At 34.0% G+C, this 576,716-nt stretch overlaps 9 protein-coding genes and 2 non-coding genes across 15 annotated transcripts; 7 read left to right on the plus strand and 4 right to left on the minus strand.

Moving 5' to 3' along the window:
* Positions 1-708: 708 nt before the first annotated feature.
* Positions 709-8,363, plus strand: Elp4 (Elongator complex protein 4). Its single transcript, XM_089631630.1, has 7 exons — positions 709-1,076; positions 4,072-4,107; positions 4,289-4,404; positions 4,496-4,745; positions 6,610-6,890; positions 7,339-7,573; positions 8,158-8,363. Exons 1-7 carry the CDS (start codon positions 983-985, stop codon positions 8,238-8,240), a joined length of 1,095 nt encoding a protein of 364 aa, XP_089487756.1. The 5' UTR covers positions 709-982; the 3' UTR covers positions 8,241-8,363.
* Positions 8,364-8,490: 127 nt separating this feature from the next.
* Positions 8,491-18,418, plus strand: Tsp68C (Tetraspanin 68C). 2 transcript variants are annotated; one of them, XM_089631632.1, is made up of 5 exons: positions 8,491-9,643; positions 12,689-12,907; positions 14,980-15,162; positions 16,777-16,983; positions 17,249-18,418. In XM_089631632.1, the coding sequence occupies exons 1-5, from the start codon at positions 9,581-9,583 to the stop codon at positions 17,567-17,569; spliced, it is 993 nt and encodes a 330-aa protein (XP_089487758.1). In that variant the 5' UTR covers positions 8,491-9,580; the 3' UTR covers positions 17,570-18,418. The 2 variants fall into 2 exon arrangements, with proteins under 2 accessions (XP_089487758.1, XP_089487759.1); XM_089631633.1 differs by lacking the exon at positions 14,980-15,162.
* Positions 18,419-18,516: 98 nt separating this feature from the next.
* Positions 18,517-26,825, minus strand: LOC149423536 (solute carrier family 67 member A2-like). Its single transcript, XM_089631994.1, has 5 exons — positions 26,579-26,825; positions 26,303-26,434; positions 23,436-23,565; positions 22,933-23,148; positions 18,517-22,854 (listed from the first exon to the last, which is right to left on the minus strand). The coding sequence occupies exons 1-5, from the start codon at positions 26,618-26,620 to the stop codon at positions 22,124-22,126; spliced, it is 1,251 nt and encodes a 416-aa protein (XP_089488120.1). The 5' UTR covers positions 26,621-26,825; the 3' UTR covers positions 18,517-22,123.
* Positions 26,826-27,639: 814 nt separating this feature from the next.
* Positions 27,640-265,243, plus strand: mam (neurogenic protein mastermind). Its single transcript, XM_089632254.1, has 9 exons — positions 27,640-27,651; positions 28,458-28,642; positions 49,539-49,800; positions 110,846-111,901; positions 254,455-254,584; positions 256,721-257,104; positions 258,475-258,660; positions 260,120-260,304; positions 262,280-265,243. The coding sequence occupies exons 1-9, from the start codon at positions 27,640-27,642 to the stop codon at positions 262,547-262,549; spliced, it is 2,670 nt and encodes an 889-aa protein (XP_089488380.1). The 3' UTR covers positions 262,550-265,243.
* Positions 36,611-38,340, minus strand: LOC149423538 (uncharacterized). The gene is made up of 5 exons (XM_089631995.1): positions 37,863-38,340; positions 37,561-37,774; positions 37,385-37,468; positions 37,218-37,295; positions 36,611-36,861 (listed from the first exon to the last, which is right to left on the minus strand). Exons 1-5 carry the CDS (start codon positions 38,031-38,033, stop codon positions 36,611-36,613), a joined length of 798 nt encoding a protein of 265 aa, XP_089488121.1. The 5' UTR covers positions 38,034-38,340.
* On the plus strand, positions 173,222-173,293 carry TRNAT-GGU (transfer RNA threonine (anticodon GGU)). The gene has a single exon. It is a non-coding gene; the product is annotated as a tRNA-Thr (tRNA).
* TRNAT-GGU (transfer RNA threonine (anticodon GGU)) lies at positions 194,377-194,448 on the plus strand. Its single transcript has one exon. It is a non-coding gene; the product is annotated as a tRNA-Thr (tRNA).
* A 17,703-nt stretch (positions 265,244-282,946) lies between the features above and the next one.
* Positions 282,947-293,162, minus strand: eIF3m (eukaryotic translation initiation factor 3 subunit m). The gene is made up of 7 exons (XM_089631634.1): positions 293,030-293,162; positions 292,520-292,699; positions 292,208-292,302; positions 286,474-286,689; positions 285,390-285,655; positions 285,076-285,219; positions 282,947-283,586 (listed from the first exon to the last, which is right to left on the minus strand). The coding sequence occupies exons 1-7, from the start codon at positions 293,072-293,074 to the stop codon at positions 283,372-283,374; spliced, it is 1,161 nt and encodes a 386-aa protein (XP_089487760.1). The 5' UTR covers positions 293,075-293,162; the 3' UTR covers positions 282,947-283,371.
* Positions 293,163-439,359: 146,197 nt separating this feature from the next.
* Positions 439,360-448,280, plus strand: LOC149423542 (uncharacterized). Its single transcript, XM_089632255.1, has 2 exons — positions 439,360-439,396; positions 447,292-448,280. The coding sequence occupies exons 1-2, from the start codon at positions 439,360-439,362 to the stop codon at positions 448,278-448,280; spliced, it is 1,026 nt and encodes a 341-aa protein (XP_089488381.1).
* An 87,735-nt stretch (positions 448,281-536,015) lies between these two features.
* Positions 536,016-556,383, minus strand: CysRS (cysteine--tRNA ligase, cytoplasmic). 2 transcript variants are annotated; one of them, XM_089631635.1, is made up of 12 exons: positions 556,272-556,383; positions 555,509-555,693; positions 554,107-554,373; positions 551,854-552,070; positions 550,148-550,358; positions 548,315-548,547; positions 546,245-546,478; positions 545,539-545,674; positions 543,680-543,906; positions 540,895-541,057; positions 539,722-539,930; positions 536,016-537,557 (listed from the first exon to the last, which is right to left on the minus strand). In XM_089631635.1, exons 2-12 carry the CDS (start codon positions 555,685-555,687, stop codon positions 537,429-537,431), a joined length of 2,205 nt encoding a protein of 734 aa, XP_089487761.1. In that variant the 5' UTR covers positions 555,688-555,693; positions 556,272-556,383; the 3' UTR covers positions 536,016-537,428. The 2 variants fall into 2 exon arrangements, with proteins under 2 accessions (XP_089487761.1, XP_089487762.1); XM_089631636.1 differs by lacking the exon at positions 556,272-556,383 and adding an exon at positions 555,943-556,202.
* A 776-nt stretch (positions 556,384-557,159) lies between these two features.
* Positions 557,160-570,298, plus strand: HisRS (histidine--tRNA ligase). 3 transcript variants are annotated; one of them, XM_089631637.1, is made up of 9 exons: positions 557,160-557,343; positions 557,699-557,995; positions 558,617-558,832; positions 559,180-559,401; positions 559,890-560,096; positions 561,500-561,794; positions 564,751-564,851; positions 566,941-567,123; positions 567,864-570,298. In XM_089631637.1, exons 1-9 carry the CDS (start codon positions 557,251-557,253, stop codon positions 568,101-568,103), a joined length of 1,854 nt encoding a protein of 617 aa, XP_089487763.1. In that variant the 5' UTR covers positions 557,160-557,250; the 3' UTR covers positions 568,104-570,298. The 3 variants fall into 3 exon arrangements, with proteins under 3 accessions (XP_089487763.1, XP_089487765.1, XP_089487764.1); XM_089631638.1 differs by lacking the exon at positions 557,699-557,995 and adding an exon at positions 558,089-558,264 and having other exon boundaries at positions 557,203-557,343; positions 567,864-570,297; XM_089631639.1 differs by lacking the exon at positions 557,699-557,995 and having other exon boundaries at positions 567,864-570,297.
* Positions 570,299-576,716: the final 6,418 nt, after the last annotated feature.

Raw genomic sequence — 576,716 nt, forward strand, 5'->3', positions numbered from 1 at the left:
GTGTTGCATGTTGACTTCGACATTCCTTTTAATGAAGACAAATTGAATTTATTTGGTGGCGGTGTTTTGCGCTTTCTAATCTGTATTTTGATCAATATTTTTTTTATGTTTAAAAAAGTTGGCTGCGTTCTTCAGTTTACGAACAAACAGCAAAAAAATGTCATTTTACAAGATGCCAAAAAACGTTGACAGTGTTGGTGAAATGATATCGTTAAATCCTAGCAAACATAATGTTATTTGTTGCGTAAAAACGCGGATTAAACCATGAAAATATAATCATAAAAAAGGTTGATTCAGCAAAGCTGTGTTAGTTCCATGTAGAATTCTGTGTTCAACTTGATGTTATAATCATCGTCAATGTTGATTTTCACAACACATTTTTTAATGTGACACCTCACAAGAGCGCCCCTGTCTGTACAGTGTAAAGACAGGGGAGCTATGTCGGTTGGGCAGCCCTGTGGTAGGGGCTAAAGGAAAGCATTTATTAATGCGGGTCTCTCGTAATTTATTAATATATAATATTAATAAATTACATTCATTCATATTATAAAATATATTGATATCTTTTTTGTAAAATTTCTCACATTTACCTTTCTAAACCATAAAAGACAGAGTTAAAAGTCGATTTAATATTTGTTTAATTCTTGAGCAAAAAAGCAGTAAGATCGAATGTGGGATTTCTATTTTTTTTTTTCGTGTTCTATAATTTACTAACGTGAAATAAAGAATATAATTTTACATCAAATCTATTAAAATGTTTGAGAAAATCTAGGCGCACAACTCATACCCCTAGGAGGCGCTCGTGTATTTAGCAGGTTGCCATCAGAATGTATGGTAAACGTCAGAAGTTGGAGGTATTATTAATATTATAGGGTATTTGGTGGTATATTTGAGGCACATCGGCAACATTGTTAAAGTGACAGATGACAGCAGTATCGTGGTTTTATTATTGTTTCCAAAATATATAACCTGATGTGAGACAATGTCTTCAAGAAAAATTCCCGGCACCAAAGCATCCCAACAAAATTCTCAATTACTCATTTCCTCTGGAATACCATCTTTAGATCATGTTGTTGGTAAGTTTGTTCATAATATGCGGATCGTTCTTCATAATTTTCTCGGTATACTTTTATCACGATGCTGTATCGACGAATGACGATTTTGATATTTTTTAGACACTCTGTGACACAAATAGGTGATTATTGTTATTCTTGTGTAATAATACAATGCTTGAACCAGGATTGAAGTATGTATTGGTACTACTCGCAGGAGTGTAAATCAGCTTGATTGATATTTCATCTTTTGTGCGCTTTTGTACTTACCATATATGGATAATACACGTTTTTGGTAAACAAGTGTTTTTTTTAATGTTAAGTTTCCTCGCTGCTTACTGCTTACTTCTTAATACACACACCTTATTTAAATAGCACCTACAAGAAAAGACTATTTTCATTTTGTTAGTATGAGGTGATGTTTATTTATTAACGGACTTACATATTATACTACCATTACATACCAAACCGTAAAAAAAAAGATTTAGAAGTGACATTAGTGACAAGTAAAGTCAAGACTTCCCTAGAAGTCAAAAGATTTATATACATATATAATATTTCTTCACTTGTTTAGTGACCGATAAAAATCATTTAGACTTTTACCGTGTTTGCTAGGTATTGCTTTATGTAAGGTTCCGTTTTTAATCTAAGTATGCACAAATTATTGAAATAACTCAAACTAAAAACCTTATAATCTATTTTGTAAATGTCCCCCAACATAAACAGTTGTTTCTTGTACTAATTAAGTTGAAATGGGTGTTTTTTTGTTGTTATTTTTTGTTTGTTTTTAATTGCCGGCAACCCGGGCGTTTATTGCAATAACATGATCAATATTACAAATATGAAAGTAACCCGCCTCACTAGAAGATTTCTGTACTGAGGCGGGTACATATATTTGCTTACACATACACATACATTTATACAAATACACAGGGTGTATCGGCTGGTACCCGACAAACTTTAACCAGCTATTCCTTAGCACATCTGGAGTAAAAAATGTTATTGGCACTTTGCTGTCCGGTAACATTTTTTTTTAATAAAAAATTTACTATTCATATTTTCACCACATGTCACCACTGTTTTATCCTTTGTCAAAGTTTGAAAACCCACCTGGCAATATTTTATCGAGTTTCGTTGAATAATATACGTACGTACCTACATTAGCGCGCTTTTACGATCACAACGAAATGTCATGGCACCATTCGTCTCATTTTTAGCTATTATTATTTAGTGTTTATGAAAGAGCGAACACGCTTTTTGACACACTTGCTAATAACAGCTGTTGAACACGAGAAACAATGCCAATGACAGTGACCGAGTGTGGATTTTTTAATCATTTTTTGTTTATAATTGAAAAAAAATGTTAGCGGCCAGCAAAGTGCCCATAACATTTTTTACTCCAAATGTGCTAAGGAAAAGCTGGTTAAAGTTTGTCGGGTACGTGCCGATACACCCTGTATATATCAATATATACATGGAGCATTCCATATATAGTTACATACATATAAACAGGAATTTCGTAGGAACTTTAAATTTACAAAATGGTAGCGTCTAAATCTCATAATAATAACATATCAAAAAACAGTTTAAACAACAGTATTAGGTATTGATAAAATAGGCATGCGTAAAACATACGCAGTTTTAATAAGAAAGAGTAAATCACTATAAATGTAAATAACACATGTTTGTAAATAAGGAATGGGAATTAGACTAAGAAGGGATTGCTAGAAATTTGCTGATGCATGCCCTTTTTTATGTAGTAATCATGTGTTGAAATGTTTAAGTAGACTGTTTGGGTGTTTACTTCATTAGTTTTGGTGTATTTAGCAGTAAGCGGAGTAAGGAAACTTTACCGTTTTTGTTTGTGGGTTACACATAAATAAGTCAAATTAGAGATGGAAAAATAACAACTCAAAATGCCAATCATGCATAAGAACACTAGTTAATCTTGTTGAATTCCGCTGCACGCTTAATATGCTAAAATAAATAAATAGCACTTGGTATCTTAATTACTACAAGAACTATTTATGTGGGAGATGGTAAAAGATGCAGTAAAGTTCCATTTTTCTCAAAGTTATGTTTGAAGGTTAGGAAATACGCACAAATTATTAAAATAACCCAAACTAAACCCTAAAAACCTATTTTGTGCATGTTTACTTAAACCTCCGACATAAATAGTAGTCTCCATTCGATATGTAAGTTGAAATCAAATGATGTTTTTTTGAAGAGCATTTGCATGCCGCTGAATTCGACAAGTTTACTGACCATTCTTTAATTAAAAGCAGTGGTGACTCGTGGCTTTTGAGTGCGATAGAGTGCTAAGTTGAAAAATACGACTTTATTGAATAGAAATATTAGTAGTGCGGATTTCCTGATAATCTTCATACAAAAACAACATCCATAATGCCATTTTTTGTAATATTAGCACTCTAGTACACCCAAAAGTCACGAGCTGCCACTGATTAAAAGTACACCTGCAGTTCAAAAGTGAGGCTTAATCATGTATTTGTCTAGTAAAACATGTGTGTGTGTTTTTTAATTATCATTATTTAGATGAAAAAACGTGAGGTGTACAATTTTTAAACTTTTATGTTTGCACTAAAAATTATAATATTTCAAAAATTAAACATTAATTTCTAAGTACTAATTTTTAAGGATAATTCATAACCTTTCAAAAACAGTTTTTAGTTTTCGGTTACGTTCAGAAATATACAATTTATTTGGATATTATTGCAAAGCTGAAAAACACAAAAATTCTCTGACATTCTGACAGCGTCTTTAAAAAATATAACGGTCAATATACCAGAGGCCTGAGGGGTTGAAATGTATGAAGGTCTGAACCTTTAGCACGTCCTTACTGTCTAACAGTATCATTTTACTTAGTTCACTATCGTCCACCGATCAAACTATGTATACTATTTCTGAAATAATCTTTTCAGTGAAATTTCTTCTGTAAATTCTTAAAAGTGCTATAATATTTTTTGCTATAAAAAAAAATAATGTGTACATTTTTTTTCAGGTGGCGGATTCCCCATTGGAAGCATCTTTCTACTTGGTAATTTTAATGTTGAATATTCAATGGGGAATTTTTTTTTTAAATTTCATGGAATGAAAACTATTATTGAGTCAAAGCTTTCTCTTGGCAAATTGTTCATACCCTATAAATATAATAAGCTTTTGAGGAGTTTTCTTCAAAACTCTGTGTATTTTTTTAAATTCTCCAATGAACTTTTCAGAAGAAGATGAGTACGCAAATTATTCTAAAGTTATGCTGAAATATTACTTGGCCGAAGGAGTGGTCAGCAAACATTCTATTTTACTGGCGTCTTTGGATACAAATCCTGACAAAATAGTTGAGTATAAAAGATTTTTTTATTTATTTATATAAAATTGTATCACAATTTGTTTTTGCTTTTCCTCTATATAATATTTTTTAAATTTAGATTTCAGAGTTACCATCTCCAACAAGCTTAGAGTCAGATAATTCTGAACAACCCCAGCGCATAGGCAATGAAGAGAATGACATTAAGATAGCGTGGAGATATAAAGATCTTTCCCCTGTGGATTCTATCCTAGGAACAAAGTTGCAATTCGGTCATTATTATGATCTGAGTAAAGGAATGGATAATGCTTTACTTAACAGCTGCTCCAAATCACTTTGGAAATTTGATTTTAAACCAATTTCTGATACTTGTAAGTCCCCCTCTTCACATTTATGTTTTATTTGTGTAGAGATGCATTAATTCATTTTGCATTCATTGCATTTCCTGCATCTTGTAGGTGCTCTCTATCTGTACTTATTTCCTAAGTTAGAGCAGGGTCCTGTTGATATGAGCACTTTGTACGTCCTGGGTGTTTATATTTTTACTGAAATCATTTTCTGATGAGCCATTTCATTTCATTTCATAGAATGCAAGTCTGATGACATCATCTAACAGTAAAGTTTACATTTATACTTAAGGTGAAGCTTAATGCTAAATCACTATTTTGATTAATCTTTATAACGAATTGGTGTACATTACGAATACCAAAATATATGCTTTAGATAAATTGAAGGTTATTCTATTGTTTCGCTTGAGTAGAATACAAATAAAAAAATAAATTACTCAATACAGGGCCTCCTGTGTGGAGTTAAAATAAAAAATAAAAAAATAAAATAAAATAAAATAAAAAATATAAATATAAACTACTAAAAAAAACATTTTTTCAATAGAAATGTATGAACGCGTAAAGGAAACAATTTAAATAAAAACACAGTATTATAGCTAAGATTATCTGTGACAGTTTCACTTGATTGAATTTTTTGCTTTCTTGTAAAATTATTTACAAAATAAATAAAAACCACTTTTTTGCTTCAAATCGAATGTTTCTAGACTCCGTTTTGCAAGCGATTTTAATGCCTATTACCTACAATATATGGTATACCAAGAATATACACATTTTTGGCTTGTAGCCTCCTCTTAAAGAATTTAAAACCTCTAAAGTTTATGTTTAACCCCTCCGACTTTTCGCGAACTTGAAGCTAAGATGTCTTTACCGAAATGTCAATTTCACGAAAACGTTGTGTTATTACCGCCTCACAATCAAAGCTCTATAAATGAAACATTACTGAACGGAGCCGAATAGTAAAAACTGTTTTAGAAAGGTTACAAAATAGGCTTTCAAATTGTTGTATCATAAATAAATATTAACATTTGTAAATATTTAAATTTAGAATGGAAACATGAAAAAATTGTAAAAATGACTCACCTGTAATGTTTTATGTAAAAACGATACTAAAATCACGGATAATGTAAAAAAAAAACACTTATTTCATCGTACAAATGTACAATAAACAATTCTGTCACTTCACTTTTTGACCATTTCATACAAAATATATTTTTAAAAAAATAATTAAACTTGCGAGGCGGGTCGGCACGTCAAACGGCTTTCTTGGCGTCGTTTTACGATTTGGCGGGTAAAATTTGCTTCCACTGAGTAGGTCTTTTTACGGGTTTCTATGGATAACTTTGAATAGAGATGTGAAGCTTCATTCAATACGAATATTCTACTTTTTGTTTTAGGGATGTCACTAGAAGAATAACGGAGTTATGACGATTTTTGTGGAAACACACGCGTTGACGTGTAAACACGCTTATTGTACTTGACTGCTATCGTTATTTTATCGTGTATATCTGCTTACGTTGCTGACCGGTTAAACATACAGAATTCAATACTTCATTAGTGCTATAAAACAATACATGAGTCATTGTTATTTACAAATCTGCTATAACTATGTAGAAGTTCTGTAGACCTCGCATATTGTGTCCAACATGGCCACTATCTTGACAGGAATGTCTGGACATGAAACACAAAAAAATGTGCAGACAGACGAAATGCAAAGCGCTCGAGTTAAAACAGAACTTCGCTACACTCAGTCAATTATAAAATGTTAAATGACATTGTAAAACTGTTGAATTTGTGATTACTCAATAGATACTAAATTAGTATTATACATAATAGTTTTATATTACTAGTATGCAAATAACCCTACCAAATCAATCTTCTTCATTTTCAGGCAATGGGAATACAGCATACAACGATCTCCTAATTTTCATTAAGAATGAAATCCAAAAAGGAGGTTTTCATAAATCAAATACTGACGCAAATAATAATGTACTAAGGATTGGTATTGAATCTCTGGGATCTCCTCTTTGGCAGGCTTTTGAGAAACATGACGCAGGGCGTGATTCTTTTGAAGAAGGAAAGGAACTTATTAATTTCTTGTTCTGCTTAAGAGCAATTTTGAGATCAGCTTGTGCTGTTGTATTTATGACAATTCCAACACATCTTTTTGGGGTATATATACTTACTAAAAATTTAAAAAACAATATAATTATTCACTTGCAAAATCTATTATTACTTAAATGTGACAGCAGCAACGGTGAAGGTATATAATATTTTGGTAGAAAGCAGTCACTCCTACCACAATAATAGTATAAATCTCAATAACCTCAAATTCCTGAAGTTGTCTTTTGTCTCTCTCGAAAAGAGGCCTAACACGACTTATGGAGAAATAGATTTATATTGGCAATAAGTGAAGTGAGTGGTGTTATTACAAGAAAATCCTGCAGGGTGATCATTGTCCTAAAGACATCCATCCTCTGATAAGAGAGGGCACCAGAAGAATAATATTATTCCTTTAACCTTCTCATAACTTTCGAAGCATTCAACTTTGGTACTGCTTTTAATCTTTATTATGAGTCTAAATTAAAATATTTTTACATTCAAATGAACTTTTTTGCAGAATTCCAATACTGTTCTTCATGTAAGGCATCTAGTGGACTCCGCTGTCAGGTTAGTTGCGTTTGCGGGAACTGATAAGGAATCTAATCCGGTTCTCCGGGACTACCACGGACTATTCTACATTCCTAAACTCTCCTCAATCAATTCACTGGTCCCGTACATACCGTCTACACTGGATCTTGCCTTCAAACTGAGAAGGAAAAAGTTTTTAATTGAGAAGCTGCATCTTCCTCCAGGTCTGTTTATTTTATGAAATATTACTAAAGTCTTGTATAAATGATAATAACTTCACCAGATATATCTCCGATGACCTTAGAGTGCGTGAAATTACCACAATAGTTTCCAACTGTAATTTCGATCAAAATGTACTTATGAGAAAGTAATATGTTTTGTTGGTCATTTATAATAATATCCACAATTCGCAATAAAAATATGAAACAAAATAAGTCACAGAAAATAAAAATATACAGTTGAATCCACAACCTCTGGTCTATCCGAGAGTGGCGTCTCTTCCAATTGAGCTACCGAGACCTTCTTGAATTCTATCATTTTTATCAATCTCTAACTTCCCTTGAGAGTTATTAATATTATTTTTCAATCTTTTCCCATTTACACATTGGCTTCCATCTTTGTATGAGAGTGCAAAGTTCTTCCACAAACGTGATTGACCCATAGATGGTGTCTTGAATATAGCTTCAATAAGTTATCCTAATATTAATTATTTATAAAATTATAACTTATTGCTTATCACTTATCACTTGTCAGAATTTTATTATATTTTTTTTTATTGATCATTCATAGAGTTTTCACATCTTTACAGAACTACAAAACTCAAGCGAGAGGGAACAGGATGATGTGGGATCAAGCTGTGGAGGATCTGGAAACAGTAAAATAGACTTCTAAGAAAATGGTGCACCAATAATGATTAATAAAAATATTATTATAATAAAGTAATTTTTTTATTGCAAACAAGACTTTTATTTTAAAAACATAGACAAATTACAAAGTATGGCAGAAGTAGTGGTGTAGTCCGGTCCTTGAAAGGGTCCGCTTCATTACACACAAAACTTTACACAAAATTTCCACCTGTCGTACAAATTTTCTCCCCTTTAATATTTATCAAATGTCTAAGGGCCTGACAGTTTATCACTACACCACTGGCCAGGAATAATAAAAAAAATTATATTACTGGGGGGTGAGTCTGTATCTTTTGCGTTAGCCTAACGCTGCGTTATACGTGGGCGAAGTCTAGGCAAATGCGATTTTACTACTATTCTTGGAATGAATACAAACTCAAACAAATTAAAATTGTGTTCACATGGACTTTGTCTATGCAGCGTTAGGCTTACGCAAAATACACACCACCTCTGTACTTGAATTTGTACTCCTTTTTCACTCTCCTACTCTTCACAAGCAAGTAAAAAAAGGTAGAAAATATTTTTTATACAAAACTAAGCTAACATAAAATAAATCAATTATTAGTGACCCTACCTAAAGGAAATAACCATTATAATTTGATTGCCTATTGACTTCACCAATAGCTGACATCTTTAGCTCAAACACAATAGAATTGACCTACAACTGTATTCCACCCAGACCAACTAATTGCTTTATGTTTTTCAACAATGCACATTATACCTAGCACATTACCTGTAACTTACTGAATTTGGCCTGTATTTAGATCTGTTTTAGGCTAAAATATTTGTGCACTCTGATGTGTGTAATATATTCAGCAGCTTCAACTGTAATTAGTCACCCTTCATGTCCGACAGAGCGTGTCTCCCCTAGCCAATGGTCTTGCTGGCCAAAAACACAAACCACTCTGCCTGTATCACTCCAACAGACCAGTACTTATTTTACCAGCCCATTTAAACTTTACTGTTGCCATTCTTAATTCGAAAAAAATAGAACACCGGTCGTTTGGCTTGGAATAATATAGTTGCATACAGTTTTTAACAATACAATTTGTGCCTACGAACATAATTAGTTCCCATTCCTGGTCCCCACTCATAATATAGCAGCAGTTCTATTTACTAGTACTTCCTTCCTATTGTGTTTTAAAATTCACTTCCACGTTCATAACAATGAGGGAGTGCTGCGTGGTGTTTGTGATTTATGGAATTTGTTTGTTGATTTCATTTTGATTGAATTACTTTAAAAGTGTTTTTGTGTTTTGTGAATTTTATCTTGTGTTTGGATTATCTTTTCGAGGAAGTATTTTTGTTGTATTTATATAAATAAACATGAGATGCCATAAACTATTCAGTTCTAAAGTGTTACTAGGATGTTTCAATTTTTTATTTTTGGTGAGTATAATATTTCACATATGTAAAAATAAAGGATTAATTAAATTCTATATCATGATTTTTGTAAGTTAATTTATTTTAATTATATTATGGTGTTGTCGGACAATATTTACTCATGCATTAAATAACTAAGCCCCTACTGTATATTTATAACACTATTCAAGTAGTGTTTTTTTATGTAGTTCCATGTTTGTAAAAAAAATTTGGCCATTTCAATAATGACCAACAAGTTTTCTATTATTATTTATTTGTGTCTGAATCTGGAAAGCATTGCACTCATTCAAAATAATACCTCGTATCCTACTTATTTGTCAAAAGTAACTTTTCAGTGTGTTCTGTTACAAAAATAAAATAAAAATACACAACTTTAAAAATTTTTAGAATTTTTTTTCCATTTAAAGTACTTAGTTCCTTGTAACCCCAAGTCAATGAATATAGCACAGAATAATATCAGAATTCGTCATACAGAGAGATATGAAGTACTGCATGATCCATCCTATAAACCACCATTTTTGTCTTAATCCACATAACTATTTAAAAAAAAGTATCAATCACTATATTTATTTCATGAGTGGACAATGCAACTATTACAATGTCTAAATAGAAGAGCATTCAAATTTTGTGCAAAAATTCAAGTTTTTAGATAAATAAATGAAAATAAGTCGAAGCAGAGCTAGGCAGTTTGTTCAATTAAATTTGTTGTTCTGCTTGCCGATATAAATTCTACTAAGTTTATATTTAGTTATTGATGCGTTAAATATATCAACAACATCCTTATAATCATTACCCAAATTCTATAGACGGCGAACGGGAGTATAAAATTGTTATTCCGTGTTAGAGTCGTTGCAATAATACGGTAGATATTCGATGTTGGTTTGTGGGGTAAATGGAAAGAAGTCAAAAATAAGTTCAGGGCTGTCAATTGTTGAATTTATGACTACATAAACAAGTTAAGTCCTTAACTATTCTACGTTATGCGAAATACAAGGTATTATTTTGTCATGAGCGATAGGTGTCATATTCCATTTTAATAATTTTTCAAGAGAACAGAATAATTTATTTGAAAAAATTTTTTTAAAATAATTTAGCAGTTAATAACAATTACAAAACAAATTATTCATGTATAATTGAAACAGTGTAATAATTCTTATGTAGATATTGTGACATTTCATTCTTATATTACAAGTATGTACTTTTGTATCCAAATTTTAATTTAAAGATAACCATTAAAAGCTGTGCTTGTGTTTATTATTTATGCTGTAATTATTTTTTGTTCAAAAATGACAAGATAGGTGAAAAAATAATATACGCAGTGTCCGGTAACTCGTAACAGAATCTACATCACAGCGAAATAAATTTTTTTATTTATACCCGATCATTTCGATTTTTATTTTGTTTTTCCATTTTTTTCCTCAACTGAAGGATTAAAAAACCTTTTGGAGCACGGTCTATTGTGTATCTACTTAGATGCGACCATTTTGACCCAAAAAATTTCAATTTCGGACTCAATGTAAATCGAGTCCGAAGTTTGAATTTATTAATCATAAAAAGTTATAATACAAAATCAACTCCAGATGTGATGTAGATTCAACAGTTTCCCGCTTATACAACGAGTTTTCGGACACCATGTACGGTTTATCAATATTTAGAGTTGTGGTTTTGGTTCCTACTACACTAAAGTTTTTTTTTATCAATGAATATGATATTGATGCATCACATGATAAACCCTTTTTAGGGCGTTGGAGTGTTATAGAAAACTCAAATAAAACAACAAAATTGGTTTTAGGGAACTCCAGTGAAAAATATTGTAGCTTTATAAAAATATATTCACAGAGATCAATAAAAGCTTATTTTTAATAAATAAGTTTTATTAATTATTTATTACTGTACACACAATTTATAAATCGTCTTTTAAAAACGAATAAAACACCATCATATTATACATACTGTTTGGTTGGTACAGCAGAATCTGCTGATTCTGACATCAAAACCAGTCTACGAGAGTAATATACCTATGGTCTACAAGGTTCACAGTCACACCATTTCTTTCGTAGTAATGCAAATTTTCAAACACCGGTAAATTGTTTGTCAGGTGGCGGCCATGAATGTATTTTTGCACTTTGGTTTGATACATATGACAAGAACCCCAACATACAACATTATATGAAAGCATTGATTAAACAAGCGCATAATATACAGTTCTTAATGTAACTATGTCCAATATATTTATTCTACGTTATGACATTACTATTGCCCTACTTGTATTTTGGAATTTCACGGTTATTAAGAAGTTCCAGTTATTTTGTTTTATTCGGCAACGAGCTACATAATATTTTTTTTATTTAAAGTTGTTATCCTATCGTTCTTATTTTCTAATGTGTTCAGCACCGTCGATATAAACAGATAGAAGTGTAATCTTTACTGATTTGAAAAAAAACTGAGGTCGCCAATTTACACAAGACCTTTCGACTCCTAGGCCCCAGATATGCCAATAATATCAAAGAATTTCAATAAACATTTGAAATTGTTTGATCAATTTCACCCGAAGCAAGATACAATTAACCTTACTGGCACACACACGTACAACACACTAACATGAGTTTATCCCTTCAGTCGTTCATAACAATTAATAAATTTTTTATCGTTTTTTATTTTAAAATATTTATTTATTTTTATTTATTTATTTATTTGTTTGTACACGCCCAATTAGGGCTTTTACATATGATACAATTATAATACATTTGATATAATCAGAGAGTAGAAGAGATAAAACAATTAAAAATGTACCGAGTATAAAAATATTAAGTTAAAAACAACAAACAGAGTAAACTATAGGATGCACATTTCTATAACTTTAGATACATTGGAAATTTAAAAACATTACAAAGCTCAAGATAGACATACAGATTTAATAACAATGAATCTCAAAAAAATCAAGATAGACATACAGATAATAAAAAAAATATGGTGGTAATAATATTTTTTTCACGTGGCAACACTTTCTTTTTTTTTTTAAATATGTTCACAATAATTATTCATTTTTAGTCATGTGGTTTACTGCTACTTGTGATGGGTTTCCTTCTGCTCTGCGACTCACCGAGGATACTGTTGTCTCGGCTCCTGACTTACCCTGACGATGAGGCCCCACAGCCCCCGTTCTACTACGCGTCCCTTGCTATCATCGGTGCGGGATTGTTCATGACCGCTGCGGGGGCCACTGGGTGCTGGGCCACCTATGCGAGAGGATATTGCGTTCTCACTTTTGTAAGAATATTTTTTATGTAAATATAACACAAGAGATCCAATGATCTCTACTAACCGGAGTCAGTGGGTTTACGGCATCTCCAGTATGAGGTTGAGGGTAGTGGGGATGGAAAGGAGATGAAGAGGAGAAAAGTGGGAAGTACGGGATTCAGATCAAAAAAACATGACTAAAGCCATTTCAAGCCACATTTCAATTCTGAATGGTGATTTTTCACTGCGAGTATCTTCCACTTCATTTGATTTATTTATTTTATTAATACATGATTTACAGGGTACATGTGGTTTTTGTGATATTTCACCCTCCATGCTAGGGATGACCCTGTGTTATGGCGGGTGAATTTTACAGTTTGCGGACATAGAATCTATACATTACTATAATATGAAAAAGAAAAATGATGTATAGCTAGTTTGGGTTGCAAGAAGAGATTGAGAAGTTAGAGAATTATAAGAAGATGAAAAATTTGAGAAATTATTAGTAAATAGATCACACTAATTAATTATGTACATACTATACCGCTAAGTTAGGGAATAAGGATATATTATGTTTTGTCTGAAAGGTGATTAAATTGATAGAGTGTAGAATGAATGGGTATTGTAGTTGTAATGTATTCCGTGTGTATCCATTTCGTAATTTGTTTTTTAAAGGAATGGGGTTGACTCACGGTTTTTAGGTTTTCAGGGATAAGGTTAAAGATTTTAGGAGCTAGGAAGAAAAATTGTCTTTGAGCTGACAAGGTATGTAGTGAAGGTACTTTGTGGTGACCGTTGGTTATTGTTCTGGTGGTGTAGTTGTGTTGTAAAAGAGTTTCGTTTTTATATTTGAACAGGAAATGTATTAGCGAATATTTTAGGTGGAGTTGTCGTATGTTTAAGACCTTATACTCTATGACGAGTCGAGTGGAGGGGTATCTTGTCGGTCGCTTGTTAATGACACGTATTACCATTTTTTGGGCTTTTAGGAGAGGTTTGATTTGATTTGATTGAGTTCATAGATAACAGAAATAAAAGAGATGGTCCATTAACCATTATTGTTTTTTTTATTTTAACGATGAAGCCATTCCTAGAAAAACGACGCCAATATCGCTCACCCTGGTTCACCCGTCCTAATGCAAATCACATCTAAGCAAAGTGTCGTCTTGCTTTTGCATCTACCTGTACACCAAACGCTCATTGCCTAGCTCAGGGCTTCCCTAACTGTGAGTCGCGACGCCCCGGGGCGCCGCGGGATCGTAACAACAAAAAATATGGCAACTTCCCAAGGGCGTCACAGTTGAAAAAAGTTTGGGAAGCCCTGGCCTAGCTGCTTTGATAGTTCTTAGAGTTTGGTCATTGATCGGCGACAGTCAGCACCCTTCCATACCACATCTCCTTTAGTTCCTATTATCTATGATTGAGTTACTGTTTTATTTTTACAGATTTTTTAATATTAAGTTAGACACTTCAAATAACTTGTAGACAGGAGTAACATAAATGTAAAATTAATTTAAAAAAACTTTCATATTCATGATTGATTTTTGGGGTAATAAGCCGTTTTGCACTTTTTCGTCCTTCAGCCAACATTTTGAACAGCCTTACATTATTTATTATCAGTACAGATTTGTAGAGTGGCTAAAAAAGATTAATTATGATAAATAACATCATATCTGTATTCCCGTTGCCATTTGCTTTACCATCTTTTAACCCTGGGACTTTTCTCTACAACCCGCGTGGAATGAATTTAATTTCAATTAGCAAATAAGGATGCTCCATTTCACTGGTCACACCTATGAACCAATCATAACTAAAAAAGTAATCTCTAATTTCAACAAAACAGTGAAATGCTTGCGTGTTGCGTTGCGCTCTAACTACAGAGAATTTAATGAGGATTTGGATTTGAGCAGAACATATATACCAAGAATTAACCTTTTTCAAATCATCGTATCATGTGTTTGATATGATAACATTGATATGCACCCCTATCTATCAATCCTTGATAGCAACGTTGGTTACCTGTATTGTTCTGTGTCGGGGTGTTAAAAAACCTGAGCTAGCTAATGCAGCCAAAAGTTTAAAGTAAAAAAAAATGATTTCAGTACTTCCTAATGGTGCTGATATCCCTGGTGTGTCAGTGTGCGGCGTGTGTAGTGGTGGTGGCCTGGCCGGGCTGCGTGGGCCTGGCGGGGGCCCGCGGGGGTGCCGTGGGGGCGCTGCAGGCAGCTTACGGGGTCCCGGGACATGAGCAGTTCACTGCCGCGCTGGATTTGGCGCAGACATTGGTATACATGTTAAAATATGCTTGGCTTGTGGTGTAATTGTATCTAATCCCTGACAATTCATGTGTTTGATATCTCAAATACAGAATAATCTTCCCTTTGTGCTACCTTATTTATTAAAGCTGGCTGCCTTCAAAAGATTCAAAGATATTAAATGTTGAAAGAATAGTAATAATCATCAAATAGTATTGAAAAAACTCGTAAGAAATAGGGTTGTCGCTGCAACCAGTGATTTGACCTCCGAACCCTTTTCTAACCACAGAACTAATGTGGCTACCTTCAGATGCTGGTGCCTTGGAAAGTATTAAGGCGATGCACTACGTCGTGTAATATTTTTAATTGAGCCGCTATCAATAACAACCCTTACGTAGATGCCGATAAGGTTTAAATTCCCGCTTAACACCATCCGCCTGTTTTGATTTATGCAAGAAAAAAACATGGCCAAAAAGTGCCTTTTATTTTATTTTGTGGATGTTCAGGCAAAAATATTTAATTTTTTTCCGATCATTTTATAAATAACTTGCCACATTATACAATAAAATCATAACCGAAAATGGGTTCGTAAGTAGGAGATTTTGAACTTTAAAGCAGTTTTCATAGGCCTATACATTTTTTATTTCTGGGTTTATAAAAAGACTTATACAGGGTGCGGCAGAGAGGACGGACGGTTTTAAAAAAACCATATAATAGTTAATTTTTACTCAAACAAAAAAATTATTGATGGAATCAGGTTCGCGAGGAAATAGCATTTGAGACAGTCAAGTGTGGAAAATCACATCAGGCATGTGGTGGCCGAAATCGTTGATGCAGTGCTGGAGGCGTTCTTGGAAGTTCGCGTAGACTATCTCCAACATCGCTCTATATCATAGGGGTGAAAGCGGAGATCCAGATGCAAAATTCGCCTTACCGAACGATCACTTAGGCGAAGTGCATCAGCATGTTTCCGGGCAGATCGAGTCGGACTGCGAAGAAAGGCTTGTCGAACGCGTTCAACATTTTCAGGAGTTCGAACTGTTCGCGGAGCTCCTCTTGGTCTTCTGTTGATCAGTTCCCCACGCCTGCGAAATGATTCAACCCAACGAAGGATGGTGTTTCGAGAGGGAACAGCTCTATTCCGATGAATGTTGAAGTGGCGACGAAACTCACACTGTACGACGGTGACTGACTCATTATTTCGGACGAAACAATCATAGGCGAAAACTCGGTGCTCCACCGTCCACGGCTCCATGACGAGAACTGGTAAAACAATGCTAGGAACTAACGAGTCAAGCGGCACCCCCCCCCACCTCTCTCGTAGACGGAGGGGGAGAGTACTACCCATCTCAAAAACGTCCGTCCTCTCTGCCGCACCCTGTATAAAAAATACTCGATTATTTCAAAGGCCAAGATGTATTCAACTCGCAGTATTTAATTAAAGTATCTGAAACATTTCTAGGCGACCAAATTTTCAAACCAAAAACACATGATTTTGATCAACCATTTTAGAGTTTCAACTTTCAAGAGGTAAATTTTTCCTTTTCCTTTATTAGGCAGTTCAATGGCATTGATAATATGTTGATTTGATGAAGTTGAAAAATATTGATATCTGAATGCATAATTTTACATTTTATTTTTCAGTTTGAATGTTGTGGAATGACGGATGGAAGAAATTACGACATGTCTCTGTGGCAGCTCCATAGGCTAGGTCCCCGGGACCTGATCGTGCCCCTCACGTGCTGCGTGCCGGCTGAAGTCACCTCCTCTTACTTGGATCCGAAACCAGCCAACGAATCCATCTGCCAAGAGCTGCTGCCAGAGCATTTTACTCCCTTTAGATATGGGCAGGTCTGTCTTTCTTTATTTCACTGAAGTTTCCTAGAATGTTTTTTTCATGAAGTAACGTCATGAGTCTCTTCTTTCATCTTTTTTGCCACTCCCACTGGAGATTGGATTTAATAACCATAATAATACATACGCTTTACAGTTCTCTATCCGTATATTACGTGCCTTCAATACTTTCTTGAATCAACAGTAAAAAACGTTGTAAAAATTTGTATTAATTTATCATTCCTCTTTTATAATACATTCTTGGTGTTTATTTTTTTTCCAGGGATGTCTCACAAAAGTGGAGATATGGTATCAGCAGCAATACATTGGATTCTTGATTATCATCCTCATCATTTCACTGATAGAATTTGGGGCACTATTCAGTACAATCCTGGCATGTGTAAAACTACGAAAGAGGAGGAAGGATTCTGGTTCATTCATAATCAAACCATTAAACAATAAGAATACAGAGAACATCTACCACAACAAGATGTTCACAATAGAAAGACCTGTCACTGATACTTACATTCAGCCCGATACCTTTTACAGCCCGGGGTCCAAGCTTCACCACCATTACAACTCTAAGAGGGAAGAAATGGCATGAAAATTAGCTGATGATGCACTTTCACTCACAAATAGATTACAGACTTTTTCAGATTACTTGTTGAAAGTTCAAGCAGAATCAATCATGTGGTAGATAGCGATTTAATAAATAGCTAATCAAATGCTTTGATGATGTTATTGTTAGTCAGTTTGTTTTAAATATGTATTGTAATCTATAGATTTAAGAAAAGCAGAGAGAATCGACCACAAATATTTTATTAAATAATAATAATAATATTATGAAATGAATATAATGGCGATGAAAATTCTTTTCCGCACAAGCCACTAATTCACAAATGACACAATGGACACTAATTAAAAAAAAGACAAATAAACTGGTTCAATTCAAAGCTGTTGAACAATCCCATGTATTGGAAACATTTAATTTTATTTCTATATTCTTCTAGGACTATTATTGCTGATGTCAAATGACATTTCGACCCCTCCTATATAAATTGTTATTGTCTTCAAAATTTCGATAGTTGAGGAGGCAGTTTAAAATTTATTTTGAATCATTTTTACAAAAATTTTATTTTATATATAATATGAAAATATTTGTATGTACAAAATTTGGATTATATTATTTATAATTCGGTTAATATTAGGAATTACAGTGATAAAAATGAACTTTAAACCGCTCTCCTCAACAATCAGGATTTTGAATATACAATGGTTTACGTACACCACAATGTTACGTTTTCAATAAAGGTTTCAGAGCGCTAACTTTTTTTTTTTAAATTTGAGTGAATGCATCATTATATTCATATGGTTGGCCATTTAAATATTTAAGCTATTGAAAGGTTGGAAAGCGGTTTTGAAGAGCATACAGGTACGAAGTATGTGTTGTATAGGTAATGTAAAAGCCCCTATGGGCGTATAACAACAACAATAAACAATAAACAATTTATCTATGGAAAAAAAAAAAAAAAAAAAAAAAAAAAAAAATTTTATTATTTTAGGGTTTGCCTAGTCCATAATTAAATATTGTTTACAATGGAGCCCTTATGCGTAAGAACAGCGTTATCGAAATAACGCTGTTTTTGTGCAAATCCATTCAAATTACGCGCCATACAATTACGTTCACAGATATAACATATATACAGATGACAGTACAAGGCCTATGGTGATGGCCGGTAGCGCGATCTCAGTACAAGTCGGCCATTACTTAATTGAAACTGACGGTTTATGCAATCGGAATTTTACTACTTTTTAATATGTTGTGACGTCTGGAATTTTAAATTTATGGTATTATAGTTAGTAAAATGAAAAAAAATTGATACACGGAAAAATGGCATTATTTTTTTTTTCTTTAACTTGAATTGTACTCAAAACTTATGAATGAATTAATTAAAATACTTAAAACATGTTGTCTATTTGAAATACCTTTTTACATATGAATTAATAAGACTTTCGATGTGTAGATGCTCACTACAGTCAAACAGTGTTTAACAACCCGTCTTGTATCTCCGAACTCACTTGTCACATAACGCTGTTTTTCCGCATAAGGGTTCAATTAATTGATGGGAACTCTACTAAAGGTTTTCAATTATTTTCATTTTGTGGTCTCAAAATTCTGAGTTTAGAGGCAGGAACATTACTTGCTGCAAAAATAATACAAAATATTGCACAATGACTTGAGATGGTGCAATGATCAATACGTAGTAATACATAATTTTAAATTTAGGATTAAATTAGTTTATCACCTAATATAATAATATACATATAGTGGGTTAATTACCAAAGGATAAATCTGTTTTTGGGTAATTTGCATGACTTACATTATGATTAAAATTTGTCTTCTTCTTACTTCAAACTACATACATGTATATTCTTCCTCTTCTCACTGTTTGCAGCGGTGCATTTCTTTAAATCGTCTTGTTAAATTGATAAATAATACAATGTGTTTGTGTGAAAAAATATAAATATATTTCAACATGTAAATAAAATATAACTTTTTAAATAAACAAGATTCAAAATCATAAGAACTGAATGAATTTATTTCATTATGTATAACCCTGGAATCAAATATCACAATTCCTTATATGTAGAGAACGGACGGACATGGCTAATCTTAAGTAAAACAGGGGCTCTAAGGAGTATACTACATTTTACTAGTTGTTTACTGCTTATAATTAATAAGAAAATAAAAATGAAAATATTTTTATATGCGTATTTAACTACTTCATATCCTCGGTGAGCCAAATAACTAAAGGAGATAATAGAATATTTAAAAAAAAAAACTATAAATGAGGAATTATAAAAATTACAAAGCCAGTAAGAGTATAAAAATACCACAGAGATAAATTTAAAAAGTAAACATAAAGATGAGGAAATTATACAAATGATGAAGACAGGATAAGTTTAGTATAAAATCAACCCAACAACCTACAGTCCGCCTCAGAACAGGTATCCCTAGTGAGGAAGACTGAATATAAAGTACTTATATTATACTGTACTGTACTACTTATACTTAACCTCTTGAACGCCAGCGTATCCTTAAGGATACGTTTAAAACATCATTTTTCTGAATATAACTAGCTATTCTGGGGAAAATACATATGGTAGATTAAGTACTATTTTTATAAATATATAAAAACATTACAGTGAATTCTCGATCGATTGTTCCCTGAGTAGTTGTTTTTGCACATTTGTCGTTTATTTCTTCCAGTCCTGAATTAATTTTATCAAAACTCGCAAAAATAGAATGCATCGATAGTTCCTCTATGTATCATTTTACCGCTTTCATTGTTTAACCACTATGAGACTTGTAAATATCTCAAAACCAGATTTAATTTTGAAAATTAGATTAGAAATCATAGTCACCCTTTTACAAAATCAACTTTTTTACTATGGGATTTTCATGGACAGTAATGAAATGCATTAAAACTTCTAAAACCTATCTCTACACACTGCACACTGCAGCGCACCTCAAGGTAGTCATAATTTAACTGGACCGCAAGTGTGGTCAACGGCACAGTTTGTGTTATCAATCGTTTTTCAAAATGTGAACATACAAAACCATATTTCATAGATTCTTGGTTTAAATTAACAGTACTCATAAACAATGAGAGGAACATTCGAAATTGTTGCGTTAATCATTAGTTGTTATGTCATTGCATCTGAAGGAACTGACTTACGCGAACCCTTCACACATTGGCAATTCACTGAAGCTCATGTAGGTGTTTTAAGAATATGAAAACTTTACTTGTAAAATATTACACAAACAAAAAGGTGTGGATTACTATAAATATTTAAAATTGCACTAATCTCACCCAAGGACATGACATTTGTATGAATGTAGCATTTTTCTATATTCCCACTTCCATTGTTTTCCCGCATTTATTGTTTTTTTCAATAGGTCCCTTCAAAAACGGTAGATAGAGGTTTCACTGTATCTGGTAAGACAGTACAATTTACAAAAGCACCATTTTGCACAAAAATAAGTAACTTATGACAAAAATAGAATCAGATAGGGTTAACACACTACGGGTACACACAGAATTTCATCAAATTTCAAGGTTGATTTTCAAATTCTGTGAATGTTTTATCCAAGTTCTGTTTCTATATCAGTTTTGTGAAGTAACTGGTCAGTAATAATATAACAATAGAACATGAATATAACCTTCACAGAATTTGAAAATCAACTTTGAAATTTGCCGAATTGTTTAAATTCTGTGAAACAACCCGTCCTTAAGTTAATAATGTAACACATGATAAACCTAACCAAAATTTTACAAAAATACATATTTGGTACAAAATTTTATTTTGAGCCCTCCCACTTCTCCAAAGAATAGCCAAAGGTGTTCATTCTATTTTTATCTAATATTTGTACAAAATTAACCTATCTGATAACACAGAAAATAATTATTTATAAACTATTTAAAGGAATGGTATTTTATTGGCGAATTTGTTATCAAAATCAATTCATTTTTGATTGGTACTGAACTGACTTTGTAGAGTAGATTAATATTACAATTTATCTTTTTTGTATATTTGCGTACATTTCAAAAAACATTTTGTTTGCATGATTTGCAACTGGTTTGCTAATACATAACAACTGTAAATAGGTAAAACCCTTCAAACCACAACATGAAATATTGCAATATAGGTATATAAAAATCAATATTTACAGATTCATAAAACTAAATGAAAATCTTTGAAGTTATGATAGTTTTTCAAAATTTTGATTTAAAGTATTGCAATATTTAAAAAATGAGAAATTTTGAGTTGAGTAATTTCATCTACGGTTTTTCATGGAATAACGTAAAAAAAATCATATGCGTAAATTTAGTTTTTAGAATACTTTGAAGAATATTCTATATAAAGCCAAAGAAAAGTAACACCAAAAATGTGGCTTGAAGTGTTTTACCAATTTACAGTCAATAATACTTATTTTGTTCATTAATGTACTTCTTTGTAAAACTTTATCGATCATACTTGAATGTAGCAGTTTGGTTTTGTACAATGTTATGTAGGTATATTATATTGTACAAAATTTTATTAAAAACTAATACATATCTAGCATTTAATTGGGTTCTAACAACTTACTGAAGCTTCACTGTTTTTTCTTCAGTGGTACTTTCTTATTGGTTGTCTTCATCTTATAGACTAGAGCAATGATTGTGCCAATGAAAGAAGAGATTAAAGAAGCAGTCAAAACATATTGTAAACCGAACCTATCTCCCAAAAAGCCAGCAACAGCCGGAGCAACTATTCCTGAGATTGATCTCACGCTGTTGGAAGCACCAATCAGGGATCCCCTTTGGTTATTTGGGGATTTATGTACAATTATTTCTAAACCCACTAATCTAAGAATTGCATTTCCCACAGCCATAGGAATCAATAAGATGACAAATAAAAACCAGGAATTACAAAATATTAACATTAAAAACATTGTTGTAATAACTGTGAAGCTTTGTAAATTTCTATCAGAGTATTCTAAATCATTCTTATAGAAAGTTGCATTAATATACTTAATACAAAAACTGCATATAGCCCCGATAAACCCCTGGAATGATATTGTGTACCCTATCCACTTGGGTGATAAACCATAGATATCCTTCAAAAGAGGTGAATAAACAGAATAAAAGATTCCCATGCTGAAACTAGCAAGGGCTTTTAGCAAGAAGATGTCCCAGTACTTGTGCCACTCCACTTCCTTGAGTTCTTGGATGGATTTGGTCCATCCATCAGCGATAACTTCCAGGTAGTCGGGAGTGTGGTGTTTGAAGTGAGGATGCGATCCCTTCTTGCTTTTCGGAGATGTACTGATAAAATATACCACTCCTGAAAACATTTGAGAAATTAGTATCTGATATATTATTGTCATTTCAACAATAAAAATAAATAATAAATTTAACTTACCGGCATTGAATATGAATAACAAGCAAGCGACGGAGCATGCAATTGAAAATCCTGATTCAGGGTTATGTTCTGAAATGTGGCCACCAATCATCGGCCCTAGAGCTATTCCGATTCCAGACACGGCTGCCATCTTTCCGTAAACATCAGCTTGTTCATCATTCTTCACAACGTCGCTAACAACGGCTTTGGCTAGTGTCTGGGTATGCTTGAATATACCTGGAAAATCAATTCAAATATGTAAATTATGTCTGTACCCGAGAAGAATACGGATGCAAGTCCAAATAACAAAATGTTTACTAGAGCAGAAAAACTAAGTTTTTTATTCTACCACGAGTTTCCAGACACCGTGTATATTGCCAAAGAATTTAAATAATCGAATGACAGACAGTGAGAAGCCTTTTAGTTGCATAAATGCATGGGAATTATAATTTCATTGCCACAGCGTTAAATAGAGTGTTTTAAGGCTTAGTGTGCACAAATTTTTAATGGTGAGTTGTACTAACCTAGAATAATTCGTAGTCCAAGTAAAACATAAATTGATGAAATAGAGCCAAATAATAAGTATGCAACACTACAACAAAGTAGCGTTGAAATTAGGACAGGCTTCCTTCCCTTGATGTCACTAAAGCTGCCCTGTAACAGGAATTAACAGAGTAATTATTGTAATAAATTTGTTGCAACAGATAAATAAACAAACATTATATTATTAGTTACTTAGATAACAGTTAGTAAGATGAAGCATAATAATCACACCAAAGTGAGATGATTTATCAGTTAAACGGCACTAAAAACTTATCATTTGTTTTGAATACTTCCAAGATTAATACACTTAAAGTTAGAAGGCAATTGACTGATCTAATATGTTTACATAAAATAATTCACGGCCATCTTGATACTACGTTATGTCTTAGCAATATTGAAATAAATGTTCCCAATTCCCATAGTTTAAGACGCCATACCATGTTTTATCTGAATACATTTAAAAATAATATAGCCATTGACATAAATACAAAGACGCGTTATGTGCATACTAATCGAACAATAAATATGGCACTTTCCGATTTCTAGATTTAAATCGAATAGAGAAACACACGAGAAACGATAACCACAGCTAATTTATCTGAATGAATGAAATGGCTACAATGAGCGGAACGCATTAGAAAGAGATATCCATTAAAAGAATATGTGTAGAGGTGAAACGACTATATTATTATGAACGCCCTTCGTTTCTCTTTCCTTCTCGCGACACCAGTTCCGAGCTCAAAGTGGCCTTCTGACGGGTGAGCATGTCCGCGGAAAGCATGATGTCACAGGCGAGCGACGAGCATTTTTGTTAATATTTCTATTTTTGAGACCGATAATTCGTGGTGGAATTCCATTATAATATATTATAATAAAACAAATAAAAAACTTTATTCCACTTAATTTTATTTTGACCGTAACCAGTTTCAGCTCGTCAAAGCCATCTTCAGACTGGTACACAAAATTCTTAGTCTACGGTTTATATACACAACATATGGGGGAGGGGGGAGAGGGGTAGTTTATAGGATTTTAATCAATTTTATTTGTTACTAAGTCGTTTAAGATTATGGAATTTCTAAATATTTGGTAATTCCAGTAAGCTAATTACCTTGGGTTTGTAGCTCATTTCAATATTTATTAGGGAAAAACCTCACAGGTAATATGCATTAATAATGACCTAATTTTATTGTCAAATCATTATTTATGATGGGATTATATTTGCTTTTTGACTAAGAATTTTGTGTACCAGTCTGAAGATGGCTTTGACGAGCTGAAACCGGTTACGGTCAAAATAAAATTAAGTGGAATAAAGTTTTTTATTTGTTTTATTACAATATAGAGCATTTTTGTATCGACGTCATGCCCAGACTGCTCGCCGCGAACATGCTTGCCCATTAGTGGGCCGCTTTTACCCTCATTCTTGGCTAACAAAAGAGCAAGCAGAGTAGTAGAATACCATGTACTGTCACAAGGAAGTCCTTAACATGTGTGTGTTTTTATATATGTATGTTTTTTCCTTATGTGTTTTTGGGTTAGCTGTCTCACTTTATTTTATTCGAAAAGCATTATGAATAATTGTATTTATTGAAATAATAAGTGATTTTTGAGTGATGCGAATGGAAAGAAACTCCATCAGATTTGGTTTTTACTCGAGAATGATTTGAGCACACCTCAAGCGCAAAGGAAGGCATTTTTTCACAACAAAAGAGCCTAGAGCGACGTGTTTGTGGCAGCCGGTAACAGCTTGTCTGACCGACGGGCTTACGTGTGATACTGAACGCAGTAAATCACCAGCTTGTCCACTGGACCTAGTTCAGTGAATGCGCATTGTCTCAGTAACTTATCTTCCCTTTTAATTCATCCAAGATTTTAGCCCTCTGATCGAAATGTGTCGACTGTATAATAAAATTGAGTGTGCTGAAGTAGACATTTTCATCAATAATTTATACGGTTTCAGAAAAAATATGTTGTGCTAATTATATTACATATTACTTACCTATCTTTGTATTATTTGTCATTTTAGTGAGTTTTATATAATTTTATAATTGCGTATTTTGTTATTCTATTGGTTTTAGAATCATTATTTAGATCAAGGCTGCCCAACCCCAGGCCCGCGGGCCACAATGTGGCCCGCGAACGAATTATAAGAGGCCCGCGTGAACGTGAACCATTTTCAAAAAAAACGCCAATATGAAAAAGTGTCGCGGGCCCGCGGTAAAACAAACAATGTAGCTTGCGCGCGGTCACCAGTGTTGCCAACGAAGGCGATTTATCGCTATTTGGGCTACTCAGACCGAGAATCAGCGACGAAAAAATCTAACCTGTTGAACTTACTTTTTAAACAAAAATACACCGGTTTTGATATAGTATTTTTTGCGTCCGAAATGGAATCTTGTAGCCACCCCCCCCCCCCATGGAATTCGAAAAATTGTTGTGGGGAATCACATATGATGTTTTTGGGTGCGCGGAATTTTTGTGAGAAAAAGTGAGAAACTCTGTAAAGCACAGTATAAATAAATAAATTGGAGTTAAGTAATGTTTGTAATATTAATTACAAAGAATGGGTTCATTTCGGGGTATACAGTCAGATGGGCAACTGATGCACATTTCATCAATCGTTTAGTAATGTTTAAAACCGCTCAAGACAACCCAAAAACCATCAGATTTGATGAGGAAATATTTGGAGTTAGACAGAATGATATTACAAAGAGTAGAAAGCCTGGAACTGGGTATAATGGAAGCAACTTTGGGGATTTTCAATCAGAAGTAGATAGGAAGTGGCTGATGTGTAAGTGGGAAGATACTTATATTTAGATAACCCGTTAGCTTTATTTTAGAGTGAGCTTACAACAATGGGTCCAGAAAAGAGCTGCAAACCAGAGTAGAAGGACCCCATGAGCCCCACAACAAAGTGAGACCCCCCGAGAGACGTCACATGAGCACTGATTAAAGGTACCACTAATCCAACAGCAACTAAATCCTGGAAGTATAAAATGTATTTTGAGAATTGACGTGATTTACACGATTAAGAACTGTTAATTAGTTACAGTAAAAACTTTGTGGTAATAATAATAATTATCTTCATTTAATTGAATTTTTAAAATATTTTTTTCCAATAACTTACCGCGAATGTTATGAAGTACAGAACGAAAGTTTTAATCTGCATCTTTATGTTTTGTCTTCACGAGGTAAATAATAAATCTTTTCTGTAAGCATTTGTTCAAAACGAGAGGTTATTTTCTTTTTGTAATAATTCGTGGTTTGGAAAATGCTCTTAGCGCAACAAGGTCTTTCACTTATCAAGGTTTGCTGCAAGCTTCGATTTTTCCCGGCAAATTATTATCACATTACCATCGACTTCAACTCCTTGCCACCTGCCACACATGTTGACAGCTGTCAAATTGCATCTCCAAAATAAGCTTACTATAGTAAAATAGTGCAATATTAAAAAAGTACCTTATTTAGAACTCGATTATAAAAACGTCACCAAAGATGCCGGCTGCTATAATTTTGTTCATGCAATGTTTAAAAAAAATATGTTTAGACAAAAGCTATTTCTATTGCGTTCAGAAAACCGGCACTGAAGCAAGAATGTTTTTTTTATGGTGTTTATTTATGACTATTTCGTATGGGTATCATAATTTCCTCATCTGCATGTATTTTGATTTAACAAAATAAGAAAATATCTTCAGCTTTGTTTATGTATTCGCTTTTCAAAAATACAAAAAAATCATTGCTTCTTCTTTTGAGAATAAACAAGACACTTAAAAACGTTTTTCACATTCGTTTAATCGGGGAATAACAGTAAGAAGGAAACAATATTTTATGTAACATCGACAATACTATAAGGTGTAGAATCTAATTGATTTTAAATTCTACTATATTTACTCAATGCCCGTCGAAAAGTAATTTCGATCTCGGTGAAATAGACATTTATTTGTCATGAACAAATATATATTTCAGTATAACCACAGAAGTTACTCCGTTGTGGAAGTTACACCCTAAATATAGGGTGATGCTAAAACAGATAAAAAAGTTTTATGTAGGTATATAAAATATATATTATGTTTGCAGAAAATATCGGGCTTCCATCTTGAATTACCTTTTTCCCGCTGAAAAAAGCGTTGGTGTAACGGATAATATGGCAATATATTGCTACTGGCAACACAGACGTTACATAGGAAAATGGCCACCAGCGTTAGCTAGTACCTATTGGTACATCTCAATGGGTGGTTTGGTGTTTGTGTTGTTAATAAGAACTTTCGATGTGTTAATATCATCGTCAATTGGACTACCTTTAATGCCAAAAAATATTTCTCATTCAGTTTTGTGCATCTCGCGTTAGGGGTAAAGTTTTTTACGTTTTGAAAGTAATGTTCAGTGCCCAAAGGAATAAAAACAATACTAACGAAATATTGTTTCTATCAAAATATCGTGAATAAGTGATCTATATCGGATTTTGTGACTTATCAGAACTTGTTTTAGTCATTTTGACTTTAAAATGCTTCACTAACCACCAAAATACATGCAATCTAATAAGTAAACATTTTGACAGCTAATAGTTTCATAAATCACAAACGTATAAACAACCTGTTAACTCGTTGTTTTTGTTTTCTCGACAAGTAGACTACTTTCTGTAATTCAAAGTGTTCAAAGTTATCGTGTAAAATATCATTCTGTACCAACAATTACGAATAAATAAGGTTTTAGAAATGTTTTGATTGCTGTTAAAGTTTATAAACGGAGCTAAGTCAAACAAGTCAGTTAAACGTGCGACCGTTGCGCGCACTCTCGTACAAATCGGTGACAGCGGTCTTATCAATACACTGCTTCTTGTCAGCGCTGGAACTTGGCTTTTTGCTCAGATCCCTCGAATCTGAAAGTCCCGCCGCTTCTTTCTGTCAAGATGCGGACTTGAGTGACTGATGATAAGTGAAGATTCCAGATTCGCGGGAATAGGGATTCGAAAGTGTTTGCAAGTGCGTGTGAGGTGGTAATGATAGTGTCGTAGGGTGTATTTGGACACGGTGGATCACATCGTGGGAGCCGGGGGCGGGTGTGTGGATGCTGGGGGCCTGCTCCCGCGCCCCCCTCCCCCGACCCTCCCGCAGCAGGGCCTGCAGGGGCTCCAGGGGCCCTGCGGAGATGGTCTCCCTCCCAAGAGACAAGCCGTTGTAGAAAGATTAAGGTACCTACTAACTTTATAATGTTTTATAATACCCGTTACATTTATTCAATAAATTATTCGGTAAGTTTTGCTGACATCCACCATACCTCTGAAGAAGAGCTCTCTACACTTCCTACTTGTACAGCTGGAATCCAGCCAGTGGAATGTGCGGGCAAAGCGCCCCCCGCTGAGATATTATCGCTCCAGAAAATGTTTTGAAAAGTTTATCTTGTTCTGTTCAATAAGTATCTTAACTTGAAGGTCGGAAAAAGTTTTCGAGCTCTTATTGTTTATGTACCTACCTGCATGTTAACCCCTTCGTCAAAGAAACATAACGGCTCTAAACCCTTCCCTTCCGCAAAGAAGACTGTCATTAATCATAATATTTTTATACGTAGTTGTGTAAGTACTTGTTTAGATAGTTGAATGTTATGTAACATTGATATTCTCGTAGGTAACACCAGTTTTGTAAACATATTTCAGGGCTTTCCCACAGATAACCGTTTGATGTAAATATTATAAACTGACATAAGCCAACACTGTAACAACCAGTGATGTACATTGTCTTCATTTGTTCGACTTTACATAACAGAAAGTTTAAGGTTATACAAGATTTAAATTTCGTAACCTTCGCCGAAGATATAAGATGAAAAATTCGTGTTTTTTTTTCAATTATGAAAGCTTAAAAACACAATAATTACATAATATTTGATAAATTTATAACATTAAAAATAAAACAAAAAATCGGTAATCTTTCAGAGTAGCTGGACACGCTTAATATTTTTTGAAATAACACTACGATTCAAGTTAATTTCTATAAAATACAACTATTCACGTCGAGGAGGTAAAAACTTTTAAAAGTAAGTGATAGATAGATGCATTAAAGTTCCATTTTTGTTAATCAAAGTTTCAAAATTTTATGTGTTTTGACCAATGTCTAAATAAAGTACGTTTTGACAGTTTCGGTCATGTTTCTTTTTTTATTTTAACAATTTAAAATTTTACCAAAAATTCTCACCGCAATACTGCAGTATTCGCTATAAATAACTTGTTGACGCAATTACATTACCACGATGAAAACCTTAAAAATGGACAAGTTAGCAACAGATATAAATAATTTAAAAAACGCGAAAGAACGACGTCAAAATATTATTTATTTCACAAAATCCATGAAAAATCTGTTTGGAAATTAAATTTTATTTTCATAAAATCCGTAAAAAAAAACTAGGTAGGTACGAAATTTCATAAAATTCGTAAATAATCACTAGGGAACATGAAATTTGCATAAAACCGCTGTACGGAATTTCATGAAATTTGTAAAAAATCACTACTGGAATTTGTTGAGGATGAGTATCAATACGCCACTGGTCTCAGCGCGGCTAGATCCAGCGGGGAGTAGGGAGTAGGGAGTTGGAGAGCTCAACGTCCTCCATGACCCGTTCAACGTTCACCCCAACACGAGCTTTATACTACCTTAATATAAGAATACTTTTGCCTTGCTCATTATGCTAACCACGTTCTCGGAAACAAACTCTCTAGCTAAATTACTATCTCAGCAATATATATTACTATTTTAATTTAAAGGTAATACCTAGTATTCTTACGAAAACATGTATGAGGTTGCGTTGATTCGTCTTCAAAACACATAAATGCGATTAGTTATTAATTTTGAATGATTGAAAGTCTTTGAAATCGATAGGTATTAAAACCTGAATTAATCCGTCCGTAATCTTACACCCGTTAAAGTTAACAAACTCCGATTAATTCCACCAAAATCAATGTGAGCATACTCATAAAATTTTTAACTTTTTAATTTTTTTAAAAAGTTAAAAAATTTTTAACTTTTTAATTTTTAAATTTTATGTAGCACGTGGTACTAATCTCACTGAGATTGACTGCGTGCTTACAACTTATGCACCAAATTTGAAAAAATATCTTTGAAGTGGACGGAGAAAACTTACTGATATAAATTATTGGTAATTTATCGAAAATCTCTTCATATTATCCGCGTTCCGATTAAAAACGGGACTGCGGGCCTTTAACAGGAATTGACAGGTTTCCTAATAAACTATCCGTAAAACATGTAGAAATGTGTTATGGCGATGTCGGAACATAAATATTCTAATATTTTCGCATTTCGTCATTGTGTATTATCAGGACAAACGATAATGAATGTACTAACAGTTTATTACGAAACGGCATGCTATCCCGTTTTAAACAGGATTTTAATTAATCAGCAATACTCATTTTTATCCGTGTGAAGAATACGATTTTGTGTCTTGTATGGCACGGAGACATTAACCATAAAATAAGCCAAACAGATGAGAAATGAGAGCAAAGGCTGAGACTTCCTTTGGGCTTGTCAAGGTTGTTGTGATAAATAATGAAGATATGGCTGAGGAAGTCGCCATCGAAAAGCGTGTCTCTCCTACTTACCTGAAGTATTAAGCTATTATACAGTTGAAGGTGATATAAGGTAGAGTAGAGAGAGAGGGTTGTGTGGACGATTCCACGGAACGACATAACATGTTATTAAAAATATTTACAGGTGTCTCTCTATTGTGAAATAACACAATTCAACCCCATACCTTCGGCTTGTTCATGAATATTCAAAAGATATGCGATAATTTCAATATCTTACCTTAAATTAGTTGAAAATGTGTTTCTAAAAATTTTCATTTTAACAAGGATAAGAGATACAGTTGTTTCGCATTTGAAAGATTGCGCAGCATTTTTGAAGAATAGGCACACATAAATTAGGCGTTAGTTTAGAACCTCCATAATACCCATAAACCAACCTACTTTGCAGTAGGTACCTACTTAATTTACTTAATTAGGTACTTGGTAAACCTAAATATGTCCCATAGTAATCTGTATACTCTTATTGATCTTTTAAAATGTTTGTTTCCTGATGACTTTTCATTGGCTTTTCTTTTTCCAATCAATATGATGCAATTATGTTGGAAGCCGTTCAAAAACATTCGTCCGCAGAGAAACACTGAGAAGTCACGATAATAATTAACTCCTTTTCAACTAACTCTTCAGAAAAGCCGCAAGAGAATTGCGCCAACAAACTGTGTTTTATCACTTCTTTCATAATGCCCGATTTGTCCTTTACTGATGCTACCAAAGATATTAGTTCTTCTAATATCTTTGGATGCTACGATACTGTAGACATTTTCAACTATAACTTGAAAACATAAAATGCAGCTTACTAAACTGATAGCTTAATTTTTTATTTTGTGAAATAATTATATCATCTTACTTTATTTTATTGTTTTTAGTATAATCATGCGAACACTGTATTACTACTAACTGTCTTTACTTGTGTTATAAAATTTTGTAATTCCTTATTATGTTTGTTTATTTTTTATGTTTCTTTGTCATTTATAATTGTTTAGGTACAAATACTAAATCAAAAACGAAACTTAATGGAACTTGTTCTAGAACAAATTAATAATTACTGTTTATGCTTAAATGTACTACTGTTTGTTTCCTAAATAAAATATAAAATACTGCTCAAAATCGAGGAGCCATGTAAAATAAATTTTAATTTGTATCTGATTTCCTGATCTTATTAAATATTTTTAATTCAATATTAACTAGAGAATTCTGTAATCGTAATGTATTAATATATTAACGAGAGGATTCTGTAATCGTAATTAATTTTATGTTTAAAAATTATACCACACTTTTTCAGGAATGAATTGACTTTTTTGGAAATTTACTACTTGTTTTTTTTTCAAAATTATGATACTATCGTAATATGTTTTTTTCTGCTATGAAAAGGAGTTTGCTTGGAAACAAATTTCAAACATATTTTGTGTTGTAACTTGTAACGATTAGGATTTCAATTTTCGAGGATCGTTACCGCAGGTTGTAGGAATGTTAATGTCTTTTTAATAAAATATAATATTGGATTGAATCACCGATTGTATTGTATTTGTATGCCTTTATTGAAGGAATTGAGTTTTTACACGGACAAAACTATTTATTCATATTCATATGGCGTGAGTACGGGCGCAAACAAACAATTCGTCTTAATATTTTAAAGCATAACTTGAAACAATAGTATTTTATTACAAAAATTAAATCGACGCCACGTACGAAAGCGTAGATTACAACCTACATTACGTTTACCCTTAAACTACAGGATTTTCCAATAAGAGGTGTTATTTTGAATAGCCCGCTATTTCGGTAGATGTTACTTTTGAAGCTGTCATTTTTTGACATTTGACAAGTAGAAACTATGCCATTAATAAAAATGTAACGATACACGCTTCAACAACGCATTGAAATTATTAAAATTCACTTGAGTGAATCAAATGCAAATCATCTTGAGTGATGAGGCCCATTTCCACCTCGGTGGCTTCGTCAACAAGCAAAATTGTCGCACCTGGGGCTCGGAAAACCCAAGAGTTATTGTTGAAAAGCCTCTCTATCATCAACGTGTGACTGTTTGGTGCGGTTTATGGTCCGGCGAAGTCATTGGAACTTACTTCTTCGAAAATGAGGCTGGAGCAATAGTTACAGTGAATGGATTGCGCTATCGAGAGATAATAAATGATTTTTTATGGCCGGAATGGTATTGATCTGGACAACGTTTACTTTCAACAAAACGGCGCTACGTGCCACACAAGCAACGAAACCATTGATCTTTTACGATTGAATATCAAAATAACACCTCTTATTGAAAAACCCTGTATAATATTTATTTTATCGGTTCCAGTTCCTACATAATAGGTAGTATATTGTGCAAATGGTTCTAATGAAATGTTGCACCAACAAATTATTTGTTTACTGTTTGTCTATTTTTAGAATTTATCGCTTCTTAGTATGTATTTATAATAATTACATTTATTTGCGTCTTTGATTGACTGCTCGCCCGGAAATGAACAAATATTATTGTCTGAACGCATAATATTTCTGATTCATATTATTAGTCACTCAAGTACCTACTTCAAGATTGCGTGAGTTCTACGCACCGAATAATGTACTAAAATCGTTCCAATGATTTCATCCTGAAAAATAATGTGACTTACACCCATATGCATAGTCGGTTCCTCGAGATTTCCTCCACTCGACTGTGACTCGACTCAACCTCAAGGATAAAGTTGGTATGCAGAATTGAAAAAACTATCCTCGACTTGAGCAAATTCCTCAGTCGAGTCGAGTAATGAACTGTCAAACTCAAGGTACATCGCGATCTACCTTGAGGCCTCCTCAAAGCTTGTTAACAGCGCGCAACCACATTATTTCTGAGGTTAATTAGCATAATGAATAATTTCCATGATTTTATTGACTACATTTATGAAGATTTGTACCAATATCGTCCTACAAAGCGGTATTTACGGGATGCAGAAAATCCGCTGGAATATTTTGATGATGTGGAATTCCGAAGAAGATTTCGATTTAGAAAAGATACAATCATAAATGTCCTCTTGCCACTTTTGAATTTAACACCGAGTGCCAATAACCGAGGTCTTCCAATACCACCTCTGTTGCAGCTTCTCATAGCAGTGAGATTTTATGCCACAGGGAACTTTCAGGTGAGTACACAATACACATGGCTAGGTACAACTTTATTTATTTACCTAGGTATTGTGATGCAAGCAAATATATGTATACCTACCTTCTAATAATCTATTTTTAACACAAACAATTTATATGATTTTGTTTGTTTGGTTTGCAGATTGTATGTGGAGATCTCCACAAACTGAGTCAAGCTGTGGTATCTCGAATAGTTACTAAAATATCTAAAGCACTTGCATTGAAAATCGGACACTACATTAAATTTCCCAATGTAGACGAGAGGTCAGATGTTAAAAGAAAATTTTATCAACAGGCTGGATTTCCTGGCGTTGTTGGTACTATAGATTGTACACATGTACCAATCAAGAACCCAAGGAGGGAAAATGGAGAAGTTTATCGAAACAGAAAAGGATTTTTTTCTTTAAATGTTCAGATTGTGTGCGGCCCACATATGGAAATATATGACATATTGACAAGATGGCCAGGTTCTGTACATGATTCGCGTATATTTACCAACAGTCGATGCAGGATGCGATTTGAAGAGGGTGACCTAAGAAATAGTGGTATACTGTTAGGTGACAATGGATATGCCCAAACATCTTACATGTTTACCCCGATTCTCAATCCTCAAGCGGCCGCTACACTACTCGCTTCGGCGCTTCGACGAAGTCCTCGACGAAGTTAGCCGAAGTCCGAAGTGCGTGCCCACACACTCGTGCAACTTCGCGAGTAGCTCAGTCTCTCGGAGTCCGTGCACTAGGCAACATCGACGTTCAAGTGGCAAATAAAGGATGAAAGTAGATTAAATGTTGTTGAAATGAGATCCCTGAGGCGTATAATAATAATAATAATAATAATTGGATAATTTGTAAAGCGCCGTTTTTGTGAAAAATCACCTCAAGGGCGTATGTGTGGTAAAACCATGTTTGATCGTGTGAGGAATGTGGAGATCCGCAAAGAGTGCAAGGCTGATGTAAGCGTAATGAGTAAGATTAAGAAAGGGACGCTTAGATGGTTTGGGCATGTAGAGCGAATGAGCGAAGATAGGAGTGTGACGGCCGGCATAGTCCAGTGGTAACGCATTGGACTGCCATTCGGAAGGTCGCGGGTTCGAACCCGGCGTGCGCAAATAAATTTTATTTGATTAATTTGTGTTATTTCACAATTAATTAATTAAAATAATATATAGTATATTTGCGGCACGTTCCAGAGTGGAAGATACTACCAGTATCGCCCTGGTGTAAGACCACCATTCAGAATTGAAACGTTGCTCCAAATGGCTTTAGCCGTGTTTAGTGACTAGATCTGAATAGCCAGGTACTTCCCCACCTTCCTCTTTCCCTTCCCCACTTACCTTCAGCCTCACAACATCCCCCAATTGGGGATGCCATAGTCTCACTGGCTCCAGACGGGAGCAGTTGGGACTCTTGTGAGGTATTCACTATAAAAAATATATAAAAAAGGAGGATATATGATGCAAATGTGAATGGTAGCAGAAGTCGGGGACGCCCGAGGAAGACATTGGCACGATCAAGTGAATCAGATACTCGAGTCGGGCCATGTCAAGAGTCAGAATAATAGAAGAGTATGTATGAGACGATGTATGAATGTGAATGAGGCAAGGAGTGTGTGCCAAGACCGAGTTGTTTGGCGGTCCGTCCTCTCTGCCTACCCCTGCGGGGAAACGGCGTGATGGTTAGTTAGTTATCTTTATGGTCCCTTTCAATTGGGTCCCAAATAACCGCCTCGGATTGGAGTGTTTCTAGGAACAAAAAAATTAGGTCCTGTGACCACAGTGTAGAAGCCATATTTTATTACGTATAGTCACTATGACTCTGCGCACGCACAACCACCAAACACGACGTCTCGAAGCGAACTGAAGTGAACCGAGTAGTGTGGGCAGACACTTCGTGTTCGAGCTTCGAGTCCTTTGACTCGGGCGCATTTACCGACAACAATCGGAAGTCGGGCCAAGCGAAGCGAAGATGCCCGAAGCGAAGCGAAGTTCGTGCCCACACTATCGTATTAGGTCAACTTCGATCAACTTCGCGAGTAGTGTAGCTGGGCTTTTAAACACCACCACAACAGCGTTATAATAGATCACATATCAGCACAAGAAACATCATAGAGAGGGTTAATGGTGTTTTGAAAAGGCGATTTGCATGCCTAAGCAGGAAACTGCAAAACAAAATCACAACTGTTCCAAATATTATTGTTTCTTGTGCTATTTTGCATAATATTAGTATACAAACGAATGAAGAATTGCCAGAGCCACTAAGAGAACCAGAGATTGCCTTACCTGTGGTACAGGAAAATGAACGTGGTAGCATTATTAGAAATAACTTTATTATAAGACATTTTACTTAATTATTTTTAATAAAATTTAAACACAATGGTTTGTGTTTTATTTTTTTATTTTTTCTGTAGAACACAAAAACATAAATAAAATTTAAAAAATCATTTTTTTAACTTTTGTAACCTAAGTTCAGCCTCCTCCCGTTGGACCTGGTTTAAACGGAGAAGCTCTTCTGCACATTCTCTCTCCAGGCGAGCCTTATTGTACCTTTCTTGTGCCGCCTTTACTAACCACTCTTGTTCAGCAACCTTCAATTTATGTAGCTCTTCATCCATTCGCTGATTTTTATCATATTGAGCTTTTCTAAGGTTGAACTCTTCCGTAATAACACGGGCACGTGTATTTGTTGCACCTGAAATGAGTAAATACACAATTGCAGATTGATCACGTACCAATGAGTTTCCCTTAATTACTAATGTACATTAATAAATAAATAATACTTTTTTATTTTGGAAATTGTACACAGAGCGCCATCAGTTCTACTGTAACAACTACATGCTTGTGTTGTAGATTCTGGATGGTTAATATACCTTCTACATAAATACTTTTTCTTTGATATAAACACATTATAAATATAAACATCCATAAGTCAGGTAAAAATGTCAGTATTCATCATACAAACATATGACCCTAGCAGGATCATGCCCTCAAATATGACTACCTTTTTGTTACACACTGTATAATATAAAATAAAATCCAAAACCTCACCTTGTCTTTGAGTTGCCTGAGCACCATGGTCAGGTAATTGTGACTCTGGTCGACGAGGAGGAGATTCCACAGATCGTCCTGTCAAAAGATATATCTCATGTTTATCCAAAAGTTTAAAAATTTATGTATTAGGTGCTAATGACAAATATAAGCATAAATAAACTAACCAAGTTCGATGCTTTCTTGCTCAAGACTTTGACCTGCAGCTTGAACATGATGGAAATCTTGCATTTCATCCACCACTTCAATACCTGAAATATTTTAATGATATTGTATTGAAGCTAAAATTTGTTTATCTCAAGGGAACTAATAACTCTACAGGGAGAAAAGTAACACAAATTACATTGACTTTCATCTAGCACAGAGTCACTGTCACGGACAAACTGCATCTCCACATCAGTCTGGTCTTGAAGGGCATCGTCAATGTCCTGGGAACTCGGTGTAGGTATGTATGCCCCGCCTCCAGTTTTCATTCGTTCCCTTTTTTCTAGGGCTAGGACTTGCTTCCTCCTTGTCTTCAAATTATCCCAGCATTTTTTAAGTTGGACTTCTGTTCTCTAAAATAAACAACATTATTTAGGTTAGGCTATAAGATTATAGGTAGTAGTTAAATATATAAATAAAATTGTAAAGTATTCTACTTACTTTGCTGTTATTTTCAATAGAATTGTATTCTTCGGTAAGCCGGACCCATGCTACTTTGTTTGCATTCGGATTTCCTGCCCCGATTGTTCCCGTGGTGTTCAATTTATACTTAATAATTAATTCCCTCAAGCACGCCTTTTCCATTTCACTAAAAACTTGCCTCCCGGCCATAACAATTGTCTCACTAAACGAACGAAATCAAATTAACCAAATTATCTTCGCACTCGACAGTTGAGTTCGTTGAGTTGAATAACAGAATTGACAGATAGCACCACAGAAACAGAACACAATCTCAGAGGAAGACAGCCCATAGATAAAAAAAGTGAACCATAAACATATTCTCTACAGTTTGCCAACATAAAAATAAGAAATTTAATGACGTCATTCCTTCACTCAACCTCAACTCGACTTACTGGAGGTTCCTCACTGGAGGGTGAAGCCGTAACTGAACATACTGATTTCGAGGGAGTTTTTAAGATTTCCTTGAGGTGACCTCGACTAAGGTCGAGTGGAGGAGGTCTCGAGGAACCGACTATGCATATGGGTGTTAGTTATTTTCCAGCGTCCCTAATGAGATAAATTCTCATCTCCAATCGGGTCTGGGTCCGCGAGACTAATTGACCATCTTTCTCGAACCAAATTGCCGTCGTAAATATCCTTCGAACCGATATTACGAGAAGAATCTCATGTTACGTCGGCTTCTGGGCTTGGTTCTCGACAAATTCGGTAGAAATAATAGTTAGGTTTGGATCGGTAGGCAAATTCGTTATAAATAATACTTACGTTAAGTTTAGTAGGAAAATTCGGTTAGGTTCGTTAGAAATAATCGTTAGATATCTTATTATTTGAGCAAGTCCATAAATTCATGTGGTAAACGCAAATCTCTGAAGGATTTTTTTATATCGTCCAGCTTAGAGATAAAATATAAACAGTGAATAAAACGATTTGATATTTTCACGTATTATAGTGATTTATTTTTGGGGTATTATGCCGTGTTGCGTTACCTAATTCTTTTGCCAATATTTCGGACAGCATTACATCTGCTATGATGATGGATACTGTAAAGCTGTCCGAAACGTTGGCTAAAGGAGGGAGAGAGACCGGTCGGTGGCCGAGTTGACATCGCGTTTGGGTCCCACCCAGGCGTAGTGTGTTCAATTCCTCGGCTGGCTAAGTCCTCCACCACAACACAAGCAACATTTTCCGCTTACTGTGGTGGTAGTAGGAGATTTTCAAATATTGTCAGGTTATTCGTAACCCGGGAATGTTTGTCTTTCTTTTTAAAAAAAAAATATATATAAATATATACTTTATTTAAATCACTATAATAAAATCACTATAACCGACCGGTTTTGGAACAACTTTAATAATATGTACTAACTCATGAATATCACAATATTATACTATTTATATTATTCTTACACGCCCGTTTAACGTTGATGTGGTAAAGCCGGCCTTGAGCCTGATTTAAGACTATTTTTAAGTCAAGTTATTCACTGTTCTGACCTTACGCGCCGCGTAATATTTACACCAAGTTTTTTAGTACGACTGTAGGTGTCGTGGTAGGGGTGTGGGCGTATAGTACACCGTATAGTGGTTTATATAAAACGTTTTATTATTTAATTTACTATTATTGTTTTATTCTTATAATAGTAACTGTACCCCTCACGCGTTGCTGTGGCTCAGTCTCTCCGTGCAGATAGAGAAACAATATCGCGTATTCCTTTTACGTCCATTACCGATCGGATATCCCGAAATGAGTTTTGTAAACTCACTGGGAATAATACATTATAAATTTGTTATTATTTTGTAATATTTTTTTTTAAATACTTTGTTAAGAGATATATTACTCTCAACCTCCTACAGTGCTCTTGTTGAACAATAAAATAAACGTCCTGTTTTATTTTTTCAATAGTTTTTACACGGAGAAAAATGAGTATTGCTAGCTTATTAAGAATCACTTCAAATTGTTCGTAATCCCGCTTAAAACGGGATTGCAGAACTTCAACGAATTAATTGATAGGTTTCATAATAAACTTAGTAAAATACGAATTTATTATCACGATGTCTGAACACGTATTTATAAAAATCTTAATATTTTCGCATTTCGCCATTATATATTATCAAGTCAAATGCAGGTGTATGAACGCGTGTTCCGATATATTAGGAATTTACTAAAACTGTGTGTATACATACGTACATAAAAAATTGCATGTCTTACAGATTTTTCGAAACATAATTTATTGATATTATTATTACATTATCGTTGTGGTTTGACATTATATGAAATAATTACTTTATATAAATGATCACTTTGTAAAACTCCACTAATTATATTGCAATATTTGTAGTCCGGTTTCACTTATTAATTATCTTATTAGTCTTATTACCTACAAGTTTTATTTCACAACAGTAACACAGTTCCGGTTGAATCAAAACTCTGACTACCTTCTCTGATGTGGAACTAATCTTCGTTTACATAACTATCATTATATCAATATCCTTACCTCGACGTAATAATGTATCAATTCTGTAAAACATTACAATTTTTATCTTAACCACTCAGAACATTAGAACGTCAAAAGACGTAAATATGATAATAGCGGTCAAGACATTAGAACGTCTTTTCACGTAAACGCGCGAGATTTTACAAAAATCGATTTATTTCCATCACTAGTATACGGATTGCCATGATTTAAAAAACAGAGTATCGATAATGAATAACGCTACGCGTCTGTATTCAACAATATCTATGAAATGTAGAGGTGCATTATCTAAGTCGATTGGATCTGTCATCTTGTTTGTTCATAATTTATTGCGTTTCTAAATAATTTATTAAACATATTTTAGTTTGGATGGTTAATATTTTGAGGTGACTAATAGTTTTTAATTTCTTCAATATATAAAGTGTTATTTCTTTATGATACTCAGAAAAAAGTACATTTTTCACAGCTTTGAAATAATGGTCAGCGATTTTTACATATTTTTGACGTTTTCAGAAAATGTATATTTAGAAACGCAAATATTTACGTAAAACAAAACAATACGATAGTTAATTTCATAATCTTTCCAAAACATTTTTTAGAATGAGGCTACGTTTCCCAAAACGTGAGTTATGAAGCTTTTAACAAAACTCGTAAATATCATAAAAATTTTCACGTTTTGACAGTTCGCAAAGGAACACAAAGTAAATAATAGTCTTTGTCCGAGAGGTTAAGACGAGGTAAAGCCAGAATCTTAACGACACAAAACACAAAAATATGCGTCGTCAAATCTCTAAAATAAAGTGGAAATCTTAAAGTGATGAAGTCTTGTATAAACAATATTCGGCGGGCGACCCGGCATAATGGACGTACCTACTGTCGACTTTGCCCTAGCAGGCCTAGAAAATCGATCTTTCTGTGGGGTTTATTTTGATTATTACTGATGAACGTTTTACTAAAATCTCAAATGTTTTTAGAGGGATCCCTCGGGAAGTTACTAATTCATTGTCTAGACAAATAAAATCTGGTGCTGAACACTATTTTTATAGTTAAAAACGTTTTAAAAAAATTTCAAACCGTTTTACATTAAATATATTAATCGTAGGGTCGTATTTTTATTAATCTTAAATATGAATAACTTACATCCGTAGAGAACCCTCTAGAAAAATTTGAGATTTTAGTAATACGTTCATCAGAAATAATTAAAATGTGAGGATCGCAAAACCTCAAGAGTCTTCTGTCGCCTTTAGGGCATACTTAAAATTCAATATCTGCTCTTTATGGATAGATGGAAAATGTCTAATCATAACCAAATACAAATTGTATCGGTGATTCAATCCATTGTTGAATTTGTATGCATTTCTTGAAGGATTTGAGTTTGTGTGCGTACAAAACTATTTATTCATATTGTCTAACTTATTTTAAAATATAACTTGCAAAAAGTTTTTTTTTTAATTATTAAATTAGCGCCATCTGCGAAAAAGCAGATTATGAATTATTTTAATTATACTTTTAAGTATCCAAGTGCTGTAGTTATTATCTTGCTATGGATTCAGCCCCCATAGTTCTCGTGAGCACTATGATCATATTATAGTCTAAGAGGTCACGGTCTTTTTCATAACGATCAGAGGAATGGGTAGTTTTAGTACATATTCAAAGTATGGCATCTCCGCATATGAAAAACGTTGGTCTGCCTGCTCTAAGTGGTTGCAACTATGAGTTATAGAGCTTACAAGAGGCTTTATTGTTTCGAAAAAAAAACGATCAGAGGAATGGGTAGTTTTAGTACATATTCAAAGTATGGCATCTCCGCATATGAAAAACGTTGGTCTGCCTGCTCTAAGTGGTTGCAACTATGAGTTATAGAGCTTACAAGAGGCTTTATTGTTTCGAAAAAAAAACGATCAGAGGAATGGGTAGTTTTAGTACATATTCAAAGTATGGCGTCTCCGCATATGAAAAAAGTTGGTCTGCCTGCTCTAAGTGGTTGCAACTATGAGTTATAGAGCTTACAAGATTAGGCTACATTGTTGCGAAAAAAAAACGATCACAGAAATGGGTAGTTTTAGTATATATTCAAAGTATGGCCTCTCCGCAGATGAAACAAGTTGGTCTGGCGGCTCTCAGTGGTTGCATTTCAGAGTTATGATGCGCGCAAGTCATTGCATTGTTGCGAAAAAAACGATAACAGAAATGGTCAGTTTTAGTACCTATTCGAAGTATGGTGTCTCCACAGGTGAAACGAGTTGGTCTGCCTGCTCTCAGTGGTTGTATTTCAAAGAAAAAAAATAACAGTAATCAATAAAATAAAAAAAATTAAATCGAACAAATCCAATTTTTATAAATTCAACTTCCATAATCTAAACATCTTTGGGTAAAATCACAGATTAATCATTTTGTAGAATATTACTAAGGCTTAAAGAGTTAAATATTTACTTACTTCTAATATTCTTTTAATATTTTTATGAGCTTTTTCATTAGTCACATCAAAACATCATGGATTTTGGCGATAAAAGTAAAAAATAGCTTAAAAAAAGGGGTCTACGGTATCGTATACCGTTTACCTAATTCGAGTTTGAGGGATTTCTTAACGTACTTCGAAAAATGGTGTTCAGAAAACATAAAAAATGACAACCTAATATTATAGTAGGAGATTTCAATATAAACATGAATAAAAATGCAGACATCTATACAAAAAACTTAAAAACTTAATCATTGAATTCAATGGGATGAAACAACTGGTAAAAGATCCCACTAGAGTAACTCTAACATCAAGTACATTAATTGATCTGGTGATAACAAATGTATTTGAACTACAGGTAAATCTATTAGATGCACCCAGAATCACAGATCACTCCATAATTCAAATTATAGAGCAAAATCGAAATACGAAAAAACATTTTATAAACACCAAAGCTTATCGGAACTATGCAAAATATGACGAAGAAGAACTAAGATTACAACTCAAAGCACAAAATTGGAATGGAATAATGGTGACAATTGTAGATTTTCCTCTTTTAAAAAGAATTTAAAATGGATTAATTGTAAGGCCAGTGAAATAATAGGGTGAAGTCTCTTGCATCGATTGTAATGCGTACCAGACATGAATCCATTAAGAGACCCATTGGCTAGCAAATCAGCTTCGATTAGCATATGCGTCAAACCACAATCATCTATAAATTTTCCTATAGCTTTGAAATAGGCCAGGATGATATGAAATGTGCCAAGAAAAATAAAAAGATTGTCAAAATTTGGCCGTTCTGTGGATTGTATTTGTAATGCCACTTTTGCAATTGCAAGATCATATGTAACACATATATATTCCTGACCACACTCTTCGGCTATACTTTTTGCTTGTTGCATTGTTGTTTTAACAACGGAAGTGTTAGTGGGAGACATGTTTATTGGGTTCAAATAAGCTATTTTCTGTTTACTGGTTTGATCATTCATAGTGAGGTTATTAAATCCTACCCACATAGGAGTATTCTCGATTTCAGCAGCATGACACAAAACCCATAATAAATCTCTATTCTTTGCATTTATTTTGACAGATTCAGTTGTTTTACGTAAGTCACTATCAAGTAAAATCATACTGTCACTCATTCTTGGTTTTTTAATGGGATGATCTATATTAATGTCAATCACGTCGAATGCCCTTCTTCTTTTGCCTTTAGATGGTTTCATTGACAAGTCAATAGGTTGATTTCGTATGGAGTACTGTTCTTCATTTTGAAAAATAATTCCTACTGTGTCATGCAATGTATTTTTTCCAGAAGGTGTGTCTACGTAACGGTCAAAATTATCGAAAGCTACTCCAGTATTTAACTGAGGACATGGAATTATCCCAGACGGAATGAATGTTGTTATAGATTCATCGATGGAGGCATAGGTAATTTCAGTTTCTAATTCTTCTAATAAAGTGTAGCTAGGTATCTGACCATATTTGTTCAAAATGTTCACAACTTTTCTGCTGTTAGTTAGACTTTTAATACCCATTCCCAGAGCTAATTGTTTAGAAGGCTTAACATGTCCATTTGTCACAGCGTAAATTTGATCCTGGCTTATCGATTCAGCTTTCTTTAAGCAAGTCTCAGACAACTTTTTTTTTGTGCGCGAACCGATGCCAAGGAGCTCCAAGTTGAATTTTTTAAGAGCATCGGGTATATTACACTCGCCTTGGAGTAATTCCTGCACTGAACAAGTGGTTGGTAGGGGAGTTTTAGGCAGGGAAAGAATCTCTTTTCTCAATATATTAGCAGCAGACGTGAGAATATCTCTTTTCACTAATTTCTTCTGTTTCGACATCACGAAATCAATTGGCAAACCCGTTCTGAAAACTAACTTACGTCCATTTATTTCTTCTATAGTTAAAACGCTTCGATCAAATGAGGCTCGAATTTTCTGTTCTAATCTCGAACATGTAATATTATTTTCAGTGCTATTTGACTGCAGAGAAGATTCATAATATTCGTGAAGATTGGACATTAAATGAATATTATTGCCATGAATTATGTCGTTTATGAATTCATACAATTTTTGTAAGGCATTTTTATGGCTCTCGCGTATAACGTGCCACACACCGTCTTTTTCATTGGACTGACAGTCGGATATTTTTTCAGTTCTTCTAAAAAAATCTTTCAAACAATTAGTGTGATAAAATAACACTTGTCTGTGAAATTTTATGTTGTAAATTGACTTCGTTAGATGCTAACGATTTCATCAGTATCTTTTCGCGGGTTTCATTTGATTGCAAACAGTGCATCTTTTCAAATTTTTTATGTGATTGTTTACGCTGGTGATCGCAGAATAAGCATATAGCTTTGCAACTAGACGTACTTGGTGAAGGTGATGACAATGTCTCCGCTTGATTATCTGAAGTCTCGACTGGCAGAAGTGTTAAACTGTTGGTCTCAGGAGTAGATATTATTGTTTTTTTCACTGCGGTAAATTTTTTATAGCACGATAGATGATATACGGCAGTACTGTCACAATCATTTGGTATTTTGATATGAGCATGTTTCAAATTACGGTTAATACGAACTGTTAATATATCACGACACTTTTCTAAACTGTTTTTATTAAAAGGCAGCACTTTTTCGTCCATCTTACATTCACAAAACAGGCATGTAGTATTTATGTTCGACATTATTGTAAAAGTGGGAGTAACGGGTAATAGTATTAAAAAATGCACCAAAACAAGCGAAAGCACACCCTCTCACAACGATTGTACTGCGCACACTGACGTGGGACGCGGGCCGCCGGGCCGGACGCGGGCGGAGGAGGGGGCAATGTGTGTGTCAAGCAGGGTTCCCGATTTGCGGGAATTCCCCAAACTGCGGGGAATTTTTCAGATTTACTTAAAACTGACCATTTCTCTGATCGTTTTTTTTTCGCAACAATGTAGCCTAATTTTGTAAGCTCTATAACTCATAGTTGCAACCACTTAGAGCAGGCAGACCAACTTGTTTCATATGCGGAGACGCCATACTTTGAATATGTACTAAAACTACCCATTCCTGCGATCGTTTTTTTTTCGAAACAATGAAGCCTCTTGTAAGCTCTATAACTCATAGTTGCAACCACTTAGAGCAGACAGACCAACTTTTTTCATATGCGGAGACGCCATACTTTGAATATGTACTAAAACTACCCATTCCTCTGATCGTTTTTTTCGAAACAATTAAGCCTCTTGTAAGCTCTATAACTCATAGTTGCAACCACTTAGAGCAGGCAGACCAACTTTTTTCATATGCGGAGACGCCATACTTTGAATATGCACTAAAACTACCCATTTCTGTGATCGTTTTTTTTTTCCGCAACAATGTAGCCTAATCTTGTAAGCTCTATAACTCATAGTTGCAACCACTTAGAGCAGGCAGACCAACTTTTTTCATATGCGGAGACGCCATACTTTGAATATGTACTAAAACTACCCATTCCTCTGATCGTTTTTTTTTCGAAACAATGAAGCCTCTTGTAAGCTCTATAACTCATAGTTGCAACCACTTAGAGCAGGCAGACCAACTTTTTTCATATGCGGAGACGCCATTCTTTGAATATGCACTAAAACTACCCATTCCTCTGATCGTTTTTTTTTCGAAACAATGAAGCCTCTTGTGAGCTCTATAACTCATAGTTGCAACCACTTAGAGCAGGCAGACCAACTTATTTCATATGCGGAGACGCCATACTTTGAATATGTACTAAAACTACCCATTCCTGTGATCGTTATGAAAAAGACTGTGACCTCTCAGTCTATTATTTCTCCCATGTTTCTCCTCGTTCCTTTGACGGTAGTATTACTAGTCCTTAATAATTTTCTCCTGGATTTTTAAGAGGCAAAATGTGTACATTCTTAGTGTGTAGTATCACCACAAATCTAAGGAATTGGCGTAAGAAATCGCTTGACAAACGGAGTATAAAATAGAAACAGTCGATTTAAGCGCAAAAGTGTATTTTATAAGAAAGAAAAAAAAGTTAATCAAGGGTCACAGATAATCTTAGCCATAAGTCCTAAAAAACATTATTTTGTAGTTTACGTTTATATTTGTTGTGAAGTAACTAACAATTTTATTCTGTAGATACTCAAGCGAAACGATAGAAAAAGTTTCAATTTATCCAAAGGATATTTTTTGGTATTGATAATGTCAACTGTAAACCAATTCGTAGTAAAGATTAATCACAATTAGTGATTTGTGACGTACGCTGGTTCCATAATACCTGAGTGTTCAAGGCCGGATATTTGCATCAAAGATTAATCTGTGTACCCTAGACCTCTTCACTTTTCTTATAGTTATTGTTGTTTTTACTCCCAACAACTGCATGTGTCTCCTGAGGTGGCAGGGTCCTGTTAACTGACTTTCCTCCCATATCGAGTAGCTGTCTTACTCACCACCTAAACAGCACCAAATTTCCGCGGGCCGAGCCACGAATTATGGGAAAGCAACAAAGCAAGGCGTAAAGAGGGTCTCGCGTTTGGCGTTCCTTTCCCATAATTCTCGGCTCGGCTCTCGGAAATTTTGTCCTGTTTGTACGTAGCATTAGACTTCATATATTATTACTGAACAGATTGCACAGGACTGCAACTCTGCTATAAAACTTTTTCTTTGAAGATATTTAACTGACTGAAAGTCCTGTTTTAACTCGACCGTTTTACATTTCATCTGTCTGTAAATTTGTTTGTATTTTCCATTTAATTTTCAAGATGGCTGCCGTCTTAATGTTTCAGTAAAGATTTTTTTTAATATGTAATGGTCGTGTTTATTAAGACTTTCTTATTCAATTTTTTTTCAATATTATGGTTTATTAAAATCGTCATTGAGGTAGTGACGTTTCTTTAGACATATTGAATAAGTTTATTAAATAAGAGTAAATTATAAACATCGTTTTTTTGGACACAAGGTCCGACTTATTTTGAAGAGTCCTACTCTCTGCAAATCAGTTTCTTTACAGAAAACTTAGAAACTTAACTGTTAGAAGTCCTACAGCCTCCCAATAACTCTCAATACCTATACATATTCCGTCTTATTCATAATAGATAATGCAGGGGGATAAGAAGGGGTTAATAGAAAACGTTACTCATGATCACGCGCAATGCGTACTGCATATACCGGCCGTAATACGACAGTATTAGAAGATGACAGATTTTTAAACCACCCGGTCCCTATATCCTATATGTAGTATCCATTTCTTGATGCTATGTCTATGTTATATGTAACATTATGATGTAACAACTATTAACCTATTATTTATACATTACTGCCGCCATGGATGAAACCACAGTATCCTCTATGAGTACCTCAAGGACGATGAGGTGTTTTTACTTACGACGGCATAATAACACCAATACATGCGAACATCTCAGCACAAGTTCTCCTAGTGAGGTGTTGACAAAACTTTTGTAACTAAATTAATAGAAACGTATTACGATCGTAGTAAGACTGAGATCGCAGACATCTCATGTTAACAATCTGGTTGATTTGACAAATATCGACCGGTCGCCCAATGAAAATTTCAAAAAGCAGTAATACCAAAGATAATAGAATAGTAATACCCATTTGCAGCACTATCAGAGGAATATTTTAATTCTAAATATCGATTTCCCAAACTAATACATTTATGGAGCAATTTAAAACAGACCGGGTCAACAACGACATCGCAAATGTCATATGAAGAAATGTGAAGTTAGCAACAAAATGTGGAATGCGAAAATGACCTTGTTTTTGAGGATTGGAACAAAGCGGTGCCAGTCTCAAAAAATCTTGCATAAATATTATTATGAGAAAAGATTTTAACCCTAGCAATACACCGCCCTCTTTACCGCATACTAAACCAACGTTGCAGCGGCGTATTAGGGAATATTTATAAGTAAGACGGTAAGGACGGGTTTTTTGACAGAATTTGAACAATTCATCAAATTTGAATGTTAAAATTCAAGTTGTATAAAATCTCCATTCAAGTTCTGTTTTTATTTTACCACAGCTGGTTATTTCACAGTATTTGGATAATAACAGAACTTGGGAATGGAACGCTCACAAAACTAGAAAATTACCTTCGAAATTTGATGAATTGTACAAATTCTGTGAAACAATCCGTTCCTAATGCAGTTGCCTGGTTCGTTGATGGTTTGCACCTTTCACTTTAGATACTGTGCTAAGAACTATAATTTTAGGCGTACCGCTGATATTATAGCTCCGTTCTAGTTATAGCATCCCCCATATAGTATAATAGAAACAGGGAGATTAGTGTGAAACCGCGCGCACAAAAGTGTCGCTAACGTCGTTCACTCATACTGCAAATCGGGTTTGCGTGCCTTTGTTTCTACACACCAAACTCACTACTTTCATTGCGTAGCCGCTTTGGTAGTTCATTCCGTTTTGTAGTAGCTCGGCGACAGTCGGCATGCTTCCATGCCATATCTCTCTTTGTTTCTGGTATATTTGCATCCCCCTCTCATCAAGGACGAGAAGGAACTTTTAGCAGACCATCAAACAAATGTTTGTTTCTTTGACTGAAAGCACTGTTCTGATTCAGAACTTCTGAACAAAACATTTCCAGGGTGGATCTCGTCGACTGTATTGTTACTAAAATTATTTATTAGTTAAAATGAAATTTATAAATTTTTTTATTACTTTAATATTTGTCCCTATTATATATTAGTTAAATATAAATTTGTTTTATTTTTGTCCTTCAGGCGAAGAATCGAGAGCTACCGTCGTCGACAGAGCGAGTGCGTTCCGCGCTTCGACCAGTCGTTCAGCGGCGTGTGCGAGCAGCAGAACTTGGAGACCAGCGCGCTGCAGCGCAGGTTCCTGGAGGGCAAGGCGAAGCGGGCGGCCAAGAAGGGCGGGGACCGGCAGGGCGGGCGGCAGCAGGAGCCGCCCCTGCAGCCGCCCCTGCAGCTACATCCGCACGCCCATCAGCTCACCTCCAATCTGCACAGCAGCGTGCACGTGGTGAGCTACCTTTTCGTACTCTGCTATATACTGCTATGTTACTTCAATCATTAAGGTCCGATTGTTTGACCGGCCGTCACATTTAACATCATCACTATCATCAGTAATGGACCGCTATCATATTGCAGAGAAAAATACCTACCTAAATAAAACCTTTTGTTGTTGGAATAACTTTGAAGAACTAGCAATCTAATATTTAATCATTAAAATAGTTGAGATAATATTGTAAATTCTGAGATTGAAATACGAAATCAAATCAGGTCTCAATGGCCGAGTGGTTTGAGGCGTTGTCCCGATAAAATCCTGGGTTCGGTTCCCAGTTTGCGATCGTTACTTTTTTTTTTGTTCTGTTTCATGTTTCGTTTAAATTTATTATCATTATTTTCTTATGTAATGATAAAACACTTTATAATATCTTTAATTAATTTATTGAACGCCCGTGTCACTTAAACAAACATAATACGTTTTAACCTCTCAGGCCTCTGACATGGCCAGAATCTGTGTGTATTTCCGCTTTGCTTTTTCTCTTTCTAACACCGTTTAGATCAAATTTTTCACCATGACAGTAAGGGAGATACAACGATTTCTATGAGACCATATGAACTGGTTTAAAATGCGAACAAATTAGCCGGAGAGGTTAAATATACATCGAAAAGGTCTGTATCGGCAGTTCGGTGAAATCGAGTTAATTGTGGGTGATGAATAGTTAGTGCTATGTTATGATTGTCACAGTGGAAATGATATTAAAGGCACACGGATATTTAAAGCACTTAACTTTTATTACATTTTTATACACTTGTGCAAATTAATTAACAAAAACCGGTCAATGGCTGAGTTAGCATCGCGTCAGGTTTCCACCCAGGTGTCGTGACGTGATTTCAATTCCCCCATTTCGACACAAACAACATCTCCACTTACTACATCTACATATTAGGAGATTTTCAAATATTGTCGGCTTATTCGTAGTCCGGGAATGTTTGTCTTTCATTAAAAAAGGGGAAAATATCAGAATCGCTGGACATGCTTAGTGCGAATACGTCAAACAAGAAATAAACATGACTTTAAACGTATGCAGTGTTGAAACTTTGATTGACATAAAATGCATCTTTTTTCATATACCCGACGTAAATATTGGTTGTTTTTTATAGTAATTAGTAGCTGTCGTGTACCCGGCGTTGCTAGGCTTTCTATAAATATAATATACACGTATTATATATTTATATAAACCTACTGGAAGAAATTCTCTGAATGATATTTAAAACCGTGTCAAAATCCGTTGGTTAGTTTAGAAAAACTAAACGCACAAACAGACAAATCCGGATACCGAATTTATTTTAGTATAATAGAGAAGTTGTATCGTAGTTTTATAATATATTCGTATTGCATGTTCAGCTAACCCTTAAATGCATGATTTATTTATTTTTCTGAAAAAAAAAATATTTTGTTGATATTTACATGCATATGCAAGGAAATATAAAGAATTTTATTTTTTTGTAATTTTTTAATGATATTTGATTAAAAAAATTGTTGCAGGTTTACAACACCATGTATTTAATAAAAAATAATATGAATAATTTACGTATGAAAAAAAAATAAAAAACCTAAAAAAAATTCTCAAAACTAATAAGTGTTCCGGAAAAATACGAGTTATTACATATAAGTATTGTCTTATTGTATCTACTTACCTAAGAAAATCAAAATAATAACACCAAAACAAAACTGTAATTCTAACCTCCAACCAATTTTCGAGAATCTTCACTTTGTTAAAGAAAAAGTGACATTTGACATTCGCGAAAGAAAAAAAAGGTGATGCCACTCGATAAAATATATTACCGTGAACTTGATAATTCTAAAACGGCATGCATTAAGTTTTAACCAAAGAGTTAAAGGTGGTTTTAACGGTATGTTGCAGTTTTGCAACAGTATGCATTTAAGGGTTAAACAAAAAAATGTTTCACCGAAATTACCACAAATTAATGTTATTTCTTTATGATGAAATTCCATTTTAGTTTTTAAAATGACTTTCTTAATCAAAAAAGTCATATTTCAAATAATGAATGTATTAAAAATGATGTTATAATTCATTTGTGTTTTGCATTTTGAAAAAGCTGTGTATTTCGGTTTGACACATTTTTAGTGTGATTCACTTATGCACAGAACACACTACAATATTAACAACAATTTAAGTGATAATATATTGTAATAATTTAACAATATATTATCACTTAAATAAAAACATAATCTAATCATCTAGCCATGCAACTTTGTCATAACGTATACTTTCCTTCAAATGAATCAGAGGTCCTCAACTTTTAGGTTTTTGTTCTGGGTAGGCCCCTGCTCTTTCAATTGCTCAGTACTGGGATTGTACTTTAAAAAATTATTCCACATGAAACCATAAAAAGTTACATTCCCAAAAATGTGGTTTAAGAGCTCTCGTGGACAGCCATTAACATATTATATGATTTAAGATTTTCACGGCCAAAAGTATTTTTGTTATTTGTTTTTGGGGTATTATGCCGTGTTGCGCTAACTCCTTCTTTAGCCAACGTTTCGGACAGCATTGCAGTGTCCATCATCATTATAAAATGATCCTAAAAATATTAAATATTTATGCCTGAACATCCACAAAATAAAATAAAAGGCACTTTTTGGCCATGTTTTTTTCTTGCATAAATCAAAACAGGCGGATGGTGTTAAGGGCCTTCCTTACTAGCGATCTCAATCGTTGTATGAAGAATCATGAATTGTCAGATTCAAACGACAATCTAAGTTATTAATCGTCAAAATATCGATAATGTAGCCACGCTTGGCTATCGTAAATACATTTTTCTGTCGAGATATATGTTTTTACTAACAATTTATTTTCGTTAAATACTATATAATGAACATCTAAGAATTCTCCTACTCATTCGGCTCTATGAGGTGGCCGTGAATGCACGCTTTCTACGGTCCGTCGTGTCAATATTTTTTCAAAGTTCGAAATTCCGCGTAATTATTACACTTCCATGAGACGTTTCAACAATATTCCACTCTATGCGTTGCGCGTAGGGACTATAATAGTGTGTCGCCTTTTTTTATGTTTCATCTGTGCGTTTCCGTCGAAGCTGTGTAGTGTCAAATAGTATTATTAAGAATCAATTTATTGTTAACATTTTTTTGGGTTTCTAGGTAATAAACAATTTAATATTATTAAGAATTAATATATTGTTAACATTTTTTCGGGTTTATAGGAAATAAACAATTTTATATTATTAAGAATTAATTTATTGTTAACTTTTTTTCGGGTTTCTAATAAATATAGTAATAAACAATTTGATGTTTTTAAAATATAAAAGTATATAAAATATTCCAGCACTTACAATAAAATAAAAGAAGCACATCGTATAAAAATGTTTCAGTCGAAAAGATCGAATGCCGAAATCACTTACTTCGAAATTATTGCAAAAAACTTAAATCACTGTTAGAAGTATCCCTTAGCATTGAGGAAGATTGTGTCAAGCCGTATTTTACGCCTGAGAACGGCTGTACGTTGTGCAATAACGTACCGGAAGACTATGAATTAGGAAAAATAAAACAGTTTTATTTGAATATATTGAATGGTCCAAAACATGTATTTGGAGACCACTCACTATGCAAGGAACGGGCATACTTTTGCAAACGGGATACTGGCCACACTAATTACGTACCCAATATGACTTCGAGCTTGATAATGTCAAGAAACGCTTTTACAATTTTTGCATGCTACCCGAATTAATTGATCCTCGACATAATCGCTGCATGCCTATTAGAAATCCTGAGTATTTAGAAAAGTGCATAATAGCGAAAAGAAACAAAGTAAAATTGGTTTCAGCTAAAACCAAAACATGTAAAAAGGAATTGTTTCGAAGAAATCAATAACATTTTATTTCATTGAAGTGTCTTCAGAAGAAATTTCATTTATATTCCTAATGTATGTAGTCCACATTTTTAGAAATAGGGAAAAGGAGGGTTGGAAAGTTCCTGGCTATTCAGATCTAGTCACTAAACAACTAAAGAAACAAACTACCTTAAAAAATTGAAAATTAATAGTATTATTACTTCAATAGAAGAGAGTCCAAATATAATTACTAATCATATAAATTACTTCTTCAGTGACATTGGTCCAAGCTTCGCTAGTAATTTGTGCAGTGCTAATAAAACTATTGAGATGTGTCTGGTGAATGATTTTAAATCTGAACTTCACGTTACAGGGGACAATTTTTATTTTAAACCAACTAGCATTTCTGAAGTCACAAATGTGATAAATGATTTAAAAATGTCTTTCTCGTGCGGTATTGATTCTTTAAGTGTTATGGTGTATAAAATGCATGTATCCGAATTAGCTTGTCTCATATCTCACCTTGTAAATACAGGAGTTTTCCAATAAGAGGTGAAATTTTGATATTTAATCGTAAAATATCAATGGTTTCGTTGCTTGTGTGGCACGTAGCGCCGTCTTGTTGAAAGTAAACGTTGTCCAGATTAATACCATCCGATTCCGGCCATAAAACATCATTCAGTTTTTTTCGGTAGCGCAGTCCATTCACTGTTGTCCATTCTGTTGCTGCAGCCTCATTTTCAAAAAAGTAAGGTCCAATGACTCCGCCGGACCATAAACCGCACCAAACAGTCACACGTTGAGTGTAAAGAGGCTTTTTAACAATAACTCTTGGGTTTTTCGAGCCTCAGATGCGACGATTTTGCTTGTTGACGAAGCCACCGAGGTAGAAATGGGCCTCATCACTCAAAATGATTTGCATTTGATTCACTCAAGTGAATTTTAATAAGTTCAATGCGTTGTTGAAGCGTGTATCGTTCCATTTTATTAATGGCGTTGTTTCTACTTGTCAAATGTCAAAAAATGACAGCTTCAAAAGTAAAATCTACCGAAATAGCGGGCTATTCAAAATAACACCTCTTATTGGAAAACACTGTATTAGCTTCGAGAGTGGGATGTTCCCTTCTCATTGTAAGTAATTCCCCTTTTTAAATATGGAGATCGTCTAGATGTTAATAATTACAGACCTATATTCTTACTCAATACTCTTTCAAAAGTAATAGAGAGATTAGCTATGTCGAGATTGGTATCATTCTTAGAAACATATAATATACTCTCTAGCAATCAGTTTGGTTTCAGAGAGAATACAGGAACAAGTGATGTAGTGTTGAGGGTATTGTCCAAAGTCAAAGTCAAACATGAATACAATGTCCTGAAGGAGCTTGCAGAACTAGAAAGCATTACCATAGAAAAGTGTGGTCTTTTCATACATGAAGAGTATCCGTATATGGGTGCGACACCAGATGGAATTTCTTCTGAATACACCGTGATTGAAATTAAATGTCCTTTCGCAGCACGCAGCATGCTCATATAAGAAGCAGTAAAATCCAAAAAAATTATGTTAGCAAAAATGGAGAAATTCTGGTAAATACATCTCACGATTGGTTTTACCAGGTTCAGGGCCAATTACATGTAACAAAAAAAGCTATTTGTATGTTTGTTGTATGGACTGAACTCGGATAAAAATCGAAAAAATTTTACGGGATGACGAATTTCGGCAGACTAATATGGTTGAACAGCTGAATCGCTTTTAAAATTTTTGCATGCTACCCAAATTAATTGATCCTGGACATAATCGCTGCATGCCTATTATAAATCCTGAGTAATTCAAAGTGCATAATACCGAAAAGAAGTAAAGTAAAATTGGTTTCAGCTAAAACCAAAACATGTAAGAATTTTTAAGAAGATCAATAACATTTTCATTGAAGTGTCCTCAAAAGAAATTTCATTTATATTCCTTATGTATGTGGTCTACATTTTTAGAGATAGGGAGGATGGGGGGTTGGAAAGTTCCAGGCTATTCAGATCTAGTCACTAAACATATCTACGCCGTTCTCAAGCAACTTTCAATCCTGAATTATGGTCTCTCACCAGGGTGATAGAGTCACGTGGGGTAACCGTGCGCAATTTTTACATTAGGATTTTTGTATTAAAAAGCTTTAGGTATTTTACTCAATTTTTTTGTTTATTAAAATGATCGATTATTAAGGCACCTCAAACAACCATAAAAACTTCATATGGTTCATAAATGAAACAGTTATATACAAAAGTTTACATGCATGTCGATTGCGTACACTTACCCCGTGTGCGGGGTAAGTATACGCATAACATAGGGTAAGTGTTCGCACCGCGAAGAGTTACCCTCTATTGCAATTATCACACTTAAATTGCCCCTTATCGTAGTCTGTGCAGTTCTCATGCCACCATGCTTTACACACAATACATTCTATCCAATCTTCTGTTGGTGGATCTCGATATTTCTCCTTCCATTGTGGGCAAAAATAGTCCTTAGAAGCCTGTTTTTGTGCTCTCTTTAAACAGATATGCAGGCTGGAATCTCCCGCCTTACGCTTTGTGGTGCGACTTTCTTGAAAAGAGGTGATCGTCCGATTTCCATGGTTTTATTTATTGGTTTTCGGACCGTTTTTGCATCTGCATCTCTTTGCTTCTGATGAAGTTTCTTTTTATAGATACTTGATTATTTCAGACTTGCAAGCATTTTTTCGTCGTTTTTGTGTATGTGTTGCTTTTGGCAGAGGACTTACAACAAATATTGGGACGTTAAGGACTGATGTTGCATCTTGTGGTGGAGAGCTGCCCTGAACTTCAATTACACCTTCAATCGGATCGTAAGAAGCTGACGAATAATATTTTTATTAGGTCTGAGAGACGTTTGTCGGCTGCTCGGTGCCGCATGTATTTCGGCATAGCAATAGATCTGATTCAGAATATCTGTGCTAATTATTGATCATATGTCACTTTGCTCTTGATTAGCTAACGGAGAGATAATGAATACGTCAGGTTGGGGCTCGAACATATCAGTAACAGAAACAGTTGCGAAATCAGCTTCGGTGAAGAGTTCACTGTCTAAAGGATGTATTCCGCTTACTTTAAAGTAAGTTTTAAAACCTGATACCGCATTCCCCACAGTTGCAACTTTCTTGAAGGCTTTATCGAAAATCGAGACAACTTGGCATTGGTTGATCTTGTTGATTTCAGCATACTCGTAAACAAATTTTCTCATTGTCTGCATAGTCAGGCCATAGAACATTTCGTCAGTTTTTTTAATCAACGATTTCGGCCTGAAAATAAATGAATAATTATTAGATCAATAGTTTCACGAAAAAATGACAACTGCACGCAGTTTTACTGCGGCGTTTACGCTGAGTGGCTTCACTGATCCCAACAATATCTGCAGCAGCCCGCTGACTCTTCCCCCCTTTCATAAGCCTTTTTGCAGTTTTAATCTGCTCTTGAGTGCAAACTGATCTCTCCGGGTGCTTTCTCACGTACACACGCGGCATATTTCACTATAAAAAATAACGAGAGTTGAAATATTATGCTATAAAGTCAATTTTATCAATCGGGGTAAGTGTTCGCAATCGTCCAACTGCGAACGCTTACCCCAGCACACTTACCCCATCACACTAAAATTCAATAAAATTTAAAAATCAGATTAGTGGTTATCTTTATTAGAATTATCACTTTGCACCCGTCTAACTAACAATATTTCACCAAAAATTATCACAGACCACGTCGCTCTGACACAGCTGGTTACACAATAGCACACATCGGTAACGGAGATGAAAAATATAAGAAAAGCACGAAAAAAAGTAATTTACCTACCAGTTTTTATTGACAAATCAGCATCCACTGTACACATGTTCCGCTTCGGCGCGATCCAAAACGCTACTGAATTAAGGAACGCGCGGGCGCTTAACAGGCACAATCTTGTCGGAAACATCACTGCGAACACTTACACTCCGCGTACGGTTACCCCACGTGACTCTACTGAACGTATCTTCCACTTTTGAACGAGGTACAGATTCATTATATGTAACTATATAAAATTTATTTTAATTCTATAATATGACATACTTATATAAATTAAATTAAATTTGTTTTGTCCTCGCCGGCTTTTGAACCCGTGACCTCAAATTAAACTATACAATTTAGTATTAACAGTGCCCCGCCGCACTGCGAAACCAGTCTGGAACAAAGGGAAGCCTTTTGTAACTCTTTATAATTGTATTTATCAAAAAAAAAATCCAAATAAAAAGTTATATTAAATGTTGTTACTGAGAACCTCCTCCATGAATCAAGCTATTGTAATATTGCATTACATTCTAAAATATATTTTAACATAATTTTCATAATCACAATATCTTTAATTAATAATAATTTGTTTTGCTCTGTGCGTGTCTTGTATTGAATGGAACGCACCGGCCAGCTGCCAGGTGCAGCGAGTTAGATATTCGAATTCGCGCTAGAAACATTTAGTAGCGAGGGCCGTTAAGCGGGAATTTAAACCTTATCGCCATCTACGTAAGGGTTGTTATTGATAGCGGCTCAATTTAAAATATTACACGACGTAGTGCATCGCCTTAAACCTATTTTTCTCAAATACTTTGTATCTTCTGTCTTCTATATACATATATATGGTTGTGTGTGATTGTTTATTTGTGGCGGGCTTGGATTTAATTTGTATACACAAATACAGTTTTATTTCGAGAAATAATTAATATAAAATTACGATTAACTTCCGTTTCAATATTCCGATTTTTGCTTTAGAAACGAAGATATAGGTACTTGAAGAACTCCATTGGAATTTCACAAATCGTTACGAAATTAATTTAATTATCAGCGTTATAATAATCATACGTAATGAATTTATCGCTCGCTGTTGCCTCTCGGTTAATAGTAATAAAACTTTCTGACATTTTGACGATTGAAGATAAATGACATGTGTTACGTCGCTCTGTTCAAGAAAAAGAAGTATACTCGTACTGTGAAAGCGAACGGAACAAACAGACAGAGATGATAGTGCCCGTAAATAAATGCGAAGTGTATTCATTATTCATCGTTTTCTATAGCATTTATTATCTCCATTTTTAAATCGAAACCGTGTCAAGGTGCACACCGTTTGTTCTGCTGTGTTTATTGTATTCACCTAGCGATGTAAAATTGATATAATATTATTATTATTGTTTCATTTAATAGCATAATATAACCTGCTGTTACGTTTACATTCAGATATATTATTTTGCGCAGAAAGTCACTTAAGGGAATACTTAAAATAATTTATAATCAGCTCTTTCATTGATTGAGCTAATTTAGTTATTTAAAAAAAAAAACACCTATTTTGCGAGTTATACTTAAAATATTACGATGAATTATTTGTTTGTGCCCGTACACAGGCAATATGAATTTGAATAAATAGTTTTGTCCGTATACAAACTCAGTTCTTTCGAGAAAAAACACTTTAATCTGTGATTTAATCCAATATTGTATTTGTATGCCTTTCTTGAAAAAATTAAGTTGTACACGAACAAAATTATTTATTCATCTTCATATTGCTTATGTACAGGTACAAGCAAATATTTTGAAGCATAACTTTCAAAAAGGGTTTTTTCTAAAATAATTAAATTAACGCCATTAAACGTATACCCCTAAAAACTTACTTTTTCTGTCACTTTTACCTTGCTCACACGAAGAAAAATGAGTATTGCTTATTTATTAAGAATCTCTTCAAATTATTTGATTAAAAACGGGATTGCAGGCCTTTAACGAATGAATTGATAGGCTTCCTGTAAACTTTTAGTAAAATACGAATGCTTTATGACGATGTCGGAACACGTGTTCATAAAAATCGTAATATTTTCGCATTTCGTCGTTATATATTATCAAGGTAAATGCACACACGCCTTTTTCTGAAATTGGATTACATTATATTTAATGTATAAAAATGTACAGTAGTTAATGTACAAAATAAATGTCGGTACGATCCAATTGGGATTTGGCTTAGGTGTTAGCGTTGTTGACTCCAGTCCCTAGGGAGGAAGGTAGAAACTCAGTCAAACCAAAAAAATTTTTTTTTTAAAAACATCTATCTATCAATAATATAATATACATATTTCTATAGTACCTATACATATTTTTCACTTCTATTCCGCATTTTTTGTGTATATATCTATTCATTATTATTATTTGTCTGTTATTTTAAAATATGGAATGTATTGCATTGCTCTACTCCTGCATACATTCTGAAATAAACTCTTATTATTATTATAGTAAAACCAACTTTTTTTACTGGTTAATTTTTCCCTGACTGAAAAATACTAGTATTTGAAATCTTTCATGTGACCTTGCAATGGCATACAACTGATAAATCCTTTGTAATTTCTCCCTTTCTCATTAACGACACATTTAGCAGAAGTAGGTTTAACAATGGGGCTCTTAAAGGCAGGATCATTATACCTTTTCGTAGTTTCTAAGCGAACACCTAACTATGAATTTACCGAAGTACATTGCTCGAAAGATGACGATTATCTTGCACAATTTGTTATGTGGGATTCATCGCTATTGCTAAACTGAGCCATGAACCAATTGCACTGTTGCCAAGGGCACACGTTTATCACAAAAGCGAAATCATAGGAACTCCTTTTAAATTAATGATCTAATTTCTGTTGTTGCAGTCACTTTACATTTTGAAGTGTTTGCAGTTTTTTTACGATAGATTGACGCTGTTTTAAATTCAAAGTCGTAATTTTTACCCATCAGCGAATATTTTTTTTCAATTACTATAACACATTTAGTAGGTATTTCTTACACAGCTTAAAAATATTATCATAATAATAATTTTGTTTTCTTAAAAATATCAACAATTTTATATCTAATTATAGGCATCTGTTTTTTGTTTACAATTTCGTTTGGCGACAAAATTGAAAACAACCGTAAAATAGTACTTTGTACGAACAGTAAACAATTTAACAAGCCATTATTTTGACAGTAAATGGAATTTAAAAATTAGTATCCTCGCGGTGTTGTTGCGACAAGTAACTCCATCTCTCGATCTTTTTAGGAAAGAAATGGTGTGTTTGGTTGAAGAGCACCATGTAAAAAGAATGTTTACGGAACAGAATAAGCTTGAGTAAAATATTAATTATTGTTATATCTTAGGTAGTTAAACTATGTAGGGGAGCTGTAATATTTTGTGTGAAGATTGATTAAATTAAATAAACAATAGTTTGCATTAACTCTTAGTAGGTATATTGTATATAAAGATCACAAGTTTAAGTGATAGGAATAGATTAAATGCATAAATTAATTTGTTAAGCGTCCTTCAGGTGATTTTCTCACGAAAATGGCGCTATACAAATAATACAATCATTAATAAGTTTAAAAAATAAATGATATTTTGAAAACTGAGGAAATTAAAAGAATAATGGCCTAGTGATTTTTTGTTTTATTTTTCTATGACACCTTAGAATGGCGTCCATGTCTGTACCTACAATCTAAAGACATATGAACTATATCAAGACACGGTTGTGAGGTAGGTTAAGGTAGGGGCTGTAGAAAGGGATCTATTAAGACCGGATTATACGAAGGAGGAAAACATACCACAAACAGTCGATTGACCGCATAGAAGTGGTCCAGGGCCTCGATTATCAACAAAGTCATTCCACTCGAAAAACGAGTGGTTCGATCTACTCGTTCTTCGTGTGGAACGACTTTTGACGTTTGGCGTATATAAGTATGTACCTTCGACGAGACTCAAGAATAAAAATGTCCAGCAATATATATGTACTTTCGACGGCGATTGCGAGCGACCTTGATTGGGGAATCGATACCCAAGTTATCCCGCGGTCGACCGAGGAGCCGAGGAATGAAGCTGAAAGCCAACCTCTTGCCTTACAAACTGCCAACAATGGGTGAGCTTAACCAAATGTGCAGGAAAAATCACGATTGTACCAAATAATAAATGCGATATGCCAATTGATCCTTGGGTAAAAGACCCAACACACAGATATTTAAACAGTTCACTGAAAATCATTTGGTAAAAGGATAAGCACACTGAAATTCACTTGTTACCATTTTTATGCATACTTAACACTCTTTTTCAACGACTGTGAACTTTATTAATTATGTCTTCCACATTAATTAATCCTTTCAACAAGGGGAAGATTTTGTTTGTGTATTTGATGTCTTGATCCGAGCTAAGCCGCCCATCGTTCGCTATACACCACTGGATTTATTTATTTCAGTTACAATAATAATAATATAAACAATTCCTTATAGTAGATTTTTAATAACTGATGTTATATTAAATGATGTGTACTGTACTGATTTGAATATTACAGTTTTTCGTGAACGTGGGGAGAATCTCTGCTGAGGGGGTGTTCACGTGTTTTTGTTGGTAGTATCGTTATACATTTATCATATTATTAGGTTAAAGAATATTATAGAAAGACAAAAAAATACGGATTGATGATTTTAAAAATGTTACAGTGCTTAGCGAACGCTTCATTGGGGAAACCTGTGCGGCCTTTACGTGTTTTTTAGACGATAACTATTAAAGGATATTGTTTTGGGAAAACCTTGAATAAATGTAATTATATGTTTTGAACATAATTTCTTGAGAATACCATAAGCCCGAGGTTCAACTTTCTCCGTATTTAGGTGTTATTATTATTATCTATTTTACGCTTCGGTATGATTCAGGTATTGGCTTTGTGACTGGTTGCGAACTACTACATCGAGAACAGCTATTATTTTGTTGTATTGTTTAGATTGTACGTATAGTCCTTCCGATATTAAACCTCTCTCTTAATAGAGTAGGAATGCTCGTTGCCCGCTGTGGGTGGAGGCTCATTTAACAGTAGGCAACTCGTGAATCATGATTGTGCACATTTGGATTGTAATTTTGTATCTTTACACTTCGTCGCGGTGATGTTTTGTTTGAGAAAGTGTCATAATTCATGTTTACTATATACATTTACATTGTATAACACATGCTATATTATGCATAATTTAATAGTGGTATTCATGTTTCATGACTAATTAACCCTTCAAGCCTCGAAGGACATTACTAGCCACACACATCATATTCCATTAGAGGCTCTGAAGGACAGATCTGACCGGGCGTCCATATATTATAAAAGTATTTTTTATCTTTTTTCTATAATGCGTAGATATGTCATTTGTTTGTCGTTGGAAAGACAAATAATTATTATTCTTATTTAGTCTCAAATATTTAAACATGATTACAAAATAAAATTCAAAAAAGTGTATGATTAATTGGTGGGATTTTTTCATTGACAGTTGAAAGTTTAAAAAAATGTTTATTTTTATTCTACAAACGGTATAAAAAGTGCAGTAAAAGTTTTATTTTTAATTCCCTACACAAAAGGAATAAGTTTTATAAACCGAATTAGTTCTAAATTATGGAGTTTTCGAGTCAAAATGTCCTGGGAAGTATTGTTGTTACATTTTGAAGTTTTTTATTAATATTTTATTTTTAGAAATATCAATGTTTATTTCAAATTTACATTTCAAGGATAATTTTATCTAGTTTCATTTTATAACTTCAACAATAAAATATATGTAACACAATTTAGATATTTATTGTTATTAAGTTTAATTTGTAGAACTCCATTTTATTTTTTTATTTTTTTATATATACAATAATATTATTATTGGGTTTATAAAAACAGTTTATTTTTAAACAAGTTCTGCTGTGTAACTATTATTACGCGTGTTGACGGTTTGACAATGCCTTTAGAGGGCGAAACAGCTGTCACGCGTAATAATAATTACACAGCAGAACTTGTTTAAAAATAAACTGTTTTTATAAACCCAATAATAATATTATTGTATATATAAAAAAAAAAAAAAAAAATTTAGATACCTCCGGAGTATTCCGAAATTCGATGAAATTTCACCGTGTCTTAGGACTTGTAGGTAAAAATGTTTTAAAACCTGAATAATTAAGCGGCTTTCGTAATTTTGTTGTGTATTGGTTGTTACCACATGAGAAACCGCAGGTCGGAATTCTCTCTCGGTGTCACTAGGTACTAAGAAAAATTACGATTTGATGAAAAAAATAAAGAATGTTGAAGGTTTATAATTAATATTAGATCTTTTATTTTTAAATAAGTTTTGTTGTTTAAATGCATTTTTGCACAACGTATTCATTATTTAGAACTTTAAGTGTACTGAATCCAAAACCTTTTTTACTAGACCTCGTAGTCACTAATTATTTATTATTGTTAAATTATGCAAAACCAACCGATTCTCTGTATAAATTTTTCTATGACCTGTGTAGTAATGTCTTATTTATGCAATAATAAAATGACTGTGGTTTGGTAAAGCTATTCAAGCTACAAAATGGAAACTTTACAAGATAAAATATTGCAATTCTATTTATAATTTTGAGAATTTTAAGGATTCAGTAAATAACCTAAACAATACGCATAAATTTAGTTTTATTTTATTTATTTATTAATCTTAAGTTAGCTCACATCTTCGTGTGTGCTAATAGTTTTATAAACATATAAACATGTACATTGTTTGGCAAACATAATCTTTCTTTAAATATTTCAATAAAGTTACAAAAAAAGAAACATTAATAATTGAGATAGACATATTTTCTTAATTCATTTTTGAACTTATTAATATTTTCTATCACAGCAATTTCCTTCGGGATTTTGTTATAGAGTTGAACGGCCTGGTACATCAGAGATTTTTGGGTGCTTGTTTTTTTTCTTGTTGGCAATCTATTTTGCTTAGAATTTCTCGTCCCGTGTCCGTGTATCTCGTTATTGTAATTTATTTTTCTTTTCAGTTCCTTAGTATTAAAAATGCCTTGATCAGTAAAATTTACTTTACCATGTTGTACTTTGAAGACTATATATGAAAGAATTGAAAAGTAACATTCCAAAAAATAAGGCTTAAAGGGTTTTTACCAAAACACAGTCGAATAATAATAATCTCCCACGTCCAAAAGTATTTCTAATGAATGGTTTGTCTAAATTATTATTGCTGTAGATCAGATTAGATACAGATAAGATAAATGTTGTAATTATTACAATATTAGAGGTATTTTCACGATGATTCAGAAGTAGATAAATTCTCCAACACAAAATACGCTACGAATCACCATTTCGCAAGATTCTGGATTCTACAAGTTATTATTGTTAGCTTATTATCGGCGCCAGTTGATTTGAACGATGAAATAACTATGGATGATGTTATTTCGCTGATATTATCAATTTTTTCATGTAGTCGCTGGTCCGATTGATTTCTTTCTAAGGTTATGTCAAATATTGAAGTTCATATTGATGTCATGTTGAAGTTGAAAAGATAGCTTTACAAAAATAAAACTTGTAATCTCTCTGACTTAGCTCCTTTTGCCTTACCTTAAAATGTAGCTTTTAAACGGTTTCAAGTAAAATCCTACTGTGAGTTTTGAATGACTGTGAATTATAAACAATTATTATTCTTGGAATTCAATTTTAGTTTTTAGTACGCTTGGAGTCCTATCAGAGAAACTAATTTTAGTTTTTAGTACGCTTGGAGTCCTATCAGAGAAACTAATTTTAGTTTTTAGTACGCTTGGAGTCCTATCAGAGAAACTAATTTTAGTTTTCTGTCTGTGTTTTAAAAAAAAAAAAAACTAAGGTTCAATGAACTCCAATTTGTTTTGAATTTAGTGTCATTTTCAAAATTGTAACTGATTTTCAGAAGAATTCAGAAAAGCGATAAAGAACCATACTGTAATAAAATATTTTATTAAAAAAATTATTTAAAAAATCAAAATTGATCTGATATGTCAAGAATTATAATCAACAGCAACCCCAAAAATGACCCAGGCCCTGAGGTAAATGTTTCCTCATTTGTGGAATCAATATTAACAATATACATGTTAAAAATAATCGTGCCTGCGGTCTCATTTCCTTTAGCTAGGGAGCTTATTTTACCATTGCAATAAAGCAACATTTGAATATCGCCAAATGTTTCACAGCCGTTACGTATAAATACCTTACTTATAAATAAATACATGTTTATATACTCTACAGTTCTAATACATTATATTATTATCTGCAATAATTGATATTACCCGAGCTCTGAAAATAATATTTGTATCTTCTGATAAATTGCTGCTTACTATTGTTATAACAAATTTGATTTTTGTTTCTGATTTACGCAATGTTTTCTTTGTATTGATAAGGTAGGTTTAAATAAGTACAAGAAAGTCATAATAATTATTAATAGTGTTTTACAGTCTATGAAATTAGCCTCGCCTATATTTATTATGAGATTTCTGATAGAAAAAATAAATTTAAGCAGATTTAAAAGTTATTAATATATATGGCGAGATAGATTAACAATGAAAATTTACTAATATAATGTATTTTATGCAATCCGTAATAGCTTTTTAGCGATTTGTGCGGTATTTTACTTTTGTTTTCATATTCCTACGTCCCTTTTTTTTTTTTTTTTTTTTTTTTATAAATTTAAAATAAATCAAATTTAATAATGTTATAATAATTATTAAGTTCTGCAAGTATTTCTGTTATTTTTACAGTTTTATTTTTACAATTTTTAATTTATTTAAAAAATTAAATGGAGTTCTACGAATTAAACACCAAAACAATAAATTCCTACGTCCCGGTTATGCTCGAGTTTCTAAACTTTGTTTTCTTATTGTGCATAATATATAATATGCGGCGTCTCGTTTTATCTTTAGACATTTTATTCATGATGGTAATGACGTTGCAGACTGAAAATAGTTAAGTTTACCTAGAGATTCCAGGCAGAAAGTTGTAATAATTTCAGCCAGAGCTCTCCGAACGATGGTTAAAGTTTTTTTTTGTTATTTGTTTTTGAGGTTTTATGCCGTGTTGCGCTAACTCCTTCTTTAGCCAACGTTTCGGACAACGTACAGTGTCCATCATCAGGGCAGATGTGTTAGTTAGCGCAACACGGCATAACACCCCAAAAACAAATAACACAAAAATACTTTTGGCCGTGAAAATCTTAAATCATATATGTTTAAAGTTGATTCAAAACGAGTGTCAACAATTTTTCAATATTCACTTATTTTAGTAACCCCATCATCTCTAAATAGTACCTATAAAATAAATTAATTTTATAAATTGCATATTCCTGTAGAAAACATTGATTATAACTACTTACTAGATAAATTGTCCCTATTAAAACTTTCAGAAAGAAGAATAAACACAGATTTAATAGTGCTACATAAAATATTTCATTACAAAATTGACTGTCCTGAGTTACTCCAAAATCAGCATCCACATACCCAAAAGATCTTGCCGAAATTTACTACCCTTTTATTTTTACAACACCAGGACACTGTCTTATCAAAATTCCCTGATTCCAAGACTTCACAGTCTCGGAAATAAATACTCTGATCTGGGAGATATATTTCATCTTAAAAATAATCAATATAAATATTTTTTATTTCAATTCTTTTATATATCGAGACACAAATAGACATCTATAATTTCCGCAATATATATATATTTTTATTTTTATTTTGAACATCTATTTATGTGAGACTTCTTATCATTTTTACTAATGTATCTTATTTTAATATATGCTTTTGTTGTAACATTTAATATTTTTTCTTTTTTCGTTGTATTATGTTTCCTTTATTGTTTTAATTTTGTAGAATTTATAATAACTGTGATACTCTACTATTAAACTTTGTAGTGTGTAAAAGCCCATTAGGGCGTGTAATAATAAATAAATAAAATAAAGACGCTTTCCGCGTCTGTCTGTGGGCTTATTTCTTCTAAACTACGCAAAGGATTTTGTGTTCGGTTTTCACTATCATTTAGAGAATTTCTTCCGGAAGGTTTATATAAATAATAAATATATATATATTATGTTTATAAAAATAGAGAAAAGTCGATGTTTTGTAATCAAAAAGTAAAAAAATATTTTCGGGTGCTTACATTGCTAATGCTGGCTAAACCTTGTGAGATTCATGAAAATAATGTAGGAGGGAATTGTATATCTTAAAAAGGCCTACAGTAAGGTCCACGACGGTATAAGTCTATCTCAAGGATTAATCGCAGCAACGCGGAGTACACGTTTAAAAGCTAGTTTTAAAATATATATCATCGATTATGTAAGTATTTTTTTTTTTTTTTTTTTTTTTTTTTACTTTTCTCCATTGTTGATTAAGTGCGTCATCACTATTATTGCTATAATATTGTTCGATTCTGTAATATTTTTTAATCTTTTATTCAACTATCGTTTGAAAAAACAACACACGTTTTAATTATTACAGCTTCCATTTGAGTGACGAATCTCGGCTTGTTACCAACTCAATCTAGTTTATGATTTTGTGATGTATGAACTTTTGCAAAATTAGCATAAGTATTCTCAAATTACGCTCTGTTGCCAAATGCTGACAAAATCTCACGGATTCAACATTTAGAAATGATATAATTTTTCAGTACAAATTTCACAGTTTTGAATTACATTATAGCACCGAACAGAATATGCCTAGAAACGTGATCTGTGCCATTCCCGTTTTCACTTTTTTTTACCTTTTTTCCTGACGGCGATAAAATATTGTTATTCAATATTGCTACTTCAAATTATTCGTAATTCGGTTTAAAACAGGATGGCAGATTTATAGGTTTCCTAATAAACTTTTTGTAAAATACTAACGTATTATCACGATGTCGGAACACGTGTTCATAAAAACACTAATATTTCCGCATTCCGTCATCGTATATTATCAAGGAAAATGAAGGTGCATGAACACGTGTTCCGATATGTTAAGAATTCACTAAAAGTATACCAGGAAACGGTTGGAAATCCCGTGTTTAAACGAATTACCAATAATTTGAAGAGATTTTCAATAAATTAGCAATACCTACTAATTTTTTCCGTGCAGTTTTCACGGTAATTGATTAATTTCATGATATTTACTAAATTTAACGATATTTTAACAGTTATGATGATATTCGACCATTTTTTCCACTTTGATTGGAAAGATAACGGTTGTCGACAGTTTACAGAAAACCTTTCGGCTCTTAGGCCCCAGACAGGCCGATAAAATGATAATCTGTCGAACAAAGAATTTTTATATTTGACAATGTTTGTCAAATCAATTTCTCCGGATGTAGGAAAAATTTTCCGCGCACACGGATACACCCACTGGATTCTTCTATTAGTTTATCTCCACGGAGCGTAATGGTACGTATACATTTGCGAGCCGAGCCACGAATTACTGGAAAGGAACGAAGCAACTGCAAGCGGCGTTTCGCGCCATTTGCGGTTGCTTCGTTCCTTTCCCATAAGTTTAGGTTTAGCTCGGCAGTTCGGCTCGCGTATGTATCCGAAGGCCCTTAGAGATACCGAAATTCCAAGAACGTGTTTTTAGAGTGTTGAATTGCAAATCTCATTTGAATTCTCTTGTATTTATAATATTTTAATCATATTGTGTCGTATTCTTGTATGCTTTAATCATAATTGCATATGAATGTATTATTTTACTTCCCATTGGATGATCTTCATTTAATTCTAAGAATTATTATTGTAGTGAAGTCGTTTCCGATTAAATGCTACGCAGAATTTTGGGTGACTGTAGCATTACTCATGGTCACGGTTTTAACGATAAAAAATGAACCATATTATTAACTACTGGTCATTCCAAAAATAGAGTTCCTGAGTGGAAGACACTCTCAGTATCTCCCGTGGACGACCACCATTCAGAATTGCAACTTTGTTTGTAAGGGCTTTGGCTAAGTTTAGTGCCTAGATTTGTATGACAAGGCTCTTATAACCCTCCTCTGTCCAATCTCTTTTTCTCCCCACTTCATTCAGCCTCATAGCTAGTTGTTACTTAACTAACTAAAACTAACTAACTAACCATCACGCCGTTTCCCCGCAGGGGTAGGTAGAGAGGACGGACCGCCAAACAACTCGGTCTTGGCACGCACTTCATGCCTCATTCACATTCATACATCGTCTCATACATACCTACTCTTCTATTATTCTGACTCTTGCATGGCCCGACTCGAGTATCTGATTCACTTGATCGTGCCATGTCTTCCTCGGACGTCCCCGACTTCTGCTACCATTCGCATTTGCATCATATATCCTCTTCACATTCCTATCTTCGCTCATTCGCTCTATATGCCCAACCTTACTTAGCATAATGTAAAAAAATCTATATACATAATATAATAATACAAAAATTTGTATTTTTCTTTGCGAAATGGGTAGGTACTACATATTATTCGGTTACACATTACAATGAATTCCTTAATTCTAGTGAATAAAACTCATTTAATACATTTTACACTTTTTGAATAAAATAAATAATACCTAATAAAAATATTTCTTTTAGTAAACTGGTTTTTAGTGACTTGAATGTATACAATGCGTTTCAAAAAACGTGTGCATTTTTTTTCTTCTTTACGCCTGTTTTACTTAGCTTTTTTATGTGGATACCGTTGATAAAGCCCTTGTAACTTCTCCCTCTTTCTTCTAATGCTACGTATACATACGCGAGTCGAACTGCCGAACTGAACCTCAACTTATGGGAAAGTAACCAATCAACCGCAAATGGCGCGAAACGTCGCTTGCAGTTGCTTCGTTTCTTTCCCGTAATTCGTGGCTCGGTTCGCGTTTAAGTTCGCAAGTGTATACGTACCATAACATGAATGTTACGGTAAGCTTACGAGAAAGAGTGAGACAAGTTACAATGGATCTGGTGTCGTTTTCATCATGGATTCTGAATTGTTTTTGATTTTATCACGTTACGCTTATGTCAGCGGTGATGATCTGATGGTTCCCATTATCCACCCAATACCACTTCGCCCATCGATAATAATGTTGTATTCCGTTCGGAAAATCTACAATAATTTGTATTCTGCTTTGAATAATGAATGCGCTGGGCGCGTAAAGCTTTTAGCGAATAATTGCCGCTCCGTCGCTGTACGAGATTGATTAGCGTTGCTTTTTGCTGTATGGAGTGATAAATCGCATATTACCCCACTGTTCTTACAGGTAAGCGATTGACATAATCGATTCACCATTTTCGAAATGATCGATGCATTCAATAAATAAAGAATTTTGACTTCAAATTGTCGTTCAAAGTATATTTAATTTAAAAACAATCGATTGTACTCCATTATAAACATTTAGATTTATTTAATTCGAAGCTTTCAGTTCTAAACGAAAATTTATTCGCCCACTTCGTGTGTACAGCAATTGATTCCATTTCAATCGAATTAATGATCGATTCCTAAACTGATTAATCGATTTGACAGAACGATTGAAATGATATTCTGGGGTTTTTTTGGTCCGTCTGACTTACATTTTCAGAATATGGTCCATTTCAGTGTTTATCGATTATTACAGTATTTCGATTATTCCCATCACTTTTGTAAGGACGGTTTGTCTTGATATTTAGACTACTCTGGATAAACATCTGTCAGTAGGAAGATATTACACGATACAATTGTACTACCACAGCCAGTAGCACTCCTGTCCCGGTGAGACCGGTACACCAGGGGCACTGATTTGTTAGTTCTTAGAACACGTGCTCTGAGGATAGGAAAGAGGTTTGAGTTCAATCTTTTTCAATTTTTTACTTTATGTTACTCTTACGTTTTACTAATATTGCTTCATATTTAGTTTCTTTATTTAGTTTTTCTTTTAATTATTTCTTAATATTTTCTCATTATACTTGTAATCACAATTTTACAATTATGTATTTTGTACCTTCTTCACAATTTACACAATATTGTATAATCTAAAACCGAGTTGACAACCACTATGTAAATTGCCATCTCAACACAGGCGTTACACACCTAGTGAGATGGGCAATACGTCACTATTGTAACTAAATGTAATATTAAAATATAATAAATAAATAAATGGATTACATCTATTTACTGTCAGTATCTCCTGTACAATACAGATATTCTCCCATGTACACTGCATCATGTATCACTTCTATGTAAAAACCTTTTTAGGCGTATATATATAAATAAATAAATCGACCGGTATACATTGGTAATCTAATAAGCCAATACTGGAATTAAGGATGGGCAGGGAGATAGGATTTGATTGAGCGTTGTTTTCTCTTCACATCTTTCTTCTTCTTGGTTCTTCTTGTCTCTTCTTGGTTCTTCTTGGCTCGTCTCGACTCTTCTTACATCTTATCACTCCTTGTTGGCTCTTCTTGTATCTTGTCGACCTTTCTTGGCTTTCCTTGGCTCTTCTGGCTCGACTTGCATTAGTCGCCCCATTGGTCTTCTTGGCACGCCCCGGATCATCTTGAATCTGTATGCATTTTCTCACCTCTTCTTGGCTCTTCTGGACTCTTCTTGGATCTTAGTAATTCCCACGTAGAGAAGACCGACCGCTGCACCGCTCACACCCTTCCGTACCCGATTCAGACATCATCTCATGCTTCTTTTCCAGTTCTATTGATTTATATATTACGATGCATTTTTGTGGATATTATTAGATAGCCCAATGGATCAGTTGGATGGATGGCTTGAGTTCGAATGCCACAGCAGGCATCAGGAACATGTTTAAGCATACATTTAATCGCAAATGACACGGATCTTGGTTATTCGATTTTACAAATTATATTATTATAGAGTTTCAAGAATAGGCATTTTGAATTCCTGTGATTATAATGAACCATTCTTCTAATTATTTTCTTATGAAAATGATTAATACTGTAAAGATGTCTGTCTGTTTCCAACGTAACTTTTAACGCATATTTCTATAGAAATTGTTATTACCTCCTAGTATGAACGAACGCCTGACGTATTTATTATGCACATGTACTTACCATTACGTTCATAATAATAATATGATATGAATCAGGATTATATTTGCTGAAACAAACCTCTATCTTCGACAGATAAATAGCTCCACGTGCAAACATATTATAATTAAATAAAAAAACACACCTTGTAATACACCACTTTTTTTATTCAATTAATAAATAACAGCCAACCAGATTTCGCTTATCCCAAGCTTTATTTATTTGGTTTAATAATATTTAATTTGTTCCGTTATCCTCCGCTGAAACTGTTTTCTTCTCCCCTTACCTACCTATACTATTTTGTCTCCCTCTTTTCTATTTTAATCTCTTTCTTTCACCAATAAGATGTCTCTTTCTCGCATTGTTTATCTTATGAAATTATAATATATTAAATTATGTGTCTTTATGTAATTATAATTAGTTAATATAATAGCCCTGATGAAGCTTGAGATAAGCGAAACCCGGTTGGCAGCATTTATTAATTCAATAAAGAAGTGGTTTATTACAAAGTGTGTTTTTTTAAAATTTAATACATATTATAATAGTTCAGATTGAAGATGGAATCACTAATGAACAATAAAAGAAGATGTGGTATTAATTAATTTATTTATTGCTTAATGAGCTTTGCTACAGATGTACGTAACTTCCCAGCAGACGATACAAAAAATGTGATTTTATCAAATAAGTGGAACTGCGGCAACCGCATTTGGAGGGAATATTGTAGAGGAAAAGTTAGGAAGGGGTTGGAGATCGGGAAGAAAAAAAATTTCAATCGTTCCTCGCAATTCATGTGGACCACACATAACTAAAGCCAATTCAAACCACGTTTCGATTCTGAACGGCTGTGGTATTGTTACACCAGGTTGATGTTGAGAGGTCTTTACTCTGGAATGATTCACAATAATATATATCGATTTTTTTATATAATTATACGGAAAAATCAACACTTCTTATAATATGTTTTATCTCACCCTGCTTTTAGGCCGAGTACTTCTTATTTCGTAGCTAAGAGCTTACCACTAGCAGCAACTATGGTCAACGTTAAATTGGTGAACTTGGTTAATTTGAAATATCAGCCATATTAAACATATTTAATTTTGATGACACGCTTTATTTTAGTCCAAGTTCAACCAATTCTCGAATGTATTACAGATTTATATGACATTATAATATATCATTAGGTGTAATGAATCATTCTTAGTTTTCAGTGAGGCGCTTCACTCCGAATTATATCGAATGTATTGTTAATGAATGTACCAACTATACACGGTGTCCGGAAAGTAGTGGTACACGCGGGAAACGGAAAACTTTTTTTTAACCTTTTATCCTTAAACTTTTGTAGCCGGGTTTCGCTTCGACGCCTTTTAAAAAATTAAAAATCAGAGTTATCAATTTCCAGCTTGTACCACTTGATTCCGAACACCGTGTATAAGTTTATTTAACATAATAATTTAATTACGTACCTATGTAATTATTGTACCTACCATAGCTTCAGAACTTAAATTGTACTTCTTGGAGGTTCTTATGAGATATAACTGTCCATAGTGACCTCTAGAACTATAGAACACATAATTGAATCGGCCTCACGGCCAGCCAAATTAGTAGATAACAAACTATGGAATGCGGTAACAGGGTTGTCACCTTGTTTATCACATTTTAATAAGTTTTTTTACCTTGAAAAATAATACTATTGCCTGCTTTTTTATCGAATTTCGGATAAGCTCTTGATGTAAATGATGGTGCGACCCGAAAATGGTTGCGTTTGACCTTTGCATTCTAATATGCTTTATGTGCGGTTACAAGACACATAAATACTAATTTTTATCGTATATTTTGACATTATCGGTGCATATTTTAACATTGATAGTGCAAATTTTCCATTTTAACAGTGTAAATATGAAGGGCACGGGCACGGAGAAAACTTACTGGTATGAAATATTGTTAATTTATTAAAAATCTGGTAAAATTATCCTGTTAAAGTGGAACTGGAAGCCTATAACGAATGATTTGAAAAATTCATAACAACCTATCACTAAAGCACGAATACGTTAATAATATTTGGATGATTTGTATTGCGCCTTGTTATTGCGATTTGTATTTTTGTGAAAAATCATCTCAGGGGCGCTTTACAAATATATAACGTATTTCTACAATGATCTATCCTATTACCAACTAGACGAACTATTATCAATTTATGGCTAACAGATTGCATCTACCGGCTTGTCGATCACAAATACAAAACTATATGTACAATGCATTTGATCAACTGATGCTGCTAATGGATACATGTTACAATTTATTTTCATTCTACATTTGGGGTTTCAAAATATTCGCACATTTCAGAACACCTTCGTAACCTTCACTGGCTCAAGTGCCCTGAAAGAATCCAGTACAAACTGTTCTGGATGGTGTTTAAATCCATCAATGAAATGGCCCCACCCTACATCTCAGAACTATGCGTCCCGGAAAACACTGGTCTGAGGCAGTCAACTCTTAGATCAGCAACATCATCAGCTGTAGGCAGACTGATAGAACCTAAGCGCAAGCCAAATACTAAGTTTGGTGATCGCGCTTTCGGAGTATCTGGGCCGAAGGCTTAGAATAAACTTCCTCCGGAACTAAGATCCATAACATGTCAAACAGAATTCAGGTCGAAACTAAAAACTTACCTTTTTAAGCTGTCGTACCCTTAAATTAAATATACTATTCCTAAGAGAAAGTCCAGTTATATTCAATTTTCCAATTATGTCCTAAATCCTGTATATAAATTTCGCTAATAAACAATTAAATAATGTTAATTAAGTGTTAATCTCAAGTGACCTACCAGGTAAGTATTGTACTGTATATTATCACCATAAATAGTTAGGTAATAACATAGATCACTGTAGAAATGTATTATAAGTTTGTACAGCGCCCTTGAGGTGATTTTGCACAAAAACGGCGCTATACAAGTCATCCAATTATTATTATTATTATTCTGTTCAGGCAGATAATATAGATACTGGACTACACTTACCTGGGAGAGGTCACTTGAGATTATCACTGTTCATTGTCTATTAGAGAAATTTATGTACAGTTCGTATGCAGGTGATATAAATAGAACACGTGTAATTGGAGATGCTGTTATTAATTCTGGTATTTATTTTATTAATGTATATTTATGTTCTTTAATGAGCTGGTTTAAGAGAGGAAAAGCAACTCCTAGTTAGGCGGTACAAAAGAACAAGGATTTGATTAGAATTTATCTTCCCAGTTTTTCTTCATTCGTTCTTTGGTGTGAGGCAGATTGATAAGTATATGCTTCGAATAATGTAAATCCAATAAGAAAAGTCTGATTAGGATATACCATAGGCAATACAAGAATGCTACTCTCAGGCAGGTAGGTATATTCAGTTTAGGGGTATGAGAGCATAAAAAGGTAAATTTTTAGTTTGGACCTGAATTCTGTTAAGCTTGTTACGCGTCTTAGTTCTGAAGGGAGTTTATTCCAAGCCTTAGGCCCATATGTTATGAGGAAGTCGGAACACGTGTTCTTCATTAGTTTCGCATCTCGTCCACTAGATTTATTCGGACAAGGGCTCCTGCGTGAGCATGAACATGTTTATATATATTCTGAATGACTAATATTTTATCGGGAAATTATCATGCAGTCACATTTTAAAAGTATCTTGATAAAAAGCCTCTCCGTGGAAGCAGATAGTGTATTTATTTTGTAAAAAATGACTTGAGTTGTGCTATGTATGGCAACAATGTATAAGCTGTCTTTTTATCTAACAACAAACGTGTTTGGTTGATCTTTTGGATCCCTGGACATAAATCATTGTTTCTCCATCGATTTATTTGAAAATATTTTTGAACCAAAAGTGTCAACACCAAAATGACGACAGGTGAAGCGTGAAATGTAGCTAGCAGGGACTAAATTTGACAATAATCATTGATTCTACCGATTCTGTCTGAGATCCAGACTTTATTGTTTCTAGTTCTTCGAATGTAGAAATCGAGACATGACACTACATTACATTTCCCAGGAGCCGGACATTTTTTTTGGGGTTAGCTTTTTATTTTATTTAAATATAGTGCCAACCCACGCTTTTATTGATGTATTTTGCAATGACGTTACAGTACGTCTAGACTCGTTATTCTCACAAACCCAAGATAAAATGAGGCAAGAAAGAAACACTTTTATGTTTCCAGTACATTCTTAATTCAAACGTTGTTCATGTACGACAAAGATAGACATTCAAAGAATATGTGCGTATGACTGAAATAAACGATAGCAGGCGGCGTTTTCGTATTTTCGTCGAATACTACGTTCTATCTCACTGGTGTGACTGGGATAAAAAGATACGCTTACTCGCTTACACTACATATAAGACGAACACGGAATACTGCATGAGACGTTCTACTGATATTATGTTGTCCTTATACTTATAATGGCGCTGAAAATCTTCGGGAAATAATTGTTAATGATAATTAAATAATTTCTGTGTATTTACGAACGAAATCTTATTACTTGGCTTTTACTGGTGTTTGCCGAGTAATGAAAACTTTTTCTCACGAAGGCATTTTGTTATTTCAATGCAATTTACTTAGAGGTAGCACACGACCTTACGCGACGCATGGTACTTTAGTATTGACATTACGAAATCGAAAGCAATACAATTGTCTTGCTTTTGGCTTGCCACTTTGATATTTGTACAGCGCGTCTGTGTATAAGTATGTATTGTAACGTAATTGGAATTTGTTACTAAATAGTAAAGACTTTTATGATGTAAGTTTATGTATACTTTTGTTTGATAAATGTTATTAAAAAATGCTTTAATTTTTATTTGATTGTATGTTTTTTGGTATATGGATTTGGTAAAAGTTTAAAATTGATTTATTTCGAAACTAAGAAATGACACTATCTGCTCCCGAAACCTTCATAATATGTTCCGATGTCAACTTTATTATCATTATTATGGTAAAATTTAAAATTTGCAACACCTTGTCTGCCATTCATTCATCCTATTGCTTATTTTTCACAATTAACCATTTCATACTGATAACAGACGATGTGTAACCCCTTGGCTGATAATATTATGTTGTCATTTTGTTGAAAGGTGTCTCATGATTATTTGCATGAATAAAACTTGTATCGGAATATCTCCTATGTTTCCACATAGTACATACTAAGCTCATACTTACGAAAAATACTGCTTTACTTGCATTTTACTTGCTAATGTGTGTCATACACCGACCAACAAAGTCTAGACAAGGGCGTGTGGATGTTAAAAATGACACGAAAATCAAAATAATTCGTTCCTAAAATTGGGTTACGAAAATATTTATCGAAAAGAAGTTCATTTTTTCGCAGAAAGATCGAAAGCATAGCTTTTTACATCATCAAGCATACTTTTTTACCTTGTGTTGTCTGCAAGGATCAAATTAGTCTCCCATGATATTATGCTTTCGAAGAGCGGTGACGGAATCAGATGGGGGAGTTTCCTTAAAATTCCCCATTGGTGGGCCGAATTATTTCACCAAATTTAAAAGCACCCCTTAGGTGATATTTCCTTCTCCGTAGCTTGTTATTTTATAACTTTGCAAAGCGCCCCTGAGGTGATATTTCTCTGTCCATATTTTGTTATTTTATTACTTTGTAAAGCGCCCCTGAGGTGATATTTCTCTGTCTTTATTTTGTTATTTTATAAATTTGTAAAGCGCTCCTGAGGTAATATTTTTCTGTCCATATTTTGTTATTTTATGACTTTGTAACGCGCCCCTGGTGTGGCATTTCCTTCTCCGTAGCTTGTTATTTTATAATTTTGTAAAGCGCCCCTGACGTGATATTTCCTTCTTCGTAGCTTGTTATTTTATAATTTTGTAAAGCCCCCCTGAGGTGTTATTTCCTTATCCGTAGCTTGTTATCTTATAATTTTGTAAAGCGCCCCTGACGTGATATTTCCTTCTTCGTAGCTTGTTATTTTATAATTTTGTAAAGCGCCCATGAGGTGTTATTTCCTTATCCGTAGCTTGTTATCTTCTAATTTTGTAAAGCGCCCCTGACGTGATATTTCCTTCTTCGTAGCTTGTTATTTTATAACTTTGTAAAGCGCCCCTGAGGTTATATTTCGAAAACAACGGTGCCAAAAAAAGCAAAGCATTTTTTTCAGTATTTGTTTGTGGAATGTGTTGATGTGTGTGTACCTTATGCGGTGTAATATTATATAAAATAAAATTTACCGTTTTGGTTGACTCATCACAATGTTATTAATTATAACTTTATTATTAGGCTTCACAGTCATATTCTCCAACAAGTTTTGTTTGTAATAAGTACGTCAAATTTATTGTAATACTATTCGCATATATTTCTTGAGACAGACTTATAGAAGGTATCTTTTCGACATGTTTAATATTTTAAAATTCATAATTCAAAGCTCAAAGTTCTACCACCCTGAACCTGACCTTTTTAATTTGATATATAATATTGAACACAGTTGTTTAGTTAGTAATACATAATTCTTAAAGTTTTTAATATATATGTATTTATGTGTAGAATTAAGCAAACATTTTATGTTATAAAAGTACCTACCATCACTTTTGATAATGTCAAATCATTTAAATAATGACGGAAATGAAATTAAATGAATCATGAAAGAAATCTCACAACTAAAACGAGGCACTATATCCCAAATAAATATTCTTCATGATTAATAATAATATATGACATCAATATCTTCACGATGGCTCCGTGTCTCGTACATAATACAAGACGTAGTTTTACTTTCAGAAAGTTTAACGAGTATTACTTGCGAATTTTATATAATAACATTAATAATACAACGCGTGTCGATCGTATTAGCTCTTTCTCTTTAGCACGTCGCAACGGAGACAATAATATATTTTTTTAAATACAAATTGTTTATTTAAATTATTCGTGATTTAACTTCCAAGTTGACGCCTCATCATCCTTTTAACCTTTGATTGAGGCTGCCCCAGTGTCACTTTCTTTTACGATATATCGTTTTACTTTTTAACCCCTAGAGTGCCGAAAGTAACTGAATTCGTTAACCTTGGCGTCAAATAACGATTACGTACGTCCTGTATGACGAACATTATATCATGTCTATATTATGATAATATAAAAAAAAAAACATTAATTTCCTTATATAAACCGCAGATGCTGACATTCTGACCGCTTTATTTCATGTCATTTTGTAATCAAATTTTTATTTATAAGTTCTACTTTTCGTAATATTTTTTTCGGTTCTACGCTTATGAAGCTATTACCTATGTTTAAACTGTTGCTTTGCCACACACATTTGACTTATTTATCTACATTTTATTATTACAACGCCTTTGTTTTTCGACATATTTATATTTCGAAAAACAAAGAATCTAATTTTTAATATTATGAATGTGTTTGATGTTCGGCAGTTATATGCAAAAACTATCGTAACTCATCTATACTTAAATATACATAATTACTACGAAAAAAATTCAAATACACGATGTACTCGAAGCAACAACAAAACCTTACTACAAATACCGATAACCGATAACACATACTACGTTTGGTCAACGAAACTTTAAATACTTTGCGACAAGACTCTACAACATTCTTCCAGACAGCATAAAACAATGTGATTCACAAAAAAATTTCAAAGATAATGTAATAATTTGGATCAAAAATAAGAATAGGGCCTTCACCGGTGCATTCACCCAAATTCACAGTTATTGAAGTTCAAAGGTATTAGGAACTACCACGAAAAATTCTGCCTCAACACAGGCTAGCCTAGTGAGGCGGTATTTGAGAAACCTCAACTGTACTTTTATTTTCTTTTTACCTTCACAATATTATGTTTGTATTTTTCTGTTCATTTTATAACCTTAAATATAAAAGTTACAAATCAATGTACGCCATAATATGTATGTATAGTTGTAATGTGTAAACTTTTCTTAATAAAGATATTATTATTATTATTTACTAATATAGCGTAGTAAAACGCCACTAGAACATAGTAATTAATAATTTAAATTGTAGAAAAATAATTACTGTGCAAATATAACACCAACGCTTTTAATTCCCTACAGTATTGGTCCATAAACGACCACCCACTATATAACGTTGTATCTGATCATGAGATGTGCCTTAGGGCTCTCCTTAACATATTATCTCCTTATTCAAGTCAATATTATTTTAATATAAATATCGAATTCGAATAAATAAATATATGTTTCTAATAAAAAACTAAAAATATTCTCAATATCATGCAATACAAACAGAAATACGTGGAAATGGTGGGACATGGATGCCTCCTTTAACATATTTTTTATTTAGCCTTGCGTATTTTATTTTGTTAAACACAGTTTCGAATATGCGTTAAAGGGTTAAGATTTAACACACTACGTTGAATTTTTGTCGTCGACGACACATTGCAAAAGTGAGAGCGGCTTTTCGGCAGATACAAATTATCTGTTCCATTTCCACTTTGCCGTAATAAAACTCGGCAAATGGCGATAAAATTATCATTTTACTAGTGATTATGTATTCATGATTTTCGATATGACGCTTTAGTATCATCTATTCATTTAATAATTCAATGCTCTTTTCATCTCATAAAAATTGCAATATCTTTTATTACCTGCACGACTGCAGATCGCCAGTGAATACACATAGATTTAGTAATTTTAGTCGTTTTATTTAGTCGACGTGAAGTGTAGTATACGTTACTCGTTGGCGATCTGCGGTCGTGTTCGCGAATGTTAACAAATAATCTAAAATGTCGATAAAAAATGTATCGATGTGCTTGTGCTAAGGGCCCAGATGTACGTAATATCTGACCTCAATTATAGCAATAATGACTATTTGCAAGGATGTTGATAATCTATTCTTTGTTTCAAATACAAAATATCTTCGATACCATTGATGCTATGAATGCGACTTGCCTATCTTTATGTCGGTCGTTGTGTCAATTCAACTTTGTTTGTATATTTACTTTGAGAAATTCGCGGTAAACTGGAAAACTCGTCAGTTCGCACTCAATGTCACCCACGAATGTCAGAGGAATTGTCATTAATTGCACACTGAGACGGAAATTGTAGAATGTGCAAAGTATTTTATTTAAATACTAACCCGGCTATTTCCGGGCTTTACACAGACTTTTTCGAAATCAAACTTTGACAGTGTGCAAAATTTCATCAATCTCGGAATAAAACTGTAGATTTGTGTAAAAATCAAACAAACGCCGCACGACCGCCACAGGCACTCCTCTATACATATAAATACATTTAACATCTGTATTATGGCACTCTCTTTGTGGTTTTGAAATGATTTACTTGAACTTTGACTTCATTTAATCATTATACCTAATATGTCATTTTTGTACGCCTTCAACAATAACAATTTATGTCTAATACACTGGTTTTACATTTACATTAGAAAATAATGTTGTTAAATTGGCATTTGCTGTGTTTGGTGACCAGATTTGAATAGCCAGGAACTTTATAACCTTCCTCTATCTCATCTCGTTTCCTCTCCTCACTCCACGCAGCCTCTCAACTTAGCCCAATTGGAGATGTCTTAATCCCACTGGCCCTAGACAGTCGGGACTCTTGTGCGGTATTCAATTTAGAATTCGATATGGTTTTAGGATTTTCTTACTTCCAGAATGGAAGATACTCTCAGCATCGCTCTGGTGTGAGACCACCATTTAGAATTGAAACGTTGCTTGAAATGGCTTTGTCCGTGTTTGATGACTTGATCTGAATTGCCAGGTACTTCCCCACCGTTCTCTTCCTCATCTCCTTCCCATCCCTTCTACCTTCAGCCTCACGACATACCCCAATTGGGAATGCCATAGTCTCACTGGCTCCAGTCAGTTGGAAGCAGTTGGACTCAATTTGTTGTCCTCAAATGAAGCGCAAAAATGTATTCGCTAGTGTGGAAAAGCGTCGCCAGGGGATCGAGGCAGTAGTTTGATAATAATAATATTACGGAATGAGACCCAGTGAGAATGAGTGCGCACTGATAGTGAACAGCGACCAGTGAACATTGTCTCTTGTCTCACTAATCCCCGGCCGTCTCGCTGACCCCATGTCCGGTCAGCTGCGACTGTTGCAAGCGTCCACTCCAAACTTTCTGATTCATAAATAAATTGCCATTAAGAGTAATTAGGGCCCTAGGTCGCAACCTCCGCTTTGCGCCTATTGTTGCCCGCCGAGCTGCAATTTGATTTGCCGTTCACTAAATTTAATACGTCCTCTTTCACAATCGTCCGTCGACTTTCGACTAAAACATGCAAATTATTGTAAATACATTGTTTTTTTGGGACAAGACGTTTGATACATTTTTAAATACGAATATATTTTTTACCTTTCTGAGTTATCTTTCGTTTGCTTTGCGGAATTGTTGATGTTTTTGGATAAGAAATATATTATTAATTTGTTTAATTTGTTGACGGCCTCCGTGCTGTACTAGGGATAAGGCTCTCGACTAGCGAGCGGGATGTCGCGGGTTCAAATCCCGGCGTACGCAAATAAATTTTATTTGATTAATTTATGTTATTTCGCAAAGTACTCATTTAAAATAATATTATAGCATATTTGCTGTACGTTCCGAACGTGGAAGATGCTCTTAGTTATGCCCTGGCGCAAGACCACCATTCTGAATTGAAACGTTGCTGTAAATGGTTTTGGCCGTGTATGACCAGATCTGAATAGCCAGATACTTCCTTACCTTTCTCTTCCCCATTTACCTCGCTTTCCCGCTACGTTCAGCCTCACAAAGCAACACTGGGTCCAGATGGTTAGGAACATTTGGGACTCATGTACTGTTACATATAAAAAAGAAAGTACTTATTTGCTAATGATTTTTTTTTAGTTTTTTTTATGGAACCTTTTTAGACATCTGATAAAAATAAAAATGGCTAAAACTAATTTATACATTTTTTTCTGAGGTCCTTCGAACTATGATTGGATATGATAAAAAAAATTTAGAATTCTCTTTGAAAAAAATATAATCTCCCATTTCGCTAACTAACCTTTATGCAATTTTCACACAGGGGTTGGTAGATTAGAACACAATTATTCACATTTATACATCGTAACGTTTACGCACTTTTGGATTATTCCAACTAATATCTTGATCGGAGAAAACTTGATATAAAATATTGCGAATTTATTAAAAATCTGCAGGCCCTTAACGAATGAATTGAGAGGTTTCCGAATAAATTATCAGTAAAACACGGAATTTTTATGACGATGTCAGAACATGTGATAATATATTTTTTTAATATTTCCGTATTTCGTCTTTGTGTACTATCAGGACAACGCAGGTGAAAGTTGAAATTTTTTTTCGGTTGCTATCCCGTATTTAACAGGGTTTTAATAAATCAGCGACATTTACTTGTGAGGCGTCCCCGATTTCTTTTATCCATTATTCATTTTTGGCGTCGTTTATTTTTACTGGCTCCTTTCTCTATCCATATGATAAAAGGGCCAGTGTTGACAATGGCTATCACCGTCGAAACGTCTCTTTTTTATCATCTTGTTAATATAATGCTACGTATACATCTGCGAGCCGAACTGCCGATCTGAACCTCAACATATAGGAAAGAAACGAAGCAACCGCAAATGGCGCGAAACGCCGCTTGCTGTTGATTCGTTCCTTTCCCGTAAGACTAATTGTTCCCGTAATTTCCCGTAAGGCTATCCCGCGGACGCGGGTGAAAATCGCTCCGTGAGTCCTTAGCCTAACTCGTGGTACAGTTCGCGTTTCGGTTCGCAAATCTATACGAACCCTTACGCTTTCTTGTTCATAATACAATCGTACTTGCTTACCACGTCGATTTTATACATATATATTATTAGATTTCCTTTAGAAAGACACTATTGACGCTTCAGTGGCGAACAGATGGAGGAAGCGGAAGTCAACTCTTTCTCTTATTCCCTTCCCTTGCCTATTTTTCACTTCCGGCTTCCGGTTTGGTTCAGTACAGTAGAGCCAGTACAGCCCGATTAACGCTTGTACTCAAGTCGTTACATTCAAAAATGAAAATTGTAAAACAATTTATTTGACTTTCACCCTTTAAGGGTGTTCTTTTCCATCAATTCGAAATTTGAAAAGTTCAATTAATATTTAAGGGTTGTTTTAGTGTAGCTACTCGTACACGTCATAATATGGAGTTGAGACTTAAGATACATAGATATGATTTGAGAAGGTAAAATATAATAATTATTTTAGATGTATTGGTGAAATTATCAAAATCGACCATCATCTTAGCATCTCCATTGATGCACGCTGGTTCGCTTTTTGTGCTTCATTCATTTCTTCCATTATCAGCACTTCTTGCGGGAGTTTAAAATATTTTTAGTAATCTAGATTTATTTTCAGGTTTCACCCGAGATTTGTATTTAAAAATATGGATGAAACAATTTGTTGTATTTTTCTCCATTTTAAATAATATTTAAAATCTCCATAGCTCATGATAGAAATTACAATATGATTTTAAAATAGTTTTAACCTAGAATTCTGTTGACTTTATGTGAGTGTTCAGAGTCAGATTTTATGTTTTATAAGAGCGTATCGCCAATTAGCTCCATTACCATCTCTCCAGCTTTCTTATAAACAACACATATATCAGAACGAGAGGCTACAAGTAACGAAACTCTTAATATAAGGTTATTTTCTGAGAAAAATACCCTTTTGTCATCTGTATATTTAACGTATTATTTGAATTAATGATCGTCATATTTTCAGCATTAGCACTTAAGGCGAAGCTTAATGCCAAATCACTATTTTGATTGATCTTTATAACGAATTGGTGTACAGTGTGAATACCAAAAATATGCTTTAGATAAATTGAAGGTTTTCCTATCGTTTCGCTTGAGTATAATACAAATAAAAAAATAAATAACTCAATAAAAAATATAAATGTAAACTACTAAAAAATATATTTTTTCAATAGAAATGTATGAACGCATAAAAAAAGCAACTTAAAAAAATCAGAATTATAGCTAAGCTTATCTGTGACAGTTTCACTTGATTAACTTTTTTGCTTTCTTATAAAATTATTAACAAAATAAATAAAAACCAGTTTTGTGCTTGAAATCAAACGTTTCCAGACTCCATTTGTCAAGCGATTTTAATGCCTATTACCTACAATATAAGGAATACCAAGAATATACACATTTTTGGCTTGTAGCTTCCTCATAATGGAAACAATAGTAAACGTCGGATAAACACAAAACAGATGTGATGTGATGCAACTCCATCCATGTATCGAAGCCGACACCGTAGTGCCGCGCCACAGTTTGTCACCGGGTAGATAACGGCTAACGATTGCGTACGCGAAAGTGTACATTTCTGTAAGAACGGCATGTCGCGCAGAAAGAAATGAATACTTTCAAAATACATACGTAATTGTGTTTGTAATCGTTGAGGCAGACTCGTACAACTCTCGGGCCATTGTTGTTATTTAGTTCCCATACTCGCTTGTCTCGCTTTCCCGCTGGATTGGATTGTGGGTATAAATAAATAACACTGCAGACCAATAACACAATACACGACTGTTTGTCGTTAATTTAAAAATATATTTCGTTATGGCCGGCTTTCGGGTTGGCAATACTGTTCCATGTATCGCCTGGTCGGGAAGGCTACATTAAATGGCTTTGGTGGCCAGATCTGAACAGGCGCGTACTTTCCTACCTTCCCCTCCGTGATCTCTATCAAACTCACTATCAAATGGGAATGCCATAGCCATCCGGGCAATTATAACTCTCATGTTGCATGACGTAACAAAAACAAACATATATTTCTTTCCAATTATCTTCGATGTGGTATCTGCAGAAAGTACATCCCCTTAGTAAGGTAAGCTTCGCGGTCTGGGTTCAAAGGTAGCGGGTCCAAAATACGACGAGGACCAAATAAAAATATATTAAATACAGGGTTTTCCAATAAGAGGTGATATTTTGAATAGCCCGCTATTTCGGTAGATGTTACTTTTGAAGCTCTAATTTTTTGACATTTGACAAGTAGAAACTACGCCATTAATAAAAATGGAACGATACACGCTTCAACAACGCATTGAAATTATTAAAATTCACTCGAGTGAATCAAATGCAAATCATCTTGAGTGATGAGGCCCATTTCCACCTCGGTGGCTTCGTCAACAAGCAAAATTGTCGCATCTGGGGCTCGGAAAACCCAAGAGTTATTGTTGAAAAGCCTCTCTATCCTCAACGTGTGACTGTTTGATGCGATTTATGGTCCGGCAGTCATTGGACCTTACTTTTCGAAAATGAGGCTGGAGCAACAGTTACGGTGAATGGATTGCGCTATCGAGAGATGATTAATGATTTTTTTATGGCTGGAATTGGATGGTATTGATCTTGACAACGTTTACTTTCAACAAGACGCGCTACGTGCCACACAAGCAACGAAACCATTGATCTTTTACGATTGAATACCAAAATAACACCTCTTATTGGAAAACCCTGTATTACGAATTGTTTAAAATGTTCAATTTTATTGAATTGTATCTATTTTTCCACAATTCATGATGATTCTCTCCATCCCCAGAGTGGCCCTTGAAATGGCTTTGGTCTTTTTAAGGAAATGAAGGATAGGAAGTTCTGGAAAGAGAAAAGGTGGCGAAGGCAGGTAGGAATCTGGAGGTCTCTGTGTCCACGAGTGACAGACGTAGATACGAGTATGTTTCCATCCCGTTGAGAGAGAGAGAGAGGTCAAAGTGTCTCACTCAACCGGCCTCTCCCGATCCGGCCCGTCACGTAGCTGGTGAGCAGACGCATCCGTCTAAAAAAAAATTATCCCCATGAACCCGGACACCCCCTGCCAAGTTACTAAGCGTAGCTTGCTAACCTTCCAAATAACTATTATCATATTTTCTACATTACATTCCCCTTGCTTTTTTCTTGCTTGCCTTTCATATCCTCCCACCTCAGTCCTCGCAAAATTTGAAAATGTGAACTCAGTGTGTCCTTTTATTTCTTCAGTGGGCAATGTTGTTATCAATTCAGAAAATACGTTCTTCACGGCTGGTTTTCCATGATGGTACATTCGAATTTTTATTTGATTGTAAAATCGTAAATCGAGGCATTATTATTTGGACAATGCTGAAAGCCTACTTGACTTCCCTCTGGAGTCAGGGCCTGTGCCTTTACTAAAGTCGGTCACGTAGCCTGCATACATCCTTATTCGCCCTTTAAAATGGCTCGGGTTCTTTGCTTATAGGCAATCCACGAATTGCTTTCTCACATTTCTTCCATTTTCCCACTGATTCTGCAAATATAGAGCGTGCAACTAAGCGACGGAAAAATGTAATAAACATTTGTTATTAGAATGGAACTTATTAAATTCATAGAAATAGATAAATATTTTTTGTATTGTGTCATCACCAGAAGAATCAATAGTCTGCGGAGTAAAATTTATAGACCAATTTTTAAACTGTAATTTGTCCAACCCATTTGTCCATGATAGTAAAGAACCAGATATATAACCAAACGAGCTACATATTTGTACTTACTTTCTTCCCATTTGTCCATGATAGTAAAGAACCAGATATACATATAACCAAACGAGCTACATATTTGTACTCACTTTCTTCCCATTTGTCCATGATAGTAAAGAACCAGATATATAACCAAACGAGCTACATATTTGTACTTACTTTCTTCCGGTTTGTCCATGATAGTAAAGAACTAGATGTAGTTCGTTGTAGGAGATATATATATCTCCAAACAAACTATATTTTTGTACTTACTTTCTCCCCAGTTGTCCATGATAGTAAAGAAACATAATATATATTTCTAGTTTGTGATAAATAACCACACTGATTTAGTTTTTCATCATTGAAGAACAATTGATTTGATCTTACTTTGTCAACACATATGTCAGGAGGTAATGTTGTATTTGTTCTACCAGTGTTTCAAATAGAAAATGCTCTGTCATCGATCCCTTTCACACCGGTGTCCACAGCACAGCCGGGAGATACGCAAAACGCGTGTCGAACATTTGCATATGGTTAGCATATTATTTTTCTAGCTTTTTGTTTTCTCCCACCTTCAACGTGAGTTTTACTTATTTCCTTAAAAATATCCTCTACAAAGCATCCACAAAGATGACATGCTCTCATGAAACCTCAACGCCTTCTGTGCTGTCCCTGCTTTAAGAATTGATCGCTAGTCAAGCATCGTAGTCCTCCCCACGGGACTTTTGATCACCTTAAATAATGTTCACTTTCGTTTTCACGTTGCTTTAGGGAATAGTTATTTGAGATACTGAATCTACTTAATACATGTTATGTAACTGATTCTCCCGTATAGATTTTGGTCCCCGAGTTTTCCTTATTCATTTATTCTCGCATTTCTCCTCGCTCTGTTTGTGCCCGGTTCAATAAACGTCGAGTCTCGTAAACACCTGGAACTTGGACGCATTTTGTGGTTTGGGGGTTTAGGATTCTCACTATGATGTACCTCAGCTTTTTTTACGATTCAATTTAATTTAGCATCCTTTTTAAAAAGTATGTCTTATTATAACTAAACGGATTAATTCATTCCCAATTTTGTCTTGCTTATTCTTTTGTTATTTGATTTACAGAACGCCTATCGAATTATTGGTGTTCTTGCATTTTAGCTGCTGCCTGTGACCTAATTGTTTGAGTTGCTTTTAATGTCAACATTCATATTTATGGGACCACCTAGAAGTAATTGATAACACAATAATCAGGATTGCCCTTGACACAGACATGCGTATGTATAAAATAATTACAGAATGGATGACTCTAGTCGTACCGTAACGTATAATGGAGAGTCGGAAATAATATGGAATGAATAACTCTTACTGTGTTGTTTGCTTTTGATATAATTTTCACCAATGGGATCTTATATTAATGCTTTTTTGGGTCCGGACGCCTGTGGCAGTTCTTATAAAACAAATCTTAATTATTTCTCGTCTTTTACATGCGTCGTGTAAATAACACTAAAATTATAAACGGTTAAAAAGAAGTGAAGGTGTTATTTTTGTCCTTCTGTATGGTGCAAAGATGATATAATGATATGACTTGATAATAATGGAGGCATAATTAGATCTACGGGATGCACTCGGGGTGGCAGCCTGCGTAGATTTTGTGCAAGGAATACATACAAAATCTAAGTATTTAATAAAAATTAGTTTATTATTAACCGTTTAGTGTTATATTTTTGTCTTTAGGTACTTATTGTTCTGTGCTTATTTGTATATTCATATTATCCTGATGAAGAAACTTTGGTCTTGAAACATGTTGATATTTTTTATTAAAAATAGTGGTGTAAACAAAGTTTGTTATTTTCATAATTTAAAAATTAGCAATTCGCTATTTCTTATTTTGGCCGGTTACGGAAGAAAATTAATGTTAGGCTGTAATTCGTTTGGAAAAGAGTTAAATGTATTTATAATGTTTTTTGTTTTGATTTTGTAAACATGTGAAAATGTAAATGTACCTTAATTGAAAATGTATTTCCTTTTCAAAAAAATTCAAAAATATATATATTTACACATTGAGTATTGTTTTCATTTTGCGACCCACATTGTTCTTGGGAATTGCCAGGACCGTCTGGACCTACCTTGTGGAGAATAGAATAGAAAATGAGTGGTAATTATTACGTTTGTAAAATTTAATTGTTTAGAGTGTATGATGGTAGTCCATAATAATTGATTGTCACGTCATTGACGAATGCGTGCATCTTTTTACTTGAATATTATTGAAGGAAACATTTAGTCAGTTAATTTATCGCGTGATAATAATTGGCTGATTTAAATAGCGCAGTTGTCGCGAAAAATCATCAGTTTGGTATTATGTAATTCTTATCTAATATTGGAATGAATTGTATCGTTTTTCCTACGTTTTATTCTGTTTAGCGGCCCACCCCGCACACGGAGAATAATTGTTAAAATTAAATATTGCTTATTTATTAAGAACATCCTCAAATTATTCTTAATCTGGTTGAAAACGGGATTGCAGACCCTAAACAAATAATTGATAGGTTTCCTACTAGGAACTTAATCAGTAAAATACGAATGTGATGTCGGAACACGCGTGCATATAAATTCTAATATTTTCTCTTTTCGTCTAACTAACCAACTAACTAACCATCACGCCGTTTCCCCGCAGGGGTAGGCAGAGAGGACGGACCGCCAAACAACTCGGTCTTGGCACACACTTCTTGCCTCATTCACATTCATACATCGTCTCATACATACTCTTCTATTGTTCTGACTCTTGACATGGCCCGACTCGAGTATTGTATATTATCAAGGCAAATACACTCATGCACGCACACGCGCATTTTTCTTCAATTGGGATTTGACTTAGGTGTTAGCGTTGTTGATTCCAGTCCAGGCAAGTGCATGAACACGTGTTCCAATATATTACGAATTTATTTATCAGGAAACGGCTTGCAAACCCGTTTTAAACCGGATTACCAATAATTTTAAGAGATTTTTAATAAATTAGCAATACTCATTTATCTCAATTTAATATTCCACCCGAACTCTAAATTTATAAATTGCAAAAAAGTTGAAATTACAGTGCTTATTTTTCTAAAGATTTCATGTTTTTCTAATTATTTCGCTAAATGCCCTATAGCGTCTTTGCCGACTGAATTAGGTAAAAAATTCGTTACTGCTAATTTCTGGACATAAAATTATTATGGAACAATTGATTTGCACAAATTGAAACTTTAATAAAATACTCCTATTAAATAATAATAAAATACTACTATTTATAAAAACATTTTTAAATCGGTTACCTTCTTATTTGCTCTATCAATTTGATTGAAATGAACATATTCATGCATGCATTTGCAGACGAATATTGTATATTTAATTTGTCATAAGATTCCGATCACGGACGTATATAAGGGGGGGGTCTTGGGGGTCCGGACCCCCCCCATTGCACCGCGCCGATTGTAGAATACGATAGTTTCTTAAGTCCGCCACAGTGCGGGGAGCGGGGGAATGGGCAGTACCCCCGCCGCGGCGCGCCGCCGCCGCCCGCGTTTCGGCCGCGCGCACCATACCAAGCTAGAATCTAGTTTAGTCTATTTTGGCTTAGTTTCGGTTTCGGCCGCCATCCAGCCGAAACTACGGCCGAAACCGAAACTGAATTCGGGAGATTTCGTCCTGCGGTCGGACATGTTCGGTGCACTGAACTGCGAGCCACGAAAACACTTTTTATTTTCATTATATTCAAATAAGTATTATTGCATTAAAAATATTTTGTCATTGTAGGTAGGATGGTACTTTTTAATTTTAATTATATTGTAGTTCATTAAAAAGAGTGCCATACAAAATGACCAGAGTTTAGAGGAAATTATTTTGTTCTTAAAATGAAAGAGTATTTTTTGTTTAGTGTAGGTAGGTACCTAAAGAAATTAGTGCACCTAAAAAAGTAATTTTGTTTTCTACCTTTTATTTTATGTTATTCGTTAATAATGTTCACACAGGTAATACCTAGATACTGTTTATTTTTTTATATTATTTACGAAGAAGTTATAACTTATTTAAAAAAGCACAACCATTTATTTGAAATAAGGAATGATAATTTTTAATTAATAGTAGTTGTAAAACAATGAATCTCGTGTCAGTTTTTTTTGTTTGAGAGAAAACTACATTTATTTTCATGTATAACTTGAATTTACAATATTTTGTTAGTGTTACTGTAGGTAGGTAGGTAATTTTTAATTTTAATTATATTGTAGTTCATTAAAAAGAGTGTCATAATAATACGACTAAAGTTTAAAAGAAATTATTTTGTTCTTAAGATGAAAGCTCTTCATTTAGCTTGAGAGAAAACGCTTATTTTTTTCATACATTAAGTATTATTTGCATTAAAAATATTTTGTTATTGTAGGTAGGATGATACTTTTTGATTTTAATTTTATAATTGTAGTTCATTAAAAAGAGTGCCTTACAATATGACCAAAGTTTAGAATAAATTATTTGGTTATGTGATTAAATAAAAGGTGTTTCAATTTTAAAACAAATTATTTGTTCTTAAGATGAAAGAGTATTTTTGTTTAGTGTACCTTAACAAATTAGGTATAAAAAAAAGTTATTTTGTTTTCCACCTTTTATTTTATGTTATTTCTTTTTTTATGTTATAAACGAAGCGATTTTATTTAAATAAGGAGCGATAATTATGTTATGTTTATTTTTAGTTCAAATATCAGAGACTGAATGATTTATATATATAATATTTAAAAATAAAGGCTGATTGATTAAGACTGACTATTTTTTTCACGAAAACATGACCTTATATATTTTTTTTTTAATTTGCGGACCCCCCCCTTATCAAAGCTATATATACGTCCGTGATTCCGATACTTACTTTTAAAAACGTCATCCTGTCGCATGTGAATGCTGTGAAGCCTGTCAGGTTTGCAAATCTTAACAATCGGCACTCAACCACAAGACCGAACATGGCGCAATATTTTGATACACACAAAAATTAAAATCAATGTACTTTTACCATTTATGCATTATGCGAATTCACGATCTGTCGACGGTGGTGTCAAATGTTTTCGCGATTTACTTAGATTTATATTATAGAACTCACGTATGTAGTGGTAACTTAGAGTAATAAGTGGTAATCGTCCATAAGCGACCAAACACGTCCTCCATAGTTTTTTCATCATATGTTATTGTTTATTAGAGTCAACAATATTAATTAATATTGCCCAAGGGTATTTAACTGTTCCCATTTGGATTAATTATTTAAACACTTTTTATGGGTAGGTTCCTGCGTGATTGCGTTTTCGATGTTTCCGTCAACAACATTATAAATACATCAGCGCCCTTGAAGTAATAACAAAAACGGCGCTGTATAAATTATGCAATTATTATATGTACTAAAACATAATATTATTTTCCGCTATAATTTCTAACATATAATTTATCATTTAAACACACTTTCATAACATTTGCACCAATCTATACTTACATTATTGGTAAAATAACCTATTGAATACGCAAAACTATTAATTACACTCCGAGTAATCAATAATATTGATTGTGATCACAAGGTCTTGTTGTTGCCTTAAGTTCGCGCCACTGACTGGAGACAAAAGTATTAGATTTTCAGGATATTCGTAACCCAGGAATGTCTATAAATATAAACAAACCTGTAGACAGTGTACTGAATAAATAGACCTCTTATTTCTCATCAATAGGTAATTATGTTATAAATCCTTCTACCTTATACATGGTGTCCGGAAACTAGTGGTGCATGCGGAAAACTGGTGAATCTACATCGCGATTTTGTGGTATACGTTTTTTTTTTATTTAAGCTTTCGTTTTCGAGTAAATCGAATCCGAAGTTGGATTTTTTTTTTAATATTTGAAAAAAAAATGTATTGTAAAATACATTTTTTTTACGATGAATGTATTTTAAAATGCATGGAAGCGTAGACCCGGCTCCAAAAGTTTTTTTTATCTGTTATTTGCTGAATAAAATGGAAAAAGGTAAATATCAAAAAAAATATATTTTGGGTTTCTACATGTGTTGTAGATTCACCAGTTTCCAGTTTCAACCAGTTTCTGGACAGCCTGTATAACTAACATTTTAATTAATGTTTTAATAAATAAAATAGACTTATACATAATTTTTAAATATCTATAATATATAGGATGATCTTGTAGACAAGATACCGATTTAATCGATTGTCCTGGCCTGGGTTAAATTAGTTTTGCCGGAGAAATGTGCTCTGGAATATGTATCAGTGCTCAGTGCGATTTGGTAGTTCCCAACATGTATTTACTTGTCCGTGTTTGATCTTTAAACATTGATTAGATTCCTCTTGGCATTCCTCTTTATCTAATAATGTAATATGTAGGCTATTGTTTCTGCTACTAGGTCCTCTAAGGGGGCCCTGAAGTTCTTGCCATGAACCAACGAAATGTTTATTTGATTTATTTATGCACTACTGGACTTTCACATTTACAGAATTATGATTGGATGTAAAAACTAACACAAAGTATGCGTGAATTGCAATTACATCACATTTTCATTAAAGTAGAAGATAAAGATGAAATTTAAAGTTACCAAAGATAACACATTGTTGTATTTTACAGTTTATATTGCAGTAGTAAAAAGATATTATTATAAATATCTTCAGTATCATACTGTAGTGAAAGACGAATAAATAAAAAACAAGGAAAATAATTTACGTGTTGTGTAGTAATTGGTCTTAAACATAATTCTATGGACTGTGGGCAAAGTGTAATGTAAAGTGAAGAATGGGATAATTAGAATTATAATTTATTTTTATTGAAAGTGAAACAAATGCCATACACAGCGGTTGTAGGTAGAGAACTATCACAGTTCACTATGCAGTCTGTGCGCTAGCTAACTGTCGAACAGTTCACCGTGCACTTGCAAAGTTCACCGTGCTCTTGCAAAGTTCACCGTGCATTTGCAAAGTTCAATGTGCACTTGCAAAGTTCACCGTGCACTTGCAAAGTTCACTGTGCACTTGCAAAGTTCACTGTTGGGATTTTATTTTTTCAAGACGCTTGTTAATGACGTTTCATTATAATAATTGAACAATTTGTATAGCGCCGTTTTTTGTGGGCGTTGTATGAATATGAATTTCTATGCTCTTTCTAATTATTTACGAACAGATTTTGAAAAAGATACTTACCTGGTGTCACAGTTACAGTTTCATTATAAAGTTTAGGCTTGAGAAGATAAGATTTTGCACGTAGATGACACAATATTAAAAACACTGCTGCGCATTGTATGATTTTACATTAATTTGCTTTTTTATTCTTTATTTATTTATTTATTAAACGCCATAAAAGGCTTTTACAATAATGTGATACATAAGATTATAAGTACACAGTGGTACATAGGCGAATATTAGTATTACATTTAAGAACACATCAATATGTATACAAAACGACATTGAATGTGATACAGCTGAAATTTTCTTAAGGCATAGAATGCTACAATAATAGAAAGCACTTCATTTAAACAGGATAAAATATACAGAAAAGGTGACTTGCCAACAGATATAATCTAGCAAAATATCATAATAGCGCAAATAGTAGTTAGTTTATTGTTACAATCAAATTTATCTCCACTTGGCCACTATGGCCGGCGGGTATGGCAAAGTATTAAGTGTTCTTCTCACTATTTATATTTCATTTATTAGAAGATTAATGGCAAAAATTGAGGTTTTTTTCAAATACGTATTATTATTTTTATTGTTCAATTTTAGGACTTCACTTATTTATAAGTAAATATTTTATAAGTTAAATTACTTAAATTTCTACTTAGGTTATTTTCGAACAAATTTAAACCATAATTACATGTATTTCTTAGACCCTGACTGTGTTTGTTTTCTTTTTGTAAATGGATACACATCCTAAAATGACCAATTGACGGTAATAATAATATAAGTTAAAACTTCACAATCTAAATTAGTTGCGTAGTAACATGATAATTAACATAATTCACTTTTGATCATGAAAATGTTGATACATTTCGAACATTTAAAATAGTTACTAGTTCAATACATCTATTAATTTTGTATTTGTAATTAATGTTTTTCTTATTTGGAGACAAAAAAGTATTAACTTATTTTTAAATTCGATTATGCACTGTTAAAATGATTGTGAAATCAGATATGAGTGCATCAGCAGAATGCTGCCTGCTAATTAAATAATAATAATAGTAATAATATTTACATTTGAAGCTCGCTGTTAGCAAAAATAATCATTCAAAAGTTGATAATGCCACAAAAACTTATTTTCGTGTTGCTGTTTACGCTTTGCTTCCCTAGCAACTGAGGACAGAAGCAATTCAACACACTTTTAAGTGATATAATAAGGCCATTTAAAGTGTGGGAAAAAAACTGGCCTATAAACCTAACCTAAGTTTTTTTTTTCATCACTTTTCATGACTTTATATACTCTTGAAAAGTTTGTTGAATTGCTCGGTTACTAGTTATTGAATCATGTAGGTGTTATAGTTCTGTAGTGTGGCTCTCCCTGTTTGCTACTCGCCCCGTGCACCCTCTGACCCCCTCGCTGTAATTATCCGCCCAAGTGAAGGATAAGCCGCTAATAGTTCATTAAGAAACTCATCTGTATTCATAATTAACCCACCTCACATGCACTTTTATTACTCTCGCAGCCGCGCAACTTAGCGTCTAACCAACTTCGTGGTCGTATTGATAGTCGACCGTAATAAGTGATCGTCTTTCGTGTGATGTACAGCATGTTTATGTTCGTAATATTGTACATTGTTATGTGTTAATGTAAGGTGATGTATTGTTTAGTGGACTGAATAATTATTGATCACAAACATTAGCAGCTTTACTAAAAAAAACACTTCATAGCCGTTAAACGGTGTTTTTGTTACACAAAGTATAAAGACTGTAAAAGTTTAGATTCCATTTGGTACTAATAACAAAATATCTTCAATTGAGTTCCGAAAGAACTGGCAACCTCGCATTTCAGCAGACTGACACGTGAAATTCTCGTCTTGAAAAGGTGAGGTTATTACAGACATATATTTTTTTTTAATTGTGTGTACCGTGTGAATTTAATAACAATTCCATGAAAGTGGTGTTTTTTTAATAACAAATTTTTTCATAGTGTAGATAAATATAAATAATAGAATTCAATGTTCATATTGCCCTAACAATAAATTCAAAATTTCATTTTTTGTTGCGATTACTCAATTTTTTAAATTGTATGAACTAGATACAAAGTGAAGTGACAAGTTTTCTTAGATATTCTCTAAATAAATGAACGTGTTTTTAAAATTTCGCATTCTCTAGAATTTTTCGAGAGTGGAGTAAAAATAAGCAATTTTTTTTCAACTTAAGAAATATTCCAATTTATAAATATCAAAATATACCTATTTCAAGTACAAAAATCTAAATGGTAATTTGATCTAGTTTCTTAAAATTTATTGGTTTTTACGACATCTTCCAAAAGAAGGAATATATAGCGCATTTAAAAATACCTTGGAAATATTCGAAAATTCAGTTTATACATCAGATAAACAACCCTCTCTAGCTGTGTAAACAATGTATTATCTTTCTATTCTTTATTTTTGTCAATTTCTATATTAGTAATGTTTTCATATACACGGTCGTTTATCAATAGAATAAGTTGTAGAATTAAATGTATTTATTTGATTTTTCACGCACAGCTTGGCATGAAAACATTTTTTTTAAACAAAGAACATATAAATGTTCACAACAAAATACCTAACAATGCAAGATGGAAAAATGTAGATAAGGAATATTAATTAATTAATAAAAATACTAATTCTATACTATACAGCGCCCTTGAGGTGATTTTGCACAAAAACGGCGCTATACAAATTATCCAAATATTATTATTATTATACTAGTCTGAAACACTATTAAAGAGATAAGCCCGTAGAAATGTTTTAATGGTAGTAGGGTCAAATTCGCATAGATCACCCTTTTATCATTTGCTGTATAGCAAAAGTAAACTATGGCGTGTAGTGTTGTAGAATATTCAGTTGTGTATTTTATTTTTCTTATTCAAATGGTGATGCATACCTACGACGTGTTTGATTCGTTTGCTTGTGTTTTTTGAAATCTTAGATTTTCTCACGCCTTGATCACCATTTTTTTAGTGAGGGTTATTATGTTGATTTCTTTTGTATGTGAAAATTTGTATTATTATCATTGGCATTCGTTCGGTTAGATGAAGTTGAAAATTCAGTTAGTATTTATATATTTTTAAAGCTTGTGTCATGAACAAAATCACTCTAATTTTCCCAACTATTGCTAATATCTGGTCTAAGTTCCATAATATGTTATAATTAATTGGAAAAACATTAACAACAGGTAGCATTAACTTTGGCATTTTTACGATGTCTCTTAAGCGTCTTCCTTCTATGTAAGAAGGGTTAAGCTGTGGTCCAGATTAGATGGTCGATACTGCCTCGCCATGCCGCGGTATTAGCCGGGTTTTACAGCCTCCGTGGGCAGGATCCGGAGGTAAGGCGGGACTGGCGCGACCCGCCGCACCCCTCCGGACCCGGACCCACCAGCCCCGAGGTATCCATCACTGTCCGGCGTGAGATTGCTTTCAGGAATTTCGATTTCGCACTCTTTGAACTCTCCTCCGGCCATTTTTAATAATGTAACATGCACTGTAACACACGTACCTACTTTACGTCTGAAAGAACTGTTGAAAATGTGTTCTTAATTTGAATATGCACAAAAATCTCAACTGCTCCTCAACTCCCAACTGTCGGGACTATGGCATCCTGATCAGGATACGTTATAAGGCTGAAGGGATGAGGAAGCGAAGGATTTCACAAAGAGGAAGGTTCGGAAGTACCTCACAATTCGGATCTGATCACCAAACACGGCTAAACTTGTTTCAAACAACGTTTCGATTTTGAATGTTATACGTACTGTCAGTGAACATGGAGACATACGTCCCAAACCATGCTACATCTAGTTAAAACTTAATTACCATAGTAATGATCGAATTTTATAATACGGTTTTACGCAGCCGTGAGAAAAATTACAAATGCAAATTAATTACAGTCACCTTAGTTTGATCCTTTGGTGTGCTTGAAGCCCCATTTGCAGAGGGTTAAAATATTCAGCGCCGAGACTGGCCCGGTTTGTAAATAATCAGTATGTATACAGGAGAAGACGTCAGCTTTGTAGTTAGTGATATTACAAGTTCGTTTTACATGTCCGTCGTCCGCCCATCGTCAGCAAAATATCATTTGTCAAGAATAATAACATTACAATATTTGAAAACATGACTATCAGACTACCGGAGGAAATGAACAAACGACGCCCAGGTGGGAACCCGATGGATTTGTCCACTGGTCTCCACTCTTAATTCGAACTATGAAGAATGAGGTGCAGGTGAAGAAATTTCTGAACTCTGTAGTTATTAGCCACCCAATCAAAAACAGTGAAAATCGCTCGCTACAACTCCCGCGCACTTCGGTCAGATTCCATACAAAATCTGGTTGAATGGCAAATATGTATAGCGTGAATTAACTCCTCCTGCGAAATAAGCTTACCGTTCTGTAATCGTTAATATACATATACATATTGTATACCTATATACGCTCGCACACAACATTACACTGGAGATGTACCTACCTATTAATGTTCGTACTCTAAAACAATTTACTATGTATGGTCTTTATTCTTTATTTCGCGGCGAGTACATGTAAGTCAGGTTAATGAGTTGGCCATTGATTATTTGTTTAAGTTTGGAATTCTGTACATAAATTACCAGTGTCCAGCTGTGTTAATTGCTAGTTAAACCGACATTCATTGTTCTAATATTCAATCATCCGCTTTTCTAACACGACTTGTTCAAAAGCTGAGAACGAATACGATCATCCGATCCTTATCTGGTGCACTTCTAAGTAACAGTATGTTGTAGGTTCATAGGTCACAATGTTGTACCTTATTGTTCTATCCAAGTATACCGCATATAGCTTCGTTGTAATCTCTCTTTCTTTCTCGTAAATGGCGCATGTAACAGAAAGAGAGCTTACAACCGAACTCTCAGCGGCATGATCATAGGAGTGCCCGGGATTACCCCATTTCGCCCGGATCTCAGTTCTGATCGTACGGATTCAGTCCTGATTGTCCGGGTTCAGTCCTGATCGTCCGGGTTTAGCCCAGTCTATCAGTTCACATGACTGCTAATACTAATAATTCTAATAAATATTTATGTTCTTACTGATTTTAATATGTTAGTGCAGATTGCAGTATGAAACAAAGGTGCTGTATTATTTATTATAACGTCTATGTAGACCTTTATCGGAAAAATATCTTGTTGGTAAGCTCCATATAAAGTTTAAAAAAAACTCGAAACGAACACTAGTGATGGGCGTTTGTATAATCGAAATAAATTTAAAAAATGTATAATCGAATTGTGTTTGAAATTAGCCGTTCTTACGACATATCTACACAATGTAATTATATAATAAAATAAAAATAACGATATTAAAATCAGCTTGCCAATTTTGGTTGCTTTAAGCACATATTTTAACTACCAAATGCGCGATTAATAAATCTATTATTTTAGTCGAGTTACATTTAATAAAACTACTTAGGCTAATTTGTTCGGTTTTGGGAATAAACCGCTATTACCCGTAGAGTTAATTTGTTAGCTTTTCGAAACATATCGTATGGTCTCATTAGAATAGTTGTATCTCCCTCGCTGTCATGGTTAGAAATATGAACTAAACGGTGTTAGAAAGATACAACACCAAGCTTTATATTCTAGGAGTTATGTGACCGCAGATTACTTGAAATATACACCACTGTGAAACCAAAGGCTCCGAATACAATATTAGAAATAATTATGAAACTTTGAGAATTTTATATTAATTATTTTTATACCTAACGTCAAATAAAATGAGGTGACGGTAATGTTTATAATTCATCTTTTAATAATGTGTACTTTTTTCGCTATCAGTAATTTTAGGTCAGTGTTTAGATGAAAAAATGTAAGGTTAGCCATTTTTAAAACTTTTTAATTATATGTGTATTTCTTATAATTAAATTTGAAAGCGTAGTGCTTCACCTTTCAAAAAACAGTTCTTAGTTTTCGGATACGTTCATAAATATCCTAATTATCTGGATTTATTGATAAGCGGAAATAAACACAAATTCTCCGACTGTTTAACTTAGGAACATGCACTGCTTCAAACATGGAAGCAACAGTATACTGTTACTGCAAAGATTGAAATAACACGGTACCTACCTGTTTTTTCATGGTATGTCGGTGCTATCCCTTTTCCCTAACAAGGAGCTCTTTAGTTTACGCACTATCCCTCGTGAATGGAAATTTCTAGACCCAAACACTCGGCGTTTATGGCACCTTGTTCAAACAGCGTTAAATCATTGTAAAACCCTTTGGGGTAAGTTATTTTTTATCCGGCCATTCGATCTCGAAACTAAGGCCTCAGGTGTGCCGCGCGCTGACATCTAGCGGCAGCCAGCCAAAGCTACTCGCAGGAAGTCAACAATAAGCAGGCTAGACGGATGCTTTTAACTTCGTGTTTTTTTGTTAATATTTTTATTTGTCGAGTTATAAAGGGGTAATAATATTGTAATGCAGTGAGCACACTCAACTTGACACTTGAACTGATTTACTGATGACGCATTTGAAACATGGCGGTTGTGATATAAAATTAATCAATATTGCAGAATGTCTAACTTTTTTCTTCATTTTAATGAAATTCGTTACGGTTCAACATTTCAGGTGGCCAGTAATTATTACTTCCCGGCTTTTCTGGAGTTTTGTTAATTATTAAACTTTTGAAAAACATTGTTTTTTTTATCTCCTTAAAAAGCTTTATAGCTCGTTATAGAGATCGCATTGGGAGTTGCAAGTATTTGGTTTTAACTAGAAAATCCAGACAGAAAAAAAGTGCAATTTAGAGCTAGAGCTCACCATTCGAGAGTTATTACTGCTTCAAACTTACTGTGTGAATATTTACAAAAGTCTAGTAAAACAAAAATAAACCTAAATATTAGTCATTCATTCGGTACCTAGCAATAAATTGTACTAGGTACCTAGCAATACGTCAAGCAGATAATCTTCCCAACATATTTTGTTATTCTATTCTAGATGTAGGGTTACCTACAAGCCTTCGGAACCTTCTTATTATCCTTTTGTACACGCATTCTAAGTATATCTATGTATGTAAGTAGGTAGGTACTACAGACTACAGGTCCCATTATCATTGTCCTGTAGAACCACAGAATAAAGAATAACACTAGAAGTGTCTTCCATACAACTTTTAATTTAAATAAATGTTTCATTTAGCCCAACGTCTCTCTTACCCGACGTCGTAGATCTCCACCGCATTTAAATTTCGTAAACACAGTTTAATATCGGAAATTTAAGTCTCGATTAGGAAAATATGTTGATCACAAAACACGCCCACAAGGTACGTCTTGTGTTATTATTTATTCTATGTGTAGAACGTATAGGTGAAGTTTGAGACGGAACAAGAACGTTTCCTAAATTCCTTTCTAGCACTACTTGAAACTCCGAGAATCAGTGGGCATTCTTATCGAACCATACACCGTACAGTCATAGTGTATTGTGTCGTGAAAGTTGCATTCTTGGGCCGTTCGGAATGGGCGTTACACAGACAATGTTCTTACGACGAAAACAAATCAGTGCGCAACTTCATTCATTACAATTTAAGACGAGACAATATCCTAAAATAAAGCCAGAATCTTAAGGACGTACGTGCAGCAGCCGTGCACAAAAATATGTGAAGAACGGCCCTGGTGCATTGGGCAGACATTCGCTTGAATTTGCCCTATAAAATTTCTTAAATAAATTGGGAATCTTGACGACATAAATGTTGAAGTCGTGCAAAAACAATATTCGGAAATACGGTCGATTTTGCCCTAGCAGGCCTAGAAAATCGATCTTTCTGCGGGGTTTATTTTAATTATTTCTGATGATCTTATTACTAAAATCTCAAATGTTTCTAGAGGGATCCCTCGGGAAGTTACTAATTCATCGTCTAGAAAAATAAATTTTTGTGGTTAGGTACCGCTAATTTTATAGTTGCATAAAAAAAATTATGTTTTATAAAATTTTCAAACCGTATTAGGTACATAAAATATTTGAATAGTGAGGTCCTGTTTTTATTAATCTTAAATATAAATAACTTGCACCCGTTGGGGGGATCCCGCTAGAAACATTTGAGATTTTAATCGGAAATAGGTACCTACCTGCAAAATTTTGACATAAACATAATGTTTTCAGTAGGTATTATTAATCCTTGACTAAATTGCATCAATTTTTATTCCAATGGCTCTTCAAAAAGCTAGAAAAATAACGTAATAGTTGAATTATTTTTAATAATATGGTATTCTTAATGGCAATCAAAAATACTGATTTTCCGTGATTTTGTGGCCTGCAGTAATTCTGGTTCAATTAACTCGAGAACTCGGATTTTTAAGGGTCATTTTCAAAATGTGTAGGTACTCAGACAACCGATACTTACCTACAATATAATACTTTAACTGAAAATATTATTAATTGGCATTTTCAAAATTGGAACTGGTTTTGGAATATTATAATTTTCTACCTCTAATTAGTCTCTTTAAAATCTAATCTCTAATCTCTTTATTACACTCGAATATCACTTTTTATAATACTTATTTGTTCTTGTCTGTTTCACAAATATATTGTCTTTACAATACTAATGCCTCGTTCAGACTAGGAGTTAATTTTATTAAATAAAATAACAATAAAAACTGATTTACCACTATACGAAATCTTTAAAACAATAACTACAATAAAAATAATAGATTTTATCGTACTCTTGTCCCTAATTAATTTTAACACACCTTTGAGACTTTTGCGTACAGCGAAATTACACACGCTTAATTGCAAAAAATGCAGCATCTGATTCGCCAATTCACTGTGCTCTTCATAAATTCAAATAAAATGTTTATTGCACAAAAATACAGAGTACAAAGGGTATAGCTTATAGGTTACATCCTATTTCTTCTTTTTACCTGCAATAATATTTTTCTAAACTCTAACGTCGATTTTTTTCGGACTCACTGCCCTTATTTAAAAGGAACATGAATGATATAATCTGTTCAGTTCGTTACATGCACACTCAAACTCACACCCACAGACATACTGTGCACATACACCTACATAAAACACAAGTTATCCGGTAATTACTAAATATACATTACTAAATTACTAAATATTATATACTACCTAATTACTAAATATACATACCACATAAAAGACATTACAAGGAAACATTTCGTAGGTACCAACCTTGTAACCAATTTACTGTTTGTTTCTATAATTATATTAAAAAATATATTTAAAAAACAGATCCTTCGTCAAGCTTTTTGACGTGGGCGTCGGCAGTTGCTTCAAACTTGTTCTGAGTTTGACATTTTATAATAATATACGGAAGGGTTGTTTCAGAGAATTTTAACAATTCTTCAAATTTCAGGTTCTGTGAAAGTTCTGTTATTATTTCAGTTCTGTCAAGTAACTGGCCTATAATGATATAATAACAGAACTTGAATAGGATTTTCACGGAACCCGAAAATGAATGTTGAAATTTGATAAATTCTAATAATCCGAAACAACCCGTCCTTAGGATGGGTTGTTTCATAGAATTTGAACAATTCATCAAATTTCAATGTTCATTTTCAAGTTCTGTGAAAGATTTTTTCATGTTCTGTTTTTATTTTAGTTCAGTTTATAACTAACCTATAATGATATAATAACAGAACTTGAATAGGACTTTCACAGAACCCGAAAATGAACGTTGAAATTTGATGAATTGTTCGAATTCTGTGAAACAATTCGTCTTAAGTGGAAAAGAAAATCTTCGCACGGTAGACAAGTTGGGACGGAACAAACAAAATAATTATTGTACCAACTATCGTCTAAAGATAAAATTGGAATAATGAATTCTTAGTTGCATAGTCGATCTGTAATAGCTATCGTAAAATAACTCTGTAGATTTTAATCAGTACCACAAGGCAAAAAATCACGTTCGGCAAACCGCCGAACTGCAACTCCCGTGTGAACTCTTGTCAGATTCCATTCTAATAATGAGGTTGAAAATACTTAGCCATCGCGTTCAAAAACCCCTCTCTGAAGCTTATTATAATGTCATTGCTCTGAACGCAGCTTAAAATTAGAGTGAACAACGTAATATTATTTTTACAAACTAAATTAATTTGTTGCCTTCTTATCTACATTTATTTTTAAACGTGTCAACATTATTTTTAGTTTTATTTTGTGTAGGTACCTTCCGTAAGAACACAATATTACATATTCCACGTTTAGTCGTCTTATCAAGAACATACGATAATAAATAATGCTATGCCTACATTTTTTTTTTTTTTTTAATTGTAACTGACCATCACGTGTTTTTAAAGAATTTTAACTAGGAAATAAATCTTATTGGTCCTTCATTTAGTAAAATAATATTAGTAGAAATAAATAATTTATTGAAATAAATGTCATTCATATTTCATAGAATGGGGCTACACTAGAAACCCAACGGTGATACTTCAAAAAGTTATTCCAACTTACTAGAAAATTTGCAGTTTAAATTTATCATTCAATATTTTCGGAATTATTTCAAGCTTAATTACGAAAATACTCCCCTTTTTTCTCCAATTTACTTCCGTCACACAATATTCCTTATTTATGGGTGCCATCGTAATGGGATTTTGGGCAGCGTTCACAAAACAAAATGCAACAGCTTTTAGTATATTGTATTTTGGTTCTTACAACGTTCGCATTATTATTGTAATGAAACTCCAGAGTACACATCGCAATTTATCTTAATATCTATGTAAATTTAAAACTTCCTCGAAGAACGAATAGTAGTATGCAAAACAACACAACATAACCCCACTTATCCATTTCGTCTTGTTGGATTAGCTTAAATCTTAAATCCGCAAACTCGAGATAGCGCCGTTTTTGTCATTCCAAATTCAAATATATCACGGGGCGCGCGCACCTGCACGGCTCGGCACATGCGCTGTTGCCAAGTCACATCACTAATCGTAATCTCTACTCGCTACACCAACGCTAACCTCACAGCGGCTGCGTTCCAAACGCCTAGCAACACTGAATCATTTTTATAATGTGTTTATTCTTTTTTTTCGCTATACGTCTAAAAGTCACTTGTTTGATTTCTACTTGATACCGCATAACATATTTATTTTTCATAGTCTTCATAAAATAGTTTGTTATACACTAGTATGTAATCTGATGATAGTATCTTTACTATTAAAAGTATAGTTAAAATAATTTATGTTTGCGGTCTAGGCCCTAGTCTTTGCGTCATATTAATATGATTTTATATTAGTAATATATTTGATCACAACATTACAAATTTACAACCCACAAAGGCTTCTTCCCTTTCACCGTTGTGTTGTTTTTCTACACTGTACGTTTAAAAGTCGTGTGGTTCGAGTATTCATTTCTACGTTAAATGATTTACAAATAATTGTATCAAAATATTGATATAGTTTTTCAAATTTGAAAATATTGTCAACTGCAACTGTCAAAATGTATGATTTTCAAAGATACAAAATTTGTAAGACTAAAATAAAAAAATATATATTATCATGCAAGAGTTCACATAACATGAAGTATGTAAGGCTATGTACGAATGTAAATTAAACAAGGTTGGTGTATCCAGGACAGAGTTGTGTAGAAATCCATCCTTTCTGCCCACCCCTACGATAAATGACGTATTTTTTCCATTGCATTGTAGAGTTTGTTCCTTTAAACTTTCGCGCTTTACTGAAAAATTCTATAAAATTATTCTATTAAATTACTTGTAGATCAGTCGTGTGATTTACTTACATATCGACAGACAGATATATTGACAATTTATTACTTGAAATTGTTGACACAATATAACTTATAGATAAGAATTCATTCAAAAATATACAATACATTTGCTTCCACAATATAAATTCATGGCAGAAGCTCCCTCTCCCTCGCACAGCGGCGTGTGCCGCGCGCCTGCGCGTGGTGTCTGTCTCGCTGATAACTCGCCGCACAGTGGGACAAACGTGAATGTTTGTTGGAACTAAAATATTTTTTTTAAATTTACCAAATCGTCGTTGTCACTAATGTTTAATGGACAAAGCTGATAATAATTTCGGTTAGTGTGTGAGGATTTCAACTCCTTGTATATATATTTTTTTCTCCTTTTAAATTCTTGATTAATGAAAGTTTGACTTTATAGACCAAACTTTTAATAGACCAAAATACGCCAAGCATAAATATTCCACCAATATAATGAAGAAATGAAAGAATAAAAATTAGAATATAAATACCTCGCAGAGTATCACAAACCATAATTTAGAATTTACCTTAATTTAATCAAAAATCATAATTTATTGTAAACTATATAACACAACTGTATTACTTGTTAACTACTTTTGTAAAAGCCCATTAGGGCTTAAATAAATAAATAAATAATTATTTTTTTGAAAGCGTGAGAAAGAGAATTTTTTTAAACTTCCGTTTTTTACACGACCGTTCGGCTTCCAAGGAAGTAACTTTAACGGGGCTCCTTATCACCCATCGACTTCATAGGTCCTCAGGCCGATGACGAAGGAGTTCTCCGTCCAGCAACGAGAAAAAAATAAAGAATTACTGGTGATTTAGTACCAACCTGAAAAAAAACAATATTTATATATTGCGTCGTGTTTTTATGATAAAACATTTACAAATAATGTAAATAATAAGAATATTTTAAATCAAAAATCGTTAGTAAGTTTTAATTCCAATTTTAATTGCTAATTATGCTACATGAACTAGTTAAATGCAGTTCTTTCGAAGACGTTGTTAAAGTAACGAATTTAGTGATTTTTATAGTGTAGATAAGCTTTTAATCATACATTTTATTTTTACATCAATTGAATTGGTAAAAATCCGAATTTATTTTACAATCGATGTAAAACTCGCCATAAATAATATCAACTAAGTACATATTTAAAACCTTGCTAAATCAGAAGTCATCTTTAGGAGTAACACATACAAAGACACAACATAAAATTACCATTTCACTCAGACTTCAAAAATAAAGTAAAGAAAAAAACCTGTGATTTAATTACGTGGTTTAGCTCAAATTTCATGACCTAACGAAATTTTTTTTTTTTTTTTTTTTTGGTTTTAGGCATTTCACCCTGAAAAGAGTGCTTTGTGAAAATATTTATTGATACCGTTATATTTGGTTGGTGGCTCTCTGTGCGCCGCCCGCCGGACATAATGTATACAGATTGCTGCTATCTCACGGCCCAGGGCCGCCGCTGGTTTATGGCCGCAGTATCGGTAGGTCCCCGCGGGTTGTTGTAGCCAGGGCCGCCACTGGGAATTAAAAATCGATATTCTAAATACATTATATTATATGAAGTCCAGACTTAAGCAAACTTTCTTGTGGAAGATAACTCGTCCGCCAACAGAAATGGTTCCCTTGTCTCTCCTGTGAGTGAGTTAGCTTATTTTACAATAAAGCAGAAAAAATCTCAGTCAGCAAAACACCTCGGACGGTTAGCTATGGAGCTTTGATACAGGTAGGCAATAAACTATGTAAAAAAATAAGGCGAGGCGTCATAATATGGTTTTTTTCATAATTCAATGAGGTTGTCTCCTGCAACGAAATTTCATGTTTTTTTGCAAATGTACCATAAATTAGAGCATGCCGAGGACAGAACTTTCTAGTTTTTTTTGGAAAAACCTTATAGTACCGAAGATATAAGCCGTTAAAATGTTTATATTTGCGGCCAGCCAAAAAGCGTGTAACATAACCGTATTGCAGCACTGCCTCGAATTGTACCCACTGAATCGTGTCGCGAGATTCCATTGCATACGTTTTACCCAAGTTCACTTTGAAAGCTCGTAACTTCGCCATTTTCGGAGATATTGAATGACTAATTTTACTGTCGTTTTTAACTCTTTAAATATAAATTTTTATTTTATTATAATTTAACGAATTTTTAACATCATTAAAATAAGTTAACTTACTCTTATTATCAAAATATTTCTAGATAGGTAGATCGTAAATATTTAATACTTCCCTTTACTTTTATATTCGTATATTTATGATTACGACTCATTATGGCTCCTATTTCTATATTAGATGTCTCTATATCTTGATATATATGCATACATTCATTTATCATACCTACATAATATACATCAAATTGCGACACCGTAATAATCATGCTCGTAGGAGATAAACTCATTTTTCCTCGAGTTAAATTAGTTTTTTAGTTCTGCTAATTGATGTTGTATACGTTATACTTTTCTACTTGTAATCATCACGCCGTTTTCCTGCTCGGTCTTGGCACGCACTCCTTGCTTGTATTATTTCCTTGATCGTATTATTGTAACAAAAATACATAATACCTTATTATATAAATTATTCCACATTTAATTTATTTTACTGACAACTGGGTTTTCGCTAAGATTTGATCAAGCTTGGGATTTAATTCGACTGTCCCAAAGAACAGCGTCGGATGTGAATAATGTTAGTTTTATGTCGAGCTGTTTAAAGTTTCCTTTCCGCATTTTTACTGTTTTTGAGGTCGAGAAATATAGTGTTGTTTGATATTTTACATCAACCCTTTTTATTTAATTGGCGAAATATATTATCGAAAACAGTAAAAATGCAGAAACGAAACTTCAAACAGCTCTACCGCAGGACTACACATTTGCACATCCGACATTATTCTTCGGGACCGTCGAATTAGTTTACTTGTAGTTTTCAGTATTCAGCAGCGAATCAAAGCCTGATAATTTCATTTCCAAACCTTCGATCGAGTTCCTTAGATTAGCGAAAAAAAATTTGATCCGGTTTTGCGTAGATTTTTGGAATAAATTAATATTTCCTATTGTTTGACAAAAAAAATATTATTCCGACTTGTTAATTAGCAACTTTTGCATTGAAGTTCAACAACAACTGTAATTACAAATTCAAGGATTCGTGTATTTCGCATCAAGTGCCGATGACAAAGCGGCAAAGAAGTGGAAAATCAACGATACATGTTGCTTATTATTATTCAACTTGTACGTTGCCTGAAAGTGTGCGAGTGTTTAAATATGAGTTATTTCGGACATAAAATTTTGTGAACCGTGACATGATTCAGGTTTTCAGTAGCCGTTTAAAGGACGCGTGGTTTTGGGAGCCGACATGACATGTGGGGGCTGGAGAGATAATGTTTCAACACTTCTTCGTTAGAATAAATAATATTTAATAGGCAATTTTGTGTTAGCTAGCTAACTTCTATTCTGCTCTGTTATTTATTTAATTTCTTCTAAAACCAAACATTATTCGCTGATAAAACGCAATTATTGTATAATTAAACATATTATTATATGAACAACATTACTATCTGCCATTGACTGTCTTAATAGCATATTGGAGTTACGTATACTTGTCGATCAGTTTTAGGATTTTCACTGAAATATTTACAACGTGAACATAACAAGATTTTCACATTTCATTGTATTTCCCAAAATCTTCCAAAAAGCCTCAGACAGATAAATAGAACAATACATTACGGTTAAATTGCTATCTGTCCTTTCTCTTTTGAGGTAATTGTGTTTTAACTAGATTTTTTTAAATTTACCTCCATTTCATTTGTTATTTTTTCAGTTAGCCTTAAGAAATTAATAGGTCACCCGACCAGCTAATTTATTTTGTCTAGGTATCTACACACAGTAAAGAAATTTTGACTTTCAATTCCAATCAAAGCAATTTGACTTGTCGACTCATACCGCTATTCTTTTTTTGCAGCAACAGAAGTTCCTAAAGCGGCCCGCTGACTCGGGAGTGGGTCCAGGCAGTGGGCAGGGCGGGCAGGGCGGGGGCGGGGCCTCTCCCCCCGGCAAGCTGCAGCGCGTCGGCTCCGGCGGCAACGAGAATCTCACCAAGTTCTCCGTGGAGATCGTGCAGCAGCTGGAGTTCACCTCCGCCGCAGACTCGCAGCCGCAGCAGATCTCCACCAACGTGACGGTGAAGGCGCTCACCAACTCCTCCGTGAAGAGCGAGGCCGGGACGGGACCGACGGGGCAGACGGGACAACCGTTGCTGGAGTGTAAGCGCGAGCCCGACCATGACCATGACTTCCCCGACCTGGAACAGTGCGCGGCGGCCGTGGAGCGCGACGCGGCTTCCAACTTCCCCGGCTTCACGGACCTCATCGGGGACGAGGCCGGCAACGAGATCATCATGTCGGACGCGTTTAAAGATCTCATCTCGGAAATATCAGACTATCCGGAGTTCATGAAAGACTTCAATTTCGAAGACAAGTGTGATAACCTCGGTCTCGAAGATCGTGGAGTGTTATTGAATGACAATAGAGTGAAAATCGAGGACGGGGGGCAGGGTATGATGAGACGGAGTGAGAGCCCCGGACAAGGCAACAACAACAGGGGCTTCGGGCCTCGACCAGGTGGGGGTTACGGGGGCGGGGAACTGTCCCCGGCTGCGCAGACCCTCAAGCAGATGGCCGAGCAGCACCAGCACAAGCAGGGGCAGCTGGGTCTCGGGCCGCGCACCGCCCGCTCCCCGTACGCCGAGCTGCAGGACTACCTGTCCGGGCCGGGCGGCGCCTTCCGCAAGCAGGAGCAGGTGAAGCAGGAGCCATCCTACCCGCCCTCCTACAAGCAGTACTCGCCGTACGGCAGTCCCAGCTCGGGCGGTAGTCCGGGTTACCTCCCCCGCCCTCCGCTGGGCGGTCCCTCCCCGCCGCGCCCGCCCTCAGGGCCCCCGCCACAGACTTCTTCGGGCAACCTACACATCAACCAGGCGCAACACCTCCACATCTCTCATCCCTCGCACGGCATTCAGGTATGTCAATCAACACCTTCATTTACATACTGTGCTTTCTTTCTTTCTTTCAGGAATAGGACCTTCGTACTCGGCTTTGAAGATTATCCGCCGTGCTCTTATAAACCTCTGTCTTTTGCCCTGTTGTTAATCCTTTCCGTGTTATGCCGTGTTGGGGAAAATCAAAATGGATTCCACGACAAATGAGATCCTTAGGGTGGCCGACACACGATACCCTTGCCCTCATATATCTCACATACCCCACACATGCGGGCAGCGGGGGTCGGTGGCGGAGCGGGGGGCGGGTACTCGCTATCGAGCAGCGTTCCAACAACAACTCGTTCCACACCCCACCCTGCTGAGTCACTTCTGCTTTGAGAAATGTATTATTTTCCATAACAATTTATCAGTAGATTTAAAAAGGCAATGTTTTAAAATTACGAAATATGCCTTGTGTAATTTAATATTATTTTTTCGCGGCTTTCTTCCGTCTAAATCGGTGTTGAAATTGCCGTTACATAAATATAATGAAGTCGTTTATCATTTCTGTTTGTTGAAATAGCATCATTCATCAAATACCGTAAATTTCACCGTGAACCTTTTACCGTCAAATGTACGATATCTTAATTCATAGATCTACGTTGAATAAGAATCAGTTTTACTTTTACTAAATGTTACATCATATTTCAGACACTGTGATGATACGACGATTTGTAGTCATTCGATTGCTCAGTTTGTAGACAAAACCCGCAGCTTCTTTCAGCGATACAATTATTTCATGTGACATGTTTTATTGTTGTAAGAGATGCCTAGCAAATATTTTGTTTATTTTTGACTACATATGGGAGTGAATATCTCAAGGAGTATTGCCGCAACAGAAACACGTCCCTCCCACAATAATAGGTGTTATAACAGGGGCATACAACTGAGACGCCATTCGTTTTTTTTTATTAATTTTCTTTTTTGAACACTGAAAATATATATGTATACTTATAAATTATGTTTATGGTTAAGATTTCTAAAAGCGTAGCTATACAAAATGATTTTTAAACATGAAATATCTTCCGTGCGACCGTTGTCTGGTGTGAAAAGACTGCGCCAGATAGAGAGAGATATACAAAGAATTAAGAGTGTGTTTGAGTGTCCACTCTCTCTTTTCATTACCATCTCACCTCATCTTATCACCTTATATCCTAAATACATTTTTTGTTATTTGTTTTTGGGGTGTTATGCCGTGTTGCGCTAACTCCTTCTTTAGCCAACGATTGACACATCTGCCCTGATGATGGACACTGTAACGTTGTCCGAAATGTTGGCTAAAGAAGAGTTAGCGCAACACGGCATAACACCCCAAAAACAATTAAAAAAAATACTTTTAACCGTGAAAATCTTAAATCATAAATATATTGTGTTAATACAGTCATATTCATAATATCATAAATTATGTTGACTATTATTCCGCCATCGAGCCAGAGAGAGTTCGTAAGTGACGTCATTGTTCCCGCGAACGAGTCTGAAGATTTCCGCGATGGCTCAGTGGTTAGAGCAGTCACGTATATCTCGATATATATGTATATTCAATCTTTATTTATGAACTTGATACGTATATTATGGTACTCTGAAATTATAAGTTCAGGTTGTGCAACACGGCCGATGTCATCTGGAGTACGTGCCGACATATTGTAGTCATTACTCCATTTTTATAGATGTAGTAATTCATTAGCATGATATTATTTTATAGTTGCTTTAACTTCTGTTTATGATGTAACGTGAAATTTGACGAGGTTTGCTCTGTCACGACCACGAAAACCTTCAACCACCGTATTATTAATAAGGCGAATTACGGCATTATATTGCATTCCTTTGGCTCGCTTATAAAAATATAAGCAACACGTCACCAGATTGAGATTTTCTGGGTTATGGCTATGATACTGATACTAGTCTTACTTACCCGGCTCTCAGTTTGCCACCCGAGTTCCATCCCTGTTTTGTGGAAATGTACTATTTATTATTGTTTATTATGGGTACAAAAAGATTATTTTCCGATGTTTTTTTTTGAAAATGTGGGCTTTTCTGTGTTGAGCCCCCCTTTTTCCAAATTTTCTCAATGAATAATTTGAAAATATGGACCAAATAATTTGGGATCTTGTCTTTTTTTCTGACATATATTTTGGATATTTTGTGGTGTTGCAAACTGTTATTTTGGTCTACAAATTTCAGACGAAAAATGCATTTTTTTTTTGTTTTTACAATAACTTCACCCAGGTTTCAGATGCCTCATAAAAACAAATGGGTATACTGCGTCATTGCTTCTAAATATTTGTAAAAAAACTTTTTTGATGTCCAATTCAAAGATTTATAATTTATATAACCACAAAAATATTTCGAATTGGGCATAAAATAAATCTTGTCTCCTGTTATAAGGATTAAAAATGCTTGGCTTCTTCTCCGCAATGGCAGAGACTTTAAATATATAAATTTCAAAGATATGTTATAACTATAAACTCGGTTTACCTATAGAAACTATACATGAAATGAAATAATTTAAATTATTAAAACTCTCAGATAGAAGACTGGTCTCCGACTTGACTTTATTTAATAAATGTTAATGAAATTATAGACAACCCTGATTTACTGAGCCTAACCATCTTCAACATACCAACTAGAACTACTCGATAGAAAATTAGTTTTAAACGAATCGTTTTAAATCAAATCAAACAAGTGATATGATAGTAAACACAAAGTTGTATTGTAACTGTTATTAACGATGGTTCGCTACCCCTGCGGTAAACGGATACGCACTAGGGCGAGGAGACTTCTCCGTGGGGTATTTTTTCATACCCCATCCGCTGATTAAAGTGGCCCCGACATCCTGGCGGACGCGCGCGGAACACACGCGACTACACTGCTTTATTGAGATTAACAATACTTAACAGTGGGTAGTATAGAGTCCTGCCAAGGGAGATTTCAGTGGGTCAACGGCCGCCACAACAGGTAACCTAAAGATAATTGTTCAAAGTGCTTTTTTTTAAGGTTCTATGCGTCTTCGCCGGGAATTGCTCTGAAATGAAAAAATATCATATTTATATCAAGTTTAATTTGTAGAACTCCATTTTTTTATATATTCAATAATATTATTATTCAGTTTATAACGCATTCAGAAGGCGAAACAGCTGTCACGCGTAGTAATAATAATCAAAAATAAAAACTAAAATAATTTTTTATCACATTTCTTATTTTAATCTATTTAGATGGATTTTTAATATTTTTCGTCTTTAATGCACTTGACTTATTTCAAAATATTGTGATGAATGTTTTTGAAGCTGTTGATTTTATGGTATTTAACCCCTCCAGCGTTTTAGGGTTATAAATGATCAGCGTCTATATTTTGTAAACGTATTTTTATCTTTTTTCTACCATGCGGAAACTGATAATTTTTTCATGTTAGAAAGAGAAATGATAATTCATAATCCAATTTTCCTCAAATATTTATACTGGAATCAATAAAAATAAAAAATAAAATCCTAAAAATAGCTTTTGGCCAAAAATATGAATCAATAGTTTTGTAAGTATAGAAACTCAAAGCTTTCTAGAAAGGCATTCAAATACAATACTGTATCGGTGATTCAACACAATTGATTGATAGAATGCATTGTCACCTACAACGAGTCTATCTGACGAGTTTCAGCTCGATCGGATTTAGGAAAGTTTATTTACACTTTCAAGTTTCCATTTCATACATCCATTTGATCATGAAAACAACATCGAATTCCGAACAGGTGTTAAAAAATATATTTTCCCATATTTTATTTTTTTTACACAAACGAACTTCAGATTCCAAGTGAGTTGACACTTGACACTTGACACAATTGATAATATTCTTAGGTAATTTAAAGCAAATTCTAAGATAGTATTGATTCCAATTGTTTCCATAATCACGCACTTAAGGTGGCGCATGCCGTCTACATTCTGAGAAGAGCCTTTGGGCACGAGCTCTAAGACCTTATCCTTCTTATCTTTTAAATAAATAAACTCCTTCCGATACATATCTCCTATGCGTTCAGGGTCATGCCACTCATGTCACAGTGGAATGACATTTGACGTTTGGTGTACGTATGTATGTACCTTCGACAAGACTCAATAATAATAATAATAATAATATTTGGCTAATTTATATAGCGCCGTTTTCGTGAGAAATCACCTCAAGGGCGCTGTACAAATTTATTTCTTAAATAGTTAATACTAGAACTACTGACTTATCTCTAAGACTTATATCTAGTGACTTACGACTAAGGCCTATAACTACTATCTTAACGTCATATATACAAGAATAAGGATGTCGACCAATGCATGTACTTTCGATGGCGATTGCGAGCGGCCTGGATTGGAGAATCAATACCCAGGTCTTTTTACTATCGCAGATCGTAATAATAATTAGACATTTTTAAAGTGAGATATTTCCTTTGTCATTTTATATATGGGGGTATGAGGGTATAGTGCGCTAACTTCGGGGGGTGATTCTACATGATGTACAGGTAAAAAAAAAAACAATTTTTTTCCAAATTCCAAGGTTCGAAGGTAGTTTTTAGGTTAATAAGTTGAATTTTTTGTATTGGAAAATAAATATTCTTGTATGGAACATTATTTTTGTATTGGAAAATAGTCATTGGAATTTCGAAAAAAGGTATTTATCTTTTTTACTTCTACCACCATGTAGAATCCTAGATCCCAGACACCCTGTATTTCTTTTATTTACTTTTATTGGCTCCATTCGGTGAGTAATTAATGACAATAAAATCATACAAATTTGGTTCAACTGATAGGTAGGTACTCAAATCCGTAGTTATCGCTTGATTAACGCCTGTTTGTCGTATTTTTTTATACAGCTGAAGTAATTATCTCGATTTTGATGGCACGCATACATAGATAATTATATCAATAAACTACATGGGGAGAACATTCATTTAAATCGCATATACTGGGTGTATCGGGATATTCCTGACAGACTTTATCAGCGTTTCCTGAGCTTGTTTGAAGTAATCGAAGTGTATAGGTTTGTATATACACATCATTGAACACCTTCGTAACCTCCACTGGCTCAAGTGCCCTGAAAGAATCGACTAAAAATTGTGCTGGGTGGTGTTCAAATCCATCAATGAAATGGCCCCACCCCATCTCTGAACTATGCGTCCCGGAAAACACTGGTCCGAGGCAGTTAACTCTTAGATCAGCAACATCATCAGCTGTAGGCAGACAGATGGAAGCCTCTGGGCCGAAGGCTTGGAATAAACTCCATAACAAGTCGAACTGAATTCAGGTCTAAACTAAAAACTTACATTTTTAAGCTATTAGCATTCTTGTATTGCCTAAAATACATCCTAACCACAGTTTTCTTATTGGATGTACATTATTCGAAATCTGTCTTTATACCGAGGGACGAATCACATTTAGGAAAGCGAATTCTGATCAAAACATTGTACTTCAGCACTAGTCCAGTCAGTGGGGGATAAAAAAGGGCTCCACCTTGCAAAAGGTTAGGTAGTAGCGATTTTCACATATGTTGTTAAGATTGGGACTCTAAAGAAAAAAAAAAGTTTTCGACCTTGGGGGGGTCGAGCTCGATCCGCCATCTTGGATTGAAGGTGCCAAAATTTGGTTTTTTCAAAATAATTATGAAGTGGTTGATTTTACAACCAAATTGTTGAGAGCAAACTTAAAGACAACTAAATTACCTACATTTTTTGCATAAAGTTTTTTTTTGTAAGTCTAATAGGTAACGAGTTACAGCGGTTGAAAGAAGAAAATTTTGACAAAAAATTGTAAAACTCCAGTTTTCTTGATAAATTTTGTACGAACATATTACACAATATCATTTTAACGTATTTCTACGTTACAATATACTTATATAGCATCATCCGTGTACTCGATGACGTTGATTTGTTATAGTGGGATCCTAGTCTACAGCTGACTTGGCAACACTGATTGAGTCCTGGTTACAGGACGTTGCCTGGATGCTCATGTCTGCAGATGTTCTTTTCGATGAAACAATGCCAGTTCAAGTTTCACAAGAACGATTTTTAGCCAATGAAAATAACAAAGACCGTCTGATTTCGATGCTTACAAAGCAATTTATACAGGATGATTTTACAGTTAAGCAGGCTGAAGAAGATGCTGATGAGTTGATTGTCAATACTGCGATTTCCTTGTGTTCATCATATGACGCTGTTTTCATTATTGGCGAAGACATTGATCTCCTAGTTCTGCTGACAGCATTAGCACCACCCAAAAGTAGTATATATCTTCGCAAACCCGGGAGAGGCAAAACTTTTGAAAGACTGTGTTCCGCGAATAGTGTGAAATACAAAGAGGCGGCTGAGAATATTCTGTTTCTTCATGGCATTTAAGGCATTTAGCGGCTGCGATACAAGATCGTCCTTCTTCAACCAAGGAAAAACAAAATTTTGTTCGCTTGTGCAAAACGACACAAGACTCAATGCCATGATAGGAATCTTCAAACAACATGATGCAACACCAGAAGACATAGCAGTTGCAAGAACACGCTTTCTTGTTGCTTTGTAAGGGGGTGACATGGATAAGGAAACCTTGGAAGAAGTCCGCTACAAACGTTTCGCAAAGTCGACAACAAAAAGCAAATTCAATCTTGCCTCTTTGCCACCAACGAACGACGCTGCACAGTACCATGCATTTAGAACGTACCATGAAGTCCAAAAATGGTATGGAATCCAAAAAAATCCAGAAACTGGGGCTGGAAACGTGACACCAACGGGCTTGTTCCAGTAAGAATGACAAAGAAACCAGCACCCGAGACTTTATCAAAATTTATTTCATGCAATTGTAAAAAAGGATGCGGTGTTGCATGTAGCTGCACGAAAGCTGGATTGAAGTGTTCTATTGTATGTGGGTGCTGTAATGGTCAAACATGCTGAAATTCGCTAGAGGTTCACATCGATGTCGAGGACGAAGAAGAAGAGATTTTGTCAATGAAAGCCCAGAATCTCAGTATCACAGGCAATGAGTTAGATGATGACATTGGTGACGAAGACTGTTATTAAGTAACATAATTTATAGTAACAAAATTCATAGTAATGTAACATAATTTCGAAATCTACCATCGCTGGTATATCTGTGGAGTAGACCTACTAGAGATACCACAATAAAAAAATGCTCCACGTTCTATACCTCATGGTGGTGTGGAAATGAGTTTACAAAATTATTATAATTATGTAATGAATAACCCGAAAAAATTACAAAGTTGGGAATTTCATCATTTTTTATAAAAATATTCACATTTCCGCCACTGTAACTCGTTACCTATTAGACTTAAAAAAAAATACCATTTACAAAAAATGTAGGTAATTTAGTTCTCTTTAAGTTTGCCTTGAGCAATTTGGTTGTAAAAACGACCACTTCACAATTATTTTGAAAAAAAATAATTTTGGCACCTTCAATCCAAGATGGCGGGTCGAGCTCGACCCTCCCAAGGTCGAAAACTTTTTTTTTTCCTTAGAGTCCCAATCTTAACAACATATATCAAAATCGCTACTACCTAACCTTTTGCAAGGTAAAACTCCCCACTGACTGGACTACACCGCCCAGTATAAAATTTGCTTTTGCTTTCCTAAACACGCTCATTAATTAGATATTTTATCTGGAACCCACATTATAATATATATGTACAAGCTGTTGAAAGAATACAAAACAAATTCTTACGTTTTATAAATTTTAAAATGGGTATGCTGGAATAATTGTTAATTTATATGAATGTGCTCAAATTGTCAGACAGAAGAACTTAGTATTTCTATGTAAAATTCGAAATGATTTAGTTGATAGTCCGGTATTGCTAGAATTTATAAGCTTTCGGATTCCGCAACGTAATATTAGAAGTCAGGATTTATTTCAGTGCAGAAATTCTGGGACTAACTACCACATGTATTCCTCTCTGCCCAGAATACTAATGGAGGGAAACAATTTTACCAGTGGTCATCATCAATTTCTGTTTAAACAAATATAAAATGTTGTTAATGAAGCAATTCAGTTATTTACAATAAATAATATATATTTCTTAATATTCTCATGTAAAAGCCCAGAAAAAGGGCGTTAATAAATAAATAAATAAATTAAAGAACATAAATATATTATTAAAATAAATACCGGAAAGTCCAATTTTCCAATTATATCCTAAACCCTTTATCTAAATTTCGCTAATAAACAATTAGTTAATGTTAATTAAGTGTTAATGTCAAGTGACCTACCAGGTAAGTATGGTAACTGTATATTAATTATCTCCATATATAGTTAGTAATAACATGTAGAAATAAGATCATTGTAGAAATGTATTATATATTTGTACAGCGCCTTTGAGGGGATTTTGCACAAAAGCGGCGCTATAAAAATCATCCAAATATTATTATTAAGGGTCGTGAGGGGGCGACGGTGACTCGACTGAGTAACCAGTGGCGACGTACGACAGATATTTAAAAAAATATTTTATTTTAGTCTATTGTATATGAACTGATAAAAGTTCGGTTAAAACGATTAAAAACCTAAAAATGTATTACGAATGCAAACAACAATTATTATTTGTGATTCACTTGGTGTGTTTTGACTGGCGACAGCCGGCTCTGTGGACTGTTAGCTGTTATTGACTCCGCCGGCGCCGGCGCCGCTTTGATAAGTGCGTGCAGTTTGATCATAGCTCTGCAAAAGACGGCACAATTCCATGTCATTTGTCCCTTTGTTTCTGTTATCTTCGCGTATAAATCTTATTAGTCTTAAGTTTTCATCTGATCTGAATTTAACCTAATTTAATTTTTAACCACCCCCCCCCCCCTTGAGGGGATGGTTAGATACCGTCCCTGCTCCAAGACAGGTGGATTTTGACCATCGTTATGTTTCCCTTTAAATTTATAAAATATTGATGCTTTTGTTGCATAACTTACTATTAATGTGATTTTGTTTTAAGTTATCTAGTTCTGTGAAAGTTCTGTTATTATTTCAGTTCTATGAAGCAACTGGCCCATAAAGATATAATTACATAACTACTTACTTTGAAATTTGATGAATTGTTCAAACTCTGTAAAACAACCCGTCCTTATCCATCATCCTCATAAATAATAATAATAATAATAATAATAATTGGATAATTTGTAGAGCGCCGTTTTTGTGAAAAATCACCTCAAGGGCGCTGTACAATTTATTTCCTAGGATCTACATTTGTTATTTAGACCAACTGTGCCAGCACGAGGTTCGTCATCCGTTCAGGCATGTGTCTGCCGCCAATATAGCGCTGACATGTGTCTGCTGCCAATAAAGAGCGCCGACACAACGTCCTCACATAGACAACAAACCTTGGCAGCACCGCTGTGACGCTCGACAAAGACAGAAGATGGAGACTCTGCTGCAAGAGTCCTAGGTAGCGAAGGAACTGTACCAGCTGCTGCAGGGAGAGAGACTACCCCGTCCACCAACTGTGCCAGCACGAGGCTCGTCATCCGCTCAGGCATGTGTCCGCCGCTAATATAGCGCTGACATGTGTCTGCTGCCAATAAAGAGCGCCGACACAACATCCTCACATAGATAACAGACCTTGGCAGCACCGCTGTGCAAAATCACCTCATCCTAGTCTACCCTAGTCTCTCCAGTCACCTCCCAGCCTTTCATGCCACCTAGTGCATCCTCTCGACCCTTTCAGACTCCTTCCTGGCTCCAATACCTAAATAAAATCCAGCAAAAAAAATAAAATTCTTTCTACTGTCGTGATCCGACGATTTCACACCTCTGTCTCAGACCCTTAGGGCTCGCTTATCGCAGGCTATCATAAGCAAAATCTTGAACCAAAGTCAAAGTGAAGTTTATGTGTGTCATCTGTAACAAAATACATAAACAAAAACAGAAAATAAAAACAAAAACTTTAAACAAAATATGGCTTATCTGTCCTCCATATATATTTCGTGAGTACTAATTCTTACTGTGTAACAAGGACACTTGAGGATCTAGAGTAGTATTTTTATACATAATTTGTGTTTAAATCCTTGTAGTGCGCTTTGAAGGAGTATCCATTTGTTACTTATAACAGGGCGGGAAAGGGTTGGGTCCCCTCAACTGATAGTCGAATCATTTTTAATGGCCATACAAAAATAAAGTAAAGTCTTTCTCTCATCATAGGATTATTCAAAGTAGCAAATTATTCCGGACAGCAATCAGAATAAGCATAGTGAATTCAGTTTTGCAGTTCACGTCAGGTGCGGAGACAAACATTTTTAATAATTAATAAACTGGCAACATTATCATCCGGCGTTCTCTGGGCTTGCGCTATCTTTCGTCTCGCTCGACACGGATGCAGGTTCCGTGGAAGTTGCTCATTGAGCATCTCGCCGTTGCATAAATTACAGGCATTCCCGATGGCTCGTGCTATCTCTCTCCCGGCAAATTGCGCACCGACAGAGTGTTGCAAAAATAATTTATATTTATGAATGGATTAGGTTATGTCAACCATGCGCTCATTTTAATCCTTTTATCCTGTAATAAAGTCTCTTTTAAAAGACATTTTGTGATTAACGATAATGATGTTTGAGACGAAAAGTGTTGTGCTGATGATATAAGCAATATAGTAATGTGCTATGATAAAGCGAACAATTATAATATTTCGTTTTTAAATTCATCATTTGAATTTCACTTTTGTTTTCTTATATGAATATAAGAATGAAGTGAATCTTGTAATTAGTCCACTTTCCGACAGCCGATCGAGATGAAACTCCGCAAATAGACTCGATGTCGTTGACACTGCATTCTGTAAACTTTTGGTGGCAATCACATATACACGCGCGGACACATATGCATTTCTCTGAAATTGGATGACATTGCAGCAGTTAATATACGAAATAAATGTCGTTCCTACCCAATTAGTATTTTGATATGTTGTTAGCGCGATTGCCTACAGTCTGAGGGGTGGAGGGGGGGGAGGTTCAATCCTCAGTTAAACCAATATGTATATTTTTTAAGTTTTCGTAGTTTTTTCAAGACATTTAAAAAAATCACAGCCAGTCCCTGGGGAGGAAGGTTCATTCCTTAATGAGGCAAAATAAAAAGAAATAAGTCTATTAATAATAGTATTATAGTAAAATAGAACTTTGTTTATTGATTTTTTTTATAAGTCGCATAGTAATCTTTTTAAAATTAACCATTTGCCCACCGTCTGAGAATCGATGGTTACAAACTTCAGTATAGCGCTATTGCCGAAACGAAGTCTACTTGAAATATAAAGGGGTTTTAACATGATCTAGGCCAAAATGGAAAAATAAATTTTTAAAGCTTCATTTGACTTTATTTTCAACGTCTTGATGAAGTGGAAACGAAATATATTTTTAATGAAAATCGTGAAACAAAATAACAATCTTAACTAGTTGTCAAGCTTTTCGCTGTTTGCTATCTGATTCTATTATTCAGACTCCCTAGAAAATTTGAATACAGGTAAAATTTCATTCAATTGTTATCCGCCATTTCGAGACATCCTGTTATCGCGTGCTGCCTTTCTCTTTACTTCTGTTAGTGAACTGGCAGGCGGCTGTCAACTCTCTATGTTATGTAGAGTACCAAATACCCAGTACCTACCCAGTACTCACCTCTCGTTTTCATATACAAATTCGGCATTGCACAATATTCGCAAAGAGAGACGCTTTCGAATGCCCGAGATGTCGTTTTGTTTTTCATCGCCAAATGTCATTTTCGTAATACTCTTCTAGCACTGAACAGGTAATCCCTAGAAGTGTGATCTATACCGAATTGAAAGAAAACTGTTTTCGCCAGTTTACACAGTTCTTTTTGACTCCTAGGCCCCAAACAGGCCAATGAAACTGCTAATCTGTTCAAGAAATAAATTTACATATTTGAATTTTTTTGATCATTTTCACGAGAAGTTAGGAAAATTTACGCTTACTTTAATGCTAAACATGCCTTCACCAATTTACGCAAAACCTTCCGACTCGTAGGCCCCAGACAGGCATTGAAAATGATGAATCTATTCATGAAATACATTTTCTATATTATTTGAAAAATTATGATCAATTTCACCAAAAATTGCGTTTACTTTGAAGCTAACAATGATTTCACCAATTTTCACAAGACTTTTCGACTCCTAGGCCCAGACAGGCCAATGCAATTGATAATCTGTTCATGAAAGAATTTCGACATTTGAAAATGTTTCATAAATTTCATTTGAATCAATAAAAAATAACAAGTTTATTTCGGCCACACGGATACGCCAATAACACAATTCTATCGGTTTATCTCTTCATTATGTTAACGGATCAACCCTCGTGAGACTGCGCCATTTTCATATGGACACATTTTGAAATTGCTTCATTTTCTTTGTACATCTCTGCATCCATTTTACTGCGGGAAGTCTGGGAAGGAAAAAGTAACCCTTCGTTTTTCTTCACGTGTACGACTATGTATTGAAATTAATCACGTCGTTTAATTGACCTAAACGTCGGTGAAGATGTTTTGTGGTTGAATGGTTATAAGTTATAACAATGTTTACGTCGACGAAATGATGCAAACGAAATTATATTACAAAGCTTTGAAATAATTACAATAATTGGCTTTTTCATACACTGTAAGCACGAACATATTTGTATACGAATGTGTTAGATATTTAAACTATTTTTAGGTTATGGTGATTTTTTTGATATTGCGCCGTATTGCGCTTTCTCATAATTTAGTTAACGTTTCGGACAGAGTTACAAAGTCCATCAGCAGGGAAGATGTAAACTGTCCATGATGGACGGATGGATGGATGATGGACACTATAACGCTGTCCGAAACGTTGGTTAAATGAGGAGGAAGCAAGTATCACGGCATAATACCACAAAAAATCACGATAATACTTTTGGCGATGAAAACCTCAAATCATATCCTATTTTTAGTGTTAGCTTAGTTTTCTTTCTCTATAGTATTTTCTCTTATGACGTAATTACTGCAACTTCAAATGCATATTGTTGTAATTATCTTCACTGTCCCTTGTCAACAATTATTACATTATTATTAACTGTGTTTTGTTCTTCTGATGTTTGTTGATATGTGTAAGAACCATTTTCTTGAGTTCAGGATTTTACCGTATGTAGGTAACTGTAACAAGATTTAAAAATATTTGTTTCTTTTACCTTTTGAATGTTTCAATATTCTTTACTTTCTCAACCGTTTGTTTTTAAAATAGAATTAATATCGATACATAATATGAAAAAACAGCCCAAAATGACATACATGTAAAAACTACTGTTTTTAAGTAAGCAAAGCATCACTAGTTTATGTAATTTGGAAGCGTTCTTTGGGTGAAATTACTCTAAACTATGAACTCTAAACGCTGCATGACAAAATAAGTTATTACTTTAATCAGCATTGTTATTTTTCAGGGTATATTATAACTCCCATAAAGTTCCTCGATGGGTTTCTGACAGCTGCCAACTCACGTACGTCCTGAAGTACCCTTGTCCTGTTAGTATTTTTCCCACAGAGGCTACGGCGTACAGTTCTGTAGCCTTCAGAAATCAAAGAAGATTGTGCGCGTCTGGAAATTAGACCCTTTTTAGGGGTAGCTGAATTTAAAATGCTATCAAATCCATCGCGATTGCTACAATCTTCCAAGAACACCCGAATAACAACCAAACAGTTAGAGCTTTATGTAGCCTTAAAGTTTTATGGTGGTAGCGCTTTGACGACTTTATGATTACAACAACACAACACAACACGGAATTTTCAACATTTTAATCAATCAATCAACCCAAATCTCTTCAAACGTTGCAAATGTTCCTTTTAAGGTGTGAATAATGTTGACTGAATGCTGTACAAATGATATGGTGTGTGCTAAAACCGTGTTACAAAAGCGGAGATCCGGAAATAATACAAGACTAATGTACTCGTAAGGGTATTGAATAAGATTGAGAAAGGGATGCTATAGGTATGCCCGCTATTCTCGCATCGAGCATAGCGGGTGGGGTTCGATCGTTTGGGACCTATACATACCACAACTTATTTAAATCACATTGATTAAAGAGATGGTGCAGATTGCTGAATTATTATTGCTACGAGTATTATTTCCTTTTTTTTTTAAATTCGCTTCTTCTGATTCCATGCAAGGGGGAGGTTTGAACCCATTAAACCCATACCCTTATATACGCCCTTGCCTTGATGGTTTGGAGATTTTGAGCTGAGTGCAAGGTGAATTAGATGATGCATAAGTGAATGAAAAAAGTCATAACATGTCAATTTCCCGATAAAATAATAGTCTTTCAAAATATATCGAGAACACTTGTTCTTTTCCTAATATTTATCATGACGGAATGCGACAATATCAGTATGTTAATACCGAAATCAATATTTGTATGAACACGTGTTCCGCCGTCCTCACAAAACATTCACTTTAACTGGTACTTTGTTAGGAATTATGTAAATTCAAATTCATCATAGGCCCACACATTTTGAACTGCACAACTACACACTTTGAACTGCAGGCCTGCATACTCGTTTTTAACGGGGGATTACTCGGAAAAACGAATAATTTGAAAAGATTTTGAATAAATTAACAGTATTTTAAATAAGTAAGTTTAGTTTCGTGTAGGATGAGTGAGACGATGCACGAATGTGAGTGGTTTGTTTAATGTCAGATTTGTATGGCGGTCCATCCTCTCTGCCTACATTTCGTTAATGAGTTAGCATTATAATAGCTGCAGCTCGTTGACTAGCTTATGGTAATTGATGTAACTCAAAGTACAATAAAACACGGTAGTTGCGTAAAGTAGTGACCGTGAATAAAACTTGTAAACAGTAAACACGAGTCAATTAGAATTTGTGCCTGTCAGCCAATTAGAGTTTCAATAATATTTGCCTTAAGTGACGTTTTTTACGTGCATAATCATTGTTTTCCTATTGTTTTGTTATTTTTCTCCATTTTCAGTAAACACGCTTTGTTATACCTATTCGAGCAGGATTTCCGGATAGTGTCGTACTTATTGCTTTATTTATTATACGTAATCTTAACCATACAACTTGTCGTAAGTATGGAACGGAAAATAAATTTTCCATCGGTGAAAACGGCGAGATTAGCACATCTATACGGGATAGAAAATTAAAATTAAAATGAATGTAAATAATAGTAAAATAAAATTAGTCTGCTTGGGAGGCAACTATACATTTAAAACATCATCTGATGAAAATATAAGAATTATGTATTTATTTTATTTAGAATGTTACGTACAAACAAATATCCGAAATTATATTGTTTTATTTTTGTTGTTTGTTTTTGGGGTGTTATGCCGTGTTGCGCTAACTCCTTCTTTAGCCGACGTTTCGGACAGCGTTGCAGTGTCCATCATCAGGGCAGATCCAGTAGATCCGAAGATGTTCATCACGATCACATCTTCGGATCTACCGATGTCTATGATGGACACTGCAACGCTGTCCGAAACGTCGGCTAAAGAAGGAGTTAGCGCAACACGGCATAACACCCCAAAAACATATAACAAAAATGCTTTTGGCCGTGAGAATCTAAAAACTTACCTATATTGTTTTATTTTTACACGGTAAGGTTGTTCTAATTTACTGTCCTCTGGCTCCAAGTTCAGGTTCAAACCTTAAGACAACACGTGAACTTTATTCTCCATAACACTAGAGATGATACCAAAATTAAGGAAAATTACAATTATCACCAATGGCAAAATCAAAGCATCCAAGTGCATCTTCGAGGCAAAATGGGTAAAATTGCAAACCAATGATCATAATTAGCAAACAATAAATTTTAATTAGTTTCTGGGGCACCTTCACGGATCAGCGCCGGTAGACCCGTGGCCGAAGCGCTTTGCGGACACTGAAAAATTCTTTCTATCTACTTCAAACGTTCGCAGATACTCGTTCATTCTTGCGGTGCATTTTAACCGATTCAAGAGAAACTCACTGATAATATGTAAAACTCGTCTAGCATATCTAACACTCATCCATATTATTATTATTATGTGCAAGCGCAGCAATGTGTTCACAATATTATATCGGCGGTCGTCGTGAAGGAGGTTACTGTGTTACAGAGTTGGCCCCCGTCAAAGAGCCATTCTGTATCGAGTACTGATGCCATTGAAAAATATTATAATGACTTTATTTATCGATTGTTCGATTGGAATGTTTTCGCTGGTGCAATTCGAACATGTGGACAGGAAGATGTAAATATAAGAAAATGTGCCATATTTTCTAAATTAATTAAATAGGTTACGCGGCTTAAACTCAAAACATTCACTCTGATTTATTCAACGCTATTCGCCTATGTTTTTGGGTTCCATTTTGATTTGTTGAACCTCGAATTTTAAATGCACTATATCTTAGGAAAACGGAGCATTAAAAAGTTTGCACATAAACCTTCTATGAATTTCCGTAAAGAAGCCATATTTGGTCCAGCGGTTTCACGGTTTTCCTTACTTTTAACTTGTACTGCAAAAAAATGATTTCATTTAGTTTTTGGTAATTTATAATGTAGACTTATTATTATTATACGTAAAACTTCTTCTGTGAGAAATGTAGAAATTAATTTGTTATCTTCCCGCCTGAAGGGTTTCGCTTAAAACTTCTTACTTCTTACCAATGACGTCTCGCCATGTGTCGCGACCGCTGGTCGCCGAGCCTCTTTGGAAAGTTACTGTGTCAGATCCATGCAAAGTAGGTCCATCCTATTGGCTAATGCAGGCGTCGTTCTGTGTCGGCCAGCGACGGGTAATGAGATGATAGCTCTTTCTGCAATCACTACTTTATTGTTCAGAGTTGTTACAACCCAAGTTTGTTGGTAATTTAAAGGCATTCCAAGCGAAGTGAATCACTTTCCTTTCAAATCGTTAATGACCGTCTCAACTATTCATCGCTACAACCTGTAACATTAACGGCCGTATTTTAAAATATCTTATCAGTACGTGCCCTTGGAACGATAAAATTCCAAATCAAAATTAATACGTTAATTTTTCCCTTTAAAAACTCTGTCTAAAATTAGTCGATTCCACAGATAATTATGCAACTAAGTTTGTTTAAAACCATTAAATTTATTTTTAACAACATGTTTTCATTTCCAAAATTTTTGGTTTGATTTGAGCTGTGCTTCGAGTACATTCCCTTGGTACAAGGTTTTTTCTATATGCCAATTGCGTGAAACTAAGAAGGAAAAAAAATTATGCAGAACATATTATTGTAATTGAATTACCTTTACGTTTAAGAACATTGTATGCAAAATACGTATTTAGCCAGACAATATTATATATTATAGCATTATCAGATAGAACCTTATTTCTTTGAGTTTAGATGATTTTCAAAGTCACAAGGTTCTATCTGTTTTTTTTTTGGCTAAATGTCACGTTTATGCGTAGAATGTTATGAAACGTGAAGATCGTTCTTCGCGTTAACTTTTTTCATAAATGTCAATTTTTATTAGTTTATTCGTGATTCAAACTTTGAACCTCAATATATCAATTTCATGTAAACGGCTGATAAAACTTGTTGTCCCGAGGTCACAAGTAGTACAAACAGAAAGTCTTAATGGTTCTCATAATTAAATCATAAAACTAAAAAAAAATTGTTACTCAAAACTTAAACCTGAATGAATAATTTTCTTTTTACAGTACCTATCGTGCAAACTTGAATGTTCTTTTTTCAGATTATCCCACAAATAATTGTTTATTTCATAAATCCTCGTGCTTATTAAAATGGCTAAAACACTTTTGTTACCTAATTTATTTAACCTTTTAACGCGTTTTTTGAAGTCTCTTCTTCAGTTGTGCTACTCCTAGTAAAAAATGCATTTATTTACAGTTTGTGGAATACGTAGGAATGCTAAAATATGTCAATATAGCACTTGGAATTGATGGATAGAATAGATATGCAACTGGTAATGGGATTTAAATTCGAATCCCACTGCGGGCATCTTCTTACTCCGTTTTTAATAACAATAATAATAATAATTGTTTAGTTTTGTAGAAAATCACCTCAAGGGCGCTATATAAATATGACTACCTAAGCTCAATCTAATGTACAAACAGACAGAAATACTTAACAGACTTAAATACTAAGTTATACTGAATACAAATATCTGTCCATATTTACTTTCTTAAATTCCTACTTATTGCAGATTCCAAAAGATCCTACATTATTTGAGCAAAACTTCTGAAACATCAGCTGATTTTTATCACAATTTATTTATTTGTATATTTATCAGAGCTGCGGTCATGGAAACTAAATACTCCGCGGGACCCGACGTACAATATTTTACTTTTTACGACTATATTTGATTCATTTACAACTGTGCGTCATTATTGTCAGTGGTATTGAAATACCAGACATACTTCTCGCGAGTGACGGCAGTAAAAATAATTTATTATGACTGGCCCTCAAGTTTTGGTATTCAATTCACTACCATCGACGCATGACGGTTCAAGAACTCATCCAATATGAACGTGAGCTTAAAAAATAATACGGTTCAAGAAATCATCCAATATGAACGTAAGCTTAAAAAAATCGATGGTAGATATTTGAATTTATAGACACCGTATACGAGTGTTATTATTTTATTATTGATTACAACATAAAGATGGATAAATCTATTTGAAAAAAATTGAAATAGAATCACCTAATGATTTTTTTACAAAATGTGTTGGAGACGTAATCACTAATTGGCAAGGGATCTGATTATTTATTGGTAAACACGGTCGCCCGGCAATCAGAAGATTCAAGTCAGAGTAGCACCGGTAATTTAATTGTTTAAATGTTATTCATATTGTTGTTTTATGTGCTAACGTACATGTAATAGTCCCAACTGCCCGGGAGACAATGGGTTTATGTTATCCCTAATTAGGGAAATGTTGTGGGGCTGAAATAAGCAAAGCTAGCACTCCCCGACGGAGTGCTAATACCATATATAACTGGCATAGGAAGGATGAAAGTAGACTGAATGCTGTAGAAATGAGATCCCTGAGACGTATATGTTGTAAAATTGCGTATGATAAATGTGGAGACTCGCAAATAATACAAGGCTTATGTAATCGTAATTGATGAGTAAGATTAAGAAAGTGACGCGTATATGGTTTGGGCATGTAGAACGAATGACCGAAGAAAGTAGTGTAAGAAGAATACATGACGCGAATGTTAATGGTACAAGAAGTCGAGGAAGCCCGGTGTGTATGAATGTGAATGAAGCAATGAATGTGCACAAAGACCAAATTGTCTGGCGGTCCATCCTCTCTGCCTACCCCTACGGGTAAATGGCGTGATTTGTAGTTAGGACACGGATAAGAAAAGTTGGGAAGTGCGTGGTTCTTCAGATCTGGTTACTGGTCCGACCGGATAAATCATCAAAATGATAACTCATCACATATTTAAAAAGTAATATAAAGTCATGGAAAGTGATGAAACAAAAACTTTATTAACTGGGTTAAGTAGGTTAGGTTAGGTTTAAATTTTTTTTTCATCGTTTCTAATGACTTTATATCACTTTTTAAAAGTGTGTTGAATTGTCACTGTGTTGAGTTATCATGGAACCTGGTCCTGGTTATCTGGGATGCTCTTTCACCATGGCGCAACTGACAGTATCTAATATCACTCTGGTGTAACAAAGTTGTAAGTACTTTAGTTTACTCGTGTTTCTGTTTAAGATTCTCCAGCCAGTAAGATGGTTTGTACCGTAAGCTCTGCTGTCTTCCACTCAAAATTGATTTGTGTTTTTATATCGAAATGTTTGAAAGCTCTTTGGGCGAGCTTTTTTTACCTGGCGGTCTAGACAAACTTCCTCTGAATAAAAAGCACCGCGCTTTGCTGCACCGTCTCATTCATTTACACAGCCAATAATGCCACTGCTAACGGTATGGCATCGTTCTACATCACTTTGTAATATTTTTGTTTGAATAAATTATTAACTAACTAGGAAGTTCATAATTTGACACGAAAATCGGAAATTTAAGCTTGCAGTAGTGTTTTTTTTCAATGCTCACTATTCATATTTTATTTAAAACTAGAAGTTAGGTTCTGCCAGGTTTAGCGCGCGTGGTTTACTACCAATGGGAATGTATAGCTAGCGATATGGTGAAATAGGCCAAGCCACGAAAATATAGCGTGGTCTGTCACAGGCTTAAAAAAGCACTAGAAGGTTTAGACAGATAAGCTGGGCAAATATAATGACACCAGTGCTCACCAATTGCTAGCTTTTAATGAGACCTATAATATATCTGTACAAATAAATAATATATTTCCTACTTTATAGTTAAGTGGAAGCTACAAGCCAAAAATGTGTATATTCTTGGTATACCTTATATTGTAGGTAATAGGCATTAAAATCGCTTGATAAACGGAGTCTAGAAGCCTTCGATTTGAAGCAAAAAACTTTTTTTTATTTTTTTTCTAAATAATTTTAAAAGAAAGCAAAAAGTTAATTAAGTGAAACTGTCACAAATAATCTTAGCTATAATAATAAATTTTTTAAAAGTTGTTTCCTTTATGCCTTCATACATTTATATTGAAAAAAAAAATTTAGTAGCTTACATTTATATTTTTTATTTATAAATTTATTATTTTATTTGTATTCTACTTAAAGGAAGAGATAGGAAAACCTTCAATTTATCTAAAGCATATTTTTTGGTATTCATAATGTTCACCAATTCTTTATAAAGATTAATCAAAATAGTGATTTGGCGTTTCACCTTAAGAAATACACTTGCACGTGCGTACAAGGGCCTTACTAATAAATTTTAATAATAAAAACGTATTTCAAATTTTACTCAACTGATAAATAACCATTAATGGATCGAAAACGGTCATTTATCCGTTGTGTCAAATTTAAAACACGATTATTAGTAAGAGGGAAAATGTGGGTCTTATGGTCTTCTCTGAACCTCCTTTCTCATATTGACTGATTCAAAAATATTTTCAATGTCTTCACGATATTCAGATATTAAAACACGAATTGTGCACCCGATAAAAATGTGATATCGTTAATACAGTAGCTTAAAAAGTTCAACGCATAAATCGGTTCTTTTTTAAAAGTCCCCCTTTTACTTAATTTATTTAAAATCATGACAATGTTTCGGTTTAAATCTCGCCTGGTTAGGCTTGTGTGAGATGTCTGTGAAATGCTGCCGGTTCGTTTACCGAGAATTTGGGGTTCGGAACAATACTCTAATCTGCCTGGAAAGGTATGCGGAGGATGAGAATATAAAAAAAACGGGGCAATTTGTCATGGTTAATGTTGAGATACGTGTTGTTATATGCGTTGTGCGCTCCTTAGGACTTCTCATCTCACCAATATTTGAAAACATTTGAATCCACGTCGACATTGCATTAACAAACAGTTTACTTACAAATAATAATTTTCACTTTTTTATTTGTATTTTTTTCATCTTTATAGAAACTCTCTGAATGTTCTGTTGTAATCTCTCTGTAACGCGACGTTTATGAGTAATTGGGAATGTCATTTGATGAATATTATTTCAAACTTCGAATCCACCGTCAAATTGCAGTAAGAATTATTTGAAAAAAAACAATTGATAAAAATTTACGACTCATTTTGAATATTTATGAATTATTGCAATGTTTTATCTTCTTTGATCTTACTATTTACTCAGTTATAAAAATGGTACTGCCCATGAGAGCTCGGTTGCATATTCTCTTTCTGATAAATGCGACGTTTATGAGCAAAGATATTAGAAGAACGAGATGTGCTATGCGCAGTTCGTACTGAGTGGAATTGTTTTGCCGAGTGTCGCCGGTTTTGTTCACCAATACTACTGCATACCTGCTTGCGCTAAGGTATCCGCACTAATACATAGAACAGATTTCTGTGCGTACACGTCCCGATACCGTTCAAAGTACCCTAATTAGGTAGTACTCCGGCCACGGTCCGGCGGCCAACATAGCATATCTCGTTCTTCTAATATCTTTGTTTATGAGACAGGAATGGTTGATACCCAATCTTAGGAATATTTCAATCCTTCTAATTCACTGTAAAATTATAGTGTAAGGATTCTTTAGAACCCGTATTAGTTAACTATTTATCTTTTTTTTAAATTATTCTCGTTGATATCCTATTTTATCATTGTGTTTGGTATGTTGTAGATACCTATATCATTGACTCGATTTTCTTTGTGGTCCTGCAACTGAGTTCTCCGTTATAATGTCTCTTTCTTCTACATGCGATATTTGTGAGACAGGCGAGAGGTAAAAACGGAGCTATCAGCGGTACGCCCATAAGAATAGACAAGTTTCTTTACAAAAAAAATATAAAAATAATTTTAAATATTGGTGTTGAAATCCTATTTTTAATCAATTATAATCAATCAATAGTCGCTGTTCTAGTGATTATTATAATTGCGTATGGCTGTTTGTTAGTATACCAATATTGAATGTATGATTTCAACACGTGACCATGACGACTATAATCATTATTAGTATCCTATTGGCCGAAATGAATTATTAGTGTCAAAATTAGAATATTTTGTGTTTCAATGCCACGTTTTTGTATTTGTATTTTCTTTTCGCTATCTTTAACCTGCTACAGGTTTGCGACACCAAACGTTGAAAAGCACTTATGATTATTGCCACTGGAGAGATAAACTGATAGAAACGTCTTGTGGGCGTGTCCGTGTGCTAAGTAAGCTCAAATTTTCCTTATTTCCGGTAAAATTGATGAAACATTTATTAATGTTGAAATTCTTTTTTTAACCGGAAAATCAATTTCATTGGTCGAATAATTTAAAGGAGTTTAGGAGTCGAATAATTTAAATTTATTTTTTTATGGTTTTTAAATAGATGAATAATACATAATATTAATAATAATTGCATACTTTATATAGTGCCGTTTTTGTGCAAAATCACCTCAATGGCGCTGTAGTTATTTATGTCCTAAAAAACCCTTATACATAACTATTTAAAAATATATTTATATAAATTAATAACATATTTTTGTAATTTTTATTTAAAATTGTTAATATTTTCTTCTAACTTAATTTCTTCTGCTAATTCCACAAATACCTTATTTGACCCTCAACGACTTTTGACTTTTTTCTGTAGTGGATAAGACACTCCTATGTGATTTATTTCCGCATCTCATTGTGGCTGCAGGTTTTCAATTTTTCTCAGAAATTAATCTGACGTATGGTGATCATCAGTTGCATTCAAACATTTAGTTGAAGTTGTTATTTAAACATTTAGAAAATATAACAAACGATGAAACACAAACAAACAAGGATACATTTTTGCCTTGCAATTAAAAAAAAACATCTATACATTTATTTGTTAAATACTACACCACAATGATATTATTAAATTTGACTATTTATACAAAACTAAAGAGTGAACCGTGTTTTTGTAGTAATTTTTCCATTGTTGTCATTTCATTAACGCAGATTTGACTTTAACATCCATTCAAACATATTTCAAAAAAAATATAAAAATAACTGTTTTAACTGGCTCGAAAATAACTGTTAAAATTTCAACAACATTTGTACCTGTTTTGAAAATTCAACCCTTCGTAAATAAGTATGTTTGCATATATATGTAAGTACCTACTAATGTATGTATGTAAGCTGCAGAACCATAGAGGATACACCAATAAAATAAAGTGGTTTCATTTACATGAAGTGTGTATTTTTATTTGAATCTGTCTGAGACAGAAGAAAGAGACGAAATAAAATGCATCCTCAAATCGCTTCGCCAAGGCTTAGGGGTTGCGCGCAATTAGGAGATTGGATTGGGTGGGAGGTGGGTTGCTGGATGGTTGAGTAGGGGGTCCCGCCCACGGCACCCGCCCTCGGCCCCATTCTCCCCCAGCGAGTATTGATTGGGGGGCCCCACCCCCCTCGCCGCCCACGCTAGCCCGACTCCGTCCAGCGTGGTCCGATGGGATCGAACGGACTATACTCTATCCTAGCGGAGGCATCTTGACTACTCGAACTCATTAGGACGCGTTATCTACTTACTGCTTGTGATGTCGGCTTGTCTTGCTTCTACATTATGATACTTACTTTTATAAATAAAATAAATGACTAAGTACAGCAAAAACGCCTCCGCTTCGATATGTAACGTTCATCTAATTAAGAAATAAATGTAAATTTTCGTAGGTAATGTAATAATGAAATGTCAACATTATTTGAATTTTTTGTACGTTTTCAATGTTTGCCACCCATGCTTTTTGGGAGGTGCAGCCCTTAATTTATTTTTATCCAATGACTACCACTGAATAGGTCGCCATTGTTGTCACTAAATGCTTCTATTGGCCAACAACAAAAAAACTCTGTCGGTTTTATCAGTGAACGTAAACTGTCGGCCCACGTAGTGCTTTTGACCTTCGTCAATCTTGACATGCTTGTAGCAATTACAACCTACAGAATTTTTTGGTGTGAATATGGATTAACTTAACTTTTTCTTATTCATAAGCCTTCTCTTGTCCAACAATGGACAAAAGCTTCCCTAGAATGAATCTAGTTTTTCGAATTCTTGGTGGCTCTCCCATACAAAATCGAGTCTCTCATCTTAAATAATCGATATATTTCTAGTATAATTTTAATAATAATAGCAATAATATTTGTGTATTCGCAGTTTTGTGTTAGTTCGCTTCAAGTGCGCTATATACATATAATAAATAATAAACTTAAACATAATGATTTAGTAACACCATACAGTTGTAATATTCTTAAAATGACTCACACAGTGCTCTTTACGTATTGATAAAATAAAACAACATGACATAATGTTATGCATTACCTATGTACAAAATAAAGAGATCAAATTAACATTAAGAATGGAGTTTTTTTAGCACAGGACAAAATAATATTAAATACAATCCGTAAAAACATTTTTTTTACCATACCATCTATCTATTCGCAATTTTCAACATAGTTCGCCATCTCTTGGGCCGGCTAGAAGCCAATTACAAAGATTTTTTTTTGTTTGACTGAGTATCGAACCTTCCTCCCCAGGGACCGGAGTTGAAAACGCTAAAATCTAAACCAAATCCTAATTGGATAGTGCCGACATTTATTTCATATGTTAACTGTAAAAAAAATAATATAATGTCATAAAATTCCAGAAAAAATGCGTGTGTGCGCGCGTGTGCGTGCATGAGTGCCACCAAAAAATTGAATGCATTGTAATCGAGAACGAATCTATTTGCCGAGTTACAGCTTGATTGGATGTCGGGATGTGGGTTAATTTCCATTGCATTAGAGAAAACAAAAACAAAATTCAAAAAGTTATATTGGAAAAGAGATCACATTAACAAAAACAGAGGTATTTTAGCACAGGATAAAAGAACAAGATTAAAATTTTCTAAAAATAGTCAGTAATGAGAACATTCTGAGTAGACATTACAGTCAGTTCATGGTCAGTAATGAGAACATTCTGAGTAGACATTATACATTAATAAAATTTATTGAAAAACATTGTTCGGGTGCCAAGCCTAATCATTAGTAGACAAACCAAGAAACCGTACTACGGATCTTATTTATTCAGTTTCGATTTAGCATATACCACGAACATGTGGATACCGTATGAACTGCAGCCAGTGCAATGGTATGCAAATCACTCAATCGCTGTCAAAACAAAAGCGCTTCAACCTTAGCTCTGAGCTGCTAATCAATTAGTCAGGTAAGCCGGTGGATTTAATGCACGACCAGCCAAAAGTTCGTGTTTCCCGTTTTACAAACTGATTTTTACTTAATGTTCATATATTTATATTAGTTATGTCAATGATACCCAACTTTATTAGTATCCTCTTGAGTATTTTCGTTTTTTCTTACTGAAGTACTTTCTTCCTATTCTCACTACTCTGTAATAATACGTACACCTAGAAAAATGAGTATTGCTGATTTATTAAAAATCTCCAAATTATTGTTAATCCTGTTATAAACGGGACTGCATGCCGCTTCGTGATAAACTTTTAGTAAATTCGTAATAATATCGGAACATGTGTTTATGCACCTGCGTTAGTCTTAATAATATATAATGACGAAATGCGAAAATGTTAGGATTCTTGTGAACACGTGTTCCGAGATCGTTACAAAACATTGGTATTATACGAAAATTTTATACAGATACCTATCAATTTTTTAAAATTAAATAATTAATAAATTTACACGGTATAATCAATAATGTTAACTAAAATAATTGATCCAATTAGTTTACACTGCTTTTGATTTTTTTAATGTTCCTCTTCTATAGAAGCTGGCCCTTGTGTCTAGAAGAGTGGTGAGCATCAAGATGAAGAATATTTAGTGTTTGTAATTATGAATATTAAAATTTATAATTAATTAAAAAGATAGTTTCATCATTTTGGGATTTTTACATTGAACTTCTCTTCAATTCATTCCTTAATGGGCCTGCAATCCCATTTTTAACCGGATTACGAATAATTTGAAGAGATTCTTAATAAATTAGCAATATTTTTTATTAGTAAGTTTACTCCGTGTATTAGTAGATATTGAGGCGATGCAATGCGAAGTTATGCAAAATCATATAGGTATGTCTGTAGTTTAAGAATTTGATCGCCTAAATTTTTTTAGATGCTTAGATGCTTTAATTAAGTACTGCGAGTAGATCAACGAGTCCTTTTAAAAAAGACCGATTCAATGTCTTTTTAAAAGCTTAGAAAAAAATAAAGTATCAGGCCTTTTCGGATATGGTTTTATTGTATATAATGTTGCTAATTAAGTTCTTTAGAATAGATTGTGATCGATAAATTTAAATATTATTCCATTCTCTTTAAAAAAAAATAAAACATTAATTTTCGCCATAGACATATGAATATTAGTAGACCTGCCCTAAGTGATTAAAAGCGTATTATCCCCACTCCCCATACCGGTTCCATTGGAGCCGGCTGTGCTCGCGTATGGCCTTAAGTGAAATTTGAAAACGTGACGTCATCATTCTTGTGCGAACTATGGTCGAGGCATCGATGATGCCTCGACCATTCATTTTACGAAATAACACGGCAAAATGTTGACTTGTGCTATGAAAACTTGTAAAAATAGATGTGAAAAAGAGAATAAACCCAATTGTCGTATTACATTCCATATATAAGCATTATTTTACTTTATTTTAAGCATATTCACATCGTATAATATCGATCAGTTGTAGAAACATAATATACTGTCACATCGAGAAACGTCTGGACGCGAAACACAAAGCTGGTTGGTTGCTGGGAAGTAAATTATGAACATTTATAAAAGTGTCTTAACTAAATACTTAAACGAAATATTCGACTCTGAAAATAGAACCGAATTTTTTTGCCGAATTTGGACTTCGCTAATTTGTTCATAACGTGGCGAGTAATTTGCGCTCCCATGTAAAAATGTCTATTCATTCAAAAGCAGATTTTACTTTTAAGAAGTAAATGGTGATATTATAATGCGAGATGCCTATTTACTGTCAGATTGATTTATTGACGAATCACAGTCAGCTTCACCCCCTTCGTTCTTCAACAGTTGATTTTACCCCTCGCCATTATCTTCTCGTCTATTAATTCCTATGTCTGTGATTTTCGCGATATCTTTTTAAATAAAAGAAAACAGGTGACTGTAAATTTCAACTTTGTTCACCTGCATAAGGAGTGCGTGATTTCACACGTCGAGGTGGATCGCCTTTATATAATCTCATAGTGCAATTTTTGTGATGATTCACCTCAAGGGCGCTTCACAAAGCTAGAAAATAAATAAAAACTACCAATATTTTATACCTTGTCCCGGCCACTGAGTTCTGTCGTAACCTCGCTTTCTGATAATTCGTGCAACGTTTATGAGAATGAATGATGGGTTATAATTTACTTATTTATAAGGCTTTGGGCGGTATTTCTTTATTTATGATTTAATATGGATTTATGAAATGTAAATTCCATATTTACATATAGCGGGCTGTGAAAAGATTGGACTAGACAAACTGTAAATATGATAAACCAGCTGAAGCCACCGACGTTTCTCCGGGTTTTACGTAGAGTTTTTTGAAATATAATGTAGACAGTGGCCTTCTTCATGCTTTGAAGGTCAAGTGTGCAAAATTTCGTCAGTCTCCAGATTAAACTAGATTTGTATAAAATTCAAATGCCGCACGCCTAGCGCCATTCTTTTATAAATCGATAAAAGATACACTGACTGAAGATTCAAATTTGCTAAAAGAAAATATTGTTTTGTTGAATTTATACAGGAAGTTATTACGGACTAGAAAAATATAACTCTATTATTTTAATATTACTTTCCGAAGAGAGACTTTTTATAAAAATGTTAAGACATTTTTGCACTCGTTTTGTTTTTATTGTCGTATAAGAATATTGTTCTTCTCTTTATGTCTTGTTCAATCGTAGTGTAAACATCTTAATAGTGGTAGCTGTGACAGTGTTCTGTGTATTGATTTCTATCTCGTTATCCTGCGCGATCTACCGTGTTCACTCTCTTTCTTTATTTTCTGTTGTTTTAGACAACTTTATGCTGTTTTATTCCATTGCAATAATCGAATAATCCACCACCAGCAATTGTTGTGTAATACTATTGTGGAGTTGGAAAGTTGCTGGGTATAACCTTATCTCTTGCGTCATAGGAAAATTTCAATTAATGTTCCAGTGTGTATATTCAAGAAAACATCTATATAACGTTTATATTTAAATCTAAAATTTTGGATCACAACCATTTCCTCGCGTAAGTGAATTTGCATTCAATCACAAATCGACGAGGCTCACACAAATTGCGATTATTGGGGTGGCAGGTAGGTATTTATTGTGGAAAAATATCGCAGTATAAAGTGTAAACCAATGTAAAATTAAGTAAAATACCCTTAGCGAAAGACTTAGTCAGGGATTACTGAATGTTGTACATTGTCATTTAGAACTGAGCGTTCTCTCAAATCCGATACACAAGTAGATAATATAAATGCATACCTTCCCATTAACCAGATTTATTTTCATTAAGCGTATTATCCCTGCGATAATGTTTGCACATACATTGAATATTACGTCTGCATACAAAAATGTTTTTAGCCACGCCCCCATTTAGCATATTTGCGCAAACATTTGGTTCAATGTTTTTGCAAACGGTATCGCGGGAGTCACGACTTTAGACATATCGTGTAAATTTAGAGAAAATCTTTATCTTTACCTTGCACCTTTGTTTTAAATTTATAGTATTCATTATAATACGTATATTGGTGTATAACTCTTGTATGGAGACCATGAAAAATAAATAACTAAAATAAAGAAAACTTAGGACGGTTTGTTTCAGCGAATTTGAACAATTCGTCAAATTTCAAAGTTAATACACATTCAAGTTCCGTGAAGGTCATATTCAAGTTCTGTTATTCTCAAATTACTGTGAAATAACTGACCCATGATGAAATTATTACAGAACTTGAATAAATCTTTCACATGGATTTTAACTTTGAAATTTGATGAATATTGTTCAAATTCTGTGGAACAAGCGTCCTTAGTGCGCATGTATCTACTGACTGTACCTACTCGTATAAAGTATAATGCTATCCTGACGGGGTTGTGTAAAACCATATAAAGTGCCTTCTCTACAAATTTGAATGTCCGTTTTGCCCACCGTTCCATCTCACTTACACTCGCCTGAAATCGTAGATCTCCATCTCATTTGAATTTCCAAAACCCAGTTTTGTATGAAAATCTAGGCCCAAATTGCGCAAATATTTGGATCACAAAACACACCCACAAGGCCCTTCTTCCATTATTATTTATACTATGTGTAAAATGAATCTCCCAGTCCCGAAGGAATATTCGGTTTATTATTGGTTGGCGCACCCATGAAAACTTTTAAACTTTGGCTAAGTTACAGTAAATATATTTTTTTAAATAATTGTTCCATATATTTTTTTGGCCTGCATTCAAATCTTTTAAATTTTATAAATTTTGTAGATAACTAATATGTGTAGATATTTTGAACTCGACCTCAATGTTAACCTTCAAACCGATGTCCCAAATGTCGACCACTAAACTACGGAGGTGGTCAATTAATTGTTTTTAAACAATATAAATATTTAGGTGAACGAATTTAAAAGCGAAGCATACGGACAAAGTACTAATTACTGATAATTTGTGGTTTCCACTGTTAATTTAAGTGTTGTCTTGCATCCGATTGGACGTGGGTCGTACTATTCATTCGCCGCATACCTCCTCGATCCTGCGAATTAATGTCCATGTAATTCCTTGAAGGTACTTAGTGTTACAATGTTGTAGATATCGCGATACTACTGTTACTGGGTTCTAATTTATAATAATTTTTTATAATTTAAAAAAAAAGAAAGACAAAAATTCCCGTGTTACGAATAACCTGACAATATTTGAAAATCTCGTGCTACCACCACAGTAAGCTGAAAATGTTGCTTGTGTTGTGATGGAGGACTTAGCCAGCCGAGGAATTGAACACACTACGCCTGGCTGGGACCCAAACGCGATGTCAACTCGGCCACCGACCGGTCTCAAACAACCATAACAAATAACTACGGTTTTATTCGAAATCAATTAGTGTAGTTTAGGGCCCTGTTTTGCAGATTTTAGGATTTAATAAATTCAAAACCATTCGAATTTGTCTTTTTATAATTTTGTACACATATGTATTTATTTCCTTCAAAGGTCTTTTGAAAATAGTGTAGACATAAATATTCGTATACGTATTTGAAAATAACAAATAGGTATATTCACCGACACGTGACATCCGTAGTGAGACAGGCACAGTGAAAATAAATGTAAACTTTATTTAAGACCAATCAATGGCTGAGTTGGCATCGCGTCTGGGTTCCAACTAGGCGTAGCGTGTTTAATTCCTCGGCTGGCTAAGTCCTACATCACGACACAAGCAAAATTTTCACAATGATAAAGTAGGTGCCTCAAAAGCTAAAACCGTAATAGCTGAAACCGGCCGAGAATCGGCGTTGAACGGGGATATGTCAAAGATTCAAAAAGCCGTAGGTCGTCGAAATCAAATGTGACAGAGTTTGAAAAACCCCATCCTTGTGAATAGAGTTTTAAACGCTGTGAAAATTTGTTCCGAGGCTAAAAAAGTCAAAGTTGTATTTTTTCGATTAAAGAACATAAAATTTTTCCTTAGAACCGTATCATACGAAGGTAACACAATGCCAATTAATAGAGTGACCTTACTTACATATTTACCATCATCATAAAGTATGATTCAAATCACTTGGTAATGTTTTTCTACTATAATAAAAAAAATCTTTGTATTTTCAGTATTGCAATGGCGAAAGTCCACAATTTAGCGACCAAACGTACCTTAATGGCGTTTCTGTGTTGAATTTAAGTAACTGGATCTTAATATACAGGTTTCTCGTTTTCTTATCCCCTACTTCATTTCGGTTCCCTATCTCCCACATGACATCTCGGAGATAGTAAAATATATCACCACAAAGTGCTAGCCACCCCCCTGGCCGCCTCTTGTACAGGCGTTGAATACACACAGAGGAGCGAGGTGGCTATTGCGCAGTCGTACCTTACCTGCGCCCAGCTACTCTCTTCATGGCGGTGAGTCATCGGTAAAATGGGACACATGGGCATAATATAAACAGTGTCCAGAAAATCGTAGTAAAAACAGAAAATGGTGTATTTTTCGGCAACTATAGAGTTAAATAAAGAGTTTAAGCCCGTTCTAAGCTTCAACGCATTAAAAAATATATCACAGCTGATATCAATTAAATGTGTGCAAAAAAATTCATTTCCGAACGATTTACTCGGAAACGAAAGCTCATATCAAAAAGTAATGCCACAAAATCGACTTAAGGCGAAGCTTAGTTAAATAACGACGACAATTAATTCAGACGACACAGTTTTATTATTTAAATCTAAGGATTGGAATAAGGTTTATAACATAGCGAATCTAGGAATCACGCAAGTGAAAAAAATGGTTGGACTCAAATACACTCACACTAAACATATCGAAAACAAAATTCACAACGTACAGCATAACTAACACAGGACAGCCAAAAAACAATACAAACACCATAAAAATACACGAATGCATAAACACCAACATCTGCGATTGCCCCCCTCTAGAAAAAACAGAACAAATAAAGTATCTAGGAATCCTAATTGACCATAATCTTAGATGGACACATCACATCAAACAAATCACAAATAGACTCCTCAGAACAATACACATTTTCCTAAACATAAGAAACATATATAAATTAAAACAATTGAAAACAATATATTATGCACTATGCCAATCAATAATAGAATATGGAATAATTGCTTGGGGAGGAGCAACAAACGCAGCTATCGCTCAAATAGAAATCGCACAGAAAACGATATTAAAAGTAATACTCAAAAAACATAAACTAACCGACACAGACCAAATATTTAAAAGCTGTGACGTACTTGATATACGCTAATTATATGTTAAAACACTACTAAACTACATTTTCGACCAAAAAAACAAACCCCAACAAACACAAAATATCACTAATAGACCGGTCAGACAAGCGTACAAAGAAAACATAAAAACTCCGACGGTAAACACTACCTTTGGACAAAGACACCATAAATACCACGATATTAAAGCATTCAACAGTCTTCCACTTGAAACAAAAATTGAGGAAAATAAAAATAAATTCAAACACAAAATAAAAAAATGGATTAAAGAACAAAAAGACAATATTACCAAAATACTATAACATAAAAGAATAAAACATATACACGCAACACAAAAAAAATAATTATAAAACACGCAACACGCACAAACACATATATCATTATAAATGCCGATTTACATTCTCTTTTGATATTTTTCTTTTAGTGTTATAATTATATTTTAATTTTTAATCTTTATTTTTTATTTTAAATTTATCTTTATTTTAATGTTGTTTTTCTTTTATTTTTTTTAAATGTATAAATTCTTAAATTATAAAATGGGGGCCTCAGCACGGGTAAACAACCCAGTGAGGCCAACATTACTAAATTGAAATATGAAATATTGTAAAAAAAATGTATCAACAATAAAAAAAAAAAATAACTATTTTGATTAAACTTTATAACGAATTGGTGTTCATTATGAATACCAAAAACATGCTTTAGATAAATCAAAGGTTTTTCTATCGTTTCGCTTCAGTAGAATACAAATAAAAAATAAATTACTCAATAAAGAATATAAATGTAACCTACTAAAAAAAAATATTTTCAATAGAAATGTATGAACGCGTAAAAGACACAAATTAAAAAAAATACAGTATTATAGCCAAGAATATCTGTGACAGTTTCACTTGATTACCTTTTTTGTTTTCTTATAATTTTTTTTACAAAATAAATAAAAACCAGTTTTGTGCTTGAAATCGAACGTTTCTAGACTACGTTTGTCAAGCGATTTTAATGCCTATTACCTACAATATAAGTTATACCAAGAATATACACATTTTTGGCTTGTAGCTTCCTCTTAATGTGTGTTGTAGATTCACCAGTTTCCCGCTTGTACTACGATTTTACGGACACATATGTGGGCATGGCCATTTTCGGGCATTGTTTTGTAAATTTACTTGATGACCTTCGTGGCAGACCAATTTAACTTAATTTGAACTCAAAGGTTACAGGTTCAAAGTTCTACGAGAACTATACAAAATTAATAACAATATTATATACACTTAAATGAATTTTTCACCGCTATTCTGATTCGAAACATCGTTTGAAATCGTTTAGCTATTAGACGAGATCTGACTACCCAGGTCCTTTCCAACCTTATTCTTCTCCATCTCTTACCCCTCAAGCTCTTCCTACAACTTGCCTTGGTTCCGTGGATGCCTTGGTTCATCTAACCCTGTTCTTGCAATCTTTCATATTTCAATGAAATTTTTTTAACTGGTGTAAATGTAATTTACTGTACAGAATGTAAAAAATGTATTGAAAACAATAATAGTATGCCGTGTAGTGATCTTATTTAACCGCAGTTTCTCTCCTAGGTTTAATAATTGTAATATTCGAGAATAATAATAAATTATTGATGATGATGATGATGTAATTCAGTGAGAATAAACGTAAGAAATTGTACAACTGATAGTAAAGATCTTAACAAAATAAATAAATTGTATCTCAAAGTCACAAGTACATTTTCCGCTTTATACCACATTTCCACCTTTGTGGCGTATTATACATTTTAAACCTCGTGAACTCTCCTTATCAATAAAGCCGCTTCTAATAATTAATGTCAGACCTAATTTCATTAATGTGTTACTCACTAGTTTTAAGTCAGTTCTTGAATTTTTATTTTTTTATTTTAGTCAAGTTTCTCCTTCTGTGTGTATTTTAATTGTCGTCTTACTAAAAAGTCGCTTATGAAAGACGTTAGGGGTGTGACATTAAAAAACAATCTTGAGCAACGCAATTATTATATATTGTAGTAGTTAACTATGATCCATTGAAGTTTCCGTTTAATTGTAAACAACAAGTCACGTTGAAATGAAAATGCAATCAATCGTAATAGTTCCAATTTGTTACGTAAGAATAGTCGCTCAGTGCGACGGGAAGTGACAATCTTTTGACATTTTTGTTTCACGACCTAAGCAACCAAAACCTGTCAAATACACTGGAAAATATAAATAATTCAACGAAAACATCGCCTATAGTCGAGTGTCAAAGCATATGATATAACATAACTGGGAACTAAATGCTGGCGAAACCGGTTATGTAAGCTAGTACTTACCTAAAATATATTAAAAAAATCACACTTGTGAAGGAGGTCTAAGAAAATCTCTTTCGAATGGCTGCAGAGATAAGTTTGTCAATCTGAACCTTTCTTCATCATTATGAGTTTTCTAAATATGGTTCGAAATTAGAATTTACCTGAACAGACGGCGGAGTCACATTCGAAATTCTAGCATTTAATTTCCTACTCTTCCCAAAAGTGAAATTGCAGTACCTGTCACCGTCAGTTTTGTCACGCTTTTATACTTAGCTCAATAGGCAGGTAGTATAACCGATCACTTAGTTTCTACGCAGAGGTAAGCAGAGACGATGAAACTGCGATTCTTGATTTTTTAAATGTTACTAATTTTTATTTCTTAATAATATTGTTACACAAATAAACATAATGGGATAACAGGATAGTGGAATTATAATAATATAGTCTCTGCCTAGTGAGGTTTTTTATACAAAATAATATTTGTATCCACCATGGTTTAAAAATAATTGTACATTTTATTTTTTATTATTTTTTTATTTTTAATAATATGTTTACATGGTACATAATTCATTTTACATCTTGGTTCTTTTTACTACTCTTCCATTGAAAGCATTTGCTTGTGTATGGAAGGGGGGTGTATATAAATGTTGTTGTTAGTTAGTACTTAAAATAATTCATTGTACATAAATGTATGTTTGCTGTAGTTTTTTTTTGATAGTAGTGAAGGATAATATATTAATATAATAAATTTAAAAAAAGAAAGGAAGTTATGGAAGACTAAGGATATTTGTGAGATTAATTAAGTGACAGTAGTTTTTTTTTCAGAATATTTTTAAAGTGTCTCTTGACAGAGAGAGCAGTATTCGGGTTTTATCATTAATGCTTCTGATTTCTTCTGGTAGACGATTGAAAAAAGTTCTTCCCTGGTAAGTATAATGATGTTGTGCAAAAGACGTATTTAGTTTTGGGGATAGAAAAACATGTAAATAAATTATTTACTTTTTAATTATTTTTACTAGCCAAGGTAGATACAATTTTTTTTTTGTATAAATCACCTCACAAGGCTGAGCCTGTTCCGAGGAGGCAGACATTTATTTTATCTTAAATATTTTATAGGAAATTAGAGAAATAGCTCTTTAGTTTAGTTTAAGAGTTAAAATAATATTATAGAGTGAACAAATAACATTTGTTAATTTATTTAATAATATCTGTTTTTTTTCTCTTAGGGGAATTATAAAAATATTTTATCGTTTTATAAGCCAATGTAATTGTTAAACATTTGTTTGGTACAGTATAAAATATTTGAAAAATAAAGCAAATAAATTTTTCACCATTTTTCCAACATTTGTTGTGTAGAAAATAATACATATGTACTTTGTTAAATATATTTTCCTCTGTAACGGGGTCATTTGTGATATTATTAAGTTATTGTTTATATTTGTTGTTAGGCTTCATAATTGGCGAAGCCTCATTTATGCAAACTCAGTAAAGTTCGTCGACAAAAGTCCCCATCAGCAGCCCTTTGTAGGTTAAAAATAAATTCATCACCTTTCCATGAAAGGCGTTCTTAATTTGGTTATTTTTGCTAAAGAGTAATTAATTATACTCACTCAACAGTAGTCATTATTACGTTTTTTGAATAGACGATCGTCAACCGGGAAAGGAGTTCTTAATCAAGCTATTTTTATTAACAAGTTATTTTAATTATTGTATAAAAAAATAGTAATAATTTTTATTACCTTTTTAAATCGTCAACCGGGCCACGTAGTGCTGTATTTGTCACAAATCAAAAGCCGTTGAGTTACTTTGTGCTATGTCTGTCATCAAAACACACGCCCTCATAAAACTCGTAACGTCTTTTTTCTATTAAGGTCAGACATATGTATAATGATGTTAATAATTATATTAACTTGAAATATTAATTAGAAATAGAGAACACCAAGCTTTCTCTTTGCATTTAAAAGTTTACCATAAAAGCGTTAAAAAATTTGAAAATGAAGGTCAAGCGGGAATATTTCAAAATAAATCTCCAATACAACAGATTTTGAACTAATTAACATATTTTCAGTTCCATGTTTTTTGTGATGTTTTTATGTTCCGTATTACTAATGTATTTATTTTATTTTTTATACAACATTTTATCATAACCCACGGTGTGAGAGTATCTGGGACACTTCGGTATCTATTATTTTTTTCGGGAAATTGTATAGGTACATATATTCTATTTACAAGAAGAACAGGATGAAATATGTAAGTTTCATATTTTGTCGCTCTAACTAACTGACTTCACGCGGTAGGTAGAGAGAATGGAATGTACGCAATTGGAGCTGTCCGCTCCGGGCGCCGACTTGCCAAGAAGCAAAGGAGCCAATAAAATAAGAAAATAATAAATAAACAACCTTAAATTAAAATTCATACCTAACACCTAATCGCCACTGGCCAAACCAATCGTATTGGCACACACTCCTTGCTTTATTCACAATCATATATGGTTTTGTGCTTGGCATGTTATTATGGATGTAGTTTTTAGGAATGTTTTCCATTTTTTGTACAGTGTACCTCCGACACCGGTATATGTAGCTACAGGATACATACATAAACTTTACGTTCGAAAATTGAATTGCATTTACAACAACAGAACTTGGAAGCAGTAAATAGGTCAACCTCCCATACATTCCATATGAATAATATACCGCTGGTGAAGTGACGTGACTATACCTTTGGTGATCAACTGACATCCCGCGCTTTATATTTAATCTGTTTAAGAGGAGCAGCCAAAAATGTGTATATTCTTGGTATAACTTATATTGTAGGTAATAGGAATTAAAATCGCTTGACAAACGGAGTCTATAAACATTCGATTTGAAGCACAAAACTGGTTTTTATTTATTTTGTAAATAATTTTATAAGAAAACAAAAAATTTAATCAAGTGAAACTGTCATAGATAATCTTAGCTATTATACTGTATTTTTAAAAAGTTTTTTCTTTTATGCGTTCATACATTTATATTTTTATTTTATTTAATACATGTTACATTATTTTGAAATTTACATAAAGTAGATATAATGAATCACCATACTAGGCGGCTGCCTGTTTCATGGTGACCAATTGAGTGTAATTACTTTGTATGAAATATGAAATCTAGTGTAAACATGAAATTAGTAACTATAGATGAAGCTAAAATTTTGGAAAAATTGTAATAAAAAGTAGAAGATAGAAATTAGAAAGGAGAAAGAAGTAAATTAGCATTAGATTGTAAAAATGTACATAATTATAAATATAATTTTTAATATGTGTGCATGCAAGCACACATGTGTATATAGCAGCAGACATACCTATATATATATATATATATATATATATATATATAAATATATATATATATTGACCTCTTCCCGTAGTATGTTGATCCAGTAAGAAGTTGTTAGACTAAGTTGATCCACCTTTAACACCATATAACTTGGCTATTGTGGAATACATCTGAATGAATTGGCAACAGTGGTACAATAATTATCAATGTTGCCAGTTTGCCAGAAAAACCATTTGATATACTGTTAATAAAATTTTCAAAATTTGTATGGAAATCGGATGCATAATTTATGTTGATCTACACAAATTGGCATACTTATGTTGATCTCATATATATTGATCTACCCAAATTGGCATACTTATGTTGATCTCATATATATTGATCTATTCCCGTAGTATGTTAATCCAGGTAAGAAGTTATTAGACAAAGTTGATCTGTGTCCCTATATATGGTTTTACTAAATGAACCAATCAAGGGGCAATCGGTGGACTGTTCATCACAAGGTTTTATGTGATTCCGTAATCTTTTGTGATATTGAATTCAAAGTATTAGTCTCTAGAGTCGAATATCGCATGAAATGACTGTGAGATGGTACCGTTTCAAATAAAAATGACGTGTTCATTCGACTGTTTGTTGCTTGAATTGTTTATAAGAAATGTATGCGTATTTAGATTGAAACGAAAATTTCGCAAAAACAAATCCATAAAAAAATCATAACTTAGCAGGGGTACATTATTTTAGTCACCTAGATATCTTATATAATATAATTTTGTGTATTTATCTTTTTCTTTTAAAATGTAATTGTTATTTCTTGTATTTTTTTACATTTTCCTACTAGATGTATGAAAAAATTTGCATACATCTAAATAAAGATTCAAAAACAAAAAAAACGGGTTCATTGGGTGAGGTTTGTCTAGGTCCTGGCGGCGGATGCGATTGCCCATTTACTGCGTGGCGGGCCGGATCGAAAGAAACTGGTTGAGGGATACCTTTCGATCATAAAAATCCAAAATGGCCGCAAAAGGAATAATGTTATGTAGGAAATTTTGAACCTGTATCTTTTACCATCTCTCCTGATTACGCTTCGTGACTTAGTAGGGGAGGCCGGGTTCTTGATTATAATGGGTAATTAATGTATGATTGGACGCGGTTGGAGCTAACTAAAAACTGTCCAAAGAAGCGAAGCTAGCAGTCCACAATGGAGTGCTGGTACCTACCCTAATATATGGAAATGAGGCACAGAATTGGCAGAAGAAGGCTGAAAGTAGACAGAATACTGTAGAAATGAGATCCCTGAGACCGGTCAGTGGTTGAGTGGGCATAGCGCTTGGGTCTCACCCGAGCGTCGCGTGTTCGATTCCTCGGCTGGCTAAGTCCTCCATCACAACACAAGCAACATTTTCGGCTTTCTGTGGTGGTAGTAGGAGATTTTCAAACATTGTTGGGTTATTCGTAACCTGGGAATGTTTGTCTTTCTTTTAAAAAAAAAAAAAAAAATATGTGCAGTAAAATCATGTATGACAAAATGTGCGTATGCTGTGTCTATTTTACAGATATTTTATAAGAGCCTGTTAAAAGGAGCTAGCAGCATTGATCCCCAGTGATACTCGACGGACACGAGCGGAACACAGGTTCACAGTAAAGTTGATATTATCTATATATGAACGGGTCGTTTCTCCGACTCGTTTTACCGTAAGTCGGCTCGCATGTGGAACGAGCTATCAGCATCTGTTTTTCCTCCTCAATATAATTCGCGCCTCTTTAAGACCAGCATTAATACATTCATTCCAACAGCCCCTACCTTAACCCGCCTCATAACGCTGCCCAACCGGTTGGCGACATAGTTTATCTGTATTTAGAGTGTAAAGACAGGGGCGCTCTAGTGAAAGGTGTCACATAAAAAAATCATACCGCCGAATTTGAATATGGAGACTTACAAAATGTAATCGCACAACTCAACTCAACTTCAAATATTAATATTCTGTATAAACGATTGTTACATCTTACCGGAGATGACCGGATAAATCATCAAAATGATCATTTTGTTTGTCTTTATATTCAAATTCGCAAGTATGATTTTTTATGTGACACCTATCACAAGAGCGCCCCTGTCTTCACACTTTAAATACAGAGAAACTATGTCACCACCCAGTTGGGCAGCGTTATAAGGCGGGTTAAGGTAGGGGCTGTAGGGATGAATTTATTAATGCGGATCTGAAAGAGGCCCGTATTATATGGAGGAAAAAACACACACACGAGCGGACTTTACTCAAAAACGAGTTGGAAAAACGACCCTTTCTCATAAAGACAACATCAACTTTATTTTGAACGTGCGTTCCGCTCGTGTCCGTCCGGGGATCAATGCTGCTAGCTCCTTTTAACAGGCTCTAATAAAATACCTGTAGAATAGATTTCGTCATACATGATTTTACCGCACATATGCATCAGGGATCTCATTTCTACAGTATTCAGTCTACTTTCAGCCTTCTTCTACCAGTTCCATGCCTCACTTCCATATATTAGGGTAGGTACCAGCACTCCATTGTGGAGTTTCGCTTCTTTGGACAGTTTTTGCTATCTCCAACCGCGTTCAATCATCCGGTGATTACCCATTTTAAATAATTACCCATTATAATCAAGAACCCGGCCACCCCTACTAAGTCACGAAACGTAATCAGGAGAGGTAGTAAGAAGTTCAAAATATACCATATAACATTATTCTTTTTGCCGCCATTTTAGATTTTTATGGCCAAAAGGTATCCCTCAACCAGTCTCTTTCGATCCGGCCCGCCACGCAGTAGCTGAGCAAACGCAACAGTGTACCCCTGCTAAGTTATGATTTTTTTATGGATTTGATTTTTGCGAATGTTTCGAATAGCTCTAAAGATGATTCTTTTAAAATCATCTCATATTTAATATTATAAAACAATATGACCGGAAGTCGGCATCTTTCTATAAAGCATAAACTAAAAAAACAGCTACAAGGTGGTTACAAATGCAATTATATTTAATCAATTTGTTCGATTATATTTTATGTGAAGTTGTTTTCACAGTGGCCCAATGAATATTATAAAATGGGCCAATTGAACCAATTTGACTTTAAGCATTTTCTACGTCTTGCGATAAAAACTTAGGCTTACGATAAAAATACTCATAATCAACGGCAGAAAACTAGTTGTCTACCAAATTCTTATTTTTTTAATCTCATATAAATTAAGCTATATACTCATAAACCGATCGAGTGAAAAGCTGCAATGATCCCGACCCCGGGGTCATTGCAGCTTTTACGGAATGACGAGGAAAATAATATTTTTTAATTAGTTGAAAAAATTACTTTTCAAAATTTCAATTATGTTTAACGTAATACACTATCTGGCCTCAAGTAAATCAGTTTTATCACGAACCGTAACTATTTAATGTAATAAAATAACAAAACAAATTAATGTTAATATGATAGTTTGCTTTAATCTCAATAAAAAAATAAAGAGAAAAAGTTTTTTTTTATGATTGAGATAAAACTTTCCCCCAAATAACATGTATATATATTGATTAAAATTATAATAGCACCTTCACATTAGGAAAGAGAGGACAACGAACAAATAAGTACATTGACTAAGTGTTACGGACGGACATGCACTTGAGCTTATAAAACTTGGGAGCTGTACTCACAGAAACTGGAGTTTAGTTGTAATACGGGGTCAATTGTACCGGTATAATCATCCCCCAAAAACATTAACATAGAAACCATATAAACTACTAAATGCGGTTTAAAGCTAACGAATCCACCTAGATTTAATCAATAATCCCGTATTTTTAGATTCCATAAGTACCCACTCTATTGTGTACCTAGAGGTAAAACTAAGATATTGCACAATATTGGCAAAATATGGCAGAAATGGCTCCAGTGGATAAGTAATAAAACGTATTTTATAAGCACTTTTAAAAATAAATTGTCTAAAGAAACAGATAAATTCTTAAAACAATTATGAATAAAGTACATTCCGGAATCGTTAATAAGTCGTTTTGAAATATTTCGTCGTGTTTAGTAATCAATAGTATCGCGGTGGCAAGACGCAGAATTCCATAGCCGTTGATTATCAAAGACAAAACAAATAAAATTATAATTATTATATGGGTTAAATGTATTATAATCAGGGTGTTGTCACATCCCGGCAGCTTAGAGTAATAATATTAATAATAATAATAATACTCTGAGCCCGGCAGTCCGCAGCTGCATTGTTTTAACAACGAAGTTTTGGTCTGATCACATTTTCAATACAGTATTATTTTTTTAACGAAAATAGTTTTCATACAGAGAATATACAAAAAAACCTTTTTTGTGTATAAAAACATATCCACCTTTAAGTTAAGATGTAGTGTGATATGATTTGTATTTTTTTATTAAACACTAAAGCATGAAGCATGAAGGAATTATCAAAATTTAAATAAAATATATTGAAGTGTTTTATCTTATCTTTTAGTTGGTATTACTATAAACTGCACGTGTTAGTTTTACTTCTGCCATTTGTGTGCTAAAAATACTTTATTCAACTTCTCGAAGTTAGCAGCTGTGGCTTTTTGTAGGAAATATGATATCTGATTATAATATTTGTTTCATTTTTTACAAATAAAAACTTGTGTGAATACCGCACCAGAGTCATACAGTCCTATACGCTCCCGTCTGGAGCCAGTGAGACTATGGCATCCTCAAAGGAGACCTCGAAGGAGATGAGGAGGAGGAAGGTGGGAGAGAACCTGGCTATTCAGATATGGTCACCAAACATTAATTGTAAAATAGTGCAAATTAATTTTAATAAAATTTATTTGAACCCGCGACCTTCGGATTGCTAGTCGAGAGCCACCTCAAGTAGTTTGATATGTTTAGTGACTTAGCAGGAGTGCCCGGGTTTATAGGGTGAGGTTTGTTCGGTTCTTGGCGGCGGATGCGCTTGCCTACCAAATGCGTGGTGGGCCGGATCGATTAATCCTCTTTCAACGCATCGCCTTGCAACGCAGTAGGAGAGTTGGATTTTTATGTTTATCACTCGAACACACTGACCCCCAGATTACTACCCACCCATCATACCTATTTCCTTCCCAGAACTCACTGTCCTTCCTTTCTTTCAAAATACCCCAACACAGCATTCACAAAGATGACATAGGCCTTGAGAGTTAAGATTTTCCTAAGGGCCTCCTGTGTGGAGACGATGTAAAAAAATACAAAAAATAAACAACCATCTCGCTAAATTGTATTGGTTATCTAATAAATGGTTCCCGGGGCGGCGGTATACATAATTGTAATAATTCTCGAGGGCTCTGATGTACAGACATTATGGCTCCTGTTGATTGACGAACATATACTAAAACATCGTTGGTTGGAATCGGTGCTTGAAATGACTTTAGCCATGTTTAATAAAAAACAAATTGGAATAATTTTTTCAGCAATTTTAATTTAAAATTTGAAAAATTAAATTCTCACCAATCTAATCGCCGCAATTTTAATAGGCACAAATTATGGATATTACGCTTTGTTTCAACTTAATCATTACAAGAAACTTACGTCGGGAGAGATGGTAAAAGATACATTAAAATAAAATTTGATTCAATCAATGTTCAAAATTTCTCTTTTAAAATGACTCAATGAACCTCACCCCATGAACCCGGGCACCCCTGCTTAGTCACGAAACGTAGTAAATGAAGCATTAAAGTTATATTTTTGTTTAATCAAGTTCAAAAGATTTTTTAAGCATGGATTTGACGTTTGCGAAAGTTCCATTTCAATATAAATATGCGTGAGGCAGTCTATCCTCTTTAAGTACAAAGTCATTTTCATAGAATATGGATGTTCTAACAGAATCTAAAAAGTACCACAACGCGCGCGAAATACAAGTTACAATGCATGCAAGCCGTCAAGTTGGTCAGAAATATATAGATCAACAAAATAAATCGTGTAAAATGTATATGCGACCGAAAAATGGGCGTGGCTTACAGCTAAATCTCGATGACACAAGTTGATCTGTAGGGATTTACATATGTATGCCAGCTCGGGTAATGGATCAACATATCCGGAGTGGATCAACAAATGCAAACGGATCAACATATACCTGGCGTACCGTCGCTCGAGATCAACATAGTACGAGAGGGGATAAATATATATATATATATATATATATATATATATATAACAACACATGTATACATACACCCATATGACGTATCCTCACGCATATAAACAATATATACACCTCTATCTGAGTACTTGGAATAGGCTACTAACACTATAACAATCACACATCAAAAAATCTCGAGCGCTTTCCTGAAACTGTCGTATTTGGCTATTGATTTTATTTCTAACGTTAAATTATTGAATATTTTTGGAGCAAGAGAGTTAAATTGTCTTTGTGCCATTGAGGTTTTTATTGGGGGAATAGTATAATTGAATTTGTTGGAATATCTTGTATTATGGGTCGTTTCAAAAATATTTTTTTTCGTATGTTTGAATTTATAGTAGGAGGATATGTTTTTGACGTTAAGAATAATATATTGAAAAAAAATAATTTTTAAGTAGTTTACATTTATATTTTTTATTGAGTAATTTTTTTTTAATATGTATTCAACTCAAGCGAAACGATATGAAAACCTTCAATTTATCTAAAGCGTATTTTTTGGTATTCATAATGTACACCAATTCGTTTTAAATATTAATCAAAATAGTGATTTAGCACTAAGCTTCGCCTTAATGCTGGTTTCCGTACACAGCGCTACTCGAAATATATTATAAATTAATTATTAATAATTTTTTTAAGCCACTCTAGCGACGAAGACAATAGTATTGTTCTTCTTTATATTTACAAGCATAAAAACGATATTATTATTTTAATAAGTTTGATAATCTAACATTAACTCTTTATGTTTTTATTTTTTATTTTTATTCTTTCTTTAATTTTCTTTTCATCTCTTTATCTTTATCTGTGCAAAATATGTAAGTCAATTTATTTAAATTTTGCTTGTCCTTAAACGGGAATTCCTCCTAGTTGAACAGACAAAACATTTTTCAAATGTATAGTAATAAATAACCTGTAGGAAATAAAAAACACTGACATCAAACCCGTAGACGACGCGTAACTAGCAAAATAGTATGGCGGGTACTGTCGAGCGGCGCGTATGCTACGCGCACGAAAGTCGAGTCGCTTGTAAGTATCTCCAAGTACAGATGGCCTTAGGCTGCTACGGATGTCTCCTGGTGATGTCAGTTTGAAGTGGTAGTACTTGCTGAAAGATTTCTTCCACGATAGGTATAACGATTTTACTGTGTTTTGGTTCAGGGGCGGATTGAACCAGTCGGAGTCAAACAAATATCTGCATAACAGTTGCGGTGAATTGTATTTGAACTGCATTTCAAATTTGAGGATACTATTGGATAATGGTAGCGATTTTTCAAAATTTGCTGTTTTATTTGCATAGACTAGTATGTTTTGTAACATAGGCTAGAAGAAATAGGTACTATCTAATGCTACGTATACATACGCGAGCCGAACTGCCGAGCTGAACCTCAACTTACGTGAAACCGAAAATGGCGCGAAACGCCGTTTGCAGTTGCTTCGTTCCTTTCCCGTAAATCATGGCTCGGCTCGCTCTTCTTTCGGCTTCGCAAATGTATACGTACCATATAATGTCATTTATTGAACTGGCCTTAAATCAACTCTTTATAAATTAATTTATAGTTAAGTCAAACAAATTGTTGTTATGAGCTAACTAGAGAATATTGCACTTTAGTATTTTGGCATTTTAAAAAAAATATTTTTATTTTTGCTAGGGCAATCCCAAAGAGTTACAAAACTCATTGTAGGACGGGAGGAACTTACAATACTTAGGTGCGAGTTAATAGGTACAATTTTACATTGGTATTTTGATATCAAAATTGTAATTTTCACATACGAAACAGTACAAAACTAGAAAAATAATCTAAATTATAAGTTTCACATACAAAACCGTACAAAATTAGAAAAAGGGAGGCTGAGTAGAACAAACATGGAAAAAAAAGAAACAGACAGGGATATAAACATAGTACCAAGCCAAGGTAGGAATTTACAAAAAGGTACTTGCCCACTAATACATTTGTAAAAATAGATTATGCTCTATTACAAATTTATGTTGGAAGGTTTGGTTTTAACCCCATGGGATAATTTGTTCGGTTTTTCGAACAAACAGCTAATACCCCGTATAGAAATCGTTATATCTTCCTTACTGTTATGGTGAAAAGTATGAACTAAACGGTGTTAGAAAGAGAAAACATGACGCTTTATATTCAAATTTAGAAGTTAACCACAAAATAATTCAAATGTATAATTTTATGAAACCAAAAGTCCGCAATTTGAGAAATAATTATGAATTTGATAAATTATTTGTGTATGAAACGACAATAAGTGAGGTGAAAGTAATGTCAATATATTTTTCTTGTAGAATATGTGTTTTTTTTCTTTATCAGTAATTTTTGTTCAGTGGTTATATGAAAAATTGATTTAATTTATTTCGATTTATGGCGAAGCGGAAATACAAATAAATTCTCTGAATTTCTGGCAGCATATATGAAACATAACGGTTGACATGCCAGAGACCTGAGGGGTTAATCCGTCCCTGCTAAGGTTACTATTAAAACACTACTTCCGCAAAAAGCGAACAATCCCCGACGACACGGGTCCATCGCCCGGTTGCAAGCCGCAATGGGGCAACGTTTCGCCTCCGAGCTCCGAGCGCTATCCTCCGGTACTCCGGTACCGTTACCGTGGCACTACCACCATTGGCTGTCTACTGTCTACTGCCTAACTGCCTAACTGCCTACCATCTACCACTACACTGCCTAGCATCTACCACTACACTGCCTAGCATCTAACTATATAGAACCTAGAGCTGCCGTATGGGACCGACTCACTGCTGCCTGTATTGCTTAATTGTAGAGGTGAACGTTCCGCGATTCGCGCTAACAATCGCCCGCTAGAGCAGCCGACGACACCGTGAACCAGCCGACCGTCTCTAGGCTCTATTACTCCCGACTATTGTGGCTCTCCATTACCAGTCCAGTTATGGTCCGACCCAGGAGGCGAGGCTACGCTAGATTTGTAACACGCACATGACCCCCGCGAGACGAGATGTTGCGATGCTACCAATGTTACCGTTGGAATCATCACTTGTTATTGTATTTTTAGTGGAATTCTAATGTAATATCACTAATTAATGTTATTATTTTGACTGCACCATCCATGGTCCATGTATACTTATTAAATGAAATGTCTAAACTTTATTTGTGAAGCATGATTTTTTGTTGGCTTATGTTATGATATCAAACATCAAGAATACTTTAAAACTCTATTATGTCTATGCATTTTATAATGCAGTCAAATGGTTAAATAATGAGGTTGTATTTTTTTTCATTTCACACAAATTCTGCTTTCTTCAATCCTGGTTTTGTAAGTCTACTAGCTGAAGTCCCCGGCGTTGCCCGGGCTTTACGCATGGTTTTTCGAAATTAGTAGATAGTAATTTTCCTCTTGTTTTGAACGACAAGTGTACACGATTTTATGAACAGTGTCTTTCCTCTTGTTTTGAAGGTCAAGTGTAAAAAATTTCAATGTATAGAAAAACAAATACACAACGGGACATTCTTTTTTATATACATATGGAAGGATAGCAGATAGATATTTGCGATAAAACATCAAAATATTTCGTTCTGTATTTTGAAGATTCAATATTCGAACAGTATCACGACATTTTACCACGAAAATGGAGATTGCACCAACATATTTTCAAATTAAATCTAACCCTTCCTCGAATTAAAGTTTTCCTGTGATTTATCACGGGTTCAAACTAGCGACATATAATTAATAATATTTATTATCTTCCATTACAGCACGCCTGAGCACTGACAGCACGGGTTTTGTCATGCGATTCCCATCTTGGATTCGTTTATAAATTGGATGAGGATTATGTTATTTATCATCATTGTACCGTAGATATTAATGCAGTTCAATGATTTGAACGGAATCGCAACGGGTCGTTGTGCGAGTAATTTCCATTCTCACAATGTGAAAAAAAAAACATTTTCGATAAATGCTCCTACTAAATTCCGATGCCGATATAGTAATCTGGTTACTCGGCTAATTTGCCATGCACGACTTGAAACAAATACGTAAGTATACTACTGCCTCCTCGGCTGTGTACTGCCAAAATCACCGCGACTGAGGCCAGGAAACTGAATCAATTTGGCCTTTTTTATATGAATACTGCACAAGAGTTAAAACTGCTCCCAATCGTCTAGAGCCAGTAATAAATACTATGGCATCCACAATTGGGATATGTTGCGAGGCTGAAAGTACTGGGGAGAGGAAGGTGGAAAGGGCTATTAAAATCTATTTAACAAACACGACTAAAACCATTTCAAGCAACGTTTTAACTCTAAATGGTAGTCTTAAACCAGGGCGATTTTGAGATAACCATCCACTCTGGAACGGAAATTGCGAAATAACATAATTTAATAGAATAAATTTTTGCTACAAGACCCAGCGCCCTTGAGGTGATTTTACACAAAAACAGCGCTATATAAATCATCCAAATATTATTATTATTATTATAAGGCTATACAACTAGGTTCACGGCGTTGCCAGGGCTTCGCAATGTTTTTAGAAAATATGATGTAGGATGTAGGCAGTCCTTTCCTATATGAGCTTCCCTTTGTTTTGAAGGTCAAGAGGGCAAAATGTTATCAATCTCATATATCATACATTCTCCTATATAATTATGTTATAAGCCATTCTATTTATGTTTAAATGTTTTAACTAATTAGCTATACACATAAGGTAGAATCGGAGAATCTTATATAAATAGGAGGCCAACTTGATTCAGTGTCCTGTCCTTGGTTGAGGGGGTTTGGCATTACTGGTTATTATATACCTACTGGGTAGTACAGATACAGGAAATAGCGCATTAACATACGGTGAAATAACGTATGGATTTTACGTTACAATGTTTTAATATCCTATCAAAGTTTAATTTTATATTATTAGTAATTTATTCAGCTATTTTCATTACCCTTTGTTTGTTTCCATAAATCTTAACAACTTTAAAGCTGAATAGTTAATTCTGAAGCAGAATGAACTAATCTAATGAAATCTTTGGCGAAGCCGGGTGGTAACTACTTACTAGCCTTAACGTGAGCGGAACATTTACTTGTATGTATGTGCCATTAAAAAAATTCGATCCGTGAGCTCTGGTGTCATAAAATTACCAAGAATTTTCTCTTTGTAATATAAGTTTAACGCCACTATTTACAGTTTGCAGTATCATTTCCATGATGAGTTTTGCAGTGTAATATCCTCTCAACTGTCTAGTTATAGGATAAGACTCCACATTTGTTCCATATTTTCAATTATTCAATAAAAAAATAGTGTCTAAACACGAGTGAAGGAGGGTAGCACAACTACTAAAGTTATACGTACTGAGTGATATGTCGTACGGTAATCTCAAAATTACTGTCGATTACCTGTATATACTATACTATCTTTAAAAAAATTGTCTGTTGGAGTCAATGTCTTCCAATCGAATCATCGACAGAAACATACAAAAACTTCTGTGGTCGATTAGAATTAGCGAAAATATTCACTACGGTACCATTCCTATTATCTATTTGTTCTGTAATTTATCCACGTACGCTTTCGATAAGCTTGTGCGAACCAAATAATTCTTATTTTTGTTGAGCAACTCTGCATCTTTATAAAACTAGTTTTCTCGATGAATTTGATTTTTGAGGTTTTCATAAATCAGTTTTACTATACTTTGATTGTAAAATATGGATCAAATGGAACTGGACTAAAATGAATATTTGAGAGGTTCATAGCTAATTCTTACACCAGGTGAATATTATTTCATTGTCTTTCCAAAGTTTCGTGATGCCAGAGATCACCATTTGAGAGTTTTTGCTGCCTCTACATACTTATGCTTTCAAGTTAAGATTTCATTCAAGTTACTTTTTACGTCAGTCTGACCACGCTTTACGATGAGATGGTTTGTTATGAAATATTGTTCCATGTTTTTAAATGAAAATGATGTCCTGTCACGTCTGCATTTTTTTTATGGACTAGAATTTTTTTCTCGAGCCTTAGCAGAATTTAAGGCATCAGTTTCTCACTATGAATAAGAATGAAGGCTTTACCTAATAAAGTCAAAGTAACAGTATCAGCACGTGTACCGAAATGTGCCCCAAATGGTGTACAGCTTTTTGCTCGGTGGCTCTAAACCCCTCTTCTGCTTACTGTGATAGCCAGTGGGTATTCGCTGGTACTTAGCCGCTTTTATAGTCTAGTTTAGTACCCAAAGCAGTGTATACTGTATATACACCGAGTATGCATCTCTCCTGAGTAGTGTGGGAAAGTATTTTGCGGTTTTTAGACTCTGCCGAGCTGGGCCGGCTACTGATGTCCGGAGTCTGTAGAATTCTTGAGGAAAGTAAAAACGAAAGACGAAAGGAAATTTTAATCGAGCCAGAAAAGGGTCCATTTGGAGCAAGCTAGATTTTGACCAGATGATTGTTTACTTTGTCCTTTTTTCCCCATGAGTCTAAAATAACTTTATTAATTTGTTCGTCTAGATTCTAACCACACGTATAAAATAGATAGAGATTCAGATACGAAGGAATCAAATAATATAATATTATTATGTAGGTACATCGCACATCCGCAACTACACTGTTGTAAGTCAAAATATTAATTAACTAACTAATATAACTAACCATTACGCCGCTTCCCCCGCAGTGGTCTGCAGAAAGGACGGACCGCAAAACAACTCGGTCTTGGCACACACTCTTTGCCTCATTCACATTCATACATCGTCTCATGCATACTCTAGTATTATTCTGACTCTTGAAATGGCCCGACTCAAGTATCTGATTCATTCACTCCATGTCTTCCTCGGGCGTCCCCGACTTCTGCTACCATTCAGATTCAAAATATGTCACACTAAGATAATGGATTTTACTGTTTAGCGTCTTCCTTTACTAGGTATATAATATTATAAATATGACGCAAGTTTTTTTTTGTGTTTGTGCCTGCGTATTATATTTTGGAAATTATGAATAATTTTTCTAAGGAAGCAATAACTTGGGAGTGTGAAATTAAGTAATATTAAATAATAAAAATAATTTAATTAAATTCATTCAATTGATTGAACCTCAATTAAGAGGTGAATTGTGGAGTGTGTTTATAGTTTAATAAATAATGATGATGGATTGATTGGAGATAAAAATACTAGCTGAGAATTGTGAACGTTTAGCATTATTCAAATTACAAGAAGTTCGTCAAACAATTTTTTAAATTGTTTCTTTGACACCTGAACAGTAAATTCTTGCGGTAACCATATTAGTTAAAGTTCTGATATTTTGCTGAGGGTTCTTTCAAATGTACAATACTATCAAACCTAGTAGATATTTACTTACTAAAAAACAATTTGATTTTGACTTACAGCAATGTAGTTGCTGGAGTGCGACATATAGGTTCTTTTCTATGTATGGGTATCACTTCTTATTCTTTCTGTGGTATATTATTACGACCGTATTTTAGGATACATTGCACTCTCTCGATGCTTCATTTTACGGCGGATTCTTTTCAGAGGAGGCCTGAATGACTTTCGTGGCCGCGGTGCAGTGTACCCGTTGTACCAAAACCACCTCAACCCAGGCCAGGAAACTGAATCATGTTGGCCTATTATTTATGTAAGATACTCCTGCTTTTAAGGATGATATTATGTGAATAGAACGCCAACTTGATTTATTGTCCTGTCCTGACTTAAGGTAGTTTTGGTTGTACCCGGACACCAGTTTACTCACTACTCAGCTATAACAAGAACCGACATGTCTTTCGTTACTATGGGATGAAATTACCTTAAAATCTACAAGGATCTATCCGAATATTATTTTACTTTGATGCAACAAACATACAACGTGTCGCCACGAGAGTTCCTATTATTGTTAATACATGTTATTTTAACCACTGGAAAGAGGACACTGGCGCAAGAACTCCAAATTTGCATAATGGAGATAAATGCTTTTGAAAATTTGACGTTCAAACTGAAATGATATTGTAGTACCAGATAGAGTTCGTACGTGACGTCGTCATTCTAGTATATTGTCTTTTTCGTTTTCATGTAAGACGTGTGAGAAGGAAGAGGACGATCTTCGATCACCTACATTCGACTTTTCTCTGGGACTACTATGTATATATTTTAAAGTGTTTAATTATCTGGCACTACTTACTGTTGTAAATATGGTTATACCCAAATTGCTGAAGCAGTTGGTGTTTTTTTACTCTTCTGGCAGATCACAAATAGGTTTAGATTAGTTAGTCTAATTAGATTTATAAATAAGTGAGGGTTATACACTATAACCCAAACTTACACCATTCTTGCTCTAGTGACCTCATTAGGTTATCTTAATCAATGGGAACTGTTTCTCATGTTAAACTTTGTCCAGTCCAAAGTAGTGACTGGTGATAAAAGTGGTAAGCTTATTATCAGAGCTTTAAAACCCTCTGAGACATTCTTTCTTAACCACTTATATTTACACAGGGTCACTTCTAATTGTTTGTAAATAATGCCTTTGCAACTTCCTACTTCGCGCTCCTAATTTGTTTGACGCTCGACTGAAATAAGCTTTCTCCACAACTATCTTCACGTCAATTGGTTAAGACCATGTCGTCATTCGCTCTAAACTATTATTTCATAAATTCATTTACTATGTTTTCTTCCATTAGTGTTGTGATTGTTTCATTCGTTTTGGTTATTTATGTATGAAATTTAATTACACAAAAATGCGATTTCACTCCGCCTTCCGGATCACCTAGTATATCATATTATTGCTATGGCCGATTAACTCGAGTTAAGTTTAGAACATTTAAGTTATGCTTTCCATCACAGATCACAGCGTCTTTTATACTTAACGTGTTTTAATATTGTTATTAATTATTATACTTTTCATCCCAAGAGTTTCTCCTTCTGAGATCCGCATTACAATTTTCCGGTCAACATTACAAATAACTCATTCCGCTCTATTCCAGTAAAGGCTTTTAATTTAACCCCTCAATGCCAGTAAACGATGCATCGTCGTTGCGATAGGCGAGAACTCCCAACAACGATCGTTGTTTTAGCAAATATGGAAATTAACTGTTTTTTATTTTACTTTTATTTCACGCGTTTGCTATTGGTGACCTGTGTTAATTGATTTACATTGTATATAACATTACTGCTTTGTACTCCCAGTGTGTTGGGATGAATTACAAATAATATAAATAAGTATATAATAAAAAAAATATATAAATAAGAAATAAATTCACGTCTGTAGGGCATTCAAATAAATTTTATTACCGGGTTGTATTTTGTGTTTAATTATTAATAGGCGATGATTTTGACATCACCAAAAATACGAGCTTCTGCTTACTTAACTTCTCGCGTGGGTAAGTTGGTTTTTATTTCAAGAAATAAAAACTAACTCATTTAATGATTGGTGTAAATTCAACTGCTTGGAACTAAAGGTTGACAAATGCAAAATTATGTCATTTTATCAAGCGAAGAAACCAATTATTTTTTATTATAAACTAAAAATCTTTGCTTATCTACTGAGCAGTCTATCAAAGACCTTGGTGTCACTTTGGATTACAAACTATCTTTTCGTGAACACATTAATAACGTTGTTAATTTAACGTAGTTACTTTCTTCAATAGAATTACCTCTCACTTCAAAAATATAATTTCCCTAAAAACTCTTTACTGTCCGTTGGTTCGCCCTAATCTAGAATATGCCTGCGTTATTTGGTCTCCATTCTACGATGTTCACTAATCATATCGAATCCGTACAGCATCGCTTCTTAAGGGGAATTGCTTGGAGGTTAGGGCTAAAAAGAGGCGATTACTCAAACGAAAACTTGAAGTACAATTAAAGATTTAAATTTTAACTTCTATCTTTAATTTTAACTTCTTTATAAACCCTGGGAAGGACTTCATCTGCGTTTTCATAATAAAATATATATATATATATATATATATATATATATATATATATATATATCACACCGCCTATTTGGCGACCAGCATGGGAAAATATGCATTTAAAGTGGCGACCACCGACATTTGGCGACCGATATACGGTTGCCACTTTGTTTTCTCAAAATTTTTACACAGTTCAATAATAGATGTCGTTACAAGCATCTCAGCGAAATTAGTCCTGGTCGCCAAATTGGGCTGGGGGTGCACGTTTTCGAATATTTAAGTTCCGGAGTCTGTCGCCAGGCAGCTTGGCGCTAGGTGATATACACAGCCACGTATTCCGCATTTCATTCCTGGCCTTTAGTGGCGACTGGGTATGACGAATTCTTAATTTCACAACAAGCCTTTAGTGGCGACTGGGTACGACGTATTCCGCATTTCATATCTAGCCTAAAGTGGCGACCTTTCATAACTAGACTAAAATGGCGACCGTGTTCGACGTATTCTGCGTTTTATTCCTAGCCGTTAGTGGCGACTGGAAACGACGTATTCTGCATTTCATATCTAGCCTGTTGTGGTGACCGTGAAGGGTACGTTTTTTTGCATTTCATAGCTAGTGGCGACAGGAAACAATGTTGCCGGTTCGTTTCAACTCGCGGTGGCTGGTTATTTGCGACGTTGCAGCACATGTTTTGCCAGTGGTCCCGAATGTCTTACTATTTCAAATGTATCTATTTTCAATTTAATACCGAGTATTGACGTCTGTACGTTTTAGAGTTTATTTGGCGACCAACCATTTGAATGTCTTGTTTACATACAGTATTGATTACTGTCGATACAATGAAAGCAACTCGTTCTAAATAGAAGTTAAAAAGCACAAATAGAAATTTAGAAGGTGGGTATGGGTAGCACTTCCCTGGAAACCATTTAATGACACAACACCCCTGACATAGGCCACACCAAGTGGTTGGCTACGTTTCGTGATTTAGCAGGTGTGTCTGTTTTCATGGGGTAATGTTTGCCCGGGTCTGGGTGGTGGGTGCGATGACTGTTTACAACCGGTTACCGCGGTCAGGGCCGCTTGGTAATGCCGGGGCCTGAGCCTCAGACTGACGACTGAGGGTGTGCTGCCTCATCAACTAGTTGGGCAACTGTTGTGCCGGTTCGTAACCGAAACGGACCCAGCAACAGCGTTCGGGGACATTTGGGGTGACCTCTCCAGCCGGATTCTCTCGGCTCATCGCCTTGCGCCGCAATGGGTGGGTTGGGTTCATACCAATCATCACTACTGTCCACTATAATCCCTAGTTTACTACACACCCCTCATACCCTTTTCTTCCCAGACCTTCCTTTCCCTTCATAACATTGCAGAAAAATGTACAAATAAGAAAACAATTAACTGGTAAACATTAAACAAACAACCATAAGGAACTCCAGTCCATTATTTTTATATTTTATTATTAAATTACAGCATTTTAATTCTATGGTATCATCTTCTTTGTATTCAATTTATTAAAATAAAAAAAAATTAAAAAAAACTAATTTCAATTTCTCTACAAAGTCTCACATGGCGTCTCCAATAATACTAAACAATAGGTACGCATGTACCTAACAACTGTCTTTACAATACAATCACCTTTCTGAATGCTTCTGGTAATACTGGCAAGTATCTCAGATTTAAAGTAAAATACAAAATGATCATACAAACAAAAATAAATAAAACCGTTACATCGACAAGTTGGCGGATAACAAAATTCTTATTATTAATTCATAAATATAAATAGCATACTAGGGTTGTACTGCAATTATTTGTCATAAATTCACAAGTAATAAACTAGTTTTTTCGATCTTTTTATAGTTTTTTTTAAATCAAAATCGCATTCCAGGTTGTACTCCTAAGGGTAAGGCTCATTAACAATTTATTAGTATGTAATTTTATTTGAATAAATGTTAAAAATATAAAAATTGATTATTTTTTCGGTATGGAACGCATTGTTGTATTTTACATTGTTTTATATGGGAAAAATTATTTCGCAACGAGTGTTTCACATAACGAGTAAGATTCTGGAACGAATTAGTCTCGTTATGAAAGGTTCCACTGTACTTATATAACCACCCTTTACAAAATAGTTTTATTTTTATTTATTTACTTATTAATTGACGCCTTGAAGGCTTTTACATGAATACACGTTTACAAGGATACTTTATCAGGATCACAATATTAAGTGTATATAATTTAGTACATAACACTTGTTTAATTTACATATAAATGACATGGAACGTAATATTAGTCATTCTTGTTTCTTATTTTACGCGGATGACATGAAATTATATAAATGCATTGACTCCGTAAATGACTGCAACCAGTTACAAGATGACATTAACAAAATTGAACAATATTGCGAAAACAATCAACTATTTCTAAACCTTTTTTTTTTTTTTATAGTGAATACCTCACAAGAGTCCCAACTGCTCCCGTCTGGAGCCAGTGAGACTATGGCATCCCCAATTGGGGGATGTTGTGAGGCTGAAGGTAAGTGGGGAAGGGAAAGAGGAAGGTGGGGAAGTACTTGGCTATTCAGATCTAGTCACTAAACACGGCTAAAGCCATTTGGAGCAACGTTTCAATTCTGAATGGTGGTCTTACACCAGGGCGATACTGGTAGTATCTTCCACTCTGGAACGTGCCGCAAATATACTATATATTATTTTAATTAATTAATTGTGAAATAACACAAATTAATCAAATAAAATTTATTTGCGCACGCCGGGTTCGAACCCGCGACCTTCGGAATGGCAGTCCAATGCGTTACCACTGGACTATGCCGGCCGTCACAAAATGTAATGTCCAATTAATTATACTTACAAATTAAACCTTGTACCATTACAATGGGTAGAAACAATCAGATCTCTTGGACTAATACTACATTCTAAAATTTTATTTAAGGATCATATTGAAAATATTTTAGAAAAAGCTTATAAACAAATGGTCTTTATTATAAGCATAGCAAAGCCTTTCCCGTAGCACACACCCTAATTATGTTATATGTCATATGTAAGGTCACAACTTGAGTTCGCCGCAGTCATTTGGAATCCTCAATATCAAACATATGTATATTGATCGTATCGAAAATATCCAAAACAAATTTATAAAACACCTATCGTATCGCTTTAGTGATCATCGGTTTGACCCTATCGCTTTATATAAACGCATAAAAATCTATGATGCTTTATTCTTATACAAAATCGTGAACTGTCTTGTTCGTTCATCATATCTGTTAGAAAAGATTGCATTTCGTTGCCCCAAACAAAACACCAGATCGAACGATTTATTTAGAATATCTCACTGTAAATCCAAATACGCGCAAAACTCTATAATAGGACGTATGTGTGAAACTTCTAATACCTTACGAGATTTTCAACTTGAAATCAAATAAATTGCAACTCACTAAATTAATAATTAATAACTAAAAATACTTTTACTTTTGGGAAAATTATACTATTATGTGGAGGGAACTTTACTTCGTGTGGAGTCGAAGATACTTACGAATCTTTCAGGAAGGATCATGAAAATTTAAACAACTTGTTTAATTGGTGTATATGCAATAAACTGGCACTTAACATTAGTAAATGTCAAATAATAAGATTTTATAAAATAAAGAAACCGACAATTTATGAATACAATCTTGACAAAATTATATTAAACTCAGTAGAAACAATAAATGATCTAGGTATTTAACACTACGCTACACTACACTATTTAACGCTAGTGAGAAGCATTTTGGAATATAACACTACGATTTGGGCTCCACATTACAATATCCATATTCAAGCTATTGAAAAAGTCCAGCATAGATACCTTAGGTATATTAATTTTAAATTAGGTATTCCAAGAGAATCCGTGGACTATAATTTTTTATTGAACTGGACTAATCTCGTAAATTTATCAGATCGCAGAAAAATCTGTGATCTATTAATATTATATAAAATAATTCACTCGGTCCTGGATACCCCTGATTTAATAGAACTAATACGATTTCATTGCCCTGGTCGCGCTAACAATAGACTGACTCTACCGTTCTACTATAATAACACACATACATTATCACATTATTACTCACCAATCAGTCGATTACACATTTTGGGAAATGAACATGCCAACATCGGCGACATTTATTTCTTAAAATTAGCGCAATACAAACATGCACTCAAAACTTATTTTTCCATAATGTAACGTTATATACGCAATATGGACATGTTGAAATGAAATGATGATATTTCTCATTGTTCTTTTTTTGTTATTTTTGGTTGTGATACACAAAATAATTGTATGTTATTTTTAAGTTTAAAACTACTATAATGTAATAATATTTTTTTTTTACTTTGTACTCTATTATATGTTTATTTATAAAAGGCAGTATAGCCGTTTATGTATTTAAAATAAAATAAAATAAAATGTGTTCAGTGATGAAATCAAAAGTTCCTCGCACATTTAATAATTAATAAATTAACTGATTCGTTTGTCTTCCGTAGTTTGTTTTATTATTTTCAATTAGTACCTATAACCATGCGAAAACTGTATCTTTAATAATATTATGTACTTCTTTAACATTTCATGGAATTTAATTGGTCTATAACATATTCATGTTTATTGTTATATTTCACTGTACGACTATAAGTTTCCTAAATAAATTTAAATAAAAAACAATTTTAAAAAAATAAGTTGAAAATAAAAAGTAGGTACAATATAAGTGGGTACAGAGTAAAACAGAAATAATAATATAAAAGATATTGAACATGACGTTAGCAATGTAAATATTTTTTTCGGAAGATGCAAATTTAATTTTATTATGGTTCGGACGGTGATATAGCGGGTGGGTCTTCAACACTTCTAATTTTAAGCTGCCATATAATGTTGGAGATTTATTGCTTTTCCTACTTGAGATAGACAATAGATAAGGGTTTCAGTGAGTAGTTTACCTAACACTTAAAAATAAGTCCTAAAAATGATATTTACAATGCAACATTTTAGAATTTCATAATATAGTTGTAAGACACCGTGTTTATAAATATACCATGCCAAAAATATTACTGTACTTTACAATATAAGGCTATGACATTATTTGTGAACATGCGAGGATATAATAAATGTTTTTATGCTACTTTTAAAAAAGAAATGACGCATAAATATAATTCTTATGACAAAAACTATTTGGAATAGGAATTGTCGCATTCCGGAAAAAACAGATACCTAACTGAGTTTTGCAAATATTTTTGTATTTATTATTGTGACGGCTGTTTCGGGGTTCAAGTACTTATAAAATTTCAGCTACGCCACACGAAGGCAACTTATTTATATGATTTTATTTACCCCTTCAGTATTCTTATTTGTATGATGTTTTGGTGTTTTATTAACACACTTTGATCGGGTTATTTTTTCGCCGACAGACCGCTGAAAATGGGCGAAAATAAAGGTCCCGTGCGAATTTCTTTAATTTGTTTTAAATCGCTATATCTTCGAAAATAATGGAAATATTTTAATAAAATTTTCTACATACTAACTCAGCATACCCAAGCTATAAAATTTCTAGCCGAAAACCAAGTATTATTTCTAATGCAACTTAATAAATCGAAAACAAAATCATTGTTGGGTCATTAGGGTTCAATTTTTAAAGTATAAACTAGGTTTCAATTTTATAAAATTACAAATTATTATATTTTCACCAAGCCCAAATCATTATAAAAACAAAAACAATTGCCACATCACTAGTATCGTCAGAGTAACACATTATTACCCATTCAAATACCACGTGTGCAATTGCCACCCAAAAAACCATCGGAACATGCTAATAATATTGGTTATTTTTTAAAATGAAATTTAAAATAATCTCCTCGGAACACAACCGTAGGACAATTTGCTTTTTAAAAACTGCTATGCACTTGTAAATATTTATTATGGTCCGCCTTACTGTGTTCGCCGATACCTGCTTTTGTTAGATGCGCCAGACACTCGGTAGTTGAGTGGGTGCGGAACCGAGATAGAGAGATTTGTTTCGAGTTCCAGGGACATAAAAACTCTCGTTCCAGGAATTGAACTATTATAATAACAGAATATGTTATCTAAATTACTTATTTCATTGTACTTCAAACGCAATACCTATCAAGTGTCAGGTGTTAATAATATAGGTCATTTTAGTTGAAATATCGATGTACACAAAAGACTCCAAGATAAATACTAAAAAAAGACTTGCATTACAATTTGATAATTACGTACGTATAGTTGGAACCTTTACAGAGAGATTGGTTTATAATATTCATATAAAAACATCGGATAATTTCTTCTTTTCTGCCATTGAAATGAGGCGGGCGCAGAAGGTAGAAATACACTTCCGACGTTAAGCATCAATCGACCGAACGCGAACGGGAAGAACTACCCTTCCCGATTAAAGTGTGTTAAGCTAGCTTGGAATGGCTTTAGCTGTGTTTGGTGACCAGAACTGAATATCCTGGTACTTCCCCACCTTCCTCTTCCTCGTCTCATTCCCCTCACCTACCTTCAGTCTCACAACATTCCCCAATTGGGGATAGGCCATAGTCTCACTGACTCCAGACGGGAGCGATTGAGACTCTTGTGTGGTATTCAATTAAAAAATGTACTAATAGACGTAAAAAGTAGAAGAACAAAATAATATAACTGGAAGTGGGTGTACAAGCGTCCTGAGGGGTTTTACATGTAGGTAGTACAATATTAACATCACAGAAAGTTTTAAAACAAAGTAAAGTTAGTAATAATAAAAATAAAACTATATTAGATAAACAAATACAACAAAAAAAAATTAAAATAACACAGCAAACAGAGAGGTTATTAATTTTCTTTTGAATTAACTTAATGTTTATAAGGTAAGGTTTATGCATAGCACAAAGGATTGCAAATTATTATAAGCAATAATTATTGTAAGGCTGCGGTTACACTTGGAATTTTTTTTTACCGTAAGTGAGTTAAGGCAAAATTATCTATCGAAACGTCACCTATAAAGTGACATGCTGCCAATGGGACTCGAACCCACGGCCTTCTGATTACCGGTCAGCAGCTCTACTTCTGAACTATGGCGGCTTATTTAATACCCGCCAAATTAGTCAATGTGTACTTAGTGTTCTGCAAGCAAAATTATTGCTTATTAATTTTTTTCTTACCTGAAAAAACCAACTTCATTTTTGTAGGTAAAGGAATTATAAGTGCTTAATTCTCCCACTTAAGGGCGTCGAGATATATGTCTTGATTAATTGACTAATTTGGTGGGTATTAAATAAGCCGCCATAGTTCAGTGGTAGAGCTGCCGACCGGTAATCAGAAGGCCGTGGGTTCGAGTCCCATTGGTGACATGTATTTTTTCTCGGGAGCTTTTTCAATTTGTAAGTTTTTTCTCTTACAATAATATTGCTTATAATAATTTGTAACCGAGAGGTTTACAAAAATCTTCTTTAATCATGGTTATTATCGGTTAAACTTGATTAATCTTAGTTTATCTTGGTTTATCTAAGTCAATCTTGGTTAATGTTTTGGTAGTCTTAGTTAATAATATGGGTATTCTTTGTTAGTAGCCTCCATACTCAAAAACTAAATACAAAAAACAAATATTAATATAAGTACACTGATGCTCGAACTCTGAATTTTGTAAAATAAATCGTTAAGCAACCTAACTTTTACTATTGTCTAATTACCTTGTCATAGTTACCTAAGATTATTTTTGAGAAATAGTTCTTTGCTAATTAGCGCCATGCACTAGTCACCAAACCTGCTGGAGTGTTATTTATTTATGCGACAATTTGTGTTTCCATTTTTAATTTTGTACCTATTCATGTATGGGATTTCAGCACTGTGCAATGCCGCGTACAGTTCAGACTTAATGAATCCACCCATAAGCGACACTTTGAACTTAAACTCTTGTCTCTAACTGCTCAAGGAAAACCTCCCTCTGCGGGTGTAAAACACTCAGCCAACCTCCAATCATACAGATGAGGTTAAGGAAATATCCGAAGAAAGAGTTGACTTTAATTAGGTAGGTAGGCAGCTGGGCAGGTAGGTACATTGAAAAAAATTGAAAAAATCGTCATACATATCTTGCAATACTTAGTTTTAATAAAGTAGTGCGTATCTCTATTTGATAGCCTATTACTCTTGGAATTATTTGACATTTACGTGCCTGAAAACTTGAGCAGTAGGTAGTCGTCATCATGACACGAATTGTTCAAGATACCAAACTGCAGAATAGATTTTCAAGCATAGCATAGCATGACAATATGAATTTTTCTATTGAATAATAAAAGCTAAAAACAGTATATATATTTAATTACTCTAAATAACCTCAAAACTTGGTTCGTATACCTACCTGTATTCCCTAATGTGTTTATTGTTCTACATGAGAAATATTTTACGTATGCAAATTGCATTGTGTATATATCTACTGATTAATCTATTGATCAATACATTAATTTAGTAATTGTGGAATGATTTGCCGGCCTCTGTTTTTCCTCCCTCATGCATCATGGGTCTCTTTAATACCCATGTACAGTCTTTCCTCTCCTCAAAAAGACATGTTCAGGCCCAGAAGTAAATTATATTCCTCAGGGCCTCAATGTAAAAAATGGGTTTAAGTAAAGTAAACATTTTTTTCCTGCAATAAGTTATATCTTAGGCCCTTGAAGTGGTTTTTCACAAACACTCTACAAATAATCAAAATATTTTTTTTACTAGGTAGGTAGTTCCTACGTGCTTAAGTGTGAACAGTGTACACTAAGGACGGGTTGTTTCGGAGAATTTGAACAATTCATCAAATTTCAACGTTCATTTTCGGGTTCTGTGAAAGTCCTATTCAAGTTCTGTTACTATATGATTGTAGGCTAGTTGCTTGACAAAACTGAAATAAAAACAGAACTTGAAAAAATCTTTCACAGAACTTGAAAATGAGCGTTGAAATTTGATGAATTATTCAAATTCTCCGAAACAACCGGTCCTAAGAGTGCATAATAATAATTGGATAATATTTAGAGCATCGTATTTTGAAAAATCACCTCATGGGCGCTGAAACTATGGTATGGTGATACTATGGCATATCCTTACAACGACACCCTTCGAGGATTTTCAGGATTAGCATAACTGATGAATTAGCAAGTAACCTTCCCCAGGACTTGTTGAAATTACAACTAGCTTATGGCAGGATTATTCGTTTATTATATCTTAAAATATCACGTGACATTAATATTTTTTCAAAGACAGATCATTTATTTCATCTTATGTTGTTTTTTTTAAATGCAACACAATAAAGTCTTTTACAAATTTAGGTACGTTTTTATAGGTAAGTAGTGCAAAGTAGTATGACAAGTTTAAAGTACATAATATAATAATAACTGTGTAAAAAAAGTACATAAAAAATAAAATATGATACGTAAAAGATAGATATAATAGTACAATATTCTTTAATTGGCAAGTTGAAATCTGGGTAGCCGGTAGAGTCTACGAAGATTCATGTTATTTATGATGATAGAGAAATTATTATAAGCATTCCAGCTATTCTTTGAACACGTATCCTCAGTGATTTTCATATATTATTATGAAAAAGTGATATTACACATAAAATAAATAAAACAATTTGTTGAGCACGAGACCACAAAAAAATTAAAGAAAAGCTAATAATCATGCGACAGATATAAATATATTAGGAAGATGGCCAACTATATAACAGATGGATACCTTTTTTTCAAAATAAATGCAAAAGATATTATTATTTGTCAGCATAATTCACATCGAATGACGTTATATGATAATAACAGGATATTATTGTAGTACTTATATTATGTAATCATTACATTTATCTTAATAATCTATGGCTTGTCATTGAAGTAAAATCATGTATTATTTCATAGTGCTTTCACACAAACAAAAGTATTGAAATCCGTAAGTCTAAACTTAAACTTTAGGTTGCACAGTTTACACCCGCGCCGTGCAAGCGGGTTCCTTTCAGAGCATCGGACCATCATAATATGATTATTTGCCGGAAATTAAAACAAAAATTATGTCCTAAATGAAAAGAAAAATGATTATTGACAGTAGATGTAATATGGACGATGGTCCCTTTACTTAATCAATTGTTTATGAAATTACTAACTCAACTCTTTTTCTTGTTAGAATGGTAGAATAGAGTCATAAAATAGGTACATAATATTCGTGATAATTACTAATATCAATGAACGAAATCGTTTTATCTAAAATCAGAAAAAATTGCAATCGCCCAACAAACATTTGGTAGGGCGCTAATGTCAGATGTTGTTAGCTTTGACGAAACCGATTCCAATAAATATAAGGGGGATCAATCAAATTAATAATAATATGACCATTACGTGATAATTTTATCCAACTCAGTTCTATCTAAACAATAACTTGTTTATTTACGGTGATAAGTTTATTGTTCGCCAAACAAGTTGAGAAAATGATTAGTTTACTAATGCGGATTTTGTGTTGTTTAGATATATAGAGAGATTATCTTGCCTTTATCGCGAGATTAATTTTAAAAGGGTTCCCAGATTTTAAAATAAAATTTTGAAACATATTTATATTAGATTAGCCGGGCTTTACACACAATTTTTAGAATTCGGATGTAGGTAGTAATTTTTATTTTATTCTTATCGTCAAGTATGCAAAATTTCATCAACATCGGAATAAAACTGTAGATTTGTATAAAAAGCCAAACCAAACATCTTTATATATTATGCATGTAGATGGATATATAGGCCCTGTCCCAATCTTTTTGTTTTTGTCGGATGTTTTGAAAACATTTTGTCGCTGGAGACCTGACTTGAGATGACCGCCGCTAACTATGAAATTTGGCAAAATTTCGTTGTTGTTTCTAAGCATAGAAAAATAATTACTTTTCTACCAACCTTACGGTTTCACTGTCAGTGAATTCAATTCATTTGGCTAATACCATTTGTTCCCACCCAGTCAAGGCCTGGCTGGTTTCATTGGCTGGCTAAGTCCTCAGTCACTGAATAAGCAACCAACATCTGCCGCTTATAATGACGGTAGTAGGAGATTTTTAAATAGTGATAGGTTTTACGAAATCCGAGAATGATTATCTTTCTTTTAAGAAATAAACCTTTTCGCAATTGTCGTCCATCGTAGAAAGGCAGCTACTAAGTCAGAATACTTATTGGTGACAAACATAACGCTAGAGCCAAAGCGGTTCGTTAAAATACAAGCCAAAATCGATAGTCAATTTTGACAGACGTGAAGGGAGATAATTACGTTATTTTCTGTTATTTCTAATATAAAATGTATCATAAAATCGTCCACCATTTTGAATTTTCGGAATGCTATTCTTTTAAAATTAAATTTGCATCATTCTAGACAAGCAAATTAAATTAATGTATTATGTCGTCAAATTAACCTTTGTTTGTATGGACTCGTCTTTTCAATGACAGCGTATCGTTATATACATAGGATATACACCGGTGCCAAATCAAGACCAAATTAAAAGGATTCTGAAAGCATCGGAATATAAACGTATGGCATACGGGAATATACGGAAGTCGTTAAATGTTCGTAATGAACGGACGCCTTATTAAAAACGTAATGTACTGTGATATTCGTAAGATATATGCGGTTACCAAAAGGGCAGCAATATGAGAGGGTGTCCAAAAGACTCTAAAATGTATGTACCTTGCAAAAATATGAATACCCTTAAAACACGATTTCTGGCAAATTCTGTTACGATCACTTTATTCTATAACTATATATAAGTGAACATTCACAGCGTTTTTGTTTCTAAACCTACCGTAAGTGGTGGTAGTCAAAAGGATGCGAAGTGAAAGGTCGCCACATCGGTAGCGGGATTTATATATATATATATATATATATATATATATATATATATATGTATATAAAATATTCATCATAAAATTATTAACAGTATGAAACTCACTTACTTTGTTGCAACTCATCCCTTTCAATATCTCTTCCTGTAGACTCTCTTTTTTTCTCAATCAACAATCCACAAATTATGGATACCATTCACCATTGTCAATATTTTATATTCATGTGGCAGAAGTCGTAAACTCCATCAAAACCTTGTTCCTGAGTTGACTTGTCATTATCTTATATGTGCCCTATTTTTGTCATAACAATAATTATCCTATATTGTAACATTTCTACTTTTATTAACTTCTTGTAATATGTAATGTGTTGTAATTGAACATGGTCCGTTAATAAATAAATATTACTCGATTAATGTTACTAAATATTAAAAAATACTAAACAAATACGAAAATCATTGCTTCTTTAACATCTCACGTGGTAAGTTAGTTTTCCTTTCAAAGGATATATGTATGTGTATAAAAATTCACGCGTGGTAAGTTCATTTTTCTTTCAATGAATATATAATATAATGTGAAATATGAGGTCACAGATACAAATATAATGCGCAGTGTGCACTGTGCAGCACGCCTAGAGTGCTACATAACTTACCGAGAAGTAACAGAATCTCCATTACGCTACCAGAGAAAAGGAGTCCAACTGGCGTTAAGTGAATAGCATACGCATACCTGTGAGGTGGTATTATTCTGTATTATATGTTTGAAGCTAGTAGAATTTTTAGTGGAAGCCCTTAAGGCCTCCGGTTCATGTGTTTCGAGTATAATTCGGAATACCTCGAGTCACGGAAGGCTGCCGGTGATTCGATCTCCACTTGTCGTGTCAACTTCCCGAACTTCAAATTGTCTCTAATGCAGAGGTTCTTCAAATTTACAGACTGATTAAATCTTTACTACTTTGTAAGATTTTGACGTAAAGAAATAATTTAATAACACCGTAATCGAATGCAATTACAAAACTTTTTTCTAAATAACTAACCGTCGTCCCATTTCCAAAGTAGTGGGGAATATATTGGCTAAATTCACATGATTATTATTTAATTATATTAATATTACTTCTTAATAAACACAACTTATTTAAATAACACTTCGTTTGAACTTATTTACTTCAAGGAACAACTATTAACGTCAGGGGGTTTAGTAAAATAATATTTGGATGATTTGTAAAGCGCCGTTTTTGTGCAAAATCACCTCAAGGGCGCTGTACAAATATATAATACATTTCTACAATGATCTATGTTATTACTAACTATATATGGAGATAATATACAGTACTATACTTACCTGGTAGGTCACTTAAGATTAACACTTAATTAACATTAACTAATTATTTATCAGAGAAATTTAGATACAGGATTTAGGACATAATTTGACCATCTCTCAGGAATGGTTTAATTAATTTAAGGGTATGACAGCTTAAAAGGTAAATTTTTAGTTTAGACCTAATTCTTTTGGACTTGTTATGGATTTTAGTTCCGGAGGGAGTTTATTCCAAGCCTTCGGCCCAGATACTCCGAAAGCGCGATCACCAAACTTTGTATTTGGCTTGCGCTTAGGTTCCATCAGTCTGCCTATAGCTAATATGTTGCTGATCTAAAGTGTCAGCTACACTACTCGCTTCGACGCTTCGACGAAGTCCTCGACGAAGTTAGCCGAAGTTCGAAGTGCGTGCCCACACACTCGTGCAACTTCGCGAGTAACTCAGTCCAACTCAGTCTCTCGGACTCGAGTCCTTTGACTCGGACGCATTTACCGACAACAATCGGAAGTCGGGCGAAGCGAAGCGAAGTTGCCCGAAGCGAAGTGAAGTTCGTGCCCACACTATCGTATTCGGTCAACTTCGATCAACTTCGCGAGTAGTGTAGCTGGGCTTTAAGAGTTGACTGCCTCAGTCCAGTGTTTTCCGGGACTCATAGTTCGGAGATGTTGGGTGGGGCCATTTCATTGATGGATTTAAACACCATCCAGCACAATTTGTACTGGATTCTTTCAGAGCACTTGAGCCAGTGAAGTTTACGAAGGTTTTCTGAAATGTGCGAATATTCAGAAACCCAGGTTATGAGCAGTGCTTCTGTATTAAACAGTGATTGAAGTTTGTCAATTTGATATTTTGGAAGGCTGGCATAAATGCCGTTGCAGTAATCGAGACGTGAGACTACGACTACTAAGAGATGATAACTAGTTTTGTTGCTTCTGTAGGAAGGTTTCTTCGGACGGACTTGAGTTGTCTAATGTGAAAAAAACGGTGCTTACAGTCCTATTTATTTGACTTTTAAACGAAAAGTCCGAATCTAAATTGACACCGAGAAGTTTGACTGTTGTTTTTGGGTTGATATCGCTATCGGAAATAGAAATAGGTGAATCGTCTATGAAATGTTGACGTTTTTTAGATGCCTTAAAGTTCCATTTTTTAAATTTAAATACTCACAAATTATTCTAATATCTCAAACTGAGACCTAATAACGTATTGTGTGCATGTTTTTTTCCATATCCCCCGACCTAAATAGTTGTTTCTTGTATTCATTAAAATGAAACGAAGTATTATTTCAATAATTTCGTCATACATTTTAGAATTAAGCTGAGTATGTAAAATTTACCTTTGCTTCTTCTACAAGACCCGAAGCTAGTATTTAATTCACTTGAACGTGCCGTGCGCTCGTGTGACGTCCCCAACTAGTTTCGTTCACTTGCAATACTACAAACGGACTATTTCGAATTTGCAGTAAGCGTATGTCGAATAAAGAGTAGAGATTGTCCATCTTGTTTTCTCGTCACAATTTCTTTTCTCTAATATTATTGTGGTTACCGTCCAAAGCTTTATTATCCACGTACAAAAAATCAAATCAAATAAGAGAATGTTTAGCAAATTTTAATGTCGAGTTTCAGGATGGCTGCATTTATATGAACACACATATTATATATTAGGTTAAAATTGCCGAGTGAATTGAGGCGTTGTCCCGATGAGAAAACGATAATCCTGTGTTCGATTCCCAGTTGTGACCGTTAATTTATATAATAATTGTCTTGTTCTGTTTCACGTTTCTTTAGATTTATGTATTACATAGTATCATTTTGTTCTTCGCTCCCCCCCTGTGCACGGAGAGAACCATTTTTGCTCTACCGATAAATGAACAGGCCTGATTATTAATACAAACATAACGTAACGATATTAACGTGAGGATTATAAAATATATATGTAAGGATATTGAACTAAGGATAATAAACATCAATGTAGATGTACCTATTGTGTGCAGCTAAGGAGTCTATATGGGGCTTTGTGAGACGGGTTAAGGAAAGGGCTTTAGGAAGTGATTTGTTCACAAAAGGTCTTGAAGAGACCCGGATTGAATATGTACTATGCTGTTATGACTGATCTCACATAATAATAGTCATACGATACGTATAGTCTGCGAAATCCAGTAATATTCTTCTCCCATCTCAAGCTTTTTTATTGTTGTTGTAAATGGTAATTATTTGTATTTCAATCTTTGATCGCTAGATGGGCAATATCTGATGTTTTAGTTGCGATGATATGGCGTGTCTGTATGGACACAGAAGGCTATTATGAAGGAAGGGTCACGCTAGTTTTGATGAGGTAAACCGTGTATATATAGATACACCGACTTATGTTTGTAATCGTATCGATCGGGAGGCCCTGAGGCGAGCTTATGTGCTACAGTTCCAAAGCGCTCTCGATCTCAACTCGAGACTGACACGGTCTGACCGAGGAAATTATCCTAATGCCGTATTCATTATTTAAAGTGTGTATGATTACGTCGATTATGCGTCATTTTGGTTGTTACCTATCTGAGCTGTCTAAAGGTCAATATGAAACCTATGTATTGTGCTTTTTGCAGGATTTTGAAATTTAAAGTTTGCAACACGAAGGTAGGACCAATAATTAACATTAAGATCAAAATGTATCTATTTGGTTGTTTGCCAAGTTCGTTTTATAATCCAGTCCATTTTATAAAATTTCATTTGAATCTATGTTGAAATAAACATAGTGAAGAAATCCGGTGGTTCAAGGAGAAGAATTCTAAACTAACTAACTAACCATCACGACGTTTCTCCGCAGGGGTAGGCAGATAGGACGAACCGTTAAACAACTCGGTCTTGACACACACTCCTTGCTTCATCACATTCATAAATCGTCTCATATATAATCTTCCCTTATTCTAACTCTTGACTCGTGACCAGAGGCGGCTCTAGGGATTCAGTCGTGGTAGGTCATTTGAAAAAAATGTGTGACTAATCTTTATTTGATATTGTGAAAAATGCCCATATATTATTAACTATATCAATTTGTTATAGAGTTTTAGAGTCGCGGACTCTAAATAAATATTATGTTAATATAATAAATTGGAAATAAATACACAATCCGTGTACTTACGGCAAATTATTTTTAAGATATTAAGTTTTAATGTAGTTGTCCACAACATTAAAATAAATAAAATCAGTGTTTGATTCTATTTGACAATGATTTTTGACGTTTTTTGTTTTGTTTCATTCTAAATCGATAACAACATAAATAATTATTCTAATCCTTTCCCGAACTATGCAATTGAAAAACAACCATTGTTCCACACACTACAAGCGTGTAAAATGAAAAAACGACATTTGTTTATGTCACCATCTCTGTAAAACATATAATATTCACCGTGTTGTCTCCCCCACGGTCATGACCTAAGCGTCCCTAAACTTTCTTCGGAAGCTAATTTTTACTTCGACGAAAAGTATAGTGCCATCTCGTTTATTCTATGGCGCGCGTAGGGACAGAAGATGCCAAATTGGACATTCTTTAAATTGACCCAGCGAATCGTGTGGACTTGTGAATGAAAGCTTCTATTAGAGACAACAGATGTCACTGCTAGTCACTCGCCGCCGCCGCTGTTTCGCGTTACATTTTAAATGTTTTGATGCACATAATTGATTATTATATTTATTATTGTTGTCTTATAATTTTGGGGGGTCAAACACCAATTGACCTAAGGGAAGAACCGCCACTGCTCGTGACTCATGTGGATCACTTCATCGTGCCATGTCTTTCTCGGACATCATATATACTCCTTACATCCCTTCTACTCCTTTCTTCGTTCATTCGCTCTGCATGCCCAAGCCATCTAAGGGTCCCTTTCTTACGGGTAATTAGTAAGTAAGATAAGCATTCTTTGCAAATCTCCACATTTCTCACACGATCTCCTCAGGGATCTCATTTTTACAGCATTTCAGTCACATTCGTACTTCCTCTGCCAGTTCCATGCCTCACTCCCGTACATCAGTGTAAGTAACAGCACTACATTATGGGCTGCTAGCTTCGCTTCTTTCGACATTTTTTTATTAGCGCCAACCATAAACGCTTCGAACCTATGCGTCAACACAATATGTTGTTAATAAACTTTCCATCGTTGAAGCACGTCTCACATTCACATGTGTTTGAGCTTAAAACCTTTTGAGTAATTATTTCTTATCTTTTTCGGCTATTAAACCAACAAAAAAATCATTGGGGAATACGAAGAAATAGATAAGTATGGTACTATATCTATTTCTCCGAATTCTAAAATCGACTTTGAAACAATAAACTTAATCTTTTGAAACATTTCGAGATAACTTTATATGGTTAGTAAGAATGGTTCGTTTAAATATAAATTAATCCGATTGAATTAGAATCGATGTTTTTAGATCTCGTCACATTGTGTTCCACTTGCTTTATCTTTCTTATCTACGCCTTCGTTTGATTTAGCTGCGTGGCCTTACTTCCGTAGCCCAAGCTTATAATCCCGCAAAAAGGTACAATTTCCTATAGTCCTGTAATACTACATGCGGCTCCAGACTTCAGATTCTGGTCGAACACACGAAAAGCAGAAAGTCGGCTTAGCTCGAAAAGCCCGTGGCAAACCCTTTGTAGGGCCCGCCCTATCAATCTCACTAAACGGGGGGCGGGGAGAAGTCGTCTGAACCTTCCATTACGTTTAAAGTTTAGTGCTAATTTTATTATCGGCTTTGTTATTTTGCACCTACGTTCAAACATAATATAATTTTGATAATATATTATGTTTGAATCCACAGAGAAAAAAAAAATCGTTTATTTAAACCCACTTTATAACCTTATCAGGTACCCGGAAACACATATTTATGTATGTTGTATTGTTTTTGTTCTGATACCCTCTCCTATAGGAGGTTGCCTATCTTCTCCCATCATACTGCGAATCCTTTCAATTCATCTACGTTGAACTACACTCCTACCAGTAACATACGTTTAGAAATCATTAGATGTGGCATCTTCCAATAATCTTTCCTTTGATAATCAGTACTTTACTATTTTATTTGTCGCCCTTCGTGATGTGGTCAAAATATTAGGGTTTCCCTTTGTTATATGTAAATCTAGAAGAACATTTAAAATGTCCCCATTTTCCGTGTCAATGCTTAGTGGGCATTTTTCGATCCCATACAGAATAATGGAGAAAATAAAACAGTGCGTGGTAACAGATTGTGAGTAATAACTTTAAATTTCATGTCTCAAAAATGCAATGCAGTTGGAAGAGATTTATGATTCCTACTAGATATATGAAAGAAACTTTCAACCTACACGGGTCGTAATTTTCATTTTGATGGTGATTTTTGGTAACTTGGGTGCTATCGTTTGTCTTTCGGATAGAAAATTATACCGACAATTATAATTATAAGGACATATAAATTATTCACCAGTAAACATTAAATAATCCCCAATATAATAATAATTATCGATTTTATGAAAAAATACCTCGGAGGATTAAAATACAGATCACACATGTTTCTGCTAGACCACTTGAAGTAATCTACAGATTCTCAGCTAAATGCCCCTTTAGAACTCACTATCGTATGAGAATGAATTATAGAAATGCAGATAACCCCTGAAAAGGTCAATATTGCCTTTAAAATATTCGTTTGTGTTCATTTTTTAGTAGGTACTATTACTCATTTGAATAACAAAAGAGGTATATTATCCAGACAGTGACAAAGGACGAGTGGAAATCGACCCTTAGGTCTCGGCTTGGGGCAAGAGAGACTTTCTCTCACTAATTTAACTATCAGGGCTAATTTCGAAAAGTAAATTAAGGGATGGCACGAGGCCCAACTTGCTAGAGGTTAAAGAGTCAGATATTCAATCAATTTGCCTTCATAGTAATACGAGCTTCCATTGTATGGAGCGAAACGTTCGATAACGTGCAACTATCCACATCGTTCGTTACTAATGTCACGTACGGCGGCGTTTGTTTAATTCCCATGGGTATTATTTGTTACAAATAACTAGATAACTCAGCAAACTGAAATTTACACAATATTTCCCGACATAATCTTAACAATATATTTTTTCAGCTTTGCAGGTGTTTAGCTACATGGTTGTACTTCATTGTGATATTATATTTCTACAAATGGAAATAATGATGTTATATTATTTGGGAGCGTAATGAATGAAGCTCGATAACGTATTATTCTTGGCAGTTCGCGTAATTGAACTGCCATCCTATTTTAATGGCAGTTTCATATTGCATTAAATCATTAGGGGGAAAGTTGTTCTAGGGAATACCTTTGGAGGGTGTTATTACAGCTCGGAGCAACATAACCACCCCGAGCAGCCAGTCGTTGACCGGTACAGAGCTTTCATCAACCTCACCCTAACCCCCAACCAACCCGTAGTATACACCCCCCAAAAGTCTACAGAAATCTTACAAAAACCGACCACCTACTAAAAAGGACCAAACTTTCTAGTTTGTACCTTAAATTTAGAAAGAATTTAAAGGCTACCTTTTACCTTTTTGAGTTAACGGTTCAGACTTCAGACAAGACGTCTTTGACTTTTAGCAATATAAACCTGTGCGACGCCCGTTACATCTTGAGATGTTGATACCAAGATAAGTCGAATTCTGGTAAATAAAATAATGCACCTCGTAAAAAGTGCCAAATTCAAATCGTCATCTTTGAATTTGGTATTATGTTGCTATTGTACTTTATTGTTGGGGGCATAATTTCGCCCTCCAAGTCCGATTGTGCCTTTGATGTCTGAAAATCGTCAACTACACCCCGAGTTCATTTGGAGAAATTTACAACTCCGTGATATCTGTCGCGTCTAGACGCCCAATCATACATACATTTCATAAGTTGGTACAGGCGATTAGAATACCTGCATGACACTTATTATTTGCCGTGAGTAGAGTAATTACGGTTCGCAATCAACGTACAAAAGACAAAGGTTTATTCACATGGTACAAATTGCGTCATTCTCGTGGAAATTAATCAGAAACACTTATTAAATTTGCTATTTCTTACTAGCAAATTGTATTATCTTGTATTGAATTATTTTATTATTAACAAATCGTTTTTATTTTTACAAATTATATGCTCATATATGTTGTGGCTGCTCTTTTGTGAGCTCATTCATAATAATTATTGAATAAATTTTAATGAAATATGAGAGTGACTTTGGTTGTTTAGATTAGACAAGAATATTTTATTTGTCTCATTAGTTCATCGTCGTTGAGTATATCCGTTGTTTGGTCACCTCCCCATAAAGTTCACGTTAAAAATGTCGAAAGAATTATGCGACAGTTTTTACGATTTATTAATAGTAAGTTTGATATTACCTCAGAACAAATAAATTACACTTTTTTTATTAAACCTTAAAAAAATATTTTATATTATTGAAACCATTGTTTATTACTAATCTTTGGGTAAAATATGTACTCAATGAAATATGCCCATGGGCGTACATAAGAGTATTAAATAATGTTTAATTGTGTTCTTATTTAAGATATGTTACGACTGAGAAGAGCATTTCCACACTTTATATGTTAGGATTTACCTGGGAAGAGAGGAAGCCAACACTGTTAAACTCTTTAATAAAAAATGTGCTTTTAGAATTTGTAAATACCTATATTATGAGTAGGTATTCTCTCAAAGGGTCGTCGCACTTTATCACTGCATTTTATCTCATTCTCAAAGGTATCTCCGCTCTACGAATAGAGCAATAGCGACAGAGCACTGCATTGGGTATAGGTACGGAACAACGAGAAAAGGCTTCATGCTGACATTCGAGAAGGCTTAACCACTCTAATAAAATTATTTCATTTAAAATAAAGTACCTAATTTTTATCCGCTTTTTAATTTATTTACAACTATTTTTTTATTACGAATGAAAATGCAACATAAAATAATATATTTTTGTGGTATGGTTTATTTAATGCTGTATTTTAATTTCATAAAATGACCCACGCAAGCCACATTTACTCTTTGAATTTAACTTGGGGTAATTCGGAAAGTTTTTTCTCTTGTGTCTTTACATAAATTCTAATATCTTTCATCATATAAAAATGGAATGTCTTTCTCATATGTTTTCTAAACAATTCAACGCATATCCTTTGAAAAATCTTAACCAAATTATGCATAGTTTATCTTTAGACCCTGCGCAAAACATATGCTATATCAATACAAAATAATTGAAGACGGCAATGTCATATCTAGTAATGGATCTGTAATTTTGACTGGAGTGGTATTTGTTTTTTTTTAAATCTTTTCTCTTCTATTCTTGAATCCAATGTCGAGTGAATTTTGTTATATGTTTTCAATATTGTTTTTATTATTGAATCGGAAGCTCTACATCTAGTGGAATTTTCTAGACATTTCTGAAACGTTTGTTACAACCGTTTATTATTATTTGTTTTAAAATACCCCCTGTCCTTCAACACGCCTGTGAGTTTGCCGGATCGAGCATCCTATTAGTTAATTTGCAAAGTGTAGCTTATAAATCTACGATCATAATTCAGTTCCTATGGTTATGCAATTAACAGGGAGAGCATTAATTAATTAATTAATTCATACAATAGTGTATGAGCCTGCCCATCTCGTGGATTTGTCGGAATCAAGAGAAAATGGATCTTGAATCTTTAAAAAAAAATTTTAGGTGTTTTTTGTTATATATACAGGGTGTATCGGCACGTACCCGACAAACTTTAACCAGCTATTCCTTAGCATATTTGGAGTAAAAAATCTTATGTGCACTTTGCTGTCCGGTAACCTTTTTTTTAATAAAAAATTTATTATTCATATTTTCACCACATGTCACCACTGTTTTATCCTTTATCAAAGTTTGAAAACCCATCTGGCAAATATTTTATTCGAATTCCGTTGAAAAATGCACGTGTGTACCTATATTGGCGCACACTTACAATCACAACGAAATGGCACGGCACTATTCGTCTCATTTTTAACTATTATTATTTAGTGTGTGCGAAAGAGCGAAGACGCTTTTTGACATACTTGCTTATAACAGCTGTTGAACACGAAATGCAATGCCAATGACAGTGATGTAGTGTGGAAATTTTATTTTTTTTTGTTTTTAATTGAAAAAAAAATGCTAGCGGACATCAAAGTGCCCATAACATTTTTTACTCCAAATGTGCTAAGGAATAGCTGGTTAAAGTTTGTCGGGTTAGTGCCGATACACCCTGTATATATATAACAAAATATATTTTATATATATAAAAATTATTTTATGCAAAGTATATATATATATATATATATATATATATATATATATATATATATATCACTCCGCCTATTTGGCGACCAGCATGGGAAAATATGCATTTAAAGTGGCGACCACCGACATTTGGCGACCGATATACGGTTGCCACTTTGTTTTCTCAAAATTTTTACACAGTTCAATAATAGATGTCGTTACAAGCATCTCAGCGAAATTAGTCCTGGTCGCCAAATTGGGCTGGGGGTGCACGTTTTCGAATATTTAAGTTCCGGAGTCTGTCGCCAGGCAGCTTGGCGCTAGGTGATATACACAGCCACGTATTCCGCATTTCATTCCTGGCCTTTAGTGGCGACTGGGTATGACGAATTCTTAATTTCACAACAAGCCTTAAGTGGCGACTGGGTACGACGTATTCCGCATTTCATATCTAGCCTAAAGTGGCGACCTTTCATAACTAGACTAAAATGGCGACCGTGTTCGACGTATTCTGCGTTTTATTCCTAGCCGTTAGTGGCGACTGGAAACGACGTATTCTGCATTTCATATCAAGCCTGTTGTGGTGACCGTGAAGGGTACGTTTTTTTGCATTTCATAGCTAGTGGCGACAGGAAACAATGTTGCCGGTTCGTTTCAACTCGCGGTGGCTGGTTATTTGCGACGTTGCAGCACATGTTTTGCCAGTGGTCTCGAATGTCTTACTATTTCAAATGTATCTATTTTCAATTTAATACCGAGTATTGACGTCTGTACGTTTTAGAGTTTATTTGGCAACCAACCATTTGAATGTCTTGTTTACATACAGTATTGATTACTGTCGATACAATGAAAGCAAATCGTTCTAAATAGAAGTTAAAAAGCACAAATAGAAATTTAGAAGGTGGGTATGGGTAGCACTTCCCTGGAAACCATTTAATGACACAACACCCCTGACATAGGCCACACCAAGTGGTTGGCTACGTTTCGTGATTTAGCAGATGTGTCTGTTTTCATGGGGTAATGTTTGCCCGGGTCTGGGTGGTGGGTGCGATGACTGTTTACAACCGGTTATCGCGGTCAGGGCCGCTTGGTAATGCCGGGGCCTGAGCCTCAGACTGACGACTGAGGGTGTGCTGCCTCATCAACTAGTTGGGCAACTGTTGTGCCGGTTCGTGACCGAAACGGACCCAGCAACAGCGTTCGGGGACATTTGGGGTGACCTCTCCAGCCGGATTCTCTCGGCTCATCGCCTTGCGCCGCAATGGATGGGTTGGGTTCATACCAATCATCACTACTGTCCACTATAATCCCTAGTTTACTATACACCCCTCATACCCTTTTCTTCCCAGACCTTCCTTTCCCTTCATAACATTGCAGAAAAATGTACAAATAAGAAAACAATTAACTGGTAAACATTAAACAAACAGCCATAAGGAACTCCAGTCCATTATTTTTATATTTTATTATTAAATTACAGCATTTTAATTCTATGGTATCATCTTCTTTGTATTCAATTTATTAAAATAAAAAAATTAAAAAAAAAACTAATTTCAATTTCTCTACAAAGTCTCACATGGCGTCTCCAATAATACTAAACAATAGGTACGCATGTACCTAACAACTGTCTTTACAATACAATCACCTTTCTGAATGCTTCTGGTAATACTGGCAAGTATCTCAGATTTAAAGTAAAATACAAAATGATCATACAAACAAAAATAAATAAAACCGTTACATTGACAAGTTGGCGGATAACAAAATTCTTATTATTAATTCATAAATATAAATAGCATACTAGGGTTGTACTGCAATTATTTGTCATAAATTCACAAGTAATAAACTAGTTTTTTCGATCTTTTTATAGTTTTTTTAAATCAAAATCGCATTCCAGGTTGTACTCCTAAGGGTAAGGCTCATTAACAATTTATTAGTATGTAATTTTATTTGAATAAATGTTAAAAATATAAAAATTGATTATTTTTTCGGTATGGAACGCATTGTTGTATTTTACATTGTTTTATATGGGAAAAATTATTTCGCAACGAGTGTTTCACATAACGAGTAAGATTCTGGAACGAATTAGTCTCGTTATGAGAGGTTCCACTGTACTTATATAACCACCCTTTACAAAATAGTTTTATTTTTATTTATTTACTTATTAATTGACGCCTTGAAGGCTTTTACATGAATACACGTTTACAAGGATACTTTATCAGGATCACAATATTAAGTGTATATAATTTAGTACATAACACTTGTTTAATTTACATTTAAATGACATGGAACGTAATATTAGTCATTCTTGTTTCTTATTTTACGCGGATGACATGAAATTATATAAATGCATTGACTCCGTAGATGACTGCAACCAGTTACAAGAAGACATTAACAAAATTGAACAATATTGCGAAAACAATCAACTATTTCTAAACCTAAGCAAATGTAATGTCCAATTAATTATACTTACAAATTAAACCTTGTACCATTACAATGGGTAGAAACAATCAGATCTCTTGGACTAATACTACATTCTAAAATTTTATTTAAGGATCATATTGAAAATATTTTAGAAAAAGCTTATAAACAAATGGTCTTTATTATAAGCATAGCAAAGCCTTTCCCGTAGCACACACCCTAATTATGTTATATGTCATATGTAAGGTCACAACTTGAGTTCGCCGCAGTCATTTGGAATCCTCAATATCAAACATATGTATATTGATCGTATTGAAAATATCCAAAACAAATTTATAAAACACCTATCGTATCGCTTTAGTGATCATCGGTTTGACCCTTTCGCTTTATATAAACGCATAAAAATCTATGATGCTTTATTCTTATACAAAATCGTGAACTGTCTTGTTCGTTCATCATATCTGTTAGAAAAGATTGCATTTCGTTGCCCCAAATAAAACAGCAGATCGAACGATTTATTTAGAATATCTCACTGTAAATCTAAATACGCGCAAAACTCTATAATAGGACGTATGTGTGAAACTTCTAATACCTTACGAGATTTTCAACTTGAAATCAAATAAATTGCAACTCACTAAATTAATAATTAATAACTAAAAATACTTTTACTTTTGGGAAAATTATACTATTATGTGGAGGGAACTTTACTTCGTGTGGAGTCGAAGATACTTACGAATCTTTCAGGAAGGATCATGTGTTCAGTGATGAAATCAAAAGTTCCTCGCACATTTAATAATTAATAAATTAACTGATTCGTTTGTCTTCCGTAGTTTGTTTTATTATTTTCAATTAGTACCTATAACCATGCGAAAACTGTATCTTTAATAATATTATGTACTTCTTTAACATTTCATGGAATTTAATTGGTCTATAACATATTCATGTTTATTGTTATATTTCACTGTACGACTATAAGTTTCCTAAATAAATTTAAATAAAAAACAATTTAAAAAAAATAAGTTGAAAATAAAAAGTAGGCACAATATAAGTGGGTACAGAGTAAAACAGAAATAATAATATAAAAGATATTGAACATGACGTTAGCAATGTAAATATTTTTTTCGGAAGATGCAAATTTAATTTTATTATGGTTCGGACGGTGATATAGCGGGTGGGACTTCAACATTTCTAATTTTAAGCTGCCATATAATGTTGGAGATTTATTGCTTTTCCTACTTGAGATAGACAATAGATAAGGGTTTCAGTAAGTAGTTTACCTAACACTTAAAAATAAGTCCTAAAAATGATATTTACAATGCAAAATTTTAGAATTTCATAATATAGTTGTAAGACACCGTGTTTATAAATATACCATGCCAAAAATATTACTGTACTTTACAATATAAGGCTATGACATTATTTGTGAACATGTGAGGAAATAATATATGTTTTTATGCTACTTTTAAAAAAGAAATGACGAATAAATATAATTCTTATGACAAAAACTATTTGGAATAGGAATTGTCGCATTCCGGAAAAAACAGATACCTAACTGAGTTTTGCAAATATTTTTGTATTTATTATTGTGACGGCTGTTTCAGTACTTATAAAATTTCAACTGGGTTCAAGTACTTATAAAATTTCAGCTACGCCACACGAAGGCAACTTATTTATATGATTTTATTTACCCCTTCAGTATTCTTATTTGTATGATGTTTTGGTGTTTTATTAACACACTTTGATCGGGTTATTTTTTCGCCGGCAGACCGCTGAAAATGGGCGAAAATAAAGGTCCCGTGCGAATTTCTTTAATTTGTTTTAAATCGCTATATCTTCGAAAATAATGGAAATATTTTAATAAAATTTTCTACATACTAACTCAGCATACCCAAGCTATAAATTTTCTAGCCGAAAACCAAGTATTATTTCTAATGCAACTTAATAAATCGAAAACAAAATCATTGTTGGGTCATTAGGGTTCAATTTTTAAAGTATAAACTAGGTTTCAATTTTATAAAATTACAAATTATTATATTTTCACCAAGCCCAAATCATTATAAAAACAAAAACAATTGCCACATCACTAGTATCGTCAGAGTAACACATTATTACCCATTCAAATACCACGTGTGCAATTGCCACCCAAAAAACCATCGGAACATGCTAATAATATTGGTTATTTTTTAAAATGAAATTTAAAATAATCTCCTCGGAACACAACCGTAGGACAATTTGCTTTTTAAAAACTGCCATGCACTTGTAAATATTTATTATGGTCCGCCTTACTGTGTTCGCCGATACCTGCTTTTGTTAGATGCGCCAGACACTCGGTAGTTGAGTGGGTGCGGAACCGAGATAGAGAGATTTGTTTCGAGTTCCAGGGACATAAAAACTCTCGTTCCAGGAATTGAACTATTATAATAACAGAATATGTTATCTAAATTACTTATTTCATTGTACTTCAAACGCAATACCTATCAAGTGTCAGGTGTTAATAATATAGGTCATTTTAGTTGAAATATCGATGTACACAAAAGACTCCAAGATAAATACTAAAAAAAGACTTGCATTACAATTTGATAATTACGTACGTATAGTTGGAACCTTTACAGAGAGATTGGTTTATAATATTCATTTAAAAACATCGGATAATTTCTTCTTTTCTGCCATTGAAATGAGGCGGGCGCAGAAGGTAGAAATACACTTCCGACGTTAAGCATCAATCGACCGAACGCGAACGGGAAGAACTACCCTTCCCGATTAAAGTGTGTTAAGCTAGCTTGGAATGGCTTTAGCTGTGTTTGGTGACCAGAACTGAATATCCTGGTACTTCCCCACCTTCCTCTTCCTCGTCTCATTCCCCTCACCTACCTTCAGTCTCACAACATTCCCCAATTGGGGATAGGCCATAGTCTCACTGACTCCAGACGGGAGCGATTGAGACTCTTGTGTGGTATTCAATTAAAAAATGTTCTAATAGACGTAAAAAGTAGAAGAACAAAATAATATAACTGGAAGTGGGTGTACAAGCGTCCTGAGGGGTTTTACATGTAGGTAGTACAATATTAACATCACAGAAAGTTTTAAAACAAAGTAAAGTTAGTAATAATAAAAATAAAACTATATTAGATAAACAAATACAACAAACAAAAATTAAAATAACACAGCAAACAGAGAGGTTATTAATTTTCTTTTGACCTAACTTAATGTTTATAAGGTAAGGTTTATGCATAGCACAAAGGATTGCAAATTATTATAAGCAATAATTATTGTAAGGCTGCGGTTACACTTGGAAGTTTTTTTTACCGTAAGTGAGTTAAGGCAAAATTATCTATCGAAACGTCACCTATAAAGTGACTTGCTGCCAATGGGACTCGAACCCACGGCCTTCTGATTACCGGTCAGCAGCTCTACTTCTGAGCTATGGCGGCTTATTTAATACCCGCCAAATTAGTCAATGTGTACTTAGTGTTCTGCAAGCAAAATTATTGCTTATTAATTTTTTTCTTACCTGAAAAAACCAACTTCATTTTTGTAGGTAAAGGAATTATAAGTGCTTAATTCTCCCACTTAAGGGCGCCGAGATATATGTCTTGATTAATTGACTAATTTGGTGGGTATTAAATAAGCCGCCATAGTTCAGTGGTAGAGCTGCCGACCGGTAATCAGAAGGCCGTGGGTTCGAGTCCCATTGGTGACATGTATTTTTTCTCGGGAGCTTTTTCAATTTGTAAGTTTTTTCTCTTACAATAATATTGCTTATAATAATTTGTAACCGAGAGGTTTACAAAAATCTTCTTTAATCATGGTTATTATCGGTTAAACTTGATTAATCTTAGTTTATCTTGGTTTATCTAAGTTAATCTTGGTTAATGTTTTGGTAGTCTTAGTTAATAATATGGGTATTCTTTGTTAGTAGCCTCCATACTCAAAAACTAAATACAAAAAACAAATATTAATATAAGTACACTGATGCTCGAACTCTGAATTTTGTAAAATAAATGGTTAAGCAACCTAACTTTTACTATTGTCTAATTACCTTGTCATAGTTACCTAAGATTATTTTTGAGAAATAGTTCTTTGCTAATTAGCGCCATGCACTAGTCACCAAACCTGCTGGAGTGTTATTTAATTATGCGACAATTTGTGTTTCCATTTTTAATTTTGTACCTATTCATGTATGGGATTTCAGCACTGTGCATGTGCAATGCCGCGTACAGTTCAGACTTAATGAATCCACCCATAAGCGACACTTTGAACTTAAAATCTTGTCTCTAACTGCTCAAGGAAAACCTCCCCTCTGCGGGTGTAAAACACTCAGCCAACCTCCAATCATACAGATGAGGTTAAGGAAATATCCGAAGAAAGAGTTGACTTTAATTAGGTAGGTAGGCAGCTGGGCAGGTAGGTACATTGAAAAAAATTGAAAAAATCGTCATACATATCTTGCAATACTTAGTTTTAATAAAGTAGTGCGTATCTCTATTTGATAGCCTATTACTCTTGGAATTATTTGACATTTACGTGCCTGAAAACTTGAGCAGTAGGTAGTCGTCATCATGACACGAATTGTTCAAGATACCAAACTGCAGAATAGATTTTCAAGCATAGCATAGCATGACAATATGAATTTTTCTATTAAATAATATTGTAAAAACAGTATATATATTTAATTACTCTAAATAACCTCAAAACTTGGTTCAGGTACCTACCTGTATTCCCTAATGTGTTTATTGTTCTACATGAGAAATATTTTACGTATGCAAATTGCATTGTGTATATATCTACTGATTAATCTATTGATCAATACATTATTTTAGTAATTGTGGAATGATTTGCCGGCCTCTGTTTTTCCTCCCTCATGCATCATGGGTCTCTTTAATACCCATGTACAGTCTTTCCTCTCCTCAAAAAGACATGTTCAGGCCCAGAAGTAAATTATATTCCTCAGGGCCTCAATGTAAAAAATGGGTTTAAGTAAAGTAAACATTTTTTTCCTGCAATAAGTTATATCTTAGGCCCTTGAAGTGGTTTTTCACAAACACTCTACAAATAATCAAAATATTTTTTTTACTAGGTAGGTAGTTCCTACGTGCTTAAGTGTGAACAGTGTACACTGAGTGCATAATAATAATTGGATAATATTTAGAGCATCGTATTTTGAAAAATCACCTCATGGGCGCTGAAACTATGGTATGGTGATACTATGGCATATCCTTACAACGACACCCTTCGAGGATTTTCAGGATTAGCATAACTGATGAATTAGCAAGTAACCTTCCCCAGGACTTGTTGAAATTACAACTAGCTTATGGCAGGATTATTCGTTTATTATATCTTAAAATATCACGTGACATTAATATTTTTTCAAAGACAGATCATTTATTTCATCTTATGTTGTTTTTTTTAAATACCACACAATAAAGTCTTTTACAAATTTAGGTACGTTTTTATAGGTAAGTTGTGCAAAGTAGTATGACAAGTTTAAAGTACATAATATAATAATAACTGTGTAAAAAAAGTACATAAAAAATAAAATATGATACGTAAAAGATAGATATAATAGTACAATATTCTTTAATTGGCAAGTTGAAATCTGGGTAGCCGGTAGAGTCTACGAAGATTCATGTTATTTATGATGATAGAGAAATTATTATAAGCATTCCAGCTATTCTTTGAACACGTATCCTCAGTGATTTTCATATATTATCATGAAAAAGTGTTATTATACATAAAATAAATAAAACAATTTGTTGAGCACGAGACCACAAAAAAATTAAAGAAAAGCTAATAATCATGCGACAGATATAAATATATTTTACAGCGCCCTTGAGGTGTTTTTGCACAAAAACGGCGCTATAAAAGTCATCCAGGTATTATTATTATTATTATTATATTAGAAAGATGGCCAACTATATAACAGATGGATAACTTTTTTTCAAAATAAATGCAAAAGATATTATTATTTGTCAGCATAATTCACATCGAATGACGTTATATGATAATAACAGGATATTATTGTAGTACTCATTTTATGTAATCATTAAATTTATCTTAATAATCTATGGCTTGTCATTGAAGTAAAATCATGTATTATTTCATAGTGCTTTCACACAAACAAAAGTATTGAAATCCGTAAGTCTAAACTTAAACTTTAGGTTGCACAGTTTACACCCGCGCTGTGCAAGCGGGTTCCTTTCAGAGCATCGGACCATCATAATATGATTATTTGCCGGAAATTAAAACAAAAATTATGTCCTAAATGAAAAGAAAAATGATTATTGACAGTAGATGTAATATGGACGATGGTCCCTTTACTTAATCAATTGTTTATGAAATTACTAACTCAACTCTTTTTCTTGTTAGAATGGTAGAATAGAGTCATAAAATAGGTACATAATATTCGTGATAATTACTAATATCAATGAACGAAATCGTTTTATCTAAAATCAGAAAAAATTGCAATCGCCCAACAAACATTTGGTAGGGCGCTAATGTCAGATGTTGTTAGCTTTGACGAAACCGATTCCAATAAATATAAGGGGGATCAATCAAATTAATAATAATATGACCATTACGTGATAATTTTATCCAACTCAGTTCTATCTAAACAATAACTTGTTTATTTACGGTGATAAGTTTATTGTTCGCCAAACAAGTTGAGAAAATGATTAGTTTACTAATGCGGATTTTGTGTTGTTTAGATATATAGAGAGATTATCTTGCCTTTATTAATTTTAAAAGGGTTCCCAGATTTTAAAATAAAATTTTGAAACATATTTATATTAGATTAGCCGGGCTTTACACACAATTTTTAGAATTCGGATGTAGGTAGTAATTTTTATTTTATTCTTATCGTCAAGTATGCAAAATTTCATCAACATCGGAATAAAACTGTAGATTTGTATAAAAAGCCAAACCAAACATCTTTATATGTTAAGTAGATGGATATATAGGCCCTGTCCCAATCTTTTTGTTTTTGTCGGATGTTTTGAAAACATTTTGTCGCTGGAGACCTGACTTGAGATGACCGCCGCTAACTATGAAATTTGGCAAAATTTCGTTGTTGTTTCTAAGCATAGAAAAATAATTACTTTTCTACCAACCTTACGGTTTCACTGTCAGTGAATTCAATTCATTTGGCTAATACCATTTATTCCCACCCAGTCAAGGCCTGGCTGGTTTCATTGGCTGGCTAAGTCCTCCATCACTGAATAAGCAACCAACATCTGCCGCTTATAATGACGGTAGTAGGAGATTTTTAAATAGTGATAGGTTTTACGAAATCCGAGAATGATTATCTTTCTTTTAAGAAATAAACCTTTTCGCAATTGTCGTCCATCGTAGAAAGGCAGCTACTAAGTCAGAATACTTATTGGTGACAAACATAACGCTAGAGCCAAAGCGGTTCGTTAAAATACAAGCCAAAATCGATAGTTAATTTTGACAGACGTGAAGGGAGATAATTACGTTATTTTCTGTTATTTCTAATATAAAATGTATCATAAAATCGTCCACCATTTTGAATTTTCGGAATGCTATTCTTTTAAAATTAAATTTGCATCATTCTAGACAAGCAAATTAAATTAATGTATTATGTCGTCAAATTAACCTTTGTTTGTATGGACTCGTCTTTTCAATGACAGCGTATCGTTATATACATAGGATATACACCGGTGCCAAATCAAGACCAAATTAAAAGGATTCTGAAAGCATCGGAATATAAACGTATGGCATACGGGAATATACGGAAGTCGTTAAATGTTCGTAATGAACGGACGCCTTATTAAAAACGTAATGTACTGTGATATTCGTAAGATATATGCGGCTACCAAAAGGGCAGCAATATGAGAGGGTGTCCAAAAGACTCTAAAATGTATGTACTTTGCAAAAATATGAATACCCTTAAAACACGATTTATGGCAAATTCTGTTACGATCACTTTATTCTATAACTATATATAAGTGAACATTCACAGCGTTTTTGTTTCTAAACCTACCAAAAGCGGTGGTAGTCAAAAGGATGCGAAGTGAAAGGTCGCCACATCGGTAGCGGGATTTATATATATATATATATATATATATATATACTTTGCATAAAATAATCCCAGATATTTAATAACTTTTATCCATTTTTTTTATTTATGACCGTTACCGATTTCAGCCTATCACGGCCATCTTCAGAATGGTACAATTTTAAATTTGATACGGTTTGAGGAAAAATTGTACCTGAAACCGTTAACGGTCATAAATTTAAAAAAGTTGATTAAACTTTTAAATTGTATTGATAAATCATTAAAATGGAATTCCAATAAAAATTGGCAGCATCAAAAGTAAAAATTTAATAACTAATACCCAATACTTTTGCTTTGCAACTAAACGATGTAATTGCTTACATCTAATTGCTTATAAAGAAAGGTTGAATCTTATACAGATCTACTTACAAACTGCATACCTGCTTGTTATTTCTATCAGAATGTCCCTATTACTTAATAGTCTGTTCGTTAGTTAGTGTTTTGGCCGCCTGCACAGAAAAGTTTGTAATTCTGTACCTGTGACATTTTTTTCCGATTTTCGCAATATTCCAGAACTAATAAGCTTTTGGCCTGATGAAACTGATTATATTCTAGGTAGACGTAGTACCCTTATTATTTTCACAATATTCCAGAACTAATAAGCTTTTGGCCTGATGAAATTGCGTTTTCCATTGCGTGGAACTGATTATATTCTAGGTAGACGTAGTATCCTTATTATTTTCACAATATTCCAGAACTAATAAGCTTTTGGCCTGATGAAATTGCGTTTTCCATTGCGTGGAACTGATTATATTCTAGGTAGACGTAGTATCCTTATTATTTTCACAATATTCCAGAACTAATAAGCTTTTGGCCTGATGAAATTGCGTTTTCCATTGCGTGGAACTGATTATATTCTAGGTAGACGTAGTATCCGTATTATTTTGATTTATTGGTCTTTGTTATACATAAAATGTTTCTTTCTCAAGCGAATTATACATGACATATTATGATGTTATATTGCAGCGATTGTATAATAAGTTTACAGTATCTTAGTACGCATACAGATAGCTTCTACCTCCTATTAATTAAATTATATATTGTTTTCATTGCGTATGTTGCAAAATTCCCTTCAGCTCGGATCATGACCTTGTAGTAGGAATCTAATAGAATGTTATCTTACTTGCGTAACTAACATTTCTCGATACTTGCGCGATTAACAGTGTCTGATGTGAAACATTCTTTATGAAACTGACGTATTACTTTTAAATTTGAATAAATAAATGCTGCTACAGGCACTAATACAAACATAATGCATATTGCTTTAAAAATGATGAGAAATGAATTATTGGGCATTCGATTATTTTTGTGATGACTAGAGGCTTCCAATTTAATCGCCAGTTTTCGAAAGTGATACCATTTGGATGCAAATTATACATGCTCTATGTTACTCGTTGACTAAGTGTGTTTATTTATATTTAATCATTTCACACTTTTTCGTGGTTCGTGCACCTACTCATTATGAATTAACTTTTTATAATTTTTTTCCAAAATAATATGGGATTCACTTTAGAATAAATACCTACGAGTACATTTAGAAAGGTTAACACTTATGATTGTAGCATAACGTCCTGTGCTTTAACGCTACCACAGTCCGATAATTTTTTTAAATATATTGGAGTTAAATGGTTTAAACAATTGCCTGTTAGAAAAAAATTACTAGTATGTTTTCAGGTGGTTATTGATAATTCAACAATCTTGTGAAAAACTGCGGTTGGATAAAGGCGCTTTGTAAATAATCTCTGCTGACCACAGGGCACAGAGGTAAGGCACCAACAATATTTGAATGATTTCTAAAGCGCCGTTGGTAAAAATCACCTCACAGGCGTCGTACCTGTATCTTATTACTAAACATAGACAATCTATTATAAAACTTTTGGTTAGCATATTGCATACATCAGTTAGTTCTTCGCTCAATGGTACTAAACTTGAATACCTATGTACAATCCCTTTGACGAATGATCGTGATGGTGCCTTTAAATGTACATATCATTTAAATTGTGTAAAGGCAGAATATACAGGACCATACCTACATGACATTGCACTTGAGATTAACACTGTTTATTAATGAAATATCTAAATATTAAGGACGGGTTGATTCACAGAATTAGAACAATTCATCAAATTGCAAAGGTGATTTTCAAGTTCTGTGAAAGTTATATTTTAGTTTTGTCATTATTTGAATTTTATGAAACAACTGGCCTGATGATATGATACAACAACATAACTTGAATAGAACCTTCACAGAACTTCAAAATCTCGTTATTTGCTTAATTTCTTGACATGTATTTCTCTAACTTACATATTGTTACCATGCTGCTTACACATTGATGACGTATTCACCTGACTTATACCTAGATACTAAAACTTCATTTCTAATGCACTTTAACATAAGAAACTTCTGTGGCTTGACTTCAGTTAACTTGTATGTTTATATCTATCATTTTATATTATATAAAAGCTGTTTGTTTCTTACAAAATAAATAAATAAATACCTCAATTGTATTTTTTTAGTAAAATCTTGTGTCCTAATGATAGTAAAGAATTTATTTAGCATTTTTGTGCAATGCGCTGTGTTCACCTCCGCACCTTCCAGCCACCTCAATTCCACTACTTTACTCACTCTAATAAATCGTAATAAAACATAAAAAAATATCGCTAAAATTCAAATAAAAAATATCTTTAGCAGGGTTCCTTATATCACATAGAATATTAAGTCAAATTCACCATTATATCAAACAATTTGTTCACAAATATATTTAATTTATGATAGGTAGGTACTACTCAGTCTTTGTCTAAAGCACATTTTCCCCCTTTACCTCTTATGAATTAACATGCATATTATTGAGGTAAATAAACAGTCCGATAAAGTATTTAATGTTCAAAACCTTGCCATTCCTTATGGACTGATAATAATTATGTTCAATTCTAACACATCCAAGTTTCTAGCGCTAAAGTTAAAGTTCACTTATTATTTGTACGTGTTCATGAAGGTTTTATTAAAACGAATTATCATATTACCATCTCGAGTGATCAATTTTGCACAGAAACTCTTCGCTAACGGTTAATTTTTAGTATAAAAATAACACGACCGAAATAGATTGCGTGTGTTGTGAGAACGAGAACTATTTTTGTCCGTTCTTTATTTAGCGCAATGACTTTTTACATTACGTTTTATTGCTGTTCATCAACAAGTAGGTACCTATGCCTTGTTCTTCTTGGCTGATTAAAATTTGTTTGTTATGTGACTTTGACAATAAAGCTAATTGTGAGTTATTATTTACACGATCTGCCCGTTTACGTTTTTATATAATAAAATTATTATGCTTATATGTGTTTATTCTCGTTCAATATCGCAGCCTTGAATGTTGTATCAAACGAGTTACGATGTACTTTAGCAGTATAACGCACTTTATTATACAAATGCCGGAGAAAAAACGTGATTACTGCATAAGACGTACTACAATTACTATAGTGGGACGATTGAATCCCCACTTTTATCCCCAATTGTGAGGTTGAAGGTTTGGAAAGCGAGTGTGGTCAATGAGGAAGGTTTGGAATTACCTAGCTTTTCAGATCTAGTCACTAAACAACGCAACTAATGGAGTTCTTCGGAGTCCCCCAAGGAAGTTATCTTGGCCCAAATTTATTACACCAAATTTATATTTTTAGAAAAAAGAAACTTCAGGTACTTTGAGCTTAAATTATACAAATTTACCCGACAAAACAAGGCTAATAAAAAGTTAAAGTCAGTTTAAAATCCCAACTAAATAATGGATAATCAATAAAGGTCATGCATTAACCATTGAACTCATCCAAGTCTAGCGAATTTTTCATCGTCACATTAATAAATAAAAATGTTTTATATGAATAACAGGTAATCCATAGAAAAAACCTGTTAATTCATTTTTTAATTTTCTGCATCCAATACAGTTTCGTCTGGTGAGGTAGGTTATGCCAAACATAAAATTTTAGTATTAGCTAATAAAAACTAAAATACGCCACAAGTTGCAATAGCTATTTAATGTTAACCTAAAATGCTACCTCGAAATAGTATTTATTTATTCCTGTTATTTTTTATTCTGAATAGTCCTTTCACCATTCTGAGAGAATGTTTAAGTGAGTTTAGGTGGTTTTTACATATGTTTAATGTAAGGTTACGTTAGATTTAATAAATGATTTAGTACCAAATTTTGTAAAAATTTATACCAAATAATGTACCTAATTCGTTATTTTTTAATCAAGTTTTGTTAATAGATAATAATAATGGTTTAGTATTTATGACGTGGTACAATAACTGTATCGTTATCAAGCGAAATATTCGATTGGATAATTAACGTCATTGCCAATGAGCAATATTACGCGGACGTTATCACCGTGCGAATTTCCCTCCGAAACAGCGACACTGTCGCCATCTGTTGGCGAGCGCCGGCACCGCTTCCCGCCTTATCGCACCGGACGTGACGTCAGACCGCCCCCCCTCACAGCGCCCCAACCTGCCTACCTTCCGCTTTCCCGACTCCATGTAATATGTATATCCTTGTACCCTTCGCCCACCGCTTCTGCTACGTCATAGGTTTGACGTGGTTAGCCTTGCCTTTTCAATAATATATGCCGTAACAGTACGGTGCGTTCGTGTTTTATTTATTTTTCTAGATATTTCTGTTTTGCTCTTATGTAAATCGATTTTATTTCCCCCCTGAAATGTCACTGAAAATTATTTTTATTTTTTTATTTTTAAAATGAATTATGACTTGGACCGAGTTTTTACTGTATTTCTTTTCATTTTTAACGGTACCTGGAAATACCGTCACTTTTTAACCTAGACATTCCAAACATTAAATAAAATCTATGCAAATTACGTGTCGCCAGAGTTCACTTTTCGAGAGCATTTTCCGCTCTAAAAATATCGCACACATATTTTCTGCTTAACTAAGACATTATTCTTGAAGGCTTATGAAAAATATTATTTTCTTTCTAGGAGAATGAAAATGATGAAAATTGTTTAGAGATAAGTAACGAAAAATATGTGATATTAAGTTTTTGTGACACAAAGTTTTAGAAATAGGAAAAAAACACCTGTTTGTGCAACTTTTTACTATTTCATGTTAATTTTCAGTATTTTTAAAAGTTGGTTGGCTAGTGTACAAAGGTACCCGATTAAAAGGAAAATTAAGATTTAAAATGAAATCACGAACCCTGTTTGCCATTACGTAAATCTTGTTACCACGGTGTTTGCGAAGAAGCTAACTTACTGTGTACTTAAGTACATAATGATATTATTATAAAATTAATAATCATAGCGACTGGCCGCCTACGTCACGCGTGGCGTGGGCGGACCCGTTAATGTTAACAGGTGGGTTAAAGCTCCAGCCGCCCTCCCTACTAGGATGTCAAAGGATAGATTATTGGATCGTGTGACCTTGTATCTTTGGTTAATAAATTTGAAAGATCCCTTATTATTTTGAGTTTTTCCTTATTCATTTATACATTTAATTCTTCTGACAAAATAATGCAAATTTTTTTACGTACTACTAATAGAGGGAGGTAGTGTGAAATAGAATAAAAAATTCTCGACAAATGCTTTGTATTTACACTGTGAAATTTTTCATGCCTATAACATAATAAATAACTGAACAAAACGTGTTTTTAATAATTTTCGGAGCTTACTAAGCGTTTTTTTTCCATCGAGGGAATTTCGTAATAATTAACGTTTCGACATAACAAATGTATCTATAGATATTATCTTCAAAAAATTTTTTTTTTTTGGAACTTATAAACTTAAGAGTTAACTAGAAACTGGATATAAATCGGGATAAATAGTATTCGGGGGCATAAAGAAATCGATTTTACACGATTTTGAATGCAACCTTGCCAATTATTTATCAATTAATGACAATTATTAATTGAAAAATCGTTTTTATGGGCTTAAATTTAATTTACAAAATACCGATTTACGTTGGAACAAAAAATTTCGACCCAATAAACGAGTTTTTCATTGGCGTTTTAGTTATTATTTTATACTTCATTATATTTTCATAGTTAGGTTGTGCAAGATTTGTATTTTTTTATATTTGTATTATTTTAATAACTCATAAAAAATGCCTTTAAAATCATGAAAAATTGAATTCTTTAATGGCTTATATTTTATAATTTAAAACACGAATAAATAAAATACTACATATTTGTACTAGATATTTGTTATGCCGTTTGATTAAAAAAAATAATGATTTAGTTTGGTTGGGTATTTTGGCTTCAAATCCAAATTTATGTTTCGTATGAAAAAGGCCGCGCAGCCATTTCGCTCAAGCCGAGTCAGTGGACATCTTTATGAATTCCTATGTTAAAACCCCTAAAAAGGACGTTGATAATTAAATAATAATCAATCTCACTAGGACGTAAGCCTGTATCGAGGTAACAATTTATACATTTGAGTAATGCAACATAGGTATTCATTACGTACAAACATAAACACAATATTACAAAGAGAAAGAAGAAAAAAAACGTTATATAATCTTTTTTTTTCGACATTACATTAACTCAAATTTATAATGTGCGTAAGTTATTCTATGTTTTAATTAAGTCATTTAAATAATTACAAAACAATAAAATAAAAATGTTTGAGATTATTAAAAGGGGATTTTTATCTACTGAAAAAGGTGGCGTCTTGTCTAATTTTTTAACAGTAAAGTTGATATTTCAAAAATCTTAAATTATATTTGGTGCTAGAAGTTGTAGGCTGAAAATCTGTGCAAATTTCATGATGTTGCAGCACACCGTTCGAATTATTTTTCCTTTAAATACTCAAACGATTTCTCTAATTTTGACGGCTTTGAAGCCGTCTTGAAGCCGTTTGAAGCATTTGAATGTTTGGAAGTCTAAGAAGTCTATATCGACAAATCAGTGCCTCCTGGTGTATCGTTTGCTCCGCGACTGGAGTGCTCAAATCAGTGTTGTTACAATCGTATCATTGCTTATTTACATTTTAGTACATATATCTGCAAGTTATACGCGATGAGATTGTGATAAGTCCAAATAATTCATATGCGCATATATAAGAAGTCCACTTTTACATGATTCAATCATTTATGTCACGTATGAAAGGATAAGTAGTGTCTGATCACAAAACGAGGTTCTATCAGCGCCTGCTTCTACAACCAACTCATGTATGTACATAATTCACATCGGTTTCTATTGAAACCCAGACTGAATTAGAAAACAGACCGACTCGGCTGATAACATGGCGCAGAAGTGCATTTATGTATATCTAAATCCTATCAGAATTAGCAACTCAGTTGGAAGTAGAAAGCTTTGTTTGAATTAGAAAACTTGTTTGAAATAGATATCCTAGTTTGGTGTGAAAAACTTGCAACATAAACTTTAGTTTAAATTAGAAAACTTAGTTTATATTAGAAAACTCAGTTTATATTAGAAAACTCAGTTTATATTTATTATTATAAACAGCCTTCATGACGTGAATAAATAAAATTATTGAAAATAAATAAAATGGCTCGGAAATAAATTGCATTAAAATTATATCCATTCACACGAGATCTTTCCATTAATCACGAGGTGTCTGATTTTTGCACTGTGATTTAATACGTTTAATTTTGCATTAAGATGTTGACAGTTTGTTTACCATTCCTTGGTCCTGTTACCGAGAGCGCCGTTGTTCCCTCTCTTTTTGCTACACGCGTCGTTTATAAGAAAGAGTGAGAGGTTACAAAGGACTTATCAGCGATATGCCCGTATGATCGCTGCAATGAATAATTTCAAAATAATTATTCATGTGATATGAATGCACATAATTCTACACGGTTTCTACTGAAACCCAATCTTATTTAGAACATTCAGCGTATGTTTAGTTGTATACACTGCCGCAAACAAATTGCATTAAAAATAAATCGGATCACACGAGATTTTTGTATCAATCACGCGGGGTGCTAGATTCTTGTAAGCCGATTGCGTTGAGTGTATTATTTCCTCGGGCCAACTTTGTATTAAGATGTTGACAGTTCGTTTAACATACTACACATACATGATTGCCGTGTTGATTAATTATTGTCGAAATGTACTACCCGTGCGCAGTGGCTCGTGAATGCATCGCTCAGCCCCAACAGTTTTTCAGCGACAAGTTTGCAACTAAATAATTCACTTGTGAATTCCATGTTTCGGCGGTTAACTACAACACGCAGACGTACACAACGACAACAGTACACAGATAGTCCAAAAGTTGCCCCCAGGGCCGTACCGAGGGCGTTAAAAAATGCCATCCTAATCTAGATTTTGTGATAACTTTACTGTTCCGCTAAATTTAAAGCTTTCGAAATTAGAATAAAAAGGTTCTGTCTCTATTTGTAACGGGTTTCGTGGGAGGTTGTTTAGTGTTAATAATGTTTTACAAATTCTGTGTCAGGTGGAACCTTGTTAATCTGCCAACAGTGTATCAACCTCTTGAAAAGAACCTTCATTAAGATTTTATTACATTTTTTACCTGTGACAAATTTATAATAAACGTCTCTTAAAGAAAAACGTATTTTATTATAAATCGCTTCTCTTTCGCATATCTTTTTTGAATCACGCTTATATCGGGCTTGCATTATTTTCAAATCTTTACATTAGTTTTTCGATCATATATGGTTTTACTCCGCTAATTTCCAATCTTCTCCTAAAACCAAAGCAAAGTTTTCATTTTAGAAATGCGAAGAAATAATTCAAGCCGCATCAAGGCAAATTTAATTGGCCTCCCCTTAGCCCGGCCGCCCTTGTGCTCCACATATAACACGTAAGGATGAGGCGCCCCTGTTTTCGCCTAATTATTTATAGATTCATTCATTATTCTTTCGTGAAATCGTTTCATTATATCAGCACACTTATCTAGAATAAAGAATAATACAATTGTTGGCGCTGTGCGATTAATTCCCTTCAGCGGCGTGCATGCAGTTTCTCATACTTAATTTTTTTTCAAATTATTATCATTCTCGAGGATTTATTCTTATGGGAGCAGAACAATGGAACGTTTTCCCATTTCGAAACTATAGCAACGGCAATGCAGTGTAATGCAATGCAATGCTCGCGGTCTTACGCCAATATCCACAGTCATAATGATTATTATATCCACTGGTGGACTGTTGCTAGTTCAGCAGTAGTTTCTATAAACACGCTATCTGGAAACATGGCATACTCAGCCTGAGTGGACTGGTGACGGATTGTATATGGAATGCATAATGTATATGTAGCGTTATTAGTAGGTATCGTAGGGATTAGTAATAAATACATGTCACATTTCATTAGAATTTTTCTGTCTGAAGCCACCGGAATTTTCATTTGTGAAAAATTTTTGAAGACTTACAATAGTAAAATAATTTGAAATATTCCTACTTTTCCATAGTGTGCTGAAATTGTTACTTGTGCAATGATGGAGTTTTAGCTAGCAGAGGATTGAACCATCATCACGTTGGCGAAGCTTAATGCTAAATCACTATTTTGATTAATCTTTATAACGAATTGGTGTCCATTAAGAATACCAAAAAATATTCTTTAGATAAATTGAAGGTTTTCCTATTGTTTTGCTTGAGTAGAATATAAATAAAAAAAATTACTAAAAATAAAAAAATATAAATGTTAACTATAAAAAAAATATATTTCGATAGAAATGTATGAACGCGTAAAGGAAACAACTTTAAAAAATACAGTATTATAGCTAAGATTATCTGTGACAGTCTCTGTACCGGACGTACCTCCACCGACTTAAATTAATTTGCATAAATCTGAATTTACGCAGAGGCAGTTCCTTTACAAACTCACCTCTGCGCATATTCGAATTTATGCAACAAAATCATCTCAAAAAACTTGTATAAAAATCTGTAATCTTATCTGCATCTGTATAAAAAATCTGTAATCTTATCTACAAAATTGACTAATAAATAAAATCACGGGGTCAAGTAGTCATCATTATAGACAAAAAACAAAGGCTTGACCCCCCAACACCCTCTTATAAATTAAAATACCTATCATAATAAATTTGTACAAAACATGGAAGATTTGCATGAAACTTGAAATTGTGCAGACGCAGTTTCCTTTACAAAACTTGCCGTTTGCACAAAATTGAATATTGTGCAAATCTTCCCTTTTAGATACCAACTCCCTTTAATATTTAAATTTGCATGAAATTTGAAATTGTGCAGACGCAGTTTCCTTTACAAAACTTGCCGTTTGTACAAAATTGAATATTGTGCAAAGCTTCCCTTTTAAATATACAGGGTGTATCGGCACTAACCCGACAAACTTTAACCAGCTATTCCTTAGCACATTTGGAGTAAAAAATGTTATGTACACTTTGCTGTCCGGTAACATTTTTTTTCTTTTAAAAACAAAAAATAAATAAAATTTCCACACTCCGCTACTGCCCACAGTATAGGGGTAAAATAATTGGCAACGCCGCGCTACTGTCATCTCTTTCGCACATATTCTGTCTCAAGTCCCGTGTGGTTCCCGCCACCCCGTCTCGTATCAGTGGTCAGTGCTGTTTTGGGAGTTCGCATGTCATCAAGTTTCTAGTTTCGTTTTTGTTTTGTTATCTAAGTTTTTACTGTTGAAATATGCCCCTCAATTATCCACCTGCCGAGCAAGCAGATATTGTTTTTGTTTATGGATTTTGCAATGGAAATTCACGAGCAGCCGTAAGGGAGTATCGCATGAGGTTTCCTGGAAGACGCGTCCCACACCATGCTACCTTTGTCCAGGTTTGTACCCTATCAATTGTTTATTGAAACTATTTACATTCATTGATAATGCCAAAAAGCGCTTTTGAAATTTAAACTGGGAACATTAAAAACATAACAAGGGGCCACCAACTTTAAAAATGTAAATTGTACTTTAGGTGATTTGTGTTCAGTGGTCACTAAACGGCGTTTTAAAAAGTTAATTAATTTTAATCTCTAATAAATGCATCATTCACTGCAATTGAATTCACTCCCTTTCTCACCATGGGATTATTTAAATTACTTGAATTCAATTTCACCCCTGTGAATCCAAGATATCAACCGTACCTAGTTAAGAAAATTATAATTTAAAACACTTTGTTATACATTTTACTATAAAAAAATGAAATAAATGAAGAGAAAACGTAAGTTTTCTGATATGTGCCTAAAATAAGTGTTCTTTAAAAATAAAATGAGTGAAAAAGCCCGCGATTGTTTATTTGACATTATTACTGAGCTGAATAATAAAAGCAGTTGTTATTTGTTGTTTTGTTTCAGATGTATCAACAATTGCGTGACTGTGGCATCGGACGGATTGAAGGCGCCGGCGGAGGACACAACATCGTTCCTGTGGCAGTTGAGGAGAGAATCCTGAACTTAATTACCGAAGACCCCACGCTGTCCGTGCGTCGGGTCGCTCTGATGATAGGACACAGGGAACACATGGCGGTATGGAGAGTTCTGAAGAAGCACGGGCTCAAACCTTTTCACTATAGGCGCTGCCAAGGCCTCATGGAGAATGACCACTTTTCCAGAGTCGTGTACTGCAGAAGAATGCTGCATAATGTCATAAGAGATGCAGACTTCATGAAAAACATATTGTTTACCGACGAAGCACAGTTCACTAAAACAGGAGTGCTAAATGTGCACAACTTGCACCATTGGGCTGAACAAAACCCCAAGCTTGTTCGGGAGTCGTCGAGCCAGGACAGATTTTCCATCAACATGTGGGCAGGAATCCTGGGAAATCAAATACTCGGTCCAATCGAGTTGCCTCCCAGACTAAATGGACCGATGTATTTGGAGTTCTTACAAGTGCAACTGGGCGAGATTCTGGAAGATGTGAACCTCGAATTACTACGGAGAATGTGGTTCCAGCACGATGGAGCCCCACCACACTATTCGATTGCCGTGCGGAACTACTTGGATGTCGAGTTTCCTGGTCGTTGGATAGGCCGTGGAAGTCCGGCCATTGCTTGGCCACCAAGATCACCCGACCTGACCCCCCTGGATTACTACCTGTGGGGGGCTCTCAAGGAAAAAGTGTATGCTAAGCCAATAGCCTCAAGAGAGCAACTGCTCGAACGAGTGATGGAAGCCGCTGCAGAAATTAAAGCAAATCCTGCAAACTTAAATAATCAAAATATAACAAGACTACACGCTTGCATCGAAAATAATGGTAGTCACTTCGAACAAATGCTCCAATAAAAAAATTAACATAAACTACATGTCCGCATTTTCATTTATTATTTATTGGTAAAATTCTCACAATGTCATTCATTTACACATCAATATTACCTACATATCAATATTTAATAAAATCTGTAGAAGAGTATGCCCGTCGGCATTCAACAAGTTTTTCGACAAGTGTGTCGAAAAGCGTCTTCTCTCTTTCCTACACACTAAATATTAATGGTTAAAAATGAGACGACTGATGCTTGTAAGCGCGCCAATACGTAAAAACAACGAAACTCGAATAAGAATTGCCAGGTGGGTTTTTTAATCGCTTTAATCTGACTTTAAACAATAATTAAACACGTAAAAATTATTTAATATAATATTACAGTACAGTACTTTGAACCTTCGCAATAAATTTATTTGATTTTAAGTTTAGTTTGTAGAACTCCATTTCAATTTAGAGATTTTTTTTATTTTAACAGTCTTATTAAAAAATTTATAAAAACAGTGTGTTTATAAACAAGTTCTGCTAGTTGTAATTATTATTACGCGTGACAGCTGTTTCACCTTCTGACGGCATTATCAAACTTTGGTAAAGCCACTTACAGACGACGTAAGTGATAACTTTCTTTTTTTATTATTCTGGCTTTATTGATTTCCGAGTAAATTGTCGTAAATTATTATTTGCTAATCCCAATATTATTTGCTAATGCTAATAATTAAGTGAAATTTTAAACAATGCAATAATAGGATTATTGCATTGTTAATTTCACTTAATGTCGTTGGTATTTCCAACTGATGACTCAGGGGTTTATTTCCCTGAATAATTAAGTATTTTGGGGTCTAATTATTATGCATTTCATTACATCCGATAATTTAAACAATTTTTATGTTGAATTGGGGTAAGTTTTATGGCTAAGGGAAGGAGTGGAAGGTGAGGAAGTACCTGGATATTCAGATCTGGTCACCAAATACGGCTAGTCATTTCAAGCAACGTTTAAATTCTGAACCTGGATATTCAGATCTGGTCACCAAATACGGCTAGTCATTTCAAGTAACGTTTAAATTCTAAACCTGGATATTCAGATCTGGTCACCAAATACGGCTAGTCATTTCAAGCAACGTTTAAATTCTGAACCTGGATATTCAGATCTGGTCACCAAATACGGCTAGTCATTTCAAGCAACGTTTAAATTCTAAACCTGGATATTCAGATCTGGTCACCAAATACGGCTAGTCATTTCAAGCAACGTTTAAATTCTGAACCTGGATATTCAGATCTGGTCACCAAATACGGCTAGTCATTTCAAGCAACGTTTAAATTCTAAACCTGGATATTCAGATCTGGTCACCAAATACGGCTAGTCATTTCAAGCAACGTTTAAATTCTGAACCTGGATATTCAGATCTGGTCACCAAATACGGCTAGTCATTTCAAGCAACGTTTAAATTCTGAATTAATTAATCAATTACGAAAAAGCGTGGGGTTAAGAATATTTTTTTTAAATTATAGTTGTAATTTATTGTCGATTTTTTAAAAAAATTGCGATATTTTAAATAAAATTTAATAATTATTGTTTAAATAAATTAGCAATCTGGCAGCATTCATTTGCAGGTGGTCAATCCAATGCAGTCATGACGTTTCTGTGAGTGCTTTCCTTTGTCTCAGTGTGTTGCGCAGCAGTTTTATATGAACCGTTTTTTGATTCATCGGGATTGTTTTTAAAACTATACATTCTTTGTACCTTCAAATTAGTGGAAATAAACTTAAGTGTGTCAAGCTGCTCGTTATATTCCGGTAATTCTGGAAGGCTTTTAACATAAGCAATAATATTCATAAATCACATTCCGCGAAGTTGTAAATAACTAAATTTATTAAAAAATATACGTTGTAGGATAGCCTAGCAAGTAACATTTTGACAGAGCACTTACGGTGATTTAAAAAACAACGGCGCTGTTCAAATAATCCAATTATTATTATTGATAAGTACCTAAGTGAGGAAAATTGTTTTTAAAAGTGCTCAGAATTATTGGACTTCGATTATAAATTCAGGAAATCTACTAATTAGTTTCTTAGTTTCAAAATTAGACTATTTAATACGTGAAACGCGTAAGAGGTGAAACCAAAGCATTCCAGAGGTGAAACAATTTAGATACAAAAATAAAACTGATGTGTACAATACAAGAAGACAATCAGTGATTCGCATACGAAAAATGTGAATAATCATTATTGTTAAATAAAATATTTCTTTTCTGGTACTGGATTATGTAATACGGGCTTCGTTCGCAGCAACACGCGAGAGTTGCGATGTTGCTTTCAAATTTTGACAAAGGATAAAACAGTGGTGACATGTGGTGAAAATATGTTTAATTAATTTTTTATTAAAAAAAAACGTTACCGGACAGCAAAGTGCACATAACATTTTTTACTCCAAATGTGCTAAGGAATAGCTGGTTAAAGTTTGTCGGGTTAGTGCCGATACACCCTGTATTTTCTCTCTTTAATATGTAAATTTGCACAATTTGAATATTGTGCAAAGCTGCCTTTCAAATATATTTTCTCTCTTTAATATGTGCAAACTCACAAAATGTATTTAAATAAAAATGACCCGGGCAAAGTGGATTGAAGAAACAGTCAGGGACCTAGTCAAAATCGTCCCCAACCGAGTTGCGTAACAGCGGCGCTCTTCCCTGTGAAAATTCCGGGAACCCAAAATAAATTCTCGGAATTTCTCGCTAACAAAGGGAGAGCTAAGCCCGTTGGTCCTTTAAAAGGCAGGAAACTTGCGCAATTCGGCAGAGAGCCAGCAACCATCGAACGATCAACATCTCTCCTGGACTGCCCTGACTGCCTTCTTCAAGCCTCTTCTGCCCTGGACCTTCACTTCAACCTGGCCTTCTTCTTTCTCCCGGCTCCCTGGTGTTCATCAAGAAGAAACTTTCACAATAGTCGAAGCGTCCCTAGTCAGGGCGCAGGTTCCCCCCTACCTTCCTCCCCCCTGCCTTATACCTTTCCCCCACATTTTTCCCTTTCCTAATTTTTCCCCATTTTTTACCACATTTTTCCCCATTTTTTCTTTTCCCCATATTTTTCCCCATTTTTTCCATTTTTTTAACATTTTCCCTACTTTTTCCCGACCTTCTCTTCCAAGGCGTCGAAGCGGCCAGCCGGCCACTCCCGCTATATCGTCTGTGCGGCCGGCGACTACAGTGCCGTCCCGTACAGTCTCGCTTAATTGACTTTTTTGCTTTCTTAAAAAATTATTTACAAACGTTTCTAGACTCCGTTTGTCAAGTGATTTTAATGCCTATTGACTACAATATAAGGTATACCAAGAATATACACATTTTTGGCTTGTAGCTTCCTCTTAAAAGGAACGGCTGCGCGGCCGATTCATACAAAACTTAAATTAGGATTAGAGGTCAAAATAGCCAATCAAACTGAATAATTATTTATTAATTCTAAATTTTAAGCAAATATTCCGTAACTACGGATATGTGCTATTTATTTCTTTGTGTTTTAAATTATGATATATAGGCCATTAAATAATACGATTTCCATGATTATTGAGGCAACTTTGATATTTTTTGTAGTTTATTTTTTTTTATTAATAATAATTAGAAATTACTAAAAAAATATTCTTGCCCAACCTACTTTTTCAATATAATAAAATATAAATTTAAAAAGTAAACATCGTCAAAGAAAAGTTTTTTGACAGGGAATTTTAATTTATTTAGGACAAATTTGTAAATTGGTCATTTGGAGTTTAAATTAAAGCCCATAAAATAACTTTTTTGAGCTATTTTATCTTAACTATCACTTACGTGGTAGGTAATTAACTCTCAAATAATTGCCAAAATTGCCTTTAAGATTATGAAAAATCGAATTCCTTAATGGCCCACATTTTATTACTTAAAACGCAAGCACACATTCGTTCCAAATATTTGATACACCTTTTGATTTAAAAATATGTTATTCAGTTTGGTTGAGTATTTTAGCCTAAAATCCAGTTTTAAATTTTGTACCACAAAGGCTACGCACAATTTTCATGTTAACCGCTTATATGAATATATGGCCAACTTGATTCACGATTGAGTCCTGGCCTTACAGGTTTTGATTGAACCCGCGATTGTTGGGTGTTAATCCGTCGCATTTGTCTACTCTACTACTAACCTTAAGTACCTATATTATCATATACGAGTACATCAGAAAGTTCTGCTTCGAACAACATTGATTTTACTGCGGACTTTGGGTTAATATATTATTCAATAATAATAATTATTGTTCTCACCTTTAGTATTCCATAAACATGGTGATCATGAACCCGGGTTGTTTGTTATACCGGGCGTTAGTTGCTTTGGATGAACCTCTACCACCACCATTACTACTCCGCCCGTGTATAGTGCGACCAACACTGCCGTCATTAATATTCATCGGCGCGATTTGACTGTTTCCTGCGTTCGATTGGAAAAATGCAGCGCGCGTGTGGAAACTTCGGACATCCTGTGTAAACATGAATTTATTATGCTGCCCGAGAAATAATTAAATAATTTAACTATGTATCCACTTTAATTTATCTTTTTAATGCTTAACTCTCCATTGTGATGTTAATTTTTGAAACAATAAATAATGAGAACCTATCCTTATAATTGATTTAGTTCATGTTTGAACCTTCGCTTGAAAAATAAACATAGAATTCCCCTGTCGGAAAAAACATGGAAGTAATATTAATGATTTTCACTAAGAAATGTGTAACATAAAATGCAACGGATTTGAAAGGGATTCCCATGGTGTAATAAAAATGGTAGCACGGTAGCATCACCATTTTGTTTTCTATTTATTTATTTTTAATCTTTTTGGTGTAAAACAACGTTTGGCGCGTCTGAGGGGAAAAACCGCCTCTTGCGTAGTAAGCGTGGCAAGACGGAACGACGTTTCATTCGTCCAGTTTCATAACTCGTCGGATGTTTCTACCCGGCCGCCAAATCTCTGTGCGGTATATTTGCTTCTATTCTCATTAAAATTGGCAATGGATGTGTTTTATAGGATGATGAATTTTTAATATGTGATATATTATGTCTATGTGTATACGTTAATAGATTTGTTGTTGTATCAACCATATAAGGACTTCTTTACTTTCATTTTCACTTCCCTCAATAAAAATCATTTTCGATTTTTCACATCTTCCGGGCGTGCTTAGTGCTTAGGATTTTGTATCGAATGACGTCACATTGTTGTCAATTGGATTTCAATCACTTCACAAAAGTGTACCGGGCGGTATCTGATGACGTCAGAGCGAGTCGGAGCGTTTAGGTCAGTTAGTTTTTTTTTTGTAATTTCATTTTACCTACACTAGGTATATTTATATTTTTTATTGCAACAATCCAGCTACACAACATTGATGTTATTGTTCATTTCCTCCATAACTTTTAATTAAAGTCGTCGATATCCGCCCGATAGGGTCATTGGAATAATTGACCGTCGCTTCAGGTAAATGGAACAAATAAAGGATTCAGCCGTCACAATTCTATAACTAAACCTCCATATCCGGTCATCCACACCTCGTCACAGGAACTGGATGGAGTGGCAGAGGCACTCAAAATTCCAATTGGAGTAAATGTGTTTGTGAAAGGCATGAACCTAATATGGTATTGTATTTCCAACATACAGAATTGTTTCTAACTTGCAATTTTATTTTGCATCATTTAATTTCATTTTAAAGTTAAGTTTTACAACTTGAACTTTCCATGCTGTAAAGAACCTGTAATTAATGAATTTTTCTTTAGAAGAGTCCATTTTTTTGGGAGTTCCTATTCAAATATTGCTCTACCACTTAAAGGTCCGTTGTAACATCTGATTCATGCCTCGTTTGTGCGAATGAAGGATACTCACATAATATGGTCCTGCCGCTGAGAGCGCGTTTGTGACTTCTCTTTCTCATACTTTCGTCGTTTATGCGAAAGATAAATAATAATAATAATATTGGATAATTTGTAGAGCGCCGTTTTTGTGAAAAATCACCTCAAGGGCGCTGAACTAAAATATGATTCTGCCACTGAGACCTTGGTTGTAATCCCTCTTTCAGATACATGCATCGTTTATGTGATTGAGGGAGAGGTTATAACGTAGTTATCAGCGGTAGGTAATGTAGGTATGCGTATCTTTTCGAACAACTACCGATTTATCTACCTGAAAATTCGCAGAAAAACTGAAGGGGCTACGATAATATGCTTTTCTGAGAATTTTTGCATGAAATGTTACACAAAATATATTATTATCTTTACGATTTGTCGATATTATTGAATTTGCTTTACAGTCCGGCCAGTGTGACTGTTGAATCCCTAATTGGGTTTTGTTGTTAGGCTGAACGGTTTAAGGAGACGAGGAAGAGGAAGGTTGAGAAGTATCTGGCTATTCAGATCTGGTCACCAAACACAGCTAAAGCCACTTCAAGCAAATTTTCAATTTGGAATGTCGGTCTTTCACCAAGGCGGAATAGGCTATCTACTACACATCTACATATTTATACATGTAATACAGGGTGTATCAGTACTGATTTCTGACCATATTTGGATTTAAAAATGCAGATGTCATTTTGCTGTCTCATGTTTTTTTTATTCAATTCAAAACAACAACAAAAGTTTTTCCGTCACTAGATACAGCCTAGCGGGTTATTTTAAACGCACTCCGTCTCGTTCTACGGCACCGTACAGAAGAGACATAACACGTGATCCGTTGCGACGTGTGGCATTGTGACCAGTGGCGAGGCGTGATAGGTTTTCAATTGATTTAAAAAAAAAAATAATGCTTAGAAGTTGCTGGTTAAAATATATCTGGGTACGTGCTGATCAAAGATATTAGAATAATATCTTTGGTGCTGATACACATCCTGTATATATGATTTGTTTATAAAACATAAATTTGTTTGTAGCTCGGTTATTGTGTATTTTGTATAGCAAGCAGGCCGATCCACCGAGACCGGGGCGACCTTTCGTACCCGAGCAGTTGCCTCCCGCGCAGCGCAAATTATGTGCATTCATTACAATAAGTTATGGATAGTTAGCGCGACTTTTCATTTTCTGATTGACACCGTTTCTCGCATTGTGTCGGTATTCGGGTCCCCGCCAGTACAGCGCGACAAAATTAACTTTGCAGGCGACCGAAAAAGAAATAAAAAAACAAAATATTTTTTTAATTCATGACAAAACTAATTTATGAAATTTTGTTGGAGTGATAAATCATTTAAAAACTATTTTCACTTTTTATCTCAAACTTTTATTAATATTGGATAATTGAATTTCAAAAAAATTGTCTTCAGTTCTCCACACAAATTCTTCTTGTTTTGTTGTTATTTCTCTACCTGCATCATTTGTAAGGACTAAGAACAATAATTTTCATTGTAGACGAAATTACCAAGATATTTTAAAGACGTACGTAATAGGTACATTAACTATGTATAATTTAATATTTAGTAGTACTTATAACTTGTAGTAAAATGTACTGTGCACATTGACTAATTACAACACTGTGAATGTCCAAATAAATAAATAAACAAGCTGTTACTACGTCTCACATGGAACCAGTAAGACTATGGCATCCCCAATATTGAGGTATGTTATGAAGATGAAGGTATTGGGGAGGGGAAGTAGATGATACATATACAAGTGTGGTTACTAAAGCTATTTCAAGCAACATTTCAATTCTGAATGGTGGTCTTTCAACAGGGCAATACTGAAAGTATCTTCTGCCTCTCTTAATTATTTCGCACGGTGAACAGAAAATAAATTATTCTTGCCGAATGCACGTAGTTGTAGGTAGAGTTCTCTCAACAATATTATATGTAACTGGAAGGACCACCATTTAGTATCTACACGTTGTTTGAAATATCTTTAGCAATGTTTAGTGACTTGTTCTGAATGACCAGGAACTTATCAACTTCCTCTTCCCCAACTTTTAATCCCTCCACTTCATTCGGCCTAACCTTACCTCTCCCTCTTTCTCATAAACGACGCGTGCAACAAAAAAGAGATGTTACTACGGACCTCTCAGCGGCAGAACCACACTGAAACGTCTAAAGATGATTCTGTAATACATGAAATACCTATAAGCCAAAGCATAAATAGAAATGTATGTAGGTATTTGGGTATATTGTCTCTTTGGAAGTGGAGGTAGACCCGCGCTGTGCTTGTTGACAAAATCAGTATTAAGAAGCGTCTCGTCGCCTAACTCGGTGCCCTGTGTTCTCGAAAATTATACTTGTTGAGGTCGGTCTTCTTTCAGTATGTTTGTGTGATTCTCTCTCTAGCATGATAGGTGTCCAGGGCCGGCGCGCCTGACCCCGCCCGCTCTCAGAAGGTCACCCGTAACCATTAACTGCTGTTGATGTGGGTACATTTTATATACATATACGTACTATTAGGTACACTTGCACAGAATTCTTACACGGATTTGGTCGGCGGATCTGTCGGCGAGCGAATCCGCCAATGGCATCACACACGCGGACATTCGACCTCATATTGCAATTTCTCTAGATGTAGGGAGAATACATGTAAGGGGAAAAGTTCAAAATCTAGGTTAATTTTCAAATTTTTATTTTGTGGTCAAAATTATCAAGACATTCTTGGGAAATTTTGAAATATTCCGGGGAATTCTGGAAACATTGAAATTCACCTTATACACACTCTTTATGAAATCTAGGGTAATACATTTTTGGTCATACCACCACTGAATGACGTCATGATCATCGACTGTGAATGACGTCGTGTCGAGCCGATCGAGCCGATCCGTTGCATAAATTCACACACGGATCGGCTCGTGACCGACAGACGGACAGCGCACAGGGGGCTGAAAATCTCCTTTAATAGACATAGAGACTTGAATTTTCAAGGGTATTTTTTTGGCTAGAAATGGATTCTGCTGATCATTAACTATGCTATAAAATTTCGTATGAAGCAATTGCGTGTACAAATGATAATTTTTTTAAGAAAAAATTGTATGGCACTGACATTAAAAATGAGGTTATCTCTGGAATCATAAGGTTGGCCATTACATCCTTCTCTATGTCTGTGAAAGGCTATTTTCAGCCCGCTGTGCAGCAGACCGATGGACCGAGCCGATCTGTCCATTGATGGGCAATATCTGCCGAATAGATCTGTCTGTGAATTCTACGCAATAAAGGTACATTAATAGGTACTATCACGATTTATTTCTATTCTTTTTTTATATACAGCTTACATAAGTTTTGTTAACACCTCACTAGGAGAACCTGTGCTGAGGTGTTTGCATGCATTGGGAAAGTGATATTATGCCGTCATAAGTAAAAACACATCATCGTCCTTGAGGTACTCACGATACATTAAGCCTTTGAAGTTATATAGCTATATTGTGCACTTAGAACTATGAGGTACACTTATAGGAGACTAGCTGAATTCCCCGGCGTTGATCGGGCTTCACGCAGAGTTTTTCGAAATTTCATGTAGACCTTCCTATTGTTTTGAAGGCCAAGTGTGCAAAATTTCATAAAATTGTAGATTTGTATACAAATCAAATTCACGCCTGCTCGCTACAAACATACACTTTCTTTGTAAATATTTATATTAGATATATACTGGTAGGAGTGGTAGGTACAATTATATACACTATATAGGTAGACTTCGCGTAATGTTGTTTATTCTGATTTGACAGCTCGTACGCAGGAGCGCATGGGTGCGCTCTGGTGGTATAAAAATGTAATATCGAACACGGCTATCATCTTGACAGGAATGAGTGAACCCGGTACACACAAAAACATTTACAGAGAGACGCAATGCAATGCAATGGTGACAAAGTGGTCAAGTTGTAGCAGGACTTCTGTTAAAATGCTATAAAGATATTTAAACGTTGTAATACACTTTATGGAATGTTAAACCTATAGATAGTTTTGTCGAATTTAGGCACTTACTTTTATTCTTTTTGAATTGTTATATATATAATTTTGATAATGGTGTTCAATGGATTGGTGTTTCTATATAACAATCCAATCATAGTCCAGAATTGTTTGCATTGATTGATAAGCTTTCGGATTCCGCTACATAATACTAGAAGTCGAGCTTTATTTCAGTACAGAAATTCTGGGACTAACTACCATGATAATGTATTCCCCATTGCCCGAATACCTACTTATGGAGGGAAATAATTATGCTGAGTCAGTGGGCACCTTCAATTTATCACTTAAACAAATAGGCCAGCTATGTATGATTCTGTATGTTTTTTACTATTCAAGCCCCTAAAAAGGTCGTTAATAAATACATAATATTCGCACACAAGCGATGAATTTGAATTATTACTTTTCATTGCTATTAAATGATTTTTAGAAATATCTTGAATGGTCCATCATTGATAGATCTGTTGTGGCTTCTATTTTCATATGTGTCGTTTATGAGAAATACGGAGGAGTTACAAAGGATCTATCGACAGCAAGCCTTTATAAAACAGAACGGTGAGCTCTGGTATCAATAAATTTTGTGTAGATTTGTGTGTCTGGAATGTATTAGGTTAATGTAAGTATTTGCACCTTAATACATAATATCTAACGTAAGCTATGGTGCATTAAAATGTGAATTTAAATGTCAGTAAGGCGACGTTAGATTGTTTGTTACATAAATATATTTTTCAATTGTTCAGCAAGGGAAAATTTTGGAAATATAGTATGTATTTTAAACACGGGTGAAACCGGGAAGTAACTAATAATAGAATAAATCAATTGGATTATAAATAAATTAACATATTTTTTGATTATTATTATTATTCCAGATCTCTTGGAGGGTAGTGCAATCCAATGAGTTTTATATATTGTCAAATATTATTTGTAATAGAATATTACAGGTTTATTAGGAATATTTAGATTTTTTGTAATAGAATTTAAATTCGTTTGTTTCATTATTTGTTTTAGGTACACTTATATTTTATTATGGCCTCCAGGGCCATATTCTATTCAGGGCCTCCTGTGTGGAGTAAATATAAAAAAAATGGCAGCATTGCACCTATTTGTCTTCACATTATTATTCTAATTCATATAATGTATTTCCTCGAGTTTCTTTGCCTGGACAAAAAACTGTTTTGTGTTCGCTGGCCTTTTATTGATTTGCTGTCAGTTGTCAGTGCAGCTGTTAAATGGCAATGATAACAAATACAATATCCGAATTTACGCTGGGTGATTCCATACGAAAAAAATGCTTATCGTAAGTTCGTGATAAATAAATGTGTGTTTTCTGTACCTAATCCCTTAAAATTTTATTTGGTTATGCTAAGTTCACTTTGCGGGTAGTAGGTACGTTTCACTTGAATTTATTTTACTTTTACTCTACGTACTACTCCACTCTGGACTGGATATAGGAAGGGTTTGCATCCCGCAGTCCCGCAGGATTTTAATAATATTGGATTTTTATGTGCGGGATTTAAAAAATAGTAAATTTGCACTAAAACTTACTGAATCGATGAGCAAACTTCAAATTGGAATCGATCTTGAAGAAAAAGATGTTTTTTAGAATGGAGATATCAGAGGGAGATATTTCAGTTAAGTAAGTAAGTATTGTACTGTATATTATCTCCATATATAGTTAGTAATAACATAGATCATTATAGAAATGTATTATATATTTGTGCAGCGCCCTTGAGGTGATTTTGCTGATGTATTGCAAATCACTACTGAGTTACACTGTCAGATACATTTATATAAATATACACGGTGTCCGGAAACTCGTAGTACAAGCGGGAAACTGGAGAATCTACACCACATGGGGAACCCAAAAAAACATAAAGTTTTTTGATTTGAGCATTTTCAAAAAAAAAAAAAAAAAACAAAAAAAAATATTTTTCGGCTATTTTAGGGTTAAAGTTTTTTCTGGTGTTTAGGGTTGAATAACAGATGTTTTAACCCTGCAGAGCAGAAATATTTTATGATTACACCGGGTTAAATGAAGGGTGATTTCAAAATAATGCTTCAAATCCGAGTTTCTTCATTTGTTTTACTTTCAAATAGTTTTAATTAGTTGGGTACTTTGATCTTCAGTAAAAATTTATAAGAATTTGATAAAAAAAAAAAAAAAAATCAACTTCAAACTCGATTTACTCGATAACGAAAGCTCAAATAAAAAAAAAAATACTACAAAATCGACTCCAAATGTGATGTAGATTCACCAGTTTCCCGCTTGTACTACGAGTTTCCGGACACCCTGTATAACCGCAAAAGGCGCGAAACGCCGCTTGCAGTTGCTTCGTTCCTTTTCCGTAATTCGTGGTCCGGTTCGCGTTCAGGTTCTCAAATGTATACGTACCATTATATGACAGTATTTAAAGAAAATTGATACCAACTAACAAAAAAAATGTTTATGAAAATTTGGCATTATTTCGATTTAATACCCCTCGATGATAAAAAAAAAGTGGGTGTGTCAAGCCTACGCAAGACAGAAGTGAAACTTCTAGTATTCCTCTCTCTCTATTTTTATTTCATCAAAAATTAAATGAATTAATTAAATGAACTACAACTATAAATGTAAATGTAAACGCAACACAAAACGCGAACACAACTTATCACAGCGGGAGCACGCTGCTAACTGATTCACTGGCCGTGGTGGGCGTGGCCGCGCAAGTGCGCTACCGGCCGACCTGCTAAACCGAACTCGTATCTCGCTCGTAACTCAAAGCAAAACGTTCGTGAGCGGCTCCCCCACCTCAACAAGCGCATATGGTGAGAGAGGGACAGTGAACGGTGAGCGGTGGTGGGGGTACCCGCATTTTCGTGTCGATCCTGACTCGGTTTTACTCCGTCCCCGAACATTACGCGCCTAAAGAAGTTTCACTTCAAAAATTCGCGCATCATCCCGCGGGATTTCGGAATGTAATTTGAAAAATATGCGGGATTTGCAAACCCTAGATGCAGGTTGTTTATTATTTAATCTCGTAATCTCAAATGAATAAACGAATTAAACCCAACATACAGTCAGAACTCCTTCAAAACTCCGTTGCATGTCTTGTAAATTATTTAAAAATAAAATAAAATCCCGTTACGTACGATGCATATTTATGTATTGAAGGTGTTTTTGTATTCCACGCACGTACAAATTATTGTAATATGTTATTCATATTTTGCTTAAACTTTTTTATTGATCATCACTATATTAATAAGATGCTTGATTCTGCATGCAATACTAAATACTTGTTGTGATTGCGTCGGTCTTGAGTTTTTTTTTTAATAAACGAAACGACGTACACTTTGGTATAATATGCAAGGCGTTTACATACATGCCCAGTCAATTTGCCATTCCGGTGAAACCTTATAAAAAGATTCAATTTCAGTATTGATCTCTAATTAGTAAGGAAACTGATGGTTTGCGTATTTGTTCGTGCCGTTTCGTCTTTACCATTGTTTTTCATGACGCAAAAGGTGGTGACTTGTAAAAGGGTTCAAATTAACTTTTAATCTTTTACTCCTATGGGGAGCTGATGAAATTTTTATTTTTTACTAAAATGTCTCTTTTGTACCGTAGTTTTTCTTACCGCATTAAGGTGGCAACTTGTGAAGAGATTCAAATTCAGTATTGATCTCTTAATTGTGGAGTAACGGATGGTTTGTTTCTTTATCCGAACTGTCTGGTATTAAATACCTACAATGGTTCGTTTTCACCGAAGGTGTCAACTTGTAAATGTATACCAATTCAGTATTAATATTTTTTCTGGGGAAGCTAATGATCGGGTTCTTATGCGTAGTTGCTTAGTTAATCTGTACGAGGTGGAGTCAAGCTGGGTTATGGTGAATGACATTCACCATAACCCAGCTTGGCTGTGAATAGTGAACAGGGTTGCCAAATAGTGAGAATTTTTCAAATTGCGGAGAATTTTCAAGATTTGGGGTTTTTAAGGGGACGTAACTAATACCGATTAAAAGGGCATTTCTTATATGATTTAAGATTTTCACGGCCAAAAGTATTTTTGTTATTTGTTTTTGGGGTATTATGCCGTGTTGCGCTAACTCCTTCTTTAGCCAACGTTTCGGACAGCATTGCAGTGTCCATCATCAGGGCAGATGTGTTATTTTGAAAAAAAAAAAAAAAAAAAAAACAAAAAAAGGGCATTTCTTGACTACTCACATATATACATCTCGGGAAGCTATCATAGATTATTTTATGGCAGAACTATAGCATTTATTTAAAATAAAATTAAAATAATGGGCGATTCCCGAATTCGAAGACACGGGAGTGATAGAGGGATTCTTTTCTTACATATCTATATTCTTTGTTTTGTTTTGAGTAATTTCGTTGAGTAATAAGTAATTACTTGAATTTTGTGTGAACATCTTACGTAAAATAGATAAGTGATTAAAAAATATAATGTTACAAGGCAGTTTGAAGGTATGTCAAGTATTTATTACGTCTTTAAAAATATTTACAATTACAAGTGAGAATGTACTACAATTTGGTTTTCTTTCGCAACAATTTTTCAAATAAATTAATGTTTTTTTAAATTTGAACGAAAGAAGTCCGATGTACAAAATATTTAAAAAATGTATTATTTGGTTGTCACCGAATTTGAGGATTTTGAACATCTATTTTGGGTATTTTAGAACATACTCATTGGCAACTCTAGCTAACTGACTACTGATTACTGCCTACTGAACTAAATACTGACGACTGACTAGTGTCTAGCTCTGCTGCCGAGTGACCATTGGCACTGCCTCTGATTAGCAGGGAGCGCCGCGCGCCGACCCGAGAGAGCGCTGTGCACCAGTTAATTGAATTTCGTGTGATGACATCGATATATGGAGACCACATTGTTGTTTCCTGACTATTGTTCTAGCTTCAATTATTATTAGCTATTGCTCTCGCTCGCCCATTCACTCGGCAAAGGAAATAAAGTTCAGTGCTTATATTTACGTAGGTACCGAAGTACATTCGTTTATTCGACGTAGACTTTTCAATTTTCGTTCGTCTCTTTTAAAAGTCTATTGTCAAGTTTGTACCACGTTATTGTTTCTGTTGGCATACCGAAAGTTGTATTGTTTTACCCAGATACCCGCATTGTTTTTCATGCTTTCATTTTTTACTTTTCCCATTAACCTTTAGAACACAAACTTTAAAGTGTTTCAAGCGCAAGCGATTCTGTAAAAAATATTTATGCACTTTCTCATGGCATACAGGTTTAAATCGCATATCACAAAATTGCAGCTAGGGCGAAATTCCAATGCCAGCAGCGCATGAACGGTTTGTCAGCGGGAAAAAATTCTTGTCACTGGTGCACGAACGGTTTTCCAGAGGTTAAGGCCCAGTTGTTTCGCAGAAATTTTCGTGTGACAAAGTTATCAAATGGCCATTCAGCACCATTTTTTTGACATTTGATAGTTACCCGTTAAACGCCGATTCTAAGTACGTTTCAGCTTTTTAACAAATTGTGATATGCAAAAAAGCTTGTCAGCTTATTAAAATTTGATAGAAAGTTGAATCACATCTAGAATCAGCATTTAAGGCGATGCACTACGTAGCAATTAAAAATCATGTGTTTTTGGTTTGAAAATTTGGTCGCCTAGAAATGTTTCAGATCCTTTAATTAAATACTGCGAGTAGAATACATCTTGGCCTTTGAAATAATCGAGTATTTTTTAGATGTCTTTTTATAAGCCCAGAAAAATATAATGCATAGGCCTATGAAAACTGCTTTAAAGTTCAAAATCTCCTACTTACGAACCCATTTTCGATTGTGGTTTTATTGTATAATGTGGCAAATTAAGTTATTTATAAATTGATCGAAAAAAAAAATATTTGTGCCTGAACATCCACAAAATAAAATAAAAGGCTCCTTAAGGCCATGTTTTTTTCTTGCATAAATCAAAACAGGTGGATGGTGTGAATCGGGAATTTAAGCCTTATCGCCATCTACGTAAGGTGTTTTATTGATAGCGGCTCGATTCAAAATATTACATGACGTAGTGCATCGTCTTAACGGGACCTTTTAAGTGTTTAAAATGGCGGTGAATGGCCATTTTAAGTTAATGCTACATTTAAATTTCTGCGAAATAACTGGGCCTAAACATTCGTCGTTGAAAGTGTATTACATTTCTGTTGAGTCCATCGTCGTCATTTCTTTCAATCACGTCCAAAAGGCCTTACGGTAAACCTGTTAAAATCAAAGCTTCAGAAAAGGTTTCTTCCGCCGCAATACAGATTATATTGTTATCTTAGCAATTTTGAAGGTAATTATGTAAATTTTGAGTTTTATTTACGTACGTGCCCACATTACTTTTCAGGACCTTTTTTTACTTTACTTACTACTCCTTACAAAATATAAAGGGTGTCTGGGGGTAAATTGTCCTAAATTCGTGGGGTGATTCTGCATGATTTTAGAAGTAAAGAAAATAAATAACCTTTCCTAAATTCCAATGTTTTAAGGTAGTTCTTAGTTAAAAAAAAATTAATTGCTTTTATGGGAAAATATTTTTGAATAGGAAAATAAACATTGGAATTTCGAAAAAAGTCATTATTTTTTTTACTTCTACCATAATGTAGAATCACCTCGCGAAGTTAGCGAACTTTACCCTCGGACACCCTGTATACATTACATCTTTTGGTCGAGTCTAAAGCCGGCATTTCTTTCAAACGCGAATAAAATATGTTTTAGCCGAACGATAAGAATCGACTGTTTATTATTCAAATGACTACAAGGTAACATAAAAAACTGCAATTTTGACCTTCAATATCTTGTCCATTTCATAATATTTTTTGCATTTATTGTAAATTCAGCGTAAGAATAATTTAAATTGTATAAAATAGAACTTTTGCTAGTAACCCAATCGACGAATAGATGAATCGTCAACCAGTAACGATGTGGTATATGAATTATGATTATTCGGTCGCATTTTTAACCGTACATTTTTATAACTTGTAAATTTCCCAATTTTATGCTCGTAACTTCCTAGTTTAGCAGGGCTTTTTATAATGAAGAATAAATAATTTAAGGCGATGCACTACGTCGTGTAGTATTTTAAATTGAGCCGCTATCAATAACAACCCTTACGTAGATGGCGATAAGGTTTAAATTGCCGCTTAACACCATCCGCCTGTTTTGATTTATGCAAGAAAAAAACATGGCCAAAAAGTGCCTTTTATTTTATTTTGTGGATGTTCAGGCATAAATATTTAATTTTTTTCCGATCATTTTATAAATAACTTAATTTTCCAAATTATACAATAAAATCATAATCGAAAATGGGTTCGTAAGTAGGAGATTTTGAACTTTAAAGCAGTTTTCATAGGCCTATACATTATTCTTTTCTGGGCTTATGAAAAGACTTATATAAAAAATACTCGATTATTTCAAAGGCCAAGATGTATTCTACTCGCAGTGTTTAATTAAAGCATCTGAAACATTTCTAGGCGACCAAGTTTTCAAACCAAAAACACATGATTTTGCATTACTACGTATGGCATCGCCTTAAAGGGAATAATTAAAATCTACACATACTTTGATAAAAGCTTTTCATTATATTTATCAATCAATGTAAAGTCTAACTAACAATATAGGTACTATCCTCCTGCTCCATCCCACCATGATTTGATCAAACCACAAAGGACATGAAAAAAATAAATCCATATTAATAAAAATAAATCCATATTAATAAAAATAAATCCATATTAAAAAAAATAAATCCATATTAAAAAAAATAAATCCATATTAAAAAAAATAAATCCATATTAAAAAAAATAAATCCATATTAAAATAAATCCATATTAATAAAAATCGTAAATAATCTTAAATCTTCGAGAGTTCTTTACCGATTGCTTTGAAATTGTTGCATTAGAATACGCTTGCGTTTTTCTATAGCTATAATAATAATTGGTTTATTTATATAGCGCCATTTTAGTGAAAAAATCACCTCATATTACCTATATTATGTAGATGTCACCTGTGAGTTGTAAAAACATATTTATTTTTTAAAACAGCGTTGCACAAATATGCTTTTTGAAAAAACAGCGCCATCTGTTGGACGTAAAAACCAACACGCGCTATTGTTTTTCTATCTGCACTGACAGACTGATCCACAGCAGCGCGTGGTAGGGTAAGCTAGTAATAAATAAATCTGTTTTCTAAAGCACCTAAATTCCGTCAAGTGATGAATTCTGGCTTCCTGAAATAGTTTTGTGTCCGGTGTTTTTAGGTAAAAGTAACTATTTTCAGGTCCCAATTCATATTATTTTACAAGCAATAATTATTCGCCTGAAACACTCATCCACATTGAAAAATCTCCTGATAAAAGATACATGACGCCAACGGGACTCGACCCCGTGTCCCTTCGATTTCCGGTCGACAGCTCTGACCACTGAGCTATGGCGGCTTATCTCTTACCCGCGAAATTATTCAATATATACTAGTGTTTCATTCAACAATTACTGCTTGTTACATTTTTCACCTGAAAACAACCAACTTTATTTTATATGAGAAAGGCATTGTAAGTGCTAACTCTCTCACTAGATGGCGTCGAGACAAATTGTCTACATTTTTAGGTGAAATACTTGAACTTGTCAAATATTATTTTTTTTTTTTTTTTGTAAACTTTTGTTTTTAAGACAAGATTTTTTTTATATGCATAGCACAAAGGGTAACAATTATTTTACAAGCAATAATTATTCGCCTGAAACACTCATCCATGTGGATGAGTGTTTCAGGCGAATAATTATTGCTTGTAAAATAATTGTTACCCTTTGTGCTATGCATATAAAAAAATCTTGTCTTAAAAACATAAGTTTACAAAAAAAAATCCCAATTCATAATTTAAAACAAAATGTTTTCTAAAAGCTTTCGACTATTGAGATCTGGCTTCCTGAAATTCGGAGAAATTTTTCTATCTGGAGTTTTTAGTATTTTTATTTTTACTATTTTCAGCTATCAACGTTATTTCCACCATAATTTTTGTAAAACCTGCATCAACTGTAATGCGCCCCTGAGGTGGATAACTCACAAAAGCGGCGCTATAAAAATTGTTCAATATTATTATTTATTATTATTATAAGCTGTGGGGCTTTGAAATATGCAATTCATTTGCCAAATCGGCTGTTGTAATTTCTCCCTCTTTCTTATAAACAGTATTTAACTGAAAGAGAACAGAACGAAGTTCTTATTGGCAAATAAAACCTTATTCTCTCGCCACTTAGATACCTACGTATGTGTATTATAATGAAGCCACGCGTATATTGTAGATTTATTATGAAGCCACGCGTAAATTGTGGATTTACAATAAAGCCACGCGTATATTGTAGTTTTATAATGAAGCCAAGTGTATAATAATAATAATAATAATTGGATGACTTGTATAGCGCCGTTTTTGTGCAAAATCACCTCAAGGGCGCTGTACAAACTTATAATACATTTCTACAGTGATCTATGTTATTACTTAACTATTTATGGAGAAAATATACAGTACAATACTTACCTGGTAGGTCACTTGAGATTAACACTTAATTAACATTATCTAATTGTTTATTGGCGAAATTTAGATACAGGATTTAGGACTTAATTGAAAAATTGAATATAACTGGACTTTCTCTTAGGAATGGTATATTTAATTTAAGGGTACGACAGCTTAAAAAGGTATGTAAGGTAAGTATTGTAGTTTTATAATGAAGCCAAGCGTATATTGTCATTTTTTTAAAATATAGTCTCTGTTTTAAATGTGTCTTGGGACTTCAGACAGACAGAGTTTTTCGAAATCTAATGTAGACACTAACCTTCCTCTTGTTTTGAAGGTCAAGTGCACAAAATTTCATCTCAAAATTTTATCTCGAAATAAAAATCAAATCCACGCCTCCCTCTCGCCACAAACACTCTCCTTTATATAACCAGATTATATGTATAATGGTAGGTTTTCCACATTTTTTTCGGGTCTCGTTCACCAGAGATGCGCAGCGCGTATCGATCCGACGGTAATAGTTTTTTCGAGAAATCGGTTCAATTTCACCTGCAGCCTGAGGATGCTGTCCGGAGTCCGCCGACTCGACGGACGGAAGTGATTGGCTCGCTTTTTCCAGTATAGACGTGCCCCAGAGATTGCTTCGTTAAATTGTCATGTAGCTATTTATATCACACGGACTACTCTAATTTATATGTGTGTATTGTAATCAGCTATTGTCGCGCATGCAGCGTAAAGCATAGGCGTGCATTCCATATAGGCACATAAATACTGCCTACCCTGCCTTACTCACATCGAAATATAAATAACATTAAACTTTGTAAAATTGTTGCAAGAAATTAATCCCTTAAAAAGTACGCGCGAAGTTCCAGCTACGAATCGCAGCGCCGCCCGCGCTCCTATACTGAGAAAAAATGAGTATTGCTAATTTATTAAGAATCTCTTTCAATTATTGGTAATCCGGTTAAGAACGGAATTGCAGGCCGTTTCCCGATATTTTTTTATTAAATTCCCAATATATCGGAACACGTGTACATGCACCTATATTTGTCTTGAATATATGTAAAAACAAAATTCAAAAATATAAGGATATTTATGAACACGTGTTTAACGGGAAATCTATTAATTCATTCGTTAAGGGCCTGCAATCCCGTTTTTAACTGGATTACCAATAATTTTAAGAGATTCTTATTAATTAGCAACACTAATTTTTCTCCATGTACGACCACCGTACTGTAACGCGCAAAAGCAGTACATATATATATTGTTCAATACAGTCAACATTTGAATGAGTCATTTGCAAAATTTTGCATTTTTTTAAAGAAAGGCAAACATTCCCTGGTTACGAATAACCTAACAATATTTTAAAATATCCTACTACCACTACAGAAAGCGGAAAATATTGCTTGTGTCTTGATGGAGGACTTAGCCCGCCGAGGAATTGAACGCACGACGCCTGGCTGGGACCCAAACGCGATGCCAACTCAGCCACTGACCGGTGTATAATATATAATATAATACAAAAAAAAATGCGCAATGCATGTTGAAGAGAATTCTCGCTTGTGTTAGTATCGATAAAGGCCGTGCCTTTCGGTACAAATCACAAATGCATCAATCAGTGCCATCTGTTGGTACCTCTATTAATTAATACAATTTTAGTAACGAAATAAATAAATATGAAGTTATGTTGGCTCTCTTTCGTGGAATTTCGCTGTAGAATAAACGGAAAATTTAGATGTCCAGTAATTGGCATTTAATATGAATAATAATAACACGGCTGAAGCCCGCATCTTGGCACTCCTGTTGATAGTAAGATAGTAAATGAATATGAATTAATCTCTGTTCTTCCTACTGCCTACCCTGATTAAAAACTGTAAGCCCGCCACTGCGTGAATGTGTTATGTAGATTGTAAGGTGGTTGTAGTTTGGATGTAGCTACTTGGATATGTCGTGGATGTAACTTGGATATATTTATATGTATGGCATATATGTTTTGTGTATGGCGTGAGCATGGCGTAGATGTATAGTAGTTTTGGTATAGCGTAGATATTTAGTCATAGCGTTTATACAGCTCAGATATGAAGTGGAAATAGTGTATGGCGTGAGAATAGCGTGGAAATAACGTAGTTATAGCTAGATACTTGGTTATAGCTTCGATGTACAGTGGAACATCTAAATAAAGTAATTAAACAGTGCTATTTCTTCTTCACACAAACGGCTATACAAATCATCCCAACATCACCAAAACTTACGTCAATTTGACGCAACCATCTGCGAAATTGTAATAAAAATCTGTAGGATGGTTACCGTCGAGTCGAGATAAAGTAATCTATTCCTTTTTGTACTGGTTTGGCGCAATTCCACAGGTGCTTTTAATGACCAATAAAATATTTCGCCAACGCAGGTATTTACAGGCTGGACATTTCTGATTGGGATTAGCTAATGTTTATTAATAAAGATTAATCATAAAGTGAACATATTCGCCTGGATAACAGTTTGGCTCTTTTTATTTGCTAGGTTTAACTTCTAGCACTATTCAAATAGTCGGTTGAAAAGTTAAAGGTCTTTCTTTACGTATTATTTATATAACACATTGTTTCGCGGTATTTGCATTATTTAATTAATTCTCTGATTCAATTAATGGATAATAATTGAAATCAATCAAACAATTAAAGCACCGTTAATTAATAACAACAACTGTGCAAAGACACACATCTTAAATTATATGCAACGTGTTTTCGTGACTTCATGCTAAACAGATGTGTATAAAATAAAAATTCAATATTATACCTACTTTCTTGCCACTAAGAGCTCCGACGTTGCTTCTCTTCATGTCGCACAGGTCATTTATGAGATAAAGAGAGAAAATACGGCGGATCTATCGGCGGTTTGTCTATACTTCACTAAATAATAAGAATAATTGTAATAATCTACTGTGAAGGCTGTCTTCTTATTAACTTTACCATTTATTCTGCCTCGGTATTTATTTTCTTCTCTCATTTTTTAACAGTTCAATGCAAAGGTATTTCAAGAATTCATACCTCTCTATCGATGGAAATGAAGTTGCGAGCTGAAAATAGTTGCATTGATCTACCTATCTAATTGAGGACCGAAAAGCTGTAAAACTTTCATAGCGTCAAAGCTCACACTTTGCGAGTTATTTTACCGAGACATAAAATAACAGAAGCTTTGTAATAACGATTCCTCGAGGAAAAATGAAGTAGTTGAATCTTATTTTTCATTTGCCATTTTAAAACTAACAAACAAGTTAAGTTGACTTTAATTATTTCAAACATTATTAAAACCCATTTTACTCAAATTTCCTATTAAAATGTAGACATGGTACACTTTAACCCTTTCATCTAATTCTCAAGTACAGATTACACAGTGGGGTAGGATCGATTTTGTCCGTGAGGCTTGCTTGGTTGCTAGCCCACAGCCTGTCGGTGAACTTAGAACTGAGAACCCCTTGTGACGGATCGATCAGGGGGTGACATTGTGCACTTAATTGCCGAGGACATTCGTGCACGTTATATGCATATTAACGTCACCATTGCGTATTGTTATAGCCGCCAAAGGCATCCTAAACTCCGACGGAATCCTGTATTCGTTTGAATTATTACCAACGGGGTTTCAAGACAAAACAGAACATTGAAAAGGTCATGAAAAGTGAATTAAAATAATCGGCTTAACCAAACCCAACCTAAACTAACCTAATTCATATTAAATTAAAATAAAATTCATATTAAAATTATACAAATTTAGAAATAATACCAACCTACCCTTTTATTTTTATCATGTTCTTTGTCACTGTTCCGTCTAATATGGTTACCGTTGTCAAAAATAATATGTAATTGTCTTAATAAAACTATGTAATAAATGTAGATACCTAAGCCTTTGTTCTAAACCGTACCTATATTTCTAAATCTTTGTTAAATCATGACGTTTTATTAAGCTTTTTTGATAATTTGATATTTTTACTTCCGACCACCGTGTTCTAACCGTGTGAACTTTCAAAGCTTCTTTAAATTCTTGATATTTATCGAAGCTTTTTGATAAACTGAATCTCCAGATTCTTATTAGGTACTTTTTATACTTGTTAAATTACTAAGGAGATAAGGTTAAAGCAAGATTTTTTATATTAAAATTAAATTATCTACACCTTGGTATGATTATATTCTCAACTGTATACAACGAAAGCATTGTTAAATCCTAGCGTTATATTATAGGTTTGCTAAATAAAAAAAACATGCTTTACAGCAAACTGTTCATGTTTATTTTTATAAATATCAACAATGTTACTAAACGTTGCTCTGTAACTACTACAAGATGCGTTAAGTACTTGTTATTATAAATATATACTCCTTTGTACATCTTTCTATGATAACTTGTATTGTACCTGCTTATATCGTTCATACTCACTTTTTTAAGTTATATATGTACATACTGTTCACTTATTATTGTAACTTACCTGAACAACTTACCTATACATTATTAGTAATACATGTAAAAACCGTCATGGTGTGAATAAATAAATAAAATAAAATTACCTGAATCATCTGAAGTTCCTGATTTTCAGGGTGCTTATACAAAATAGATTTATTTTTGCTTTGACCCTAAAATTTATAAGCCTTTTGTTTGAATTTTGATGGTTATAATTATATTTTCTGTATCTACTTAATAATAATTATTCGTTCTTGCGTGGTACTAATAATGTTTGAGCAAATCGCTTTATGTTAACAAAATACCATAGCCTATTCGTGCTAAACTAACACAATAGAAGATAAGCCTTCAGTAGCGGATATCTTTGTATTATGTAACATTTCATTAATATTATAGTCTGAGACTTGTGTGTAGAATATATAATTGGGTAGTAGATTCTGCTGCTTCTTGTGTAAAATGTTTACTTTTTGTAAGTCTTGAAGAGTGCGAATGAAGTAAAGCATTCCCATTTAAAACTCGCTTTTCTTTACTGATTATAATTGAGAATTCAGAAATAATTCAATCTCGTTGAAACTGAGACACTTTTTATTTATTTGAAATATTTTATCACTTGTTCTATTTAGTGTTTCCTCTGTTCACAGATATTAAGGTCGATAGAAAATCGAATTATTTGGTATTAAGTTATTCATTCTATAGGCAGAGACCGTTCGCAGCTCTTTTGTAAAATTGTCCTCTTTCTCATGAACGACACGACATGTAACACAAAAATACTGAATACGACGGAACTCTCAGCGACAAAACCATAAAATGAAGACATTCCGTTTGTTTTATCTTACACCAGCTAAACCCATTTGCGATGAATTTTAATAAGAACCAATCAATTAGCAGAAAAACTCGATTTGTATCAAGTGTAGCCGAAAGAAGGGTTACAAGTTACAACGCCTCTCTCAGCGATTCTACCGTAAGTCTACAAATATATACTAACTTCATCTCGGTGTTTCCTCCCTTCCATAGGCATATTAAAAGGTCTCTTTAAAACTAGGGTTAACTTCTTCCTTTCCTCAAAAATACTCGTACCTTCCACACATCAACACCCAATATGACATAGTCACACGGAGAAAACTTACTGACATAAAAATATTGTTGATTTATTAAAATACTTATCAAATTTTCGTATTCCTATTAAAAACGGGATTGCATGCATTTAAATAATGAATTAACAAAGTATCAGTTAAAAGCGAATGTGTTATGAGTACGGCGGAACACGTGTCCATACAAATTCCAATATTGATGCATTCCAATAAATAAATAAATTCCGGCACGATATTTATTAGGAAAAGAACACGTGTTCTCGATATATGCTGACTGACTAATATTTTATCAGGAAATTGACACGCTATCATTTTTTAACACGATCGTTTTTTTTTCCCTGTAAGATTCGTCCGTGTAGCTGGGGTGGGGATCGGGCCGGCTGTCGGCTGCAGTGGAAACGTCACCTCGCGGACTTTATTACGTCTAATGAATCACTCGTCAGCCAGGCTCTGCATACCTTCACCGTCTCCGCGGTTTAGGAATCTCTGACCGGTAACATAACCGCTGCCTATCGAGCAGGGCCGGCTTCCTTTTTTGTAATTTTTATATTTTAATGCGTGGTAAGCTCCCTGACTCCGGAGGAAAAGAACAAAACTCTAAATACATATTTAAAAAATGGGTTGAAGGGTAAAGAGTGTATAGTACATTATTTTGTTTAAAATATATTTACTAGCATTTTTTATCATGATAATCATTACCATGTACAGGCGTACATTACCATGTACAGGTCGGCACGAACGAGCAGAAAAGCGAAGATGAACAGCGTTTCGCTACCCCTAGCAGAAGCGACATCCGCCGAGGCAAAGCCTGGCGTAGGTATTATAATAATTAGAAAAATATTTCTGTAATTTAGGATTTAAAAATTATACACAAGTATTACATAAAGTCTTCGTTTTCTAGGAAAAAAATATATAATGGAGTTTTAAGCGAGATAAAGTTGAAATAAAAGGAAAAATATGTAAATTTCTGTCTACGAATAAATATTTTTTTAATGTTTAAAAATATCTTTTAGTAAAATTTTACTAATATCGTAACACGTGTTCATGCACCTGCGTTTGTCTTAATAATATACAGGGTGTCCGGAAACTCGTAGTACAAGCGGGAAATTGGTGAATCTACATCACATTTGGAGTCGATTTTGTAGAATATTTTTTTTTGATTTGAGCTTTCGTTATCGAATAAATCGAGTTAGAAGTTGATTTTTTTTTAATCAAATTCTTATAAATTATTACTGAAGATCAAAGTACCCAACTAATTAAAACTATTTGAAAGTAAAACAAATGAAGAAACTCGGATTTGAAGCATTATTTTGAAATCACCCTTCATTTAATCCGGTGTAATCATAAAATATTTCTGCTCTGCAGGGTTAAAACATCTGTTGTTCAACCCTAAGCACCAGAAAAAACTTTAACCCTAAAATAGCCGAAAAATATATTTTTTTGTTTTTTTTTTTTTTTGTGAAAATACTCTCATCAAAAAACTTTATGTTTATTTGGGTTCCCCATGTGGTGTAGATTCTCCAGTTTCCCGCTTGTACTACGAGTTTCCGGACACCGTGTATAATGACGAAATGCGAAAATTTTAGGAATTTTATGAACACCGACATCATCGTGACAAAACATTGTTAAAGATCCTACAATACTAACAATATTATCATGACAATCATTACTTCACAGTATAATAATAATTCACAGTTTCAGTAACTCATTTTGACATTTTATTTGGCTATGGTAATTATTGTTTGTAGGCTATGTATTCAAAAGATTTACTACTATTAATCCATATTTTATTACAAATTATTTAACGGAAAGCTTCGTAGACGCCATAGCCTCAATAATCTTATATATACGAGCTTTCAAATTGAACATCTGACATGTTGAATTTAATGAGAACAGAGGGGTTAGAAACAGCCCAGCGTTTAGCATCTGGTGTGAATAGGGGTTGCAGAACGGGGAGTGGTGTAAAGTAAAATAGTATAGTACCTTTACCCTTCCGCTCGCAAATTATCTCCCTTAAGGCGATCCAATACCAAGTAATGCAAAATCGGATGTTTTTGGTTTGAAAATTTGATTGCTTAGAAATACTACAGATGCTTTAATTAAATACTGCAAGTAGAACACATCTTGGGCTTGGCAGCAATCGATCATTTTTTTGATAAGACCTTTTATAAGCCTAGAAAAAAATAAAGTATCAGGCCTAAAAAAAACTGTCTAGTGCAAAATATCCCATTTACAAACCCATTTTCGGATATTTTTTTTATTGTATAATGTGGGAAATTCATTTTTTTATTTGATAATCGAAGGAAATTTTCATATATGTACCAGAACTTCACAAAATAAAACAAAATATGCATTTTCGCGTTGTTCATTTTTACACGAATATTGATCGATTTTCGGGGAGGTAACCATTGAATTTGCTATTGTGAAATAAACTCTATGCCGTCTACGTAAGGGTTACACGCTTTTGTATTTAGTTACCGCCCGGCGCTGACGGGGTAAAGACGTTCTTTATCTTAGTGCCGCTCTGTTCTGTGAAATTATTTCAACTAAAATCAGTTTACGTGTAATCGTTTTTTTTTAATTCCTAGTTTTATACAATGGGGAGGAAAGATAATAAAAAAACTGGGTACGCTCAGTGGCCTAAAACAAAATACAAAAATATGCTTGAATATTTGGGGTTAGTTCAAATAATTTTTTTCATAATTAGGTACCTAAAAACAATAACGCAAGAAATATTTGTTTATTTTATGTTATTATGTTTAGAAATCAAACAGATAGGTATATATAATGAATAATAACAAATATACATTGCAAAATGAAGGCACAATAAAATAAATTACAATCATTATTTAAATATACAAAAAATTATTATAAATCGGTCATCATCGATTATAATTATCGAACACGATTAGACTATTAGGTAAGATATACTCATGGAGTAGGAATTAATTTTTAATTTTCGATGCATGCAATGTCTTTTGTAATATACTTATCTAAATGTTTTTTACAGGCCTCTACGCAATCTTTCCTTAAAAAAGATTAAAAAATACTGCTGTTTCAATAATTCCTAAATATAATTAGGTATTGTAATTTATTTAATTTAGTCGATTTATATGATAATACTATTTAAAAAACAACCATACAATAATTTATTATTACTTCTTTCTGCCAAAAATATGTAAATAACGCACCTGAACAAAACAAAGAGTAAAGAGTGTAGAGTGTAAAACCAATTTCAAATTTCGCGCGCTTCTGCGTACCGAAGCGACGCACAGTGGTAAAATTTAAAGAAATTTGGGACGTATTTAGTCTTAAAAGGTTCCAAGGGTTAAGTTTATTACTAGGATTGTTATAAAGTGGTCAATTATTGTCAGTTCACGCATTACAGATTGCTTGTGTTTTATGTTTTATTCTAAATGGTCAATGCAGGTTTTGGAATTTTTCATTTTTCGAGTGAGTTCATTTATAAGGCTTAAAAAAGACCATGAGAGTCCTTAGATACTTTTTTAGGGATCACAATTATCCAGAATAATGATGTAAATCTCCAATAAGACAAACTTTTGATCGATAGATTGATACCATAGTTGATTGCTTTCCAAATAAAATTTTGAGACAATTGGCATTTATTATTGTGATTTACTTCACATCGGCTTTTATTTCATTTTTATGTTTATAATTTGTCTTTGCGTAGCATTTGGTTTATTTTAAATTAAATTTGAGTAAGTATTTCATCCAACAAATTTCCAGGCTTGGAGATTTTTTGTTTATTCCATACGTAGTAATGCAAAATCATGTGTTTTTTGTTTGAAAATTTGGTCGCCTAGAAATGTTTCAGATGCTTTAATTAAATACTGCGAGTAGAATACATCTTGAATTTTAAAATAATCGAGTATTTTTTAGATCAATCTTTTTATAAGCCCAGAAAAAAATAATGTATGAGGCCTATGAAAACTGCTTTAAAGATCATAATCTCCTACTTACGAACTTATTTTTGTACATGATTTTATTGTATAATGTGGCAAATGAAGTTATTCATAAAATGATTAAAAAAAATCAAATATTTATGCCTGAACATCCACAAAATAAAATAAAAGGCACTTTTTGGCCATGTTTTTTTCTTGCATAAATCAAAACAGGCGGATGGTGTTAAGCGGGAATTTAAACCTTATTGCCATCTAAGTAAGGGTTGTTATTGGTAGCGGCTCAATTTAAAATATGACACGACGTAGTGCATCTCCTTATATGATAAATGGAAGAGTTATGCATTATGCCGATATTATATTATACCGGATTTTTGACAAATTTTACCAGTGTGCGTTTATGGGCGTAATTGGTTAAATATAAGTCTGGGGTTCGGCTTTCTTTTATTGGTTCTCAAGTTTTTTATAACCCATGCCAATAGGCCGCGCCCCTTCCGAATTCGAAGGACATCTGGAATATGAGATCGTCTTAACGAAACGAACGAAACCAAACTTACGTCATACGTAAGTACAACATATTGATTGTTAGGGAAAAATTGTCACCTGACAATAAGTCCGCCTTAAGAATAAATATTACGTAATATTTTTTTAAATTGTATAAGTAATGCTCTAAAGTCCCAATTGCTCCCAAACCGTCTAGAGCCAGTGATACTAATACATCCCCCAATATTGGAAACTTAAACTGAAGATAGTGGGGAGGGGAAGGAGATGAGAGAGAGGGAGGTGTGGAAGTACCTGGCTATTCAGATCCGGTCACCAAACTTGGATAAAGCCATTTCAAGCGACGTTTCGATTCTGAATGGTGGTCTTTCACTAGGGCGGTACTGAAAGTATCTATTACTCTGAAACGGGCGCAAATATTATATTGTTTTAGATTAATACTTGTGAAATAACACAAATTAAATTTACTTGCGTACGCCAGGATTTGTACTCGCAACATCGCGTTTCGTAGCCAACGATTGAAACCAGTCAACCACGGAGGTCTTTAATGTATTTCATAAAGTTTTAATAAATTAATTACTAACCCATACGGATAGCGACTTTAAAATAACATTTTTATGTAAACTGTATGTAAGAGAATGGAAATAAATATATAAATAAGAGTAAATTAAAAACATAATGTACATTTTTTTTTCAAAAGAAGCAAACACATTGTGACTTGACATTTTAAATAATAAAAAAGGAAAACACTTTGTTTAAAGTCACTTTATTGAAACCGGTAGACTTTAAAATTATCAATTAAGTGACTTTAAACCAAGTGTTTTCTTTTTTTATTACATAATGTTCACTTTAGGTGTGATGTTTAAAACCCGATTTTTTTCTCTCTTAAAAAATATATGTTATTTTTTAAGACAAATTCAATAAATTTGCCGAGTTGAACAAGTAATTATATTGAATTCCCTCGATAAAAAAATCACAAAGCTTTTTTTATTTAACATGACATAGATATGAAAAAATCACAAAGCTTTTGTTATTTAACATTACATAGATATGAAAAAATTACAAAGCTTTTGTTATTTAACATGACATAGATATGAAAAAATTACAAAGCTTTTGTTATTTAACATTACATAGATATGAAAAAATCACAAAGCTTTTGTTATTTAACATTACATAGATATGAAAAAATCACAAAGCTTTTGTGATTTAACATTACATAGATATGAAAAAAATTACACAGCTTTTGTTATTTAACATGACATAGATATGAAAAAATCACAAAGCTTTTGTTATTTAACATTACATAGATATGAAAAAATCAGAGTGTTTCAATAATCAATAATGCTACTTGACATTTGTCAAGAGATGTATGATCTATTTTAAATAAATCCTGCTTTATTAATCCCTCGTGCTAATTTGATCGCTTTTGGAACAGCTCATACGGTTTTATAGACTTACTGTCATGGTTAGAAATATGATTTAAAATTTAAACGGTGTTAGAAATAGAAAACCCTACGCTTTATATGCGTAACTATAAGTTAACCACAGATGTATTAAGTTGTACACCTCAATGAAACCAAAGGTTCCGACCGCAGTGAAACTTCGTGAATTTTTAATTAATTATTTTTATATAAAGCGAAAAAAAATGAGGTGTAAATAATGTTTACAATAAATTTGTTCTGTTTATTCGCAGCACTAAATCACATGCGGCAAAAGTTCGTCCGAAGTAGCCCCACCTTCGAATGTGTTGCTTTTCTCTTATAATACAGGGTGTCCGGGGGTAAAGTGCGCTAACTTTGGAGGGTGATTCCGCGCGATTTTAGAAAAATAAATAATTTTTTATTTATTTATCTTTTTTACTTCTATTTTGACTCCTTTGCCTTACTTTGTCCGGCCCTGGCTGGTTGCCTTGTATAAGGCATAAGGTAAGTCTCTCCACTAGATCACCTTGAGACCGGCTATCTGCGCCCCGCCCTGACACATCTAACAGCATCCAACCAAATTATCACCGCCAACTATTATTACTGCTGATCTGCTCTCTGATCTGATCTCTCATTACATCATAATATTTCATTATGTGCGAATGTTCTCATCTGCGGATTTATTATTATTATAATTGTATTCAATATTTTTGCAAATACATAACACACTTCGCGGAAGACCTATATATACATGTAAATCTATATATACATGTAAATCTTAAATCTTCGAAAGCTCTTTATTTAAATTTATTTAATCTAAATTTATCGTTTAACATAACTTTGAAATTTTGACACAGCTTTGCATTTGAATACGCGTGTGTTTTTATATACCGGGTGTCCGGGGGTAAAGTGCGCTAACTTCGGAGGGTGATTCTACATGTGAAAGAGCCAAATAACTTTTTTTCGAAATTCTAACGTTTTAAGGTAGTTTTTAGGTAAAACAATTCATTTGTTTGTATAGGAAAATAAATATTCTTCTATGGAAAAATATTTTTGTGCAGTTTGTGCAATCTGTGCATTCTGTGCTCTCTGTGCATTTTGTGCATTCTGTGCAGTCTGTGCACTCTGTGCATTCTGTGCAGTCTGTGCACTCTGTGCATTCTGTGCAGTCTGTGCACTCTGAGCATTCTGTGCAGTCTGTGCACTCTGTGCATTCTGTGCAGTCTGTGCAATCTGTGCATTCTGTGCACTCTGTGCATTCTGTGCATTCTGTGCACTCTGTGCATTCTGTGCAGTCTGTGCACTCTGTGCATTCTGTGCAGTCTGTGCACTCTGTGCATTCTGTGCAGTCTGTGCACTCTGAGCATTCTGTGCAGTCTGTGCATTCTGTGCAGTCTGTGCAATCTGTGCATTCTGTGCACTCTGTGCATTCTGTGCATTCTGTGCATTCTGTGCACTCTGTGCATTCTGTGCAGTCTGTGCATTCTGTGCACTCTGCATTCTGTGCAGTCTGTGCACTCTGTGCATTCTGTGCAGTCTGTGCACTCTGTGCATTCTGTGCAGTCTGTGCACTCTGTGCATTCTGTGCAGTCTGTGCATTCTTTCCAGTCTGTGCACCACACGCACAGCCCGTCAAAATGTTAAAAACATTCAAAATAACTTTGATTTTGCTGTATTTAAATGATTATTTCTATTTATTCGCGAATAGCATAATTTTCTATGCCTCTTTGTTACGAGAATATGCTTAGAAAGTATGCTACTGGTATCTATTCCCGATTTGACTTCATTCCATAGTTGATGGTCGCTAAATTCAACACTAAATTCCAAGACGTATCAGCGTAGTATCGACTCGGATGTGGACTTATGCATACCTGTAACCTATCCCTATATGACATAATAATACGTAAGTATTATAATATTATACATCCCGATGTAGACCTACTAACACCGCTCCTCATGCAAACGCACATGCCCGCGCACGATGCCGCACAGTGGTCAACGAAGCGATTTTAGGGGAAATAGATAATTTCTTAAAAAAACTATCTATTAATACATAGTTAGATGCAATCAATTTTATATAATGATTGACTAATTTTTCTATGTGCGAATAGAGTTATGACACTAATATTTGAAAGCATAATTAAAAAAAAATAATTTTAATTTAAACTGGCTCTGATCAGTTCTCTTCATAAAAAAATTCAAAGTACTATTTTTGTTGCATAAAATTTATCGTTTCACATAACCTTCGAAACTTTGCACCTTCACACGTGAAGAAATCGATTGCTCCGAGGAAGATACCGTGGGCAGTAGTGAAACGATAAGTTTGACTATATAAAAAGTACTTTAATCAAGCTGGCAGGCAGAAATCTAAACTGTGAAATTACGTGAAACATTTTCGAAAAACTCGGCACGGAACAGAGAAAAACGCTCGAAAAAATGATATTACTTATCATTATGCGTAGAGTTCTTTTTCATTTACTCTCATGTGTCTTCGAAAGTAAAATGCGCGTCGTATTGAATCGTGTGCACGACGCGATTATTATTATTGTATCGATGTATTTTGTAAGAATTTCCTTTTATTATCGTCTTATTGACTAGTGCGAGAGTTTCTCGACATTTGCAGCAGTTATTACCACGATCAATGAGCTGGTGATTTTTTTCCCTCTATTATCGGCCTTTGACCATGGTGCGACGGTTTCTCTACCTAGTACGTTGTTGGAGCTGTTCGACTGTTGCAAGTAAGCAGCTACCAGGTCTCGACTGTGATACGGTCATACCGGCCGGTCGGTTGCTGCACGTTCCCCGCTGCCGTCCGCCGTTTGCCGTGTCGGGTCCACTTTGCATGGCGGCATTATTCTCGGCCGATTCTCGTTCTGCGGATTAACTGTCTCGTCAACCATCCGTGAGAATGCATCCATCTTACGGGCTACGGTACCGGAGCTAGGGTCCAGGTGCGGTTTCCTCAGACACTCGCAAATTGACGACAAATCGCTCACAAATCGTTCAAAAACAGTATGAAGACAATGCATATTATATTTGCTTCATTGTCTAGAATGGATTCAAACTGCTATCTGTTTTTCAGTCCTGATAAAAGTTACAGGTTAAAGTTACGTTACATGGCTGCTAATTTGTTTTAGCAAAGATTTACACAAAGTTTTTTTTTTAAATACTAACCGCAGTTAACATGGCTACGCGCGAATTTGAACATTTAAAAAAAATATATATAAAAAATAAGGCGTCCTCGTTTTTTACAGTTAAATTGAATAAGCTACACTTGGACGGGTTGTTTCGGAGAATTTGAACAATTCATTAAATTTCAACGTTCATTTTCAAGTTCTGCGAAAGATTTTTCAAGTTCTGTTTTATTTTAGTTCTGTCAACCAACTAGCCTATAATGATATAACAACAGAACTTGAATAGGACTTTCACAGAACCCGAAAATGAACGTTGAAATTTGATGAATTGTTCAAATTCTCCGAAACAACCCGTGCTTAGCTTGTGGTACCGACAGAAAATTATATGACACATATTTTCTGCTTTATAGTATTTGTGATGGTATGCTCGATATACTATTTTAAAAGAGCTGAATAAAGTTACCCGTTACACGCCACATGCCTAATAGTGATCGTGAACAACATTGCCATGGTTTTTAATTACAAGTAATGCGGTAGTAGGTTCTTGACGTCATACAAATTATGTTTTTGCAACAACATCTTACGTAGGTTCCGCATAATTGCATTATGCAACGAGACACTGAAACGGTTTCTACGGGGGAAGTAAGATATTTTTCAATATTATTTCTCCGTGTATTATTTTTCTGTTATTTGACGTAACTCGCGAGGGGCATCCGGTCCAAGTGTAGCATTCCTCGGTTACTCTTGGAACAATGGACCGATTTGTCGGCGAAATCATCGATGGAGACGGACCGTTCTATAGCCGTGTGAGGTTTCTTCTCACGCTGCCAAATGTGTTGCGTCATCGCACTCACCGAAGGGTTCCACTTTCCAGCGCGCCCAGAGGACGAGCTTCCACCAATTAAACTAGCCAATAGACCAAACACACTCTTAGATGCGTATCTCCGAATTGAGAGATTTGAAACCCCGTGAAAAATGTCAAGAACAATAAATACAGCATGAGAGATACTACACCAATGGAACGTGCGTTAGTTCTATTTCAACAAAAAGTAGGCCTAAAACTTATAGAAAAACTATTCATACTCAGTTGGTTCTACGTATTTTAAATTTCACGTTAATTTTCAAATTACTATTCATATTATTATTAGTTTATTCTGCCTTCGAGGAAATATTTTTAAAGTTGGTAACTATTGCAAGCGCGCGTACATAATTTTCCCATAAAACTCAATGCCAATGCAACGAGAGCAACTGTTCTCACAAGAATCGAGTCTCGTAATATTTTCGGATGAATGTTTGGGTACTTCGTTAAGAATTATTATCATAGGACAGTGGCGGCCGGTGACCTTTATTTCAGGGGTGCAGTAAAAAAATCGCACACAAGTACCTCTTTTCGTGGACGAAATTCATATCACGATAATCGCGAGTGAAAATCACATCGATGGTGGAAATACACCGATAGCAAGATTCTTAGAGATTTTTTTTTTGACACTGTGTTCCTTAAAAGTATTTTGATCTGTTGGTGCGTTGTCCAAAATGGAGTAAATTTTGTATAGAAATTTGAAGAATAGTCCTTCACGGTCCAGCCTGTTTATGTCTTCCTCTGGTCCCATACAAATTACGAACGTTAACAATGCGAAAATTGAAACGCATCCAACAATATTGACGATTGGTAAATACATATAAAAATAATAATAATATTTGTATGATTGGCTCTCATTACTTATACATATATATTATGTATACACGGTGTCAGGAAACTCGTAGCAGATGCTAGTGGGAAACTGGTGAATCTATATCTAATTTGGAATCGATTTTGTGCAATATTTTTTTTGATTTGAGCTTTCGTTTTTGGCTAAATGGAGTCCGAAGTTGGAATTTTTAAAGTCAAATTGAAAAAAAGTATTTTAAAATGCGCCGAAGCGAAGACCCTGTTCCAAAAAAAATTTAAGCCATTTAGTTGCTGAAAAAAATGGTTAGAGGAAAAATAAAATCGAAAAAGATCTGGGGTGCGTTGCACAATATTGCACAGTAGCGTCCCTGCTTTAAAGTGACTAAGAGAGAAGTTATTGAAATAACCAGTTGCAATAATAAAATTACAGTCTAAAATAAAATGATCCTAATTATAATAAAAACTGCATTTTTATCAATGATAAGACTTCGAAATAATTGAATGTCCAATACAATATTATGGCATAAAGTATACACTTATCCGCAGAGAGCTGTTAACGAAGTAATAACCTACTCATTTCCCACAGGCACCTCTAAATCCAGAGAGGCAGGTAAACGAGTTTGTTTGATATCAAAACACAATACATGTTGTGGTCTGTTGACGTCAGACATCGCTAGTTAAAATGCGGCGAGCGAAGGCCAACATTCACCGAGGTGTTTGTTTCGTCACCAACAAACACATCGGAACAAAGTTTCATATTAACAATCTTTTCAGTGAATTATTCAAATCGCATTTGTCAAAATATTTGTATTTTCACGTGGCAAAAGTTGTTTTTGTTTTCTCTGTAAATTCAGGCTGATCATTTTGACTTTATTTCATTTCAAGACTTTTCGTTTGACGCGGCTCCTTTGATTGAAGATGGTTTCTCTACTTATATACATTTCTTGAAATTTCTAGATCTTTGTTAGATTTGTTTAATGTACACTTCATTATTTTCTTGTAAAGATCATTTCCTTTTTGTAACAACATAGTATCCAACAATCCTAGATTAATCAGTGAGCTTTGATGTAGTACCTAATAGATGGACCATAAACCTGATCCGATATTCTAGCATTATAACTGTCTAGCTTATTCAACTATAATCAACATTATATTATCAGTATCACATATTGTCTTGGGTGGAAGCCTTGAGAGTTATCTAACAACCAGGAAATATTACACGAGACCGTATTCGTTATATGATATTCTATTGCAAACTATCAAACACTATTATAATAATATGACACTAGAAGGAAAATTTCTTCTTTGTTCTTCTGGTAAACAACGTTTCATTTTTCCGCGTGTTGAAACTGGAACAAAACTTACAACGCATATGTATGTGCTGCTACCAGCTATTTACTCACAAAACATAGTTTCACTTTAGTTTTATCTCGATTCTTTTTGGATTGTTGATTGATTTGGGTTCAGTGCAATTTTTTATTTGATGGGCCTATCTTATTTAATTTAATAAAAAAATAGTATAAACCAAAGTCGCTATCCTCGTCTGTCTGTTTGTGCGCTTAGTTCTACGAACGGATTTTGATAGGGAATGTTTATATATACATATATAATACATGCATGTTTTATTTATAGAAAGTAGAGATTTTCGGGCGCTTACATTATTAAAGCTGGCTAAACCTTATGAGATACATCAAAATAATGTACTACGGAATTGTATATCTTAAAAGGCCCACAGAAAAGTCAGTGATGGCATATGTATGCCTCCTAAGGATAACACCCAACAACGCTGGGTACAAGTCAATATGTCTCGACGCCATCTAGTGAGAAATTTAGCACTAACAAAGCCTTTCCTACAAAAATAAAGTTGGTTGTTTACAGGTGAAAAAATATAATAAGCAGTAATTGTTGATTGAGGTACTAGTACATATTGAATTATTTGGCGTGTTGGAAATAAGCCGACGTAGCTCAGTGGTCCAGAGCATCAGAAGGTACGGGTTCAATTCCCGTCGGCGGCATTTGTTTTTACTCGGAAGACATTTTTAATTTGTATTGATATTTCAGGCGACTAATTATTGCTTATAATAATTTGTTAACGATTTACATATTTATGAACGTGATTCGAGAAATTAAATTTACCAACAAAATAATTACATATGTGTTATGTTTATTAAATTAAAGAAAATGGATGTACCTGCAGAAAAGCTGCCCTGAGGCAGCTTTGCTTAACTACTGTTTTTGTTATTATTAAAAAATTTTAAATCAATATTTTATAATATATCTGTCGGTCAGCAGATCAGAGATAAGAGGATTGGAGCGTGCAACACGGTGTCGCTTCTACATACATAAACACACACTTGACCATAATTTACACGTCGCCCTGATGATGGACACTGTAACGCTGTCTGAAACGTTGGCTAAAGAAGGTGGAAGAGCAACACGGTATAATACCCCAAAAACTCTTTTAGAAGAAAGACAAACATTCCCTGGTTACGAATACTTGACAATACTATCGATATAAAATCTCCTACTACCACCACATTGAGCAGATAATGTTGCTTATATTGTGATGGAGGACTTAGCCGGCCGAAGAATTGAACACACTTCTCCTGGGTGGCACCCAAACGCGATGTCAACTCAGCCACCGACCGGTATAGTCTAGTTAGATTTAATAATATATGAGAAATTGTGAATCCGTATTGACTCCCATCAACACGAAGAACACGCCGCGCCGTGAACAGATGCCGAGCAGGTCAACCGCTGCCGGTGTCAACCTCTTCCGTTCCTTGCCTACCTCGTCTCGCATCTCTCATCTCACCTTCCTACCTCTTTACCTCTTTCCAGCGACGAATGCAATCCGTTCCATATATTTTGTAAAGAAACGTACCGGCCGCTTTTCTGATTGAGTTTTCATAAGGAATCGGCGAGAGGGCGTGAGGTGTGTGGGTGTATTTAACTGTAGGTACGGTGGTAATATTATTTATTATCAGCCCTAACGGCGGCGCGCAACAAAGGTCCCGTGAAAAATACGAAAAAGTAGTTTAACCCGAGGGCGACACACGACACAGCGACAGCACACTGCTCCAAACTCGATACAGATGTGCTCAACCTGTGGGAACCATAGAGTCAGATATTCGCGGCGGCTCAACAAGTTGTTATCGCACTAATCTCATTTACCGAACTCTCAACTGATGAATATTCACAAGTTATAATGATGATTCTTTTACTATAAATTCTTAGAATTGCAAACAGGAACTTTTCCCGAAACAATAAAGAAAGTTAGTATATTACTTTTAGGATATACAATTCCGTAGTACATGAAGAAATTAGAAACATTAATGATAACATCAAAATAATAAACACTGTAAAAAAATATTTTAAAGACAAACTTACAAAAAATAAAAATGTTTCCAATTGAATTAATCTTAAGAATAACTCACTTCATGAAAAATAACTCACTTCATTTAAATAAATTTAAAATCATTTTATTTTTAATTACTTACTTATTGTAATAATAAAACAATGTACACTCCTCTTCCAGCCACAAGCTAATGCTTCTATGGAAGAGGGGTCCTGAAATATTTTATCTTATATTGTAACAAATAAACAAAAATGTACTTATATAATAAATAAATCTAAAAAAAAAAAAAATAATAATAATAATTGCTTCGTACCGGTAAGCCTTTTCCAGTACCGCTTCCCTGTGATTCCAGTTGGTGTTCATTACAGTCGTAGCTACGTAATAACAATCTAGGTCATGAATGGATTACGAAGTGTACGGACAACCCGGAAGTATATAATTAGTGGAATCACGTCGTGTGCCTCAAGTACCGTTCCGATGCTTCCTAGGGCATGGGCGGATTCAATTCCTAGGAATATTCTAGTAGTTTTTATAGATCATGCATGGAACGATTACAACAAAGCGGCGAGGATGGCAGTCTGTATCAAGTGCGTAAAATATTCGGAGTCGGGTCATATCATGAGTTGGTTATGGTAGTTTATTTTTATTTTTAATTTTTAATCTCCTTCTACCACCACCACAGTGAGCGGAAAATGTTGCTTATGTCGTATACATATACTTATGAACATTAAAGAAGCACCGTGTGTGTGCCAAGGCAGAGTTGTGTTGCGCTCTATCCTCTGCCTGTTCTGTAGGGTCTTCAGGTAGGCTAGATAGGGTTGCGTGGTGACCGCTGGCAGGCTCGCTGCTTGCTGACTTGCTGGCCGGGAGAGGTAACAGATCCGCCGGCCTAGTAGAACAGGTTGTTAACCCGCAGGTCGCGCCGGACGGATGCCCATTACAAACAATCGGCTCGCGTGACCGCCTCGCGCTTCACCGACACGCACCGGGCGCGGCGGTGTCGGGCTGTCGGGCTGTCGGGCTGGCGGGCTGGCGGGCTGGCCGGCTGGCCGGAGCGCTCGGACTGTGACTGCTCTGTAAGTCTGTACCCGTACCCTCGCCGTACCTGTGGACACTGAACACTGGACATCCGCAGCCTCTTCCTAGCCCATCCTCGCCTTTTCGCATTCGGCCCGTTCCACGTTCCATTGAACTCTCCCCGCGCGGGTCGCCGATCTTTTCCATCTCTGTTTTGGCCCGATGCGCGACGGAAGCTGTGATTACACCGGACGATGCTGTTAGCTAACGAAAGTGTTACGCCGCGCCCGCCGGGCCACTCGGCTGATCTAATGCATATTTTAACGTTTTTTTGCATCCAGCTGGATCTATTAACGATACTGGATCACCTTGCCCGTGCTTTGGGAAGGCTCGCATTGAATATTTATAACTAAAGAAGTACCTACATATAAGTGAATGCATACATTGATAAATTCTTACACTTTCTCTTTGAGTGTAGGTGTTTATAATATTAGTCACAAACAACTAGTTATTATTTTTGTCAAAACGTCAGTTTTTTCTTATGAATCTTGAAAGGCTAATATTTTTCTGGGAAAACCCTTTAACGAATAAAGTTCTCGTTGCTATGAAACCCAAGACTGACGCACAAAACTATTAAATCAATTGATTGATTAAAAGCTCTCCAAGCTTTGCGAAGCTCGATGGTGTATCTGAGATTTGCACCGTTCAATTTCGCACCTTGACATGGCTATTGATTTATGATGTAACACGCGAGTATCCTATGGTTACAAATTAATTTAATCAATCATAGGGAGACGCGGAAAGTTGGCCGAAACAAAGCGTTTACAAAAAGCTTTCATCGGATAAAAGCACGCTGTCATTACAGATTAAACTTGCACGCGGGTTCAATTTCGGAATCTGAATTTCATTATTGATACAGCGAAAGCGACGAGTCTTCAAATTCACCCCGGAAATACAAAACTTTATAAATATACCAAATTTATTTTACTTGATCAGAGGAAAATCTCATTTCTTGTTCTAATTAAATTTCGCACGTACATTGTACATTGTACGTTGTACGTGTCTGCCTACTAAATAGGTACCTACTTATATAACCATTCTTATCACTTGTATCTACAGATGTTTGTATTTTGTTGAAATTTTTAGTCTCGCTTGTTTAATATATCAATGTCCTTGGCCTTTGATATTAGAAACAAAAGTCTTCAAACGTTTATCTGAATACAAATTTTAAGTTCTTAGGTACTTTAGGAAAAAAATTATCTTACGTTTGCGTGTTTGTGCTGAAACTAAGCTTGATTGTATTAAAAAGGGCGCGCGGCGGTTTGAGTTGGTTGCAGACAGCAGACAGCAGACGATCTCCTGAGCCGATTGGATTCTGATGGTTTTGTGCAATGGGGGATGGGGAATGAGGGACGGGGAGGGTCTTTCCATTTCCCCTAATTTCTGTCCACATGTTCAGCCGGATGGAGGGAAATGAAATGATGTATGAAGCTGTGAATTTCCCCGCGCTTTCCTTGCAATTTCCGCCGCCGCCGTCGCTATTGATTCTGCCCACACCCCTTCCCGCCTCCCCCCTTCCCCCCTGCCGCACCGCCTCGCCCTTCCCCCTGCCTTTCTCCTACTTCCCACTCGGCGCCCCCTAGCGAACTGAAGTACCAACAATTCGCGATGCATGCCGCTTTTTCCGCACTATTTTAAAGTGCAAAGGATGCAACTGTTATTGATGTAACGAAAAGTAATTATTTTCTATTTAGGTACAGACATAACTTCTTTCTTAGAAGTTAATTAAGTATGGAGGGAGGTTTTACTGGAAATAATATGTCTGTAAGGGAATAAAGGAATTCATCAAACCGAATAACATTTTTTTTAATTACTTAGGTATGTATATTTTCTTAGGAGCAGATTTTGATTAGTGACTATTAAATTTTGATTGAGCAAATAGAAATTTGGACTATATTCAAGGATATTTATTTATTGGACAATTTGTATAGCGCCGCTTTTGTGAGATATCACCTCAGGGGCGTAGTTTATAAATATCAATTTCCCATATCAAATCATTGCATTTAATTACTATGAAAAATATAATATTTTGAAAATTGCGACAATGTTTTTTTTTTAAATTTAATTTAATCTAATGATAAATCTAATAAATAATTATATCTGGGTCCATAGGACAAGCACATCGATGAAGGTTTTATCGACACTGTCGGTTATTTGTCAACGCTCCCGAGCATGACTGCAGATCGCCAACAAACAAATAACAGTTGTGAAACAAAAAACATTTAATCAGTACTTAATTTAGTTCTTCGAGTCGAGTAAGGATAGGAGGTGAAACAACGGAGGATTTTAACGTCTCCCAGGGGCTGAAACAAGGTGATGGCTTAGCTCCCACTCTTTTCAATATTGTTCTGGAGTACGTCGTGAGGAAGACAATGATTGCTACCGACTCAAACATTTGCTACAAAAGCAATCAAATAGTTGGATATGCAGACGACCTTAAAATTGTCGGAAGATCCTTACAGGCTGTAAGAGAGGTGTTTGACCCTTTGGAGACTGCAGCAAGAGAGGTGGGCTTGCAAATCAATGAGAACAAAACTAAAATCATGATGCAAACCAGAACCCCACACCGCAGAATAAAAGATAAAGTTAATTTTAAAAACTCCTATAACTTTGAAGTGGTCGAAGAGTTTGCCTACCTGGGCTCCATCATAACGCAGGACAACGAAGACCCAGTAGAAGTAAGAAAGCGCATCACAGCCGCTAACAACACTTACTTCGCGTTGCTGCCAGTGTTCAAATCCCGAAACGTCCATAGGAAAACCAAAGTAACCCTGTATAAAACAATTATTAGAACGGTCTTGGCCTATGGATGTGAGGCGGGAACACTGACAGCAAAGTCTGCGGAACGGCTGGACACCTTCGAAAGAAAGGTACTTCGAAGAATCTTAGGAGCGGTGCGAGAGGGAGAGGCATGGAGAATCCGCCACAATAAGGAGCTATATGACATCTACCAAGACTCTCTACTCATTTACGGCTCCAAAGACTAAGATGGGCCGGACATGTGCACCGAATGCCAAGCACACGTGTACCAAAGAAGGTTCTAACAGGACACCCGGGAGGCAAACGAAAGGCGGGCAGACCTAGGCTGAGATGGGAGGACGATGTCAGGAAAGATGCCAGAGGACTACTCCATGTTGCAGATTGGAAGACGACGGCCGAGGACAGAGGGTGGTGGAGGCTCATGTTAAAGGAGGCCAAGGCTCGAAATGGGCTGTAGCGCCATTGAAGAAGAAGAAGAAGAATTTAGTTCTTTATGGATGTGTTTGTGCAAGGGATTATAATAAATATAACAATTTAATATAATATAATCCAGGGTTAATTATAATATTTTTAATTTTGAAAATAATATTTTTTTTTACATATATTCTTATGTTTTGCTTATAAATGAGACAAATTATTGATGAAGTTAATTATTTGTTTTTAGGTTTCCGCTGGGCAGCACATGCAGCTGAGTGGGGAGCTGGGCAGCGGACACGTGTCGGTGGCGGCCCACCAGGGCATGTACTTCGGCCAGCAAGGGGGCAACTCTCCTCATCACCACCACCAGAACTCAGGTAAATAGCCTTTAAATCACCCTCCAATGGTCTAATATAAACTAAGGAGAATCCTAAAAAAATATTATTACATTTGTCATATTTTGTTCCACCCAAATTTGACAAGCAGTTACAATATGTGGTTCCAAGGTGGAAGCACTCAGGCCGTAAGCCCGTTGTGTTTTCTCCTGTGTTTAACTTTATTCAGTTCTTTATTAAGTTCATCAGGGTTGTCATTTTATATTTACCAATGTCTGCTGGTTCCACAACATGACTTCCCAGGTATCTAAGACATTCGCACCATTGATGAATTGGTGTATTTTCATCCTCTTGCATTTCCTACAGTTAGTCCAGGCCCACACGAGCAACCTTAGTTGCGGTGACAGTTGTTGACTATTTCAAAATTCATCAAATTCGTGTACATATACCGTAATGAAAATTGGCATAACCGGTAACGTACTATCCTGGTTTAAGAATTATCTGTTTAATCGAGAGCTTACTGTCTGCATTAAAGGTCAACTGTCCTACACCTTTAAAGCTACAAGCGGCGTGCCCCAGGGATCACATCTAGGACCCATTCTTTTCAACATATTTATAAATGACGTTACAAATGTATTTAAACGTGTATTTACTTTGATGTTCTTTGATGAAAATTTACCGAATTATTGACAATATTAATGACTGCTTATTATTACAATCAAATCTCATTAGCTTTTCTGAATGGTGTATCCGAAATAAATTAACCCTTAATGTAAAAAAGTGTCAAGTCATGAAATTTTATAGGAAGAAAAACCCATTGATTTTCACATACTGTATGAATAATCAAGTCTTAGTATCTGTTCCCGAAATAAAAGACCTGGGGATAATATTTGACACCAAATTAACATTTATCTCCCACATTAACAATATAACCACTAAAGCGATGCAAATGTTGGGTTTCATATTAAGAACATCAAAAGATTTCAAAAATTTAAAAACTTTAAAAATATTGTATTCATCCATTGTCAGAAGCCATTTAGAATTTAACTCAACCATTTGGAATCCATTTTACAATGTTCATGAAAAATCTATCGAGCGAATCCAACATAAATTTTTACGAAACATAAATTATAGATTAGGTATTCCCATTGAAAACATTAACTACACCTCACTATTGAAAGTCATGGGCCTTGCCACTTTAAAAGAAAGAAGAATATGTTCTGATCTCTTTTTTCTTTATAAAATTGTTAATAACATGTTTGACTCCCCTGAACTCCTTAGGCTGATTGACTTTCATGTGCCTAGTAGAACGGTTCGTCAGAAGGTACCTTACCATTGTAACATTGCAGGTACCAAAGCAGAATTAAATTCAGTAATGAACCGACTGCACAGTGCAGGGAATAAATATAACATGAACACCAACGGTACTGAATGTCTGTCAGCCTATAAAAACATTGTTATTAAATCTGTATGTCTATCTTGAGCTTTGTAATGTTTATAATTTTCAATGTATCTAAAGTTATAGAAATGTGCATCCTATAGTTTACTCTGTTTGTTGTTTTTAACTTAATATTTTTATACTCGGTACATTTTTAATTGTTTTATCTCTTCTACTCTCTGATTATATCAAATGTATTATAATTGTATCATATGTAAAAGCCCTAATTGGGCGTGTACAAACAAATAAATAAATAAGTAATGGACTTTGATGCAGCGACGCAACTGTTGCCCGCAACTAAAGTTGTTCGCGTGTACCTGGATTTAATGTTGCATTCCACTCCTGACAACGGCATTTGTCTGCTGAGGTGGAACTGTCATGTTAATAGTCCCAATAGCTCGTTTAGTGAGTTTTCCATCCATATTGAGTAGTTATGTGGCTCATTTGGGGTTTACTTTTTGATGAGCTCTGAGCTCTGTAGTTTACAGTGGCGGTTTGTAGTCTAAATCATTGGGAGTTCTACAATAAAGCAATTGAAAAAAGGAAAAGAAACTCTGCTTTTTTTTCTTCATCGATTATATGGAGTCCCTTCTGAGACTGCAGATCTAGAAGATCCTATCGAAAAGAATTAGCACAAATATTTGTTCATGAAGTTTAAAAATAATCAAAAATATCAGTAAGTGACTTGAAATAATATGTTGTGGTCTCTCAGTGTTGTAATCCAGCGTTTAATCTTCCAGGTAACGGTGACTCGTACACCGTGTCCCAGTCACAGACTATCAACTTCACCCAGCAATCTCTGCGCCAGCGTCAGCAACAGCAGCAACAACAGCAGCAGCAACAACAGGCACCTAACACGGGGCCGCAGGGGGTGCCGATGGGCCCTGGCGTGCCCACGTCCGTAAACGGCAACGCCATGGCCATGGGCATGGGCATGACGCGGGAGCACCACGCCAAGATGATGCAGCAGCAGCAGCAGCAGATGTTGAGAGCGCAGCAGCACTTGAGGCCGCCCCCTCCAGAATACAAGGCGTCGCAAGGACCGCTGCCGGGGCTTGGACAGCAGCAGGCCAGGTTCCAGCAGCCAATCAGACGAACTATGAATCAGCCTATTCCCCCCTCAGGTTAGTTTCAAATTTGTTGTTCAAATTAATCGTTTGTGATTCTTTGTATCTCCTGTCACTTCTATTCATTTCTCTTTTGACTCTTTTGTGCATTCTCCCTCACCCCAGGGGGGTTGATTCAAATATTGTCATCGTCACTTGTAACACATCATATGTCAGGTGTGACAGGTCTGTGTGGGATTGTATGGCGAGCGATATGGTGTTATAAAAAACACTTGCATCATATAACGTAATGAGTCGCCATCCTGAATGTTACATGGGTTTTTTTGTTTTATGTCATCAAACCACATTTGTAGCACAGTCTGGATGCGTAGACTAAGGCCCATTGTCCACACAGTCGTCTTTTGTAGGATGCATGTAACCTACAAATGAAGATAGGCGTATTTTGCATATTTGTTATGTCCACGCTGCTTCATGCAATAGTCAGTCACGTTACAAAACGTCTCAGTTTTCTTTCAACTAGAATCGAGAAAGCACGTCTTTTTTTGTGAAAATTTCAAGTGATGATGATGAAGTTATTATAGCATACAATTTTATTAGAAGACGACGAAACAGACGAAGAAAGTACTGGATTCATCCATACATCGAAAGAAATATAAATTGTAGATTGTTTGTTGCTGCCAAAGAGTTATCAGAAGATGATTCTGTATTTCTATCATTTTACCGAATGACTAAACATATGTACCAAAATTTAGTCTCTACTGTTGGACCACTGATACAAAGACAAAATACTGCAAGCGTCCGTCTGACGAGTTGGTTGTGTAGTAACATGTTGCCGCGCGCACCGCATTACGAACGCATGACGAGCGGCTGACGCGACGTTGCCGCTTCGTGGACACAGATTTCATTGTTTCTACGCAAAATGCAAGCATTCGTCTTGGAATCGTCAATTGACGAAAGCGTGCGTATGACGTGCGGTTACGTGGACAATGGGCCTAAGAGATCAGCACTCTGATGCTAAGGGGTTAACTGTAAATTTTCTGTAATGTAGTACTGATTAAGATAATAGCCTTAGTGTGTTCACATTCGTTATTCAATTCACCCAATAAACAAATAATTAATAAAGAGCACTGGCACTAATGTAGGCTTTCTCTCTTGTTAACATATCATACTGAGTGTACAATTACTAATACAGATTAACCTCTCCCCAGTACAGGAGCATTTCATAAAATTGATGCTAGTTTGCCAGGAACAGAATCTGAAACATCAAACCACTCTAATCAACTTCCAAATATTTACCTTTATTCTTTATTTATCTTGGTAGTATTTATATTATTTTAAACATTGTTATGCCTGTCTCACTGTGAGGAGTCCCGTCAGGCATGAATTAGAATTGTATTTTTCCTAATTGTTACTTAATAATTTAGCAGGTCCGATGATGCGCGGAGCAGGTGGCGTGGTCTACGGAGGTGGGGCTAGGTACGCCACCCCCGGGGGGCCCCAGGCACCCCCGGACTGGAGGCACCACCTTGCCATGCAGCAACACCAGCAGACGGCCCAGGGACAGTTCGCCAGACACCCCAACATGGCGGCATTCTCACACCAACACCACCAAGGTACCTACAAACATGCTTAGTTTTTTTTGTTTTGTGATAACCTTATTAAAAGCGTATCGCCGGTAAGACTGCAGATATTATATTGGGTTAAGTAGTTTATTTAGGAGGTATTTTTCCCAGACTGACACAGATTCATGAAAGTCATGCTATCTCATTTTGCATTACGGTGAGATATATGATTTAAAAAGTGTTAGAAAGAGAGAACAGCACACTTTATGGAAGTCGTCGAAGCAGTTTCGCAGTTTTGAAAGACATAATCCAACTTTACAAGTACATGGGTACTGCAGTTTGCACATATGCGAACATTTGCTCTTACTGGCAAATCTTCTGCCATTGCCAAAAGTATTTCTTTCGGCGTATGAGGTTTATATCGGGGTAATACATACTTCTATAGATCTAGATTTATCTATTGGAGATGTGGTACGCTTGAAGTAACACATTCTACTCACGGTTAGTAAGATACGTATTTCCATATTTTTCACAAAATAAACAAATCATTTGAATAGAAAATTAGATTCTTACCTTATTTAGTAGTTGCACAGAAATTTTTTTCAGAAAGGTTTTTTATGGCAATGCTTTCGTCTAACATCCAACTGTCATAAACAAACAATGACTAAAATGTTGGTAAAAATGTTATTTAAATGTTGAGATTTTTGGCAGTGACCAATAGACGGCAGTATTAGTACAATATTAGGCAAAAATGTGCAATTTTAAAAAGCACACTGCTTCTCTAAAAATTAATTATTTTGTATGTGTGCTCACAAAGATGCCGCAATTCCTCTAAAGGTTAAGAAATTACTGGTCCTTTTTATAATAGCATGCAAAATGCTGGCTGCTTAAACAACTTGACTGTTTTACCCAAAATTGATATATTTTGTTACAAACTTTATACAAATGTGTTGTAATTTACCCACCCCACTCATCTTTAGCGTCGCTACGCCAGGCAGTTTGGGTTAAAAATTACATTCAGATTCTGCGCAGAATCCACAATGGAAAGATCTGCAAACCGTTGACTTTTCTGCACAGGGTCTGGTTATTTCAGTATGCACTCTTCGGCGGTCTACGCACAACTGATGTTGTAGTTTATTCAAACTTCCTGGTGCTAAAAATTTGGTCACAGGTTTTGCCTCCAGCTCTTCGAAGTGATACCCAGAGATTTAATGCTCTGGCAAGTCTATCAATTTGGATAATAATAATATTTGGATGATTTGTATAGCGCCGTTTTTGTGCAAAATCACCTTAAGGACGCTGTACAAGTATATAGTATATGTCTACAATGATCTATTACACAGTATTTTATTTAGAAATACATTAAAAACAGCGAATCTTTTTTAAATTGAAAATCAAGTGAGGATATTTGATGACATTATATTATTTGCTAAGGCCCCGAGGGTTTAAACATTTATTTATATTTAAGAGTATTTATTTCCTTTTTCTAAACATATGAAAACCTTTCCAGGTGGCTTCCCCATGGGAGGCGGAACTAGCATGCAGCAGCAGCAGCAACTGCAGCAACAGCAGCAGCAGCAATTGCTGCGATCCCAGCAACAGCAGCAACAGTTGCTGGCCGCCCAGCAGCACCCGCACCAGATACCACCCCACCTCATGACCCAGCAGAACCAAGCCATGTCCATGCAAGGACAGGTAAACAAACGCCACACAATTCTTATACTGATATTGCAATATTCATTTGCTTGTCCAATGTAAAAATAAAAGTGCTGAGAAACGTCTCCATACGATTACACAAAACAATTATGTTTCTTTAACCACTCGAGTGATAGCAGTAAGCAGTTACCATATTATTTTTTGGAGGTATGATTTGAATTAAATTGAAAGTCCTAATATAAAACCGAACACCTGGAAATCTCCATCACTCTAGTGTAGTAACCCTCCCTTTCCGAAGGGGGAGTTTTGTGCAATATCTGAGTTGTTTTTTACATCACATCCTCAATAAAAACTATTCGATACCTAATGGTTCTGCATTTTGAAAAAAAATTGTTCCATAGCTATTATAAGATGTTAAAAAAAAAAACAGTCAAACTTGGTTATAACGAGCACTAGGGGACCGACTAAATTTTCTCCTCCGTTAATCATTATATACACATAGTGGTTTTAAAACCACTATGTACCTACCTTCCTGTCTCTACTATCAATATATTCGCAAAAGTACAGTATATTTTCAAAATGCTAGTAGGTATTACTTATTAAAAAAATATACTTTTATTACTCAAATTTATCATCAATGTTTTTTTAAAAATTTCGCTTTCATGCATCTCAATTTCCTCTTCAAAATAATAACTAGCATAACCTAGTTTAGGGCTTCCAAGAAAATATCACTAAATTGTCTTATAATCGGTTGTGCGTGCTGTACTTACCGCTTGTAAAATCGCACTTGTCATAAATAATTAGATAGACGGATTGTTTTGTTTTGGCTGTAAAATGTTACTTGTCACAAACCAGTGATGCACTGGTTTGTGACACTCGACAACCCGCAGCCCCATTCTTGCAGCCCGCATGTCATTTCATACGGCCCTTTGGCTTTAGAGAAAAATTTAAATATTTGGTGTAATTATTGAAAACCCTGACTTAAATTCATTACGCTGCATTTCCTAAATGGAACCAAATTGGAGGAACCGGTTTGCATAACACAAAATTCAAAAAAATCAACAGAAATCTTTAATCTTGAATTTCGCTCTCAACCCCCTCCCAAAGCAAAAAAAATCCTCTGGTGTTTGAAAAATAGGCAAAGTGGCCCCTCTGCTGAAAAAGTTGTGCATCACTGTCCTAAATTTACCCCCTTTAGGGTTGTAAGTACTCGTGACTAGGTAACTTCATAAACATATTTATTTGTTTTTAAAATAAAATTGACGATGAGATGTAATACAAAAGAAGACGTAAAAAGGGAACAAATTTGCGAAGCTCAAATTTCTCATGACTTTCACAGATTTTATGACAATTTTACATTGTGCCCGATGGATAGCAATGGTTCACATAGCCGACAATCTTACACAGGTAGTGACATAAAAATATGAATCCGTCCCTAACGGGATAGGAAATTCTTTAATATTTCCCAACTATTTTTTCAGACCCATTCATGTATTCAGAAATTGTGTTGACAAAATTATTTGCTCGGTATATCAGTGAATCAACCTCGTTATAACAGTAACAATTATGTGAAGATAAGGCTGAACTCGCTATTGCAGTCGTCGTTATAACCATGTTTGACTGTATATAAAATTCAAACTATGTAAAAATTCCAGTCTATCCAAGTACCTTAAAATTATATATAGGACATTTGTAAAAAAATTCTGGTATTTTTTTAAATATCATGTTATATGGTTTTTATCTCTATTTATAAATTTTATCTGAAAAATTGTGTAATGTTATGATTTTGCTTTGTATGTAAGGAACGATAAACAAAACATGACAAGTGGTAGAGATAATAAACGAGTCAGACATGAGTCTGCACAAAAAAATGTGTATGATTACAAAAGAATCTGCAATCTGCTTGGTTTTATAATTTTAGCTTCCTCTTATGTTACTTTTAAAGTAGGGTTTCAATTAGATATGTATTTGAAAGCATTTTATTTATTATATTTGAATGTCCTCCCATTTTCAGATGCAAAACATTCACATGTCGCAGTCGCAGAGTATGTCCATGCATCAGAACAACGGCATGGGCAATCAGGGCATGCCGACATCCTCCCAGGGCCCCGGCTCTGTAAACCACTTCTCCTCGCTGCACAACCCCGTGTCCTCCTTCCCGGGCCAGCCCGCTGACTTCAACCTGGACTTCCTGGAGAACATCCAACCCGGAGACTCGAGCAACCTGGAGCTGCTCAACTCCCTGGACAGCGACCCCGTTTTCAACTTCCAGGACATCTTGTAGGAAGAGCTCTTCCAAGTGCAGCCATAATTACAAATTTGAGTTATTTTGCAAGTGACATGACTTTTTCATAAATATTTTTATATGGCTATATCTTATTCAGAATACAACAGAATTTCTAATGAAATTTATGAGCAGATGTCTCATTATTTTAAGTGTGTTTTATTTCACTGGTCAGAAAATCCAATTTTACTCTCCTATTTTGTTGATGACATTTTTAAAGTATTTTGACACATTTTACATAAAATACTATTTCTGCAAAATTGTTTCCTTTTTTTCACAGTTTTATCATGATTTGTTATGAATATTTGAATTTATAGTAATGGATAAGTAGCACTGAAAAATATTGTTTTGGATACATCTATTAGAAAGTTTGCTAAGGCGAAGTAACAGATTTGTTGATAGAATTCTTTACAAGTCCAGTTTTACAATTTAAGATCAAAAAGTTTTAACATTAATTTGTTACTTAACACGTAAAGCGATTTTCACCACCTTTCTTCAAAATTGAAAACTTTTTAGAACATTTGTCTTTCTTTACAAATATGTAGTTATCATTAATATTTCATAACTGATCAATAGGAGAGCAAAAATATGCATTTTTATATTCCATTTTGCAAATAATAAAATGTTTTATTTGTTGAAGTTGAATATTGTACTTGTGACTTTGCTTGGATAAGCTCTCTTGAGCAATCTAAATACAATGTTTTGTTTGTTGCAAGTTGAATATTATACTTGTGGCTTGGCTTGGATAAGCTCTCTTGAGCAATCTAAATACATTATTATTTGTTGGTGAAATTTACTCCATTTCACTTGGTAGAGGACCAATTATTCTGGTTGCTTTCCAAAATCATTTCCTAAGACGGTCGTCACTTCCTGAAATGCGGCAGATTGCTGTTTGTATAAAGTCAATATCGAAAAGAAACTTTATTCTTGGAATGTTCGCTCTCAAAGTGTGTTTTAATTTAATAATGTTCTTCTAAATCATAATAATATGCAATACTATGAACCGTGCACATTTTGATGCTGGCATATGAACAAAGATATCATGACAAATTAATCATTTAAATGTTTCATTCTCTGTTCACATTTACACAATACATATTATACTGTTCAATTTTACAAGATGATATATTTGTAGTTTTGATTTTGTGAGTAAAAAACTATTATGGTTCAATTGCTCCATATTGAGTAAGTGTGAAGGAAAATGAAATAGTTTATGTAAATTCATCATCTAGAAGCAGAGTTCTGTAGAATCAGAACAGAAAACAACAACATCCAGATAGGAAGATTATCATGTAAAAATTAGAGATCCGTTAGTAACAAAATATAATAATTAAATCTCTCTATTTGTGTCTTAAGTAAATCTGACAGTAGTAAGGCTTGGAACCTTTTTTGGTTCCAGACAAATGAAATAATGGGCTCCAGTTACCCAATGGACTAAATTAAACTCAAAACTATTTTCTCTATTACCCCATCCACCTTGCATGATTTAATTGAATTCCTGAAAGGAGTTGAATTATTTCCAAAATACTTTAATAACAAATCCATTCCAGAAGAATTTCGTAAAAATTGTCTGAATAAAAATAATAAAAACATTAATTGAATAATCATTTGGTAAATAATTTTCCCACTGTTATTTTGTTGTTCATTTTTTGAGCCATGGAAAAGTGTTTGGAATGAATGAACTGAAAAGGAATGAATTCATATGTTATTTAGTGAAAGTAAAATATGTAAAATTAGGAAATGTATAGAGTTGATAATTTAACTCCAGTGTTTTGTTGCACATATTCCTTTCAATTATTAAACTTGTATCCTAGTTGTTACATTTTATTTATTTATTTAATATTCTAGCTATATTTTTAGCTTAGATCGATCTTTAGGTATTGAAGATTCAACTTATTTAATGTTTTCCCTAAGACTTCCACAGTAGAAAATCTGTCTCATTCCACTTAATTTAAATAATAACTTACCACTCTTTATGAATATGCAATTCATGCTAAAATATATTATAATTGTGATACCTACTCATTTTCTGTTAATATTAAATTCTTATGACAAAGCCAGTAAACACCAGGCTTTTTTTATGTAAATAGTTGATCCGTGTAATGTGTCCTACAAATATGTATATCTAAACATTTGTAGATAATATATTTTCTGTAAATAATATAAAATATTATTGCATGTTGATTTACAAATGGTTCAATAAAGAATATGTTTTTAGATCGTTCACTTTTATTATTGACACAATGTTACACACGATTTAATTTTAATGTGTATATTTTTATACATTATGGAATTAAATGAACTTGTTGAATGATGTACATTATATTATGACAAGAATCTTAGTGAATTGCATTTTACCAGTTAAATAATAGTAATAATATAATTGTTTGGTTGTTCCCTTTAGGGCAATATAGTTCAAATTTACCACAATATGGCATTTCAGGGCCTTTAAAGTTACCTACTCTGATGGTGAGAGTTAAAACTCTAATATTATTATCACCAGAAAAATGTTAAACATTTTGGTACCAAGTGGGTACTAATGTACAAATTCAAGAATCAAGTCGACGCTTTTATAAAAATCAATGTTTTTCTCTTGTCGGCTAATGGATGGTATTGTAATTGGTTGGATAATTTATAACATTCCAAGTTGTTATAAGTCAAGTTGGTTCGGTGTGTTTCAGTACAAACCAAACACTTGTAGCGGTACGCCACTACTTCATTTGAACGGAATTCCAGAAGTTTCGATATTTTCCAAACAAGATTCTTGGATGTTCTTTTATTATTTTTCATTTTTTGTTTGGCAAATTATACATAGCAACCAAATTGTTCTAGAAGCTTTAACTTATAAAAGCGACAGCGTGAAGGAACTCGCTAGTATTCCGTCTCCAAACTGCCAGTCTAGTTGACCTAAATATCGCTAGCATTTTATTGTGAATAATAAACTAGATTTTTATGTTGTACACTAAGATAACTACAGTGAAACCTCTATCTATCGTTCCTCGAATAATCGTTTTCCCGGATGTATCATTTATTTCTTCTAGTCCGAATTCATTTCATACAAAAATAGATCGCATCGATCATTTTTATGTCCACCATTTTCCCGCATTCATCGTAGGAATTACGTCGCGTATTTGACATATTTTGTCTGTGTTGAAACGGCGCCAGATGGCACTCGTTACGATGTGCGAAACTTTTCATAAATGAAATATAACACTTATATTTTCATAACACTTATATAATGCTAGTTACATATTACAAATGCAGAATTATTTAAATATTTATCCATTCTGGACGAGTCGTTAAACAAACAAACTACATATGGATATCCTTCAAAAGGAACCCCTTTAGTTCAAGATGCAAGAGTGCAAATGATAAGATTAGCAGTTCAACAATAACCTTAACAACATTATTACATACTCATATTAAGTTTACTGCAGCCTTTAAAACAAGATTCTGTGTTATGCTTGAACTTTGATAAAAATGACTACAGTTTAGGCGACCACAATAAATAAACAAAATAAATGTAAAAAATAAGTCTTATGATAAATAATATTATGTGCGTTGTATTACGAGAGATATTTATGAAGTTTGCCTTTCATATTTCTAAATTTAAAGTTTCAGATAGTGAATTATTTATACACCCTATATACTCTTTTTTGCTTAGATTTTTGTACATTGATAAAAAATATGCAAGAATCTCTTGAAGTTTTTTAAAGAATCTCTCTGAGTTAGACGTTATAGCAGCTTTGCAACTAAAAGTATAATATTCTAAATTATTACAAAATGATCTGTAAAATAAATAAATTTAATCAAACTGAAAATGCTTGTGTAATATATATGTAATGAGACAAATCTAATGTACGCTATTGTAAATCAATTTTAGAGTCATCTATACACTAAGCTATTGTTATAAACTAATGTTTTGGTTAGTTCATTTTTGAATATGTACTTTAGAATAATATGCGTAGTGAAATATTTAGTAAACTTTTTGGTTTCAATCAAATACAAACCATTGATGGGCATAATATTCCCAGTTTCAAGGATCAAATAAATGTAAGTTAATGTTAGTGATACCAAACAGGACTTTACAATTATTTATGGGATTTGTGTTTAATTTGTAGAATTCTTTAATTTTTAAAAATATATTGAATAATTATTTAAATTTCAGTTATTAAGTTCTGCCTGTTTTTTTAATCACTGCATGACAGCCAATCATTGTTAACATTAAATAGCTAGGAATAATGAACACAAGTAGCGCATACATTATATTATGACAATTTAGGTTAAGTTACCTTTAGTAAGCAAATCGGGGTAAACAGAGTTATTAAGGATAAAGCACCTCTCACTATAAGAATATCAATAAACATTGGTTCAACCTAACTGATATTGAAACAACTTCACAATAGATTTCAGGAAAACACCAAAATTATGTGAGCTCAGTATACAAATGTGTTGCAATATAAATAAGTTGTCTAACTTGTTCAAGTCATTGTTTGATAATGCCTTCGAAAAGTCAAATGGCTATGATACCAAAAAATAGTCCAAGAAACTAGCAGAACTTAATAATGAAAAAACTAAATTATAAATAGTCCTACAACTTGATTATCATGGGGGGAGGGAAGGGAGTCTGGATCTTGTGCCTTAGCTAAGGCAGGTTAAATCAGCATGAAATGAGTTGTTGCATGTAGCTTACATACCCGACCCACCCTCCAGGAGTTCATATGTATGTGCATATATTATATGCAACTCATTTAACGCCGCGTTATCTAAAGCAAAAGACTGACTCACCTCACCAGGTAGGATTTTGAAAATCGTTTCTCGTCAGCCACTTTAAAAATATTCTATTCACAAAATGTGTTCATGCTAATTCACGCATGTATTAAGTAAATGCTATTAAATTATTAATAGTTGTTTGAAAATCGCGGCACAACATTTTCATTTGGTTAAAAAAAACAAACCATTTAAATGGTTGTTTCAGGCATTAATATTGAAGGACCTAATACATAAATAGTCTTGTATAGAATTTCTATTTGCAATCGGTAAAATAATTTAATAAATTTTTTATTGTTTCGGTGTAATCCAAATATTTCCTATGTTAGATGAATAATCTCATTCCTTTTAGTTGTATAATATCTTCTTTTGTTGGAACATGTGATAAATGTTCACAGAATCTTCTGAGCCATATCATTTAAGAATATAACTTACAGTCTGTTGTTTTCCTATTTGTATGTATTGTTTGATGCGTTGAGGGGACCAACACTACATTATTCATTGGATTTTTTAAATTCTTTACAAATATATTTGATAAATTCAGTAATTTTAAATATTATTTATCTCTGTATTTATTGTAGACACATACCAACTAAACTTTTCTTGTATTCCTTTAAAATTGGCATTTATTGTAGATATTTATTCTTAAAAATATATACTTGTAGGTACCCTTGAAAAATGTTAATAATATTATGTACTTTTACAAAGTTGCACAGTTAGAATGTTGTAAACTTAGACATTTTAAATTGTAAGAATATGGGTTCAATTAGCCTTTGTCTTTTATCGTAATTTTACTTTTGCAATTATTGCAATGTACAATATTATATTAAATTAAGAAGTTGAAATATTCATTCTTTATGAAACGGTTGAGGCCAAGTATAGAAATAAAATGTTTCCACAATCATACATTTTCTTTGTTTTCCCTGACAATTTACCCACAACCTTTCCGACCTCTACATTATGGAGTTCCACTGTAATAAGATGAGGTGTCGGCTCTTCATACACAAGGCTACGCTAGTATCCGATATGTAAGTTGTGTATTCACGTCGCAAACAACTCATCAAGATAGTACAAACACGTCGCTACTGAAATCACCAAACCTTTGTTGCCACCAATAACATTTATTATTTAAAGTACACATATTGTGACAAAATACCTGACACAAGTGACGATGAAACGAGGTATCATTTTGCTTACTATACCATAATATACAGTTGTCTTGTACAGGTGTCCAAAGAGAGCTGTACATATTTAGTGACTTTACTCAATTCTAAAGTCTAAAGTTATGGTGTTTGAAAGAGAGAGTATCAAAACAGTGTGCTTGGAGAAGGTGGAAGAGTTTCTGTATTTGGGAAGTATGTTTACGAGAAATGGAAAGGCTGATAGAGATATTGAAAGAAGGGTAAATGCAAATGGAGGACTGAACGCAGTCCAAAGAAGCGAAGCTAGCAGTCCACAATGAAGTGCTGGTAACTACAATATAGTTGTGAATGTTGAATACTTGGAGAAGGTGGACGAGTTTCTGTATTTGGGAAGTATGTTTACGAGAAATGGAAAGGCTGATAGAGATATTGAAAGAAGGGTAAATGCATTATTTATTGATTAATGAATCAAAAAGACACATAATATGTAATTTTTTAAATATGTATTGGTAAAAAACAGATGTGACTTTATAGGATTCACCTAGTTCAGTAATTATTTATTTCGCTTGTAGAATACAAGACAACAATCCCTTTGAAATTATTTTAAAAATCAGTGAATCAACATTTTAAATTAACTTACCAATTAGTAATCAGAACTTTATAGTAATGTGATTAGAGTGCAGTGTTTTAAAAATGAATAATCGAAAATTGTGCTAAAAATATTCTAAATTCGCTGAAGATGAACTTGGGACGAGAATCGGTAACTGTAGGTACGCCAGATGTTTTCAAATGAATTCTTGGAAACTCTGAAAGCCCTAACAAGTGCCCAGGGTAATTTACCGTCCGTCGCCTTTTATTGCGGAACAATGCACCACTAACATAATCACCAGGAACAAGGAACAAAAGGAGATGGACTTGCCGAACGTCACAGCGGTGCTGCCAAGGGTTTGTTATCTATGTGAGGATACTGTGACAGCGCTTAATTAGCAGCAGACACATGCCTGGACGGATGACGAACCTCGTGCCGGCACTGTTGGTGGGCGCGGTGCACTCTTTCGCTGCAGCAGCTGGTCCAGTTACCTCACCACCTAGGATTCTTGCTGCAGAGTCTCCATCCTCTACCTTCGTCGAATGTCACAGCGGTGCTGCCAAGGTCTGGAATCCATGAGAGGACATCGTGTCAGCGCTCTATTAGCAGCAGACACATACCTGGACGGATGACGAACCTCGTGCTGGCACTGTTGGTGGACGCGGTGGACTCTCTCGCTGCAGCAGCTGGTCCAGTTTCCTCACCACCTAGGATTCTTGCAGCAGATTCTCCATCTTCGTGTCACCTGTTTCTGTACTTCATTTTATTTAACTTAATTTCAATTTCAATTTGTAATATTTATATTTTTTTTGTAATATCTGCATTAACTGTAAAGCGCCCCTGAGGTGATATCTCACAAAAGCGGCGCTATACAAATCATCCAATAAATAAATAAAGCTATGAAATTAATATTTATTAATGTTTTTCACATCAGTTATTAATATGAAAATTTTGGATGTGATCATTATTATTTTTTTAATGATAAACTAACGTTTATAAGTCAAGGTTTTATGCATAGCATAAAGGATAACAAATAATTATAAGCAATAATTAGTCATCCGAAATACTTATAAACGTTAGTTTATCATTAAAAAAATAATAATATTTGACAAGTCAAAAATATTCCACCAATAAATGAAGATATCATATGTCTCTACTAGAGGTGGGTGAGTTCTGCATTTTTCCGGAGGCATCCGAGGACTGCTTCCTTTTAAAAGAACTCGAGTTCTTGGAGTGGGTCCCGGGTCCGAGTTCTTGGGTGCGGACTGGGTACTGGGCGACTACCGGGACGCACGGGTCCGGCCAAGGACTCGGCACTCGGACTCGGATAGAACCCGCGAAAGAACTCGGACCCGTAGCAGGACAAGGACCCGCACAAGAACTCGGACCCACACGAGAACACGGAGTCAATCCCGTCACCCATCGCACCCGAGTCGCGAGTTGTGCAGTTTACATTTTGGCGAAGTTCAACGAAATCCATTCGTGTCTTGTCGTGTTCCAGCTGATTGGGCTACGGCTAATGCGAGGCCGTAACGGATGTAGTATTAGGTTCCAAGTTCCAGATGATAATTTTAGCACACGCGTAAGCAGTAATAAATCAAATGTAGTAACATAAATTTCGGTTGTCGTTGAGAATTTGTCGTTTTCATAATCTCTGTCCATCGATATAGATAAAGGTACTTGGTCGAAGCCTCTATCAAATGAAACTCAGTAAAGGCGAGATGTTTTAAAAACAAAGTCAGGAAGTAGTTAGGTACAGCATTGAACTATTAAAATTTTAACAATTAACAACATGTTTTAATATCTATTTATTCCAGTCCATCGATTCATCGATTCTAATATCTATTTATTCCGAAATTATCACGTGAAACACACGAGAAAACGCATGCTAAAAACCGGCACACAGCAAAACACACGAGACAAACGCGTGCACAGCAGACCTCCCACCGCGCCGTGGAGCACGTGTAGTCGATATGATTTTGTGACAAAATGAATATTATATTCCTCTCAGCGTTTCCCAAACTTGTTTCCGCAGTCCTTTTGGTTTTATTTTTTTCACAGATCCACAAAATTTTATTTCACTCAATATTGACGTATTGTTTAAATAAAATCTAATTCAGTACCTACACATTTTAGAACCTACCTATTTACATTAAAAAAAACTAACCTTAATTAATATTTTTTAAAGGAATGTAAGACAGTACAAATATGGAGAAAAAGTGCACGGCGTAATGCACAAGATTAAGAAGTTACCGCTTCATCGATATAATAAGTATAGATTAGCCCTCCCATACCTAATTTCAATCCAAAAGTAATACCACCTAACGCGTCATTTCATAATACTACTAGGTACCTACCTACCGATCGAGTTCCGTCGCATCTGTTGCGTAACGTGTTTATTTTCTTAGGAAGAATTTAACATTTTGATCTTTTGTTACTTTTCTTTGTACGCTGCCTCGGATCTATCTGTTAGGTACATCTATTTTTTAAGTATTCATATAACTGATCAATTTGTTAATAATAAAGTTTGCGATAGCCCGTACCTAAAATACTACGGACTGCCTCATGTTTGTGTTTGAAAAAAAAAGATTTTCACAAAACTAGCGATTCTGTTGCCGCGAACTTACTGGAGGACAAATTTGCTCCACACAGACCAATAAAAGGTAAAAAACCAATGCTTATTGTGATCTTTGGACTGCGAGAAAATGCACTTTGTTTTTGATAAATGTTTACGTAAACCAATGTTTTTGGTTCGGGTGGCATTTTTAAGATCACAGGGCTTGTCTAGAGATACTTGGTCGAAGGACCGCTTAGATAGTTTGGACATGAAGAGCGGAGAAAGGTGTTTCAGGAGATTATTAGATTAGTGTGTGTGTAATATGGAAGATTGATTTGCGGTATAAGTCAGGGAAGACAGAGGCCATTTCACAACCACCTGAATCAAATTCCTAAGATTATCTTTATTTATTTATTTAGTACAGGATGCACATAATGTTGGATATTTGGCATAGCGCCGTTTTGTGAAAAAATCACCTTATGGGCGCTGTAATATGTCATAGGTATCACAAAATGAGAGTCGTAATTCATAACAGAAGACAATAATATTTTGTTATGAGATGAAGTTAAATGTAAAATAATAAATTAATTAGAGTTTTTATTTTATCCAGACTCCAGACCCACCATTTGGGAAACGCTGTAACAAACAATCGGCTTGGCTGCAACTCCCGAATTATCTGATTTAGCCAACAATTTTTTTAAAAATATGTAAAAAGGGACGAACAATGGGCTTGATTTAAGATAATAACTTTCGGATGGCTGAGCCTTCCAAGGTTGTTCCTTCAAAATCCAATGAACTTGTTTTATCTGTTTTCTGTAGTCGTTGTAGTTATTAACAGTGACAACAAAAAATACAATATTTACAATGAAGTGTTATGGATATTATAAATAATAGGCAAGATGCTTTTTAGTGGCTTGTGTTTTTTAGAAGATAAATAAAAACATCCACTGGAGCGCTTTTCGTCAAATTTTTGCAAGTATTGCAATATCTTAGTAGCACCTCTAGGTACATCCTAGAGTACTTAGTGAGTCTAAAAATATTGGAAAAATGGTAAAATCTAGGTGAATTCATTGGCTATAAGCCGCAATAATCATTTCTTATTGTTTCTTACTAATATTTTGAGGAATGCTGTTAATTGTATCGAATGGCAGAATTGATTGCTGAAACAGAATTGATTGATAAAACTATCGACAATACTAGGGTAAGAATCAATTTTTTTTAAAGTGAAAACCCCAGTCACAGCCTAATTTTTATACACCTAATTAAATTAAATATTACTCAACTTATTTTTTTTTACATCACTCAAATAATTTATTGCTATTATTGATTTATTAGTACATGTCAGTCGATATTATTATTTAACTAATTAGCTCATCGGTTTAGAAAAGCAACTCATAACCCCAAATAACTCCAATAAGTACTAGATATTAAACAATAAACAAAACATCCACTTACTGTAAAGCAGGTAAACAGAAGATGTCTTCACCACCAGAACTTACCACTCACTGCAGGACTCGCGAGGCCGGTGGTGGAGGGAGGCATTCGGGTTCGAGACCCCGAGTCCGAGTTTTCTGGGAGTTGTTGATTAGAGGCATTCGGGTCCGAGTCCAAGTCCTTAGAGGCATTCTCGGGTCCGGGTTCTCTGGGAGTCGTTGATTGGAGGCATTCGGGTCCGAGTCCCAGACCGAGTTCTCTGGGAGTGGTTGATTACGAAAAGGAGTGGGAGTAGGACCCGCTTCCCGCAAAGGACTCGGGCTCAAGGACTCAATCCGGCTGAACCTACACATCGCTAGTCTCTACGCCATCTAGTGAGAAATTTAGCACTAAAAAAGCCTTTCCTACAAAAATAAAGTTGGTTGTTTACAGGTGAAAAAAAAAATAATAAGCAGTAATTGTTGATTGAGGTACTAGTACATATTGAATCATTTGGTGGGTTGGAAATAAGCCGACATAGCTCAGTGGTTACAGAGCACCTGACCGGACATCAGAAGGCACGGCTTCAATTCCCGTTGGCGGCATTTTTTTTTACTCCGGAGATATTTTCAATTTGTATTAGTATTTCGGATGACTAATTATTGCTTATAATTATTTGTGATCATTATTGTTACTAATGTATGGATTTAACCTACCTGCGGGTGCGCCGCCATTCCTTCGTGCAGCATTCCCTGTTTTTTTCACTTTGCGAGGGGAAGCAATAAACGAAATATATCGGAACCTTAATGTAATCCTAGCTCATTATATTTCTGCTCTGGGTGCACTTCTCTCAACTCGTCATCGCCTATCATTCACAATCATGTTACGAATGTGAAAGATGACGAATTGCCGCACTAAGTGAACTACGCGCACGGTCCCGTTACTCTTGGTATCTTATAAATATCAGGAAGAAACTGGTTCCGAGCACCTGAAAGAAGATTTGGACCCTGTCACCTCTGTATATGTCGTAAATGGAACAATACTACAGTTTTTAATTGCAAGAAATGTGTCGAGCGCGTTTGCAAAAATCATTAAACAGTGTGCCAAACCTATAATGCCACAGAGAATTCTGTTGAAGATGAGGATGAAGAATGAACGAAGAAAAACTGTGAATATATCCCATTTTATATTTATTTTTCAAATACACTACTAATTTTATTTTTATTCCATTGCTATTTTGTTTCAATAAAACTGTTCCTGTTGTTTTGCGACATATCAAAAATCAAATTTTAAACATTTAAGGGTTAAAAATGTTATCTGGTCACCGTTTGACAGATATCGGTAAATGTATTTCTTATTGTGTAATTTATTGCTTATTAGAGAAATTTGGGTACAGTAGAATTGAATATAAGCTAGAGTTGTTGAGGGAAAGCAAATACGGAATACTAAGGGGAGACTGGTGGGTGATTTTAATAAGCAATCGATACATGCCTTTGAAAGAAGAATGATTTTTACAATTGAAGAAGACATCATCAAGAGTCTTTTGGATTTTTTTTTGTCGTGGAACCAGGGTTTACTTGGAATATGATTTTGTATTCCAGCATAGAAAGATCCAGTTCGAGTTTTCGTGCCTGACCAATTTTCTTCCCAGGAATGAGACTTTGGATTTAAGAACAGAGAAGACGTCATAGACAGGAATTTTAAAATCTAAAGGAATAGAACCAGAGACTATTCCAAGCTTAGCGAGAGAATCAGCTTTCTCGTTACCCTCAATTCCTAGATGGCAGGCACCTTAACCAATATTGTCTCAAACTTAGATTCATTTAAAGAATTGAGGATGTTTTTAATATTACAAATAACATAGACTTCTGGACAACGAACGATATTAGAGGAAATTTTTAATACTGCACTTAGAGAGTCAGTGCTCAGTAAGGCTCGACGAATATTAAGGAGCTGGATTTGAATTAAAGCTTGTTCAATGGCGAAGCATTCTGCAGTAAATATGGAAATTTCTTTAGGCAATTTATAAGACAGATTTACATTGAATTTAGGAATATAAACCGATGCGCCACATTCTTCGTGATCAGATTTGGAACCATCTGTGTATATAAGGTAAAATCCAGGAAACTTTGTAAAGATAATGTTTTTAAAATGTTCCTAGACATTTTGAAAGTTATTAGGTGATGTTAAAAAGTTCGTCTGGAAGTCAGAAGTAAATACATTGGGGATAAAATTGATAGCATCAAACGGGGTACTGTAAATTGGAAGGATTGGATCATCTTGTAGATTTTGGAGGGAAGAAGACAGAGATCTCTCTATCTATTACCCTCCTTCTGTTGTTCAAATTAACAACTAACAAAATTAGTCCAAACAGATGACTGGGGAGTTTCAGGAGCCAAGTTTTCACAGAATTTTCGCCATCCAGACCGCTTTTTATTTTTCAAAATACGTTTAGTTTCTGCTTGGGCGCGTTTCACTGATAAAAATTTTTCAAAAGAAATGCATTTGCAGAAAATGGAAACTGCCTTTTTTCTAGAGTTAACAGGACGAGTCATAGACATATGAATATTAGTAGACCTGCCCTAAGTGATTAAAAGCGTATTATCCCCACTCCCCATACCAGTTCCATTGGAGCCGGCTGTGCTCGCGTATGGCCTCAAGTGAAATTTGAAAACGTGAGGTCATCATTCTTGTGCGAACTATGGTCGAGGCATCATCGGTTCATTTTACGAAATAACACTGCAAAATGTTGACTTGTGCTATGAAAACTTGTAAAAATAGATTGAAAAAGAGTGAAAAAGAGAATAAACCCAATTGTCGTATTACATTCCATATATAATCATTATTTAAACGTCTGGACGCGAAACACAAAGCTGGTTGGTTGCTGGGAAGTAAATTATGAACATTTATAAAAGTGTCTTAACTAAATACTTAAACGAAATATTCGACTCCGAAAATAGAAGAAATTTTTTGCCGAATTTGGACTTCGCAAATTTGTTCATAACGTGGCGAGTAATTTGCGCTCCCATGTAAAAATGTCTATTCATTCAAAAGCAGATTTTACTTTTAAGAACTAAATGGTGATATTATAATGCGAGATGCCTATTTACTGTCAGATTGATTTATTGACGAATCACAGTCAGCTTTACCCCCTTCGTTCTTCAACAGTTGATTTTACCCCTCGCCATTATCTTCTCGTCTATTAATTCCTATGTCTGTGGGACGAGTGCATTCTTCGTGCCACAACGGGGTCGAATGTTTTGTTTTAATGTTAACTTTACGCTTTGGAATGGATTTTTCTGCTGCTTTTATAACTATACTACGAAATAATTCATATTGTGTTCTGATATTCCCAAGAGAAGCCTTTGTAGAGTGAACAAGAGAGTCTAATTCGGAAGAAAAAGTTCGCCAGTTCGTATCTTTCGTTTTAAATTAAATTATTGTTAACCGTAAAGGAATGCGAGGTGATTAGATGGTGAAAGAGAATTATAATAGGGAATTGGTCTCTGGCAAGGGGGTCTTTAAGTACATTCAAAGAACATTTACGTATCACCAAAGATAACAGAGAGAGAAATCAACAGCACTATTCCTTTGTTGAGGGGGGTGAATCGGGTTGGAGATCTGTCGTTAAAAATACATAAATTAAAGGAATCAATAAAATCTAAAAGATTACGGCCAGAACGGTTTGTTAATTCACTACCCCAAGAGGGAGAGTGAGCGTTAAAGTCACCCAGTAACATATACGGGGGACAGTAGTTAAAACATTGGATCGTCTGGAATTTGTATACTTCCAGAGGGAGTGCGTTGTAATGAATAAATACCCGAGATGGCAAAGTTTGGCCTTCAAAAGTAATAACAACCGATTGCGAGGGTTTCCATGAAGTGGTTCCATTAAATGTATCTTTGTAATTTAATCTACGTGCTTTTAATACCTTAGGGGTCAATTGAGAATGATTAAGTGCATCTACAATTGCAGATTCTGAGAGATCGGTTGGTATACCTCACACTCGGCCCATTCTTGTAAGGTTGTATGTTGTAATAAAAGTTTTAAAATTGTGGTGTGAAAGTGCATCAATTTTTTTGACAAATTCATTTGCAAAGTTTGCGGATTTAAATTCTATGGATAATTTATAACAGCCTTCCAGCTTAATAGATACGTTAACTATGTCAAGGTTACTGTTTTTAGAACTTAAGATGAATTTCCCAAAATCCATTTCATTGGATTGAGAAAGAGATTTAATTTTGGGTGGTACACCAAGACAGAGCAAGATGGTCTTCGTTTTCTGGAAGGGAGTGTTGTAGAAACATGACTAGCATCAGATTCATACCCATCTCCAATATTAAATATGGACTCGGGGTCAGGAGGACGATTTTCGTACTCCTCCATTTTTATAAATTAATTAACCAAAAAAGATAATAGTAGGTACAGTCTATTTGATTGACTGTACACACGAATTTATCAAAAATTAAATATAACAAACAAATAATCAAAAACAATAATTTCTTATCTGTATGAAGTCCGTAACAGCAGGTAGGTAATTCGTCAAACACAGAGCATGACTATCCACTACCGTAGTTCAATGACCAATCTCTTTTAATTTGTTCTAATCAAGTTTAATTCGTTGAACTCTATGAATATTATTATTGAATATATAAATATCCAATAATATTATTACTTTATTTGAAATAAACACTATTTTAAAATTAAATAATTTTGTTATCAAATATGTGTTTATTGTAGATTTACTTTTTTGAAGACAACTAATTGCATTTTTTAAAATGGCAAACAAATTAAAAATTAAAGATAGTATTTTGAATATTAGTTACTATTTTACTCTTAATAATAGAAAAGACTTTAAAAGTTTAAACCAATATTTCAGGAATCTCTTCTAACAATTTGCACATATCTTCTTCTTCAGTTAGAATGTTTTGGTGATTATCATTTACATGTAAAATTAAGCACAATGCAATGTTACCGCCTTCGTTGTTGCGGTGTAAGGCTCACAACTAGCATGAGGGAGGTAGTGGGTTCAAATCCCGGCGGGCGCAAATTAATTTTATTTGATTAATTTGTGTTATTTCATTAATTACTCATTTAAAATAATATATAGTATTTTTGCGGCACGTTCCAGAGTAGCCAGGTACTTCTCCACCTTCCTTTTCTCCATCTCCTTCCCCTTCCCACTACCTTCAGTCCCACAATATACCCTGATTAGGGATGCCATATTTCCACTGACTTCAGATGGTTGGGAGCAGTTGGGATTCTTGTGCAGTTTCAAATAAAATAAATAAAATAACAGTATAATGGTACGACGATAAAATAAAGTAACCTCTTACACTTTTCTATTGTCTACTTCCATTGCTCTTTTGGAACTGATCGTTTCCACTTATATGTATTATAAGTGGAATAAACTTGTGGCTGAGTTAATATCGCGTTGGAGTCCCACCCAGGCGTAGTATGTTCAATTCCTCGGCTGGCTAAGTCCTCCATCACAACACAAGCAACATTTTCCGCTTACTTGTGGTGGTAGTAGGAGATTTTCAAACATTGTCAGGTTATTCATAACCTGAGCATATTTTTCTTTCTTTAAAAAAAAAAAAATATATTTTTTTAAATATTTGAAATACACAACTAAAACAATAAAAACGCCCACCACAACGTCAACAACAGCGAATCACATTAAGAGCCATCATGGAATAAGGTACTAATAATTCTCCCACGTGACGTATTTCTAGCATCCTGATTGGCTATAGAGGATTTGACTGATATCGATAGTGTAGTGTGGATTTGACTATTTTCGATGTTGTCATGTATTTTTAAATAATTTTTTTTAAAGGTTTTGATTTTATAGGGCCAGTTTTAATGGTAATGTATCCAAGATATTTCAACAAAGAATAAATTGGCATTGTTAGATAAAAACATGTTTTTTTTATTTGACCAATTTTGATAATAATCGCCACATATGAGGGAATGCGTGGAAAGGGTTTTGCAGATTTAAAGTACTAACCCTATTTATTTTTAAATCATATTATTTATATCGTCGCTGTGAAATCAAACCGGCATATCTGCAAAATGCTAGTTTTTCACCAGAGCGCTTTAAAGATTTTGCATATGATATTTTCCTTTTAACGTCCGTTTGGTTCACCTCAAAGCCACCTTATGAATGAATAAAATTTAGACGAATACTGCTTATTGAAGTAGTTGTTGCAAATAAATCGAAAATTGCTTAAATTAAGAGTAAAATGCAGATATGCCAGTATGGCTTTAAAATCAATGTAATATTTGCTTTTGTGTCATAGTGGATTCTTCTTTTGGAACCTGTTTTAAGTATAAAAAAAAGATAATGTTGTCAATGAAAAAATAATTTATTGCTTCACAATTTATTTATAAACAATTAACATAAAACTGCTCTTCCCTTTGCTGGTTACTTCAAAGTTTCCTAATCGTTTATGGAAATCTGAATAAATTGACGGTATTATCCCGCCGGTAACTAACTTTAGGATACCATTTTTCTTCTTCTCATCAATGGTCTCTTGGAATAAGCTTGCATCAGAACAGGATTCACGCTCGTATTGCCCCGTTTATTCCCTTTCTTCGCCTCCTCCCAGGCATGTGATCCGTAGGATGTTTTAAAGTAAAAGTTGCCGTCGTCTTTAATTACTTTAAAAATTCGAATGTCCAAAATGGGTAAAGTTACCTGGGGGTCCTTCAGAGCTTTTATATCAAAAAGTCCTCATGACTCAACTCATGAACCAGGTAAGGCTTGCCACTTTTCTTTGCCGTTTTCATGGCCATGGCGTATTGGGAAGGTAAGTATATCAGTCCGCTTCGGAGTGCTCTTTTAACTTATTTTTCAATGGTTGAGTGAGCCGAATCCACCTTGTTTTGGTTGTGGCCCTTTACTAAAAATTTGTGAGTGATATATTTTATGTTTTTTAATGTTGTAACAGCATATTTGTACATTGCCATCATAAAGTTATTTTTTTGTTGTCCACAACAATTATCGTTGTAACGTCTATTGGACAGTCAGCTTTGTCATTTAAATGTTGCAGTCATTTCAGCACACAGCTCCCAATCTCAATAACGCTTCTTTTTCCATTCGTTGGTTCACTCTTCCACGGGTTTTAGACTCGAATTCCTCACCGCAGTTTCGCATCTTTCAGTTTGCTAAAGTTTTTTTTATTAAATTTGCCTATTTCAATTTATTTTTTTAACCGGGCGAAATTTTACCCGGGTCAGACATTTTGGCATATATGCCGGTTTGTTTTAGTTGAGGCTGCTATGAACGCCTTTGTTAAGTGCAAACCGGATTATCTGCCAATAAGTCATACAATAAGTCATATCTGGGTAATAATAAAAATGTACTATTGTGAGATAATTCAGTTTTACTTAAATGATGGACGCATTTCCCCCTTGAAAGTTTTGAAGCAACTGGCGTATTGCGGAATAGGTCTGTCTTCTTCTAAAAAAAGTGGCGATTCCCGCGTAAATGCATACCGGCCCAACGCCATCTGACAGATTTTTATTCAACTATACGACATGCCGGTTCGACATAAGAATAGAAGGGAAAAAAAGAAATTTTTTGACACCAATAACTCAAAAGCTCCATTTTTGCACATATGCCGGTTTGATTTAACAGCGACGATATGTATAATATGTACATCAATGGGTCTTTTACATAACAATAGAGTGATAACCCTCTTTGAAATAACTGTAAAAACATATGTAAAAAGACAGTAAAATTAGTAGGGAAAAGAAATAAAAATATCGGTGAAAAATTCTGGAGAAAATGAAAGTGTTGAAAAATGAAGATCTAAATGATGAGACAAACAACCTATGACAATTGCAAATCACAAATTTTTATATTAGTAAAAAAAATAAAGGTTTGCGGTCAATTTTTAATTAATAATAAGTTAATGATTTGGCCCATCGCCATTCGCGTGACTCTTCAAAGTCCATTAATTAATCAATGTCCATTTAACTCCTCAGGCTAATTTGCTCAGTTTTGAGAACAAACCGCTATTATCCGAAGAGTCAATTTGTTCGCTTTTCAGAACAGCTCGTACGGTCTCATAGAAATCGTTGTGTCTCTCTTACCGTCATAGTAAGAAATATGAACTAAACAGTGTTGAAAGAGAAAACACAAAGCTTTATATTCAAATATAGAAGCTTACCACAGAATCATTTGCGCACGTATATGTGATTGAAGATTCCGAGTTATTGCTGCCGCGCACAAGCATTTGTGATTTCTAATAATTAATCTTACGATATCTCGACTAGATGACGCAAAACTTAAGCTTAATTAATCTGGCGACATCTTGTAAACAGATGTATTGATTTTATTTATCTTATGAAAGACCTCGTCACAATATTTCCCAGTTCAGTAGTCAGAAATTCCCAACGCGCGTGCATATACCGTGATAATGTGTCGCGTGGTTTCTTCTTGTACATGTGTGGTTCTAAAAGTTTTTTTTTGTTTAGATGGAAATTGTATTTTTTATTCCTGAATTGAAAATTAACATAATGTTTTGAGGTGTTATTTCACATTTAATGAATGTTTCTAAATCGTTATCTCCTTTTGCATGTTTTTTTAACATTAACTCCACCTATACTATGTAATCTTTGGGTATCCTGTGTGTGTTGTCACACCAAGATCGTTGAATCGGATAAAGAAACAATATTTTTAATATCCCTCAATCATTGACATAATCAAGAAGCAATCTAATTGATAATCAAGATATCAAAGAATTCTTTATCAATGTTGACAAATTTGGGAAAACATTGGGGATAAAAACTTATGTTTGTTCAAACACAAAACTAAGATAAAATACAAGAAAAGTGACTAATTACATATTTATATTATGGTGAATGTAATGTGCAGTTATGTTGCTCAAAAATATTCCACGGGAAAAAAGAATATTAGTTGAAAATCAAATGCAGTACAATAAGTATTAGAATAATATTTTTTTAATCTACAATGTGAAAAATGTTGGAGAATCACTGCATGGGTCCATGGACGTAATCTGAGATGTGCGTATTTACCATATTATCTCTCTGTTTATTAGTGAATGATGGCGGGGCCGCTTTCTGATATTCTGTAGGTGTCTATTATTTATGTAAAAGACTTTATGGAGTCGGATTCAAACATTTATCTAGTACATGCTTTGGATATCACTAATGAGTTTGTAAAATACATAAAGCCCGCAAGGGCAAGCGGAAAGCTATAAAGATTATTTCAATTGACAAGTTAAAAAGCACCGAATTAGCTCGGGGTACGCTAGTTAACAGAGTGAATTTGTTCAGGCAGCATATGGGTTAAGAAGAAAGACGGTCTTACCTTTCACATTTAAGTGTTTAATCATTACTTAACCCTTCAGGCCTTTGGCACATTGGCCGTTATATTTATGCTTCATTGACCGCTGTCGAGACAGTCGGAGAATTTGTGTGTATTTCCGCATAATAAAATCCAAAAATAAGGTTATTTTCTGAACTTATCTGAAAACTAAAGACTGTTTTTGAAAGGTTATAAATTCTATTTTATAATTAAATTTAAAAAAAATTTAATCAAATTGTGGTCGAAACCTTTGGTTTCACAAATTTGTACATTTTAATTCTTCTAGATGAATATAAAGTGTGGTGTTCTCTTTCTAACACCGTTTAGATCATATTTTTAACCATGACAGTGAGGGAGACATAATGATATCTATGAGGCCATATGATCTGTTCCCAAAAGCGAAAAAAAAGCCCGAGGGGTTAACCGAGTGCAAGAAGTCAATTTGTTTATTTCAGAATTTTAATGCGCCAATCAATGGATCTTGAAAGCACCAAAAAAATAAATTTTCGATTTTTGATTCATACGCAGTATTGAACTTACACAGACGATAATACTATATATGTACAGGATGGGACAAAGACATAAAACCAATTATTGTTGATTAAATATTTTTTATCATTATCATAAAAAAGAAATAATACAATTCATAAAAAAAGTGATGATAACCTGCGGGACCTTTTAAAAAGAATGTACAAATTTGTAGATTTTCATTTATAAACAGTTTATTGTACGATCCTTATCGGTTTTGGAGTTCTTGTTACACCTGCTTATTTTATTGATGTTTTTTTTTAAGTTGAAAATGGAATAATCTGATGTCAAAAGCCTGGTTCAACTAAATTCATTGGGGGTTAAACATACTTTTATGTTGTGGAATTGAACTAGAACAATGAATCAATCAGCTCCATTACACATTTGAACAGTAAGACTTGAGTGTTGAAGTCAGATAAACCAGGCTTTTGACAAATTTTTGTTCAGATATTATATTTGAACCGACGCAGAAGTGGATATGTTTTGGCCTAAACTTTCTGTTGTTGGGCGACCAGTTCTTGCTGTGCCGCCGCCACGTTCTTCATGCCGTCTTGGATGGATCCCAGGTTGGTCTTCCACAGGTGCAGCAGATTCCTCAGTTGCTGCCACTGCGCCTTGCCGAATGTTCTGTGCATTGTGCTTGATACGTGGACTTTCTTGTTGGTTTCATCCATACGCGCTCGAACCAGTTTGGTCTTCAAAACTGAAACAGAATGAGATATTCAAATTTGAGAGCCGCACCAAAAGAGTTTCACCGAAAGGTTAGTTGTTTTATTGATTCTTCAGTATTGGGGAATGTTGTATTGTAGAAAAGAAGTGTGATTAACAAGTTAGGCCATCATCCCAAGGGTCGGTGAGGAATCGACAAAAACAGAGTGCTGTAAGGAACCAGTATACCGAGAGCTCACTGATTTGTAATATTAATATTGGGGCCTGCAAACGGGGGGTGGTCGCTCGTTATTTATTGCATCACCGCCGATTTCACATAATGACCTTCAAATTATCATTTTTATCAAAAACATTTATTTTTGTAAAACAAGGCTTTTAAAATATTCTATGAATTTATTAATTAGGCACATTAATGATACCACATAAAATTCCACAACCCAGTCGTCACTTGACGACTCACTTGACACCCAGTCGTCACTTGATGATTGACTTGACGCCCAGTCATATTTTATTTTTTACATGTTACTCAGTCTTCTGTCAAATAACAATTTATAATAGTTCATATTTTAAATTACCTATTATAAAAGTACCAGAGGCGGGTCTAGGGTTCCAAAGTGAGAGGTCAATCGGAAAAAAATTATTACGAAATTTTAATGCATATTGCTAATGCGTTGTTAATATTATAAAAACGCCAATGTATGTAATTAATTTGCACTCACCTATTCTGAAGCCGGTAGTAAAAAATTGCTCTAATTATTTACACAGATATAGTTGGGGGACAAAATTTAAAGTGACCCACTTTGGTATATGCAATAGCTTCTCATTTGGACGCTAGATGGCACTGGAACCCGCTATTACTTTACGAATCAGCACAAATATTTTAAGCTAAATTAATAATGGGGTAGTTTGATGAATCCCTTTAAAAAAAAATTAATATGCAGCATTTTTTTCATTGACCAAATGACCTCCATAGAAGAGCCGCTACTGAAAAGTAGCCTTATAACGGTACCCGGGATCAATTTGGTAGAGGAAGATCATGACATTCAGTGTAAGGGTTGTAAATGTGGAAACATAAATCTGCAAATACTGACAATTTACTGGCTACAAGCTACAAAATCATAACTTGACATCTGCTATACGCAGAGACCATACAGTATGCATCGCAGAAAATTTCCCACATCCTTACAGCACTCGTTTTATGTTGATTATTTATTGACTCGTGGGACGACAGTCTAAGCTATTGAGATATTATGTAGTCACTCAAGTAATGTGTTCAATGAAAAGTGTCACCACCGAAAGATATATAAAAGAAAGATCATCCGGGGGCGAAATCACGAATTTTAGTAGATCGCTGTCAGTATCTCGGTGGCCAAAATATATTTTGTATGTAACATTTTGATTAGAGGGATATTATATGGCTGCTTCAAAATAGTTGAATAAAACGCTGAGAGAAACATAAAGTTGGGTTTATTAGGGATGGTTACTGTGGTGATAATGTGTAGATATGAGGTTAGCTTTAATACCTTCAATAATGAAAGATTCTACATCTTCTTCGTTGATTTGCAGTTCACTCTGGATAAGTTCAAAGGTCATTTCAGGGTTGCTTTCTGCCAGCTGCATGAAGGACAGGAGTCTCATCTTCTTCATGTTCTGTTCGTGGTTAAGACCTGGAAATAATTATTCAATTTGAATGAGGCAAAAGTGAATGGTTGAAGTAGTCGGGGATGCCCGAGGAAGACATAGCATGATGGAGTGAATCAAATTCTTAAGTAGGGCTTTGTCAAGAGTCAGAATAACAGAATATTATGTAATGGTTTATTGTAAAGGTTTAACAAACCTTGAGAATGCACAAACTCTTTGTGGTTATTGTAGAAGGTCTGGTAGCTTGACAGCTTCTCCGAGACGAAGATGGACAGCAGGTCGTGGATGAGCTCCCCCTCGAGGAAGCGGACGGGCTTGAGGGACAGCAGGGGGTCGAGCAGGAAGGTGTTGGGGTCGGCCAGCGCCGCCACAATGCACTTGATGGCGTCCTCGCGGGCGTACGAGGCATTCTCCGACGTGTACGTGCCCAGAAGCTCAATCATCACCTTGGAAGCCAGTTCACTGGAAGCAACACAATAATTCAATGAATTGTAAGGACAATCAAACATCACAGGTGACCGAAACATTAGTGTCTGCGGCTATCCATGCGCAGGAGCGTGAGGAGTGGAGGAGCTTTAACACTACTAAAGAATACAACTTAAACACAATTTGAACTTACGTATATACATAAAATTGAAAGAAAGTTCTCAGAAAAGAATCGGTAGATTGAGCTGAAAATACCCTGGGAGTAAAATAAAATTTATTCCATCAACAATGTGATTATTATATTATTGAAATGGTTAGGTTAATGGAGTGGGGAAATATAATGTTAGGCAGTGTAAGAGAAAGAGAGCATGCAATGTTGGTTGGCTGTTGGCATGTTGGATTTAATAATCAAAAGGTACTATGCCAGTGGCAACATTGGTTTTCAATCAAATCTACACGGAAGGCATTTCAAATTAATTGTGTATGTATTATCTAGTCAGTTATTTTTGTGAAATCCATGATCACACATGAGACGTTCGTGTATAAAGAATAGCTGTTGATGGGACACATATTATGCGACAGCCAAATAGATCAGGTTAATAGAATAATTAGCTCCCTCAGTGAGTTTCTATCCTAAATATCTATCGTAGAGTCTCCGTCTTGTATTCAATTCCTCATCCGGCAAAATCCTCCATCACAACATTTTACGCTTACCATGGTGATAGTAGGAGATTTTCAAACATTTATTCGTAACCCGGGAATGTTTGTTTTTTATAACAAAAAAAATGTTTAGTCAGTTTGGGGTTTGAAATTTATACTTTGATCTGTATCTAAGAATTAAAACAAGTTCCCACCTCTGGTTATCCTTGAGCACCTCATGCAATAGTCGGTACAGCTTCTGCATCTGCTCCGAGGAGGGCGGGCAGGCGGCGAACTCTTTCTTCAGCTGCTCCACTCCGTCAAACACGTCGCGCACCTGCCCGACACGGCGCGCAATTCCAATCACGTGGTAGTACACGTGGTAGCGCAGCGGCGAGCTGTTCTCCAGGTTCTTGTACAGCCTCCACAGTCTACGAAATAAGAATAAGATTATTTGATTTTCATTATTCAATTCCTCTTAAATTTGAGCATCAAACACATTATACAAATGTATGTACATATTACTGTTGTAGTGACAACAGTCACCTCATATTAACTTTTTCGCCGCTACGCGCATCAATTCATGCGAAAATAATTCGTGCCCCCCACGCTACGCGCATCATATCATGCGTTTCACTTTAGCGGCTTGATACTACGTAAATATGCGACGAATTTAGCAGATAACTGAACCAAAAAATAGTTCAATCCTTTTTCTTACTGACATCTGGCGTTTGCTGGTTAAAATATAATAAATTGTTTACATAAAACATTGTGAAAGCGATGATTCGTTAAATCTTCATTCAGTCATTTGAATGTCGCGCCGCTGAATCGTTGTGTCATCCATAGTATTTCTTAGGTGATCTAATCTGCTTTGATGGACTTATGCGTCGATGTAAAATATTGACCGATTTCTATTTTGCGAATCTTTTTAAGTAATTTATTTTTCTGTGATACATTAGTTTGTTTGTGAACTTAAGTGACGTGACGTGTTTTAAAAATAGTTATTTTACTCAAGACTTTTTGATTGACTTTCGTTTGTTTGTGAACTTGTGACGTGACGTGTTTTAAAAATAGTTATTTTACTCAAGACTTTTTGATTGACTTTATTTTGTGATTTTATTTCTAAATTTTGTGGACAACCTAAATACTAATATATCTGTCTATATTTATAGGCTTACCGTTTATATATCAAAATTGAACTCTCTTAAAAATGGCAAACCCCAGTCTTACGGAAGACGAAATTTATGAAACATTTTTAGACATGGACTCTGATTTAGAAATAAGTGAAGATGATCAAGATATACCAATTACTGAAGAAGTTAGTGACAGTGAAATAAACGCCCCCGGGACAAGCCAAGATCATGACTCTCGTACACCTAACTTAGACTATACCGTAAATGCAGACTGCTTTTCTTCTTGGACCTCTGGTCCATTTATTCCAATAGTTCATGAATTTGATGATTTTGTGTCAGGTTTTGATCCATCCACTTTATTTTCTGGTAATTCATCGGAAATTGACATTTTTGAATACTTCTTGAACAAAGAAATAGTGACAAAAATGGTGATCGAAACTAATCGATATTACATAGCCACCATATCAAAACAAGAACCTTCCCAAAAATCCAGACTTCGTAAATGGGTTGACACATCTGTCGAAGAAATGTACATTTTTTTTGCACTGTTAATGTTAATGACGAGAAACCGACATCTTACTATCGAAGAACACTGTTCCACTGACCCATTGCTCACTAGTACAATTTTCGGAAAACCATGTCTAGGGATCGTTACGAAATTATATTGCGAATGTTACACTTCTCAAACCCCGACACACAAATTACTGGTGACCGACTTTACAAAATTAAAATCCTAACTGACCATAACCGAAAAATGTTCAAAAAAACTTTGATACCTTATGAAAATTTATGCATCGATGAGAGCATAATTGTTTTCAAAGGGCGTTTAATTTTCAAACAATATATACCATCCAAACGTCACCGGTTTGGAATTAAAATGTTTGTATTGTGTGACGTGAAGACGGGTTTTATATTAGACTTCATTATTTATTGTGGCGAAGGGACTGACATAACTGACTCTGAATGTCTCGGAATTTCGGGGGCTGTAGTAACGACACTACTTCAAGATTATTTAAATAAAGGACATAATCTTTTTATTGATAATTGGTACAGTAGCCCTCAACTATATGATTTTCTCCATACTAACAAAACCAATGCATGTGGTACGGTGCGGAAGACACGAAAAGGCATGGCAAAATTTAATAAACTTAAAAAGGGTGAAATGAAAGCACAACATCGTGGACCTCTGTTGGCTTTAAAGTGGTGCGATAAAAGAGAAGTTCACATGCTAACAACCTAACATGACGACTCCATGGACATGACGGGAAAAGTTGATTGGAAAACTCGTCAACCAATTATGAAACCCAAGTACGTTCTAGACTATAATAAGTGTATGGGTTCTGTTGACAAAGTGGACTTGATGTTAAGTAGTATTAATTGCCTGCGAAAAACAATTAAGTGGTATAAAAAAGTGGCCTTCCATATTATTGATCTGTATTTATTGAACTCTCATATAGCTTTTAAATCAATTAAAAATAAAAATGTTAGTTTAGCAGATTTCCAATTAGCCGTAATACGACAATTGTTGCAAAAATATCATGAAACTTCCCGATCTGAGCCTCATTCTCGCTCTTCACACGATTTACCTCTGAGACTAACTGCTAAGGCATTAGCAAAACATATGCCCCACCCAATAAAGGGAAATAATTCTCAAAAACTTCACCGAGCCTGCCGAGTGTGCGCCATTTCTAAAAAAAGGAAAATGTCCCAGTATAAATGCCCAGAGTGCGATGTGACATTGTGTGTGTGGCCATGTTTTAGAAACTACCATGAAAAACAAAACTTATAAATATTTCTCCTCGTGTTAACTTTTTATTAAAACTTTATTTGTTAGTAGATATAATAATAAAAATAATTGTGTTTTGATGATATCGGCGCAGTGGTCCAAATCCCATCAGACCGGGTAAGTAAATACTATAAACAATATAGCAGTGTGCATGCTATGGCGACAGTTCTTGTTGATTTCTTGTGATGGGTCACTGTTTATAATATTATATCTGTATCTTGCGGTTTATTGTTTATTTATGTGTTTCAACAAACTTCAAGAGCATTAATAAAGCTTTTAAGATAAGCCAATCATAAATCTGTCTAGAAATAAGAGATTTATAGCTGTTTCAAGTGGTAGGTTTTGATTTTCAAAGTGAGTACCTCCTACGAGTGTAATATTCGGTACATTTGATCGCGGTGAAAAGGTTAATGTATTTACACTTCCCCCCTCCCCCTTTATCAACCAACCATGTGATTAATAATAATAATAGCTACGTCACTGTGGATTTGTATCGTTTTAGCACTACAGTACTATTAACCACTCGGAACATTAGAACGTCAAAAGACGTAAATATGATAATAGCGGTCAAGACATTAGTACGTCTTTTCACGTAAACGCGCGAGATTTTACAAAAATCGATTTATTTCCATCACTAGTATACGGATTGCCATGATTTAGAAAACAGAGTATCGATAATGAATAACGCTACGCGTCTGCATTCAAGAATATCTATGGAATGTAGAGGTGCTTTATCTGAGTCGATTGAATCTGTCATCTTGTTCGTTCATAATTTATTGCGTTTTTAAATAATTTATTAAAAATATTTTAGTTTGGACGGTTAATATTTTGAGGTGACTAATAGTTTTTAATTATATTTCTTCAATGTATAAAGTGTTATTTCTTTATGATACTCAGAAAAAAGTACATTTTTCACAGCTTTGAAATAATGGTCAGCGATTTTTACATATTTTTGACATTTTCTGAAAATGTATATTTAGACACGCAAATATTTACGTATAACAAAACAATACGATAGTGAATTTCATAATCTTTCCAAAACATTTTTTAGAATGAGGCTACGTTTCCCAAAACGTGAGTTATGAAGCTTTTAACAAAACTCGTGAATAACACAAAAATTTTCGCGTTTTGACAGTTCGCAAAGGAACACAAAGTAAATAAAAGTCCTTTTCTGAGAGGTTAAAAGAGAATACTTCATCAAAGATGCACTACAAATGTTGCATAAAGAAATTTAGGACTGTAGCGCCAATACACCAACCATCTCACCATATTTTTGTTATTTGTTTTTGGGGTGTTATGCCAAAGACTCAATTCGTACCTTGTAATATTTATACGATTTAAAAAAAGTGAATATATAGATAGCGCAACTCTGTTGACTTTCTCCATAACTTAATACTAACTAAAATATCCCACACATAATTTCTCCGCAGGCAAAGGCAGAATACACTTTCAAATTCGCTAGAAATGAATTTATAGATAACCGACGTAACAACTAGCGTCGAGTCGTTCATGAACGAACCTCACCATTGAGCTAGCTCTTTTTGATGAGCCGAATTTGTATGACTCCCGGTAAATCGTGCCACGGCTCAATTGAATGGTTACTCTTTTTTATCAGGAGATATTTTAGAAAAAATAGTAGCGCCATTCAAATTATCCAAGTATTAATTGTTGTTACACACATCTGCACTTACTAATTACCAAGCATCTTATTTTTCTCATTATACGAGGCAGCTTACTATCATTCATATTCATACTCTTATGCTCGGAGCCATATCGGGCGAGTCTCAGTATTCTCATTGCTCATGCGCTCTGAGCTCACAGCTCCTGTTCAATTATTCGGTCGTTCAATTGAGACGACTCTTTGAGTCGTATGAAAATATTGAGCCGGTACCATGGCTCAGTCTCTTAATAAAATGAGTCATGATCCATACCTACTTCGGGCACAGACACTACCCAACATACTTATACAGGGTGTATCGGCAAGTACCCGACAAACTTTAACCAGCTATTCCTCAGCACATTTGGAGTAAAAAATTTTATGGGCGCTTTGCTGTCCGGTAACATTTTTTTTCCATTAAAAACAAAAAATAAATAAATAATCCACACTCCGTCACTGTCATTTGCCTTGTTTCTCGCGTTCAACAGCTGTTATTAGCAAGTGCGTCAAAAAGTGTCCTCGCTCTTTCGTACACACTAAATAATAATAGTTAAAAATGAGACGAATGGTGCTGTGCCATTTCGTTGTGATTATAAAGCGCGCCAACGTAGGTACGTACGTACATTATTCAACGAAACTCGAACAAAATATTGCCAGACGGATTTTCAAACTTTGACAAAGGATAAAACATTGGTGACATGTGGTGAAAATATGAATAGTAAATTTTTTATTAAAAAAAAATGTTACCGGACAGCAAAGTGCCCATAACATTTTTTACTCCAAATGTGCTAAGGAATAGCTGGTTAAAGTTTGTCGGGTACGTGCCGATACACCCTGTATATAAGTGTGTCGCTTCTTTGGCAGAGGAATGAATGCCACACAACTCTATCATGGCATATATTCTTTTTCGTTGTTTGATTTTGTTATTAAAACCTTTGACATGACCCAACTGAAGTAATTGATTCACTTGATCATGACACATCTTCCTGGGGCGTCCTTAACTTCTTCTTCCATTCAGTTTCGCTTTACATATTCTCTTGACACTCCTTTCTCTGTCCATCAATTCTAAATGTGAAAAATCTATCTTCTAATCTAATCTTAACTTTGTTCACTATGCTTCTATTGGTATTTTAAACTCCTTGGATTTTGCCGTTCAATCAAAATCTACAAAATCTTAATTGAATGTTTATCAGATAACAGCCCCATGTAAAACTACATACTTTAATGCTAATTAATACTTTTGACCTAGCTTTCTGACGAAATTTATATTGTAAAACAATATAATTAATGAAGACTGTCACCTATAAAAGAATAGAAAGCTTGATTACAATGCATAAAACTGCATCACGGCATTATTATAACAACAAACTTACGATTGGAGTGCGACCATTCCCAATTTTTGTCCTGGTGCTTTAGCTAACTTTTCACTGAAAGCAAGAATTAAATTTTCTCCGCGGTCAAGAGAAATCTGAAAAGGAAAATGTTGCTAAATGAATCTGTTAATTTAAATGGACTATAAGCAATACAGCTTAATTACTTGCTTTAAGAGTGTTATCATAATTTAAAAACAGTGTTTACAATAAAAATAAATATATACCGTAGAGTGGCAGAAGCAAATATTCAATAAGATTGACTTTATTTTTGTTACATCTGCAACAGATAAATAAAAATGTTTGTATACTTACGGAAACCATAATCGAGACAATACTGTTGAGGATGGCATCGATTTCATCTTCGTTTCCACTCTTGAAGCAAGTGTCACAGACACCTACAATTTTGTGTAAATCATCTTCAATTCCCTTTGCCGACTTCTCCTCGGAGATTTCTGCTCCGAGACTTTTAAAATACTTTCTGAGTTCTTGCGCCTGAAATTCGAAATACATATCAAATAAGTTTATCCATGACACGACAAATACGAGTTTAACATAAAAAATGCTAGTAATGAAGTCCTCAAATTTGATTGGGTATTTTGACAGTCAATGTTGTTTCTCAATCTATAATGGAAACGGATTTTAAGTTTCCGGAATAAATTTGTAATTTTAAACGAAATGTGCAACTCACATTTCAATATTTATATTTCCATATGCATAAAATAGACGACATACAAGTGTGGAAATAACCATAACCTACAAATCGGCATATTGACTGTTTCTAGGTTTAGAAAGCAAGATTAATGAAATTATGATGCGAAATACCTGGTCTTCGAGAGACAGGTCCATAAACACGGCAGGACCCTGCATTTTGTGAATAGTTTTGTTCGATAATGTTAAAAAACAAGGGAAACTGACGTTAACCAAACTACTCAAAATGGCGCTCAACGTGGAAGACGTAGTAATCTGTTTTAGGTTTTAACAACCAACCTGTCAAAAGTAGAACTCATTATTACCGACTGTTATTAGTTTTTTGCAAGCCTTTTTACTTATGGAGGTTCGAGTCCTCGATATTTTCGATATTGCGTTAATATTTTATTTTCACAGATGGCCGAAAAAATCCCATTCGTTACCACTACTTCTTGAGGCCCATACACAGATAAATAATATTATTTTCATTTTATTTGGCCAATAATTTAGTCCATTTCCAATATACTAGATTCTATTGTTGATTTCAATTAGATTTAGATTGATATAACTAGCTTTAGTCACACACAAGTTTGATTTCTAGTTTAAAGTATGATAATTTCGGATAAGTTATTAGTTCGCCGAGTTTTCTAACCATTGCTAGTATTTAATCACTAAAGTGGATAGTTATAGAGAGGATGGTGAAATAATTAGATTAATTATTTGATTTTTTAAAACTATATAATTTTTTTACAAAAAATTACAAAAAGTTAGGTAATCTTTCTTATTGTTTTATTAGAAAAATACATATTCATGCCAACAATCTTTTTCAAGTATAAACCTTATAAAAAGGACATTGAGAAATCGTCTTAGTGACGAGAACCTGGAATCGTGCCTGAAATTTAAAATAACTACCTGAAGCTAAACTTTCAAAGGATGCAAGGCTCTGAAAATGTTACATGCTCCGTACGTGATAAACATGCAGTTTTATTCATCATACCCAGTATTAATCGACTTATTTGACAATTTGGCTCTCGAAAGAAATCTATATCGTTGTATTGATGATGTTTGACTATTTTGACTAATGAATTTACCGACCACGGGCATACGGAGCCTAAAACAATCGTTTGCCGTGCTAACCTTAAAGCTCAGAGTAACAATATACAGCTTAAAATAACACTGTTACTCTAATGCTACGTATATATACGCGAGCCGAACTGCCGAGCTGAACCTTAATTTGTGGGAAAGTATAGAAAGTAACATATGTGTATGAAAAGCTAACTGAGCCTCGAATTACGGGAAATGAACGAAGCAACTGCACTTGCACAAATTGCGGTTGTTTCGTTCCTTTCCCATAAGTTGAGGTTCAGATCGGCAATTCGGCTTGCGTACCTATGTATACGGTGCTAACTTATTACCTTTATTAAAACAGCACTTAACAAAATCATCAAATGACCTTAAAAATTGTCTCTATAATAAAATTGTATTTTTGTTCACATTTTTTTTTTCTTTAAAAAATACTTGATTCTATACCTAGGTAGTTACTTAGGTTTATCTAGCCACGGAATAGGATGTGGGCAGATAAATATTAGCTACCAACTTTCTTTAAAAAAATCGCCCTATTCGTGATTACAGAGAAATCTTAAATGTCAAAATACTTAAATTATGTCCCTTTGAAGATAAAAAAAGACTATAAAAATCGCAACGAGTTTGTATGCTTAATGTATCGGACAATAGCTGAAAAGTTTTATCCTGACAATGGCCGAATGAGCTTCTGTAACTCGTAAATGCCACGATACTAATGGGTTGCACGCAGTATTTGTTACTTGAAATAATAAAGAGGTAGGACATATAACTTTGGCGAAAAGGCAAAAACACAAAAGATTTTTTATACCGGCAGACGCAACATGTTAACGATAGATTATCGACTTGTAAAGGATTCATTTGCCAGGACCGCAGTCGGGAGCTATTCAAATCAGGATAATCAGACAGTTCAAGTTTTAGTATGACTAGGCATCGACTTATATTTTATATATCCTTACCTGCGTTTGTAAGAATCGTAGAAAACGGTTCATTTATAAAAGAAGGTTAATTAAAAAAATACGGTCATTTGTAGATTTTTTGTGATTTTTTTACCAAACCATTTAAGTTGGTAGGTTGAGTGAAAAGAAGCAAACTCAAAAAAAAATTTAAATAACTTACGAGCGTATTGCCCGCTGACCGAAATAATGCAGCATGGTATTACAAGTTCATTCATTCGAAATAAATTAAAATCTGATTATAGATTATAAGCTTTTAAGTTAACTTTAGGGAAGTATAGATTTTTGTCATTTTATAGTCTTGTTGCATCCTTTTCGTCCTAACCAAGTTATGTATTATTATTATTGTTATGAAATGAGAGCTTATTTTAAAACAATATTAGTAAGTATATACATTTAATGCTGAATTATTTAACAAAACAGCATTAAATTATATTAAATTAAGTATTGCTAATTTATTGAGAATCTCTTCAAATTATTCGTAATCCGGATAAAAACGGGATTGCAGGACCTTAACAAATGAATTGATAGGTTTCGTAATAAACTTTCAGTAAACTCACTTTTTTTTGTATTATCACGATGTTGGAACACGTGCTCATAAAAATCCGAATATATTCTCATTTAGTCAGTATAATCAAGGCTTCATGAACACCTGTTCCGATATATTAGGAATTTACTAAAAGTTTTGCAGGAAACGGCCTCCAACTCCGTTTTTAACCGGATTACCAATAATTTGAAGAGATTCTTAATACATAAGCAATACTCATTTTTCTCCGTGTACCAGGTACCCAATGTGGGTGAAATGTTTTCTAGTTTTCAATGAGTAAATTTGGATAACGTTAATCTTATTATTTTTACTATCATATTTTCAATCTTGACATTTTGTCTCGCGTTTTGAAGCTTTTTTGTAAGAAAACGATTCGTTTATTTGGAAATTAATATATTTGGACCTAGATACCCACTTATTAATATTGAGGTATATAGATAGAGCCAGCTTTGGCGTTCGAAGTATGGGCCACGCATATCGGATCATTGTCCGATGTGAGATATCTTGGGCTTCAGTCTGCTACAAGCGCTCGCCGGGCCCAGGTCTCCGGCGATAACTTCGAAATGCACGGTGAGATATTGTACAAGTCGTACTGGAAAATATAGGAAAAGCAATGGTAGGTATAACCTACCATCGATAAGTAGGGTTTTACCAAAATTAGTAGTAGAGTAAATTGAATTAACTCGCGAAGCATTTGCGCCGCCGCTGGTCACCTTCGACTCATCCGTTAAGTTCGTCCGCGGAAGGAAAGATTCGGGCCACATCGAGAGCCGCCACTTGTTTTACTTCAATTTAAGTATCATAAAGCTAACTTGACGTGAATTTTCACAAATGCCGCCATATAGAAATAGCTGGATCAGGTTGAAGTTTTGAGCCGAAAACTGATTAACTGACCGAAATAAACGAAGATACTTGATTAAAACAACTGCTTTCAGTAATCGATAAAACTCTTAACCTAAACTTTCATGGATAGGAGAACGATGTAATTTGATTTAAACAAACAGGCTCTCTTCCTGTCGAAGCCTAAGTCCCGCCCTGGCTATTGGTCACTCTGACAAAGGGGAACCTTTGTTCGCCTGACACACATAAATATAAATGATAAAGTAAAGGGAAGTCACAAACTCCTGGCAGGCCAGAGAGACCTACCTACCTCACCCACCTACATTTTAAACTTTGCTAGAAAAAAATAGCCAAAGGGTAGAGACGGCCAGCAGAAGCCTTTGTATTAAAGGAAATAAATTATTAGTTTTGCTTCTCCTTCTCTTGGACTCCTAGGAAATGGCGGCGATTATTGTTTCTGACTGACGTCTTCACAATTTATTGCGAGGATAACCTTTCTTAGGGAGTTACAAAAGGTCTATAATGGAGGTGTCCATTGCGTCTTGCTTCGGGTTTGAGACCGGCTGAACTAAATGCCATTGTTGGATGGATTTTAAATTTGCGCATATGCTTTTGAATTTGGTTAGGTAAATAACTACACAACATTTCTGAAATGGATTAAAACGGGTTGGTTTTGCTTTTGTTCCATAAAGCAATATAATTTATTGGTTTGTACCTGTAGTTAGTTTGCATATGTTCGTCTGCGAGTGAATTTTGGCGCCTTTGTAAAAGTTTTTTAAAAATTAAATGGTACACTGATAAAATAGAGTTTTTTTAATTTATTAAGAATTTCTTCAAATTATTCATAATCCGGTTAAAAACGGGATTGCGGGCCCTTGATAGATTTCCTTATAAACTCTTGGCAAAATACGAATGTATTATCACGATGTCGGAAAACGTGTTCATAAAAGTCCTAATATTTTCGCATTTCGTCATTATGTATTATTAAGGCAAATGCAGGTAGATGAACATGTGTTCCGATTTATTAAAAATTTACGAAAAGTAGTGGTGGCGGGTTCATATCCCGGCGTGCGCAAGTAATTTTTATTTGATTAATTTGTTTAATTTCAAATTTCGTATATTTGCGATACGTTCCAGAGTGGAAGATACTCTAAAAATCGACCTGATTTAAGACCGTGTTGAAATAATGTGGGGCACGCGATAGTCATGTCTCCCGACCATGTACTGAGCATATTCCATTAAAATACTGGTAGAACAAGGACAGCATTTCCGCCTGACGGCTGTGCTCCGAAGAATGCAATCCTTTTGGTGAATCTATTAAACGAACCGCCCGTTTCTGCACTGAGTCAAGGGTTTTTATTTTATTTTTATTTTGGGGCTCTAGACCAGAGATGGCTGCGAATTTCAACAGTGGCCAAAGTATGTTGATACTAATAATAATATTTTTATGATTTATATAGCGCCGTTTTTGTGCAAAATCACCTTCTACCTTTCACTATACTGAATATAATATTGTTACTGTTAAAACAACATTATATCGACTTTAATTCTACTTCGTTTATCATTGAATCTTCGAATCATCTAAATGCGTTTAAGATTGGCGATTGATTGATTTTATTCATTAATTTAATTCATTTAACATATAATATATCCAGCTAACAATAAATCCACCCTAATATAATAGAACTTCCTTCTTCTTCTGGCGTTAGTAAGATTAAATTGTTAATTTTAATTTTAGTTTTAAGTTGCCAAATATGTAAATACTCGTGTATATGTCGTTAAGATAGTAGTTATAGGCCTTAGTCGTAAGTCACTAGATATAAGTCTTAGAGATAAGTCAGTAGTTCTAGTATTAAATATTTAAGAAATATATTTGCACAGCGCCCTTGAGGTGATTTCTCACGAAAACGGCGCTATATAAATTAGCCAAATATTATTATTAAATATTATTATTTCAGTGCAAAGATAATGCGTTAAGTCTTCCTCGGAGGTCCCCGTCTTTTTCTACCGTTCACTACTTATTACCTGATTTTTACTGTTGAAAAACAACATTTATTCGATTTTAATTCGAATCGTATGTACAAAAATAAGTGCGAGGAAATTATCTTAGACCAAAAATATATACCTGGTGAAAAGTTAAAGAGATTCTACCTTTCAAACTTCAACTGGACTTCTAACTCGGTCACGAGCTTGCGACCGGCCCGATGTGTTTTTTTTTCCAGAAAAGTGTCCATATTAGACAATCTTACGTTTCCTACGAACCTTGATTGTCGCATCATTTATCGGTCCTTACCCAATTACAAGCTAAGAAAATAGTACCTACCTACTTATTAGTTTACTACGTTTTTTGTATTCATTTTTCAAGAACTAAGTAGTTTTCATTCCTTATAGATCACACGAAATAAATTTAATTGCGTTGCGAGTTTGGCCTGAAAGCGGAATGTATTCTACAGCAGCCTGTCTTAGGCGATAAAAGAAACGCAATTAAAAAGGATTCGAAACCCCGCGAACTGTGAGATTTGTGTAAGGAAAATAATGTTTCCATTAAAAGGAGGCTTCCCGTGCTCGTCTAGAGAGAGAGAGAGACGCAGAGTGCAAGGAGTGAGGTACTGGGCGCTCGCCACGGAAGCTTTACATCAAAGGATTGCCATGAATGTTTTATGAAGTTTGATGAAAATGAAAGGAAAGTCTTCTTACAAGTGAGGCACTGAGAGATGATAAAGTGAAAATACTCTGCTTTCCCCCTTTTTCTTTTGAAAGCTCTCACTTTGAGCTCCCTGCCAACTTGTAATCCTCCATCCGTAAATGTTTGCGAACATGTTCAATTTTAGACGCTGACTATTCCATTTAGTCAAAGATACTTATTCTCCATAGAAGATTTTTGTGCTTTTTGAGTATGAACGTTTTTTCGCCGTTATCATTAATATTTTTGTGGGTCTCGATATTTGTCTGCTCGAGAAGCTTAAACTCTCATATTGTATGCTGAGAATCTGAAGTATTTCAAACATGTCATCCAGAATTCAGTTGGTACTAGATAGATAACTAGTCTACCAGAGGCGTTCCGTGATGTACCACCACACTTTGTAAGAGAAATAAAACAAATAGATAGAGCTACATGAAAATGATGACACAAAGAAATGGTGATATTATTGAAGAAATGAATACATAACTGTTTGTCGGCTTAGATAGTTGTCTACAGTACATACATGGGGATGCATTAAAAACTCTGATTTTGGTCATTTGTATAATAAAGCCGTTTTTGTGAAAAACACCTACAGGGCACCTTATTATATTTATTCAATGGGCTTTTACATAAAAATCATAAAATAAATTGAAAACAAGAGTATAACAAAGATGAAAAAGATTAAAAAAAGGAAAAAAAAAATTACATGAACTAAAAAATGCTGAACTAGTTTTGATTTTTGTTTGTGTCTAGATTTAAAACTAAAATATCAGCGAGATACCTAAAATCATTGCCCAGCCTATGTACCCTCTCCATAACAGAATTGAATACGAAGTTATTGTTGTGAAATAAAATAATAATAAATAATAATAATACTTGGATGACTTGTATAGCGCCGTTTTGGTGCAAAAACATCTCAAGGGCGCTCCTTATATTCCTTTTAGTATGTTTGGGAGGTACGTGTAGTGATAACAAAAGTAATGGGCGTCTAATCTCTTTTCATCGTTTTAATTACATTGCTGGAGAGAACGATCTTAGTTGTTCTAAGCAGCGACATGTTTCTAATTTTATAAAATTTTTGGTCTAGATGAAGAATTTTCTTATGGTAGGTATCTTAAAATATTTACTATTCTTTTATATTTATTTTAAGACATAAAATATTTATTTAATTGAGAAATCTTAAAGTACGTTTCCCGTTGTACGAGGATGATGCGGTGCTTATTTCCAACAGTATGGAAGATCTACAATCTCTCGTGTCTAGGATGAATGAAGTATGTATGGAAAATGAGTTAATGATTAATATAAGAAAGTCTAAAGTCATGTTGTTTGAAAGAGAGAGTTAGAAAAGAGTGTGCAATACAATTGTGAATGGTGAATACTTGGAGCAGGTGGATGAGTTTATTTATTTGGGAAGTATGTTTACGATAGATGGAAAGTCTGACAGAGATATTGAAAGAAGTGTAAATGCAGGAAACTCCATTAATGGAGAACTGAACTGAACTGAAAAAAATATCCAAAGATGCGAAGCTAGCAGTCCACAGTGGAGTGCTGGTACCTACCCTGATGTACGGCAGTGAGGCATGGAACTGGCAGAGAAAGGACGAAAGTAGTCTGAATGCTGTAGAAATGAGGCATATGTTTGTAAAATCATGCAAGGTAAGTGTAATGAATAATATTTTGAAAGAGACGCCTAGATGGTTTGGGCATGTAGACTGTAGAGCGATTTAATGTGAATAGTGCGACACATAACTAACATTATTTATCTTTCTTCTTGTTTAATTTTACCGTAAAATTGTTTAAGGTAATATTTAAAAAAAAGTACCTACTTAAATATTTTGAAATCAATGCAATTCAATGTTATCTAAAATTAAAGCATATAAAATATATCGATTGGTAGGTAGGTAGGTCACCTTATGAGACCATTCACTTTTAATTGATTATTAACACTTCTTACTGATATTCAGTGGCGTAGCTATAGTATTCACATGGGGGTGGGGGGGGGGGGGGGTAGGTTCGACATAGGTACATCTATTTACACTACATTGATAAAAGGGATAGTGCAAATGTAGTATTTTCCAGGAATGTAATCTACTAGTACTTTTCTCTTCAGACTGATTGGGGGGGGGGGGTGAACCCCCTAACCCACCCCATTTATGTGCCCTTGCTGACATTTAAGCCCCCGCATTCCCAATTTCTACCGATTTATAACAAGTTTCTCTTTAATTCCGTAAGTTTGAAAAAAAAGTTATTTTTGAAGATAATATCTTTACATTTGGTATGCTGAAATGTAAATTTTATGAAATTCAGTCGATACAAAAAAAACGCAAAGTGAGTTTTTTATTTAACATGTTATAGGCATGAAAAAAATTACAGTGTATTTTTAAATGCAACTAAAAAAAATGTCGAGAGATTTTTGCTCTATTTGCAACGAGTCGTGTTTTATTAAATATTTTCGCTTATTTATTGCGCGCTCCCTCTAACATTAGTATAAATAACTTTCCCTTTCAAACCATCTTTGAACGCTTACTAGGGGGCCTTAGTGATATTTGTATATAAAACCTCTAAAATAAAGGTAGGTAAAATAACGACGTGCGATAAACCTTGAATTGTGATGCCGTAAGATAAAGGATTAAGCCTGGAACAGACCACGCTATAAGCGAGCTATATTTGCGTGGCTTTGCCTATTACAGCATATCGCTCGCTATACATTCCTATTAGTAGTGTATGGCGAGCGATACGCTCAAATAGGCCAAGCCATGATGCGAGTAGCGTAATGTGTCACCTACCTTAGTAACAAATAACAACCCTTCCAGTAGGGGTTGCGACTAAGTCAAGCGTTTCTTATTTTCACGAAGATTACTTGAGCGTATTTAAGAACTTCCTCTGTTGATTCGCTGAAAGAATCGAATCCTGATTGTTGAAGATTCTGATGGCTTAACATTTTCAGTTTGTTATTTTTATTTCTACTACCAAAGGTTCTAAATGTGTAAAAATCACAAACTAAAATCTTAAGGTAAACATGTCCTGCAAAAACAAATGAATTATAGAACAGGTTTAAATAATTGTGTTAGTAAATTTTAACAGAATAATACCGTAGTATGTTATGTTATCGCTTGCAAAAACAAATACTGAAGAAAAATTAAACATAGTTTTGAAGAAAGCAACCAGGCTACAATTTTTATCAAAACAAATATATTGTGTCATCCGACGGAGTAAGGTAAATTTTATTACTGTAACTAGCCAGACAACAAAAATTAAAAGTAATCGACCTATATCGTCGAAATATTTGTTGATTTTATTTTGTTTCAGCGCTTACGACACAAAACAGCCAGAGTCAAATGATCGATTTCAGCAATATTCATAAAATTCGAACAATTATATTTAGCTAATCAGCAGAAAACGTTCACGGCGCTTGTAATTACATATACTTAGGTCGGGTTGTTTCATAGAATTTGAACAATCCATCAAATTTCAAAGTTGATTTTCAAGTTTTGTGAAGGTTCTATTCAAGTTGTTATTATATCATTATTAACCAGTTGTTTCACAAAACTGAAATGATTAATTGTTCAAATTCTGTGCAACAATCCGTTCTTATTGTTTTTGGTGGCTCAGACTGTTTTCTGAAGAATGCAAATATTTCACACAGTAGGGTCAGACAGTTGATTGCAGAACATACACAAACTAATACGCATTCTACAGAAAACTGCCAGACATGAAAAACATCAATATATCTAAAATCTTAACTTATATTATATTATTTATAACTTTTTGAAGTAAAAAAACCTTCTCGGTGTTGGGTACATTTGATTATTCAATCTTTAGACAAAAATGCCTCCATCTCGGTTTGAGTTATTGTGGCTGGCTACTTTCTGTATAACTCAGTTCAATTCTTCTTTATTGCCATCTACAACTGTTTATGCTTTTTTATTTGTTAAGTTTTGTGCAATTTTCTTGTGTGTTGTCATAACATTTTATGCCTTAACTTAATGAGCACGGCAAATAAAAAGGTTAATATTGCCAATAAATATAACTAGTAGACGAATATAAAAAAATAATTATACTATTCTGAAATAGACATATAAATATTACTAGTAGTTTTAGGTACTATCCAACGTACGAAATTTGAATAATCAGAACAGTTCAAAAGTAAATACCAAACTATATATACATAACTAACACGTCGTAGAGACGTAGAGAGGATAGCCCGTCTAATAACTCTTGGTACACTTCTTGCTTTATTCACATTCAAAGATTGTCTCATACATCCCGTACTTTTTTAAGCTGTCATACCCTTAAATTAAATATACCATTCCTAAGAGAAAGTCCAATTATATCCAATTTTCCAATTATGTCCTAAATCCTGTATCTAAATTTCACAAATAAAATAAATGAACAATTAGTTAATGTTAATTAATTGTTAATCTCAAGTAACCTACCAGGTAAGTATTGTACTGTATATAATCTCCATATAGGTATAGTTAGTAAAAACATAGATCATTGTAGAAATGTATATATTTGTACAGCGCCCTTGAGGGGGTTTTGCACAAAAACGGCGCTATACAAATATTATTATTATTAATATCCTCTTTTGTTATTTTGACGTTTGACATGACACATGAACCGGATCAAGTATGTAGCAAAGTAAGCTAGGAACTTACTCAGTTACCAAGAACAACTTCATGTTTAATAATTAGTGAATGCTGTCAAAGTCGTCTAATAAATTAATTGTACTTATCTGAGTAGTCCGTAGTTGCAGTGATATTTGAGGAACTTTTGTGTAAATAGCATATCCCATTGACAGTACCAAAACAATGTTATGCGAAATAATCACACATCGTCACCTTTTTACACAAGCAGCTCCCGATGAAAGGAAAGGCACCGACGCGTTTCAGTAAAGTGCAATCGGTTTGTCTTCCTGAATCGTCCAGCCCCAAAACACGTACAAGAACACTAAATAGCTACAGAGACAGTAATCCTTTATCGTACAGCCTTTTAGAAAGCATTTAACCCAGCGTTTATTTGTAAAATATTGTGGAACACGCTACAATACACTCTTGCCACAAAAGGATTACGTTTTGCAGTAATTCTTTCGGCTTCTTGTGTACGGAAACTGGCGATGAACCAACTGATATTCCAGTAGCTCAGTATCGCCATCTATAGATGCTAGATACTGGTCATGTTGTTATTATATACGTCACATATCAAATGCAATACTTTTACCTCAATGCAATGTACAGTGTATGACCATTATGTTAATATATTATTGTCTGTTAGCGGTAATCTGGATAAGATTATTTTGTATGTAACACAGAGCACCGCTTGTAGGCAATATTCATAGTATTTACACTTTTGTGTATTTTAAAAGAAGGCACATAACAAAGAAATTATTGTAGAAATAATCGTAATAATCTTCTTTTCACGTGACCAGCTTCACGAAAAGATCGATTAACAAATAATAAAAAGGTAATTTTAAAATTTGCAAGTGACAACAAAGATCATTGATCACCTCTGTTCAGTTAGTATTATGCATTAGCAGCATTAGTTAAAATTCCATTAGTTGCGCCGCCCACAAATTAGATAAGAACCTTTTTACTCCTCATTTGAAATGAAACAAGCAGGTAGGGCCATAGCTGCATTTTCGCGAAATATTATTTCAAGGGAGCTTTAGAAAGCTGTATTAGGTATTCATAACTACTCACTAATACAGATATAGATTATAATTAATGAAATCCGGTATTATGTGAACATTTGTGGTAGACTGTAATGCAAATACATAGTTAAGATTTATTGGCTAAACATATATAGGTACTTACCTATATCAAAAATTGAATCTATATAAATAAAAATGTTAAGTGTTCGTTTGTTTAAAATCTTAAATCTTTAAAAGTTCTTCACCGATTTCTTTGAAATTTTGACACAATAATAATAATAATATTTGGATGATTTGTTTAGCGCGTTAGCGTGCAAAATCACATCAAGGACGCTGTACAAATATAAAATACATTTCTACAAATGTATACATGTTATCTTATTTATTTATCTTTGTACAGGCAGATTTATACTGTACCATACTTACCTGGTCGGTCAGTTGAGTTTAACACTGTTTATTATTTATTAGAGAAATTTTGATACACTTGGCAATATACATAAAATTGATACAGTTGGACTTTCCGGTATTTATTTTGGTAATTTTTGGATAGGGCCTGACACGCTTATTACGAATATTTTTTAGAAAAAAACTTTATATTCGCCTTAATTACTGTAAAAGAAAACTTTTTGCATTTCGGGCGGCGGAAAATTATGAATTTAAATTTTCAATTGCGTTAACCAAAATTCACTTCGCGAATCGATGCGGCGGCAATCAGCTGCCATTAGGTACGTCACTGTTATGTTGGTATCCCTGATACATTGCGTAGATACGACTATGGCTAACTTCGTGGAATACCAATGGATTTGTATCACAAACCATGTTACACAAACCTAGCGTAGCCGGTAAACTACTTGAAAACTGGGATGTTTTTCTTGCCTTGACGCGAGCAGGCGTTATTAAGGGGCACTTTATTTTGTATCACAAACCATTTTACACAAACCTCGGTATCCCACGAAGATAGCAACGGTCGTATTTAGCTCTTGTTAATGCATGAGTGATACCAACATAACAGTGCGTTCCTAATGGCGGCGCGTTGTAGCCACATCGATTCGCGAAGTGAATTTTGGTTTTACGCAATTGAAAATCAAAATGTATAATTTTCCGCCGCCCGAAATGCAAAAAGTTTTCTTTTATAGTAATTAAGGCGAATATAAAGTTTTTTTCTAAAAATTATTCGTTATAAGCGTGTCAGGCCCTATCCAAAATTTACCTTTATTTTAATAATATGTATAGCTACAGAATCGTCATAAATATGGAAAATGCACCCATTTGCGAAAGCACCAATTGATACAATTTGCATTCCAAAACACCAGAAGCTTTAGAATGATTTTGTAAAGACATTTCTCCGTACAGAACAAAGCTTTTGACACAAGTAGACCAAGGAGGTGTGACAAGAAATAGGATTACAAGAATATAATTTCACTTTCACTATTTTAGGTCATTACCATTGTGTGATGCGGCAGAGAAGGGTTGGGGTGGGGGAGAGGGTGCTCCCCGCGGGGAGGGACAATGGAACCCTTTCTACCTGTGGCCCGCGGAGTGTGGAGCTTGGACCACGGACCGCGGCCCGCCGGCGCCACAAAGGGTTGCAACCGACCGTGTAATGGGCACCCCTGGCTACCCCTGGCAGGGACTTGCAAGGATGCTGCAGTTTTACAAAATGAAATAATTAATTGTGCCCCATACATACGTAGACATTTTGTAAAAATAAGTAAAGTGATAGTCATACCTACATAGTTCTATAGTCTCATCTGGTACCTAAGTTAATTAAAAAATTTAACACTTTTGAATGAACAGTCTTGCGAATCATGAAACGTGCACTCAGTCTTTTTGTCTATAATTTCTACTTCCATGAAGAGCTATGGAGCCAAATATAAATTTAACCGTGAACTTATTATTTTTCAAAACGATTGTTCAAACCAGGTCGACGCCTGGTAAAATGTTGTAATTAAAACCACCAAATAATACCTCCTGAGAGGCTATATACGTTTCATGGTGCTTCAAGTTTTTTTATCCAGTTCCCGAGTGATTTGTCCGGGTCAACAAGCCTTTCCATTAAATACGAGCAAAGAACGGGAAGAGTATTTTTTTTCAAAACAAAATATTATAAACATTATTCCATTTTTGTGATATTATTGGGCGGCCCTGCTCCACCCACAAAGAGTTGGAATTTCGCCACACATTAACCATTTCTCCACACAATCCTTTTTTTGTGGGTCCACGTTTGCAATATGGCATTTTGAGAGATTCCCCGTTCGGCCTTAATTATCTTCATAATATTTCGCTCGGCATTTATCATCAATTTTTTTCACAACAATGTTTAATGACAGGAGAATGATCGAACAAGGGTCTGTTTATAGTTTATACGCTTCGGTTTTCAAAATTCATGGGAGAGAGGGTCTGCAAAGGGTTGTGAAGGGTTTGAAGTAGGTTTGTACTTCGTTTTGGAAACATCACTTCAATTATTTGCCTGTTTGGGTAAATATCGATATTAATGGCAGTTATTGTTGTCCGGGATGTCCGCCACACTGGGATAAACAAAGTAAGTATTGTATATCGACAAGGGTTGTTTGTCACATCTGTAATTAATATTCTGCAAATGTAATTTGTTTGATGGATTTTGCACGGGGTTGTTATGAAATATGTAATATTATTGCTATTGTTGTGGACCAGAACATAATTACTATAGCATTTTGCTTTACATTGTTTATCCGTTACATGTGAATTAAATTAACCTGTTTTAACTCAAATGTTTTGAATTTTGTCTGTGTGTAAATTTACTTGTAAGTTCCGTTTCCGTTTCAAGATGGTGGCCGTGTTAGATACTGTATCTTTATCCCGGCAAAGTTTGCATGATCGTGGATCCGTTTACGAGCTGTCAAATCGGAATAATCAATGTTATGGAACTTACCCGCCTGAACAAAATTGTAAGAATAATTATCATTGACATAGTGATGTTATTATGAACAAATTGCATAATTACTTCTTGAAAAAAAAATTGAAACAAAACATAAGTTACTAGCATAACATAAGTTAACAACTACTAGCTTAACGTCCTAGGCACTCATTCGGCTAATTTATATGGCGTATTTTTTGTAAAATTACTAAGACAATTTTTTTTTTAGCTGTGTAAGGTGAACTTAATGTTGTGTCACTTATTGTAAATTTCAACATAATTATTACAACGGAATAACTAGGGATCTGAAAAAGTCAGGTTATTTTTTTTGCCGAAATTCCCGTTATTTTTTGTGGAATTTTCGGAAAAACCACGAACAGTTGAAAAATTAGATTGTCTAATATTACTTTCGTATACTAAATTAGGATATAGAAAATCGTGTGAAAAATACGAACATTCGCCTTATTTATCCGAAAATTGCAATATTCGCGTTATTCTCGTAAAAAAATACAAAATTCGCGTAAAAATTATGAAAATTTCGGATCTGTACACATTAGTCAGTATTAAACTTTTTCATGATCAAAACATATATGACGTCAGCAAATATTAATAACCTACCAACTAGAGTATTCAAGACACTTTGCGTAAAATGAATAGTTCAAATCTTTATAGCTCATGACGGAATTGACTTTGCGTCCATAAGGAAATGAACTAATTAATAAAAAAAAGATTTCTGCTTTACCTATAGCTTTTACCTAGTAGCTCTAAGATTCGAGTAAAATCATTTGAATTCTATGTCTAGTAACATCTGGTTATGCATTTATCTATACACTTGTAGGTATTCGTGTTTCTACGCAGTTTTACTATGGAATATACACAAGTCTTCATGTTCAGTATGTTCACATCGCAGAACTTCGAGGACTTCATTCTTCATCCCCCTTTCTCTTATTCAGCCCTACCGAGTGACACATCCCTCCCATCGAACGTAATTTATGGTCAAGGGAAATAAAAGCATAAAAAGAAAGAAAAACGACGTCGGGAAAAAAACACACCCACCGAAGTTGAAATTGCACGCCTGCTCCTATTTACGTACTTACTCCCATAGCGAAGCAGTTAAACCACTCCCCTATCGGATATCCCACCAATGGTAACGATAGACAGTTAATGATTTAAATAAATAAATAATATATACGCTTCCGTCGATAGACGATCGAACACCCAAATGTTAATATTATGCAAGAGATAAAAAAACGCATGTTTTAGGAAGGTCCATATTATTATAGCTACTTATTGTTTAGGACAGTATTTCTTTTTAATGTGATGCCGCACAAGAGTTCCAACTACCTTGGAGCCAGTGAGACATAAATTGTATTCGACAAATTAATGAAAATGTGACAATTTTGAAAAAGTAATTAGATTTTGACTACAAACGCAACGGAAATAATTTTCCCTTTTCTAGGTTATAAATAGCAAAGCGCATAGTGTACGAAATTGCTATTCACACATGATTACGGTAAGTAGAAAAAAATAATTGCGCGCTTCAAAATGATGGTTGTTCAACCAGCTCAGAAGTTTTATGGCGATGCCATACGTCGTGTAATATTTTGAATCGAGCCGCCATCAATAACACTCCTCACGTAGATGGCGATAAGGCTTAAATTCTCGCTTAACACCATCCAGATGTTTTGATTTAGGCAAGAAAAAAACATGGCCAAAAAGTGCCTTTTATTTTATTTTGTGGATGTTCAGGCATAATTATTTAAATGTTTTCCGATCATTTTATAAATAACTTAATTTGCCACATTATACAATAAAACCATAACCGAAAATGGGTTCGTAAGTAGGAAATTTTGAACTTTAAAGCAGTTTTCATAGGCCTTATAAATTATTTTTTTCTGAGCTTATAAAAAAACTAATGTAAAAAATACTCGTTTATTTCAAAGGCCAAGATGTATTCTACTCGCGGTATTTATTTAAAGCATCTGAAACATTTCTAGGCGACCAAATTTTCAAACCAAAAACACATGATTTTGAATTACTACGTATGGCATCGCCTTAATAAGTTCTTTTTAGTTAATATGCAAATTTTCTTAACATTTTTTGTTTATCTGTTGAGGAACGTGTTGTGATTCTAGAAGACTTGTTTCATTTGTCTTACTCGAACGTTTTCAATACGGTGACTTTGGTAGAAAAGTTTTCAAATCAGAATATCCTATACTGGCTTATGGAAGTATGTACAAATACCTATTTAAAAAAATGTCTGAACAGAACTAAAGTCAAGATGTAGGATACCAGCAATGAATTTATACGTAGGTATATATTTCGTTAGGTTTTTATTATTTTAAAGATCTCAAAAGAGACAATCGCCTTAAAGGCCTGTGAATATGCGCAAGTGTGCATTACTGTTGCAATTGAACAGTTCGTGCAATGATTGTGTGCGAAAAGTGGCAATATAGTTTGGAGGCTAATGTGTAATGGCCGCCACCCTCTCTCCCCTATTTCCTCCTGGTCTCAATCCCTCTGTCCAGTCTCACCCCTCTCCCCTCTGCTGCTTACATCATTTCATCCTCCCCTTCATTTCGTCCAAAGTATAGTAATGTTATCGTCTGATGTGCGTCTAAAAAACATAGCGATAATTTTTTACTGCAGTCAGAGAAAAAATAGTGAAATTGCATTATTTTAATTATTTTTGATTAACGTATTATTAAAATACGAAATGTTTTAAGAGGGATCTCTACGGAAGAAACTGATATATGTTTAAGATTAATAAAAACAGGATCCCATTAAAATATTTTATGTAAAACAAAATTAGCGGTAAGCACTAGATTTTATTTTATTTTTCTAGACGATGGATCTAACTTCCCGAGGGATCTCTCTAGAAACATTTGTGATCTTAGTAATACGTTCATCAGAAATAATTCAAATTAACCCCACGGAAAGATCGATTTTCTTGGCTTGCTAGGGCAAAGTCAACCGTAGGTCCGTCCATTACGTCGGGCCGCGTGCCGAATATTGTTTTTACACGACTTCATCACTTATGTCGTTAAGATTCCCACTTTATTTTAGAAATTTAAAATGGAAAATTCAACCACAGGTATGTCCAATACATCAGAGCCGCGAGTCGCATATTTTTGTGCACGGCTGCTTCACTTACGCCGTTAAGATTCAGGCTTTATTTTAGGGTTTTGTCTCGTCTTAAACATCTGAAAGCTCAGCTATAATATAGGCAACGATTTAGAGTATTCAGGGAAATATTTGACTTACTTTAACCAGTGATTCCTGATATTATTTGGATTAAAAAAAAAGTAAATGAAACAATAAAAAACATTATCTACATATCGTCACTGATCACTCAGCGTAACAATCACCCAACCCCTCACATCGACACTAGTTGTACAATAGAGATTTTCTATGATTTTAGTTGAAATATCAAAATATCACTCCAAATAATGTCAGTAGTCACTGGTTAGATCAAGTCAATATGTCCCTTAACACTCTTTTATAACCAACGTTTTGCTCAAATTTCATGTATTTATTTATTTTAATTTATAAATAATTAACAAACATTTACATGGCTTGACATGGCCCGACTCTAGTATTTGGTTCACTTGATCGTACCATGATTTCTTTCCTGTAATAGCCTCATTTTAAATTATTTATTTCACATATACGGCACAACATGTGCCATTCCGCCAAGTTGTAAAAATAAAATCTAACTTATTATCTAATTATTGTGCCATTTCAACCCGTAGTTGAATTTTGTCAATAAATATTACGACGATAAAGTGGAAAAATCAGGGATCTTGGAATAAATAAACTTAATTATGTTAAAAAATATAATGGATGACCTAAAAGCACAAAAATAAAGTGCATTGATGGGTTTGTTCAACATGTGTATTGCATAAGTGGCTAAGATGCATGATCTTCTCTACAACGGTCGAATTTCTATTTTATTGACCATGCTTTGTCCGTCAAGCAAGAAACACAACAATGGATGTAATTTATGACTTAGTGGACCCCACGCGACAACCGCCTGTAAACTGATCGGGGAACAACTTTACTGGTCGCTACTAACTCCTGCCCTTCCTGTGCTCCTGGGGTAGTCCAAAGCTTTTTTGCGTAATTTGGCTACTGCGTTGCAACGGTAGTAAAACGGTGCATAAGAAAATCAATTCCACTGTCCACAGTGTCCATTGTCCTCGCATTTTTTACAAATATTATTTTATATTGTAGGGTATGAAGAATGCAGATTTTGAAAGGTAATCATAAAAAGTTATTCATTTTTTAACAAAAGATTAAAAGGGACCAACATTTTACAAATCTATTCAAGTGCGAACACTCAAATCAATAGGGACAGAAACGGTAGACGTCCACATGCCGTTTTTTAAAATGCATTTCTAATAGCCGCCAGCTTTAGTAAATTTTATGCACAAATATAACAAATGCAGTAAAAATAGTAGCATTTGACATGTATCGCATGCCAAATAATTAAAGTAGGGGGAACTCGGCTTGCCGCCGGTTCTGGTTGCTTTACAATGAACGAAATTTGGGGTATTCACGGAAACATTAAAAAACTAAAAATGCGTTGCGGACGAAAAAAACTCATTCCCTCTTTTTAAATGTTTACAAAAAAGAACGGAGCGCACGCGGAAGAATTATTGAAATAATGAGAGTGGCATATTTTATCTACGCACGCGTACATCTTTTTACCGCTCTTTAAAGGGGGTGAATATTCGCTTTTTTGGTGGGATAAGATAAATTTGTTATTTTTTCATTGTGAGGATATTCACGTGTGCCGGGCACGGTGGCTGGGATAGGGGCACGGGGCACGGGGCACGGTGGGGCACTGCACTGTCTCCGGCACACGATCAGTACAAATACACATTTTATACAGCCCATCTTTTTAGCGGATAATCTTCCAAAGGAGAGGTTGCGTCACCCGGAAAGGGCAATAAATACACACAACAAACTTTGTTCACAAACTGTGAAGATATTGCGGTGGACAACTCTTTACAGCTTGTTTGTTTGTTTTACAGCGAGGGTTGTTGTAAAATAAACACACATTAAGCCTTTTTACGCATTTTAAGGGCGAAGAATACATTTTGCTTTTACGACGTGGTTGAGTACTAATGATGATTTCTTTTGTAGTTTTATTGCTGGAAAAAAGTTATTTCGCCAAATTGTAAATAATAGGGAAAAAAGCATTGTGGAATATCGTATGGGTTTCCTTTGAACCGATTCAGAACGGGACTCGATATTAGCCACTGATTAATAGACAGAAGCACATTACAGCATTCATGGGAAATGTATGATATCGAGGTCGGGATTGATGACAGATTACAATGAAGCCTTACGTCAAATGAAGGAGTAATCATAAGGACTGACAAAGCGCTCGCGTAACAATAGGCTCGTCTATAGTTGGCAGTTATGTACTGTGTAGTTGGTTTGTCCGTGAGTGTACTCTATGCGCAGTAGCCTTAATTCATCCTTGTGATTCCTTGTTGTGTAGGTCTGGTCTGGGTGAGGTGGTGAGATGGGTGGGGGTGTTGGGTGGAGTGGGATGGAGCCGCCATGTTGGGAGGGGGAGGTCCGCTGGGACTAGGGAGGAACTATACTCGGAGGGTTGCCCGTCGACCAAGGGAGATACTGAGTGAAGGGGTAACTTTTGTAACCGCCATCGATTTTCTAGGCAATAATACAACACTAAAAGTTATTACAAAACTAAAGACCCAAGAGTATGAATGTTATATTTAATTTTTAATATATATGGCAAGTCACTTCGAAATACACTAATTAAAAAGTTTACGACTTTACACGCAGAGGACACTATAATAAAAACACTGAATATTGATTACCCTCATTACTATCGATATTACATTTATTAGAAGATTAGTAGCAAACGTAGAGTTGATATTTATTTTAAAAGACTGGAGAAATTAGGACTCTTTAGGGCTGGAGATTTTTTAAGAAATGACCTTAAAAGCTCACAAATTCTTAGATGTTTACATTTTTTACAAAATTTACATTTTTTGTTACCTATTTACAATGTTGCGGAATGTGAATGTGAAAGATTAGTGTAATATTATACAAATCTTATTTAATTGCTATTAGGACAATTTGAATTTATTTGTTATTTACAATGTCACGTACTGTGAAGGTGAAAGATTTGTGTAAAATTATAAAAATATTATTTATTTACTATTATGAAAATTTTAATTTATTTGTTATTTACAATGTCACGGACTGTGAAGGTGAAAGATTTGTGTAATATTATACAAATCTTATTTAATTTCTATTAAGACAAATTGTCTCCAAATTGGATTTATTTGTTATTTACAATGTCACGGACTGTGAAGGTGAAAGATTTGTGTAATATTATACAAATCTTATTTAATTGGTATTATGACACGCTAATTCATCTATTCTCATTTCAGAGATTTCAGCCCACATTCTTATACAGATAGGTAATGGTAATTATTTGATTTTTATGTAACTGTTTGTAAAAACTTATTTACATGATTTTTAAAAATAAATACGTGTGTTTTTAATGTTTGAATATGATAAAATATGTGTAATGATTAAATGGTTGGTTTAAGTAATTCGAATAAATAACAAAAAATACTGCAATTCTTCACACCAAGACGATTGTGTGAATAGAGTTTTTTTGTGTAAGGATATACATTTTTTTTTAATCTTTAATTTCTAGTCTCTGTAAGCAGCCCATAAATGTGGCGATTCACCAAAACGCACCCGGAGAAAATATACGGATAAAAAATCTTTCTAATTTACTAAGAATCTCTTCAAATTATTGGTAATCCGGTTAAAAACGAGATTGCAGGCCGAATTGATAGGCTTCCTAATAAACTTTCAGGAAAATAAGAATGTGATGTCGGGATGTCGGAACTCGTGTTCATAAAAAGGTTTACATTTTCGCATTTCGTCATTGTATAATATCAGGACAAATGCAGGTGCATGAACACGTGATCCAATTTATTAGGAATGTACTAAAACTTTAATAATAATAATACTTGGATGACTTATATAGCGCCGTTTTTGTGCAAAAACACCTCAAGGGCGCTCTACAAACTTATAATACATTTCTATAGTGATCTATGTTATTACTTAACTATTTATGGAGAAAATATACAGTACATACTTACCTGGTAGGTCACTTGAGATCAACACTTAATTAACATTTTCTAATTGTTTATTGGCGAAATTTAGATACAGGATTTAGGACTTAATTGAAAAATTGAATATAACTGGACTTTCTCTTAGGAATGGAATATTTAATTTAAGGGTACGACAGCTTAAAAAGGTAAGTTTTTAGTTTAGACCTGAATTCTGTTTGACTTGTTATGGATCTTAGTTCAGGAGGGAGTTTATTCCAAGCCTTCGGCCCAGATACTCCGAAAGCGCGATCACCAAACTTAGCATTTGGCTTGCGCTTAGGTTCTATCAGTCTGCCTACAGCAAAACTTTAACAAGAAACGGCCTGTAATCCCGTTCTCAACCGGATTTTAATAAATAAGCAATACTCATTTTTCTACGTGCACTATAAAATTTAGCCTAAGAGGTATCTATTACTTGCTTTTCAAAATACGATGTTGTATTACAGATGATAAAACAAAAATAACTCGCAACATATAATCATCCATCGTGGCGCCGATTTGGTCAGAATACAGAATGCACCAATGAAGGGCTGAAGGATGGAGGGACGACGAAGGGTGCAGATGGGGGCCGGACCACCTCGCCAATCCTTCCGGAGGGTCAAATCTTCTGCGGGGTAGTTAAGGTAGTTTGTCGGGAGCCGGGTTGGCATGGTGGGGTGGACAGGGGGAATCGGGGAGGGGGGAGGAAGCGAGGCGGGTTTGTGGGGTGGCACTTTTTTGCCGACGACAATTTAACGTTATGTGCACCAACTTAATCATACTCGGCCTATGTGGATTGCAAGGGCGTACCATTTTAGTAATAATAATAAAATAAAATATCTTTTATGTTTTATAGATAAGTAGGTACTAGTTTGAGAAAATCACTTCATGTGCGCTTTATGTCACTGGTCCAAAAAAACTTAACATAAGAAATGAAAACATTATTATTATCGTGATTATTTATTGGTTTATCTTTAGCCAACGTTTCGGACATCGTTACGATGTCCGTCATCAGGGAAGATGTGATGATAACTTGATAACACTGTTCGAAAAATTGGTTAGAGAGGAAGGCAAAAATTAATCACACTTAATTTTAAATCACACTCTTACTAAATCTGTTTATCTACAACATACCAAACCTATAAAAGTGATAGATTTATAACTATTCTTATTTTTTCAGAGCGTCAGACCCTAAAGCTTGGACTTAACTCCCACGTCCCAGGAACTATTTTTAACGAAGATCTTGAAAGGCTTCAGACATAAACTTCAGAAAATTATATTCATAAATAAACAAGACAGTAGACATAAACTTCATTTCAGGTCTACTTACCTAAAGCCTGCTAAAAAATGTGTTATTGCTTTTGAACAAATTTTTTAATTCAAATTCTAGCGCTCTGATGTGGCGTTTTAAAAGTACCTATAATCTAATAAAAAATTGTGAGCACCAACTATTTTTTTCTTTCTTTTGTTGGTTGTGTAATCGTTCGATACTTAATCCTTCAGGCTTTTAATTTTTTTTACTTGCAAGTTCTAACGACGGTGAAATTTCTCTTGAAATTTCGTAATGCTTCCAAGGTGCTTTAAATGTACTATATATTTCTTACTTTTGAAGTTGTTTGAATACCATTCCAGAAAAAAATATGAAAATTCTTTCAGACAATTTGTATTCAATTTGACATTTTTTTTAGAATTTTATCCATGTTGTAAAGTACAAATATTTTGTTCTAACTGAGAAGAATAATTATTTATCTTTCCAACGACAAACAAATCACATATCTCCGCATTATAGAAAACATATAAAAATACTGTTATGATATATAGATGCCCCGGTCTTTAAGAAGCTTTAATGGAATATGATATTTAGACGTCCCGGTCAGTCCGTCTTTAAGAAGGTCTAATGGAATATTATATTTAGACGTCCCGGTCAGTCCGTCTTTAAGAAGCTCTAATGGAATATTATATTTAGACGTCCCGGTCAGTCCGTCTTTGAGAAGCTCTAATGGAATATTATATTTAGACGTCCCGGTCAGTCCCTCTTTAAGAAGCTCTAATGGAATATTATATTTAGACGTCCCTGTCAGTCCTTCTTTAAGAAGCTCTAATGGAATATGACTTTTGTGGAAAGTAATGTCCTTCCGAGGCTCGAAATGTTAATACAAAACCTATACCTACTTCGTAACTAATCGCTTTTAATACGATTCATTTTGTACGATTTACTAGATTTTTATTTTTTCACTGCTTAATTATATAAGAGTAAAACTGGCTGGAGGAAGCGCCAACAGGATTTTACCAGACGATTTATATATTTTTAAAACTAAGCCTAAAGTCACTTACAGCAATAGTACGAACTTTTCACAGTCCGCGATATTGTAAATATTTAAATATGTAAATGATTATTAATAATTCAGATTAGTACATGATGAGATAAAGACTAGAAAGCAAAATGTGTACAGTTATAAAAATAATTATTACTACGTATTATTTTTTATTGATGATGTACTATGACCATATCGCTAGGTAACCGCTGTTGAGTGTCGAGAGCAGGCGTAGTTTACAACACAATAAAAAAGATAATCAATATCGAAGTTTACAACACAATATTAAAATAAAAAAAAACAATCAACATCGTAGTTTATAATGCAATATTACAAAAAAGATAACCAACATCGTAGTTCAGAACACACTATTACAATAAGAAGACAATGAATAACATAATATTACAATAAAAAGACAATCACCATCGTAGTTTACAACACAATATTTCAATAAAAAACAGAATCAACGTCGTAGTTTAGAACACAATATAATAATACTTAGATATAATCATATAAAATATCGTTGATTTTCGATCTGTCTTGGCTGGTGATCCAAGAATCGGTGTCCAATTTATATTTAGCATAATTTGCGTTCTGTTAAATTGCCAGTGCAAGTGCGTTGTTTAGCTTTGGCCAAATATTTTTTTAGCGAACGGGATAAGTAAAAGATTATGTTGTCTAGTTTTATTATTATTAAGATTGTTTACACCACCCTCGAGGTGATTTTATTACGAAAACGTTATCATTATTATTTATTTATCACACTTTTATACGCCCATGGGTCTTTAAATTGGGTAAATACGGTTAAAATATAGTATGTAATAATCTGAACATTTTCAGGGAAAATGTTTTTACATGGAAGATGTATTCAGGTATGTTTTAAACAACGAATTAGTTATGTTAAAAATGAGGATATTATTTGTATATTTGTTTGCTAAACTATGTACGCGAGAAATTGGCGAGATTGCTACATAATTTGTTTGTGAACGGTAACAAGAAAATAGGTATTAATGCCTAATGTATTGATTAGGTACTAGACTCAGGAGTTTGTAACTGTCGGGCTTCGATTTTACAATTTAAAAAATGAAGCTAGTCGCCTTTCATTCTTCAGTATGTATTTAACAATAAATGTGTGTTTAATTTGTACCGAGAGAATAATCAATTTTAAATTATTTATTAGTATTTTCATTAAAAAGCAGGGGGCGCCCCTGGAAGCTACAGGCCAGTGACTAGTGGCTAGTCAGAACAGGGGTAGTGGCTATGTGCACTTTTCAGACAGAAAGAATGGACAAGGGACAGGGGGCAGGGGGTGAAATGGCGTGGTGATTTGTGGAAGGATGCACCCCACGGAAGGGACGAAGATTGCCCACTAGAAGCATTGCGATAAAAAACACATTAATCGATTGCACACTGTTTGTACTCATTGAATTCCTAAAGAACACAGCCTACCTCCGACAACTGTTCGTTTTAACATGATTAAAATGAGATTTAATTCATTTGTTAAAAAAGGCATCTAAATTTGTTTTTCCATTGGCTTTACGAACTAGTTTGTTTTTAATTGGTCAAAACTCTGATGTTTATCATAAAAACTCAAATAAGTATAAATATTATAATTGTTACATGGTATATTACAATTGTAGGATTTGTGAAGCTAAAAGTATTAAAAAAACATTCCCCTCAGGTTGCATTTCAAACAACGATCAGAAATTATCATTTCGAATGGATTAATAAACTTAAATCACTACTAAACAAAAGAAATACATATTTCATATGTACAATTTTTAATTAATAAAATAATTTTGGTACTTACTTTATCGCTTGTCTTAATCGTTCCGAAAATCAATTCCAATTTTGAAAATCAAAGTAAATAACTGATCCACAGGTTAATAAATACAGGTTACACAGGTTAATATAATAGGTTAATTAGGAATTACATAAAGACACAACATCGAAATAAATATTTTTAATAATTGCAAAAACATATCTTTCAGTCGGAGGAATCGCTATTTATTTATTTATTGTAGACAATACGCATGAAAACATAACCCAAAAATTGTTCGTTAATAGTCTTGTGGTCGCCTGCACAGATATGCGTGAACATAAAATATTAATAGTACCTACCTAGATGATGCCAAAATTTAATTTTAATAATAATTGAAGAATGTCCTAAACACGACGCTATAAATATTATCAAATTATATTTATTACTGTACCACTAAATATCACCTAATGGATGTTATACAGAATATCAGAAGAATATAATTAACTGTGGTAAGATAGTTAAAACAAAAGGTTAAAAAAAAAGTTTTTAGGCTATTTATTTTGGTTCATCGCTTTTAATCTCTTTAATCGATTTTCTAAAGTTTGTTGAATTGCCACTGTACTGAGTTACCATTGAACGCACCATAAAAAGACGAAAAACAGTAAAGTTGGTATACCTACATACGTTGTGGACTATCACGTTATAAAATACTTGTGGATAATATATCAAGAATGGAAGGTACCAGAGCCGAATGATTAACTTAGACAACAAATGTTTTTATTTTTTAAATCTTTTAGTAATTTTCCTCCTCCCCTGACATACATAGGTTGCATCGGTTGAAATTGCACATGTGCATCGAGTGGCCATTTTCCAGATAAAGCATTAGGCCCCCCTACAAGAAAAAGCTGGGGCCGAAAAAACAAACGCGGTGGTGACATGATAATTTATTTTCCGTAAAAACACAATTTATAGTTACGATTATGTGGAGCCAGTTGTGCGTCACGCCGATTGCCGATTGCCGATTGTCGATTACTGTTATTTTACGCCATCGTACAATATACTTGTACGATGACAAATCGAATCAAAATGGCTAACGATTGATTTTAAGTTAATCCATTCATTTTGCTTTTAACGTTTTATTCAAACATATCTGATGTTTATGTACCTAGTACGTTCTTAAGAGAAGAATAAATGATTATTATCATCGGAGATGATTGTATCTACTTTTGCCACAATACTCACTGAAGGTAGAATCTGTGTGGATAAGTATATCAGTGATGGTCAACCCTTTTAACCGGAGAGCCAATTTGTACTTTTTAATAATGTTCCCGGGCTGCGGGAGGTAGGGTGCATTCAGCTTGACATGGTGAAATTTACAGATTTTTTTTAAATTTTTTTTTATAGTGAATACCTCACAAGAGTCCCAACTGCTCCCGTCTGGAGCCAGTGAGACTATGGCATCCCCAATTGGGGGATGTTGTGAGGCTGAAGGTAAGTGGAGAAGAGAAAGAGGAAGGTGGGGAAGTACCTGGCTATTCAGATCTAGTCACTAAACACGGCTAAAGCCATTTGGAGCAACGTTTCAATTCTGAATGGTGGTCTTACACCAGGGCGATACTGGTAGTATCTTCCACTCTGGTTATGTCACATGGTTATGTCACAAAGCTACTTTATATTTTCTAAGATGGTATTTCAAAATTTTTTTATTGACGCTAAAATAAAGCGACGTAGATAAAAAAATTCAGGTCAGGGTAAAACCAATAAATACTGCTCATTTTTCTCGTTCCGAAAGTTATTCAAAATTTGTTAACGAAAGCTATTGGTATTTTATAAAATGGAAACCTTTAAAGTGCATCAAACATAGTTCTACAAAAAAGCGCCATGCTAAAAATAAAACCACAATTTTTTATGAATATGTTAGAAAAGTTTATTTTTTTGAGCCGCTATTCAAAACTTTATAAACTGAACACACACTGCTGAATATTTTTTACAGCAATATTTTATTAAGTCGGCCACATGAAAATGCTCGCGGGCAGTACGAAAAGGGCTCGCGGGCCGCGTGTTGCTCATCACTGTCGTAGATGAACATCGTATGTTCGTAGTTCCTACATTAAAGAAGATACTAGTATTCTAGTAGATAAGTATTACACTTTTACTTCTGAGTTATTAGTATGGTGGAGGATAGTTGGTGAAAGTCAAAGTGGGAAGTTGAGGTTATTCAGCCAGTCGACGGAGTCTCTTGGTTCAGCACAGATGTGTCACCGGCAAACTGATGAAGAGGAGATTCTTTTATGGTTTGTTCTATTGTTTGATACATTCTTTTCAAGTCAAGTTAAGTCAAACATTCCATATAAGTTGGTGCAGTCCATCCGCTGCAAAAAAAGGTAGGTAATTAAAACACTGATAATTTTTGAAGCGCCCATTTTGGGAAATTTTGATGTAACATTTTTTCAAAAAATCAAGGGCGTTTTCAAAACAGAAAATAACTTTAAAAGATGGTTATATATATGTACATCTGAATACATTTTACACAGGTTAAAGAAATCTTTATAAACCAGTTTTTAGCCGCGGCTCCGCTCGCCAGGGAGAAAATACTGTACAAAAAATAGCCTACATCCTAGTCATCCAACTTTCTCTAGGCAAAAAAATACTTCGATCGTTTGCTCCGTTACGACGAGAAAGGACAACTAAACACACTTTCATATTAGTTAGGAAATATATGTCGCCGGCTGTATTATGGGATAAACTGTCGAGAATGACATAATTAATCCATAATAGAAGACACAAAATTCCGCAACCGTTTTTCCTCTTTAAAATAGTGGGGTGATATAGACTTCTTTTTCAGCAAAAAGGGCGTATTGATCTCAATAACCGCCAGAAAGTTATTTATTTGAAACAATTGGACGAAGAAAGTTCAATGAGCTTTTCAAGTGATTTTCACAAAAGCTTTAAAATTATCGAAATGTTTTTATTTCTTATTAAATTTCTCTCTTACATTTGCAACTATATCTGTGGTTTCTTGACTTGAAGGTGTTTTGAATCTTCTCATGGGTGACATTTTGAACCTTCACACGTGGTATTCATAACTCTCCTTTAGTTTTATCACAGGAAGTCCATATTGACGTATTATTGTGAGCCTGGATATGGTTGGCAGGTTGCAACTTGATACGGCCAGGAGTTGCTGGTGAGGGGTGGGGTTGGAAACGGGGAGGAAGGGAGAAGGGATGCTTCCGTGTGACCCCAGCTACCCCCTTAATGCACATCCACACGAAAAGTTATAAATTTACAATATATAATACAGTTTTACGATATAACTTCTGGGTTCCTACTACCAAATTTACAGAATTTATTTATTTAATTCATAGTCAGAATTTCTCATTTTTTCTTATTGAATTGTTGATAAAAACCAAATAATGTGATGGCTTGCATTATTTAAGAAAGTAAATTATATATACAATAATGTTCAAGTTTTGAGAAACCGATCTGAGTGAGTTGAAGATAAACTTAAATAATTTATTGCAATGCACATTGATGAATTTCCAAATTCTACATTGCATACACTTTCAAACATATAAATCAGATTTTACTTTCATATAAACCAATCATATCAGCGAATGTGTTAACTTTCAAATCGACTCATCTTAAAACTGTGTTTTAGGGATTGGTGAATTTGGCCAGACTTTGAAAAAAACAATGGTATGAATTTTTTTTATAAATATTATGAATATCACTTGGGAAAGAGAACACACAATTTGCAGACAATAGATGAATAATATGTTAATAGAATTATTATTCTGTCAATTTATATACCGTTCTCACATTTTCCGAAAGATATCTAAAGTATTAACTATATAATAGTTATAATTTGTGTGATATTTGCGCGAGTCAGAAAAAATAAAATGTTGTCCATTTAGATCTAATGTACGTTAAATTCAGTATTATTCTTACTTGAGATAGAATTCGTCATCACCAAATATTTAAATATATTTAATGAGAAGAAATAACTTTTGTGCACACCACTATTATAAATAAAAATGACGCCACTAATCGAATTTGCGTTCGATTAATATTGAATAAAAAAATTGAATATGTGTTTAATGTTGTGTCCTCAGCTTCCCTCTTCGCGGAAACGGAGAAAAGGTGCATATTTTATTAGAAACCATTATGCAACACACACACACCGTCAAAACTCATAAAATGTTCCTGCTACAGTATGGGTGAATGCATTTTAGCGTGTACATACACCAAATTCACTGGTGTTGGTTTAAGTTTGCATAACTAGGGAATTGGAATGGGTTTCTAGAATGCAACAATAATTATTATTCCCATTCTGAGTTAGGGGTAGATCTGGGAAGCGGGGGGTGGGGTAGGGTTACGGACAAGGGGGAGGGTCCTTTGTTCCCTTTTGGCTAGAATTGCGAGTTTTATTGTTAATTTTTGCATAATAGGTAACTAGTTAAAGTGCATTCAAGGAAAAGAAACCCAAAATAGACAGGCAAAATAAAATGCTGAAAGTAAAAATTCTATGGATTTCTTCTCCTCGGGTCTCGGGCCCACAGTGTTTGGTCATCTAACGTAATGTTTGGACTATGAACATGCACAAAATATCATATTTTATTTGTTGAAAGTATTCAAAAAACTATTATCTTTTAAGAATATGACATGAGAATCCTTTATCATGGCGTAGGAAAGTAAAGAAGAATATAAGATAAATATTTGCAGTGAATTGTGAAAAATTCCCATAATTTTGAAGTATCTATTGCTACCTACCGTGAAGATATTTTATCGTAGTAGGTAGAATGATTATACAATACATTGGTAGTAAAATGGAATGCCTTATTCCGCTTGTCATTAGTAAGTATCTCAATTTTTAATGCTACTTTCGGTAATGTATTTTGTAACTATTTATGATTAACTTTTTAAAAGAAGCTACAATGTTCAAAAGTCTACTTATTTACAATAAAAAGTAAATAAAAGTTTTATTTCATTAATAAACATAGTTTAAATAGAGTACCATATTTGTCAAAAATCACATTAACGGTTCTTTTCAAAAAGTTTTGTAATGACTCAATATACTTATAAATTATCAAATCAGAATCAAACTACCTTTTATAAATAATTATTTTGAACTTATTACAACTAGCAGCTAGCTTAAAAATTATAAATATAATAAATCTATATTATTTTGGTTTTCCACTAATATAAATAAAATATTATAAATCTGTATTATTTAGGTTTTCCACTAATATAAATAATAAACAATAAATATATATTATTCCACTAATATAGATTTGAGTTATAACGGGTATCCAATGGCTTTTACATTTAGGCAACTTTCTAAAATTGTTAAATAAACAGCCTCAAATTACTTGTATTAATCTAAACTTATGTAAGCTACGTATTAACTTTACATAGAAAAAATATTATAAATATAATCTATTTTAAGAGGTCTTTCAAATCATAAAAAAGAAAATTGGTCTGACTGAGGATTGTAACTTCTTTCCCAGAGACTGGAAATTTCAGAGTAATGCGTATATGTTCGCATGTGTTTACGTGATTGCCACTAATGATATAAGTCATTGTCATCGACAACTAGACTTTTTTTTTAAATTTTTTTTAATGTATATTTTATTTAGTTATAAGAGTTTACATCTTATACCTAATATATTATTTTCTATGACTACTACAATATTATTTACTTCTTACATACTAAAATTTAGATTTGACAACATTGAGACATAATCCACGAAAAACTGCAAGACTTTTAGCTTCCTTAACAATTACCGGGAGTTCATTGAACATTTTAAAACCTTTATAATAAATATTGTTTTGTGTTTCTGATAAGTGTGTTTTAGGAAGCCTAAAATCGTTGCAGTTTCTCGTAGGATATAAATGAACTGCACTATTAATTCTAACATTCTTTGACATATAGTCAGGTAACATTTTATTTTTTAGCTTATAAATAAACACTAAGGTATTATAAACTAATCGTTGCCACACACTTAAAATATTGAGTTGACGTTGCATGGTTTTTATTCTGGTGTACCTGCTACAACACAATATTGACCTCATGCCTCTGTTCTGGATTACTTCCATTCTCTTAATTTGGGTTTTGTTACTTAGAAATATTACACTTGTACAATAATTTAGATGGGATGCTACAGTGGTATTGTAGACCAATATCCTTGTTTTAATGTCCAATTTTCCTTTTATCCTACTTAAGAAATTAACCTTTTTCGGAATTTTTTTATTTAAAATTTCAAAGTTAGTGTTAAATTTTAACTTGTTATCTATTATGATTCCCAGGTATTTAATTTCTTTTACTTCTTCCATATTTTGATTGTCTATATTTAGGACAGTATGTACGTTTAGTTTTTTCCCTAATACCATAAATTTACTTTTAGTTACATTTAATTTCAATTTATTTATGTTTAACCACTTAGATAATTCATTAAGTTCATTTTGTATTTTTGACAACGCATCTTCAATATTATTTGCTATAATATATAAAAGACTATCTGCCGAGTTACAGCTCGATCGGATGTCGAGAGGCGGGTTAATTTCCTCTTCCAAGATTTGCATTCGTTCATTACCGAAAACAAAAGTGAAATTCAAACAGATGTATTTAAGAAGAAAAAAAGTCTTCTGAATTACAAATTATAAATTCGTGCGATAAGGTGATCACACATATACCTAAGGTATTAGAGAATATACCGAAACTTAGAATTCAAATTTGTTGATTACTTCGCATTGTATCAATGTCACAAGAACTAGTTCCACAAGTTTAAATCAGGTTTAATCCGGTTTCGCAATCAATAACATTTCAGGGATTAAAGGTATTTGTTACACCAAACCAGGAACACCACTTTTATGGATAATATTCGCATTGTGCTGCGCCGCGTATAAATAAAATATAAAACGCACTCCATAACAATCGCAATAAATTTGAGTGCGGCGACAGCTTGTCAATATCTGGCTAGGCTGGTCGATAGCTCACTCTTCATATCCGTGGGATGGCTGTTCCACTCCATGAGAGAGAACACGTCATATCAAACAATAAGGCTCCATTGAAGCCAGCTCACTGTTTGGAAACGACGACAAATTCCGCTTTTAATCCTCAATCAAGGTTTTTATGAACTACCCTTAAAAAGGGTGTTCAAATAAATCACAATCCCTCGGCACGCGAAGCGGTTATTATCACTGCAAAAAACCCTTTGACCCAGTTTTCATTATTGCAAAAAAATCTAAAAAGCCAGGCGTGAACGAATCCATGGCGCGTTTTTTTGCACGCGCGCAATTGTTGTATTTTTTTGGAGCGAATGATGAACAGTCGAAACAACGGATAAAATCGAGGAACCCGTTCGAACCCTTCGCTTTATCCACCTTCACGTGTGCTAGTGTGCGAGTAGTGAGTAGTGAGTAGTGCACACTATCGCGCGTGTGTGTGGAGGTAACTGTAAGGGTTGCTTGCTTGCGGAAGGGAGACGAGAGTCCCCTAGGCTTGGGGTGCGTCAGGGTTGGTCCACGCTGCCTTCTCCCCCGAAAGGGCGCAAGTCTCCCCACATCCCCTGGCGCTTACGCCTTGCTGCCTTCCGTCTCTACAGCAGTTGGCGAGCATGGCGGACAGCTGCAGCTTGCCTCTGTTTTATGCACTGGGATTTTTTTTCTGTCCTTGGAACTTTACGCAATAGTTGCGCAGGCAGATAAGCGAGCGTTTTTATACACGGTTCACGGAAACGTTACCTACCCGCAGCCGATAGCTGGGATAGTCGTTCACTTCCTTACCGATGGCGATGGCGCTAGATTTTCATTATATTATTTTGTTACACTAAATCCGTGTCTCCATTCAAAAACATAAAAATGTTTATGTTAGCGCCATTGAGGTGCTTTTGCACAAAAACGGCGCTATAAAAATAATCTAAATATTATTATTAAAATGATATATTTTAGCTGTTATGATTCTGAAGAATCCGTTGTTGGAACTAGTAAATAGTTTACTTTCAAATTGAGCTAATCCCCTTTTCCAAAAAATTTTCGATAGGTAACTTTTATATGATTTTTATTTTATTTGTTTATTTATTTTATTTTAATATTACATTTAGTTACAATAGTGACGTATTGCCCATCTCACTAGGTGTGGAACGCCTGTGTTGAGATGAAAATTTACATAGTGGTTGTTAACTAGGTTTTAGCTAATATAATATTGTGAAAATGCCAGATAAAATAAAATCAGTATTTTTTAGTTTTTTTTAAATTATACAATTCAAGAATGAATGTAAAAGGTGGAGGCGAAGCAATAATAATTTTAAGTAATTAATTAATAAAGTTTCAGTTTGACCAAAAGGCATATTATACGAATATATATATATACACAGTAGGCACAATTTTTAGTATGTTATGAAATAGTTCTAATGTATATTTTTACTGGAGGTAATCAATGATTTTATTTTTAAATAATGTTTTGATTTGTGTGTTTCTAATGTCAATAGGTAGAGAATTTTTTTATTTTTATTTATTAACCAATATACATATAATACATAATTAATCAATATATATATATATAATATTAGTGGTAACAATACCTCCCTAATTGAGAAATTCTCGTGTTTAGGGAGGGAGCACTATCAAATTGACAGTACTATAATATAATTGAATAGCTTAATAGCATTGCATTTAAAGCTTTTGATATTGATACTTGATTAACATTGATACTGCTCAAGCAAGAGTTCCAGCTGCTATGGAGAAAGTGATACTATGGCATCCTCATTTCAGTGCATGTTATGAGTTACGAGGCTGAAAGAAGAAAGAAGTAGAGACGGATTATAGTAAGAAAATAAAAGTTGCTGACTATTACTTCAGATCTTGTCATTCAAACAACTTTTCGATTCCAAGTGGTGGTCTCTTTGCATCATTTACATTTTAATATAATAATAATAATAATTGGATAATTTGTAGAGCGCCGTTTTTGTGAAAAATCACCTCAAGGGCGCTGTAAAATTTATTTCCTAGGATCTACATTTGTTATTTAGAAAAGATACCAAAACATACTTACCTGGCAAGTCAATTCCGAGAAACACACTTATATTAAAAAGTTTATGCTTATAAAAGATAAAACTGCACGCAGAGGACACTATTATCAAAAAACACTGGTAATCGCATGACCTATGCATGAATATGCGTAAGTGGTAAATTTAAAAAAAACTGTTGTAAATTACAATCATTTTATTTTTATCTGATTTGAACCAGCTATCTCTGGAGCTTACGGAACTTACCAGTCTTCCACAAAAATCATACACCTAAGTGTATGTATATTTAATCTGAGAAGTATAAAAAGAATAATTATTATTCAGAAATAGGTTATACACGATCTCCGTATACTAGTGGTATGTACAAGCGGGAGACTGGGGAATCTTCATCACACAAAGAACCAAAAAAACATAAGTTCTTACCATTTTGTCAACATTCATATTTTTTAAATATTTTTTTTTTTGGAAACTAAAGGGTTAAGTAAATATAGGAGCCGGTTCTATGATTAGACGCATTTTAAAGAAAATAAATTGATGAGATTTTTTTTTCTAATTTAACCTAAAAATTCCAACTTCGAACTCGAATTTACTCGAAAACGATAGCACAAATAAAAAGTTACACCACAAAATCGACACCAAATGTGATGAAGATTCACCAGTTTCCCGCTTTTACCACTTTTTTTCCGGACACCGTGTATACCTATTATATTAGCGAAGCAGATTGATACATAAATTTGTGTGTTTGGAGAAAACAATTAAACTTGTGAACTTAAATGAGAACAATCAAAAGTGTGTGCGTGAATTTTAAGAGCAAAGTTAATGTTAACGGTTTGTTTTTCAAGCATTAATTACAGAATCTGCGCTCAAAATATTCCCTTCCATACATCTATTTACCACACCGCGCCATTATGCAACAAAGCTTGCGATTTGTCGATACATAAAAGTATTACGTTGATTTAAGATTATCTCAACACCCACTTAACCGTTCGTTGAATTGGCCTATTTATTGAGTAGGCAGGCACCTGGCAAGTTTATCTGCATTATACGCATTGGGCTTTTTTACCTGCAGATTAATCATAGTTCGAGCTTATCTTTGAAATCGTATTACTGTAGCTATTTTATAAATCACAGCTGAGATGTTTGATCGTGTGTTACGCGAAACAGGTGAACGTTTGAGATATGTTGAGTCATCGATGGTGACCACGAAGAAACATATTATACATGTTATGCATTTTATAAAAAAAAAATCAAATAAAGAATATAACTTATGAGTAGTACATTTGTGGCGGAACATAATATAGGTTAGGGAGACCGGGGATAGTTGTACCAATTTGACTTGTACCTTTCTCTGCGTCTTAGGTATAAGGCTTATGAAAAAGATACTCATACTCAACGGCAGATAATTTAACTGTATACAAATTTCTCGATTGGGGAAATGCTACAAATGTCGCCGACCCCGGGTCAGTTTTATCAGTAGTAAAATATTGATTAAAACCCAGAGTTTGGGTACAAAATTGTCCAGTTTTAATCATTTCTGCGATGAAAAACAGTTATTTTATTGGTTTCTTAAATTGATCTTCAGAATTACAATTGTATTAAACATAATACAAGAATTATCTGACTTCAAGAAAAGTCTTATAGAATTCGACAGTTGAAGTTATATCACGAACTATTTTAATGTAATAGAATGATAACACAAATATATATGTTTGTCATAATTATCATCATCAATCATCAATAAAAACTGCTTGTGGATGTATTATTTTAATCAAAAATGCTATTTCTAATTGTCAAGTCTCTGACAGCCCTGAACTGTGTACTTATAATCCCATGTTTCACATTACTGTAAAAGCCTTTTATGGCGTTTAATAAATAAATAAATAATTGTATTAATCTTGAGAAAAAGAGAAAAAAAGTGATACAATTTCCATGGGTTTCACTGTATCCCGTGGGCTACTGGCGACAAGCCCGCACGTATCAGGGCCATCGCCTGAAGACGCATTCATATTATAGTTAGAGAGTTATTCGCCTTGGTGCTAGTGACCCGAGGTAGAAATGTCCCCGGTCTCCCCTACCTTTATTCCTATTTGCAGAAGTAGGTACTGCACTTAGGTATAGAAAGACACGGTGAACGATGAATTAGATTATATTAGTAGTTAGTGTGAACGTGGATGAGTTTATTGAACTTATGCTCTCTCCTATCGTTTATGCCTGGAAACAACTCACTGGAATTACAGTCGTACTAGTCGCGTAGGTTTCGAAGAATGGTGTTTCTAAAACATGCAGAATTTCTCATAGAGAACAAAGCTAGCAGTCCACAGTGGATTTTAGATACCAACCCTGATACAGGCAAGGTAACAAGGGATGGAATTGACAAAATGAAAGAAGGCTAAACAGAAGAAATATAAATAGTATAAAAAGATTCCTGTATGAAGGATAGAACAAAATACAAGGCCGACGAAAACCTAATAATAATAATATTTAATTCAGGTGATTGCAATAATATGTCTGCCATATAAAAGCATACATACGAATGGATATAAAATTAAATAAAGGATAAACAAATTAAAGTAGTTAAAAAATTTGCACTGTACTACGGTGACTTTAGAGAAATTCTCTATCTATGGTATAGGGTCGCGCCTTGTCACTGGGCGACGGCCTGGACGAGAGTGTTTCCGATTTCCGGTAGCATTGACTCGTCCCGGCCACTTTGTCGCGATTCAAAACAGCTAATCCATGCATCCTTCGCTCTGCGAACATCTGCGAGGCGTTACATCGCCAAGGAAAGCGAACAGCGCCTTGTATGCGTGGTTATGCTGTACTTGGAGTGTGTTCATGACGTCTTGTGTGTTCCTTGTCCAAAGGTCGCTAGTGTAAAAGCTCATGCAATATGTCTGGAATAGTTGCTTCTTCACCGGAGGACTGCACCTGTTGAATCTCCCGGCGCGGCGAGCATGTTGGCTCGCACGCTCAGTAGGTATTCTTCTTTGGCCTACTATGTCATTTTTATCATTTAGGCCATCAGTGACGACATGAATATGAACAAGAGTAACAGGAAAATGCTTGTCGTAGCAACAGAAAGTAAGATGTCAGGATGTCCTTGAAAGACATGGCACGATTAAGTGAATCAAAAACGTAGAGTCGGAATGAAATAAGAGTTTATGTGTATACGTATAGGAAGCAAGTTGATTAACTAGGTACTTGTAAGTTTTTAGTTTACTGAGCGTAGCAAAATCCTGTTTTATTTCGACCGTTTTGCATTTCGCGTGTCTTTGTTTGTACATAACGATTCCGTTTCAAGATGGTGATAGCTTTAATGGTTCGGTAAACATTATTTTTCAAATTCATGAAGAATATTTGAAAAAAGAATTATTACTGAGAAAATGACGTTTCTTTGGACAAATTGTATAATTCCTTATTTGAAATATTTTGTTTTACTTAAAATATAGTAGGTAGGTAAGTACCAATTTAAGTACCTACTCAAAAATTTTTTGAATGAAGAAATTTTGTTTTTGCTTTAAATAAATAAGATTAAATTAGACACATATTTTATTGGACGCGACGTCTCTGTCCACAAAAGTAGGTATCGAATTCATCTAAATAAAAATACAATGTAGCATAAATCACTTATCCTACAATACTGTATTGTAGTGGTGGGTACTTAGCTATCTTTTATATTCCAATTATAACAAAATGTGTCCGTTTCCGGGAAGCCTGTTAGCGTAAAAAGAGTTTACAAAAGAGCGGAATAAACAACCCTTTGGTGGCAAATTAGTCGGGTAAACCCCATCAATAAACCGATCATTGCTTAATAATAACCTTTCATAACCCGCGTCACCCCTGGGATTGTTTAACGATAAATTACACGGAGCAATACAACACAAAGAAAAGGTTTTTTGCGCCGAAACCCTTTCATACGATCCAATAATGCGCATTTAAATATCAATTTATCGACGATTTCGCACAATAAAGCATAACCCCTTGGTAATGCCCTGCAATGAATACCGGCCACATTCTTACGAAACCCTTTGAAATAGCTGTATTTATTTTTATTATTATACCCGAACCGTTACTGCGTATGAATCAGGTATAGGTTTTCACTTTTTTGTATAAAAAAACTCTAAGTATCCCAACCCTTTTTTTGTCAAGTATGGAAGAATAGGTACAAAGGGTTTATTTGCGGTCATGTTTGGGCGCTTTACGTGCCCGTCTCACTTTTACCCTTTCGGGGGTTGTTTGTTGAAAAAATCACCTGTTTATCAGATGAGCTGACATCAGTGGGTAAACATGTTTTTTGTGATTAACCCTCTGAGTGTAAGGGTTACACCTGTGCTGCTGATAGCATCACCTTCTTCAGTCCACGAAAGGTGTCGCGTCCTATTATATTTATCGATAGATAGACCTACTCCTAACTGTTACTCCTATCTTCACCTTCTTGGAGGCTTTCTGATTATAAATTGAGTCCACTCAAAATAAGGTGTACACCGTTAATTATTTTTAATCAACGAAACTAAGTTGAATACAGCTACAGCTACATTTTCTTATTAGTTTTTTATAAGATGAGATGTGTCTTCTGGTGGGTTCTGAAATATTATCAGAGGCGTAAGAAAGAATAAGTTTTGAATTAATTTCGCAGTTCGTAACTTTAAAAAAAGTGAAGAATCTGGGTTCAAGTCCCAGTTGCGACAGTTAATTTTTTTAAAAATTTTCTGCATCTTGTCTTTTTGTATTTCATCGCAATTAATGAATATTATCTTCTTCGATTAATTAACCAGTCTGGAACCACGGATTAGTTGTTCCGAATTAGTTGAACCTCATCGATCCGGTTAGTGCATCCGGATGCAGATTTAATATTGGATTTTTGTCTGGATTCGTTCCTGCGTAGTTACTTATTTTGTTTGGTGCGGAGTCCATACACAACTAGCATACTCCAATTTACTTCTTGGTATGCCAACATGACTAGGTATCATTTTTTGGGTCATTAAACTGTTTAGTTGTTTTTTATGATAAACTCCAGGAGTTTTGTAGAATGCTATAGTGAACCGTGATATGTGGTCCTGGAACGTTAATTTGGGATCAAAGACAATACAAAAATCTCTAATGCTAATGTTTTCCCTTTTATAATGTAATGAAAAAAATGTAGGTACTAAACTTTTATGCTGTACTACCGGCTTCTGGGAGCGGTTATAGGTCACCCATTTGTAAATATTAAATTATTTTATTTTTATCTGATAATTCTGCTATACCGTCTTAGCAATTGTTTATTTCCAACAGAAGTTGAGGTCATTCGCACGTAGAAGACCTGAACTAAACCTTACACTGATATGGATGTCGTTTTGTAAGTTTTAGAAACGACAGAGATACAAGGTTTGACTCCCGGAGATTACCAAACAATGATTGAAATCGTTTGGATAAGTTTGCATTTATCAACACAAAATTGTATTCTATAGCTCAAATAGGATGCGATTGGTTAAGCTTTTGTTGATCAAAGCCAAGTTGTCTGATCAACTCAATCAAATGCCTTAGTGAAATCATATGATGTTTATAACATGAACTCCAAGAAAGTAACAGCACTATCAACTCATAATCACCGAGGAATATTCAACATTTAGTATTTTATAATTTAAAGGAAGTGTTCACATTGGTATCATTATTTCTAATCTTTTAATTGGCCTACTTAAGCAAAACAGCGGCTGTTTTGTCAAAACTGTACGGGCAAAGAAGCCGCCATTATGATACTAAAATACTAAAACCCATTACCCAAAATACTAATCAGACATAAATTATTTATGATCACTCCAGACTACCCTTTTTTGAAATATATACGCTCTCATTAACCTTTGAATAACAATGAGTCGATATTATCTCCAGACTGCGGATCACTGTTAAATTAATTTAATGAATATGTTATGGAAAAACATTATGCCGAAAGATAGGCGACCTTTCTAATTAAAACATTTAACGAAACCCTTTTTTGGGTAGGACAAAAAATATTCAAAGCGTTTAATGTGTAAAAAACGCGCTGCAAGTGCTTCACCCCTTCTATAAATACAAACATACCTGGAATATTAACCAAAGGGGTTGAGTTGAGTTGTCCCGGTAGTGCTGGTAGGAAGAAGGATATACGTTTCACCGGCTAATAGCTCCTGAAGGCCTGAAGCAGGTTGTAACGAGCTGCTTTTTTTTACCCATTACACCCTTTCGATTTTTTTTGACGGGTGTTTTTACCTCTATTACAATGCTATGTAAAATTACGCCACACGCGCAAGGGTTAAAATAACTTATTATGTATATTTGTACGGTTGGAAAAAATATTGTGAATAAGCCGTTCAGAGGTTGGTTTTTTATGCCACTTGTGTATCTGATGTTCCGCGACGCGTGGACCTATTTGAATCGTTATTTTTTTCTAATAAGACATTGTTTCTTTTATCCTTGGGGTGCTTTGAAGTTTTTGTAATATAATTTAGATTGCGCGGTTAGAAGGACTGCCCCGGAAACAGTTTCCAGGAAGAATAGAGAATGGTCTGCTGTTGTAATAACAGTAATAAGGAAAGGGATAAGTAGTTAGTCCTTTAAATTAATAATTCGGCTCGTGCTAAAAGGGAACCTTGTGCTCAAAATTATATCTGGGTGGTTTCAGTTTCCATTTATTTGTAAAGCTATACTCTTATTCTTTTATTTTTGTTATTTAGTTAAGTTTTTTTTCAAAGGTTTTCAGGTTACGAATAACCTGACAATATTTGAAAATCTCCTACTGCCAACACAGGAAACGGAAAATGTTGCTTGTGTTGTGATGGAGGACTTAGCCAGCCGAGGAATTGAACACACTACGCCTGGGTGGGACCCAAACACGATGTCAACTCAGCCACCGAACGGTCACTTCTTTTACTTATATTATATTATCATAGTAATGTGGATGAACATTTTAAAAAGCACGTTTTTCCCATTACTTTGGTAACGTATCTATTATAAAAATCACAAGGTTAATGAATAAATGCTAGAATTTTTCATTGGAATTTAATACTTTGGTTTCTATATTTTGTACTAATTAAATTGTATTTAAGGCGGTAAAATATCGTTTATTTATAAATCGAATATTTAAAAAAAAATCCGAATCGAAACTATAATCTAAAATATTCACGAAATAAACTAAAGAGGTCACCGCAGAAGTTAAAACTACTCGTAAGTACTGTACTACAATTTCAAAGTGTAAAGGTCAAGTTGACTATTACGATAATTGACTTCATGCTTCTACTATATGTTCACTAACGATAATCTATGATCGACATTACAACACAAGATATCGACCAAAAGTTTAGTAAAATAAATACAATGCATCTATCTAAAAAACATTATGTTTTTAACCCAAACATAATTCAACCGAACCTAAAATATACCAATTCAAACACATGTTGACATTCGATATTGATGCTTGAGATCTGCGAAACCAGGTAAATTCAACAATTTGGTTTACACTTTCTAAGAATTTTTTTGTGTCCTTTGGACAATTAACCGAAGGCAAGAGCAATCAATCGATTATCACAAAAGGGAACGTAACCTATACTTTTCTTTTCGTTTCGGGTTCTCGAAGCCGTTCCAGACGGTTATGTTTGCCTGACGAATCGAAAAGCTCCTGATCAAAAGGTCGGCGATTTTTTAATTTACCTTAAGAGTCGAAGCTTTAATATCCTTGTGCTTTTTTGTGACGTGGTCGTGGCAATTCGTAATATCGGACCCAAAAAAGGATATCTGCACTATTCATCAGTAATATGGACGCCATATAATATTAAAAGGTAGGTGGCGGTAGGTACTTTAGTTGGGTAGTAAAAAATAAAGAATGTGCATTAATTTGTAGACCGTCACAATGATGCCAACTGTTGAAATTGTAAAAAAAAACTCACCGCTCGCGCCCGCCCGGTCACAGCCTTATAGCCGTGCCGTGGAGCCTTTGACAAGGGCAGGGGTGTATTACAAATGTAGATTTTTTTCCCATTTCTATGGTTAAATCCCTACCTTTGACTACTTAATTTTTTTTTAAATATTTCAATGTCACGAGCTTTGGAATAAAACCTGTTGGAAATACAATAATTCTTATATATTAATTTTTTTCAATTGAAGTATTTATACATATCATCTGTGTCTTGCTTCTAAAATGACCAATATCAGTTTTTAAAATTCACGAGACCTGTGTTGATTTATTTCTCTTTTTAGCAAGTTATAATTTTAAGAAAAGCGATTTCTATTGTAACATTGGCCCCCAAAAACAAAAAATTCGTTTGTCGGAATAAAAAGTTCTTTTAGGATTCGTAAGATAATCGAACTGTAAAGAGAAATCACAAATAAATATTTATAGGAAACTGACATTGGCCCTTTAGAAACAAGTAAAAAATTATATATATATATTTTTTTTAATGATGAACTAATGTTTATAAGACAAGGTTTTTTATGCATAGCACAAAGATTAACAAATTAATATAAGCAATAATTAGTGGCCTTAAATATCCATGCAAATTAAAATATCTCCAAAATAATTATTGCATATAATAATTTATTATCCTTTGTGCTATCCATAATAAACCTTGTCTTCTAAACATTGGTATATCATTAAAAAATAATAATATTTGAAAAGTCAAAATATTTCACCAAAAATGTTGATATAATATGTCTCGACGCCATCTAGTGGGAAATTAAGTACTAACAAAGCCTTTCCTTCAAAATAAATTTGGTTTTTTACAGGTGAAAAAATATAATAATATAATAATAAATATTTTTTGTTAAACCATTTTTTCATAGTTTCATGATATCGCAAAATAAGAATATTATTATTTAAATTTTAAAGAAGGAGGACTTATAATATACACATGTAATAATTTTTAAAAATAAACTAAAATATTGTTTTTTTTTCCTTTAAAACAAGTTTTTCCCAGAATTTTGTCTGGGTTTATCATCGTATGCTAAATAATGTTACTAAATTACATAGGTGATTACATAAGTACACACACATACTAATTGCTCCTATTTTCACTCAACCGTTTTGCATTTCGTCCGTCTCTAAATTTGTTTGTACGATCCGTTTCCATTTTTTCAGCAAATATTATTTTCAAATGTGACATTATCGTGTTTATTTGGACTTTCCTACTCTAATTTTTCAATACTATATGTCATTGAGATAGTGGCGTTTATTTGGAAAATTTATAAAATTCCTTATTTGAAATATTTTTTTTATGATTAAATATATTATGGTTTATAATTCAGTGGGTATTTAAGTATTTACTTACAAATCTTATGACTTCAGAGGAAATTTTCGTTTTTATTTATTAAACAAGAGAATATTAGATAAATATTTCACAGGATTAATAAACTCAATATCTATATTTGTTTAAAATATATTACTACAGCCACGAGGGCATTTAGATGTAAGAAAAACCGTAAGCCAACAAATGAATCAATAAAAAGGAGAAACAAAGTGTTCTATGTCATATATTAATTTCTATTCTATCACTGAGAAACCGCGCTGTGATGTTAAGTTATTGTTTTGACCAATCCCTCTCTGAAAAAGACAAAAGCTCGCTTCTGCCATTTTAAGTATATATTTTTGTTGTCTATTAAGTTCCCATTTAGCTTCATCTGCCATATTCCAATTTAACATCTCGGGGCGCTTTACAAAATAACCCTTCTTGATCTAATCAGTTTCACCCCCAGCAGGTAAATAAGGACGAATCATTTCAATATTTGTTTAATATGTTACTATTTTTGATACACTTATTCCGTGAAGATGATAATAATTAAATAATATTTGACTAGATAGATTGATAGATAACAATATTTTTTATCTAATAATAGTATATTGGCAAAAACCGCACTATTCTTTCTAATAAGATTCTTTAAGACGCGAATAAAATAATTATTTTCTTGTAAAATGAGCCACAGGGTGTTGGGAAGTCATCGTTGATTGATGTTTCAACATCGTTTCTAATGACTTTATATCACTTTTTGTTGAGTTATCATGGAACCGAATATAACATATGCTTATTAATCTAAAAATTCCAAAATGGATATATACACACGAAAACAACATTTATAAAAACATCACAATTACATGAACACTACATAAGACAACATAATAAACTAAACAAAGAACGACAAAGACTGAAAGTGGTAAAAGAAACATAAGCCACGAGGGTGTACACAAATACAATCTTCTTCCAATATCTTGACATCAGTAAATAAAATGAATATAGAGAAAACTGTTTGCTCTTAAGATCAGCGAGCTAAATTAAAATGTACTTATGTGAGTTAATAAAAAAGGTAGTGAACAATCACATTTAGATTTTTATTTTTATTGTGTACTTTTAAGTTAAGAAAGAAATGTGTGCATTTAAGGAGAAAAAAAACACAAATTATTAATAAATTTGTACCTACCTGCCTACTATTAAAATTTGTAAGTGGATTGTTGTAGTAATGTTCCCACTCCTGATTCTATAGAATATCGACACGAGCCCCGCCATAGAATTGATATAAAATAATATAATGTGATATAAAAACCCCTTCGTCGTTTTTTATTATTACCTGGTCGCGTGCGGTCTAAAAAACGGGGAAGAGTTAGTTTCTTGTTAAAAAAATACAACACATTGTGCGGAGCTTTCTGTCGGGTAAAAAACGGATGAAACCCATTTATAGAAACAATCTATACTTCTATAACCGAGGTAATATAGCAGCTTGTCTGTTTCCTAGAAGGGCGTGGGGGCTTTTGTCATTTTTCACTGTTTTTGTGCGAAATTAGGTACATTTTCAACGAAAGAGTAATAGTTAGCGATTACGTAGGTATCTACCGCTAAAAAAGGCGTCTGTTAAATTTTATACTTTCGTGATGTATTTTATTGTTTTGTAAATTTGTGGATAAATCGGGGACGCCCGAGGAAGACATGGCACGACCAAGTGATCAAAAACATGAGTCCGGTCATGTCGAGAGCTCGAATAACAGTAGAGTACGTATGAGACGATGTGTGAGTGTGGATGAAGCAAGATATGTGTGCCAGAACATAAATGGTTGTGCGGCTGTCCATCCTCTCTGCCTACCCGTGCGGTAAAACTGTGTGATTGATAGATAGATTTATTTATATTAAGCAGTCACTGTTCGTTCCATATGGTGTGTTGCTGCTGCCTCGTCAAGCAATCCATTTACTAAAAGTAGTACTTGTCTGCCTTAGCTATTAGCTTTCAGATGAGAAAAATAATTATTTGTATTGTCCGAAAATCGAACCTGCAACCTCTCGAATTAAATTCAAATGCATCCATATTCCACTCAGATATGAAGCCATTATTGACGCCTCAGCGCTTCTCATAAAAACAAATACGTCATCGATGTATAAACTATTCGGGCAATATAAATATAAATGTCAAAATAGGAAAAAGAGAAAAATGCGCAATAAAAAGCGAAGATATTGATGTGAAAGGGGACAAAATTCATTCTGCTATTGGTCTCATTTGGCATAGGGATAGCCTTATATCCTTAATATGGAGTATTTGGTCCCTTTTGAGAACACTGATCTTGCGTGCATTCGTCTAAATTATCACACCTTGCAAGAGCGAAAACTCAATAAAACACGTTTTAAAAAAGTTATTGACTATTTAATAAAAAATATTAAAATAACTTCAAACTCCATGTCGTATCTTACAGATAACAACCAGTAACCGCAGTCCTTCAGGACCAATGTAACGTGACCAAAAAAGCGTTACAATAAATATTCATACAACCAAGAAAAAAACATCAAAATGAGGGTATAAAGACCTATAAAAAGTTGATAAAAAATACATCCTGTAAAAGAAGCCAGAATACCTATGCCGTGGTTGACATGCGACAGACTAACGCCACTTTCTCTGCTGTAATTATTACGATAGAACTTCTATCAATTTTTTGGTATCTTACCCTATCATTTAACGTGAAAAATGTTAATTTTATACTCCCATGACACTGTCCTTCGTTTCGAGGGACGAACGGTGGCTCACTCACGGTTTTTTTGATGAAAAAATACCTTGATTAAAATGTATCAGGGTTTTATTATCGGAACATTTTAACGCTGACGCCTCAGGAGTATTCATAGATACATTTTTATTCACTTTTTGACAAATAATAATGCGTGTCCCATTCAGTAATGATAATATTAATGTTATCATTTTTAGAGCGCCGTTAAATCACCTCGGCGTCGCTATGAAAAATGTAGTAACCTTTTGATTTAAATCTTATATACCAAAATAATATTTCTGAACTTGATAAACAACAGAACTTCAGAAAACAGTTCATAACTTCCGAATGGCAACCCATTACAGTGAAACAGAAGCGACAATTCTCATACAATTTGTTTCCATGCTCCTCTCGACAAGCAAGCTGAAAGTCGCGGGTTCAAATCCCACTGTTCAATCCTTGCCCACCACCCTCTTCCCCATCTCCTACCCCCCCTTACTATCTTCATCGTCACAACATACCCCAATTGAGGATGTCATAGTCTCACTGGCTCCAGACGGTTAGGAGTAGTTGGGACTCTTGTGCGGTTTTTATAAAAAAAAATATCTAATTTATTTATTATTAAATTAATAAAAATAAAATTATCTAATGTATGTATTTTATTTTATTTGGGAAACAAACAGTCATTTATATATTTAGCATAAATAGCAATTATTTACAATATTAGACCAATAATGTTCCATTATGTTTAGTCGTTGATTCAATATTTGCACCTATACAATATAAATGACAAAGAAATATAAAGAATAAACATTATATGGAATTACAAAATGTTATAAAAACAATTAAATATGTATTTAAGTATCTAACCATCACGCCGCGCGCTGTTTCCTGGGAACACCTGCTAAGTCATCAAACGTAACGAACCACTTGGGGTGACTTACGGCAGATATGTTGGTTATCCAATAAATGGTTCAAGGGGCGGCCGTACCCAAAACTACTTACCCCAATTGGGAAGCCAAAGTCTCACTGGCTTCAGACAGTCGGGAGCAGTTGGGACTCTTGTGCGATATTCATTAGTAAGAAACTATCCGTTACGCAGTTTTCCCGCAGTGGCAGGCAGAGAGGATAAATCATCGCTCTACTCTGTTGCGGCACTCACATCTTGCTTTATTCACATTCATACATCGTCTCATAATAATATTTTATTACCTATTAACGAACTCATGCTAGGTACCTACAATATAATTTTCTACGTATTGTGAGATGAGTATTATGGATTGAGCACATTTTTACATCTAGCAATTATCACCACTTCGTTGGTTTTTATAAATGGGCCGCATCGAAATAAACGAATAGATTTTACTTTTTGACTTACAAGCAAAAAATTGAGCAACAAACAAAAGGCATTGAATGGAATATCAGTAGCTATGTACCTTAATTGAAATCATGAAGCCCGTTTCATATGGTTTTATTTCATAAATAACTTTTTGTACGATATTTCATTTCAAATTGATAATTCGACAACATTTCGTTCCGACCGTTCTGGAAGACGTTTTCATAATAGACAGGCGCTTGTCACAAGTACTTATTTAAAATTACTAAAATTTTTATTTGAACTACGACGTTTTTCGTTCAGCAAGTGAAGCTACTGGCGTATCAGTTACCAGCATCTCGAAGATTTTACGTGAAGCGAAAACATTAAAAAAAACTATGAGAGGTGGTCTATTATTTTGAAATAGATATTTCTTCCACGTTAGAAAAAATACTCTTGACGATTTTGGTAAAGAAGCAATGGTTATGTTATTCCAAAACAAAAAACTCCAGGTGTCGTTGAACGATTGCTAAAATTTTTCATTAAATCAGTGACAGAGAATGTTTACGTAAGGAAATCTCTAAAAAAACTTTAAAATTATTGTAGTTAAAAAAAACTATAGTAAATGATGTGTAAGGAATCGGAACCATGTAATACGGACGACTACGTTCTTCAACCCGATAATGAAGACCGTACATATGAGTGCATCGTACGTCGTGCAAGCGGAGTAAAAAGGGTCTAGTTAACCCCAGCAAGAATAACATAACACAACCACCTTTTTATAAATCATTCAATTTCCCCGGGCGTTGATTTAATTTACTGAATTCAACAATCTTCTGTCGTCCGTCTCTTTTTAACTTGCGCGTTAAACCATTAGAAGTTTTGTACTACTTCTTAATACTTATACGCGAGCCGAACTGCCGAACTTATGGGACAGAAACGAAGCAACCGAAAATGATATGATGACGCTTGCAGTTGATTTGTTCCTTTCACGTAATTCGTGGTACGGTTCGCGTTTTGGTTCGCAAATGTATACATACCCTTAGATGTACTCTAAATACGCGCGCAAGTTTTGGCTAATTTTTAACAATATTATTACAAATGTTGTAATGTGAAGTCCAATATTTTTTTTGTGAAACTGCACAAAAGTCTCAACATCTCCCAACCGTCTGTAGCCAGTGAGACTACGGAATCCCCAATCGGGCTATGTTGTGATGAAGAAGGTAGTGGGAGGGGAAGGAGTCGGGGAAGAGGAAGGTGGAGAAGTATCTGGCTATACTAGAAGTAGGTACCAAAGCCATTTAAAACAATGTTTCAATTCGGAATGGTGGTCTTACAGAAGGGCGACACTGAGAGCATCTTCCATTTTAGAACGTGCTGTATACTACATATTATTTTTAATGAGTAATTTGTGAAAAGACGCAAACAAATCAAATGAAATTTACTTGCGCGTGCCGGGATTTGAACCCGCGACCTTCAGCTTGTAAGTCAAGAACCTTACCCCTCGACCACGGAGGCATTCAAACCAATATAAAGGCTTCAGATAGGAAAAAGAGCTTGTGTCAAAAAGATTGCAGAAGAGGCGGCGTTTTTATTTTGAATTTTTTATTTGTTTAAAAATAGAAACATCGAGAGCAGCTTTGCAAATAGTCCCCCTAACCCTTAAAAACATTAAGTAAATAGGTTTAAAGATGTGAAATTTTGACTTTTTTCGATTATTTTGCCGAAGGTGTGTTTTTCGGATGTGGAAGAGATAAAACCTATGGGGCAAATAAAAGATAATATGATAAAATGCAAACCGCACGTTCTCGGAAAGGAAGTTTTTTTATACCATGGACATTTAATCGGAATGCAAATATATGTATCGCGGTTTCAAAACGCAAATATATACAACCCTTGTAAAAAAATAGTTTTGTAAGTAAATCGAGACATCAGACAAACGTTTTAATGGTTATTTTTGTAGGAATATGAAATAAAACATTTTAAAATGGCGATATTTAGATGGAAGTGAGGCACTGGCAAAGAAAGGATGAAAGTAGATTGAATGCTGTTGAAATGAGATCCCTGAGGCGTATGTGTTTTAAAACCATGTATGATCGTGTGAGGAATGTGGAGATCCGCAAAGAGTGCAAGGCTGATGGAAGCGTAATGAGTAAGATCAAGAAAGGGATGCTTGGATGGTTTGGTCATGTAGAGCGTATGAGCGAAGAAAGGAGTGTAAGGAGAATATACGATGCAAATGTGAATGTTAGCAAGTCGGGGACGCCCGAGGAAGACATGGCACGACTAAGTGAATCAGATACTTGAGTCGGGCCATGTCAAGAGTCAGAACAATAGAAGAGTATATATGAGACGATGTATGAATGTGAATGAAGCAAGGAGTGTGTGCCAAGACCGAGTTGTTTGCGGTCCGTCCTTTCTGCCTACCCCTGCGGGGAAACGGCGTAATGGTTAGTTAGTTAGTTATATTTAGTTTGGCGCATCTTCCCCAGATAGACAGGGCAACTTATTTAGAAGTTATTCGTCGAATAAGCAAACATTTCACATTTATAGGCATGTAGCTATTAAATATGAAAAAAGAAACCAACGTGACTGATGCGAGTGCAGTTCAAGCCTGCAGAGTTAAGATGGCCAGAAGAAGAAGAATGTTTACTTGAATACATAACTTTAAACCGTTGAATTGTTGTTCGGAAATGGTTTTGAAAGAAAAAAAATCGTCACAGTTTTAAAATCACGAGTCAATTTTCCACTGCTGTGACATAGTCATAAGACGATAAAAAGTTTCTTTGTAAGGATAAGATGATTTAATACAATGTCATATTTTTGCATTTACAGTTATGGGTTTAGCATTGTTACTAAATGATTTGCATAACCATTTCGCAATGCATTGTCTTTTTCCAGAAACTTTGCATAGGTATCCTTAACTGAAAATGGTTGTCGTTATTTACGACATTCTAAAAAATTGTAACCGAAAAACGGTACCATCTTTGTGGCCAAAAAATTATGAACATTGCAACAAAAAACCATGTATTTTTTATTGGTTCCTTCTCAAAATTATGACGCATCACAACTATTACACAGGAGACTGTTACCTACGTGGATACGTACTTTTAAAGTTTCATATAGGTATCAAATGAAAAATACACTTTGTAAAACACCACTTTTATTTTGAATTAATATTAACAGCCAACCAGGTTTCGCTTAGCTCAAGCTTCATCAGGGCTTATTATATCAACTGTTGATATAATTCATTCATTTGATATATAATGTCACATCACAAAGTGTTTGCTTCCTTCGATAAAATTTCATATAGGTGTTATACTTCTTCATAATGTTTGCTTTTAATTATATAAACCTTGTTTTGTAAGAAATTATTTAAATTGTAACTTTTACTTATGTAAGCCGGGACACGTTAAGGTTCAGTAATAGAAATTTGGGTATAATAGCGTCCGATATGTAAATGATCACGGTCACATCTTTCTCAAACTGAAACATTATCCTGACGCATAAAATTTTGGTTTTGAAACACGTCGATTATTTTGATAAAATGGTGGTGTATACAAAGTTATTTTATTTCGAATAAAACGACGCCATTATTTGTATTTCTTCTTCATTCGAGGCTACTAAATGTAATTTTTTGGAAAGTCTTCCGAATTTGAAATAGACGAAACCCCGAAAGTTTTTGGGATTTAATTGAATGGCATAAATTGTAATTATTATGCATTAAAAAAAGAAATATATTGGGTAACGATTAACCTGAATATACTTGAAAACCTCCTACTTCCATTATCATTATCAGCGGAAGTTGTTTCTTGTGCAATGGTGGAGTGTTGAAACCTGACGCATTTGTCCACTCGGCCACTAGCCGTATCCGTAATTTGACATAACAAGTAAGATATTTGACATAAAATTAAAAGTATGAATCGAATCTATAATTTTTACAATATAAACACATCATTTTGATTACACTGTAAATTATAGCGAGCCACAAAGTTAATAATGCCTTTTACAAATGTGTATTAATTTTTAGTACTTTCTTAAAATTATACTTTAGTTTTTTGTTGTTGTTTGTTTTTGGGGTGTTATCCTTGGGGTGTTACACATCTTCGGATCTACCGGATCTGCCCTGATGATGGACACTGCAACGCTGTCCGAAACGTCGGCTAAAGAAGGAGTTAGCGCAACACGGCATAACACCCCAAAAACAAACAACAAAAATGCTTTTGGCCGTGAGAATCTAAAAAACTTACCTTATACTTTAGTTTGTTAAAGAGGTTTTATTTTAGTCGTAAGTCATTAGTTCTAAGTTAATGTTTTAAATTCTTAATTATAGTTTGTAATGGGGTATACATGTTTAATTTTATTTTATTTGGTTTTATGCCTAGCTGGGCTTTAACATTGATTTTAAGAACAGAAAATACCCAGTGACCTTATTAAAAAAACGAAAATTATACAATTTTTTTTTTCATGATTTAACAGTAAACTGAAAAACTAAATATAAAACAATTTAATGCGTATTATGTACAATGTATAATCTATTTAGGTTATCATTGTTTGTTGCTTTGGGTCATTTGTCTACTAAATTTTTGTAAATCGCCCTTGTGGTAATTTTTCACAAAAACTGTGAAAAAATCTGATTTTGTCAAATTTAATTGGAGAAAGCTATATGATAGATATTAGTTTAAAGGAGGAAGTAGATAGAAAACTCGTTTTGTCCTGAAACCGATTGGGAGCCTGTGATTATATTGAAAGGGATGGTAAAAAAAATGGCAAACATCCTTTCAGACATTTCCGCCTTGGGACATAAATTTGAATATCTAAGTTTGAGTAAGCAGTATGCAAAAACAATGTTACAATTTATGACCACAAAAAGCCGAACCCTTCGGCAAATGTAAAGCATTTTATTGCGGCGGAGTACCAAATTGTTAGCAGAGAATCCTTGAAAATGTTTATTATGGTAAATGTTGCAATTTTTTTTCTCAAAATAACCTTTGTTTAAGTTAGCAAATGTGCTCTAGTTTTTGTTCGGTATTCCTAAATGGTGAAGACTGCTTGCATTGTGTAATATAAAGTACTCTTATTTTACTATACAAGCTATACAAATCACACAAATATTATTATTATTTTTTATTATAACCGATCTTTAAGTGTTCTAAGGTCACTCTTTTCTATTTGATTGATTTGTAGAATTTCAAAACATATTTTTTAAATGAAAATAAAATTTCGTCATTAAGTTCTATAAACAAATCAGAACACATTTTTTCTAAACAATTCATTTTATGTTTAACCTTTGGAACGCCAGACCCCTTTTGAGGGAAATCAAAAATGGACTCAAGTGACAAGTGACAAAAGTGTTTCAAGTGCAAGCGATTCTGTTAAAAAAAATGATTCAATTTCTAATGGCATATAGGTTTAAATCGCATTTCAGCAGCGTATGAACGGTTTGTCGGCGGGAAAAAACTTCTCGTGACTGGTGCACGAACGGTTTTGCAGAGGTTAAGAACTGAGCGACTAGAATTTCAATATAATACGTTTGACGATACAAAGATTTTTCCCAACAGCAAGCAGTAAGTAATGATATATATTTTTTATATTCAGTGTATTAAAATTACGAATATTTACATAGAATATTTTTTCACCTAGGAAATGGTGAATTCGTACGATTTTTTTTTTCTATTAACCCTAATATTATTACTTACTTACCTACTCGTAAAATGCATTTACTTTGTAGCTTGTCATAATTACAAAACGAACACATCTCTACCGGTTTCACAAGTGCCCTTCATTCACCAAGAGAATATTACAAAGGTTTTTAATATTTTTCTATCGTTAAAAAAAGTATTTTAAAACAAATTTCTTGCATAATATTATTACCATAAATTTCTAAATAATATCACATGCGTTTCTTATATGGTTACTAATTAACCATCACGCCATTTCCGCAGGGGTAGGCAGAGAGGACGGACCGACTAGCAACTAGGTATTGGCACACACTCCTTGCATCATTCACATTCTTAAATTATTATTCTGACTCTTGAAATGGCCCAACTCCTGTATCTGGTTCACTTGATCGTGCCACATCTACCTCTTATTTGCTTACAAAGGTAATATAATTGGTAAGTGATTTGATTGTACTCACTTGCAGCAAAGCCTATTCCTTGCTAAAATTAAATGCATATTACGTCATTTTGTGAGTAAATGTTTAAAAATCAGTTCAAATGTTTGGAGTTTCATGCCGGTTTTGCATTCGGTGTCGGGTTACAAGTTGTAAATATTTAGATCTTTTCTAAATTTTCTGCGAATCCTTCGGCCATAAGGAAGTTAAAAATGAAGGGCAAATTTTATTGTAGTACAAAACTATCTATGGTTGGCTTATTTCAGTTGTACTTGTTAAAAATATTTCATGTACATGATAAGAAAATAATATTTACTGTAATTACATATATTTTATAAAACTATATAAACTACAAAAATTATTTACACACAAATTAATATATTTTTAATATTTATGAATAAATAATATGCATATTCAATGTATATTGCTTGAATGTGCGTGCAGTTCAACAACGTCTACCGCAGGATATTCTGCCTTCATTGGAACCCGGGTGGCACACAGTGGGCTGAAAATCGCCTTTCATAGACATATAGACTTGAATATTCAAGGGTATTTTTTTTTGCTAGAAATGGATTTTGCTGATGATTACCATGCTATAAAATTTCGTACGAAGCAATTGCGTGTACAAATGAAGGAGTTATCATTTTTTTAAGAAAAAATTGTATGGCACTGACATTAAAAACGAGGCTATCTCTGGAATCATAAGGTTGGCCATTCTATCCTTACACACATATATTACTAATATTTATTTGTATTTTTTTGACATACTTTGTATTGTGGCGCAACTTGCGATTTTTTTTTTTTAAATCATCAAAGTTGAAAAAAACACTTTTTAATGTTGATGATTCATTTTAATGCTTAAATTCTTTACATATGAGTATGCTTTGTCTAGTTTACAATATTTTATTTACACTGCAAGCCTAGTCATACAAATAAATAGTAGTATATCTGTGTGTAAGGATAGAATGGCCAACCTTATGATTCCAGAGATAGCCTCATTTTTAATGTCAGTGCCATACAATTTTTTCTTAAAAAAACGATAACTCCTTAATTTGTACACGCAATTGCTTCGTACGAAATTTTATAGCATAGTAATCAGCAAAATCCATTTCTAGCAAAAAAAAATACCCTTGAAAATTCAAGTCTCTATGTCTATGAAAGGCGATTTTCAGCCCACTGTGTGGCAAGATTAATGGAAGGGATAAACAACTCCGCAAATGTCGTCATCGTGAAATCCCACCTAGTTGAGATTCAAGCCTCGCAGCACACTAGATAAGGATATTGGCCCATCTCAAATATCACACTTCACTGAAGTATTTAATCTCATTATTTATTTATTTGTTTTTCCTTGTTCATATTATCCTTTGTCATCTGTATGTATGGATATATATACTTTATGAGATGTGGAGAATCACACTAGCCTCCCCACATTCCGGATATTTATTATTTTAATAATATATGCATTATGGAAGATGTAATCGATAATTGGTAAAAGCTGATATCACAATAGCGAAACACCGAACATTTATCTGCATTGTGAATTGGTTTTTACAACCATCTAAACAACCAAAGACTTTTTTCGTTAGATTTTCTAATCAATTATTGCCAGATTGGTGTTTTTGTAAAAGTTAGTTTCCATTCTTCGGATAACCAAAGCGAAGACTTTTTGGTTGAATTAACAATCAAATACCATTACCTACTACAATAGTAATTTTGTTCTTAAATATGTGGAGAAAAGAAGAAAAATAACTTTAAATTTTTTGAATAGGTATTTCTAAATACACGATTACTTTTGCCACAATTATAAAAAAGGATAAGTCAATAAAAACCGACTGAGAAATAAAATACTTCGGCATTTTTAAAACATCTTTGAAAACGAAAGTATCGTATGCAAATCGTAAAGGTTTGGCAAAAATTTGTGCATTGTTAGTTGTTAGAGTACTAAAAGACCGGCGAAAGAGTTATTGGACCCAAAAGGGATAGGACAATGCTCCAGTGATAGTAAAAGTGCGACCTTCAAAAGAAAGTGTCCACCGAAAACCACATTTGTCTCAACAAAGGATTAGGTCTTCCGCCCTAAAACCCTTCAACATTTGCCGAAATGTTAATGTTTACTATGTTATTATTGCAAATAATTATAAATATCAACAGATATTATAAGGATTAGGCAGTATTGAGTTTTGACCCTCGAGGTGTTTTAAAACGAAGAATATTTAATATATTAAGTTTTAAAACAAAATATCCTGTCCTGAACTGTCAAACAAAGTTTTTGAAAGAGTGTTCGTGCATTTTGTTTAATGAAAAAATTAACAAATTCATAATACAATGCTTCCCTTTTAATACTGTGTACACAATATAACAACGAAGATATCTGATAAAGATATCTTCAATCGAAATGAAAATAAATATAAAATCTCTATTAAAATGTATGCATATCTCTTCTCCATTATACTAAAATAAAGTCGTTATCCGCACCTGTCTGTTTGGAGCTTAGTTCTTCTAAACTACGCAACGGATTTTGATAAGCTTTTCACGATCATTTAGAGAATTTTTTTCGGAAGGTTTATACATAAAATACAGGCATTTTATATCTATATAAAATAGAGGAAAGTCGAGCGACGCCAGCTACACGTCAGCTAGTCCCAACTAAAACAAAGTACATATAATGTAATGATATATATTACGGAGTATCTCCTGTAATTATACATACGTAATACATAGATTGTTGAATTGTTAAATACATAATGTAAATACGTAATGTTTATAGAGGAATGTGTATATTTTTTCTTAGTTACGTAAATTTAACTCTTATAAACCCACTATATTGTAAACTGTTGACTTCCATTAAAAAAATAAATTTAAAAAAAACTTTTTCTTCAATTATCTCAAATCGGGTGCAACCACAGAGGTTTGGCAAATAAAGGATTATTATAATTTATTATAATTATTACGTTGCCCTGGCGCATTTGTGTGTGTAACAATTACGGTGTAAATACTAAATATGTTGGTACTATGATGTATGTTTGATTACGAGTAGATATCTATGTTTTGATTTTATTTATAGAAAAGTTTTAGTACGCAAAAAACTATATTTTGTTTTTTGTCTTATTAAGTATTGTGCCTTGTTACGCTACCTCCTTATTTAGGTAATGTTTCGGACAGCATTACAGTATCTATCATCAGGGCAGATGTTTAATCGAAGATTGTGGTGAAGTACGTGCTGAATACTAAATACCGTGTGAATATAAAGTTCATGATAATACCCCAAAATAAAACACTATAAAGCTTTTGGTCGTGAAAATCTCGTATCTACTCGTATATATATTTAATTATTTTTATAAGCAATAATTATTAGCCTGAAACACTCATCCACATTGAAAAATCTCCTGATAAAAGATACATGACGCCAACGGGACTTGAACACGGGACAAAGGACACGGGTTCAAGTCCCGTTGGCGTCATGTATCTTTTATCAGGAGATTTTTCAATGTGGATGAGAGTTTCAGGCTAATAATTATTGCTTGTAAAAATAATTGTTACCCTTTGTGCTTTGCATAAAAAATCTTGTCTTAAACATTAGTTTACCAAAAAAATAATAATATATTTAATTGTTTTTTATTTAATTTTAAGGTACTTACTAAGTACTAATAATCAAAACTTCTTCAATAAAAATATCTTTATGGACTTATTTTACTTTTTGCTTGTAGAAACCTAATACTTTGGAAAGTATACCTAAGTTATTCTAAAAAAATGAAATTTTGAGAGCAATTCTGGATGAAAAACCCAAAAAATTATGTAGGTATTTAAATTATTTTGACTTTCTAAGGTTTTTTCTTTGTTGAATATAAAAAATGATGAAATTCTATACCAATTAATGCCTCTCAAAATACTCTATAAAAATTAGCAAATCATCCCATAATGTGGGAAATATATCGGCCAACGATAGATAATACGGGTACTTTGGGGGCTGTATTGTGTTACGACTTCATCTCTTTTGGGAATCTTGATAAACACATAAAGGAAGAGAGAGTAAATGGCTTCAGATCGATCATCGGTAACTTTACCTCTTTCATTACGAAATAAAACAAAATAAACAGAGGCGATTCTTAGAAAGAGGAGGCGCCACGAAAGTAGGCTTCGGATCAAATTTCCAAGTAATATTTTATTGCATCATAAAAATTTTGGCAGAAGAAAATATTTATTTTGAATTTGACGATATTTTTTTCTAATCTGTAGAATAAATATGTTTTCATTAGGAAATATTTAAAGAAAAACTAAAGTAAAAAAAAAAACAGTAATTCAGCCCAAAAGTTGAAGGCTTACTCGAACGTACAGCTTTACCGTCATGAAATTTACATATTTTTCTAGAATTCCTAAGTTGATTATTCTACTATTTTAATTTCCCAATGTGATTTTGACCACAGAGAATTCTACTGTATTTTGCGGTTCCATGATAAATCAACACATCGACAATTCAACACAACTTTAAAAAGTGATATAAAGTCATTCGAAACGATGAAATTTTTTAAATTTAAATGTATGAAATAGTTGGTGTAAAAATTTATAAATATTTCTTCATATTTACAAAGTTAGCGATATTTTTTGATAGAATGTCAGTCTTATAAGTTATTTATTTTAGGAGGTCCAATTCTGTTTCCCGCAACTGTCATCTTGATATTGCCATTTCGCGTCTTTTACACCTCTGCGGTATTATTTCACGTGGTCGAAAGGAAAACACACGGCGTGGTCAGGAGTAGCATAAAAGGGAAAGCTCTTACGGGTGTCTAGAATAAAGGGAAGAGGGTGGATCTGGGGGTAGGTAGGATAGGTAGTATAGGATAGGAGGGATGAAGAAAGAAAAGAGATGGGTGTGAGTGGGGGGATGGTAATCCATCATTCTTCAGTAGACCGCGGAAAATAAGTTGTGCGCCGAGTTTTACAAACAAGTCCAGTGGGGTTCTGCCTCTCTGTCTTGTCCCTTGTCTTGGCTCTTCAATTCTCTCTCTCTCTTCTCACCCAATCTTCCCTTCGCACTTTTCCCGCTAAATATCTTCATGAGTATGTTTCCGTGTAACTCTGCAAAGCGTACCTATATTATATTTTCATGGCGATAAGTTTCCTTCCGAACTGATAAGGGACGCAATCGATGGCCGATTCCAAGAAAATTTAAAATTTTGTTAAAATATTGAAACTGAAAGATTTCGTAATCTTGACATTGAAATTTTCTTACTTTCTTTGTAAAGTGAGAGGATTTAATACTCGCAAGCCGGATTGTTAGCCTGGTTCATAAAATCTATCGACCTTTTCGTTCCGGTTCGTGAATTCTTGAACTTATAACTGAATTCGTGTCGAGCGCTTTCGAGGTTGTTTTTCAAGATTTTATATTTCTATAAAGCCCTTAAAAGCCTAAACCAAGTGTTGATAGAGCGCTCCGGTTGAGGAAATATTTCAAGCCGAAGGCTGGATTATTTTTACCCCAGCGATTGAACCATTAACAATATAATTTAAAATAAAATATGTGTTTATTTGTTTAAACAACATAAGGCTAGGGCCTACTGTGATGTAGGTCTCTGAATGTGTCTTCAAGTATAAACTACGTTTCTTAATAATATATACTTACTTTGATAATATCTGTGATACAATTAAGTAATCTCATCGAGTGCAATCCAAATTGTAAACTTTTTTTATCAAATCACTATAATTTTTTTTAAACGATTATTAAATATAATTATTGACTTACGTTTTCTGCTGGCAAGAAATAACTAAAAACATTTTTATTTTGATAGTTCAACTCGTGCATTAAATGCGAATAATTTTTAATAAAATTTCATTAGCGTACCAGCCCTGCCTGGATCGACTCGCCATACGCCTAGTGAATGTTGTGTACGACTGTCTGTCTATAATAAATGAATTGGATGATGTTCGGCGGCCACCCTTCCTCGCTGGACTGCGAATAGCCCTGCAGGGGTACACAACATTGAAATACAAGAGAATTATTCATATGTGGCCACTTACATATTAAAACATTATACCAGCAACATATAAAAAAACATAAAACATAAAAATAAAACATAAAACAGAACAATAAAACATAAAACTAAAAACGTAAACCATAAAACAAAAATAATAAAAAATAAAACTTAAAATATAAAATATACAACATACAACATACAACATACAACATACAACATACAACATACAACATACAACATACAACATACAACATACAACATACAACATACAACATACAACATACAACATACAACATACAACATACAACATACAACATACAACATACAACAAACAACATACAACACACAACATACTACATACAAAATACACCATACAACGTATAACATACATCATACACCGAGCAACGTATAACATACGACATACAACATACGACATAATTAAATAGGAGAAAGTAGAAACTGCAAACTAATGCAAACTCACAGTAGCTTTATTGGACCTCGCACTTTTAATCTATTCCCAAAAAAAATTCAAGTAACAACTAAACTAGCGCAATACCAAAAAGAATTAAAGTTGTGGCTGTACAATGCAAATGTTGAAGCATTATTCATTTAATTTTTACTTTTTTCTATTTTGTTTCTGTATAGTTATTATTATTTTATTTTGTGTTCTTTTAATTCATATATATTATCTTACAATCTTTATTTTTACTTTGATTTATTTTTAATATGCACCTCTTGCACAATCTTTTAGACTAATTTTAATTGTAATCCTACCGTTTTTCTTTATTATGCTTACTGTTATTTTTAGGTACAAAAATCTAATGTATAAACTTATATTACCTACGCACAGGCTGCGCCTTAGTGGGTTCCCTTTCCTATTATTATAAAACTTGTAATGTCAAATATATAAATTGGGAAAAAATAAAGGAAATAAAAAAAAATAAAAAAGATATCTGCGGTTGAGTTCAATATAATCCAATCCACAGCAAATAGGATATAAGCCACAAACTTCGGGCCCCAATTGCATTCCTTTCATAATAAATAGGCCCTGAAATTTGGTCTGTTCTTTGTGGTGTTCTATGGACCGTTCAAAATAGTTTAATATTTATTATAAAAATATTGATAAACACATCCGCTCAGACATATTTGTCTATTTATAATCACATCAAACATCATCTAGAAATGATTGATTTATTTATATTTTTACTAGTAAAATATGCATATACAACACAGTTACGCAGCAATATTTCAAAAAACACCAATCGAATACTAAATCAGAATAAAAAAAGAGAAAAAAAAAACCAATAACTTAAAAGTATTAAAAAAACGAAAATCAAGTAAGAAATATTTAATGATAACATTTGAATGAAAAATTCGTAGTCACATAGTATATAGTAATAATTCAATTAATATAATAACAAAACAGTAAAAACAGAGTTAGGGAGTTAATTCAATTACTTGCCGATTTTTTTACTATTACTCGTATTTGTTTTTTTATGAAACGTTATAGGCAAATAAAGATTTTTCTAGGCGGCATGGTTGTGTGGTTTATGTAACAACAAACATATCACAAAATACAATACATTCACTTTTTTTAACCACAGAAAATAATGAAAGTGCTATTAAAAAAATTTTAAACATGGAATAAAGAATATAAAACCGGACATACCATCCATATAATTTTTTTTTAAATATTTATTTTGGCTACCCATGGGTGATCTTAGCCATAAAAGTACAGATTTTCTCTTAAAATTTGGAACATTTTTTTAAAAACTAATAATTTAAAAATAAAATACAGTAAATATGAGAAAACTAACAGACGTTTCTAAAAGTGTGACTCACAAACGGTAGGTACAGCTGGTATTGTAATTTTGCAGTAGGTACCACAAAATTATAAAAATTGGAACCTGTGTGAAAGCAAATGTTATTCGCCATTTAAATGAACAGATGTTTAAAATTACTGACATTGGAAAACAAATATAAAAATATTTTAAAAAAGTAACAGGTACAGCAAATGGACGTAGGCAAATATTGATATGATTATAGAAGAATATAAATGTGGAAATAATTGTTTCGTTTAGCTCAACCGTTCTAAGTTCCATCTAACTTACAGTAGCTTTGAAACGTCGATCTCCATCCCATTTGAATTTCATAAACACAGTTTTGTACAGAAATAAAGGCCTAATTTGACGAAAATTTGGATCACGAAACACGCCCATAATGGCACTTCTTGTGTTATTCTATATTCTATGTTCTCATCTCTCTTGTCTGCTTGCTGTTTGTTGGTAACTACGAGTATTAACAGATGGAGACATCTCATTTCCATCGAAAGAATGAAATGTTGTCAATCCGCTCTTTGCGCGAGGTTCCCTTTTAGCTTGTGGGAGGAAGAAAGGGTCCGGGTCCGAATAGAAAGAGGAGGAGGAGTGACCAATGGCGGTCCAGAACTCCTCAATCAATATGATGGAGTGGCCGAGGGTAATCCTTCTTTAAATATATATGTATTTTATATCACTCAATGCGAACAAAAGTGAATGTTTTTGATGGATTCGGAGACTTTTCTATGTTATATAATATGTTGTATATCTCCCTGGCTGCTCCAGCTTCCAAAGTGTGTTGATGGATCGTACTTCGGAGATTTGGTCCATTTTGGGAGCGCGTTGAGGATTACATCATCTTTTGGAGCAGTATAGTTATCCTGTAAATTGAATATAATATGAAGAAAATTTGGAAGATAATTTTTTTTGATAATGGTCAAAATATATTATTATTATCTTTTTTAAACCATTCCACTGGTGATCTTCTTTCTTACCATTATTATTCCGATTATTACTAAGGTGTTGTTTATACCTACACTTTGAATAACATAATATTATTATTTATATTGTTAAAATGCACCTGCATTATTTAACATATTCAGTCTTACTAAAAAAGTGTTTTAAATTTTAAACAACTGATAAACAAACCGAAGTAGGGTAAATGGTTGTGCAATGGTTAGCAGTGTAAATATTGAAACACGTTTATTAGTAAGAAGTTAATATTTATCAAAAATAAATTAATGTGCTTGGAACGATGTATAAAAAAGGCTATAAAGCAGAGAGAAGGAAACAAAGTACGCTGAAATAATTTGAAAATATTAGTAGAGACTGTTGTTATCAATCAAAATAATGAAAACCTTAAAACTAACAGGAGACCAAGATAGCCCTTAAAAGTTAGAAAACTTTAGCGAGATGTGATTTCATTCTAAGGTAAATATAAAGCAGATCTAATGTCATAATAAAATAAGACACATGATTTTATTCGACGATAAATCACTGAATGATATCTACCAAAAAATTATCCGGTTTCGGCTTAGTTGAAGAATACAGGTAAGAGTTATATGAATAATGTACATATGTTCTACTTCCAATATGTCGGGCATGAATCCATAAAACTGAAGAAATCCATGAAAAGTCCACTTTAGCACCAGAAGGCTGATAAAATCCAGTAAGAATAAAATGTCAGCTCAAGAAGCACAATAAAGAAACATTTTTTGATTGATATGTAAGTCTTAATTATGTTCAGATTTATTTCGAATTTTTTGTGAAAACAGCGCATGTATTATTTAAGGGTTCGTGCTAGAATTTTTAAATCAAGGAAATAATAAGCGGCCTGTCATGTCGAAGAACTCTTACTCACGAAAAAAAACAATTATTGTTTTTAATTGAGATTGAAAAATGAAAACAGAAAAAGCGGTGTATTTTTCTGTCTAATTAGTCACATCGTCCGACCACTCCCCTCTAATTTCAGCCACTTGAACAGTACCAGGGACCCGGGGAACAGGAGTAGCAGGAGGAGGTATTATTGACGCTATAATTCCATAATTCAACCATAATTTTGACAACGAGAATCCGACGCTTTCGGTCAGTAAGGGACAATGTTTGTGGTACGAGTCGCCAAGCTTCATGAAAATCTGGATATTTTCAGATATTTTTCCGTTACGTCCAGAATATTATTGTACCGCAATCTTTTTATAACCTGAACACGAACAAAAAAAAATGTTGGAAAAAAATTATAATCCAAGCCAAAGCTTTCTCGGAAAATTTTATTTAACTATTTAATTACCAGAATTTCAATTACGCGAAGAAAATAATTGTCTGGAGGTGTTATTGTTAATGAAAATAAATAATTATAGTTTAAATGGTGATTGAATGACGAGAGTATGAAATGTTTGATAATCATAGATAAAGCTTTGCCGAAAGCTTTTCCCGTATGATTTAATTACAAGATTTCTCTATGGCGCTGTAAACTGTTACGGTAGGATCAATGGTGCAAATCTCATTAATTTCTTTGATGACGACACAAGTTTAAAATCAAAACTAGAAAAATATCAGAAAAGTTTTTTGTTAGAAGCAGTAAAACTCTTAAACGATGAGATCTGCTGTTACCAAAGAAATGTTCTGTCTCGATTATCTATTTCAACGCATTTGTTGGAGCGCAATTTCGATCGTTAGCAATGGCGTGCAGTCCATAAAGGATAAAAAGCTGTGCTTACCATAAGAAAAGTCAAACGTGAGAATAAATTAAAAGGTAATAGAAAAATACTACAAATTTCTGATGATTTTTTTTGGTTTGTACGCTCACTCAATTGACCACAGCAATCAGTGGAAGATGACAATAAAATAGTCATTAGCAGTATTTTTTATAAAACATTAACCGTTTATATGAGCCCACTGGGTGTGTGAGCCTCACACGTCCTTAGGCCCATAAATATTAAATTCACGGAGAAATGCACGCTACTGATCGTTGGCTATGGAAATACAAATACATTTTAGAAAAATTGGCAATAGGCGATATTTTTTGTTGTAAATTTTTAATAGTTTTATATGAAAATAGCTCGTTGCTAAGCTGATTAAATCGACACATTACTCTAAAATAAAGTCAGAATCTTAATGACGTAAGTGAAGAAGGCGTCCACAAATATATGCGGCGCGCGGCTGCGGCGTATTGGACGGACTTACGGTAGAATTTGCCCTAGCAGGCCTAAACAATGAATATTTCTGTGGGGTATACTTTAATTAATTTTGATAAATGTATTACTTAAATCTGCGATGTTTCTAACTGAATCCTCGGGAAGTAACTAAATCAATTAAGAGTTGAAAAATTTTTATAATTTTTCAAAACGTTTTATTTAATATTATATATAAACAACTTACATCTCGTAGTCCGGAAAAAAAGATGTTATACTCGAGCAAACCCTTCATTTTTATTTATTTGTTCAATTTTAGTAATAACATTACATTTTTGTGATGTACTGTGCCTGTCTCACTAGCAAATTCTGTGTTGTCAATAGGCGCACTTAGCATTATTCTTGTGGTGTCTAAAGTTAGTAAAATACCTAATTTAATAACTGTCCCGATTTTCTTCATTGAACTGTGTGGTGACCCCAGAAACCGCTTTAATGGCTACCACCCGCACACTTGTACTTGTACAATGTATACCCATTCACTGAAGAAAGACCGAATTTGATATGGGCTTTAATTTGTTCATCCATTGTCAACCCTGCGAGTACATTGTATTCTCTTCGTTATGGACTAGATTTATTGGTGCAATTGCGGTCTTCACTATACCTTGTACACGTTCACGAAGTACAATAAAATTGATGCCAATGTACTTGTTCATGGTGAATATTTGATAATACATTTCTGAAATCACTTCCCCTTAATTAGAGTAATTACTAACGTCATATACAACGAGGACGTTGATTTATTAAAGAAATGTCACAAAAATCATTTTGATTGAATTCCAGTAGACGGGACATAATATATATAGTAATACGTAGTACATAATATGATATTATGTACCCACCGATATAATTCCCATTTCCAGAGTATTTTTTCGTCAGACTAATTTTATTTTAAGGATACGAAAACGGATATTAAAGAAAGGGTAATTGCAGGTAACACAAATAAGGGAATACAAAATTCACTAGTAAGAAGTTGTCAGTTAAATTATTTGTAGGTAAATATTTTAATATTTTTCTTTAAGGTTAATTCGCGCACAAACATTGCAGTGAAAAAGCATGCTTTTGGCGAGTAGCTGGCGTCCTAAAAATTCGCGCGCATTGTAAATCCAGTATATACACGCTAGATACAGGCATGCTAGCTACTCGCATCTCTAGTTTCGTGCGCCTAGTTGACGAGGGATGAAGGATGGAGGGAAGAAACGATCTGCAATTTTATTTTTGTAAAGCCGTTAACCTGTATTCTACAAGCACTAGTAGCTGCGATAGTTCATAGGCTTTTCGTCACCCCAACGAGTCATTTTGATCACGAAAATATCAACTTGCAAAAAAGCAACAAAACAGTGCAAGCACGTGTTCACTCTGATGGCTAATGGCAGAGCGGGTTTGCATTGCTTGCCACTGACACAAGAAAAATCTAACACTGTGATACACATACCACTGGCATGCTACCACTAGGTACTAGTAAGCTTTTGAGCGAGTTACTTGCTTGTGAATCTGCGGCTTTTACTGTTTGTGTTTTATGAAAGTTTCAAGCAGGTGTTGATTTTGTCGCGCTTCCCTATTAACACGACGGAGATAAGATAATAAGATTTAAAAAAATTATTCTATAAGTGTTTATATGTTTCGAAACATAATACAAATATTTGTCTAGTATAATGTCCTGACAAGGTACATGCACGAACTCTATCAACAGAAGAGCCTTCAGTACTGAAAGAAGACGAAGAGGAAGGTTTATTTTAAAAATTAACCCCACCATACACAGGAGACCCCGAGGAAAATAATCTCCTTCATGGCCTATGTCATCTTTGGGGATGCTGTGTGGATGGTATTTTTAAGGAAAGGAAGTTCTGGTAGGAATCGCGGGATCGGTGTGTCCAAGAGTGACGGACGAATTAATATATACCTCCCGCTGCGGCGCAAGGCCATGGGTCGACAGACCAGTTGGAGAGGTCAAAGGGTCTCCCCAAACCAGCCTCTCCCGATCTGGCACGCCAAGCAGTGGTGGGCATGCGCATCCTGAACACACCTCACCCGATGAACCCGGGCACCCCTCCTAAGTCACCAAACGCAGCCTACCACTTGGGGTGACCTATGGCAGAGGTGTTAGTTATCCAATAAATGGTTCCCCGGCGGCAGTACCAAAACTTGCCTCCCAGATTGGTCAGAAATCACGTAAAGGTAATCGTAACGAATGTTTGCAGCAATACACAGCTTACAAAGGTATAATTTCTTTTGTTATTGAATAATTAAAAAAAATATATGTGAACCTCACACTAGTGTTAATTGCTCCCAACCGTATGGCAGCCAGTGAGACTAGGACATCGTAACATGAGGCTAAAGGCAGTAGGGAGGGGAAGGAGATGGTAAAGATGAAGGTGAGGAAGTACATAGTTATTCAGATCTGGTCACCGATCACGGCTAAAGCGATTTTCAGCTACGATTCTGAATGGCGGTCTTTCAGTATGGCAATACTGAGAGAAATACTGAGAAAAATAACATAAGTTAATCAAATAAAAATGATTTCGTCGGGATTTGAACCCGAGACTTCCGGATTTACTCTTCCACGGATTGCCGTCAACACAACATATAATGTAGACAAAAAAAAACAGAAGAGAACTCGCCTGTAGACTCACAGATTAGTTATCTACTTATCTACGCATACATACCAGAAACCACACCCTCCCCCAATAATCCATATTCATATAAGTAATGCATACATATTATGCTGTACATAAAATTAATGCAGAAATGCATTTTATAGCTACATCAGTATCATTAATTTGAATGTGTATCAAAGTTATGACCCATGCACACAATCACAAGAAATATCTTATGATTAATTTTGAAGTTATGGGCGAGTATAGGGGCTTATTCACGAGTCTGTTTGACTAATTATCGTTCTATAAGGGCGGGGATATAATCATATTATTTCCTCCCGTTTCTCTAAAGGAGTGTGGGATATGCTCATTGTAAAATATACACCGCTCTTTATGTCCGCCCAGCGAATTAAACGATTTAGAAATAAAGTTTCTAAAGGAAGTCATTTGTAATTATTAAATCCAATTTATAATATTTATTATAGTAGAACAAAATTTATTTTGTTTTAATCAAAACAGAAAGATAAACGTTCCCGGGTTACGAATAACCTGACAAAATATCCTACTACCACCACAATAAGCGGTTGTTGTGATGGAGGACTTCAAGGAGCCAGTCGAGGAATTGAACACACTACACCTGGGTGGGACCTAAACGCGATGTCAACTCAACCATCGACATATATGTATATAATAATATTATAATCATTCACAAAACACATTTAGTCAAAATGAAGGCATACTATTCCAAAAATTACAAATAAATTTCTAACCGAAAAATACACTTTGTAAAACACCACTTTTATTTAGTGTTTTACAAAGTGTATTTTTTCATTTAATATATAATGTCACATCACAAAGTGTTTGCTTCCTTCGATAAAATAAATTTCTAATCACCCAACTATATTATAAACTTATAAACTACCCTTCCCATTTTTCTACCTTACAACTCATGTGGTGATCTGTCATTTTATTACTACTATCTGGATGTTATTTACTTTATCGGTTTTGTTTTATATTAAGTGCTAAATTATGATACGAACTAAACTTGTCACTTTGACTGACCTAAAACAGGATCCATTCCTAGTTGGCTAGTTAAAGTTTCCGCATGTTTTATTGTATGATTTTTATGTGAAATAAATTTATTTTTATTATTAAATAGAAGAAATAAACATTCACATATCTCGTACCTACAAATTTAATACGATGCCAATCTCAAATAATGCTGAAAGTAGTAGATCAAGATTTTAAGTCGATATTGTCTCTATTAACACCTATTGATTTTATGGATAAATAATAATAATGATTGGATTCTTTTTATAGCTCCAGAAAAGAGGAAATCACGTCAAGGGCGCTTAACAACTTAGTTTATATGTACATTTAATGTATTCCTATGACATAGACTTACATAGGATGTAATCTTTTGTATTAATAAGCCCATAAATATGTGTTTGCCTATGAGTATTTTGCCAGTATTAAATCTGGCTGTACGTATTCCATACGTTTTTGTATTGTAGTCACTTGTAATTTTCTCTATTTCCTATAAACATAACAATATGTATTTGTAAATGTAAACAAATAATAATGATAACATATGGACCTCAAGGGTTGTAAAAATAAATAATACATTTCTACAATGATCTATATTATTTCTAAATATATATGGAGATAATATATAGTACAATACTTACCTGGTAGATCACTTGAGATTAACACTTAATTAACATTGACTAATTGTTTATTAACGAAATTTAGATACAGGATTTAGGACATAATTGTATTTAAGTCTTAAATTTCGAGGTCTAAGTGATGGGTATAAGTTAAATGTGTAAATTAAGTTGTTAAACTCCTTTGAGGTGAAATTGACACCATAGAAATGACACAAACATTATTTGTGCTTTGTTGTTATAATCATTGCTGTGAAATTGACCTGCTGACAAATTGCTTCGACAGTTTAGCGTGTGTTCATAATGAAGAATAACAAAAGAAGAAATAGTGATAACGATTTTTAAGATTGTGAATAATTATGGAAATAATCAATACTATGTAGTCGATGTTGAATATTTTTCCTCAAAATGCAATGTCAGTTTTCAACAATTTTCAGTTCGCATTAACAATGAAGCTTTCGATGAAAACTATTTAAAAAAATAAAATCTATAATTTTATTCCACATCTTTTACTTATTCAAAAAAAAAAAACAAAAAATAATGCTGCTTCGAGAAAAAAATGGTGGTTTATTATTTTATTGAACGAAGAACTATATACATTCCGAAATCACCAAGTACCCACATGATAACTGTTTACTACGATAAAATTTCATTTAATCAACCATAATCAAAAGGAAAAAACAGTGTTTTTTAATTGTGAGTAATATAATAAAACATAATTTTTTTAAATTTTTTTTATTATTTTAATATAGATCATAGTTACATTAATACATACATATTTTGCAAAATATAATATTTAGGTACATAATTGGTCATGTATACCTTATCAGAAAAGAGGAGCTCTTGTGCCTGATAAGGGAGCCACGATTCTTACTTAGATTCAATGTTATGTGTAAAATATAAATATTATATATATAAATAATATAATAATATATAAATAATATATACATATTTTTTTTAATATAAGTTTTTTTGGAAAAAAAGTTTTATTTTATTTATTTGTTCTTGTTGGTTCGTAATACAGCGCAATTCGGAAGGGAGATTATTGTAGTTTTTAATGGCTTGGTAAATATAATGGTTTTGCATTTGAGTTGTTTTAAAGATTGGCGTAATAAATTGATTTCCATTTCTCATCAGTTTGTAAAATTCTTGATATTCTGTGTTATTTTTTTCTTTACACATTTTTATAATTGAAGTTTGCTTAAATATATCATCAATATTTGGTACTGGAAACAATTTAAAAAGCAATTTTGTTGGGAAAGTAGAGTTTTTTTTAAGTATTACCTTTATAATAATTTTTTGCGAGACTTTTACTGAGTTTAGGTTGTTTTTATAAGATCCTCCCCAACCTATGATTCTAAAATAAATTGATAATAAATTCTATAATAAATTGTCCCATTCTATAGGCTTTCCACCCTTATCCAAAGCTTATCCCAAACGAAAGCAAATAATAGGTTATCATTTCCCAATCCAAACCAAGATTAATCGTTTATTTACCTTCTGCATTTTTTATCTCCACTTTCCCTAGTCACTTTTTATACGCGACGTGTAAAAAACGCTGTGAATAAAAAATCATCAAAAAACCATTCTTCAACCCCTTCGTAAATAAAATAAGCGAAGGGGTTGCGCGTGCGTATTAAGCTGTAGGTCCCGTGTAATGAATCCTTTCACTCCACCATTAGCGCCGTGGGGTAATTCATCATCCCGCGAGATGAAGGGTTGTAGTTTGGGAAGGGTTAAAGCTGGGAAGGGTTAAAGCCGGGGAAGGGTTAGGGGGATTATAATTAACACTCCCTCCTCTCATCAGAATGCGCGGGACCGCCCCACACTCCTATTGGTCCGCGACTTTACCCCTTTCGTTAATCAAAGGGTTACGTTTTCCTGGTGTGAGTTGTTTTATAAATACGAATTTTTAAGTGTTAGTGTATTTGTTGGTTTTTTTATAAAGAAGCTTGAAGTGTACGTGCATTTGTGAGTGTTTCATGAAGAGAATTTATAGTGTCTGTATATCTGTGACATATAAAGAGGGCTAGTTAAATGTGTGCGTGAGTCTCGCTAAGAGAATTATGTTGTTACTATTTAAGAGTGTAGGTGTGTCTCTATCAAAGGGTTATTAAATGTATTGGTAAATGGGTTGAGCTTTGTAAGGTCATTTAATTTAACGTATGGGTTTTTTCTAAGGGTTGCTTAAAGCCACTATTATTAATTAAAGATAGTCAATTAAAAGCATAGGCACTTATCCAGGTGATTTTTTGCGCCGCTGAGTTAATGTAACATGAATAATATAGGAAATTCTTTAAAATATGTAGATTGGAACATAGAAAGAATGGTTGTTAAACCTGAAAGTGCTAGGTAAAAATGTCAGTTTGAATTATTTAGAAGCGTTTACAGACAAAGAACGATACTTTTCATTCAAACTTAAAACATTTTTGGTCAATTGTCGAAAGTAAGAATATAAAGCCTTTTACCCTCATGTAACGGTGCATACATTAAACATAATATTACTAGCTGAAATAAACGCTCGTTTACGTTCCTTTTTTAATATTAAAGCACGCGGTAAGTCGATAATTTACCAAGAGAAGGGGTAATATGAGCTTTCAGAAATAAAAGGGGGACCCGCCCCCAACTGCTGTTGTCGAGGGGGGGTTTTGTTGTAAAAAATAAAAAGCTTTTTACAGTTCGTTCGTGTGCCGCAGAGCTATATTTAGCATTACCTACCTGCCTATACTTAGTGCATACATACATAATGTAACACTAAAAGGGATATCTTCGGGAATATTGAAATGAAAAATTCTTTTGATATTGCCTTCTCTGCTGTCTGATAAATAATTTAATCACAAATTGCGTGTGGCAGCATACGTATAATTTTTACTGTGGGTTGATACGGAAACGAGTGAAATTTTATTGTATATTTCTCTACATCTTATTAAGTACTGAAGGGTTTGAACATTCCAAAACGCAATGTATTTTTTTACAGTTTAAAACTGTTGAGGAGACGGAGAAAGTACCACGATGAAATAAAGGAAGGATTTGTGTATTTTTAAAAATCAATATCATCAACAACATGTGTCATGTAGGAGTTGGCTGACCACCAATTTGAGACTCCAGATGTCATCTGTGACACACTTCTGCTAGTCCATTCCTTGATGTGATGATCTCCTTCTAAAAATATATCCTTCCACGAACAATATGATTTGGAAGGTTGCGGTTTCAAATCACAAGTAATTTTTTGTTCGATTAACTTGTGTAATTTCACAATTTATTCATTAAAAATGACGTAAATCTAAACGTTAATTGAATGGCCTTAACCATATTTTAGATGACGAGATTTAAATTAGCACGTACTTCCCCACCTTAATCTTCCCCATCTCCTTCCCTCCCACACTCCCTTCAGCCTCACAACATAACCAAATTGGGGACGCTATAGTCTCACTGGCTCCAGCCCGTTAGGAACAGTTAAGTAAAAATATGGGAAACTCGTATTGGTAACACGTCTTACGTTTTATGCTGAATATCACAATGAGGTTATATAAACATCAATGGAATATCATCAGATTATAAATTCTAGATCATAAATTCGTTCACAAAATCTTAAGGAATCCTATTTGGTCCCTATAGTTTTAATATCTCATTTTTCGGAGGTTCAACATCGTGATTATCAACACATATTTGGAGTAATATACATATAATTATTTATTGCCGAGGACCTTTTTCGGATCACAACTTGAAGGAGTAAACTTGATGTACGAGTATTTCGTGTACCTACTAAGATCCAGGTGTTTATCCTTTGTTTTCTAAACATGTTTAGCAAATATTATAGATCATAGATCTAAGTTACAACCCATAAACCAAATTAATTGAAATTTTGGATGCAATGTAAATCAATACATAACAAATGCAGCATTGCATTGCCATTGGCTTGAATGCATTTATCATTATAAGCGGCACGTTCCACGTGATGATTGCATTGGTTTCACTTTCCATGGCCAGATTCGTGAGGATTCTGAAGCTCTTGAGATTAAAACGCCGTGATCCATTGTGTCCTGCTGAATACGAAGGGTTCGCCAGATGATGTGATGAACATAATATCGCCAATAATACTTTGCCGACTTGGTGATGCGGTACACATGTTATGTCATCATTAGCAACGGATTTGATGCAGTTAAATAGTAGAGAGCGTTTTTTTGGCACTGGTTAAAAGTTATTCCGATGCTATACAAACTTTAAGGTGACACAATACCACAAAATAAAATCGGTATCTTAATGACATAAGTGAAGAAGGCGTTTACAAAAAAAACGTTCGGCGCGCGGCCCAAAGTAATGGACGGACCATGGAGGAAGAATGGAAAAGAGATGGCACTAGAGCAACCGGGCACAACACGCAAATAAACTCAACCGAGCTCAAATGAGCGTGGCTCACTAGGCCAGTAATTGTTGACTGTTTTTTCATGAACTATAAAGTGCGTTTGCTATGTGGAAACTATGAAATTTTGTAAAAACAAACATATAGGAAGAAAGTTAAAAACTAGAGATGGCGTTACTTTTATTTGAAGGATTTTTTACTGTTGATTTTTATAATAAATCGCTAGTTTCCGCAACGAGTTTCTGTTTCACGTTTTGTGGTAGCCGACTCCTTCGGAATACATGATACAACAATGTTATGCGATATGAGGTTTTGAATAAAGTTACCTTAGAGCTCTCAATCGCGTAGCATTGGTTTGACAGATGGGACATTGTTATTTCAAATAGTCGAGATACCGTTTTGATTTCATTATATTTTTTTGCCGTAGTCACTCATAATTACATAAATTAAATAAAAGAAACATTAAAATACCTTTGTGTCTATGTCTTGTGATCTTGTTAGCCTATCTATTGGTTGGCGTGTCAATTGTAAATTCCCCCAAACACCCCCGCACTTTATACTTCATCACCGCAAGCTGGCAACCAAAGTCTTGTAGGAAATTGTTTATAAGACTACCTCCTTTCCCTTATTTCCTCCATGGGATGGACCTACTGTCAAATTTACCTTAGCAGGTCTACAAAAAATTTCGTCTTTCAGCGGGGTTTATTTTAATTAATTCTGATAAACTTATTACCAAAATATCTAACGTTTCTATCCGAATACGTTACGAATTAATAATTAATAGTCTAGAAAAATAAAATTGGTGCTTACCGCTAATTTTATAGTTAAAAATGTTTTATTAATTTTTCAAACAGTTCCAAAATATTTTTATGGTAACGTACTATTTTTATTAATCTTAAATATAAATAACTTACAACCATGGGTACCGGTCTGTATTTTTTAAATTATAGTTATGAATTCGTCGGAATTAATTAAAATCTCAGCCTTGAGCAAACCCCTGATATTAGAGTCTAGTTTCGCCTTAATGTTATTATAGTTAGCAAGGTAAAATAACACTGGTTTAACTGTATAACACCATAATAATAATTGTGTTGCTCCGTTTTTGTGTTAAATGACCTCAAGGGATCGAATAACATGACACGATCAAGCGAACATCCCTGGAAGGCTTACACGATCAAAATAAAATATTTGAGCAGGTTTATGTTAAGAGTCGAAAAAACAGAAGACATGTATGAATGGGAATGAAGCAAAGAGAGATTTTGACCTAGCGGAGTAGGCTGAGCCGTTTTAAAACAAAAACTGAAATTATATAATAAAAACATGTCATTTTGGGTTATGCGGTTTTTGTGGAAATCTCCTGTAAGAAATAAGTAATATGAACCTTTTTATAAGAGATTCACCTTCTCACCTTCGTGAGAGAACCACTTGGTTCAGAGACCAAAACCCGATTAATTAATAATTACGATAATTATAATAATAATAATTACGTCTGTCAGAAAGTACCATAATTTGAAATTTTTCAATATTATGGTACTTTCTTTCCCGAAGAAAGTTTGAAAAAAGAATTGTCATTGAGAAAGCAATAACAATATGTAACATATTTTTCCAGAAAAATTGTGTAATTCCTATTAAATATTGATTTAAAGATTGTACGGTTTTTAATTAAGTATTTAAGTACCTACTTACAAATTTTTTAATTTTAGAGGAAATTATGGTTTTGGCTTATCAAATAAAAGAATTAGAAAGATCATTTTTAGGATGTTCACAGAAATATTACTAGTTAATCCAATAAAATAATAATATTTGGATAATTTGTAAAACGTCACCATTTTTTTGAAAATCACCCCAAGGGCGCTCTACAAATATAAATAAAATTTCAAAATAGACAACTTATTGCTAACATATTGCATCTACCGGTTCATCGATCACTAATACAAAACTATCAATACAATCCATTTGACCAATGAAAGTGATGCTGTGTTAGAATTAGTATATATTATTATTTATTTATATTCTGTACGTAGATGTAGATAATATACATGACCATACACTTACCCGGGAGGTCACTTGAGATTAAAACTGTTTATTGTTTATCAGAAAAAAATTGGTACATTTCGCCCATGTTCGAGGAAATAATTGGAATTGGCATTAATAATTCTAGAATTTAATTTAAATTTATATTCTTTAATGAGCGCGTTTAGAAGAGGAAAATCAATTTTTATGTTGAGCAGTACAACAGTACAAATATTTGATTAGAATTTATCTTCCTAAATGTGATTCGTCCCTCGGTATGAGACAGATTGAGGAGTAAGTCCTTGCGGCTCCAGGCAAAGTATCCAGGGAAACTTATGTGATATCAAGTTAATAAAAAGAATCGATTTATCCGATACTAAAAAAATATTCAATAACAATAATGCACAAACAGGTAAGTACGCAATTCAAATTTTGATCTAAGCAAATAAAGGCACACCGAATCACTTGACCATGCCGTAACGTCAGCCGGGTATCCGACAAACATTTGCAGTAAACAAGTCTTAGGTATTTGCCCACAAACAAAGGCATCTGATTTCCCACGCAGTTGCTTTACCTGGACTTCAAATAAAATCGACGCAGGCATATTATTAAATCGATCCCTTTTGCGCAAAAGCTTCCGATCTGTCATCTTATTTAGGGGTAGTTCTCAGTTCTCACGGGGAGAGTTGTACAATGAACATTGCATCCTTTATCTAGGGAAAGTCATAATACCCTTTTATTCCCGACATTGCATATTATTCTTATTTATTTAAATTGTGCGTCTACCTATTATGATGGCTTTCTCGATAAGGTTCCCATGACCGAGAGAGATTCATGCAATGCAACGGGTGGGATGGTAAATAATAACATTTGTTGCATAAAAGCCTTTCTTGTATTGCGTACCTCTGGCTTCGGTCGGACAGGTAATGCTAAAGTGCATTTTGAATAATGATCTCAAATTCCGAGCCGTAACAATATACTGCTCAAATAAAAATAACCTGAATAAGTAGGTACATTCATTTATTTGTAGAAAAAAACAATTTTCACTTTTACTTTTATTCTGTTATGAAAAAATAGTAACACTTAGCTAGTTTTTACATTAAGGACAGCTCTAAATAAACTTTAAGCTAAACTTGTTACACTAACATGTTTTAGAAATTTCACTTCCCATACAAACAATATACGTAATTTTCTTACAGCGTTGCGTACACGATAAATTAAATGCTAGCTCATGATATATAACCACAGTATTAACGGTACAATCATAAAGACATAGACCCTAAATCTGTAAAGTTATAAAAAAATGTACAAATAGAATGATAAATAAATAAAATTATGTTAAAAAATAAATTATTGATATAACATTCATATTACATGCGTTCACCCACACATTTCAGATAGAGATGCTTCGTTAACTCACTGTTCGAGAATGTTCAGTGAAAAACGTATAAAGATTTGTATCTTTTTAGCCAAGATTTACGGATATGATTTATTCTGTTGTTTTAGATTAGTTTTGACACTCGTTTTTAAATCGGTTTTTAAATATTTTTATCATTGTTGTTTCTTGTTACTTTAGCAAATATTTATATATGCAATTATATACGCCTTAGGACTTTTTTCTTTATATGTCAATAATAAGCAACTAGCAGATAAGAATAAGAAAGTAAGAACGAAAAGATAAATCAATAACTTAGTATATATCAGTAGGTAATATTTATTTAATCCCTCAAAACATTGTCAAGTTGTTAGTTCACATTATTTTATTCTACTAATTTCCTCTCTTTACCATTTTAATGTTTTATTATTTTGTATTTACACTTTTGTTTGATAATGAGCATTATCTTAAGACTGAATGCTGTAGAAATGAGATCGTATGATGGTATGAGAAATATGGAGATCCACAAAGAGTGCAAGACTGATGTAAGCGTAATGAGTAAGATCAAAAAAGGGACGCATAGATGGTTTGGGAATGTAGAGCGAATGAGCAAAGAAAAGAGTGTAAGGAGAATATACGATGCAAATGTGAATGGTAGCAGAAGTCGGGGACGCCCGAGGAAGGCATGAAGACACGACCAAGTGAATCAGATTATTGACTCGGGCCATATCAAGTGTCAGAATAATAGAGGAGATGTATGAATGTGAATGAGGCAAGGAGTGTGTGCCAAGACCGAGTTGTTTGGCGGTCCTTCCTCTCTGCCTACTCCTGCGGGGAAACGGCTTGATGCTTAGTTAGTAAAATTATTAACCTCCTTTCAGGCTTGTTGGTCCTAGTAAGGTGATTGTACTGAAAGCAATAAATTTTAATTGTGAAGTAACAATAAATATAAAAATCAAAGGCTACATTCCGCACATATAATTTTATTATAGGTAAGCAATATTTTTTATGGAAGACTGCCAAAAAAGGTTAAAACCAGCCAAATTTGCATTCGCAAACGCATTTACCCAAAATTTGTTTAAGTGAGGCCATTTATAGCTTACTTACCAACATAAAAGTATAAAATTTATTGCAAAATGTACAAAATAATGTTCCAGAGTTTTATGGTTGTGGAGCATTTTGGGATGGGAAGGTTGTTCTGTAAGGTCGTCACACTTTGCCGCTCTTTCACTTTTACTTTTAATTTCCTAGAAGCATCCTTCTGGGATGCGCAAGGATGCAACCTAAATCAGTGGCGAGGAACCATGCGGACATATAATATAATAAATGGCTAGTTTTAATAAATCAATTTTTGTGGAGTACAAACTCAAAGGCGCTTTCAAATCTAGAAATGATCTTAAAATGGGCTATGAAATTATTCAGATCTGTGGAAAATTCAAATCTAATCTGTGGAGAATGAAAAAATAAATATACATAGAAGTTTCAAATTTAACATGAATTACTATTACAAAATTTGTATAGAATTTGAGTACTTCCGGATAAACTTTGAAATCAGGGTAGCAACTTTATTTAAACAATAAAAGAATTTTTTTTAAAGTCTTAATTAAAAATCTTCATCAAACTTTAGATCATAAATAAAGGTAAACTCACCCAACTCTAAATCAAAAGTTATCTAATACATTTTTTTTGTATAATTTGTTTATTTTATTTTAAAATTATGATGATGTAATGATATTATTTTTATGTATTTATAAAAATGGTACCACAATTTTATAAAATATTATTTTTTTTTAATAAAAATTGTGTTTTACTTTTAATTTTTACTTCATGTTAAATTTATTCCAAGCTTTAGGATCTGAAACAATTACATACTAATCTTTATAATATTTAAAAAATATTATATATATATTTAAAACCCGACTTCCGACCCGACCCGACGAAAATAAATCCTTTAATTAGGTATTTTTTTTTTAACTTCCGATTTAGTTGTCCGGGTTAAATCTTCCCCGCGGGAAAAACTAAACCCTTCCACACACTTTTCCACAAATGATCAGCTAGTCAATCCACATTATGCAAGTGCATTATATAAACATAATATACAAAATAATACAAGAACAACACGTCAACTCACCAGAGATCAAATGGGAAAATAATTCACCGACTCCAGATATTTTCATATCAGAGGGTTCGGCTCGGTAGAACTTCTAACAGGGCCTATAAATCCTACTGATCCCTCAACATAAATATTTAAAAAATCTTTCGTAATCCTACATGTATTTAAAATGACAATTTTTTTTCATTTTTAAATATAAATTATTTGACAGATCTAATACGCTTACATTTAGAATGAGGTATAATATTTCTTTTATTATTATTATTATGTTAATTTGAATGCACTGTGGTGCTCTTTTTAGATCAATATATACTATTAAACTCCTATGTTGAAATATTAACTGATTAAATAAGCAATCTCTTGCGTACAATCATTGATTATTTGACTACCCAATATATCTATTTTGGATCGAGCTCTAAAACTTACCTGTTAATTTATTGGGATGTTTTAAGAAATTTAAATTATTATTTAAAATGGTTTACGAAACATGACCTTGTTTGGCAAATCTATTCGGGTTACATTTTTGCCCAATAATACTAAACACTTTCAAAGAAATATGAATCTGCTGCAGGTAGCCGGACTTGGGACCTTCCCTCAGGCCTAAGGGGCAAACTTCACCATACCGCTTCCCACCCAAACCTAGTGCCCAACATACCAAAACACCCACAAAAATTCATCGTGTTCGAGATATGAAAATGATGAAAGAGTGTTGTGATTAGATTTTTAGTTTTAGGTCTATTCAAATGGCTACAAAAATGTAACAAAAAATCGGCACCTTCCTCTTTGACCGATCTACATGTCTCCTGTTACAATGGAATGATCAATATGCCTCGAAACAAACGAAATTTGGGTTGCGGGTTCGATCCCCGATAGGAGTATTTTGTTATTTTCTGAACTTTTTCTCCCTCAAAAGGGTGTTATGTTTCCTGTTGCACAATGCCACGAAAACAAATCATTTATATTATTTATTTGCGCCCCAGCGTTTTTTTAGATGGAAATTTTTTTAATAATATTTTGAATAATGATAGCATTTTGTTTAATTTTTATAGCGCCAGTGTTGTGAATACTAGAAACAACTAAAACTACATTAAAAATTACTTCTTTTAGGAAGCAATATAATATAAACAAAAACGACAAACTTGACAATCGCAACCCGGAATAGGTCGAAAATATGTTATTCTAGAACGTTCGTCATCGAAGGCACCTACTTTCACTTTCGCTTCATGAAATTTATGTGGCTTATTTATCTCTATTGATATAGCTAATTCTCACAATTTTGCAATAATTATGGAAACAATCAATATTAAAATGCGTGATTTTAAATCTGTCGACGAAGGGGTGGAAAATTTTATTTTAAAATAATTATGTTGATGAAGGACGTTGGAAAGGGGAAGGTAGACAGTTGACGAACCTCGTGCTGGCACTGTTGGTGGACTCTCTCGCTGCAGCAGCTGGTCCAGTTTCTTTACCACCTAGGATTCTTGCTGCAGAGTCTCCATCTTCTATCTTCTTGTCACATGTTCCTGTTCGTCATTTTACTTAACTTAACTTCGCTTTATTTTTATAATATTTATATTTTTTGTAATACCTATATCAACTTTAAAGCGCCCCTGAGGTGATATCTCACAAAAGCGAAGCTATAAAAATTGTCCAATATTATTATTATTATTGTTGGAAGTACCCGGTTTCCAGGTCTGGTCTCTAAACAGGACTAATGTCATTTTAAGAGAAGTGTGTTTATTTTAAAGAATCATTATTACATAACGTAGAAACCATATCACAGACATTAAAAAGTATAAAAGAGGATATTGCGTTACCTGTATATGAGGGAAAATACATACTCTCCATACCTATTCTTAACAGGAATGCTAAGACTTCAACACCTTATGCTGAACTGCCGAGCTGAACCTCAACATATGGGAAAGGAACTAAGCAACCGCGCGCCGCTTGCAGTTGCTTCATTCTTTTCCGGTTCGCAAATAAAGTGGTACCATTTTTAGACACCCGCCAAAAATATGTTTAGGCAAACATTTTTTGAAGTTAATCTCTGGAAGTATACTTAAACCACCTTTTTGAAAGAGGTAGGCTTATACATGCCTAGCAAGCACACTCGTGGGAGATCCCATGCACTTTTTTCAGGCCCGAAAGCGAGGACTTTTGCCTATCAACGCGCCAATCAACATTTTAAACGTCACTTAGGGACAGCTTTACTATTTTGTGACATGCGTCAAAATAACTGACCTTTTTAATACTAACCTTTACCTCATATTTTAAACACATTCCGTAAAATATTGGTGTGTAACCGTTTTATGGAGAACACGAATAAATAAATAAACACTGCTCAACCTGCAGATATTCAAATGATTTAACCACTACGCTTTGTCATCAACGTAGCAGAATTAAAATTCTCTAGAGAAATTTTGGTTTATGTAATATGAAATAAGTTCCGTTCACACAACACCCGCACAATGCGTTGAGCCGCTTCCAACTAGTAATACTAGGTAATACTTGAATACATATATAAGCAGTCAAAAGTACAAAATAAAGTGTATGAATCGTTAAAAAAATTGCATAGATGCTAACTGCATTAAATTGCAACTATTGCATTATTATTATACCAAAATGAAAGTCACTTGAAAATTATGTTGTTTAAAATTGGACATTATATATGATCTTTACAATTGCAACGTAGCTTCTGTAAAGAGTGTAAAGTCCCAACTATTCGGTACCTATGTTATTTTTCGATTGCACACTAGATGCCTACCTAATTGATTTTCCAACAAAAGGAGATATTTCAGTTTTTGTGAGATTGGCTAAGCAATTACTGGACTGCCATACACCGCTGTCTAACGTCCATTACGCCTTTCAGTGTCCAAAGCCGTTTATCATCTTCTCTTCCCCTTTTAAATTTGGCGTAACCCGACACAAAATACCCTCAGCAAATATACCTGCTACATTTTTATGTGTGATGCTGCAATTTTTTTTAGAAATCTCTACGAGATAGTGGGTGATACACCCTGTACGAAAATAAACTAATACTTAACTAACTTACCATCTCCGCGTTGGTCGGCTTATTCAAGTATTTGATTGACTTGTCATTCCTTCCTTGGACCCAAATTCTTCTACACTTCTTATACTGTCCTCTTTTTTCGTTTATACGCTCTCCATCAGCCTTAAATAACATGATCTATAATAAGTCAGTAGTTTGTTAGAAACAGTAACAAGCTATTACGGTGAACTCTGGTAAACTTTGAAAAACTTTTCTGTATAGAATTTATAATTGAATTTCTTCAATTCACAGCCATTACCATCATGAGCTATTGAGTCAGCATATATTCATACATTTTAAATATCCCATATTGATAATAACAATGTGTTAATTGTGCACTGCTAGGTATATAATATTTTTATATTGCTTACGAGAAATTTTCGGAAGATTTTCCTTTACTAAGTTGGGATATAATTTCAACAAAATCAAATTTTATAATTATTTTTCGGAATAACTTATTGAGTAAAACCTCAAATTATAATATTTAAATATTGAAGACAATATTAGTGATTCTTAAACGCAAATCTGAAACAGAAAAATCAGAAAAGGAAACGGTCACATCTGGGACCGTTTCCTTTTGATGTGACCGTTTCCTTTTCTGATTTTTCTGTTTCAGATTTGCGTTTAAGAATCACTAATATTGTCTTCAATATTCAAATTTTATAACATTCTGCATCTGAAAACGGTTCTGTGAAAAATAAATTAAGTTATCGAAAATATTTTCGACACCCGACGTGATTTCCATCAGGCTATGGAGCTTTGAAATATCCATTTTACAGCTGAAAAGGAAGACAGGAGACAGAAGATACGACATGGCTTCGCCTATAAAATCGCATATAAAAAAACAAGAGTCGATCTCTGGCGAAGCTTATCAATTTATTAAAAAAAAATTCTTGATTGTGCACACCCTGTTTGTAATGTGGATTCAAAATAATCGATTCTTGAAATCGTCTTCTGTTATCGAAAGAAACTGATAGATAGAGTAGCAACAAAGGGAATTCAATAATAGAAAAGGATCTCCTCCCTGTGATATATGTGCCGAAGAATTCGGTTTTGCAATTTGCAATATCTTCAATCTATTTCATAAAAGGATTCAATTTTTCAATAACAAACCTTCCCTTATAGCAATGTGAAGACACTTAGCTAAAATGGCATTATTTCACTGTGAATATATAATAAATGCTATGATATGAATTTAACTTTTTGAATAGGTCGCTCTCCAGGAAAGGATTTTAAAATGTTGCATTTAAATCGTGATGTTGCACTTGCGCTTTCTACCTGAGATTTGCATCATTAGTTGCATGCAGAATCTTTCCTTTTTTTTTGAATATACATTTTTTAAAAAAACTTTGAAAACATTAGCAGAGTAAGGAATGAGCAGCTTGAACACGTGAAACATCAAAGCATCCTGTGGTATTTAGAAGCATTTCATAAAAAAACATTATATTTCTTATATAACAAAAATCGGAAAATATTAATTACTAACTGAAGTGTACCTGGCGTTACTGGGAGTTATCTTTAGGAGATAGAAATATACCGTGGCGGACTTTTCTGTAGGCCTTTTTAATATATACAATTCCGTAGTAAGTTATTTTGATGTATCTCCTATGGTTTAGCCAGCGCTAGTAATGTAAAGCGCTTATGCGTTTATTACATATGTTAACCTTTCGGAAGAAATTTTCTAATTGATAGTGAAAATCCTATCAAAACCCTTTGCGTAGTTTAGAAGAACTAAGCACACAACAGACAGACGCGGAAAGGGACTTTTTTTAAACTTTTTAGAGATTCTTTGATATTGAAATAAAAATTTAAACCTCCATGATAAAATTAGTACTATTCCGTGACACTACAATTCTTCACTAGAAGGTTTAACAAAATAATAAGACGAGCAGATTTTCAGCTTAATAGTGAGAGCAATTCAATGGCCATTCTAACAAAACGAATGGATAATTTTGGAAGATTCGAAATGAAGATAAAGCATACAATTAAATTGTTCAATTTACTAATCCTCGTTAATCCACGACTCGATAGTAAATTATTAATTCACCGGAGACTGACATAACAATTAAAATAATTCATCCCTTCCGAAAATCGTCGGAATTCAGATGCATATCTTTCGCTTTCAGTCGATCAGGTAGAAAATAAGGGATTTTATAACTTTTTGCAAGGAATAATATTAAGATCCACAAAGGATATGCACGTGTACGACGGCAGCTACATTAAAGAGGAGATGGACTTGCTAAATCATGAAAGCGAAAACTTTCAAAGGAGTACAAAGATTATTGTGGACTTTCGGTTTCTAAGATGTAAATTCACTCATTCAGAATATTTCATGTTCTTGTCGTGTACCTGCATAGGGGTGAAGCCTTGCGTGTGATCACAGCGAAATTATTACCTATGATTTGTACAATGAAATGAAAATATTAAATTTGTACATAAATTCCCACAAGAATTTACATTGTACTATTATGACGTCTGATTAAGCGTTTTTATAGAATTACGGTGTGAATAATAATAATCAGTATTAATTTTATTATACATGTAAGATAAAAATAATAATAATAATATTTATTTATAACTTTTTTAAATATTTATGTTGAGGGATCAGTAGGATTTATAGGCCCTGTTAGAAGTTCTACCGAGCCGAACCCTCTGATATGAAAATATCTGGAGTCGGTGAATTATTTTCCCATTTGATCTCTGGTGAGTTGACGTGTTGTTCTTGTATTGTTTTGTATTTATTTTGCTTATATAATGCACTTACATAATGTTGATTGACTAGATGATCATTTGTGGAAAAGTGAGTGGAAGGGCAAGTTTTTCCTTTGGGGAAGATTTAACCCGGACAACTAAGTCGGAAGTTAAAAAAAAAATACCTAATTAAAGGATTTATTTTATTTTTTATATTCGTAATTCGTTCTACGTTTTTTTCTTGATTTGCATAATATCTAATTCAACTTATTGTGTGCCAAAAAAAACTCAAAATAATTTACAGCGAAACTCTCATACTCCTTTTTGGAAGCAGCAAAATCTATGGAACGAAGAGCTCTGGCGTTATGAAGCGTTTCTTGATCGCCACAACTATTGTCAGCTCGCAACATGATTTTATAATGATTTATGTTACAATACTATTAAATGTAAAAACAAAAAACAAAGCAATACGTTTGTTACATATGTGTTTTAATCTACTTATGGAATATTTTTTTCGTTTTCGTTACGTTTTTTCCACACAGGAGGTCGTGAGGAAAATAATTCCCCTCAAAGCCTATTTCATCTTTGTGGATGCTGTGTGGAGGGTTTTTCCAAGGAAAGGAAGGAGATAAAGATCTGGGAGGAAAGAATCAACTCCCAATCCACGCAACTGGTGATCAGGCGCACCCCCCGCTAAGATCTGAACACACAACACCCGTCGAAAACGGGCACCCCTGCTAAGTCACGAAACGTAACAAACCACTTGGGGTGACCTATGGCAGAGGTATTGGTACCCATACCCACCTCCCAAATTGAAAACTTAACGTACCAATTTATTATAAAATATGTACCTCAAATAAAAAGCTTGTAGAAGAGTGAAAAAGCTCAGTAAAGAAAATTTTTAATTCCGTATCTGTTATATTTATATTTCCAGCTTTTTGTTCCATTCAATAATGCAGTTTTATTTAACAGGAGATTTCCGATTTGAAAAAGCCAGTATGATAATGGTTCCTGTTGTATCCGCGTTGAAACGGAAAGTATATTTGGAGGCTGATAATGGTTTTCTGGCGTATTTCCTGACCGCATATTCATCAGAAGCGAAAATGGAGGATCAATACCAAGATCTATTAATTTTCAAGGAAGGATCGTGCCTAATGCTGAAAAATTACATTTCTCAGAATACTGAGTATCTTAAAAAACCCAAAGACAGACTTTTTAGCAAAAAAACAATGGTTGAAGAACTTCTTTTCATATGTTTTTTTTTGTATTTTGCGAATCGACGGTTTGGAGTCAATAGTAAATTTAGGTAAGAAGATAATGACTTTTAAAAAGGATTTAAAATAGCCATTAGTGTAACGTAATAATTTTTCCTCGTCGAATTTTATTTAAAAACCACAAATGTATTCAAACATTAGTTATGTATAACCGATATTTAATCGATGGCACTAGAGTAGACAGGTTACATATAATGTAATCAAACATATATTTAAAACTCTAGCAAAAGCATATTGATAAATTGTAATGTCGATAAATAAACTTATCGACGTCAGTAATTTGTTGTCGTTCCCAAGTACGAGTATGCCAAGTATAATAAGCTTTTATCCATGTTTAATCCTACGTATATATACGCGAGCCGAACTACCGAGCTGAACCTCAACTTATGGGAAAGGAACAAAGCAACTGCAAATGGCGCGAAACGCCGCCTGCAGTTGCTTCGTTCCTTTCCCGTAATTCGTGGCTCGGTTCGCGTTTCTATTCTCAAATGTATACTTAGTGAAATGCAAGCGAATATATTATATCTATAAATAGTAAGTAATAACATAGATCACTGTAGAAATGTATTATAAGTTTGTACAGCGCCCTTGAGGTTATTTTACACAAAACGGCGCTATACAAGTAATCCAATTATTATTATTAGGTAATTTTAGATTGTTGCTAATTTTGTTAACATTTGTATGACTACCATAACATGGGCATTAGCCTAGTATGGTAGTTGAAAATTGTAATATTAAAAAATCTATATATACTTAATAAATCCTTAATTCCATTATTTTTAAAGGGTACATAGTCTTGGAAATTGTAAGATTGAATCCCAATCGTTCATCTCCACAAGCGCCCCGAGAATTCTCATAATTTAGCCAAAACGAATTCCTTTGAAAGTGAAATCTGCCCTGACTGGACCGAGCGTGTCGGGTTACCATGGGAACTAAACTATAAATAATAATAAAGGTTCAAAGATTCCCTTTTGTTTGTTGCAAAGTTATTAGGTGCAAACTTAGGGTTGAATTTGGCTGTTTAAAATCAGCGAAATTAAAGATTTAATTTCGTTTACAATATTTATACCTACTTCGACTCTTTGGATATTAAGGAGAAGAAATTATGGTTTAGTAAATATAAGACGAGAAAGTAGAAGATAAAGAAGTCAATGTCGTCTCAGAAAGACATGAGACGACAAAAGGAATTCAGAAATGTAACAATAATGTAGACTTATGTTAAGAATGTATCAAGGAGTGTATGCCAGGACAATACAGAGACAGAGGCTTCAGGTATTCTATACGTTCTGCCTAACCCTGAAGAAATATCATAATGGTAAGATATAAATGTAAAAATCCATGCTTAACCATTTTTCAAATAGTTGTTGTTTTATATAACATTTTAAATAGTTTATCTGTAATTACAATGTTGTAAATCAGATTTGTATATTTCCAAATAAATTTGCAAAGTCAGAATTATTCAAATAAAAGTCTAAATTTGCACTATTCTCCACCCGCTCCACCCCTGTTTAGATCTGTCTTATTTACCTAAAATTCGCAAATAATAATGCGTAACAATAATGCAAAAGTGGTCGGTTGCGTAACATGATGGAAACCATTCCCAAGCCCATTGAATAGTAAACAAAAGGGCCTGGCAAAAAATGTGTTTTATTTAAATAATACAGGAAATTGCAATCTCATATTTCGCAAGCAAACTACTCCACACAAATGTGGTTATGTAAAAAAGGTCATAATGAAGGATCGGTCCTAAATTCTAAATGCTTGAAAACATCAAAGAAGTATCTACGAGTGTGTGAGTGTACAGCATATAATGTACCTTCACGTATAAATTTTATATAGCCAGTGTAATTATTTTCACGTAGGCACTTCTGATGCTGAAAATCATGAAAGGTTGTACGGGTAGAGAGAGAGAATTAATTTGGTGGTTGTTACCTACTCTTTAAACCGTTTGCGGGCTCTAAGCCTTCTCCAGTCCTAAAGTGCCCTAAATTCTCCAGTCTTTTAAAATTAATATCAACTTTAGTACACAACTGCTGACCCTGTACAAATCGCAAGTGCGGCCCACTGCAATTTGGCAGCCACCTCTGGTTTGGAGCCCCAAAATACCTTAAAGAAACGCTTGATTCTGTGAATCTTTAGAGCATGCTAGATTATGCTGTCCTTGTTCTGCCGGTATTAAATTGGAAAATGCTCCGAGGAACTAGCATCATTGATCCCTTGAACCGGTGTATAATCAGGAAACACGCCAAACGCGCGCCCAACATCTACAATAACTTCTACAATTTAAAAGCTAGTTTGTGAAATGATTTGTCGGCATCTGTGTTTCCTCCCTCTTAAAACATGTTAGGTCTCTTCAAGACCCATGTACACACCTTTCTCTCTTCAAAAAGATCCTCCACACAGCATCCCCAGAGAAGACATAGGCCCTGATTGAAATTAATCTTCTTAAATTATACCCGTGTGTGGAGTTAATGTTAAAAAAACTTTTCTTTTGCCACTAATCTTTTAATAAACTTAATGTTAATAGAAATGGAAGGTAAAATATCAAATGTAAAATCATGTAATGTCAAGTATTTTAATGTATTATTTATAGTGTCCTCTGCGTGCAAAGATGTAAATTTTTAAATTTTTTAGAAAAGACCTACTAGGTAAGTATGTATGTTCTGTATCTGCTTGTAAATAATACAATTAGATAAGAATCTGGGAACAAAGAATATAATAAATTGTACAGTGCCCTTAATGTGATTTTTCACTTAAACGGTTTAATTATCCAATTATTATTAAGCCTTTTGGTAGGAGGAATTACAAGGAATTCCAAAATAAAAATAAATTCATGGATGTAAAATAGCACTAAACAATAAATAATTAGATGCAAGTAAGCCCGTCGTCCCACAGATTGACACAAACTGAATGCAGCAAGAACCTGCGCAGAAAATTAAGTTCACTATAGTATGGTGACGGTCTGCATCGCTGTTCAGGGTGGAAATTTTATGCGAAGGGTATTTCATCTTACAGCATTTGGTTTATATCGGTTGTTTACCAACCCGTTGCACGACGGTCTTAAACTTATTAAGAATTCAGAACTTATTAAAGACATGCACAAACATATATAAATTTACTGCTGATTCTTTTGAAACTTACTCTGGAGGATGTTTAATGTTTATACCACTGTTCACAGAACTTTGATTGGTGGTTTCTACAGATTTACTCTTGAAAATATTGGTTACATTGCATGCAATATATTTAGCGATGTACTGTTCATTCCTTGGAAAGTTGCTTAAATTTAGACAATATTTCTGTGTATCTATTGAATTACTTTTAATATTATCCAAACTCCTTATATTTAAATCGTTTTTCGGCACTTTCTTGAAACTAACAATACCAGCCAAAAAAATAATTTACCCTAACAAATCTCATCTTTTAAAGAACCAACGGTGGTAAAACGTGGGAGGTTTAATTTTCCTTTATTATTATTTAATAACAAGTTGTTGAGTGCAGGGACATTAGGAGGAAACCAGAGATAGGGATAGGTTTGGGGTGGAAGAGGAAGCATAGTGGTTTACCTGGAACATATTCCGTCTTACTTATAAAGATTCCATGTTACGCTGATCCAGCGCTGGTATAGCTATACGATGAGAAGGGTAGTATACTGCTCAGGTTAAAATATTTACTCATAATAATATTCTTGCGAGTTTTTTTTAGAATGGGATCACTTTGTTCCAATCCTCAAAAACACGGTCCTTTTTTGCATTTCGCGTTTAGTTGCTTCAGATGACATTTGCGATGAATTGATTCGAAATTTAACCAATTTGATTATGCGTTCAGTATTTGCTTTGGTAAATCGATATTTCAATTTAAAAAATTCCTCTATTGTGCTGCCAATGGGTATTACTGCTTTTTTGTTTAAATCTTTAATGTCTCTAAATTACGCTTCTCATACAAATAGGTGGATGTAATGAAATTAAATGACCGACATGCCTCGGTAGTCAGTCTAATGACATGGGACAGGAGACGGAGGCAGTTTGTTAATAAATACATAATAATAACAAATAATGCAGCCAGGGAACCCTACACAAACGCTTCTTTTATTTAAGGAATAGATAATTTTATCACAAATCGTGGGAGTGATTTTCTGAATTGCTTCAGTGATCTTTGATTGTTTTCTACACTCACATAACACAATTATTTATATATTAATAATAATACCTTCGAAATACATTTTTATAGTCATAACAAAGTTGACTTAAATAATAGATTATTACATATTGATTAATTGTACCCGTGTTTATGAATAAAAGAAGGGGAATTGTGCGATGAGATTAGCAGTCGGTTTAATTAAAAGGTGTTAATTTTACTCCAACTGGTGGTAATTCTTTACCTACAACTGTTACGGTATCTAATAAAGTTTAAAGTTAGATTATATATACAACATCATCAGGAGAGAAAAAATCTATATATAAAGGTAGATTATTACAATATAGCGCCCCTGAGGTGATATCTCACAAAAGCGGCACTATGCAAATTGTCCAATAAATGAATAAATATAATATTTACATTTTATTGTGTATACACCGAAGTCAAAAATTAAATATAGATTGCAATTGGGAAAGAAGAAATTGAAGGAGGGGGGAGGGGTAAGAGTAGGCTGGGTTTATAATAATTAGGAATTACAATATCGTTAGACGGGAAAGACCAGTTGAGTGGGAAAATATTTAAAAGAGAGTTTATAAAAAAATTCTTGTTAATTATATCTGCTTTTATATTGTTACGTAATACAGTCTCCCTATTGTTAAATAGGGCATGGTTGCCCCAACTTCCCCTCACCGCGTGTGTCAAACACGCCGCCAGATGGTCAAAATACGTGACCGGCACAGACCACACGCAGCGCCGCGGCCACAAGCTAATCGCCTCGCCGCGCTCCGACAGTCTAGCTCCGACCTCGGCCTTGACCGCATGGTCGCTCGCGGAAACGATCTACCCGCCAATGACTTGCATAAATTACGCAATAACGAACGCGATCTCGTAACAGTTTCCAAACTAGAGGCATTTCGCTAATCGACTTACAATCATGTTTACTATTACGGCTCGAGCTAACTCAATGGAGTCCCGTTCCCGTGTAAAACCCCGAGTGCATATCTCTGCCTCAACTGTCCCGCCGCCTGTGAGCGCGGGAACGTCTGGCTCAACATGATGCCCCATACCACTCCTCAAGACGAATCGTAAGCTTTCAACCTATCCCCTTTTCTTGTGTTCAATTCTCGTAAATTCATGTAGAATCCACGCTTGATCCGGTCGTCATAAATTAGTAGAGAGAGTTAGTAGGGAGATCTATGTCAACCTGTATTTCTCCAGACATTTAATATACCTTGTGCCTTACTACCCATGTGTTATTATTGTGTGATAAACCTACCCTTTGACCTCCTAACCGATGGACGAGCCTGATGACCAAAGAAGCTGCCCGCCCCTGATAGTACACGAGTCGCCTGCTCTACCATTTTATCTGAGCTTAGCCAATTTAATAACCAGGTTCGATTCCCGGTTTAACCATATGTTAGCACTGGCGCAACGTGGGTTTTTTTTTGGTAATTAATCGTCCATCGGGAGGTCAAATTGGAAATAATCTTGTACTCCTTCACTCTGTTTTCATGCCTTGTTTTGTATTAACCTTTGAATAACAATGTTTTCTTCCAATAAATCATAGCTGTTCTACAAACCATAGCGTCAAATCTAAAACAACTGTGTCACATTAAAGCCATTCGGTGTTAAATTACAAGTTTTACGAATCGTCACTCGACAAATTTTAAGTACCGGTATTCTATCACAAAGTGCGCAATCGACGTTTACTTCTTTTCGGACATCTCAAACATCACATAGTGATCCAAAACCACAATGGTTTACTTTCCAAGTGCAACTATTAGAGAGAATGAGCCACAATAAAAATACAATTCAACAGTTTCAAATCTTGTTCATGATACAAAATAAATTCCTTGTTAGTGGAGCCATAAGCCAGCATCGTTCTGCAAAATACATAGACAAGGAAAACTAACGCCCTTCTGTCATTTGATAATTCCGCTTTATATGTAATAAAGGTGGGTAGAGTATCCTTTTTGAAAGAAAAGTCTTGAAAGCCGACTTACCCTTTACATATAATTGAGATTCGCGATTGACGTAAACCCGGACTCTCGGCGCTTCTCCGCAATGGCCTGTCGATTGTCCAAGGGAAAGGGAATTTTACGAGTAAATAACCAAACACTGGTTCTGCTTAAATTCAGACAATTTGTCACGAATCACAAACAAACCCTCCAATAATTGTTGAAAAAACAAACAATACTCTCTCGAAATCTGCACTTTGAATTTTTGTTTTTTTTCGGAAGAAATTTTTTTTCAAAAATTTTCTTCACTAGGACTTTGAATTTTTTTCGGAAATTTTTTTCAAAACGCACAATCTCAGGGACTTTTCCACTAAAATTGCAAGGAAACCCCTGGCCGTTTTGTTTTCACAAATCAAAGACTTGGAAATTTTTTTCAAAAATTTTCTTCACTCATCTAGGACTTTGAAAATTTTTCGGAAATTTTTCAAAAACGCACATCTCAGGGACTTTTCCATCAAAAACACAAGGAAACCGCTGGCTATTTTTTTTTCCATAATTGGAACTTTGAAAATTTTTCGGAAATTTTTCAAAAACGCACATCTCAGGGACTTTTCCATCAAAAACACAAGGAAACCGCTGGCCATTTTTTTTCCATAATTGGAACTTTGAAAATTTTTCGGAAATTTTTCAAAAAACGCACATCTCAGGGACTTTTCCATCAAAAACACAAGGAAACCGCTGGCCATTTTTTTTTCCATAATTGAAACTTTGGAAATTTTTCGGAAATTTTTCAAAAACGCACAATCTCAGGGACTTTTCCTTCAAAAACACAAGGAAACCGCTGGCCATTTTTTTTTCCATACTGGGACTTTGAAAAATTTCACAAAATTCTCCACCAACCATCACAAGCAAACCCCTGGTATTTTTTTTTGAAAAACAACCAGCTACACACTCAGACAATTCTTTTTCTTCTCACAAAGTCTAAATCAACTTCCACAAAATGAATCCTCAAAACAACACCTTAGGCATAATAGCCAACATCTGCTCTCAAAGTACTCAAAGTTTAGAAAAGGAATTAAAAGACAGGAATATTTCTCCTTTCAACAAAACCAAAAACGTCCTGATTAAGTACGCAACATTCTACAACAGGAAATATATTAGGAGACTGCAATTTCAACCCGGCAGTATAACAATCTCCGACACAAACATACCTGCTTGCACAGAAATTAAACCACCAGTTATACCCATCAAGGAAACTACAAAACCCTTCGACCTAACTGGATGGAAAATTAAGTACAACGGTAATACTAACGTAGAAGATTTCATCGACCGAATTGAAGAAACAGCCGCGATACGCAACATTCCTACTGAGATACTACACCGTAACTTCATAGATCTCATCTCGCACGAGCTACTCTCCTGGCATAGAATCCACAAGAAAAAAGTAAACTCCTGGCCCGAACTCAAAGCTGCTCTCCTGAAAAGTTTCGCACCAAAAGAAACACAGCATAGGATTAAGTCTACTCTGTTTTCCATCAAACAATTCTCCAACGAAACGGTAGCACAATACGCCCAGAGAGCAGATCTTCTAAACATCAAACTGACAACTCCAGTCCCTGAAACAGAGCTAGTTCCTATCTTGACTGATGGCCTCCTAGCAAGATACGAGAACATAATAACCTCTCAAAAAATATCTTCAGTAGAACAACTCAAAGATGTCTGTCTACTATTGGAAAACTACCAAGATAAAAGAAGAAACACCAAGCCTTCTAACGAGCCCCTTCTACCAAGCCTCGCCTCTCGGTCAACCAATCAAATCAAACCAGAGTTTAACGAGAAGAAGTTTTGCACCTTTTGCAAAAGAACCGGACATTCACAATCAACTTGCTACAAAAAAGCAAAACTTTCGTATACCCAAGACAACAGAGGCCATCAAAAGCGCCCCCGTGACCATTCTCCTCAACAGGACAACTTGAGAGAAATTTTCAAGAGATCAAGAAACAATCTTGAAAGAATACATCCTTCCAACAACTTAATTGCAAGACCACCTACAGATTTCTCCAAACCTCCGCCGAATTGGTCCAAGAGAACTCCAAAAAACTAAGATCCAACCCCTCGCAAATCCATTCAATATCCAGGCCTACTGAATGGACCGAGTGGTTGAAACACGTTGCATATTTCAAAGAGGCCTTACAACTTTCTACGGTGAGCTGCACTCAAGCTAAAGATGGTCGCCCATACGCGCATTTTTCTGTTAATGACGTCGTCTTCTCTGGACTACTGGATAGTGGAGCTTCAGTTAGCTGCCTCGGCGGTAACGCCCACATTCCCTTTGTCAACAACGGATTCACAATCAACAAACACCCCGCTTTCGTCACCACCGCAGACAACAACACTCAAAAAGTCACAGGAGCTATTGTCCTACCTGTCAAGTGTGGAAGCAAATCATTTCCAATAAATTTCCTAATCGTACCAACCATCACCCAGAAATTTATTCTTGGAGTGGATTTTTGGAAAGCATTCAACATTGCACCTCAGGTTTTCAACCCTTGCAACAACACCACACCCACCACCTCAATCAACGAAATCCGTACAATAATTCCGTACGAGAACCTTCACCCACCGCAGGCCGAACAACTGGAAGACATGATCAAGAAATTTGAATCAATCTCGTTCGAAAAGTGTGGACTTGGTTTGACAAATTTAGTCAAACATCACATCAAGACAAATGGACCTCCTATCAAACAAAGATACTACAATTTGGCTCCCCAGAAACTAAAACTGTTAGAAAAAGAACTGGACGACATGCTAAATATGGGCATCGTGGTTCCCAGCAGAAGCGCCTGGACCAACCCCACACTTCTGGTATCCAAAAAAGACGGTTCCGCCCGATTCTGCCTCGACAGTAGAAGACTTAATGCCTGCACTGAGGCGGACGCGTACCCACTTCCTCTTGTACACGCACTCCTGGACAAACTACGCAACGCAAAATTCATCTCTTCAATAGATCTGTCCAAAGCATTCTGGCAGATACCTCTGGATGATGTTTCATGTGAAAAAACAGCATTTGTAGTGCCCGGCAGAGGAATGTTCCACTTTAAGAGACTCCCCTTCGGTTTAAAAAACAGCCCTGCTGAGCTACAAAGATTGATGGACAGACTGTTCGGCCCCGAATCCGACAATAATTTGTTCTGCTACCTGGACGACCTAATAATCATCAGCGACACGTTTGAAAAACACATCACCACCCTAGAAAAAGTATTCCAACAACTCAAGTTTGCCGGATTAACAATCAACCTTAAGAAATCCGAATTTTGCAAATCACGCCTACGCTACCTCGGCTTTGTAATAGACGAAAAAGGTCTAAGGACCGACCCTGCCAAAGTCGAAGCCATGACAAACTTTCCCAGGCCAAAGAACGCTAAAGAAGTTAAAGGTTTCCTTGGTCTCGCCGGATACTACAGAAGATTCATAAGGGATTTCTCCACAATAGCTGCCCCTCTTAATAAAATTACCGGTACCCGAAAAGGTGTCAGTAACTTCGCTTGGTCTACTGAAACTGAAAAGGCTTTCACCTCTCTAAAAACAGCACTGCAATCTGCACCAGTACTAAACTGTCCAGATTTCAATCTGCCTTTCACCTTGCATACAGACGCCTCCAATGTTGGAATCGGCGGAGTCCTAACACAAGAATTCCCCGACGGCGAACACCCAGTGGCATACTTCTCTCGTAGTCTAAATAAACACGAAAAAAACTATGGGATAACGGAAAAAGAACTTCTCGCAGTCATGGACTCTATCCACCATTTCCGCGGCTATATCGAAGGCAGTAAGTTCTCAGTCATCACCGATCACAGCAGCCTAAAATGGTTGATTTCATTAAGCAACCCTTCTGGCAGATTGGCCCGCTGGTCGTCTCGCCTATCTCAATACACCTTTGATGTCATCCATCGTAAAGGCACAGACAATATTGTCCCAGACGCCCTCTCAAGAATAGAACTCGCCACTCTGACCTCCGAAGAAGCAACACCAACTCCTACCACCAAAGACACTTGGTATTTAAAAACCTACGAGGAATGCAGGAACAACCCGCAAAAATTTCCCAACTTTATTATAAAGGAAGGTCGGTTATATCGTAACTGCAAACCACCACTGTCTATACTCGAAGACTATGCTTGGAAGCTAGTCATTCCCTCAGAGGACACACAAAAAATTATCATCGACAATCACAGCGGCCCCGGATCCATACACCCAGGAACTTTCAAAACCTATAAGAAAATAGCCTTAAGGTATTACTGGCCAGGCCTGTTTAAACAAGTTCGCAACTATATCTCTAAATGCGACATTTGCAAAGCATACAAACATAGTACTGCACCCCCATCTGGTCTCATGAATAACCCCAAACGAGCGGACAGGCCACTACAATCACTCTCTATGGATCTCATCGGCCCCTTCCCCAGAAGCTACGCCGGAAACATGCATATACTTAGCATAGTGGATATATTCACCAAGTTCTGTTGGATCTTCCCATTAAAAAGAGCCACAGCATCTGCAATCATAAACTTGTTAGAAAAAAACATTTTTATCCCCTACGGCACTCCGCGCACCATCATTTGCGACAACGGAAAACAATTCATAGCTCTGGAATTCAAGGAATTTCTGGCCAAATACGGCATAAAGGATATTTTCTATAATACACTTTACACGCCTCAAAATAATACAGTAGAGCGTTACAACCAGACCATCAACACGGCTCTGGCAATCCTGGTTGACAAAGATCAACGAACATGGTGCAAAAATCCGGAAAAAATTCAAGCTGCACTAAACAATACGGTGAACCTCACTACTGGATACCAGTGGCGGCCGGTGGTCAAAATATGTGGGGGTTCACCGGATTACAACATTAAGTCATAAAATAAATTAAATAAAGGTACATACCTATTTATAAAGAAGTTCTATTCTCTGTTCATTTTGTTTATCAAAGACCTCTATCAATGCTTAACACTGATAGTGCGTTCAGTCTGTCCTGGATCAACGTGTTAAAAGATTTTATTCTTTTTAACGTTGAGAAACATCTTTAGCTTTCAACTGAGGTCATTCCAAAGGTCATGAATGGTGCACAAAAGTTTTAGTAATTTCACAGTCTCGGGAAAGTCTTCTAATAAACAAGTACTATAAAAAAGTTGCAAAATTGATAAAGCGCCGTTAGCTTTTGAAAAATCGTCGCGGGCGTAAATTGCACAGAGTTTACCTTTTATGTACTGAACTTTATTTAGGAAGTCATACGTTTTAAGCGTCACATTGAAATCATGTTCTGGGAAATTTGACCTGTATCGATTTTTATTAAATAGCTCATTATGGTGTTTACCTTAGGCACGGTAGCCTGAATCCAATTGCATTCTGATGTCAACTTTTCCTAAAACCTTTAAGCTCAAAACTTTTTGTAAATGTAAATGATAAGAATTATGTTTTTTGATTTTTTCAGAAAGGTGAGTTACATCAGTAACACCGCTGATTGTCCAAACTGAATCAACATCGTAAATTAAACACGTAAAACAAAATAAACTATTCAATTGATCACATGCACAGAGCTACAAGCTTTGTTATACATTGTTTTGTCAAATGATCGAGTAAACTTCTTCGATCCAGATTTGCACTCTTGTTTTATTATCAGTTCAGGTTTTAGGTGGACCGGCATTTTTTATTATCACTTTGTTTTCAAAACTCGACCTATTATTCTTAATGTATTCCACATTCAAACTCATTCTTAATTTATACGTTGAACAAACACAAAAGTAATCATAAATTAGTATAACATGCAATTGATATGCCTTATTAATAATTGATATACAAGATCGATATAACCTGCAATTAAACTTCAAAACTTTCTCAGAGTAAGAAAAGTTTTAAATTCAAGAGACAATGCCTGGCAACGGCGAGTACTGACTGAACTGATAATAAGTAATCTGACCATCACTCATCTCTTAATGACAAGTTTTATCCTGTATGCTTGTATCGAAGAAGCGTAACATTCGCTGAAAAATAGCAGATGGTAAATTGAAACAACGATATCGACAATAATATCAAACATACGCGTTTTAGTTTAACTTTCTACTGAATAAACCGTTCCTTCTGATGTGGTGGTAAAACTCCGAACGCCGTTCTTGATATGGTATTATTTGCAAAGAATAGTATGTAATGGTATGGACCCACGCTTTCGACTGTTCCACAGAATATGCGACAAAGCAGTTAAATTTTGGATCGCAATCGAAAACGAACTGCTACGAACATAGGCACAAGTCAAAGTCGGTCTGCAAGTTAAGCGCGCTTAATAAGTAGGTACCTTTTGAATGAGATATTATAACCGAGCCGAGTTTCGTATTGTGATTAGCCATGTCGGAAATCTTGTTGGTTGTTCGGCGCTCGGGAGCACATATTAGCTGGCCGCCACTGCTGGATACACCCCTTTCTTCCTGAAACATGGTATGGAACAAATTGTACATGGATCCTTGCATTGGGACGCTAGCCTCCCATCATCTTCCCTTTCTACTGATAACCCATCAGAGAACTACGCTCACCGTCTTGAAGAACTTTCCGCTATTTACAGCGAAGTCACAGATGCGTTGATACTTGCCCACAAAAAAAGTGCAAACAGATACAATCTACGCAGGAAACATGTTACCTTTAAGGAAAACGACACAGTTTGGAGACGCAACAACACACTCTCACAAGGTGCTTTGTACTTCTCTGCAAAACTGGCTCCTCGCTTTGTTAAAGCAAAAGTGCTGAGAAAAATCTCAGATGTAGTGTATACCCTATCGGACGCCTCTGGTAAACACATCGGTAACTACCACGTGAAAGATATTGTCAAACTAGGAAGCGTGGACACATTGGACATCACCTTCACTAGGTCACACACACATAGCTAACAAACTTTTGGCTCTACCTTTGTCCCACGAGATTTGGCCCTCGTGCAGACAAACAGCATGTCTTATCGCGTTAGTTTCATATAAAAACTCGCATTTCGACCTCTGCAAGGTAACCTTCTCATTTTTTCTAAAAACACAGAAGTGTCAACTGTGGCTTTTAATCATTTCTCACCCATACATGTACTACTATGCTCTTTTGTATAAACCTTTTGTTATTTTTGTTTCTTTGTCACACCTCACCGTGTAATGTATATAAATTGTACTCATATTTTGTACATATTCTTCTCTGGAACTGATCATTCCAGTCAAGAGACTTTTTCCACCTCCAAAACGATTGATGCTCCCGGAGTCATGACCCTGGACATCAGTTGTCAGTCGTCACCATTCTGACACTTACGACACTAAATACATAACTATTTTTTGTCATAACTACCACAAAAGTCACGTACAACATTGTATGTAAATGTTTTTTTAACTCTCTCATGTTCTCTGTTATTCACATTGTTTTTCACATTGTTCTTTCACATTTGTTCGTCACATTTGTTCCAATGGGTTCCATCGTACTTATAACAATGACCCTTTGCAACATACACCCAATTGAGGTGAATTTTCTACCCCTGTAACTTGTAATCATAATGCGTGTGTAAATTCCAGTTTGGTATCGTCATTTGATTCATGTTTACAAAGGTGTAACAATAAAAGTTACAATTACCTTTTTTTAAGTTTTTCAGTTTTGTCTAAAAAATTGAATGGCGCTCAATATTCCCATTTGCTCTAATTTGTTGTTTTTTCAGAATTTGATATTGACACGTCAATTCTGAAAAAGGTTGTTGTAAAGGAGAACAAACGCCGTTTTGTCCTCCTCATCAATAACAATAACACCTTTCGGTCACATTGAGTATGTAAAGTCTTAAGATCTCAACTTTCTGACCCCAATTTGTTATATTATGTACTATATTTTGACTTAAATGACATTAATTTGCCTTGTCAAATACACCGAGCCAGGTCACTTATATTAAGTCATCCTGTGTCTCTAGGTGCCACTTGTATCAATTTGTATCATAAAGTTCACAACATTCGTGTTTGTGGCAATTTTGGCAACACCAAGTGTGTTCCCCGTTTTGTGTTTGGTCATTTTAAGTAAGTAAAACCCTAAAAGGTCTTAAATAAACCACTACAAACCTTTTTGTAAGCAAAGAGTTAGTAAAACCAAATAGGTCTCTTCTGCTATACCGTGTGTCTTGTGTAAGACATCTTTAGGCATATGTCTTGTATTATTGCCAACTAAAGCATAAACCCAACCAAAGGTTATGCCATCGTCTTTTTGATAATACCAATAGCCACTACTTGATTGTTTTTGACATTGTGTATGTATCTTTTTTCCGGTATTGAAATGGTACTTTTTTATTATTGAACGTTGATATGTTATTTTCATGATACATGAGAATGTTATAATATCCACCATGAGACGAGGGATCGTTATAAAATCTAACACTATACATGAGAATGTTATAATATCTACCGTGATACGAGAAGTTCGTTATAATTACTTTTTTACTGGCTCACATACACTGTGGCCAAGGAGATAATTTGTTCCATAAATGGTTATAAATATCTATGTTGTACCGTCCTTTCAATACTAGGGTTCTTTCGTAATTCGTTCAATTTCTACATGAGACGTGGAAACGTTATAATATTTACCATGATTCGTGCGAACGATACAATATCTTGTGTTGTTTTCTTTAAATAAGTTGACACTATGTACTTGTTCTACCAGACGTAGATCATTTTACCCTGACTTGTCGCCTTTAATTGGGACCCTTTTGTATTACTCATGACACTGAGGGAAATGTCCTTCACTGTAGTGAGAATTTTTTGTTCTCTTCAAACAAACATGAAGCTGTGCATTCAGCAATTTTTTACGCTAACTGATACCTGTGGACTTCTTGTCAAGCGGACCCAAGAACCATCCACTATCCATTGACCATGGACTAGCCATCAGCTTCACTGTTGGTTATGAGGTATCGTGTCGTGGGAGTTAATTGAGACAGTGACACAAAACCACCTAACTCGTTGTCTGGGAGACGAATAAGAAAAACTCCCAGGTTTGTGAAGCTTGAGCAAGGGTCTGTCATGTTCTCACAAACTGTAGAAGATTAAAAACGACCCCTAATCTTTCACCAAATACACGTGAAAGATTAGATTGTTATTACTGTGTATTCTCCTTCACCTTTTCATCAAATTCATGTATATGTGTAAAGAGTTAGGAAATTTGCTGGTTGATATATTTCGTCCTCACATGGAGATCGAATTGAGAATTAGCTCGGTCACTATCAATTTTCGCTGCTCAAACCCTCCATCCTTCACCTTTCCATCAAACTCATGTACATTTGTAAGAAGCTAGGAAACCTGCTGGTTGACCACATTTCGTTCTCTGAAAGAGATCGAACGGAGAATCAGCTCCATCACCAGCAGACCTTCTCGCTCAACGCCATTTTTTTTCTCATCCCTCATTATTCTTGAGGTTAATTTCATGAATCTGGAAGGTGTACCCTACGCACATAGCGTATCGTCTGTCTATAAGACAATCTTTATCCATGAAATTTGCTTCAAAAACTTCCTTTTTTCACCCCATTCCTAGGTAATCAACACATTTCTTGTAATTTTGAAAGTCGTAAGTTGTTATCGCTCAAGCGCTAACACCGGCCATGGAAGGCCAACTGCTTTCAGAAACTTGGTGTCACTACTGTACAACCACCTACCTATACCTTGTAAATCAAATAGGTAACCTCACGCTAGTCGTGATAGTTTTTTTGTCTCCCCAATCTCGGGATACTCATGGTATAGTCAGCATAATAGATCTCTCTCTACTCTCTCCTCTCTAACCAACAACGTTTTTTGTCTTTTTGTCTTTTCTCTTGAACACAATTTGTTTCTCTCCAAACGTTTTTTCATCATTGGTCTACCAGGCAGGTAAACTTCAAGAATTTTGACTATAATAATAACCTGTCCCCGGATTAAAAAGAAGACCAGCAGCCCTCCTCATCACCTGCAAGCTGAGCTTCACTTCTTTGCCGCCTTCACTTCCATCACTCACTTCTCTCCAATCTCTGCGTACCAAAAAAACACCCGACCGCACCCAAATTAGGTGTGAGTCGTGCGTGCAGTAGCAAATCAAGTTGTCTCATCATTCAAACCACATTCAAAAGAACCAACCTCAGAGCATGCCAGCTCAAGGTTAGTTATGTTCCTGCAATCAACTACCTGCCGTTTGTACAAATCAACCATTTGCCGTTGTGCAACCAACCACTTGCCGTTGTGCAATCAACTACCTGCCGGTTGTACAAATCAACCACTTGCCATTGTGCAATCAACTACCTACCGTTTGTACAAATCAACTACTTGCCATTTGTACAGATCAACTACTTGCCGTCGTACAATCAACTACGGGCCATTGTACAAATCAACCACTTGCCGATGCGCAAACTCAACATAATAGCCATCACACGCATCAATCATCAATCAACTTACTGGTATTACTCCATGTCTTTACCAACTTCATTTCACCTTGACAACCACTGCCCCACCACATCAGCATAATGGAATTCACGCTGGTACAACATCAGAACCCGGACACTTCCGGCCCTCAGCATCACCATCTCTCAACCACAACCAAGAAGCACAGTTCAATTTCTATGGCCCTAGTGATACTTGAGTGCAATCTCAAATGGGTCAAGTTACAGTGAAAGTGTAACTTAAATAACTTCAGTGAAATTACGTCTACTTGGTACTCAACGAACACTACGCTCTTCAAACTTAGCTTACAGACCAATGAAATTTTAGAGTCAGGTTGTTGTCTTTTCATCACTGCATAACCTTGTATGTTTGTCTTTTCATCACTGCATAACCTTGTATGTTTGTCTTTTCATCACTGCATAACCTTGTATGTTTGTCTTTTCATCACTGCATAACCTTGTATGTTTGTCTTTTCATCACTGCATAACCTTGTATGTTGTCTTTTCATCATTGCATAACCATGTACTCTTTCTTCTTTGTTTTTTTTGTAAATCAACTTTTTTTTCTCTCTCTACTCACCTCACGACAAGATGAAGAGGATTTTTAGCGCCTAAAGCTTCATTACCACGTCGCCTTTTACTGGCGGAGGGGGAATGTGTTACGTAATACAGTCTCCCTATTGTTAAATAGGGCATGGTTGCCCCAACTTCCCCTCACCGCGTGTGTCGAACACGCCGCCAGATGGTCAAAATACGTGACCGGCACAGACCACACGCAGCGCCGCGGCCACAAGCTAATCGCCTCGCCGCGCTCCGACAGTCTAGCTCCGACCTCGGCCTTGACCGCATGGTCGCTCGCGGAAACGATCTACCCGCCAATGACTTGCATAAATTACGCAATAACGAACGCGATCTCGTAACAGTTTCCAAACTAGAGGCATTTCGCTAATCGACTTACAATCATGTTTACTATTACGGCTCGAGCTAACTCAATGGAGTCCCGTTCCCGTGTAAAACCCCGAGTGCATATCTCTGCCTCAACTGTCCCGCCGCCTGTGAGCGCGGGAACGTCTGGCTCAACATGATGCCCCATACCACTCCTCAAGACGAATCGTAAGCTTTCAACCTATCCCCTTTTCTTGTGTTCAATTCTCGTAAATTCATGTAGAATCCACGCTTGATCCGGTCGTCATAAATTAGTAGAGAGAGTTAGTAGGGAGATCTATGTCAACCTGTATTTCTCGAGACATTTAATATACCTTGTGCCTTACTACCCATGTGTTATTATTGTGTGATAAACCTACCCTTTGACCTCCTAACCGATGGACGAGCCTGATGACCAAAGAAGCTGCCCGCCCCTGATAGTACACGAGTCGCCTGCTCTACCATTTTATCTGAGCTTAGCCAATTTAATAACCAGGTTCGATTCCCGGTTTAACCATATGTTAGCAATATTAACATGTTTCCTCATTTCTAAAATTTCAAAATTATTTACAGTGAAGTATTTTAAGACCTGAAAAAAACAAATAGCATATAACCATAAAACAATATATTCATAAGACAAATATCATTTAATAACGGTTATTCTAATAAATTGATAGTTGAAATACTAAATAAAAAAATTAAACATATTCTATTCAAACGGTCTTTCTAAAGATAGAAATAAACAATGGCGTAGAATTCTGTTTGTGGATAACGATACTTCTAAAATTATATATAAAAACAATCCTGGTACTATTTAACTGGCGTTTTACACTAATAACAATGAAGAAATATATTCTTAATAATAAAGATAGCAAAATTCAAACAAAAAAATCAGGAGTTTAAAAACTCGATTGGGATGATTGTAATTTCTTTTACAAAGGTAGAACCAATAGAAACTTTGAAGTCAGTACTAAAGAATATCGCAGGGCTCTAAATGGAAATAGTGAATCTGAGTTTGCAAATCATCTTTTGAATAATGATCACACTTTCGATAAAAAATTCAGGTCTTAAAATACTTCACTCAGGATATAAAGCACCGCAAATAAATAATTTTGAAATTTTGGAAATTAGAAAACATGTCAATATAAAATCAGTTATAATTAATAAACAAAAAAAATATAAATAATAATGAAAAATGCCATTACAAAGTGATAAGCTTCCAGAAGAAATCTTCTTAGTAAACGCTTGTTAATCGTAAGTACTCAAATATTGTGAGCTGCATATTTAAATATTCGCGCCATTCATTTGGTTCGTTTTTAAACCGCCAGAGGTGCGCTCTGTCGGCCATCTATAGCCGTGCGTATCGGCCATTGAAGGAACGCGTGATTTTTTTATAAACGTCAAACATAATCACGTAACTGTGGATAATTTTCATTGTAATGTAATTAATCCAATGGATTATGAACTTTCTAAAACATATTTTCTTCGATATTATCCAAAAATTATATGAGCAGAAACGATGCTTTTGAAGAAATCTCGTATTATTATGAGGCGATCCAAGTATGAAATCGTGTCTTAATTTTGAAGTTAGCGGAATTTAACCGAAACAGACAATTTAAATTTGACCAATCAGAGGGCCTACATCGTCCAGACGCAAGAGTATTAATACTATCAGATCAGCTTCCAATTGCGCCCGAATAGGGCCGGCCCTGATAGCATCCAATTTTAAAACAACCAAATTGCAAAACCATTGAATTAACGAAGCCATAAAAACTTTCAATAATCTCTCAACTGAATTGCGCTATATTAATGGCGAATCAGAAGAAATAAATAAGATTAAATACTTTTAAAAACCTACAAAACATTTATAAATAGAAGCAAAATAAATATTATATACACTTTATTACGTCAACTATAGTAAGAATTGTGACTCTCTATCAGGGAAAAGAGCTACTCTTTTCTGACAAGGACCAATATTTCATTAATTTGGGTTAGTTTACTATTTGTTCATTTAAAATAATATATAGCATACTCGCGGCACGTTCCAGAGTGGAAGATACTGTCAGTATCGCCCTGGTGTAAGACCACCATTCAAGATTGAAACGTTGCTTGAAATAGCTTTAGCCTTGTTTGGCGACCAGATCTGAATATCCAAGTATTCCATCTACAAACCTCCTCCAAATACCTCACAACATACCCCAATTGGGAATGCCATAGTCTCACTGGCTCCAGACGGTTGGGAGCAGTTAAGACTCTTGCGAGGTATTCACATTAAAATACTGAATGTAATATTTTGTAAAATGTAACTTCTATGTTACTATGTTACAATTACACAAATTCTACAAATAGGTAAGTTTTCCATGGAAGTACAAACGGAATAGCAGACAATCATATTTTTTATTTATTTGATTAAGTTGTGTTATTTTACAATTTATTAATATAAATTAATATTAAGTATACTTGCGGCAAGTTCCAGAGTCAAAGATACTCTCAGTATCGCCCTGGTATAAGACTCTTGCGAGGTATTCACATAAAATTATTGAATGTAATATTTTGTAAAATGTAATTTCTATTTGTGTTATAATTAAACAAATTCTATAAATAGGTGGGTTTGATATAGATTTACAAACGGAATGGTTGTCAATCATATTAAATAAATATCACTTGCAAATTGGTCAACTCTACAAGATAAAAAAAACTCAAATAAAAACTCTGATTTCATAAATGCTAATAAAGTTAGCGAAGCTTAAGGTATGAAGGGGTTTAAGTGTGAAAACAAAATATTACTGAAAGATAAGCGTCATATCCTTATGGCTGGACTTCCGCATGGGCAAATAAGGCATAATAGATCTAGAAATATTATTTATATAAAAATACTCGAAAAGTTTAAGCAAAAAGTGAGAGTGTAATGAAATTGTATTCATCCGATGGCAAAAATGGCTATCGGCGTTCATTCATGATTTTTTCTCCAAATAGTACCGAGAAGGAAGCTTACTTTTTTATTCAAGGATCAAATTTTTTCCGTGAACTTCAATAAAGGAGCATGCAATATTTGAAGAGCAAAAAATCTCATAACACAGAGTTCCCGATAAATAAATAATCTCATGAATAGGCGGGCACTGATCACTGATCACTTCTTTGTTGTGGGAGATGCGGAAATGGGATATTTCTCTATTCAACTGGGTACTGGGTAGGTACTGGCGTACTAAATAATATAAATATGATGCTAGATTTTCGCCCGAGGACTTTACAGCTGCCATTAATAATAATAATTTTTCACAAATTATTAATATTTATTATCTATTATACACCTTGATAAAAAATGACCCGTTTGGTTATTTGTTTGTATGTTTTGATCATATACCGATCTGTATAAAATATGAATAATTGAATACATTTTGTAATTTAGGAATACCTATGCATAATTTAAAAGTGTGTAATTTATGAAAATGTCTAGTTTTAGAAAACTTACGTATAATTGCTTTTTTATAAATTAAAATTTTGAACTTAATATTACAATTCAGGTTTTACATAGCTTCTGTTTTATATTTCTACTCTTAAGGCTAAGCTTAGTGCTAAATCACTATTTTGGATAATCTTTAAAACGAAATGGTGTACATTACGAATACCAAAAAATATGCTTTAGATAAATTGAAGGTTTTCCTATCGTTTCGCTTGAGTAGAATACAAATAAAATATATGAATTACTCAATAAAAAATGTAAACCAGTAAAAAACACTTTTTCAATAAAAATGTATGAACGTGTAAAAGAAACAACTTTAAAAAATACAATATTATAGCTAAGATTATCTGTGACAGTTTCAGTTGATTAACTTTTTTGCTTTCTTATAAAATTATTTACAAAATAAATAAAAACCAGTTTTGTGCTTGAAACCGAACGTTTCTAGACTCCGTTTGTAAAGCGATTTTAATGCCTATTACCTTCCATATAAGATATACCAAGAATATACACATTTTTGGCTTGTAGCTTTCTCTTAAAAGCATTTGCTTGTGAATGGAAGAGGAGTGTATATTTGCGAAAAAATAATGGTATAATAACATAATGCATTAATTTGGTGAAATAATTAACATATTTTAATTAAAGATTTATGTTACATTAAGGTTATGGTTACAAAGTAAAAAGCAATTACGAAATTAAAAACCATACAAATTATTGTATTTGTAAAGAAGAAAACAATATTATGGAGAATAAAATAGAGTATTGTAGGATAATTTGGGAGATTTTCAAGTGTTAATAATTTTCCTAAAATATTTTTTTATGGAGTTCATTATTTGTTTTTTATCATTAATGCTTCTGATTTCTTCTGGTGATTTATTAATTTATTTATACTTTAGGAATAACGGGATGTGAGGAAGGAGAAGAAGAAAATGAAACCCGTCGATTCAGATTTTGCCACTAAACGAACTAAGCATATCTATACCAATTTAAAACAATACAAAATATGCGAATACATAACTAATAGAGTCACCCAAGACTCGATAAATCCGGTGCAAGGAGTGAAGGTAAATTGGTGTTTATCTGTTGTGTAAAATTTAAAACACGCTCAGAATAAGGGGTTAATTGTGTGAAACACTGTATATATTTAAAAAAAAAGAACTAAGCTGCTTTTAAACTAGCCACTTTGAAGTCCAGCGCCAAGGAAATAATGATAATCTATTTGACTGATATTATGCACGATGAAAGATACTTAGAGCACCTTAGATTTGTGCTTACGCTCTCAAAGTAGGTAGGTAACTAGTCTTATGGGTTATTTCACCATTCTCTCGATAAGACATACATTTTATAAATACTATAAATATTTAACGTGTTATTTTAGATGTGCAATTTAACTATTTTTTTAAGTCCGAGCTTACCATGCTTCGGTATATAAATATTTATTTATTTACGCTCTATTGGGCTGTTGCTTAAAATTAATTTAAAATAGAGTCGTGTTAACTATTTGCTATCCATAGTAACAATTGTATATCAAGTAGGTACATGGTGTTGATTAAATAATAAGTAAAGTTACAAAGTACAATGCATCAATTAATAATATGTGAAGTGATATAGAAAACACACTCTAAAATAAGAAATAAGAAAAGAAAATTAATTCAAATAAAAAACATTGTTTTCAAATAAAAAACAAAAGTTATTCTTTTTTATATTCAAATCATAAAAAAATAAATTGTATACATGTACTTGCTGTGTAATTTGATTATTAAATTATCAAACAGTTTTATAATTACTTCAGAAGGCAAAACAGCTGTCACGCGAATTAATAATCACACAGCAGAGCTGTTTATAACTAAACTGTGTTTTTATAAATTGAATAATAATATTTTCGAATGTATAAAAGAAAAACAACAACAAAAAAACATTATTCTATCTATTGCAAGTATTTATTTATTATAATGGATAATTATTTTTAAAATAAAGCGTACATAGGTGTCGAAACCTTCCAATAATCATTTTGATATAAATCTCTTCGAATTCGTCACCCATCTCAAAGATTCGTCGGATTTCTTTTTAAATATTTTTTGGCATACGGACAATGGTGGATGCGCTTATAGGACGCAAGTAGTGGGATCATAAGTATTAACTGTCAAATCACATTGACGAGTGACATTTTGGGACAATTCTAATGACAATTCACAAAACATGATTTAAAGATTAGAGGATTGCTATTTGCCAAAATATGTCAAAATTATTTTTGATAAGAATTCGGTAGCGTTGAGAAATATCATAACGTAATATGGTAAATAAAATAGATTTTATAATGGGAGCATTGATATTTGGCATTTGATAATATTTATTATATTGAAAGACTTTAAATTTTTACATAATATGTATTTCATATTTGACGGCCTCCGTGGTCGAGGGGTAAAGCTCTCGACTAGCAAACCGAAGGTCGGGAGCTCAAATCTTTTAAAATTGCTTTCATTAAGGTTCAATAATTTGATTTGATTATTTTAGGTTATTTCACAATTTATTCATTAAAATAAATATAAAGTATACTTGCGGCACTTTCCAGAGTGGAAGATAACATTCAGAGTTGAAAAGTTGCTTGAAATGGCTTTAGCCGTATACCCCAATTGGGAATGCCAAAGTCTCACTGGCTCCAGACGGTTGGGAGCAGTTGGGACTCTTGCCAAGTATTCAAATTAAAATAGTATGTAAAATATACATGTAGAATGTAACTTCTATGTTACTATGTTACATTTAAACAAATTCTACAAACAGGTAAGTTTTCCATAGATTAACAAACGGAATAGTCGTCGTGGTATTTTTTTTTAATTTGATTAAGTTGTGTTAGTTTAAAATTTCTTAATTTAAATGAATATAAAATATACTTGCGGCACGTTCCAGAGTGGAAGCTACTCTCAGTATAGCCCTGGTGTAAGACCACAATTCAAGATTGACACGTTGCTTGAAATAGCTTTGACCTTATTTGGTGACCAGATCTGAATCACCAGGTACCCCCCTTCCTTCACTCCGACTCCCAAGAAAACTACAAGACAGTAGTAGAACACGTTTCGACAAGATATTAGTACGCGATAGCGCCTCTAATTGTAAAGCTCTGTGTATATAGTTACTATTTGAATCTTTTCAAGACAACTTGAGGTGCATTTAGACCACTAAAAATATCAATTTTAAATAAATATATGGAGCATTCGAAAAAGCTTTGTTAGTCTACAAAACATATGTGTAGCTGTGTAGATCTGTTTTCTTCTCTATAATGTATGTATGTTTGCTCAAATGATAGTTGTGACGATCCTTAGCAAAATGATGAATTATGTGGTCACTGCTAAAAGCTCTTCTTAAATTACTTAGATCTATCAATGTGAGGAATCCGGCAGGCTTTTATTAGCAATCCACTGAATAAACGTAGTCAAAGAATATACATACCGAATGTTCTTATATTTATGGATAAACTAATTAGTATTAGAAACTAATTACAAAATTAAAATTAATGATTAGGGAGAAACGCCTTAGTACCTATATTTTTTATAAAACTATGTATCTCAAGATTTGAGCAAATGAGAAATTTTGAATTAACCTCGATTTTTTCTAAAATTGTTCAAAGGTTTTCGCTTTGAAAGTGAATGGTCCTTACTGGAGCAGACGCAAAGGTTTTTTGTGCGAAAAACTAATTAAATATTTTAATTAGGTACCGACATAAAAATTAGATAAATTCAAATTTTTTGAATAATGAGTAATTACTTGGCAAATTTTAATTAAAACACGATGACTCGGTGATTGCCGAAATTTGCGGAACAGAAAGAGAAATGTGAAAACAATGTCAGACGCAGCCCTACTCGAGATTAAAGCCTGGTAGATGGGGTGGGGGAGGTGTGAGGATGTTGGAGAAGGGGGGTATCCCTCCCTAACATCCCCCCACCCTGAAACCCCCTGCTGGGTCAGCTGACTCCCGGTTCTGACAGAAATGACGGCCAGAGGAAATTGCCAAAATCATTTCAAAAGACGATTCCGCAGAGATGAATCAATCTCGGATATGCCGGGTATCGATTCATTTGATCCAAAATGCGGTGAGACTGGGCCATTTTATAATTAACTAATTAGTATCGCTTGGGGGAATTTCGAAAGCGCACAACTTCTTATAGGGCCTGGGAACATAATCACTGGATATGCTAATGAATTGTGTCGATAACGAGATATTTTTGCACATTAATAGGAATGCGAATATGCCTGCCTACGCTTTGTAAAGGCTTAGATCTCACGGATAAATATATAAGTGTTATTCTACGTTAATATGCCTAACTACTTTAATAGTAGGTACACAATACGTACATTAATAGTATTTCAGAGTTTCCCACATATCGCATTACACAATCTGATAAGATTGACATTTATAATCTTATAATTTATATTTGGGTAGAAATTATTTGGGAAGTGGGTATGGGTACCACCGCCCCGGGAACCATTCATTGGATAACCAACACTTCTGCAATTGGTCATCCCAAGTGGTTCTTTACCTTTGACCTATCCAGTCGGACCTCGACTCCACCTATCGCCTTGTACCATAGTGAGAGGGATGAATTCATGCGTGCGTCAATCCTTGTTTAACTTCTACCCGCCATTCATACCCTTTTCCTTCCCACATTTTTTACCAACACCTCTATCATAGGTCACCCCAAGTGGTTTCATTACGTTTGGTGATTCAGCAGGGGTGCCCGGGTTCACGTGGAGAGGTTTTTCCGGGTCTTGGTGGCGGTTGCGTCTACCCACCAACTGTGTGGCAGGCCGAATCATGAGAGACTGCTCACCAACTGTGTGGCAGGCCGAATCATGAGAGACTGCTTGAGGTGATCTTTTCAGCAGGATTCTATCGATATACAGCCTTGCACCGCAGTAGGAGGATTGGATTCATACGACCGTCACTCCTGGACACACTGAACCCCAGATTCCTACACACCCATCATACCTTTTTTCCTTCCCAGAATTTCCTCTCCTTCCTTTCCTAAAAAGATCCCCAAAACAGCTCCCTCAAAAATATCATAGGTCCGGAGAGGAATTATTTTCCTCGAAGCCTGTGTGGAAATAATATAAAAAAGAAAGTAGGGGATAAATCAACACAAGTGACCTTTCTAGCCCAGCATTTACTGATCCCCGTATATGCAAATCAGGATACTTGCATCAGGCATTTTCTTTACTTGTTTATTAAAGGACTTCAAATTTACAAAACAACAAGACGAAATTTAAAAAAATGTAAGTTAGAGGTATAATCTAAGAAAAAAATTTAGCTGACAAGTCAAGTCAAGACTTCGCTATTAAATTAGAATAGGTGTATCTATTGCGACAGCACAATAAATTAAAACCAACTGTTATGTTGAAGACTTGGCCCACTGAAAAAAATTTACAAATGTAAAACCAACTGTTATGTTGAAGACTTGGCCCGCAGAAAGAATTGTACCTATTAATGTAAAATCAACTGTTATGTTGAAGACTTGGCCCATAGAAAGAAATGTACAAATTTAAAGCCAAATGTTATGTTGAAGACTTGGTCCATATAAAGAAATTTACAATTGTAAAATCAATTATTATGTTGAAGACTTGGCCCACGGAAAGAAATGTAGCTTTAATAGAATGTGTTTTATAATGAGGAAAAATAATATTGTCATGAAACAATAATGTATAAATTTAACGAAAAACGTACAGGAAAAATTAAAATCTAATTATGTTTCATCTTTGTGTTTTTCTACGAAATTATGATTTTGAAGAGATTTCTCTCATACAATTATTTTTATATTGGATTATTTGCTTTGGATTCGGCTGACTGTACCGAGCGTATGTACTTGCTCGTAGATTAGACATTTTTTAAAGTATCTCCTTACACTAAGTATCCGGGGTTCTCAGTTCCTAATTGAAAAGTCATTAATTTTAATAGCGCGTTGTTGCTTTCCGAGAACTCTGGTTACCTTGACGCTGAAAGGAGGGGCGGGCCCAAAGGAAAATCTCAAACCGGTCTAGAAGACATCCAAACCCATCACCAGCAGCCGACTCTAAGATAAAAGTCACCTCTCATTAACACCACGTTGAAATTTCAACATGTCTTAGTTCAACACTTTCTTATGCGCGTGGAATCTTAAGTGGCTGTTTATATTATTAGCTGGATTTTGTGGGGATGGTTTTTATATTAGGATAAGGATGACGAGGGGGTGAGGGGGTGTGAACAAATGGGGTGGCAGGAGGGGAGGAGAGATGTAAATTAAGCTTCTCCGATGACCCCTGGGGGATGTTCTGATCTTTACTTTGTACGCGCGATCAAAGTATCATTTTAGCCACGTTTTATTGTAATATCCGATAAAGAAATGATACATTTTTAAGCTTTAATGAACCATAGCGATAATTTATTTCGTAAAGTGGTACCCAGGTACTTAAGTAAAATATAATAAAATCTGATAATCTTCTATCAACGGGCAATGGTGGAATGGATCACGTTTTATAAAGATCAGACCTAGCAGGAACTTTATATGTTAAAAATCCTAATTGTATGACGAATGTATTTTTTTATAAAAACCAGTGTGACTAATTTTCAATTATGCATTCTCTTCATGCCTTCCGGTTTTCTTCTCTGCGGTTTCAATAAACTTAATTGATATTATTTATTAAAATCATCTATTTCTATTTCTGACCATAAGAGTCGACCACTATTAATTATTTGAAGTCACAAAAGCCGCAATATAATAAACGATTAGGTGAATATGATATTTCAACAAGTTAGTTCGATTAGTTTGCGGATTTTTTGCAAAAAAAACATTATAATTTCATCGCCTTTTCGGTGTCTTTTATACTTCGCTCGACTCCTGGTGTGCTGAGCTATATTGCTCTGTCCAGCATCGCTGTATCCTTAATCCATCGAAAATGAGATTGGACGACAGTTCGAAATGTAACAAGGAAGGAGGAAAAAGCGACACTAATAAAATAGGACAACTGAAAAGACTTTTCGGATTGAAAAATTAAATAAAATTTGCATTTGTCGACCTAAATAGCTATTTTTTGTTCCATTAATCCGACCTCGTATAATCGTACCAACAAATCCTTTCCTCCATCTCAATATTTTACACGTCTCACAGGTCAAACATGCACCTTCACATTATAAAGTATGATATATCCATGCATTTTATATATTTTGGTTAAAATATTTTAGTTTCTTTACAAAAATAGGGTAGACATATACATTTAGTTATCAATGTCGAACCCATGTATGTTAAAAAACCTCGTACCTTTGTCGATTGTATTTTTTCCTACTTTGATTTTGTCAAATTTTTGACATAAAAGTTCACGAAGAATTTATTGGCCATGCAATAATTTATGTATTATTGTACGTGCCGAGTTTTTTCGTGTCGATATTTTAGAGCCCACGTGCCAAAAAAAGGCAGGATTGATATAGGTGAAAGTGAGGTAGGTAGGTAGTATATTTAGGATAATTCAGGGCAGTTATGCCGTCTGACACAGCCGTGACATGACAGCCGTGTCCAGCGGAGACTATCACGCTCGCAGCTGGAGATTTAACTGAGGGGAAGGTTGAGATCGAATAATAAGAAATAATCCGATACAAGATGCAAAAACAAGCAGTTGGAGAGGACATTACTTGACTTTCCCATGTCATGTCAAGACATGTGCCGTATTCATTTTATTGATGGGAGATCTCTTAACAAAATGTACTAGTTTACTTGTAAAAAGCGATAATTTACAAAGAAGAAAAGAATTTTTACGACACGGAGAAATGAGTTTTGATGATTTATTAAAATCCTCGTAAAAACGGGATAGCATGCCAATTCCTAATAAACTTTTAATAAATTCATAATATATCGAAACACTTGTTCATGCACCTGCATTGGTCCTGATAATACGAAATGCGGAAATATTAGAATTTTTACGAACACATGTTCCGACAGCGCCATAACACATTCGTTTTTACTGATTAGGAAACCTGTCAATTCTTTCGTTAAAGGCCTGCAATCCCGTTTTTAACAGGATTACCAAAAATTTAAGATATTCTTAACAAATTAGCTAAAATACTTGTTTTTTTCGTGGTTTTCAGTTTTCGAATGTTTTTCCTATAACTGTTATGCTGAAATTCTACGCTGGTATAGAATAGCCTTAACCTCTCCATTTCCAAGGTGAAACATAAAACTAAATACAAAAACATCACACACTAAAGATAAGAAAATTTGTTGTTCTCCGACATAAAATTTGCACGGCTTTTATTGTTTGGAAAAACATCGCACTATTTTCAGTTCGTAACATCTTTTCCACTACGGTAATAGATCCTCTTCTTCCTAGCACTATCCCAACTCATTGCCTAGGTAGGCTGTTGGGGTTATAGCTTCTTCGGTTCTGAGTGTCGCTTTCATCTAGGCCGTTTCTTTGTAGGATTTTGGAGCATTGGGTCATCCAGGAGTTCTTTGGTCTACCTCTGGATGACTGTCTTTGAAGCTCTATAGACATTGCCTGCTTCACTGTGTGGTCTGGTGGTCTCCGTCTTATGTGCCCATACCATCTTAACTGTCGTTGCTCTAGCTTACTGTTTATGTCAGTGACACCCAGGCTACCACGAATGCGTGAGCTTTTAATTTTATCTTTTAATGATACTCCTGCCGTCCATCTAAGCATTCGCATTTCTGCTGATTCAAGTTGCCTAGAGTAGGAGTTGTACATAGTCCAGCATTCGGAGCCATACATTATCGCGGGTCTAACAATAGTCTGGTATGTCTTTCCTTTAAGTTTTATTGGCATTTTCGTGCCGCACGAAATTCCTGTTACGGATCTAAATTTCATCCATCCCACTCCTATCCTATGGTTGACATCCGCTGCACATCCTCCGTCTCTGTGGATGAGTGAGCCCAGATACTTAAATGAGTCAAAGTTGGCTAATGTTACTCCATCCAATTGCATCGAAGGAGTTACAGCATTTGGGTCTTCAAATGGTAAATACAAATATTCCGTCTTTTTCCTGCTTATTTTTAGTCTATTATCCTCCAGGATTTTTCTCCACCTTTCCAGGCTATTTTGTAGATCACAATGATTTTCTTCTATCAGTACTACATCATCTGCAAAAAGCATAGTCTTGAGAATACTGTTCATTTCTTGACTCGTTAGGTAATTCATGACCATTATGAATAGCAATGGGCTGAGGACAGATCCTTGGTGTACCCCCACTTTAATTGGAAATGTTGGTGACATCCCTGATGTGCATCTTACTTGTGTTTCTACGTCTGTATACATATCTTGTATGGAGAGCACATATCCTTCTGGTACGTTATGAGATCTCAATGCCGCCCATATCAGGCTTCGGGGTACCCTGTCAAATGCTTTTTCCAAGTCTATAAATACCATATGTAAATCTTTTTTGCATCCCGATATTTTTCAACTATGATTCTGACTGTTTGAATAGCATCTATTGTTGATTTCCCCGATACAAAGCCGCATTGATCGTCGTGTATTTTTACAATATTCCTAATTCGTGTGTTTATAATCCTCTCATATATTTTCATGGTGTGAGACATAAGCTTTATCCCTCTATAATTTTCGCACTTCCTAGAGTATCCCTTATTTTTTGTAAAATGGAAGAAGATAGCTTTTCCTAAAGCTTTCTGGCATTGGTTCTCCGGTCAGTACTTTATTATACAGGTTGCACAGCCATTTATGTCACACTTCCCCACACTCTTTCCATAATTCGGCTGGAATATTGTCTGGCCCCACTGCTTTCCCCTTTTTCATTTGTGATATGGCTACTTTAACTTCTGTCGGAGTGATTTCTTCAACTGGCCCCAGCACTGGTTTCTCTGACACATGAATTGTTCTTGGAAATTCTTCGTTCAGTAATGTAGAATAATAATCTTTCTATCTTTCACATATTTTGATTTCGTCTGTGATCAACTCACCGTCAGTGTTTTCTATGTATTTGGGTGTTCTAATAGATTTGGCCCTTTCTCTCCTGTGTGCTGCGATTTTGTATATTCTTTGCACTCCGTTGGGTGTTTCTAGGTCATCATACAGCTCTCTTAATGCCTCATGTTGTGCAGAGGCAACTATTTTCTTTACTGTCTTTTTGATTTGCTTATACACTATCCGGAGTTGCTCTTTCTCGTTATCGCACTTACATTGTGACCAGTTTCTGAAAGCAGTTTTCTTCTCTTTTACACATTTTTGCACCTCGTTTGTCCACCACCATGATTCCTTCTTTATTTTCAGTTTACCTTTGGAGACTCCCAGATGTTGTTTGGCTTCCTGTAAACATACCTGTTCAAATGCTTTCCACATTTCAGTTGGGTTTTGTGTCTCTTCATTTTGGAGATTTTCAAGCATCCAGTTTTGGAGTTTTGACGTTAATTGTTTTCCATTTTCTTTTGAAATATTGAACCACTTAATTTTGGTTGTTGGTTTTATCTTTTCCTTATACAATTTATGTCTAGTTAAATGTAATTCCAGCAATAGTAGGCGATGTTGTGTTGCAAGGGGTTCACCAGGGATAACTTTACAGTCTCTGAGCATTTTTATCATTTCGTTTCTACATAACCAATAATCTATTTGTGTTGCAGCATTTCCACTTTTGTAGGTTATGAGATGTTCTGGTTTCTTTTGGTAGAATGTGTTCACGATAGTGAAACCGTATGCATCTGAGAAATTTAGTAGCTCATCTCCTAGTTCGTTTCGTGCTCCATATCCAAAGCCGCCATGGCTAGTATCTTGGCCACTATTTGACATCCCCACATACCCATTCATATCTGCCCCCATCATGATAGCTTCATTTTCTGGAATGTTAACTACGGTAATAGATCCATGTACTGTAAATAAGACAAAACGCCATACAGATTTAAAAAAAGTTTTTTTTACATTAGCTTCACACAGGAGGACCGGAGGATTTTTTTTTTCAGGCCCTATTTCATTTTTGGAGATGCTGTGTGGAGGGTTTTTTAGGGAAAGGAATAAAAAAAGTAATAGGAGTGGATAGGAATCTTGGAGTTAATATGTCTAGGAGTATGAATCCATTGTTCGCACTGCGGTGGAATTGGGATTATTTATTATTATTATATTTATATGTCAAACGATAATCGCGATAATTTTTTTTATTTAATGGGCAGTTGATGCGATCATATCAATCACAATAAGTTCATAAATTTTTACTTGAAATTATATTTAACTTTATTTGAAAAGGGTACGAATACATGATTAAAGAAATATTGTGAGCCTGAAGTGATATTCCATAGCAAATGTATTATTTTGTGATTTGGTTGCTGCATTTGAATACTTTCAGTAGCTCCACCAAACGCGAAAGTTGTTAAAACCAGAGCAATTGTCCGAAGCTTAAATTTCTCCGAACATAATACTGCGTCATCAAAGAAAGGTTGTTATTTTCAATGTTCAAAAAGAGGGAAAAACAACAATAGGGACTGTGCTGTTGGCTGTGGGTAGGACCTGAGTAGGGAGTAGGTAGGTATATTCTGTCGAAGATGGGGTCAACTTTTCACTTTACCAACATGTTAACTGGGTAGACAAATGTTACTTTTATTTATTTATTTAGTTTATAATGGTACATACTAATATATTCAGATTTTTTATTTGTTTTATAGATTTTTAAGTGCCATGAACTGGGGATCATTTACATTTACAATAAATATAACAAAGTTGTTTGCGCCTCACAATTTCTACCTCCTGTTGGTGTGAAAATATTGCCTGACTATTATTTTATTTTATTAATTTATTTTAGCCATTTGTAAATCGAAGTTTACATTTTTAAAATTAAATTATCAATTAAATTCGCACATTGTTACATGTTTAGATTCATGCATTTTTAATCCATTATATTTTATTTCAATTAATATGGCTTATTAACAACATTAATTTTTATTAATACAGACTATATGTTTTTGGGTAGAGAAAATAATTGTTTCTAAAATACCCTTCAAAACTGCACATTATTACCACCATCCGTCTTCCGTCTAGCAAGTAGTTGCATTACAAACAATCAATGATAGTCAAAAGATAATCGCGATAAACATTTACAATATTTTCAAAATTTTCACGTACTTGTAAAAGTATTTGAAAAGGGTGTGAAAAAATTAACTGAGGTAACTATGTGCATCTCCACTAACATAATATGTTCCTGCATTCCGTCACCCAATAAACTGTCAGACAGGTACAGGTTATTGGGTGAGGGAATGCAGGAACTTTGTGTTATATGTGGAGCAGAGTGGTGTAGGCTGTGGCCTATGCTAAGAAGTTCCTCTGGATTCGTCTATAGAAATAAGGAAAACCATAGGCGAATGCAGTACAATGGTTACATTACGCGCTAATATAAAAATAACATAATATAATATAGTAATAAAGTGCTAAATAACAAATTGAACTTTTTAAATTACAAAAATATTAATAATGAGTTTCACATATTACGAGTACATGAGATTGAATTCTTTAACACATTTCATCTTTTTTTATATTGGTCGGTATTTCTTGGAAGATCTTCACTGCTTCTATATAGTAATGAGTTCTGTAATTTTGACTTCTTTTGAAAGGTAATTCCTACACATTTTATATTTGTAAAGTTATTATGTCTGTGTTGATGTTTATTAAGTTTTTGCATAAATTCTGAACTTTGTTGGCCGTTAAACACAAGAAAACTCTTGCATTTTAGTATTTTTTACAACAACATAACATTAACAAAATTTTGTTTAAAGGACAATAAAGTTTAGATCCTTCGATACATTTTTAATTTTATGAATATTTGTTTCGTCTAAGAATAATTCTCGTATCTTCGTTTTGCAAAACTGTTATTCTTCTAATCTCTTCCTCTTTTGCCAAGAACAAAATACCATTACAATAATTAATATCAGGAACAATGATGGTATTATATTATGTATGTAGCTGTCTATATATATGTAATAGTTCCGTAAAGTTTTTTGTTCATATGCTGAACCATCATTTTATTTATACAATTTATTGGCAACAGAAATGCTGCGATACTTAATTTATGCAGATCGGAGATTATTTAAACCAATATTATGATAAAAGCATTAAAAATAACAGTTTTATAACTGTTTGTTATATACAAATTACATCATATCTTATGGGACATTGCGTTCTTCGGCTTTATAAGTATTTATGTCGTCTTTGTAATGTGCATAATTCTTCTTTGGAGATAAAGTGTTGGGTGTCTTTTTTATTGTAAGGAACGAGTTAACCTGTGTCTTATTTTTTTTTGCTTTATATGGGCTAAAACTTGATGTACTGGACCATGTTTTTTTATTGCGAAATCCATGCAGAAAGTAAACATAATTATATATTGGCTCTTGGCTCAAGTTTCAACTTAAATATTTATTTGCAGACTGATACGAATACGTCTAGTGGCCCACTAGTGGCCCTGAACCGAACAGGGCATGGGGTAGTAGATGAGATGAGACCCATATGAGACATGAAAAAAGATTATCATGTGAAAAAAGGGTAGACATCTTACAATACCTTTGTACTACTACTTCTATTATTGTAACAAAATTTCTTATTTATTTTATTAGTGGTTCTATAAAAACCAACATATGTCTTACAAATGACATAAAATGTGCAACATGTGAATCCTTTTTGAAATCTTATCATTCACAACAAAGTACGAACAAAATTCGATACTTCACAATCTGTTCTTGTCCGGTAAACAGAATTCGTTACGACCACATTCTTAACCCGAGCTTGAGGCGTTTTAATACAAACTACAATACATTGGATATGTCACTCGATTTTTTTTTATAATCGTCAAAATGACCCAACCTACGCAGAAGAATCCGAATAAAAGGATACACCGGAACATTGTTTGCCGCCGTCAAGGAGTGACAGGAAAATAACGCTTTCGCCCTGCGTCCTGAAAAATAAACATCCTTCTTTGTGCATCATAGCATTTCTGTAAGAAAGCTCTGCACAACGGTCATTCTGAGATTGTATTGTGTGGCTTGCCCACAATGATCCGACTTAATCGATATTTTATACGCAACGATCGATATTTGTATTCGACTTTGAGGCTTGTCAGCTTACTCTTTCATAATTTGGATAACGGTTTGTATGACTTATTTTATGTATGAGAGAAATGAGAATGATTCTAGATTGCATTGGTAAGAAAAGTTTCCCTTGATATGGTATCAGTTTTATCATTCAAATTTAAAAAAAAACCTTCCAATGGTCGGTATTTCGGAGTTAATTTTACTGCGCATGCCTAACATTTTTTTCTTGTTTTTAGTTACAAATGATTTACTCAAAATCAGTTTAAGAAGAGGGAAGGAAGGGATGTAAGGGTCGCAGGTGATTTTTTCTGCATTAATCACTTATAAAAAGGCCTCTTCCTCAAAATTATGCAAGCAAGAAAATTTTCGTAGAATCATATCGAAGCGGTTTTGTATATTTTGTATTTAAAAGTTATCATAGAAACTATTCGAATTTTTTTTTCTTGTTTTCGATTTTAACAAGAGATTTGGCGTATTATTGTATTATTTATATAATGAAAACAACGTGATAAACAAGTAGGTTTAACTCAATATGATATAACTAATTTTATTTATTGTTGTTGTGACTAATTACTAGAACATCATTTATTTATTTTAAAATGTAAATCTAAGAACCCAGCTAGGCGTAAAAACAAATAAAATATTTTAGCAAAAAAATGGTTATTATTAAAAAAAACGCTACATAAATAGAAAACTTCGAAAAAAGTAGATGAGTTTACTAGAAATTCCAAGCAGAAACAGCTACGCAAATTTGATATCGCCTGTACTGATTCGACATTCTTTGCAGCGTATTATGTTATTGTAAAAAGTTAAAAAATATTTTTAACACAATGTCATAAATATATTGTTTAATGCCGATCAAACACAGAATAAGTCTTTCTGCTCAAATGACATGTTCTTCTTTTCATCCTGGCAAAGTAACAACTGTCCAGTTTAATGTATGGGCTGCCACACACACACAATGCACCTTTGCTTCACTTTACTTTACTTTACGTGTCGTGTTTTGTGTTGTGCTGCAACTCTGCGTCAGATGCGGCTAGTTCCGCATGCAAAAACCAATGCGCGCGCTACACGTAAAATGGGATAACTCCATTTTCAGAATATTTAACAAAAAAATGCTTTTCAGCGAATATTTGTTTGATCATATACTACGCTTAAATTATGCGTATTTGGGTTTTTATTTCTTGCTAGAGCAATCCCGATGAGTTACAAAACTCATTGTAGGACGAGAGGAATATATAATACATAGATGGGAGTTAATAGGTACAATTTTACATTGGTAATTACAGGAATCATGAGAATTTGTGTTTTGACAAGTAAATAGGTTACTCGTAAAATTCTGATTTTAAGCCATGGTTAAGTCGTATACGGAGAAAAATGAGTATTGCTAATTTATTAAGAATTATTCCTAATATATCGGAACACGTGGATTTTTATGAACAACTGTTTATTCGGATTTTACTAAAAGTTTTTCAGGAAACGTATCAATTCATTCGTTAAAGGCCTGCAATCCCGATTTTAATCGGATTACGAATAATTTGAAGAGATTCTTAATAAATTATAAATACTCACATTTCTCCGTGTGTATGGTTTAATATGTATGGTTTTAAGTCGCTAGTTATATGTCTTAGTTGTAAGTCATTAGCTATTAATCTTAGTTATAATAATATTTGGCTAATTTATATAGCGCCGTTTTCGTGAGAAATCACCTCAAGGGCGCTGAAAGCGCCTAGCCACGAGTATAAGCCACGAGTGTTAGTTATGAGTTACTAGCTGTTAATCTTAGTTATAAGCAACTAGAATAAATCAAAGTTTTAAGGCTAAGTGATAGGTTAAATATATAAATTAAGTTGTGAAGCGCCCTTGAGATGCAATTATTTGGAGGTTACCATTTTAAAGAGCGGTAAAAATAATTTAAAAGAAATAATAAAAACACATTACATAACACATTCATTTATTTAATGAAAATTCTGTATGACACCAGAATCAAAATCTTAAGAATGTATTAAATACATCTCAGTGACCTTTAGTCGAAAATTGCAATTTATTAGCAGCATGCCCCTACATAAAGAAACACTACAGTTGCGCACGAATTTCTTTATGACAGGTTTAAAGCAATATTTTGCGCCTTATTCGTAGCTTATAAAATGACGTTTTATCAAATTTAATAACACGATTAGAATTTGAGAATATTAATTTTTAATATGAAACCGTACAAGAGTCCCAACTGCTCCCATCCGTCTGGAGCCAGTAAGACTATTGAATAACCAATCGAGACTGAGGGTGGTGGGGAGGGGAAGAAGACGAGGAATAGGAAGGTGGGGAAGTACCTGGCTATTCAGATCTGGTCACCAAATACGGCCAAAGCCCTTTCAAACAAAGTTTCATTTCTGAATGGTGGTCTTACACCAGGGCGAAACTGAGAGTATCTTCCACTCTGGGACGTGCCGAAAATATATGTATTATTTCAAATGAGTAAATAGTGAAGAACACAAATTAATCACATAAAATTTTCTTGCGCGCGCCGGGATTTCAACCTAAGACGATGCAGACCGTCAATATTATACTTAAGTTCTCGAAATATTTACATTTCTAATATCGAACTTTTTAATGGGTGGAAAATCAGCTCTAACAAAACCACAATCAAAATCAGTTAAATTATATAAGATTTTGATGATTATTTAACTGTAAATGTAAGCTTTAATAAAACATTATGGACAATGCCCATTTTGTCCTTGGACCACGAAGTTTATGAACGGAACACGGAAGGGGAAATCAGTGATAGGGTGCATCCCTGCAAAGCGCAAAGTACCTACCTCCAGTGAACAATATACATTATGTAGCGTCAATTGTTAGCAAAGGCATGGCGATTCGGGACGCTGTATACATAACCGGACAGTCCCCTTCATATCTCTGTGATATAATCGATAGGGGTACACGCATGCATTAGGTGAACTTATGCATTTCCAATGCACAAAAATCGGTTAAAAATTAGATGGATTATGGAGTAAATATTGCAGAAGTACATTTTGTGAGAAAATATATTTTTAAGCTCCCCTGCGTTTATTGTATATTGCATTTAGATATTTTTAATGAACGTCATTTTGCCCGAGAGTTGGTAGATATCACACAGAAGGACGTTATGTCTTATTTATACTTCATTAAGCGAGTAACATTACGCAAGGAAGGCTTAGATGGTTTGGGCGTGGTGAGCAGATGAATAAAGAAATGAGTGTAAGGAGATTATATGACGAGGATGTGAATCAAAGATATTAGAAGAACGAGATATGCTATGTTGGCCGCCGGACCGTAGGCGGAGTACTACCTAATTAGGGTACTTTGAACGGTATCGGGACGTGTACGCACAGAAATCTGTTCTATGTATTAGTGCGGATACCTTAGCGTTAGCGAAGGTGTGCAGTAGTATTGGTGTATAAAACCGGCGACACTGGGCAAAACAATTTCACACAGTATGAACTGCTCATAGCACATCTCGTTCTTCTAATATCTTTGATGTGAATGGTAGAAGAAGTAGGGAATGCCCGAGGAATGCTTCCAATGCGGTGCAAGGTGATGGGTCGAGAGAGTCCGGCTGGAGAATTAAAAAGGTTTGACTCAACCAGCCTCTCCAAATCTTTCACGCCACGCAACTGGTGGGCAGGCGCATCCTGAACATACCTAACCCACGAACTCGTGCACCCCTGCTAGGTCACCGAACATAGTAAAGTGACTTATAGCAGGGGTGTACGTTGTCCAATAAATTGTTAATGTATTATAATATGTATTAGACGAAGTATGAATGTGGATGAGACCAGGAGCGTGTGGCAAAACCGAGTTGTTTGGGCGGTCTTTCCTCTCTGCCTACCCCTGCGGAGAAACGGCGTGATGGTTAAGTTAGTTTGGGTACCCACCAAATTTCTTGAAAAAATTGACGTTGGGGGCTGTAAAGAGTTACGTTGACTTTTAAATTCCATGACTTAAAATTTGACAGAAAGAGGTACGAAAATTTTACTGAGTTTTATTCAATTACCTATGATAGTGGTGATATAAGACACACTAAGAATATACATATTTTTGGATTGTTTATTCCTCTCAAGGGAAATATTTCTTTAGGTCTTCGTTTTTCTATATTAAAATATTTAAAAGATTGTTAAGAAAGATCTATCTTATTATCTATGGGAATTATTTTCACTGTGTGAACTTTCTTGTCCTCAAGCAACGAATTGTATTTATAAAAATACCCACATTTTTAAATAAACCAGTAAGTAAGTGGATTAAATTTAATATAATTCTTTATACTCTTCACTGATTCAACAGATCATTGAGATATGCGACATTTTAAAATACATTCTTTAATGCAAAACCAAATCTATATGTCCAATCTTCGATCGTCCTTAGCGAAAGGTGGACACAATGACGCGAAGCAGATTAACATATAGCACGTACCCATCTGAAGTATTTATTACAAATAATCTTAAAAAACCTCCAAAACACAACGGCCACGAGCGACGTGTTTATTCGATAGAGCTTTTTCATGGCAAGGCAACAATGTCCGACCGTTGGTTTTAAATTTTTTTCGTAACTTTCCGGTCGCATTAGTCATACTGACCCAATTTTTTATGCCAACAGATCCATCTGCATCGTATATGCAACTACCTGGTGTTATCAAATTTATAAAATGGTAAAATGGCCAGGGGTCTGCACTACCCCAAAGAAATAATCCAACAATAAGGCTGACCCTTGCCAATGCCGGAGAAGAAAGGAAAAAATAACGATTATACTTCTCGCAAAGCTACCGCCGTGTTTATCGAATGGAAATTTAAGTTTTTTGCATGCAAAAAGCCGGCCGGCTACCCCTACGGTCATCTGCCGGAGGGTAGTAACAAAAAAAACACGATCTACAACGTGTTTTTGGATTTTACACGGATATAACTGAGTAGATCTACATATGGGTAGCTTTTATTGACTGCATTTGAATGGTGAGTAGATAAATGCAGTTAAAAATCTAAGATGGACCAATAAGTCATAGTTTCAATAATAATACCTTCACTGTTAAGCTACTATATAATTATTATGAATATTTTAAGAGGTATGAAAATTTTAAATCAACATTCATTTATTATTCATTAAATGAATGTTGATTCAAAATCACCATTCGTTCTAAATTCGTTGTTTTATTTCTTATAAGTAACTACCGATCAAAAATGAATTTGCGAGTATTTTTATCACAAACTGAGAATGGTTTCAACAATATAAAGCTGCATGCATTTTTATTTCATTTTAATTCCCATTATTTGCAACCGCATTTTTTTGAAAACGAGAGTATTTCCGCAAATGGGGATAAAACCAATGAAATTTGATCTGAATCTTAATGATATGGTCGCACCAGCTTCCGCTTCATAGAACACCTTTATGCAAAAGTCCGGTTTGCACCGAAAAACTGTATAAATTATTATGCAATGCAATTTGACCATATTGTCGAAAGGAACATGTCATTTAAAAATCCATGAAACTACGTAATAGGTGATCTGTTAGACTTTGTTGTAAGTTTGCTTTTAGCATTAGTATGCAAGCTGCCTGTTAAACCACGGGGGCTGCCCACAGACACAATAAAGGTGCATTATATTGCAATCATTTGGTACCTAACGTTTTTCTTTACTTCATAAACCTATTTTTAACGATTTCTTGGAAGTATTCAGAACCAAGCTCCTCAAACTTGCTTCTAGAAAAAGCTAGAATATTCTATCCTCTTTACACCCAACTATTTGCTTCAACTGGTACTTACAAACCGATCTTAATTATAATATTTATTTAGACCGGTCGGTGGCCGAGTTGAAATCGCGTTTGGGTCCTACCCAGGCGTAGTGTGTTCAATTTCTCGGCTGGCTAAGTCCTCCATCACAAAACAAGCAACATTTTCAGCTTTCTGTGGTGGTAGTAGCAGATTTTCAAATATTGTCAGGTTATTTGTAACCCGAGAATGTTTGTCTTTCTTTTTAAATCTATTAAGTATGAATAACATGGTTCATTAATTTATAATGCGTTATACTAAAGGTAGGGGAATGAAATAAATTTCATGTTGTAGAGTAATAAAATATACATAGTAAGCAAAATAAAAATGGATGGAATTAAAATAGAAAAAGATTGAAGATTGAGGATTAATGATTTAAGATCACTTACTGTATTAACAATCAACTTTACATCATTAAAAATATGTGTATTGATTGTACACAAAATAAATAAAAATATGTGTATTAATTATACACAAAATTTAAAAAAAATATGTGTTTTGATTATACACAAAATAAAAATAAATATGTGTATTGATTATAGAAAAAAATGATTATTGATTGTACACAAAAAAAATGTGTATCGATTATACACAAAATAAAAATAAAAATATGTGTAATTCTTATACACCAAATAGTAAAAATATGTGAATTGATTAAACACAAAATAAAAAAAAAAATTATAAGTAAAGTGTGTAATTAAAAATTCTTGGTGATAATGGAAGAATGCAGAAAATGAAGCTTTGAAACCATTGATTTCCCCTTGTCACAAATAACAAAATTTCCATTCCGTCTTCATGCATCAAATCATAGTGATTAACATAAAAGACCGCCATGTCATTTAACATTTCTATGGTATGCATGAGTGGTTATGCTGCGAGATTTGACATACATTTTCAAGGGAATTCTTGAATGTCCCTTATTCTCCAATTATTTGATGTGGATTGGTGATAGGAAACCGAAACGTCACGGGGAAGGAACGATCGATCTAACGCATTGTTTGACAATTTGATTGGAGTTTTATTATATTTGGACAAACCGGTTTAGGGACATTTCCTTTTGCCACAAAATCTGCAACGGTCGAAAATCAATCAGTTTTTTTTCTCATTCAAATTGCATTATAATAAACCAGCATGCACGCCTTGACGTGGAGTTACAATTTAGAAATGTAAATCGATGATTGTAAAGGCGAATAATTCGAGTGCAGTGTAACAATATGACCATGTGAGTTGAAAAGTGTCCTTTACGAGAAAGATTTTACTATTTAATTGCATATTCTGGTTTCAATGAATTCTATTATTTTTTTTTATAGATTTTCTCGCGAGGACTAACGATATTTTCCCAATAATACTTAAGACGATTGCATATAGTAACCGTCGTTGTTGTAAGGTTACATGAGAACATAATAACTTTCAGCTTTGTAAAGAAATGAAACAACTAAAATACTAAGTGAGATATGTACAAGATACACACGCCTAATACATGTCATGCAAGATTCATTCGTTTGTGTTCAAGTCATATTTCAATCACCAAGCCAATCAAAATGACAAATTTAAACGATTTTTTTCTCCTGTATTGTTATTGTTAGATTTAATAATATTATCCTCATACCTAATGCTTGTTTCAAATGTATAAATAGAGTCACAAATCGGTGGAAGTGTAAGAAGTTATAAGACTTAATGAAATAGGGGAATCTTTCAATTTGGGAGGTAGGTGTGGGTACCGCCGCCCCGGGAACCGTTTATTGGATAACCAACACTTCTGAAATAGGTTATCCCAAGTGGTGCACTACATCTGCCCTATCCAGCCGGACCTCGACTCGACCCATCGCCTTGTACCATAGTGGGAGGGATGAACTCATTCGTCTGTCAATCCTTGCTTAACTTCTAACCGCCCTTTATACCCTTTTCCTTCCAAGATTTTCCCCTGCTTCCTTTCCATCCCTCCCCACGGCATCCCCAAAGATGGCAGAGGCCCTGATGGAAATTATTTTCCTCAAGGCCTCCTGTGTGGGTTCATTTTTTAAAAAAGGGAGGAGAAAGATTGGTGAAGGTTGAGGTACTCGTAATTGGCTATAATTTTAGAGACTAAACAAAATAACATTTTATGAGCATGTTTGGGTGTCTCCAACGATGTATACTATTTTTTATCGGTATGTACTGTGATTTACTATCGCTATTTTCCCTCTTCCAGGTTTTGAACCCGTCGCCTATGAATAATTATATTCCTCAGGGCCTATGTCATCTTTGGGGAAGCTGTGTGGAGGGTTTTTTTTAAGGAAAAGAAGGAGAGGATGATCTGGTAAGGAAAAAAATATGTGGGTCGTCAATGTGGGGGTCAGTGTATCCAGGACTGACGGACGTTTGAATTTATCTCTCCCACTTCGGTGCAATCTGGGTTCAAACATAGACAATCCACATCCCATAAACCTGGGCACCCCTGCTCAACGTAGCGAAAAAATTGGTGCGACCTATGGCATAGGATTTGGTTATCCAATTATTGGTTCCCGGAGCGGCGATACCCATTCCCGCCTTCCAAATCGAAAATGTAGTGCAATTATCATTTAATTTGTTGACCAATTACAATTCTAATGAATTTTGAAAGTTGTGTCATATTAATAATCGCACAATTTGAGTGCAGGTACCTTCCTATAATGCCCACAGATCTATCAGCACTTAATTTGAGATGTTAATGATGGCGACACAGTTGTCAAGCGGATGCAATTTTCAATTGTTATTCATTTGGTATTGTTTTGCAAGGCCTTTCACTCGGGTCAAGGTTGGACAAATGCAAACAAGGTTGACAAGGTTGGACAAAAACTAACTGAATAACGACATCATTACTGATGCTGGCTAAGATACACATGATTAGATACCTTAAATACTAATTGTAATTTGTTTGTTTGTACGAACAACATGAATTGGTGGCTCATGTATGTAATGTACCTGATGGTCTATGTATTTGAACAATTTAGATTTTCAAATTCAATGAAGGTTCTATTCAAGTTCTTTGCCAATAATGGATATAATAACAGAACTTGAAAATCAACTTTGAAATATTTGATGAACTGTATTATTCTTATTAAAATTACAAATTTCGGTTTTCTGTGGGTCTTGCATTACTCTTGTTTAATGTACTCAGATTTGCTTTATTATTTAAGTTTCATTTTAAAAAATGGAACTGATTGTGTAAATAGTAAAATATCCACAGAAAACCATTTTAATTGAATTTTTTTAAATTGTAACTGATTTTCCTAGATTTTAGACTGTCCCATGATTTTTCAGGGATGAAACACTGGTCGAACAATAAAATTGAATAATATGGACTAAAAATATGACGTCATTTTTTTATTTATTCTTAAATATATTTGTATTATAAAGGTATAGTATATTGTCCTCCACGCTAGGAGTTCACCTGTGTTGTGGAGGACTTTTTCAATTGTAAAGTTATATTATACTAAAACAATACAGTGGAGTTAGTTACACAGAGAAACAATAAACATTAAAATATAAAATGGATTTTTTCATAGTTATAACAAAAAAAAGTGAAATATAAAAAATTAAATATTAAAAGGATTGTAGCCATTTCCATATGTGTTTTTCTGTATTCTGTAAGATTAGGTGTTGTATATTGTGTTGGAAGTGAATTGTATAGTTTTATAGCCTGGAATCTGTAGTGTTTTTGTCCAAAGGATGTGTTGGTTTTTGGTATTAGTAGTTGGTGTGCATGTCTTGTTCTAGTATTGCGAGAAGTTTGTGAAGTTTTAAATGTGTTTAGGTTCTTGTAAAGGAAAGTAAGTATTTGTTTTGAGTATAATTTTTGAATCTTCAACACTGGGAATTTTTTGAATATGGTTGAAGTGGGTGTTAGTATAGGTACTTTAAGTATTACTTTTATTAAGGTTTTCTGAGCTTTATACAGTGTGTCTATGTATTTTTTACTGGCATAGCCCCAGGAAATAATGCCATATTCCATTATGGATTGTGCTATTGCGAGGTATATATTCTTTATATCAAATATGTTTAGTATATTTCTCACGTTTTTGAATATCTATAATTAAGTTTTTCTCCGTAGCGACAAACGTAAATGACGTTGTGAGCTGAAAATAGTTGCCTCGACCAAAAAATTCAAGACAGAGAAGATATATAAATTTCACGTCGTTATATCTCACCGTTCGTGAGTTTTTTATGGTAGAGCGAAGAGATTTCCTCCTTTATTTATTTATTTATTTATTTATTTACACATATACGGCACAACACGTGCCATTAACATAATTGACATACTTATAATAGTACAACAACATGAAGAATAACACTATAATGTTAGTAAAATTTAAGAAAATAGGTAAAAAGTAAGGTAATAAGTAGTGTATAAAAACTATAATGTATAAAAGTAAATTGTAAAGTGAATAGTTTAAAATATAAAGTATTAAAGTACAAAATCATAATTTATTAGGAAAAAGTATAAATAAAAATAAAAATTTAAAGATTGAAATAAAACAATAAAATGTACCAATAAGATACCTATCTCAAGGTACCGACAATGATTTAAATATAAAAGTAATAAATCCTGGATTATGTTAACCGATATGATAAATTTTACAAGTACTTATGATTTCAAGTGCATTAATAGTTTTAGAAGTACTGGTAGGCATATTATGTTTACATGATGTATTTACGTGGTACTAGCAAACAAATTTAGTTTAACGCATCTTTTGTATGAAGACAGATTACCGGCAGCGTGATCAATATTAGCATATTCATTGCCTAAAATATGCAAGCGATTGATGGTTGAGTTTTGTTCTGCGTTCGTCATAGTATTGTCACAGTGAAAAGGTGTTTTGAGTCGAGTCGGTCTACTAGGTACATGGTAATTTATTAATGAGACCAATTCAGGGGAGTCAAACCAGTTATTGTTTATTTTAAATAAGAAAATAAGATCATTGAGTATTCTTCTATCTTTTAACGATAAGAGTCTCATTTTTTGTAATAAAGATTCATAGTTTATGTCAACCGCAGGAATACCTAATTTGAAATTAATTGATCTGAGAAATTTGCGTTGGATTCTTTCAATGGAGTTTTCATGGCTTTTGTAGAAAGGGTTCCATATGGGGGAATTGTATTCTAAATGACTCCTAACCAGAGTTGTATATAGTATTTTAAATGTTTGGATATTTTTAAAATCTTTACAAATTCTTACAATGAAGCCCAGAATTTTCATTGCTTTACCCGTTATTATATCAATGTGATTGGTAAATAGTAGTTTAGAGTCGAAGGTTATTCCAAGGTCCCTTATTACAGGTACTGACAATAAACTGTGATTGTTAAAAGAGTAACTATATTTGATAGGGTTTTTAATTCTAAAGAAACTCATGATTTGACATTTTTTTATATTAAGTGTAAGTTTGTTAATGGTACACCATTCTACGAATTTTATAAAATTGGATTGGAGGGACAAGCAGTCGTATATATTTTTTATGATTTTATATATTTTCATGTCATCGGCAAATAATAATATGTTAACATCAGTGAATATGGAAGTGACATCGTTTATGAATAGTATAAACAATATTGGACCAAGGTGCGAACCCTGAGGCACACCACTAGTGGCTTCAAATTCGTAAGATAAGTGTTCTTTAATACAGACAGTTAGTACACGTTTTGATAAATAATTCTTAATCCAACATAATAAATTACCACTTATTCCTAATTTAGACAATTTATTTATAAGAATTTTAATGCAAACCTTATCAAAGGCTTTACTAAAATCCGTGTAAATTGAATCAACTTGTTCTCTATTAGCAAGAGCACCAGAGATAAAATGTTCATACAGTGTAAGGTTAGTTAAGGTAGATCGTCCAGAGATAAAACCATGTTGAAATGATGAGATATTAAATTTTATGCAAGAACATATTTTTTGGAGAATTAACTTTTCAAAAATTTTTGGTATTGACGATTGTATGCATATTGGTCTGTAATTTTCAACTAAAGACTTGTCTCCGCTTTTGAATATAGGAGTGAGAAAGCTATTTTTCCATATTTGTGGGAACTTGCCTGTTAAAAGTGATTGATTAAATAGTAGGTACAGAGGGTAAGAGACACTACTCCCACAGTTTTTTAGAAATACGGGGGGAATTTTATCTGGCCCTGAGCACGATTTAGGTTCCAGTAGTTTGATACATGCTGCAATTTCTTTAATCTCAATATGTATCTGAGATAGTTGTAAATTTATATCGGACTCAAAGTTTGGAATGTCTTCATCAGGGATATCTGTTTCATATACATCCTTGAAAAAATCTGCAAACAAATTGACAATATCTTTGATTTTACAGGAAGTTTTCAGTTTATAGTGCATAGTTTCAGGTATGCCAAGGTTGTTGTTATTTTGAGCTTTACAATAGTTGAAAAAATATTTTACATTGTTACCAATCGAAAATTCCACATTCTTAATGTAATTATTATAACAAATGTTTGATAATTTATTACAATCTTTTCGCAGCTTGCTGAAAATTATAAAATCAGAAAGATTTGTTGTTTCTTTGTAAATTTTATGCGCTTTTTTCTTCTCAATTACTATGTTAATGAGGTCCTTGCTAAACCAGCGAGGGAAATTTGAAGATAGTTTATAACTAATTGGGACAAAGTTTTCTATCGTTTTATATAGATGATCGTAAAAGGCTTTAATATTCTCATCGAGATTACCTCCTTCTAGTATAGACCAGTCAGTGTTATATAGATAATCGCGTATTGCAACATAATTGGCTTTATTAAAGTTAGGATATTGTGTCTGGTTTTTAATTTGGCATTTTATAGGGTTACACAATACAGTAATATCTAAAGGTGGGTGATGAGAATCAGGGGGAAGAACTGAATCGAGTGACTTTCCAACCGCAGTTGACAAGTCGGTACAAAGAACAAGATCTAGTAATCTATTATTGTCATTTTTTACATTGTTTAATTGAACTAGGTTAAGGAAATCACATAATTCAACTATTTCTTTTTCTGTGTCAGTTAAGCTAGAGTTTTGAGATAATGTAGAATTGTCGCGGGTACCCCAGTTGATTTTTGGTAAATTGTAATCACCGATGATAGTGATTTTACTATTTGGAAATTTAAACGACAGTTGTTCAATATCCTCGAAATGACTTTTGTATACACTTATATCTGATGATGGCGGAATATAAACACTGCCTATGATATTTTTTTGATTTTTGCCGTTTAGTAAAATGTAAACTTGTTCCACATTAGAATTTTTGGTTTTCAGAAGTTTTGAAGGATGTATCTTGTTGACAGCTATCATGACGCCACCGCCTCTAGATTTAGCGCTGGTTTGTTGACTTCTGTCAGACCGGTAAATATGATGGTGGGGTAGACCAAGCTCAGCAGAGTTGATGGATGGTTCCAGCCAGGTTTCCGTAAGAATGAGGATGTCATGTGGCAGTGTTGGGGCATGTATTTTAAAGTCCTTAAGTTTAGTTTTCATGCCTCTGACATTTTGGTAATAGCACTTCAGTTTGTTTACATTGTGTCGTTTTTTGGAAGGGTTGTAACAATAGTTGGTTTGGAGTTTATGTACTTTATGGTAAGGTTTGGTTCACCATTCTCTTGACGGAACAATAACTGCTTTCTAAGCTCCACCAATTGATTCCTTTGGAGGATGGTTAAGTCATTACTTGCTTTGATTCCGTCTTTAAATTTGGTGCTATTACGTAGGAGAGTTCTCGGTGCGATATTGTTTGTAAATTCCAATTTAATTGGACGATTTTTGTTGGCAATTTTCTTGGCACCCAGTCGGAATACTTTGACGTTGATTAGATCTAATGACGGGTCGATAGCTTTTATAGCCGAAGAAACTTTATCTCTATCTTCCGTAATGATGACTGCCTTTTCATCAGACAAGCTCTCGGGAACGTTATATAATATGACGTTGTTAGATCTGATGGCCCTATCTTCCATTTCGGTGACAATATCACCCATATTAATGTCAATCGGGTTGGTCCTGCTGAGTTGCGTATTATTTTTCATTGAATTTAATTCTCCTTGCATTACTCCAAAATCGACTACCAATTCTGCAATCGTAGCCATAAGTTCGGTTGTTTTTGGTATTATTTTTACGATATTTTCCTTAGAGAATTTATTGCTAGGCTCATGAACGATTGAGATCAATCCACTGATTATCGCATTTACTTTGGTAATGTACTGCGAAGCTTTATCACTCAGAGCCATTGTTATTTTTATTTTTATTTTTCTTTTTTTTTTTAAACAGTTGTGAACCCCTGGATTTTTGGTAGGGCGTGTAAGTACTACCGCTGGCGGCGCGGGCGGTGTAGGTGCGGGCGCGGGGGGCTTATAGCAACTGTCACTTGATTACACTAATCCTTGTTTTAAACACTTTTAATGCACTATATACTTTTCTGACAATTAGTAAACTTTAAGCCAGTGTTAATTTAATATAATTAGGTGAAACACTTTAAATTTAATACTTTTTTATGACTGCTTTAGATGATTTTGTTAGGATAAAAATAATGCGTATGCACTCTCCGTATTGTTATGTTTATAGCAAATATTAAATATTTTTTATGCTAGTTCCGCACAAGAGTCCCAACAGCCTCCACTGTTTGGAGCCAGAGAGACTATGTATGGCGTTCTCAGTAGATGAATGTTGTGAGGCTGAAGATAGTGGGGAGGAGAAAGAGATGGGAGCAGAAGGTGGGGAAGTACCTGGCTGTTCAGATCTGGTCACCAAACACGACCAAATCCATTTCAAGCATCATTTTGATTCGATAATATTTTAGGTTATTCAGATTAACGAAACACGATTCAATTAGAGAAAACAACAGTAGATTTGATTGAATACTAATTGATAAGTTTAAAAAACACGTATCTAACAAATTGAATTTACAGGAAATAAATATCAACTTTCTACTCTATTATGTATTAGAGTAAATACAAGAAAATTTAACAAAGTCAGTCCACTTTAATTTTAAAAGCTTTTCCTAAATTGTGTTTCAGGAAGGGTTAATCAAATCGAGAACATCTTCGATACAGAGTTTTCTGTAGTAGGTCTTATCTTAAATATTTTAGAGTCGAAGTTGAAGCCGTTTCAAGTAATTTTTATGGTGTTCTGAATTCTTAATGTATGGTTAAAATACCTCATAAATCAGGAGGTACAACTCTTTAGGCGGCAGTTAAAATTATCAGTCGATAATTTGAAAACAATACGACGCTAATGTGCTCTCTATCGCTGAAATCATTTTGTTTAAGCCCTTTTCCACTGCTGGGGGACGCGTGATTGTGTAATGTCTCCATTAACCCAGACACTGGGATATTTATGGCAAAACTAATGAAAAAATTAAGCTTTTATGAAAGCTTTTTAAATAGTAGTTACCAGCTACTTTCGGGTGTAGTATTATAGATATCTATAGAAATTATTCAAAGGTGTAATATTATAAATACATATTGACCTTATTCAAAGACGTAATATTATAGATATCCGTAGAACTTTGAAAAAGGTGTAATATTATTGAAATCTATAGAACTTATTCAAAGGTGTAATATTATAAATACCTATTGACCTTATTCAAAGGTGTAATATTATAGATATCCGTAGAACTTTGAAAACGGTGTAATATTATTGATATCTATAGAACTTATTCAAAGGTGTAATATTATAAATACCTATTGACCTTATTCAAAGGTGTAATATTATAGATATCCGTAGAACTTTGTAAAAGGTGGAATATTATAGATATCTATAGAACTTATTCAAATGTGTAATATTACAGATATCTATAGACCTTATTTAAAGGTGTAACATCATTGATAATTTAATTCATCTTGTTTTATTATTTGTCAATTCATAAAATTTGTAATGTTTACTGTACGTTTATCACGGCGAAGAAACCATTAGTTTTGAAACATTTCGGTCTTTTTTGATTAAATAGTGGTGTATATTAAGTTATTTATTTTATTTAAATTACCAATAATCGCTTGTGCAACCAATATAATTAAAAATACTAATTTCGGTTGTCGGTGCATGGATGCAAGCGTGTTCGTGCGTAATGCGTGAAATTATTCAAGTTCAATGATGTATCAATTTTAAAAATTAAAGCTGATAAATATAAATCATCAAACTTATATGTCTGCGGTTTGCTTATAAAATTAGGAAGATTTACTTTCTAAAATGTTTATCATGAACTTCTTCAGTGTTCAAAGTATCAAAAGTATTCAAACGTCTACCAACATAACGAAAAAGCATACAAATCACGGAAAAGCGATGAAGTAGATACCAAAAATTTTGTATTATTAAGAATTATTTTTTTTGAAATGTGTATTTCTTTTGTTTCATTGTATGACAGATATCGTAATTTTTTTAGTCTATTAACATTCGAATTTTTAATTTTTTCTTCGGATAGCCGATAATCCTGAGACAAATACACTTTCAGCTTAACAAATCTCACAACTATACTATCCAGTGATTTTCACAGGTCTGCGCTAGCAATAATCATAATGCGGGAAAGGCTCCGCTATGCAGGATACGTGGTAAAGATGTACGATGAAGCCTCTTTTATGTGTATCATTGAGTGTAAGTACAAAAACAGGAAGAAAACAGAAGACAGTACACTATTGATTACTGTCTTGGAAAACTCAATGTCCATTTATCGGCACTAACCTTGAATAAACCTTGGAGAATTTTAATACAAATTCACTTATATCAAAGTTGAAGCCTCTCGTCATTCTTCGCTCCTTTCGGCTATCTGTTATCTTCTATCATTGCTATAATCTAGATCCAGAACAATCGTGTGTATTGTCGATAAACACAGTTTTCGCGCATTTACAAAGGATTATTAGAAAGTCAGAAAACACATGACTCTTATTTCGTTACTCGACCTAGTGATACTCAAACAAGGAAGCGCGTAGGTTAAATGGCCATCACTCGTAACACCTACATAAATAAACCACCTTAATCCGATTTAGTCTGTATTTGTAAGTTTTCCAGCTGTGCCGTGTTATTATAGAGAATTTCATTGAGTTAATCACGTTGGCAGAGCGGGTTCCGCTTAAAACGGACGCTACATTGCCACGTGAGTCGCCCGAAACCGTCTAACCCTCCCTCCTTGCATAAAACCGGGGATGAACACCCATTATAATTGGAAGTGGGAGACTCGTATCATAGGAAATTTAAAATAGATTTTTGTCAATGGCATGTTTTTGTTCAATGAATACTGTTTTTAGAATCCTTGTGCAGAATAATGTGAATGGTAACAGTGGTTACTCGGTTCCTGCGTCATTCGGCGGTGGGTACGGTGACCTGATGTAACTACAAGACTTTCAGAAATAGATTCCCATGGATTTAGATAACAAGCTAAAAAAATACACCACGTTATTTTTTCACAAAGAAAGCATTTGGAAAAAAGTCTAAATCGTTTTTTATACACAGTTTGAGTAAGTAACTCAGTTTCAGAAATCTAAAAATATTATTTCAGCAATTGCAGTCGTTAATATTTTATAAATTAATATTCATAAAACTGGAAAAACGTAATCAATCTAATGAAACGAAAATCATATTTAACAAATTACCTCCCACAATCTATTAATTATATTCTTGCATGAGTGTTTTCCTAAAAATATATCTAAAAAATACCTACTTAGCAAAATATAGTCAGTGTTACGGTATTTTTCTTTTGACATCCTTTTGAATTTCTCCATTGCATCTTTTTTTTTATTCGTCATGGAATATTTATTTATTACTTATATAAATATATACATAATTTAAGTACCTACCTAATAATATTTATTAATTTATTTTACTAAAAATTCTCAAAAGTGAACTCGCCTTGATAAAATTGAAAGGATTGAACAATTTCCTGAAACAAAATACCAAATACTATTTAACATTCTGACACCAGAAAAAAAACAGAAATGCATAAAAAATATGCATTTTTTATTTTTAACCATCACTTAAATAAAGATGAAGTGCTTTTTAATATCTTTATGCGAGTCTCCACTGACAATGTCTGTTTACTCAACAATTTCTATGAGCCGAGATAATTTTTATTCTATTTGTTGACGTATTCTTTAAGGCTCTTTGTTCGTGAGGAGGGGTGTCCGTTTTTTACTTCCACCCCAAAAGGTGATGTTTGCCCTTCTTATCTGTTGAGGTTCAAGTGAGATAATTGTAGATGAATATATATCGTCTCGCGACGGAATGGACCGGGATGCAGCGTGCCGGGTTCACAGGTGACAGCCGCTGTAGATACCTTCAGCCGAGTTTATCTGCTAAAGAACATACCCGCTATTGTTTGAGGCGCTCTCCGATCTACTTGGGGTGGAAGTACTTCCCTATGCGCCCTACAGTTTTTTACGAGACAGTGGCGTAGGAATTTAAGTGGCATGCATATATAAAATACTCGTGTGCTCATAAATATAGAAACTGAATTTATTTGTGTACACGAAGAAAAATGAGTATTGCTGATGTATAAAAATACTGTTAAAAACGTAATGGAACACCATTTCCCAGCAAAAGATCAGTAAATTCAGAATATATCGGTTTATATAACACGTTTTCTTGAAGCTGCGCTTATCCTAATACAAATAATGATGTAAAAATACAAAAAATCTCACCGATGGCTTTTAGGAAATCTGTCTGTTAACACGTAAAAGGCCTGCAATCCCGTTCTCAACTGGAATACGAGTAATTTGACCAGATTTTAATTAAATTAGAAATATTTTATATCAGTAAGTTTTCTCCGTGGATAGTGAACTGAATGTGACAATTTTATTATTAAACGTGTATAAACGGTTGAGGCATTTATTTTTTATTTCATCATTTAGGTAAAGAGTTTTTTTATTATTTCCTAAGATAATAATAATAGTATTTGGATGATTTGTATAACTCCAATTTTGTGAGCAATCATATCATGGGCGATAAATCACCTCGAGATAATATCAACATAGTATATATAGAGGTTATGACCGAGGGGACCAACTCTAGGGGACGCCCACGCCGAGAGTACCTGGAGGACCTGCTGGTGGAGGTGCGCTGCTCATCATATGCAGAAGTCAAAAGAGCCGCACAAGAAAAAGAGGGAAGAATGGAAGAGGAGATTAGATGAAATTGCTGCAAACCAATCCCAGGATTGAAACCAGAGAGAGAGATGTAGGTGCCTATCTTTATTTTTCTTTAATTTTATAGTGCCTACTGAAGTAAAGTTTAGGGTTTTTTAATTGTTTATTTTGCGCAACCCGAAATATAAGAACCGATTTAAAAAAAAGCACCAGAAGCTATGAGAGAAATACAAACATACTTAGACTCGAGAATTTTGTAAAATACTCGTACTATTACGATGAAGACATTTATTATTGAAAGGCAAAACGCTAAACTTCGTGGCAAATATAAGAATAAGAAAAAAATATATATTCGAGAAATCTTTCTGTTTGGTTGAATAAATGGTAGGTGGAATAAAATTCAAAAGAAAAAGAAGAGTTCTTATAAAAATAGGTACTAATAATATTTATTTGTTTTTTTTTGTTCCACTTTAAAATAAGGATAATGTGTACAGTGGTATTGGTTTTAAAAATATTTGTTTTTACGAAAGCTCTCCGCGTCATTGGAGTTTTAATTGTAAAGCGCGCCACTGCACGCTCTGCATTCTGCTGCACTTTTAACTTTGCCTTTCCTCCGAGAGAGGCCTCCGTCACGACCCCTCCCCCGGGTGAGGGGAAGGGATATGGCCAGGGGGAGGGGCGGCACGCGCGCCCCGCGCATGCGCCGCGCAGGTGGGAACTTTAAAACACCGAATAAAAAACAAACGACCCGCGTTTATTTCTGCGCGCCCGGTAAAAAAATCTTAATAAAGAAAGGAAGTTATATTCTTTGTGGGGAAACAACTAAAAATATACTCGTGCTACCATTTTTTCACAATGCAGCGCGTTAAGTCGAGGAGAGTGTAATTAAGGATGTGTGGTTTGAAGGGGGACTTGCAGGAGGTGATCGAAGCAAAGCCTTATGCATACTATTTGGTAGAGATTTCATTGTATATAATACATTATGTGACTTGCATCCTTGAGGTATTTTACTTTGTTACTGTCCTAATGCATTATGTACTTATATATTACAATACGTACTTAATTACATAAAACATTAACTTTTTAAAAAGACATTTTAAAATTATTTGTATACATAGAGCCGACCAAGTGTCAAGCATAATGTATTTATAACACAAATGTAACTTGTTTCATTGCATTACACTGCCCTGACGAAACCTGGTCGTCAATAAGTTTAAAAAATAAATTATAGTTTCAAATAAGCTATTATTTTATCATAAATTATAACGTCACATCACAAAGTACCTGCTTCACGTGATTTTATTTTTCGAAAATTATTAATTTCTAATTACCTGTGTGTAAATTCATTATATTTTTTATATTTCTGAATGTGACATATCAATTTCAGAAATATAAAAAATATATTACAACAGTTTAGGATGTGTAGGTATCATTAGAATATTTTATTATTATCATCGAATTTCATGGCCATTAACTATGTGAAAATTTCTTTACATTTTGTTTATAAAAATGCTAATGATTTGTGAAACCTATAGCAAATTATAAAAAGTAACTAAAAATTTACACTGAAAAATAAAGTTCTCAACGAAAATCTAATATTGACACCAATCAGAAGAAAAAAGTGTACCCACACTTATTTTTTTTTTTAATGCCTTTATCGTGATATTATTAAAATGATTTACTTATTGATTGTACTACCGAGAATGGAACTAATGAAACTAGTATCATTAAATAACTTAACTAAACTGGGTATTATCAGACGAACCAAAATCTTATATCTCTTTAATTGTTTATATTCACATATAATAATATTAATTTTGTTTCGTTGAACAATTAGTTTTGTTCTTACAATTGAACTTCTTTTTTTTAAAACATACATTTTACATTTTTATGTAACTAACTTTTATAATAACTTTGGTAAGTTTGTGAATGTTGAGAATTTTTCTTCAGTTTTTTCAAGAAAATAAAATTAACATAAATCGATATATTTTTTAATCAAATTTAATAATGTTATTTTTAAGTTCAACGAGTATTTTAATAATAACGTTATTTGATTAACTTTAAATTACAGAAAAAAATAAATGGAGTTCTGAGAATTAAACACAATTACTGTGAATATATATCTTAATACAAATAATTGTAGATATAGGATACCCTGAAAATGTTCGTTATAATAGTTGACTCATTTAGGAACCTATTTAAAGGTTGTTGCACCTCAAATAAAATTTGATAATGACCTTTTATTTAGTTTGTAAAATTCACGGAAATTCAAACGAGATGTTCGATAATTCCAACGAATATTAAAATGTTTACACGGCTAAAATGAACAGATATATATATATATTATTCAATATTCGTTGTAATTTCTAGGCGCTGTCAAGGTATATTTTTAAAACACCTTATTTTAATAATGGGCAAACACGTAAATTATTAGAAAAAAACTGTGAATGCAAAGAAAAAAAAACAAAACTAATAATAATATTAGGAAATAATGCATAATGAGCAGTTTTGTTGAGAGATTATTTTAATTACAACGGCGATTCTTAGTAAATCCAATAAAATTAATAAATTATATTTTAAACTTTATCACCGAAAATTCCTATTTTACTAATACCCGGCTTTGCGTGAAATATCGATACTTTATAGTAATTTCGAATACATTATCACAATGTCGGAATACGTGTTCATTAAAATCCGAATATTTTCATGAACAATTCATTTAATAAAAAAATATCAGGAAACCTGTTAATTAATTCGTTAAGGCCTGCAATCCCGTTTTTAACCAGATTACCAATAATTTGAAGAGATTCTTAATATATTAGCTGTACCTACTCATTTTCTTCGTGTACATCTCCATTTTTACGAAAGAATTCAAAAGTAAAATAATTATGGTGTCAGAATAATTAAATTTTCCTCTTCTATTTTTGAGTAAACTGAAGTGTAAAAAATATGTGAATGCTGATGAAGTAAGGATATTGTGTCGGGATAGAGATAGGTGTGTGTTTTTTTTAAAGTTCTGCTTTGGAAAATAGAGCCAAGAGTCAAAATTTAATTGTTGCTCGAAAATTAAAAATAATATGTTCACACCTCACACCTAAACTAAATGAATTTTGACAGTAGGTGTATGTTCGTAGGTACTAATTTATACCACAAAACAAATATTTGGGAATTTTTAAATAAAACCTTTTTTAATTTTCAGAATTGATGCTACATACTAGATACAAATTAAAACTTCTGGACTTTGCAGACTTTACTCAGTTTTGTCAACTCAGTTAATAAAACTCACACTGTGATCAAACAGCAAAATTCACGGAATTTCTAATAATTATAGACATTTGCTATCAATGAATCAATATTTTTTTAGAGAAATGAATGTAGTATAGTGCATCACGAATTAAATATGTGAATGATTTGCTGCTGACGGTAAATAAGTAATTTATTATATGAGAGTTAATAAATAACAAATAAAATGGTTTGATTCGTTTATGCAAAACAAAACCTTTAATCATTGCCGAAGTAGTACCAATGAAAATATAAACATATAGACACAAAAATTACCTAACGGTCACAAATGGGACTAAATACAACCATGATTCAATTATTACAATATGGTTTATAAGCGTCAATATATTGTCCCTAACAAAGTCAAATAAAATATTGTATTTTTATACTGAAATAGTAACAATAATAATAATGGTTTTATTTATTTATTTATTTATACTGGGTTTTTACAGACGATCTCACTTACGTTTGAACAATCCAGTTATAAAAACTCAGTTAACATTCAAATACACATACAAAGACACATTAATTTTCATATACCTAAATAAAGATTAAATATAAAATAAATAAAAATAAAAATTCAAAATTAAAAATACAAATATTACAGAAAAGTAAGAGACGCAAGTAATACATAATACAGTCAACATATTATCATCAGTGCAACATATTATTTAACAATAGCAGAATTTTTTTTCTGAATCCATATAAATTATCAACAAAAATATCTACTTCAATCATCTTTCTTTCTTTTGAAACAAATAGAGATAACGATATCCTCATTGGGATCTCATATCCTGAGTTCATTTACATATTATTAAAATTTAGGAGTATGGATAATGTGAAGTAACTCTAAATAAATATATCGTAATAATGTAGTGTTTTTTCTGAATCGATTATAAATATATTACATGGTGTTTTTTAGTGCAGTTGTGTGCTATGGTTTCAGTCTGTGCTTGATGTCAGCATATTTTCTATTTCTGATCTCCCTGTGTTTTATGTCCAGCTATATTTTATAATATTGTTGTAATATTATTTTTGTAATATTGTTGTTTGACTGAAAGTGGGATTTTGTTGTAGAGTTTAGTACCATAGTATTGGAAGCTTTTTTGCTAAATGTTGTATTTGAGGTTGGTTGTTGGATATGTTTTTGACCCTGGGATCTAGTGTTTCTAATAAACGTGTTAATCGTTATTTCTTGTGTTTTGTATTTATGAATATAAAGGACTATTGATATAGAATTTGGTTAATTGAATTGAAATTTTTTTAAAGAGTCTCTCAAAATAATTTTCATGATGGCTTTTGGGTTTTTTATTAGTAATTTTGGAATATTGTTTACTGATAAGTAAGTGAGTTCTATTGTGTTTAGATGTTTTAGAAATAAAATATTTAGAAAGTTATCTATTTAAAAATATGTTTTTAAAAGTTATGTAAGTTCATATTAGGCATTCTTTTTTTGGATAACTTCATAACTTCATGTAGAAAAAAATGGTAATAATTACAAATACACTATCATAATTAACTGATTTTTCAGCTTTGTTATTTATAATATAATTTTATTTAAATTTGATTTTTATTGATTAAAATAATATAAAATTAAATGTATCTATAATTGCATTGCTCAGACTGGTTTGAATAATTGATATTTTCTGCAGTAGGCAGCGCAATTAACATCAATTTGTAATTGAACAAATTAATGTATCGTTAAATTGCAATCATAATTATTATAACGGATGCAGGGAAATCACATTGTTATTATTAGAATAGTTGAGTAGGTATACAAATATTAGACCTACATAAATTTCAAGAAATTGCAGATTTTACGAGGAATATATACTGTAAATTTTAAACTAGGATCTTCATTTTGTTTTAATAATATCATAGGATTTGTGAAAAAAATACAGAGCGTCAACCAAAGCTGTCAGCATTATTATAACGATTTAAAAAATAATTTATGAAAAGGTAAGATAGGTAGGTTGGTAACTATCTAAATAACAGCTTATTTTGGAGAAATAATAAAAAAATGTTAATACTGCTCTTGATTTTTGAGTTGGTATCTAAATAAAAAAGCAGTTATAAGTTGTTCAAATTTTGCAGTTATGGAAAGGGATGTTTATTTTTGAGTAGTGTAAATATTTCTGTATGTTTTTTTTTTAATTTCATGCGAAAAGTACCCTACTTAGAAAGCTAATATTTAATTGACATGTAAAGCAGTTGACTTTATCTCATTGGAGATTAAATTTAATGTAATGTGTACCTCCCATACTAAAAAATATTACCTATAATAATTATACTTGTACATATATCAAAAGTAGGTAGATACCATGAAAAAATGAATACGGAGAGGTGTCAACCAGTTTACTATGGGAATAATGAACCATCGCGACACTGCTTCACCCTCACACGAGACAGTGGAAAGATAAAAGCCATCTCACACACACACACACACCCCACACCTACAAGCATATCAACGTCAACACACATGCAGGGCATGAATGTGCACACACCTACCGATTCATCCCGTGAAGGGGTGGGGGAATGTTTTCTTTACTACGTGTGGAGGGGGGCGTATCGCAGGAGAGGGGGCTGATGGGATCTGCCCCTATCGTACGGAGCCTTCCAGTGTTGCGGTAGGTCAATCGCCGACCGGCCGAATTCATAACGTCTGCAGCACGGCGCGTAGACAGACGTCAAACTAACTAACTCCGAGCGGCACACACGCTAAATTTCAAATTTGTTTGCGAAACAATTTTATTTAAAAATTCGAACATTTTATCTTTGGTTTCGTTTGTGTTTTGTTTTAGATTTAGAAACATCGAGTGACACTTTGTATGGGAGAATCCAGTTGAGAAGTTTTGATTTATATTGAATGTGATTTTATTAAAAAAAACTTTGGTGATTGTTTATCTATTATGGCGAACTTTTTCAACTGCTGAGAAGGAATGGCTTTATCGTTGCAACCAAACCAAAGTGGCAGAGGTAAGATTTTGATACTAATTAATTAACCTAATTTCACTGTGAAAATGATTGCAGTTACTCTGTATTAAGATATTCCTTGGGTTGAAGTTTTGCAGATACCACATTTTTACACTGTAGAAATTTACAGCATGGGTTTCTACGATTTGTTTACTTTGTTAAAACGATAACGTTTTACTTAATTAGATACAAAATTCAATTGATATAAGAGTTTTTTAAGTATGTTTAGAACTATGTTGAAGTAAAACTAATTATTCATAAGCATTGCTGACCGCAATTATACTTCTTTAAATAAGTTTTAAACTACACTTGATTCGGTTTGTTATTTGAACGGATAGTCAAGTACATATTATTGTGCTTAAATTGCACAATGATCTGCATCGTAGTGATCTTAACCGAGTACGTATTTTTAACCAAAGCTTTGTAGCGCCTACTTCAAGAAATAAGAAGCTTATGTATAAGATTAGTAATTGAGTTTACCTTTAAGATGTATAAAATAAACAACATACAAGTGCCAACTATGTACTTAACATAATTCACTTACTATGAAGAAATGTTCTAACGTTTTCCATACATTTCTACCCTTACGTATTTAATTATTTATTTAATGTCCTAGGTATAAATATACCATAAATAATAATTACATATCACAGTACACAACCACATACTAGATAATACAATACAAATAACAATTGAATTTGTCCGTAAAATTTAATGACGACAAGAAGTATAAAATTAATACAAGCTCTAGAAATAGATTAAATTAGATGTTTTTTGTGTAATTAATGTAATTTATATTGTTAATGTACGTAGGAGTAGTATTGATCTCCGTGGCTGAGTTGATAATTTGCTCGCTTTTAGAGCTATTGGTTGTAGGTTCGATTCCGCACGCGCGCGTCGGCACATTATTCTCTTTTACATAAAATAACCCGCTGTATATTCCTATTCACACAATTTTTGATCAATCTATGAAGACCACATCTATGTAATTTTATTTATGTAATTAATGCAATGTACAAATACCTACTATCCACTAAAATTATTAATGTTAACAAAAGGTTCAACCTAGATATACACTTAAAACTTCTTCAAATATAGCAAACTTATTTTTTGGCAACATTTTAATAAAACATAATCAACACTAAGTTTTAATCACCTGTATTGCTTTCGAAACATGTCGGTCGTTTTTAACCAATAAAAGTGGTTATAACTAAGTGTTAGTAATTAGTAAACATTCTTTAAAATATTCTGCATCTTAAAATGTAGAATCCGTATAGGCGCTAATTCCGCTAAACGCTATTCAATAATAATAAACTAACTTTATTTTAAAATTTGTTTGTGTTAGGCATAATAATTAATTTGGTACCTAATAAAGGGCGCAATAATTATTCCTTTGAAATATTAACATGTTAAATATTTGGTTACAAAACCGGCGATTAAAGTATTTATCTACTTTTACTATGCTAATGAGATTAGGTATTTGAACTTTGCTATTGCGCTTGCGCGCCTAACCCAGTGCCGATATGCGATATGCGACGGCTAACAAGTAGCTAATAACCAAACATTTAATTAAATATATGATGTTCCTCATCAATGTTATAAATGTACACGAAAATCATATTAATACACTTTCCGAATTATTAAATTTTGTGTAACTTTAGTAGTCCTCTCCAGCCATTCGGTTTTTTCCAGTTAGAATGTTTCAACGGAAAAATTACAATAATATCTCGTTTAGTGGAAAATGTTTAATATTCTAACCAATAAGCATTTGTTCAATGGCTACGAATATATTTTATATCAGATCTTATGCAAAAAATTACTTAAGCCGGATTTACGATTTGTGGTTTTCCAATATAATAGAATATAATAATTATATATTTATAATTTGCATAGCGCGATTTTTGTGTTAAATCACCTCAAAAGCGCTGTAATATTTAACAAATGACGAAATATATTAAAAATCCCCTTTCTCACAAGATTTTTTTAAGGATTTTTAAAATACGTTTAAACCGCACTAGAAAACAGTTTTTGAACCATTGGTTTAGGTTAAGCAAATAATCTAACGACGTAAAAACATTTTATTTAAATAAATACTTTAACTTAAATATCACAAACATGAGATTCCACTAAGAAAAACCAATAGTTATTGCAATGTCATTCTTACAAAAATCTCATAAGATAATTAAATAGAAGTATAGGTAGGTACCTAAAACATTTTTTCTTAAGGTTAAACGCAACGCTCGTTGTATTCTACGTGTTCACAGATGGTGTTAATTAATTCATTTTGTTTAAATACGCTTTTGCAAGGTATTGCTTTACAGTATCAAGACAAATTATTTGTTTGCGCCCGTATATACGCAATATGAATATGAATCAATAGTTTTGTTCGTTTAAAGACTTAATTCTTTCGAGAAAGGCACAAAAATACAATATTTTACCGATGATTCAATCCAATATTGTATTTGTATGCCTTTCTCGATAGAATTGAGTTTTTATATGGACAAAACTATTTATTCATATTCATATTGCGTATATGAGGGCGCAAATAAATAATTTGTCTTAATACTGTAAAGCAATACCTTGCAAAAGCGTATTTAAACAAAATTAATTAATTAACACCGTCTGTGAACACGTAGAATACAACGAGCGTTGCGTTTAACCATAAGGGTAGTTTAACGCCTACAGTTTGAGAATCATAAAAAAAGTCAGTTCAATGCAAGGTACGCACTATAATGTTTATTATTAGTACCCAAGAATATTCTAATTTTAACAGTAACTCAAAATTAAGTCATATTTATTTCGTTTTTAAATGACGATTTATTAATTCTTCATATAACATATTCGGGATCACCGTTTGTTGGTCTATGTGAATATATAATTTTTAAGCTGCAAAACATTTTTTACTGAAATTCCGTATTCAACCTTTCCAGCGCCTCGACTATAAATACGCTTATTTGGCGTTTTTATAAGTGCGTAACTTGCATACGCTGCAGGCTAACCCCAAACCAAGTATCCCACCTACTCTACTTAAATACTCACTGTAAAGGAAGCCACAACCGCTTTAATCCAATTAAAAAATACGCGTCACCGAATTTTTGCTTAGGTTTCCTAACCCACTTTCCAAATGATACATAATATCTCTCCAGTCCGTCCACTCAGGCACCATGCGGGAAAGTGCTTAAAAACTTATTTGGGCGAGTTATGCAGTCATCCTGGGGTCAATAAAATAATTGTTGGATCGTTAAAAATATCCATGAAAATATAATGGCGGACGTGGTCCTTTGTGGTGTTTGAAAGCATATCTTGATTTTGTAGCTTTATCGCTACTGATGGCGGCAATTCTGTGCGTGTTCTTTATTATATCACGATTTCTGTTCAGTTAAACAATAATTCTGTTCAATCGAAAGACTGATTCTTATTCAATGTACTTTGTACGTCAATTACAATATTGTTAATCAACAACTTGAATTCAGGGTGGCCCGGTGAAACACCACCATAAAAAAGGGTTGCTTGTTATGTCAATAGCAGATTTTAGTGGCCAGATCTCAATAGCCTTCTGATTACCAATTTTCCTGGTCCCCTTCTCATTCTCTTCCCAACTCCTTCCATCCTCTCAAAATATTCCTATCGGGGATGTCATAGTCCCACCGGCTCTGTACAGTTGGTAGGAGTAGAGACTTTTGTCCAGTATTCACATAAAAAAAACACTGGATTTTTTAAAAATCCGTACACCAGCTATTAACAGTGATAAAATAGAAAGTTTAATATTTTTGCCATAGAAAAAAACCCTTTCACACCCTTGCTTTCGATTTCATTTACCCATTCTTTCATTCAGAAGTCGATAGTAATAAAAGTAATGATTAGGTTCATAATAACGCAAACGAAAGCTCATTGAAAACGGTTTATGGCAGTTTCTCAGTGTTTAAACCTTTTCTTGCTGGACAAATGATTTAACAACTCCTTTGTGGAGAGGGTTACGCAACACATGTATTGTTGCTGACAATCTAGTCATAAGGCCCTTGTTAGTTATATAACCACAAAATTGGTAATAATTATTCTTGTACAATGCAACCGTAAAAAAATAAAACTCATACCATTTGTTGTAACTACATAAAAATAATTAAAGATTAAATAAATGTGTCGTACGACAGTAGGTATTCCCAACAAAAAATGTACCTATTTATGATATGTAATATGCTATCAGCGATAGATAGATAAATAGAAATTGAATGAAAACTTATCTCTGTTTTCCGTGAAAGGCGCTTAACAATATTTTAATTTTCGTAATCGTAAATTGTGAATAATTCTGTTTTCAATGTAATGATAAAATATAGTAAAACTACCGTTTGCAGCCAATAACGTAGATTTCGTCCAATTACCCTACACGGATAATTATTAAGAATTTCTTAAAATTATTGGTGATCCAGTTAATAGCGGTATTGCAGGCTGTTTTCTGATAAACTTTTAATAAATTCCTAATATATGGGAATACGTGTTCATGCACCTGGATTTGCCTTGATAATACGACGAAAAGCGAAAATATTACGATTTTTATGCACTCGTGTTTAAGTTAGTAAAGAAACCTATCGATTCATTCGCAAATGGCCTGTAATCTATAATACTTTGAAGAGATTCTAAATAATTAAGCAATGCTCATTTTTCTTCGTGCACCTAATAATTCACTTATTTTGAATTCTTTATCGGTATTATTATATCTACCTAAGTACCCACCTATCTAGGTAGGTCCTACTTCTCTGCTAATAAATTACCTTCACATTAACATTTTTGTGCAGGTAGGTACATATATTAAATTAGAGCCTAATTAGCCCTGATAAATTAAAAAAACCTCCTCAATATTGAAGAGATATAAATTTCCTCGCTAAATCTACTATCATGAAAATAAAATTGAAATATCTTTCGTCCCTATTTCGCTTCTTCCGACCACGACCGGAGAGAGGGCGCCACTCGCCACTCACGAAATCTTCAAGTTTCGTACACTCGGAAAAGTTATCACTTTTTTCAATTACGCCCTCGTTTTCTTATTAAATTTATAATTATTCCGAAATTTAATTAAGAGTTCTCAATTAATAACGCCTGCCGGACAAGGGCCTCAAGCGCCGCCCAACTTTGGCGACCGGGATGGATTTCGTATTAATTAAAACGTAGTTTGTTTTCAATTTAATATCGCGAATTTTCTCCGAAATTAAAAATAAAGTTAAAACCAGAGTGGTTGAATAATGAGGCGCGGCCCAAACCCGCAGGTTCTTAGTTTGTTCTACAGGTTGCCGAGAGCGTTTTACATTCATACGTGCTCGTGCTGAGTGCTGAAGTTAGGGGAAGATTTCTCAGTAGGTAAATCTGAATACAATATTACCTACATTTAGAAGCTAGCTGAAAAAATAGGTATTACTTGACATACTTTTCTTGCATATTATATTATATAGGTAATAGATAAGTGTCCGGTAAAATTAGATACAGCTTTACACACTAATATTTGTAGGCGGTCAAAGGAGGAAGAAACTAACTATTTTTAAAATCGTTGATTATTGTGTCCACTGGCTTACTTCAAAATTAAGTATGATGGACTGGAAACTAAATATTGTAATGTTGTAACTGAATTATTACAACTTTATAATAATTTATATGACGTCCATTTTATTTATTTTGGATTGAATATTAGATCTTCTACCTTGTTAAAATGGGTAGGTACCTACGAAGAACTTCACGTAAAGGATTTAGGCGCATTAAAAAAGTTGTCTGAAAAATGTCTAAATTATTCATATTTACTTATCTTACGCGAAACCCATTAGGGGTTGTCCTTTCAAGTCTCTGTCCACCTGTGCCCGTGCCGCCTCTCAATGCTGTAAAAAGGCTCACGGGGGTAAATAATAATAATAATAATGCTGGAATAATAAAGTAGGTTCTTTCTTCATTATTATTACCTATGCCTAAAAACAAAGCGGGCGGCTTTACTTTCACTTAAGTGGAAAGTTGGAGGCGCGGGAGATTGCGAACGCGCGCTCACCCCGGCGGCCATCTTAACGAACTCTAATATTGATGAATTGTACCCTCTCCCCCCACCGACCCCTAACCAGAGGCGGGCAAGGGTGCGCGAGGGCGGCGGTGACTGAACAAACATCGGCCGAGGGGGCAAGTGATTGATAAGGTAAAACTTATGGCTAATTGAATGCGAAGAAAGGAGTGATTTTGCAAGATCTTTACATTTCTGATAATAATATATCGGAAACGTTTGGATGGGAGTTCGCATTATTATTATTTTAATAGCTATCGAAACAAGTTCAACCAAGTTTTATTAGGCAGCTGCCAACCTACAATAATATCTTGTTAGGTACTTAATTTCGTCGTTAATAAAATTGTTACTGTAAGAAATATCGATAAATCAATGTACAAGTAAGATTTTGGTATCCATCTTTAAGAGCAGGGGTCATTTTCTTTCCATATCAATTAGCGGCCCAATAGGAGTCCCGCCAACTGCCGACAAAGGGTCGGATCACCATCCGGGTCCTCTAGTTTGCACAAAGGAATACGATTTAATGAATCGAATTTCCAAATACAGCCTCCGTTTAATCTGGCCGAGTCCTCGTTTTATTCGGTTTCGGCAAAGCTTCTACAGTGATTAAAATCTAATTCCCGAATCTGTGCTGTGAAGCATTGTTGATTTCGTCAAATTAGTCCTACAAATTCTAGTACGGGTACGGATTACTTACACATTTTAGTTCGATATTATTAATTAATTATGACAGAAGTTTAGCGATCTATGATTAAAAATACAGTTGTAGTACATAGTTGGTAGAATCATCTGTGTCGAGTGATCGAATGCTGATTTAACATTTTGAGAATACGATTTTAATGTTGAGGTAAGCTCGACGTTTTTACGTAGATATTAATCATTCATTGTAGTTTTTTAGTTGGACTAGACAAGTTGGGATTGCGTGAGCAGTGTGTTGATGAGGAAGAGTGCTACCAGATGACATCTTGATCCATTCTAGAGTCAGCTGTAGTTTGGAGTGCATTAGTATAAACATATTGGTTTCCCCATTGCATCAGACGGACATACTCAGGATCGTTTCCTGTTTCAACCCAAAAGGTTTGGGACATCGTGTCGTCAAATACTTCTAATGATTAACTGACTTTTTTTCCCAGGATGTCAAATAAATGCTTTCCTTAAAATGCAAATGGCACAAGGAAGTCTTATGGGACATGTGCATTATAAACTAGAACGTTCATTCGAAAATTCTGTCGCTTCCTGACGAAAAAAATTTCCGTCAAAAAAATCGTTGCCCAATTTGGACGCGTTCAAAATCAAACCCCTTTGGATTTTTTCTAACATCTCGTTCAAAATGTAATCGGTTTCTTATCCACCTGGATGTCATTGAGATAGATAAACATTCTTGCTACTTTGTCTAGAAGAATACAGAGTTATTATTGTTGCTACGTCAGTCGAGGAGGGGGTGCATGCACTTTAGGTGAATCTCGAACGTCCCGGGTATCAATAGATCGAGTGGGGACGCTGAATTCACTGGCATAATAGATCGCGAGACACGTGGACTCGGTAAATGATAAATGACAATGAATTTCGGTTCCGCAATCATACCTCACAATAATTCGCTATTTTTCAATATTACCGATTAAAAAAAAATGAATGATCATCTCTCGGGGACCCTGTGGCCATTGTCCCGATGCCCGGATGAATAATCATGAAACCTTCTATAAAAGCCATGCGCCATCGTTCTGTTGGTTGAGTTTTAGCCGTGGTGATATTGCAGATTGCTAAAATGTTGAAATGTACGCAGATATATGAAACATTTAATTTATTTATTTTTTTACTAATTTCAGTATTATTTATGCTCACATTTAATTTTTTTGTTTTTCCGCAGGTGTGGTGTGCGTAAGGTCGTTGAGTAGTATGAAGCAAGAAGGAAACATGGGAAGCATGAGCATGGGCGGAGACTCCAACTACCCGCCCATGCTGAGCGCAGGGCAGCTGCTGGCCAGCCACACGGCCGCCCTGCTGGGCCTACCGGGCCTACCGCCCTCGCTCTACCACCGCGCGCTGCTGGCCTGGCCGCCCTGCCCACCTTCCCCCTCTCCACCTCCCAGGAAGATGCACAACAACAATAATCACATCGTCACCAGTAGCAGCGGGGAGATGGATTCCGACAAGAAGCCCAGGAAAAGGAGAGCGGCTGTAAAGAAAGAGCCCCCTGCGCACCTCAGTCCCCCCGCCCCTCTGTCCCCGCCCTCCTCGGCTGGCTCCCCGCCCGCCCAGATGACCCGCGAGCCCCCGCGTGACAAGCTGTTCACGTGCAAGGTCTGCTCGCGCTCTTTCGGCTACAAGCACGTCCTCCAGAACCACGAGCGCACCCACACGGGCGAGAAACCCTTCGAGTGCGGAGAGTGCCATAAGAGGTTCACGCGGGACCACCACCTGAAGACGCACCTGCGCCTGCACACGGGCGAGAAGCCCTACAGCTGCCCTCACTGCCCGCGCCACTTCGTGCAGGTGGCCAACCTGAGGCGCCATCTCCGCGTGCACACGGGAGAGCGGCCCTACCGCTGCGCGCTCTGCCAGGCGCGCTTCTCCGACTCCAATCAGCTCAAGGCGCATGCTCTGCTCCACAACGGGGAGAAGCCATTCGCCTGCGAGCGGTGCGGCAGCAGCTTCCGCAGGAGGCACCACTTGCTGCACCACAAATGCGCTGCGCATACGCTCTCACCCTACTCTACCCCGCACTCGCAGGCAGACTCCGCGCCGCCTTCGCCGCTGTCCTGCAGCGACTCCTCGGAGGGCATCATGTGCCCGCTGATGCCGGAGCAGACGGAGCCCGAGGACCTTTCCCTGGGCCGCCGCTATTACATCTCCTAGCGCCCCCGCCCCCGCCCCCTCCTCCCACACAGTCACTAGGATACGATACGTTAAGTGTTAAGATATTAAGTTTAGTAATAATATTAGTAACTCGCCCACTTCTCTGTACATATTTAACTAACGGGGTATTTGTGTTTTTATTTTTATGTTGTTCCCTTGTACAAAAACGTGGAAGTTTTTATTCTGGTATACAAGTTCCTCTCGAATAGAGTATTGCTCGCTGCGCTAGTCCGCGCGAGAATACAAGTCCCGCTTAGCATGCGCTCCTCTCGACATCCCTCAGCAGCATCCCTCTCTATGTGTTAACTGTTTATTGCTAATCTGGACCTTTATTCCTCCTTCATCTCCTCCGTACTCAGGTTAGTCATTTTACTTTATTTCAGTGTTGTATTTCAAAAACAATCGACTGCTGGCACAGAAAATATGTTTAGAAATCGAAAAAAAGTCTCTTTACAAAACTTTTCAAAAATACGTGGAAATAAATCATTTGGCTACAAAGAGAAAAAAGAAAAGAACGGCCATTGTACATTATTTTGTAGTCTTTTCATTCCGAAGTTTGGAAAATAAAGGGGATCAAATCACCGAGCTTGCGGGTATCTGAATCCACATACCTGAGTCTGGAACTTGCCTGTTGCAAATTTAGGCAATATTCGTTTGAATGTATCAGAGCGGCCGACCGCCCGGGTCAAACAAAAACCAACGAAACATTTCCTAACTGAAATAAGTGTATCCGTGTTTATAAGTGACCGAGTGGCGATACCGCGCCATCGCCCGGTTCCGAACCCTAATTCTCTTCCTGTTTTTTTGCCTACGGTTTTCACCCATAAAATTTTAGACATTTGCCAAAATTGTGCTTTACTTCGGTAGTTTGGCCATGGAATCATTACAAAGAAACAAACCCAAACTGAAAGTTATAGCTAAAAGTCAATAAATTTTTATGATTGCTTTTACGACAGTCAGTCAAAAGATGTTGCAATTTTGGGATACGCCAATAAATATGCAACTATGCAAAACGCCTGTCATTTACATAATAGTATTTGCATGCTTTTGCCTATAAACATTTTATTGTTTAACGTCGGAATTCTACATAAAGAGAACTGAACCTTTTTGGTCTGCTGGTGTAAATCTTTATTTTACATAATGGGTATTATCTAAGGAGTAAGAACATCGGTGTTCGCCTAATTTCCAAGATAAATTGTAGACACGGTTATCCCTGGTTCTCACATAAAATCCTCAATACGACCAGCGGAGTTTAAATAGAACGTAACGAACAATCCGGTTAGTTGACTTTTTTGCAGAAAGTAGGAACATATTTGTGTGCGAACGGTCGATTCAGGTTTCGGTGGCTCAGACGTCGATCAACAAACAATGGAAAGCGACACCGGTAATTTTCCGTATAATATTTCCTTGAATTGTGGATATTGAATACAGCCATGACCCCAGCTGAACGGTCGAGTCATGACAAAATGTTTACTTCCTTCAATTCCCGATCGCACATAATAACGGCTTATTTTGTCCAAATTAAACAATGCCGATTATTAAGCCATTGTTGAAGTCTGCATTCCATTGTAGGGAGTTGATCTTGCAGGAGACGGATATAATGGTCCAGATTGCCTTAGGGAGTCATCCAATCGCTGCTGTATTGTTGACGAATTGAAACCAGTTTCCCATTAGCTGGCTTTATAAAACTATGAAGCTTTTGTTTGATCGAATAAAAGTAAAAATCTATACTCGACCTTTATTACCTCACTCGATGTAGACTGTAAATATATGTCTTTTAGGGAGAATTACTCAAAGAATATATAAATGGCGTATAATTACTTGCACCTAGGAGGGTCCTAGGGGATGATAATGGGTTCATGTTTCGTATCAAATGTTGTTGTGGCTATAAATTACTGTATTGTATTAAATTGACGGTCGATTACATTGGAATCTATTGATTTTACCTGAATAAATAACTCTTTGGTTTTAATTAAAATGTAAAGTTTTCTCGTATAGTCCCATAAAATGTTTTCTTGTACTTAACCACAATAGCATATTTGCAAACTAATTTCATTTCTATTCTCCTTCCCAAGGTGTTTTCGATTGGTGTATGCTTGTATATATATTATTAATTCTTAAGAAGATATTCTTGTATCGAATGCCATGAAATGTAAATTTCCAAAGATTTTATTTTGCTGTTTAGAAACAAAAACTAGACATAATTTTTGGATTCAATCAGTGTTCCTCTGACCAATTTGTATATACGAAACATATTATATTCTATAGATATAGAAAATACGAGACGTGTACGAGTATGTGTGAACCAATACGTGTACAAACCCAATAGACGGGCATGTACAAGTCAATAATAATAGTAATTGGATATATACTACGGATTATATGTAATTTATATTTTCCAAAAAATGTGCCATTTAATCTAGTAAACATTTCTGCAGACACTTCACCGCCAAGTTTAAATTAAAATTTTCATTTAGGGAATCAAGTTTAATTGGATGTATTATTTATTTTAAAACGTTTTTTGGTGATTTTACATTCCGCGTGTTATGCTGACATATTATTTATGGTTTTGTTGTTGTTGTAAATAGATAGATTCATGAAATATTAATAATAGGAGAGTGTTTATGGTTACCTCACTTTGCTGTGCAGTAGGTTAAATTTAGGTCTAAAATGATTTGATTTCAATTACGGGTATTAATTTTAATCCACATTTAAGTTTATTTCACAGGGATATATTATATTTTATTTTGAGTATCACCTGTTTTATTTTAACTAACATTTCTTCGATACATATTGTAACAAATAAAAAATGATTCTATTATAATATTTTGGAAAATATTTATTGTAATTTAGGGTTAAGTCTATATCATTCGATGCCAAATCTCACACACTTATAATAATGTACAATGTTAATGAATGGACAGATTTCATTTCCAAAGATATTATAATTACAATCAAAATGATTGATTTTGTAAAATATGCTCTATAATGATATGAAAATTTGGTTGAATAGGAAAAGATATATATATTATTGTAAATTAATTAATAATCTGTACCTTGAATTAAGTCATTAATTATTATTGATGTTATCTGGCTTTGTCTAAAATATTGTACGTTTCCATCTGATATATTTTTGTAACCCAAATCCTAAATACATTTAAAACCAAAATAGGTACAAATTGAAACTCACGGTACAAAAATCGATAATACGTTTGAATTATTATTAAAATAATATTAATGTTTGTTTTGGACTACCAACGAGCCCAATCTACCTCATGTCGGCAATTTGGATAAGTTGATTAATATGAATTTAATTTAATTCAGAAGTTGTTCTATTGCTACACATTCTAATGGAAATTAAAGAATCAATGTTATTGTACAATCTAGATTTAAAATAATTTAATTTATCGACATTTGCAAACTAACAAGACTGATTTTAAATAGAAACTATCTTAAATGCATAATTTGAGAAATAATGAGGGTAGGATTCCGCGATACAATCTACATGAATTCACGTTGCCATGGAGACACTGCTGCAATGGTATTCACAGTAGATATCATTTCATTCTTGAGATCTCTGTTAGATAGTTTTCTAATCAAAGTTTTTTCTTCTTAATAAGGTTATTTGTTATATTATTGTTCTAATTATTTAATGTTCGCAGCACGGTGCATTGTATATTTTCCTAAACAAACCTATAAATAACTTCAATGATCTGTAATATTGTACAATTTCACCTGGTAGACTATTACTATTGTTGGAGTTCACACTTCTGTACGATTTTATTATTAACATATTTGAAAATCTTCATAATTTTATTTAATTACAACATTTGAGACAAGCAAAGGCGAGTTTGATCAGTTACTTTCATTATAAAGGCGATGGTTAACAATATGTATGCATAATCATTCAGTAAAGTTTTCAAATATTTCATCACAACGAATTGGAACCTCTATTCCAAGGTCTGACGCAATTTTACTGAATTCGGTACAACATAATATATATAAACCACTGCTTTTGCTATACCATTAAGTGGATGACTGTGGATGAACCAATATGTCAACGAATTTGTACACAAAACAGCATAAATAAAATAATCCATTAAGCTTTTTTCACTTTTCTTTATCCAATCTCAGCTCTCAGATCAGTTATAAATCAAAGGTCGTACAGATTTGTTGTTGATATTTATTTATTATTTTCCTTATAATGGGATGTGTATAGAGTGATGTCGATATTGTGGCATTTATATTTAAAATGTGATGAATGTTCCCGGTTATTAATGAAATGCGATGAGATAAATAATATGTGAATTTTATCTCAGATATTATTTTATATATTTTGTCTCTATGAAATTAATGGATGTAATTCCAACACATGTTCACACCATTTATTGACAAATTATTGTACCATTAAATCATTGTCCGGTATATTATCTATTAAAATGTTTGTTTTTCTTTACATTTGTTATTTTATTAATCTCCAATAAACCCAACCTCACCAATTATTCTTCTAATGGCCTTTACTATCGGAAGTTGGAAATCATCAGGGAAACCTTAACCTTGCGAGCTCCATCTCGGAGCAGCTTTGCGGAACTGAACTTGCACTAATCCTTCAGTCAATCAAAATAAATATTTCAATACTTAAGTACTTGGAAAACATATTATTTTTAAGCAATAATTATTAGCCTGAAACACCTTTACAAATTGAAAAAAATCTTACGAGAAAATAATACATGCCGCCGACAAGAATTGAACCCACAGCCTTCTGATTGCCGGTCAGGTGCTCTACCAATTGCGCTACGTCGGCTTATTTAAAACCCTAAAAATTATTCAATATGTACTGGTATTTTTTATTCAACAATTATTGCTTATTATTTACTTAATTACAGAGTTTTCAATATCACACTAATCTCGAAGGAAACTTATATATTATAATTTTAAAAGTAGCTGAAATATATTTTCGGTGTAAATAACTACCATTATTATACTTATTTATTTTTAGTTTATAAGAAAATAGAAAGTTATAAATATTTTACTGAAATAATTACATGTTACGTGGTCGCAAGAACCAAGAGTAAATATAAATAATTGAAGAAAAACATAAACTGGAGTTCTAAGAAAAAGAAAAAAAACAATTACATTAATTACATCATAAAATAATTTTTGAAGATAAACAAAATACACATGAAAAACAACATTATAATAATGAGAAAATAACTATTAATTTTAATCACAATTAGGTACTTTTAATATTCTCATATGCCCCACTGTATGCCCTACTGATACGCCCAACTGTATTTATAATCACTGGTAAATATTATTACGGCATTACTGAAACCAAACTTAACTCAAACCACCTTTTGTGTAGTTAGGTTCCTGTGATCCTTAGTCCTCGATTTGGATGTTGACACTAACGCTAACTTTTTGTTTTTTTTTTATACTACATCTGACACAAGAAATAATGTAGGTGATATTAATAAGTTAAAAATAAATTACAAAGTTCACTTCCCAACTCCCAACAAGTATCGATTTCTTTTCAAATTAACCTTTAAAGTAGTAAAAATTCACACAAAACGACAGATCATTGCTAATGAAATTACTCATAAAATAGGGTAGGCACTTACTCGTATAGCTAGGAACTAAAATTGCGTAAAATTAAGAGTATTGAAGCCATTCACATGAGACGGCATTAGTCGGAGGAATATGCACAGTCGTCAAGCAAAAGTAGACGATGCAATGAAATATACATATTTTAGGCGCAGCGATGTGTATGCAAAGCGACACGGAGAAACATTTTTCAGTACCTACCCCTTACTGTACCTACAGCGGGGTTCACTTATGACAGAAGGGAGGGACAGGGTGGAAACAGGGGGCAATATTATTATAATTATTAATCATTTTTATCAGTCCTGATTCTTATTCTTAAACTTGCACGGAGAAAAACGATCCTTTTAAAAAAGTGACAGTATGGTAAATTCCCGAGAAAATATTAATTTTTCTGACATGCATCACGACGGAATACTTCAATAATAAGTTTGTCAGTATCAATAACAATATTTACATGAACACAAGTTCCACCGTCCGCGTAAAACATTTGCTTTCGATTGATAATTTATTACGAATCCTTTCAATTCATTCGTTATAGGCCCACAGTCCTATTTTTAATAGGAAAATGAATAATTTTAACATATTTTTAATAAATTAACACTATTAAGTTTTCTCCTTGTGTTATGATTATAAAATATAGAACCATGTCTTCCGAAAATCATATTATCTGTAAGTGGTACAGTTGCAAACCTATTTTACATAGCCAAGCTAACCGGTTAGTATTTATCAGATATTTATAGGGTACCTGTACCTGTATTATTATTAAAATGGATATTACTGTTAATGTAAAAAAATATTATTTATTAATTATTATGGTAAGGTTTGTACGTATTAAAATAAATCCTTCCGAGTAATATTATTTGTACAGCGCCCCTGAAGTGATTTTTCAGGAAATTGGCGATATACAATATATCTAGTTTTCATTTTTATTAATAGTTAAATTAGATAGGTAGTTTAGGTAGTCAGTTTTGTCCGAATGACAAATTTTTTTACAAAAATATGGATTAAACAATATTACGGCATATCTGCTTTTATACAGTTTTGTATGGATACGTTATACCCATGCATATGAGGCTCAAGTTGTTATAAGCTAGAAATTGATGTGTTTACGTAAAATCGTAAAATATAATATGAAGTGCTTAGAGTTGTGCAAAATTCAAGTTCATCATTTGAGAAGTCAAACGATTCAAATTATTTATAAAGAAAGGGGAATATTATTTCTTTTTAAAGTTTACACATAACAAATTGAAAGGAAGAAAAGCTAGCACACTGGAGTTTTGCTATCAAATCTAATGCATGGCAGTGAAGCATTGAACTGGCAGTGTAAAGACGAAAGCAGACCAAATACAGTAGAATTGATAAATTTGTGAATATTATTTTTATGTTACAATCGTTCAACATTGATTTTATTTGAAAAAAATATAATTTTAGTTTCAACCTGTTTTACGGCAATCTGTACATATAACTTCTTCAATCTAGTTTTTTCGCGGAATGTATTGATACATAACACTTCCCTGCTTGCACTAAAAAAATTCAAGTATTACTGCTAGTAATTTTTGCACTATTATAAAATGTCGGTTTTGAAATTAGAGTGATAATATTATCCTTACACTAAATGTTATCCTATTCATTAAATGATAATTAATTGTTTTTCCAGCCAGCAAAAAAAAGATTTATTTTAAGTGGCGCCATTTTTAGAGGAAAAAATGAATTGACAAATCTTTTGATGTAGAAAATTATTACCTATTTTTTATTATGTTGAATTCTTTACATTCAATTTATGAACATATGTGTTTCATAAGCACTCTCTACCACATAATAACTAACGTGCCGTATCTATTGCCATATAATGAAAATATTTTGCTCGACAAAGTTTTGAAAAATGGTGAGAGTTTGAATAAAAAATATGTCAAAAACCTGCAGACCGCCTACCTTTGGTCATAGAGCAATGTACGCCACTGCTACAACCGTATCACGAATGGTCATAGAGAAAAGAACGCCACTGCTAAAGCCCTATCACGAATGTTTGTAGAGAAATGTACGCCACTGCTACAGCCGTATCACGAATGGTCATAGAGAAAAGAACGCCACTGCTAAAGCCCTATCAAGAATTTTTGTAGAGCAATGTACGCCACTGCTACAGCCGTATCACGAATGGTCTTAGAAAAACGTATACCACTGCTACAGCCGTATCACGAATGGTCTTAGAAAAACGTATACCACTGCTACAGCCGTATCACGAATGGTCTTAGAAAAACGTATACCACTGCTACAGCCGTATCACGAATGGTCTTAGAAAAATGTACGCCACTGCTACAGCCGTATCACGAATGGTCATAGAGAAATGTATGCCACTGCTACATCCGTATCACGAATGAGATGCTCTGACGTAAGCGTAATGAACTACAAATAATTATAGTTGGGTGGAAAATGGTGTGCTGGTAAAATAAATGACGAGAAGGAGGATGGGAGAAAAACTTTTTTTTTAAGTAGTTATTAGTATTGTAAATTTCGCAACAAACGATTCCAAGCTACACCATGAAAATAATTTAAGACGAGAACATATTACGAACACCCTATGCTTTACTTACGATTGAACTATTCAGTAAAAATCACGTGTTGCAACAGAATCTAGCACTCACTATATTTTACAGATGAGTGCCCCATAGAGATGTTTTTAGGAATCTCATAAGTAAAGATATATGTACCTATCTGAAATTCAAATTCACACATGTTTTAATTAATTATAAATTAATTTCAATAGTCTTTGAGTCTAATGGAGACAATACCCATTCGTTGATTGGGAATATGATCGGTGCTGGACCCGGTTCCAACCCTGCGCGGGGTGACTCCGGGGGGGTAGGAAACCACCCCAACCGAATGGATGGGGTAAAAAAATAGCGCTGCAAGTACTCGCGGCGTGGGGTTGAATGAAATATAAAAAACGCGATCAATATTAACTCTTTCTTTACCCCGCGGTGTTGTAAGGGTTGGGGCAGGGGCGGCCAAGGGGGGACTCATTGCCAAGACGACGGGCATGTTCTAAAGGAACCAGGGGTATGTACTTTTCTTTCCGTCTTTTTTTCATCTCATGCTTAAATTCGTGCAGCCTCCCCCACCCTCCCCCACCCCACCAGCCACAGGTGGCGCGTGGTGGACGCTCATTAAAGGCATTACTTAATAGGAAAGGAATTAAATGGTCATCAAGGAATTGTAATGTATTTGGATCACAGTACAATTCACATGGATTCTGATTGTAAAGGTAGGAACTGTTCTTTCGCATATTGTTTACCTCGATGCTTTACTGGCTTTTGACCGTGGAAAATAACCATTAATTACATTATGATGTCAATCATCCAGTAATTAGCACTTGGCAGAATTTATTGTTGCCATGTATCAACACATTTATTTATTTATTAAGACATACACAGTACAATAAGATACAGTTAAGGATATTTTTCATAGTTGTAGTACCTATTACGTATGTCTGACTAATTTCGCCTGAGATTGTTATAAAATGAAGGAAGTGTGTGGATAGATAATAATAAATGAATTGAAAACAAATTTGAATTTGACTGTTAATACATAGAAGTTTTGAAAAATGATGTGAAAATATTTTTGAAATATGTCATGCTAAGAAATTTAATATTGATGCATTGATCTTCTCCATCAAATGCCATGGTTAATGATTAGGTTTGAATAACAAGGAACACCTAGTTTTCTCAGAAATTTTCCAATCACTTCCAATTTTCATTCCACCACCCAATTTCACCTTAAATCGGGGACTTTTCAGATCCATTGAATGGGAGTATTGTGTTCAAAAAGATTTTTTTTTTAAATGTATGGGTATCTATTGTTAATAAGTTTTATTATATGTATTATCAACATTGAAGCATTACGGTGGGCAGACAAAATGTTTTATCACTTTTGAATACAGTTTCAACCTTATAAATATATATCTGACCGATCTTCAATCATTTTAATCGGCCAGTATTAGAACTGCGTTACCTATCTACCTCCATCAAAAATATATATTTTACATCCCTTAGCGTATTAAAATAATGCCCATGTGCGTCAATTGTATATTTACATAATCTCCAACCGATAGAAATACGCCTAATCAATATTCAACAGGCTATAGAAAGAATAAAAAAATCTAAAAATAATAAAATGAACCTCCCGGAATACTGTGAAAGCCCGGTAATTTTGAAATTAGAAGTGTAAGTGTATTTATTTGAATTCATTTCATAACTCTGATTATAAAGCATTTAGCCTAACAAAGAGGCAATTTCTGACTGTTTATTTTCAGTGTGAAACTGAAACCAAAAGTAAAAAGGATTGTTTTCTGAATTTAAATTTTATGAAAACTCTTTGCTTATAGACTTAACTGGTTAAGACGTCTCTAGCAAACGAGTGATTTATAAAACATGTCGTTAATGTGAAACTGAAACAGGAAAGTTTCAAAAGGGGTATGGAAATTATTAAATTAAAAAAATAAAATAATTGTAGGTAATGTTAACATCTCATTACAACATCATTAATAGTTGTAGGTAATCTTACCATCTCATTACAACATCATTAATTATAAAATAAAATTACTGTATGTAATCTTCACATCTCATTACAATAACATTTATAATATTTTTTAAAGTGTTTGTGGTACCATTTTTAATAGAATAACAATAAAACAAATAATTTTAAAGATACAATAATATTTCACCATATTTCAGACCCAATCGTTCCCTTCATCAGGATACAAAGAAAGTTTTTAGTATAATAATATTACTTTACAAAATGACTTGTTGTGAAAAATGAAATGTATCCTGATTAGGAACCATTATTGTTTCTGAAAAATGTTAATATGTATAAATTAAAAATAGCGGCACAAACTAATTCTTTTTTTAATTTTACACAACTGATTAGCAACATTTACTATACCCACGTATGTATGTATGTTCCAACAGTCGTTTATCAGTTGTGTAAAACTTACAACACGTTTATTAGAAAGGCCCTCGGTGTATCAGTATTATTTAATCTCATTTAAAATGTTATTTGAGTATTGTAAAAGAAGAGGTAATTTTTAAGGCGTTTTTGAACTGAACCGCGTAAATTACCAATAATAACTAATGATAGATAATAACACATAACATAATGATATTTAAATGATTTGTAAAGCGCCGTTTTTGTACAAAACTCATTTCAAGGGCGCATATACACAATCGTACATCATAATAATATATATTACCTGATATTCTTTACCGCCTTTATTATTAATTTAATTTATTGCATTTTATAAAATTGTAAAATGGGGGCCTCTGAACGGGAAAAGCACACAGTGATGTATATATGTAAATAAAATAAGTTAAGTTGCAAATAGTAAATTGTTTCTCCTCGTGTACGCGCCGCCCATGGTATGCAGATGGCAGGCAACCCTGATGATGAAAAGAATTATAATTTATTTTTGCTCTCCAAGACGAAGTGGCGGAGAGCCTTTCTCTTTCCACCCTCACTCCTTCTATCGCTTTTCCTTTTATTTCCCTCCGTTTCAACGTCTTCAAAGGGAAAAGTGCCGGGGTGGGGGAGGAGGGTGGACTCACAGAGGAGTTTTAACCAATTAATTTTGTTCCTCTATATACAACATGTACTATATAGGGCATTTACAAGTATAAAGTTCTTATATAAAAGTCTTGGAACCCAGGATCCGTACATAATCTCGGGAATGGGCGTTGGTCTTTTATACAGAATTTTGAGAGCCCACCGTTTTGAGTTTTATTTATTTGATCAATTAAAATTTAATTATGATAAAATCTCTTATCCTCGCCGCCCTCCAGCTGAGATGCTGTTAATGAAAGCTTTCATGTCACTCTGATTGTTCTCAGTTAGAGATACCATTCACCATCTCATCTGTCGTCCACCATTTCAAGAAGCGATATTTTATTCTTTTGCAGAAGTTGACTTTACGAGTGCGGGCCATGTATAATTAATTCTCATGAAGGAAAATCCAATTCACGCTAATGAATACTCTCGCTTTGTGCTTAAGATAATGAAATTAATTATCATCAAATTTAAAATTCAAATGAACTGTAATAATTACTCATACATTATTATATTTCTTTGATATCTTTGAGAATTAAGAAGTCATTTATCAAACTGTACTCAAAAACATTATTTTTTTGATAAGTCTTTCAGTAATTTATCAACTAACATCTGAAACGTAACTCGTTTTATAACAAGATAACATTTTACTATGAAACTATCAATTCAGTACTTGTAAATATTATTTTCATCCCAGATGTTTTCACAATTTTCAACCCCGAATATAAGTACATTAACTGTGTATATTTTAATATTTAGTATCTTATAACTTGCAGTAAAATGTACTGTGCATGTACCTAGCTACTATTTTAAAACACAAGAATTCATCAGACGTGGAATAATCAATCGTAACAATATTTTACAGAAGAAATCATTAACCAACTCCTTCCACGTGGGTATATTTAAAAGTGAGGCTGACATAAAAAAAATCGCTAATAACCCTCGACTCGTATTCACGTAGCACGAGCTTAGTTTAAAATTGCTTAAATTTACCCCTAAAACACACACAATTCATCTCAAAAAGCTTCACAAATACAGGCGCAAGACTTGTGGATGTATTTGGTATCCGGCGTTATGCCACCCTAATGTCCCCCTATTTCTGAAACCCCGAAATAAAGGTGGATAGAGTTAACACTTTTTATGCCTTTTGTGGTATTTTAGACGAACTTAAAATATCTGGTAGCAGTCGGCACACTTCGGTAATGTCAACTAAAAGCACATTATTCATGGTGCAGCATTCAGGCGACATCTAAACTGATCTGCAGATAACACGCCTTTCATTAACACTTCCATGTACGCGATTTAACGAAAGCGTGTACTTATTATGTCATAGTAATTGTGATTGATGTGATTATTGGCAAAAAATGGGACCTAAATAAATTATCTAGGTGTGAATTTTTACTTTTCTTTTATTGTAGGTAGGTATTTAAAAAAAACGTATGCATTCAAATTGTTTGATAGGATATTTTTAACTGTTTAATTCCACTTAATTTATTTTCTGTCTTTTTCTGCATCTGCTCTGCTCTGAAAAAAATAGATTAACGAAAATATTTTCTGCGAACAATGATATATCCACTATAAAGTTATGAAGCTTTGAAAAATCAATAATAATAATAATTATTATTAAAAAAATTCCAAAAAATAACCCCACGTTGTTCAATATTTTTTCTGTTCTAAAAAAATTACATATTTAGAAGAACATTGTGGCTCAACTGTTGAAACATGCATTTGTAAATAAATATATATATATTTTTTTAATGTAAAAGAGTTCTGACTGCACCCCTATTGGGGTACATTGTTAGGTTGAAGGGAATGGGGAGGGGAAGGAGATGGGGAAGACGGAGGTGGAGAAGTATTAAGGCTATTAAGATCTGGTCACCAAATACGGCTAAAGATATTTCAAGCAATGTTTCAGTTCTGAATGGTGGTCTTAATTCAGGGCGATACTGAGAGTATATTCCACTGTGGAACGCACCGCAAATTAACCAAATAAAATATAGTTGCTCTGGGCTTGGTCTAATCCTTCGACCACGGAGGCCATCAAATTATATTAAATTAAAGTTAGATTTACTAAAAAATTATTTGATCACGTGATGAAATACATCTCTAACGAAACCAGGTTGTAAAATTAGGAATTAAACTATTTACCTAATAAACAATCAGTGATGTTTCATTAGAATAATTGTGTTATTCTGTTAAATAATGAATTTTTCCTGTCTTTAGATGTTGCAAAAGGTTTTAAAATCCTTAAATTTACAAAAATAATAATTTCAGTCTGCCATATTAACGGGTTCATCATTAACTGTTGTTGAAGCAATTACCGGTTATCACGCATTGAAAACTTGCGTCGAAGCATGTGTTTAAGATATTTGGGTTTAGCCATTCAATGGGTATCGAGCAATCATTGGATTCCGTAAGAAAGTGCACACTCGGGGTGTTTGTAGAATAAGGACATTGAGAGCGCAGATGTTATCAGGAACATCTGACGTTTTTTACGCGAAACTACCACTTTTAACCTAATAACGGGGTTTAGGGATGTATTTTTTGTGGAGTTATTTATGCCCTTTTAAGGATCTTCGGTAGCATAACATGCGAAGATGTTCCTGTTTTCGCGTAGTGTTATTTTCCTTTTTGTACTTTGAATGATACATAAATTCAACGGCACAATACGACCATATAATGTGAAAGCATTTAAAATGTACCAACTTTTAATTTTTTATTATTTTTAAATGTGAAAACGCACGTGAGTCAAAACTGCTCGCAACCGTCTGGAGCCAGGGTATGTTGTGAGGCTGCAGCAGAAAGAGAAGGGTAAGATAAAGGTAGAGAAAAACCTGGCTATTACAAAGCCATTTCAAGCAGCGTTGCAATACTGAAGGTAGTCTTACACCGGAGCTTCAAATTGTTAGACGAAAGCCTCAACCCTCTACCACGGAGACCGTCAACTTACCTGTGTACTTACTTCATTAATATTTATTGCACACTAAATTAATTTGTTAATGGTTTTCTCTTGAATTTTGTTTTAATGAATGATTTGAGTAATGCACCTTGATGCAAACATTATATTTATAAAAAAGCTTAGAAAGTTTACCTGTTACTGTTTACGATACAATAAATCGCATAATTTGCGTAATAACAAGGAATTTTATTACAAATAATGCAGATTTTGAATTCATTAAAAATAATTATTTTCCACGGAAAATAAATTATATTTATTATAATACTTGGATTATTTTGTATAGCGCCGTTTTACAGAAATTTTTCGTAAATTATAGCACCCTTAATGTGATTTTTCACATAAATGACGCTATACAAATTATCTATATCAAGTATTAGTAAGAAAAAATAAAAATAAAAATTCGGTATGCATGCACTCAAGAATTTATTTTATGACGAATCATTTTTCTTTATGACAACCATTACAAAATGCATCGGTTTTACGAGTGCGTGGCGACATACACACTACAAAATAATGTCACAGGGTTAATAAAAAAAGTTAAAAAATATTTAATACTAAGAAAATTAAACAACCGTGTCATTAAAAACTGTAGAACAGTGAGCTCTAGAGTTATGAAATGTCAACATATTTTTCTAACTGAAAATGAAATTATTTAGTCAGTTCCAAATATTATTTCCATTACGCGTTATAGAGCTTTGGAAAATCTATTTAACTAAAAATATATCGCCCAATATTTGTACATTTGTATATATACGATGAGAAAATTAGAGAAAGTTAGTTGAAACTGAAAAAACAACTGAAAAGCCTGGTACTACACGCAGAAAATGAGTATTGCTAAGTTAAAAAAATCTTCTCATTATTGGTAATCTGGTTAAAAACAGGGATACCAATACCGGTTCCTGATAAAATTTTAGTTACTTCATAATATATCGGAACACGTGTTCATGCACCTGTATTTGCCTTGAAAATATACAAGGACGAAATGCGAAAATATTAAAATTTTTAGGAACACGTGTTCCGACATCGTGACGGTACATTCGTATTTTACTAAAAATTTATTAGGAAACCAATAAATTCATTCGTTAAGGGCTCGCTATTCAGTTTTTAACCGGGTTACGAATAATTTGAAGAGATTCTTAATAAATTAGCAATATTCAATACTAGTAATTTTTGTCCGTGTAACTACTAATTTTCCATAGACCAGACCATAGAAAACCTTTCATAAAACATAGAAAAAAATGTCAATGCAAATAATATGAAGTCTGGTAAGAGTAATTCTACATAAAAATAATAATATTAAATTAACTATAAATTTCGAATGAATCCTAGATCATTTTATGAAGCGTGTGCCATCGGCAATATGCCGACGTTCCTTACTATTGCATTCCGTGGCAAAGCGTGCACAATGTCAAGAATAAATCTTCATTGTGATTGGGTTTACCTACCTTTCCATCGAAAGTGCACTCAAGTAAAAGAATAAACATCTTACACGTGCAAAGATTGATGCTGCGAACCCGACTCTAACAAATCTTGAACAGGCAACACGAGAATTTATAAAAAAAATCAAAACATCTACACGAGTAATAAAAAGATTCAATATTTTCAAATGCACCTTTCGCATTCAGGGTAGGTTTTCATAAATGATTTATTTTTTGTGGTTTCTAGGATTCAAGATTTGCAACAGTTCGTCTTCGATTGGCAGGTAAGACACAATCAAGCATGGAGAATTTAAATTCGCGGAGGGTGGGGTTTTATGCGCAGGGTGCAATGAGCAGGGGGTGGCATTTGTATAGATTTTTTTCGCAATTATGCATGCGCTTCCCCAAGGAAATGCGTACCACTGGCTGGTTAGTAGATCCATGGGTAGCTTTGGCGGTGGGTGTTATGAAGGGTACACTTCAAATACTTTCGACGCTCGGTGTACGAAATTTTATTTATTTAGTATGCTATTTTTTATATTGTGGGTATCACTATTCTTCCAGGTTTCTTTAAAAGAAAGTGCTTAATATTAAAACTACCGTGTTATTTATAGGCACTAAATTCCTGTAACAAATTTCATAACAAAAATTCCCTTATTACAAATTATGTGACATTATTAGAAATACTACTACCATAGACATATGAATATTAGTAGACCTGCCCTAAGTGATTAAAAGCGTATTATTCCCCACTCCCCATACCGGTTCCATTGGAGCCGGCTGGGCTCGCGTATGGCTTCCCGTGAATCTTGAGAATGTGACGTCATCATTCTTGTTCGAACTAGCGTCGAGCTATGGTCGAGGCATTTTACGAAATAACACGGCAAAATGGTTGCTTGTGGTATGAAAACTTGTAAAAATAGATGTGAAAAAGAGAATAAACCCAATTGTCGTATTACATTCCATATATAAGCATTATTTTACTTTATTTTAAGCATATTCACATCGTATAATATGGATCAGTTGTAGAAACATATACTATCATGCGATGGACGCGAAACACAAAGCTGGTTGGTTGCTGGGAAGTAAATTATGAACATTTATAAAAGTGTCTTAACTAAATACTTAAACGAAATATTCGACTCTGAAAATAGAAGAAATTTATTTTGCCGAATTTGGACTTCGCAAATTTGTTCATAACGTGGCGAGTAATTTGCGCTCCCGTGTAAAAATGTCTATTCATTCAAAAGCAGATTTTACTTTTAAGAACTAAATGGTATTATTATAATGCGAGATGCCTATATACTGTCAGATCGATTTATTGACGAATCACAGTCAGCTTTGCCCCCTTCGTTCTTCAACAGTTGATTTTACACCTCATCTTTAATTTCTAGTCTATATATTCATAGGTCTGTGACTACTACTAATAAAAACTACTAACAAGTATTGCTTGTTAGCACAAAAAATAATTTGTCCACTCGAATTGTGCTTTATGCAGGTAAATCACAAAACTTTAGTTCAGATTAAATAAAATAAATAACTTTGTACTCACTGTTACATATAGGAGCAACTGTGAAGGGTGTATACATTGCCAGTCATTGGTTTGTCTTCAATGTTTTTTATGTACTGGGATCCCGATATTTGCCTGACATAATAGAAGAAAAAGAGCAATCTTTATCAAGTCACCAGACGAAACAGGAGTTCTCGCCTGGTGTTTTGCTTCGAATCAAGATCGAAGGACATACGTATATTTTTTAAACCGTGGAACCATGCTAATCCGAAGGAATTGGAATATTTTTAGCCCGACTAGGCAATTTTATACCCAGAATTATTAGACAACCACCAACCATACAAATAAAGGTCGTATTTCAATATACTTTTCCAACATTTTGGTGAAATCGGACAGCTTCCATGTGAAGAGGTTGTGGCTTGAACCAAGGTAACTCACTGCCTTTAATCTTAGATCAAGGATCACCAAGATCATTTGACAGACCCTGGAGTAATGACTGTTTCACCTCCACGTGTGTTATTCATGAAGAAGTAGCCAGAAGTGTATACCCCGTTTGTTGATGGGTATAGTGAATTAATCCCTGGTAGATTACTTTGAAGGTTACTACATTATAACCCAAATAGTCATCTATTCATTTTTAAGTTACCTATTCTTAGGTACACGACCTGAAGTAAGATTTATTAGTTTCCTTTTCTCTTCAATAAGGATGGCGTTTGTTACACATTTATTAAAAAAAATCCTCTATAGTTACACTAACATTTAAGCATCCAACGTGCTTAGCTTATACTCTGTATAACATCACCACTATTTTATCAAAAAATGTTTATCGATATGTTTCAAAACTAATAGTTTCTTCATTATGATAAATGTATTATGAAAATTGTCAATTAATAATATAAAAACAAGTAGAGATAAGTAAGTACCTCAGTAGACAAAAAAATATTGTAATGAGCGGTGATTAATAAGTTATTAAAGAAAAAAAACACGTTATAAAAGTATCATAAAATAGCTAATTATTTATTAACTAACCCATTTATGCACACATAAATAAAAATTTATAAAATAACACGACAGAATCAAGGAGTTACTAAGATAAAACAACAAAAAATAATAAAATAATATTATCAATATAGGAGTCAATGTGAAAATAAATTTAAAAGATGGCTATTTAAAAATAATAATTTTGTCATAATATTTAATTGACTATTAACAATTTTTCTAATGTATAAAATTTCTAAGTTAAATATTTATTAATTATATTTATATTACCTTGTAGTTGACACAAAATTCAGCCACTACCTTGTTTAAACCGTTCACATCTAAGTACAAGATTTTCCGCAACTACCTACTGAAGGTACCTATTTGCATAAATAGCTAAAATTTTTCCTAAATGTTAACTATTTCACGTAGAGATATAAACTGTTAATGTCAGTTAAAACTTTTTACTCTAGTGTTGAGTAGCATTATGAAGCACAAATAAAAAATTTCAAAATCGTTGTGATCCGGTATGCATCTACTTTGTCCTTTATTTTTTCACGGACAAATGCGTTTCACTTCACAATAGACACGTTTTCACCTCCGCTTTATGTTCACATATCGGAAGGAGAGATCAGGGTTAATGCGGCGCATGACCATTCAAATCACCCAAGAAAGACGAAGAAATATATGCTACACGAAAAGTTTGACAAATTTATGGATCGTCGTAAAAAGTTAAAATCATTGCAAAGGGCCAAATGACAACCAGAATGATTTCAATACTAACCTTTTGCAGTTAGTTCTGTTTTATGATGCCTTTGTAGAGCTTTCAGTGTGTGTTGGAACATATGTAAAAAGATGCAGAGATACGCTCAGATTTCTCATGTAAATGTATTTACACTGATTTGGATTAGTGTGATATACTTAACAACATTTTTTAATCATCTGGACCAGATTAAGTGCATGACTAAATACTTTCACTGGTTGATATTGTGGAATGCTATAAAGGTGATCCGTTGACAGAGTGTCAGATATAGCGGACATGTTAAAATCGAGTTCAGAAAGGATGCACACGTGTTTGAGCTGATCCTAATCAGAAAGATTCATAGTATTTGATTTAAAATCACGCAATATTTGAAAAAAAAACCTTGGGACACATTTATACAACATTGCTGTGGCAAAAAATATAACTTGACATTTAAATGATTGTTTGCCGTTGAAATGAGAATGTTTGCCTTTGAAATTAGTACCTACCGGGATACCATTTATCTAGTTCCTACCTCTCCCTAACCAACACCTTGTTGGAAAAGTATTTTTAAATTGGGAGAATGGCAAGAAAATTGTTCAAATTCAAGTGCATTGTTTTGAAAACAGAAGGATTGGGACTAGTTCGGAAGCAAGTTGTTGGTGTTTGTCGTGTATATAATCTGGTTGAAAAGTATAAAAGAAGGAAGATGACTATCTTGGAAGTACATAACATCGCTTTATGTACTCATTCATTTTGTTGTGGCGGTAATAACCTCGAGGAAATTCACTATTTTGTGATCTGTTGTGTGCTCCTTTACAGAGACAGTGGCAAGTGATTGGTCATCCCGATTACCTTCCTTTCATACCTTGTTCATTCCTACACATACTATCACCTAATTCCAGTAAACACTAATTCATTTCGTTTCATTTAAATTATCTACTTTCAATTAAATTGTCAACATTCATGTTCATCTGAAGATCGGTTTTAGATAGATGAAGTCAATGTCACTTGAGAAATACTGCCGTCATAAGCAAAAAGGCAGCTTGGTATTCGCAAAACTCACTATGAATGTGACTTTTACATAGTTCCTGAAGCCTTTTTGCTTATGACGGCAAAATACGGCAATGTTGATGAAGCTAGGAGTGTGTGCCAAGACAGAGTTGTGTTGTTTTAAAGCTTATCTACTTACCCTGCCATTGTAAAAGTTTATTACTTACTTTGCTCGGTCATTCCTTGATCCTCAAGAGAATAACTTCCCAAACAAAAATAAATTTTAATTATGAAATCAAATAGTGTTCGCTATCACTCCTTATCAAAACTACTAAATATGTTTACCAGCAAAACTTTTTTTTAATGTATGTGCACAAGTGTTCCAACTGCTTCCAACATTCTGGAGCCAGTGCGACTATAGCATCCCCAATTGGGGTGTTTTGTGAAGCAGAAGGTAGTGGATGGGAAGAGGAAGGTGGAAAAGTATCTGGCTGCTCAGATCTGATCACCAAACTGATAGTATTTCAGCTAGGCGATTCTGAGAGTATATTCCGCTCAGGAACTTGCAAAAATATTATTTAATGATTTACTTGTGAAACAACACAAATTAATCAAATAAAATTTAGCTGCGCACGCCGGGATTTGAACCCGTGACCTACGGATTCGTAGTCAACAGCCTTACCCCTCGACTTCGGAGGCCGTCAAGGAAAGTGAAACAAAGAAAGTAAAAGGGTTATAATGTACAATGGTACGGTTATTGTACCCTTCAACCCTTTCACGAATCGGTGGAAAGTAGAGAGTATAGGAAGAGGTAATAGGTAAGGGTAGTGGCGTGAAGGTGTTGCACATTTGAGATAGCCCGACGCGCGTCAGGTGGTGTGGCCCGTTACCGTAAAGCATTATCGATCAAACTTCATTCTAGACATCTAGGGGTGAAAGATGAAAAGTTGTTGGTAAAACCAAAATTGTGTGGAGCTTTATTCTTTTTGAGCGAAATTATTTTAATGTTTACATTTCGTGCAGATTTTCTAGGTAGGTGCGTAAAATTGATGTTTTATAAACATTATTTCACGAGCTGCAAAATTATGTGTCCGGGGGTAAAGTTCACAAACTTCGTGAGGTGATTCTACAAGATGGTAGAAATAAAAAAGGTAAATGACTTTTTTCGAAATTTCAACTTTTTTTCCTGTACAAAAATATTTTTCCTTTCAATATTTATTTTTCTATACGAACATTTCAACATATTTACCTAAAAACTATTTTAAAACGTTGGAATTTAAAAACAATTATTCATCGTTTTTACTTGCATCATCACGTAGAATCACCTCCCGAAGTTACAGTGAATATGCGTTATACCCCTGGACATCCTGTGTATACTTAAAAAGGAAATTATATGAAACAAAATATCGCTAATGGCATTAATTAAGTTCAATGTAGAATTATATAAAACAACAACAAAAAATCACGCATTACAATAATAATTCAGATTTTGTTTCCGTGTACATACTTACCTATAGTCTCAATTGTCGTTTAGATATTGGTAACCATAAGAAAACAGAAAGTAAAACAAAAATAAGAAATTTTATTATGTATTAACATATATCATATAAGCGCCCCTGAGGTGATATCTCACAAAAGCGGCGCTATACAAATTGTCCAATAAATAAATAAATTAATTAATACTGTATTAAAACGCAATTTAGATCATACTACTCTTCAACTGAAATCATCTTCTTGTATTCAGGGATGAGCACCTTTATTTTTTTTATTTTACTGCCGAGCATTTAACAGAATTATAATAAAAATAATACATATTGATAGAAGAAAAAATAAGGTCACCAATGAATTTACAAAATGTTTACATAATTTGTTAAAATTTGTCATATGTGTGTATATGTATATCCAAATCCCTCGAGTGGTGGATATGCTCGATCGATTTTTCCTAATTATATTATTCAATTAATACGATTCCTCAAAATATTAATAAGGAAATATATTACCTAGATTTAGCCGTTTATTCCAAATTCTTAGGTTCCAAAAATTGAGTACATTATGGCAAGCATTATAGCTCAAAATGTTTTTGCAACCTTGGCATAATATTCCGAAAATTGCTGGAGTGGATTCATAGATCGTTAGAAATAAAATAGATTTTCCAACGAATGGAGAAGAAGCCGAGACAAGAAAACAACATATAAAAATGCAGACAATTTTGATTGCTTCTGGAATGTGATCAAATATGACTAACTACGAAATATATTTCAAACGATATTGTAAAGAAAACGCATCTTTCAAATAATGATGATAGTAAGAAAAGATTCCAGGCAGAGTTGATTGTCGACCTGATGCACGAAGCACAAGAGATCACGAAGTAGTCACCAACCTCTGACATAAATACGTAACCTGCAAATATATACGACACCAAAACTCATCACTGAATCTAACATGATTTCAGGTACCTACCCAAAATCTAAACCTTTATATCGCAAAGCTTCTAACTGCACCACCTTTTGGGTTAAAAAAACCTGCGAAATATTCCTTTAAAAATACATTTTTTTATAATTTCGTACGAATTTCGATATTAAAGTTTAGTATTACAAACCGTCACTGGGCCAAGGGGTAATAATATGAGAACACCTTTTTAACAACGAATGCGTGTGGGGTAGATATTATAAAAAAAGGGCTAGGGTTATAATAAAACGTGTGCAGGGGTAACTGCTCCAGCTATTGTCCTCTGTTATTTAAAAAAATGTACCTAACTGTTAAATATCATCTCGAAGATGTGGGTCACTGTATAAATAGGTCGCTGAAACTGTATTAAAGGAATTTTGTTTTATAAAAAATATGAATTTTTCAATTGTATTTTGTTGATTTTGATTCATCTTTTTAGAATGAAAAGTTCCCCTAATGATCTTTATTTTTATAGCTGTTTAGCAAATCCCAAAAAATATCAAAGGAGTTAGGTGTTTCAGAAGTTATAATATATACAAGTCTAGATAAAGCGTATACAAAGTCATAAAGAGCGTGCACTGAGAAAAATGATCCTTTTAAAAAATGGATAGCATGCCTATTTCCTGATAAAATATTAGTCACTCAGAATATTTTGAGAACACGTGTTCTTTTCCTAATAAATATAAGTATGCCAAAAGAAATGTCAATATTTAAACGAACACGTGTTCATACATTCGCATTTGATCATTTGCTTTTAATTGCGACTTTGTTAGGAACTCTGTTTATTCATTACAGGAGTTTAGTCTAGTTTTTAATAGGAAAATGAATTATTTGACCAGATTATCAATAAATTTACATTTTATAACGGTAAGTTTTCTCCGTGTGTAAACGTATTTGGAAAAAATTTATTCGCTGAAAATACAGTATCACATATAGGTACACATTCAATAATAAACAGGTTTCAATCTAGTTTACACGCAGAAAATAGAATGCCTAACTGTTAATAATAACAAAAATACTAGAAAAGTTTAAAAATTAGAATAACTAATCTAGGATAATATCAATGACTCTAGGAAAGTATAAAAATTAGAATACCTAACCTATAATAATAACAATGATACTAGAAAAGTATAATAATTAGAATAACTAACCTATAATAATAACAATGATACTAGAAAAGTATAACAATGTATTTTCGTCACAATGTATGAAGATATTATTAGAATTTTAACACTCTTTACAGCAGGTTAGAGATTGCAAGTAGTCGAACGAACATTAGTAATAATTACAGTATTTATTATACCTAGGCACCTAACAATAATTTTAAATAACCATTTAGGTGTATCATATTTTTACGATTTTGTATTGTGTTTTATTAAAATTCAATGAAAAATTGTATTTATAGCTAAATAATGATAAGATAAGAGAGCAGCCAGTCCTACCCCTAGAGACAGGGTGTGTTTATAAAAACACACAATTGATGTGAGAATTTGATCGCTTTTTCAAATCTTCAATAGACACCAGACGCCACTAATAATTCCGTGCAATAATCTCAGGGGTGACTCGTGATATTTAATATCTTGCAAAATTATGTTACAAAATTAAATCTTGTATAAAACAACTATTTGCTTTCTACTCGGTTACGCCAGACCGTATATAGTATTTTGGCGAAACCGCTTTTTTATTGTGAAGTTAAAGTTATTGAACAAATAGTATGATCTGCAAAAGTAATGCAAAAGATGTGTGTTTGGTTTAAAAATTTGATCGCTTTGAAATATTTTAAATGCTTTATTTAAATACTTCGAGTATAGCAACATCTCGGCCTTAATCTTGTATTTTTGAGTCTTTTTATAAGCACAGAAAAAATAAAGTATCAGGCTTATGAAAACTGCGTTAAGGCAATTCACTACGTAGTAATGCAAAATAACGTGTTTTTGGTTTGAAAATTTGGTCGCCTAGAAATGTTTCAGATGCTTTAATTAAATATTGTGAGTAGAATACATCTTGGCCTTTGAAATAATCGAGCATTTTTTAGATGAGTCTTTTTATAAGCCCAGAAAAAAATAATGTATAACGCCTATGAAAACTACTTTAAAGTTCAAAATCTCCAACTTACGAACCCATTTTCGGGTATGATTTTATTGTATAATGTTGAAAATTAAGTTATATATAAAATGATCGGAAAAAAAATCAATATTTATGCCTGAACATCCACAAAATAAAATAAAATGCACTTTTCGGCCATGTTTTTTTCTTGCATAAATCAAAACAGGCGGATGGTGTTAAGCGGGAATTTAAACCTTATCGCAATCTACGTAAGGGCTGTTATTGATAGCGGCTCGATTTAAAATATTACACGACGTAGTGCATCGCCTTAAAGTTTGAATTCTCCTACTTGCGAGCCCCTTTTCGGTTATGGTTTTATTGTATAGTTAGTCAAATTTTCCGTAAAATATTTAAAACATCTAAATATTTGTGCCTGAACTACCGCAAAAGAGAATATAAATCCCTTTTAGCGATGGTTTTTTCTTGCAAATGTCAAAATACGCGGCGTGCGTTAAGCGGGAATTTAAACCTTATCGCCATCTACATAAATAATGTTTTTGCTAGCGGCCCGATTCAAAATGTTACATGACGTGGTGCATCGCCTTAAAGTTTCCTTGACTAAATGAGCGTGACTAAAAAATATCAACAGAAAAGCTGTGTAAATGATGTCAACAATTAAAGCATACAGTTGCACAGAGTTTAAGCTTGACTGTTAAGATGGCCGTGCATTTAATCTATTTTCTTTTACAGTAGTACTAAAAAAATGGGGATCACATTTCTGTACTTACTTTACTTCATTCTACGGAAACTAAACGATTTAGTTGAGCCGTAGATACTATCAAATCAAAAGCTTTGAAAAGATCCATAATTTTCAATAATCATTAATGAAATAAAAAAAAATATCGCCCGTTCAACGACTGCTTAAATCCGCTTATCTTCATCAGTTCAACCCAATATTTAATTTCACGTGTAAGTTTTATTGCCGCTGTGTTTGCTTTTATTCAAATCCTTTCACCATAAAGAACACGGAAAATGTTTAATGTTGCCACATTGATTTATTTATCCACGAAATATAATTGCGTCGAGCCACGAACAGCCAGTGACGTCACGTCAAGACAAAAGCAAAAGCTGGCGCGCGCGACTCGCGTTCCTTTTCCAAAGGAGGATGCGTTGGAAAAAAAACACCGAAAAAAACATGGCGGAAAGGGGTTGCCAGTGTTTATTATTGCGCATGCGCGGAACATCTTGCGGTTTTTTAAGGAGTTTTTTGTTTACCTCTGACGGAGTGCTGTTTTTTAATGATGCCGTCGTAACGGGGAATATTCGGGATGCAGTTTTTAAGTTAAGAACTTTTTTTCACCTCGATTTGTGGGGATGAAGCGGGTTAATTCGATTCAGATGCGCAATGCTCGATTCTAGTAAATAAAGTCGCCCTAAATTCAACACGTTTCGAGTTAACCTGTAAATATCCGTTGTTACAACGACACACATTTAATTTCTGAAAAAAATAGTTCAGTGGTTGAGATGGCATCGCGTCTGTGTCGCACTCAGGCGTTGTCAGTTTAATTCCTCGATTGGCTAAGTCCTTCATCACGATACAAGCTACGTTTTCCACACACTGAGGTGGTAGAGGTTTTCAAATTATTGTCTGGTTATTCGTAGCCCAACAATGTTTGTCTTTATTTAAAAAAATATTATTCTGTACGGGATGGACCTTCGACACTTTCTTAGGGGATAAAAATATGTGATTACCCGTCGAACAGGGAAAGATTGATGAAAGATGTAATAACTGTGGCTTTGAAACTAACCTGTCTGGCACGGCGAGTCCTGCAGAATATCTTCGCAATCTGACTTGATGATGGATTCACTTCCTTGTAAAACCTACATATTTTTAACGTAGAAAATAGAGAAAGTTTATATCTAGGTACCTCTAATTTACTATTTAAGAAATGAATATTATCTCTAACTTTACCAACGTTTGACACAAAAGTTTTATTGACCAGGACTAGGAATCTATTTCACCCTTCAACATTAGATTAACAAATAATGCGGGACAAATTTATAGTTATAAATGAAAATCATACTAAAAGCAGTAGATAATACTGCCAACTCATAAAGTGATTTGCTGGCATCAAATAAGCTGCAAACAAAGGAGACGTTTCTTCAGTAGATGAGGTAGATCAAAATATAAATGTATTTTTGCATAAAATTAAAGCCGTTCAATTTCAAGGAATTTTGTAAGGAATATATCACGCGAAATTTACAACACTAACTTTTAAATTGAATAAAACCTGTTTAAGAGGAAGCTACAAGCCAGAAATGTGTATATACTTGGTATGACTTATATTGTAGGTAATAGGCATTAAAATCGCTTGAAACGCAGTCTTGAATACGTTCGATTTCAGGCACAAAACTGGTTTTTATTTATTTTGTAAATAATTTTATAATAAATCAAAAAAGTTAATTAAGTGAAACTGTCAGAGATAATCTTAGCTATATTTCGATTTTCTATTGTTTGTTTTATACTGTTGCTAAAAATGAAATTTGTAATTTTTATGTACTTAAAAGCCCAATAGGGCGTCAATAAATAAATAAATAAATAAATAATACTGTATATTTTTAAGTTGATTCCTCTGCGCGTTCACAGATTTCTATTGCAAAATGTTTTTTATTGTAGTTTTGTCATTTATATTTTTTATGGATTAATTTATTTTTTATTTGTATTCTACTCAAGCGAAACGATATTAAAACCTTCATTTTATCTAAAGCATATTTTTGGTATTCATAATGTACACCAATTCGTTGTAAAGATTAATCAAAATAGTGATTTAGCGCTAAGCAGATTTTGTACTAAATATGTAGATAATTTTAATAAAACATGACATATTTCACACATCCATTTGCATCCGACGTTGTGGTGTTCAGCGTCAAGTCTTCAAGAGTGGTTAATTCTTTTTTTACGTTAAAATTCACAATTCGAGGTCATCTTTGAGGTTGCTGTGTGTAGGATCTTTTCAAGGAAGGAGTGAAGTCCATTCAGGACCCATGTTGTAGGAGGGAGGAAACACAGAAGTCGGTAAAGTCGATCCATAGCCAAGCTGTTGAACTCAAGAGCGAGTCGTAGAAAGGACCCATTTCACGTGACAAATGTTAAGAGTGTCTTACGTAAGAAACAAGAAATTCTGTATTTAATTACTTCCCTTAAAATATATATGGTTTAAAATTAAGTAGGTGGGTAATTATGTACCTTCTTACAAATCTCATCGGAAATTTTGGTTTTGATTTATTAAATAAGAGAAAATTAAACATAATTTTTTTTAATCGGGATGTACTGTCAGCAAAATTAATAATATAAAACGTAGTCTGCTGCTTGTAACTTACGATTGACTTCATACCTGGTAAAAACTACCATTGCCTAAATAAAAAAAATGATAATTCAGCGTGTGGGAAGTTTGACTGGTAATCAGATGGATTGAGTTCTAATCCCACAGCTAACACCGGCTATAAGATATAATTGTTGAGAAGGTTTGCACCTTAATTTTAAAGATTATAACATTAATAAGAAAATGCATACATATTTCGTGATCCTTAGATTTTTCATGTAAACGTAAAGTCACCATACATATTTTTCATACCGAGAAATTTCGCTTTCATCAAGTGTTTTTATTATACTGCGTGCTAGATCGTAAAAGGCAAGTTCCGTGGGTTATAAAAAATGCATTCGGAATTCAAAACATCAAAAGGGTTGCCATGCACCGACACACGCCCGTGAATGATATCAAATCACGCATCCCTTACCCTAAGGGATTTGCAAAAAAAGGGTTGCGGGGCCACAGACTCCAGACTTTAGGCAGTCTCGAAGGGTGACTGCAGCGCTCAGTGCCCGGGATGAAAAAAGGGTTTTGAAAATGTTTTAAAAATATATGCGAGTCATATGACATGATGAAAAAAGGGGTTAGTCACTTGAGACGGTAAAAGGGTTTTAGGAATGGTGCGCGCGCACTTGTTCTGGTGGCAGAATGCACTTGATGCTGAACACAGATAATGTTTTAAGGTTAATGTGTGTTTTTAAATTTTAATGATCATGGAAATAATGTTGCCTGTTTTTTCTACATATTTAATGTTGGCATATTTAGATTCTATGACACGTTCAGAAATATGCAATTAACACAATAATATACAACGGTTTTTTAACTACTTCAATAATTTCAACTTGTTAAGTTAGATCATACCAAGCCTAGGAGGTGGGCATTTTTGTTAATTTAATAGAAAGCTGCAAAAATAACTCTCAAAGTCTCTGAAAATGTAGAAAATGTAGGTAATGCTGTACATCACATCAAATCACATCTAAATGAACATAACATCATAAAAAAAATACTGTACAATGCAAGACGGAAATATAGTAGATTAGAAATAGTACAATAAATAAATTAAAGCAGATCTAAGCAGTTGGTTTCATTAGATATGTTGTTCTGCTTGCTGACACAAATTCTATAAATACCTATTTATATTTAGTGATTGATGCGTTGAATGCGTCAACAGCATCTTTATTATCACTACCCAAATTCTGTATACGGCGAATGGGAGTATAGAATTGTGAATCCGTGTTGGAGTTATTGCAATAATACGGTATATATTGCCATGTTATGATGTGACATATCGTAAATGCCCATAAGTTCAGTTACGCATTTGAACATGATTAAATTTGACATATATAAGTATAGTTAATTTTAAAAAAAAATTATATTAAAATCTTTAATCCAATTAGAATTAAAAAAATATCAAAGCGATTGTTTGTAGCTGTTTAGTGTTCTTATTGGAAAAATATTGTCTTTTGGTCCTGCGTTATCAACGGGTTTCCAAGACAAGTATGAAGTCGAATAAATATCTATAATTAGTATGCTTGTGATTTTTGCGTGCATGAATATTTCTTTTGTAGTTACAGAAGCTTATAAAAATAAAATTACTAAGATTTAAAAGAGAAGTTTTCTTAAAGTTCCACAAGTTCTTACCACAGTTTCATATTTCGTTGAAATTTGTCAAGTAAAATATTTTAAGGCCTACAACAGAAACTTTTTTATTTCGTTTTTATTTCTTCAATTCGACAAGTTTTTGACAAAAATGACTGCTTTATTTTTGAAGGTATAAAAATTTGAAAATCAGTGAATGTTATTTTAAAATAACTTTCAAACTCTGGGATTTGTCAGAAGTAAGTAGGTACAACCTAAATTATTGAATGAGGAGTTAAATGGACTTTGCAGGAACCCACTTCAATGTACAAAGCCCATCTATTCTACGGTGACCGGATAACTCATAAAATGACAATTCAACACACCTATAAAAAGTGTTATAAAGTTATGAAAAGTGATGAAACAAAAACTAGGTTAAATATTTACGCATGTACCTTTTAATGACTTTACATCTCCTTTTAAAGGTGTGTTGAATTGTCATTTTGAGGAGTTATCATATTATGGAACCATTTTTATATTATAAAATGAAGGCCTCAGCACAGGTTAGCCACCCAGTGAGGCCAACATTACTGGCAAACTCTGAAATATATAAAATATTCTACCAAAATTAAAAAAGCACGTAAGACTTACCACTGTGAGGACAGGAATAGGTGGTCCGTTTGATAGATTCCCCCATCTTAACAAATGGATTGCGATCTTTAGAGCACAGGCGTCAGGTGGGAATGCTATGCTCGTTCTCCCGGTATTTCAATGGAAGATGCTCTGAGGAACTAGCGTCCTTGATCCCTTCGTCAGTGGTGCACCGTCGGTAAACACGCGAAATGCGCACACGACATTTGCAAACTGTCGACATTTGTCACATGAGAACAGTCGTTTCTACGTCTCGTTTTGGAGGTCAACAGCTTGGCTGTGAAACGATTTGGCTTCTGCGTTTCAAGACCCATTTTCACATCTTCCTCTCCTCAATAAGACTCCCAGGGATGACACAGAGATGAGGGATATTATTTTCCTCATTGCCTTCTGTGCGGAGTTAATGTAAAAAGAGTCATTTATAAAAAATAACAATTATTTAGTTCCAATCTCTTGTATATCTATTTTCGACTGCAAATTATGTGTTTACATACGTATTTGTTCAATGGTATTGATTTAACACTACATTGGCGACTCAATAATTACGAATTAAACAGTATAATCGTATAACCCTTAAATAAAAAGAATTGCAAACACTGCTGAAAATGCTGAAGCCCAAATTCACAGTGATGGTTAACAGATACATTTTGGTAAGAAGCCAAAGAGTTTGTTCCGTTAGTTTTATTTACACATTACGCTGTCATATGGTAGACTTCCTCGATTCCATAAATTAATCTGAAATAGTCAAAATAGATAGACCTTATTTGAGGCCGTCGATGTATGATTGATAAATAGTAAAAAATAATAAAATGTTTTATAAAACTCTGATGAAGGTTCAGGGTGAACCGAAACCGGTTGGCTATATATTATAAATGTATACATTTAAGTGGTATTAAAAACAACGTTATTTTGTTATAAATATTATATTTTTAAAACAATTCAAATTTTTAATCGAATACTGTCATCATCGCCCAGGCGACCACCATTCAGAATCTAAACACAGCTTGAAATAGCTTTAGTCATGTTTGGTGACCAGATAGTTAGGTACCTCCCAACCATCACGGAGAAAATGCTGTTTTATTAAAATTCTGTTAAATAGGTGTTAGCAGGCCATTTCCTAATCCCATCGGAACACGTGTTTACGCAGCTGCGTTTATTCTGTCATTATATAATGACGAAATGCGAAAATATTAGAATTTTTATGAACACGTGTTCACATTTACATTTTTTATTTTATTTTATTTTTTATTTTTTTATTTAATATTTGAAAAAAATATTTTTTTACATAGATAAATACAGGATATTTATAAGATATAAAACAATAGAAATTAAAGTAGCCTTTCCTCACCATAAAGAGACAATGCTAACATAATGATAGTTTATTAGGAAATCTGTAAATTCATTCTTTAAAGGCCTGCAGTCCCGTTTTTTTTCTCCGTGTTCCTCTTCCCTCTCGTTTTCTTCTCCCATTACCCTTAGCTTCCCAATATTGTCCACATTTGGAGATACCGTAATCTCACCGGATCCGTACAGTTGGGATTCTGGTGCGGTGTAAAAACAAGTAGACAATGTTTTGAATCAATTACCCAAAAACAACAAATCATAAAAAAGATGTTGTGACGATTTAATACTCAGAAAGCGTTTATAGAGTCTGAAGAAAACATTTTACTAGAAAACGAAAAGAAAGAAAGCTTCTTAACCCCATGCGTGCGACGTACGACGTGCGACGCGCAACGTGCGACGTGCGGCGTTGCGTCGCATTGCAGCGCGTCGCGTCGCGTCTCCGTCTAATTCCGGAAAGAGAGTCGTAGTAATAATTACCGGGCGCTCACCCCGCGCGCCGAAAAAGAGTTAATATCGATCGCCGTTCCGCGGGGTAAAGTATTTATGTACTTATTGAGTCACCCCCGGCATTTTTTCCACCCTCGACTGTTTTTTTTTTACCCCGTCCCCTCAAGGATGAGTAGTCACTATGGCAACTCCGCCGGCCGCATCGCCATATACAGCAAGGCGCTAATTGCAGCCAGTTTTATTTATTGTGTTGAGCGATGCAGTGTTTGATACGTAGAATACATTTTAATAGTATCATTGTGATGCATTTTCTTTCAGTGAATGATAGTACATCAATGTAAATTATTATCAAATTAAACCACGTTGGTAGTTGAGAGATCACACAGTCGGACCAGCAGTAAGACCCCGTACAGAGCTCATAAAATCATGCCCGAAATCCAGCCTACTAAATTAATCTACGGGAATCAATTTTGACGTTTTTAATTTATCATGATATATTTTTACGTTACTCTATGATTAATTGACCTAGGTGTCAATCACATTCGTATTTTGCAGCCGCGCAATGGGCTTGACTTTCCAAACACATTTGTGCATCAGCCGCGGTTAAGGAGAAGCTTAATGCCAAATCACTATTTTGATTAACGAATTGGTGTACATTACGAATACCAAAAAATATGCTTTAGATAAATTGAGGGTTTTCCTATCGCTTCGCTTGCCTAGAATACAAATAAGAAAAATAATTTACTCAATAAAAAATATAAATGCAAACTACTAAAAAATATATATTTCTATAGAAATGTATGAACACATAAAGGAAACAACTTTAAAAAAATACAGTATTATAGCTAAGATTATTTGTCACAGTTTCACTTGATTAACTTTTTTGCTTTTATAAAATTATTTACAAAATAAATAAAAACCAGTTTTTTGCTTGAAATCGAACGTTTCTAGACTCCGTTTGTCAAGCGATTTTAATGCCTATTACCTACGATACTAGGTATACCAAAAATACACACATTTTTGGCTTGTAGCTTCTTCTTAAAGGGAGTTCGAAATAACCCCAATCTTCTACTAAATCGTAAACTAGGTTACAAAATTTAAAAAGTCAACATTTTTAAGGTATATATGAAATATCTATTGCTTAGGTGAAAAGCCCTTTTTATTGTTTCAGTGAGACGTTTGTCTTCCAAGTTATCATATTTGCGTATAGTTTCATTCTCATGCTAGTCTGTCCACTATTGTGTTTTTCGAAACTAATGTCATTTTTCCTGATATTTCCAACATATGTTTTAGAATACCAATAGTTTCATATTACCATGTTTTATTTTTATTTATATATCTGTGAAAAACTGGAAAAATTAAGCATTAACGTAGAAGAAACGTGTAAAACCTATTTTTAAATACCCTTGACAGTAAATAATGTACTAGCGATAGCCAAACTTCAGTGGAAGGCAATAGAAGAAAAGTATTGAAAAAATTTAAAAGCACTACCGTAATATTTCATTGTGATTTATATACGATTGTTTCATTGCGTCACTACATTGCATACGTGAATATAATACAGTTTTTTTGCTGATTTATAGGTAGAAACGCAAACAGTTAGTTTTAAGTCAACTATTCATGGGATATTAATTAATGCGTATAAATCATAACACATTATCTGTGTTATATGTGTACGTAATATAATGTCTTATTGTTTTATGTTCATAAATACATTGTTTTTATTTTATTTTTTATTCGTCATTATAAACACCCGCTAAACTACTAAAGCAGTTTATCCTCAGGTCAATTTCATTATAAACACCCGCTAAACTACTAAAGTAGTTTATCCTCGGGTTAATTTCATTATAAACACCCGCTAAACTACTAAAGCAGTTTATCCTCAGGTCAATTTCATTATAAACACCCGCTAAACTACTAAAGTAGTTTATCCTCGGGTTAATTTCATTATAAACACCCGCTAAACTACTAAAGCAGTTTATCCTCAGGTCAATTTCATTATAAACACCCGCTAAACTACTAAAGTAGTTTATCCTCGGGTTAATTTCATTATAAACACCCGCTAAACTACTAAAGCAGTTTATCCTCAGGTCAATTTCATTATAAACACCCGCTAAACTACTAAATCAGTTTATCCTCAGGTCAATTTCACAATAACAATTATAACACTAATATACAAATGTTACGAGAAACCATAATATAGAAAATAGAGAATGAAGAATACATGTACATTACAAGTAGTAACTACTATATAAAGAGTTTTACATACAGACCGATTTAGCACATACAAATACTCATAGACATGCACTCACTCAAAGACACACAACATAGTAAAACACACTCATATGCATATTTATACATAAGATTATATGCATAAAACCAATGGATACTAATGTATAGGTGCTTAGAGACAAATTCAAAGTGGAAAAATATCGATCTATTAGCCATTATTTCAGCATTTTTTTTATTTCAGTAGTTCAAATTAATTCGCTTTTTATATGCACTGGCATCATATTAAATACCCTTAATAATTTATAATTTAAAAAAAAAACAGCTCTATTAAATTGATAAGGAATTTTTTAAATTAGGAACACATCATCAATTTGTGAGAAACTTCTCTCTTAATGTGAATTACGTGAATAAATAATTAAAAATAACGGTGCGCGACTTCAGACCCGGCTGTATGCACCGGCATTGTGCCCGGCCGGTATGCGTGCGTAAGGGTTGGATAATTTAAGAAAAAAATTGTATGGGTACGGAGAGACTTTAAAATGAAATAAAAAATCAGCTGTTCGGCGCAGTGATCGATTAATCGTGCCGCGGGTGGTAGTGCGCGCGCAGGTGATTTGTTCTAATAAACTACCCCAGGCGCTTTTTTACTGCTAACTACTTTGTGAACTTTTAACTGTGAAAAGTATTTCTTTTTTATTATTAAACAAACACATGTTTCACCGTGGCCAATAGTGGAATATATTACATCAGAATAACGCGTAGCTCGGACGATGGAAAGTGCGGATAATATATTGTTATGTTTCTTCTATGTTACACTAACATCAGAAGTGAAACGTAAATTTTTACGTTATTCTAAAATATTCCTTTCCCCAACCATATTTACATTGGTAAGTTTTTACAATTATTTAAAAAAATAGTTATTAAATAAATTATTTTACATGCCTTACAAAAAAATCGTTTATTGTTTATAAGTAATGATGTTTTAATTATTAACATATTTAGAATTCATGATTTTCTACTTATAAACGCGGTGTAAATATAACGCGGCGTCTAAGGTCGGAACAGTGAAAAACTTGACTTATTACTACGACGTTCGACTGAAGGCCGGTTTCACTACACTAAACGTTTAACCGTTAGTATTAGAATCTAATTAGTAATTAGCTAGCCGTTAAGGGTTAGTAAAAATGGACATATTTTACCATAATAAAATAAACCGTTGTTACTCGTAATAAAATAAAACAAAATAAAATAATCTTCGAATTCAACGTCAAACCCAACCATGTTACAAAGTTGCAGCAAATCTTTAATTAATATATTTTATAGATAGTATATTTGCGGTAAGTCCCAGAGGGAAAGATACTCCTAGTATCGCCCTTGTGAAAAACTACCATTCAGAATAGAAATGTTGCTTAAATTGAATTTAGCCGTGTTAAGTAACCAGATCTGAAAAGCCAGGTTTTTCCTAACTTCCTCTCCATTTCCTTCTCTTCCCCACTACCTGTAGCCCCACAAAACTCCCCAATAAGGGAAGCCATAGTGTTGGGACAGTTGGGACTTTTGTGCGGCAGTCAAACGGAAAAAAATAGTATATTATAAAAGGGAGTAAGCTTGAAAATTGAACTTGAATTGCACCACCCGACTGACTAGTGAGCTTCTTTCTTCCGAGCTATTTATCACCTTACTCAAGAATTTAAATTATGATTTAAATATATCAACAAAAAAAACTTGATCTCGTGGTAAGAAGTGAAACTTGTAAGTTTCACTTCTTACCACAATGTTACATACAAACATATATTATGTACCTCAACTTTCACTGCAAATTTACATTACATACTTACTTACAGACACCGTCACGTTGTCCGATACATAAGGCTAAATAAGGAAGTGGCGCAAAACAGCATAATAACCCCAAAAATAAATTACAAAAATACTTTTGACGTTAAAAATCTCAAATAATACCACATTTCGCTTGTTTTACACAGTGTGCGCATTCTGTGTAGTTGTTATTTATTTCTTTGTAATATAAATAAAACAAAGGAGAAAACATTATTTAGTAACTAATGACCTGATAATATTATAAAAGTCCTAAAACCATAATTATAAGCGTAAATTGTTGCTTGTACAATGACGGAGAACTTAGCTAGCTCAGGAGATGAACCTACGAGTCCTGGGATATTTTTCCACTAGGCAACCAACCGGTCAAAATGCATAACTGTACAGAATGTGCTACCTCCACGGTAGCACTCCAACCTCGTTAATTTGAAGTTGATGCGATGGTTTCTCGTGACTCATGAAGGCTGTATACTCGTATAGTCCACCCCTTGCATTATGGAAACGCTGAATTATTCAACTATTTAAATGCTTAACCCTTATTATTTGTTTCAGTGATATTTTACAGGAATCAGTTCCGGGGTTGTGGTTACTTCTGGCCATCATTAGTTCTGCTTTTCAACATGATTTGCTTTATTGGACGTAAAAAAGTTATTAAAAAAAACACGATTGATGTAAAAATTGTTTTTTTTTGTAACATATAATTTAATGCAATTTGTGTCGCTAAGCACAGAAAATTCAGTAAGGTTTTTTTAAAAACAAATAATTGTTTTAATTTAGATAGTTATTGACTACATATTGACGGCCTCCGTGCTTAATTGTTTACGATCCTCGCATACGAATCCGGAGTGCGCGGGTTCGAATCCCGACATGCCTATGTAAATTTGACTTTAATAATTATTTCATAGATTATTGATTAACGATAATAGATGTGTATTTGCAGCACGTTCTCGTAGTATATTTCAATATTGCCCTGATGAAAGACTACCATCCAGAAAAGGATCGATGCTTCTCTGAATAGCAAGGTACTTCCCCACATTACACCACCCTACCCACAACCTTCAGCCTTAAACATACCTAAACCTTAGTATCACTGGTTCCAGATGGTTGGGAGCAGTCATTGATGTATTATATTTAGATGAGATATGATGCGAAAAAATTGGATCCACTTTTCGACCTCCAACTGACCTCCAACTCTCCCAACGCTTTATCTAAAACTACCAAATCCTGTCTACGCGCACCGCTTATTACGTTCTAATAGTGGAACAAGTTTCGACGAGATATTAGTACCCAGTAGCACCCCTAATTATAGCTCTATATGAGCAGTTGGGATTCTTGAGCGATACCCACCCACATAAAACAAACTATTATTGTCTGAAAACTTAGTCTATGGTTAATTTTACTGATCGATTTTGTTGAACGATTCGAACAGAAAAAAATTAAAATTCGATGATATTTAAAAAATTACGAAGTAAGGGAAAGGTGCTTATTTATAGAAAATTTGCTTTTAGTTGAATAACGGACTGTTGATTTTAAATTAACTGTCTTTGTGTTTTTACAATGTTATAATAGGAAACCAATGTCTACACATCTATATAAATAAAAATGTTCGCTTGTTCTTCACGGATTGCTTTGAAATTTTGACACAACGTTACATTCGAATACGCGCGTGTTTCTATATTATATAGACGTTACCTGTGACAAGTAAAAAACAGTTTTTTTTTTAATAAACAGCGTAATCTGTTGGACAAACGTGCTTTTCTTGAAAAAACAATGCCCTTTGTTGGACGTAAAAACAATTTTTCTATCTGCATAGACAGACAGACAGAAACTGACACAGGGGTACAGCTAGTATAAAAACACCAATATTTGTAAGTAGAAAAAATCCTCATTTTTCCCAACTTCCTCAAATGTGAAATTAAGGAATCAGCGAAAATGTCAAATTGGAACAACTGGATCTGGAAAGTTCTCTTTTCTCCCCTACATCCCGTGGAAGATTTAGATGAATGAACTAATCTAGTAAATTAAAATAAATAAGTACCTACTAAGACATTAAATACCTTACATTTTACTTTAAAAAAAAACAAACATTCCCGGGCTACGAATAACCTAACAATATTTGAAAATCTATTCTACACTATCACAAAAACACTATCACTAAGCGCAAAATGTTGCGATGGAGGTCACAAGTAGCAAGTAGCCAGCCGAGGAATTAAACACACTACGGCTAGGTGGGACTCGGAACCGATCAGTCGATTAAATAAAAATTTTATCGTACAATTAGTTTTTCATTTATACCCGAATAATAAAAATTACATACCCTTACAATTTTGATAAAAATCATAAAAAATTGATAGATCCAGGTAAGATATTTTAGATTTTTACTAATTTATCTTATTCTCAGATATCTAAGAAAACAACGACGATGAAAAGTGTGTATCCGCGCTGTTCCATAAAAAGATTGTCCATTTATACTCAAAGGTAGGGATGCATTCACAAAATATTAATTAAATAATATATTTTTTGTCATTTTGAGTGGTGGAATGTTTGTTAACACTTTTGTATGTTTGCGTGAATTTACGTAAGAAATTATCGAATTAAAAATGTTGTCTTAATCAATTGAATTGTGAAAGAGAATTGAACGTCGATTAAAAGAGAGTAATGTAGTGGTAGGTACTTAATTTTCAGAAAAATGTCCGACCATAAAATTCGAATGAAATATACTTCGATCATTACCATTCAGGTAAAAAAATAATTCTCATTAGCCTCAGTTTTAAATTCCTATCGCGAATTTCGACCTGAGACGCGGGCGCTTTCCTCAATTTAAATTTCGAATAAGCCGTTCCATTATTTGAATATTTTTAAATAGTCCGATCGCAATCTCCTCCTTGAGTTGTGCGGCTGTCGGGTCCAGGCTTCCTCCGCCACCCCACCTACCCAGCCCCCTTCCCCAACCCCTATTAGTCCAACTTCCCACCCCCCAACCTCCAAACCTCCCCCGCCCCGGGCGTACGGACCATGGTATGTAGATGGAGAGGTAAAGACTTGGAGGCATGGTTGCCAACATTCGTTAAAAGATTTTACCCCCCTCAGAAAATTAATCATCCAAATGAGATTATGATCCAGTACTTATTCTAAGAATTTCTGCGATTTTTTTTTAAATCTCTTGATTTTATTTTTGAATAAAATTACATGCCTACCTCTACGTACGAAAAAGGATCAAATTTAAAAATTATTTTGTTAGTGTATTTTCTTTGGAAGATAACGAATGACTAAATAATGTATAATTGATCAACAAAATGGACAAGCAACGGTAAGTTAATTAGTTATGAGATCGGGTAGTTAATGGTTGAATTTTCAACATTTCTTAAAAGTAAATGGGCCGTTTTAAACTTATGAAATATTTGTAAGTAATTTATAAAACACTATACATATGTGACAATTATTAAAAATGCCGATATCTACGAAAACATGTCTAGTCACAATACTATTATCGACTTATTGCATAAAAATACTTAGATTATAATAATTGTAAAATTTAATACAAATATCCAACAGTTATTGCATTAATCGCTAAATCTTCCAAATAGAAACATGCTATATGTACGCCACTGGTTGCCTTATTGCGTTTCTGAAAAGCTTCAAGAATATCATAACTTATGACCTACGTCCCACCTGGCCAACCTAAGCATAAAGAAAAAAAAAGTTAATTAATATTTACATTTGTTTCATTTAAATGATAATTATATCTTTAAAATAAGCTTGCTTTTTAATGTGCCTAAGGATATTGTGTGTTGTGATAGGCAAGTTTACAAAATTGGTTCCTCGGCGCTTCCGGGACCAATCCTTGTGGTGCACCGTAATGCGAAGGTATGCCAGGCTGATAGGGTGCACTAGGAGAAGACCTCGTCTGAAAACTGCTAAACATAAAAATGTATATAAATAACCTAAAATGTCTCACCGTGCACGTTAAAGGGAAGGTGGGCAAAGAAGTCACAGTGCAGTAGAAGTATACCTCTTTTCGCATGGCAAACCTAAACGCGGCGAGAAGACGCAGAATATATTTTGCCAGCCCACTAAAAAATAAATTTTTAGTTTGAAAATTTTAATGGCTCAGATATATTTTAGACGATTTAATTAAATACTGCCAGGAGAATATAATATCTTGGCCTTTGAAATAATCGAGAAAAAGTCTTTTCATAATCCCAGAAAAAAATAAAATACTAGGCTTTTAAAAACTGCTATAGTGGTTAAAATCTTAACGAATCTCTTTTCGAGTTTATTGTATAATATGAAAAATTTAGTTCTTAATAAAATAAATGTTAACAATTTAAATATAAGTGCCTAAACTTCGCAAAATAAAAAAAGACACACGCAATGTGAATGCACATAAGGAGGGCTTATTGTTAACGTCCCGATTCCAAATGTTACACGACGTGGTGCATCTCCTTAAAGCGAAGGTTTAGGCCAAGTTGGCATAGTGCAGTAAGCAGTAGAAGGCTGGCGAATGGCAACCCTAAACGCGGCGAGAAGACGCTAAATTAATTTGGCCGGGCCCGCTAAACAATGCCGCCCGTCGCACTAATGGAAGTCGTTTCAAAAAATTGCCTCCGTTCATTTTTTTACGTGCGAGTACATCGCTCCGTAAAAACACCGCCCATCATCGTGCGTCCCCCTCTAACGAGTGAATAATTGTTTACCCTTCCCACTCGCTCGCGGTGGGGATTACGCGTTTTAAATTTTTAAATTCGTCTTCCACCTTCTTAAGGCGACTTCACAATCGAAAGTGATCGGCCTTTTCTCGTGTTCAAGGACTAAAGTGATCATGGCACCAATCTTATTCCATATCACAAATAATTATCGAAGTCCTAAATAGAAAATGACTTTTATTTAATTCTGATTTGTAAATTGGTGTTGAAGGCTTATAGTTTGCTGCGCATTTCAAATTTACCATGTTACACCCTTTTACAAAGGACAGTTTTTTAATCTAAAAATTGACGGCAAAATATTTGATAAAATTATGGGTTCATGATATGTTATGGCGCTTTTGCAGACTGCCATTCTTAGGGATGAAGGATTTGACGTTGGGCCGACGGTTTAACGTTTTTAAAGTAAAAATTGTTTCCAAGTCGTAGTGGTTGGTCTACACATTTGACTATTAGGAAAAATGTTGTGGGTTCGATTGTGTGTCAACAAGAAAATACGACTACGAATACGACTTTACTAACACGTTAAGTTGCGCTTCTCCCAAATCTGTGGAATTAAAAATAAGGTAGTAGAACACGCTTGGAGAGATCAAATACCTGAAAATAGTTATGTTATATACATATATTATCACGTGCCTAATTTCTTAAGACGTATATAAATATATTTAAAAAATCCTTTACTGTTTAAGGTTACCGTACAATTTATTCAGTTGGTAACAAAGAACGTTTTGTTCTAACACAATACAAAAGTTACACCTTGAATAATCCAAGGCGCAAATGATATAAAAACCGTGAGGGGGATGAATAAACCTTCCCTTATTTCAGTCGGGGAGGGTTGGGGATGATATAAGAAATTACCCCGTGTAGCTAATTGGGAGTATCGAAAAGCAAATATAGCCAGGAGCAATCAAAACAAGAATTAAAAAACACCGAAGAGGAATGAATTATCGTATATTTATACGATTTTTTTTTAAATAATTACCCAAAGATGGCCCATGACATGATGGCCCGTGTTTACATTATTTGTAATTTGACGTCTAGAAACAGAGGTATTTTTTATAATGTGATATTAAATGGATGATATATTGAATATTGCCTTGAGTTTATAATTTTTGTTTATTTTACTTATTTTTTTAAATAATTTTCGGGAAATCGACAGTTTACATTTTATCAGTTTGTACATAAGTATTATATAGTAAAATAAAACCAATTATGGATTTCCTCTTTGTGACTTTAACTGAGACACCATAATATGGAATAATTTATTTAAATTTGTGGGAAAAGAATATGAATTAAAAAATTTATACAAAACAAAAGACTATATAAAACCAAAAAATTTACAAAACAATACAATTATGGCCATGGAGAGAGGTTGTAGGTATAAATCAAATCATAATAGAGATATAAACAATAGAGACATAAAAATTATTCACAAACCATCAGAGAAATATTCTTTTATGGACCTCTTGTATTTGGTAAGTTTGGAACTGAAAATATCAACCTTGGATAATACGCTATTGTAATTATTGCATAGTCTGTTTAGGCAAGAATTCTGATTAGAGTTCGTTTTGCTTTTATCAACCATGAACAGGACACAAGAGCGTGTTGAATGCGCAGGTACATTGAATGGAATCTTGTTTAGCAACTCTGGGCATTGAATATTATTGTTAACTACTTTATACAGGAATAGTGCATCCTTATGATGCCTCCTTAATCTCAGTTAATCAATTTTAAAGTATGAAACTGCCTCTGCATAATTATTAAATCTTACAAATGACTTGTAACAAAGATATTTTAGGAATTTATAGATTAAGGACGGGTGGTTTCACAAAATTTGAACAATTCATCAATTTTCGAATGTTATTTTCACGTTCTGTAAAAGTCTTATTCAAGTTCTATCATTATATCATTGTCTGTCATTTGCTGAATAGAACTGAAATAATAACAGAAATTAAATGGGACTTTCACAGAACGCGAATATTAACTTTTAAAATTGATTAATAACTGTTAAAATTCAGTGAAAAAACTCGTATAAGTTAACGAGGATTTTAATTAAATCAAATTAAGATATCAATTACAACACACAACCATACAAAATCTGATTAGCTGCTTTATAGAGCTTTCCTTATAAATATTTGTGTTAGCAGTTTTATAGCCGCATTGGGTATTACTAGTTTAAATTGGTTAGTACTGTAAACAATAGACCTTGAGTAGTGTTCATTATTCCTATTTGACATCTCGTAACGTTCTTGCGAACTCTGGTACGAATAACTGGATTCGGAATACACAAAAAAATTTACAGACAGAAGAAATGCTAAGCCCTCGAGTCAAAACAGGATTAATAAAATAATAAAAGGAAACAATAAAGCTCTATTGTTTTTTTTGCAGGTGCGCGAGTTGAAAATAGTTGCGTTCACGTAGAAAATCCACCCAGTAAAGCTGAATACGAGTATTTGCTGCCTGATACATATAATTTGTTGCACTACCTACAATCATAATACCTATATATCGCCTTCATACACTTGGAACTAAATTCACGTCACATATCGACATATTTAATTTAAGTTTATTATTATTAAGACCTGAATGATGTTTTTATGTAGCATTTTTTATTTTTTTGGAGTATTGGAGCGATTACATTTTTTTCATTTACTTCTTACTGTAAATTACTTGTATATAACCTATTAAATTTTTATTATTTTTATGCCATCGCCACTTTTAAAAATGGTTTGTTTTATTTTTTTCCTTTTTCTTATAATATGTGCATTTAAATGGAAAATTGTATGTACCATGTGTTATGTTTTTTGTAGGTTTTTAGTTATTTATTTTGTGGTTGTTAATTTTTGTCGTTGTATTAAAAACAAAAACCTTCTGTTATCTCTGTATTATGCAGTAAATCATGTAAAATATGTTTCACGTAAAAGCCCACCAGGGCGTTTAAATTAATATATAAATAATGAAAACACTTTTGGGTAGAAATTTTTATATATATATATTCTTAATTAGTGTTCATTTACTATTTGTTATTTAAATTTACGTCCATCATTTTTTTTAAATTTTTCTATTCATTTAATATTTCTTCGTATTTGTATGATAAACAGTGTAAAACAGTTGCGTACTAGATGTTTGCTCTTACGATTAAAAATAAATAAATCAGTTTGGTTGGGCATTTTGGCCTCAAATACTAAAATTTAATTAAATTTAGAAGACGTGCAGCCGTTCCTCTCAAATTGATAAAGTGTTATATGTTCTTCTAACAGTATTTATAGTATTTCGTTCTTCTAATAGTATGTATACTCTTTCGTTCTTCTAATAGTATGTACAGTGTTTCGCTCATTATTTAATCTTCGGATAGGACATTGATTTAAAATATACTTTTAAAGAGATGAATATCAGGTCGCCTAAATTTGATTTGTGGGCTGTGAAAAAGTTTAAAGTTCTAAAGTAGGTAGACCAATCGATCTGAACTAAGGCCTCCACTCGGCGGTGAAAAACAAAATTGCAAATCATTCAACAAATTATCCGTAAAAATCAACGGGCCCTTTCTCGTCGGCGTTTTGCGGTAAAAACATCAGATGAATAATTATAACAAAAGAAAATTATGAAAACGAAGAAAAGCCTCAGAGAGCCAAAACTTAAGAGTTTTTACAAAGCCTCCCCCCTCCCCCTGGCATTTGTCTGGCATCCCTTTCACTCGCGCGTATTCATATCGTAGATAAAAATATTTACCGTGAATTTCATACGGACCGCTTTCTTCTCGGTCCCTCCTACCTCAACTTCCTTCCGAAGGAGATTTTTACTTTCACCCTTTCTCTACCGTGTTGTATTCGCGAGCTTTCCTCATGCATTTTTATGTTCTGCTTTTTATACGAGTTTAAAGGGGGCTCATTTCACCCCTAACCCCCTCCCCTCCACCCATTCTACCGGGCCGCATGGGGTGGCTTCTTTATTTTGATAACTAGGAAAGAATTGGATTGTTTTTTTTTTTGTTTTTAATATTCATTAGACGCTCTTAGCCTTCCTCCACAAATCGTGAGAGGAAGACAAACATGGCGACCGTTGTTTTTTTTTGTTTATCTGTAGATCGTATTCATTTCCCCGCTATTTTGTTTTATTAAGCACGCAATCAAGATTTAGTGTTGCATTTGTAATGAGATGTTGACTTTTGCCAAATTTATTGCTTAATCAGATTCGGTAAACATAAAATATGGGAGTTTTTAGGCTGGCATAATACAATTAAATATTATTCGTACATAAATATAACTAAAATTATTTTGGCTTCGCTCAATTGATGAGAAAATGATTTCAATATCTTATAGACTGCTATTTACATCGTAAAATAATGTTATTATTTCAAAATACAAGCACATAATAATATTGTTTTCTGAACAAATATAAGCCACCGAAATAACGCGAATTTCATAAGACAATCGACAAAGAAGCCTCACAAGTGATTCTTAGAAATCCTTGGAATAATGGCTCTACGGCGTAGACCTTAGTTCCAGTATTTTCGGCTTTCTAGACCGCGTGCTACGGCGAACACTTGTTGCTACGACGTAAACGTGTGAGCATACGCAAACATACTTGGGGTTACGTATCCGCCTCTAGTATGGTATCACATGTGTGGGGCTCGCGTGACGTAAGGAATGTTTGAATGAACATATAATGGTGATAGTGGCGCATGCGTACTACGCCCAACTAAACGCATAGGTATACGAAGAGCTTCGTAGATGCATTCTCGTTGTCTTGTTGTCGTTTTGAAGGTCAAATACATCTTTTCAACTTATTTCAACATGAATTTTTTCTGTTTTCAAAGCCTTCAATGTTAAAGTCTTTTCTTAAAATAATCATACCTATATCCGCGTATTTCTGGTGCTCATTGTTTCTACAACTGCTAGAAATAAATGATTTTTAAGAATTTGTTAGATAATGATTTCTTGGGAACTAAAAAATTGATACTTTCGAAAAGGTGTTGAAATTAAATTAATTAATAGGTATCTCTACCTGCGTATACAATACATCTTTCTGAGGTTGTAGTACCTACCTGCTGATTTAGATAAGCACCTTTTTTCATAACAGTTAGCACACATAATATGAAGGTAATCAAATATAAATCCTTACATTAGTCACGCGAGCGCGCGGCAGAACCCGATACTTTTACCAGTTAGTAATTTTTAATTTGGAGCATAGCTTTTAGGCCCCTTCGATTCCTGGGAGCGCCGCATCCGTGGGGTAAACGCCACCCCAACCACCCCACCCTGCTCCACCCACCCCACCCAGCGCCACCCCACCGAGCCCCACCAGCCACACCAGCCCCACCCGGCCGTCTTACCCCACGGGCCCCCCCAGGCCCACTCAGACCCTCCGGGCCCTCTCGCGAGAATTATGGGATACGCATTGTAATTATATTTTTTAATTTATCTTCCTTAGCGAACACAAAAGCGAGGCGTCTCTTTCTACAGTCGGATCCGAGATTAAACGTTTTTTTTTGTTGTCCTGTGTTAACATTTTTAAGCAATTCGATGAAATTTAAGCGTTCGATGGTGTTCGACTTGTATTCGGATGAAAAATAATTAATTTCACTTAGTTTCAAATCGGATATCAAATAAATTGTTGGAATGGATATTTTATTTATTTTCAAGAAAATCAACCCGTAAAAACATACGTAATTAAAACATAATTGATCAAATTGGTCTTTAAATAAGCACAGAATAAAATAGGTACCTAACACGTGGAGAAAAATGTTTTTTTTTTAAATGTAATAGCATGCCAACTTCCTGATAAAATATTGGTCATTCAGAATATATCAAGAACACGTGTTCTTTTCCTAATATCAACATCAGTATGTCAAGAATTTGTGTGAAAACGTGTTCCAGTGTCCTCATAAAACATTCTCTTTTGACTGATACTTTGTTAAGAACTAAATTAAAATAAATTCAATTCATTCGCTATGCGGTCCCATTTTTAACAGGAAAACGAATAATTCGACCAAATTTAAAAAAAAATTAACAGTAAGTCATATCAGTAACTTTTTTCCATGCAATTGGACTGGAAAAAAAGACCACAATATATCTTGTTACATAAAATAAATTTTACAGTTCGGAATTTAGAATAGAATATTGTTTTGCTGTATTTATATTATTTATATTTAGATTATGTTTGTGCTGCTATTGTAAGTGTAGTTTTTAACATTTTAAAACACATTTTTCTCAGACAATGTTTTGAATACATTTTTACAATCTATCTACAAAATGCACACAACAATTGAAAGAATGCACTGAATTGATTTGATTTATGATAATCAAATTAGATGTAATTAGGAATAATATTATACATTGTAATTGAACATGTACATGTACATCCTTTTGAAAAACTGCCTATTGTAGTTTAACGGGATAATACTTTAAATAAAAATGAAAAGAGTTAGAGTTATTTAAGTTAAAGTAGTTAATTGTTCCAAGTATCACATAATGACGGAACACGCAGTGAGTACTTGTTTTTAAAAAGATACAAAGTAAACCCGGTTGGCTCGCTACCCACTGAAAAACGTCTCTAATATTCTTTTAGAGACGGTGGCATTTACGGGCTATATTTTATCCTGAATTTGCATACGCTCTTCTTTTCGCCTCTGCTCCGCCAGGGAGAGGGTTTTTTTCGTGTTGGGGTGATGTTATAAAAGGGTGAAGCGCGCCGTCCCGAGCCGCTCTCCGTTATAATTAAATTGCATAGAACAAAAAATAATGTAGCGCCGGGCGTACTTATTTGTACGCGGGGAAATGTATGTAGGATTTTAGGGGTAAACTAAGTTCACTGCGCAATGCGCACGTAGGGGTAGGACGATTGTACGGCTCATCTCTTTTCAAATTATTAAATGAAAGAAGATTGTTCTTTCTACCAAATCTATAATACTACGATAAGATAATACAAGTAATAAAAATTTCAAATTTATTTTTGTAAAATTTAAATCTTATAGGTAAATAAAAACATAAAATAAAAATAATTAAACTTTCAATCAAAAACTATCGATTGAAATAACTTTTATATTTATATGTCAATTTAAATGAAGTTTCACAAAATAGATATAAAAGAGTGAATAAATAACCTTGTAAATTTTAAATGCATATTCTAATTGCACCCGAATAAATATATACACGAGTTGTCTTTTTGAATGACTACTTATTTATGGTTAATCAATTTTACTGTTAAAGTTGATAGAACTACTTCATTAACTAATTAATTTTAAATAAAGCTATTTTATAGGTCGGTACGTTCGGCCATCGGCTTTTTTCAGTATGTCTTGATTTCCAAAAAAGATCGCAAAAGGGTTTTTTTTTACCTAAAAATGGTGTTTGCTTATATTCATAAATACTCTTAATTAACAATAATCTTATCAAGAGCGTAATTACCGGTGTTTTCTATATAAAGAGATCATTCGAGGTAATAATCATTTCCGATTTGTATAGAAAATGATTTGTATAGGAAATGAAATGTTCAATTTTTTTCAGAATTTTCATGGGTATCTTTGTAGATACCCATGAAAATCCTGAAAAAAACTGAACAAGTCGCAAAACGCCACTACAAGCCACATAATACCATTAACAATGCAGATGGTGCTACACACTAATAGAACAAAAAAAATTAATAAAAAAAGCTATTTAAATTCAGGTCGAAAAAAATATTAAAATTTCCAGCGGTGGGTTAAAGTTCGTTAGAATTCGCAGCTCGCAAGTCGTAACCCCCCTTCATATTCAGTATTGTGTTTCACCAAATGAGATGTTTGTGTTTAAGCCATTTGGCAATCATAATACTGATTTATTAGGCTCTCCGGAGCGCCTCTCCGTAATCATTGGGCAGGAAAATATGCAAATACTCCTCAGCGAGCTTTGGTGGGAGGTTGTCGGGCCAGCGGGCTGTTTGCCATTATCGGTGGAGCTTTGTTAGCCTTAAATTAGATGACTCTCCTACAGTCATCATCCCATTAAATTAATCAACAATTCAAAGGTTTCCACTATTTTTTCATTGCTTCTAATAATATGTAGGATTAATTTTGTTTTTACTTATCGCTCTGCATGGACGATATCATAAATCGAATAATAAAATTAAACATTGTCTTTTAACAAATGATTTTTATGATGTGATGTTAAAAAACCTTCATCACATTTATTTATCGAATATATTACAACCTTCAACAGATTAGAAACCCTCTTGATATAACGGTAGTAGGTTCAAACCCTGCAATGTAAAGTGAAGGTTTAATGATATTGAAAAAGTTGTTTTACATTGTAACGAGTTATTCAGAAGTCGTCGTGAAGTCATATAACAAAAACACATTGTTTTTATTTATTTTATACCATAGACACAAAACAATATGTTAGTTTACGCGATGAAACGATTTACAGATATTAAATACTTCATTGGGGTAGCTATGATACGTTTTCTTATAATGTTTTACATGTGAAATGTGTATGATTTAATAATTTCCAGGAGACGTGTGTGGTGTCTAGGTGTGTGTGTATATATGCGCATTGGACAATTTATATTATTGAAATGATGCTCCTTTTAAATATGGGCAGTGAACCGAAATAATATCGATGTTAGTTTTTTTTATTTTATTTTATTATTTTTTTTTTATTAAATATGTAAACACATTAAAATAATTTACAAATGTAGATATTTCGAGGCTGATTGCGAAAAAAACAAAATTTTTTAACGAAACTGCCCAGCTCAATAGAGAAATTATTTCTCATGTTTGAATGGGGAGTTGCGTCATTATGGTTTATAAAGTGTACAATTTTATTAATTGGGGTACATAATAATTAACAAATAGTTTATGATTTTTATAAACCTAGATGATAAATTAAAATAACATAATATAACTAACCACAAAATAAGAAAGACAATTACAAACTTAAAAAATATTACTTAAATAATATAACAGTTAATCAACTTGGAAAAATAAGATGTAGAAATAAAAATAAATGTACTTTAATAATAAAAGGTTGGTACAGAGCTGGTTGTAAATTGTTCAAAGATAGAGCTGCCAATATTGTACTCCTGGTAAAAGCTGAAGCTTTCAAACGTAACTCTTTTCTTTCTCTCGTCCGCTTCGAAATGAGAACCTTATAGTTCTACTAGTTCCGGGAAGACGGGACACAACGATATCACTTAACAATAAATTAAAAACTGATTTATAGTTTATATCAATTTGGGAAGTGGGTATGGGTACCGTCTCCCTGGATCCATTATTTGGATAACTGTGCCATAGGTCACTCCAAGTGGTTCTTTTTTTCTTAAGATCACCAAACGGTGGATACAAGTTTTTTTCTATTTCTAACGTTGGCAATACATTTAAAACTTATACATGTTTCTACGTAGATTCAGTTCAGCCAAAACGAGTAGTACCTACAAGAGTACGTACATCCAAGAGTATGGAAGCCTGCTTAGTAACTAAGTGGAAAAATGCGTCGGGTGGAAACCCAGGTGGGTTCAATCCTCTGCTAGCTAAGTCCTCCATCATTGCAGGATCAAAATTTTCCGTTTTATAAAGTATGCAGGTTTTGTCGGGTTATTCGTAACTAGGAATGTTTGTCTGTGAAGACAACACAAGTAGGTAGGAATTGTTAGGCCCTTCGTACACAGATATACTAACAAGCCACGTGTCTGAGATGCAACTACAAGTTTAGTCGCCTCTTGATATGCCACTATTTAAACTGGTTTCCATATACGGCGCCACCCGAATTACACTGAACTGTGATTTTTCATGTAGGTTTCTGGAGATAATACGAATCAAGCGACGAAGACAATATTGTTATTCTTTATCGTTATTAAAATCAAAATAAAAATTGTCTAAAAGAAGATTTTTGGTTCACCCATACAACGAAATAAATATTTACTATTGGGCATTCGTCGTTGCCTAGGAACTATGTGAGAATGGCGTCAAATTAACTTTTTTCCAACCCCAATCCACGCATTCTCCGTTAAATCCCTTTTAACGTATACTGGTAAATTATAGTTGAATAAACATTAATATTTTCCCACCTCTGGAACAAATTAAATAATAATAATTTGATAACTTGTATAGCGCCATTTTCATGACACAACATTTTATCAAACGAGTAGTAGATTCGTATGCAACTAGCGTAGCGTGCTACCAGCGCTGTCAGTAGCGTGAAACTATAGAATAAAGAATATAGCACTAGAAGTTTTACAGCACTTTAAGCACTTGCAAAAAAATAGAGTCGTTTGTAAGTATCTCCGTGTATGAATGGCCTTAGCCAGTAGTATTCACGATTGATTCTGTACTGTAAGTACAAGGAATATGGGTTGAATTTTATACAGATTGTGTATTGTTTGAAACGACAGCGGTGGATTCCACACAATATCCCAGTCTCTGTGTATCGCATTTTGGAGACTATCGACTTTCATTCGTCTTCCTCCGCGACGAACAAGATCTTTCCCTAATTATGAGTGAGGAAGAAACCCGCCATTAAAACCGTAATAGGTGATTTAAAAGTATACGGAAATACCGAGGAGAGATTATAAATGACGCAAGAGGAAAAGAAAAAGAATCTCGCTTTTTAAAAAGGCGGCATTTCACAATGGTATTAAGACTAAATTTTACGGGAAAATTATTACACGGAGATTTTGTAAATTATATTAATTTATATTTTCGTCGCTCTCCCACACTCTCCTCCATCCCTTTGTCATCCTAAAGCGGCAATATCTCCTATTCACATTTGACTTTTGTGTTCTGGCCATCTCTGTGTACAATTAAACGCTATAGCTTTACAGTATCAAGTAATTTACGAATCCAATTTGCCTTTGATAATTTAAAGCGCTCGTTGATTTTTATGAATTGTTAAGCGCCAAAGAAAGCTTCGCGGAATTCATAATTAATTTTTAAGATCAAGATTAATTACCTCGGCTTAAAGAAATTCTCACAAAGCTCACAAAGGAGAATTAGAAGTATGCTTCAAGATGATAAATAATATTCTATTTTTCTTTTCAATAATTATATTTCAAGTTTATATAGTACGAATACATTATTAAATCTTGAAACTCGAATCTTTATGAGAACAAAGAGGCAGGTACTTCACCTTAATAAGCAAAATAAGAAAGGGTCTTAGAATTATTAAATCTTAACAAAAAAATTAATCATGTTCTGAAAATAATAATTCCACTTCATTTCATTTTAAGATAAAAGTTCTGAAAAAACTACTCATCATTTTAATATCATAATGTACGTAGGTACCGGTCTTCTTCGTGATACTATGAAATTCGTCTTAGAAAAAAAGCTTAAAATGTGAGTTTTTGTGCCAAATCAAAGGGAGGGTTATTTGTAGTGACAAGAACCCAAAAGCCTAGTGAAGACGGATAAAGGAAAATTGTTTGTAGCGAGAGCATTACGAATCATTTTCCTTACATTCAAATAAATCCCCGATTTGGTTTCCGCGTAGGGAAGGAGAAAGACATTATTTACCTACTCGGGTCACCGATTAGGCTTAGGAGTCGGTGGCCCGATTGTTCGTATGGCCGGGCGAGTCTTTGAAGTCCAGTGCGCCCGGAGGATTAAATTACATGTGGCAGATACTGCGTGACACGTGATGGGCGGCAGTCTCCTGTGCCGCCCTGCAGCCGCCCAGGCTCTCCCGGATGTGCCGCCCTAAGCCCGTCCAGCCCTGGGGTATTTTTCTCACATCGCAATCCCTTCCGAGCATTAAGTTTTCAAAGGCTCCGCTTTGTGTTATTCCTAAAAAATTCCAATATGAATGGGCTATGTTAAATCGAGCGTCATGGAGTTCTTTTCTTTGGATGAAGTTTCCCTCGGAACGGGTAAGCTTTCCTAAACACGCGCTCTCCGCTGCGACTATGGAACTGAAAACTGTGAACTGCGGATTGTGGATAGTGGATTGTGCTACATGCCGCGGTGAACTATTCTGAACGGTTGCTTGACTCGTGTATTTTATCATTTTCAATGATGTTAAACCTATTGAAGGAAATTCACCCCCAGTTGGAATAAAAACCTTCCCCTGAAATCGAATGAGTAATAAACCAATATTATGATTTCGACATTAGGTAGGTCACATTTTCATCAATCTAGAGCACCTGATGTAGGTATTCGCAGCATTCAAATAAGGGACGCTTTAGAGTACTCTCTGGCACTGAAATCAAATTTTCAGAAACTATCAAAAGCTTTTCTAGCATTAAACCCCAGATAATTGTATCACATAGAATAACAAAAATAAATCATGCCGAATCGACACTCACAATATGAGTTTTCACGCAGTTTTTTATTAAAACTACTAATATTTCCGGTGCGTAGCCGGGATACACGCCAAACGCGCGCCCAACATTTGTACACGGTTGACATTTGTCACATGAGAACGGGTCGCTTCTACGATTCGTTCTTAAGTCAACAGCTCGGCTGTGGAACGAACTGCCGGCCTCTGTGTTTCCTCCCTCCTACAACATGGGACTCTTCAAGACCCATGTTCACTCCTTCCTCTCCACAAAAAGACCCCCCACACAGCATCCCCAAAGATGACATAGGCCCTGAGGGAAATTATTTTCTTCAGGGCCTCCTGTGTGGAGTTAATATTAAAAAAAAAATCTAAATATATATATATAATATGTTATATAATACGTTTTCACTGAATAAAATTTATTGAAAACTAGCAGTGCCCCGCCACGCATTGCTGTGGCTCAGTCTATCTCTGTAGATAGAGAAACGATACTTTTACGTCCAACAGATGGCGCAGTTTTTATTATTTTTGAAAAGATGTTTTCACCTGTCAAAGGTGACATCTAAATATTTTAGGCATATAAAAACACGCGCGTATTCAAATGCAACGTTGTTTCAAAATTCAAAAGCAATCGGTGAAAATCTTTCGGAGAGCTTAAGATTTTGAACTAAGGAACATTTGCATTTTTATTTATATAGAAGAAGTAAAACGGTGGCCTATGAGCTCAGTCCATCCGATTACTGATCGAGTGTCCTACCCATTGAACCATCTACCACCTCATTTTCAATGTAATATAATCATTTTGTGAAGTAAAACGGTGGCCTATGAGCTCAGCCCATCCGATTACTGATCGAGTGTCCTACCCATTGAACCATCTACCACCTCATTTTCAATGTAATATAATCATTTTGTGAAGTAAAACGGTGGCCTATGAGCTCAGTCCATCCGATTACTGATCGAGTGTCCTACCCATTAAACCATCTACTACCTCATTTTCAATGTAATATAATCATTTTGTGAAGTAAAACGGTGGCCTATGAGCTCAGCCCATCCGATTACTGATCGAGTGTCCTACCCATTAAACCATCTACCACCTCATTTTCAATGTAATATAATCATTTTATGAAGTAAAACGGTGGCCTATGAGCTCGGCCCATTTGATAAGTAGTCGAGTGTCCTACCCATTGAACTATCTACCACCTCATTATCAATTTTATATTATTATTTTGTGAAGTAAAACGTTGGCCTATGAGCTCAGCCCATTCAATTAGTAGTTGAGTGTCCTACATATCGAACTATCAACCACCTCATTATCAATTTCATATTATTATTTTGTCAATTTATGAAAGTTTTTGATGTATAGGTAAACAAATGTGTTTATTTATGAGTAATTTATTATATTATCCATGCACAGGCAGGGCCTTTGTGGATTCCCTTAAATTGTTTAAACTTTTTATATGTATGTATTTTTTTATCCTAAGAATGTGAATATATAAAAAAAATTGGGAAAATATGAAAGATTTTTTTTTTCTTATTTATTCCAGATCTGGAAGAGGGTGGTGAAATCCCACGAGTTCCATTTAATGCATAGAACATAGAATATAATATAAAAATATAAATCTTGTAAAATAGAAATGAAAAAAATTTAAATATAAACAAAATAGTAATAATAATTAGGATACACACAATCAAATAGATTAGACCATACTACTATTAAAAGTGATATTAGGATTAAATTTAAAAACTAGGATCGGAAAAAAATTTAAAATGCAATCTATCTACTAAAAATTGAGTAAAACCAATTTAGTAAATATTGGGCAAAACCTATATTCACGTACCTACTCATTTGGCATAATTAAATGGTCCAATACAGATTTAGATAACTTAGAACGATTAATTAGAACTACACTAACAAAGTTTTATTGCCATCATCCAAATTAAGCTATGGAACTAATAAATTTACCTAGAAATTTAGGAGGTAGAGTTATATTCAAAATAACTTCTTTGAAACACAATCAGGTAGAAAAGCTAAGAACTTTTTTCCATAGGAAAGCTAATAGCTCAGAAATGGACAAAATAATTTGCAAGGCAGATAGAAGCATTACACCTTTAAATTTATACGACGAGAATGCCAACATTTTTATAAATCCCAACCACTAATTATAAGATTCCTGGTCAAATAAAATTATTCACGCAAAACACTTCAATTATCTCAACCAAACGTATGTGGACAAATTTTCGTCAAACAAATGTTTGAGTATTGGGGAGTTGGGCGCAGAAATAGAAGGATTTATGCTTGCCATTCAGGATAGTCAGTCATTAATAATAAAAATTAAAAGAAGTATATAATCAAAGATACAAATCAAATTGATGATTTGAAGTAGAAAATGTTTTATTTTCCGGAAACTATAGAACATTATATATATATATATATATTATATCGGGATGTTCAGTATTGGCGCCGTCCAACATTTAGGCACAATCAAGTTTTAAAAATAATTCACCAAAGTTTGGTAATTAAACATAACTTGATTGACTGCCGTAATATAATACCATATTATGTACACGAACCAAATTAATTTTTAGAACATTAATATTATAAAATATATTATGATAAAACTATATTAACAGACCGAACGATTAGTCATAATAGACCCGATATAGTTTTACATGACAAAAATAACTCATATCATTGATGTCGCTATTCCAAATTCCTGTAATATTCAAAAATATGAATGATAACCATGTTATGCTTAGTGGCATATTCTTCGCACATTTTTAACAGCTTTCTCATTTCTTTAATGGTTGACGACAAAATTACCATGTCATCTGTATGTGTTTCCCAGGTGAAAACCTACATTTGCCGAGGTGAGTTTATCGCTTAAATCTTTCATGTAGACGTTAAAAAGAATCGGTGATAAGCTTTCTCTTTGTCTGACGCTGTTTTCCATATTCATCGGTGTTGACATTTTATTTTTCCACATAACTTGGTTCTCTTGTTGATGATATCAGACTGCAAGGAAGACAATTATTGAAGCGGGCACATTCATTTCTTTAATTTTTTTCAAAGCAGTGTGTGAGATAACCGATCGAGGGCTTGGCTTAAGTCTGAAAAAACAAGCATACACCGTTTTTTTCTTGACTTATCTTGTATAATACAAGCATACACCGTTGTTTTCTTGACTTATCTTGTATAATACTGACAAATATTTTGACATTTTAGATTTAAAACCTAATTGATTTTCCGATGTAAATCTAATTAATAACTAATCCTCGCATTGTAATATTTTTTCTTTAAGTCCTTATTTGTCTACGCCTGTTTGCCCATTCTCAAATATAATTAGATGTTAATCCTGACAAAAAATCCATTGGTTTAAAAACATAAGGAACCTTTTATGATTAAATAGTGGTGTAGACAAACTTATTTATTTTATTAATATTAAAATGACCCACAGAGTGAAATTGAAATTATTTCAGAATATAGTGTTAACTTCTTGAAATTATTGCAAAAGTTAACACCATCCTTTAATATTTTTATTAAAGAGTAGTGTTAACTTGTTTACATTATTGCAGAAGTTAACACCGAATTTTTTGCAGAAGTTAACACTATTTTTTAATATTTTTATTAAAAACTAGCGTTAAGTCTTGAAATTATTGTAGAAGTTGACACTATTCTTTAATATTTTTAATAATACTGGGATAGAAAACTAAATCTTATTCATATAAAATGTTTTAGGGGTTTATAAAATTACTTACATATTTAACGGCCCAAATGAAGGCAGGTATATAAAGTGCTAAATTTTACAGCAGAAACGTACAGGACATCAAAGATTATCTTTAACGAGAAAAACACTGTTACCCAAGCGTTAAATGTCCATTATTCTGTCAACCAGGATTGAAATAATCCTTTTCACGAATCGTCTCTCCCGGTTTTACACGCATAGAAAACTCTGCTTAAATCACTTCCAACAAGCAGAGATTCCCGTGCTTTCACATTTAATACAAATCCGACAAATCCACAAGACTTTGCGTACAAACATTTATTTGGATTACGTAAATATATTTTTTTTTGTTTACAACCAACATTAAACGATTTTTCCCGGAACATACCAAATCTATACATTTTACTTTATTATTTTTTCGTTTCTATTATGTTACATACATTTTACTTAAAGATAATCTAGCATACGAATGTGTTAAATGCATCTTTAAGAAAAAAACAATTATGTATTTTGAAAAGCATTTTTCAAGTTCTTACTTTGTAAATAGAAAATTTGTGGGAAATTATTCATATTAATTCTGTTGCTTTTAAATCTTATAATATATTTTTATATATTGAATTTCTAAATTGTACTTGACACATGTATGTGCCAGGCCATCGATAATAAGTATCAGTCACACAAAAAAATCAGTAACTGTATGCGTTAGAAGTAGTGAACACTTCACTAGGATAGCATGTGCTGAAGTGTTCGCATGTTTTAGATAAAGTGTTATTATGTCGTCATAAGTAAAAACACAGTATCGTACATTCTCGACTGTGATTCCACGCATTATGGCAGTATTGTATACATATTAGGTTAGTAGCAGTTGAAGTACATACTAATATTACATAGACACAATGCAATGTAGTGAAAATAAAAGTGTACCACAATAAGTGTACATAATGATAAAAAAAAAACAAAAGTAGACGATAGTTGATGCAATTATTAAAAATGCATATTATTTAAGAATATAATAAGAACAAATATAGAAAATAAATACAGAAGAATAACATTTCAACTGACTGTAGTACAAAGACATAAAATACATATATCACACTCAATATACTCATAGGATATATAAGGATACCACAAAAGCACAAACCATGTTAGCATCCAAACACAGTGACCCGATAAAAAAATTCAACGGAGAAGGAGCCAAATATGTTTATCTTAATGCGGCATTAACCCAATATTACAAAAATCTGCACTGGAACACCAGAAAAAGAGCCCAAGAAAAAGACTACAAATATGTTTGGGTAAAATCAGGAAAAATTCTCGTCAGAAAATCCAAAGACTCAAAGGTTATGGAAATAAAACACCTAAACGATATATCTAATAAACTGACATAAACACGACTGTACATCTAACACAACCTCACATCACATACTTACACAAATACACACCAACATGGCAGATTACATGGAATATATAGATTCGGACAATCAACACTACTGTGAAAGTACAAATGATATTAACCTCTGGACCAAATTCACAAAAGAAAAACATAGAATCAATATATTACACCAAAACATTAGATCGATCAATAAAAATTTTGATGAATTTTTTATATACCTCCAACAGCTTGAAAATAATTTTGATGTCATTGTACTGACAGAATGCTGGTTGAATGACAACTACATACCAAAAACAATCAAAAACTATAATACACACCATACAAAAATACACAAAAACCAAAATGATGGTATAGTTATATACGTCAGTGATAAAAATAACACAACCATTCAAGAAATAAACATAATCGACTCCAACTGCATACAAATTACATATAGAAAAGAAACATGTATCCTAGCTATGTACAGATCTCCATCCAAAAACAACATCACAAATTTCTTAACTGATCTTAACAATACATTAAATGATCTCAACAAATACAAAAATATCATCATCATAGGAGATCTTAATATAAACATTCTACAAAACGGACACCCACAAAACATAGAATACCTAGCAATACTAGCACAACACGGACTGGAGCCAATAATAAAGGTCCCAACACGGGTCACACAAAACACTAAAAGCTGCATAGACCATATAATGATCAAGACAAAACTAAAAACCAAAACAGTAGTACTTGAAAGCACAATCACTGATCACTACATGAATATGATAGCAATAGACACCGAAAACACTACTTCGAAACAACATAAAATATTTACAAAAAAAATAATTAACTACCAAAAGAAAAACTCCAAAAAATAAACTGGAATACATTATACCAAATAGATAATGTCGAGGAAGCCTGGAATACATTTACAAATACGCTAACGCAAGAAATAAATAATTACACTACAATAAAACATATAAAACTTACACACAAAGCAAAAAAAATTAAACTATGGATAACACAAGGAATATTAAACTGTATTCGTAAACGAGACAAAATTCACAAACAAATTAAACAAACACCGTATGACATGGAACAACTTAATTACTATAAAAGATATAGAAACATATGCACGAAAATTATTAGAGTAGCTAAGGAGATGTACTACAAAGAAAAACTTAAAAAAGCAAACAATTACCGAAAGGAAATATGGAAAATATTAAAGGAAGTTACATACACACAAAAATACAAACAAAAAAATACTATCGAACATCTAAATATTAACTCGAAAAAAATAGATGCCAAAACAAATATAGAAATGATGGCAAACCACGCAAATAACTTTTTTGCAACTATAGGGAAAGTTTTAGCGAATCGTAAAAAACACAGCACAAACACACTAACACAAACAAACAGATCAAACATCGATACCCAACCAACACAACACAGATTTATATTAAAAACAAGTTCGGAAATGGAATTTAACAAAATAATAAATACATTAAAAAACCAGATTGCTCCTGGATTAGATGAGATAACAACGGATTGCATTAAAATAATAAAAAATGAAATATTAAACCTATAACACACCTAATCAACCATAGCATAACACATGCCTGCTTTCCTAATACTCTTAAAAAAGGACTGGTAATCCCTATGTATAAATCCGGAGATAAAATGGAAATAACTAACTATAGACCAATTACTTTGTTAAACTCTCTATCAAAGATTTTCGAAAGACTATTAAAAAACCAAATAATAAAATACCTGGAAGAAAACAAATTAATCTCGGACAAACAATATGGATTTAGAGAAAAAAGAAGCACAAAAGAAGCTTTAGCAAGTACAATAGATTATATACATAGCAACTTAGATCAAGGGTTTAAATGCATAGCGATATATTTAGATTTGGCTAAAGCCTTTGATTCAATATCCCACAAAACACTTTTTAAAAAATTAGAAAATATGTGTATCAAAGACAAAGAACTACAACTATTAAAAAGCTACATGAGCGACAGAACACAACAAGTCAAAATTAATAACTATACTAGCAAACCACTGCCGATTACACACGGAGTTCCACAAGGAAGCATACTAGGGCCCGTTCTTTTCATAATTTACATAAATGAACTTTGCAGCATGGAAATAGATGGAGAAATAATTAGTTACGCAGACGACACAGTTTTATTATTTAAATCTAAGGATTGGAATAAGGTTTATAACATAGCGAATCTAGGAATCACGCAAGTGAAAAAATGGTTGGACTCAAATACACTCACACTAAACATATCGAAAACAAAATTCACAACGTACAGCATAACTAACACGGGACAGCCAAAAAACAATACAAACACCATAAAAATACACGAATGCATAAACACCAACATCTGCGATTGCCCCCCTCTAGAAAAAACAGAACAAATAAAGTATCTAGGAATCCTAATTGACCATAATCTTAGATGGACACATCACATCAAACAAATCACAAATAGACTCCTCAGAACAATACACATTTTCCTAAACATAAGAAACATATATAAAATAAAACAATTGAAAACAATATATTATGCACTATGCCAATCAATAATAGAATATGGAATAATTGCTTGGGGAGGAGCGACAAAAGCATCTATCGCTCAAATAGAAATCGCACAGAAAACGATATTAAAGGTAATACTCAAAAAACATAAACTAACCGACACAGACCAAATATTTAAAAGCTGTGACGTACTTGATATACGCCAATTATATGTTAAAACACTACTAAACTACATTTTCGACCAAAAAAACAAACCCCAACAAACACAAAATATCACTAATAGACCGGTCAGACAAGCGTACAAAGAAAACATAAAAACTCCGACGGTAAACACTACCTTTGGACAAAGACACCATAAATACCACGCTATTAAAGCATTCAACAGTCTTCCACTTGAAACAAAAATTGAGGAAAATAAAAATAAATTCAAACACAAAATAAAAAAATGGATTAAAGAACAAAAAGACATTATTACCAAAATACTATAACATAAAAGAATAAAACATATACACGCAACACAAAAAAAAATATATAAAACACACAACACACACAAACACATATATCATTATAAATGCCGATTTACATTCTCTTTTGATAATTTTCTTTTAGTGTTATAATTGTATTTTAATTTTTAATCTTTATTTTTTATTTTAAATTTATCTTTATTTTAATGTTGTTTTTCTTTTCTTTTATTTTTTTTTAAATGTATAAATTCTTAAATTATAACATGGGGGCCTCAGCACGGGTAAACAACCCAGTGAGGCCAACATTACTAAATTGAAATATGAAATATTGTAAAAAAAATGTATCAACAATAAAAAAAAAAATAAAAAAAAAAAATAGGCATACTCTTAACCACTCTCATAGGAGTATTTACACAATTACATGCATACAATCAATGGAGACCAATGTATTTAAAAACAATATCAATATGGAAAATCTAAATCCATTAGAAAATGTTATCTTTTTTTAGTACAGTTTTTCAGGTTGATTCACTTTTTACAACCATTGGAAATTATCTTATTAAATACAGAAGGCACAAGATAAGTCAATGTTCGCTGGCCGTATTTATTAGTAATTTTTGAATTAGAAATATCTTCATTTTGATCCGTCATTACAATGTATGTATGTACCTACGCAGTAACTAGTTGAACGAGAATAGTATATAATAGGTATTATGCAATAAGGCACTCCAGTTAATTTTTAATGAACCTGAAATCTTAAAATTTTATAAGAAATATTGATTTCATAATTTAAATAGTTACCAAAGGTTGAATTTTACAAGGCCCGCCAAAACTGTTAAAATCTGGGGAGGAACGTGGGACGTCATACGAACCTTGGATTTATTGGTTAACAGTAAGGCCATTCCTACTCGGGTCGGTAAATCAACGAATCTCAAAACAAATAATTTACAATATATATTTTTTAAATTTAATTAAAATCAAATACTTTTTAAGCAAGTATTTTTTGTTTTTTTTAATTGTTATTTTTTATTGTTACAGCTGTTTCGGCTTTCAAGTCAATTTTCAAACTGTGGTTTTAACCACGTTTAGACGACTTATTTATATTTTTCTATTTTACCCCTTCCCAATTTAAAATGATTTATTACCGGTTTAACCGATCTATTGTCACAATTGTTTTATTATTAAATCTGATTTTAATTAAATTTAAAAAAAAAAATTAAATGGAGTTCTACGAATTAAACGCAAAAACAATAAATAATTTGTGCATATGCATATGTATTTTTTTTCAACACGAGACGCCCGGCAGATGTGAAACATCTAAATTATTTTTTATTTGAAGGAAGTGAAAAATAAAGAAAACATAAATAAATGAGTCATTATATTTTTGATGATGAAATAATTATTTTATTATTAATAAAATATACCAAAATAAATAACAAATTTATTGTTTATTAATTCTATGAATAAAAACAATATTTATTTAGAATCAAGAGTTGTTGATATATTATATGAATATTTTTAATGAATAACGTTGTTTCCATAATTATTTCCCGGTTAACCCCTAGTTCCTGTTTTCTATTGAAGAATTGAAAATATGTAACGGAACATGTGACGTCTTGCTTCACAATTAAATCCTCATAACGATAACGATATTGCAAGCTGAAAATGCGTAGATTTCACAGCTTTGCATGGGCAGATTTTCAGCTTTGCTCACTGCCAGTAGCGACTAAGGTACTCTTTTTTCAAACCAAGAAATGCTTGGTAAAAAAGACTTTAGCTATGTAGGTTGTAGCAGCTTCTCCGTCATTAAGGACGGGTTGTTTCGGAGAATTTGAACAATTCATCAAATTTCAATTTTTATTTTCGGGTTCTGTGAAAGTCCTATTCAAGTTCTGTTACTATATCATTGTAGGCTAGTTGCTTGACAAAACTGAAATAAAAACAGAACTTGAAAAAATCTTTCACAGAACTTGAAAATGAACGTTGAAATGTGATGAATTATTCAAAATCTCCGAAACAACTCGTCCTAAGTTTTTTTTTCAATCCTTTGTTCACAACAAATTAAAGCTCTTTTCTGTAGGTCAGCAAAGAAAATATGTAAATATAATTTCACCGTATCAGTCCAGTCTGTCATTGTAGGGAGAATCATCAATAACTAATATATTAGCTGGTCTGACACTGCGTCAATATGTGATTATCCATGGATCTAGTGTCTCTCTACTCTCTGATCCCAACCCCTTGGCTATAATAATAACATAACTTTTTATTTGTTTAAGTTTCGTTTATATTTATTAGTATTATTTTCTTCTTCGATGAAACATTACATTGATGGATATATCCTTTGAAATAATATTGAAAAAAAATAGTTGTTTTGAACTAAAAAAAATACCACATATTCAGCCATGCCAAATTTCATGACGACAGAGCTCACTTATTATTTGAGTGATATACACGATTTTTTTAAATATTTAATATGTCATTCATTTAATAGCATCTTCATAATCTGGGCACAGTGTGAAAATTATTGAGAACGTTAAATAGATATCCATTATTGAATAATGCCTGGAAGGTTCACCCCGTAATTCGGTAGTAAAATCTGCGAGCGGATCTTAAATTTTATCGGAAAGAAGTTTCCTCCGTCTGAATTCCGTATAACTGATGCTGAAATACTTAGGCACCCATTAGCTATACATATAGGAAACCCGCTATTCATTATTAAGAAATGAAAAGAGTTTTATGGGTGGCGAGGTTCCGTTCCCTTTATGCCTCGGCGTCGGGCGAGAGTCGGGCTCCCCCGCCTCCCCCGTTATTTTCTACGAGGAAATTCTTTGAGGCGGTGGCAAACAATGAACAGGGGGTCTAAGTCATAGGGAGGATCACCCACCTCCCCTTTCTCTAATTTTGGAGCACGTTCTGGGAGCTACGCACCGCGGTGGTGCAAGCAAGCGCCCCGCGAGGAGGTTGCGAATCATTACGCGCATCGAGTGATCCGTGGCACATGAGGAATATTTAAGTGGCTTTGGGGCGCAATCAAATACGTACGTAAATAAGCCCTTTATGCTGGATTTATAAAGTTTATAGTAATTAGCATGGTACCGGTAGGCACTAATATGAAATAAATACGAATTTAATTTGTATTGCACTGTTTGATTATTTCTTCCTACGAAGTTCCGAATTTTTTTCATATCTGGCTCCTCGTTAAGTAAGCGTTCAAAAAGAAGAAGAATATAGTTTAAAAGGGAGATATGTAAATACGAATGTTAGAGGGAGCGCGCTAATATTTAAAAAATATATAAGATTCATAGGAGTAAGCGAAAATATTTAATTAAACATAATTTATATAACATAGAGCAAAAATTCCTAGGCAAATATCTTAAGTAGCATTTAATTTTTTCATGCATATGTTTGGTTAAATAATAGGTGTTTTTTGTAATTTTGCGATAATCCCTTGTGATTTTTTTCCAATTAAAGGAATTTCACATAATTACTTTTCAGCTCGGCCAATGTATTGACGTAGAAGATAATGTTTTTTCAAAAATAACATATATTTTCTAAGAGCTTAAAGTGTCAAAGGAAAGAATTTTGTAAATAGTTAGATATTATGCTGGATCTTTCCAGCCACCGCACATTGCATTGAAGTGTATGGGGGAGAGGACAAAAATTATAAAACCGGTTACGCGTAGAATAAAAAAAAATGCCGATTTCTAAATCTGAGTCATTAGCATCATAGTTAGTTCGCGCATATTAAAAATATACATATTTATACACAATTTAACACATTTCATAAATATTAATATTAGTATTTTTGTAAACTTTGATATATTTATTTATTTATAATTTTTTTACATAAAAAATAAAGTTATTACATATAAAATACGATTAACATTGGTTTTCTATGTTAAAATATTTTTATACTACTCTTCCAAGGAAGCATTAGCTTGTGGTTGGCAGAGGAGTGAACAGTACATTATTGTAGTTATTGAGTAATTAATAATACGATACTTACATGTATTATATTATGTTGTAGTAAGTACATTGCAGAGAGAAAGTAGAAAAAAATTACATAATTGGTCAGTGTGATATAAGTTCATGTATGGGATCTTAAACTAATCTGAATCCGAAGATTCTTGGTCGCTACTAAATTCTAAATCTAGATGTAGGTTTAGACTGGATGTGGCGGAAGGTTTGTCTACGTGTTTAATATTCTTGTGAACCTCTCCATCCATTTTCACGCCTTTATTTGTAGTTATATTCCTTTTGGATGATAAGAGAGGTTCAGAAGTCAACAGCAATATTCTGATCAGGTCTGTGTTGGAGCTCTCTCTCGAGCATTTACGGGTATGTGATAGTCGATTTTTTCTAACCTCCTTGTGTCTCGCCTCTAGCGCATCTTCCGATAAATGTCCTATTGGCAAGGAAAATGCGTCGATTATTTCACACCCGTGAAGTAGTACATTGTGAACACTGCTAGGCATATAATACCAGCCATAAAGACTGATGTACATTTGTCGCGTCTCGTTTAGCAATAATTTAAAACTATCGAGATTGATGTGGTAGCCGCTTGCGAGCACTCTGAGAATTGTAGAAAATTTCACAATTAGCTCCTTTTCAATACCCGTAATGTCTGCACTGAGGTCGAGGTTCAAGAAGAAACGCCTTGCTGTGTTGCCATCGTTTTTAGAGCCATATCCTGGCTTCGGTTTGTCTACTAACAAACCCATTTTTTATTTGAAGTCGGCTTGAATTTTTTGTTTATTGTTATCGACAATTTTCTTTTGCTCCTCCCCCCTAACTTTCCAGGATTTGACAGGTAGTCGGTAGGCTATGTGCAAAATACACTCAAAAAATCGATTTTTGGATTCGAATCCAACAGTGTAGGGTGGACAAACCGAATCGAAAGTTCTCAGTATTAGGTGGACACGTTTTCCGTATTCATCTCCTTTGGAGTTGCTCCACAGATTAGGCACTTAGACGTGGAGTTTGTACCGGATAATATGTTGCTCACACTACCATCCATCATAGTGAACAACATCTCGCAGTTAACACGACATCTTTGACCACTCTCGGTAGCTAGGTCACAAGCTTGCAGATTACTGATTTTCTCATTCATCTCCTCCTCCTCATTGCGCACAAGCTCTGCGTTTTCTTTTTGGAAAATAAACTTTACTGGTCTGCAGTAGAGTGTCAATGATGGTCTTGGATTTACCCAAACGTCTCGTCCAGAATCTAGATCAATCAATTTTAATGGCACCAATGCTATCAGAAACAAATATTCATCAGTGCTTGAAGCATCCGTGAATATTTGTTTATACTGGCTGTGACCCAAACTGCCATCGAAACCCCATTTACATACAAGTTTTAAGTTATCGCTACCCTCCTCCAATGTAGCCAAATTGATAATACTCTGTGCAGTTAGTTGCAGAAGTTCTTGTAAATTAACTTCAGCTGAAGTTTCAGTGACTGTGATTAACGATGGCAGGAGAACATTCTTCGTTTTGTTAAGCTGGTGAAGACTTGGAAAGCAGTTTGGGTGCACAGCATTTACTGCAGCTCTTAACACTTTGTATTTATTTCCTGATAGATCTAGATCGAGATACAGGGCTAGTGCTTGATGAGGAGTTAGTGAAGAAGTCCCATCCTTTTCTGGTGTACCCCTTGCCACATCCGAAGCAAACTGCAGCTCTTCTGATTTTCTTCCAGACACGAGCTCCGATACGCGCCTTTTTTTGGTCTTGAGCAAAGCTTCCTCGAGTGGCTTGAGGGGTCTTCCGCGGGCACGACTTGGTCCAAGCTGATTGGTTATATCTTGTAGACCTTTTAAACCCAATGATAACTGTATTTGTTGGTTTAGCCGCGTCTCATTACATGCACGAAATTTTTCTCGGTTGCGTGAAACGTCATTCAGCAATTGTTGAATTTTAAACAAAAAAGTCTGCTGAAAGACCTTATCTTGTCCCGATTTTCATCATCGACGTCAATAAAATTCATAAGCGAACATATTTTCTGAAAAACAGCCAGTTGTCTATCGGATTTTCCGCTTTCGAAGAACACTTCTGCGAGATCGAAATTTTTGATAGAATTACCTCCGTCTGAAAAAAAAATCATAAAATCCTTAGTCGCGGACAGGCGCAGCCAATTTTTTGGAACATGAAAATTTATTAGTTGACCATTAATAAATCGTAAAAACCACGAGGTGATATTTGGTGTTATTTTTTAAAATGCCTTCAAAGTTGAGTAACGCATTAATCAGGCGTGAAATTTAGGTGACAACTTTGAGGACACAATTCAGAACAACTAAAGAAAAAAATTAAATAATTACATTTTACATACCTGTGCCAGTAAATTCCATTGTGGTTTGATAGTAAAAACGTGGTATTTTTGTATAAACGATGCGTCTTACTCAAGTGCTAAAATGCAACTGATAATGTGATTAGCGCATCGCTGTCGGTAATCCCTAAGTTGAGGGCGCATAACTAGCCAATGACGTCATCAAAGTAATTAAGATTAATGTTATGGCAGTTATGACTCATCATCTTTACAATAGTAAAATTAAAATTCATAAATTCGAATGTCGATTTTTGTATTTTTGTCCAAGGGACAATGCATTGTGCACGGCGCCAATTGCAAGCAAGTACAGTTTTGATTCAATGTGTTTATTTAAAAAAATACTTTCTTGTTTGCGAGTCAACACTTTATTCGAAATCCTAACTTTTTGAATTTATGAATTATGTAAAAACTAGTGCAGCATACAGTTATTTTGCTTCTTATACGATTTTGCTCATGATTCTTATCGCCGCACATAAGTTCCACCAGTGTGTGCTGTATGGCAATAATTAGCCCACTATTGTTATGTCTTAATATCACAAACGAGCGCATCATTTCTACCACCGCCCAAATTGGTCGTATGTAAATGTAATCTTTCCTCACCACATCAGTAAAGAATCGCACAGCGAGCATTCAAAACGGGTGTGTAAACGAGCAACCTTTTGTATGTAATATTTAGAGTTGTAATTTTTTACGTTGCGCACGGATAAGTTTTTTCAATATGGATTCATCACCTCCAGATAAAGTGAATGTTTTCAATTTAGTGTTGGTTACAATTGACCATGTTAAATAATTATTACATCATCTTTCAGAAAAAAAATACAAATCTATTTCCCACGGAAGTATTCAACTTAATAATTTCCCAGGATATTCTTTCCTCAGATATCTGTAACATGACGACGGTGCAGACATTATAAAAATATAAGAAACATTATATTCATACGAATGAAACAGCCATATGAAATACTTGTCCCGCGAAAGAATGTCCATTGAATCCAGTTCAGTGAAACTACACGTGTTATCTCAGTAACATATCTTCACTACATTAATTCATCTAAGTGATGGTGATTGTTCATTGATTTATTTATTTATTTGTTTGTTACAAAAATATTACAGCATAGATTTTGACTGTCCAACTAGGAAGGTCTCCCGTTCTAGGACAGAATTGTATCAGAAACACAAAAACATTACTCTATATTATTTTTTATATATTAATTTATTTCATAATGCGAAATACATCATAAAACTTTTCTTGTACTAGTAGAGGTACCGCATAAAATTACCCCATTTTTATTCCTATAAATTTTCCCTGTGAATTGAGGCCAACTTTTAGGGTATTTGGAACCACCGTGCGGCATGCTTAAAATGAGGCTCCGCTCCGTAGGGTAACGATCTTAGCATTTGATATTGATTTGAATGCTAGCTGGGTCAATCCCGCTACATCACAAAATACTGTATTTGTTGTTATAATGATTGCTCAGTTTTACGTACCGACAGAAATAGTTTTATAACTAACGTAAGAAAGAAAAAAAAACATTTAAAATCAATTTAACGTCTCTTAGTTCCAATTGCCTAACAGCTTACATACAACTTACTAACAATGTGATCGTGGATACAGAGAAAATCTTTGTTCAACTGAACCAAAGAAACTGTATGTTTGTAATTCTGAAGTTACTCCTTTGACAAGTCAAAATAGATTTTCAGTTATAATAAATTACACTAAATATAATTGTACCACACAAATTCGTTCTATAAAATTTATTGGTACATTTTAAATTTACACAAAGCTTATAATTATCTCTATTAATTTATTATTTGTTGGTAATATATTAAAATAACATTTCAATAAGCGTTTTAAATTCAAATACTTATTAAAATGGTCACACTTAACATAGTTTTATTTAAACAAAATCATTTCATTTGAAAGTGACGTATTTTTATCACTTAACGTTCATTATGAATTTTAAAAGCGTCGTGACATTAGGAATAAATCCTTAAAAGCTCTGGGAGTAATACAAGGAAGCTTTTTTCACAAAGTACTTGTTTGGGAGGGGAGGTCGGGCAGCTTTTCCCCCTACAAAAAAAAACTTGTAGAAAAAAGCGGGATCTTCACTCTCTTTTACTTCACCCTTCATGGAGGTGGCAAGTCAAGAGAAGGAATTATTTGTTTCATCTGTGACAAATTAGCGCGAAGAAAGATTTTGTTATTGGCCACAATGAAAGAAACTCGTTAATCATTTTATTCTTTAGAGAATTCTTCATAAGGCCACTTTGTAAATGTATGAAATTTAATATTCTTGATTCTGTTACAACTTGATTTAAAAAATATATATTTTCAAATCTTAAGGTTGGTAAAAACAACAAAAATCCTGCAAACTTGCATAACAAACTAGTAACCATTAACCCTAGGTAAGATGTACAAATGTATCTGCGTTAGTGGCCAAAAAAACAACAAAAACTCTTTTGAAGGAGGTAAGTTCATACATTGATCTGTTTACCAGAGATATTTTTATTGCTAGTTATAAGGACACATACAGTCTAGTCTAGCTAGTTAGTTCAATTTCAAGGTTCAATTCCAAGTTGGTAGTTGTAATGGCAACCACCATTGTAATAGAGCGGTGTTCCACATACTTGCACTATTTCAGGTAAAATGTTGTTTATTGCTGACATTAAAAAAATTGAGTTAGGCGTTAAAAGAAGAATGTGAAATTTGTAAAAAAGTAATTTTATTATTTCCATAATGAACTGTCACTTCTCACATTTAAAATGTGAGCGATTATAAGACATTCTGTAATATTCAGAGTTCAAGCTGGCATAAACAGCCCTGAAAAGGCGGAAGATGGAATTTTAATGAAAACATAGATTTATACTAAAATTCCGGTACGCCCTTACACTGTATTACGGTTTACATTAAAATATTAAACCTGTAGCGCTTCACTTTGAAAGCGCGTAATAAAAACCCACCCACAATTTGTGAAGAAAGTTGAACTTGTCCAGAGTTGGAAGAGGCGTGGGCCCTGTTGCCAGGCTAGACGCAAACACCGCTCCCTTAACAACGCGCCCAGTAATAGGTTGGTAAATATACTGAGCGCGAATACAACCCTCTCAAACTTTCAAGCCCTTCCCATCGCCCGCCCCAGACTAATTACGTTTAGAGTTCTTAAGCGAAATTACTTAGGCAGCCACCCCCATTCTTTCCTTCCCCCGGGTGCCTTCCCCCCCTGCCTACCCATCTCTCTCCACCCCCCGAGAAAAGCGGGAAAACAGAGGAAAAATAGGGTGGGGAAATACCGGGAATGTAAGACGATCGGTTTCGCAATTATACGTTTATTTTGTACGGTAGGGAAATTCGTAATGAGTTTTCCCAATTCTTCGACGATCGTTGGGGATATCGTCTTGCAGTGAAATAATTATGGCCACCTTTGGAGGGGCGATTTGCGTTTTATTGTTCGTTCCGTGTACCGTCTACCGTCTACCACCGCTTCCCGAGAATAGAGTTATAAGCTGTGGATTGGTAGCGAAACGAGTTTATTGGAAGCCTTTGGGACACTTTGAAGAGAGTCAATCTCATTAAGATGTTTTAATCACGCCGACTTTTCCTGTAACCTTTATTACATAAATCACTGTGATAAGGATATTTAAATCACAGTTCAATTCTAGTGATTTATTTTTGGGGTACTATACCTTCTTCTCTAGTCAACTTTTCGGACAGCATTACAGTGTCCATCATCATCGCAGATTGTGGTGAAGTGTATGCTTAGGTATATTACTAGATCTTAGCGGATTGGAGTTGACGACACGGTATCACATTTACATACATAAGCACACAGTTCTCAAATATTTTTTTACAGGCCACTCATATGAGGTAAAAATTGTGAGGTGTAATGACGCCGTTCTATTTGTATAAATAACAGTGACTTTAAATTCAGTAAATTTAAATTATTCACCACTTCATGGCTAATAAGAATTTAAAAAGGAAAAAAAAAATTACAGATCTGCTCAGATTATGGACGCTGCAATGCTGTCCGAAACGTTGGCTAAAGAAGGAGGTGGTCCAACACGGCACAATACCTAAAAAATAAATCACTATAATTCTTTTGTCCGTGAAAATATCAAATCATATCCCACAGTGCCATTCGTATAAATTAATTACTTAAACGTCTACCAAGAAAAGTTAATCTTCGGTCTTCTTTTTCATTATTTAAAAAGGTATAAAAAAGTGATTGATGTACCTAATTTAGAAATTTTTAATACTATAACGAACATAAATTAATATGAACACAATAATTCAAGAAAAAATGTCCACTTGATGAATGAAAAGAAAAGGATTTAAATGATTGGAAATAGATCAAGATGCATTTTTATGTGGAAATATTTAGTCAAAATTTAATATGTGATTATGCATAAACGTTAAGTCCTCGAGTTTAAAATGATATCCGCGATACCGTTCGGGAATATCACTTACCCGAGTATCCCGCCCGCCCCTACCTCCCCCTGTAGCTGTGGGCGGCTTTGTGTTGGGCATATTGTTTACAGAATTTGGTCTAAGTTTGAAGCGATTAAAAACTTTGCGATTAGCGAAGCGCCCTTGTGGGCAAAATCCGCGAGATGGAGCGCGTGAGAGGAACGCAGGGCCGGACTGGACGAAAACGATAACTCATTAATACTTACGATACAATTAAATGCTGGTACGATTTAATAACAGAACAAAATTAAAACGTTTTCAGTCAGATAGTTGTAGTGTAATGTGATGCTAAAACATTTAATTTTTTTAAACCACCGACTCATCATTATGAAGTTCTTAATAATTTTAAATTCATTGCTGAAAACCGTTATCATAAAAAACACTATTTCAGCAGAAATTGGTTGTACGACGAATACGGAGGTCACAGGTTCAAATTCTGGCTTAAGCATGTACATTTTGGTTCCATGATAAATCAACACAGTGACAATTCAACACACTTTTAAAAAGTGATATAAAGTCATTAGAAACGAATTAAAACGAAAAAAATTAAACCTAACCTAACCTACTTAACCCAGTTAATAAAGTTTTTGTTTCATCACTTTCTATGACTTTATATAACTTTTTAAAGATGTGATGAATTATCATTTTGATGATTTATCCGGTCACCGTAAATTTTATTTGAATGATTTGTGTTATTTCAAAAGTGTACTTGCGGCACGTTCCAGAGTGGAATATACTCTCAGTATCCCACTGCTGTAAAACCACCATTCAGAATTGAAATATTTCTTAAAATGGCTTTAGCCGTGTTTGGTGACCAGATCTGTGTAGCCAGGTACTCCACCGTCTTCCTATACCCCGTCTCCTTCACCTCCCCGCTACCTTCAGATTCACAACATACCCCAATTGGGGATGCTATAGTCTCACTGGCTCTAGACGGTTGGAGAATTTGTGTGACTCGGAGAAGATTATTCTATGGCAGTGAAGTAGTTTTATTGGTTGAATTTATAAATAATTTACAACTATATAAACATTTATTTTATTCCCATTGATTTTAACATTTTATTAAAACAATAATAAATTAGCAATGTTACAAAAGATTTTTAGAAATAAGTCTTACTTACCACAAAAATTATGGGAAAATCATTATAAAAAAGGACACTTTAAATGTATTTATGCATGCCAATATTATTTCAAAAAAAGTTTTTCGAAGTAGTTTGGAACACCCGCCAACAGTCCCCTCTTCCCCGCTAATTCCCAAAATTACTGGGTGCGTAGAGTCGTCTATCAATTCAAAAATGTTCTTGTTATGTTTTCTTTTATAACTATTTTTTATCCATCCAGTTACCACAAGAGCAAGGGTCTCATAAAATCACACCCGTACATGTTTTATTAGGAATTGGTACGTCTATATAAAATATAACGTGTATAAGCGAATTTCAATTTAATAATGATTTTTATTTATTATACACACGTAGATTAAGAATCTTATTTTATGCCTAGAATTTCGAAAATATTTAGTCCCGCTTCAAGGTTGAAAAGGTTTGCTACCCTAAAAATTCATATCCTACGTGAGTATTTTCGATATGCTGGTGGCTTTTGACAGCCTTGATCTAGGGATCCCTTTGGCTGAATTGGGTTTTAAAGAAATTAACACAAGATAACCATTAATTTAAATTTTCGTGTGATTATATAAGTAGGTAATATAAAAATATTCTTAGTAAGCCTTCAAATAATAAATTAGCTTCCGTTTGTTTTTAAATAATGTAATATGTTTATTAAAACCATAAATGACTTGTCATAATGAAGCCTATTTGGTGATCGGCCATCCCACGTGATGTCATTCTCAGCATCTTGTCAAAAAATTCCAATATCTTTTAGCACTCTTTGATGCAATATTTTCAATTTCAATTCTTGTGTTCGGGTGATTTATATCTGACTAACTAATCACCCAATTTCCCGCAAGGATAGACAGAAGATTATTGGACGCTGCACACATATACACTCTTCTAATACTGACTCCTGACGACCCCAATCATGACCCGACCCCAATCAATCTAGTCTCCTTCAACGGAAGTAATCTTACCAACAGGCTTTCCATTGATATGTTTCGTGTAACTCTAGGCGAAGTGAACTCTCCATCGAAAGAAAAAAATCAGCATGTCAGAAGCTGGGCATGGCCCGCAGATACTTTAATAGTGGGTACACAACGCAGACACATCGCAAGTGCGCCCACTGTTGAATTTGGCAGCCACCACTAGTCTGAAGTCTGTCGGGTGGTCAATTTGATATAATCTCACAGGCGTGGGGTGGGAATGCTATCCATGTTCTACCGCTAATTCAATGAAAGATGCTTAGATGAACCAGCATCATTGATCCCTTCGGCACAGGCGCATAGTCCGGAAAAACGAAAACGCGCGCTCAACATTTGTACACTGTAGACATTTGTCACTGAGAACAGAACGTTTCTACGACTCATTGTAAATAATTAACTAAGTCAAAAAATTGAATAACTTGAACGTGCTAAGTCTCCCTTCTTTAATTCATTTACTAGCGTATCAAATATTATTTTGTTCTGACATTCTTTTCTTTTCTGTTCATGCGCTCTGCATGCTCAAGCCATCTAACGGCCCGGGCCTCTTTCCTAAATTATGCATTGCACTTACATCGACATAGCATTCTATCTAACTCCTCATTCGGTCTATAAGGATTTACCATACTAGCTGAAAGTTATATTCTACGGGTGCACATTTCAAACAAGATTTTTTTTAATAAACCAGAGCGGAGAACGAGCTTTCAGGCAAGTATGGAAGAAAGCAAGTCAAAAATGATATATTCTTTTCGTTATTCAATTTACGTGATTTTTTCTACAAATGTCAATGTCCTTGGTCCAGCGGATCACAAGCTTGCGAATTCCTTCTAAGTAGAGGGTTTTTGGTTGGTCGCAAAGCTACTTTTACACTTCCTGGGAAATCGACGACCTCGCAAAGCATCCTTGAGCGGCCCAGTATGTTCCAGTACCTCAACAGCGTCAACCTCAACTTGTCGATGGCTTGATAGGCAGAACCATGAATGTTGTTCAAAGAATCCTACCTCACCGATGGTAATTCGCCTATTTGCTAGAACCATCTTTCGAGCTTGCTGAATCTTGTCGTCCATCCGTAGTGGAGGTTGACGGATGTCTTGCATTTTCTTCGTACGTCACACTCGATGGCCACTATTAAATTTCACGACTGACAAAAAAACACTTTATCCTGATAAAGTATTGTCTCCGTATTGTGTTAAAATTCTACCATGAATCTCAGCCTATTTCATACCCTCCGACAATTGAAAAAGTATCACTGCTTGTTGTTCCTCCTTGGTGCAACCGCTAACAGACCATATATGTTTGACGCGATCGGGATCAAATATCACACACTTGACTGCAGTCGTACCATCTCTAAGCACGCCTTCGCGGAAAGCAGTACTACAATCTTGAAGGTGTATTATGGGGAAAGTGTAAATAATTTTTAGCTCGCCCTGATTGTTTTAAGAAACAAAAGGTAGCATTCATGGCGTAGCTTTATTTTTTTTTACTAAAAAAAACGACTTGGCAAAAATAAACCTCGATAAAGGCCATTCGAATTAAATTCAATTTAGTTTCATAAAATTTTGAAACCGTTTTACACAAGGAATTCATTCATATTGGTGAATTCACGGAATCTTATATTTTTTGTAGGTTGCGGGAATATCTGGTTGTTTTGTTGTTTGGTAATAAGAAATACCACCGGAATTAGTGCATTCCACATAGAATGACAACAGGATAACCATTTTTAATAGCGTAACTGATAAACATGTTTATAAGTCGTTTAACAATATCAATTAGCACATAAAATGTGACGGGCTTCCAAAAGAATAAAACGTCGATATCTCCGGCCCTGCCATGTGTCCCATTAAAATAAAAAGTTGCTTTGACGGGCCTGGCAGTACCCACAAGTTTGCCGGAGTTTAATGAGATTTAAATAATTAATGGAAAAGCGAGATTGGATTTTTTCTGCCCCTGATATCAAAATATAAACCGGCTTATATAAATTTTGTAAGTAATTACTCCGCTCCATGTAAAATATATTTTAAACTTGTTATGAGAAGGTCCCGGCGTGTCTTTAAGACAGATTGCCCGGGAAACTTTATGTTTGATGATTTTCCAGGGATTTTTTATACAAACGATATCTAAATATTAAAATATCATTTCGGCGGTCAGAGTGGTGGATGGTGGTATTGCCTTTCATTAAAGTGAGTGACGAATTTGTTGGCGAACTTTTAATAGGCTGCTTGCTCCCTGTGATCAAAACAACTTCGCAAAGCTACCCACTAATTAAAACTAAGGCACGAGTAATCGAATAAGTTGCAAAAGCAATATCATGATTTTTATTTTAATGTCATTATTTTCGCATCCATATTCCTGTAATTCGATATTATACGTAGGTTGGTGCCTTCTTTGACTTCATACATGTTCATGTTTCTGAAATCATAGGCGAAACGATGTAATTGCGTTGTTTAGTGACGTACCTACACGAACAGGTAGTCGAGGATTTGCTTTTACAATATAAAACTTTAAAAATTATGTTTCAGAAAATATCACTAATTGAAGAATCAAAAAGGATTTGGTAAGACTTTCGGAAAGGGAACAATGATATTATTATAAGCTTTGTGTTTTCAGTTTTTTGGAAAATTTAGTAAGTACCCACTACTGCTTGTACCTGCGAAAATACAACACCTGGATGATATGCAATTTCAGTTAAATATATGAAAGTTCACCTTCTAACTTAAATACTAGTATTTAGGTCTAGGATTTCATGGTTAAAATAATTTTCAAAAATGCATTTTTCAAATCCTGCCAAACCGAAAAATCGAAATATAAATAATCAGATCGAAATCTAACGGGGTACGCGTGACGTCATACATACCTTGGTTTTGTTAATTAACATTGATTTCAATCCCACTCAGGTCGGTATGAAATCAACAAATCCCTATTTAAATATTTTACAAAATTTCTAAAAAACATGAATTCTTTTGAAATAATTTGTATACCGCAGTGTTCGAGTCTACGCAGCGCAACTTTGCATAACATTGTCTGCATCTAATGCACGCGGCCGACCGACCCGTGAGGTAACGGTATAAATCTGCCAGAACCCGCCGACCAATCACAGGGCGTTTATGTCTCTTACGGTTTTAATCGTTTTTAAATGACGATTTATTAACTCAATGTATACATAATAAAACTAATATATTAATAATAATTAACGATTGGTGATCTATTTGAATATATATTTGTTTGTAAGCTATAATATTTTTCACTCAAATTCTTTAACCTACAAATAAATTTTCTTTTCTTCTTGTGACGCTCCCATTGGAAGATACCTATCATTAAAGCAATATTTACCTTACAGACTATAACCCGGAACAATTCAGTGGATTTGGATACAAAGTAAATGTTAAATAATAATTACATTATAAAGTAGAGAAAAAAGAAACAACAAGCTTAGTGCGAAATCACGGTATAATAGATAACAATTTAAAATTTTATAAGTGAATTATACAAACGCCACATGCTAGAGAGAGCATTGAAAAATGCTATATTGCTGTTGAACTAACTAACTAACCATCACGCCGTTTCCCCGCAGGGGTAGGCAGAGAGGACGGACCGCCAAACAACTCGGTCTTGGCACACACTCCTTGCCTCATTCACATTCATACATCGTCTCATACATACTCTTCTATTGTTCTGACTCTTGACATGGCCCGACTCAAGTATCTGATTCACTTGATCGTGCCATGTCTTCCTCGGGCGTCCCCGACTTCTGCTACCATTCACATTTGCATCGTATATTCTCCTTACACTCCTTTCTTCGCTCATTTGCTCTACATGCCCAAACCATCTAAGCGTCCCTTTCTTGATCTTACTCATTACGCTTACATCAGCCTTGCACTCTTTGCGGATGTCCACATTCCTCACACGATCACACATGGTTTTACCACACATACGCCTCAGGGATCTCATTTCAACAGCATTCAATCTACTTTCATCCTTTCTTTGCCAGTTCCATGCCTCAGTTCTATACATCATGGTAGGTACCAGCACTCCATTGTGGACTGCTAACTTCGCTTCTTTGGACAATTTTTTGTTAGCGCCAACTGCGTTCAGTCCTCCATTAATGGAGTTACCTGCATTTACTCTTCTTTCAATATCACTGTCAGTCTTCCCATCTCTCGTAAACATGCTTCCTAAATACACAAATTCATCCACCTGCTCCAAGTATTCCTCATTCACAACTATATTGCACACTGTTTTCGTACTTTCTCTTTAGCTTTTTGTACACCCACCATGTAATTTTGGACTCAATTAGAAAACCGAATAAAAAAATTATACTATAGGTAGGTACCTACTTCATCGCTTCTTTGAATTTTTATTCACACAAGTAGTTTCAAATTCAAAGAAAATTTCATTTCACGTGGGCATATTTTACATTTCGAAATTAGTATGTTTAAGGCGATGCCATACGTAGTAATGCAAAAGCATGCGTTTCTGGTTTGAATATTTGGTCGCCTAGAAATGTTTCAGATGCTTTAATTAAATAGCGAGTAGAATACATCTTGGCCTTTGAAATAATGGAGTATTTTTTAGATAAGTCTTTTTATAAGCCCAGAAAAAAATAATGTATAGGACTATGAAAACTGCTTTAAAGTTCAAAATCTCCTACTTACGAACCCATTTTCGGTTATGATTTTATTGTATAATCTGAAAAATTAAGCAATTTATAAAATGATCGAAAAAAAAATTAAATATTTATGCCTGAACATCCACAAAATAAAATAAAAGGCACTTTTTGGTCATGTTTTTTTCTTGCATAAATCAAAACAGGCGGATGGTGTTAAGCGGGAATTTAAACCTTATTGCCATCTACGTAAGGGTTGTTATTAAGGCGATGCCATACGCAGTAATGAAAGAAAATACTGTGTTTTTGGTTTGAAAATTTGGTCGCCTAGAAATGTTTCAGATGCTTTAATTAAATACTGCGAGTAGAATACATCTTGGCCTTTATAATAAAGTATTTTTAGACAAGTCTTTTTATAAGCCCAGAAAAAAATAATGTATAGGCCTATGAAAACTGCATTAAAGTTAAAAATCTCCTTCTTACGAACCCATTTTCACTTATGATTTTATTGTATAATTTGGCAAATTAAGTTATTTATAAAATGATCGGAAAAAAATTTAATATTTATGCCTGAAAATCTTCAAAATAAAATAAAAGGCACTTTTTGGCCATGTTTTTTTCTTGCATAAATCAAAACAGGCGGATGGTGTTAAGCGGGAATTTAAACCTTATTGCCATCTACGTAAGGGTTGTTATTGATAGCGGCTCAATTTAAAATATTACACGACGTAGTGCATCGCCTTAATGATAAAATAGTGCGTATTTATGAAAATGAAACCAACATTTCCGGGTTTTGAATAACTCGACAATATTTGAAAAATCCTTGCTACCAATGAAACTATCATAATATGCGAAAATGTTGTTTGTTTCATGTTGGATGATTTAGCTAGCAGAGGAACTGAACCCGCGACGCGCGTCGCCCGGGCGGTAATCCAACGCATTTGTCAACTCAGCCACTAACCGATTCTTAGATTTAAAATCTTTACGTCAATCACCTTAACTGTTCAGGATATTTACGTCAATCACCTTAACTGTTCAGGATATTTTGAACATGTAGGTACTATCCAAAATTTAAAGCTTATGCACATTGGAAATTGTAAAAAGACACATTGCGCAACTTTCAGTCATCATCAAAAATAGTAATTTCGGTTTTCTGTGCGTTAGTCCTGCGCGAAATCTGGTTCAATGAACTCATAAAAGATTTTATTTTAAGTGTCATTTTCAAAATTGGAACGGATGTGTGAAGAATTCAGACAAGCAATAAAGTACTTCTTTTTAATAGTGGCATTTTTCAAAATTAAAACTGATTTGTAAAGAATTCAGGCTATTCGTGATTTTTCACGGATTTGCGCTATTTTCAATACGTGCAACGTATCGAATTGTGATTTCTACAAAATAAAAGTTGAACGTTTTTCTATTAATCGTATGTAGGTACCTACTTAATATAAAGCAGATGATCCGTGTGCCGTAAAAGCTCTCAAACGGTGGCCTCTGGCGCCTTGAAATTTTCACCGCTTTTTCAAAGTCGATGAATTTAGAACGAATTATCATATACAGGTTTTCCATTAAGAGGTGTTATTTTGATATTCAATCGTAAAAGATCAATGGTTTCATTGCTTGTGTGGCACGTAGCGCCGTCTTGTTGAAAGTAAACGTTGTCCAGATCAATACCATCCAATTCCGGCCATAAAAAATCATTAATCATCTCTCTATAGCGCAATCCATTCACCGTAACTGTTGCTCCAGCCTCATTTTCGAAAAAGTAAGGTCCAATGACTCCGCCGGACCATAAACTCCACCAAACAGTCACACGTTGAGGATAGAGAGGCTTTTCAACAATAACTCTTAGGTTTTCCGTGCCCCAGATGCGACAATTTTGCTTGTTGACGAAGCCACCCAGGTGGAAATGGGCCTCATCACTCAAGATGATTTGCATTTGATTCACTCGAGTGAATTTTAATAATTTCAATGCGTTGTTGAAGCGTGTAGGTATCGTTCCATTTTTATTAATGGTGTAGTTTAACAACTACCGAAATAGCGGGCTATTCAAAATAACACCTCTTATTGGAAAACCCTGTACATCAGAAATGTTTTTTATACTACCGAAAAAAACTCTATTGAAACCGAATAGTAAGTATTAACTACTAGTAGGTATGGTAGAACTCAAAAACAACTGATTTATTTATGCAAAGACCCGGTGTAAAGGGGTCTGAAATGGTAAGTTTTTAGATTCTCACGGCCAAAAGCATTTTTGTTGTTTGTTTTTCATCTTCGGATCTACCGGATCTGCCCTGATGATGGACACTGCAACGCTGTCCGAAACGTCGGCTAAAGAAGGAGTTAGCGCAACACGGCATAACACCCCAAAAACAAACAACAAAAAAGGGTCTGAAATGATCTACAAATTTCTAAGTAGGCAGAAAACTTCCAGTTTTATAAATTTGCTAAAAACATTTTAAGTCTAGAAAAAGCCTTGTTGGCTCTAATTTGATAGATTGTCGTGGCAGCTGTTTGTTTTCATGAAAAACTAATTAGTGTAACCTAACCAGCAGGTACACATTATGTTCTAAAATTAGGCATAGTACATAAAGTGGCCACGAAATTACGCACTTTGTGCAAATTAAATTAATATCTAATACCAGAAATGTCTCTAAATGAGGTTATGTATTTGAAACAGTTCGGAAAAATTTTAAAACTGATAATTTTGAGTTCGTATTATTTTGTGGAAAGTTTGAATTCCTATATATATGTGGAAAGTAGTTGGACCTGTTAAAAAAGATAGTTTTTTTTTTACATAATTATTAGCCTGAAACACTCATCCACATCGAAAAATCTCCTGATAAAAGATACATGACGCCAACGGGACCGGAAATCGACGAAAGTCGACCGGAAATCGAAAGGACACGGGTTCATGTCCCGTTGGCGTCATGTATCTTTTATCAGGAGATTTTTTCAATGTGGATGAGTGTTTCAGGCTAATAATTATTGCTTATAAAAATAATTGATACCCTTTGTGCTATGCATAAAAAATCTTGTCTTAAACATTAGTTTACCAAAAAAATAATAATTAATATTTGACAAGTTCAAGTATCTTCACCAAAAAATGTAGACAATTTGTCTCGACGCCATCTAGTGAGGGAGTTAGCACTTACAATGCCTTTCTCATATAAAATAAAGTTGGTTGTTTTCAGGTGAAAAAATGTAATAAGCAGTAACTGTTGAATGAAACACTAGTAAATATTGAATTATTTCGCGGATAAGAGATAAGCCGCCATAGCTCAGTGGTCAGAGCTGTCGACCGGAAATCGAAAGGACACGGGTTCATGTCCCGTTGGCATCATGTATCTCTTATTAGGAGATTTTTCAATGTGGATGAGTGTTTCAGGCTAATAATTATTGCTTATAAAAATAATTGTTACTTTTATTATTGTTTTTATACATACCTACCCGTGATAAATCAGACGTTTTTTTATTGAATTTAATTTCATGAAGGTAATTTATATTTTACTATTTGGTTTGCTAAATACATAATGAAATATCTACATTTTTTTCTCAATCGCACATAATACTTAACATGGCAATATTATTTCAAAATTTATGAACCCGCCCATTCAATATTATCTCTTGACAGGCCAAGATGCCAAACAAAACGTCTGTAACCAAGTGGGTCTTACGAGGACCCTATGCTAACTTATGTATTTGCGCAGAAATACCTAAAATACTAAAATGATAAAATACTAAAGTCAAGTATTTAAGCTAATACATAAGGAAGATCGTAATTTTGGGTACTTCCTACTCCCCCAATGTGAGATATTTATGCAGGATGTTACGGAAGTACTTGGCAAACTTTAACCAGGGATTCCTGAGGTCATTAAGTAAAAAAATTGTGTTATTTAGTTCATTTTTCTAAAACAAACCACAAAAAAACTCTTTCACATGTCTACACCGGTCATTCACGGCCCAGACCTTAACTGTCCAGTGTCCAATACCCACTGATCTATCTGTTTTTAGTGAATTAAAGAAAAAGAAAGAAAGTCACCGAAAACAAAATTTCATCAACATTTTTGATTCCAAATAAACTCAGGAATCGCTGGTCACAGTTTGTCAGATATGTCCAGTATTCTCAATGACTACAGAAAATACCATATATACCAAGGGTGGCCAACCCGCTGGGTTGCCCGCGGAGCATGTGCACCACAGACATAGGAATTAATAGACGAGAAGATAATGGCGAGGGGTAAAATCAACTGTTGAAGAACGAAGGGAGTAAGGCTGACTGTGATTCGTCAATAAATCAATCTGACAGTAAATAGGCATCTCGCATTATATTATCACCATTTAGTTCTTAAAATTAAAATCTTCTTTTGAATGAATAGACATTTTTACATGGGAGCGCAAATTACTCGCCACGTTATGAACTAATTTGCGAAGTCCAAATTCGGCAAAGTAAGGCAGCTTCTATTTTCAGAGTCGTAGTTAGTTTCAGAGTATTTAGTTAAGACACTTTTACAAATGTCTCATAATTTACTTACCCCAGTAAACAACGATGAGCACACTTGAGAATCGCTACATTGTGATGTGATAGTATATGTTTCTAAAACTGATCCATATAATACGGTGTGAATAAGCTTAAAATAAAGTAAAATAATGCTTACTTATGGAATGTAATACGACAATTGGGTTTATTCTCTTTTTCACATCTATTTTTACAAGTTATCATATCACAAGTCAACATTTTGCCGTGTTATTTCGTAAAATGAACCGATGATGCCTCGACCATAGTTCGCACAAGAATGATGACGTCACGTTTTCAAATTTCACTTGAGGCCATATGCGAGCCCAGCCGGCTCAATGGAACCGGTATGGGGAGTGGGGATAATACGCTTTTAATCACTTAGGGCAGGTCTACTAATATTCATATGTCTATGATGTGCACACATTTTTTTTTCTTTTAGTGTATATAAAACTACCAAAAGAACATTCCAACGTGCATAGTTCGTGTCATATCTCATATATGCAAGTATCTCAGTACATTCATTCAACTGTCGTGACAATTTCTTCTATAGTATATTTGTGTTAAAAACTACAGCGTGTCAACGACGTTGGAAAAGATATTGAAGATACTGCTGCGTAATTATTATTACGCGTGACAGCTGTTTCGCCCTCTGAAGGCATTATCAAACTGTGTCTGTTGCCTTCAGAGGGCGAAACAGCTGTCATGCGTAATAATAATTACACAGCAGAACATGTTTAAAAATAAACTGTTTTTATAAACCCAATAAGAATATTATTGAATATATAAAAAATAAAATGGAGTTCTACAAATTAAACTTAATAACAATAAATATATTGAAGATAATTTGAAAAATCGAGCATCCAAGTTCATATTTTATGCTCTAGCATTGGATGAAAGTACAGACCTAACAGATACCGCCCAAGTGGTGATTTTTATCAGGGGTGTTGATGTCAATTTTAATAACATAGAAGAATTAGTGGCACTGTATCCTAAGGACACTACTTGCTCACGAGATTTGTTAAAAGCTGTTATATCGACATTGAATGGCTTTTCGTTACAACTCAACAACCTATTTAAGGGGTTTTTAGGGTTTAACAACAGATGGTGCTCGAGGAATGGTTGGGAAACACGAAAGTTTAGTAAAATTGATTGAAAATGAGGCCTGCAAAGTAAGTAATACTTTGATGCTAAATTTTCATTGCATTATTCGTCAGGAGAATTTATGTTACAAGTCCCTTAAAATGGATCATGTCATGAAGGTGGTCATCAAAACAGTGAACATTATTAAGTCGAAGGGTTAACCCCTTTACCGTCAGTTCCAAGAGTTTCTCAAGTCTTTGGATTCACAGTATAATGACATGTTACATTTTATGCAGAAGTAAGATGGCTGACCCGTGCCAAAATTTTGAAAGGAGTGTTTGATTTGAACCAAGAAATCCCAGAATTTGAAGACAAGGAGTGGGTTAACGAATTTGCATTTCTGGTCGTTATAATTAGCCACCTAAATGTTGTTAATACTCGTCTACAGGGAAAGATCAACTAATCAATAACATGTATGATTTTATTTTCGCATTCCAAGTAAAACTTGGGCTTTTTTTTTTTTTTTTTTTTTATTTATCAACTTTCAAAAATATATTTTTTACAATTAAGTCCCGTTAAACTGATTGATATCAGTTTGTCAACGGGTTCTTTTAACAATTACTTCTTAAATACATATACAATTTTAACAAGTACATAAAATATACACATAATTACATTAATACAAAAAAATTCTTTCACATAACCATTTTTTTAACATACATTTCCTTCTGTGAGTCAATTCACAGCTTTTTATTGAGTTTGGTAACATGTTGTAAATTATTGGAACGAGGTATTCTAGAGTTCTTTGACCATATTTATTCAGGTATCTGGGAACTACAAGTCCATCGTTTGCAATTAGTCTTGTATTATGAACATGTGTCACTATTTTATTATGTTCAGATTGAGATGTATGCTGACTCGCAATTTTAAGCCACAATAAAGCACGAACAGATAATACATTTACAGAGTTGTATAGTAATGACTTTGGTACGTCATTTCTTTGTTCGTATTTAGTTCTGTTTAATAATAATTTTACCAAAGAATATTGTACATTTTGGACTGAAAGAAGATTTGTTTTTGTTGAATGTCCCCATGAAGTTATTCCGTATCTTATTAGGGATTCCGCCAATGATAGGTATACTATTTTAAGGGTATTTGGTGGAACAAAAAACTTTAATCTATAAAGTTTGCTCACTATAGCTCTAAGCCGTGTGCACACTTTTTGTATATGTATATCCCATTTAAAATAACAATCAATTGTTAAGCCTAGATATACGTATTTTGAAACAAGTTCAATATTTTTGCATGAGCATGGTTGTATTACAAAGTTATGAATGCAATTAAAGTCATGAGAAATAATTTTAGGAGTTATGGTGATGTTATTATGAGGAGATCTGATGTGCATAAGCTTCGTTTTTTTAGCATTGATTATTAAACCTACATCATGTGACCATTTTTGAAGAGTGACAAAGTCAATTTGAAGTAAATTACTCGCTATTAATAAATCCTCATGTGAAATAACTAATGCAGTGTCGTCAGCATAAACGTAATGTTTTACATGAGAAAAAATAAATTTCATTGCAGTAACATATATTATATACAAGGTAGGGCCTAGTATGGACCCTTGTGGTACGCCTGCGAAAACAATATTTTTTTTGCTAAAATGATCAAAAATTTTTACACAAATCTTTCTATTTTGAAAGTAGTTAACAAATAATTTATGTAGATTTCCTGTAATTCCAATGTTTTCTAGAGTTTTAAGTAATTTACTATGATCAATCGTATCAAAAGCCTTTGAATTATCAATAAATAATACGAGTACATGTTTTCTTTTGTTAAGATCATTATTAATTTTATTTGAAAATTCTTGAAGTAGTAGATCTGTGCTTTTATTTTTTTGGAAACCATATTGATGGGTATCAATAATAGAAAATTTTTCAAGGTACTTTATTAGTTTTACAGATATATATTTTTCTAGGATCTTTTCAATTGCAGGTAAAATACTGATCGGTCTATAGTTTTCAATTTCACTGTGTTTACCACCTTTGTAGATAGGTCGGATTATGCTACATTTAAGATCTTCAGGTATAATTGCCTCCGATAAAATCATATTAATTAATAGAGTTAAAATAGGTCCTAAGATATTAAAGTGTTTTTTAATGTCAGACATTCTAATTTTATCTATCCCCGGCGATTGACTATTTTTTAAACTTCTGACTACTTTTTCAATATCACAAAGTTTTGCTTGTGTTAAGAGCATGCTATAATGCGGGAATAACAGTTGAGGACAAAAATATTCACTCAATTTCCTACATTGCTATTGCAGCCAGACGCCACACAAATGGCGGCGGATAAATACGCTTCATTTTAAATTTGAAAACCGATTTTAAAAAGTATTGTGTGCTTTTTGCTGCATTTGCAATGTAGATGTGAATTTATTGCCAGGAATTTTCCAAAGGAACATTGTGAAATGTGTTGAATGCACAATTAAAGGAGAAGTTCAATCAGGTTGGTTAGGAAGAGTTTTACAAAACATATTTGGAAACTAGAAATATCCTGCATTTTACAATCATGCTCTATTGATGATTTCGCTATTTGGAAAAACTTATAAAGCATATTAAATTAATCTCAAATGAGAACATGAATCGCAGATGAGCATTTGGAAAAGTGTTTGTGTGTAGCAACAATATCAATCGTTATCAACATTGATGCAGTTAGTTCTGACAAACAAAATCAGAGTCTCACTAAAATTTATTGTTTATTATTGTTTTTTGTATTGCCTAAATCTAATCTAATGAAATTTTTTGATTCTCATTTATGTTATATCTTATGCTAAAATGTTGTTGTAGGAAATCTCATTTCTAAAATCTGGCCCGACTGATGAAAAGGTTGGCCACCCATGATATACACTGCACACCGGTAGTGCGGTAGGTACATCTTTTTATATTTTTTTAACAAATAATTTTAAGATAATTTATTATTAATTCAGGGGTTATTTTCAGGGCCGGCCCTGTGCAGGCGCAATAGGAGCAGTCCGCTCCGGGCGCCGACTTGCCAAGGAGCCAAAGAACCAGTGACGCCAGTACTGGATTCCCCACATAATTTCGAATCTGTGGGGGGAGGGTGACTAGGGAATTTCGAGAATGAATTCTCCACATTTTTTCAATCCACGGGTAGAGAATTTCGAAAAGAAAAAATTCCCCACATTGTGATTTACGAAAAAAAATTACCATAATTCAGTATCTTTTCGCTGACTTCGGTATATTTTCAAAATTGTGTAGGTTTTCTGGGAATATCGGTAGATTTTTGCCGAAATCGGTTGACATACCGAAATTTCGGTAGATATGGCATCGCTGCAAGGAACCAAGGTCCCAAGGCCTTTACTAGCACTATCCAATGGATAACGTATTAGTTTTAAATTTATTTATTTATAAAACCAGTGTTTACTATTCCATACTCAAAGTGGCTATATTATATTGGAAAAGTTAGTTCATATTTCTACCTATTGCGAATATTTATTTATTATAATTGATAGTTACCAAGAGGAGGGAAAAACCATTCAATTGAAAATATAAATCGTGAAATACAGTGGTGTGTTTGATTTTTTCTGATTTTCCAGAACAAGTACTGACATAATTAAAAAAGCAGGTGTGAGCACCCAAAGGATAAGGAGGGAGACCGGCAGGAGTGCAGGAGGCTCCCCACTTCCTTCAACCTCTTAACATTCATGAATCAGTGATGCTATAGTTGCACAAGCTTTGTCATCACATTAAAAAAGAGACAATCTGAACTTTACAAGGGTTGTATTTTCCATGATGTACATACGCAAAGCAAAAAATAAAAAAACAAAAATAATATTGATCAAATAATTGTTTATTTAAGTAACCATTGCATTGGCGTGCCAACACAAAAATTATAAAATGCACTGTTATTAATAAATAACTAATATTTAGTTCAGCGTTAAAAAAATATTACTTCATTTTGAATAAAAGCTTTAACTTATATTTTATAAAATACAATTTGAACCAAAAATTTAATACAAAGTATAAATAACAATTTAAGGATAAGTATGTACCCTTAATACTGACATGGGCATTCAAGTCAATTCAGAAGATGGACATTATACTTTAAAGATAAATAGAGTATTGGTAAACACAACTCAACCAATGAGTGAATATTGGAGCAATTTCAGTTTGGATCGGCTAATGTGTTCACAGGTTTATTATACTTCATAATCTGATCAATTTGCATGCAAATTCACATTTAAGAATTTCTTCACATTCTAGTATCAGTCCTCCAGAGAAATGTACAATGTTGATTCTATAAAAATCTTAATCTTTTTAACATCATTTTCTTAAATTTGTAATTCGATCATACAGAGTTTAAATACTCAGGGATCTCGCTCCAATACATTCAGTATACTTTCATTTGTCTTGAGTCAATTTCATACCTCGCTGCCATCCATAAGTGTTGGAATCATAACTCCAATGTGGATCATCAACCGCGCTTCTTTTGACAACTTTTTATCTGTACTTGGTACTGCAAAATTAAATTTTTATATAAAAATGCTTTATCTTAACTCTCTACATACATTTGAACATTCATTGCCATAACAATTGACAATTCTCAAATAATGAAAGAAACAACAAAAAAATACGTGGACAAACACAAACACATTAACCGACTCCTAATGTATATTATGTACATTATGAAAATGCCATTATGTATATCTAAGCAAGACATTATGCATTGCTAGTTATTTAAAAAAAAATAACAACCATAATGAGCATGTTATACAAATTTTGCATCTTCTGAAACTCAATGAATAATAAATTTTAGCCTAATACAGAATTTATTTATGTAACTACACAAATAGGATAATTCTAAAAATTCAAACTTCAGAAGTGGTATTTCATAGCTATTGTGTATATTATAACTGGAATCCTCAACATGTAATTAAAATATTGTTTACTTTTATGTAAAAAAACAAATATGTCTTTGACTTTCAAATGTCTCCGTGAAAAAATAAATATGAGGAACAAACAAAATTTAAAAAGCCAAAGCCAATGTAAAGCTGGATTAATTATTTTTATATCTTTTGTGGAAAATTACTTTTTTAACATTTCTCGTAAGAAAATAATTTTTTCTAAACTTATGTATTATAATTTATTATGTAGATATAAGTCTTTCATGTTATGTCCGGCCATGATTCTTAAATCACACAAATTTAAGACTACCCGTAAAGCAGGCAAAAGCAATTAATTTAATTTAGTTATTCGTCTCAATTGAACTTAGATATTCATTGTATTTTTTTTCCTGGGCGATCTGGAGTTTCTGCAACTTCTTTACTAGTCCTTTACTTATTTCTGCGCCCAGCTGATCGTGTGTTGGAAGTCCCTGGAAAAAAGTAATATTTTATAATTAAATTAACCTAACTTTTGGCTTTCATTAACCCTAGATCACTCGTCGAGGCGACGACGCGCTACTCGGCGAAATTCGAAATCATCTACTTCCCCCGCTCCCCGACCTTGACTCTTTCATTACTTTCCTAAATTGAGTAAACAGTGCAGCACGTGACGCGATTGCGGCCACACGCATACTAGGACGTGCACTATGACCATCTCGTCGTCCGCTGGACGAAAGTTTAGTTATAACAACAATTTTTATTTTTAAGGTACGTACATTCATATATTCTTATATTTATTGTTAATGTTGGCGAATCTTCTACAATAGAAGCTCCGGTTTCATCTACGTCAAACATGCATAAAATTTGCTACCTGCGTCCATCCAAGGCCCGGAGGATGACCAAACACCGTTGCACCAGATGTAGAGGGGCTATTTGTGGTCCACATAATGTTGATATGTGTGGTCACTGTGTAGACTGATATTTTGATATTAATTTGTTCATTATAAACCTTACTTTTGTGCCATGTAACAAGTTCCTATCTTAATTAAATATTTTTGATTTATTTCTAGTGTTTTATTGCGTAGTCCACTCGACGAAAGTGTAGTTACAATGAAACAATGAAAACAGTTTAGTTATCTAGGGTTAAAAGAATGCTAACAATATGATTTAACTTCTCAAGCGCCAAAAGTACCCATCAGATATGAAAAATTTGTATCTGTTGAACGCTGGCGTATCCAGTTGGTAATCGAAAAAAAAAAACTTTATGTTTGTGGAATTTCCCGGTATACTACAGAGGTATTACGTCATTTCAAAGGTTAAGCCTAAGGTTAAGACATTGCCGGAAAACAGAGATTCGAGATATGGTACATGCTGTGTATTGTATAAGAGGAACAATATTTTGTGTTTTCGAAATTTTTCCAACCTAAAAATAGTGAAATGAAAAGCAGTAATAATTTTTTTTAACACCCATTTTCTTTTGATTTGACACTGACAAGTCGGGGGCTTAGGTCACAGAGGCCTAACTACAAAAACTGGTGTTTTGAGGTAAGCTTGGTTCAGTTGGGTATATGGGCAAGCCAACCTTTATTTTCGTTTTTCTAAAAACTATGTTTTTGTAGATAGGCCCCTGTGATCCTAAACCCTCGAAGTATAGAAGTGTTTATGTAGTGACACTAATAGAAAGGCTACATACTACTAGGTACAATACAAAACTTGACTTCCTTGTCCGCTATGTCGTATTGCGTCTGACTAAAAGACAATGTACCTATAGTGTCCAGATCTCCTCTAAAATGACCTTTTACCTGTGAATGTGTTAAGAAATGCTTACTTTAAATGTGGTTAACCTTTCCATAGCCAACAAGTTGAAATCTCTAAAATTACTACCCTTCATGTATATTTTAAATATATACTTTTTGCTGCATGCACATTTGCAGAATGATGCGCGAGCCACGAATTATAGGAAAGGAGCGAAGCAACCACAAGCGGAATTTCACGCCATTAGCGGATGTTTTGTTCCTATACCATAAGTCGTGGTTCAGCATTATAGTTAAGTATTTTTTTATTCCAACAAAACCTACAAAAACACATAAAATAAACTGATATAGATTAGAGAAAAAATGTTTTAAATATGTAGGTAACATTTCTAGCCACAAATAATATTTGTTGCACGCTGGAACCATAACCCACAGCTGAACTAAATCCAGCAGCAGGTGATGGCCATCTCACCTGCTCGTGCAAAATGGGATAAGTTACTAATTGTTTGTACACGCTGTTAGTTAATTTTTGATTTACACTTTAATTTTCGAGTAAATTGAGTACAGAGTTGGAATTTTTAGCTCAAATTCGAAAAAAATCAGTTACTAGTAGACCTTGCTCCAAAAGTTTTTTAACATCAGTTTCTGAAAAAAAAATGTAATAAAATAGAAATGGAAAAAAGTAAAAAAAAAATATAAAACCGAAATGCTCAGATCGAAAAATAAAGTTTTCATTGAGCTCTCTGATGGAATCTACATGTGATGTAGATTCGCCAGTTTCCCGCTTTTACTATGAGTTTACAGACACCCTGTACAATGCTTAACCTCCATGAATCTTGTCTAAACCTTCCATCAGAATAACAATAAATACGAAGATTAAGAACAGAAAAATGTGTATTACCTTGTCATCGAACTTTGAATACTTGTCCGTTTCCTTTTTGAACATTTCCGTGGGCGGCATCTTCTTCTGTTCCTCTTTAGCCTGCTGCTGCGCCAACTGTTCCTGTTTCTTCTTCTCCTTCTCGGCTAGTTTCTCCGCCTCCATCCTGATCTTATCCTCCTTCTCTTTTAATAGTTGTTCTTTGCAGACTAGTTTTACTACACTTCGATCTGTATAGAAATAAAGAATAATAATTCATCAAATAAATAATAAAGAAATAAGTAAAAAAAAATGTAGTATTTTTATTCAACCTTTCCGAAAAAGCCATTAATAGACATTGCCACATTTATTGATATTAGAGTTAATTCAGTCTGATTCACAATGTCAAGTGAATTAATTCATTTGCTTCGGTAATTCATTTTAGTGACATAGAATAAAGAAGAAAACTAGAAGTGCAGATCATACAAATTTGAATGGAAACAAATGTTCCATTTAGCACATGCTCTGCCTCATTACACTTCCCTTACATTGTAAATCTCCATCCAATTTGAATTCGGCAATCACGGTGAAACACAATTGTGTATTGGAAATTTAAGGCCAATATGAAACACAACCCAGTTCTTCTGTATTCTATAGTGGCAGGTATACATCTCTTGTTTTATGAAACTTAAAAACAAATTGTTGAATACTCATTGTAAATTGAATGTTATGCTATTTATGGGTTTATATAATATTCGATTGTCTTATGGTACATATACATTTGCGAACTTAAAAGCGAACCGTGCCACAAAATTACCGGAAAGGAGCGAAGCAACTGCAAGCGGCATTTCGCGCAGTTGCTTCGTTCTTTTCCCAAAAGTTGAGGTTCTGTTCGGCAGTTCGTCTCGCTAATGTATATGTAGCATTATAATATCTGATTAAAACAATTCTTTGAGTACCTACTATTCCCAATTATAAACCATTAAAAAAAATAATTAGGTAAATTATTGCCACATACATGTCTAAGGTATTCATTATAGTGTTGAATTCAAACGAATTGGAATGAATTCATTCATCTCATTTGGTATTTTTTGCCTAATCAGAAGTATAAGTTATTTCCTTATAAAATTAGTAAAAATGTTGATTTCTGATCAATGATTAATTCAGAAATAAGATCACTTCATCCAAGACAAGATAAAGAAAAGAATGTTTTACCTTCTTTGTCTTCGAGCCTGACTCCTAGATTGGGCAGGATATCATCTCTCAAGGCATCGCAGAGCGCCAGAATCTCACTTGCCTTCAGGGTCCGGGCGGAATCTCTGACGGCTTGCCGGAATGACGCAATCACTTCCAAAAAGGGCATCACCATCTCTTCAAACTGCAAAAATAATAGAATTTCAATAAAATAATAAAAATAAAGAGTCACTTAACAAATGATAATGAAAACCGATGACGCCAATTTGCATGAAACTTTTCAACTCTTAGGCCCCAGACAGGTTAATGAAATTTATCATCTGTTTAAGAAAGAATTTTCCTATTAAAAAATGTGTGATTTGACGACGATTTCACCGGAAGTAAGGAAAAATTGAGCTTTATATTTGATATATCCCACAAGAGTCCCGACTGCCCGAAGCCAGTGGGACTAAAGCATCCCTAATTTCAGGAATTTTGTAAGATGGAGGCGAAGAGAAAAATTAGGTAATCTTTGTGTATTCAGAATTGGTTTCCTTATCTCTCTCTCTCTCTCTTCAAATTAATTAATATTTAATCAATCTTAATTGTAAACAATGTTTTTCCACCAGTAATCCATCTGTCAAAACCAACGTTTATGTTTTGTACAAATTAAAAATAAAATGTGAAGAAATATATATTACAAAAGTCCAGGTAAATCATTTTAAAGAGACCCTCACCTGTATGATGGGTCAAAAAGTAATTGGATTTAATAATAATTTTGTTTATGTTAAGTCTTCCAGTGACAATATTAGCTTCCATCGTGAAATATTGGGGCAGGGCCACAATTTTTTTGTTGTGAAGAGTAGTACTGTATCAAAATATAACTAGCCGTTGGAAACAATAGTTATATTGTTTCAACGTCCAACGCTGTTGAAAATAATTAGCGCCAATAGTTGAAATATAATACCTACTTGCGAATATTATTCAACGCAGTCAACGATTCAACTGCCTAATAAATAAAAGGGTTAAGAGTTTGCACTTCGTGAACAATATTACTCGATATTTCAAATGGTCTTTTGGTTATGTAACTCCTGCTAGAAGTTTTTCTTTTATTTTTCCATCCAATACGGCCGATACACAGCGCCAAGGGACAACCAAATTTATCAACGACAAGCAAAAAATAACCAACGTCGGCCGCCTAGCTACGTTTTGTACCTATTGTTTTCAACAGTTTGGCTTGTTAAATCAAAAGGGTCAAGAGATTACACTTCGTGAACGATATTATGCCTAATTTGAAATGGTCTTTTGGTAATGTACGTACCTACTGCGCGTCTTTTTTTATTTTACCATCCAATATGGCCGATACGCAGCGCCAAGGGACAATAAAATTTATCAACGACAAGCAAAATATATCTTCAACGTCTTTATTATTTCAACAGGGTAATGTTTTCAACACCGAAACCAACGTCTTCCAACTTCCAACAGTTTCAACTTTATTGTGGGATTATTAGTACATGTGTGGGGCATAGAGATAATAATAATACATCAATGATCCGGGGAACCACCCGTTAATAGGGATTCCCTAATACGATTTTGATCTATTTTTTGTTTGTTTTTTTGTTAGTATCGTGTCGATCTCCTATACGTTTAGTTTGATTGTACTAGCTTGTCGCGCGTCTATTCAATCTGTTTTTGTTAATTGTTTTACTTAGTGATTTATGTAAAAATACATAAGTGTTTGATATAAATTTGATGACTAAACTAATTTGTAATTGAATAATAATTATTAGTGTTTATTTCGTAGTTGAATTGAACTTTGGACTGATGATAAATATTAAACAGTTGAACAGATGGTGGTTTATTACTCTAATCCCAACACTATTAATGTGTTTAAAAATATAGTTCACAAACTTTTGTTAAGGGGGGTACCTACTCCCTTGGAAGAACAAGACTATTCGCAAGATATTTCTGAAAATCAAACAGAATCTTCAGACGAACCCTTATCATTTTGGAATGCATTAAATTCAGTAGTCGAAAAAATTAAGCCAGTGAATAATCCAAATAACAAATTCAACAAAGAGTTGTCCCCTGAAATGGTGGAAGGAACAAGGAGTATATTTTCCGAATTTGAAAAAGTCTTCATAGAACAATGCGGTATTGTAGCAAAATCCGTTCCTTGTGAACGAATTTTTTCCGAGACTGGACAAATTATATCCGACCGCAGGTGCATTTTTAAGGCTGGAAAAGTGCGACAGCTGGTGTTTTTGAATATGGATTCGAAAATATAGAAATGTGTCTAATCTTATTAATTTTTCAAAACTGGATATTATATTCTTACAAATAACTAAGCTGAATAAGCATCGAAATTCAAAATATTTGGACCGTATTTTTTATAACTTTTAATGCTTTATGATAATTTGAATATGTGTAGATATTAGTAAATTATCTAAAAAAATATAATAACAAATGTGATGACTGAGGTTTCATCGAGTATGGAGAATTAAGCACTAAAAACAGACCTGAGTTAATAAATCACTAGAAATAATCAATTATAGTTGCGTCAACGTCGGCGTTATTTTCAACAGTTGAAAATCACCAACGATAACGACGTTGGCGTTGGATGGAATTATCGTCAACGCCCAGTACTAGTGAAGAGTGGAAAACAAAAAAAGTTGCGGCCTCGACACAATATTTTTATTCAATGTTTTGAAAACATTATGCCTCTGGAGACCGGACTTAACCACCAGGCGGCGGGAATCTTAAGTCATTTCAAGGTACTTTAGTTATATCACAGTATATTAATTTATTACTTCAAAATGCAACTTACGTTTCCACTGTCACCCTTATAGATGGGGAAGCCAATTCCCCCTCTGGGTCCCTCAATAGCTCCGAAGATGTGGAGGAGGTCCGTGACGTAAGTCCCCACCCGCTCCAACAGAGGGACACTGGGAGCCTCCACGGAGTTGGAGGGCCCATTCTTTGTCTTCAGGTATATGTTTGTGGCACCCACCAGGTCTCTTATGCTGTCCAGGGCAGAGCGGGTATCAATGTTGTCTGGAAATGTAATAATAATAATAATAATTTGTATGGTCCCGTTTTGTAAAAAAACCTCAAGGTGCGGTAATAAATAATAAAATTTTAAAAGAGTTTATTCTTCAATTATTTAGTGCATAAGTGCATGAACCAAATACAATGACATTTATTAAGGTGCTGAAATTTGTGATTTTATCTAATTGGAAAATTTATACTCTGATAGCTCAATGATAAATATTTCACTTGTCCTGTGAAGTCATCAGAGAAAAAGTTTTTATACAATTACATACTTACATTTCTTTTAATAAGAGGCTGAACACTGAATTGTAATTTTCAGTGCAATATTAAATCAGCATTCAAGGTCCTAATAATTGCTGAGCAATTCAGTATTTAATGGATTAGTAATAAATTAAAAACTTAAAGTTGTGTATGCAATGAATTATTTTAACCCTTGGATTGCCAAGCTAACCAGATAATGTGTTTATATTTTATTAAAATTGTACACATCTATCCTATGTAGTTTCCCCGGGTGTTACAGGTAAATGTACAGGTAAATGTTACAGGAAAAAATTGTACAAAGAAGAAATACAAAAATATTTTCGAGTCTTATTACATTTTATGATGCTCGTGTATAAATATGAATTTTGAAAATCGGAATTACGACATTTGACATTGACTTTGCGATGCGCTTCTTCACAGATAAAATAAACATGTTTTGCAAGTAACGAAACTGTAAACTAGAATAATATTAACACATTATAGTCGGGCGCTTCAAACAATAGACTCTAGCCTATAGCGGGTGTTTTTCGCGATTAGCGCATAAATATATCGCTTTCCTAAAATTGACACAATTTCTAAACCAAATAATATTTTCAATTGAACTTTTCAAAGAAATCATATATGACATTTCATCATCAAAAATAAATTATAATTGCTTTAATTATATCATAATTTCACCACATTTCAAAGCTGAATATAAAAACCTGATATTAATTCAGTAAATAGCATTCAATATTCAATATTTGAAAATTCCAAGTAAAAGATAACATGTTTATTCATATCATATAGGTATATAATAAATAATAATATATATTTGCCATGCCCACAATTTTACAATCGCTGGATGTGTGAAATCTGATCGCGTAAATTGAACAGTGTCGTCTAAGGTCGAAGGCGCACACTCAATAACTTATATGTTTAATTGCTTCTTGTCAAAAAAGAGTCTTTTGCGGTTGTCTCGCCTAATTGAAGAGCCCATTCCACTTATGAATCATAGTATTTCACGCTGATAACAAACCTGTATAATGCCGTTTCCCGCCAAAAACCTACAGTCGACAAAAACGCAGTTGACAGACAGTCTGCGAAAAACCGCCAAGGCCGTGTCCCGACGACAATGTGTTAAGATACATTATTTCCTTGGAAAGTGAATACATTAATCATATTTTAGTATGCTAGGAGCATTTTTTTATGCAAGCAGTCAAAATATTTATATCACTGTATGTTGCACTTATTAAATTTTAATAGTGGCTTGTGAAAATGTATGCAAATTACCAATTAACCACAACTAGAAAATTGCACTTTATATGAAGTCATTACTAAACCAAATTAGAATAATATAACACCATGGGTTTACAATATTTTAAGAGCACCTACCGCAGAGAGCACTATGTACAAGATCCTGGGTAGATTTTAACTTGGAGAAAAGCAATGATTCGGCTCCAAACCAGCATCCTCCTTGTCCGGCCCCATTGCCGCACCTTATGGCATCCTTAATACTGAGGAAGAACTCCTGCAAAATTAAAAATACAATTAAATTTTAAGTGGAATTGATAATCTATAAGCTATAATACAAGAATAAAACATGCCTACAGCGCATATATTTATGATTTTGATTTTAGCCACTACACTATGTGAATCTGTTATTTTCTGTTCTCATAAGGTTATAATTTTAAATCTTTTCTGCAATATATATTGGCGTATAGCCGTTTTATTGGGAATAAATAAAGATGTAGATGTGAAAAATAAATAAAGATGTGACAAATTTAGCAGATACCAAAAAATAATTTGAACCTTTATCGACATGATATTTTATGTACATCAAGAATAACGCAGGGAAAAGGTTCAGAAATAGATTCTGACTCTATCCAAGATAGAGATAAAAACAGTTGTTTTTCTTTTGAATGAGTTAAAAATGGAGTTCTGTGTGTCCGTTATTCCTGGACACACTGGATCCCTAGATTCCTACCCAACCCTCATACCTTTCACATTTCCAAAACGGGAACTTCCTTTCTTTAAAAAGATGACATAGGCCCTGAGGGAAATTATTTTGCGTATGGGGTTTATATTTATTTAAACTTACATTGAGCATTCTCTCATATTGAACTGCCATCTCCATAGTGTTGGGTGAATAGTCCAGCGTATCCTTCCAGGAATGCAGCAAGAATGCGAATCTCAATTGGGTGGAGGTATTGTTCTTGAGGGCATCCTGGATGGTGATGAAGTTCTTGAGAGATTTGGACATTTTGCAGCCGGCAATAGTGAGATGACCAGTGTGCAGGAAGTACGATACCCAGTTGGCACAGTCGAAGTACGCCTGAAACATAATGGAATAGGAGGTATATTTATGATTAAAATTAAACTATATAATTTCAATTACATGACATTCTAAAATTCAAAAATACATAATTCTTATTATTTAATTTATGCCACCGTTCTTACAATAGTTGGTGGTGTAATGGTCAGCATAGTTGCCTTCCGAGCAGTTGATCGGTGTTCGATTCATGGCCGTGGGTATTTTTTATATTTTAATTGAAAAAAATGTAATATTTTTTAAATTTTGTCTCAAATGATTTTTCACGGGTATACTATAATATATTGTTGTACATTCACATAATTTTATTAGTTTAATGTGAATACCGCGCAAGAATACCAACTGCCTGAAGTCAATGTGACTATGGCATCCCCAACGGAGTTATACAGGGTGTCCGGAAACTCGTAGTACAAGCGGGAAACTGGTGAATCTACATCACATTTGGAGTCGATTTTGTAGTATATTTTTTTTTGATTTGAGCTTTCGTTATCGAGTAAATCGAGTTTGAAGTTGATTTTTTTTTTTTTTTTTTTTTTTAATCAAATTCTTATAAATTATTACTGAAGATCAAAGTACCCAACTAATTAAAACTATTTGAAAGTAAAACAAATGAAGAAACTCGGATTTGAAGCATTATTTTGAAATCACCCTTCATTTAACCCGGTGTAATCATAAAATATTTCTGCTCTGCAGGGTTAAAACATCTGTTGTTCAACCCTAAACACCAGAAAAAACTTTAACCCTAAAATAGCCGAAAAATATATTTTTTTGGTTTTTTTTTTTTTTTTTGTGAAAATGCTCAAATCAAAAAACTTTATGTTTTTTTGGGTTCCCCATGTGGTGTAGATTCTCCAGTTTCCCGCTTGTACTACGAGTTTCCGGACACCGTGTATAGTGATCTCATCACCAAACACAGCTAAATCCATTTTTTTTTTTTTTTAATATATAAACATTCATTCCCGGGTTACGAATAACCTGACAATATTTGAAAATCTTCTACTACCACCACAGTAAGCGGAAAATGTTGCTTGTGTCGTGATGGAGGACTTAGCCAGCCGAGGAATTGAATACACTACGCCTGGGTGGGACCCAAACGCAATGTTTCGTTCTGAATGATAATCTTTCACCAAGGCGATATTGAGAGTATCCACCACTTTGGAATGTGCCGCAAACATGCTTTATTATGTATTGTTTTATTTAAAATATATATGAAATAAAACATATAAATTAAATTTATTTGCGCACGCTCGTATTTGAACATGCAACCTAGCATGCTATTTTTTTTCATAATATGACAAATTATTTTTTGAATTGTGTAATACATTATTTAACATAATAATATTATTTTCTGATTGTAACAAAATTATGAATGAAATTAGAGGCACAAATTATCTGCGCACGTAATCGAATTACGGCTTCTGGGATAATCAAGTGATTATAAATTTCAAATAAATGAGTATTATATAGAAGGTATTGAGAATTGATATGAACAAAAGATAAAGAAAAATAATCTTTTAAATCCACATTGTAATGTGGTGTTAAATGGATTTCAGTAATTCTTATAATTTAAAAATCCCAGCTTAAAAATGTATTTCCTAGAAATTATTTCATCATTTTTATTATTAACAAAATGAATTGCATTATTTCAACAAAAATATTATTATACATTTTTTCTAATCATAAGAAGCCATGCTTATAGATAGAAGATTACATATTACAGACATGTCTACAAAGGATGTGAAACACGGGGTTGATAACCAAAAAAACCTGATACGTCAAGGAAATGTGAAGTAAGAAAAAAATTTGCAAAAAAATAAATTAAATAAATCGAAGGCTTACCTCACTCTGAGCCAGTTCATTGTCATGATGAGGGAACTTGAGGTCCACCCCTCCGGTGTGGATGTCCAGGGACTTGCCGCAGACCTCGGATGCCATGGCGGAGCACTCAATGTGCCAGCCGGGCCGGCCCAGGCCCCAGGGGGAATCCCACGAGGGTTCGCCGCTCTTGGAGTTCTTCCAGAGGGCAAAGTCGTTGGGGGATCGCTTCTCTCCGTTCTCTTCTGATAAATCGCCTGGAGAAAGAGATAAGGTATATGAATTTGTTGTTACTATGACAAAGTATGAAAGGAAAAATGTTGCTTTTTAATTTTTAAATCAGTTTCTTGTTTATCGATATAGGTCCAGCAACGTCAATATCTCCTCCACAGAAAACTGTCTTATTGTTGAGTACGTTTGTTTTTAAAGTTAATACAGCGCAAGAGTCCTAAATGGATAAGTTGTGAGGCTGAACGGATTGGGAATGAGATGTAGATGGGGAAGATGAAGGTCAGGAAATACCTGGCTATTCAGAACTGGTCACCAAACGACTAAAGCCATTTCGAATAACAATTTAATTCCGAATGGTGGTCTTTCACCAGGGCGATACAGAGAGTGTCTACCAAGCTGGAACATGCCACAAACATACTATAATTATGTTTATTAAACATGACACATGTTAATTAACATCAAACCCTTGCAAAAGGAGTAAGCGTGTTTTACATAAAGACATCTATTTAGGTGGTGATGTGCTTATTGAATATTTCATTTATTATGTTGTGTATTTCACAAAGTATGAGAGTGGTTAGCTACAGAGAGGCGGATGTTTTAGAACAAAAGCTAATTACTATGTAAGTGTATTTGATTTCCAGTATCGCAGAAAATACGGTTTCGCAGTAAGTGACTTTACGCAGCTCGACAATACTACAATGGAAAGGCTTAAGAAAGGTATGGTAGATGGTTTGGGCATATACGAGAGCCTTGACCCTCCATGTTCGAGGGGTAAGGCTCTCGACTGGCAATATGGAGATCGCAGGTTCAAATCCCGGCGCGCACACACCGATTCACGATTAAATCAATCAAAACAATATAATGTATATTTGCGGCACTTTTCAGATTGGAAGATACTCTCAGTATCGCCCTGGTGCAAGACCACCGAAACGTTTCTTGAAACGGTTTCAGCCATGTTTGGTAACCAGATCTGAATAGCCAGATATTTTCCCACCTTCCTCTAGCTATTTCTTTCCCCTTCCCACTACCTTCAGCCTCACAACACACACCAATTGAGGATGCCTTAGTCTCACTGGCCCAGACAGTTGGCATCAGTTGGGACTTTTTCGCGGTATTCACAGAGAAATATATAGAGTGGATAAACAGAGAGAGGACAGTAAGGAAAATATACGACGAAAATGTGAACAGTAGAAGAAGTCAGGGACACCTGAGGAAGACATAGCATGATAAAGTGAACTAAAAAAGTGTTGAGTATAGACATGTCAAGAGTCAGAATAACAGAAGTGTATGAGATGACGCATGCATGAATGTTAATGAAGCAAGGAGTATGTGTCAAGTCCGAGTTATTTGACACACAGAGACAAACAGCATGATGGTTAGTTAGTGTAAATGTTTCCTATTCCAAATACGCATCGTCGTAAAAGTACATACATTATCATCAGTTGTTTATGCATTTTTTATTGGATGGCAATAAACAGTCTTTAATTACCCTAATTAAAGATTATTTATTAATTGTCATAGTTAAAGATTATTTATTGCCGAAACTTAGCACTACCAAGGATAAAATGCAATTTACTGTCAATTTAATAATTTATATATCTGTTGAAAATAAAATAGATAATTTACCTTCTCCTTCCTGTAAAGAGTTTGTGTCACCGTACGCTTCTGGAACTAGTTTGGCATAATGATGCTTGTCCCTTTTGTCGAATTCGCCGACATTAAAATAGACCGAGCCGTTTGCTGCGTACGCTAATCCATTGCTCACAATGCGCTGGATGAATTTAATGATTTCTGGAATGTATTCACTAACTCTGGTTAATACGTCTGGCGGTAAAACCTGGAAGAAATTAGAGAAAAAAATTATCATCGTGTCTATTTTTGTCATAGTAGTAAACAATGATTTGGTCTTCAAAGGAGCATCTTAATGTTCTTTCATTGTGCAAGGAAAAATTAAAAAAATATTTTTGAATATTTACATCGCAAGATGTGAAAATATGTTTTTAACTCATTGTACGCAGACGTCATATCAGACATTACAACAGTTGTCTTGCGAACACGTATTAATGAAAAAGTGCAGCATACAGGGGTGCCTGAAATTGAAATGTCATGCATTTAAAGAGTTAAAAGTGAAGCTTATGCAGATAAGAAGTAGGCAGGGCAAATTCCATTTCGGTATGACAAATAAATATTGTATTTACTTAATTAATAACTGTTCAAATAATCACCTAGACATAATAAACATGTTGAGGAATACATGAATGAATTCGGACTTAATTATGGAGTGGAAAATACTCTGAGAGAGATGATGAGAGTGAGAGGTGATTCACACCCTGGTGAGAAATCATTATTGATAATCGAAAAATGGCGCTAGCCCTGTTTATTAATCAATAGAGACCTGGAAATTTCGCTTTTGCAATAATGCAAATGTTTATATAAAAAATACGAATTTCGCAATTTTTGGACAAACTAAGCTAATTTCAAGCGATTTTCTGGAATTGTAGAATGCAGGTAACTTCACATCGAAAAACCCACATTGTGTAATTCATTTTCTAATTTACTATTTGTTAAAAAATAATAAATGATAATAAAAAAATACACAACATCAATTCTGTTACAAAACACCACTGCTTTTCACCATGAAAAATAAAAACGTATTTCTCAAAAATTCTACACAAATATAGTATAAATGTAAAGTGAATTTAGCCAAAAATAATACGAAAAATGTCAAAAAATAACGAAAAATTTTCAGATCTCAGATATGAGTAACCATATACTTCAGGTCAGATTTGAGATTTTCACGGCTAAAAGTATTATAATGATTTGTTTTTGGGGTATTATGCCATGTTGCACTATCTCCAGATCTATCTATCTAGCTATCTTCAGATGTGTAATGTGTAGCGATGTGTCCTGATAATAGACACTGCAATGCTGTCCGAAAAATTAGCTAAAGGAGACAGCGCAACACGGCATAATACCCCAAAAACAAATCACTATAACCATGTACTTCCCAACATTCCTCTTTTCCTTTTCTTCCCTAGCCTATTTACTTCCAACTCGCAACTTTTTCCAATAAATTGGTGGAGCCATAATCTTACAAACCAAGTAAAACATGTTTTTTGTGGTGTCTTTTTGAATGCATAAACTATATTAATAATACTAATAACGTAGAATCACCTTAAGGGAATAACTAGACTTAAACCTAAGATAAAACCATGCACTGAGAGGAGCCAACACAATACATATATGAATTGTAACATTGCAAAAAAAGAGGCGTTAGTTGATCAAGCACCAATAGACAGAATAGTAAAATTATAGAAATGATTTATCCTCACATTGAGTGCCTTCATGTCGTTTTGGAATTCCTTTTCCCAGAACCTAGGGAGAGAAGTGAATATGCGATTATCCTTTACAGTGGAGCCTTTCTCTCTATCGAGCCATTGTGAAATGGGATCCTGGGCGGCCGATAAAAAGGCTGATTTACTTGACTGTATTTTTGAGTCGTCATTTGATACAATGGCTTCTTTGAGAGAGTCCACAGCTGAAGTCATGCTGCAAATAATCACAAAAATTTTAGTTTCAGTTGAAAATTTATTGAAAAATAATAATTACTCTCCAAAACACGAGTTCCGTTGTGCCAATGGCCCAGCCACTGAGAGCTCCGTTAATAACTATTTCTGTTAATGTAATTACTTTGTGTGAGAAAAAAAAACTATCAGAGGTAGGCCTAATTATGTGCAATTAAGTACAATATTTTAAAATTATTGGTTTAGTGTGATAATTCACCAAGTATATTATGATATTTCAAGTGATACAGGCATTGCAAAATATTTTATTGGCATTTAATAATAGAAATAAATTTATCTCTTCGACTTTGCATAATGAGCACTACTGATTTAAAAAATCTCTTTCTTGCAGTGTCCTCTTGTAAGTATTTGCTTAATTTATACAGCGGTGTGTTGTGAAAAACCACCTTAATGTGTGACCACCTGCACTGTGAAGTAATACAAAATCAATGGTTTTTGTTTAGAAAATATGATCGCTTAGAAATATGTATTATAGATGCTTTGACTATATATTATAAATAGAACACATCTTGGTCTTTTTTGATAAGGCCTCCAAAAGCTTCTTTAAAGTGTTAAATCTCCTATTTACGAACCTTTTTTCAAAAATGATTTTATTGTACAATGTGGCAAATTTAGTACTTCAGAAAATGATCAGAAAACATTTTAATATTTGTGACCGAACTTCTCAAAATAATATAAAACTTGCTTTTTGGTGATGTTTTTTTCAGAAATCAAAACGCGCAACTGGTGTTAAGCAGGAATTTCAAGCTTATAATTTCGTCTAATTCCGAATATTCTACACCGTGGTGCATCGCCTTAGAGCACTTAAAAAGTTTTTAATATTCTTAGTAACAATTATTTGCTATGCACTTACGCGTTGCAAATAATTACAGGTACATTAATTCCAAACAAAATGCGCACATAGGTAAAAAAATATATATGGTCACGTAGTTAAAGGGTTAAATAAAATTTTATTATTGTTTTTTAAATTCCAATGATTAAAGTTTGCATAAGATTAAAGTAACCGATGACTTCTCATAATAAAATAACATTATCAAAAACTAACATAGAGAAGGTCAAAAATAATCTGCAAAAAAGTTAGTTGAGTGACTTTTTGAAGAAAGCTGACAATTATAAGCGCTGTCCATTGTTGGGACTTTTCTGTGCAGGATCTGAATGTTCGTTCTTAAACGGATCGTCTGGCGTAGTGACGCTAAAATTGAGTGAGGTGGGTAAATTAAAACACATTTGTAAAAGTGCTTAACTGTAACTGTGTAGTATAACAAAATATTAAATTTTGGAAATAGGCCTAGTTAAGTTTTTTATGCAGCCAGCAATTTACACCCCATTGTAAAAAGGACTAGTAATTCGTAAGCAGATTTTATTTTCTTATTTACAATACGAGTTGCCTGTAGGTATACTGTCAGATTCATTTATTGACAAATTACCGAAAGTGGGACGGTCACACCTCCTCCTGCGCTCCGCGCAAGTTCATTTGTTCCCCTTCCCTAATTGGTTCGTCTATTAACTTAAATGTCTATGAATATAATATTCTAAATTAATATGTAATAAAATATGTAACAAAAGTTACCGTTGTTAGCTAGTTCAATGCCATATGTTTAGTAAATTAACTAAATGTTTATCAAAATGATTCACTTTGGTGGCTGTTATTGGTAACCCAATAATGATAATGACAATGAAAAGTAACACACCTCTATTTTTTATCTGACTAATTAAGTATGCACATAATAAAAAATAAGGAGTTCATTCATAATAGCTTGTTCATGAATATTAAGTGGTCCATGTGAAAAAAAAACCACTTACGTAGAAAACAGGTTTTCACTTTGAACGCAATTGAAGGTGAATATTGAATTACATATAATATATATTTTTGTATATATTGAAGGTGAATATTAATTGTATAGAAGATATTACAGAAATAATATAAACTGAGAGAATTGAAATTAATGGCCTAACCCAGTGTGAGATAATTCTATAATGAGTAATTAATTAGGTGCTTACTTTGTTAACATTCTGGTTAGCATAATCTTTTTATCGGGGTCCGTTGTGTTTTTAGCATTGTTTTCAAATAATTCCAAAACCGTTTTGGCATCTTCGATTATTTCCTCTAAACTTCTGGGTTCGGAAACATACTCATCAAAGAGATGATTTTGTCTCGCTCTTCTGATGATTTTGTCATCGATATCGGTGATATTCATAACGTAGAGAACCTTATATCCAAAATAATCTGAAAGTACTCTACGAAGAATATCAAATGATATATATGATCTGGAAATAGAAAGAAGAATTCAAAAATTACTGCTGCACTAAAATTCACATAATTGACACCATAAGAACAATAATTTATTAGTGTGTATTATTTATATGCAAATAAAAAAGGGTCCTTCCTTTTAGCCTTTCTTAATGTCTTATAACCTTGAAGAATGACGCTGTAATTTTTGAATTGGTAAGAATAATGACTTACTCCATATTTAACAAAAGTATCAGATCTACGGAGGTAGACATGAAGTGAAAAAAAATCAAATAAAGTTTTGTGTAGGGAGACAAATGGGCATAAATACGGTAAACCTAAAACCTCAATAACTACCACCTCCCGTAGTGAGTAAAACAAATTGTAAAAATATGACCCGCTTAACGAAAGTCATTTTGGATAAAGAGTGTCGTGACCCATTTTGAGGACATTAATAATTGCATTTGAAACAAAGGAATGGTTTCTCTCTAGAGCTCGCAATAATGTGATTATTTCAAGGTGTTTTTTGAATTGCATTTGTAACATTGAAAGGGTTTCTTTCTAGAATGTGATTATTTCAAGTAATTTTTGAATAATGCGTTCAGAACACAGAAACGGTTTCTTTCTGGAGCCCGCAAGAATGTTATTATTTCAAGTAATTTTTTAACGATGCATTTAGAACGCAGGAATGGTTTCTTTCTAGAGCTAGCAAGGATGTGAATATTTCAAGGTAATTTTCCAGTAATTGCATTCGGAACATAGGAATGGTTTCTTTATAGAGCTCGCAAGAATGTGATTAGTTCAAGGTAATTTTTTAAAACATCAATAATTGCATTCGGAACATAGGAATGGTTTTTTTCTAGAGCTTGTACGCATTGTCATATTTTACAATGATTAATATGGGATTACAGATTTTTTTTTCACTTGTGTTTTGCATTACGGGTAAGATTCTGGGACGAATAACGCTCGGCGAGGTTCCAATACAAGTTTAAGTTTAATCATCAAAAAATTATTTGGTTATTTTTTTTCGTGAATTTATAACTGAGCATAACTAGAACTTAGAGTAGATAAAAAGGATGAATCCTGGCACAATAGGATAGACTTCATCTAGTGACACACAGTGTAAACTTAAAGCTCGCTATCATTATGTATATTAGTTAACAATAATATTACCTTGCATGTCCCATATGCGAGGCGTCGTATACAGTGGGTCCGCAGCTATACCAAGTAACATTGTTATTATCCTGCGGGACAAACTTTTCCTTTTTCCTTGTCAGACTGTTGAATAACTTCAAAACAGGTTTATCAGACTCCGAGGGACTCGACCACGCTGGCTGCAAGCGTTTCGCCATATTGTGCTGAAAATTTATTATACCATAATTAATAATAATAATATGTATTGTTTTACTAGATACGTGAGTATTGACTACGAAATATTGGGCACGCTGATCAGAATATCTAAATTAAGTCAATCGGACACCGAAGTAATATAAAATTGACTTACACGAACATAGTGAACTAGAAATAATGAATGTTTTAAAAAATTATAATTATCGAGATTAATGCAATTAAATAAAGTTCTGAAATGAAAACTCGGATAAAGTTACCTGTGTTTATAAATTGAGGTCAATATCCTAGCAGTTCAGAAATATACATTCAAAACTACTGAAAAGTTTGCAGATTTTGTATATTGGCAGTCAATAAAATCACTGCTAATGGAAATGATTACGTTTTAATGTACAACTTAGACTTCTGCAATTCTATGCAGCACTATTGTGATAGGTTTCGGCATAAATAAACCACTTAGGTTTCGGCTTATTATAAATACTCCGGTGACAGCCGGTTAAAATATAATATTAAGATAAACACTTAGTCCTAAACGAAATTAATTCCGGATATAAAGATAACAAGATTGAGTCAAATAATATACGAATACCTTTCCACTATTTTTAGTACGTCAACAATGATGAAAACCCGACCGCTTTTGCACAATTTGTATAGAAGATAACCTAAAATTCTGACACGTAGGGCGACAGAGGGAAACCCAGTTCTTCTTCTTCTAATTTATTTTATGCTTACGTCGGTATTGCCATCATTCAAAACTATAGTGTGAAAAATAGAGCGAAAAGTAGGGGTTGCTTGGGCTATGAAAATTAATAAAATTTCCGATGCAGATGTCGTTCGACATGATTTTTACAAAAAAATAGAACGTTTGATTTTATAACAGTTAATATTCATAAAAAAATTAAGGAATACTGAAAAAAGAAACTGTTCTATTTATTATTGCCTAAAAATATTATTTTGAAAATATCGTCTGTCTACGGAATACCTACAAAAATAATATTTTTCATGCTCGATTCTTTTTAAAAAACCTTATTACACAAACTATTTTTTAATAAATGTTCGTTTCATGCAACATGCCCATAGTTTGTAACAATATTAAACGGAATCAAGGCGTTTTCTTTTCTGGAAGGAGAAAATAAACCAAACAATGTCTTTTGATTGTAAGGCTACCAATATAATTAAAGAGCATGATAGGTTTAAATATTTCGGTATATAATAATGGCAAATTATAATGTATCGGCTTATACAGGTATGTAAGCCGATATTATATTTCGGCATATATATAATGTATACAGGCATTTTTAGTAAGCATAAATACCCAACCAGATACTGCAGGCTTCCATCAATTTTCAAATTACCCGGCGGCTGGTATTTAGAAGCATTTTTTAACAAGGTCAGTAACCTGCAATAATTTTCTAGCCTTTTATTAGGTCTGGCAACATCGAAAAGCCATGCTTTCATTTTCCACTAGTTAGCTTGTCAAATTTCAATTCATTTCTGTGGTTGTGTTTACTCGAGTATATCGTGTTGGTTATGTGGCTTATTCCCAGTGACAGTATTATTTTTGCACAATGAGTGAAACTCGTGATTTATTGCAAGATCAAATTAAAGCACAAGGTGAAGTAGTGCGAAAATTGAAATCTGCGAAAGCTTCTAAGGATACAGTGAGTTTTTTATTGATAATTTCGTAAAATAATATACTGATGCAATGTGATTGCTTGATCCGTTGCACTTGATCTATATAATTTAAAATCAATATGTTTCATGTTTTTGCGACGAGGAAATGTAATTTACTTATTTAGACGTCAAATCAACAAGGAAAAATTATACCGTTTTTTAACATAGAAAGCATGCAGTCTGTAACTCAAAAAAAACTTCAAGGCTAAACTACGTCATTGCATTCCAATTCCTAGTAAATTCACATCCTTGATAGATAATTATTATACAAAATCATTCGTACTTCTGGGTACTTACCTTTCAAAATAATATGTTAGTAATGGGATATTGTAATTGTTTTAGAGAAAGTCAAATTCCGAGGTTGAATTGTCCCCTCAGCATTTAGATTGCCTAAATGAATACCTCTCTGACCATAGTTATCTCTGCGGACACATTCCTACTAAACTAGACAATGATGTTCACACATTATTAGAAAGGACTGATAAACAAATTTTTGACAAAAAATATATCTACATTTATCGATGGTTCAATCATATTGGATGGTTTCCGGGCGATGAGAGGAAAAAGTTTCCTTATGTTGAGAGTAAACTACCCAAAGCAGTTGAATACCTTTTTAGAAGTAAGACTATTGATGAACAGGTGAGATTTAAAACTTTCAGCATGCCATTTCGTTAGTTCTAATTTTCGCCTTTTGTGGTCTTTTTCGGTTCGAATGTGTAATTGGGGGTCCAGAACTGAGAGGTTGTCGCTTCTTTTGCACCTTCATGGGTGGTTTACACGGCTTGGTGATGTCTCGCACTTTGTTTGGATTGCGGGCAGTTAACTCGCTGGTATATTTAAACAAATCCTTTGCTAGTGGCATTGTAAATAGATGCTACCTCTCAACATCTTCTGTGTTGCACAACAAGGTTAATATTTTGTATAATTCTGTTTATATTTAGAAATTTATAGAAAATAACTTATGACAAAAACCTTCATACTGCTGTTATTAAAAGAGCTTTTTTGTTATGCTCCCTATATTTTGTTTACTTCTGTCATAAAGTATAACATACAAGTATTAAGACTGTTTTTAATGAGTTCAATACACTCAAAGCGTCATAAAAAATATATTGTTGACATTAAGCAGATATATATATTTTTAATTCTCATAATAAGTTAGTCATAATAATGTTGCACTGTAAAATATGCTTAGTTTATGGTGTGATTATTTCAAAGGCTGTCTTTTAGCCATTCAGTTTTGACTTGTATCTTTATTTGTAGATAGCAGAGGAAGTAGCCAAATTGCTTGAGCTGAAGGCATCTCTGGGAGGAACTGAAGATGTCAGCAATCAGAAGTTCACCCTCAAAACCCCCAAGGGCACGAGGGACTACTCTCCTCAGCAGATGGCCTTGCGGATGGGAGTCCTCGACAAGATCATTACTGTCTTCAAACGCCACGGAGCTGAGACTATCGACACACCAGTTTTTGAGCTGAAGGTAAAAAACATTATCTGCCATGGTAAAACAGGAAAAATGTCAACATTCTGCAAAATCATTTTATTTTTATCCAAAAATGAATAATGTTGCATTATATTTCATCTAGCTAAAGTATTCAGTAAGAACTTGCAACAAAATTTGTCCATTTCCAATTACTGGTTTCATAATCAGCAAGTACCTTCAACAAGCAATTGCATTAAACGTTACACAAGAAATCTATTGTGCAAGTATAATTATAATGGTTCACTTTTACTTTCGTTCGTTACTGTCTTTTTAGTAAAATAAATTACAATTTTTTTTATTTAATTAATTTTTAGTACCATATTAATGATTTTTTTATTTTACAGGAAGTGTTGACTGGTAAATATGGCGAAGATTCAAAATTGATTTATGACTTGAAAGACCAGGGAGGGGAGATCCTCTCTTTGAGATATGACCTGACAGTGCCTTTGGCCAGATATCTCGCCATGAACAAAGTTAGCTCTATCAAGCGATACCACATTGCCAAGGTTTACAGGAGAGACAATCCCGCTATGACCAGAGGAAGGTACCGGGAGTTCTACCAGTGTGTAAGTACCTACCCTAGAATTCAAATAAATAATTAATCTGGAATAACTTATTAAGTAAAACCTCAAATTGTAATATTTAATCATTGAATACAATATTAACGACTCTCAAAAAAAATATATGAAACAGAAATTTGCTAGTTTTTCTTTACTACAGCAAACTTAATTTAGCTTTTTTTCCTTGTAGTTATGTCATACATCCTGGAAAATTGAATTTTATTATTAAAGAATTTATAAACCAGTTTTAAATGTCAAATTCAGACATAATTTATAGCAAGTCTATGAATAAAAAACTTCAAAGTTCGCTCCTGTAAACTTATTAATTTGCATATAAAGTGTGCACAGAGTATATTATAGACAAGGCATATTGATTTTGCAAGCAATATTGAATGTACTAACTGTTAAATGATTAATTTCACAGACCCCTTTTTGGTGTCACAATATTGAATCTATTTTTGTGGTTCTAATTATTTATGCATGAATTATTTCAGGATTTTGACATTGCCGGATCGTACGATGCGATGATACCCGACGCGGAGTGCGTGAGAGTGGTTGCTGAAATAATGGACGCCCTTGATATTGGCTCCTACGTCATTAAACTGAATCACAGAAGATTGCTTGATGGAATATTCGAAGCGTGTGGAGTTCCCGCTGAGAATTTCAGAACTGCCTGTTCTTCCATAGATAAATTAGATAAGGTAAATGAAGCTGTTCGCTAAATCCTTTGCAAAGAATTTATTTATAGATCATGTTATTTCTCTATTCAAAATTGCGCATTTTACTTGTTGTATGTAGTAAACTCTATTCACTGTTAGCCCTTTGTACTCCAAATTATTTTTTATATGGTATACCAGCTACTCAATAGAGTGTAATGTAAAAATATGAGGAAAAATTACGATATTTAAAAAAAATTAGAAGTAAATGTCTTTTGGTAAGGCAGTAACTAAAATGATATATATTTATGTTAAGAAATATATATTTATTATTATACTAGCAGACATATACCCGGCGTTACTGGGGGTTATCCTTAGGACATAGACATATACCATCGCAGACTTTTCTGTAGGCCTTTTTAAGATATACAATTCAGTAGTACATTGTATTGACGTATCTCATAGGGTTTAGCCAGCGTTAACAATGTAGTGCCCGAAAATATATTTTTACGACATGATTATAAAACATTGACTTTTCTCTTATTTCTATAAATATAATATGTATGTTTTATATATGTAAACCTTCGAGAAGAAATACTCTAAATGATAATGAAAACCCTATCAACATCCGTTACGTAGTTAAGAAGAATTAAGTGCACAAACAGACATTGAAAGCGACTTTATTTTATACTTTAATAATGATATAAATATAGATAAGATTGTTAATAAAAGAAATATTTGCATATTCTAATCTTTATAATTTTTTAATGTGTGGTATTCTAGAAAGCAGTCGCCCAAATGCATACGTTGCTTGTTAGGACACGTGTCACTGTACTCACTGGTTTCCCGTCTGCCACGTTTTACTGCCCTTTTCGAGCAGACTACAGCCCTGCTTGGGACCTTTTCTTAAAATATGGCGTTTTCCATTGAGCCTGGTCTCTAATGGAGTGAGAATATTTATCGCCCAGTAAAAAATATTCAAATAAAATGAATGCTTAGTTATTGTTATGTATGAAAAACAGACCAAAAACACAACCAATCCTAAGTGGGTACTGTACACAACTGAATAGAATCATGTGTACCTGTAAAAGGACCAGTTATTTTTTAAACAATAAAATGTATACCCATTGTTTATGTTGCCGCTGCAGCGTCATCGAAGTTGTTAGAATGTTTCCCAATGAAGTACAAATAGTTAATACATATGTAGTCTTATCACTAGATCCCTTATTTGCTGATCTGCTAAAAAGAGTGCCACACGCGCTCGTTATCGTATATATATATATGAAATGTGCTGAATTGATTAATAAGACGTGATAAATAAGTCTCGGCAAATGATTAGTGATTCTTAGTTTGAGTCTGTTGGTTATTTCATCATAAATTTTCATCAAACGCAATTAATAATATTTGTGTAGTTTACACAATTTTAATATGTACTGTCTTTATTTCAGTCTCCATGGGAAGATGTTCGCAAAGAGATGATAGAAGAGAAAGGACTTTCTCCAGAAGCGACAGACAATATTGGTGAATTCGTCCGTCTGCATGGAAAGTCAGAGCTAGTGGACAAATTACTTACTGATGAAAAATTAAAGAAGTCAAAAGCAGCCATCGAGGGTTTGGAAGCAATCAAACTGCTCCTAACCTATTGTGAAATTTACGGCCTCATGGACAAAGTATTATTTGATCTGAGTCTCGCTAGAGGCTTGGACTACTACACCGGAGTTATATATGAAGCGGTTCTCAAAGGTAATTACAATTACAATATTGTTTTTAAATCAACTCATTATTTACTTATTAGGGTATTAACCCCTCCGAAAATCGCCATGTAAGCACTTTAACTGTCTTTAACGAAATGACATTTTACGAAAACTTTTTGTTATTACCGCTTCACAATTAAAGCTCTATAAATGAAACATTTCTGAACGTAGCCGAATAGTAAAAACTGTTTTAGAAAGGTTACAAAATAAGCTTTCAAATTATTATATTACAAATAAATATTAGCATTTTTAAATATTAAAATTTAGAACGCAAACATTAAAAATAGGTTAAAAATGACTCACGTCATGTTTTTAGGTGAAAATGGTACTAAAATCACAGATTATGTAAACAAAAATATTTATTCTATTGTATATATGTGTAATAAACACTTTTATCACCTCATTTTTTTATCATTTCATATAAAAATATTTTATAAAAATTTAATATGTGAAGCGCGCGGCGCTACCGGCAGACATTTTGCGCGGGTAAAAATGTTGTGTCAATTATGCGACTGTCAGCAGATTCCTGTTTTGTATTTCCATAGACAACTTGGTAGTGATGTGTAGCTTGATCTATAATCGACCTTTTAGTTTTTGTTTGAGGGATGTAACTAAAATAATAACGGAGTAAGAACGATTTCTATGGAGAGACACGCGTTGACGTGTAAACACGCTTATTGTACTTGACTGCTATCGTTATTTTATCGTGTATATCTGCTTACGTTGCTGACCGGTTAAGAAATTTAAAAATTCACTGTCACGGAATTCTTATTTTTATGATCTTTCTCAATTTTTACAGTTTAAAAGTCCGTCTATTGGAGCAATGATAATTTGTAATTTGTAAAGACTAAAGTTATTTTTCTAATAACTATAAATAGAAATATTACGGACATAATTTAAAAATAACTGTAGTAGAAACAATGCTCTGGGATCAATGTTATAATAGGATTTACGAAACATACTTATTGCTGCCTCTGTAATTTTAAATATTCTTTTGAAATTTGTTATACAAGTAAGTATTAACTTCTAACAGAAGTATGAAAGAATTTTTAAATGCTTCTACGTACATAATGTATTGTTAATGAAAGCATTAACTTCAGTGAAATGGAAAAAAAAATGACCCTGTACCTGACGGGAAGTTTACAAACAATAATAATAACACCTTTTCCTCAGGGCCCAAGGCCTAACTCTAAATAAGATTAAGTTCCTTTGGTTTTCTGTGTACTTTCTAACATTTTTATTTTATTTTCTTTGCAATCCATGGAGATTTAGAAGGTATACATAAAATTATTTTATTACCCATTTGTGTTTTGATAACAGCTGCTTGTCACACTATGTAACACGTGTGTGCTGGATAAATACAATTCACAATCACTTTGTGTGGTCAAATGTTTTTCAACTTTGCATGATTAACCTGAAATTAATACTGTAATCAAATTTGGTATATACATTATTAAATTGTACCTCTACAGATTAATAGACCTTGAATTTTGACATTCTCTAAAAATTATGTGGCTTATTAGTTTTTTGGTTACAGTAAATTATACTTACCGTATTGATGTTTATACAGATAAAGTAACCGTATTTAATATTTTTGTAGTGGAATAACTTATTGAAAGACAATATTAACAACTCAAATGAAAAATCAGAGAAATATTTGGTTGCGTCTAGATTGAACACGTCTGGTAATTGAACCCACGACCTCAGCCTTGCTAAGGTCTGTTCAGGTTTTCTGTTACACATTTATCATTTGAGAGTTGTTAATATTGGTGACCGGATAACTCATCAAAATGAAAATTCAACACACCTATAAAAAGTGTTATAAAGTTATGAAAAGTGATGAAACAAAAACTAATCACACATGTAACCTATTTAACCTGGTTTTTGTTTCACTTTTAATGACTTTATATCACCGTTTAAAGGTGTGTTGAATTGTCATTTTGAGGAGTCATCATGGCACCGTTAATATTATCTCCAATGATTAAATAATCATATTTATTTATAAATTGCATGAATTCACTGCACGTGGCGCAATCATTTATATATTGCTTCAGTTACAAGCTTTCTTGTAATTCATTGTGATTAATTTTAAAGTTTTGTGCATATTGTGATTGTGGTTTTGGCTTCCATTGCCCATGTGCATAATAATAATTGGAAACTGGCAATTATTTGTAATTTGCACTTATTATTTTTATGTGTAAATAAAGAAATACATATGTAGTAATATGTAATTATTAAAGAATCACCCTGTTTTTATATTTGTTGATGCATAAATCTAATAATAATTGCCATTAGATTATGTAGTTACTATGTGTATAGTTTCAAATGAACTATGTTAATGAAAAACAGTAGATTCCCCTCACTTACATTTTCCTCAGTTTCACACATTTTTAGTCATTCCCAGTAAATTGAAAAAAGAGGTTTTACTGTATAAGTGCAACATTTACGTTGTTTTATTTGGTTTAAAACTAATACATTTTTAAAACTTTTCAACGGTCCCCATTAAATGTCGACTTTCGGCCCGTTTCAGCTTTCGATCAAATAGTGATTAGATAACAGATTGCAGCTGTTGATCTAATCAAAGAGAATCGACATTTAATAATTGCAAGTTTTACATTGTCTTATTTGGTTTAAACTTATACATTAAAATTTTTTTTAATGCACCCTGTTAAACGTCGACTCTCGGCCCATTCCAGCTTTTGATCAAGTTTAAGGCATAACTGTCATATTGTTGTTAGCTAATCTCAATTTGATCAAAAGCTGAAATGGGCCGAGAATCAACATTAAATGGGGACTGTTAAAATGCCAAAAATTCAAAATGGCGCTAGAGTTTTAAAAAATCACAAAATTTAAAAATTAAAAAAATTTTCTTTTTAAAAAATAAACCAAATTTTGGAAAAATTGCAAGTTAACAGTTATCTGATGATGGTTTATTGTTTTGTTAGGTGAAATTACTCCCAAAGGTGAGGAGTTATCAGTGGGGTCGGTGGCGGGAGGTGGGCGCTACGATAATCTCGTCGGCATGTTCGATTCCAAGAACAAACAGGTACGATATCCATGATTTTAATTTAATTTAGTTAGCATAAATCTTCCAACCAAAATAATTACTAATTAAAGATCATTGTATAAATAATAATTAACCCATGATTTGTGTAAGTAGCCGCCTGATAAATATTTGTTTTGTGCGACAAAGTTTTTTTTGTCGCCCTTTGCTGATATCGCAGTCTGGATAAAAATAGGAATTATAAGTATTTTTGTACTAAACTTGTATAAAAATATTATAGACATTTATAGCCAAGCATTATACATTATTGAGTATGTAAAATCAATCAATTTAGGATAGAAGTAACCATGTAGGTAAAAATGATTTGGAATATACTTCTTTCAAATAATAATAAATAAATTTTAATCCTTAATAGTCGGATGTACTATATAGATGCGTAGATATTAATATGTATTTTTTTTTAAATTTAGGAATTCACAATGTGTCGAATGTAATCACACATAGTGAATATTTTTTCTTAAACCCTAGTGGCAAGAATTTGAAATACATTGGCCAATAAGAATGCTCCATTTAGCAGGCCATATCTCTGAACCAATCATAATTTAGAATGAAATTCGTGTTCCAACCAATCAATAAAATCCAATAGTACTTACCTAGGACTTGAATTCGAGTTAGCGCTCTCAATTGACCAAATTTTAGTAACTCGATCTTGAGTTACAGGCAAATCACGGGTTAATGCAATGTTGATTGTTTGGATGCTTTCTGCTTAACGGTGGCTTATAAGAGTATCTAAATAAGTTGCTGCTACATCTGATCTGTCATTTTGTAGTGTAATATGTACTCCCAACTGAAGCCAATGGGACTATGGCTTCCCCAAATTGGCGTGCGTTGTGAGGTTGAAGGGGAAGTAGATGGGAAGAGGATTGTTGGGAAGTACGTAGCTATTCAGATCTGGTCACAAAACATGGCTATTGCCATTTCCAGAAAATTTCCGATTCTGAATTGTGGTCTTTTACGCGGGAGAGTTTCTACTTCTCTGAAAGTGTAATGATTTGAAATAGAGACGAAGGTACACTTTTTATGGTGACCTTGTATCTCATCAAAGTGACAGTTCAACACACCTACAAAAAGTAATATACAGTCATAAAAAGTTGTGAAACAAAAACTAGGTTAAATAGGTTACATAGGTAACTATTAAACCTTGTTTTTGTTTCATCACTTTTAATGATTCTGTCACTTTTTAAAGGTGTGTTTAATTGTCATTCTGATGAAATATCATGGATCCACTTTTTATGTTGGGACTCTCTTTCTTGAGAGAGTAATCTCCCTAAATGATCTATCCAAAAATGGAATTGGGTAAAATAATTAAGATTTCATGTAAAAAAAACACATAGAGGTGAAAAAATGTTTTAGCCTGTCAATAATAATTGACATGTGACACTATATTTCAATTTATTTAGACATTATCTTCACAGTTAACTATGCACAGACTTACATACAATTATCTTTACTATGAGTAATAATAGTATTCAGAATGCCAAACATGAATATGTACCTACCCACTTGTTTTACCAAGGTCAATAAAAACTAGGAAGTAGCACCACGCATTCATTATAACCAGAAACTGATTTTTTAATGCTTGATTATAACTGTGTTCCTATTTTATTTTATTTATTTATTTAAGTTTTAATACAGCAGGACTGGGAGGATAGTGCAATCCCAGTCTGCCATATTACATGAAATGCAGTAAAACAGGGAAAAAATAAAATAAAAAATTATAAAAATGGAAATAAGATAAAACAAAGAGAAAAAAAAATATTAGGCAGGTACCTAAACATAAAATTAAAATATAAATCAAAAGTAAAATAGTCATATAAATAGGTAATACAATAAAAACACTATATACTTAATTCTTAAATTTGTTTATTCTCAATGGTGTTCTTTCGCCGGAATTTGAACCTACAACCTCCAGAGTCGTTGTCCGGAGCCTTAACCCTGGACTATGGAAGCATGTATCCCGAATTGAAGATGATGTAGTCCCATTGGTTCTGGGCCGTTGGGATTCTTGTGCGGTAATCACATTTTAAGCAATACTTAATCTTATGTATTAAATATAATAGCTTTATTTCAGGTGCCCTGCGTTGGTGTCAGTATTGGCGTGGAGAGGATATTCTCGGTGATTGAAGCCAAGTTGGCTGCTAACGCCATGGCGGTCAGGACTGCGGAGGTGGAGGTCTATGTGGCATCCGCCCAGAAGAACTTCCTGGAACACAGAATGAGGATTTGTAAACTGCTATGGGATGCTGGCATCAAGGTGGGTTTGCACTATCCAATTTTGATAATAATTATGTACTTCCACTTATTTGAATGCATTCACAATCCTTCCCACTGACTGTCTTTAAAATTCTGTCAACTGCCTGATGTGTTTGCTGAACTTTCAATCATAATATGCCTAGGATAAATTATGCTAGATAAATCTACAAAATACATGGTTGCTTCACTATCATGTTCACAAATAATATACACGGTGTCCAAAAACTTGTAGTACAAGCGGGAAACTTGTAAAACTAGTGAAAATTTTCGCCGAGTATTTCGATTTAGATAATTCAGATTTGTTTATTTTTTCCATTTTTTTTTTGGTTTTATCTAAAGGGTTAAAACACTTCTGGAGTCGAGTCAATGCTTCGATATATTTAAAAAAAATTTTTTTATTAATTAGCTGTTACTAAACTGATTCTGAACAAATTCTGAATTCGGGTTCCATTTAGTCGAAAAAGAAAGCTCAAATAAAAAAAGTTACACTGCAAAATAGACTCTAAATGTGATGTAAAATTCCCCAGTTTCCCACTTGTACTTTGAGTTTCCGGACACCGTGTATTACATACCTATATCTGGGCTTTTCCGAATTATGAGTAACACAATCTGGAGTTTCCCACATTATGTAAAAATAAATCATTTTCCATGTGCAACTCAAATAACAAATAAGCTGCTAACATGTGTTGTGTAGTTTGTGGAAAATTAAAATCATAACATGCTCGTTAATGCTATTTTCAGGCAGAACAATCCTACAAGAAGAACCCCAAGATGCTGACCCAACTGCAGCACTGCGAGGATAACGGCATTCCCATCGCCATCGTCCTCGGAGAGTCGGAGATGCAGCGGAGTGTAGTCAAGCTCCGAGTCATCAAGACACGAGAAGAGATAGAAGTATCCCTAGATCAAATGGTGGATCTCGTGAGGAAAAAGCTCACTCACCTTAATTCCGACATCCAACTCACCAACGGAGACGCCTAAACATTCACCCAACAATATTTTTTCTCGCTTATTAAACTGCACATATTTTTATGCATAAATTCATGATTGATTTTCTTTCGTTCATTTTACTCATGTTTTTGTTGTAAAAGCGTTTTCTTTCGAGTACTTAATCTATTCGCTCCTCTCCACATGATGTCATCTTTGTTCTAACAGGAAAGATGAAAGAGTTTTTGTAAGAGCGGCCTTGTAAAGAGTCAACTTGATAAGAATTTACGTACGAGTCAATTTGTTAGAGTTTGTGATGTAAGAGTTAATGTTTTCTCCCAGAACAGAGATGATCTGGTGCCCAAATGGTCTGTGACTGCAGTGCTCTGCTCTTATTTATGCATTCATTTTAAAATAAAAGTGTATGAATGTCCAAAGAATGTTGCGTCTGCTCGCTCTTACAATGTAATCCGAAAACACAGTGAAAGGGTAATTTTTCTATTATTAATTCTGTATTGTTTCAAGCTTTATGGTTAGCATTGATTGATAATGAATTCATAACAATAACATTGTACATATTATGCTCTCTATTGCTTATCAATTGGTCTACTGAAGAGTTACTCTTTTAAACTTGACACACTTTTGTTATCAATTAAAACAAATTCTGTATTGAAGTGATAGGAAAACAAATAATAGGTTAATATGTCATTTTTCATACCATTTTGATAAGATCCATTGAATCAAATATTCAAGACTCTGAAATCATTATTTAATTCCATCTCAACGTAAACAGTGTAAAGGCATGTTTTTAATTTGTTAAGATTACACGTCATGAAAAGATAAGAACTGTGTTGTGCTATTCCTAATTAAATTATGTAATTATATTAATTTATTTTCAAATAAGTTTGTTTCATTCTGATGTGCTGTTCATTTATCCTTCAATGTAGCAGATAACATCACGATAATGATAGATACTAGATTTTTAATTATTGTATACTTGCGTTACGTAAAAATCATAATAAATTACAGAAAGCTTGTGAAAATGGTTAGCGTATTTGAAAACAGGAATACTGATTTATTATAAAATCCAAAGATATGGATTATTTGAGAGAGATGTCTCTGCAGTTTAGTATTCTGTGGAACCAAAATTTAAAAAAAAACTTATCGTTGCTGAATCAATCATTTTATTAATGTCACTGTTGAATTATTACCGCAAAGATGTCAGTTTAAATTCTCAGATTAAATGGAGATACATATAACATCGATATAACGCGACATTACATCGAAATTCTTGCTATTTAACACTGGTGTAAATTGAAAAGTAAATCATGCCAAATATACATAACCAGAAACGATTTCAGTATTTTATAATAATATTTATGTTAAGATTTTTATTTTATTACGTTACATTTGCATTTTTAAGTTCATAGTTTGTTTTTGCAGTATAAATTAAAGGTTTATATTTTTATGTTTTAAATTACACAAATGATTAAATTTACATTCTGTTTGCGTTGGAAGCCACAAAGCTTCCCATAATTATTTAAATTTTTTGGCCATTGATAGCTAAGTGACGCCAAACTTTGTTATTGTTGCTACTGCAGTTTTTATTGGCTTGAAAATGACACCGGAATCTTTTTACTTCCATTGTGAACAGGACAATACAGTGCATTTCCAATAGGTTATTAATTTTCAAGTCTAGATTAACGTCCAAATAAAGGTATTTCCTATTATTCTTTTATTAGAATGGTTGTGGTTAAATAATATTTTATGTTAAATGATTGATAAATTTAAATAAAATAAAAAATGGTCTGATCCGCGAAGGTTCCTAATTTTAACTACAGGTTTGTTCCCAGCAAAAAAAAACACTGAAAATATGAAATCATCAGTCAATAAGGGCTGGTATCAGTAAATTTTAGTAATGCTATACATAACTTGGCTTATCAAAGAGCAATTTTATAAACGTATAAATCTTCCCTAAAAAGAGCAACTGAATATTTGGGCCAAGTGTTTTATGAATTTAATATGGAATAAATCTTTTATTTATAATAGGTGAAACATGATGTGAAGTTTGTTGGGAACAAGTTGTATTTTATAGTTTCCCATTTAATAAGTGAGTGCGTGTTATTTAAGTTTATTTTTTAGTTATTTTTGTTTTTAATAATGCTTTGTCAAAACTTATTTATAATTTCATTACTTCCTAATGATATCTTATCCAGTAAATGATTTTAGTACACCTTTTTATTTATTTACTAGCTGTACCCCGCCACTCATTGCTGCGGCTCAGTCTGTCTCTGCAGATAGAGAAACAATAGCTTATTTTACTTTTACCTGCAACAGATGACGCTGTTTTTCAAAGAAAGCATCTACCTGTCTACCATCTACGGAAATGAGCTTACATTAATAATAATAATATTTGTATGATTTGTATAGCGCCGTTTTTGTGCAAATTCACCTCAAGGGCGCTGTATAAATATATAATACATTTCCACAATGATCTGTTTTGTTACTAACTATATATGGACCATACTTACCTAGTAGGTCACTTAAGATTAGCACTTAATTAATATTAACTAATTGTTTATTAGCAAAATTTAGATACAGGATTTAGGACATAATTGGAAATTGGATATAATTGGACTTTCTCTCAGGAATGTCATATTTAATTTAAGGGTATGACAGCTTAAAAAGGTAAGCTTTTAGTTTAGACCTGAATTCTGTTGGACTTGTTATGGATATTAGTTTCTGAGGAAGTTTCTTCCAAGCCTTCGGCCCAGATGCTCCGAAAGCATCAAACTTAGTATGTATTTGGCTATTTGTTGTCGCTGTGAAATCAAACCGGCATATCTGCAAAATGCATGTTTTTCACCAGAGCTCTTTAAAGATTTTTGCATATGATATTTTCCTTTTAGACGAATACTGCTTATTGAAGTAGTAGTTGCAAATAAATCGAAAATTGCTTAAATTAAGAGTAAAATGCAGATATGCCAGTATGGTTTTAAAATCGGTGTAATATTTGCTTTTGTGTCATAGTGGCTTCTTCTTTTGGAACCCGTTTTAGGTATAAAAAAAAGATAATGTTTTCAATGAAAAAATAATTTGTTGCTTCACAATTTTTTTATAAACAACAATTAACATAATACTGTTCTTCCCTTTGCTGGTAACTTCAAAGTTTCACAATCGTTTACAGAAATCTGAATAAAATGACGGTTTTATCCCGGCGGTAACTAACTTCAGGATACCATTTTTCTTCTTCTCATCAATGGTCTTTTGGAATAAGCTTGCATCAGAACAGGAATCACGCTCCCATTGCCCCTTTTATTCCTTTTCTAATGATAATTTTATTCCTTTTTAAATAATAATTTTTAATGTTGTAACAGCATATTTGTACATTGCCATCATAAAGTTACCTTTTTGTTGTCCACAACAATTATCGCTGTAAAAGACAATATCTATTGGACAGTCTGCTTTGTCATTTAAATGTTGCAGATATTTCAGCACACAGCTCCCAATCTCAATAACACCTCTTTTTCCGTGTGTCTCATCCCAAGTGTAACAATTTACTGTTTTGTCGCCTTTCAGTACAGCAATTGTTAAATTGTAAACGGCTAGCTTTGAAATGTAGTAGTAGGACGACGCCTCCCCTTGCGGATATGACAGCACTGCCCGTAGGTCGTATACTGCTACGACGGTTGAATCTGTGCTTTTCTTGTAATGCTCATTTTCCCGTCTGGACAAGTCCTTTTCTAGAATATGATTCTCATATTCTGTCGTTTTTTTGGTAAATGAGATAAACATCACACTGATCTTTCTTCGGTGTGAAAGGTTGTATGACTTGAAAAAACCTCTGTACTGGTAGTAGCTGATTCCTGCAAGGTTTGACTCCTTTCTTTCTTTTAGATACTCTCTGTGATCGGCGATAGATTTTCCACCATCGATATACTCCTGAGAACTTTGAGATCTGTAATAATGACTAGGAACACTTGAGTTTACAGTTGTGGCAAGGAGGCTTCATGCTTCGTTGGTTCACTCTTCTACGGGTTTTAGACTCTTATTCCTCACCGCAGTTTCGCATCTTCTTTGCTAAAGTTTTTTTTATTAAATTTGCCTCTTTTAATTTATTTTTATAACCAGGAGAGATTTTACCCGGAAACAGACATTTTGGCATATATGCCAGTTTGTTTTAGTTGAGGCTGCTACAAATGCTTATGTTAAGTGCAAACCGGATTATCTGCCAATAAGACATACAATAAGTCATATCTGGGTAATAATAAAAATGTACTATTGTGAGAATATTCAGTTTTACTTACATGATGGACGCCTTTCCCCCTTGAAGGTTTTGAAGCAACTGGCGTATTGCGGAATAGATCTGTCTTCTGCTAAAAAAAATGACGATTCCCGCGTAAATGCATACCGGCCCAACGCCATCTGACAGATTTTTATTCAACTATACGACATGCCGGTTCGACATAAGAATAGAAGCGAAAAAAAATAATTTTTCGACACCAATAACTCTTGAAAAGCTCAATTTTGGCACATATGGCGGTTTGATTTTAACAGCGACAAGCTGATGATGTTGCTGATCTGCATTGTACATACTTACTAACCCAATCTAACCTAACCTATCCCAATCTATCCCAACCCAACATATTTTATTAGCAAGTTCTGTGCTAGCAATATCAGGCAAATGATTTGATTATAGTACTTACTCTGCCTGGCCCTCTAGAGCAAGCATATTAACACACTTTGATCGGGTTATGTTTTTGCCGGCAGACCGCTGAAAACGGGCGAAAATAAAGGTCCCGCGCGAATTTCTTTCATTTATTTTAAATCGCTATATCTTCGAAAATAATGGAAAAAATTTAATTAAATTTTCTACATACTAACTCAGCATACCCAAGCTATAAAATTTCTAGCCGCAAACCAAGTATTATTTCTAATGAAACTTAATAAATCGAAAACAAAGTCATTGTTGGGTCATTAGGTTTCAATTTTATAAAATTACAAATTATTATATTTTCGCCAAGCCCAAATCATTATAAAAACAAAAACAATTGCCACATCTCTAGTATCGTCAGAGTAACACATTATTACCCATTCAAATACCACGTGTGCAATTGCCCCTCGCACGGTACAGCGGACCAAAACCATCGGAACGTGCTAATAATATTGGTTATTTTTTAAAAGGAAATTTAAAATAATCACTTAGCGTAGAATGCTTCTCGTATTGCTCACGTAATATTCTTTATTGTTTTTCACCATACACTATTAGGTTTAAGTTTCTAATCACCTTTATATAATCAGTTATAGTTCACGTCTAAAAATCGTTCATCTAATATTTCATTGTTCTTCCTCCATATCACATTCTTCAGAATCACTGAACTGTAATGGCATCACTGACATTCTTTTCCTACAAGGAATTTCTTCACTTCCACTAGATTCTTCTCTTTCACTATGGAATTCAGGCAAATAATTACTAGAACAGGCAGATAAATTATCTGCGACGATTTCGTCATCACTTTCCTAATTTTCAGAATCCATTTTGGAAGGTTTGAAAAAGCAAATATAAATATTATCTCATCGGAACACAACCGTAGGACAATTTACTTTTTAAAAACTGGCATGCACTTGTAAATATTTATTATGGTCCGCCTAACTGTGTTTGCCGATACCTGTTTTGTTAAATGCGCTCGACATTCTCCGCTCGCTTGCACCTAGGAGTTGAGTGGGTGCGGAACAGAGATAGAGAGATTTGTTTCGGGTTTCATGGTTATAAAAACCCTCATTCCAGGAATTGAATTATTAGAATAACAGAATATGTTATCTAAATTACTTATTTCGTTGATCTTCAAACGCAAGTTTCAGGTGTTCAATAATATAGGTCAATTTAGTTGAAATATCGATGTACACAAAAGACTCCAAGATAAATACAAAAAAAAGACTTGCATTGCAATTTGATAATTATGTACATATAGTTGGGACCTTTACAAAGAGATTGGTATATAATATTCATATAAAAACATCGGATAATTTCTTCTTTTCTGCCATTGAAATGAGGCGGGCGCAGAAGGTAGAAATACCCTTCCCAACGTTAAGCATCAATCGACCAAACGAGTAGAAATACCCTTCCCGATTAAAGTGTGTTAATAAAGATTTTATTGATTATGTCGGTAACTTGTTTTCGCTCCCGAGGACGACTGCAGATTGATATTGAACAATCAACAGTTCACATCATCTAAAGTAAGCATGTTTATTGATGTATTTGTGCCAGAGTGCCAGGCCTGTTACCAGATTGCTTGAATTCATACACTGTCAATGGTTTTGTCCTAAACGTCTTGGCAAACAAGACAAATCCATGCTCGTCTCTCGGTTCTCGTGCTGGTTGTTCAGAAGTTGAATTTTTTTTCTCAAAAAGATGGATTTAAATAGAAAGACAGATTACACTGGAGCTCACCATTACTGGACTATAATATTACTTATAATGAACTTCATTGGTTTGCTTTTGTTGGACGTGCGAGGACATTTATTATCAGCAGTTTCAATACTTACCTATCAACACACCCGCTGCCAAGATTGGGCAGCTGCATTTCTTTTGCATCCTCTTAAACTCTTCCTATGTACTTGGGTAGATTGGGGATGTATGGATGTGAATGAGGCAAAGAGTGTGTGCCAAGACTGAGTTGTTTGGCTGTCCTTCCTCTCTGCCTACCCTGTGGAGAAATGGTGTGATGGTTAGTTAGTTATAATTTTTACTAAATCTAAATTTATTTATGCCTATTAAAAAGGCTTTTACGCATTCATTTACATAATTTACTCGTAAACAGTGCAGTAGATATGTATGACTGAAACGTATTTAAAATAATAATTATTGTACAAGAAAAGAAAAATAAAATTTAATAAGTACATTAATAGGAAGTAATGTTATAACAGGATATAAATGAAACGCTTGGGCAGTTTTAACCGTTTGTATGAGTTTAGGAAATAACAACTCTCAAGTTATAGTTGGTGATGTTTCCGGTTCGGATCCAGGAGAGAGAGGAGAGTGCGAGAAATGAGTAGGTAGTCTAGCTACCCTTCCAAACCGTTCCAAGGTTACCACCCTCAGGATATTTATCTGGTGAATTGATGCGGCACTGTCCCGGGGTTGGTCGTTCTTGACGCTTGTTACAAATATAAAACAGTTTCACCAAACAAATCAGCTTGTACTAGATGAAAAATACTGTATTACAGTAAGCTTAATTATGTCAACATCATTGGAGTATTTGTTTCCCAAATTTTGAATGCGTCCCATCGGAGTGTAATATTGATGTTGAAGTAGAATTTTCACATATACACAAATGGAAAAAATACGTTTGTATATATTCTATGGAAGTTCAATACCGCGTATCGGCCAGTAATTTATAAAATTGAAATTTATCAATGGACTGCTCGAGTCAATACCTAAGATGAACGAACCATCCTCGGTACGTAGCAAGCAAGAGCGCGTGTATCCCTAAATGATTTTTGTCGCTCCTGAACATTTTTACAAATGATTTGTCTTACACCGACGATATTATAAAGTAGAAAAAGTGTTTCGTTTGGGCTGCACCTTAAGAATTCTTCTGAAGTGCGCAAAGGCATGGTTTTAAGTTGATCTAGGTTGCCCTTCCTACTCCCCTTCTTGAGTGTTGCAGTGTTCATATGGGCATATTTATAGGGTAGATGGTTTGATATTTATCACAGATTCATTGAAAAGTAATCCCACCATTTGCGATTCATCGAAAACATGTTTTTAACACTAAACTTCCCAACAACATTTGCAGCGTTTGGAAATACCAAGTATTTTGTTTTTGAAAGTACAAAAATTCTCATTATAAAATAATACTTGAAAACCCAACATCCTGTCTCCTTTTTTGCGGCAGTACAACATTTTTGCACGCTTAAACTCCAACGGCTTTGCGGGTAAATTGAAAAAGAGATGTCATTGTTTTTACAGAACTCCACAAAAGATGTTCTTATAACAATGGGTAGGTAAAAAGATATAACAGTATTAAAAAAATTATTTACTACGGAGTAGTTTTTATTTCTAACTACGATAAATTCAAATTATTTCAGACTAGTCCAAGAATAAAGTTGCTTAAATTTTTTCCTTTTTTTCAATCTAACTGGAATCTTTCTCAGGTCCTCATTGGGAAATAAGAATAATTTCAATATTATAATATTATTTCTTTTTCAATAGATGTAAAATTACTTTGTGAAATAAATTAAACATTTTGTTTACACTACTTTTAAATGGTGACCGGTTAAATCATCACAATGATAATTCATCACATCTTTAAAAAGTTATATAACGTCATGGAAAGTGATGAAACAAAAACTTTATTAACTAGGTTATTAAAAAAAAAAAAATTTTCATCGTTTCTAATGACTTTATATCACATTTTAAAAGTGTGTTGAATTGTCACTGTGTTGAGTTATCATGGAACCCTTTTAAATAATAATAATATAAATGTTACAAAGCCAATGGCTTCTTCTTCGGGATAATTAAAATTAACGAATTTAAAAACAGGTATACTCAGGGTGCATAGTGAAAATTATAACTTTTCAACATCGGATTGGCGTAACTACCGATGATTTTATACCGATTTCTCATGCACGGTCATACTATTGCTATCCCGACTGATATTAATA

Source organism: Hesperophylax consimilis, chromosome 5 (assembly GCF_061612785.1).
Source record: "Hesperophylax consimilis isolate HC1 chromosome 5, BYU_Hcon_1.0, whole genome shotgun sequence".
Classification (NCBI taxonomy): domain Eukaryota; kingdom Metazoa; phylum Arthropoda; class Insecta; order Trichoptera; family Limnephilidae; genus Hesperophylax; species Hesperophylax consimilis.

Excerpts from the sequence above, each read along its gene's own strand:
- Elp4 (XM_089631630.1), top strand. The coding sequence starts at position 983 with ATGTCTTCAAGAAAAATTCCCGGCACCAAAGCATCCCAACAAAATTCT. Across the intron at positions 1,077-4,071 it reads ATCTTTAGATCATGTTGTTG|GTGGCGGATTCCCCATTGGA; the intron begins GTAAGTTTGTTC and ends ATTTTTTTTCAG. Across the intron at positions 4,746-6,609 it reads TAAACCAATTTCTGATACTT|GCAATGGGAATACAGCATAC; the intron begins GTAAGTCCCCCT and ends CTTCATTTTCAG.
- Tsp68C (XM_089631632.1), top strand. The coding sequence starts at position 9,581 with ATGAGATGCCATAAACTATTCAGTTCTAAAGTGTTACTAGGATGTTTC. Across the intron at positions 9,644-12,688 it reads GTTTCAATTTTTTATTTTTG|TCATGTGGTTTACTGCTACT; the intron begins GTGAGTATAATA and ends ATTCATTTTTAG. Across the intron at positions 15,163-16,776 it reads TGGATTTGGCGCAGACATTG|TTTGAATGTTGTGGAATGAC; the intron begins GTATACATGTTA and ends TTTATTTTTCAG.
- LOC149423536 (XM_089631994.1), bottom strand. The coding sequence starts at position 26,620 with ATGCAGATTAAAACTTTCGTTCTGTACTTCATAACATTCGCG. Across the intron at positions 26,435-26,578 it reads TGTACTTCATAACATTCGCG|GATTTAGTTGCTGTTGGATT; the intron begins GTAAGTTATTGG and ends TTATACTTCCAG. Across the intron at positions 22,855-22,932 it reads GTTATTCATATTCAATGCCG|GAGTGGTATATTTTATCAGT; the intron begins GTAAGTTAAATT and ends AAATGTTTTCAG.
- mam (XM_089632254.1), top strand. Across the intron at positions 28,643-49,538 it reads GCCGTTGTAGAAAGATTAAG|GCGAAGAATCGAGAGCTACC; the intron begins GTACCTACTAAC and ends TTTGTCCTTCAG. Across the intron at positions 260,305-262,279 it reads CCATGTCCATGCAAGGACAG|ATGCAAAACATTCACATGTC; the intron begins GTAAACAAACGC and ends TCCCATTTTCAG.
- LOC149423538 (XM_089631995.1), bottom strand. The coding sequence starts at position 38,033 with ATGGCCGGGAGGCAAGTTTTTAGTGAAATGGAAAAGGCGTGCTTGAGG. Across the intron at positions 37,469-37,560 it reads TGTGCTAGATGAAAGTCAAT|GTATTGAAGTGGTGGATGAA; the intron begins GTAATTTGTGTT and ends AAAATATTTCAG. Across the intron at positions 37,296-37,384 it reads GCAAGAAAGCATCGAACTTG|GACGATCTGTGGAATCTCCT; the intron begins GTTAGTTTATTT and ends ATCTTTTGACAG.
- eIF3m (XM_089631634.1), bottom strand. The coding sequence starts at position 293,074 with ATGCAGGGTCCTGCCGTGTTTATGGACCTGTCTCTCGAAGACCAG. Across the intron at positions 292,303-292,519 it reads TTGTCTCGATTATGGTTTCC|ATTTCTCTTGACCGCGGAGA; the intron begins GTAAGTATACAA and ends TTTCCTTTTCAG. Across the intron at positions 285,220-285,389 it reads AGAGTTTGTGCATTCTCAAG|GTCTTAACCACGAACAGAAC; the intron begins GTTTGTTAAACC and ends AATTATTTCCAG.
- LOC149423542 (XM_089632255.1), top strand. The coding sequence starts at position 439,360 with ATGGCTTTATCGTTGCAACCAAACCAAAGTGGCAGAG. Across the intron at positions 439,397-447,291 it reads ACCAAACCAAAGTGGCAGAG|GTGTGGTGTGCGTAAGGTCG; the intron begins GTAAGATTTTGA and ends GTTTTTCCGCAG.
- CysRS (XM_089631635.1), bottom strand. The coding sequence starts at position 555,687 with ATGGCGAAACGCTTGCAGCCAGCGTGGTCGAGTCCCTCGGAGTCTGAT. Across the intron at positions 550,359-551,853 it reads ACGACATGAAGGCACTCAAT|GTTTTACCGCCAGACGTATT; the intron begins GTGAGGATAAAT and ends AATTTCTTCCAG. Across the intron at positions 543,907-545,538 it reads TGTACATAGTGCTCTCTGCG|ACAACATTGATACCCGCTCT; the intron begins GTAGGTGCTCTT and ends TTACATTTCCAG.
- HisRS (XM_089631637.1), top strand. The coding sequence starts at position 557,251 with ATGAGTGAAACTCGTGATTTATTGCAAGATCAAATTAAAGCACAAGGT. Across the intron at positions 559,402-559,889 it reads ACCGGGAGTTCTACCAGTGT|GATTTTGACATTGCCGGATC; the intron begins GTAAGTACCTAC and ends GAATTATTTCAG. Across the intron at positions 567,124-567,863 it reads TATGGGATGCTGGCATCAAG|GCAGAACAATCCTACAAGAA; the intron begins GTGGGTTTGCAC and ends TGCTATTTTCAG.